This window comes from Dermochelys coriacea, chromosome 12 (assembly GCF_009764565.3).
Source record: "Dermochelys coriacea isolate rDerCor1 chromosome 12, rDerCor1.pri.v4, whole genome shotgun sequence".
NCBI classification, from domain to species: Eukaryota; Metazoa; Chordata; order Testudines; family Dermochelyidae; genus Dermochelys; species Dermochelys coriacea.
Window position 1 is genome coordinate 2026131 of NC_050079.1, and position 570744 is coordinate 2596874.

Genomic DNA, 570744 nt, shown 5'->3' on the forward strand with positions numbered 1-570744 from the left:
GGGGTGGGCAAACATTTTGGCTCCAGGGCTACATCTGGGTGGGGAAACTGCATGCAGGGCCATGAGCGTAACGCTGGGGCAAGGTGTGGCAGGGGGTTGGGGTGCAGGCTCCAGCCCGCCCTGGCCCCACACTCCTCCTGGAAGCAGCCAGCACCAAGCCCCTCGGGGGGAGAGCGCGTGTGTGGGCGGGCACAGGGCACCTCCCCCTGCAGCCCCTATGGGCTGGGAAGAGGGAACCATGGCTGAGGGGAGCTTCAGGGGAGGTACCCTCGGTGGAGGGCAGCACGCCGAGCTCTCTGCCCCTTGGGACCTGGTGCTGGCCGCTTCTGGGAGCGGCCTGGGGCCAGGGCAGGCAGGGAGCCTGCCTTAGCCCCACGCCGCCACAGGGCTGGCAATCAGCCCGCGGGCCGTAGTTTGCCCACCCTTGCCTTACACTGGCCCGTGCGAGGGTCGCTGAGGGAGCGGCACCAGTTGGGCCTTGTCCACACGGCCGCCTACGGTGCGGAACCGATCCTCGCTCGGGGGTGAACCCCCGGCCATGCGAGCTCGGCGCTGTATGTGGCAGCGGAGACAGCGCCGGGAGAGCCGCGACCCCGCAGCCCCCTTAAAGCGCCGCCGCCGCCGCCCGGACACACCGAGCCGCTGGCGGGGCTGCCGGCCGGCCGCGGGCGGCGCCGCGTCTCCTGCCCGCCGCGGGGCCTGAGGCGCCGCCGGTCGCGGCCGAGCCCGGGGAGCGCGCCCGGGTCTCCCGCCCACCGCGTGCGGCCGCTCAACGCTCTTCCCGGCCCGCCCAGCGAGCGCCACGAGCAAGCCCGGAAACGCCGCGCTGCCGGCCGGGCAGCCCCAGAGCCCGCGGGCGGGAAACGCGCCCGGCCCGGCCCGGCCCGGCCCGGGAGAGCGCCGGGAAAGCCGCGGCGCCGCCGGGCCCCCGCCCCACGCAGCAATGGCCGCCCCCCACAGGGCACGGCCGGCGCCGCCGGGCCCCAGCCCCACGCAGCAATGGCCGCCCCGCCCGCGCCGACATCTTTCTTTTGGGCCGTTTCCTTCCTGTGTCACCCCAGCTCCTCCCCTCCCCTGCCCCGGGGCGGCGGGCGCGTTTTTGCAGCTGTTGTAACCTGGGGGCTGTGCAGAGCCCCCCCGCCAACCTCTCTGGCCATGCGCAGCGCCGCGCACGCCCTGCCTGCTGCTCCCGGCCGCCGAGGGCACCCAGCCTCCCAGCCCCCGCGCCCCGCCGCGAAGCCCCACTGAGCGCCCCGGTCCCCCGCCGTCAGGATGCGAGAGGCCGAGGGCCAGGAAAAGCCGCAGAGGCCGCGCGATTCGGCACCCCCCGGCCTGTCTGGAAGGTGAAACGAGTGAATGAAACGGGGGCTGTGGGTGCAAATACAGCAGCGTCTGCAACGCACCCCGCCCAGAGCTGCTGGGGGGAGGTCCGGGGTCGGGGTCGGGGTCGGGGTCAGCCCAGGGCGACCCGTGTACCCAGCCTTTGGGGCCTGGCTTTTGGTGGGGGATCTTTGCAGTCAGTAAGCGATTTAAGCCGGGATATGGGCAAAGTGTCACCCCGATTTTACAGATGTCTTCTGGAGGCACAGGACTCTGTGACTGCGCTCGCGGGGCCCGGGCAGAACCCAGGAGTCCGGGCTCCTCGTCCACGCTGGAGTCTTTCCTTGGGTCCTGGGTCTTGTCCCCACGGTCTCCTTCCTTTACTCTGTTAGTGAGCCTACAGTTCACCAAACCCAGCAGCCAGCCAACGGGCGGCAACCCCAGCTGAAACCCTCTCACAGAAATGATAGAGGCAGTCCTAGCCAGGCTCGGAAGGGCTAGATTTTTACCAGTAGATGTCGATTTCGCCGTAGGCGCACAAACCAATGAAAAAATATTTCCATCGATAATCAAAGATATTTACAGATAGTCAACGTAAGAAAAATGCTTCTTGAGAACTAAGAGACCAAATCCAGTGATTTAGACTTGTCACAAATGGACAAGCAAATGAATTGTAAAAACAGGTAGGGTTTGTTGATTTAAGGATATTTACTTTGTGTATTCTCATGGGCGAAATTGACCGTTTGGGGTTTAACGGTTTATATAGCTTTAACTTTCTGAATCTCAACATCTGGTGTCATTAAGTAAGTGACACATACACCCTCAATAATTTCCCATAACCAGCACAATTTAAATAGATAAAAATCTAAAACAATGCTTAAAAATCAGCATCAATATTATCTGTTGAAATTATAAGAGGAAAAAAGTCAGATTCTGCCAGGTCTCTCTATAGCAAGCCAGGTTTGTTCTTCGACTGATTTAAGAACAGGAAAAATGGCTAAATGTGTTTAATTGTCACAGATATAAAAATATTTGTTATGATTAGTCTTGTCTTTTTCTCTTAACACAACAAAAATGAAGAAATTGGGAACAGCAAGCTCCCAAATAACTATGTTAATTACCTACAGACAAACACCCAAGACCTAGCTTAATGCTCTGGCTTAATGTTTGAGGTTTAACACTTAATGCTAAGCTCAAATCTAATGCAAAGAACACAGTTAGCGCCTCTAGAAGATTCACAAACTGCTGTAAAATATTCTACCTAATTTCTGTACACTGCAGTTAGATGAACCAGCTAGCACAGGGGTTCTCAAACTGGGGGTTGGGACTCCACAGGGGGTTGCGAGGTTATTACATGGGGGGGGTCACGAGCTGTCAGTCTCCACCCCAAACTCCTCTTTGCCTCCAGCATTTATAATGGTGTTAAATATATAAAAGTGTTTTGAATGTATAAGGGGAGGGGTGCACTCAGAGGCTTGCTGTGTGAAAGGGGTCACCAGTAGAAAAGTCTGAGAACCCCTGAGCTAGCAGCTTTAGAGTACGCTTTCCTTTTCAAGGCATTTGAAGAAATCTTCATCTGCGGCTGGAATATTTCTACGTCCTTTCCTTTTCTATCCTCCAAATGCCAGCCTTCAGGTGACCAAGTTTGTGGGAACGTATAAAATGGTTCCGAGTGTTGCATGTTATCCCAGCATCTTGGTATCTTTGCATTAACTAACTCATTTCTCCCCCACTCATGCTCCCTATGGTGTGCTAGAGCAGGCCTTCCCTCTTGTGGGCCTCCTAGGGCGGGTTACAGGAATCAGGCTGTTCTCCAACAGGGTGTGGGGAAATGAAGGAAATTCCCACACACAGCTAACGGGATGATATGGTTAATTGCAGGGTTGTTGTAGCCATGTTGGTCCCAGGATATTAAAGAGACAATGTGGGGGAGGTGATGCCTCTTATTGGGACAACTTCTGTTGGTGGAAGGGACAGTCTTTTGAGTCATCTTCATGTCTTGGGAAGATGACTTGGGAAGGAGTGTCCAAGTTAAATACATGGTGGGACAGATTGTTTAACGGAAGCGGTTCAGACATGCTATAGGAGACTGCTATCCCACCATGTATTTAGCTTGGACACTCTGGCTACCTTTCCCAGACCTGAAGGGGAGAGCTCCCTGAAGCTCAAAAGCTGTCCTTTCCTCCAACACAAGTTGATTCATAACCGACATTGCTTTACCCATTTTGTCTCTCTCGTTGTGGTTGCAGGCAGGTCTCTGGTTTGAGTGTGTGTTACCTTCAGAGATCTACGATCTTCCAAGCAAAGAACCCTGACCGAATTCCAGAGTGCGAAGGAATGCAGCGGTAAGATTGTACATCCCACGCCAGGCACCCAGCTACCTCACCCATGCCTTTGTAGAGAGGTCAGCTCCCACTTCCTGTCTTTGCATGCAGGACATGTGTGCTCTATGCCCATGTCTCTGCTACTGAGCTGCTTTATCGCCATGCTAGCCTTCCTTCACAAGGAGCTCTCCCCTCACAATCTCAGCCAGTGACGTTTACCTACAAAGACACGCTGGCTCTGTCTCTCCTGCGTGTGGAGAACTGGCTACTCTGTGGGATTGCGAGGCCTGATCCTAGGAGGTGTGGAATGCTTGTAGCGCCTGGTAGGCTCGGGCCCTGAATGGGGAGTAGGATAAATGGCTTTTTGCGTGCAGGACAAACACTGGGCCGACCTGAGCTACTTGCTCACCTGTTATCCAGGCGAACGCCAAGGTGACATTGGGATTTGGTCTCTTTCTGTCCCTCCTCGCACACCAGGCTCTCAAACCCAGCTCACTTTAGAGCCCAGGGAGCAAAGGGCTGAAAATCCTGCTTTTCTGCCCTCAGGGTGAGGCTGAGGGGCTTTGAATGGCACTTTGGGCTGAATAGCTCTGTAGGGACTCATGGGAGTCTCAGACTAGTGCTGTCCTGCAGAGTGGGGACCAGCAGGACAGGAATTCCTGTCAAAGGGGCAGTACTGAGGTACCTCCATCAGATAGGAGCACGGCACTTCTCCCTGAGCGAGGAACCTAGGGGAGGCACGTTGGTGTGTGGCGCTTGTCGTGGCTGAGTAAATGCCTTTCAGCAGAGACTGGAGGTGGGGAATGGGAGAGGGGTCACAAGCCCCTGTGGCACTGCTAGCAACCTTTTCCCTCCAGCTGTGCTGTGGAACAGCTGGGCTGTGATAACCCAGGTTATGGCTGCCACGTTCTGGGAAGGGGTGTCTGGGAGAAGGAGGGGAGGGATCTCAGTGTGGTACCGTCCCTTGAAGCCGCACAATGAAAGACCCACAGCACTGCCCGTTGCTGAGTGATGCAGTCCAGTCGCTGGGTGATGCAGCCGGTCTGGAGCTGCAAGCGGTGATTGCTGTAAAATGTGACAGGAAAGATGGCCTAGTAGGCTCTAGTCTGGGCCTTGGGAGACCTGGCTTGAGTTCTCTTCTCCTGCACTGACTTCCCATGGGCCAGCCTCTTGGTGCTCCAGTTTCTGTCCACTGTTGATAGTAGCTGCGCCCAGTCTCACAGGGGTATTGGGGGAAGAAATACATCAAAGCCTGGGAAGTACTCCAATACCATAGAATGGGGGCCATAGAAATACTTACCATAGAATAAAAAGGGGCTTAGACACAGGGAAGTCATCTATGCTTACCTGAAAATCCCCTTTCTTCTAGCAGGAAGCTCTGCAAATCCCCTCCAGTGGGTCTCCAGCCTGCCTGGAGCCCAGAACCGGGCCTGTTGGGCAAGGCGTGGGAAGTTGTGGATCAGTCCCTGAACGAGAGAATTGCCACAGCAGCTCTAGAAGAGTTACTTTATTTTTTAATGTTGAAACTGTAAGCTCATTTTGTTCTGTGTCTGCCCAATGCCTGGCACAGCGGGGTCTGGGGCCATGGCTGGGGCTCCCAGGTGCTGTGCCTATACCAATAATAAATTAATTCATCATAAACAATGAGGAATTAATACCCTCCCATTACAGTCAATTACTGCAGTGTACGTATTCTCAGTCAAAAAACACAGCTTTTGAGATACAGTCCCTAGGTCAGATGTTTTCTTCAGCTGGGCGAGATCTATGGCCTTCCCTACTAGAAGGATGGATACTTTGGGGTAAGCATGGGTAGCTGTTTCTGTTTGGCTATACTGCTAGGGGTCACCAGACCTTTACGGTGGGATTTAAATAGCAGCCATTAAAGATTAAAGATGCAACAGGGAAATGACTTGCCTGGACAGCCAGAGAAGGAATGCTGGTGAGATCCACGTGGAGAGTCCTGCCCAGTGAAGGGACCTGATCCATCCTTCCTAACGGGCGCTGAGCTGTTTGCCAGCGAGCACTGGAGGGAGCTGCTGGCCTTTCTGCTGCTTGGAACATGTCTCTGAACTCTGGGCTGAAGCTGCAGACTTCACACTTCCCTGTCTTCAGACCTGACCCCTGCCTCTTCTCTCTCAGGTTAGAGGACGAGAGGAGGTGGCTGTCTGTCCCTAAAGTCTATGTCCTCCAGCCTTGGATTTTGAACCTTTTGATGAAATACGAACAGTTGGAATCCAGAAATACTCAGGTGCCTGGGCATATCCTGAAAGTAAGTGACTGGAACTTGCTGTGCACCACTTGCCTCTTCCCAGCGTCCTGCTGGACGGGGCCATGCTGTGGGATGTCACCGTGGCGTGAGCATTTCTGCAGGGCTCCACTCATTCCGCTCCCCGAGGGCTAACTAGGAGGGCATGGTGCAGGCTCAGTGCCCCTCCCCTGGAAAGGGTTGGGAACTGAGACACATTAGAGGGCTGGTCTTTCCAGCTCCCTACACACCATCTCGCTCTAAAAGTGAACTCCCCTCCGGGGATGTTGTGCAGCTTTCTCCCCTAGAGCCCACATGCCTGCCAGTTCTTTGTCTGGTTCTCTCCCTGCCCCTGTGGTGTTTCTCCCTCGGCTTTGTTGGGTGGGGGTGGGCTGAGAACTCTCTCTTATCACGTGACCCTCCCCTATGTCTAAGCCCTGAAGCCCATGGTGCTGCTGCTCCTTCCATAAGCCTGTGGTGCTCGTTAGACAGCTGGGCAAGGCAGCCCTTTTCCACAGCACTCCCACACCTGCTGCAATGGGATGGCCTCTGAGGTGCTGCCCCTTTCCTTCCTGGACCTGGGTCTTGTCCCACTCTGTTGCTGTTTGAACACAGGATAAAGACAGGTCCCTGCCCTGAGGGGCTTGCAGGGTATGTCTATCTTGCAATCAGGAGTATGATTGCAACACATGTAGATGTACCCAGCTAGATCAAAGCTAGCTCTAGCAAGAATAGCAGTGAAGTCATGGTGGGGCCCTGAGTGGCTGCCTCCCAGGCTGCTGTGGCTTCATTGCTATTGTTACCCAAGTTAAGCTAGCTCCTCAGGTATGTCTACATATGGTGCAGTCACAGCGTAGACATCTCAAGATGTGGAGAATGGGGCAGGAAGGCAGTGCCTTGGCCTCAATAAGACCAGAGAGAGAGAGTGTGCGGTGAGCGTAGTTTGTGCCATTAATGTCATAAGGTAAGATGGAAGCTGTGATGTCTGAGGCTGGTTGAGAATTTTTCGATAAAACTTTTTTCCTTGGAAAACATCAATTCATGTAAACCAAAACTTGTTGCGGGAAAGATCTCATTTCAGAAAAAAGTTTCAGATTTGTCCACGTTTCGTTTTATGCAGGATTGTTGTAGCTGTGTTGGTCCCAGGGTATCAGAGACAAGGTGGGCAAGGGAATATCTTTCATTGGACCAACTTCTGTTGGTGAAAGAGACAAGCTTTCGAGCCCCACAGAGCTGAATATGGGCTCTGCGTAGGATCAAAAGCTTGTCTCTCACCAATAGACGTTGGTCCAATAAAACTTCACCCACCTTGTCTCGCATGTTTCATTTTGACATTTTCGAAACAAAAAGTTCAGTTTTTCAGTTAGAAGCCACAAAGCCCTGGCTGGGATGATTTAGTTGGGGTTGGTCCTGCTTTGAGCAGAGGGTTGGACTAGATGACCTCCTGAGGTCTCTTCCAATCCTAATCTTCTATGATTCTATGAATTGACCCAAACTGATTTATTATTTTTGGATGCTCAGTTAACAAATATTTTTGAGATTTTGTCTTTTTAAATCAACGTAGGAGTGGCCGAATTGGGTCAGACCAATGTCCTTATAGCCTAGTATTCTGTCTTCTGATAGCAGCCAATGCCAGGTGCTTCAGAGGGTGTTAGGGGCTTATTCCTTCACCCACTTACTTCCCTGGTCCTTCTCGCATGAATAGAGAGCAACAATACCCGAAGTCCAAAGGTGCAAACAATTCGATGTTTATTGGGGTGAACTTCCAGCAAGCATGATTCCAGTTTCCTTCCTTAGTGTCCCCCTTCCCAGCTCTGACACCACGGAGCCTTACTTGTGTCCCTGTTCCCATTCCCCCCCTTAGCAAAACATGATTCCAATTTCCCCAAACCCATCCCCTATTCCCATTCTCCCCGCCCTTACTTCCTGATTGACTGCAGACTATACAGTAAAACTTGAGTTCTGAGTTCTGCTTAGCTATACCTTAACTATCATTTTACTGAAATTTAACCAACCAATCCTAACATATTGTAACATGATTATTTAACCAGTTATATCCCACCACCTTAATTAGTTTACATCCAGCAAAATTAATTATACAGCAGACAGGAACAATCACAGAACCAGACAGAGATTATATGGGGACTACAGTGATAGAACAAACACAGAAATGAGGATTTCACATCCCAGCTATTGATAAGTGAGTTCTTGCCAGAGAGGATGCTGTCAAACTAAGTTTCCTTTTACATTTTCTAGGCACTTCCCTTTCTCTGGAGGCGATAGGCATTATCAGAACAGGATTGTATTCCTAACGGCCCAATAGCACCTTATTTGAAAGTGACCAGTTTGGAATGTGAGAAGGTGACCGGTCGCTTCCCAGCTTATGGCTGCCTCTGCTGCTTAGCCAGAGGCCTTAGCCTAATCACAGGGCCTCAGGTTTCAGAGTAGCAGCCGTGTTAGTCTGTATTCGCAAAAAGAAAAGGAGTACTTGTGGCACCTTAGAGACTAACAAATTTATTTGAGCATAAGCTTTCGTGAGCTACAGCTCACTTCATCGGATGCAGGGCCTCAGACTGTCACAGTGAGAGAAGGCCCTTACACTGGCAGACCGTGATTTTGATTCTTTCTTTTATAACTTTATAACTAGCTAAGTGATGATAATACATCTAAATTCTTAGAGTATAGGCCTTTACAGACAGGCCTGAATATCTATATCCTAACAGAGGGAATGAACAGAACAGAGCAATTATCAAATGATCCATCCTTTGTCACCCCTTCCCAGCTTCTGGCAGTCAGAGGCTTAGGGACACCCAGAGCATGGGGTTGCATCCCTGCCATCTTGCTAATAGCCATTGATGGACTTATCCACAATGAACTTACCTCATTATTTTTTGAAACCACTTATACTTTGGCCTTCACATCATCCTTTGGCAAAGTTCCATAGGTTGACTGTGAAGAAGTACTTATTTTGTTTGTTTTAAACCTGGTGCGTATTAATTTCATATGGTGACTGCTGGTTCTTGTGTTATGTGAAAAGGAAGCGTTATTTACCCTGTTTGCTTTCTCCACACCCGTCATGATATTTAGACCTCCGTTATATCCACCCTCAGTCGTCTCTTTTCTAAACTGAACAGTCCCCGTCTTTTTAACTCTCTAGTAATTTTTGTTGCCCTTCTCTGTATTTTTTCCAGTTCTAATTAGGGCTGTCAAGCAATTAAAAAGATTAATCGCATGATTAAACAATCATGGAATACCATTTATTTAAATATTTTTGAATGTTTCCTACATTTTCAAATATATTGATTACAATTATAACACAGAGTACAAAATGTATAGTGCTCACTTCATATTTATTTTTAATTACAATTATTTGCATTGTAAAAAACAAAATATTTTTCAATTCACCTCATACAAGTACTATAATACAATCTCTTTATCATGAAAGTTGAACTTAACAAATGTAGAATTATGTACAAAAATAACTGCATTGTTTTATTTTTCAATGTAAAACTTTAGAGCCTACAAGTCCACTTAGTCCTACTTCAGCCAATTGCTCAGACAACCAAATTTGGTTACAATTTACAGGAGATGTGCCCGCTTCTTGTTTACAAAGTCACCTGAAAGTGAGAACAGGTGTTCGCATGGCATATTTACATGCCAGATGCTCTAAAGATTCTCATGTCCCTTCATCTTCAACCACCATTCCATAGGACATGCAGCCATGCTGATAATGGGCGCTGCTTGATAACGATCCAAAGCAGTGCGGACTGACAGATGTTCATTTTCATCATCTGAGTCAAATGCCTCCAGCAGAAGGTTGATTTTTCTTTTTTGGTGGTTCGGGTTCTATAGTCTTAACATCGGTGTGTTGCTCTTTTAAGACTTCTGAAAGCATGCTCCACACCTCATCCCTCTGAGATTTTGGAGGGCACTTCAGATTTTTAAACCTTGGGTCGAGTGCTGTAGCTATTTTTAGAAATCTCACATTGGTACCTTCTTTGCGTTCTGTCAAATCTGCTGTGAAAGTGTTCTTAAAACGAACATGTGCTGGTTCATCATCCAAGACTGCTATAAGCTGAAATATGGCAGAATGTTGATAAAACAGAGCTGAAGACATAACAGTTCTCCCCCAAGGAGTTCAGTCACAAATTTAATTAATGCATTATTTTTTAGGGAGCATCATCAGCATCTCCTCTGGAATGGTGGCCAAAGCATGAAGGGGCATATGAATGTTTAATATATCTGGCATGTAAATACCTTGCAATGCCATGCAAACTCCTGTTCTCACTTTGAGGTGACATTGTAAATAAGGAGCAGGCAGCGGCATCTCCTGTAATGTAATCAAATGTTTTTGTCTTAGTGATTGGCTGAACAAGAAGTAGAACTGAGTGGACTTGTAGGCTCCAAAGTTTTACATTGTTTTGTTTTTGAGTACAGTTATGTAACAAAAAAAAAATCTGCATTTGTAAGTTACACTTTCAGAATAAAGAGATTGCACTACAGAACTTGTATGAGGTTAATTGAAAAATACTATTTATTTTGTTTTTAAAATGCAAATATTTGTAATAAATAATATAAAGTGAGCACTGTACACTCTGTATTTCTATATTGTAATAAGAAGAGAAGTACTTGTGGCACCTTAGAGACTAACAAATTTATTAGAGCATAAGCTTTTGTGAACTACAGCTCACTTCATCGGATGCATCCTTCTTTTCTTTTTGCGAATACAGACTAACACGGCTGCTACTCTGAAACCTATATTGTAATAGAAATCGATATATTTGAAAATATAGAAAAACATCCAAAAATACGTAATACATTTCAATTGGCATTCTGTTTAACAGTGCGATTAATCATGATTAATTTTTTTAATTGTGTTTCATTCTTTTGAATTAATCGTGAGTTAACTGCAATTAATTGACAACCGTAGTTCTAGTATCTTTTTTGAGATGGGGTGACCAGAAATGCACACAATATTCAATGTGTGGGCATACCATGGATTTATATAGTGGACTTATGATATTTACGGTCTTCTTATCTATGCCTTTCCTAATGGTTCCTAATATTGTTAGCTTTTTTGGCTGCTGCTACACATTGAGTAGATATTTTCAGAGAGCTATCCACAATGTCTTCAAGATCTATCTTCAGTGCTACAGCTAATTTAGACTTCATTGTTTTGTATGTACTGCTGGGATCATATTTTCCAATGTGCATTACTGTGCATTTTTCAATATTGAATTTCATTTGAAATGTGTTGCCCAGTCACCAAGTTTTGTGAGATCCCTTTGTAACTTTTCACTGTCTGCTTTGGACTTAATTATTTTGAGTAGTATTGCAAATTTTGCCACCTCATTGTTTACCCCTTTTTCCAGATCATTTTTGACTGTTATGACTATATATACTCCCACAGTATTCTTGCCAGCAAGTTAAAAAAAAAAAGTATGGATTGGATGAATGGACTATAAGGTGGCTAGAAAGCTGGCTAGATTGTCGGGCTCAATGGATAGTGATCAACAGCTCGATGTCTAGTTGGTAGCCGGTATCAGGCTGGTTTTGTTCAACATCTTTATTGATGATCTGGATGATGGATGGATTCCACCCTCAGCAAGTTCGCAGATGATACTACACTGGGGGGAGAGATAGATACACTGGAGGGTAGGGATAGGATACAGAGGGCACTAGACAAATTGGAGGATTGGGGCAAAAGAAATCTGATGAGGTTCAACAAGGACAAGTGGAGAGTCCGGCACTTAAGATGGAAGAATCCCATGCACCGCTACACGCTGGGGACTGACTGGCTAAGCAGCAGTTCTGCAGAAAAGGACCTGTGGATTATAGTGGACAAGAAGCTGGATATGAGTCATCAGTGTGCCCTTGTTGCCAGAAGGCTAACGGCATATTGGGCTGCATTAGTAGGAGCATTGCCAGCAGATCAAGGGAAGTGATTATTCCCCTCTATTCGGCACTGGTGAGCCCACATCTGGAGTATTGCGTCCAGTTTTGGGCCCCCCACTATAGAAGGGATGTGGACAAATTGGAAAGAGTCCAGTGGAAAGCAACAAAAATGATCAGGGGGCTGGAGCACATGATTTATGAGGAGAGGCTGAGGGAACTGGGATTATTTAGTCTGTAGAAGAGTGAGGGGGGATTTGATAGCAGCCTTCAACCACCTGGACAGGGTTCCAAAGAGAATGGATGTTCTCAGTGGTGGCAGGTGACTGAACAAGGAGCAATAGTCTCAACTTGCAGTGGGGGAGGTCTAGCTTGGGTATTAGGAAACACTGTTTCACTAGGAGGGTGGTGAAGCACTGGAATGGGTTACCTAGGGAGGTGGTGGAACCTCCATCCTTAGAGTTTTTTAAGGCAGGGCTTGACAAAGCCCTGGCTGGGATGATTTAGTTGGTGTTGGTCCTGCTTTGAGCAGGGGGTTGGACTAGATGACCTCCTGAGGTCTCTTCCAATCCTAATCTTCTATGATTCTATTTCGAACAGAGACCCAGCTATTTACCTCTCTCCATTGACCATTTATTCTTATCCTTTGTTTCCTATCTTTTAACCAATTACTGATCCATGAGAGGACCTTCCCTCTTATCCCATGACAGCTTACTTTGCTTACGAGCCTTTGGGAAGGGACCTTGTCAAAGGCTTTCTGAAAGTCCAAGTACACTATATCCACTAGATCAGTGCTACTCAAAGTGGAGCCATCGGCTGCCGGTCTGCACGCACATTGGGGGAAAAAAAAATGGCTGGTCCCCCACATCAGATAGCTTGAGAAGCACTGGTCTAGATCAGCCTTGTCCACCTGTGTGTTGATACCTCAAAGAATTCTAACAGATTTGCGAGACATAATTTCCCTTCACAAAAGCCATGTTGACTGTTCCCCAGCATATGCTGTTCATCTCTGTGTCTGATCATTCTGCTCTTTACTGTAACCAATTTGCCTGGTACTGAAGTTACACAAAGCAGCTTATAACTGCCAGGGTTGCCTCTGAAGACTTTTTAAGAAATCAGCATTACATTAGCTACCCTCCAGTCATCAGGTTCAGAGGCTTATTTAAGCAACAGATTACATACCATAGTTAGGAGTTCTGCAATTTTATATTTGAATTCCTTGGGAACTCTTGGGTGAATATCATCTGGTCATGGTCACTTACTACTGTTTGTTTAATGGTTTTGTTCCAAAATCTCCTCTACTGACACCTCATTCTGGACAGTTTCTTAGCCCTGGTCTACACTACGAGTTTAGGTCGAATTTAGCAGCGTTAGGTCAATTTAACCCTGCACCCGTCCACACGACCAAGCCTGTTTTGTCGAAACAAAGGGCTCTTAAAATTGATTTCTGTACTTCTCCCCGGTGAGGGGTTTAGCACTAAACTCGACTTCACTGGGTCGAATTTGGAGTAGTGTGGACACAATGCGATGGTATTGGCCTCCAGGAGCTATCCCAGAGTGCTCCATTGTGACCGCTCTGGACAGCACTCTCAACTCAGATGCACTTGCCAGGTAGACAGGAAAAGCCCCGGGAACTTTTGAATTTCATTTCCTGTTTGGCCAGCATGACAAGCTGATCAGCCCAGGTGACCATGCAGAGCTCATCAGCACAGATGACAATGGAGTCCAAGAATCGCAAAAGAGTTCCAGCATGGACCGAACGGGAGGTAGTGGATCTGATCGCTGTATGGGGAGGAGAATCCGTGCAGGCAGAACTCCATTCCAAAAGACAAAATGCCAATATATTTGCCAAAATTTCCAAGGGGATGATGGACAGAGGCTACAACAGGGACACACAGCAGTGCCGCATGAAAGTTAAGGAGATGAAGCATGCCTACCAAAAAACAAAGGATGCGAACGGTCACTCTGAGTCAGAGCCCCATACATGCCGCTTCTATGATGAGCTGCATACAATTCTGGGGGGGGCCCCTACCACTACCCAGTCACTGTCCGTGGGCACCTGCAAGGGGGGGAGTCTCACGCAACAGGGATGAGGACTGTGTGGATGAGGAAGATGAGGAGGAGGAGGCTGAGGATAGCACACAGCAGGCAAGCGGAGAATCCCTTTTCCCCAGCAGCCAAGAACTGTTCATCACTCTGGAGCCAATACCCTCCCAAGGCGGGCTCCCAGACCACGAAGCTGGAGAAGGCACCTCTGGTGAGTGTACCTTTTGTAAATATAATACAGGGTTTAAAAGCAAGCGTGTTTAATGATTCATTTGCCCTGAAGACTTGAGATGCATTTGCGGCCAGTATAGCTACTGGAAAAGTCTGTTAACGTGTCTGGGGATGGAGCGGAAATCCTATAGGGAAATTAGGGTGGGGAGGGATAGCTCAGTGGTTTGAGTATTGGCCTGCTAAACTCAGGGTTGTGAGTTCAATCCTTGAAGGGGCCATTTAGGGAATTGGAGATTGGTTCTGCTTTGATCAAGGGGTTGGACTAGATAACCTCCTGAGATCCCTTCCAACCCTGATATTCTATGGTTCTCTCCTGGAGGTACTCTAAAAGCCTTTGGCACGTGGTGGGGGGAGGCCCGTTTATGCTGAGCTGTTTGCATTTGGTTGAGAGGGATCTTCCCTGATACTAGCCGTGGGTGTGGGGCGGTGAAGCACATGTGCTATGTAATGTGAATCGCTTGATTCAGTGTGGAATAGTCTTCCCTTTGTTCTCTAAAATGTATCTTTTTAAATACTACTCTCCCTTTTTTTCCTCCCACAGCTGCAAATGTTTCTACGCTCCTCCTATCATCTCCATCCCAGAGACTAGTGCAGATTAGAAGGTGAAAAAAACACACTCGCATGACATGTTCTCGGAGCTCATGCAGTCCTCCTGCACTGAAAGAGCTCAGCAGAATGTGTGGAGGCAAATAATGGCAGAGTCCAGGAAAGTGTTAAATGAATGCGATGAGAGGAGCACTCTGAGAGGAGGCAGGGTGCAATGCTGAGCTTAATGGAGGAGCAAACTGACATGCTCAGGCATGGTGGAGCTGCAGGAAAGGCAGCAGGAGCACAGACCGCCGCTGCAGCCCCTGTGTAACCACCTGCCCTCCTCCCCAAGTTCCATATCCTCCTCACTCAGATGCCCAAGGACACAGGTGGGGAGACTACGGGCACCCAGCCACTCCACCCCAGAGAATTGCCCAAGCAACAGAAGGCTGGCATTCAATAAGTTTTGAACCGTAGTGTGTCCTTGTCCTTCCCTCATCCACCACCCCACCTGCTGCTTCCCTCCTCACCCACCCCTCCCGGGCTACCTTGCGAGTTTTCCCCCTATTTGTGTGATGAATTAATAAAGAATGCATGATTTTGAAACAATGATGACTTTATTGCCTCTGAAAGCAGTGATCGAAGCAGGGAGGTCGGTTGGCTTACAGGGAAGTAGAGTCAACCAAGGGGGCGGGTTTTCATCAAGGAGAAACAAACAGAACTATCACACCGTAGCCTGGCCAGTCATGAAACTAGTTTTCAAAGCTTCTCTGATGCGCAGGGCACCCAGCTGTGCTCTTCTAATCGCCCTGGTGTCTGGCTGTGCATAATCAGCCACCACGTGATCTCCCCCTTGCTCTCACAGAGATTGTGGAGCACACAGCAAGCAGCAATAACAATGGAAATATTGGTTTCGCTGAGGTCTAATCTAGTCAGTTAACTGAGCCAGTGAGCTTTTAAATGTCCAAATGCACATTCTACCACCATTCTGCACTTGCTCTGCCTATAGTTGAACTGCTCCTTGCTACTGTCCAGGGTGCCTGTGTATGGCTTCACGAGCCATGGCATTAAGGGGTAGGCTGGGTCCCCAAGGATAACTATAGGCATTTCAACATCCCCAACGGTAATTTTCTGGTCTGGAAAATAAGCTCCTTCCTATAGCTGTTCAAACGGACCAGAGTTCCTGAAGATGCGAGCGTCATACACCTTTCCCGGCTATCCCACACTGATTTCGGTGAAACGTCCCTTGTGATCCACCAGTGCTTGCAGCACCATTGAAAAGTACCCCTTGCGGTTTACGTACTGGCTTCCGAGGTGGTCCGGTCCCAAGATAGGGATATGCGTTCCGTCTATCGCCCCACCACAGTTAGGAACCCATTGCAGGAAAGCCATCCACTATGACCTGCACATTTCCCAGAGTCACTACCCTTGATAGCAGCAAGTCAGTGATCGCGTTGGCTACTTGGACCACAGCAGCCTCCACAGTAGATTTGCCCACTCCAAATTGATTCCTGACTGACCTATAGTTGTCTGGCGTTACGAGCTTCCAGAGGACTATCGCCACTCGCTTGTGAACTGTGAGGGCTGCTCTCTTGGTATTCTTGCGCTTCAGGGCAGGGGAAAGCAAGTCACAAAGTTCCATGAAAGTGCCCTTATGCATATGAAAGTTTCGCAGCCATTGGGAATCATCCCAGACCCGCAACACTATGTGGTCCCACCAGTCTGTGCTTGTTTCCCGGGACCAGAATCGGCGGTCCACGGCAGGAACCTGCCCCATGATGTCCAAATTGCCAGGGCCCTTACTTTGAGAGAAGTCTGTGTCCATGTCCTCATCACTCTCGTCACTGTGCTGCCGTCGCCTCCTTGCCTGCTTTTGCAGGTTCTGCACATACTGCAGGATAATGCACGAGGTGTTTACAATGCTCACAACAGCAGCAGTGAGCTGAGTGGGCTCCATGCTTGCCGTGGTATGGCGTCTGCAGGAGAGCAGAGTTGCAGCGGAAGCAGTGGGTGACAATGATGGTTAACAGTCCTACTGCCCTGTCTGCTGACAGCAGTATGGCATCTGCACGGAAAAAAGGCGCGAAACGATTGTCTACCGTTGCTTTCACGGAGGGAGGGGCAACTGATGACACATACCCAAAACCACCCATGACAATGTTTTTGCTCCAGTAGGCATTGGGAGCTCAACCCAGAATTCCAGTGGGCAGTGGAGACTGTGGGAACTGTGGGATAGCTACCCACAGTGCAACGCTCCGAAAGTCGATGCTAGCCACAGTACTGTGGACGCACACCGCCAACTGAATGCACTTAGTGGGGACACACACAACCGACTGTATAAAATCGCTTCCTAAAAATCGACTTAATTTCGTAGTGTAGACATACCCTTATATTTGTCACCACAAAAGAATGGCTCAGGTGTGGGAATCTCCCTCCCATCCTCTTCAGATGAAAATAATTCATTTAATTTCTCCACAATGGCCTTGTTTTCCCTGAGTGCTCCTTTAGCATCTCGATCGTCCAGTGGCCCCACTGACTGTTTGGCAAGCTTTCTGCTTCTGATGTACTTAAATATTTTTTCCTGTTTTTGTGTGTGTGTGTCTTTTGCTAGTTGCTCTTAATTCTTTTTTTGGCCTGCCTAGTTATACTTTTAAACTTGACTTGCCAGATTTTATGCTCCTTTCTATTTTCCTCAGTAGGATTTAACTTCCAATTTTTAAGCAATGTCTTTTTGTCTCTAACTGCCTCTTTTATTCTGTTGTTTAGCCATGGTAGCATTTCTTTTGATGGTCTTGCTGTTTTTGTTTTCTTTATTTGTGATATTCATTTAGTTTGAGCCTCAATTATGTTGCCTCCATGTGGCTTGCAGGCATTTCACTCCTGTGACTGTACCTTTTAATTTCCATTTAATTAGCTTCCTCATTTGTGTGTAGTTCCCCTTTTTGAAGTTAAATGCTACTGTAGTGGGTTTCTTTGGTATTTTCCCCTCGACCGGGATGTTAAATTTAATTCCACTATGGTCATTATTACTGAGCGGTGGTAATCTCAAAATTGTTTGTCAGATGAAAAACTGTTTCCTTCCCAGCTCGAGTGACCCCCCCCTTCCCCTGCCTATGTACAACCCTGAGCTGCTCTCATGCAAACTGATTGCAGGGGAGTTTGCCGCCTGCCTTAGAAATTCCAAACATCTTTTTCTTCACTTGCACCAGTCAGCTGCTCCCTCTTGCCATCTGTCCTGAATTAGCCCCCTTTCCTCTCGTGAATGGGAGCCCCATTCCCCTGCCTCTCTTCTGCATTCCCTCTTTTCCTCTACGACCAGTCTTCCTTCTGCTGTGTTAATTTCGATGTAATAAATGAACCCAGCAAGTCAAAGGCATTAACATGACTGTGACTGTCCGACACTAAATGTTAAGAATGGCTTGGGGTTTTAAGCACAGACACCTGCTTAATCCCAGGGCAACAACAACCAGTAAATTGCTTTAAACCTTTTATTAAAGATACAGAAAAAGAAGGAAAAACAACGAGAGCATTTAGAAAGGAGAGTATGAAGTAAGGCTTTCATTTTAACAGTATCTCTTACTCCCTTTCCCTTTAGCTATAGAAAGTTTCTTATAGGGAAGATGACCTGACAGTTTTTAAATCTTGTTAAAGATGATAGGTGTCCTTTTGGGGAAATATTAAAAAGATGAGTTGAGATGAGCTGCAGCTGTTTTGGTGGAAGTCCAGTCTTGCTTCCTTAAGATAAAACAAGACAAAAGATGGTGAAGAGAACAGCAAAGATAGAAGATGCAGCTCTGTCTTTGGTGCTGACTTTCACTTGCAACCTTATTGCTGGAGAAACATGGACCCGGCACGTGGTCTGATCAGCCACACTGAGACCTGGCAAACTCGTACCAATGTCGGGCTGTTTAGGACATTGCTTTCAGCTGCCTTTCTGGTCGCAGTCTCAGAGCAGTGTTGCAAAAAATGGTATTTAAGCCTGACTCTAGACAGAAGATAGAAAAAGTAAGAGATGGGAAGGAAAAAGACACTTAAGGGTGGGGGTGAGAACAGGAACCTAAGTCTCCCATTCCAGGTGCTGGTCAGGGTTTAGCTGAAGCTTGACTTTGCCAGTTCCCTCTCTCTGGCTGGGGCTGGTCAGAATGCCTTTCAGGACCAGGATGATGAAGGCCCATTGGTGTCATAGCAGATCCCAAGGTTCCAGCCAGGAGGGTAAAGCATGCTCCTTCCAGTCTAGCCATCTCTGGTGCTCTGATCCCCTCCAAAGCCTATTGTTAGGGACCCCAAAAGGAAGTGGTGCACAATAGCCTATCCCCTCATTACTTTGACTACTGGTGAGGCTTATTTTCCAACATACCAATTTTGGTCTGCTAATTTCAGATTCTATTCTTCTTGTGTTTACCAGATATTACCGTAACACAGTCCCTGGGCGGTATCAGACCTCTGTGTCTATGCTAACCTAGTCTGGCAGTCTTTAACGTTTGCTGACTTTTATAAACAATTTCATGTATCAGGCCTTGCTGGATTCTTATAACCCTGGACAGCTTAGAGTACGGGCCTCCGTGCAATACTTCCCAGCTCTGGCTGCTTCCTCTCAAGAGGCCTTTCTGACCCAACCTGGGACTTGCAGGGGCTAGGGTTTGTGTCATGTGACAATGGCAAAGCATCGCTAAGCAAGGAACTTCCTTAGAGCCAGGGCAACAGTCCTGCTCTAATGCTGCCATGTGTCTCACTCTGCTTTCCTGCAGGGCTCCTGCCCACAACCTTCCCTGGCCCCCTTCTGCCTGGCTTCCTGCTGCCAGCGTTCTCCAAGTCTCTGGGTGGTGGGACCATCCCTCCTTTGTCCCTCGCCTGGTTCTCTCTCTTCCCTGCTGGAAGCTCCTGCTGTTACCCAGCCTGTGGAGTAGCACTCACATGACCCCCGCTGTTTCCACCTGCTGCTCCTCCTAAGTATGATTCCCTGATGGGAAGGCATGGGCAGATGCAGAGCTCCTGTGACTTCAGGGATGAATTTAATTCACTGACTTCATGGTGAGTGATCATAAAGGGGGCCCGAGTGTCTGCAGCATCCCCTGCCATGGCTGTCTTGCTGGGAGGGGTGTTGAACGCTAGCTCTGTTCCTCAGGGATGATGGAAAACTCAAGCCCATGTTTGTTTTCTCCCCAATCTCTCGATAGGTTGTGAGTGACTTGAAGGCTGCAGACCAAGGCAGTGCCGCCGTCCTGCACATCTCAGATGGGTCCTACTACATCCGGGTGGTCGTTTCCCCAGAAGCCGTGCAGATGGCGGAATGGTGGGTTTCACCTCGTCTGTCGACCCCTGCTGGGGTAACTGTGCATTGCAGCTGCTGGCCTGGCTCTCAGCAGATTTCATTGAAAGTTGGGTTGGACTAAATCAGTAGCTGGGTGGGAGGCCTATGTGGAAAGCCCAGGTGCTGCTGGAAGTAACTTATCTACTGTCCCAGCACGATGCCTGGAGGTGCTGTGGTGCAAACTGTGCTGCCTTTGAGTCGAGATTTCGACTGAGGTCCTGCTTATTTGGAATCGTTAAAGGTCCAGTGGCGCTTTACACAGGAGTCACAGAGTTTGACTAGGACACCAAGGCTAATGGTAACTTCGGGGGGTTCCATTCTGCCTCTCTAACTTCCATCTGCGGTTTCAGTTGGATCTGGTGTCCTTCACTTCCTGTCCTAAACAGTCTGTGTAGGGCTGCTGTATGTGCTACCCCCAACATGGGTAAAGGGATATTGGTCTATAACCCTCCTTGGGACTCTGCTGGCTACAAGCTGGTATGAGGTCTAAAGAGCTGGGTTCATTTTGCTCAGCAGAAGGTTTGAAAGTCGCCCCATTCTTCAATTTCATTTTCAAAGGCGGAATTAAAATTTTTGTGTGTGAAAAATTTGGGAATTGGACCGTTAGGAAAAACAATGGAAGGAAAACACTTCTGTCATTTCTGCAATGTTTCCTTTCTACGTATCCACTAGCTCTAAGCTAAATGTCTGTCTGCTGGTGGAAGAGAAGACATGGCAGCAAACGTCCTGCTGATGTTCTTAGTGTCTTGCTTCCAGAGACAGACATTGCCCCTGATCATTTTCCAAGCCGGGGGTTCCTCCTCGCTTAGAGAACTGGGTGTCCGTGCCAGAAATACTCGCATCCCCAGACAGCAGAAGATCTCTGTGAGCGTAGGTGGAATTAAGTGAACATTTATAAGCCTCCTGTTAGAAGCCTTAGTCCGATATACACTCATCAGAGCTAGTGGTGCTTCTGAGGCTCCGCTGGAGAGTCCCTTGCTGTCTCACAACAGGGTTTCCCCTGTAGTTCCCATTCTCACAGTTGAGGGAGTCTCCCACTGGCATCTCTGTCTCCCAGTCCCTCCTTCCCTGCAGTCTCCTTTTGGGGAGGCAGCAGCAGCCAGTCGCTAGGCATTGGAGTCGCAAGATTTGAGTTCTGGTTCCAATTCTGTCAGTGTCTCTCTGTGTCCTGGGGCAGGTTACTTCCCCTCTGAGCCTTCATCTCCTCATCTGTAAAATGGGGATAATACCAGCCTTGGTAAAGGGGTTTGCGAGCAAGGCAGGAAAAGCTTTATGTAAGCGCGAAGGATGATTGCTCCTGTGGCACTGGGTGTTGCCTGGCTATATAAGTGCATCTGTGCGCTGGACATTAGCTAACAGCACTGGGGCAAACCACAGGTTTGTGTTAGGGTCAGACTTGAGGCTGCCACTGTGGCTTAGCCTGAATTTCTCAGTCATGCAGGCAGCAATTCATCCCTTGCTGATGTAAAGCAGCTCATCTACTGCAGGATTCTGCCTCTTGCATCATCAGCCAGTGCTTGCCAGTTCTGTATCCCGACTCTGTTGCTGCAGCTGAATCACTGCTCAGCCTCACTCTTTTCAGGCATGCACCAGGCTAAGCTCTGCAGCAGTGACTATTGGAAAACTCTTGGGAGAAAGCCTCATGTTCTGAACATGGGACTGGAACATGTACATTTTAATCCTGGCTCCACCACTGAGTCGTGCCATGGCATTGAGCCAAATTACTTAACCTGTCTGCCTCAGCTTCCCCATCAAAGGTGAGTATGTATTATAATGCCACATTTTACAGATGGGAAAAATGCCATGCCCGTTGTCAGTAGCAGAGTCACGAATAGCATGCAGGCCATACAGCTCTAAGCACTGTGGTGCTGCACTTGGGATCGCTTTGTTTGATGGTTGCCCAACAGGCTGATTTCTAACAGCGCCACTGAGTTGGAGCAGCGGTTCGAGTCCTCTTGCAGACCGTCACCTGACTGCTCATGCACGTTTGAGACCATTTGTCACTCACAAACTTGTTTTGCTGCTCTCTGTTTCCTAGTGTTCAACTGCAGTCCGGGTTCTCCAACATCATTGGCAGGATTATCATCTTGCAGAAGTACATGGTGTGCTTCCAGGAGGAGACCAAAGCGGTAAGGCTCTGTCTATCTCAATGGCCATGGGATCCACCAGCTGAGCAAAGTGATGGGGGTCATACTCTAGGGCTGACCCTGTGCCCTGCTGTCTGGATATTCTAATGCTCTTGGATCCCGCTGAGATGCCTTGTGTTGAACAGGCAGCTGCCCTCACCAAGGGTCTAGAATCAAACGTAAGCTGGGCGTAGCTCCCCTTGTGCAGCAGGAAACCGTTTGACTCGCTTTGTTGTGTGGCTGAGGTGTTCAGCAAATATTACAACATTGTGATGGGTTCCCTCCGTGGTGCCACCTGGAATGGGGTACCATTGAGCCTGCCTGACCCACCAGCCTGGGCTCACTTTACATTGTACTGCTGTGACAAGCTCTCAAGCCCCCTCCAGCATGCATGCAAGTAGGGATACACTCAACTGCAGCACTACACACACAGATTCTTTAACCAGCCCCTGCATGGGAAGGCAAAGCTAAGGCACCTCCCAGTTCCTAAGGAACGCACTGGGGTGCCAGGGTGTCATAGACCTGATAGCAAAATAGTGAGGAGGAGAATGTTTGAGGGAAGAAGGGGATTTTGAGGAGGGGAATTGCGCTATCTGGGAAAGGAATGGAATCTGGACCCTCAAGGGAAGGAACATGAGCCTCTCCACACATCCACACACAGCCTCTGGTTCACCCCATGTTCACAACAGAGACGGATGGTGCACATGTAAACTCATTCTGCTCAAGCAACACGTTGAGTGACCCCCAGTAGCTGCTGCCTGCCAGGGTCTCCAGCCATGTTTACAAGGCTTAACCCTTGCTTTGAGCTAGAGCAGGAGTGGCCTACCTGTGGCTCCAGAGCTACATGCGGCTCTTCAAAAGTTAATATGTGGCTCCTTGTATAGGCACCGATTCCGGGGCTGGAGCTACAGATGCCAACTTTCCAATTTGCCTGTTCAACTCCTGGCTGTGCCACAGGCCCTACCACCATTCCACCCCTTCCTGCCCCCTTCCCTGAGCCTGCCATGCCCTCACTTCTTCCCCCTCTTCCACAGAGCCTCCTGCACACCATAAAACAGCTGATTGGGAGGTGCTGGGAGGGAGGGAGGGAGAGGTGTTGATTGGCGGGGCTGCCAGTGGGTGGGAGGCACTGGGAGTGGATGGGGGGCTGCTGACAATGGCTCTTTGGCAATGTACATTGGTAAATCCTGGCTCCTTTTCAGGCTCAGGTTGGCCACTCTGGGCTAGAGAGTGGAGCTGGTGCCTTAAGCCCTGACTCTTTTTGCCTCGGAGCACTAGGTGGAGCTCCAGAACTAGTGCCTCCAGTGCAGCCCCTGCGCGGGCAGGTGGATGGTGTGGGCCTTCCCAGTATGACCTCTCCTGAAGGGCTGGTGCTCCTTCGCTAGGGGACCAGCTCCTAGCTGTGTAGTCAACAACGGCCTCTGCTCTCTGGGCACACAGGCAGGCAGCCTCCTGATATTTCATCGCCTTGTGAGGCTCACTGAGCTGATGGCTGAGGTACTGCAGAGAACTCCTCTTCACCACTCCCCCTCCCCCCTCCCCCACCCCCTGAGTGTCTTCCTCCTGAAGGGTCCCCCACCTTCCCAAGGGAATACAACCCTCCCCAGCTCCCTGTCCTTCAGCAGCAGGCCCTTTCTTGGGCCTGGCTTGGCAGCACACTGCTGTCACTCTGGCTCTGCCTTTCAGCCGGGACTCGCCTCTCATGGTGCCTCCAGTCCTACACCCCACCCCTCTACCTTATATGTGGTCGGCGCCTGGCACTGCAGCCCTGCGTTGCCTCTCCCCAGGCTGCCTCCGGATCTTCAGATCCATGCCTGCTGCTGGTCTGGTTCTTTGCTGCCCAGATGTCTTCTTTGCAGCGCAGTGGGCCACGCCTGCTATGAGTCCCTGGGACCTGACAAACATCTCTTATGCAAAACAGCCTCTTCTGACATGCTGGGATGCAAATGAGGCCATCCTATGCCCCGGGGGCAGACATGGGGACTGTTTGTTGTGGATGCACCACCTGGGTATGGAATATTCTGGAGGGCATGGGATGGAGATGGGAGTACAGCCTCCAGTTGCTGACCGTTCTGGATGGGAGTAGGGGTTTCTTCACGTAGAATGTTCTGGGGTGTCACCTGGGCACAGAAAGTCGTGGAAAGGGTGAGGGGGGTGGAGGGCATGGCAATGCAGCATGTCTGATATGGAACGGGCCTTGATGGGATGTGGAGAGACAGTGACGGCCTGTCAGTGTGTTACATTATGGATGGATGTGGCAAAGAACCGGTGAGTATCAGAGAACATTTGGAATGAGGAGACAGCATAGATCATTATGGATGCGGTGGGATGAGGCATGGAACGTGGGGGATGGGGCACGGAATGTGGGATGGGAGGGCGGGGGCTTGGGTGTTGGGATGGGGCAGGTCACATGGGGGATGGGCGGGTGGGGCATGGCACGTGGGGGATTGAGGGGGGCCCTTCGTCTGTTTTACAGAAATTTTTTGTGCATTCCAGACCTGAGGGACGGGGTACCTGGGAGGGTGGAGATCTCTGGAGAGGTCTGTGTCCTGGTGTCGCGGGAGCCTGACTCCAAGCTCCCTATGCACACCCATGCCTTGCTTGTGGGGATGAAAGGCAAGGGTCAGGTGACTTAGGGTATCATAGAATCTCAGGGTTGGAAGGGACCTCAGGAGGTCATCTAGTCCAACCCCCTGCTCAAAGCAGGACCAATCTCCAATTTTTGCCCCAAATTCCTAAATGGCTCCCTCAAGGATTGAACTCGCAACCCTGGGTTTAGCAGGCCAGTGCTCAAACCACTGAGCTATCCTTCTCTCCAATAGGTAGGGGCAGTGCCAGGCTCTGGAGAACTGCCCCTCAGAAAATGGGGTTTGTGAGGGGAGGGAGGATGTGGTGGCCGGAGGAAGCAGGCACTCCCAATCCCATTATACCCTCAGTTCCTTGGTGCCTGTGACACAATGCCCGTCCCATGGTGAGGTGACTGCTTGTCCCCTGCTCCACATGCAGCCCAGGAGCTTTCCCAGAATCCTTTGCAGCAGTTGGCCAAGAGCTTTCTAGGCACTCCTTGGCCTGTCTCCGCCGTGGGGTCCATCCCTCGGTGAGGGGCTGGCCAGGGAGTGCATCGCCTTGCTCCAGCCTGGCTTGCCAAACTGGCCTGAGGCTTAAGGTGACCAGACAGCAAGTGTGAAAAATTGGGACGGGGGTAATAGGCACCTGTATAAGAGAGAGCCCCAAATATTGGGACTGTTCCTATAAAATCGGGACATCTGGCCTCCTTACTGAGGCTGGAGCAGGTGTGGGCCCTACCCTGGAGAGGGAGTCGGTCTGCAGGTGACTAGGCTGTATGTGGAGGCAGCAGACGGGGACAGGCAGTGCTCAGAGGTTTGTGACTTGAGCCTGAGCAGCCCAATCCTTTCACGCTCCAAAAACCACAGCGGGAATGTTTGTGGATGCCCCAGCTAGAGCCGAGGGGAGGGAAGGGGTGCGTGGATGTGTTTGCTTGCGGTATATTATTCAGCCACTGGTGTCGGGTGTGTGGTTGGTCGTGGTACATGTATTCAGACACTAGCTGGGTGCGTGTGGTGCGTATGTTGTTTGGACACTGGTGTGTGTTAGCTTGCAGTAGGTTATGTGGTACGCTGTTCGGATACGGGGGGGGGGGTGAGCTTTCGGTTTGTTGTTCAGCCACTAGAGGGCTCTGTGCCCTCAGGCGCTGCAGCCAGGCCCTGCTCCCTGGCCACCAGGCCGGAGGTGGCTGGGCCCGGGCTGAGGGGCGCCCATGCACCTGGAGCGCTTTCCTTTAATGCCCACTGGGGGCAGGCTGTCATCCCACATAGCTGGGGGAGCCCCAGAGAGGACTGAGGCGAGAGGGCCCCCTCTCCTGCTCCCTCCAGCCTGTGACCGGCCATGGCCCCCCACCCTTCGTATACCCCTCATTTGCTGAGGGGCCTGGTGGAGACACTCCCATTGCTCCCTGGGCTCTTACCCCCAGTGCCCTGGGGGGGCTGAGGAGGAGCCCAGAGCCGGTGCCATGGGGAGCAGGTGGCTTTGCTGTGCACCCCACGCCTGACACTGCCTGTCCGTCCCTTCCAGGAGGAGTGCGAGTTCTACCTGTCCGTCCATCAGTTCATCGTGTTGCCCTTGCAGAGGCAGAGGATGGAGGCGCTGAACTGGTAAGGCCCTCTGCTTGTGCGGCAGCTGCCAGCGCACACTTCCCCCCTCGCTGAGTTTGCAGCTGAGGATGTGGGCCCCATGGGGATCCCACATCCTCAAGGCAAAGCCAAGAGATTGCAAACGGTGCATCAGCTGGCCTGTGTGTTGCATGGCTGTGCACAGGGATGATGCCAGAAAGACCCTAGTATCGCACCCTCCAACTTTTAATTTTATCACCCCTCACCCCTACCTCTAGGAGCTTGTGGGGTTAGCAGCTGCCAGCTTCTCTTTCCTCTGCCCCCCTCCCCCCCGCCACCTGGGAAAAGGAAGCCAGAGGGGTTGTGCAGCTCTCGGTTCACTGGGGTGAGTGCTGCAGGGGTGCACCAGCCCTCTGCTTACAGGGGAAGAGGTTAGGCCTCTTGCTTGTGCTGAGGGATCAGGTTGTTCGCAGCATATCCAGCAGCTCTGATTGACTCTCTTCTTCCCCTGCCTGCAGGAGACAGGGAATGGGGAAGGGCAGCCGTTAGCTGGGAATTTCCCTGGAGAGCAGAGTTTTTCCCTGCAGGCCTGTCACAGAGGCAGAAAACCATCCTCTGTGTGGGAACTGCATAGAGTTGGTGGGTCTGGGATCCCATCTGCCTCTTTACCCCTCAGAGGCCCTGTGGCAGCGCCCCTCACTCAGTCTGCATGCAGCTCACGGCATGTCCATTTCTTGCAAATTTATGGTGGGTCATGGAATTGAGGCCCTGGCTGCGGATGCTGTGAGAAGCTTCACCCATCATATGCTTTTTGGAAAGCAAAATATATATATATGAGAAACTCTTCCCAGACAAGGCTCTGGCCGGATGGCAAGTTTGCTAAACTGCATGCTCAGACTCCTAGCTCTTCCAGGGATGATATTTTTGTGCCTTTGCTATGGTCTTGGAAGGAGTAACTATCATTAACCATTTTCACAGATAAACTATGTGCTTGCACAAGATCACTTTAGGCAGAGCGGGGCATAAAGCCAAGGTCTCTAACAGAGCAGAGTTAAGTTTCAACCACTTTGCCACACAACCTTCCATAAGGAACTTCTCCAGTGAGATGCCTTTGTGACCCACACTAACACAGTACAGGGCTGGATCACCCTTTAGCAAGTAGACCATGTACAGAGGTCTGAGTCTACTACTACTTCCGTGCTAAGAGATGTGGTCCTTCAGGTCAAGTGGGCGAGCCTCTTATTTTTACATCCAGCAATCCCAGGTCCAGTCCTCACAGAGCACCTGAGCAGTGGCACTGGGCTGGGCTCTCTCACCACAATCTTCTCTGAGGCTGGGAACAGAAACTTAGAACCCTAGGCCAGGTTCTCAAAGTGTTTTTAGGCACCGAACATCCATTTATTTCAATGGGAGTTAGGCACTTAAATACCTTTTGGGGATCTCAGCCCAAATGCCTAGTGTCCCCTTGCAGTCCCTCAAATACTTGGAGTCAGACTTGGGTTACGGTTTTTTTAACTTCCTCTGCAGCATGAGAAGTGGAGATCATCTGGTCATATCTCACTTAATCTCCTGCCACTGCCGGGGCCTCAGATATTGATTCTCCTGGGTCCATCCTGTTCTCTGCCTGTGGCCCCAGTAGTTTAGTCTCCTGATGACTGTAATACTTTGATGTAATTATGGTTGTTGGATTTACTGTGCAAGTGGCTTGGTGTGTTGGTGGCCTATGATAGAGAGGAGATGGGACTAGATGATGGTCCCCTCTGGCTTTGAACTCCAGAACACTACGATTTGTGTACGCTGCTAGCAATATGTGATTGGCCGGTCCATAGCTTGTTAGCTCTTCAGGGCAGCCACTGTGTCTTCCTCTGTGGCTGTACAGTGCCTAGCCCAATGGGGCTCTGATCTCAGTTGGGTTCTCTATTGCGAGCTCCTGCCCAAGAGGCTAAAACCGCCTCGTTCACTTTTTGAGAGAGTTGGCCGTAGGGTGGCACGCTCACACGCAGTGAGGTGCGCACGGAGGGCAGAATTCAGAAGACAGACTAAAAATCACAATTGAATCTTAAAACTCATGATTTTGGGGCTAATTTTATAGAATCATAGAAACGGGCTGGAAGGGACTTCAAGGGGATCATCTAGGCCAGCCCCCTGCCCTGAGGCAGGCCCAAGCAAACCTAGTCCAACCTGTTCTTAAACCTCCAGCAACACGGATTGCACAACCTCCCTTGGGCATATTGCAGAACTTAACTACCCTGAGAGTTAGAAAGTTTTTCTTATATCTAACCTACATTTCCCTGGCTGCAGATTAAGACCATCACTTCACTGGGCATGGAGAGCAATTGATCACCATCCTCTTTATGAAAAAAGAAAAGAAGTACTTGTGGCACCTTAGAGACTAACAAATTTATTAGAGCATAAGCTTTCGTGAGCTACAGCTCACTTCATCGGATGCATCCGATGAAGTGAGCTGTAGCTCACGAAAGCTTATGCTCTAATAAATTTGTTAGTCTCTAAGGTGCCACAAGTACTCCTTTTCTTTTTGCGAATACAGACTAACACGGCTGCTACTCTGAAACCGGTCATCCTCTTTATAACACTCCTTAACATTGTGAAGACTGTAATGAGGGTCTCATTCAGTCTTTTCTCCAGGCTAAAGATGCCCAGTTGTTTTAACCTTTCCTCACAGGCCAGGTGTTCTAACCCTTTTTGGGGTGTCTGACTCATGGGTTTTGAACCTGCAGGGCTGGCCATTCTGCGCTCCCTGCAGAACCCCTTAGTACTTCTCTGGTCCAGCTACTTGGGCACTGCAGAGGTTGAAGGCATGTAGTCAGTCATTGAGGCTTTCACTAGCCCCCTGTGTGATGGTTCTCTAAACCCCTTATATGCCCCGTGTCCCTGTTTTTCGCTGGGGGTTCTCTGTAGCTCTAAACTGCTATTCTCCCCCGGCTTTAATCACATCACTCTTGGAGGAACTGCGCTGATATTGGCCAGTTTGCCAGAGGGAGATTCTGTGCAAGTTAGTTGTGGCTATCTTTATGACCATCCCACGTGTTCTAGCTCATCTACTCTTTTGGGGAGAGGATGAGGAAAGAGGAAGATGAAGCCTTCAAGGAAATAGCGCTGCTTACTACAGCAAGGGCAATGCCTTGTGTGAGCGTGTGGGGTAGGCTGCGGCACCAGTAATCAAGATTCTTTATTGTTCCAGTAATCAGGAGCCCTCGATCCTCCAGAAGATAAAGGAACTGTGGCAGTGAGTACATGGCCCAGTTATGGTGCCATTTTCCCGACTTGCCAAGATCTGTGCTAGATCAGGGCATGGGTAGTGCGACTAGTGAAAGGAGGTACATGTTTACACAGCTCCCAGTGTGTGGGACTCCTGTGTCACAGGCTGAGATTGAGCTTGGCAGGAATCACCAAAAAAAGCTGGTTTTCATGGCTGAGCGTGTTCATAGTTGGGATGAAATGTTAAGGTGTGAGCCCTCATGCTTCAGGGCATGAGGAAACTTCCCCTACTGGCCACGTATTCCTCCTGAGCGAGCAGTGGCTTGGAGGGGTAGAGGGACCATTGCCTTGCTTGTGAATGGCTCCCTTAGGATGCAGGAAGGCAGCTCCTGCTCCGCTGAGACCATGCCTTACAACTTCCACTGCTCACCTCCTATTTGGGGTTTGTTGCTGAAGAGCAGCACGCTCCCCACTTCATATCCCCTGAGGAGGGAGTTGGGCTGAAACAATAGGGTTAGCTCCCCTGTGTCTCAGTGCAAGCATTGCACCTGGAAGTGTAGGGCTAGCACGTTCCCGGAAAGGCCCATCTCCTCAAAGAAGTGCAGTGCTTTGCTTGTAGCAAATTGGTATGGTGAGCCTGCCAGAGTGAAATTGCTCAGAGAGAGAGAGGCCAGGGGCTGGCTCTGATTCCCACAGGGGCTCAGTCTTGGGGCACTCCCCCTGGCTCTGGTTTCCCTGTTGGGCCGGGGGGCACTGCATGAGCTTTGTAAGGTTTTCTGTCATGTGCTGGCCAGGGAAGACATCTGGAGCCTGACCCTGGGATCTGTGTTGTTTGACTGTTGCAGGAGAGGCCTCACCCTGAAGACCGTTTCCTCCTCAGGTACGGTGGGCATAGTGATCGGAGAGGGTGGGAGGGGGAGGCGTGGTGTTGCTGACCTGTGCGAAATTAGTTGGTGAATCTCAGTTCTCAGTCCACCTTACGCAGACCTCTGCCACAATGGCACTAACTGCCCTCCTCATCGGCTGTTCCAGCAAGGAATTGGATATGGTTTGAAGACTGACCTGTGCTCCAGAGCTGTCTACTCTGAGCAGGGCTGAGGTGTGCTGGCGGAATGGCTTGGGCAGTGCGCCCTGATGCTGCCAGGGCTCTCTGTGGATAAACAGGACTGAGGGCTTTGGGGCTGTCAGTGCAGCTACTAAACCCACTGAAAACACGGAGCCCGGGATCCTTGCCCTGATCTGTGCTGCAGTCAGAGAACCACTCTGAAGCAAAGGGCTGTAAACCCAGGCAGGCCAGTGGGAGGCCCTTAGTCTTCACTAAGTGCAGGGAGTTCGGCCTGAGGATTTGCTTGCCGCATTTGGCCACACTGCACTGGTATCCAAAGGAGGTGTGTTTTCCCTGAGGTCAGCCTGCTCTGCCCAGCCTTCCCTCTGGCCCTGGGTGGCTGCCTGTGGAACTCTCAGCAGCACAAAATGGTCTTAAGAGTTTAGTTAATAAAGAGCCCAGGTTCATGTTAACTCCCCCGGCCCAGAAGTGATGTCCTTGCTGGTGAAAGGGGCCTGATCAACAGCCCTGTGTGCCTTCACAGAGCATGGACAGTGCCCCCTTCTACCTCGCTCCTACACAGGAGTGTCATGTCACTGCCCTGGTTATAACTCTGCTCCCACTGGGCAGCCTCTGACTCGTCTGCATTCTAATGAATCAGCCCCTTGCCTCTCTGTGACAGGCAGCAAAGCAGCTGGCAGGAGGCCGTGGTGTGCTGTGGGTGCCTGTCCGTCAGGAACTGCACTGAGACACCCCCATCATGGCTCTTAGCAACCCCTGCTGTTCCAGTCCTGGGTCTTCCTGGAGCCAAAACTAACACACAGCTGAGGGCTCGGAGCAGACCCCATCCAAACTCTTTTTGCCTTCTCCAGTGGCTGTGGGTTGCCCCCTTCTGCCTCAGAGGTGGCGGCATTTTGTGCTAAGCAATTCCTGAGCGGTACATCCTTTACAAAGTGCTTTGGTGATCATGTGTGATGGAAGGTGCTGTGGGAACGTAAGACAAGTTTGTTGCTAGGAGCAGAAAGAAAGTATTGAGAGCTGTTGGTACAAAATAGCTTCTCCAGGCTCTCTGTGTGTGTCACAGCTAGGCTCTGGGCTCACGGCCTCAGGGGCCTGTTGACGTGGGCGCATCTGTCTCCCTCTAGGGACCTCGGTGTCTCAGTTAATGATCGACATAGGGCAGAGACGGCTCAAGGTTTTGAAGCAGAATGTCGAGGATTGCCTGGATTTACTGGACCCAAGTGAGGTGCCAGCCACAGGGGAGAGGCTCCCTGTCACCAACTGGGAGGTAGAGCGCAAGAGAGAGGAGGTCAGTCCTGGCTGACAGCCTGTCCTAGCTGTGCGTGTGTCCAGTGATCTGGTATGGGGCCAGGCGGGGTTGAGGGGCGATGGTGGGGCTCTTCTCGCAGAAGAAAGAGGTAAATCCTTCGACCTTGGGAGGGAAGGACCCAGTGCAGGAGAGGTTTTGAGTTGGAGGGAGCGAGGGTGGCTCTTGCTGTGGCATACAGGCTTTTGGCATTTCTTGGGATAGTGCTGCAATGCGTCGGGTTCCCAGAGCTCACGCGGGATGCTCAGACCTAAGAGCTAAAATCAGCTCTTCCGGGCTCACTCTCCTGGTCTGGGGAAGAGCTGCTGGTTTTCCCAGTGATGCTCGGAGCCCCAGGGATGGATCAGTGTGCCAGGCTGCCTGGACTCCCTGTCCCTCTGTCTGTGGAGTAGAAGCTGGCTAACAATTCTCTTTTCAGCTGAGTAAGGACGTCTTTACAGTGCCAGCCAACTTCCTGGTGATTAGCCCAGAGGAGAAGGAGGCGATTCGTGATGCCTGCCTGGCAGGTCAGTGCCACAGCCATACCTACAGGACACAGACTGTGTGCAACAGTCAGCTGTGTCTGGGCTTGGGCTCTGCCTGAGCGCCTTGCAGACCTGATTTTGAGAGCTGCAGGCTCTCAGTCAGAGCTCCCTGCGGGTTAGCAGGCTCCCCGCTGGCTGGGGCTCTCCAGGAGCGTGCCCAGGTCTCAGTGAGGCACCCTCTGCCTCCATCCCTCACGAGCTTTCTGCACCCAGGGCTTTCTGCACCAACCGGGTCTGCCTCTCAGGGGTGGCTTTGGAATGGGGGCAGGGCTCCTGAGCCGCATGGTTCAGTCAGGCCCTGCCTGCAGGGTTGTGCTCTCTGGGGATGTTGATCCACGTGGCGTGGGATGGCAACTGGCATTCCAGTCCCTGGCCTGGCCCTTCACAGATGCAGCTAGAATGAGATGCTGCCTCTAGCCAGGGGATTTGCGAACCCTGTAATCATCCCCAGTGGAGACTGGGGGGCTGCAGTGGAGCTCTGCCCTGACGGGTCCCTGTGGTTCTGAGGGTGGGGCTTTAGAGTGCTTTTAGGGAATGAGCTGAGTCAGCGAGAGGCACCCAGAGTGTGACGGCAACCCCCCTTTTCCTGCAGGAGCTCCTCACACCGTTCCTGGGAGTAGCTGCCTTGACAGGGACCTGAATGACGGTAGTGTAGTGTCATGCCCCAGTGGTGAGTAGAGGAGCCTGAGCCAGTGGCCACTGTTCCTTGCTGAGGCCTTTTGCCTGGCCTGCAGTTCTCCAATCTGTAGGGCTGCAGTCTAATTTCATTCTCGCTTTTGGCAGACCCTGGTGCAATGTCCCGAAGTTTGGACGTTTCCCTGGATAATCCCTGGGACAAGCTTCAGTCAGTGTCCGTGACTCTGTCATCCTCCTTGGAAGGTGAGTGCACACATTTCCCTACAGCATCTCCTTTTGCAAGTGGAGAACGTCTTTCCTTCTCTCTCTGTGTCTGTACACCCGGTATCTTACACCTTCTGGAGATACAGGGTCAGACAGGAAGAATTGTGTGCTCGTGCACATGCATGCAATTTATAAGCCTTGTTACCACCATCACACTTGAAATTGCACACTCACTTTTGCACATGCAGTTCTTAAAACGTGGCCCATGATGTGTGCGCATGCAGGGGTTGAGGATGGTTTTCAGGAAGGTGCAGCCTGGATCTCTTTGATATATTTAGGTGCCCGTTTGTGTGTGTGATAGCGTTTGCCAGTCCACCCATCTGCATGCACCAAGTGTGATAGACTTTATTCCCCCCATAAATGGCTGATGCCCTTGCACAATATTGGTGGTACCTCTATCATGGTAGTGCCTAGAGGCCACCGGAGATCAACACCCCATTGTGCTAGGTGCTGTACAGACACAGAGTAATAGACAGCCCCTGTCTTGAAGAACTAACTCAACAAGACAGACAAAGGCCGGGGGATGGAGAATAACGGGCAGAGTGAACAACGGGATCAGTGACAGAAGTAGTAGTGCCATCACGTGGGTTTGTTTTTAATGTTCTGGGCGGGGTTGTGTTGGGACAGGATCAGTTAAACAGAAAAACACCAGAAGGGAGAGGGGATGTGGAATGAGTCAGGGCAGGGCAGCCTGTACAGCAGGGAGAGACTCTGTGAGGGAGGGTGTTGGTGCAAACAGCCAGTCAGCACAGAGGAGAGAATGCCCAATAGAACCTGGATAAGACACTTGAAGGACACCTCCGGTAGCCAAGAGTTGCTGTAGCAGAACCAATGAGGAGTCCTTGTGGCACCTTAGAGACTAACACATTTATTTGGGCATAAGCTTTCATGGGTTAGAACCCACTTCATCAGATGCATGGAGTGGAAAAGACTGTAGCCGGTATATATACATACTACATGAAAAGATGGGAGTTGCCTTACCAAGTCGGGTGTCAGTCTAACGAGACAATTCAATTACCAAGGGAGGAAAAATCACTTTTGTAGTGACCCATTTCAAACAGCTGAAAAGAAGGTGTGAGTAACAGTAGGGGGAAATTTAGTTTTTGTAATAACCCATCCACTCCCAGTCTTTATTCAGGCCTAACCATCTCCTGCCAACTTTGCCATCATTGGCCCCTGTGGATAGTTCCCCTTTGAAATTGTCCTTCCCCAGCTGCCTTCCCAGCCCCAGAGAGGTGGGACAGACTCTGCCCATGCTGCTGTCTCCTGCCATCTTCCACAGAGAAAGCTGTGTTTTGTTCTGTTTTGTCAGAGAAGTCCATTATCCAGCTCAGCCTGCCAAGCACACAAGAGGCCCAACTGGCCAGCTCAGCAGAGGAGGTGGCCGTCATGCAGCCTGACAGCAACACCCCAGATTTCTTGGAGCCTTCCAGCCAGAAGTCCCCTTGTACCTTATCCCAGGATGAACCAGTGAAGACTGTATCACCATCACTGCTGTCCTACAGCAGTACATGTGCCCCAGAAGTTGCCAGTCAAGGAACAGCTGCTGCCACATTCCAGAGGGCAACACATGTGGACAAAAACCGTGATGCCAGCCATGACATCCCCTGTGGCCAGCCATCTGGGGCTTTCCAAGCCAATCTGTGCCCTTTCTCTCCTGCTCTTCCTATTTTGGGCAGCATCAACAGCAGAGCAGCACCCCCTGCAAATGGAGGGCAGGCTGATCGTGGTGGCACGGCTTCCCTCCCCAATGTGGGGAACAGTGGTCTGACAAGCTCTGAATGGGACACTGAGCTAGGGAGTGGAGCTGGGGGAAAAGATCTGTGCAGGAGCAGGCAGCACAGGGTGACTAAGAGAAAGCTGCTAGTGGATAACAATAAGGTCCATGGCCAGGTTTTGCCCAACCCAGGCAAAACCCATCAGAGAGCACAGAGGAAACCTCCCCATGTGGATGTGCCCATGGGGGACACGCACTGCATGGACATGAACATAGTGGGCCAGAACCCTAGTATGGAGTCAGTGAGTGCTCAGAGAGCCAAGAAGAGCAGGCAGGAGCAAGCTGGGCCAGCTCAGGAGCCTGCACTGCCTGGGAACCCGGAGGGGCTGCCAGGAAGGGGGAATGAGACAGCCTCAGTCGGGAGCATGGCTGCATCCGGGCCAGGCCAGCACAGAGCCCAGCAACAGGTAAAGATTCGGAGGCTCATTATCACTTCTTAGTTTTGTCTTAGTGTCCCACAGTCTCCTGTCTCCCAGCCCCAAGGCCCTGCCTTGCAGCCACCAGCCTTCCAGCTGAGAAGAAAAGGGAAGGGCTCCCTCTGAGGCCGTCTGCCTCTCCTTGCTGGGCCTGAGCTTTCTTCCCCTGCAACAGTCCTGCTCCAGGAGCAAGGGGTCTATGTCAGCGCACATCTGCCAGGAAACTGCCCTCTGCCAGGCATTCCCAATAGCAGCTGTTGCTCCTGTGCCAGACAGTAGACAGCCATGTCCATGGTGGGAAGGTGGGAAGAGCCTGTTGTGACCATGTGGCTGGGGAAGGGGGAGGCAGAAGCCACATGCAGCAGGATTTGGAGGAGCTAGTCAGAGCGCAGGGGTGAGAGTACAGAGAACACACTCCAGCACTTGCTACAAGCCATCTCCTGGGCTCCCAGATGGAGATGGGGTCCTAAACAACCAAGGAAATCCTCCAGCTCTCTATGTAACTAACCCAGTAACGTGAAAGAGGCCCTGCCATGCTGCACATGCTGAAGTAGGCTCAATCTTACAGCACAAGGCCCCCTCCTTGGAGGGGATCAGTCATTGTTTCAGGGGACCTCTCCTTAAGGTTGGTGTCTGTTTTGGGAGGCTTTCACTCCAGGGCTGCGCCAAGCAACTCAGATTTCCAAGAGAATCCCCTGCTCCTGCCTGCTGGCTTGCCCAGAGCTCTTGTCTTTCCCTGGGGACGTCTAGTGTCGTGGTTCCACCGGGTAAATGTGCATGAAACCAGCTTCTCTGAGCCAGGAGAGCTGGTGGGGGAGAAACCTACGCCCGGAGCTCTGCATGGGCTGGGGATATTTTTCAGCTGTGATGTTTAATATAGATTGAACCGAATTGTCTTCCTTCCCTCCAGAAGTATGTGAAAACAACCCCGTTTCAATACACCTACAAGGCACCAACGCCAGATCTCTGTGCCCGAGTGAACTCCACCAGGTCAGTGTGGTGCATGGGTCTCCCAGACGGGGCACACCCCAGCTAAGTGGGCTTCTCAGATTCCCTTTGCACCTCATTTAAAACGAGAGCGAAAATAAACTCACCCCATAAGCTGCTCTGCGTCCTGTCCAAAGCAGCTGGCACGGCTCCAGAGACCCTATTGCCGGTACAGCTGGAGGAGAGACCTGCGCCAGTCCCCCTTAGAGTTCACTCCCATCCGCCAGCTCCCTCTGACAACAGCTTGGGCCGCAATGCCATGCTGCTGTCAGGGAGCTGCACTTGCACAGCCCCTACAAACCCAGCTGACACTGACTGACTGACACTGCTGTGAGCTGGGTCCCCATTGCTTCACTAGGCGGTGGGCTCTCAAACCAAGTCAGTGTGGTTCACACTGTAATACAGGGATTGACTCATGGCCCTCTCCCTTCTCAGTTGCGGTTATCAAACATGTGGGTGGTAAGTATGGTAGTTCTTGCCTGTGGGGCGTAGAACTGGAGCGCCAACCCATGTTCCCTCTCTGAGAACACTAATCACACTTGATTTGTCTCTTCATTACACAGCTTAATTCCTCCCACCTGCAGTGTTCCCTTGCCCACTGATTCCCTTCCACCCTGGACATACTGTCAGTACCTTGTTCCTTTCTCCCCTCATTGGCAGCTGGCAGTCCCAGCTCTTGGCCAGCTCTAGTAAAGGCAGCCAGGCTGACTCCTGGTTTGAGCTGCACTTACAGTCCTTGGCAATGAGTGCTTGGACTCTTGTCAAAGCAGCTGAAGAGAAGCAGCGGCACCATGTGACCAGCCTCTTTGGGGATCACCAGTCACTGCTGTGTGGAGCACAGCTGCTCGGGGGTCTCACTCAGAGGCTCCCTTGGCAGAGTACAGCATTGTTCTGGATGGCAGCCGAGCCCTGCGGTAGGTAAGCACTGCAGTTGCAGAGCAGCCGTCCCGTTCTCACTCGCGCTCATGTTTTGGTTGACAGGATCTCGAAGGCGATGCTGCGGTGGGCCTGCTGGGTCATCACCAAAGCTGAGCAGCCCTGAGCAAAGGCTCTGGTGGAGTTCCAACGTGCTATTCAGAGGTTCTCCTGTTCTTGTTCATGGCTTACCCGAAGGGAAGAGCATGGAAGGGTGTGACTTGATATCCCTACAGAGTAGGCTTTCTGGGGCCAAAAGGAAGGTCTGTTGGCACAACTCTGGCCCAGACTCTTGGAATAGCTACTGTGCTGTATGCTGGGAGTCCCTTGCCACAGTGGGGGCAGCCGAAGGGCTGTGGCTGCTGCAGGGAAGCAGCATGCATGACCCTTCGCTGGCATGGTGTGACACTACTGAATCTCCTGCTTAGCTATGGCTGGGAGGGGCAATTGGGTTTTTTCCTGTGCTCCACAGAGAAGGGCTGGTGTAGGGAACGTCAGGTAGACACAAGTCATCCTCGTGGCTGGATACCTTGCTGTGGGATATTCTGCTCTCCCTTCTCCCTCCAATCACCTCTTCAGCATGTTAAACCCCAGCTGGAAAGCAATGCCCCTCAGCACTCTGCCTGTCCTGCACACCTGCCCAGTCTGTTATTTGTCAAGGAATGAAATGAGCAGGGATAGGAGCAGGCATCTCAAAAGCACAGCAGAGCACCTATGAGCAAGGGGCTTGCTACATCTCCTTAGAACCTGCAGCATCCCTTAACTGGGCTAATGCCCCAGCCCTAGGCTCCAGCCAGAGGAGTTCCCATGTTGTAGCAGAGGTTAGGAAAGCACTGAGGTAGCATTCCTTATCTGCAGCAGCGCACCCCTCTACCAATTGCAACTCTGGAGTCAATGCAGTAGTTTGGTCTTTTAATGCTTTGTTTGATTAGGTTCCTGCTCCGTTTGTTACAAAATATTTCACATGGTTTATGCTTTGGAAATGAAAAATAAAAAGTTGTCTATTTTTAAATACATGGCTCTGATAGAATATCTTCATACCCCCCACCCCCCCCCCCCAAACATCAGGTGCAACAAGGGGCATGCTGCGGAGCTGGAGGGGGAAGCAAAGGGACCTCTAGTCACAATACAAATACAGTGTCCTTTGCTCTGCTTTGTGCTGGTGGAGGCTGTGGGCCTAGTTGAGTTACAAGCAGGTATTGTCTGTCAGAGGAGTGGGAACAGTTGTGTATGTGAAATAGCAGGGCTAAGGGAAGTTTTGTTACCTTAGGATAGTGGTTCCCAAACAGGGAAGGGGGTGGGGGGAGAGGTGTGGAGGAACGTGGGCAGGGGGGGGATGCAGAGAGGGAGTGCCCCACCCCCAGCTGCAGCTCTGGTCTCAGCCCCTGGCAGCAGCCCTGATTGCCAGCCCCACCCCCAGCTCTGACCATGGCTCCTGACTGTGGCTCTGGGGACAACATAGATGGGGGGTGGGGGGAAGGGGCTGATGTAAAAAGTTTGGGGACCCCTGCCTTAGGCTGTGAGCCTGGGGACAGAATTACTTGTATTTTTGGCTGCAGAATTTTGATCCAGACACTAAATTAAATAAATTCTAGCCCTTGTGCTGCTGACAAAAACCTTAGCCAAGACCCAAATGTGACTGACATGTAAAGCCCGCAGCCAGCCGGAACCAAGAGTGGGACAGGTCTGAAGAGCTCCATTCCTTGCAGCAGGTTGATGACATCAAAGCCTCCCACCAGCTTCAATTTAATTATTTCCTAGCAGCTCATCTTTGCAGACCCCGAGTTCCTGTGCTTATCAACTCCCACCCCCACACCTTGTCCAGCTGCCTAAACCTGCTGCTGCTTCAGAGCAGTTGCTCAGTGTCCGTGCCCAGTTCTGCAGTAGGCTGAAATGATGGGGCACCTGAAATAAATGCACCGGCAGGAGAAACACACAGTTAGCTACACATCTGGGATTAGTCATGTTCACATTTTAATCAAACCCTCCAGGTTTATTTTTTCAACTGACTAAGCAGTGCCACAGAATTTCCAGCCTGCTATGGTGGAGCGGTGTAGAACGCAGAGCCAGCGTGTACAGAGCACATGGGGCTGTGCCTTCAGCCCAAACCCCTGTTGCTGGAAGTGGAGGATCTGCTTGAGTAAGAATGGCAGGATCATGCAGACAGGTTAAATCAAACTGATGGCATGCACCCAGACTAATGGTTGGAGGGGAACGATCTGTTCTGGGCCCCAGAAGAGGCAGATTGCTCTGTCTTGAGTAGATTTGGATGTGAGTATTACACCCTACCTGAAAATCACCTAATGCAGCATTGCACAACCCTGTTGTTATGGGGCTGTATAATACAAGGCAAATTCCGACGTATGGCAAACACACAAGCCCCTGGCCATGCCTGCTATTGCTGCATACTTAATAGCTGTGCATGCATCCACAGAGCCAGATGCTCCAGGAGAAGCTTCTGGTGGCAAACTCAGCTACTGGCTTTTGGCATCTCTGTTTTAGTCAGCTGGAGTTTGTGTAAAGCCAGCTGTGCGCACTATGAGACTAGCAGAGGGTAATAGGAGCTGGAAAGGGGGTCCTCTTGTAGATCGTTCAGGAATTGTTAGCAGCCCCCCCAGCAGAGCCAGGCTCTGGTCTGTCCCCGTTTCCATAGGAAGCACTGATGTTCTACACCTGGGAGCACGAAGGGATGGGGAGCAGGCTAGGGGCCTCCTCCCCCATCTCTCCGCTGCCTGCGCCATGGTGCCCTACACTGCACAGGTGCTTGAGCTGCTATTGCAAATTATAAGCCTTCAGCGTGCACTCGGTCGCAGTGTTTTATTGGAAATGACAGCAGGCGGCAGCCCCCACTAACTCATTGTCCCTGGGGGGCTGCTGGCAGATCTGGAGCCGCTCTTTGGTGTATGGCTGTTCTGTGCATTTTCAACCGGTTGTTCCACAGCTTGCGGCCGCTCCCCCTGCAGTTCGGCTGTGGCCCTGTGCTCGTCTTGTGGCAGAGTGTCTGGGGAAGGGGCCACAAAACACAGCATTAGTGAGGGTCACAACAGCGTTACTGAAGGTGGCTCCGTACAGCAACAAAGGGAGCCGGGAACTGCAGCTCAGTAGGAGGGGAGGGGCCTGACTGGCTGCTTTAGCCTCTGTGCACCTGTCCCCACAGGGCCAGATTCTCCCCGTTAAACCAGTGTAACTGCACTGGTCTCAGGGTGGCCACTCCCACCTTACATTAGTAGGGGTGAGAGCAGGATCGGGGGGGGGCAGCATGCAGGTGTAGGGAAGAGGAGTGGACCGGGTCTAGGGGGAAGGCCAGGCAAGCACCAGCAGGAGGTGCCGGGGCAATGCCGAAGGAGAAAGGGCTCTGAGTTGGTGTGGATGCCATGCCCTGTGCCCATGCTGTAGGGCTAGCCCATCCTTACCCTTCAGTGCTGCCGGGGGGCTGGGTGTGCTGCTCCCTGCCACATCCACCGTGGAGTTGGGGTTAGGCTTCCGTTTCAGGACTGGCGAGCGCTTCAGGCGCAGGGGGATTTTTACACCTGAAGGAAATGCAAGCAGTGTAATGCTACCAGCTGGGGGGCACTGGCGGGGAACGGGGCCTGTGCAAGAGCCTAGAGCCATCGCTATTCCTGACGTTGCAGAACCAATGTCAACAGCGCTAAAGCAGATTTGAAGTTGGCTCTGGCCCTTTCTTCTTGGAGCTCACAGGTGGGGTCTGGCAGGCTTGAAGGGGTGCACGGGGTATGTGTGTATGCACGTACCCACCCAGGGCACGTGGCCTTCTGCAAAGCCGCTGTCCTGATTGCTCGCCTGCAGGGAGTCTGACCCCACAAGCGGGACTCTATTGGAGCAGACCCAAAACTACCACCCCTAATTCCAGAAGCTTCCGGATGTGGCGAGCTTAATCTGCCTAGCAACAATATCCCAGACACAGCTCACTCCTACCTCCCCCAATGGGTCTCTTAAAGAGATATCTCCCTATTAGGCACATGGGTTACACACTCAAGGTTTCAGAGCGCAGTTACAAACCAACAAAGAGTCCTGGGGCACCTTATAGACTTCATTCCATTAAGTGGGTATTCACCCACAAAAGCTTATGCTCCAGTACATCTGTTAGTCTATAAGGTGCCACAGAACTTGTTGCTGCTTTTACAGATCCAGACTAACACAGCTACCCCTCTGATACTAGTTACAAACCAAGTGAGTGTCGCTGCTGGGTGCGAGTAAAACGTCCCCTAGGCTGGGCACCTTATCTGGTGCGTTTCTTAGCTCAGCTGAGTGACTTGCCTTTTAAAACAAAAAACAAAAAAAACTGCTCAGATTTCAGAGTTGTTTGCGCAGACGGATACTGGTTCAGGGCACAAAGGCACACAGGCTTGGGTAGCAGCTCTGCTGCCATAATGACTGTCACTATACCTGGGGGGAGCGGGGTAAATGCGTGCTCTGCTGGATCATGGGGCACACAGCTTACTCCAGTTTGCATTTGCACAGCTAGGTACCCATGGGCACTGCTACCCTGTGGGAAAATCAGCCCCTTTTGTTTCCGGCCCAGCATGCCTCTGCCAGTTCAGGAGCGTTCATTTAGGTGCACAGGAATTACACCAGGTCAGAATCATAGACTCATAGGACTGGAAGGAACCTCGAGAGGTCTCTAGTCCAGTCCCCTGCACTCATTGCAGGACTAAGTATTATCTAGACCATCCCCCCCACAGTGGTTTGTCCATACTGCTCTTAAAAATCTCCAATGAAGGAGATTCCACAACCTCCCTAGGCAATTTGTTCCAGTGCTTAACCACCCTGACAGAATGTCCAACCTAAATGGCCCTTGGTGCAATTTAACCCCACTGCTTCTTGTCTTGTCCTGTCCTCAAGGAGGGAGCCAGCTGAGCAGCAGCTCACAGGTGGTGCTTGCATGCCCTGGACACACCCACACCGGGAGGAGCTCAGGCCCCAGGGCGCTCCTCACACTTACTCTCCAGAGTAGCCATGCAGCCCTGCTCCCTGAGCTGTTCTTCGTGAACGGAAACAGCGCGCCTGGTGGCCACATTTTTCAGCCGAGGCTTGGGTTTCAGGTGATTGTCTGAAAAGAAGAGGAGACACTGTCCTCGAGTGGAGTCTGCTCAGTCACTCTGCTGCTGCCAGTCCACCCTCTGGATCACGGTAACCTGGCATCCTGGCTTTCCTTTTGCTGTGCCACAAACATGAACCCCTTCTGAGCCCACTCCGGCTGCATGAACAAGCTGCCCCTGCACAGGGGTGGGAGCAACTAGGGAACCCGCCCACTCCAATGCCTGCAAAGCCGAACTGAAGCCAGCTGGCAGGGCTGCTGCTGAGGCCTTTCTGGGACCGACGCAAAGGGAGAAACAGCCAGGACACGGCCTGAGCCACCCTGCCACCGGCCAGTCCCCAGGCACCCACTGCGAAATGGTTTGGAATATGTCCCTGCTGGCAACACGTGGCTCTAGGCTACTCTGCATACAGCCAGGGACGGAGCCCAGCCCTGCTGCCTGCAGGGCCCAGAAGCTGCTCTACACACATGACTGGCACCTGGTAAATCAGGTTTCAGGTTAATTTACCTAACTTCACTTAATAGGAGTAGAAGTGGCCACACAGGAGCTTGCCCTATATCAGAGGTGGGCAAACTACGGCCCGCGGCACTAACCTGCCCAGCCCCTGAGCTCCTGGCTGGGAAGGCTCACTCCCGGCCCCTCGCCCGCTGTCCCTCCTTCTCTGCAGCTTGCACCTGCCCACCTCCCAGGCTTTCCAATAAGCCTGTCCTGCCGCTCGGGGGGGGGGGCAGTCAGATGGGGCAGAGGTTCAAGGGGGGCGGTCAGGAGACAAGGGGGTTGGATAGGGGGTGGGGTCCTGGGGGGCAGTTTGGGAGGGGGTGGTCAGGGGACAAGGAGTGGGGCAGGGGGGGTTGGATCGGGGGGGCCTGTCAGGGGGCGGGGGTGTGGATAGGTGGCGGGGTAGTCAGGGGACAGGGAGCAGGGGGGGGTTGGATAGGGGGGTGGGATCCCAGGGGAGCGGATAGAGGCGGGGGGGTCCCGGGAGAAGGCAGTCAGGGGACAGGGAGCAGGGGGGTTGGATAGGTCGGGGGTTTTGAGGGATGCAGTAAGTGGGAGAAGGTGGTAAGGGGACAGGTGCCAGGCTGTTTGGGGAGGCACAGCCTTTCCTACCTGGCCCTTCATACCGTTTCACAACCCCAATGTGGCCCTCGGGCCATAAAGTTTGCCCATCCCTGCCATATATCCAACTTACTGCAACCAGTGCCAGCGCTATGCATGGACAGGGCCTACAAGAAGGGGTTGCTGCTTTTCACGTCCACGGTCTCTGCAGGGCCCAGCCGAGGGAGCTAGAGTCTATAGCGTCACTGACGGTCAATGGGACTTGCTGGGGTATCACTGAGAGGGAACTGGACTCTATGCTCCCATGCTGCAGCTGATGGGCCAGCAGTCACCAAACCCATCGTTCTCCTTATTAACTGAGCACCCGGGCCCTGGAGCCAATGCCACACCAAACCCAGCAGCCCAGAGCAGCACTGAACTCCCCTGTTTCTATGCCAAGGCTGAGGCAAGATGCATTGGCTGGTTAAGCGTTTCTGGCTCAAGAGGCCAGAGTAGCACACTTTGGGGCCTGGTCTGTGCTTAAAATGTAGGTCACCCTCACCAGAACTACCTGGCTCAGGGGTGAGAACACTCTGCATGCGAGGTTGATGGGCAACTGCTTCTCTCAACCTCACTACCATTGCTCGAGGAGGTGGCTCTCCAGAGCCATAAGCTGTCTCTGCATTAGGGGGGTTATTGCTACAGGTCCCAGAGCATAGCCAGGGAGGGGAATAAGCAGCCTGTAGGCACTGCATTGCACTGTTCGAATGGCAGGTAGGGTGGGGGGGAGCAGGAGCTGGGCGAAACCTTGTCCCCTTTTAGTCACGGGGCCCTGTCTTTGGCCAACCCGAGGCTTGGCACAAGCGAGAGATCCAGACACAGTCCAGGGAAGGGGGGTACAGGGAAAGAGGAGTACTCAATCCCATGTCCTAGCCCCAGGCTATCCTGCCTCTTGGCATGTCGATGGGAGAAGAAAACTGTGACCAGGAGGAACCTGGATCCAATTTGGTGGTGCAACTTCCACAGACACGCCAAGGGAAGAATTTACAGAGGCCGTTATTGCTGGAAAGTCATTTGCTTGCCCAGCTGGAACAAAAGCAGCAATGGTTACCTGCCTGCTGGAAGCACTGGCTGAAAGCAGAGCAGGACGGGCCACAGTCCCACCGTGGGGCCCAGTCACACGTCAGCCAGGGAGCGTCTGGAATGCCGGGCTGAGACAGGAACTCTCCCCACTCCCAGCCCAGGCACCGCCCTCCTCACCAAACGCACCCAGCACTCACGCTCCTTCCCCTCTGTCAGTCACACGGCGCACCCCAGCCCTGTGTCAGCCTCTCCCCGATGGCTGCTGGACACAACTGGGTGTCCGTGCGCCAACATCGCAGTGTGTGTGTTTACTGAGCGAGCGGAAGCAAAGCCAGAGGTAGTGGGGCTATCCTGAACCTGAATCCTGAACAGGCCCCTGAACCGGGCCTGCGAGATGGCCCCCCAGGGGCAGCCCTCAGCTCTGTGCTGCTCAGGGGCAGGAACTCTGGAAAACCCTTTTCCAGGGTCTAGAACCCCAAGAGCGAGATCTCAGACATTAGAACCAGGTACTTTTTGATTCACCCCCACAGCTGTCCAAGGGCTTGCTCAGCCTCGGGCTCTGCTTTAGTGCAGGCCTTGACCTGCAGCATAGGCAGGGCACAGGAAAATCCCAAGATGCTGCTACCTGCTCTGGCACCCCAGCCAGCTCCTACTCCCTGAACTTCTTAACTCAGGCCCTCAACAGATGCAAGATTACATTCTTCACTGAGCCCCCCAGACGCCTCCACTTCACCATCCCCACATCCCATACCTGCAGCGATTGCATCTACGCTGTCCCTGCTAGCGCCTGCGTTGCTAATTCTCCTTGGTGCAGGGGCAGGCGTGCTCCTCCCAGTCCTGGGCAAGCTGCTGCTCCAGCTCTCTCGGACCTGCTGCTCCGTGGGGCTGCTCTGCTCTTGAACGACAAAGGAGCGCCTGGGGGAAGAATGGAGTTCAGAACACTTGCCCTTGAGCTCGGCATTCAGCTGCTTCCCCAGGGCCTTCCAGGAGAGCCGCACATCGCTGGGCCCGCGGCTGGACTCAACCGCCGCTCGGCCCGCTGCGTCAGCAGGGCCACTTCGCGCAGACGGGTCTGAATGGGAAAGCAAGGGAGAGATGTAAGTTGGCCCCACTCCTGGCTCAGTGGATCAGCAGAGAGAGGCAGGCCCCGCTTTTGATGCCCTGGCCCAGTTCCAGCCCTGGCTGTAGTACAGGCTGTCATCCCAGTAATACCAGCCTCACATCTTCAAAGCACTACCCCTCATAACCCATCGGGAGGAATACACTCCTCCAGGAAAAGCCTTGGAGCATGTCAGCTCCAACCAGCCTGTAGGAACTAGTGTATGATTCTTCCTGAGAGGCTGGAGGGAGACCCAGGTGTCTCGAGCCATTGGAAAGCACAGCCCCCTTTCTAGCACCCAGGACCCACTGAAAGTCATTACCCTGCCCTGCTGAAATAGACCCTGCTCTGCCCAGTGTGACGGCAGCACATGCTCCACCCACAGGGCCCAGCCCAGGCTGTGCTGCCGAGAGAAGGGACACGCGCCAAGGGGCATCGCCTGGGCCAAGTCCTGCCCACACACCCTCACTGACATCTCACAAGCCTATTCTACACAGGACCTGTTCTTTAGTGAAATCTCTCTTCCCAGTAAAGAGACGTTATTGTGGGCTCTAGTGCTAGTGACAAGTGAAATGGCCTTCCTGGGTTTCATGCACCATCAACACAGCCAAGCTGGTTTGGGAGACGGAGAAGGCATCCCCACGGGACAGACACCAACCCCAGTGCCACAAGCTAAGTACTCTGGCCTCGGGACAATCAGCCGAGTGCCCCCAACAAATGTAGCTGGGCATGTCCTGTAGGGCTGGGCTGCAGTCCACGCATAGCCCCACGGTGCGTGGCTAAGGAGGGGCAATGGGAGGGCCCTATTTTCCAAAGGGTGGCTTTAGCCTCTCATGCCCCAGCCCGTGGGAGCTGTGGGTACAGTCCCAGGTAGCTGTGCATGACAGGAGCAAGGCTGGGCTTCCAGCCTGTCCCGGCAGAACCGGTCATGTTGTGCCCAAGGACCTGTCTGCACCTGGCAGGGCAGGGCAGGGCAGGCTCCCCCGCATCCCCTCATCTGGTGCTCCCACTGGGATGGCTGGCACTGAGCATGCTGCCCCTGCTTGGCCCACACAGCTCTTCCCTTGAGGTCCCCATGCCTGTGCCCATGGCCACCCCTATCCAGCTCCGGAAGGTGCCCGCGAGGAGACACCTACCTGTGGACATGGAGTGTGCGCGAGATTTCAAGGCAAGGGGAGGGGAGTCTGCCGAGCTGTCCATGATGTCTCCTGGAAACACAAACATCTGCATTCAGGGAGCAGCACTGAACACTCAGGGGACCTTCCCCCCACCCCCTAACCACACACTTGTAGGGTTGAGCCCAAGGAAAGAACTGTGAAGCCGCTGGGCTGAAAGCAACTGACTGCCCTGCTCTGACAGGGCCTCCAGAAATGGGCTCTGTGCTTAATGGCCACCAGGAGCCCCGCAGCCTGTTTATAGGCAAGATGTGAGGGACCCTTTGCTGCCAGCCCTGCAGGCTCCCCTGGGGTGTGAGCAGGGTTTGGCCTGGAGTCTCCTGGAATCGGCATCAATCTCCCAATGACTACTGAAAGCAATCTGAGAGATTTTAATAGGATATTTTAAGAAAATGATATTCTGTTATGTTGGGGGGAAAAAAAAATCTGGACTAGCTTGTCAGAGTTGGCAACCCTAGATATGAGCCAAGCCAGGCTCTTGCCTCTCACCCATTGTTCCCAGTAACAAAGATCCTGTAGTCTCTCTCTCTCACACACCCCCCCTTGGTCTTCAGTGGATTTGCAAAGAGGTAACTGCAGAGTAACAAACAATTCTGTTCTTGCTGCATGAAAGGAAATTGCTTCCCTTGGCTGGGCTGACACATGTAATCTTAGCACTTGAGAAGTTGGGACAGCAAGCTCTGATGCCACTAGCTACTCCCCACTAGAGTGAGCTGACCCCCCCCCCCCATCTCCCGCGGACGCACCCTCGCTTGCTGCTCATGAACTTCCCATGCAGACAAGCCCTTAGACACAGCAGCTGGGACTGGGACCTGGTGGAGAAGATCTGGGCTGTAAGGAAAGGCTTTGGAGGTTTTCAAACACAGGCATTGCTGAAAGCAGAACTGCATTTTAAACCCTCTATGGGAGTGGTACTCAAACTTTTTTACTGGCAACCCCTTTCACATAGCAAGCCTCTGAGTACGACCCCTCAAATTAAAAACACGTTTTACTATATTTAACACCATTATAAATGCTGGAGGCAAAGCATGGTTTGGGGTGGAGGCTATCAGCTTGTGATACCCTCCCCCCATAATAGCCTTGTGACCCCCTGAGGAGTCTTGACCCTCAGTTTGAGAACCCCCGCTCCACGGATTGCAAACCCCCTCCCTTCCAACCTTACCCTGCTCCTTAGCAAGGGCCAGGGGGCTGGCCCCCAATAACGCGGCAGCACAGCCATGCTGCCTATAGGAGCGCTCAGGTGCGGGACCCCCTGGAAAATCAGCCCAGGAGGCAATGCCCCTGCTGAGCCCGGGAGCCTGAGCACAGGGGGATAACTGAGAAACGGTTTTACCTAGCTGCAGGGAAACATTGACCTTAAATTCTGGGGTGGGGGGGGAACTCGGGGCCTGGTTTTCAGAAGCCCTGAGCAGCCCAGTGCTCACTGGCTTTGGTTGGAGCTGTGTGTGCTCAGGGGTCTGATGTGATCAGGCACCGGAGCCGCCACGGGCAGCGTGGAACTGGCCCCCTGCAAGCGCCTCATGTTCAGCTGAGGCCTGCACTGGGCCCTTACATGGACACATGCTACACAGCGACTTGAAATCACTTCAGTTACACAGTATAACCACCCCCCCACCCCCGCGGGGGGACAGTCTGGTGTAAGGGGCCTTTTTGTTGGTTTAGTTTATGGCACTTGGAAAAGCCACACCAAACCCAAGCCTTACGCTGGTGTAAGTTTCAGAGCAGCAGCCGTGTTAGTCTGTATTGGCAAAAAGAAAAGGAGTACTTGTGGCACCTTAGAGACTAACAAATGTATTAGAGCATAAGCTTTCGTGAGCTACCTGAGCTCACGAAAGCTTATGCTCTAATAAATTTGTTAGTCTCTAAGATGCCACAAGTACTCCTTTTCTTTTTGCTGGTGTAATGTGTCCACATGGACCATTCAACTGGTGCAACGACAGCACTTGAGCTAGTCCCATGTGACACTACTGGTCGCACCTGGCTGCACGCTCTCCCAGCAGGTAGTTCAGACTCATGACACCAGACCTTGGTGCAGAGCCAGGGATTTCCCCCCGCCGGGCTGGCACTGCTGGAGCGCAGCATATGAACCCTCCCGCCTCTGGCAGACGGGCTACTTTTTAAATTCGCCTCCATATTCTTATGTACACTCTTGCCTCCTCCTGCACCAGGGGAGTTACCAACTGCTCAGTTTGGGAATGTTGAGATAGCAGGTGTGCGCTTCTTCCCATGGGAATGCCATAGGGACCAGCACATTGGATTGTCCCCCACTGGCCCCTAGGGCTTACCCTGGCTGGGCACAAAGTTACGGGCATGGGCTCGTCTCTGGCACTTTTAAGCTAGGGTGACCAGACATCAAATGTGAAAAATCAGGACAGGGGGTGGGGGGGTAATAAGAGCCCATATAAGAAAAACACCCATAAATTGGGACTGTCCCTATAAAATCAGGACAGCTGGTCATTCTACTCTAGGCACTTCTCAGCATTTGCTCTCAAAGCACGTTTACACAGGAGCTCAGTATCATTAGCTCCATTTTGAAGTTGGTGAACTGAGGCTCGGGGGGGGCATGAAATGACAGCTCAGGGCCTGCTCCTGTTGCTGGGCAGGTTAAGAGGAATTCTGCCCCGGGCTTTGGGGGGAGCAGGCTCTGGCCCTTTGCTGGCAGTGGCCCTTCAGGATCTCACATCCTTTCTGGCTGTTTGTAAATTCTGAGCCCCAGGACGCAATTCGCCAGAGAGCTGGTCATTTTTCCAGCCCTGGTTCGAAGTGGAAAATGCATTTTTGACCAACACAAAAGCATTTGGAATCATTTCCAAAAAATTGTCAAAAAAGAAAAAAAAAAAAGTTTTGAACCCAAATTCGTGTTGCCCTGGGACCAGAGTCTGCCACGCTGGCTCTGACCAGTACTGGAGACAGGAAGTGGAAGCCACCTCCCCAGGAATGCCCCAGGCCTATTGCAGAGAAGGGGGAATTCCAGCCTGTCTCCCGCTGGAGATCTGATCTGCCCAGCACTACGCAGGCGGACTCCAGCGAGGCTGATGGTAGCGGGACAGGGAGAGTGAGCCTGAGCCTAGACCTCTACAGGAATCGCCTCCAGAGCTAGACCCCCACAGGATTGGGAAAGGACTCACCTATGGACCTAGCTTGCTTCTGTGCTGGGATTGGAGAGCACAGCATAGCTGGTGGGAGTAGCACTTAGAGAAAGGATCTCCCCCATTTCATCTCTGCTACTCCGCTGTGCAGCTCCCCAGAGCGCTAGCACGGGCAGTCACTGCTGTTTGAAGCAGCATGTTGTCTTAGAGGAGGGCTACCCAATGCAGGGGTTACCACACCAGTGCCCACTGGGCACCATAACCTATCCTAGCACCACCACCACTGCCCCCTCCAGCGTAGCAGTGACTGGAGCAAAGGAGGGCAACTTTAGGGATGAAATCCCACTGCAGACCAGGTCAGTGAGACGTTCAGGAATGAATGGTGGGGCTTGTCCTAGGACAGAGACAGGCAAACTTTTTGGTCTGAGTCCCACATCGGGTTTCCAAAATTGTATGGAGAGCCAGTTAGGAGAAGCTGTGTCTCCCCAAACAGCCAGGCATGGCCTGGCCCAGCCTCCTATCCAAACCCCCCACTTCTCACCTCCTGATGGTTCCCCAGGACTCCTGCCCCATCCAAACCCCACCCTGCTCCCTGTCCACCCCTGGACTCCCCACCGCCCCATCCAACCCCCCTTCTCCTTCCTGACTGCCCTCCCCAGAACCCCTGCCCCATCCAACCCCCCGTTCCCCGCCCTCTGACTGCCCCGACCACCACCCCAACTCCCCTGCCCTCTATCCAAGCCCCCCTGCTCCCTGCCTGGAGGCGCTACAGCCGCACCACCCAGAGCACCGAGTCAGGCCACAGCTCTGCAACTGCGCTGCCCGGCTGCCCACAGCATTGCGCCGGCGGTGTGGCACCCTGAGGCTGTAGGGGAGGGGGAACAGCAGGGGAAGGGTCGGGGGCTAGCCTCCTGGGCCAGGAGCTCAGGGCTGGGCAGGAGGGTCCCATGGGGTGGATGTGGCCCTCAGGCTGTAGTTTGCCCACCTCTGCCTTAGGATATTCAACTGGCCACGACCTTGTAGGAAAAAGGGCTTGCAATGCCAGGCAAGGCAAATAATGGCAGCTCTTCCCCAGTGAGAGAAATGCTGCTTGCATATGTTTTAATATCTTTGCGAAGTGCTTAGCATTTCTCTGCACCAATCCCTGCCAGAGACCGTCCAGGCCCTGACATCTTCTCTGGGCTCCTATAGCCTTGGCCTGAGACCCAGCGGCCCTGATGAACACTAGCAAGAGGTAGGATGCATCTGATGTCACTTACCATCTGAACCAGCTTTTTTGATCTCTCCTTCTTTACTCTGCAAAACAAATGGAAAGAAAACCCCATCACAGGCAGAACCTCCTGCTAAAACACACATGGGACTGCTGATACTGCTAACCTGGGTCTGAACTACAGGGAGGAAACGAAGAAAGGGACAGCTGAGGCTGAACGGGATGGAAATCCCCCACGGCTGTAGCAGAGATTTCCTGGACATCACACTGGCTGGGACATTTCCAACTGAACCAGCCAAAGCATCAGCAAACCCACCCTAGGAAACCACCCTGCCTGAGCCTGCGGATGCAGGCCGGATGGGACCAGGGAAACTTTCCCCAGCAGCTCATTTCCATGATCTTCACCTGAAATGTTGTTGGGACGGAAGAAGCCAAACCATCCGTCCAGCCACGGCCTCCCCTGACTCTGCTCAGTCTAGGTATAAGCATCTGGCCCAGCAGCCGAGCATGCAGGAGGCGGCGACTTTCCAGGGAGCCCTGCTGGGGAACTAGTTACTGTTGTGACCACTGGCTGTCTCCTGCTTGCCCAGCAGGCTTCCCAGGATTCCCTGCTAGGAAGGGCCAGGCTCGTCACCAGGACTAGGGAAGTCAGGAACACCGCCACCGCCATTGACGGCAGCAGGCCTGGCTAGCAGTGCCAGGAGAGCTCACCCGCTCTCCAGCAGAGAGTTCTGGGCACTGGTCATGTAGCGGGAACTTGCCATTGATTAAGGCTGGTGACAATCATCTCTCCTGCCACCCAGATTCCGCTTTTCTTGAATACCCGTGTATCTAGTGTCCTTCACAGAGTCACAGCGACCCTCAGGAAACCTGGTTGCCCTGGGACAGAGGCTTGGGAACTAGAACAAATGGAAGGCCAGGCCATTTCAGTAGTGTGGGGTGGAATCTGACCTTCAACCAACCCCACTGCCCTCAGGTGCTAAGGGCAATGGGATTCCGTAACTTCCTCTCAGCACTGGCATCTATGGACTAGAGCTCTAGGGCCACTAGGAGAGAGACAAATCAGCTGGACTGCCCACTATGCACACCCTGGAATTACAGCAGCTCCAAGGAGGCCTCCAGGAGAGCCCAGAGATGATGCTGCCTCCATGGGCCCAGACTGCACCCACACTCTGCCCCACTGCAGCATGGACAGGTCAGCGGCTCCCACTGGACACGCAGCAGGCTTGGAAAACGTAACTGACCATTACAAAGCTAGCCCCTTCCAGCCAGGGACCAGGGCTGCTGGGTGAGCAGCACAGGTCTCAGCACTGCCTGGGGGACAGGAGGAGATGGGGTCTGAAGGTACAGACCTCCTGGCTCAGAGTTAGCAGGGTGGGTTATGGCCTGGACCCAGAGTACGAATGTGTGAGCACCGAGAGGGTAAATGAGCCATGAGAGAGGCCACTGTCTGGAACAGCAGCTCCCTGTCCTAGAGGCTGACAACTGTAAATGAAATAAAGCAACTGAGGGGAGCAAGCTGCCTGGGAAGCTCTCACAGTAAGGGTGCTTCAGGGAAGAGAGACAGTTACCCTTTCCGTAACTGGTGCTCTTCAGGATGCGTTGCTCATGTCTATTCCACAGTAGGTGTGCGTGCTCGCCACATGCACCAGTGCTGGAAGTTTTTCCCCTAGCAGTACCCGTAAGGGGAGCACCCCAGTGACTCCTGGAGTGGTGCCTCCATGGTGCAGTATAAGGGGTGCAGTGTGCCCCCCCCGCTCAGTTCCTTCTTGCCAGACAACTCCCACAGAGGGGAAGGAGGGTGGGAAGTGGAATGGACATGAGCAACACATCCCAAAGCGCACCAGTTACGGAAAAGGTAACCGTCTCTTCTTCTTCAAGTGGTTGCTCATGTGGATGCCATAGTAGGGGATTCCAAGCTACGTCTGTTGGAGGTGGGAGGAGTTCACAGATCCCCGGGATGGAGCACGGCCCTGCCGAAACAGGCGTCATCCCTGGTTTGGGAGACAATCGCATAGTGCGAGGTGAATGTGTGAACCAAAGACCACGTGGTGGCTCTACAAATATCCTGGATGAGGACGTGGGCCAAAAAGGCAGCCGACGAGGCCTGGGCCCGAGTCGAGTGTGCCCTCACAATGGGTGGCGGGGGGACACCCGCCGGATCATAACAGGTTCGAATGCACGAGGTGACCCAGTGGGAGAGGCGGTGGGTGGAAATTGACTGACCCCGCATGTGTTCAGCTGAGGCAACAAACAGTTGAGAGGACTTCCTGAATGGCTTAGTCCATTTCAGGTAGAAGGCCAGCGCCCTACACATGTTGAGCGTGTGGAGGCGGCATTCCTCACTGGATGCATGCCGCTTGGGGCAGAGGACAGGCAGAAAAATGTCCTGGCCCAAGTGATAGGCGGGGACCACCTTAGGGAGGAACGTGTGGTGTGGGCGGAGCTGAACCTTATGCTTACAAACAAACATGTACGGGGGTTCGGAGGTCAGGGCTGAGCTCTGAGACCTGCCTGGCCAACATGATAGCAACCGGGAAGGCCACCTTCCACAAGAGGTGAGACCAGGAGCATGTGGCCAGAGGTTCGAATGGGGGCCCCCGTGAGACAAGATAACACCAAATTCAGGTCCCACGGCAGGACAGGGGGCCTCACATACAGAAAAAGACGGTCCAATCCCTTAAGGAATTGTCCAGTCATAGCATGGGAGAACACTGTGTGTCCCTGCACCGGCGGATGGAAGGCCGATATGGGCGCCAGGCCCTGGGCCCTAAGGTGAAGGAGCTAATCCAGGATAAGCTGGATCAGAGCAGCCACCGGGGAAATACCCTGCTCGGTGGTCCATCCGGAGAACCGGGACCATTTTGCCAAGTAGGCATGGCGTGTGGAGGGCCGCCTACTTTCTAGGAGGATGCGCTGGACCCCCTCTGAACACATCTGCTCCTCTCAGTCTAGCCATTGAGCAGCCACACTGTGAGTTGGAGAGCCTCTAGGTTGGGTTGGAGGAGGCAGAACCCGGTCCTGGGAGAGCAGGTCCGGGTGGAGCGGCAACGGCCACAGCGGAGCCACTGCCAGGCCCATGAGGGTCCCATACCAATGCTGCTGGGGCCATGCCAGGGCAATCAGGAGGACCTGTGCCTTGTCCATTTTTACTTTCTCCAAGACCCTGCTGATGAGAGGAAACGGGCGGAAGGCATAGAGAAACTGGTCGGACCAGGACAGGAGGAAGGCATCAGAGATAGTGCCCCTTCCCAGACGCCTCCCAGAGCAGAACTGAGGGCAGCCCGGGTTCTGTCTCATCGCAAACAGGTCATCCTGGGGAGTTCCCCACACTCGGAAGAGCTGGTGAGCCACTTCCGGCTGGAGAGACCACTCGCGCTAGGAGGAGAAGTCCCTGCTCAAGCGATCTGCCCACCGAAGCAGGTGGAAGGCCCTCAGGGAGATGTCGTGGGCTATGCAGAAGTCCCACAGTCCGAGGGCTTCATGGCAGAGGGCGGAGGATCGGGTCCCGCCTTGCCTGTTAATATAGAACATCGAGGCCATATTGTACATGAGGACCCTGACCACCTTGCCCTGTAAGTGCAAGCAGAAGGCCAGGCACAGCAGACTCACCGCCCTGAGTTCCTTGACATTTATGTGTAGGGATAGCTTCAGGGCCAACCACAGCCCTTGGGTCTGAATGGTCCCCACAGGGGCCCCCCAACCCAGGTCCGACACATCGGACACTAGCTCCAACGGTGGACCACCACCAAAGGGAGGCGATCACTGGGTCGGGCACGGTGAGGACCTTGTCCATCCTGTTCTGGGCCTGGGAGAACTCCAAGGCCAGCCAAAGCTGAAGGGGCCTCATTTGGAACCTGGCATAGCGGACCACATACGTGAATGCTGACATGTGACCCAGGAGCTGGAGGCATGCTCGGGCCAATGTCACAGGGAACTTTGTGACCGTGTCGATGAGCCCCTTTAGGGTCTCGAATCTGTCTGGTGGGAGGGAGGCCTCCCTCCTTCCAGGAGGTCACCCGTGTCCAGGAGAGCCCCGATAAACTCTATGTACCAGACTGGGACTAACGTGGACTTGGTGTCGTTTACTAACAGGCCCAAGGCAGCACACATGGACAGCAGAAGCATCAGATGATCCCACACCTGCGACCGGGAGCTGCCCTTGACCAGTCAATCGTCCAGGTAGTGAAAGATCTGGAACCCCCGGTGCCTGAGGTAGGCTGCTACCACTGACATACATTTTGTGAACACCCTTGGGGCAGTGGATAAGCCAAACAGGAGGACAGTAAATTGGTAGTGATTCTGTCCCCCAGGAAACAGAGGAAGTGTCTGTGCCCCTTGAATATGTGGACGTGGAAATACGCGTCCTGCAGATCCAGGACAGCGTTCCAATCCCCTGGATCCAGGGAGGGAATGATGGAGGCCAGGGAGACCATGTGACACTTGAGTTTGACCATAAACTAGTTTAGATCCCGCATGTCCAGGTTGGGCCCGAGTCCCCCTTTGTCCTTCAGGATAAGGAAATAGCGGGAGTAGAACCCCTTGCCTCTGAACTCCCCAGGCACCATTTCCACCGCTCCCAGGTCTAGGAGCTAACTCACCTCCTGCTCTAGCAGGACTTCGTGCGAAGGATCCCCCAGAAGGAATGGGGTGGGGGATGGTTGGGCGGAGGCAAAACAAATTGCAGCATGTAGCCCCAGGAGATTTTGTTGAGGACCAGCGGTCCAAGGTTAGTCGCAACACTCCGGGAGGAAAGCACACAACCGACTGCAGAAGGGAAGCTTTATTGAGGGGGGATCCCCTTTGGGAACTGTCAGGGTGCCCCCCGGCGTCCCATCAAAATTGCCTTTTTCCCCGCCTGCTTGTCCTTGGAGGACCCAGGTTGCAGGGCAGGCCATGACTGCCACTGAGGGCGCCTCTTATAGTGTCTTGACTTTTTATAGGGAGCCTCATACTTAGGCTGCGCAGCCGGAGCAGGGGCCTGCTGCGGCTTAAACTTAGTTTTGGCCGGAACCAAAACATAAAGACCCAGGGTCTGCAGGGTCGTGTGGGAGTCCTTCATGCCATGCAGCTGTGTATCTATTTGTTCCACAAACAGAGCCTTGCCATCAAACGGGAGATCCTGCATGGCTGACTGCGCCGTGCTGGACAGCCCAGACAGCAGGAGCCACGACGCCCTTCTCATGGACACCGCCGAGGCCATGGATCGAGCTGCCATGTCCGCCACATCTGACGCCGCCTACAGGGATGCCCTGGCAGCAGCTGCACCCTCCTCCACCAGCGCCTTGAACTCTTTCTTATCGTGCTCCTGGAGGGAGTCCTCGAATTTGGGCAGCGAAACCCACAAGTTGAATTCATATCTGCCCAGGAGAGCCTGGTGGTTTGGCACCCGCAACTGGAAACTCGAGGATGAATAAATCTTTCTGCCAAAAGAGTCCAGCCTCCTTGAATCTTTATTTTTCGGAGTGGGGGGTAGTTGGCCCTGCTGCTCCTTGTGGTTGACTGACTCGACCACCAGGGAGTTGGGCACCGCATGGGTGTAGAGGTACTCGTGCCCCTTGGTGGGTACAAAGTACTTGCACATTCTGCCTTCTTCAAGATGGGGGCCAGGGAAGCTGGCATTTGCCACAGGACATTTGAAATCCTTGCCACCCCCACATGGAGGGGCAAAGCCACCCTGCCCGGTGCCGAAGATGACAGTACATTGAACAGGGAGGCCGAGGGTTCCTCCAACTCCTCTGCCTGGAGGTGAAGGCTTGATACCACCCATTTTAAAAGTTCTTGATGGGCCCTAAAGTCCTCCTGCGGGACAGAAGGGGCGGGACCACTATCACCTCATCCAGGGAGGGTGAGGAAGCCAGTATGGTGCTCTGGGTATCGGCCGGCACTGGAGGGTCCACCACTTGGTTGGTCTCCGGGCACGGAGCCGAGGACGTACTGTCCCATCGACCCTCTCCTCGAGGGCCTGGAGAGAGAGGCCGATGGCGCCTCTGAGGCTCCGGCTACCGAGCAGGCCCCTGCCGGGGACTGCGTCTGAGGCCACGGGGCCCACTGATGCCTGCTGTGGCACAGACTGCCTCGGCTGTTCGGCCTGGCCCATGGAAGGGCGACTGAGTGGAGACTGGGCTGACAAATGACTCTGCTGCTGTCGTGGGACCGGGAGGAACGGTGGTGCCGGGAGTAACGTTACCCATGGCACTGTGATTTCAATACGGAGGATCGATACTGCCTGTAGCTGCTGCTCCACAATCTGCTCTGACGGGCGGACCTGCGACGGCACGGTGCCGGCAATCTACACCCCGGGCTGCGAAGATGGTGCCTTGACAGAGACTTGGAGCGGGATTCCGAGTGGGAATGGCAACGACGTCCATGCCGCAACCAGCTGCAGTAATCCCTGCGAGACGAAGACCTCTGGCGATGTCTGCCTCGGTTCCGTCAGTAATCACTCTGTTGCGTGGAGTGATGCCAGGAGTCCCGGTTATGGTTATGATGGTTATGATGTCTCTAGCGTGGAAGGCATCCGGACATCCGGGGAGGCCCAGTCTGAGGCAGGCGGGCTACTCTGCTCAACGTGAATCAGAGGCCTACAGGCCGGAGGGGATCGAGGACTGACATGGGTCTAGTCTCTGCCCCTGGTTTACCTCGGTGCTGCTGCGAAGAAGGCACTTTCTTAACCTTCTTATGCCCCGTAGATGAGGAGTGGTGCCAACTAGTCGAAGGCACTGGAAGGTCGCCGCACACCGATGCCGCAGTGCCTGGTGCCGACTCAGAGTGGCGTGCCGGAGCCGGGGTCAGCACCAACTCCATGAGAATGGCCTTGAGCCCAATGTCTCTTTCTCTCTTAGTCCGAGGTTTAAACAACTTGCAAATATTGCAACGATCACTAATATGGGTCTCACCCAAACAACATAAACAGTCTGCGTGTGAATCACTCCTTGGCATAGGTCGCCTTCAAGTGTCGCCCGCCTTAAAAACCAGGGTATGGGGCATGCCCCAGCCCGGGTACTCTAACTAAATGAACTAACTGTAACAGCGACCTAATGACAGGTACTATCACTGAACGAACAAAAAGTCCTGGGGACGAGCTAAGCAAAACTGGAGCAGAGTAGTTCCGACGCACCTTCACTGGTGGCAAGAAGGAACCGAGGGTGGGGGGAGCGCGCAGCTCCCCTCATACAGCACCATGGAGGCGCCACTCCATGCACCATGGTGGCGCTGGGGCGCTCCCCCTACCAATACTGCTAGGGGAAAAACTTCCGGCATCAGTGCACGTGGCAAGCACGCACACCTACTGTGGAATACACATGAGCAATCATTCGAAGAAGAATGTGCATTTGTTACAGGGCAACATACCCTGAGCACCTGCCAGAGGGCTGGCTCGCGAGAGATGTTGAGCACCCCCAATGGGTCAGGCCCTCAGTGGTTGAACGGAGTGCGGTGGAGCTAGTACAACTGGGCTATACAGGAGCATTTGCTGCTTCGCCTGGCGAGTGCTTACTAGAATGTGACATCAGAGAGGGGTGGAGACTGGGCCCACGGTCTGGGAACCAGAGGAGGATGGTGTTCTGCGCAAGGCACTGAGACAGGGGAAGTGCTACCATCAGAGTGACCTGACAGCCCATCAATGACACCTGCGGACAGTACTACTTGACTGAGGGTAGGGCCGAAATAGGGCCGAAACACAAGTAGGAAATAAAAGAGGCCAGTCTGGGCCAGTGCAGTCCAACCCACAGTGAGGGGACAGGCTGATGCACAGAGCGGGGCAGCAGTCACAGCCCATGAGACCTGGCAGTGACTATGGGCAGAGGCAGGTTTGCAATGTGCTCAGGGTAACACCAAAACCCAGTGCAGGGGCATCCCCACCCAGAAGCAGTGAGGCGACAGTCTGTCAGCATGGGACACCAGTGAGGCTGCTCTGAGAATACTGGCCTTGGTCATGCCAGCAGGCAATCCCAAAGAGCTAAGCAGCCAGGAAAGGGGAGTGAGGGAGGAGGCAAGGTGAAGGATCAACCATCACTGTAAAGTCACTGACTATAGCTGTGAGTGGGAGGGCCTAAGAACTGCCCATGACAGGCAATTCTACACCGGGAACCTACTCATCTCAATGGGATTCTTCCCACCAACTTCCTCCAGCTCTGAATCAGGCCCCGCAACAGCAGAGGAGTTCATGGGCTCGACCGAGGAGGCACTGCAGAGAGTGAGGGCATGAGATGGAGCAAAGGAAAAACAAGCTGCAAAATGATCTCCTACGAGGAGAGGTGGAAACTCCATTGCTTGAGTCATCTAGAAATGGGCAGCGCAAAGCCCTGGAGAATGAACCACAGGGAACAATTCTACCCTGGCTGCTGGCATGGACTAGCCTTTCCCAGCATTCTGTGTGTTCTCATGGGACCATCCACTATATGGGCATTGTCCCTGCAGCAGCCCATGCTATATAACGAGGCCTTCAGACACAAGGGCAATACTAGTGCTCCCGAAGAGGGAATTCCATAGCAAAAACACAGGGGCAGCTCTCGGGGAGGTGCAGGTATCTCTACAGAAAGGCAGCTGATGCGCTTATGGGAATCAGGCATCCGGAAAAGTCAGTCTTGGGAATGTTCAAGCAGCCAGCGCCGGGGCCTGCCTCCCCCTGGGCACACAGGAAAGGAGGGAAGAGTAGCCCCTGCTGCTCCCTGCCCCTCCAGCTCTGCAGCCAATCATCAGCTCATGAGAAGTCAGGGTTGCCTAACCTCTCCCCCGCCACAGGCCATGCTGCCAATGTGCCAGGAGGCTGAGGGCTGAACCCATGGGCGCTGACTCCATGGGAGCTGCAGGGCTGCAGCATCCGTGGGGAAAAATTAGCAGGTGCGCCGCACCCACCAGCAGCCAAGCTCCCCCCGTCCCCATTCCTCCTCCTCCCCCGAGCGCACTGCGTCCCTGCTCCTCCCCCTCTCGGGGCTTCCCGCCCATCGCCTAACAGCTGTTTGGCAGCACTTAGGACTTTCTGGGAGGGAGCGGGAGGAGTGGGGATGCGGCACGCTCGCTCGGGAGAGGAGGCAGAAAAGAGGTGGGTCGGGGCAGGGGCAGAGACAGAGGGGAAGCTGGTGCCTATGGCTGAACCTGAATGTGATTGAGGCAGTCGGCATGGCATTGGTGGCATTCATGCATGATCTCAGCAGAACCATGGCTGTGCTGCCATATTAAAGAGGAAGCCAGCCAAGGGAGGCAGTTAGCTAGCAGGACGACCTACTGTTGCTCTAAAGACTTTCAGGAAAATCCTGGGCACATACAAGGGTTAGACAAAGACGTGACACCTCAGCAGATCGGGCTCCAGGACAGAGATCTGACTAGTCACTTCTATCTGCTGGTCCTAGTCCGATCAAACGTGTGTTTCCCAAGTATCATATGCAAAACAGCATTCACCATTCTACACAGGGGTACCTGAGCACCTTCCAGTAGTGCACTGAGCAACATGACTATGATCGGTCCCATGTTCATTCATTCAGCCTCGGCCTGTGGCAGGTGCACCGTGGAGGGCCTTGTTTCAGCAGGGCCATTTTGATGTTATATGTTGCTCTGAGTTTATGTTGGCAAAGGCAAGGTTCAAGAAACATGGCTGGCACTGGAGGAGAAGGTGGGAAGATTTGCGATGACCCTTAGCGCCTGGGGGAGTTCCAGGACCATGTCCAAGAAAGTTCTGCCTCCTGCACAGACAAGCTTCCCCCTTGTGGCAGAGAGTTCCACTGTGCCTGAGGAGCACGGCTGTTGACCATGACATCTTCATCCTACAACGTTAGCTGATATCCTGGGCACGGACCACTTGAAGATAAGGATTGAAACCTCGAATCGGATTCTTTTTCCTATGGGAAGCCAGTGCAGAGAGCAGGTCCGATGTGAAACTGCCTCATGGAACCTGCACAAGATGCATTCATTCTTCCTGCTTATGGGCAGTGTCAGGACATGCTGCTGACCTGCCATTTAACATGTATATTGGGGCAACACCCACAGGTCCCCATTGGGATCACCATGCTGGATGCTACACAAGCACGCAGGGAGACACCCTCTCTGCCCAAAGACCTCACATCAAAGAACACAGCTGTAATTTTGTGCACTTACGCCCTCATGACTCTGCAGCAAGCAGCTCCACTCCATCCCCTATAGGGTGTCCAACACATACATACTTGGTGTTAATGAGGACCAGCAATGCAGATGCTTAATGAAGGGCTTCTCTCAATTCCAGAGAGAGGAAGGGAGAACTGTTCCCACAATCCCCTGCCTTTCCCAGCAGAGTCTGAAATATTCATGGAAGAGCTGGGGAAAAACACATTAAGCATTCTGTGCATTTGAGTCAACGCAATGCCGAGTCCCCATAGCTCCCACAGCTTTTCTGCTCCTCCGCAGAGGATATTTCCTTTCTAAGGGGATGCCCACCGGCTCTGCTCACAGAAGGCTTCCATTCACCTTTTGCTCTTGGCCCCTGTGGCCTTTCAAGGCAAGCCTCTAGGCTGGCACCTTCCTTGTCAATATCGGCACATGGCGTTGCAGATTTTCATGGGACAAAGTTGAGATGCAGCCTCTTAATTTGTGCCCACAGATCATAGACTCATAGAATTATAGAAGATTAGGGCTGGAAGAGACCTCAGGAGGTCATCTAGTCCCACCCCCTGCTCAAAGCAGGACCAACCCCAGCTAAATGATCCCACATGTGTTTGTCAAGCTGGACCTTATAAACCTCTAATGATGGAGATTCCACCACCTCCCTAGGTAACCCATGCCCATAACAAACCGCACACATAAAAGGCAGCACTCAGCTATCCACCTGGACACCTGCCATTAGCAGCTGCAAAACACAGTTATGCTTATAAAATGAGAGGATATTGCTGAAAATCAGGGCAGCTGCATTACAACAAAGCAAGATTCTGGAGTCCTAGTAGATTCTCAAACTGCCCCTCGATTCTCTAAAAAAAAAAAAAAAAAAAAAAAAAAAAACAAACAAACAAAAAAAAAAAGAACCCACAGGAATTCTCCTCTAACAGGCCCTGCTTCAAGCTACATATCACCTTACTCACCTGGAGCCGCTAGCCATGCACGTGAAACACAAGCGTCACCCCCAGGCCCCTCAGTGCAAAGTGGCAAAGGGTACACTATCCCATGACACATCAGGCCTGACCCACTCATTGCCCTGCACACTGTCGTCATCATCTGTACTTAAAAGGTGTCGTGTAAAGTCTCATACACTGACTGGTGACATGCTGGTCCTGATGATCACTGTGCAACGTATGGACAGGCTGCGTACAAACAGCTAGAGATGCATGCTGGGAATACGTTCAGAAAGCCCAGCTTGCCCTAGACAAAAGGAAGGGGGATTTACTTGTCTGACCAGCTTGATCACATAGAACAATGAAAGGTACGTTTACATAGAAGGTAAACAAAGCGAGCAAGTGGGGGAGATGACTGCTTAATGATCATGACAGGGGCTGGAGTCTGCACCCCAAGAAGCCATCCTGGCTCTTGAAACAGAGACAATGGGGTAATAGGAGCAGGGGCAAAGGGACGTTCAAGTCATTCATCTCCTGGGGGAGCAAAGAAACCAGTACATTCTGTGAGGGCTGGGTCCTGGCTGGAAAATCCCGTCACACTGGAGACTGCTGACAACTTGGGGTAAGGAAGAAACAATGTTAGGCAAAGCTACATCTTACTGAATTCAATTTTAGACCCTAGAAAGTGTGTTGTTCTGTTTTGTTTACAACCCTTTCGAAGCCGGAAATCACTTCAATCTAGGGTCTCTGTTAAACACACATATTCGTTTGATTACAAGCCATCTCCAAGCTGAGCATGTAACTCCAGCTGAGCTACCAAGCTGGTCTGTGCTCTTTGGAGGCAGCGAGCTTGGGATCAGCTCTGAGAGTGTGTGACGAAGCAGGGAGTTTTCTTGTTATTTTCAATGGTTTGCATGCAGAGGGCGTGGGACTCCATTTCCCTGAGTGTTACTGGTTTAATGAGCTGGTGGGAGAGGGAATTTGTTGTTACAGAGGGCCAGCAAACGGGCCAGAGAATGGATACCCCAGCGACTGGTGACTGGGAGGCCCTGCTTGGGAATCACAGCTAGTGGGAGGACAATGGGCTGTGGAGAGAGGACCCGGGTGACCTGACCAGACAGTTTCAGCCAGAGGGGAAACGAAGGGAGAATGAGAGGAGAAGAGGCCCATGCAGCCTGTTTACCTGAGACAGAGGCGGGACTTGGGGGACGGTGATATCGGATGCCCAGCTGGAAGGAGGGGATCTCAGGGCTGGGAGGGGAGAGCAGCCAGAGCCCACTTGGAGGCTGGAGAGATGTACTGTCCTGAAGGAGGCTAGGCCTGAGAGTCTCCCATGCTGTGTTCAGACACTCAATAAACCCTCCTGTTTTACGCTGGCCGAGAGTCGCTCCGGTCTAGAGATCGGGTTCTAATTATTTCCTCTGGGTTTGGAGGCCCTGGAGTTCCAGAGTGAGAGGACTCCCTGAGGGGGCCCAGGGCAGAGACAGGCATGCTGAGGGCTCAGAGAGGTGCGGTTCCAGAAGGTGGAGGAGCCTACAGTTTAACTCTCTCTCGAGAGTGGACCCCCGAGAAGGGCTGTCGCACTGAAGGGGGTTTCTCCCAGGGACTGTACAGAGCCGAGAGAGAGCATGAGTCCTGTGAGTCCATGACAGTGTTCAGTCAGAGGGATGGGCCGCTGCAGGGGAGTCAGTTTTGGGGGCACTTGGGACCAGAGGGCTGTTGGGGTCACCCTGCAAGGAGCAACCAGGCTGGTGAAAGCCAAGGGGACCCCATGGTGCTGTGAGCATGCTGCTGGTGGTGGGGCTCTGAACCAAAGCTTCCCAGCACAGACAAACCCAGGGCTCCAGGACAGGTGGTGACACAACCCCTCACTGGGCTGGGTGAACCCCCAAAGCCTCACAACCAGCCACCAGGATTATTCATTCAGTGGCAAATGTTTTACCCACGCCAGCTCTCTGCATTAGATGAGGTCCCAAAGCTGTCGCTGTATCAGTCCTACAGACAGTTCTGCTGTATCAATATCCCCATCTGTTAACATGCCACAGGTTTGCCTTGGAGCAAATGCTCTGTCAAATAACCTACTATCTGAATCAGTGAGTTCATGCCTGCCTGGGACACACCACGCTCTGGGAGATTTACTGCTCATATAAAGGGCTCATCTCAGAAGGAGCAGAGACTGGGAGTGGCTGGGTCACTACAAAAAATAATTTTCCCTCTCTTGATACTCACATCTTCTTGTCAACTGTTGGGAATGGGCCACATCCACCCTAATTGAATTGGCCTCATTAGCACCGACTCCCCACTTGGTAAAGCAACTCCCATCTTTTCATGTGCTGTATATTTATACCAGCTTACTGTATTTTTCACTCCATGCATCTGATGAAGTGGGTTTAGCCCATGAAAGCTTATGCCCAAATAAATTTGTTAGTCTCTAAGGTGCCACAAGGACTCCTCATTGTTTTTGTTCAGAAAGGATCACTAGATTATTTTGCCAGCTGGAGCAGTTGTCACACTGCTGGCACATCCCTTTCTTAGTGTCCCCACATTTTTGTTTTCACAAATGGTGAATGGACAGGTTAAGCCTTTGCACTGAGAAGAGAGTATGCTGTAGCAAACAGCTACCCCTACACTGCATACAACCACATCACTGTGACAGAGGGCACAGAACTCACACCTTCCCGCTTGCCTGCCATCTCAGTTAATGGAGAATCAGCACTAGCTGTTGGCAGTGGAGGGCCTATGTCACACAGCTGTAGTTCCAATTACACCCAATAGAAGGCAGCAGTGTACACACACATGCTAGGCCATTGCAGTACTCTGAGCACTTGGCCAGTCATCCGTAGTTTAAATTCTAACCCTGGGATGTGAAGGGTTCAGCATACTGGTGATATTTGCCTATTGAGGGCCCATTCCCCTCATGTAAATGGGGGGGGGGCAGCAATAATGCTGAGGGGATGGGGACTGGGTTCCGAGCAGCACCTTCCTGATGGATATTCCATGCAATGCTGACTCTCACCTGTAGGCGAGGAACACAAACCTCAAGAGCCATCCTCCATGGAGCAGGACAAGGAGCAGGGGAAGGTGACTAAGCAAAACCAGGGTGGGTGGGTAGGTATGTGTGTGTGTCCTCTCACCTGCTTCTTCTTCCCCTCGGAGGACAGGACTTTGGTGACCCCGATCCGGTGCAGCATAACATGGACGCGCTGCTCAAAGGAGTTGGGGATCTCTCCGTCACTCTTCTCAAAGGGTTGCCTCTGAAGGGCAAACAGGACAAAGCTGGGGGCATGCCCAGGGGGCTGCATTACAGTCACCAGGGCCCCCCACACCCGTTGTGCTGGGCAGCCAGAGACTATGCTGCCTGAGGTAGCACCATGACTTTCAACCCCCTTTGAGCCCTCCCAGGTATGAGCTGCTTCCCGGCCCGCAGCAGCCCTGTAGAGCCGTGGGGAGCCGGGCTATGCCATGGCACCTTGGCAGGCTGTCCTGCGAGAGTTCCCCATGGTGCTGCATGCTGCAGCTCTGCCCCATATGCCATGCCTGCCCTGACCACTGCATGGCCTTGTGCCTTGCCCCCAACCCCACTGCAGCCTTCTGCAAGGCCTGCTTTAGGGATCCTCCCCCAGCCAGAACCAGGCTCCTTTATGGCACTCAGCCCCTTCCACCTGGGTACAAGGGCCAGCGGGAGGGGGAAAGCGTACCCCAGGGGGTGAAGCAAGATCCATCCCTCCCCTCCCGTTGCCCAGGCTGAGGGCAGGTTTGCCAAGAGACACGTCTGCCCCCGGCAGTAACTGATGGCACCAGGCGAGTCTGGCTCGGGACACAATGTTTCTACATCACTGCTGGGCTGCAGCCACAGTCCCCTTCCAGATCTCCTGCCCCAGAACTGCGGCAGGTGCTACAGCCCCCCCTGGATAGGGTGACCAGACAGAAAGTGTGAAAAATCAGGACAGGGTGTGGGGGGTAATAGGCGTCTATAAGACAAAGTCCCAAACATCGAGACTGTCCCTATAAAATCGGGACATCTGGTTACCCTACCCTTGGAGCTCCCTCTGGCGCATGTTTGCGTAAGATCAGTTCCCCCACCCAGCTGTATCACAGCAGCTAGTCCCAGTCCTTGGGTGCTCCGGGCTCTTTCGGATCCTCTGTTACTGGGGCAGCCCTCAAATTCCCCCAATCATCCCCCAGGGACGTGGGCAGGAGCAGGGAGGGGCCCAACCACAATAGACCCCACAGTGCTAGATTGGTTGGGGCCATCCGTGCCCCCAAAGTCCCCTGCCACTTCTCAGGCATGGAGCAGGGAAACAGCCCCACGCCCAAGCCCATCTGTAGTGCAGCCAACAGCCAAGACTGGTTAGGTCAGGCCAGGACTTGGGGCCTGATCCAAACCCGCCTGAGGTCAATGGGAGTCATCCCACAGATCCCTGCGAACCCTGGATCACTCTTAGGGTGCCTCTGGCTGGAGACACCAGGCCACCCAGGCTGGGCCAGGCAGTCTGAGAGCTGGAGAACCAGCCTCCATGAACAGTCCCCTTTACATTGGCTGCAGCTCAGGCCAGTCAGGGGGGATACAAACCTCACACAACACAGAGCCTCCGGGCTCCTGCTCTCTGCCGTGCAGCTACTTAGCAAAGCACCTGCTACACCCGAGGGCCAAGTTCCCCTGTGCTGACTCCAGGGATGAACTGGGCCCCTACACTCAGGACACCCCTAAACTGGGGCAAATGCCATGAGCACAGGCTCCTGGGAGCTAGGATTGGGGCGGTGGGGAAAGGGGGCTGTTACCTTTTCGTGTTTCGCTGATAGGACCTCTTCATCCTCACCAGACAGGAGTATGAGGGACTGTGACTTGCCCTCTCGGGAGTACTTGGGCCTGATCCTGTGGCCGGCATCGGGGGTCTGGCTGGGCTCTGCATTGGCCCTGGGCTCCACGGTAAGCCCACCCTCTTCGGATTTGCTCAGTGCCTTCCCAGGCTCCCCTGCCTTACTGGGAGGCTTTGAAATGTCACTGCGAGTGGACTTCCTGCCCTTGGCTGCCAAGGGGCTGCCCTCCAGCTCCTTCTCGCACTTCCAGCCCCTGCTGGACTTCGGCTTCTTGAATGCAAAGAAGTTTCCTATTTTTTTTTTGAAGGTCTGGGTGCCAGACGGCACGAGGGGGGCTGAGCCAGGAGAGATCCCCCGGGGGGCTGGGCTGGAGCAAGAGGAGGAAGCCAGGAAAAGAGTTAGCACAGGTGCTGATCAGAAACATGAACTGAGAGCAGGTACCAGAATCACTGCCTCCAATGCCAAGAACTGTGTCAAGCATGTCTCTGCTGCCAGCCTGCAGCCTGGGGAGCCAGTCCACAGGGAAGGGGCAGGAAAGGAATGTCTCCACGGCAGAGGGGACTCACCACACCCTTGGAAAGGCAGCTGGCTCGGTGGCCTCGACTGTTTCCTTGTCTTTGAACTTCCCCCTGGCTACTGGGATTAGAAAAATCAGTGGGGGGAGGCATGGTAGAGTGCAGCCCAGCCCCGGTCCTAGCCCTTGGAGAGTGCCCAGCAGGCGGCAGGATGTGGGGCTCTGGGAAGGGGCTGGGAAATGGGGGTTGGCACGGCAGGATCCCCACCTGGGAGATTCATTGCAGACACACTTGGCTGCACATTTCATCGTCTCCCCTCCATGAGCTTCGGCCGCAGAGGTGCAGCCACCTCTCAGCTCTGGACTGTAGCTAACCAGGTCGGGGTCCCTGGCCCTGGATGCCTGGGCTATTAGCATTCTCCAGCGCAAAGGCTCCTGTGCCAACTCTGCCCCGGCCCGCACCGAGCAGCCGGCACTCCGCAAGGACGGGCCAAATTGCCCCCCAGCACTCAGCCCCTCCCCGGGGCCGCACCGCTCTGCAGTCTCACACTAATCGGCCAGGATTTCTGCCCAAACAAGTCAGTAATTGAGGTAAATTAAGATGTTTCATACACAGTAGGTCAGGCAGCTTTGAGAGGCATGGCTAGTCCCAGAACCACCCTGACTAGGCCCGGCTCCTGACACCACCATTCCTTCCCCCGGCTCCACCTGCACCACAGGGGCTGCCAGGTCCCAGGGACTGCGCGAGAGGGAGGTGGAGAACCAGGAGCCGTCACTGACCACAGCAGCCCTGGGTGGAGATCCAGGCTGCACCAGTGCCAGCCCTAGTGTCCTGTCTCAACCTGCACCAGGACGCAAGCTCAGTGGTACCCTCCTCCCCTGGCCGGGAACACGGAGGGGACTTCCCAAAGCCTCCCACTTGGGCAGGCGTGATGGCAATTTTCCTCCATGGCTGACATGGTCCCAGAGTGTAGAGTTGGCCACACTCCCTAGAGGCCAGCAGTAAATAGGGGTGTGTCTAGGCGGCCCGTGAAGGTAGCCTGGGGTGGCCGCCAGCTACTCCAGCTAGTAGCAGACACAAGCTGGCTCATCCTCGGCTTTACATAACCTCAGGTTGGAGGGCTGACAGCTGGTTCTGTAAGAACCCTGCCAGCTCCCCTCTGGGCACCGCCGCTTTCAGCACCACTGTTCATGATGAGTGCCAAGATCGCAGAAGATATCCTTCTCTCCTTCCCCAGCACAGGCTGCTAGATACAGCCCAGCCCTTTACAATTCCCTCTTCCCTGCAGGGCAGGTTCCACCGAGTAACACTGGTGCTCTCTTCCCCCAGGATGGGGACTTCAATGGGCCAGGACAACAGCTGGCTGGGTATGAAAACCTAACTACTGTACTGCATGAGGCTGTGCCTGGCTCTCGTTCTTACCATGAAGGGTCGTGCATTTCAGAGCTGGGCTTCTGCCAAGTTCAGGGGATGTCTCGATCAGAGAGCACCTCCGGCTCCCAGTGCAGCAGGATGCACGAGTAGAGTTTTACACAGAGACGCGGGCGGGGGGCAGATCTCAACACTAGTTTCATCAACAGGGATCACTACCGCTAGCTGGATGGAAAGCCCAAGTGACAAGTGGTAGGAAATACAGATCGATACAATGGCAGGGAAGAGAGTCCCGCTCAGCAGCAGGCTGCTTGTGGGAGGGGTGACAGAGCAAGGGCCAATGAGGAAAACAGAGACCAGAGAAGGATAAGAAAGGAGAGGGAGCAAAGGAGAGAAAAATCGAGCTCAATTTTGACTTCTCCTGTGCAGGGAGGGGCGGGGACAGAGTTTTGTTTGGGAACACACCTGAGCTAAGCCCTACACAGGTCATGCAGCCTGGTTTCTAAGGTCTGCCCCTAGCAATGCTCAGCCCACATTCAGGGCTTCCTGCCTTCCCAGCCCCAGTGAACGAGCCTTCCCAGAGCCTGTCAGCCCCATTGTGGAGGTGGAAACGGATGCCGGGAGTGAGCTGCCCGAGGACATGCAACGAGTCTGGAAGGACAACCCACATGTTTTTGGCTTCCAGGTCCTGACTGACTGCATTAGCTCCCTCTGCCTTTGTACACTGATTTGCTCCCAAAGGGCCATGGGCTTGGAAGAGCTAGTTTCAAATCCCAGCGCCCAGTCTGGTGCATCAGCCAACCTTGCCTCACTTTTCAAAGGCCACCTTCTGGCCGGGACCCCAAAAGAGAGATGCCCACTAGCTGCAGAGCCCACTACACTCATTGTTAAGTGTAATGGTGCGAATCCCAGTGTACTGGGATCATTCCAGTTCAGAGAATGGCAGTCTAACATCCTAAATGCCCCCTTGCACTTTCAGTTGAACTAGGTGGGCCAGGTCCTCAGCTGGCATCAGATGGTAGAGTGCCACTGAAGTCAGACCAGCTAAAGCTCTGAACCAGATTCTTACTCAGTCCCTGATCAAAACTGCGGTGTACCATTTCTGTGTGCTGTTAAACAGTTGCTGTGTCGCATCCCAGACATGAGTGCATTTCTGCAGTGGGTGAAATGATCCCTATAACATCCCACACCCAAACACACACATTGTATTGTGAGAATTTGCTAATATGTTCACAAGGCACTCAGAGTCCTAGATGAATGGTGTTTAAAAGCATTAATGACTATTAAATTAGTAGTGACCTGAATTTCAAACCATGCAAGGTAATTTTACCCCAAGGAATGACTGAGGGCGATTCCCCAGTTTATCACTAGCTTGTGACCCAGGCACCTCTTGATGCCAACTGGCACGTGGCCTAAAGGTTACAGGAATCCCCTGGGCTTAGTATACACATTCTAGTTCAAAGAATGCCATGTGAGGGCTCTGAAAGCATATGTCACAATGGTCATCGATACTGTTGTGAAATGCATGTACAGCTGTCATGTAAGGAGTTATGTATATACACTGATAATTACATTCTTACAGCCTGCATCAAATGTGAAAAGCAGGTTAGCTGTCAGACAAGAGCTGTTTGTCCATCTATCTGTTTACATGTAAATTGAGCATTGTCTGGTTCACAAGGAGCAGCCACTGGCATTCTAAGCTAATGAAGAGCAGAGGGGACTTTAGAAGGAAAGTAGCAGGAAGAGATAGATGTGGGGCAAGATGGGCGAGAGGAACCCTGTCTTGATGTAAATATCAAAGGCTTGTTTTTGTCTAGTTTGGGGGCGCAAAGAGGACTCCTTCAGCAAGGAAGTGAATGGGCAGGAAGTTTGCTTCATGAAAAGGGATTCCAGCCAGGCTTGGTTGAAAACACTGGAGAAATCTTTAGGTGAGACAAGCTTCTTTAGACAGGAGGAGAACTTGTGAGCTAAGTTTGGTCTCTAGAAAGTGTGTTATTGATTTTATTTGTAACCGTTTCCGATATTCTTATTCACACTCACTTGAATCTCTTTGATAATAAACTGATTCTTGTTTTCACTATAACTAGATCAAAGCGCTGTGTGTTTAAGTTAAGGGGGGCCCTCGTCCAGTTTTGGCCTGGACAGTCCTCTCTTGGGGTGGTTTGTCCCCCGTCTGGTACTGGGACAAACCAGATGTGGCTTTGTCTGGAAGCGGACGGAGGATGCCCTTTATGAAGAGCACGCCGCTTTGCCCCCTCCGACATGACCCCAATTCTCCAGTGTTCTGGGATCATGTGAGCGTGATGTTATGTTTAGCAGAGCTGTGTTCTAAGGTGTAACTCATGAGCTGCGGAGTCCCGTCTCTGTGGGAACAGCTGGTAATTCTGTGCATGGTCAGTGGATCAGGGACTGGACGCTCCAAGGACTTGTGAGTGTCACTGCCTGTACACAGACAGCTAGGCCCATGGAGGCCCAGAAGGCAGGGCTTGTGTTGCCAGAGAGCTGACACACAGCGGGCACAGCACAGTGGCAGCTACAGTACTGAATACACCTCGTTTACTTACAGTGGTTCCTCTTGGATCAGCTTCTTGGTAAAGAACTCCTCTAGCCCTTCATCCACACACGTAATACTTCTGTCCTCGTCATTCTCAGACGGGGCTGGCTGGACCTACGGGCAAGCCCCACAGTCAGAAGAGCTCAGTGCTGCAGAAGCAGGGAAGAGGGGAGGCGAGATGCCGGGGGAAAAGCTGAATTCAGGGGGAACGATCCCAGGAGAAAGTGAGAAATCACTCCCTGACGTTCCTACTGATGCAGCTGCTTTTTAATTGCACGCGCACATACACCTTTGTATAAATTTGCTGTTGAATAATAATAAAATAACAGTAACAGCAAAACCACGTAGCTTTTATCTAGCACTCGTCATCAGCAGATCTCAAAGCTCTTTATAAAGGAGGGCAACATTATCCCTGTTTCACAGAGGGGGAAACTGAGGCACAGAGACTTGCTCAAGGTCTCTCAGCTGGCCAGTGGCAGAGCCGAGAATATAACCCTGGTCTCCTGAATCCCAGGACAGCACTTTATCCACTAGCGCAGTGGTTCTCAGCCAGGGGTATGTGTACCCGGGGCTAGCAGAGCTCTTCCAGGGGGTACATCAACTCATCTAGATATTTGCCTAGTTTGCCAACAGGCGACATAAAAGCACTAACAGTCAGTTCAAACTAAAATGTCATACAAACAATGACTTGTTTATACTGCTCTCTATACTATACACTGAAATGTAAGTACAATATTTATATTCCAATGGATTTATTTTTTAATTATATGGTAATGAGAAAGTCAGTGATTTGTCAGTATTACTGTGCAGTGACATGTTGGTATTTTTATGTCTGATTATGGAATCAAGGAGTTAAGTGAAGTGAAACTTGGGGTACACAAGACAAATCAGCCTCCTGAAGGGACTACTGTGGTCTGGAAAGGTCAAGAGCCACTGCACTAGCTCACATGGCCTCCCTTCAATGCCACATGGCTGTGCATCAGAAGGGACATGAAGAAAAAACCACTCCAGAATAAGATCACAAGCCAAGCTGCTGCTTCCATCATCTAAACGGTTTCTTCCCTGTTACAGGGCGCGCAGCTGCAGGCCCGACAGTCAATTCAAACCCTCCACAGCCTTGGAGCACCTCCCGGCTGTCCCCAGACAACCCTGCCTGCAGGCTCAGACATACACCCAGCTCCAAGAAACAGGCTGGCTGGGCTGGGGCGATGTCTAGCTGCCCCAGTGTACTTTGCATCAGTGTGTTTTCTTCTGCACCTTCCCAAAAGCATATGCTTGAAGCCAAAGCCGGTGTGGTGGCTAAGCTCCCCCTGCCATTATTGTGCAGCATTTCCAGCTGCTTGGCACTAGGTCTGAAAATTGCCCATGTGGTGCTTTTAGAACTTGGCTGCCCGCTAGCTCATGCTTGGTGATGTTACCAAGTAAAGAGATTGCACCCGGTTCTAGGGAGATGGCCAAGAGCAGCCCAGTCTTCCTCTTCCCAGCAACATCCTTGGGGCACATGTCCCAAGTGACAGACTTAGGAGCTGCCTCGTAAACGCTTTCCCCTGGACAGCGGGAGACTGCGTGCGTTCCGTTTCACTTTCGACTTCCTGGAAAAGCTCCAGGACAAGGCGCCCAGTTTTTAACACCCTAAGAAAACACCCCCCGAATACAGATTGCAAATCTGGGGAAAATTCTAGGCCAAAATTGGGTGACATCAGAGCTGGGAGGAGTCAGATCATTCGTAGGCTGTATTGTCTCCAATTTCTGGTCAGCAAACCCATCCCTCACTCTGAATACTTGCCCTGGTGCCAGATTGCCAGTGTTTTGCCCCAATGGTTTCTAAATGTTCTATGCAGCCAGGGTTGGGGGAAAGAATTTCATCATTTCCCTTAGGAAACTATTCCACGTGCTATGGGTCTGATCCTGTCCCCCTGGAAACACCACCACTCCTGTGCATGGGAGCAGGCCCCTGCTGGCCAGCTGCTAGCCCAGATCTCCTGCCCAAGCTTCTTCATTTCATCCCACAAAAGGACTCCTCACCTCCTCAGCGTCTGGTCCTTTCACTGCTCTCCTCACTCGCTGCTCCAGTGGGCCTCTATCTTTACTTCATGGCAGAGCCCGGACCCAAGCATTGTGTCCCAAATGTGTCAGTCACTGAACAGCCTAGGCCACGATCTTGTAACAGGCCTGGGTCCACCCCCAAACCACATTCCCCTCACACGTGTGCATCCGACTGGCTGGCTGCTCCCCTTACTGTCCATCACCCCATGGCCATAAGAACCGGAGAGGTTCCCCCAGACAAACACCACTTGTTCTCCCAGGTCCAATTTGCTATTTTCTGCTCCTGTGTTGGATCCCAGTGGTCTCTCTAGGGTTTCTCTGCCCTTCTTGCTCATCACACTCCCACCTCCCCCCGTGCAGCGTCACCTGCAAAGGTGAGAACTGGGTTAAGTGTGGCGAATCAGCAGGGCCCTGCCCCCCGGGGGCTCCCCCAGCTAAACACATGGGGCATTGGCCTGGCCATCCAGCAGTTCCTTTTCAACCCTGGGGTCCCAACCATGTGTTTTGGAGAGGAAGCCTTTGATTGACAGGAGAGACACAAAAGACCGGCCCCCTGAGGAACTCCGGGGTGCTTGGGATATTGCCCTGGCGGGAAGCCTTGGACATTCACTCCCAACCCAGGCAGTGTTTGCGTCGTACCCAAGGAGGTGGCTATAGGCATGCGCCCATGCGCACAACAGTGCCTGCAGCACACACAGCTCTCGCTGAGTCGATTTCTATAGGCTGTTTTCCGAGTCTAGGGAGCATTTTGCATGGCAGGCAAAAGCCCTCAGCAGCTACAAGAGAGGAACCCAGCAGGATGTGTGCTCTCGGAGGATAATCACTTGCGGCTCTAAGAATGGGACCCCTCTGATTCCCCCACCCAACACAATCTCTGCTGTTGCAGAAGATTTCTATGGCTTAGCAGTTTGAGCAACAAGGCCGGGGCAAGTGTGCTCAAGGGCTCCAGCGGGGAGGGTGGGGGCTGGAAACCAGCCAGGTAACTGCCTCCCAGAGTGAGGGAGGAGAGCTCAGAGCATCCAACTGCCTCCGGGTAGCAACCAGCTCTAGCCACTCCTCGAGTGGCGGAGTGGAGACTGGCAAGCGGAATAGGTGACATCAACAAACGAGCGATGCTCTGTTATTGAGGGCTGCAGACCCCAGCCAGCTCCCGCCTCCAGACAGAGGGAGCGGACAGGAGCTTTGCAAGGAACTAAAAAGGCAGGGGGAGGCCAACGCTCAGACCAAGCCTGGCATACAGGAACCTGTACCCTCCTGCCCCTTCACAGTGCCGGCCGGGTAACTGCGTGCCAGCAGGGTGTCACACTAAGTGTTGCCCAGGCAGCAGGGGTACTAGCCAGACAGACAGCTAATCAGGGGGGTGTAACATAAAGCAGGACAGGAGAGCTATGCGATCTTAACCCCCGTGCAAGCCCTGTCTGCTGAGCTGGCACACCTCACACACATTTTGCACACACACTGAACGCCAACATGGTGCAACAACAGCACTGTCCAACCAAGGCTACGGCCAAAGCACTAGTACCACGAGCCCCATTTTCAGGGGCATGTATATGCAATGAGCAACTTACATCACCATTTACAGTCCCATCCACTTTGGCCCAGGAGAACTGCACCCTTTTCCCCTAGATCTGGGTGCAGCCTGCTGAGTGCCTCAGTTTCCCCAGCAGAAGATGGGTTTAGTCACACGGGGTTACCCAACTCCCAGGAAGGCTGCAGGGATGAACTAGTTACTGTGTGTAAGGCCCTTTGGAAAGAAAATGTAAAAGCACCAAGTGCAAAGTGTTATCATAATTCTATATGTTTAGTCCTATCAACAGGGCCGTGGAATGGAACACTGCCCACCTGAGCCCCCTTCCCGACTGCTAGGAGGGCCAGGGACTCCCTGGGGGTGCAGTCAGACACAGAGCAGCTGCTAGGTTGTAATAATCCCAGCTAAACACCTGGAAGGGCTCTCATCCTCCCATACTTCCTCCTCCCCACTCACCTGCAGCAGCCCACCCTGGCAGAATTTAAGCATGTTTATGGAGGGCTGGAGTTACTGAGCGCTAAAATGGGATCTGTTGCCTTGTGAACTGAATGCTCCCTTCTGGGGATTTTCCACGGCTCTGTCAAAAGCCGCAGGAGCCCCCCACCCAGTCTAAATACAATGCACAAAGGGAGGACTGGGCTACAAAGCCCCTTCTAATGGGGTTACTTACAGGAGGTGGCAAAAGCTTTAAGCACAGTCCTATCCTCTCAGAGCCATCTGCTCCTGTTCCCACCATGTAGACACACAGGCCTCTCATGAGGCAAAACTTTTGCAGAGCCCTTCACATGGGCCTGTGTGGAGTAGTCAGGATTCTTTCCCAGCATTGCCTGCAGAAGCAAACTGCCCCAGCATCTGGGGGTGTCTGGCTCTGGGGTTCTGGCTCAGGTTCTTCCCTAGTTCTAGGTCAGTTAACTCAGATGTTTTGTCCCATCAATGCCATGAATTAAAAAGTACTTTCAAATTACAGCAGCTCTGCAGCACTCCCAAGCCCTGCGAGCTCACAGGAGATCCGAGCGTTGGCAGGGATGGAGCCAACATTTTGATTTCTCTTCCTACTGGGCCAAACTGGTGCTTGCAGGAAATGCTAATGAGGTCTCAACCAGGGTCTCTACTTCTTCACTGCTAAGAGTTTGCCACAGAGTGTGTCTTTTGAAGAATGCCTGTACACCTGCTAGCCACCGCTCTGCATCCCAGAGGTAGCCACAGTTCAGTGGCTTAATTATCCTTGGGATGCTCATTCTCCGACTCAGCAAAGTACTTAAGCAGGTGTATAAACCTGAATACACACCTGTAAAAGCTAACCTTTGGGCCACAGCCAGTAAAGCGAACTGGGACTGGCTCCAGTCGCTACCTCAATGGCTACCTACAACCAGCCCGAGGCATTCGAGCAACGGCCGTGGGGAACAAAGGTGCCCTTAGCATGCTGGGGTTCTCTGCTAACCATTTCAGGCATTCTGAGCAGCCCCAGATGTCGAAGGAACCATGCAGAGAACCTGACTAATGATCATCAGCTGCAGAGCAAGGAGGGCACCTCTCAACAAAACCAGACGTTGCAAGGGGCAGACGCTGAAGCAACTCGTCCCGGAGCCAAGGCGAGGGTGGGCAGCCTGGGAAAGGATGAACAGTGTTTGCCCCAAAGTCAGGTCAAATCCCTGGCACACTCAGATGAGCTCCAGTGACTCCGTTAGAAGGCTGCCTACCACTCCAAGGGCAGACCTTGGCCCACCGTCTCCAAGGGACAGACAGAAACAAGCTACATCAGTGCTAGGTATTCTCCTCAAGAGTCCGACCCTGGTCCAGTCCCATGAGTTGCACAGGGTCGATAGCTTGCAATTGACAAGTGCAAGGCTATTTCTTCTTTGCTGGCATTTAAATCCATACCAGCTTTTCATTCCACCATTATTTATGTCTCTGGAGAGCAGTGCCAGTGTTAAGCATCCACTTGCACATCACATCCTTCAGATATGGCCCTAGCCAAACGCTCAGGCAATATTAACCCGTAAGGACTCTCTCCTGCCTGGATCAGTCCCTTGGGCCTGTCCCTGTCTGTAGGAGCAACTTGCTACTAGACTGGCCAGCAAGGGAGGGAACTCATCCTCTCTCGTGTAGAGGAGATGTGTCAAGACAATCACCCTCATACTCTCAGCAGCTGTGCAAACCTGGGGCCTGACTGTACTGCTAATATAGCTTGCTAGTTAGTGAGGCAGTGGAATCAGGCCGGCTGCCTCCCATGCACCCCCGTGGCCTGGGCTCACACTAGAAGCAGCCTGCCTCTGTTTCCCCTCTTGGACTTTTCAAATAAAACTTCCCTTCAAGTTTTTTCTTGGGTAAAAATACCCCTCCCTGGGGCCTGGCTTATTAATGTAAAATAAACCCTCAAAACCCTCCACTCCTCAAAACCAAGTCTAGTCCTAAGGCCACCCAACCCAAGCTTTCTCTTTCTCCTCCCAAGCCTTCCTGGCTGGGGCCTTTGCAGGCTCTCCCCTGGGTCAGGGTCTCTCCCAGGCCTCCCTGCCTAGGGCAACTCCCCTGGTCTCTGGTCTTCCCCGCAGGAGCCATTCCTCACTCTGCAGATTCAACCACAGCTTCTGGAGTGTTGCCCTTTTTGCAGCCCCCTGCTGCCCTTTCTAGGGAATTACCTGAGCCACCCCAAGGGTGCCTCACTCTATAATCAGGGTTGGCAAGCCCCAGTCCCCTGAGGGGTGAGCCCCGGTACAGGCAGCAGCTCTCTTACTGCAGGTCCTGGATGCCAGCACAGCAGCAGCAATGCTCTGCACATGCCAGGTCTGAGCTCAGTGAAATCTTGGGGGGATGCTCCAGGGGAGGTTCCTGGGTCTCGGTGGTGCAGGGAGAAAGGAGAGACCCTAGAGCGCCTTTCCTCTTTGGAGGTTGGAGGTTACCCTGTTCTCACCGACATGAGGAACTGTGTTTCTGGGAAGAGGCCGTTAAGACTATCTCAGGCTCAATAAGGAGCAGGAACTGTTTCTCTCCAATCAAAGCAATTCTCCCTTCCGGTTCACGGTGTTAGACCTTGGATGCCTGGCTGACCACCCCGCGCTGTGTGTAAACACAGCCCCTGCTTGATGCCAGAGTTACCTCCCTCTGGCTGTGTCTGCTGGGCCCCAATGGAAGAGAGGGAAGGTCAGAAGCGAGATCAGAGGGACACCCTGTCTGCCAGAACAGCTGCGGAGCAGGGACACAGCCGCTAACCCTGACATTGGAGAGATGCAAAATCAGCGGCAGCCTGCTGAACCCTCTGGTAAAATGCCATCAAACCCCTTTGGCCCACAGGAGATGCCTAAAGAAGGGGGTAGATGCAAGCGTGCTATGAGAGGCCAGCCCAGTGTGATTCCCAGTGCACAGTGTGGCCCTCAGCCAGGGACTCTCCCAATGCCAGTGCCAGGTGGCAGCTCCGCAGAGCTTGGAATGCAGGTGCCAGGTTTGATGCCATGTAGGTCCCGGGGTGGAATTCACCCATGGCAGAGGTAGGCTGCGCAAAGGGAGCCTCTGTGTCCCCTACATGCCAGGGAGGTGGCACTGGTGCCAAGCGGAGTGCAGAGAGTGGGCCGCACCTCCTCGGACATGAGCCTGGATTGGGCCAGACCTCTACCACTGGAACCCTGGGGGGCAACACCCCCATTACCCTTGCTCAGAAGAAAGCCCACGTATGGGAGTCTGATCTCTGCCACATCAGCGTAGGGGAGCTGCAGCCTGCCTGCACCGAGAGCTGATGCTTGCTCCCAGGAGGGGCTGGGGAGCACCATACTCTCCCTGTGTGCTGGGCAAACCCTGGGTTCATTCTGCATGGAGACAGAATCCCCTGCTTTGAATATGAAGCCAGCCAATGATCAATTAACAGAAACAGCTTGACAAGGGAACCAAACTCTGCTCCTCAGCTTTTTCATACCATCCCACCGTGAGATGGGCTAGTCTGGCCTAAATGACTACCCACCTCCCCCAGAAACGGTGATCTCTCACTTTATTTAGGCTCTAACTCCACAGCCCCCCCAGAGTTATGTTGCCTTCCCCTGAGGCCTAAGGCTGAGTTATAAATGAACTGATTGACAGAAAGGGGGCAGATCCTGTCACTTTTGAAACTAATCAAATGAGTCAGAAGTATCAGAGGGCCGTATACCAGTCTGAGCTTTTTTACTGTGGAAAAGATACACTGTTAATTCCAAATCTGTTCAAAAGGATAAGGGCCGTCTCATCAGGCCAGTGCATCCTTGGGGCAAACAAGCATCTAAGAGTTAAAGCAAATTTCCCAGTTTTGCTGAAGGCTCCGGTAGGTAGGAAATACACCCCACCAGAGACTTTCAAGCCAGCCAAAAAGGTTTCAAATCAATATACTCAGATAGAAAACGACACTGCAAATGGGCAAAGCCCCTGCATGCAAACTGCAGCTTCTCTGCTTGTGTCACAACTACAACATTGCTGCAGTATCTCAAGAAAGATTTTAGCAATCCACCGGCAATATAAAAACACCATAGACTCTCATCTAAAACCTCCTCCTTCAGGGTAAAAACCAGCAGCAGCCAAAGCCCAGCTGATGACTGCATAATAAAACAGCTGCTGCTCAGTATCTTTCAGGGATGGAATAACTGCTGATTAAAGATATTGCCCCATGATATAATTAAGCCCTGCCTGATTGAAAAATGAAAAGCAGGCTTACATTTGGCTTGCTTGGAGGCTGCTTGTTCCTGCGGTTGGGTCGGGGCCTAGCTCGGGTGTAGTGCTCCAGTTTCTCTCCCTCAGTTGGCAGGTCCATAAGGAATTGTGTGGGTGCAGGCTCTGGGAAAGGAAGCAAACTGCTTCCAGTCTCAGCATCCTTTGTGGAGGCAGGGCGTGACTTCAGAGAGGCACAGCTGACTGACAGCAGAGCCTGGTGAGTTCCAATCTTGTTATCTTCTGCCTCTGCCTGAAGATCGAGCTCCGACAGACCTTTGGGTGGGGGGGGAAGAAGGTGGAGAAAACCTTTGAAAATCTGGCACAGGCAGAATGCTGTCCCCACGCAGGGTTTCCTGCCACAGGGAGATTATTACCCAAGCAGCTCAGACAGCCTTGCAGATCACGGCTAGCATGTTCAGTGCTCCCAGCACCACAGGGGAAAAATAAACCTTGCCACAGTTTGCAAAAATGCCACAGACAGTGGGAGTAGCTTGTGCATCAACCTCTTGGCACCGACTTGCTATTAGTTGTGGGCCAGGCCTTCCATGCACAGAACTTCCCTGGGGATCAGTAGGAGCTCGTGCACAGAGGGCTGGCAGCATCTGGGCAGACTTTTGTGCATGTCAGTAGGGCACCAGCCAGGGCTTGCTCCCGCTCTGGGCACAGGCAGCTGAAGAGCTGCCAGGGGAGAAATTGCTGCTCTCCTTTTAACTTTTAAGTGGACAATAGCAAGAATCGATTCAAACAGAGCCCAGTTTAGCCAGGTGGCACTTGAACTGATAACAGATGTCATGCATTCAGGTCCAATAAGCTTGGTCTAACAGGCTAGTGTGTTAGACATAAGGTCTTGGGGCAGGGGCTGTTTCCTGGTTCTGTGGCTGTACAGTGCCTGGCAGGGTGGGGTCCTGGCTAGGGCTCCCAGGCACTCTGACAAACACAACCGATAATAGAATAATAATCAACAATAGTTTTATTTGTGATACCGTATTACCCTGAAATGGCACACACACCAATAGAGATTAATCACAACCCAGCAGAGTACCCAAGGGGGGAGCTACAATGGGTGGGGCAGATCGGCCACGTCCCACTTCCCTGCTCCCACTCACCTGCCTGTGCTCCAGGGGAATTCACCCCCAGAAGGGCTAGAGGGGATGCCCCTGCCTCCCTCCTCTAGGGGTTCTGTTGGGGAGACGCAATGTTACACTCCCACCAAGGACCCTCCATGGCGGAGGGCGGGTCAGGTCAGGTCAGCACTGCCCTTTGGCGGCCTGGTCCAGTACCTTCTCTCTGGAGCCTGTATGCCCCCTGGGTTCCCATCACCCTTGCAGCTGACAGTTTGCCCAGGTAGGATCTATACCACTCAAAAACGGCTGCTCCGGAACCAGCCATCGGAGCCACAAGGGCAAACCCTGTGCCCACACAGAGACCAATGACTCCGATCAGACCCCATGCAGTGCTGGGGCCCATCGCATTGATACAACTGTGGGATCAGGGCCTGCGTCTGTTCAGCAGCATAAGCAAGGTACCAGGGTGAGCGTCTCTCTGAGAGGCAACAGGCAAACAATCTGGAGTGCTGCACATTACACACCCCCATCACCTGCAGACTGACAGACAGACCTCAGGAAGGCAGCTGCACCACGGCTAGTATTTCTACTAACCTGACCACACGTGTTCCAGAAAGTCCACATTGCTCAGACTCTCCTGCTTGGCCCTCCTTGCTACATGCAGTTAAACACCAACATGTGGCTGTGCGTGATCAGCTCTGCGCTGATGCAGCGCTAAGTGGGAGATCAGGGGCCTAGTGCAGCCAGAAGGGGGTGCTGCTAGCAGGCAGGGCATTTCCTCGCTGGGCTCAACAGCCTTTGCTTTCTTAAGTCAGTCCTTTCCTCACCTGTAGCCTGCTGGTGGGGAAGGAGAGACAGACTGTTTCCAGGAGAGGAGCAGGAGTTGGGGTTGGACTCCCTCCAAATCCCACTGCTGGGGCCATCAGAACCATCCCCAAATGAGCCAGCAACTCTCATGAGCAGGGTAGAGAGGGGCTGTGCCCAACGAGGCTGCCATGCCAGTGCAAAGAGCTAGCACTGCTGGCCTCCTGGGGTATGAGACACATTTAATCCAGTGCCACCTGTGGGGGCTCCAGCAACACCAGGCAGACTGCGGAGAGCTACAAAAGGATCTCACAGAACTGGGTGACTGGGCAACAAAATGGCAGATGAAATTCAAATGTTGATAAACGCAAAGTGATGCACATTGGAAAACATCATCTCAACTATACATATAAAATGATGGGGTCTGAATTAGCTATTACCACTCAAAAGAGATCTTGGAGTCATTGTAGGGAGTTCTCTGAAAACATCCACTCAATGTGCAGCGGCAGCCAAAAAAGCGAACAGAATGTGAGGAACCATTAAGAAAGGGATAGACAACAAGACAGAAAATATCATAATGCTGATATATAAATCCGTGGTACACCCATATCTTGATACCGTGTGCATTTCTGGTCACTCCATCTCCAAAGAGCTATATTAGAATTGGAAAAGATACAGAGAAGGACAACAAAAATGATTCAGTATACAGAACAGCCTCCGTATGAGGAGAGATTAATAAGACTGGGAATGTTCATCTTGGAAACGAGACAACTGGGGGGGGGATGAGAGAGGTCTACAAAATCATGACAGGTGTGGAGAAAGTGGATCAGGAAGTGTTATTTACCCCTTCACACAACACAAGAACCCAGGGGTCACCCACTGAAATTAACAGGCAGCAGATTTAAAACAAACAAAAGGAAGTTCTTCTTCACACATCGCAGCGTCAACCTGTGGAACTTGTTGCCAGGGGATGTTGTAAAGGCCAAAAGTATAACTGGGTTCTAAAAAAAATTAGGTAAGTTTATGGAGGATCAGTGGCCATTAGCAAAGATGGTCAGGGATGCTACCCCATGCTCTGGATGTCCCTAGCCTGCAACTGCCAGAAGCTCGGAGCAGACAACAGGGGATGGATCACTCAATGTTGCCTGTTCTGTTCATGCCCCCTGAAGCTCCTGGCATCAGAAGACAGGACACTGGGCTAGACGGACCATTGATCTGATCCGTGCAGCTGTTCTAATGTTCCTTAGAACTGGCAGGTGCACGTTTAAGGGGCTCATGGAGCTCAGAGGCCCACGCAACCTCCTTTAACATCCCAGGTCCCACCCCCCAGTTAGCAGGTTGCATCTTCCCAAAAGGCAAGGGCCTCTGTTCACTCCCTCTCCTGCAGGCTGGGCACACTGCCTCCACGACTGCTCCCAACCTTTGCCAGCCCAAGCAGGGAGATGCAAAAAGAACCCCGTTCCCCACAAAGCAGGGACCAGCACCTCACCCAGCAGCCCTACTGAGATGAGTTTAACTCCTGCACCCTGTTGTGTCCCACTCACCGGCGAAAGGCAGCCTCTGCCCTTTGGGAGAGAACGAAAGGTGCAGTGAGCTTTGTCAGCTCCTTGTTTTCAGACGCAGGATTATACCCAGTACTTGTAGCTGTGACCACCAGACCCCGGTCTCCCAGGTAAGTGGGCAGTAAGAGAAGCAACTGGTGCTCCTCCATGACTGCTGTCCTCTAGCTGGTTGTGGCAACACCAAGACCCCATGAGTTAGAAATGGTACATGGCCTAGCTATGCTGCCCCATTGCAGCGCATACCCCAGGAGTCTACAAGCTGCTGGGGCAGCCAACCCCACTCCCCAAGCACAGCCCCCCCCACTCTGGAGCGGAAGGAGTTAGACCCACGTGTATTGCAAGTAAGCTTGTTAGCCAACTGGCCAGCCCTGGATATGGCCCGCAGCTGCCCGGGTGATGCTAACAGATATGGAATGATCTGGTCCTTTGCAGAGTTTTCCTCTCACACCCCGAAGTAACTCAAGTAACGAAAAGTTTGGGGAAAAAATGCGAGCAGAAACCTTGGAAATCTGACATGGAAATGCTCGAGCCAGAGTGGGAACAAACACCCTGCAGCATGACCACCTTGCCACAGAGACCCAAGCATAAAGCTGAGTGGAAATCCAGGGGAGCCCAGCCCAGTCCTTCCTCCCTCTAGCTCTAAGAGCCCTTGGGGGAGGTTCTGCTCCTGTTCCATTGTAGCAGACAGCGATTCCAGCACACAAAGCTGGGATATTCGTACAGGATGTTTTGCCTGTTGGAAAAATGGATTTGCTTAAAGGGAAGCTTTCAACTGGCCAGATTCTGTGACAAGAAGTGATTTTCAGATTCCACCAAGCCCTAAATCAATCTGGGGCTCCAGCAGGCAGCAATGGGGCTCAGTAGTAGGGCTGAGTGGCTCGGGAAGTCTCTCCTCACCCCAGAGCAGAGCCATGAGTCACAAACGCCTCACACAGGGTTATTACTCAGAGAGAGCTGAAAGCCAGACGTGTACCTTTCTAAACAGATATTCATGGGGCTGCCCCAGGGCATCTTGGGAAAGGAGGTGTTTCATTTCATTTCACAATTCCTTACAATGGCTCCAGTCACTGGCCCCAGACACTTTATGCTAAACAAGGCGCCGACACTTCCTCATGGACTCAGGGGAACTTAAAACTATGCCTCACAACATGAGACAAGTGAACCAACTGGGCCAGTGGGACCCCACATAGGTGGCAATACCAGCACTGTCCCAGGCTGACTGGCACCAAGCCTGCTGCTGATCCAGAGGCCTGGAAGCTAAACCATGCTAAAATATGGGGCTCTGGCCACGGGGTGCTAAAGCCACTAGAGAAGGAGAGAGACTTTGGGGACAATGCAGAAAAATATATCCAGGCAACAAGACATTTGTCTATCAGTCACAGAAGCACAGCTTTGATCTGCTGGGTTTGTTCTCATAAAAGAGAGAGATACCAGGTTCACTCTGTCCCACAGAAGCTCTGGAGTTTGGTTCTCCGGAACCAGGAGAGCCGTGCAAACTGGTGGAAAGGCAAATTTCAAGTGAGATCCCTTCCCAGATCTGCATCCACACGGTGCCAGCAGCCTTGTGGGTAATTCCGACATCACCTGGCTGATTTATAGCAACGTGACTCAAAAGCAACACCTGGCATGAGGCAATCAGTGAAACCGGTAATGCCAAAGCCCCAAGATGGCCAGGGCAGAGGGCTTAGTGCTGCTCCTATTGGAGTCAAAGGAGTTTTACAATTGACTTCTATTGGAGCAGGATTCGCTCCAGATGCAGCAAGTCACCATAAAGCTCTTCAATGGAGAGGCAGCCTGTGTCCAGTTCAGGGGCTGGGCAATGTCTGTGCCAACCAGACTACACTAGGCATCAAAAGTCAGGCCCACCCCATATCTATTTGGCTGCCCGCGGGAAACAAACCTGCAGTCTTAGGCCAGTCTCTAGAGTCCATAACTGAAACGCACCACCACGAACCCCACCGAGGAGACTGAGAGCTGAATACTAGCCACACTGGGTGGGAGGACTGTCACCACCATCTTAGGACTGTTCCGCAGCTGGTCAGGGGCTGGGACCTTGTCTCGTTCCCATGTGCATACCCTAGCAGAGTTTCGCTGGGCAATGTTCGCTGCCCCCAGGACTCCTACTTAGAGTAGCGGGCACTCTCCAGGCCTCTCTGCTCAGCGTCCCTGTATTTTGACCATCTGACCTGCACCCCCATCCCTCTTTGGAGAGAGTCTGTCTCCTGTCCTCATAGGTTCTGTGGCCCCTCCCTCCATCCCCATCCCAGAATTTAAGTCATCTGACACCTGCACTACCAGGGATTGATGATAGACACCTGGATATCATCTGTGATGCCACAATAGACTCCTACAAATGATCAACCCTGCAGATGTCAGAGTAGCCACTGACTCACAGCGAGACACAGTTGTAAGCAGAGAACATCTCTGCATCGGCCTTACTTCTCATGGCAGGCATGGGCCGGACGCTCCTGAAGTGCTTGTTCTTCCTCCTCAGAGCCATCTTATACTGCAGAGAGAGGGGGAGATGTTGCTTTTCAGTGTGCAGTGCTCTGCAAAACGTACACAGGGCTAATTGCAAGTGGAGAGCGATTCCATTCGCCATCCTTGAATAACCAGGCCTTGGGGGGCTGAGATGGCAAAAGCCAAGATTACAAAACAAAATCTGGCAGCTGCATTACAGGCTTTGGGCCTGATACATTTGCATTTTAAAATGGGCTCCAAATCATAGAATCTCAGGGTTGGAAGGGACCTCAGGAGGTCATCTAGTCCAACCCCCTGCTCAAAGCAGGACCAACCCCAACTAAATCAGGAAGGCTATAAAAATCCAGACACTCCCAGAGAACCACCCAAATCTATGAACAATTGTACTGGCAGTTATTTTAATTGTCTTTGTCTGGACAGATCAGCACCCCTTGAGCACAATAAATATTGCTCAGAGCTCAGGGAAAGGTTTAACATCTCCTTCTATTGGATCTTGATTTAATATCTTTAACCCACTGTGTCAGCCTGGACATTAGCATGAAGGGGAGAGAAGGAACCCAAGCCATACCTCCTCAGCTGCAAAGCTTTGCTCAGCAACATCCAGCAGATTCCTGCTCTTCTTTAGCAAAAAATCATCTTCCTCAATATTGTCTGTCTGTAGCACATGAAGATCTGGAGGTTGCTTGGGGAGTTCTGCTGCCTAAAACCATTAGGTAGCACTTAAATTATTTCCCCGATGAAGCACGGCAGGGCACAATCATGTATAATAATGCCCTGCTCCTTATGAGCTCCAGTAACGCGCTATCCAAGTTTCTATTGCTAGCAGGCTTCTGGCCTGCCAAAACTTCCCCCTCACAGCCCAGATGTGGTGCCAGCAGAGCCCACTTCAGACAAGGAGACCTGGCACAAAAATCCAGCTGGTGTTGGTTTTCCCCTGGCGATTCCTTACTGCTCTCAGCCACAGGGTGGCTCCTGGCCCTCGCACCGAAAGGAGCAGGAGACAAATAGCACCAAAGGGTCAATCCCGGGATGGTGCCATAGCAAGGGGAGGGCAAATACCTGGGGGAGAAGCCAGCCTAGGAGAAAAACAGCAAGTGGAAGTTCTGAACAGGGGCTGCACAACAGCTGCTCCCCATCACTAGACTAGGCAATGCCTGAGGCAATGGCCTTGGCACACCAGGGATTAATTGTGGTTTTTAGTCAGAGCCCTTGGTGAGAAGTGTGGTGGAGCAGTGACTCAGATCGGAGGCAGGCCTGGTGCCTTCGAGGCCCTCGGAAGGGCGCAGCTGCCTCACCCTGTGCAGACCACGGTGTGCCACTGCCCTGGAAAGGAGGCAAGAGCCAGAGCTCCAGTCTTGCCTTCTTTGAAGGCTGGCTTGGCTGTGGGTGCTAGCCCTGGCAGCTGTCTAGGACTGCAGCAGGGGAGAGTCTTTGCACTCAGCTGCCCCGTGCTGGGCAAAGCCCAGTCTAGCCCCACCAGTTCAGTGGGCACCCCGAAACCCCTGGGCCGTGCCAGGAAGTGGGCCATCCATGTGGCCGCCAGCACTAGGAGCAGAAGGGAGAGGCTGTGTGCTCATGCTGGCATCTCTCTGCCAGGCAGAGCCCCGGAGGAAGGAGAGAACAAACAAGGCTACTCGCCAGTCTGCACTGAGCACTTGTCAGGTCCTCCAGCACCTCATGGATCAGCCCGTCGGTCACAGCCGCAATAACAGACAGCCTGATTTCGCTGCAAGAGGAGAAAGGGTGGTTAGTGTGGGGGAGGGAGGGGAACCCACAGCATGAATGAGCATGGGAGCAGTGGAGGGGAGAGGGAAGGCCACAGAAGCCAGTTCCCATCCCAGCAAGCCAGTGCTGCAGCCAGGGGAGATGCAAGAGAACAGGCCGAGAAGCAGGGCTAACCAGGCTCCCACCTGCTCTCACACAGTCTCTGCATCGCACTCATGCTAAGGAGCCTGAATCGTGGGCTAGGCCCTGTGGTACCAGGCGCTGCACATACAGCCCCTACCCCGCAGAGCTCACATTGAAGTACAAGCCAAGCTAGCCTCTAGCCACTGCAGCCGGTGCTGGGAGAGAGCCTGCCAGGCAGTGTGGAGGGCAAGGCTGAAGCTGGGGTGAGGGCACGAGACAGGAAGCCAGGAAAGCGGAGAGGAAATGCCCTGACAGGCTGAACATGGCCCCTGGGATCCGTCCCCAGCCCTGCCGTAGACTCCCAGCACCTCTCAGCCTCCCCATCATGGGGATAGTGAGACCGGGCTCTTCTGCATGCACTAATTACTCCAAGGGGCTCAGAATCCCTTGCCTGGGCAGCCCCACAGGAGGGGTCAGAGCTCCCCAGCCATGCCGGGGGCAGTGCACCATCCTGAGGGAGCCCCTCGGGCACCAGAGGAGGAAGGTTTACAACCCCATCAAAAGGGGAGCCCTGCACTGTGGGCTAATCTGAGGGGGGAAGGACAAGGCCAGAGCCCCGCTGCATCCTGCCCTCACTTGGGTGGCCAGGGGACTGAGGGCACTAGATCTTGTACTGCCCCATATGCAAGCTCAGGCTGGGCTGCGGGGTGGGGGGGGGGGGACAGCTGCTCTCCAGACCCAAATACCTTTGCTAGTGAGCCAGGAGCCGCAGAGCTAACAGACCATTCCAGCAGCTTGCAGATTTGCCAGGCAGCTCAAGGGCATGTGGTCTGTACAACAGGCACCCACAAGACCAGGATACAGCCCGAGCACAGACCCCAGCTGGGCTCTCTGCCCCGCCAAAGGGAAAGTGGCACCAGGCACTGCCCGCCGAGCCGCAGGGAGTGGGCAGATCCACGTGGAGGCTGCCTGAACACAATCTGCTCGTGCCAAAGCTGCCGCCCTCACATCACCTGCACTTGGTTCCTAGGCAATGGGGCACAGGCAGAAAGGGGGGGAAATCAGAGTCACCCCCCACAGTCCGGACCCTGTGGCAGAGGAACAGCTTAGCCTTCTGTACGGCAGGAAAGCGAAGGGATGGGTTCCCAGGAAGCAGCTCCCACAAGACTCTCCATGCAATTAAACCATGGAGGGAACGTGAACTGCAGGCCCAGCGTCAATCTTGTCTCAATCCGACACCGTAACTGAGGCCTAGACACCTTGACCCTGGCCTGGTCTAGAGCAGGGGACTGGGACCTATGAGTCCCGGGTTCTAGGCCCAACTCTGCCACACAGTCACATGGTGAGCATATCTCCCTGCCTCTGTTTCCCCTTCTATAAAATGGGGACAATAATGCTGCACTCCTTTGTCAGGGGCTCAGCTCCAGCAGTTTTTGAAACACAGGTATGGATTGCCAAGGAGAGAGGATTGTGAGTGCCAATGATTACTTGATTGGTTAGCACTCACCTGGAAACTCCCACACATGCATCACAAGTGGCTGGGAATCCAGATCCAGAATCTGCACTAGAGGCCTGGCAGGAACCCTTGAGCCAGCAGGGAGGGATAAGGATTTGGGCAGGGCAGGGAAGTGCAAGCCAGGCTGTTCTGGTCCATCTGGCAGGGAGCTGTGGTGCAAGGGGAGGGACAGGGAGCCTGTGCCACCACCACTTGGGCAGGGATGCCCAGTCCACTTGCTTTGCCCACTCTGGGCTGCGAGCATAGAATATCAGGGTTGGAAGAAACCTCAGGAGGTCATCTAGTCCAATCCCCTGCTCAAAGCCGGATCAATCTCCAACTAAATCATTCCAGCCAGGGCAGTTTCCCCCTACAGACACTGGGGAGGGGGGAAGCAGGGCTAGATGTGGTATAATGCACCCCTTGAATTGGGAAGCTACATCTACCCCATGAGGGACACTGTTATTCTCAGTTTGGATCAGAGATGCGACCCTGCAGGGTGCTGAGGGGTAGATGCTTTGCTCCTTTCAGGAGCAAGCCCCTAGTTCCTTAAAGGAAGATCAAAGGCTGGCATGAGTGCGAAGCCCAGGCCTGGGCCTGGCCCAGCTATCCTGTAAGAGGGATGCTCGGGAACACCTGCTAGAGGGGAATGGGACTGCATTTTAATTTGCACAGGGGACATGAAATATATTTGCTCAGAGACAGCAAACTAGAGAGGGCAGCCCGGCCTCCCTGTAGGTGCTGGGGAGCCAATGACTGCAGCTGAGAACTGCTACCCAGCGATTTAGTCCTGCAAACAGACGACCCTCTCCACCACCCCCAAGGTTACTGTAGGAGTGAGTCATCAACCACACAGGGCCTGATGGAGTCCGACTCCCAGACAGAATTCATGCACCCCCAGTTTCCCTGCTACCTCATCAGTGAAGCAGCAGCCCTGGCCTGAGAACTCTGCTCTGATGGGTGCTGACCGGGCTAGTCCCAGGGCCAGGAGGCTGGGGTGGGGGGTGCGAAGAAGGGACTAGTCCTACTTCACAGACTGTCCCACATGCACGGTGCAGAGCCTCTGTGATGCCCACACCCTGACGTGCAGAGAGGGGAGAGACTGGTGCCAGGGAGCAGCCTGCCCAATACAACATGCTACCTCAGCAGTCAGCTGTGACTTCAGCTGCAAATCCCAGTGGAGGCCAACGAACGCTGGCCCAGGCAGGGAGCCGCATGGGGGTCCCTGCTACACTGGACTTGCTCACTACACCGCAGAGTGAGCCTGCGCTTCTGCCAGACGAATAAAACACCAGCTCCCCTCTCTTCCTGGGAGAGGGCGGGCAAGCAGATCTGAGGCATAGGCTACTACTGTTTGGCCAGGCTGATGTAAAACTGATGAAACGTTACCCACGTGAGTGCCAACTCACCCTGCCAGCCAGATCATTGCTCCCGGTGTCCCTGGTTTGCCCTGGAGAGGCGAGACAGGACAGCGCTGGGTGACACATGGTGCAGAGCCAAGTCAGAATGGGCAGGGCTCTGGACAGCCCAGGGCTGTAAGGGAATCCCTGCCTGACAGGAACCCCACGGACAATGACAGGCTGGAAGGTCCTAGAGCCACAGTGCTGCCAACTGCCAGGCTGGCCCTGGGGAACAGCCCTGGCTAGTTACAATTCAGCAGCAGCAGGAGCTGCCTCCCCCACTGCCTGACGACATTTCCCTGTGCTCAGGAGCGGTTGTCAGGCTGTAGGCAGCTGCAGGCAGCCGGAGAAAAGCGGAGGTGGCAGCACACCCAGGGAATCAATATTAAAATCCATGTCTTTCACACCGATCTCCTTGTCCTCACCTCATCACCTCCCCCGCTCTACAGATCCTTCTGGCCCCACGTGCTTTCCAGTCTTCTCACTTAATGACCCCTTTGGGGACAGATCCTGCTCCCAGTTAGGACAAGGGAGCTACTCTGGATTTACACATGCACTTGAGCATAGAGACTGGCCTTCTGCCTCCTTTTCCCTCCTCAGGGCATGCACCAACACCCTCCCTGATCTTCCCTGCCCTCTCCCTATGCCTCTTCGGCAGTCCCCACACCGTTGCTGCCCCAGGCCTTGGCTTGCCTTATTTAGGGCAGGTCTACACTACGAATTACTCTGGCATAACTATGTCACTCAGGGCTGTGAGAAATCTGCACCCTTGAGCCGGTCGGCATAGAGCGTCTTCATTAAAGCACTACAGCAGCACAGCTGTGCCAATGCAGCATTGTAAGTGTCGACCTGCCCCTACACTGCAAGGAACTCGCCAGATCTACGTTTGTAAAAAGTGCTGCATAAATTCACAGCATGACAGAAATGCTTCGTATCAGCTTGTTCCTCTGGTGCTGCTATCTAGGATAGAAGCGAAGCAAAGGCCAGGTGCCTGCTGAAATAATTTATCTCAGATACGTGCCGTAGCTGCTCCCCAGCAATAGTGGACCTGGCTGGTTTTTTGGGTTATATTTCAAATGCATGACAAAAGCTAGAGACTCTCTCACTCACGTTAGCTTGCTGAATACATCAGTGACCAGCTGGTCCAGGACACGGCTCAGGCTGAGTTGATCCTGAAGGGTGATTCGCTCATAGATCGTGTGGACCAGCCGGTCCCGAAGGCCACTCTTCTGCAGAATTGTAGGACACAGATTCTGGGTGGTATCCAGCACAGCCTGCATAATAGCCTGGGCCATAAATCAAAGCAGAGGAGCGGCACTGAAGGAAAGTCACTCTTGAACACAGCTTGGTCAATGGCCTATGCACCTGCTATGTGCTTAATGTTTGCGTGCGCTGGGTTACTTCACAAAGGAATAGTCCTTTACAGCAAACGTGTCAAGAGCAGCCGGAGCAGCCACTGAGTTCTGAATTGTGGGCTCTCCTCATTTTTAATATGGAGACCACATGTCCCATCATGCAATGCTCCATCTTGATTTGAATGGCATCCCAGCAAGTCCGAGACAGAACAATGCATGCTGGACCTGTACCCTCTACCCTCCACCCAGGTGACCTGCAAAGGAAACCAACAGAGCTTGTGCCTTCTTTCTGAGGGATGAGGACAGAACGGAAGGGTTTTGTTTGTTTGAAATTCAGGTCTTGTCCTCCTGTTATCCTGGAGGACTCTCTGGAGAACTAGGAGATTTATGACATCACAGCTGCCAAGAAAGTGAAACCTGATTGGCTGGGAAGAGAACAAATATCTGTTCCCTCTGTTTCAAATGCTTCGGGGTTTGTTGGAAAAATCTCTCTTAAAACAAACAAACAAAAACAAAAACACACCATCTAGCAGCCCCCATCCCTTCAGCGAAGGGTACAGAGATGTCCCAGCCCACAGCTCTGAATGCACTAAGGAACGGGAACAACAAAGGCCAGCTGTAAGGTTAAAAAACAGTGTCGGGGGGGGGGGAGGAGGAGGCTCAAAAAACCCTCCTTTAAAAGAGAAAGAAATCTGTCTTCCTATGCCATAAAGGAGCCAATCAAAAAGGGCCCACCACAATTCCCGTTCCTCTTTAGTGGTCAATCTCCATTCCAAGTTAACCAAAGGTGGCCCTTGGGCTAACAAGTTGCCACATGGCCCCAAGCTGACCAAAGCATGGGTGGATCCCCTGCCCACTGAAGAGGGGCAGGTTTTTTAAATAAAATACATCATGGTGCAGGAAGCAGAAAATGTATCTGTAGATCAGGCCTGTTCCCTTGCAACAGGCAACTTCCTACTGGCACCCCCACCCCCACCCAAGATATCAGAATTTAAAAGAATGAGTCATTTCATTCCTTTCCTGGGTGCTGGGGGAAAGCTAAGGGTGCCCTCAGATGGGTACTGCAGGCCTGACTTTAACCCCTGAACAACACATTTTTGCACACTTTCCACTTCTATTGCAGGAAGAAATCCCCCCCAGATGTGCCCTCTGTCAGCTCTTCCTCACCTACAGCTGCAAAGAGTGGATTTGATTGCACAGCAGCAGTTCCGCTTGGGCCAGAACTAACACTTCCCTCAATGCCAAGGGCTCTGTAAAATGTATAGGGTGTCACAACCCAGGCTGGAGATCAGCCTCACCTGTGCAAGCTGTAGCCCACTTCCCATATGCAGGGTGTGTGTCCAGGGGTCACGTGATGGGAGCATGTTACTCACAGCCAGGTCTGCTAGGGGACACACAGGCAGCCAGAGTTTGATCAGAGACTCTCTCTAGGCTCCCTGGCTGAGGGCCTGTGGAGAGCTGCAGCCAATGGGGGTGAGTTTGTGTGTTTCATTTTGAACTGTGTTAATACACCTGCCCCCAGGGGGATGTTATTGGACACATGAGCCTAGGTGAGGCTCTTGGGGATCTTAAGCAGGAGAAACAAAGGCAGCAACTGGCCTGATCCCCAGCTAGGTAAGCCCCTGCTACATAGCACCTCTCAGTGCTTTTAGCCAGAGCTGAGCCTTAGGGCAGGAGGGATAGACAGCAGACTCTACAGCAGGACAGCCTTACAGAAGGGAGCGCTGGCTGAGAGTCTGCCCTGTTCTGGCTAGCTCCAGAATTGCCCTTGCACGCCTCCTGGGCCAGGCTCTTCTCTCTGTTACGTCAGTGAAAAGCCCAGGTAAATCCGCAAGCCTCTGCAGAGGGCGGTGGGATTATTTCAGATTCACGCCCAGGAGTTCACGGCACCATAGACCCAGGGAGCTGGCGAAACGGAATCAATCGCACAGCAGGTGGGAGGCACAGAAAGAACAACAGATACAGCACAAAGTCTGGGGGGAGCTAGAAAAATAAAGGAAAAGCCTGGAGCTAAACCCCTTCATCCTGACGGTACGTGGGCGACGGCACCAAGTAAATGCATCATCACCACCAGCACCAGCAAGCGCTCCAGCCTTGCTCCCCTACGTGTTCACAGCTCTGCCTGCCGGCTGCAGCACGGAGCACCCAGTCAGGGGCAGACTGATGGACTCAGCTGCCCTCACACCTGGCCTCACCCCCTTCACTGCACGGCTAATTCAGGGCACCCCAGGGAAGGGAAGTGAGCAGTGACGTGGAGGTAAAAGACGAGTGCTCAGTACCCCTCTGCATGGCCAAAAGATGCAAGAAGGGGGTGAAGTGAGGGAGATTGTCCCTCCTGACAGGAGCTCCTCCAGCCTAGCAGAGGCACCAGCCGCCCTCCCGCTTTACAAGCGTTGCTCAGCCTGTTGCATCTGATCACGCCAAGGCAGGTGGCAACACCCAGTGCGCCACCTTGTGGCTGATCGCAAGAACCACGGCGCCCCCTGCAGTCCAGCCACCTACCTGGATCTCCCGGCCGCAGGCCTGCAAGGCTGCTTCAGTCAGACATTCCAGCTTGTGCTGCAGTTGGCAGTTCTGGTACGGGGTGTTCCCGGTCTCATACAGGAGTGGCAAAAGCTGCAGTGGGAGAGAAATCCCAGAGGTGAATGGACACAGACAGCCCCCACTCTCCCTGGGAAGCTTTCCCCATCAGGGATTTAGCAGAACCCTCTGAACCCTTAGCCCTTCACTGCAATAGTATTTGCCACTTCACATAAGCAAGCCTTAGCCAGGGTCTCTCCCTCCCCCACGGCTCTGAGTATGCCCTCAGTCCTGGGCTTCCCACAGCTCTGCCAACACCTGTCACTCCTGACCCCCAGCCTCCTGCTGTGGCAGCCCTGGGCTTCTCATGGCTCCGCTCGCGGCTACAGGTTGTGGGGCTCCCTGAAGCACGGAGCGCTACCCAAGGTCAAAGGGTGGGATGGCTTCCCGGTGTGCCCTGCAATCTCCACTTGTCACTCTGAGCTGGGAGCTGAACCTGCCGCTCCAGACGCTCCCAGCCTCTCTTGCATCTTGAGCTCTCTCTTTAATCCCTGACTCCCTCTTGGCTCTTTGCTGATCGCTCTTTATTTCCTGGCTGCTGCCTATTCCTCTTCCCCTAACAGATAGCCAAGGGCAGGCCACATTGCTCCCTGGATGCTGATCCCCTCCTTATTCCTTCTGGCCTCTTCACAGCGTTGACAGCATCATCTTGGATTAAGTCTCACTGAAGCCCTTCATCGTCGCCTGCCCCCGGAAGCCAACAAGAATCCTCTTGTGTTTATCCCACTGCAGAGACATCTAAGCACTGAGTACAGCCATTAATCCCTTGGGGTTTGAGAATCTGCCTGGGTACCAGCCCTCAGCAGAGGGGGCCTAGTGCCAGGAGAGGCAGAGAGAAAAACTATCACCACCACTGAAACAGGTGGGAACCAACACAGGGACCGTTCCCCGTGGGGCCCCCTTCCGGTGTCTGCTGTAGGCAATGGATGGTCTGACTCGCTGTGGGAACTGCAAGAGTTTTTTCTGCAGCTTCCAAGAGTTTGTTTCTCAGGCGGTACAAGGGGCTGACTGTAAAGCAGGCAGGAATTGGAGATGCTGCTGCATGGGCCTATCCAGGAGCGAGACTGGCTCCAAGGAACAAGGTCCCAATGACACCTCTGGGGCTCTTCCCCAGGAGTTGCACAGACCCCTGTGCTCACTCTGAGCCGGAGTGGAGAGTTTCTCTCTTAGGAACAATCCCGTCAGTTCCCCTCAGGTAGGAAGCCACAGACGGTGCCGTCTCAGCAAAGTTGACACACGCCAGCATGTCAGCTAGGATCCCTCTCGCCTTCATTAAGGTGTGCAGCTGAAGGAGAGCACTGACACTGCTCCAGCCCAGGAAACCAGGGTGGGTAGCTCCCCACTGCGGAGCCAGGGGCCCAGAGCAGCCACCCTGACAAACTCCTCTCACAGGGGGCAGAGGCAAGGCCCTGGCCATGGGAGTGTCCTGATTGATGTTTGTTACTCTGATGGTTTCCTGGCTGGGCAAGGGGGTTTGTTTTACTAGTGGCAAGATTCTTAGAAGGATTTTCGCCACCCATTGCTGAGATCAGCCTTCAAAGTTTGAGAATTTCCTTCGTTTTTTCAGTAGTTTCAAAATGGGGTGGGGGGTGGTTGTGGGGCACAGCTGCCTGCCCAAGGGGTGCAGGGGCAAAGCCTCCAGTGGTGTCACTCTCCTTAGGACTAGCCCAGGAGAGGAGGTCCCTCCCTAGGAATGTGACAAGGTCTGTAGGAAGGGAGGCAGGCGGATGGATGGTGACCATGGGGAGCAGCACATATCGGGCATCCCCTGGCCCTGTCTGTGGCTCTCCTGAGGTGCAGATGAGGAGATCCCCATCCCTGCAGATCCCTGCAGCGCACAGAAGCTGGCAGCCCCTGCATGCGAGGGGAGCCCCATCCTTGCAGATCCTAGGGACGCACAGAAGCAGGCACTCCCTGCATAGGGTACCCGGCGCCTGATGAGCTTTCAGAAGCTTGCTGGGGCCTCCAGTCTGTCCTTGACAATAAAGGGAGGCTAGTGGGACCCCTCGTGAGAGAGTCAGGAGACCAGTGCACCCCAGGACCACCCACAAGCCTCTCTCTGGCTGCCCCTCCCCCTGGACCACCAGCCACCCAGAGAGCCTGGGAAGAACGCCAACCTCCAAATGACCCCCTGTATAGGATCTGCCACTCCCCGTAAGCATGGGGCTACGCCAAAGAGATATGGAGGCTTGCCCCCCCGCCCTCCGTGTCACAGAGCCCCTAATGAGCAGTGCATGGATGGCAGAAGGGGTGCAATGCCAGGATTCTGCTGCCCCCCCATCCCCAAACTCTCCCCCGCTTCCAGCACACACAAAGCGGCCCCTTAGCAGACCCAGCAGAGTGGGTACTGAGATTGACAGGGGCCTTCAGGGGCTCAAGAGCCATGAAGCTCCTCTCCCCCATTAATACATAAATCCAATTAGCTTGATTTGCTCCCCACTCTCCATACCCAGGCTAAGATCTGGCAAAGAAAATTCTCCTCCTCCTGGTTACAGGTAGCAAGCACTTTCATCTCAGTGGGCTTATTTACCAGCAGCTTGCCTGATTGCCCCCAATCATCATTCATGCTCGATTTGTGCCGCCCCCCTCCCCAATCCAGTCACATTTCTAGCCCTGCACCCCCTGGCAAAAGCCCAATAAACCCTTCCCTTTAACCCTAACCATTCCCTTTAAAAGCAAAGGAAAGTTTTGCTCTCCAGCAGCCATCCTATTTGAACCTGCTGTGAGCCAGGCTCATGTTACTGGTCACAATCTTACTGGCTTTTTAAATCAGAGTTAATCTTTTGGCCCCCTGGGGAGAACTCTGCTAGGAGGATCACTTGCTGGTTCTGGGCTGCGGCCAAAGACTTGAGAAATTCTCCGTTTTGAGGGTGGTCATCATCCAAGTCATGGCATAGCTGGAAGAATGACTCAACCTCCACCCCAGAGCTAACTTGCCAACGGTCCTTTGTCTGTGGCTCCAGAGCCAAGGAGCCAGTCTGGCGTTTGTAGGGGAAGGATTTGACTGAGCTGACAATAGCATGGTTGGGCCTGGCTGCAGCCTGCAGCTAAAGAGCAGCTGAGCCAAGCCTGGGAAGCAGAAGGACAGAACACACAGAGCAGCAGGCACAGCTTGGAGACTCACACTGATGGACAGGTTTGCGTCCCGAATTGCTTCTTCTGCACAGAGGACACTGGCTTCCACCTCTCGGCCCAGATAGGCACTCAGGATGTCAACATGCTTCTGTAGGCTGGTGCACATCTCATTCACCATCTAGAGCACAGCACTCGCGTCAGTGTGTGGCTCACACACCCACGCAGGCCCTGAGGAAAGCCAGCCTTGGTGGCAGGGCACAGGGCTGGGCGGAAGCAGACCCAGACTGTCCCTAGCTATGTCACCTTGGCAAGGCCAGTTAACCCCTCCATGCCTCAGTTTCCCCCATCAGGAAACGGGGTTCATGGCACTCACCCCGTGCCTAGGAGTGGTCCTTTGTTAGTGTGCGATACATGCAGAGAGCCTGGATGGGACAGCCTATGGACCTTCCAACCAGGATCAGACAGGTCAGGGCCCCAGCATATGGGCACGAAGCAGGCTCAGAATCAGCAGCGGGGTTTGTCCGTGAGTTACCCCTGGGATTCCACAGTTCTCTCTTGGTCCTACCGGGATCTCTCACTCTTCCCCCATTCTCCCAGACCTTTCTGTCCCCCATGCTGTCCCTCCTTCAGCCTGGCTTCTCCAGGCTCTCCCCTGCTTCGTGCCTCACCCACCCTTGGCCTGACTACTCTCTTCCCTCCATCCCTCCCAATGGGCCACTCTTCTTTCCTGATCTTCTTTAGAGCCCAGTCTGCCTTCTTCCCCCACCCCTCCTTAGTGCCACCTCCCACGCCCGCTTTCCCCGCACTACCTTGCAGCGATCCTTCTCCTTCCACCCCAGTCTCTGACTCTCTCCTGGCCAGGCAAGTCCGCAGCAGGGAGTGTGCTCACTACCACTGCTAGGATGGCTGGCATGCAGGGACAGCACTCAGCCCCTACCACTGGAGGGACAGCAAGGAAATGCACACAGAGCATCTAAAGCATGCTGGAGCCCTGCATGTGCACAGATGTCCAGTGCGTAGGCAGGTACTGGACTGGATGGCTCATTGCCTTGGCTGGCAACGCCCACGCCCTCTGGCCGACCCCTTACAGCGAAGCAGGCAGGTGTGACTGGCCCGGAATCCTTCGGACCTGTTCCGAGGAGCTGGTGACAATTCCCTGCTGCAGCCGGAAGGTTTGCTTAGGCAGGGTCCGCCGCCTCTGATTCCTCGCCAGGAAAGACTGCATCTGCAGCAGGCAAGAGGCCCAGTTAGCGGGAAGGGTTGGTGGCTGGGCTGAAAGGACCAGTTTCCACCCCATACCAGCCCCAGAGATCTACCTTGTGGACCGCCTCCTCCGTCTTCTCCGGATTGCTCCGATAAGCCTGAGTCATGTCGCTCATTGGCAAAGGCATGGACCGCAGGGTGAAATTCCTGGAGGGTGACACAGCTGGAGTTAGTGTCACTGGAACAAACCTGGACTTGGCTGTGCTTCCCCTAGCTCCACAACGAGAACAGAGCTGGGATGGGTCCGATGGGCACCCTGCCCCCGACCATCCTGAGCCCACCACATCCCCACGACACCTTGTGCTGCCGTCCCACCCAAAGGGGACAGGGGTCATTGCTGCATTCATCCCCCAGCAGGCAGAGAGCCCTCAGCACCTCTGCAGACACCTACAGGCCACTTGGCAACCTTCAGCCTGAAGGGCCAGTACTAAGGGCAGAGAGATTTCCCCGCCAACCCAAAATGGCTCTGTCTGTGCCCCTTTCAGCTGCAGCCCCACGCAGGGTGAACTAGCCTCTGGAAAACAAACTGACTTGGTTCAAAAGTCTTGCAGAATTGCCTGGGTAAATAACAATGACACGCTGCACTCCTATGGCACCTGGCCACTGAGGAGCTCAGAGCCCTTCTCCCTCCTGGGGGCCTGCCCATTTTATTGGCCTCGGCACCCAAATTGCCACCATCCCCAGGGGGTCCAAGTGCCTCTCAACGAGGAGGTTAGCTCCTAGTCATCCCTGCAGGGAGAAAGTTATTGGCAGACTGGACTGTGAGGGGGACGGTTCAGTGATTTGCCAAAGGTCTCACAGGAAGCATGTGGGAGAGCATCTTCACCATGGAGTGTAATTCTTATCCCCATCTCGCAGGACCAGATCTGGGGGGCAGTGCCACACCTGAGTTCACACAGCATCTGTCATAACTATAAAGGGAAGGGTAACCACCTTTCTGTATGCAGTGCTAGAAAATCCCTCCTGGCCAGAGGCAATGTCCTTTTACCTGTAAAGGGTTAAGAAGCTCAGGTAGCCTGGCTGGCACCTGACCCAAAATGATCTATGAGGGGACAAGATACTTTCAAATCTGAGGCAGGGGCAAAGCTATCACACAGACAGACAAAAGCCTTTCCAGGAACCGATCAAGGATGCAAGCCCTCCAACTCCTGTAAAGTTAGTAAGTAACCTAGCTAGAAAATGCATTAGGTTTTCTTTGTTTTGGCTTGTGAAATTTGCTGTGCTGGAGGAAATGTGCATTCCTGGTTGTGTGTCTTTTTATAACTTAAGGTTTTGCCTAGAGGGATTCTCTGTTTTGAATCTGACTGCCTGTAAGATTATCTTCCATTCTGATCTTACAGAGTTGCTCTCTTATCTTTTTTTGTTCTTCTAATAAAGTTCTGTTTAAGAATCTGATTGGGTTTTTAGGGTCTTAAAAATCCAAGACTGGTTTGTGCTCATCTTGTTTATTCTCAAGCCTCCCCAGGAAAGGGGGTGTAAGGGCTTGGGGGATATTTTGGGGAAATAGGAACTCCAAGTGGTCCTTTCCCTGATTGTTTGTTAAATCACTTGGTGGTGGCAGCGTTTACCTTATCCAAGGGCAAAGACTTTGTGCCTTGGGGAATTTTTAACCTAAGTTGGTAGAAATAAGCTTAGGGGGGGTCTTTCATGTGGGTCCCCACATCTGTACTCTAGAGTTCAGAGTGGGAAAGGAACCCTGACAGCGTCAGAGCTGGGCAAACACCCCTGAATCTCCTCTGGCCGCAAGACTCACTCTCTCCTAAATCTCCACGATGCTGCCAGTTTTCTATTGCACGGACACAATGCTCAAAAATGGAAAGTGAAGCAAACCCAGACTACGTCTGTCTTTCCCCCATGTAAAAGACAGACAGACTGTGATTGGATGCACCAACTACATTATGCTGTGAAGCCATGAGATGGCATCACAACTGTGTGTGCATTTGGGTTATAGATGGTTTAAGGTCACAGATTTCTGATCCAAGCCTGGATCCAAAGTTCTGATCCAGCTTCCACCCCATCTCCAGTGTGTGCTATTCATTGTAATAGACCGGTGGTTTTCAACCTGGGGATCTGCAGATCCCCAGGGGTCTGCAGACTATGTCTAACATTTCCAGAGGGGTCTGGCACCTCCATTCCAAATTTTTTAGGGGGAAGTAAATGAAAGAGGTTGAAACCCACTGTAATAGGCAGAGAAATACAAAGGAAAAAGGTAGAGGACTTCAGATTCCCAGTGCCTGTATGATCTTGGTTCCTCCCCACTCTCCAATGTGTTATCACTTCCCAGCTCTGCACCGCAACCAAAGTGCTTGTGGGAGAAGTAATCATTTCACGGTCTAAGTGGGCATTTTTTCTGTAAAGCTTTGGAGGCGCCTCACTGTCATGCTGTATGTGGGCAGCAGTATTGTTTGCATGAAGGCTGGTCCAGTGGGTAACGCACTAGCCGAGACCCTGGGAGACGGAGGGTCCCTGCTCATCAGAGACTGCCAGGGTGACCCCAGCAAGTCGCTGAGCCCCGAGTTCCCCATCTGTGCAATGGGGATAATAGTGCCCTGCCCACAGGGCTGCTGGGAGAGCTACTGATAAAACACACCTTGTCAGAGCCACATGTTATCGACACCGTGAGCCATGGAGCACAAGACTGCAGGCCTCATCCAGTACAGCCCACATTCTCACAAGGGACTTGTGATGCTGGGTACCCAGCTTGTCACACTTTGAAGGGCCCCACTCTTTAGGGCTGCAAATTAGACCCTTTTAAGGTGTCTCATTTTGGGAAATCTAAAGATAGAGGCACTACACCGTCACTAGCATCTCGGGGTTTGTCCGCATGAACACTTAATTCACGGCAAGCTGGCAGGTAAATCCACCACGTGCTAACCTATAACACACTAGCTGTCAGTGTGGACCACGCTGCCTCGCACATGAACAATGTCCTAGTGTGCTTTAATCTACGCCCATTTCAAAGTGAGGCAGATCAAAGCGCACTGCAGAGCATCTAGCGCAAAGCAGCAGCAGGTCCACATGGACACATAGGGTATGTCTACACTACCAAAAACCCCACGGCTGCCAATCTCAGAGTACAGCCCTACAGATTCAGGCTTGCACTGTGGTGCTAAAAATAGCCATGAAGCAATTCCAGCTGGGGCTGGAGCTTGAGCTCAGATTCTCAGCCCTTCAGTTTAATCATCTGTAAAACAGGAGATCATCCTGTCTGCCAAACAGGGGGCAGGCTGAAGCTTAGCTCATTAATGGTGAAGCAGCACTCAGATCTGTGGCTGCAAGATGGTAGAGAAGGGTAGGGCATAGCACACTGTTACACGGGCTCTTCCCAGGCCTGCCTTCTAGCTACAGCACCTTGCACATCTCAATTTCCTCTCGCATCTGGCTCATGTCCTTCATCCAACCAGCTGCCTGCTCACCCTCTTCCCACAAGCAATTAATGAGGCTTCACTTCACCACAGCAAGCACCTTGCTCGCCAGAAGCAACACACTCAACACAGCCTGTCCCCACTGCCTTGATGGTAGAAAAGCCAACAGGCCGACCCTCATCCCAAGGGCGAACCCACCTGTGCTCTAGTCTCCTGGCATCTGACTTAGACCCTGCTGTGTTCTGTTAGTATCACAGGGTTAGGGGCTAGCGGGAATCCCTTCCGTGAATGATCCCAGGGTCCCAACATAGAACTCCCTACTAGGCAATGAAATCTGCAGGTCACTGAGGAGTTAAAGCACATGCTTTACACTGTCCCTACCTTTCCAAAGCACGGGCAACATCTAGGAATCCATGGGCCGTGGTGTTGTTTCTGTCCCAAATTACTGTCCTGGGAAGAGAAGAAAGAGGGTGAACCCCAATGAACAATTCCTCCTTGCAAGGCTCTTGCTTTCAGCATATTAGAAGTACAGATTTGTCTGAGGCAGGAGGCTGCACTCCAGATACAAAGTTCTCCAACATTCAGCAGGGGATTGGCTCAGCCCACTCCAGAGAGAGGGGCTCACTGCACAGATTGGGTCAGATCCTCTAGCCCAGTGGTTCTTAACCTTTCAAGACCATATACGCCTTTCAGCAGGCTGATTTGTCTTGTGTAGCCCCAAGTTTCACCTCACTTAAAAACTCCTTGCTTACACAATTAGACATAAAAATAAAAAAGGGTCACAGCACATTGTTACTGATAAATTGCCGAGTTTCTCATTGTTACCATATAATTATAAATCGATTGGAATACAAATACTGTACTTACATGTCAGCGTATAGTATATAGAGCAGTATAAACAAGCCATTGTATGAAATTTTAGTTTGTACTGATTTCACTAGTGCTTTTTATGTCGCCTGTTGTCAAACTAGGCAAATATCTAGTTTGACAAAGTTCCTGCTCTACTTTGGTGGGTCTTGCGCTTATTGGCGGATTTGCTCGCCTTAGAGCTTCACGGCAGCCCTCAGCTTGGCCTTTTTTCTGAACCCACAGTCCAGGTCGACTCCTCTTGTGTCTGACCAGGAATTGGGAGGATTTGGGGGGAACCCGGGCCCACCCTCTACTGCGGGTTCCAGCCCAGGGCCCTGTGGAATGCAGCTGTCTAGAGAGCCTCCTGGAACCGCTGTGCCACAGCTACAACTCCCTGGGCTACTTCCCCATGGCCTCCTCCCAACACCTTCTTTATCCTCACCACAGGACCTTCCTCCTGGTGTCTGACAATGCTTGTACACCTCAGTTCTCACTCTCAGCTTCTAGTGCCTCTTGCTCCCAGCTCCTCACACGCACGCCACAAACTGAAGTGAGCTCCTTTTTAAAACTCAGGTTCCTTGATTAGCCTGCCTTAATTGATTCTAGCAGCATCTTGATAGGCTGATTAGAACACCTGCAACCAGTCTTAATTGTCTCCAGAAGGTTCCCAATTGTTCTGGAACCTTCCCTGTTACCTTACCCAGGGAAAAGGGACCTACTTAGCCTGGGGCTAATATATCTGCCTTCTATTACTCTCCTATAGCCATCTGGCCCAACCCTGTCACACTAGATGAGTTGCTGTACTCTCTGGATGACCTCTGTGTACCCCAAAGGGTATGCGTACCCTTGGCTGAGAACCACTGCTCTAGTGTAATGAGCAGCTTCTTCCTGAGCTGCTAAATCCAGGCCAAGGTTTAAGGAGATCCTGTATGGCCCATAGGCTGTGTTAGTCTGGGAGCTAGAAAACTCCAGGGGCTGGCTGAGTCAATGAGGAATTCTTCTTATACAGAGCACAGGCCTGTCTCTTCTCCAGCATGAGGGACACTAAAGACCTGAACTGCCCCCAAGTTTTGGGGGAGCTGAGATCGGGTTTTGGCTGGGGTTTAGAATGGTGTTGTTATTTGACTGGCTGAACCCATCTCTTTGGCAAATCTCTCTGGGGACTTATCTGGCCCCTCCCTGCCGTATCCCAGTACCTCCAAAATGAAAAGTGGGAAATGGAGCAGCCCAACCCATTCAGGGACATTCCGGTGAACGAACATCCGTGCTGGCTGCAGGGTGCCGAGTGGGGTCTCAGTGAGATCTCTTTGCTCCACAGCGCGTGGCTGCTGTGTCCGTTTCCAGTGAGAACCCACCACCAGTCGCCTGCGGAGGCTGTAAAAGGACAATGCACACAGGGAGCAAGGGATGCTGCAGCAAAACCACCACCGCTGCCCTGCCAGGTGGGAAAGTGCAAAGTGAGGAGGGGCAACATGCATCTTCTCTGTCATGCCAGCAGCACAGCACGATCTCACCAAGGGCTTGGAGAGCCAGGCAGCTGCTGCAACTGCCCATAGAGCATGTCCCCAGGAGGCGACCCTGTTGGGCTCTGGTGTGATCACTCACAATGCTGGAGGGGCTAGGTCAGGGCAGCCTTCCCTGTAGCAGACTCTGTGGCGATTTCTGCTACTCAGCCACAAGCAGTAAGCAGGGGACTGTATCACAGACCGGATGAGCTGTGCTGCACAAGTGGTGAAGTCAAACTCAGGTTGCGGCTTTTTGAAAGCTCTGACCCTTCTGCTGGCGTGTGCAATGGGCTAAGCAGGTGTCCCTGGCCTGGGGTTGTTAGCTTCACCAATCGCCCACTGCAGAGAAGAGAGCCCAAATCGCACAAGAGCAGCGTCATCAATTCTTGGGATGCATCATGAGTCCTGTGAACTTTGGTGTCTTTCTTAAAGCCCCCAGCTCCTAGAGTCATAGGATTACATAGACAATCTTTTTTTTTTTTTAAGTCTCTAGTATTGGAGGTTGTGGAGAAAAGCATGGAAACGTGGCCTGCATGCCACCTACAGGCCTGGACACCAGGCGTCAAAGAAACCAAACCCACAAGTTCAAAATCTCATGATTTTAAAGCCAATCTTGTGATTCCGGGGGCCTGAACCCCAATTTTGACAGGTATTTGGCATTACTGCAGTGGGTAAGCTCCAGGCACCAGAGGGTTAAAGAACACGGCTGAGAGACTGGGATTTTTCACTGCCTTGAGCAAAATGGAAACAGAAAAACTACAATTGGAGCACGCCCACACAGAGCCTGAAGTGACAGGTGTGAATTAAACCCCACGGAGTTCTCTTGCTGTCAGTTTGCGACTGGACTAGCCCTAGCTGTGGGCTGGCTACAGGCTCCCAATGCAGATTTCAGAGCGGGAGGATGAACATCACGGATAAGAAGGATCTTTTCCCTGTAACCCCCAGGCACCCCACAGGAGTTTCCTTCTCAGGAAGGATCTGAGCAGAGGGAGCTGTGACTTTCCCTTCCCTCACTAGGGACTCAGGATTCAGCCAGGAGAGTTTTTGTCAGCTGTTCTGGGGTCCGGGCTAACCCCTGAGGCAGGCAGACATGGCCATGCCAGTCACAAGACAGTGACATACAACACAACACAACACATGAGCTCAGAGAGACCTGCCAGCCCCAGGTTTGCTTTGTTTTGATGTGCAAACTTCATCTTGCAACAGCAGTGAGAGGTGACCCCGCTCCCCAGGGGAGATCACTCTGCTGCTGAATGCCAGGTGGTTAATCCCAGAACCCTCTGGAGGGAAAATGGCTCTCCACTGGCCACCTAGCCCCTCCCACCACCTGCATGCAGGGCCTATGGTCTCCCAGCTCCACCCCTCCGAGGCTGGGCTATATAGGCTCAGGACACCGTTCCTATTGCTTCGGCAAAGGATGTCAGTCAGCCGGTGCTGGGCAAGGATCGAACGCTCAAGGGCCGGGGCCCAGGAGGCACAGCTAGCGAGCTGCATGCCAGAGAACTGGAGAGCCAGAAATGGGCACACAGAACTATTGGTGGCTAGATAGGGATCAGCAGTCCCAGCCTTGCGCTGTGGCTAGCCAAGATGGTTATTAAGCTGCCTCACTCTAATGAGGTATCTACGCATAAGGCTGAGCTCCTACGTTGCTCTGCCAGGCCTGGAGAACGTGACCAGCCACAGAGATTTGCGATTCTCTCCTCAGAGAAGAAATGAAGGAATGAATGCAATGAGATCACTAACGGGTCCTGCTCCAGATCAGAGAGGCTCCCCATCTCTGCCCCACTGTTGGGTAAAGGCACTTCTTCCACCTCCCAGCTCCACTGGACAGGAGATTTGGAGCCCTGTGGCCCTGCAGTGAGAGAGGCAGTAACCCATAGGCACCAAAGCAGCGGAGAGAAGGCAGCAAAGATGGCTGTCACCACCTGGCCAGCCCACTCCCCTCTGTCACGCAGCATAGAGGGGAGCCAAAATTGGTAGCCATCCTCCAGTGAGAGTAACACTGCACCTGCAGGACTGGCCCACAACATTTTGGCAACTGAGACGGAGAGCTCAAATGACACCCCCTTGCTTGGGCCAAAACTTTGAAAGGTCTCAAATCTGCCTTCTTCCTGTTCTACTCCTCTCATGGTACTGCTCTGCTACCTACCCCAATAAAGGAGAACTAACAACTTAAAATGCCTTGTTCAAAAATGTTAAGTAACACTCCACTTTCAAACGCCTGAACAGCAAATGTAACTTTTCTTGTCTGGCATTTTTATCTTTTGAATAATCAAAGTGGTGCTTTCCGTGCCTTCTTGGTTGCAAAGATTTGAACCGCTTCCTGAAGGTCCATAGTCTGGGCCAGCTCATGCTCTATTGAGATGGTTGCAAGGCCGACCAGCCTCTCCTGTGTCATTGTGGAGCGTAGATGTGTTTTTATTAACTTCAGCTTGGAGAAGCTGCGTTCTCCACTGGCAACTGCTTCAAGAAGTGTTAGAAGTATGCGCAGAGCAACAAAAGCATTTGGAAAGAGGGTGGTCATCTTATTTGTGCACATTATATTCCAGAACAGCCTTTGGAGTTGATCCTGCTGAAATGTATCTTGAAAGGACTTTCAGTTCATCACCTAAATCACTCGCATCAATATCACGCATGTCATCATGTGTCAACACTGTCTCTAGTGCCCTGCATCGCTGCTGTAGGTCTTCTTCAGGTATAGTGAGGCATTTTGGAATATCAGACAACATCCCAAATATACTGCTGTGTTCCTTGAGCTGCATGAAAGGTTCTTCAGCTGACTATTGCACAATCTAGCACCTGGTTAAAGAATTCAACTTTGAATTATTGTTTGGGGTCTCTTATGAGGCACGGGATAATCCCATAATCAAAATGTCTTCTTCGGTGACTCTTGTATTCTTGAATGGGTGGGAAAATAGCTTCAATGTGGCGTTCCTCTGCCAACTTCTGTGCACTCTTCAGAATGTTTTGAAATCCCCCATCTGACCAGTAAGACTGTAGGTATGACTTTGCTTTATCCAGTTGTTCCATTTCTCCAGATATATCAAGGTCAACACCTTGGAGTCTCTTGCTTACAACATTTATTTCAAACAGTATGTCATGCCACAACACTAAGCCACACACAAATTTGAAGTTATGTATGTTTCTGGTGATTCCGTTTCCCTCTGCCACTGTTCTCCCACGAACAGTGCCTGTCATAGCATTATCCTCCACAATGGCAACTATGGCATCATCTATCTTCCCAATTTGGTGTTTGATAGGCTTTATAGCCTCCACTCAACTTTCCCATTGTGTGGCACTCAGTGGTTTCAGTGTCAGGGAGGATGTTCCCAGATGTTCTCTAGAAGCTGATGCTGCATCACTGGCCACCAAGTTCAATGAATGAGAATTGCATGGGACAAAAAAAGCTCGAGGGTTTAACTCTTGGATCCGTGTCTGCACTCCTCTGTTCTTTCCTCTCATGTTGGCACATTATCGTAGCTCTGACTTCTCCTGTCAGCTATTGCAATTCCCGTATCTTCCAGCTTTTTAAGAAGCACATTTGTCATACCAGCTCCTGTAGTATCATCAATGCCAATAAATTCTAGAAAATGCTCTCTGACCGTCACCATTGCAGGGACATTTTCACTAGGTTCTGTTGTTATTACAAAATGCACCATTAAAGCCATTTGTTCCATATGGCTGATGTCAGGTGTGCAGTTCAGAATCACATCTTGCTGGCTTCAGATCTGCCACAATCTTCTGTTTGACTTTTGTTGCCAGTAACTGTGTGATCTCATTTTGAATTGTTTTTCCAAGGTAGTGGTGTATGTACGTTTCTTGGGTGGTAACTCTTCTTAGATGCTCCTGGAGTACACCATCAAACTCAGCCATCAGCTCCACAATTTTAAGGACGTTTCCATTGTTTGGCACATACAGCTGATCTGAAGTGCCATGCAGTGCTAGGTTTTGGGTAGCAAGCATTGTCACAATGGCAATGAGCCTTTTCAGAACATTTTGCCAGTAAAGAGACTCTGACGCAATCTTCTCTTGATGCTGATCATCCATGGTGGCCTTTAACCTTAGTCTCATCTCAAGCTCTTTCCACCTGTGGAATGCTCTCTGGTGATTTGCTGCTGTCTTATGGCATGCCAGATTTCTAGCCAGATTTTTCCAATCCTTTGTTCCTGTAGAACCCAGTGTGGCTGGAATATTAGGCTGGAAGACTTTGCAACAAAACCAGTATGCAGCATTCTGGGGTTTTGAGTACATAACCACGGCCTCTCCACTTTGTCACCACTGGGGATTTCACGCCGTAATGTGTTGGATGGAAACTTCTATTTTCATTGTCTTTGGGGAACATGAAGTTTCTCACTTGTTGTGGCCCATGCAGTACAAGGAAGTCCCTCAGGCTACTGCTCAAGTGGATCCACATTCCTGGATCATCTAGACTTAAGGAACTAAACTCAGCAGCAGCTGTTTCTTGTGTCTCCACCACACTCTTCTCTGATCTACACTTTTCTTCAGGAATGTGCATGGTTACATCCACTTGAGATGGAGATATGGATGCTGCAGCAGCTGCCAGGTCACCTGCACTCTGACTAACTGGAAGATCAGGCATCTCCTCACCACTCACATCCTCACTGGGGCTGGAAGGTTCACCGCGAACATTTGTGTTCAATGTATTTCGGGAGAGCTCCTTCCTGCTTAGATAGAAAAGCTTCCTTTGCTTTCTTTCTTTTTCTGAATGCTGCCCAGAGGGGTGTTTTCTTCTTTCACTCATGGCTGCTGTTCTGTGCCAGCTGTAGTGGCTCTCAACACTCAGTTGAAGGGGACAAATAAGCAGGCTGGTAGCAAGGCCTGAGTGAGGGAAGATATCAGCATCTTAGGGCCTAACTGGCTCCTACTACTTCAGTTGACTGCCTGTTCTCCTCAAGTGGGTTCAGGGAAGCAGCAGGAAACAGGAAGCTCCCTGAGAAGCTGGGGTTAATCAGTCCAGGGTCCTGGGGTGCTGGAGAGGTACACAAGAGGCTCCTCCTCCTCTCTCTCCCTGCAGCTCCTGCTGCTTTCTGTTATTCCCTCTCCCCTTTATCCTGCCTGCCTGCCTGTTCTGTCTCTTGTGCCCTCCTCCCTCCAGCACAGCACTCCCCCATCTCTGTGCATCTCGAGCAGAGAGAATCCAGATGCACCAGCAGCAGACGCCATTTTCTACACTCTAGGTCCTTGTGGCCCCCACCACAGTCTGGCGCCTGAGGGGCCGCCTTAGTTCACCTCATGGTAAGGCCAGCCCTTACCATTACCTGGCAGAGCTCTGCACCCTCAGCATCACAGTGCGGATGAGGCTCTTCGCTGCAAGCTTCAGCAACGTCTCCAAGAAGGGAAAACCAGGGCTGTGTATCCTTGTCTTGCAGGTGCAGGAAGGAAGCTGTGGTATTGCTGGGGCATGTCCTGCCTCCCCATTAGGCATTGGAGGTCACAGACTCCCCTGGTACAGGTGAGGAACAGTTGGGCACCTGGGAGAGCGATATAGTCAATGTGATGCCCCCTGAAGATGCAGAGAGGGACGTGGCCGGACTCTTCATGCAAGTCAAAGATCTATGGAAACGGCAGTGCCGAGCCATAGGCTCCCCATCAGGCAGGCACTGTCCTTGTCCCTCTCCAGCACTGGCAGTGCAGTGATCTACTGTGGATGGCCCCAAGCCTCCTCTGCAGTGAGGGAAGCCCTAAAGCAGGTATTACCACTACCCCAAGAAGGGAGAGCGAGTGCCCTTTTCCCCTCCCAGCCCAGCTGGCCATGCCCTCCCTACCAGCCATAGTAGCTCACTGCACTGCCAGTTCTGGAGAGGGACAAGGACAGTGCAGCTTCCTTCCTGCACCTGCAAGCCCAGGATACACAGCCCTGGTTTTTCCCTCTTGAATACGTTGCTGAAGCTTGCAGCGAAGAGCTTCATCCACACTGACGCTGAGGGTGCAGAGCGCTGCCAGGTAATGGAGTAATCAGCCCTGACAGACACTTGACTTGACATTGAATTGCAGAGTAACAGAAGGCTGATCTGCCATACACCTGGCATGGAGGCTTAGCCATTATATAATCCAGGTGTTTCCTTAACTCAGTCCTTCATTCCTATGGAGTACGTCGCCAATAATCAGCTTGTATTGCATAAGCATGTACAAACAGTCCATCTAAATGGACATAGACTAGGGGGCTCAGCACACCCTCTTAACACCAGCTGATGATTACAAACATGTAAACCTGCCCCCAGGGCAGCATTCACAGGTGCTTCCTGGGCAGCCAGATCAGACCCACACCCTACAGGATTGATGTCCATACAGCAGACATCATGCAGCTGTTCACAATAGGAGAGCGAGAATGCTTTGCAGGGCTGAGACTGAGAGGCACCCAATGGCTGAGAGGGAAAGAAAGGCCCAGGTGGTAAAGCAACTGTGAGCTATCCAGGTTCAATTCCTGGTCCACCTCAAACATCCCGAGTGACCCTGCGCATGTCACTTAACTTCTCTAGGCCTCGGTTCTCCATTATCTCTGAGGGTAAAAGCACCGGGGTGCAGGGGAATAAATTTGCTACAGGCTGCACAGATACTACAGTGGTGGGTACGAGGCAGGGTGTGGGTAGGGGAGGAGACAGGATCTGCCATGAAGGATCAGTCTCAGTATGTTTTCATTAAACAAAATGGTAGAAATTTCTCCAGCCACTTGCCCTATTCAGTGGAAGCCCTGTGCATTCCTAGAGCCTTTACACAGCACCTTCCTCCTGCTCAGCAAAACCCATGAGGCAGACGCCTCTCCTCTTCTCTGGAAACGCTGCCCGGCAGCGCCCCACAAGAGCTGGCATGCTGTGCTGAGTCTCAGCACTTACCAGCCTGCCTGCCTGCCTGCCTCTTTCTTGCACACGCACGCATTACCTGAGTTGTGTGTTGATCTGCAAGGCTTTGGCCAGCATCTTGGCTCCAGTGTCACCAATGGTGTTCCCACTGATGTCTAGCGTGCTGAGGCTGGTGTTACTGCCCAGCGCATTCAGCAGGACATTGGTTCCCAATTTCAGTCGCGATTCGGCCACGGACAGGGATTGAAGAGGCTGGAAGACAAATGCCAGAGGGAGAAATGATCAGGTGCTGGTGCTGCAGGGTCCCTAGAGCTCTACCAGGAAGCAGGTTTCAGAGTAGCAGCCGTGCTAGTCTGTATTCACAAAAAAGAAAAGGAGGACTTGTGGCACCTTAGAGACTAACAAATTTATTTGAGCATAAGCTTTCGTGAGCTACAGCTCACTTCAACCGATGAAGTGAGCTGTAGCTCATGAAAGCTTATGCTCAAATAAATTTCAGAGTAGCAGCCGTGTTAGTCTCTAAGGTGCCACAAGTCCTCCTTCTCTTTTTATCAGAAAGCAGGTCGCCCTCCCGCGCATCTAACTACACAAACTGCGCCACCAGCGTGATAGGACCAGCTGAAAAATCCCTGCCCCCCAGAGCGCCGTGCGGCTCACGAGCTCTTTGCCCTCTCTGGGCTGGGTCCGTGTGCTGTGCTCTAGCTCCGTTGGCCTGCAGTCCTTGGCTGCCAGTCAGTGCACGGGACAAGCTACTGAATACAAAGCAAGGGCCAGGCCAAGGCTCATAGATCACATGGGGTGGGACGTGGAGGGAGGCACGTGGAAGCGGTTTGCATGAGGCCAGGAGCCGGCGAGAGGCCTGCAGGTAGCCTTGCCCTGCCCAAGAGGCCTCTGCTCAGGAGCTCCAGCGTTCGCTATGCTTGGGGAATGGACAAAGCCAAAACATAGCTGCCCTCAGACAAAGGCACCGAGGGGCAGGGAGAGGGGAATTTGTGCGCCTGTTCCAGTGTGCGCCTGTTCCACTGTTCCAGTGTCCCTGTGCCAGGGGAAGGATGGTGAAGTAAGCCCTGCTCTGCCACTGACTCATGTTTGACCCTGGGTGAGTCACTTAGCCTCTCTGTGCCTCAGGTTCCCATCTGTATTGTGGGGCACTAGACCTGCCCTGCTTCCCCAGAGTACAGTGAGGGTGAACCCACTACTGATTGTGAGGCACTCAGATACTCCTGTGATGGGGGCCAGACAAGTAAAGACAGACAGACAGACAGACAGACATCATTTGGCCCCTACCACAGGCAGAAAAGCAGCAAGAGCCAGGGGGAGGAAAGCAGAGACAACACCACAGGGCAGGTCTGAGCCACGCCTGGCCTCTCGATCCCGCTGTACCTCAGCAGGAGGAGGGGGCAATCCTAGAGGAGAAAGCTGTCATTTACCTACTAACAGCTTGGTAATCACACGAACGGGAAAGGCCTGTTTAATGGGATTTGGGCTGCCTGTGGCAGCAATTCTGTAATGCACCAGTGGGTTTTCTCCTTCAAAGGAGACCTGCAAAGATTAAACAACATCAGTGCCCTTGCCCCTTGTGTCTCTTTAATGGGAGATAGGCCTGAAAGGGGTTTCTTCACATTAGAAATTCAGGTCTGGCCTAGCCTGTATTCCCTGGAAGACGCTATGGATGCCCAGAGGACTAGCAGGCTGACAAGGAGGAGTAACAAAAATGAAATGAAATCTAAGCAGCTGAGGCCGGGCTAACTACAGAATGAGGGTGTCACAGGGCAGGTTACGTCGGTCTCGCTATGCAAGTGTCTACACTAGCATTGCTACCTGTCCGGGTTATACCCGGACAGTCCGGGTTTTGGCTTCTGCATCCGGGTGCCATTTAGGATTGCCAGGTGCCCAGTTTTCCATGCTAAATTGCACCTGAACCAAAAATCCAGTTATGGCGGGGCTGGGGGAGGCACCAGGTCATTAACCCACACCAGCCCCTGCTCAGCTGGGGCTGCCTCCTACCTGCAGGAAGGCTCCTTGAGAGGATCCAGTGAGTGACGGGGGAGAGGAGCAAGTGATGGGGTGAGGCCTTGGGGGAAGAAGCGGAGCACAGGGAAGAGCTTTGGGAACTCAGTTCCCAGCCATTAGAAAGTGGCAACCCTAGTCTACGTTTAAATTTTGCTCCTGCAGACGTAACTGCTCTACTATGCGGAATTAATAACTCCACCTCCACAAGTGGCAGAGTCAAGGTTGCTGCAGTGTCAGTAACGCTGACACAAGGGTTTGGCCTCTGCCTGGCCTAGATGAATCTTCATTGCCTTTTCAATGCCCTGAGAAGAGGTCCTAAAAAGACTAGGCCCTTCCAAACAGGTGACATTTTCAGAAGCCCATCACCTTTGTTCTGGGCTGTTATCCATCCCCCCACGTACACCACACATCTCTCCTGCTCCCTCAGCTGTTTATTCCTTTCCTTTATTCTCCCAAACACAGAGAGAAAAGCATTTATTTCTTAGTCCAACCATTCCTTTCAGATTAACACCAACCACAGAGGGAGAGACTACATGGAAGAGAGAGACTGCGACTCCCCCACGTTCTGCATCTGAACTGAAACACAAAATGGCCAGTAGTCTCACAGCTGGCCTGGGGATTCTGAAATGAATAGTAATAATTCAGAGGAAACGGCGTGAATGATTTAATTATGGGGCTCCGTGCGAGCACCGCAGCAAGCACTTACACAGTCGTCTTCCTGTGTGAGCTGAACAATCCGGTGGAGAATGTCGGCCAGATTGTCCCTGCAGAGGAGATACAGAGGGGTTATCTGTGTTTCCCCATCGCACAGCAGAGCCTGACGTGGGCTCAAGTCAGCACCAAGCTGGGAAGTGTTCCATTGCGGCTGGACATTACTCTGACCGCATGGCTCACCTATGCGCCTCCCTCTCTCCTGCAAGCCACCAGCCTTTCCCTAGCTGCAGTCAGCCTGTGGCAATGAACACTTTCCCGAGAGCCACAACATCCTCAGAGACATTCAATTACACCTCCCTGTTGGCTGGCCTAAGAGGGGGTGACCACACTGCAGTGTCCCTGCCCTGAGACCGTAGCACCTCTGCATTATGTCAACTGGGCAGTAACCCAAGAACGTAGGACTGGCAGGGACGGCCATTGAGTCCAGTCCCTTGCTAATCACAGGCAACCCCGTCAGATCATCCCCTTCATAAATGTATCAAGGTCCCATCTTCAAACTAGTTGGGTCCTTTGCACCACTACTCCTGCTGGGTGAGGTGCTGGAACAGCTCTCCTCTGATGGTGAGAAACCTTCTTCTAATTTCCAGCCTAAATGTAAGCCTGGCCAGTTTATCCTGGTTCCAACATTGTCTTTTAGCTTAAACAGCTCTTCTCCCCTGCCCCACCCCTCCCAATATTTATAGAGAGCAATCAGCCATCTCTCATGGCTAAGCAAACCAAGCTCTCTTAGTTTCCTCTCACAACAGGCTCTCTCCAGTCCCCTGATCACCCCAGAAGCCTCTCTCTGCACCTGTTCCAGTCTGAATCCAGGCAGCAAGAGCTCATCCCTAAACCTGCATCGGGCTGAGTACTGAGGCAAACACCGCAGGCCTTTGGGGCTCATGATAGTCCATGGAAATTCAGTACCACTGTGACTGGACTGGAGGTGGCGGAATGCCTGTCACTGGAGGTGTTTAAGAACAGATTGGCCAAAGCCCTGTCAGGGCTGGTCTAGGTTTCCTTGGCCCTGCCTTAGCACAGGGGGCTGGCCTGGCTGACTTCCAGGTCTGTTCCAGCCCCACATTTCTAGGAGATGATTCCATGGCTTTGATGCCTCTGATTTACAAGAGCATTATAATTTAAAGGCCCAATACACACAAAGCTACAGTCTGAGCAGTCATTGCAATAAATAAATGTAATTTTACTACCCGCAACATACTTAGTGTGTATAAAAATCAGGGATTAGGCCCATGCCAGTTAAAGTTCATTTCATTACACGCATGAGTCACATGACACTTACTTGGATTTAATGTTAAAATTCTTTCCTAAGGAGACATGCCTAATGGATTTGCTTCGGCCAATCGCTAGCACCAATGTGACCATGTCAGCATCAAAGCCTAAAAAAAAAAAACAAAAAAAACAAAAAAAAAAACACAAAAGCAGCAACAACAATCTGCGACCAGTGTTTGACACTTAGTGACTGCCAATGCTCCAAGGACACTTGGCATGAACAGGGAGGAGAGAAGTTAGATGTGGCAACTGGCGGCCACACCTGCAGCAGGAGGGTTGTGAGAAAAGCCCAGATTTTGCTATCGTAGCACCAGATGCTGCTAAACCTTACGCTGAGGGGCGCATCCCCACCTGAACAGACCCACGGAGACGGACAAACTACTCAGTCTGTCCCTTGGCCACCTTCATGGCACCACAGCCTGGTGACTCGCTGGCCCGACGAGGCTAGTGCCCTTGCAGAGTGGATGGGTATGTGGGGGATCCTGGTGGGCTATTCCCCCAGACAGCTTGACCAATCCCAGGCTCTGCTTTCAGACGGCCGTGTTTCTCCAGGGCTGGTTGTTAAGCTCCTGTGTGGAGTGGAGAGTGCCAGCAGAACAATCCTGCCTCTGCTCCTCCCAGGGCACCTGGCTGAACAGACGGAATAAAGCCTGGGGGAGGGAGGGCATAATCATGCATGGGGGGGCTGCTCGGCAGCTGAGAGCATGCCTGGCTGCTGACGGGGGGGCCTACAGCGCCAGTTCTCTCCCAGTGCCTCCCCTCCTGGCTTGAAGTGAAATGAGACGATGCTTCTGACTGCAGGGAAGGGGCCTACAACCCAGGAGATCAGCCCCCCCGCCTTGGCGGCCAGACATGCACTTTTACTGAGCTCAGAGAAGGCTGTCTGCTCAACAAGGAGGGCTCTGACAACGGAAGCATGGCGGGGTGGCACAGGAGCCCTCACAGAACCAAGAAGCGGGTCTGCCTCCCCACCCAGAACAGAATCCCTTAAACACCAACAAATAGCAGCCAGCCAGAATTCAAATACAGAAAATACAGCCAAAGCATCTGCCTTCTGACAAGCCCAGCAGGGTTCTACGCATTCCCTCCAAGGCATGTAGAGTGGTAAAGCCAGTCAGCTCCAGTCACCACGCTATTCACCCAAGTCCCATTAGCAGCTCAAGAGATGCAGAGACTTTGGAAATCTTCCATCAGAAACAATAAAAAGGGAAGTGCAACAGGGAACTTCAAGAACGGAGTTCCCTCCTTCACAAGCCCTTTTTAAGTTGACTTGTCATTGCTAATTTCCAGTGAAGTCCTACCAGAGCAAAACACACACACAAAACCAAACCAGACCAGGAGAGGAGAGAACTGGAAACCCATTCCAAACCAGAATGGTGCTGGGGTGCACTAGAAACCAACCAGCGACTCTGGAGCAATGCCCTGTGAGAGCGCCAATATACTTGTTGAGGAGTCTGGTGTCTGGTCAGCAGGCAGCCAACTGGCCAGGTAACCAGGTTGGTCATTTGCACATAGCTGTCAATTTGCTCACTACTGACCAGACAGATGGAAAATTACTCCACACAACGGCCCCATTAGCACAGAATTGCTCTTCTCTAAGCTGCTCCTGTGTCCCCAAACTCAAAAGGAGACATGGGCACATGACACACTACCAGAGCAGTGCAGGAACCACAAGAAATTCTGCCATGTCAAAAATGATTTTTGTTCCTAATTGAAACAAAACCGAAGAATTAAGAAATCTGCCGAGAAATGAAATTTTCAAAAAAACAAACAACATGAACTTGGGGTCAATGGAAACATTTGCTTTTGATTTCATTAAAAAACCCAAAGCATTTGGGCAATGTCAAAAATTGCATTGAAATTGACATGTTCCCACAGAAAATTTCTATTTCAGCCAAATGGCATTTTCTGATGGAAAAACGCTCCACCCGAACAAAATGTAGCTGCGTTGTAGTTAGACCTGGTACAGCATGCCAGCCAGCCACTTGGTGCTCCTTGTACCCGTTACTGACAAGTGCTAATAGGGGCAGAAGATAAGCACCAAACAAAAGCAATGGAGTCTTGGAGTAACGGAAGAAGTATGCCATGGAAATGGGGAAGCATGCCTATGAATAGCTACACAAAGAAGCAAGGGCAGGGATGGCAGCAATACTGTATATAACAGGGGTGTGCAAACTGCAGCCCACTGGCCACATCCAGCCCGCGTGCCAATTTAATCTGGCCCTTGAGCTCCCACTGGGGAGCAGGGTCTGGGGTTTACCATACTCCCATCGGGGAGCGGGGTCCGCGGCTGCTCCGTGCGCACGTGCCGCAGCTCTGCGCAGCTTCCAGAAGCAGCGGCATGTCTCCCCGCTGGCACCTACATTTAGGCGCAGCCAGGGGGTTCCACGCGCTGCCCCCACCTCAAGCGCCATCCTCACATCTCCCATTGGCCAGGAACTGCGGCCAATGGGAGCTGCAAGCGCGGTGCCTGAGGAAGGGGCAATGCACAGCAGAGCCACCTGGCCATGCCTTGGGCTACGAGCCGGAGGGGGGACATGCCGCTGCTTCTGGGAGCTGCTTGAGGTAAGTGCTGCCCGCAGCCTGCACCCGAACCCTCCCGCACCTGAACCCCCTGTCCCAGCCCTGATCCTCCTCCCACCCTCCAAACCCCCCAGTCCCAGTCTGGAGCCCTCTCCTGCACCCCACAGCCTGCACCTCCAGCTGGAGCCCTCACCACCACCCCCCGCACCTCAACCCCCTGCCACAGCCCTGATCCCCCTCCAAACCCCCCAGTCCCAGTCTGGAGCCCCCTCCTGCACCCCAAGCTCCCCAGCCCCACCCCAAAGCCCACACCTCCAGCCAGAGCCCTCATCCAAACCCCCCAAGCCTCAGCCCCAGCCCGGAGCCCCCTCCTGTACCCTGAACTCCTCATTTCTAGCCCCACCCCAGAGCCCACACCCCCAGCCAGAGCCCTCCCCCCCTCCTGCACACAAACCCTAATTTCATGAGCATTCATGGCCCGCCATACAATTTCAATACCCAGATGTGGCCCTCAGGCCAAAAAGTTTGTCCACCCCTTGTATATAACCACACATGGCACCTCAGAGAGCCTCAGTTAGTCACTCCTCACCAAAACAAGTCTCATCTTTTAAATGGTTATTTCAACAACAGTTGATGGGATCTTGACCTCAGTCATTTTTCTGGCAGGGGATTTATCTGTAGAATGGCAGCACACAGCCTCGTGCCAAGATTAAGAGGAAAAGACACTTCCAGCCACGGTGACAAAGCTCACTGTAAGTCAAAAATGTACCTACCGTTGTCTGATAAATCCAAATTCCTAATTGAATTGGCATCAAAAATCAGATCTTGGATCACCTGGGCACCTGCTGATCTCAACTTTAAATGAAAGACAAAACAGAACAAGAGCAAAAGGGAACATTCGGATTTTCACAAGCAAGAACATGACAGTTGGGAAAGTCGAGTCAGCGCTTAGTGCCCCTGGGATCATCCTGTAATAAGAGCAAACATTCTAACCTGGAACCCCACCATGAACTGCCTGCAGATTGTTCGCTCAGCGTGCCCCAGGCTCAGGTTAGAACCAAAGCCACCGCTACCAGCGCAGGGCAGAGATACAACATGTGGAGGAAGGAATAAATAAAAATCTTTTGCGCTTTTCAGCCACGGGGCAGAAAGCTGTCCCCAAAGGTGGGTGGGCATTATTATAGATAGGGAAACTGAGGCCTAGAAGCCCAGGGGACTTAGGTGGCTAACTATCTTTGAAAAAAGAAAAGGAGTACTTGTGGCACCTTAGAGACGAACAAATTTATTTGAGTATAAGCTTTCGTGAGCTACAGCTCACTTCATCGGATGCATTCAGTGGAAAATACAGTGAGGAGATTTATATACATAGAGAACGTGAAACAATGGGTGTTACCATACACACTGTAACCAGAGTGATCACTTAAGGTGAGATATTACCAGCAGGAGAGCAGGGGGGGCAAAAAACTTTTTGTAGTGATAATCAAGGTGGGCCATTTCCAGCAGTTGACAAGAACGTCTGAGGAACAGTGGGGGGTGGGGGGGAGATAAACATGGGGAAATAGTTTTACTTTGTGTAATGACCCATCCACTTCCAGTCTCTATTCAAGCCTAAGTTAATTGTATCCAGTTTGCAAATTAATTCCAATTCAGCAGTCTCTCGTTGGAGTCTGTTTTTGAAGCTTTTTTGTTGAAGGATAGCCACTTTTAGGTCTATAATCGAGTGACCAGAGAGATTGAAGTGTTCTCCAACTGGTTTTTGGATGTTATAATTCTTGACGTCTGATTTGTGTCCATTTATTCTTTTATGTGGAGACTGTCCTGTCTGATCAATGTACATGGCAGAGGGGCACTGCTGGCACATGATAGCATATATCACATTGGTAGATGCGCAGGTGAACGAGCCTGATAGTGTGGCTGATGTGATTAGGTCCTACGATGGTGTCCCCTGAATAGATATGTGGGCACAGTTGGCAATGGGCTTTGTTGCAAGGATAGGTTCCTGGGTTGGTGGTTCTGTTGTGTGGTGTGTGGTTGCTGGTGAGTATTTGCTTCAGATTGGGGGGCTGTCTGTAAGCAAGGACTGGCTTTTCTCCCAAGATCTGTGAGAGTTATGGGTCATCCTTCAGGATAGGTTGTAGATCTTGATGATGCGTTGGAGAGGTTTTGTTCCAACCCCTCAGACAGAGACAAACACCTACAAGATCTCTATCATGCATTCTTACAACTACAATACCCACCTGCTGAAGTGAAGAAACAGATTGACAGAGCCAGAAGAGTACCCAGAAGTCACCTACTACAGGACAGGCCCAACAAAGAAAATAACAGAACGCCACTAGCCATCACCTTCAGCCCCCAACTAAAACCTCTCCAACGCATCATCAAGGATCTACAGCCTATCCTGAAGGACGACCCATCACACAAAGTAAAACTATTTCCCCATGTTCATCTTCCCCACCCCCCTCCACTGTTCCTCAGACGTTCTTGTCAACTGCTGGAAATGGCCCACCTTGATTATCACTACAAAAATTTTTTTGCCCCCCCCCCCCCCCGCTCTCCTGCTGGTAATAGCTCACCTTAAGTGATCACCCTGGTTACAGTATGTAAGGTAACACCCATTGGTTCATGTTCTCTATGTACATCTCCCCACTGTATTTTCCACTGAATGCATCTGATGAAGTGAGCTATAGCTCACGAAAGCTTATACTCAAATAAATGTGTTAGTCTCTAAGGTGCCACAAGTCCTCCTTTTCTTTCTGCGAATACAGACTAACACCTGCTCCTCTGATAACTATCTTTGAGGAGCTGTACCAGAGAGATTCAGGGTAACTTTTCCAAAAAGCAGAGCGACTGAGGAGCCATTTTCAAAAGTCCTTCAGGAGCCTAAATCCCAGTGACTTTCAATGGGAATTAGCGTGCCTAAACCACCTAGGTGTTTTTCAAGCTTTGACCCTGTGTGATGGGCCTACGGTGGCTGCAGCAGAGCTGAGACATTAACCTGATCTGACTCCCACTCCCGTTAGCACAGCCAGGATCCTCATTCCCATCAGCCTCCAAGGACGCTGGGGGGAAAATCGTGAACACTGCAGAAGTGCTATGAAATTCTCAGGAAGAGACCCACAGATGGGAGGGAAGATGGGAGAGATTCGGGATTGCAGGACCTGCCGTGGGGGTGCCCATTTGTAATCAGAATACGTAGCTGCAATGCTCCCCAGCCTGGTGCCAGCACCGGGCAGTGCTCGGAAGCAGCAGAAAGCCAGGGCTGAGCCACTTATCTCACAGGCACCGCAGGAGGGGCTCCTTTCAGACAGTTAACTCTGTCCATGTCGGTGGGCTTACACAGGATGATGCTCTCCCCCCCGGCTTGGCTTCTGCCCAGGCACTCCTTGTAAATGCCCAGATCATAACATCCGCGTAACAATTAAACTACTTGATAATGGGCCAAAAATTCCGCCTTGGTGGAAGGCTGCAACTCCATGAAGTCCTACCGCTCTGCCCAGCCTCTGTGCTCTGGTGGGTGAGCTACACTTACTGCCCAGCCCCGGGAGTTCTTCACCCGGGGCTGCAGGGCTCAGATGCAGTGTCATGGTTTAGCTGGAACTCAGCTGTCACTTCGCTTTAGTGGGTCACATGCCATGTCCTCACCTCGCAGCTACTGAGGTCCAGGTGCAGGTCACTGATCTGAGAGTTATACGCCAACCCCTGCAGCAAGGCCCTGCAATGAACCAGAAAGTAACCAGCATTTCGAGAGGCTGTGAACCCAGCACTCACATCAGCAGGCAGAGGGAGCTGGATACTCTGCCAGCCTCCCCATGGAAACACCCTCGGGAACAGTCAGTGACTCCCCTCTCACTCACCCTGCAGGGCAGGGTGCACCCTGGGGCTACAACATGGGGTCACTTGGGGCAGCTGGGGGTAGAAGCAGCCCTGCAGCCTCTCTGGAACACTGCAGGGTGCTAGGAGAGCCAAAGGTGCATCCCACCAGTCGCCCTAGCTATCCTAGTTTCTCCCCTGCCATCCACCAGCATGACAACTGAGCGCCTTCTGCAGCTAATCCACAGCACCTGCAATGGCCCTGCTGGACTCCAGGGAGTCTCTGTCCCACTCCCGTCTGGGGTCACACTACGGGCCCCCACTGCCACTTGACACAAGTACAGTTCTGTTCCTTTGTCTCATGCACACTCACTCGCCCTGTTGTCAGCGTGACTGAAGGGGCTGGGGAAAGGGCAGGCAGTGCTGAATGATGGGGGAGGGTGAATCAGACTGGAACCAGCGGGAGCCTGCACTTGGATGTCTGCGGAACTCCCTGCCCCAGAGGAGGCTGCTAGGTATATTAGCTGGGCTTAATAAATAGGGATTTACTAAATCAATAGCCTGTTATCGGCGAAGCCCCTCTGACTGTGGTTTCAGGCAGGTTATCTCCGGCCCAAGTAACTCAGATCCTACACCCGCCCCTGCCCCCCAGGACCAGCTCTAGGCACCAGCAAAGCAAGCACGTGCTTGGGGCTGCACGATTCCAGGGGTGGCGTTCCAGCCACCCTTGGGCAGTTGCGCTCTCAGAGCTTGGGGCGGCAAAAAACCTAGAGCCAGCCCTGGCACCTCCCAACTGCAAACCACAGCAATTTAATCCTCTAAGGCTTCCCCAGCCACGGCCACAGGGAAGACTCCCCAGGACACCCGCGGCTTTGGTTTTCCCACCCGCTGTGTACATACATGTGTGCAACCAGCAACCAGAAGGCACCCTCTAGAGGACCTTGCTATTCACACCTGTGTTCATTTGCAGAGTATGGGCTTAGCATCACTAGGGCTGAGATGTTGGAGGCTAGTCACCTCTGTAAATCTCTCCCCAGTTGTGGGTGCCGAGCCCTTGCAATTCTGCCCCTAAGCGCGTTGGAAAACAGGCCCCTTACCTTACGGCCTCTGGCGGCAGCTTGGTACTTGCCAGGCCGACGTATCGGAGGGCAGCCGCCTTGCTGAAGAACAGTTTGATGGCTGGAGGGACATCTCTCAGCCTTCTAAAACAAACAGAAGAGGCATTGGATCCCAGCATATCATCTCAGCCCACTTTCTGCCATTTCAATTAACCCCAACTCGGCCATGGCCTCTGTCGACAGTAACACAGCCTGGACACCAGCACCAAAGCACAGAGTCCATCGGTTTGGAGCTAGGGTTGCCAGGTGTCCAGTTTTGGACCGGAACACCCGGTCGAAAAGGGACCATAGCGGCTCTGGTCAGCACTGCTGCAAGCAGATCAAGGGAAGTGATTATTCCCCCCATTTGGCATTGGTGAGGCCACATCTGGAGTATTGCGTCCGGTTTTGGGGGCCCCCCTATAGAAGGGATGTGGACAAATTGGAGAGAGTCCAGCGGAGGGCAACAAAAATCATCAGGGGGCTGGGGCACATGACTTATGAGGAGAGGCTGAGGGAACTGGGGTTATTTAGTCTGAAGAAGAGAAGAGTGAGGGGGGATTTGATAGCAGCCTTCAACTACCTGAAGGGGGGTTCCAAAGACGATGGAGGTCAGATGTTCTCAATGGTAGCAGATGACAGAATAAGGAGCAATGGTCTCAAGTTGCATTGGGGAGGTCTAGGTTGGATATTAGGAAACACTATTTCACTAGGAGGGTGCTGAAGCACTGGAATGGGTCACCTAGGGAAATGATGGAATCTCCATCCTTAGAGGTTTTCAAGGCTCAGTTTGACAAAGGCTTGGCTGGGATGGTTTACTTGGTGTTGGTCCTGGTCCTGCTTTGAGCAGGGGGCTGGAATAGATTACTTCCTGAGGTCTCTTCCAACCCTAATTTTCCATAATTCTAAGTCCAGTTGGGAGTACAGCGGGGCTAAGGCAGGCTCCCTGCCTGCCATGGCTCCATGCTGCTCCCAGAAGCAGCGGCATGTCTCCTCTGCAGCTCTTTTGCATAGGGGCAGCCAGGGGGCTCTGCGCACTGTCCCCACCCCAAGCACCAGCTCCACAGCATCCATTGGCCATGAACCACAGCCAATGGGAGCTGCAGAGGTGGCGCCTGTGGACAGGCAGCACACAGTGGTGCCTGGCCGTGCCTCTGTGTAGAAGCCGGAGAGGGGACATGCAGCTACTTCCGGAAGCTGTCTGAGGTAAGAACTGCCTGAAGCCTGCCCCCCTCACTGCCTCCCATGTCCCAACCCCCTGTCCCAACCCCGATCCCCCTCCCACCCTCTGAACCCCTCAGTCCCACCCCAGCGCACCCTCCTGCACCCCAAATCCCTCATCCCCAGTCCCATCCCAGAGTCCACACCCCCAGCTGGAGCCCTCACCCCACCCCACCCCCAAGCCCCAACCCCCTGCCCCAATCCCCTCCCACACCCTGAACCCCTCATTTCTGGCCCCACCCCAGAACTCACACCCCCAGCTCAGAGCCTGTACCCCCTCCCATACCCCAACTCCCTGCCTCAGCCTGGAGACCCCTCCCATACTCTGAACCCCTCAGCTCCACCCCCAGCTGGAGCCCCCTCCTGCACCCCAAATCCCTCATCCTGGCTCCACCCCACAGCCCACAACCCCAGCTGGAGCCCTCACCCTCTACCACATCCCAACTCACTGCCTCAGCCTGGAGCCTCCTCCCACACCCTGAACTCCTCATTTCTGGCCTCAACCAAGAGCTTGCTCCCCAAGCCGGAGCCCTCACCCCCTCCCGCACCCAAACCCCCTACCCCAGATGTGACTAAGTTCCTCCTCTACCTTGGTGGGTCTTGCGCTTATTGATGGATTTGCTCGCCTTGGAGCTTCACAGCAGCCCTCAGTTTGGCCTTTTTCATGAACCCACAGTCCAGGTCAACTCCTTCTGTGTCCGACCAGGAGCTGGGAGGTTTGGGGGGAACCTGGGCCCACCCTCTACTGCGGGTTCCAGCCCAGAGCCCTTGGAATGCAGCTGTCTAGAGAGCCTTGTGGAACAGCTGTGCGACAGCTACAACTCCCTGGGCTGCTTCCCCATGGCCTCCTCCCAACACCTTCTTTATCCTCACCATAGGACCTTCCTCCTGGTGTCTGATAATGCTTGTACTCCTCAGTCCTCCAACACTCTGCGTTCTCACTCTCAGCTCCTAGCGCCTCTTGTGCCCAGCTCCTTACACACGCACCACAAACTGAAGTGAGCTCCTTTTTAAACCCAGGTGCCCTGATTAGCCTGCCTTAATTGATTCTAGCAGCTTCTTGATTGGCTGCAGGTGTTCTAATCAGCCTGTCATCTTAATGGTCTCCAGAAGGTTCCTGATTGTTCTGGAATCTTCCCTGTTATCTTACCCAGGAAAAAGGGACCTACTTAGCCTGGGGCTAATATATCTGCCTTCTATTACTCTCCTGTAACCATCTGGCCCGACCCTGTCACACAGCCCAGTGAAAATGAGCAAGTTAGTGAAGGTGGATGGAGTGAGCGGGGATGGGGCCTCAGAGAAGGGGCGGGGCCTTGGAGGAGGGATGGGGCAAGGGTGTTTGGTTTTGTGCGAGTAGAAAGTTGGCATCCCTATTTGGAGCATCTGCAAAATGGGGCTATATTGGCAGCATTCTGAGCTTCTAGGGCTTGAGAGAACCCTTGAGACCGGCCAATCTGCCCACCAGCATGGCCCAGCCCAGAGATCCTCAGCCAGTTACTCCTGCACCAAGCCCAGACCAGCTGGCTAAGCGAGAGCAGGTCTTAGAAAGACATCAATCTTCATTTTAAAATGGCAGTGACAGAGAATCTACCACACCCTTGAGAAGTTGTTCCAGGTGTTAATGACCTCCCTGTTAAGCAGGTGTACCTTATTTCTAGCCGAAATGGGTTTAGCTTCAGCTCCCCACCATTGGTCTTATGTGCCATGCAGGTACCTACAGACCATGATTGAGTCACATCAGACGGCGCATGGACAAACCAGAGTGCAGATGAAGAAAAACTAAAGAAGATCTAGGAGATGGGAATGGATTAGACACAGCCAACAGAACTAATGAGCTTGGTTACCCCACTCAGTCCATGCTGTGGAACCCTGTAGGTCTCTACCTGCTTTGAGTGACCCTGCTGCTCTGAACTCTCAGAGGCAGGGCCTGGCATTTACTGGTTTTGTACAGCACCTGCTGGCCAAAGCTGGAATGTAAATGTCTAATAATAGTAAGTGACCTGAACATTTCCAATGTTAAAGCCTTGTGGTTTCCTGGTGTTCCCCGCCTGTCGTCTCTGGTCTTATACTTAGGGCTTGCCTACACTACCAGCCAGATTGGCAAGTGGGGATCAATCCAGCAGGGGTCGATTTATCGCATCTAGACTAGACGTGATAAAATCAACCACTAAGCGCTCTCCCGTTGACTCCAGTACTTCACCAGAACAAGGAGCGCAAGCGGAGTTGATGGGGGAGCATCAGCTGTCGACTTACCACAGTGAAGTCACCGTGATAAGTAGATCTAAATATGTCGACTTCAGTTACACTATTCATGTAGCTGAAGTTGCATATCTTAGATCGACCCCGCGTGGTAGTGTAGACAAGCCCTTAGATTGTCGCTTTTTCAGGCAGGGACCAATCTTTTTGTTCTGTTTGTGCAGTGCCTAGCACAATGGGGTCCTGCTTGGTCCGTGACTAAGGCTCTTAGGGGCTACTGCAATACAAATAATCATAAGGTGGCCTCTTTTGCTTATTGATGGTGGCTGAAGAAAGATCCTAAAAGGTTTATTTCTAAATATATTTTCCTGCTTATTTTTTAAAATCAGTAATTCAGGCCTTGCCTGCCCTGCTTATTGTGGAGGCCTCTATGGAGAACTGGGAACTAGCAGGACTAGGATATCACAGAGCCCAAGGAAGTACAACAAGAACAAATGCAAAGCCCTGCACTTAGGACTGAAGAATCCCATGCACCACTACTGGCTGGTGACCGACTGGCTAAGTGGCAGTTCTGCAGAAAAGGATCTAGGGATTACAGTGGACGAGAAGCTCAATACATGGGCGGCAGGTTTGTATAATTTTTGGTGGTGCCCAAGTGGATCCGTCCCATCCATAGGATGGACTGGGGCAACCGCCCTGGGCCCCGCGCTTTGTGGGGCCCCGCACTTCAGGGGAATGCGGAATCCAGGGTTGCCTGGGGAGTTAGTGGGGTGCCTGGCGCCGACAGCAACAAGCAACCCTGCTCCGCCCCGCCTCTTCCCACCTTGCCCCCACTCCACCTCTTCCTCGAAGTCCTCGCCCCTGAGCAATGCCGGGAGCCGGTGAGGTGGAGTGGAGTGGGCTGGGGCCAGGTCACTCGCTGCTGCCAGCACCAGGCACCCCACTAACTCCCCAGGCCACTCTTGACCCCGTGACCCCCTGAAGCACAAGGCAGGGGTAGGCACCACCATGGTGTGCGATGAACACTTGACAAAATTACCGGACTTAGTGATGGGAAAAAAAAAAATGTGCCATTTTATGTCTTTCTTCTTCTTCTTCAGTGTGGCAAAGAGAAAAAACCAGTAACCTAGCTAATAAAATCATCATCAATTCAACTCATATAATTAACTAAAAATGTGTGTATTCTGTAGATGAGATTACATGAGAAATGAAAATGAGCTTGCTTTGGGATTTTACAAGGCACTTATATCATTTAAACACATTTGTTACCTTGAGTAATAACACTTCTTGCAAATCACATAAATAGGGAACCCATGGTCCCCTTCCCTCACCCCACTGCAAAGGCACAGGGGTTATTGCTGGCTGCCCTAGGGCTGCAGAAAACCCTATGTGCAAAACATATGGAAAGAAAAGGACCAATTTATAGAGAAGGCTGAAGGGGGCTCCCATAGTGCATTAATTAACACTTAATAAATACATCAAAATTAAATACATTACAGAGATAAGAACCTATAATGACAGACTTTACTTCATGAAAAAAGAACAAGGAGTACGTGTGACACTTTAGAGACTAACAAATATATTTGAGCATAAGCTTTCGTGGGCTAAAACCCACTTCATCGAATGCATGCAGTGGAAAATACAGTAGGATGATTATATATGCACACACACGCACACGCACACACACACAGAGAACATGAAAAAATGGGTGCTGCCATACCCCCTATAATGAGAGTGATCAGTTAAGGTGAGCTATTACCAGCAGGAGAGAAAAAACCTTTTGTAGCAATAATCAGGATGGCCCATTTCCAACAGTTGACAATAAGGTGTGAGTAACAGTAGGGGAAAAAAAATAATACCCACCTGCTGACGTGAAGAAACAGATTGACAGAGCCAGAAGAGTACTCAGAAGTCACCTGCTACAGGACAGGCCCAACAAAGAAAGTAACAGAACGCCACTAGCCATCACCTTCAGCCCCCAACTAAAACCTCTCCAATGCATCATCAAGGATCTACAACCTATCCTGTAGGATGATCCCTCACTCTCACAGATCTTGGGAGACAGGCCAGTCCTTGCTTACAGACAGCCCCCCAACCTGAAGCAAATACTCACCAGCAACCACACCACACAACAAAAACACTAACCCAGGAACCTATCCTTGCAACAAAGCACATTGCCAACTGTGTCCACATATCTATTCAGGGGACACCATCATAGGGCCTAATCACATCAGCCATACTATCAGAGGCTCGTTCACCTGTACATCTACCAATGTGAGACTGCTGAATTGGAATTAATTTTTGAACTGGACAACATTAACTTAGGCTTGAATAAAGACTGGGAGTGGATGGGTCATTACACAAAGTAAAACTATTTCCCCATGTTTATTTTTCCCCCCTACTGTTACTCTCATCTTCTTAGTCTCTAAGGTGCCACAAGTACTCCTCGTTCTTTTTGCTGATACAGACTAACACAGCTACCACTCTGAAACCTTTACTTCATGAGAAGTTCCAGAGAAAGACGACCCAGAGGGAGTAATGGTAGGGGCAATCCTAGGGAGACCAAAGGGGCTGGTAGAGGGAGCAGACAGAGAACAAAGAGAGAGGTAGTGTCACTTCATGGTTTGACCCAGTCTTCTGCCTCCCCCCTGTGAGTGGAAACACTGATCACTATAGGAGGGAACAATAGAATGGAATGCCCAGAAGAAGAATGACTTGAGGACATTTCCTGAAGGGACCCATACCCTTGCAGAGCTTTTCTAGCTCCAATTACATTTCTATATAGGGTGGTTTGGCCCACAGAAATAAAAATCTGCACATCTTCCATGTGGTTTTGGACCAATGGAAAAAAACAGGTACAATTCAAGTGACTTTTAAAATTGCCTAAGAAATCGAGTTAAAATAAATGAGCTTATGAACAACCAAAAAATATACTTCAAGTGAAAAAACAAACAAACTATAAATGGACTTCTTTGCAAAGAAATTGTAAGTTTTCTTACGGGAAAAGCCACAAACTGTCTGGAAAGGAAGAGTAGATTGAATTACTTGCCTCAGTGAAATTAAATACCCAGAGAATTGCTGGGCCTGTGGTGATGATGACCGGGGCTTGCTTTCCTGTGATTCCCCCTCCCAGTGCTGTGGAGGCACGGCCAGGCAGGTCTACATCTTTTAAAACTCACTTGAATTGTAACTGTTTTTTTTCCCCCCATTGGTCCAAAACCACATGGAAGATGTGCAGATTTTTATTTCTGTGGGCCAAACCATGTAGAAATGTAAATGTCAGAGCTAGAAAAGCTCTGCAAGGGTATGGGTCCCTCAGGAAATTGTCCTCAAGTCATTCATTCTTCTGGGCATTCCATTCTATTGTTCCCTCTTACAGCGATAGAGATCAGCATCTCCACCCACAGGTGAGATGCAGAAGACTGGGCCAACCCTGCAACCACTCTGCCTCCAGCCTTGGTTCTCCGTCTGCTCCCTCTACCAGCCCGTTTGGTTTCTCTTGGATTCCCCCTACCATTACTCCCTCTGGGTCTTCTTTCTCTGGAGCTTCTCATGAAGTAAAGTTGTCATTACAGGTTCTCATCTCTGTAATGTATTTAATTTTGATGAATTTATTAAGTGTTAATTAATGCACTATGGGAGCCCCCTTCAGCCCTCTGTATAAATTGATCCTCTTCTTTCCATGTGTTTTGCCCATAGGGTTTTCGGCAGCCCTAGGGCAGCCAGCAATAACACCTGCGCCTTTACAGGTGGGGTGAAGGAAGGGGACCATGAGATTCCTATTTATGTGATTTGCAATAAGTGTCATCATTACTCAGGGTACCAAAAATGTTTAAATGATACAAGTGCCTTGTAGAATCCCAAAGCAAGCTCATTTTCATTTCTCATATACAGTATACACATTTTTCATTAATTCTATGAGTTGATATAATTATTATTATTATAATTAATTATTATTAACTCGGTTACTGGTTTTTTTCAGTGTGGAAAATTGTGTGCTAAATGTTCGCCTTTAAAAATAAATAAATAAATAAAATTCCCTGGGTGCACACCCTAATGAAATGTGCTGTGCATGCCTACGAAGCAGGCCCCCTGCCTCAGGTGCAGCTCCCATTGGCCGCGCTGGCCAATAGACTGGGAGCCTCCTGGCCAGTGGGCTGGAGGTGGGGGGGAGGCAAAGGGGGAGATTGTAGGGAGCTCTGGAGCAGGGGAGGCCGTAGGGGAGGAGAGTTGTCTGGCACAAAGGGGGAGCTCTCTGGTGAGGGGGGACAGGGGCAGAGAGGCCATTGGGGCCCTCTCGGGGGGGGCAGAGGGTTGTGTGGGTCTCTGGATGGACCCAGCCACAGCCCGGGTCTGCTCTGTGGGAGGCGGGAGGGGAGTGTTGCTATAGCCCCCTAGGAAGCCCCCTCTGTACTGTGTATTTTATGCCAGCCCCGGGGTGCTCATCGAGGCTCCTTTCCCCCGCTGCCATCTGTCTGCCCCCACAACCCCCTGGCTGTGTCTGTCGGACAGTGACAGACTCCTGCTGCTCTCTCTGCCTGTGGCTCCCTTCCCCCCATGCTGTGGAGGCACAGCCAGGCAACTCCGGCATCGGCCTCTGCAGCTCCCATTGGCCAGGCTTCCTGGCCTAGGGGCTGGGAGCCGGGTCAGGACTGGGGCCTCTCCACAGCATGCAGCAACTCCGGGGAGAGGGGGAGCTGCTTGTGGGGCACCACGGGCCCATATAACTCCGCCTATGGCTGGATGAGTCAATATTGTGCCCTTGTTGCCAAGAAGGCTAACGGCATATTGGGCTGTATAAGTAGGGGCACTGCCAGCAGATCAAGGGACGTGATCGTTCCCCTCTATTCGGCATTGGTGAGGTCACATCTGGAGTATTGCATCCAGTTCCCTCCCCCCGTCTCCCTCTACAGAAGGGATGTGGACAAATATGAGAGCGTCTAGCGGAGGGCAACAAAAATCACCAGGGGGCCGGGGCACATGACTTATGAGGAGAGGCTGAGGGAACTGGGGTTATTTAGTCTGCAGAAGAGAAGACTGAGGGGGGATTTGGTAGCAGCCTTCAACTACCTGAAAGGGGGTTCCAAAGAGGATGGAGCTCGGCTGTTCTCAGTAGTATCGGATGACCGAACAAGGAGTAATGGTCTCAAGTTGCCGTGGGGGAGGTCTAGGTTGGATATCATGAAATACTATTTCACTAGGAGGGTGGTAAAGCACTGGAATGGGTTACATAGAGAGGTGGTGGAATCTCCATCCTCAGAGATTTTTACGGCCCTGTAGCGGGGTGGTCACCCGCTCCTGGCTTAAAAGAGCCCGGGGAGAGGGCTGTGGCAGCAAAGGAAAAGCAGGGCTGATTGGGAAAAGCAGCCTCTGCTGGGGGCCACACCGCAATCAGGCCTCAGCTGGCTTAATCAGGGCCCAGCTGGCCCTTATAAGAGGGCAGTGGGCCAGGAGCACACAGAGTCTCCTCTAGCTGTGGAGGGCGATGGGCTTGGCTTGGCTGCTGGGGAGCATACTAGGGTACCTGAGGTGAAGCAGGGCTGGGGAAGGCCATGGGAGCTGGGAGGCTCCAGACTGGAAAAGCCCCAGGCTGCAGGCCTGGCAGATGGCCTAAGACAGGGTACTGGGGTTGCAACACGGCAGCCCAAGGGTAGGTGGAGGCAGCCGGTCCAAACCCCTTTTGCCTATGATGACTGGCCTTATACAGACTGCAGTCGGCCCCAGTGAAAGGGGCTAGATGGTGACTGGCAGTAGCGCATAGGCTGAGGCAAGGTGGGGATAGAGCGTGGGGGGTTCCCTGGGGAGGGGAGACCCAGATCTGTGGGGTATTGTCTGGAAGGGCAGCACCCTGGGTAAAAGGGCACCAGGGTCTGTGAGGGACACGGGGGCCAGTGACAGTGAGACGCTGGCAGAGGGTGCTCCAGAGCTGGTAAAAAGAGCTAATTCCTGGATGACCAGCAGGAGGTGCCGCAGGAGCGAGTTGCACCCCGTTACAGGCCCAACTTGACAAAGCCTTGGCTGGGATGATTTAGTTGGGGTTGGTCCTGCTTTGAGCAGGGAGTTGGACTAGACCCTCCTGAAAAGAGAAAAGGAGTACTTGTGGCACCTTAGAGAGACTAACAAATTTATTAGAGCATAAGCTTTCGTGAGCTACAGCTCACTTCTGACCCTCCTGAGGTCTCTTGCAACTCTAATCTTCTATGATTCTAGGTAAAGGCAGAGCTATTGAGCAGGGCAGGGAAATTGAGTCATTAGAGCTTTTTGTTTTCTGCTCGTTTTTGCTAATATCTATTGAACTAAAATGCCCACAGAACTGTTAGGAGAAAAAAAATCTTTGTGAAAGACTCAAAACAGACCTGTCACTTCATTACTGGGCTGAGAGAGATCCCACGCCAGTTCTCTGGTCACCCAGGGAGCCCTCCAGCAAAGATACAGACAACAAGACTTAATACTCAAGATAGTTCTATTATTAAAAAACCCATGGGGTGAAGAAGCTGAAAAGGGCACAAACCTTTCGTGGGAGGGAAGTATTCATGTCTACAAACGGCAGCATATTCAGGGTGTGGGCGGCCCGGGTAGGAAATGAACCTACTTCTCCCACCGGCCAGCCCAAAACCACACCTGCTGCCACACTGAGACCGGCATGAAAACCTCCAACTCCTAAGGTCAATACTATAAGAGAAGCTGCCCTCTAATACGAACAGGTGCCAGCGGGGGGTGGGGGCGGGTGGGGAGGAGAATATATAAAAATGCAGAGGTAAGTTATTTTTGAAATTCCCTTCGATGGTCATCAAAATTAATGTTCACAATGATCCTTTGTGTTTCCATCCCGCACATTGCTCTTCCCACAGCACGTTCCCAGGGGTCTGTCCTCCAAAGGACTCGCAGCCTACAGGTTGCTCTTCAGAAGGAAGCATCATCGGTTTAATTTAAGGAGTGAGTCTAAACCCATTTAGTTATGCCGATGCAAAAAGGCCGTGTGGACACTTACTTGAGTTTAGCCAGGCTGATTTTGGCTTGGCTTTAATTGATCAGGAAGAGGTTCAAGTTAAACTGAAATCAGCCATTTTGCTGCCATTAGTATGTTATGTCGGCACCCAGGACCGCATGCATATCTTCATAAATGATCTGGAGGATGGTGTGGATTGCACTCTCAGCAAATTTGCGGATGATACTAAACTGGGAGGAGTGGTAGATACGCTGGAGGGGAGGGATAGGATACAGAAGGACCTAGACAAATTGGAAGATTGGGCCAAAAGAAATCTAATGAGGTTCAATAAGGATAAGTGCAGGGTCCTGCACTTAGGATGGAAGAATCCAATGCACCGCTACAGACTAGGGACCGAATGGCTCGGCAGCAGTTCTGCGGAAAAGGACCTAGGGGTGACAGTGGACGAGAAGCTGGATATGAGTCAGCAGTGTGCCCTTGTTGCCAAGAAGGCCAATGGCATTTTGGGATGTATAAGTAGGGGCATAGCGAGCAGATCGAGGGACGTGATCGTTCCCCTCTATTCGACACTGGTGAGGCCTCATCTGGAGTACTGTGTCCAGTTTTGGGCCCCACACTACAAGAAGGATGTGGATAAATTGGAAAGAGTACAGCGAAGGGCAACAAAAATGATTAGGGGTCTAGAGCACATGACTTATGAGGAGAGGCTGAGGGAGCTGGGATTGTTTAGTCTGCAGAAGAGAAGAATGAGGGGGGATTTGATAGCTGCTTTCAACTACCTGAAAGGGGGTTTCAAAGAGGATGGCTCTAGACTGTTCTCAATGGTAGCAGATGACAGAACGAGGAGTAATGGTCTCAAGTTGCAATGGGGGAGGTTTAGATTGGATATTAGGAAAAACTTTTTCACTAAGAGGGTGGTGAAACACTGGAATGCGTTACCTAGGGAGGTGGTAGAATCTCCTTCCTTAGAGGTTTTTAAGGTCAGGCTTGACAAAGCCCTGGCTAGGATGATTTAACTGGGACTTGGTCCTGCTTTGAGCAGGGGGTTGGACTAGATGACCTTCTGGGGTCCCTTCCAACCCTGATATTCTATGATTCTATGATTCTATGCTGCCGTGTACGCACAGAGGGAGGGATGGGATTTATTTTCCCCCTGCTATTTTCAAACAGGTTACTAAGCATGGCCACAGCAGCCTGGAAAGGGAGTTCCCCACCCATGGAGTGTTAACTGCTCCAAGAGGTCACGGTCACTGCACTGGGCAGCTACTGAGAACTGCATCCAGCCAGAGACACAATGGCTTACAGCAGACGCACACAAAATCTCTGAGACCAGACTTCACTAGACATGGACAACAGAGGGAGCGAATCTGAGGCTTACTTGTGTGAGTACACGTTTTTGGAGAGATCCAGGTGGGCGAGGTTGGCACAGCATCCGAGGGCCAATGCACCAAACAGCTTGAAATGGAAATTAGAAGTGTATGAGACCAACAGGCCAGGCCAGTGCCCAGGCTCTAAGCCAGGCAGTGTTCAGCATAGCTCCACGGGCCATGAACCCTCCTCCCCATATTTGACACAACCCCTGTCACGCAGCAGAGTGATGGAACACATTGGGAAAAACAGGTCTGGGGCATCCTGCCCCCCAAAGGATGTCCTGAGCTTTCCCCACCCTCATGTTTCTGGGACCATGCCCCCTACTGACAAGCATCATGCACAGCTCGGAGCTGTCCTCCCCACCCCTGACTATGCTACCCTGTTTAAGGGCTTCCTTTCCCCAGCTACTCCCCCTTCAGTGGGGACATCAGGAAGGGCCACCTGGCTCCCCCCTCCCACCTTCAGTCTTTCCCCCGTTGGCTGTCCCTGTCCCTCCTCAGTCATTTCTCCCACGCAAAGCAAGTCTCCCTCCCTCTCCACCCAGACCACTCCTCCCACAAAGGCCACCAGGGCTAACTCTCCAAAGGCAGAAATGCTGCATTAGCCCTGGCAGAACTGAGCTCCCCTCTCACCTGGCTCAGAGAGCTATTTGCTGCTCAGCCAGGCTGCTGGGCACAAGCCTTGCTGTCATGGCAAGGGGGTTGAGGCCGCCTCCGGGTACTGGACCGCACCAAGCACATAAGGACCCTGACCACTAGGCCTGGCCATGTGTGGTCTCTATCAATCCAGCTAAGCAATTTATACAGCCCCCCATCACCACAGTATCTGAGTACACCCTGTGAGGTAGGGCAGGGCTACTACCCCCACTGCACACAGGGGGAAATAGAGGCACAGAGCCTACGTGAAGGATAGGGTGCGGGAGGGAATTGAGACAGGTTGCCCAAGTCCCAGGCTAGCACTCTCATCACTAGGCCAGCCTTCCTCTGTCACTAACCCTCTGTAATCCACTGGTGGTGTTGTCTGACACAGACAAATCCCTACATGTTAGGACATGCGGCTCCGCTATACAAAGCGACAGCATCCAAAATGGCTCCCAGTGCGTCTCAGGGACAGAGCTGCCAGCTCGAGCGAGTTGGGTACACGTTTGCTGCTTTTTACTCCCGCAGGCCTTACAGGGGCGGCCCGGCCCAGGGAGAGGGAGCCAGAGTCTTTCTTAGCCAGCCATAGAATGGGTGATTAACAGTCTGATTTTCAGAGATATCGGCACCTGCAGCTCCCACTGAAAACCAGGCCCTACGCACCTAGAGGCTGCAATGTGCAATGCTGCTGGAGGCAGTGGGGCAGGGGTCCCACAAGGTGTGTTTTGGCCTGCAGAAGGCAGGCACATGAGACCATCTGACTGAGTCCCCAGCGGAGTCTGCAGGGCTGGCTGTTTAAATAAGCATACTGGCTGATCAGAGACCCACTTTCCAGAGCAGAACAGCATTTTACAATCCTGCCCCCTTTCCAGGGTAAATAACCGACCTACATGCAGCAGTGACAGCGAGGGAAATGCAAGGAGTTGGAAGGCTCATCTGGAAGCATGACTTTGGCAAAGGGAGTGATCCCAAAGCACCAATATCTGATGTAATTTAAGGTCCAGCCATAAATTACAGAGCCGAGGCTGTTCCAACCCTGGATTAGGAAAAACTTTTTCACTAAGAGGGTGGTGAAACACTGGAATGCGTTACCTAGGGAGGTGGTAGAATCTCCTTCCTTAGAGGTTTTTAAGGTCAGGCTTGACAAAGCCCTGGCTAGGATGATTTAACTGGGACTTGGTCCTGCTTTGAGCAGGGGGTTGGACTAGATGACCTTCTGGGGTCCCTTCCAACCCTGATATTCTATGATTCTATGATGCCAGAGCCAAAATTTACATCCAAAGCTGAAGTACCTGCTGCATTCATTCATTCCTGATCAATAACGCACAAGACTTCCAGTACACCACAGCAAGCTGTGATTTCATTCTGCCTCAGCTGGGGCTAGGGCCACGCCTGGGAGTTCTGCAGGCACCAGCAGCTCGATTGCCTCTGCCTAAGAAGGACAGAGACCCGGGGATGGGAAGGGCCAGCCCTGGGAGGCAGAAATATACTCGTCTGCCTCTTGGGCTGAACAACCTGCACAGCGACTCTGGTTTGCAGGGCCAGGCACACGGCAGGGGCTGCAGTGACGCAGATGGCAAAAAGGAAGGTCCCCTCAGCACAGATGAGTGGAGAACAGCCCCTTGCTACTTACTGCATCCAAAGCACAGTCTGTGCCGGCCAGGTTGAGGTAAGATACTGAGTTCGTGCGGCTGAGGAAGCTGTGTAAGCTCTGTGGGGAGAGAAGACGTGAATTAAAGGGTCTGCTGGAAGGGTTTTTTTAGAGGCAGCATCTCCTCGCACCTGGGGCCAACTGCAGGACATTCCTGCCCAGGGATCAGGAGCGAGCCTGGCTCACAGGCAGACAGCCTTTCTCCTGGGGTTTGGCAGGGTTAGCGTCAGCCCAAGAAAGCGAGAAGGAAACAAACCAGCCTAGGGGTGAGCCCAGACTCTCCTTCCCCCCCAAGCACCTCCTCCTCCCCACTCAGCCCCTTCCCCTGGGCAGCAGTGCCAGGCCAGGGGAAGCAGAAATGGAGCTGGCTGCGTGGTCAAAGTGACCTGCAATAGATTTGCCAAGAGTGGCCTCTGATTTGGGGGCTTTTGAAGACACTGAGCTCCCACAGGAGTCCACAGGAGCTGTGGGGGCTGGGCACAGGGTCTCAGCTGGGCACCCAAAAAGCAATAGCCCCTTCTGAACATTTTGGCATCAAATGGTAAAGGGGGCAGCCCAAAAATCTGATCAAACCCCAATGATAGACCCAGCTGATGGGCCAGACTCTTCTGACCTAAATAATTAAACCTCCAGAAAATGCAACACATGCTAGAGAGAGTCTTCACTCCCATCAGAGGTGTGACTGCAGCTTGGGCAGGCTTATCTGCACTAGCGTTAGCCTAGCTAGCTTGGGGACCAAGGGCAGCATGGACCCCGGAGCGGGCTAGCAACCTGAGTTCACAACCACATGCAGCAAGCCTACCCTGACCTGTGCTGTCATGTGGTCATTGCTACTTTCAGCCCCACCCCAGCAGGTAATTCTGAGCTGCAGCTCCCATTGCCTAGAGCGAGGGGGAGAGAGAAGACACACATCTCAGCTCACTGTACACGCTGCTCAGGTTTTAGTTGTGTTTCTCTGGCTTGGACCTTCCTACCTGCAGGGAGCTATTTATACGTACGCTGGCATCGTCCGTGGTAAGGATGCCAGGATTCCCCGAGAGATCCAGGTGCTGAAGTGAGGCGCTGAAGATTCCATTAGATGCAAGGGACTGGCATAAAGTGCTCGCTCCTGCCCCAGGGAAGGGAGGAGAAGCCGGTGAGTGTGGTGGGGACCCAAGAGTGGATGCAGAACAGAGAAGGACATTGCAGGGTTTCTAACATGACAATCCCAGAGCCCTGCTTGGTTCAGACTGCTGAGACACGGCAGGTGAAGAGGGACCATCCCACACTGGAATTCTCTCCTTAAACCCCCCTGAGAGCCGCTTGGACTCCGAGAGCCAGCCCTCCCACATCATGTCCAGAGCACCCACCAGAGCCCTTTGGCCACCTGACTTTGAAAAGGGGCCCCCTGCACATGCACTCCGGCAGCGCCCAAGCCAAGAAGGGGTAGAGCTGGCTCAGGACAGAGATCAGTCATTCCACAGTTAGGGCTAGACTGGGCTGTTGAGGCCTGGCCCCTTGGCAAGGGGAATGCAGAGGGACACTGCTCAAAGAGGCCTGGGGCCCAGCCTGGTGGCTCCAGGGGAAATGCAGGCCAGGGCAGCCCCGCCACCCTCTTTCACACTCTTGTGGGAATGTTTCCCATGCTAGCCTGGAGCCCTCTGGCTCCTGTAAAGGGTCCCAAAGGCAGCGAGGAGGTTTTGTGAGCTCTGCCTCCATCCCAGAAACTCAGGCAAACCCCGTGGAGACACATCCAAAGCACAGGACTTGGTGATGATGGGGGACTTCAACTACCCAAACATCTGTTGGGAAAACACCACAGCAGGGCACAGATTATCCAATGAGTTCTTGGAATGTATGGGAGACAAGTTTTTATTTCAGAAAGTGGAGAAAGCTACTACAGGGGAGACTGTTCTAGATTTGATTTTGACAAATAGGGAGGAACAGGTTGAGAATTTGAAAGTGGAAGGCAACTTGGGTGAAAGTGATCATGAAATGGTAGAGTTCATCATTCTAAGGAATGGTAGGAGGGATAACAGCACAATAAAGAGAATGGATTTCAAGAAGGCACACTTTAGCAAAGTCAGGGAATTGGTAGGTAAAATCCCATGGGAAGCAAGTCTAAGGGGAAAAACAACTGAAGACAGTTGGTGGTTTTTCAAAGAGAAATTATTTGGGCACAAGAGTAAACTATTCCACTGCGTAGGAAAGATAAGAAGTACGGCAACAGACCACCCTGGCTTAACCAAGAGATCTTCAATGATCTAAAACTCAAAAAAAGAGTCCTACAAAAAGTGGAAAGTCAGTCAAAATACAAAGGATGAATATAAATAAACACAAGTATGTAGGGACAAAATTAGAAAAGCCAAGGCACAAAATGAAATCAAACTAGCTAGGGACATAAAAGGAAACAAGAAAACATTCTACAAATACATTAGAAGCAAGAGAAAGACCAAGGTCAGAGTAGGCCCGTTACTCAATGGGGGGCGGGAGGGGGAGAGACAATAACAGAAAATGTGGAAATGGCAGAGGTGCTTAATAACTTCTTTGTTTCGGTTTTCACCAAGAAGGTTGTGGGTGATGGAAGGTCTAATATAGTGAATGCCAGTGAAAATGAGGTAGGATCATTTCCAAAATAGGGAAAGAACAAGTCAAAAATTACTTAGGCAAGTTAGATGTCTCCAAATCATCAGGGTCTGATGAAATGCATCCTAGAATACTCAAGGAGCTAACTGAGGAGATAACTGAGCCATTAGCTATTATTTTTAAAAAGTCATGGAAGACGGAAGATGTTCCAGAAGACTGGAAAAAGGACAAATATAGTGCTCATCTATAAAAAGGGAAATAAGGATAACCAGGGGAATTACAGACCAGCCAGCTTAACTTCTGTACCCGGAAAGATAATGGAGCAAATAATTAAGCAATCAATTTGCAAACACCTAGAAGATAATAAGGTGATAAATAATGGTCAGCATGGATTTGTCAAGAACAAATCGTGTCAAACCAACCTGATAGCTTTCTTTGACAAGATAACAAGCCTTGTGGATGGGGGGGGGGGAAGCGATAGATGTGGTATATTTTGACTTTAGAAATACAACCTAGATGGAACTACTATAAGGTGAGTGCATAACTGGTTGGAAAATCGTTCCCAGAGAGTAGTTATCAGCGGTTCAGAGTCATGCTGTAAGGGCATAACAAGTGGGGTCCTGCAGGGATCGGTTCTGGGTCTGGTTCTGTTCAATATCTTCATCAATGATTTAAGTAATGACGTAGAGAGTACACTTATAAAATTTGCAGACGATACCAAGCTGGGAGGAGTTGCAAATGCTTTGGAGGACAGGATTAAAATTCAAAATGATCTGGACAAACTGGAGAAATGGTCTGAAGTAAATAGGATGAAATTCAATAAGGACAAATGCAAAGTACTCCACTTCGGAAGTGTAAGCAGGTGGGAGCTGCGGCACCTCCTGCTGGCCAGTTAACTCCCGTTGGGAATTAGCTTACCAGCCTCTAGAGCGCCCTCTGCAGGTCAGTGTCCTGCCTGTCATTGGCCCCCTGTGTCCCTCCCGGACCCAGTGCCCTTTTGTCTGGGGTGCTGCCCCTCTGGCAGTAACCCCTCAGTCTCAGGATCTCCCCACCAAGGGGAACCCCCCATCCACTATCCCCACTTCACCTCAGTCTTGGCTACTGCCAGTCCTCACTTAGCCCTGCTCCCTGGGCAGACTGCAGTGTATCAGCCACTCATCACAGGGGAAGGGGTTTGGACCTGCTGCTTCTGCCTACCCATGGGCTGCCCCCTGCAAGCCCAGTACCTATTTGGCCTTACTCTTGGCCTGCTGCCGGGGGGAGGGGGGTTTCCAGGCTGGAGTTCCCCAGCCCTGCTCCACCTCAGGTACTCTCTCAAGCTCCCCAGCAGCCAGGCCCTTCTCCTGTTCAAGGCACAGAGAGAGAGAAAGACTCTACTCCTGGCTGCCCTGGCCTTCTTATACACGCCAGCTGTGACCTGATTGGGGCATGGCCCAGCTGTGGCCACTTCCCCAATCAGCCCAGCTTCTAGCCCACAGCCCCAGCCCTCTCCAGAGCTGTTGTAAGCCCCTCAGGGCAGGGGTGGGTGTCTACCCCGCTACAGGAAGGAACAATCAGTTGCACACATACAAAATGGGAAATGACTGCCTAGGAAGGAGTACTGCGGAAAGGGATCTGGGGATCATAGTGGACCACAAGCTCAAGATGAGTCAACAGTGTAACGCTGTTGCAAAACAAGTGAACATCATTCTGGGATGTATTTGCAGGAGTATTGTAAGCAAGACACAAGAAGTAATTAGGCCTTAGCTGGAATCTTATGTCCAATTCTGGGCACCACATTTTAGGAAAGATGTGGACAAATTGGAGAAAGTCCCGAGAAGAGCAACAAAAATGATTAAAGGTCTAGAAAACATGACCTACGAGGGAAGACTGAAAAAAACTGGGTTTGGTTAGTCTGGAGAAGGGAAGACTGAGAGGGGACATGATAACAGTTTACAAGTACCTAAAAGGTTGTTACAAGGAGGAGGGAGAAAAAAATTTCTTCTGAGGACAGGACAAAAAGCAATGGGCTTAAAATTGCAGCAAAGGCAGTTTAGGTTGGACTTAGGAAAAACTTCCTACCTGTCGGGGTGGTTACACACTGGAACAAATTTCCTAGGGAGGTTGTGGAATCTCTGTCATTGGGGATTTTTAAGAGCAGGTTGGACAAACACCTGTCAGGGATGGTCTAGATAATACTTAGTCGTGCCATGAGTGCAGGGGACTTGACTAGAGACTTCTCGAGGTCCCTTCCAGATCTATGATTCTATATATACCTTTGGCAGTCAGTGAAGTCCTAGAGAAGTTCAGGCTGCGCAGGCCCTTGGTGCGTTTCTCAATGTACTGGCTGAATGCAGTTATCCCTGAGGAGAAAGCAGAGGGGCCTGAGAACAGACAGGTGACAGGGGGCTCAGCCATTGCACCCACAGCCATAGAGCATCATCGCTTGTCAGCCACCAGCTGCATGCTTCTGGCTCTGATGCCACAAGTCCCCATCCGAAGGGGCCTGTAAGTTGAGACAACTGGTACATGCTGATGGGGGGGAGGGGGGCACAATTTAAAGCTTGAGTCACACTCCTCCCTAACCCTCAGCAGCCTCACCCTGCAGCTCCCAGCTGTTTGCTGCCACCTCTCCCAGCGGCCGCAGTTTGCAACTCACCAGCTCCAGGAGCTGCTGCACAGGGAGGGGGCCTGGCCTGCAAACGCTAGCAGAAATCTGGGGGCACACGTGACCCTGCATAGCCCCCCAAGCATTGCTTCTCTAAGAGAAGGATCAATCCTGCAAACACTTTGGCCTGGGTGTCGGGCGAGTGCCAGGTACTTCAGGCCCAGGAGTAAAGCCACTTCTCCACGGCAGAGCCCATGTCAGCATGGCTGCTTAGGGTCTGCTACACTGCAGCTGGAAGCGAGCCTCCAGCCTGGCTAGGCAGACCTGGGCTGACTTCGCCTGAGCTGGCATGCTACAAACAGCAGAACAGGTGCTGTGGCAGGCGGCAGTTCAGGCTAGCTAGCCCCCAAGCTCAGACCCAGGAGGGTCAGGTGGGCTTGGACTCGGGTGGCTAGCCCGAATCACCACTCACGTCACTACCACCACACTGCTATTGTTGGCACTTTAGCTTGCGCGAAGCTAGCACAAGTCTGTCTCCCAGCCCCACTAGACATGCTCCCAGCTGCCACATCCCTAGTCTAGACAGAGCATACGCTACCAGGAGGAGGAGCTCTGCCAGTGAAGGAACTGCCCCAAACGACGTTATCTTCACTGACAGACACATTCTGTCAGCAGAGCTGTGTCTGTACTGGGGGGTTTGCTGGGGGTGGGGGTCCTGCACCCCTGATCGACACAGCTATCCTGGTATAAGTTTTATGTGTAGAGCAAGCCCTATGTGTTTGCAGGATCCAGCCCTAAAATCAGACACAAAGCAGATCAGACAGCAGCCTAGAGCCCAAGGCACATGGCACGTGCTGCACCTGACTCCACATGCTGCAGGGAAACCAACACTTGCCTTCCATGGCATCTCTGGGTGACACACACACCAGGGCCAGGAGAGCTAGGGACTTGGGGCTGTCTCTCTCCTGCCCCACAGCAGGGCAAATGGTGCAAGGCCTCATCACCACATAGCAAGCCGCGGTCAGCTCAGACACATCGCATGGATCCGCACAGGCGGTCGTCTCACAGAGCCGCAGCGACTGCCGCAAGGGGCTCCCCCAGCATTGCCATGTAGGCCCTGCGGCCAGCACTGGGGACGCAGCCTCCAGTACACATCTCAGTACAGCTCACAGGGTTGCTCTCCCGAGCTGGTGTCTGACTGAGAGCCGAGCCCTCCTGACAGTAACACGCAGCACGACAAACACTAATCAACCAGCAAGGGGCTGATGGAGCCAGGGACAGGTGCTGTGCGCTGCGAGAAACGTACTGAAAGAGCTCAGGGGAGGCCAGAGCTGGGTCGTCTTCTGTCCCTAGGGTGGGGCAGGAGGACACTTGGACACATCAGGGGCATGCACAGCCCCGATGTACGCTACTTGCCAGACCTCTACCAGCTCCCATGCCCAATGCATGAGCATTCCCTGCAGGCAGCGCTTAGAAAAGTATCACATGCACCATTTATGTACATACTAAACAGATACTTGCCAGCCCCTTCTCTGCCACATATGGTGACCGCCCCATATACACAGCACCTGGGGGATTTGTTACATTGGCATGCTCATCAATTTGTTCCCACCTCCCCCTATTCACAGCACCCGCTTCTCTGAGAGAGAGAGAGAGAGAGAGAGAGATCTTCCCTAGGATACGGCAGAGCTAGTGTGGTGGGGCAGACTAGCCCTCACTAGGAGGCCAACGCTAAGGGCTCAACTACACAGGGAGGGATAAAGCTGGGGACAGTATGCCTTCAATTCCCACTAGCTTGCCTTGCATTCCCCATGCAGACAAGCCCTAAGAAAGCGATAAATAGGCAGCAAAATGTAACAAGCAAAGAACTGGTGTCAATTCATGCAAGTGCAGCAACATGAGCCAGAGGTCAAACAGGCCAAAGGATGTTACCCTTCGCGCTAGGGCCGGGAAGGAGGGGAAAAGCGTCTTCTCCCACCCACTGGTCAGTTCTGGCAGCTCGCCAGGAGGGTTTACCTGCCTAGGAAGCATCAGGTACAAGGCACTTGCCAAAAGCAAGGGTACCTAACCCAACGAAGCAATGCCCCTCTCTGGTCCAGCCAAACCCCTGCCTTGGTCCTGATGGAAGGGAGGGCATCTCACACATTGAAAAGGAACAGAGCAAGCAGCCAAAAGGCTGCAGTGGGGGAGGGCGAGGAGACGGTTCAGGCGGAGATGCACTAGTTGTGTTGTAAGGAACTTGTGAGTTCGTGCCTAGCCAGAAAGGAATCTCTTGGTTTCTAGCAAGTTGCTAGGATTTATATCTTTAAGTAGGGTTAGAATTTAGGTCCTCTCTCCTGCGGTGACACTAATTAAATACACAAAACTCACAATCTATCAATCCCACAGCTCCCCAGCAACCCTGCCTGCAGCACTTGCTCTCTCCCTCCTTGTGCTCCCACGGGAGGGTGGGCACCACAGCTGCTGGTTCAGGGATGCTCAGCTGAGGGCCTGCCAGAAGCAGAAAGAAGTCAAGAGCCCTGTGCAGGGCAGCATAGACTGAGCCTGCCCACTGTTCTCAAGATGCACTTCACGCATCTGCCCTCTCCAGGACGAGCGAAGAGGCTGCAGGCCAGGGAGCGAGACATTAGCAGGTGAGTGCGTCCCCCAGTGCTCCTCACTGTGCACCCCAAGCTATAGGCTTGCTGGCATAGCTGCTGTGCTTTACCCACACACCCAACCCTACTCTGGAAGCAGGGGCGGTAGGTTTGTAGAAATTTTGGTGGTGCCCAGAAACACACCCCCCCCAACTCCCCCCACACACCTGCCTAAGGCTCTGGGAGGGAGTTTGGAGGAGGGGGTCAGGGGTTCAGGCAATTGGGGTGCACGAGAGGGTGGGGATGCAGGCTCTGAGAGGGAGTTTGGGTGCAGAAGGGGTGAGAGGTCAGGCTCTGGGAGGGAGTTTGGTGGGGGACAGGGTCTGGGGTGCAGGCTCTGGGATGGAGTTTGGGTGCAGGCTCTGGGCTGGGGCAGGGGATTGGGATGCAGGAGGGGTGCGAGGTTGGGTTCTGGGAGGGAGTTTGAGTGGGAAAGGGGGTCTGGAATGCAGGTTCTGGGAATGAGTTTGAGTGCTGGGTGCAGGCTCTAGGCAGGGGTGCAGGAAGGGGTGGGTGTGCAGGCTCTGGGAGGGATTTTGGGGACAAAAGTAGGTGCAGGGAAGGGGTGGGCGTGCAAGAGGGAGTTGGGGGGACGGGGTGCAGGATAGGGGTCCAGGAGGGGGTGAGGGGTGCAGGCTCTGGGAGGGAGTTTGGGGGCAAGAGGAGGTGGGGGTGCAGGAGGAAATTTGGGGGCCAAAGGGTGTGTTTGCGGAGGGGGTGTAGGTGCCGGCTCTGGAAGTGGATGGGGAGGTTCGATGCTTACCTGGGGCATCCGCTCAGGCAGCAGCTCCTAGGCGGGGCAGGCCGGGGGGTCTCCTCACGCTGCTGTCTTCCCATTGGCCACAGGGGCGTTTGGGGCAGGGGCAGCGCACAGCGGCACAACCCCCTCACACGGGCTGCAAGGACCTGCCGGCAGCCACGTGGAGCGAGCGGGAAGCTGCTCAGCCCCGCTGCGCTGTGGGTGGCGGCGGGAACCCCCGGGCTGTTTTAAATCGCCCAGGGGCGGTAGGGGGGACCGGGGGAAGCATGGGGGGGTGGGAAACTTTGCTGGAGCCGGGCCCCTGGGACAGGAATATCCTGGTGCCCGGGCACCACGGGCCCATAGAACTCGCCGCCCATGGCTGGAACTGCTTCCACATGGGGACGAGATCAGGGATTCACAGGCCACATACGCTGCCTTGGGAAGTGCAGCCGCCACTTTCAAGGGGAGAGCGAAGGTGGGGTGAGGTGTGTCTCAAACCCAGGCAGCTCCAACTGGCCTCTGGGCAGAGACGGGACAGAAGCCAGAGGGGCTGAAAAGGCCAGGCCGTAAACCCTGCACACTGTCAGAAACAGCCGGGACACTCTGAAGGGGCCATGTCTGTTGGGATGGAGATGTAAGGTACCTCTGTCCTCCAGCTGGTTGCCAGCCAGGCTGATGGCGCTTAGAGCTGAGTCCGGGTTTCCTCTTAACGCCTGGGCCATCCTCTGGGCAAATTCACTGCAAGGGAATGGATCTCACTTTACAACACATCCAGCGTTAGTTTATTCCCAACACAGCCAGGCGCCAGGCACAGGAAAATAGTGCTGGGGTTTCATGGTGCCTCTGGGGCAGCGCCAGGCTGGGGGAGGGGGGAGAGGCACTAAGCAGATGCATTGCACCTATGAGTCCCAACGGTGCTGAGCGATCGCTCATGCTGCAGCAAAGGTGGCAGCCAGCTCTCTCAGCAGAGCCACTATCCCAGAGGTGGCATTTCTCTGCCATGCTGGCTGCAGTTCTTCTGTTACACAGCAGAAAGTCATCTCCAGCCAAGGAGTAGCAGAAGTGTGAAATTCCCCTGCTCTGGCCATTCCCTGGTCAGGTGAACTTCAGAGCCTGGCTGAGTCATGCAGAGGGGAACCCTGCAAGGAACGGGCAGTTTCTCTCCTCTCAAAATTATAGTTAAACAAATACATTACTGCAAAACCAGGGCTGCAAATTTAAACACTCAACAGCAGGAACACAATAAAGATGTTTGCCTTCATGGGCCATACCCTGGCACATCCATGAGCTCTTCCCAACGTGAAGCGGCCCTATGGATGAATCCAGACATACAACTGAGCTAACATTACCTAAAGCACATACATAGCTTTTGAAAATGCTCCTAAATCACTAATCCCATGGATTTTTGCTGGGAGTTGGGTAGCTCTGAAATTCCAAGCTATAATAATAATCTAGCCATCATCCATGCCTACAGTGCAAGTTACTGTTACTCTATTATGAGAATTTTTTTTCCCTTTCCCAGTTTTTGGATATTTAAATTCATCCCCTTAAAACTGGGGTGGGCAAACTTTTTGGCCCGAGGGCCACATCTGGGTAGAGAAATTGTATGCGGGGCCATGAATGTAGGGCTGTGGCAGGGGTTTGGTGTGCGGGAGGGGGAACGGGGTGCAGGAAAGGGCTCAGGGAAGGGGGTTGGGGTGCAGGAGGGGGCTCAAGGCAGGAGGTTAGGGGGCTCAGGGCAGGGCTAAGCAGGGCTAAGGCAGGATCCCTCTCTGCTCTGGGTTCGCCCTGCTCCTGGAAGTGGCCAGCATGTCTGGCAATGGCTCCTGGGGGTGGAGTGCAGAAGGCAACTCCGCTGCATGCTGCCCTTGCCTGCAGGTACCACCCCCGAAGCTCCCATTGGCCGCGATTCCCCATTCTCAGCCAATGGGAGCTGCGGGGTGCAATGCCTGCAGGCAAGGGCAGTGCACAGAGCTCTCTGGCCCCTAGGATATTGCCGGCTGCTTCTGGGAGTGGTGCGGGGCCAGGGCAGGCAGGGAGCCTGCCTTAGCCCCGCTGCACCACAGGACTGGCAATCCCGCGGGCCGAAGTGAAAGTCCTGATAGGCAGGATCCAGACCGCGGGCTGTAGTTTGCCCTCCCCTGCCTTAAAAAGTGACCAGAAGCCAAGTGCAGGTGATTTAGCATCAGCTGATAATTTAATATGCAGACAATAATTCAGTGTCAACCTTGCATTTCTGCTATTCTACCAGCCGACGACGGACAAGGCACAGAACAGCTGGTGAAAACATGCAGCAAGCTATTGCCTGTGCAGGCTTTTATAATGCTACCCAGAATCCTTTAAAAGAGGCAGGACTTGTACAAATGCCCCTTCCTTACAATTTTAACCCACTGTTTTCCAGCACCAGCTCCTCCAGTTTCACCGATTTGCTGATCATGTACAGAAGCTGTTCGGAAATCTCCAGATTCTAGGAGAGAGGAAAGACGCTTTGAAAGCTGTGTCATCGCTTAAGGGAAAGCATTTCATTAGCTTCCTGGCCACAGCTCTTCATACTCACCAGCCTGAAGTCCTTACAGTACAGCTTCGTGAACCACAGGTTAAACGACAGCGCTGTGATGCTAAGGGCTACGTCTCTGCAGTGGGACATAACAACAAAACAATTAGCAAGAGTTACGGCACAGACTGACTGTGATTGGAGACATGGTGAATAACCACTGTGTCAGGTTGCACATGTTATTTTAAAGCCACGACTTACCCTTAGAAGCTGGAGTATTCTGCACTCTGACCACTGCTTTAAAGCTGGACTAGACCTACTACATCCCTGGCTATGCCAGCTGAGAGGCAAGTGAAATCCTGCCACACATCACAACCGCTCTAGGTGCTTATCTATTTCATCAGTGCTTCTATCTTTGTTTGTTGAGCCCAGGCATGGCCCTAATGAACCAGCCATCCACAGTGGGACACATTCCCTGCATTGCTAAGCACAGAGGAGCTGTATGCAATTCAACGACCAGGACATCCAGCTATGCTTGTGCTCCCTGAGAGTGCACGCCCTGAAAGTGCCAGTCCAGGATGGCAAAGGGGGAAAGCTCTGCTTTGCCAAGTGGGTGAGGATCATGACTGGCCTTACCATGAGGCAAACTGAGGCGGCCGTCTCAGGTGCCAGACTGTAGAGGTCGGGGGGCAGAGTGTAGAAAATGGCGTCTGCTGCTGCTGCATCTGTATTCTCTCTGATCGAGATGCACAGAGATGGGGGAGTGCTGTGCTGGAGGGAGGAGGTCACAAGAGACAGAACAGGCAGGCAAGAGAAAAGGGGAGAGGGAATAACAGAAAGCAGCAGAAGCTGCAGAGAGAGAGCGGAGGAGGAGCCTCTTATGTACCTCTCCAGCACCCCCAGGACCCTGGATTGATTAACCCCAGCTTCTCAGGGAGCTTCCTGTTTCCTGCTGCTTCCCTGAACCCAATTGAGGAGAACAGGCAGTCAACTGAAGTAGTAGGTGCCAGTTAGGCCCTAAGACGCTGATATCTTCCCTCACTCAGGCCTTGCTACCAGCCTGCTTATTTGTCCCCTTCAACTGAGTGTTGAGAGCCACTACAGCTGGCACAGAACAGCAGCCATGAGTGAAAGAAGAAAACACCCCTCTGGGCAGCATTCAGAAAAAGAAAGAAAGCAAAGGAAGCTTTTCTATCTAAGCAGGAAGGAGCTCTCCCGAAATACATTGAACACAAATGTTCACGGTGAACCTTCCAGCCCCAGTGAGGATGTGAGTGGTGAGGAGATGCCTGATCTTCCAGTTAGTCAGAGTGCAGGTGACCTGGCAGCTGCTGCAGCATCCATATCTCCATCTCAAGTGGATGTAACCATGCACATTCCTGAAGAAAAGTGTAGATCAGAGAAGAGTGTGGTGGAGACACAAGAAACAGCTGCTGCTGAGTTTAGTTCCTTGAGTCTAGATGATCCAGGACTGTGGACCCACTTGAGCAGTAGCCTGAGGGACTTCCTTGTACTGCATGAGCCACAACAAGTGAGAAACTTCATGTTCCCCAAAGACAATGAAAATAGAAGTTTCCATCCAACACATTACGGCGTGAAATCCCCAGTGGTGACAAAGTGGAGAGGCCGTGGCTTATGTACTCAAAACCCCAGAATGCTGCATACTGGTTTTGTTGCAAAGTCTTCCAGCCTAATATTCCAGCCACACTGGGTTCTACAGGAACAAAGGATTGGAAAAATCTGGCTAGAAATCTGGCATGCCATAAGACAGCAGCAAATCACCAGAGAGCATTCCACAGGTGGAAAGAGCTTGAGATGAGACTAAGGTTAAAGGCCACCATGGATGATCAGCATCAAGAGAAGATTGCGTCAGAGTCTCTTTACTGACAAAATGTTCTGAAAAGGCTCATTGCCATTGTGACAATGCTTGCTACCCAAAACCTAGCACTGCATGGCACTGCAGATCAGCTGTATGTGCCAAACAATGGAAACGTCCTTAAAATTGTGGAGCTGATGGCTGAGTTTGATGGTGTACTCCAGGAGCATCTAAGAAGAGTTACCACCCAAGAAACGTACATACACCACTACCTTGGAAAAACAATTCAAAATGAGATCACACAGTTACTGGCAACAAAAGTCAAACAGAAGATTGTGGCAGATCTGAAGCCAGCAAGATGTGATTCTGAACTGCACATCTGACATCAGCCATATGGAACAAATGGCTTTAATGGTGCATTTTGTAATAACAACAGAACCTAGTGAAAATGTCCCTGCAATGGTGACGGTCAGAGAGCATTTTCTAGAATTTATTGGCATTGATGATACTACAGGAGCTGGTATGACAAATGTGCTTCTTAAAAAGCTGGAAGATAGGGGGGAATTGCAATAGCTGACAGGAGAAGTCAGAGCTACGATAATGTGCCAACATGAGAGGAAAGAACAGAGGAGTGCAGACATGGATCCAAGAGTTAAACCCTCGAGCTTTTTTTGTCCCATGCAATTCTCATTCATTGAACTTGGTGGCCAGTGATGCAGCATCAGCTTCTAGAGAACATCTGGGAACATCCTCCCTGACACTGAAACCACTGAGTGCCACACAATGGGAAAGTTGAGTGGAGGCTATAAAGCCTATCAAACACCAAATTGGGAAGATAGATGATGCCATAGTTGCCATTATGGAGGATAATGCTATGACAGGCACTGTTCGTGGGAGAACAGTGGCAGAGGGAAACGGAATCACCAGAAACATACATAACTTCAAATTTGTGTGTGGCTTAGTGTTGTGGCATGACATACTGTTTGAAATAAATGTTGTAAGCAAGAGACTCCAAGGTGTTGACCTTGATATATCTGGAGCAATGGAACAACTGGATAAAGCAAAGTCATACCTACAGTCTTACTGGTCAGATGGGGGATTTCAAAACATTCTGAAGAGTGCACAGAAGTTGGCAGAGGAACGCCACACTGAAGCTATTTTCCCACCCATTCAAGAATACAAGAGTCACCGAAGAAGACATTTTGATTATGGGATTATCCCGTGCCTCATAAGAGACCCCAAACAATAATTCAAAGTTGAATTCTTTAACCAGGTGCTAGATTGTGCAATAGTCAGCTGAAGAACCTTTCATGCAGCTCAAGGAACACAGCAGTATATTTGGGATGTTGTCTGATATTCCAAAATGCCTCACTATACCTGAAGAAGACCTACAGCAGCGATGCAGGGCACTAGAGACAGTGTTGACACATGATGACATGCGTGATATTGATGCGAGTGATTTAGGTGATGAACTGAAAGTCCTTTCAAGATACATTTCAGCAGGATCAACTCCAAAGGCTGTTCTGGAATATAATGTGCACAAATAAGATGACCACCCTCTTTCCAAATGCTTTTGTTGCTCTGCGCATACTTCTAACACTTCTTGAAGCAGTTGCCAGTGGAGAACGCAGCTTCTCCAAGCTGAAGTTAATAAAAACACATCTACGCTCCACAATGACACAGGAGAGGCTGGTCGGCCTTGCAACCATCTCAATAGAGCATGAGCTGGCCCAGACTATGGACCTTCAGGAAGCGGTTCAAATCTTTGCAACCAAGAAGGCACGGAAAGCACCACTTTGATTATTCAAACAGATAAAAATGCCAGACAAGAAAAGTTACATTTGCTGTTCAGGCGTTTGAAAGTGGAGTGTTACTTAACATTTTTGAACAAGGCATTTTAAGTTGTTAGTTCTCCTTTATTGGGGTAGGTAGCAGAGCAGTACCATGAGAGGAGTAGAACAGGAAGAAGGCAGATTTGAGACCTTTCAAAGTTTTGGCCCAACAGAGGGGGCATCATTTGATCTCCCTACCTCAGGTGCCAAAATGTTGTGGGCCGGCCCTGCTGAGGATCTACTGGGAAGTCAATTGACTCACAGGCAGAGGTGAAAGTAAGCCTGTTCGTCCCAATACGGCGTACCGGCAAGAGCTAGTGCACTGTACTGGGGCACCCCGGCTTCCCCAGGGGGCAATTTAAAGGGTCTGGGGCTCCCAGGAGTGGCTGGAACCCCAGGCCCTTTAAATTGCCTCCAGAGCCCTGCTGCTGGAGTCCTGGGGTAGTGGCTGTGGGGCTCTGGGGGCTATTTAAAGGGACCAGGGCTCCCCTGCTTCTACTGCCCCAGCCCTTCAAATAGCCACCGGAGCCCCGCCACTGCTAGTCCAGGGCTCCAGGGGCTATTTAACGGACCGGGACAGTAGAAGCAGGGGAGCCCCAGGCCCTTTAAATAGCCCCCCAGAGCCTTGGGCTAGCGGGTGCTCCAGGGGCTATTTAAAGGACCAGGGCTCCAGCTGCCTCTGCCGCCCTGTTCCTTTAAATAGCCGCTGGAGCTCCATCACTTCCCCAGGGGTCCGGGGGCTATTTAAAGGACCGGGGCAGTAGAAGCAGGGGAGCCCTGGGCCCTTTAAATAGCCGCCGGAGCCCAGGGCTGCTACTGCTACCCCAGTGGGAGGGGAGGGGGCACTTACCTTACAGGGTGGGCTGGGGCTGGCTCTGACCCCCCAGCCCTGCCCCTTCCACCCTAGGCTCCGCCCCTTCCAGGGGCCAGAGCTGGCCCCAGCGTACAGGTAAGTCACTTGACTTACTTTCACCCCTGCTCACAGGGCTCAGGCCGCAGGGCTAAAAATAGTAGTGTAAACGTTTGGGATCCAGGCTCTCAGACCCTGCGAAGGAGGTAGGTCACAGAGTCCAGGCTCCAGCTGGATCCCAAATCTCTACACTGCAATTTTATAGCCCCGCACAACATGTCAGCTGACCCAGGCCAGCTGGTCTTTTATTGCAGTGTAAACATACTCCATGTGGCCACATTCTCTTCAGTAGGTTTGCAAAGGAACTTAGTAAGCAGCTCTGTTGATGGTGTGTTGGCCAGAACAGACTCCAGCACCTGCTCTGAGGCAGGGCTGGCCCTGCAGGGCCCAAAGGAACAGAACCCAGTTCCCCCTTGCGAGAGGTAGAGATCTTAACTATGCCTTGACTAGATACTAGGGCTGTCGATGAATTGCAGTTAACTCATGCAATTAACTCAAAAAAAAATGAATCGCACTGTTAAACAACAGAATACCAATTGAAATTTATTAAATATTTTTGGATGTTTTTCTACATTTTCAAATATATTGATTTCTATTACAACATAGAATGCAAAGTGTACAGTGCTCACTTTATATTATTTTTATTACAAATATCTGCACTGTAAAAATGATAAACAAAATAGTATTTTTCAATTCACCTCATACAAGTTCTGTAGTGCAATCTCTTTATCATGACAGTGTAACTTGCAAATGTAGAATTTTTTTTGTTACATAACTGCACTCAAAAACAAAACAACGTAAAACTTTGGAGCCTACAAGTCCACTCAGTCCTACTTCTTGTTCAGCCAATCGCTAAGACAAATAAGTTTATTTACATATACGGGAGATACTACTGCCTGCTTCTTATTTACAGTGTGACCTGAAAGTGAGAACAGGCGTTTGCATGGCACTTTTGTAGCCAGCATTGCAAAGTATTTACATGCCAGATATGCTAAACATTCATATGCCCCTTCATGCTTCATCCACCATTCCAGAGGACATGCTTCCATGCTGATAATGATAATTAAAAAAAAAATGTGTTAATTAAATTTGTGACGAAACTCCTTAGGGGAGAATTGTGTGCCTCCTGCTCGGTTTTACCCGCATTCTGCCATATGTTTCATGTTATAGCCGTCCCGGATGATGACCCAGCACATATTCATTTTAAGAACTTTCACAGCAGATTGGATAAAACTCAAAGAAGGTACCAATGTGAGATTTCTAAAAATAGCAACAGCAGTCGACCCAAGGTTTAAAAATCTGAAGTCTTCTCCAAAATCTGAGAGGGACGAAGTGTGGAGCATGTTTTCAGAAGTCTTAAAAGAGCAACACTCAGATATGGAAATTACAGAACCCGAACCACCGAAAAAGAAAATCAACCTTCTACTGGTGGCATCTGACTCAGATGATGAAAATGAACATGTGTCAGTCTGCTCTGCTTTGGATCGTTATTGAGTAGAACCCGTCATCAGCATGGACACATATCCTCTGGAATGGTGGTTGAAGCCTGAAGGGACATATGAATGTTTAGCATATCTGGCACGTAAATACCTTGTAATGCCAGCTATAAAAGTGCTATGTGAATGCCTGTTCTCACTTTCAGGTGACTTTGTAAACAAGACGTAGGCAGCATTATCTCCTGCAAATTGTAACCAAACTTGTTTGTCTGAGTGATTGGCTGAAGTAGGACTGAATGACCGTGTAGGCACTAAAGTTTCACATTGTTTAATTGTTGAATGCAGTTATTTTTCATACATAATTCCACATTTGTAAATTCAACTTTCATGATAAAAGAGATTGTACCACAGTACTTGTATTAGCAAAATTGAAAAACACTATTTCTTTTGTTTCAGAGTAGCAGCCGTGTTAGTCTGTATTCGCAAAAAGAAAAGGAGTACTTGTGGCACCTTAGAGACTAACAAATTTATTTGAGCATAAGCTTTCGTGAGCTACAGAGCTCAACAAGAGACTGCTGAATTGGAATTAATTTGCAAACTGGATACAATTAACTTAGGCTTGAATAGAGACTGGAAGTGGATGGGTCATTACACAAACTAAAACTATTTCCCCATGTTTATCTTCCCCCCCACCCCGTTCCTCAGACGTTCTTATCAACTGCTGGAAATGGCCCACCTTGATTATCACTACAAAAAGTTTTTTGCCCCCCCTGCTTTCCTGCTGGTAATATATCACCTTAAGTGATCACTCTGTTTGCAGTGTGTATGGTAACACCCATTGTTTCACGTTCTCTATGTATATAAATCTCCGCACTGTATTTTCCACTGAATGCATCCAATGAAGTGAGCTGTAGCTCACAAAAGCTTATACTCAAATAAATTTGTTAGTCTCTAAGGTGCCACAAGTACTCCTTTTCTTTTTGTGAATACAGACTAAACACGGCTGCTACTCTGAAATGTGTCCTAAGAGACTGTGTACATGTTGTTTAATTAGCTGGTGGCAACAGCTGATTTCCTTTGTTTTCTTTCTCAGCTCTTCCCCGGAATGGGGGTGAAAGGACTTGAGGGTACCCCACAGAGAGGAATTCTCAAGTGCGCCCTTCCTGCATTTTCGCACCTGCGTGGTGGCAACATCTACCCATCCAAGGTCAGAGAGAAGCTGTAACCTTGGGAGTTTAATACACGCCTGGAGTGGCCAGTATTAATTTTTAGAATCCTTGAGGGCTCCCACCTTCTGCACTCGAAGTGCCAGAGTGGGGCATCAGCCTTTACAACAGCCCTAGTAGATACTATTAATAATGATAGTTCCATCTGGTCCTCTAAGCAGGAAAGCTCTCACTCTATTCCCCCCCCCCTCTGTTTGCTCAGAACAGATCAACAATCCACATTTTAAAGCCACGTTGTCTACAGAAAATCTCTTCCCCCAGGGGCAGGAAATGCAATGTTTAAATGAAATTTTCACACTGTCCATGACAGGGAACAGTCAGTGCTGGGAGCAGTCACAGAAGCAGCCCACAGAGCAGATGTGTGTTGGGAGCAGAGCTGCAGCAACCAGAGCCAGAGGGGCCAGAGAAGCAGCCCAGGGAGCTACAGGCAGAGCAGCAGCAGCAGCTGTGCTGAGGCAGGGTCAGGGTGGAGCTGAGGCAGAGTGGTGGAGCTGGAGCTGAGGCTGGGGCTGGAGCAGTCTGGAGCCAGGTGCGGTGAGCAGCTGGGGAGAGCGAGGGGGACTCTGGGCAGCGGGCTCAGTGCAGGGAGACACCCCAGCCAAGAGGCCTGGCAGGCCAGACTTGGAGGGGGATCGTAACCCCAACGGGGGGGCTGACACTGGGAAGAAAGGTCCTGCCACCTAAAGCCTGAGGGTGTGTGGCCACTGCAGCACAGCCAAGACCTGAGAAGAAGGCCTGGGACGTGTGAGGAACAGACTGAACTGCCCTGACATCCCAGAGACGCTGGTTGTGGTGTCCCCATGCCAAAGAGCAGGGTGACGGGTTTTCCTGTAACATTTCCCAGTTTTTCCTTATTTTTTGAATTGATTGCTGTTTAATAAATGGTGTTTGCTTTGAACTGTATGTAATGATCAGTGGGTCAGGGAAGTGTCCAGTGCAGAGAGAGCACCCTGGAGTGGGGACACCCTAGCCCTGCCCTAAGTGACCACGACAAGGTTGGGGATCGACCCCCCAGGAATCCTGGGCCCAGCTTTGTTGGGGTTACGAGAACTCTGCCACACAGGAGAGTGGAAGGGGAGCCCTTGAGGTCAGGCAGGCCTTTGGGTATAGGGAGTGGGAGCGAGGACTCAGATCCTTTCGCTAACCCACTTCTCCGGGGTAGTGGGAAAGACAGAAAAGTTCCCCGCAATAGCAGGACTATTCCCCCGCTTATATAATACAACCCTTGAGATGAATGAAACATAAAAAGCCTCCGATAACGAAAGGATCAAAGGAGTCTACTATACACCTGCGCCATCTACTGGATATCAACAGAAGTAGCAGAACAATTGAAAGACTAGTGATTTGTATTGTTCCTGTATATAGCTGCTGGCCCCTGGGCCTCGACACCGGTCTGTGTTAATTGCTCACTAGAGCGCATGTATATTTTGCACATGGTACAGGCTTCAAATATTTGATGTACATCAACTTGATCTATAAACGTACTAATTGCAGACTCAAGTGATTCTTGGTGAATTAAAAATCATATTGACTGGCTAAGAGCAACCAAGTGTCCTGATTTGAAAAGTACTATCAAAAGTAGCACAGAAAGGAACCTAATATTAGCAAACGAGTGCTCCCTGAACTCAGTAAAAGTACCTGCTAAGCAGTGTTGCCTAATGGGTAAAGCAACGGACGGTGACGTGGGAGACCTGGGTTTTATTCCTGGCTGGGCTGTTGGCTTGCTGGGTGACCTTGTGAGACTGTGACTTCCCCCATCACTAAAGTAAGTATGGTGGCCCTGAGTCCTCTGTAAAGCACTTTGAGACCTGCCAATGAAAGAGTTCCTCTAGTGTTTCTTATTATTATGAAAAGGGGTTATCCTTTTTCAATTCCATTCCAGTAGCGGCCACAGCATTTATCAAATTAGTAAACAGAGCTTATTAAATTGCCACTTGAAAATCTAACAGGCACCGTGGCAAATTAATGATGCTCATTCGCACTTCTACTCTCCCATGGCTGGACGGGCCCTGTAGAGATAACCAGAGTAAAAAGAACAACAAACACTTATCTTAGGGCTTGTTTACAATCAAACTGGCATCAGAATAACTCAAAGTAACTCACAGTTTTTGTTCTTTTGGGGCAATTTTGCATGTGGACATTCTTAGTTCAGCTGACTAGTGTCTTCCTTTTATTTAGTTTGTCAGTGGAAAAAAAACAAAAGATTTTAAATCTTATTTGCCCCCACTGACAAAACTAAATCCAAATAAGACACACACAGATTGAGCTAAGAGTGCGCACAGACAGAATCACACGAAAATACAAAAGGGGTGAATTACCCTATTTCATTATTTCCAGGCCAGTTTGCATGTAGACCAGCCCTCAGTCACTAAAGCCAGCGGACTGGACTCCAATACACATGAGGAGCCAGTCTGGGAGTACGAAGAGGCCAGTTTTATACAGAGTCACTTTTCAGAGTACTGTACAAATCCACTTGGAAATGCTGCTCAGCAGGCACATTTAGCTAAAAGGGCCGCCGGCCACTGTGTACAATGATATTCTCAGGGTAGCTACAAGTACAACGTATTTTGCTACTCGTCTTTGTCTTGCATGATCTTGATCACAGATTTCAGCAGCAACTCACCTGCTCTCTAGGTGAGCGAAGTCCAACAGGTTGAACTCTCGGCAGTCTTGGCTGTGGTAGATATTGTCCACATCCTAACAGACAGATAGGTTAGCATGTTAGCCCAGAGAAACGCTGCAAGGCCAAATTTCAGCACAGCATGGTGCTGGTCAGGACACATGCTGAGCGTCAGCTTCGAATGGTCTGCATTCACCAGACATCACGCCATGGGACATTCTTGACCTCGTCCTAGAAAACTGACCCAGCACCCCTCGCAAGAGGGGAGTCCTCACCCGAGCAGGCTCGGGGGCAGCAGCAGAGCTATCAACTGGGCTGCACAAGCTCTCCACAATCACATCATCCAGAGCTGAAATTAACACTCATGGGAACATAGGAGAGAGAACAAAAACCGGGGCTATTTCAGAGCAAGACAGCAGAGGTCCCAGAGTACGGCTGGATCACTGGCTGGGCTTTCTAGGAGAAGAGGAATTAGCAGAGAGAAGAGGTAGCTCTCTGCAGGGGACAAGACCATCCTCCTGAGTGGGGAAGCAGCCAGCAGTGAGAAGTTACAGCAAAGGAAGGGAAACCCATCCCTGATACACCCACTATCCCCGCCAACCCCCCTCCAACATAAAAAAGTCACAGATCAGCCACTTGGAGTCTGAAGGATGCGCCTGCCACAGACCAACCATGTCGAGCTGGCCAACATGAGGGCATCTGATCTCTGTGAGGCTGGGCCCCTTGCTTTGTGGGCACCTGAATCTCTAAGAGAAGATCTGGCTGCTGAGGGAGACCCAGGTCAGGCGCTGGTGTCAAGGCGTGAAGATGTTTGGCCTTGGCCACGAATAGGGCAGACCTCAGATACTGATCATCATAAAACTCTTCAAGGCCCACCTGAGGCCTAGCCTGTGCCATAAGCAGGGGTGCAAGGAAGCCGGTACGGGCCAGTATGGTGTACCAGTAAAAAGTGGCCACCGGTACCGGCCCGTACCCAGCTAACTTTAAAGCACTACCACAGAAGCGCTTTAACGTCATTGACACCCCCTTGCCACCACCCATTAAACCACCTGGGCCCTTTAAACTGCCACTGGAGCCCTGGGCAGTGCGGGCCAGGCAACGCAAATGGGCTGGGGGTTGCTGACCCCCCAGTCCTTGCCCCTTCCGCCAGAGGCACCGGACCCCAAACCAGTAAGTCCTGTGTTTTACTTTCACCCCTGGCCATAACCCTTCCGGGCTGGGGCAGGGGGACAGCAGGAGTATGCCCAGTGACTGGGGGGATTCATTTTAGGGACAGGGCCTTGCCAAGGACTGGGCCCAGCAATGTCCCCATGACACGCAGGGCATTGCTGCTCTGAAAGCTGCCTGGACTGGCTGGAAGGATAAGAAGGAGAAGGAGATGTCTCTGAAGACGTTCCCAAAAAAGAAAGGCTGAAGCCTGAGGACTCCTCGCTGCTGCCTGCTGGCCTCGGATGGCTCCTCCACACTTCAACCGATCTTACAGCACTAGGACACTTTCCCCTCATAGTCAGCCTCAGTTTCCCTTTGTTCAGTTTCACCCCAAAGGCTTTACCCTCCCCCCTTAATCAGCACGTTATGAAATACTATGATGGAGTTTATTTAATCTCTCATCAAATCAACCCCTTCATTTGTTCTCTCATTTCACTGAGCATCAGCTTGCTGCTAGCTGGATGGCCCAAAGTAGCCTGAAAACGGACACAGCAGCAAGGGGCAGGGCTGCCATCTCCCTCCTAGATGGAGGGCACACAACCCTAAATGCCATGCCACAGTTCTTTTAAACCCAACAGGTTGCCTTACAAAGCTGGGTCTAACCCGATTCTTCCTGATCACACCTAGCTCTCTTTCCATGGACCTCCCTGCACCACAAGGATCTGTTTCATATAATTCTTCCCCAGAACTATTATGATGCATACAGCCAGGAGAGACCATTAGATCATCTACTTGGACCCCCTGTGTAACACCCAGCTACCCCAGTATTGAGTCTTTGTGTTGGACTAAAGCACATCTTCCAGAGAGGCGGCCAGCCTGGAACTGAAGACATCAAGACATGGAGAGTTCACCGCATCCCTTGATAGTTTGGTCAACAGCTAAAAATCTCTCTTGGTTTCAATCTCACTTGCCTATTTTCTTCTGCCCTTTGAATTATTGCTCTTTCCACACTGCTGTTTGCAACGTCTTTAGTATCATCTCGAGTGGGGTGAAGGTTCCATGCTTCCAGACAGTTAACAAAGATGCTAAATAGACGACTTCCCATGGATCTTGGCACCATGTCATTAGGCATCTCCTCCCCGCTCCTTACAGGAAATTTACTGCTCTTCAGCCAGTTCCCAATCCCCTGGACAGAGCTCACATCACATCTAACATGAAGTTATTTTCAGGAAGTTTCATGAGATCCCCTCAAATGCTGTTATACAGCATTTTCATCTGCTTGGCTCCCTTTGTCCAGCTGTATCTCTCCAGTGCAAACGGTGCAATGTAATTTCCAATGCTGATTATTTAGTGACTGGTGTTGCTGCTGAGATTTCCTCGACAACCATGCAAACACACTCCACTACAAGCAAAGGGGGCAAAATTTGCCTAAATTAAACCAAAACGTAGCCCTCTCCCCCTTGTGCCCCCCAAAGGATGGCTTATAATCAACTGGAGAGACAACAGGTATTGTTTCAGATAGATACAAAACCCATCTGATAACTCCCCTAATGTTATGACATTAAAATGACCTGTTGAAATTGCTTCCATACAAGCTTACCCACTGGATCTCCTCTCTGAAGGTAAAGCCGTTGTAGTCACATAAAGCAGCATACGTCTCCGAAAACCCACCTACAAATGGAAGATTATATTGACAGAAACGTTAGCAGCAGCTCATGGAGGAAATGTAGAAAGAGAAAAAGGGACATTTGGGGAAGGATATAAACTAATACAGTTTGGGATCCAGAAAAGAGAGGGCTAGAATTAAAAATCCAATTAAACCCTCGCTTCTCCCAGCGCAATGCTGAATCATGGATTGGGTGCCTCTCTGTGTGGTGCCGACTGACTCATTAATTACTTATCTTGATTCTTTCTTTCATTGTTATCTAATCTCTTTTACTGAACCAAGACATTATTTGTAATACACAAACTTCTCAGGCTAAAAGATCCTTTGTTTAAATCAGAATGTTTTGATCACAGAATTCCATTTACAAAATTTTCTTATTTAAATTATAGAAAACATATTGCAATATATATAAAAAAAAGATAGCAAAGCTAAGCCTGGAAAAGTTAGGAAATACACAGGCAACATTAATGATGCCCCCTTGTGTGTAATCATGGTGTAACCTTTAATTACATGGCCGCATACAATTTTTTCCCCACAGAAACCTTGCCTCAAACATGCAACTGACTTCAATGGGGCTACTCGTGGGAAGTGGGAATACAATACATAGGGAAGCGTTTGCAGGACTGGTGCCAATGTCATGTAAATATTTTTCCCAGCTTATGACAATGGCCAGAGCTACTCCAAATGGTCAGATTCCTGCCAAGGGTATGCACCATGCCTAACGTGCAGCTAGATGCAGGCACCAGTGTTAGCTATCACTTATTTTCTTCCTGATGAAAGTTAATTGCTGAACAGCAAAGATGGGATTTTTCCAAAAGCACTTTGCACTGCCCTAGCTCTGCTTCCACTGAAGTCAACAGAGCTTTTGAAAACTCCACCCCAAGCCACTAAGTCTCCCAACCCTTGGTGTGTGAGGACTTTTCACAGTATTTCTCTTTTCTGTGATGTATGTGCACAAAGCACAGTCCGATTACCACACGGTCCTTGATTATTCTGCAGCATTTCCTCCAGGGAGTTTGTTATCCTTCGAATTCTCTCGAACAAACTGGAGGGATAGTTTTTGAGCAGTTTTCTATGAAAAATAATCCAGGGTAAGTAAAGAAATGGGGTGCTAGGTAGAAAACATTCTCAGTCCTACATATTGGCTATATTGACTGGAAACAGATGAGCTTACTCTATTAGGAACACTTCATATGAATTTACTTTGTAATCCTGCATACCCTTTATGTATTCTTTCTTATAATCCCTAGCTCTTATCTAGCACTTTTCCATTAGCAGATCTCAGAGCACTTTACAGAGTAGAGCTGTATCATTATCCCCATTTTATAGTTGGGGAAACCGAGGCACAGAGTGGTGAAGTGAGTTGCCTAAGATCACCCAACAGGCCAGTGGTGGAGCCAGGAACAGAACCCAGTCCAGAGCTCTATCCACTAGCCCAACTGCCTTTGTACTAGAGGGACATTGTAACACACATACATTTGGCCCCAAATTTAAATTCTATACAGTAACGCCTCACTTTATGTTGTCCCGGTTAATGTTGTTTCGTTGTTACCTCGCTGATTAATTCAGGAACATGCTTGTTTAAAGTTGTGCTATGTTCCCTTATAACATAGCTTGGCAGCCGCCTGCTTTGTCCACTGCTTGCAGGAAGAGCAGCCCGTTGGAGCTAGTGGTGGGGGCTTGGAACCAGGGTGGACCGGCAGCCCCCCATCAGCTCCCCTAAGTTCCCTGAGCAGCAGCCGCGCAGCAGGCTAACAATTGCTGGCAGTTCAGCTGTCACTCCCCCACTGCCATGTGCTGCTTCTGCCCTCTGCCTTGGAGCCGCTCCTGGGAGCCTCCTGCTAGCTGTGGAAGTTGGGAGGGGAAGGGTGCTAATGTCAGGGTATCCCGCTCCCCCCTGCTCCTGCCCTCCCCCCGCTCCTTAAGCCCATCTCCACAGAGCCGGGGTTGGTTGAGGACAGGGCTCAGGGCAGAGGGAGCTTGCTGGTAGCAGCTGCTATCTCAAGTGAGCTGTAGCTCACAAAAGCTTACGCTCAAATAAATTTGTTAGTCTCTAAGGTGCCACAAGTCCTCCTTTTCTTTTTATCTCAACTTGCTGATCTACCTAAAAGGGCAATGTACTTAGAGTGGGGTCAGCATACTTAAAGGGGCAAAGCACGTCTCTCTCACATACACAGTATATGTCTCTGTCTCCCTTCCCTCCATTCATGCTGCCTTGTAGAGTATGAGGCTACATTAACAACAATGCATTAACCCTTGAGGACTCAGCTGAATGCTAGTTTATCATTTGGCAGTAAGGCATTCCCTGGGAAATAGCCCACCCTCTTACTCCACCACTTCAACCAAGCTTCACAATCATCATTGCTGTGTACAAAAATTTCCCTGGAACCTAAACCCCGCCCCTCCATTTACATTAATTCTTATGAGGAAATTGGATTCACTTAACATTGTTTCGCTTAAAGTAACATTTTTCAGGAACATAACTACAACGTTAAGTGAGGAGTTACTGTACAAGCAAAATATAAGGTTGGGGAGCTCTAGCAGATCTCATCAGAGCTCCGCCAGTGACAAGGCAGGCTGGCCCATTATAACCATTAAGCAAATGTTTCAGGAACAGCCTTACCCAGGGGAAGAGTCTGGAAAGACCTTCTTAAGCGACATGGTGACATGGCTGACCACCTGCTCCAAATCGTCCAGCGACATGAGCCGGAAGGCATAAGAGGCTGTATCTGTATCTATGACAACCTGAGGGGATGAGATGAATGACATTTGAGGCAGCAAGCAGAAAATACATTTCATAAAACCCCTCAGATGCTACCACAAAGGGAGCAAACAAGCGAAGCCGTGAGATAAGATGGCGAACTCTTTCTGTGCTAAATATCCTGAGTGTTATTACTTATAATTCTCAGACAAAGACTAAGTTTCAATGGAGCTAAGCTTGAGAAAACTTATCAGCAATTTGGCATAGAATATGTTACAGGTACTGTACGTGATCCAAAACCAAAGTATTATAAACCCAGGAAATCCTAAGTTAAGGTTAAACTTAAAAGAAATGCAAACCAGTTAAGGAATAGAAATGTGCAGTTGTGGCACCCAAACAACCTTAACTCTGCCCTGCTGTGACACCTTGCAATAATCATTGGTTTGTGGTTCCGGATAAAATTGATTTTAAGACACATCTGACTTGATTTCCCCCCTCCTGGAATCACTACTTGCAGTCAGTGTTACCCGGTTACCAAAAGCATTAGGGTTAAATAAAAAGGTCAGGTACAGGGTGTCGCATTTATGAAAGGATCCATTTTTAGATTAAATGTTAACTCCTGACATAATTAATGGATTCACTAAATTCTGAGAAAATTCATTCCATATTCAACAAGCCAGGGCTGTAATTTAGACAAGGATTTTTCATACACAACAAACTGGCTGCATCCTGGCTTTCAGTGGAGAACTCAACACAGTCTTAATGGTGAGATTGCAAATGGGGCCTACATAACAAACTGTCAGAAATAAACTAGCAGCCGTATCATCAGGAAATAAACAACTAAATCATCCTTATGCTACAGCAGTTTGGCAAATTTCTCATGAAAACATACAAACCCAGGCATAAAAATCTTCTCACTCTGCCCCCATCCCTTGCCACGATAATAAAGACAACAATTAATCATGCTTCATTGGCCCATCAAAATAACTCACTGGCCCCGCAAGTCAGGAGGATTTCACAAGACTGCACTAAATCAAATAAATTCACCTCTTGCTGCTCTCTGCAGGCCTCCAGACTCAGCTCCAGCACCTCACCCACAGGAGCAAACCCCAAAGGCAGAGGAAGTGCCTGGAGAATCCCCTGGAAAATGTAACCCCTGGAAGCCAGGAGCAAATCGCCCAAGCCAGTCTTCCTGTAGCTAATCTGTTTCAGATGATTATTAGCTACACAAAAAACAAAGGAATACTTCACATTTAATCTGGAAAAGCACAATTCTCATAGGCCAGCCTTGCCAAAGTCTAGCTGCTCTGGAGACACACGTTTCTGACAGATGACTAAAATATTTGTTCTTCGCATGTCATCAAGGTAAGCATGATGAGTATTTTATGCCTGGCAAATTCTCACAATAGCTTTGTAAGACATGTCAATTGCTATTTTTCTGGGGGGTCACCAGGGGCAGTAGGCCAATAGCAAAGGGAGCAGAGCCTTTGAACTCTGAGATTGCATCTGAATTTTGTCCAGTAAATTCTTTGTGAAGCCAGACAAGACCATTAGATCAACTAGTTTGACTCCTTGTGTTACACAGGCCACAAAATGTCACCCATTTACTCCTGTACCAAGTCCAATAACTCGTGTTTGACTAACGTACTTCTTCTAGTTCTAATATACATTTCCAGTCCACCCAAGTCCTTCCTTCTTTTACTCCTGTGACCGTCCTTTGCAAATCTTCTCTAGCAATGTCTTCGTTAATGATACATGTGATTCTTGTAATAGACTTCCCATTTCCCACTCCACAAACAAGGTTCTAGTGAAACACATAACCGGATTGCTGAAGGGACGACTACGTAACTCCCAACAAACAGCAGCAACTTCTAGACTATGGTTATCCACAGCTGCAACAACATTTACATCAATTACACAAATAGCTAACTGTGCTGGCTAACAGCGGCTGCAGTCTGACTGGGGCTTCATTCAAAGCATTCAGAACGGTGTTTTCTTATGTTGCCTGTTTTACAGGTCAGGCAACATTCAGTTTGCCAGATACATAATCTCCTCTGCAAGAGGCTTTACCAGGTTTTAACACACTCGCCAGCTAAATTTGGATTGGCCTGGATAATCTAGAACCACATGACACACACCAAGACCCTGCAACACAGGAGAAGCTGTGGACGCAAGAAAAGATAATGACATGAACTCTCTTATTTTCCTGCCAAACATTTTACACTGCCATGACCTGCAACATGCACCAGCCCCTTTTGTTCTACTGAAGTTAGAGGTACAAATGGAGCTGCAGCTTTTCCAGTCCCACTGGAAAGTAGCGTCACTCAAACAAACAAAGCCAGCCCTCTCTTTGTGACTCAGACCTCGCAGCTCATGGCTCTTTTCAGACTGATTCTAGATTTATTTGGGCTGTAGCCTAGCTCCTAGAGGCAAGGGTACTGGGAAATATAAGGATAGCATTTCAGTAAGGGGCTTTGTTTGCCAGCCAATAAATAGGAATGAACATTTAGTATAGATCTTAGAGCTCAGTAAATGTCACCAAAACAGAGCCACGGAGAGGCAGGAAACTACCCACAGCATCACAGTTAGCAAAAGACCTCAAGCCTACCCCAGCACCACTGTCTCTGTTCTGTGTTTGTCCAGCACCTGGCACCATGGGGTCCTGCCTCCCCAGCACTGAAGGAAGGCTGCTCCTCACTGGTGCTGCCAAGGACTGCTCATAGGTAGGGACTGGCTCCTTTTGCAGCAGTGAGGAGAATGCTCTCTTGGGATGGATGTTTGCACCTTCCCATCCCTGGTTCGAGGGTGCTACTCAACTCACAGTGCTCTGGGATGCCAGGGGAGGGGCTGGCCGGGGCAGACTCAGCTCCCTCCCTTGGGGAAGGCACCTGGCCAGTGCCAGATCTCCCCCTCTGCAGCAGCGCCTTCCACCTGCCCGGACTCAGGGTTTCCCCAGGAGGTCCCTGCCAGGCCAGGGTCTCTGGGGATGTCCCCATAAGATTGGATGGGAGGGGGTTCCAACAGGATTGGGTGCAGGAGAGTATCCTGTGGCTGTCCTGTGGGGGTGGGTGTCCCAGTAAGGTGGATGGGGGAGAGCTGTCCTGACGGTGGGGGATGAGAGAGGGATGGGCTGTCTCTATGGGGTGGGGCTGTCACTGGGTCCAGAGGGGTGGCCCCTGGCTGCACTCACCAGGCTGGGCTCCTGGATCGCGATCTCTCTCACCTCCAGGAAGCTGAAGCTGCTCCACACCTGGGGAGAAAAGAGTCAGACCATGGCCAGGCCCCTGCCCAGCCCCCACACAGGCTATGACCCACACGGGATGCCAGGGGCCAAGTGTGGCACAGCGCCCCTGCTGCTCGACTTGCCCGAGTCCAGCCAAGTCCAGCCCCTGCCTGCAGCGAGACATGAGCTACCCCCCGCAGTCCTAAATCCATCCCAGCACAAGCCCACTCCCCCGTTGGACCCCCTGCACCCTGGCCCCCAACCCCAGCCTGACCCCCCTCCCAGTCACCTCAAACTGAACGCCTAATTCCCAGCCTGAGCTCCCTCCCTACCCACCCCAACAGCACAGAGCCAGTTTCCCATGCAGGGTGGTGTGTTGGAGCCCAGGGCCCGGCTCCCAGAGGTACCCACCAATCCAGCTGCAGCTGATGGGCATGGTGGGTGCACCACACCACTGGGTGTCAGTGTCCATGCCCCACCTTCCCTCTGGGACACCCCAAAAACCCCATCTCAGCAAGGGCAAGCAATGCTGAGCCCCTTCTGCTCCCTCAGCCAGCCAGCACCCCCTTCCCGGCCTTTGTGCCCCGTCCCAGAAAGAGGGCCAGAGACAATGCCAAGGAGCCATCAGAGCACACACCAGCCAGGAGCAGTTTCTCCCCCCTCACACACACTTTAATAGCGGAGACAGTGAACAGCATTGGCATAACTGGCGTTGCCCGTCACTGGCCAGTGAGGTGACCAGGGCGGTTCACATCACTCAGGCTGTAGCGATTTGCTTTCCATTATGCTTCCTGCTACACTTCCTCCACGGGGGAAAGGTGATGGAGATTTCAGTGGGCACATGGGAAACTTGGAAAGTTTAAAAAAGAAACTCAAGATCCTTCTTCAGCCCCTCTCTGCGCACAATGCTCTGCGTATGTTGTGCTCCAGGCACCTGGCCCCAGCTCCCCTCCCTTTGGACACAGGGGGTTGTGTTGGACGCCCCAGTCGCATACGAGTTTACCCCAAGTGCTCACAGATGCACCACCTAGCCAGGGCCCCCTTGTTTATACCCAGCTGCAGCTTCCGCAGGTACTTCCTCCTTTGTCTGTTTTGCTTGACAGACAGCTAACTTTGTGGAGTTGCTCACTGCCCCACTGTTAGCATTTGTCAGGCTGACAAGGAGAGCGACCATCTCCCGGAGCTCCCATCTTCACGTGAGGCCAGCTGTGTTAGTGCCGGCAGCAGCGCTAGCCTAGAGCGGCTTCCCCTGCTGCCCCACTCCTCCCTTTTAGCGGGAAGAATTCTGGGGGCTCAGTGGGGCTTTCACTGGGAAACCCTTATTGTGCTAGTGCAATTGAAAGGGCGAGGCCGGAGTCTAAATACTTGAACTTTCCTACTAGAACTTGCCCTTGGGACTCCCGCTCTTCCTGCTGATGCAGCAGAGATCAGGAATGTCATGCAAGTCCTGGAGCAGTCAGTTCTACACAAAGCACTGGGATCTGCAAGGGGCTGTAGTTTATGGGAGGGACAAGGCGGGAGCTGGGCATGGGGATGCTGGTTCTGGGAAGGGGCAAGGGATGAAGGGTGTTCACAGAGGGGCCAGGAGCAGGCTTAAGTGTGGGTTTGGCCCAGCTGAGCAATGAGGGTGAGATTTTTCCAGCCCATAATGCATTGCAAGACCAGCAATGTCACCCATGCTCCTGGGCAAGGTTCAGCCGTTGGGGGCCTTTATGAGAAGCCTGCCTGGCTACTCAGGTAATGGGCTTGTGCAAAGTTCCCAGTGACTTCAACAGGCCTAAGCCAAAGCCCTTTGACACAATAACGGTTGCTACCAGCTTCTCCTGACCACTCATAACATCTCTAGTGGGGTCCCACAGGACTCCGTCCTCGATCCGGTCTGAGTCGTTATTTTCATCAATGACTTGGATAGCGGAGTGGAGTATGCTTTTAACATGAGCAGATGACACCAAGCTGGGAGGGGTTCCAAACACTCTGGAGGACAGGATTCGAATTCAAAACGAGTTTGACAAGTTGGAGATTGTTCCCAATCATTCTAATATCCAGTGGACTGCCCCAGGAGTCGGTCCTGGGGCTGGTTTTGTTCAACATCTTTATTAATGATCTGGATGATGGATGAATTGCACCCTCAGCAAGTTTGCAGATGACACTAAGCTGGGGGGAGAGGTAGATATGCTGGAGGGTAGGGACAGGGTCCAGAGTGACCTAGACAAACTAGAGGATTGGGCCAAAAGAAATCTGATGAGGTTCAACAAGGACAAGTGCAGAGTCCTGCACTTAGGACGGAAGAATCCCATGCACCACTACAGGCTGGGGACCGACTAGTTAAGCAGCAGTTCTGCAGAAAAGGACCTAGGGGTTACAGTGGAGGAGAAGCTGGATATGAGTCAGCAGTGTGCCCTTGTTGCCAAGAAAGCTAATGGCATATTGGGCTGTATTAGTAGGAGCATTGCCAGCAGATCAAGAGACGTGATCATTCCCCTCTATTCAGCACTGGTGAGGCCACACCTCGAGTATTGCATCCAGCTTTGGTCCCCCTGCTACAAAAGGGATGTTGCCAAATTGGAGAAAGTCCAGCGGAGGACAGTGAAAATGATGAGGGGGCTGAAACACGACTTATGAGGAGAGGCTGAGGGAACTGGGATTGTTTAGTCTGTGGAAGAAAAGAGTGAGGGAGGATTTGATAGCAGCCTTCAACTACCTGAAGGGGGTTCGAAAGAGGATGGATCTAGACTGTTCTCAGTGGTGGCAGATGACAGAACAAGGAGTAATGGTCTCAATTTTCATTGGGGGAGGTTTAGGTTGGATATTAGGAAACACTATTTCACTAGAAGGGTGGTGAAGTACTGGAACGGGTTACCTAGGGAGGTGGTGGAATCTCCTTCCTTAGAAATTTTTAAGGTCAGGCTTGACAAAGCCTTGGCTGGATGATTTAGTTGGGGATTGGTCCTGCTTTGAGCAGGGGGTTGGACTAGATGACCTCTTGAGGTCCCTTCCAACCCTGATATTCTATGATTCTATGTCAGCCTCCAAAGCGTCGTACGCAGAGAAAGCACTTACCCTGACTGGGAGAATCACCTGCAGCACATATGCCCTCCAGGGGGTTAAAACCTGCACAGGAGGGAAATCAGAGTCACAGCTGTGATTACTGAGAGAGTAAGTGCTGTGCATTTATACACCCTACTAACCCAGGAGGAGGAGTTCAGGGCACATAACTGTTTCCATTCTAGCCCCCTGCTTGGACATTTTTACCTTAGAGGGTAAAATTACCGAGTGTTAGGTGACATCAGAACAAATCTGTGGGCACATAATTAACCTGCAGAGCTGCCACCCGTCTACGTGTCCAGCACATTTCAGAGAGTCAAACTTGGGAATTCTAGACTCAGACCCAGAACACTGGGATGAAATTCCTGAGTTACCAGAACGTACCAAGATGTCGTCTTCATACTTGGATTTGACCTGCAGCTGGACAGGCTTCACCAGGATTATTTCCTTCGGCCCAAGCAAGGCGGTGATGCTGTCTGAAAAGACAACACCCAATCAAACAAGCTGGCAGAGATAGGGAGGCTGATCAGCCTGTCAGTGGCCCATGTGAAAGAAATTGGGGTCTCCCCAAAGTGCCCAGTGAGATGCCATCTACATCACAGCCAGCACTAGCTAACCCCTGCTTTTCATTCTCAGCAAAGTCTGGCCAGCAACTGAATTTCCCATGCCCCTACAGGGGGCTCAGGGAGGGGGTAACAGGAGGATAACACCTGGGGTTGCAGGTAAGAGAGACTGGGGTGAGATTTTCAAAGCAGTCTAGGGGATTTAGACATGCTGATTTTAATGGATCTCAATCCCCTAAACCATTGTATCACTCTGAACCCTTTCTTCATGTCCTGCTGTCAGTCACATGGCATGGAAATGCATAATTCCCTTGTCACATGACAGCGGCTGGTATCCACTGATAGCAGTGACTATGTTACATCTCACCCTCCAAAGCCAATAGTAACCACCACAAGTGGCTGGCACACCTGAAGATGTCCAGGGTTGGGTCTGGGGAGATGGTCGGACTCAAGACACACAAGAGGATCATTCTGCCTCGGCTATTAATAGATGTCCAAGCATTCAAGCACTGAGCCTCAAGGGCTTGTTTAATGTCTACATGGGACATTAGCATACGAGAAGCCCTGGTGAAGCTCTACAGAGCAATAGCTTGTCATGAAGTAATGTCCCACATGGACATTGCTGTTTGTCCCAGTGCACTACAGAACTGTTAGTGCATTGTAGCAAGAAAAGGAAAGTAAAAGAAAAGGAGTAAAAGAAAAGGAGTACTTGTGGCACCTTACAGACTAAAATTTATTTGAGCATAAGTTTTCGTGAGCTACAGCTCACCACAAAAGCTTATGCTCTAATAAATTTGTTAGTCTCTAAGGTGCCACAAGTACTCCTTTTCTTATTGCTTAGATATGTTGCCTGAAGACCCCTGACTCTCCTGGGGTCTTTGAGGCCTCCTTGTCTGGGGGCTATTTGTGAAATTGCCTCCACCTTTCTTGCGTCCAGTTGACCTCCTTTATCCCTGTATGTCCTTTGTAAGGAATCTTGTTCAGACCAAGCAGGAGTTTGCTCCCATCCAGTTTAAAGCCCTTTTCTTTGTCACACTGCAGATCACTACTATTGTATCACTATACTATAGTATCACTATACTACACACTGCAGATCACACTCTCATTGTGATGCCTGATCATTTTTCCCCAATTGCTAAATCGTCAACAATTACGTCCATTCCATCCAGATCCATCAAAGGTCGGGGACAAGATGCTTTGGCAACTTCAGATGCTGAGGCAATCCCAGAGGGAGGTCACTACATCTACCCGAAGAGACATTGGCGGTGAAGAGTTTTGAGCTGTCCGTCTGGTCAGACCTTGGCTTACATCACAAAGAAAATGTTCTTGTGTAGACACATCTTCCTGTACCAACTGGCTGCACTCACATGAAACTCAATTGATCACCGTGACCCTGCTATTATCACAATGTCTGAATTAACTTCTTCCCAGACATGTGGAGGTCGGGGGAGAAGAGATCTCACCTCTCTGAGACCCTGGGCTTCTCTGGACCCTCCTTTCAGCCTTTCCCGCTCCCTCCCGGTCTCTCTGAACTGGCTGATTTCTCTTTGCCAGGAAAACTTGGAAGGGCTGAAGCTATGACAGCCGCCATCTTGGCCAACACCAGAGATTGAACCAGGGGCCTCCACCCACATCCACAGGCTGAACTAGAGAGCCAGGCTCCCCACCTGGGGGCTGGCACAGACACACGCCATCCGTGACCTGGTCCAGAGGAAGACCCATTGCACCCCTGCCTCGTGGATTACACAGCCAGCTCCTCCAGTGGTAGGAACGGACATCAGACCTGGCTCTGTTCACAAGTGTTTTGTTCTGATCTGGCTGGCTTGCTGTTAGACTCCTGGCTGCCGGTGCCCTGTTTTAGGTATGTGGCTTGGTGGCTGTAGAGTTTAAGCTTCTTGCTTCTGGGGGAGAACATGTCTCTATTGGTCTAAGCTATGGCTCCTCTGGCAACTGATTGTCTGCAACCACGGCCTTTGTCCGTGCAGCTCCAAAACCCCAGAATGGGGGATGCTTTTAGCTTCTGTTATCCAAGCACACTACACAGACCTCTCCTGCCAGGGGCTCTGTGTGTGCCCTCCATTCCCCCCCCACCCCATACCACGGTGCCCTATTCTCCCCTCCACCACATGCCCTCTATGTCCTCCCCCATGCCAGGGGCTGGGTGTGTCCCCATTCCACCTTTCCCCCATGCCAGGGGCTGTGTCCCCCATGGACTGTCCTCGTTCTCCCCCCTGCATACAAAGAACTCTGTGTGGCTCCCCAGTTCCTCTTTCCCCCAGCTCAGGGTTTTGTCACTCCCCCACCCCCACCCCCACCCCCACCCCTCCTCCTCACCATTCATAATTCTTTTCTGTCTGCTAGGGAGATTAGGGTGTCAGTAATTTGCAAAATGGATACCATCAGATTAGGCCTGGATAGAGACTGGGAGTGGTTGGGTCATTACAAAACCTAAACTTAATTTCCCCACTATTAAGTTCTCCCTACTGTTACTCACATCTTCTTGTCAACTGTCTGTAATGGGCCACTCTCCTACCACTTCAAAAGTTATTTTTCCTCCCTTGGTAACTTGCTGTTAATTGATTTAACTCATTAGACTGACCTCACGCTTGGTAAAGCAACCCCCATCCTTTCATGTATTTATACCTGCTCCTGTATTTTCACTCCATGCATCCGATGAAGTGGGTTCTAGCTCACGAAAGCTTATGCCCAAATAAATTTGATAGTCTCTAAGGTGCCACAAGGACTCCTCTCCTCGTAGTCTTTTTAAGATGAACAGGAACTAGGAGTCTGTAACTTACCAAGAAGGTCCTAATGGCTGCTATCAACTAGCCCTTTGATCTGCACCCAATTACCCAGAGGGCAGCAGCAGCTGGGTCTGCTACCTAGATGCCAGGGGCTCCATGCGCCCCGTTGTGAACAGTTCCCCATTCCCTCTCCTCCCCGGATGCCCTAATCCCAGGGTCTTGCCTTCATAACGCCCCTCCCTGGCAGAGGAGGATTATAGTTTATGGGGCTCTGTATCAGAGCAAGCCGGGGCTTCTCCCCACCCCTTTGGCCTGCAGTCTCCCTTCCTCCCTCCCTCTACCCGGCACTCCTGCCAGAGAGTGGGGTCAGAGCACAGGGGTTAGGGTTTATTACAGAAACGCAGTGCAAGTAATCCATGCCAACCCCAATCCAAGTCCACGTATCCCCAGCACATATAGCCTTTACCACCCCATGGCAACTACTTCGCAGATATAGCACATACCATACTCCAGCACCATCCACCTTCCCCCAGGACAGCTACCCCTGCCCTCCCAGCTGGAGTGCCATCCCACTCTTCCCAGGGGGAAGCCCCCAGCCTCTCACCAGGGGAGAGCCCCTCGCCTCTCAGTCCATTAGCCTTATCTCAGATAAGCCACAGGTGGCCCTGACACTGTTCCCCTGGCTCTCTGCCCTCTCCAGCCCTCACAGGCAGCTCCCTTTGCTGCTCCCTGGCCTTCAGCCCCGGCTCTCCAGCCTGGGGAGGTCAGCCGGCAAACTCCTCTTGCTGATCTTCTTCCTCTCTTCCCCCGAACCTCCTAAAGCTTCCGCAAGGGACCACCTCCCTCTGCAATCTTCCCTGATCCTTCACAGCCCCAGGTGCTGCCCTGTCCCCTCAGCCAGCCAAACTGCGAGCAGCTGCATGGCACAGGGGCACTGGGCCTGGCTCATTTAAAGGGGTCAGCCACCCTGTGATGTCTAATTTTCCCCTTCCATTCTTCTGATTTTGGTGAGGACCAGTCAGGGGCTGCCCACAGATGCCGAGAAGATTCCCTGAAACTTTGGCCAGGATCAGATGAGGTATTCAAAAGTTATCACGTTACAGACAGAGACCCTCACAAGTTCAACCAAATACTGGTAAGGCCAGGTTTTCGAAAGCGGCCACTTCAGGGGTGGATTGTGGGAACTCTGCTGGGACTCAGAGCCCAGTCTGCAGTGGGGCTATGCACCCGTAAATCACGTTAGCACCAATAGGATTGTCAGCTCCTCTGAAGAGCACCCTAAATGGAAGAAGCTGGGCACCCTAAATGAATGGAAATTTTTGGTCCTCGAGACTTTCCCAAGCTCATCAGTACATCAGCATCAGAGCCAGGAGAGAACCCAGGAGTCCTGAGTTCCAGCCCCTTGCTCTCCCCTCTACAACATCTAGAGAAATAAAGAAACAAAGACCCAGCTCCCATCCTGTGCAGTTGGCCCCAGTGACAAAGCAGGCACAGAGAGCGCAGGGAGCAAGCCAGGCCTCATCACCTTCCACATGGCCTCAGTGGCTCTGGGAAGCTCTGAAAAGAGTGCCACTTACCTTGCAGGTGGCATGGGATCCCTACTGGGGAGACAGCCATCTCTGGGGTTCCTGGGAGACTGGCCAAGGTAGCTGCATGGGCTACTAGAGCAGCATCTTTCAGCCCAGCCTGCAGTCAGAATGAAACTGGCCCTGCTCAGAGGAAATGATGAGGTTACTTACCAACCGGTAGTGCCGCCGCTTTGCACCTCTCCTCCCTCAAGCTGCCTCTTCCTGCCCTTCAGCCAAGATTCAGCCAGAGAGCAAGTGGAGCAATATGAAACCTACTAAGCTAGCAGCCCACGCAGGCCCAGAGATGGCGACAGCATTTGCCTGAAACAACAGTGCCCTGCCGAGGAGACAAACGCCAGGGGACAGCAGCCCACAAACTGCTCTGGCCTGGCAGGGAAGAGGAGCTCAACACAAGTGCGGAAACAGTTATTTCTCCTTTCCTCTTAATCCTAATCCACCATCTCCCCCCTTCACCCTGCTGTCTGAGCCCTGAGCTCCCCCACACCACAGCTCTGCCAGTGCTCCTCAATCCTGACCCACAGCCCCCCTACTATTCCACTTCAGGGCTCCCCACACACATAAACCTGTCACTGCCCTGAATCCCGGCTCTCCCAGCTCCCAGGCTCTGCTCACACACAGCTCTGTCAGTGACCCTCCAGCCCCACCCATAGCTCCCTGCTATTCCAGCCCTTGGGGCTTTTTGAGCAGAGTTTTTTCCAGATATCAAGCCCCTATTGATGGGCCCCCTCCCCACAGCCCAGGCTGAGATCTCCAGTGGGGTGGGGAGGGGGTTTCCTTAACTCCTGCTTTGCTGCTCACATCTCAGGACACAAAAAGCGGCTCACCCTTGGCTTGGCCTCAGCTCAGTCTGACAAGGGCACCTGCATCTCCCAGGGCAGCTGGGACAGTCTGCGCAGGGAGTACGTTTCCCAAGCCGGGGAGCAGCATCTGTTCATCACAGGCCCAGAATCAAGCCTCTTCCCCTGGGGTGCACCCTGATATCTGCTCCCCACTCCTCCACACGCCTCCCTCTCCAGCCCCTCAGCTGGTTATTGGTGGATTCCTGCCAGCCAGGAGTTGGACAGGACAAGAATGAGAGGGGGATGGTGGCTGATTTCCTTCGCCCGCCCTGCTGGAGTCCTAGGGAGCATGGGCAGGCTCAGTCCCTCACTCCCCTCAGCTTTGCACTAGGGGAAAGCCAAGGTTGGCTGTTTCAAAGAGAGACCCTGGGTTTTTGGGTAGCCAATGGGAGGGGCTTTGGGCCTGCCCCTCAGGCATGCTGAGCACCCACAGCTCCTATTGATTTCAACTGCTGCAGGTGCCATTAATGCACCGCTGACTATTGGGCCACATCACACGTGTGAACAAGACACCCAGAGTCACTCGCCAAGTTTTGCAAACCTCAGCCCAAGCGACGGGCTGCCAGCTCCGAGCCAGTGGAGCAGCAACCAGCTGGAAAGCGTGGGGGTGCTTGCGTTCAGGGTGCACGTCCATGTCACTAGCACACGGGAGGGAGCCTGTGGGAGGCAAAGAGAAGGGCAGATGAGGGCAGGGTCTGGAATTGTTCACTGCCCTCCATGGGTCACAGTCTCACCCAAGCAAGGGGCAGGAATCTTCCCAGCCTGAGCCATCTTGAAAGGAGAAGGGAAGGAGGATTCTGGCCACTCAGTGCCCTGAGCACAGGGCCGGCTGGAGAAGGGTTGCAGCGACGTCAGGGTCTTTCCCAGAGGGCTGGTGGGGCTGTGCAGGCGGTGGCCTTTTCTCACCCTTTTCACATGTGAAAGCAGCAGACACACCTTTACAGGAAGTCATCTCCCCACAGGGGCTGCTGCCTCCGGAGATCAAACCACAGCTCATGGTGCTATGGCGTAGACGATCAGCCAAGCATAACCCTCCCCAGCTGGGCTGGGGCCAGTGAAGGACACACTCTGTCTCACAAGTCCCTCCAGGGTGAGGCTCAGCTGCAGCAATGTGCAGGGTGTGCAGCGCCCTTTGCATGGGCAGGGGTTATCTCTGTTGCCCCTGCTTCCAAGAGCCTTGCAGCTCAGCTGCGTTTTCTGCACACCCGGGACGGCAAGTGGGGGCAGCAGCAGGGCTTCCTCAACAGCAGGTCCCAAGGCACAGAGCCCACTGCAGCAGGGGTCCGGCTGGGCACCATCCCCGGGCACGTTGTGAGACATCTCAGTGCAACGTCTTTAGTGATGCTGTGAAAATTGGGGCTAGGGCCAAGGCAGGGATGGCGAGCTGGCCTCTTCTTAGAAGGGATTTGAATGCGTTTCTGAAATTGGGTAATGCCATCAACCTAGCATGGGTCAGAATGGGGAGGCGCTCCACACAAACCCCACCCCCAACCACAAGCCATGCCCACAATCCCAGAATAGCTGGACATTGCTCCATGCCTGATCAGCAGTGAAGAGGGCATTGTTAGGTTTCAGAGTTAACGTCCCCATTGGGGCCGACTGGAGCAATTCTCCCTGTAAACGAGTTTACTTACTGCGAGGCACCTCCTTGTGGCCAGGTATGGCCTAGCAGCTCTCACTTCCCTAGTGCGCCCCCCTGCCTGAAGATCACTCTGGTACTGTGGTCATGGAGTTCAAAGCCAGAAGGGAGCACCAGAGCATCCTGCCTGACCCCCTGTATAGCAAAGGCCCCCAGCACCCACACAGTAACCCCAACACCCGGACTGAGACCAAGCGTTACAGCCCTCAGGAGAGGACTGCCCTGTGCCAGAGAGAGAATGGGGAGTGAGGGTCACCAGTGCCCGAGGCCCCACAATGGCCGGAAAACAACAAAGGGAGCTACACCCCGATAATCCTGCCAAGTGACCCCACACCCACTGCCAAGCCAGGCAACAAACCCCCACATCCCTGCCAACCTGACCTGGGGGAAATTCTGGCCAGCCCCCAAATGTGGCCAACAGTGAGCCCCGACCCTGTGAGCAGGAACCAGCCAGCCAAGCCCCCGAGGGAGAGAGCACCAGGTGCCACCACAGAGCCCTGCCCCGGCCCAGCTCTGGACAGATCTGCTGCTTCAGGAGGAGAAGACTGAAACCCCCCCTCAGAAGACACTAGGGGTGGGGGGTGGAAAACCCCTTCCTGACCCCGATGATGGCCAGCTGAAGCCCTGCAGCATGAGCTACAGGAACCTAGGACAAACCAGGATAGAGACCCAGGGCTGCTGAGCCCTGCCTCCAGCCATTACAAGCAACCCCCGTCCGGCCAAGTCGATCTCTTACGTCCACCCCTTCCAGGTCACCACTGTCCCAACTAAAAGTCCCCAACCGTCTCTCACACAAACCAAATCCTCCCACCCTTGTGGGGGCTATTCCTCAGCCTGCCGCCCCCCCTGCTGGGCTCTATAACCCTTGTGACAGGCTTGTGTATCCCCTTCCTTGGGGCCATGGGGAAACCTCCTCTCCCGCAATCTGATTCCAGCCCAGGGCCCTGTACTGAGTGGCCAGGCCCACCCCGCTGGGCGACAGTGCCCTGCCCACCCAGCCTCTCAGTTCCCCTCTGGTCTCCCATCAGAGGCTGGAGCTCTCCTCCCTGGCTCTCCGTCCAGCTTCCCCCGGCAGGCCTGTCACCACTCGCACCTGACTCATCCTCTGCACTGCAACCTCCTTCCCCTCTCAGGTGGCTCCTGAAGCCCCAGGCTTCCAGCCTGCAGGGCCAGTCTCCCCTGCCGGCCCCCATCTGCAGGCTCAGCCAGGCGGAGCGGGGGCTTCACGCCCACCAAGAGAGGAATTGTTCTTTCAAATGCAAGCTGAGATTTCACAGACGTACTGAGGCCTCAAACAGAGCCATGCCATATCCCCAAGGGCCAGCTCAGCCTAGCACCCAACCCCTACGGCCAGCAGTCCCCAGCAATCCCAATGGGCTGGGAGCAGGCTCTGAGCCCTCTGCCCCCACCCCCACCCCACAAGCATCTCTGCCCATGTCCCACTGCTGCAAAGGCCCTGCACAGCCCCTGGGAGAGGCCGCCTGGGCGTCTCCCCTCACAGCCTCTGGGGCACTGTTATTCCACAGGGGGTATCCCAGCCCCCGCCCAAGGAGCTGAGCATGCAGCTCTTCCTGCTTGGAGAGATGCACGTGGTCTCCTCCCACCTTGAGGGCCCCACAAACCAGCTCTGTAGCCCCCCGCCCTGTGTCCTCGTCCCTTGCTGCCCGAAGAGCTCCAAGCTGCCATAGACCTTGGGGCTGTGCAGTCACAGGGAGTCCCTGGAGCTGGCACCAAGCCTATGGCTGCAGCAGCTTATTGCAGGCTTTCCTGTCCCCTCTGCGGGCCAGAGGCCAGGCGATACCCTATGGGCTGGCAAATGCTCTCTGCTGCCCCTCATGGCAGGAAGGGGTGGGCACATCCTAACCCTGCAGCGCAGCCAGCCGCCTTCACCAAGCCCGAGGGAGTGTTGGTTACTCACAGTCCTTGGGCCACCTCCAGTGTGAGGCAACTGGGGCCTGCATGCTTGGCACCAAACCTTGCCCAAGGGAACCAGCCCTCCATGACTTCCAGACTGGGTCACTGCAGCAGGCTCCAGCCCTGGCACACTGCTGCAAAGCTGGTGCCCTGCCTGCTCGCTGGCAGCGGGTAGGTTATTATCACAGCAAACTCAGACATGTCCTAGCTGCTTCTGCAGGCCACTTCACGTGCCTTCAATGTGCAAAGCCCTGTGTGTTTTGGTTCCCAGCTACCTCTGCCCATGTTCCACCACGGCAGCTCTGCTCAGCTGGGCCCTCCAGCTGCCAGTCCTAAGAGGAACAGCCAGGCAGGCACTATCTTTGCCCTGGGGAACCCTTGGCTCTGGAATTTGGTTCCTTCACGGATCCCACTTCTACCCAAGACAGACCGTTGGAGCAAACCAAGCTTAGCAAACAGACCCCCAGATGCCAACCCAAGCAGAGTGTCTATCCCTGAAAGGGCACAATGCTGGAGACTCCAGCCAGGCTTTCCATGCCGCTGTTTATATGGTGCAAGGCACCCAGAGGCCCCAGTGCTCGGTGGCAGGACTGGACCCTCAGCAAGATCCAGTGATTTTACAGCCTGACAGAAGCATTCTGACCTTCTAGTCTGAGCTTCTGCCTCACACAAGCCAGAGACCCTGTCCCAGGGATGCTTGCCTCAAGCCCATTACTTCTAGCTGAGCTAGGACAGATCCTTTAGACAAGGGCACCTGTCTGGGTTTAGAGCTGCAAGCAACAGACAATCCACCACATCCTTGGGTGTTGTCCCAGTGGTTAATTACCTTAATTGTTATCAACAGGCTCCTTATTCTGAATCTGTCCAGCTGCCAACAAAAGCACAGAGCTGGTCAGGGATCTCTCGTAGAAATGATTTGCCAATGGAAAATGCAGTTTCTGCAAAATCAAACTTTTCTGTGCGAAAATTTAGATTTTGACAAAACAAATTCCATTTTCCATAAGGAAAAATCAATGTGAATATTTTATTTCAGGTCAGTTCAAATGTTAAACTGCATTTCCTTATTGTGGCACATTGCCTCATAGGAGTTGTAGTTCAGGCCCCCCAGTCTATCTTATGGGCTGAGCTACTGGAGGACTACATTTCCCATGAAGCAATGCGGCTGCTCCCTCACCAAGCTGAATGGTGCATCACCTCTGGGCACATCATGGGAGATGTAGTTTGGCTCCTTGGCCAGAGTATAACTCCCATAAGGCAAAGTGCCTTTTAGGGAAATACAGGTTACTATAAAAAGAAAAGGAGTACTTGTGGCACCTTAGAGACTAACAAATTTATTAGAGCATAAGCTTTCGTGAGCTACAGCTCACTTCATCGGATGCAAATGCATCAGATGAAGTGAGCTGTAGCTCACGAAAGCTTATGCTCTAATAAATTTGTTAGTCTCTAAGGTGCCACAAGTACTCCTTTTCTTTTTGCGAATACAGACTAACATGGCTGCTACTCTGAAACAGGTTACTATCACACTGATTGGAACAGCAGGTCAGTTCAGTGAAGTGAAACAGTTTGATCTTGGGAATGTTCAAATGAAACATTTCCAAACTAATTTTTTCCAGCCTATTTTGGGTTTTTTTGTTTGTTTTTTGGGGGAAAGAACACCTGATATTTCAACTTTTCCTCCTGATTTGGGACAAACAACTATTGGAAACTATTGGAATTTCCCACAAGGCAAAAATTCCAAATTTTGCTTAGCTCCACTTCCAGCCATTGGATCTCGATATGCCTCTTTCTGCTGGAGTAAAGAGCCCTCTGCTCTCAAAAGATCTTCCCCATGTAGGGCTTGTTGTGGCAACTGGGCTTGTAACATTTTTCCTGCTTGGGAATTAACCACCAAAAATAGGTCAAGTTGTTTTTAAATCAAAAATGTTATAAACAGGTGCAAGAAAACCAGACAGAAAAACTGATTTAGTCTATGCAAAAAGGCTACTAATTAGGGCCGTCAAGTGATTAAAAAAATTAATTGCGAGATTAATCATGCTGTTAAATAATAATAGAATACCATTTATTTAAATATTTTTGAACGTTGTCTACATTTTCAAATATATTGATTTTAATTACAACACAGAATACAAAGTGTACAGTGCTCACTTTATATCATTGTTTTTATTACAAATATTTCAATTGTAAGAAACAAAAGAAATAGTATTTTTCGATTCAACACATACAAGTACTGTAGTGCAATCTCTTTGTCATGAAAGTCGAACTTACAAATCTAGAATTATGTATGAAAAATAACTGCATTCAAAAATAAAACAATGTAAAACTTTAGAACCTACACAGCCACTCAGTCAATCATGTTTGATTACAATTCACAGGAGGTAATGCTGCCCGCGTCTAGTTTACAATGTCACCTGAAAGTGAGAACAGGTGTTTGCATGGCATTGTTGTAGCCAGCATCGCAAGATATTTATGTGCCAGATGCACTAAAGATTCATATGTCCCTTTATGCTTCAATCACCATTCCACAGGACATGCGTCCATGCTGATGACGGATTCTGATGGGTTCTGTTTGATAATGATCCAAAGCAGAGAGGACCAATACATGTTCATTTTCATCATATGAGTTAGATGCCACCAGCAGAAGGTTAATTTTCTTTTTTGGTGGTTCGGGTTCTGTAGTTTCCACATTGGAGTGTTACTCTTTAAGACTTCTGACAGCATGCTCCACACCTCGTCCCTCTCAGATTTAGGAAGGTACTTCAGATTCTTAAATCTTCGGTTGAGTGCTATAGCTATTTTTAGAAATCTCACATTGGTACCTTCTTTGCGTTTTGTCCAATGTGCTGTGAAGGTGTTCTTAAAACGAACATGTGGTGGGTCATCATCCGGGACTGCTATAACATGAAATATATGGCAGAATGAGGGTAAAACAGAACAGGAGACTCATAATTCTCCCCCAAGGAGTTCAGTCACAAATTTAATTAACACATTTTTCTTTTAACCAAGCATCATCAGCATGGAAGCATGTCCTCTGGAATGGTGGCTGAAGCATGAATGTGCACATGGACGTTTAGCATATCTGGCATGTAAATACTTTGCAATGCCAGCTATAAAAGTCCCATGTGAATCCGTGTTCTCATTTGCAGGTAACATTGTAAATAAGAAGAGGGCAGCAGTATCTCTCGTAAATGTAAACAAACTTGTTTGTCTGAGCGATTGGCTGAACAAGAAGTAGGACTGAGTGGACTTGTGGGCTCCAAAGTTTTACATTATTTTATTTTTGAGTGCAGTTATGTAACAAAAAAAGATCTACATTTGTAAGTTACACTGTCACGATAAAGAGATTGCACTACAGAACTTGTATGAGGTGAACTGAAAAATACTCTTTTGTTTATCATTTTTATAGTGCAGATATTTGTAATAAAAATAATATAAAGTGAACACTGTGCACTTTGTATTCTGTGTTGTAATAGAAATCAATATATTCAAAAATGTAGAAAAACATCCAAAATATTTAGTAAATTTCAATTGGTATTCTGTTGTTTAACAGTGTGATTAATCACAATAAATTTTTTTAATTGTGATGAATTTTTTTGAGTTAATCAAGTGAATTAACTGCTATTAATGGACAGCCCTACTACTACTATCCTTCACGACAGTGTTGAAATCATGCTTGGAACAAACAGAAGATGTGAAACCAGAACTTAAAGAATCAAAATTGGTGCATCAGAAACTAGGCGTAAGTAGTGGGGCCTGGGCTAGGCCACCCAGCATTCCCTCTCTGTCTGGGTCCTTAAAGAAAGAGACTCTGGAGAGAAAATAGTCGAAAAACAGACAGAGGCTACTGGAGCAAGCTTCACCACCATAGCTGACCCCACCCCATCATCTCCTAGGACCCTAGGCCTTTGTCAGCCTGATCCTGAGCAATGTCCTGCGCAGATGGGCCAGAGAGAGGGACCCAGACGACGTCGCCACCCTACTGGCTCCAGCTGAATCCCAACCACACCCGGGCTGACACAGGATTAGACTGTAACAACAACAGCTCCAGTCCATATCCGGTAACTGCTTCTCTTTTCCCCAGCAGGAGAGTTATTACCACCTTTGATACCTTCTAAGGGACTGGTTTCAGAGTAGCAGCCGTGTTAGTCTGTATTCGCAAAAAGAAAAGGAGTACTTGTGGCACCTTAGAGACTAACAAATTTATTAGGGCATAAGCTTTCGTGAGCTGTAGCTCACGAAAGCTTATGCCCTAATAAATTTGTTAGTCTCTAAGGTGCCACAAGTACTCCTTTTCTTTCTAAGGGACTGTCAGACACTGGGCTTTTCCTTCTCTCTCCAGCTAAAGAGAAAGGGAACAAGGGATGTTATTACAAGAGAACCCTTATTTAATGCTTTTCAAAGGCTTCAACTGTTTTTCCTTCTTTTCTGTATCATTAAGAAAAAGGTTCAAGGGATTTTTAATGGTATGTTTGCCATTGCATGAAGCAGGCTCAGGTCTCTGTATGCCAACCCCAAATCTTGTTTAACACAGTTTAATGTTGGACAGTGAAAGACTTTAACAGCTTTAACTCTTTTAATCTGAGATTAATTCACCAGTCCCTATAAAACATGATCACGTAACCCTTCATTGTCTTTTGCAGAACTAAATAGGTTGAGTTTCTCAAATCACTCACTATAAGGCAGATTCCCCAGACCTCAAATTGTTTGTGTAGCTCTTTTCTGAGTCCTTTCCAGTTTGTGAACAGCCTGAATTCTGCCACGCCTAAATCTAGCCCTGTATCTGCAGCTTCTGCAGCCTGCAAGGAAGCATGAGTGACACAGCTTAGCGGGCAAGTGCATGAATGACCTGCCAGACTAACTCTTGGGAGGAGTCACCTGATCTCCTATAGTTGAAACTGTGAACACTTCACATAAGCAGATCCGGGAGTGCACCCCACCCAGACCTGTATGGGCACCCCCCATTATTCCACTGCAGAGCTCCCCACACAGATAGACCAATGCACCCCTGCCCTGCCCCCTCCTGCTATTCCACTGTAGAGCTCCCCACTCACACAGGCCAGTGAATCCCCACCCTGACCTGCACCCCCTTCTATTCCACCCCAGAGTCCCCTTCACACCCCTCTGATCCCAGCCAGGCACTCCCCTGCTGCACCCAGGCAGCTCCTTTTATCTGGGCCAGCAGGGCCCTGACTGGCTGTTGCTAGCCCCTCTAGGCCTTGGAGGGCTAGCTCCTTGTGGACTCCAAAATGGCTGTTCCAGAGAATCCTCTCTAGCCAAGCTTGATAGCAAAGGCAGATTTTGATTTATTGGGGCCCTGGGCACAAAGAACATTTGGGCCCCCCACACCCAGGGGCACTGGAACCAGGGGCATGACCCCCTCCTTTTAACATGGGTGTAGGCTCAGACACGCATGGCATTGTCAGGGGCTGCGCTTCGCGATGGGGAAGCTGCAGTGCTCAAGGTGTGAATTTTTAACACCCCTGGGCATCATAGCTACGTTGATCTAAATTTTAGCGTGGCCCAGGCCTCAGGGTATATGTCCAATTGCAGCCAAAGGTGGGACTGCAGCATGTATCCAAGTACCTGAGCTAGCTCTGAACTATCTAGCACAAACAACAATAGCAACATGAGCTGTGCAAGCCCTCTTGGGACCCTGATATGAGCTTGAGCAACTAGCCTGTGCTGCCACAGCTTACTGCTAGTGTTATTCAAACTGGATAGATCAGAGCTAGCTTGGGTATGTCTACACAAGCTGCAGTCACACCTCTGACTGTAGTGTAGACACAACTTAAGATGGGGCAGGGGAGGCTTGGGGACATTTATCAGCAGCAGCTCTCACTAACCCAGCATGAACATTTCCAAACTCCCCTTCTCCCATCACCTGGCCACTATGGTCTGCACATGCATAGGTCTACCAACATAGCTTAATGCCCTCTTACCTTGCCTACTGTAAATACAGCCTCCCCAGTTCCCAGTTCAGGGCCTATACCAACTGGTGCTTCCCTTCTGATCACTGGGAAGAGAGAAGCCCATGAACATCAGTGCTCTCTTCTGGCCCCTACCCTAGCTCCTCATTCAGTTGAGAATCCAGTCTGGAATTATCCTCCATGATCTCACTGCAGCCAGACTTGCTGATATTCTCCATTTAGTCCCCAGTCCTGGTTCTTCTGGTCTCCATAGCCTTGTTCTCTGCTGCTCCTACCTGGTGGACCATGCCTCCCTGAAACTCTGGGCTTTATAAATTCCGTCTAATTTCTGCAAAGCTTTTCTCTGCCTGAGCACTTGGGGCCTTTTGAAAATTTCCATCTAAGGCCAGTTAGGCATCTAACTCCTACTGAAGATTCAGTGCGAGTTGCCACCTAACTGCCATTTGTGCCTTTGAAATTCTCCCCTTTAACAATAAAATTCCCTAACTACATTTGCAGCAACTCCACAGAGTTTTGAGAAGCCAGATGTTCTACAACCTTGTTTTATCATCCAGCATGCTCTTACCTACCAGCCTGCTGCAGGGCTATTCAGACCTCTTTAGCCCTCTTCTTGCTAGGATTCTCCAGGGTTAACAACATTTAGAACTAAGCAGATGGGAATGTAAGCAACAGGGGGCTTGGTGCATGCGCTATACACAAATGTACTTTCAAATTAATTTGGGGAATGGACTAGATTTCATATAAACATTGTCTTTAACCACCCACTAACAATCCCTAAATGCAATTCCTGGATGAGAACATGAGCCAAGCCCACCAGAGCCTGTGCTTGTGTGACCAGATGCAGTTGACTGTCAGCATTCCAAACAGCAGTGCTTTCTAGCACTGGTAGTGTTGAACATCCACTCCAAAAAATTTCATATGATTAGAAAGGTCTTCTTTCTTCTGCATAGTGCCCCAGACACAGAACTCCAGGCTGCTCAGTGTCCTTCTGGAGAGAGGAGAAATTTCTCCATAGGTAGTCACAGGACAGCTCAGAAACTTGTCTCCAGGACAAACGGTTAAATGGTACAAAGGAAACAGCCAGTGAGCACGCATGTTAATCCATTATTATTTATTAGCTGTACAGCAGTATATTCTCCTTCCCAGCTTTCAAACCCCATTACATATTTTAGAACAGTTTTTTTCCTCATGTTGGCTTTCTAAAATAATGAAAAATATCACACAGTACAGCTAAGTACAAAAATGCATCAACCTAGAGTCTGATAGCTAAACTGATAGCTCTCTTAAAAGCGATACATAGAAGAAAAATTTGTTTGAAATCAGCAAGACTGAGGCTCTATAAAAAGCTTACATATTTTAACGTGACAGTTCATATACAGGCATCATTTGTATTTCACATTATTCCTTTGTTGTCTTTTTATCAGAGATCCAAAATTTTATAATTACTGACCTAGTAAAATTTCCTGGCCCAGGTTTCCAGGGCTGCAGTGATCCACCTGTAAATCACCACTTCTGTCTTAACATAGGATTCATAAACACAAAATACAACTACAAAGTAGAGCAAAGAAAATGTAGTTGTGAAGTTATAACTGAAAAGGTTAATTATACATATTTTAAATGCCAGTTCCATGTGCTTTGAAACCAGATTTCATGGGTGGGCTTCCACTGTTTTGCAACAATAGTCTGGGTACCTCTCTCTTCTACGTGATTGGTTTATCAACAGCTTTTCCAACATTTACACTCTATCAATTCTCTTGTCATTTAATTTGCAAGTAATTAAAACACTGGTTTTTTTCTTAATCTGCATTTTTTCATCTCTCTTTATTAATGGAAAAAGATTAAAATGTAAAAAAAAAAAAAAAAAAAAAAAAAGTTATTTACAAGCTTGACCATTACAGAAATGCTTTGTCCAGAGCAAAGCATAATGAGGACAGAAACCAGTTGGATCATGCCAAAACTACCGTGTGTGGCTGATTCGGAGAACCGGAGCTAGTCAGTGGGGCAAAGCAAAACCAAAAGCATTTTAAAAGTTTAGAACACTCCCCAGTCTGCATTTACAGTTAAAAACACTACTGGGAGAAGAAGGCTGGAGGACTTTGGGAACTCGAAGGGCAAGTCCAGAGTGGTGTACCACATACTCTAGTCAGGGCTTCCATTTTTCCACTTTTGTGTATTAAAACTTGTTACATGTAAACACTGTCCTTGGACCATCATTACAACGCAGTTCAGAGCAAAATGAATCGAGCATCTCACGGGAAACCCTCAAGGACTCCAACATATATCCTAATGCTCCGTGATCCTGTAACGCTAACATAAAACAGCAAGTTCTAGTTAAATCACATTCTAACATCATTTTGAAGTTTTATTTCCCAGTATGTTTGGTAAAATGGTCTAAAATGATGCATTTCCCAAAGCCAAGAAAAAAGGTAAAAGGAAAAATAGATTTGAGCCGTTTAAACACAGCCCAGGCCAGTTCAGTCAGCAAGCTTGGCCTTTTCCTCCATCACCGGTCCATCATGCTCAGAATCATCTCAGGTGTGAGATCTCCATTGGGAGCTTCCACTATAGCAGGCTGAGCTTCCTCTTCTTCCCCTACTGTTTCTGCATCGGGTTCTTTCTTTACTTCAACTATAATGTTTTCAATTGCACCAGTGTTCTGATCTTCAACCTGAATGATTGCTGCAGCTAGCAAGGAAAAAAGAGAGAGATCAGAATACAGATTTCACAGGTGGGGGGGTATGTTAAAACGGATACTCTTCAAAGTGTTTTATATAGTTTCTTTCCATCCCAGACAGTTTATTACTGAAACTGAGTACACAGGAGGACAGTACGAGGCAGCTACTCCTTGAAGAGGGGAACAGACTCACCCTTCAAGTGTGATTTATATGAATATTTTTCTTGGATTCTGTACAACCCTCTACTGGTCTTTAGTCTTACAATAAAAAGAAAAGGAGTACTTGTGGCACCTTAGAGACTAACAAATTTATTAGAGCATAAGCTTTCGTGAGCTACAGCTCACTTCATCGGATGCATTTGGTGGAAAAAACAGAGGAGAGATTTACACACACACACACACACACACACACACACACACACACACACACACACAGAGAACATGAAACAATGAGTTTATCATACACACTGTAAGGAGAGTGATCACTTAAGATAAGCCATCACCAGCAGCGGGGGGGGGGGGGGGGGGGGGGGGGGGGAGGAAGGAGGAAAACCTTTCATGGTGACAAGCAAGGTAGGCTAATTCCAGCAGTTAACAAGAATATCAGAGGAACAGTGGGGGGTGGGGTGGGAGGGAGAAATACCATGGGGAAATAGTTTTACTTTGTGTAATGACTCATCCATTCCCAGTCTCTATTCAAGCCTAAGTTAATTGTATCCAGTTTGCAAATTAATTCCAATTCAGCAGTCTCTCCTTGGAGTCTGTTTTTGAAGTTTTTTTGTTGAAGGATAGCCACCTTCAGGTCTGTAATCGAGTGACCGGAGAGATTGAAGTGTTCTCCGACTGGTTTTTGAATGTTATAATTCTTGACGTCTGATTTGTGTCCATTTATTCTTTTACGTAGAGACTGTCCAGTTTGGCCAATGTACATGGCACAGGGACATTGCTGGCACATGATGGCATATATCACATTGGTAGATGCGCAGGTGAACGAGCCTCTGATCGTGTGGCTGATGTGATTAGGCCCTGTGATGGTGTCCCCTGAATAGATATGTGGACAGAGTTGGCAACGGGCTTTGTTGCAAGGATAGGTTCCTGGGTTAGTGGTTCTGTTGTGTGGTGTGTGGTTGCTGGTGAGTATTTGCTTCAGATTGGGGGGCTGTCTGTAAGCAAGGACTGGTCTGTCTCCCAAGATCTGTGAGAGTGATGGGTCGTCCTTCAGGATAGGTTGTAGATCCTTGATGATGCGTTGGAGAGGTTTTAGTTGGGGGCTGAAGGTGATGGCTAGTGGCGTTCTGTTGTTTTCTTTGTTGGGCCTGTCCTGTAGTAGGTGACTTCTGGGTACTCTTCTGGCTCTGTCAATCTGTTTCTTCACTTCAGCAGGTGGGTATTGTAGTTGTAGGAATGCATGATAGAGATCTTGTAGGTGTTTGTCTCTGTCTGAGGGGTTGGAGCAAATGCGGTTATATCGTAGCGCTTGGCTGTAGACAATGGATCGAGTGGTATGATCTGGATGAAAGCTAGGAGGCATGTAGGTAGGAATAGCGGTCAGTAGGTTTCCGATATAGGGTGGTGTTTATGTGACCATCGCTTATTAGCACTGTAGTGTCCAGGAAGTGGATCTCTTGTGTGGACTGGTCCAGGCTGAGGTTGATGGTGGGATGGAAATTGTTGAAATCATGGTGGAATTCCTCAAGAGCTTCTTTTCCATGGGTCCAGATGATGAAGATGTCATCAATGTAGCGCAAGTAGAGTAGGGGCATTAGGGGACGAGAGCTGAGGAAGCGTTGTTCTAAGTCAGCCATAAAAATGTTGGCATACTGTGGGGCCATGCGGGTACCCATCGCAGTGCCGCTGATTTGAAGGTATGCATTGTCACCAAATGTGAAATAGTTATGGGTGAGGACAAAGTCACAAAGTTCAGCCACCAGGTTAGCCGTGACATTATCGGGGATAGTGTTCCTGACGGCTTGTAGTCCATCTTTGTGTGGAATGTTGGTGTAGAGGGCTTCTACATCCATAGTGGCTAGGATGGTGTTTTTAGGAAGATCACCAATGGATTGTAGTTTCCTCAGGAAGTCAGTGGTGTCTCGAAGATAGCTGGGAGTGCTGGTAACGAAGGGTCTGAGGAGGGAGTCTACATAGCCAGACAATCCTGCTGTCAGGGTGCCAATGCCTGAGATGATGGGGCGTCCAGGATTTCCAGATTTATGGATCTTGGGTAGCAGATAGAATACCCCAGGTCGGGGCTCCAGGGGTGTGTCTGTGCGGATTTGTTCTTGTGCTTTTTCAGGGAGTTTCTTGAGCAAATGCTGTAGTTTCTTTTGGTAACTCTCAGTGGGATCAGAGGGTAATGGCTTGTAGAAAGTGGTGTTGGAGAGCTGCCTAGTAGCCTCTTGTTCATACTCTGACCTATTCATGATGATGACAGCACTTCCTTTGTCAGCCTTTTTGATTATGATGTCAGAGTTGTTTCTGAGGCTGTGGATGGCACTGTGTTCTGCATAGCTGAGGTTATGGGGTAAGCGATGCTGCTTTCCCACAATTTCAGCTCGTGCACGTCCTACACCTACTACAGGACAGGCCCAACAAAGAAAACAACAGAACGCCACTAGCCATCACCTTCAGCCCCCAACTAAAACCTCTCCAACGCATCATCAAGGATCTACAGCCTATCCTGAAGGACGACCCATCACTCTCACAGATCTTGGGAGACAGACCAGTCCTTGCTTACAGACAGCCCCCCAATCTGAAGCAAATACTCACCAGCAACCACACACCACACAACAGAACCACTAACCCAGGAACCTATCCTTGCAACAAAGCCCGTTGCCAACTCTGTCCACATATCTATTCAGGGGATACCATCATAGGGCCTAATCACATCAGCCACACTATTAGAGGCTCGTTCACCTGCGCATCTACCAATGTGATATATGCCATCATGTGCCAGCAATGCCCCTCTGCCATGTACATTGGCCAAACTGGACAGTCTCTACGTAAAAGAATGAATGGACACAAATCAGACGTCAAGAATTGTAACATTCAAAAACCAGTTGGAGAACACGTCAATCTCTCTGGTCACTCGATCACAGACCTAAGAGTGGCTATACTTCAACAAAAAAGCTTCAAAAACAGACTCCAATGAGAGACTGCTGAATTGGAATTAATTTGCAAACTGGATACAATTAACTTAGGCTTGACTAGAGACTGGGAATGGATGAGTCATTACACAAAGTAAAACTATTTCCCCATGGTATTTCTCTCTCCCACCCCACCCCCCACTGTTCCTCTGATATTCTTGTTAACTGCTGGAATTAGCCTACCTTGCTTGTTACCATGAAAGGTTTTCCTCCTCCTCCTCCTCCCCCCTGCTGGTGATGGCTTATCTTAAGTGATCACTCTCCTTACAGTGTGTATGATAAACCCATTGTTTCATGTTCTCTGTGTGTGTATATAAATCTCTCCTCTGTTTTTTCCACCAAATGCATCCGATGAAGTGAGCTGTACCTCACGAAAGCTTATGCTCTAATAAATTTGTTAGTCTCTAAGGTGCCACAAGTACTCCTTTTCTTTTTGCAAATACAGACTAACACGGCTGCTACTCTGAAACTAGTCTTACAATGTAACCCCTCTGGGCAAGGACCATGTCTACCTATGTTTATATAAAAAGAAAAGGCATCCGATGAAGTGAGCTGTAGCTCACGAAAGCTTATGCTCTAATAAATTTGTTAGTCTCTAAGGTGCCACAAGTACTCCTTTTCTTTTTGCGAATACAGACTAACACGGCTGCTACTCTGAAACCTATGTTTATATAGCACCTAATACTTAGAGATGCTCATTGTACTACCAGAATGAACAATGTTCTGAAAGCAAACACTAGTTTTTAACATCTGATCTGGGCTGCTTTAAAAACCTGATTATTATTGTTACAAATTTTTAGCGTGTCCTTCGCTAGAGCACCTGGAAGCAATTTACACAGATTGGAAGCATGTTGTTAATCCACAAAGAAAAGATAACTCTCCTCCCCTCCTTTCACAGAGCTGCCTCCATAACTCTGAACTGCATAACTCCATGAACTCCATAACTCTGTCAGGAAATGCCTGCACCAAAAGGAGTCTTGCATTGAGTCCTGCAGGCAGGATCTCAACCATGCTAAGGTACCTCAGTAAAATGATACAGAGACAGTGAGCATATTTTTAAAAGTACTGAGGTCCATGTTAAGGGCTTTCCCTTCACTGTCCCCTGGTTCTTGTCACACAGACAAAAAGCAGAAAACCAGAAGTCTAAAGTGCAGGCAATGCAATGTTTATTGGGGTTAATCAAGTAAGCATATCCATAGCTCTGTATGCCACAGAGCCTTCCCAGTATCCCTGTTCCCCCTCCTCTTTCTCAGCAGACATAATTATACCTGTAGTGTATATTCTTGGTCCCACCGCATATCAATTTATTCTCATGTTCCATTTTGGCGGTTCTTGGGTCAGGGGGCTTCAATTACAACTTCTTTTGTATCCCATGGATAGGGCCAAATTCGTGGCCATGAAAAATGCATCACGGACTGTGAAATCTGGTCTCCCCCCATGAAATCTAGTCTTTTGTGGGCTTTTACCCTACACTATACAGATTTCATGGGGGGGGAGACCAGCGTTTCTCAAATTGGGGGCCAAAAGGGAGTTGCAGTGGGGTCACTAGGTTATTTTAGGGGGTTATAGTATTGCCACCCTTACTTCTGCGCTGCCTTCAGAGCTTGGCAGCTGGAGAGTGGCGGCTGCTGACTGAGGGCCCAGATCAGGTCAGGCAGTAACTTACGCTGGGGTTGTTTTGGTTGGTTGGCTTTGCCTGGCGGCCTTCCTCTTCGTTTCTTAGCAGGAGGTGGTGTGGGAGCCACTGGCTCCACTTCTGGTTCAGCCTCAATTTCTACTGCTGTCTCATCCTCATCTTCATTGTCATCCAGATCTGGTTCAGCATTTTCCTCTTTAAAAAACAGAAAGCAAACAGGATAAATCATCGGTTTATACAGGGACAAAATATCAACCCTGGCTTCCTAAAAGTAGTAAGAACTAACCCTTCATCATCTGAGCTGTAATCAGCTTCCCACCTCTACTCAAGTGAAGGCAGCGAAGGCAAGTGAACCTGCGACAAGGAATTGATTAGAGGGATTTTCAATAATGGGTTATTCATCTTAGAAGACTGGAAATTGAATCTTCCAGAAGAGGAAAAAGAAAACACGGCCCCATATCCAGTACCAGTGATTACCAGTATCATTGTGAAACATTTTAAAACTTGAGGGGAAGAGCAGGACCTCTGGGAACAATTCAGTTGCCAAGAGATGGCACCAGAATCCTCACTACTGTTACCATGCTTCATTAGCATAGAGGGGGCTGGGAGAGACAGGAAGTCTCAGCTAGCCATCTCTGGCTGAGAAAGGATTATGCAACACAGTATATTCTCAGGGGTTTTGTCTGATTTTAAGTGACTCATGATGGAGACTCTACCTCTTCTCTTAGAGGAGACTACTCCAGCCTGACAAATCTCACTATTAGGAAATGATTTTCCACACTTTTCTTGGAATAATTAATCTAATGGCTCTGAGTTCTATCCCACTGAAGCATCCTAAACAATTCTACCTCCTCCTGAAGTTCCTCCCTTCAGATGCTTGCATTAGATAATATGGTCAATACCCTTTTAATCCCTGAAACTCCTATGTTCAGCCCATCCTGGTGTGCAAAGTTGAAGGGAACAAACTTCAGGAAAAGATGTCGTGAGAGCGAAGTTGTGTGGAGGGCAAAGTGGCTGTGACCAACCTCTGTATAAGTGCCTCCCCTCTACAGAGGAATATACAAAGCCCGTTGCATGTGTGGAAAAGGGGGTATGGCCCGAGGAGAAGCCACACTATGCAGTAAATGTCCATTAAATCAACTGTGGGAAAAACACATTAAGAGCTGGAGCAAGTTAATGCCTGTAGAAGCACCCCTCCCCCAATCAGAAGGGTCCACAAAACAGCCCCAAACCAGCATAAATACTAGCCTGGCTGTGCTACAATGGCTACTGTTGGTGAAGAATTTCTCCACAAGGCTGCCCAGGAGTCTTCTGGGCTCCACACTGCCACCGGTTCCACAGAGAGGGGGTGGTGGGACCACTGCACAGATACCATGATGATTTTGCTCCCTTCTGTGACGTTTTGAATGGGAAGGGAAAATATAAACCTCAATCCATTGTATCTGGCTTTGTCTGTACTTCCTCTGCGTTGGTGTGCTGCTAGTGCTCAAGGTATCCAGTGCCACATAACACCACAGAGCACACAAATGTTCTAAATACAATCCTATCAGAATTCTAATGAGAGGAGCTATCATTACCCTGGTTATGATATGGACGTCCGCAGTCCCAGGTGCACTGGCTTTATTGCCACCATATCACATTGCAAACTCATGTTTTGCTGGGCTGTTGATTCTCACCACATTCCCACTGTCCAAACATTTCCCTCCCATTGAGTATGTGTGTGCTGTGGTATTTTACCCCAGGGTTATTAGATCCCAAACTAATACCATCTGTAATCAGGGAGGGGAAGAGAGACACTAGAACAATTAAACACATTTGATATTTTCTCCCTTTATCCATCTGATTTCATCACAGCTTTCCTCGTGGTAATTACACGTTACCAGTGGCACAAACATGTATAGCACTTAAGATCATTTTTTCAGCTATAGGTTTAAGAAATATAGTCTTCATGCAGCATGAATTTAATTTTGGGTGACGTAACTTCTCTGTGCAGACTGGGCTAGGAACTCCTGCCCACGTGCTGTACATTTCACATTAGCGTATTATCTTTGTGCCTTCTGACTCCTTGGAAAGTCCACATAGACTTTGCATTCCATTTGTCAGGAAGTCTTTTCAGCCCCTTGTGAAGCCTCTAAAAGATATTCAGTACATAATAAGTCTTGGTTCAGCCATCACTCTTCTAGCAGAGATTTTTGGCCTGCCTACCCCACACAGCTCCTTCCAAACCTGGAGAGTGTGCACTACTGGACAAAATAAAATTCTTTATACAGCTGATAGTTTCTATCACAAGACTTCTCTTGCTGTAGTCTCTTCTCTTTGCCTCTAAGACATAGCTTATCTTTTAAGGACTTGTGTTATTATGAGATTTTGCAATTGAGGTTTGCACAGTAAGCACTATTTTGACCCCACTTTTCTAACTTACTGAAAAAGCCTTTTCCCTTGTTGTTTTTGCTAATACAGACTAACACTGCTACTACTCTAAAAACTTTTTTCACCAGACATTTCTCATGCATGTTCTCTTGTCAGGAAGATGACTTTTTCCCTTGGACATTAACTGCATAAACCATTTTAAAGGTTTGACAAGGAGCGTCTTTGCTTTGGCAAATCATCTTTCAAATGCTTGGTCTAGAAACACCAGCTGTGTTTTCTTCAGTTGAGGACCAGGACCTCAATATTTTTCCATTCAAAGTGGAAAAATTCAGAGTGCAGGCAAACAGTTTTTGAGTTATCTATTATAAAATATCCCATTAGGTCCTGGAAGTGTACATAAACTAATCGTTAACCTTTAGACATGATTGCTAATCTCCATTCTCAGCCAGTAGGTGCTGGCTGCCAGCAATCCTATCAAGTCCTTGCTCCTGGTTGTCAGTGTGCATGTGAACACACACTAATGCTTCCCACTAGGAGAGAATGAGTCAGCTGGTAGTGGACTGTACCATCAACCCCTTGCAGCTCTACTCTTCAGTTCACCTGAACAACTAGGAAAAATAGTCCTGGGCTGTAAGTAGTTCCCTCACCTCGCCCTGACTTGCAGCTGGGCTTCTGCTTCAGAAAATTTTCACCTTCCTCCACAGGAGTTCAATGAACTTCTGTGACTCCATGGCAAATTTGTCAATCAGTTGAGCAAAACCAGGATCATCTGGGACTTTGAATGAAGCGTGTGTGTGTGTGTGTATATATAACTGTATGATAGCAGTCCAACCCTGGAACCCAGCACAAACACAAAGGTGCCAATTTATTTAATAGGTGGAAGCTACAGGCCCTGGGTAGCTTAGGAAGCAGAAAGTAGGCAGGCAGGATGACTGGACACCTTGAGAGTAGGAGTGAAAGAGGTGAGCCTCTTTTCAATTTGTCATGACCTGGAAGAAGACAGGGATGACAACTCATGCCCTACTTCCCCAGCAGGTGCAATCTTCTCTGCACTAGTGTGCATGCCACCCCAGCTTAATTTGTTCACTTGCCAGCTAGCTCTCAACTTTCCAGGAGACAAAACAAGCTTGCAGAGTTTGTAGGCTCTCAACTGGTCAGAATCAAGGAATTTATGAATGCAAAAAATGCTCTCCTGGTAAAAAGATATAGCCACATTCTAAAAGAAACAAAGTAAATTAATTCCCAAGCAAGAAGTGAGTGGCTGGGGCATTGGTCTGGTATTCAGAAGACCTGCATTCTATTTCTGGCTCTGCCACTGATCTTCGGAGTGACCCTGGACAAGTTATTTACCCTCTCTTGGGCTGTTTTTCCTCATCTGTACTGTGCCTAGCATCATGAGGCCCTAATGCATCCAGCTGCAACAGCAATACACATAAATACAATAAAACTAAATAAAGTTAAGATATTTCAACTGCTTCAGAACACTGGAAGGTGCTACTTATTTTAAAACAACTACACTTAGAAAGCCAGAGAATTCTGAACTCGAGTTCTATGAAACCTCAACTCTGACTCAAATCCCATCCACTGTCCACAGGAAACCACCTTCCTTCCAGTCACTGTATGTCATCTCCAATAGCTACAAGTCCTCACCTCATCTACTGTAAAGAGAAATTAAGAGCCACTGTCTACTAGCACAGATCTCCTCCAGATCAGCTGCTCATTCACATGGTGCACAGCAACATCACTTTTTACCCTTATACAATACAGAACATCCACCCCAAAATTCCACCAGAAGCCAGAGAAGAAACCCACTTACTACATACTTTAGCTAGAAGCCTCCTTATCTACCTCATTCACTCCCATCCAGCAATAAAACTCTATCCTTCAAAAGCAAGCCTGAGCTGCATCTTTGCTCTATCCACTTCACAAACTGGCCCTAGATATCAGTCTTACAATAGCTGGAGTATACCGAGACATACGTAGAACACAGGCCATTTACAGTTGTAGTCAGTGATGGTAAAAGTTGTTATACTTGTGTGTATACACTCACACAATATAGCATTCCAAGGGGAATGAAATGCATGTGCAATAACTATGTTGTCGACTTCCAGTGAAGACAATCTTGATGAATAAGGTACCAATAGGAAAGAGATGGTTTACTGCAAGCTCATAAGAAAGGCTAGGTACATTTAACCAGTTCATTACACAGTGCTCTTACCACTATCAGAGGAATCTTCTTTTTTAGAACGCATCTTTCTCTTTCTCCCACGTTTTCCCTTCTTAGGCTCCCCTCCATTCTCTCCTTCTACACCATCTGGGCCAGAACAGTTATCTGCATGTCTAGCCATGGTGTTCTAATCAGGGAAAGGAAAACGAACATTGAAATCAAAACCAAGTGGCAGGCCTGTATTTACAAATCAAGTTGTACTTCGGATAGCTTATTCCTTACAAAAAATAAATAAAAAAAACTCCACTTATGTAGAATCCAGAGAAACCAGCGATTGTGTTAATGTATGTTTATTTTGAATGTTGTCATCAACTGTCTTTTCAGTTTCCTTAGGTGGTTACTGCTGCAAAGAATACACTAAAACTAAGTATGACCTGCGTCCAGCTCCCCTTCTCAAACACATGCTTACAGCTTATTGTTCTTTGGAACAGCCTCCCTCCCCTTACAGAGGTCAATTCAAATCGTGGTCTGCTCACTTACCCTGCGAGTGAATGTTTTCCCACACTTTGAACAGACAAAGGCAGCAGGGACAAAGTTGGGGTCATGGTAACGTTTGAAGTGCATATCGAGGAGCTGTTTCTGACGGAAGGTTTTATCACAATGGCTACAGGCATAAGGCTTTTCTCCAGTATGAGTACGTTTGTGCATGATCATGTGCCGCTCCTGTCATTGAGAGAAACACTTTCAGAAGAGTGAAGCAAAACACAGAGCAGAAATGAACATGAACTCAGACACATGAATGCAAAAGGTTAGCAGTTGTCATTACTGGGGGGAAGAGCTCCAATATTTCACTCTGAGACCAGCATCTAGGAGGGGAGGAAGATGCTCCTTCAGGTGAGTTGGGACATCTACATCCATGCTACATGCAGTTGCCAGGATCCTAACTGCAGTCTCTTTTCCCTATGCCAGCCAATACGCCAGTGCTGTGACAAACATATTCCATTCTTTGTCTTCTTTAGAAGATAACTTCTGTAAAGAGACCCTTAGCTGGAAGGCTAAGGCCAGTGTAAAAGGGCACTACACTTTCCTATATCAGTCCTTAACAAACTAAAAGAGAAGGCATTAAATTTGATCAGCTACAAAGATTAGTAGTTTTTTCTTTAATGTTTGATTTCTAGCCCACATTTGCTATGCCTGGATGACAATGCTGTTCTGGATATTCACAAGGGCTGTTTGAACAGCCAACCTCTCTGGAATCACCAGTAGGCTTACCTGTCTGCATGCATAATCACACTGGTCACACTTGAAGCGCTTCTCATTCTTGTGAGATTTCTGATGCTGGATGAGAGCGTATCGCTCGTGGAACACAGCATCACAGTAACGGCACTTCTTGCCCTGCTCAATGTAGGAATGCTGCTTTCGCAAATGAACACCTAATAGCACAAGAAAATGTCTTTAACCCTTTGTTCTCCTTTATTACAGATGGTAAAGATATTCTCTTAATACCTATCCTCTTGGGTGCTTTCATTATTTAATCTGGTTGGAAGCCAAAAGCCTGGGCCCTATTAATACTTTGAAATTATATTAACAGCACCATGTATGATTAGCAAGTTCTTCCTCAAATGTCTGTTTTCCTGTTCACCAAAAAGGTTTGTTTCCATTGCCAAACTAAATGCACGTATACTAATTTGCTGGGAAAGCCCCCGAGAACTAACATCTCATTAATAAGCTCATTAAAATTTCTGATTTATTAAACCACAAAACGATGTCCCATGAAGAGTAGGAGTTAAAATGCAAGGCAGGCAGATTCTTTTGGGTGTGGCAAAACGAGCAAGGTAAAACAGTGAGTATCAGACCAGAGCTTGGCATTAGTAGTTTCTTTGCTTTGTGGGTTTCAATTTACTTTGGAAGAGAGAGAAAGAGGTTAAAAAACCCCATACAATTGTGAAGAGTGAGAAGAATAGATCATTCAAGTCAAAGTGGGAGCGCCAGGAACCCAGCCATGTTGTGCCACACTTCACCACCGAACTTTTACCAAGTCCCTACCTTGTGACAATAGCAGTTTATAATACAAACCTTGAAAGACTTAATCATAGCAAAGGGAACTGCACTGCTACAATCCAGCAAGACTATTATCCCTGTCAGAACCCCGCACAGTGTACAATGACTATCTCAAGGGATTTAATGTGCCGGATTTCTTTTCTATGAACAGCAGCAGCAGAAGGACTGCTGCCCAGAAGATAGTCATTTTATTGCTCCAAGTTTATTTAGAATAGCCTATTTTTGCCTTGAGACTCACTGAGCCAGTCTGACACCCTTAGATGGGCAGTGACAGCAAATTCTGTAGAGCCAGCAATACAGCATTTTAATTTGGGCTCAGTAAGTGCATGTTGATGGGCACCACACTGGTGGCCTGCTTTGTGCTCTTGGTAAGCATGCTGCCACGCTGGAATAGTATTAGAAGCAGCCAATAGTTTTCACAGTAAGGGGTGGCTATTATAAAAAAAACCCAACAAATTACCGTCCAACACCACTCAGTCAGTAAGTGTCATATTTTGCACCACTCACAAGAATCTACAGCCTATGCAATTTAGTCTATATTAATCCCTGTGCCTTGTGAAAACTCCTCTGTCAACTCTGGTCTGATCAAAGACCTTTTTCACCACCAGGTTAAGCGATACTTACCCAAGTCACTCTTCCTTGCTATGACAGTGTCACAGTGGGGGCAGTGAAATTTGGCCACATTCTCTGTGTGCTTCTGTAAAATGTGCATTTTCATGGTGCCACTCTGGGTGAAGCGAGCATGACAGATGTAACATTCATAAGGCTTCTCTCCTTTGATAGGGGAAGAAAAAAGTATTTGGTGCATGAAGTTAGTTTCATTAACCAGTCTTGTCTAATTAAAAACATACCTGCATTGGAAAGAACAGTTAAAATGTGGATTTGGTGGCACAATAATTTAGTGCTCTGGTGATCTATCCCTTTCAGAGGCTAGAGGAGTTTAGGGAAGTCTCAGTCCCCCTACTACATGTCTGCCCACATCACAAAACCACTGTGCAACTCATCACCTTGGTTCCAAAACAGACCTGCCTTGCTGAGGAGTTAGGTACAGCAAGCATTTTGTGAAGAGCTCATGTGAAACATAGCATTGGCCTGCTAAACACACGGTTGTGAGTTCAATCCTTGATGGGGCCATTTAGGGATCTGGGGCAAAAATTGGGGGTTGGTCTTGCTTTGAGCAGGGGGTTGGATTAGATGACCTTCTGAGGTCTCTTCCAACCCTGATATTCTATGATTCTATGTAAGGATCTGGCATGCACTAACAGATTTTTGCTTTCACAAATGCCAATATCCCCCCCCCCCCCCCACTTACAAGACATTTTTCCTTCACACTTTAGCAGTAAGATTAGTATTGCACTAGTATTTGTTATCAATTATCCATGGGAATTCCACAAACTCACTTAGTGAAATGCTCCTGTACCAAACATTGAACAAGTGTGACTCTGAATGTCTGCGAGAAGACTGAAAATGGGGTAAATACTGATGTTCAGAGATTTATATTACCTTTCTATTTTATGGTATGCCTGTATTCTAGAGCTCTCATTCTGCTAAACAGATTTTTAGTTTTCTGTGACAAAATTGGAGACAGGCTTTCTCAAGCAAACTCCCATTTCTCAATTCAGTAACAACTTTCAACGTATGGATTTAGATGCTAAACCCGGGTGCATGCTCTCACAGACTTTACACCTTTTCTATGTAAACATGAAGCAATCTTTCATTTTGCCAGGTTCATGGTGACAGGTGTGTTGAGAGCTCTAGCATACATTAGCATTCCTGAGCCTCTATGCCCAATGCTGAAGCACCAATAGCACATTAACCAAGCATGGAATCAATACCAGAGTGGGTTCTCATGTGCCTCTTCAGTTTGTAAGTATCCCTGCTGGCATAACTGCACAGGCTGCACTGGAATGGGCGCTCTCCAGTATGAGAGCGAATGTGGCGTTTCAATTTGCTGACCTGAAATCCAAGAATGTGATTGGTGTTAGCACAGATGAATAAGACAGTCTTTCAAAATCCAAGCCAAGAAATTCAGTGATAAGTTTTGGTTTTTTTAAACTGAAGTATTCTGCTGGGTTTTTGACTTCTTGTATTACCCAAAAGGTTCAGCCCATGTCACGAATCAGTATAGATGTGAAATGGAATAGCCTCAGCCAACGTGTATGGGCATGTTGCATGGTTACTGACCCACAACAAATCCGGAACAAGCTAGCTCAGGGGAATGATGTGCATAGTGATTATCTGGTTATTTCTCAACAACTACAATATGTAAATCACTGTACTGCATTCATTGCAGCCCTCAGAACTTCATATCCATAAAGAGCTCAGATTAAAAGTTCACAGTAATTGCACAGCAAAAGAACCTAGACGGTGCTGTTGGTTGGGTTAAATCTTGCTGTTATGAATCAGGCATAACCACCATCTTTCATTCGGGATGAATGTAAAGAAGTGACTGAAATAATAGCAGTCTCCAAACCCAAACCAAAGACAAATGCAAGGCTGCCCAGAAATGTGTGAGAGAGTAAGAGAAGGATGACTTGGAGACAGCACAGAATAAAACAGGCACAGTCTGGAGAATCTGTGATCCTGACAGAAGCTTAAAGAGGAGGGCTTGTGAAGCTGGCTAAAGAGTCTTAGGGCTGTAAGAAAAGAATCTCTTTTGTTTGGTTCTTCATGAGTTCAAGGAAAAAGAACTTTGTACACTACTTGTCAACACGAAAATACATGCCCATCATAATTTTCTCCTCCTAACTGGAGCGCCCACAACACCCTGAACCTGCTAACCACTCAAATCAAAAAGGGGCAACTACAATGAGTCTGCAATGCACACTTCTATTTCTTCCTGTACCATCTCAACCTATTACTGCACGTCCCACTCCCGTCAACCATGCTGATCCTCAGCTTGCCTAAGCCTCTTCCCCCTACTACCCAGCATTAGTAATTTCTTTTTAAAGTTGCGTTTATTTTAAAAACACTCCTTCAGCTTCAGTGCTGATAAGGGAAGGAGAAGAACATTCCAGGAAGCTCTCGCCCAGTCAGCTTTTCAATAATTTTGAATGAGAAGACAGATTTTTGGAGAAGAGAGACGCAAGAAAAACAAAAAACACTCGACTCATTTTGACAGCAGATGCTCATTCTTCTTAACAAGCAAGTGCACGGTACAAGACTGAGCACATTTCTTACATCTGAGGGTGTTGCCAACCTTAAAGTATATTTATCTCAAAATATTGTTACCTCCTACATCCAGGAGTTAGCTAATTAACCCTGAATGTTGAATATTATTAAAAAGGATAGTGAAAAATCTTTAGACTTTCTGTGCGCATACCACCCACAAACCAATTTCTCTTTATTTTAATTTTTTTAAAAAATCCAACCATCTGCTTTCAAAGACAGCAAAATTTCTGCTCAAATACTTTTTATGGCCAAAGTGTAAACTCCTCTAAATAAAATGTTTTAATGCAAATTGTTGACACAGACCCTTGCGATGTATGGCATGAATGGTTGGTTCTGTGGTAATAATTAACCCAAACGTACCTCTACACTAGCATAGTCGCACATCGAACATTTGAATGGTTTCTCATGAGTATGTTTGTAACGGCGATGCCGAACCAACTCTCCACTGGTCACAAAGGCCATGTCGCAGTCTGGGCACTTGTGAGGGCGAGTACCTATATGTGTATAGCCAGAAAGGAGGGGGAAAATAATAAAGTTGAGTGATGAGCCAATGAAAACAAACGCATGCTAGCTTCGCTTTTATAAATTAGAAACTTTGGATTCATAATCTGAAAAACCTGAGACACTGTGGCACAAATATTGTGCGCTTGAACTGAAAAGTTGCCACTTTTGTGTAAAATAGCCATCATATTACTAAAGAGATTGACAATTTTTGAGGATGATCAAAAGGATGTATTTAGCTAAATAAAACACCACATATATAGGTAGACAATACAGTGTTTTGTTTTCTGATCCCATGGTTATTCTTAGAATCCAATCATTTAGCTAGGTGTTCTATGTGTAGAGTAAATTGGGAATATGGAAACATCTTTCCCATCCACTCACTTTGTTGAGAGTGGTGGCTTTATTTTTGTTCTCATTCCCACTCGCCATTAGGCAAGTACTTCAAGAAGCATCTATAACAAAACTAAGTAACTGATTTCTATTTTTCCCTCTCCCATATAAACTTTATAATAATTTTGTATCGGTCCCTGTAGCTCTTGCCCTGAAGAGCTGAAAGGCCAGCCCTCAGGGAGGACTCTGGGCTAGAAGCTGGGCTGATTGGGGAAGTTGCCACAGCTGGGCCACACCCCAATCAAGGCCCAACTGGCCCTGATAAAGGCTGGGAGTCAGAAACTTGGGCAGAGTCTTTCTGTGGCTAGAAAGAGAGACAGGCTGGCAGGGAGGGAAAGAGACCTCACATGAGGACCTAGAGTAAGGCAGGGCTGGGGAAAGGCCTCAGGAGCTGGGAAGCCCTAGGCCAGCAACTCCCCAGGCTGCAGGGCCTGGTCCCAGGCCCATATAGGTATTGGGGTTGCAGAGGGGCAACCTGAGGGTGGGTAAAGGCAGCCAGTCCAAACCCCTTGTTGCCTGTGATGACTGGCTTTTACACTGCAGTCTGCCCCACAGCGCAGGGGCTAGACAGTGAATGGCAGTAGCCATGACTGAGGTGATGTGGAGATAGTGGGTGAGGGTTCCCCAGGGTGGGAAGACCCAGGGAGTGGGGGTACTGCCAGGGGGGCAGCACCCAAGGCAAGGGCACTGGGTCCTGGGAGGGACTGGGGCCAGTGGTAAGATGGATCACCGGCCTGTGGAGGGTGCTCTGGGCTAGAAATCAAGCTAATTCCCAAGGATGACCAGCAGGAGGCGCCACCGGGTGAGTCCAAACCCATTCTTCTCTTGGGGGTTTCTGTCCCTTTTGTTCATCTTTGGCCCTGTCCTTGTCCTGCTTCCATACAAGAAGGAGCATCAGCATGGAACTGATGTAAGCTTAGGGCCTGAATCAACTTCCACTGAAGTCAAAGGTATTTTTCCAATAGCTTCAAAGGGAGCTGGATCAGGCCATTTGTCAAGTTATATCCATATGCACACTGAACTTCTCCACTGGCCCAGCAAGACAAAAAGCAAAGCTAATTGGGCTCATATCAGAAACACTGAGGTAACAGCACTGTGAAATCCTCTCCCTACAGGAATATCCTATAGGAGAAATTTTGAAGATACAAGGGAGAGAAGGACTAATATGAGAGTGAATCCTATAAAATTCCTACTTTACAGGAAGTATAACTATAACCTTGTCTTTATTGATTGTACAGCATTAGCTCTGCATACAATACCTGTGTGAGTATTGAGGTGGTTCCTCAGCAGCGTGACTGTCCGGAAAGCTCTACCACAGAGATGGCACTTGTGTGGTCTTTCATCAGTGTGGCTTTTCATGTGGCGGTCCAAGTTAGAACGACGTGGACAAGTATAACTGCACAGCTCGCACTGGAATGTCTTCTTTACACCTGGCCACAAAGCAAACTAGCTTTACTCTAATCAGCCATGTACTCCACTGCAGTATACTACGTTAGGTTCAAGATTCCAATAGTCTTTCCTTGTTCCATGAAGCTGTTACATGGAAAGTAATCTTGTGCAACTAAAAAGTGAACTCTATTTTCTATTAGAAATAGAAGGCAGTGATAAGCTATTGTTTTAGGATTTTAATTCGCATGTCAATCATTTTCTTTCCTGCACTGTTCTCACAAGACAAAAGGCTTTCGCATCATTAATAATCAAGATTTATAGTAAGAGAAAATCAAACACTGCATTCTTTTGCTGTCAATTCTAGCTGGTAATTGGTTAATAAAACAACAACATAGTTTCTGGGTTTATCATCATTTGGTATAAAACTGTTGATAAATACTAAAATCTCGGAAACAAACATCTACATTATCCAGCGAAATATAGTTTGTAGTCTAGGTGTATGGTAGCAACAAGGTCAAAGCATCATATTCAAAGCAAAGAAAACAGCTACGTAGCACAGGAACAGAAGATGAAGGTTCCTCTGAAAATGGAAGAACAGAGAGCTTCTATTTATGGCTTTAACAGAGGACATTTATCACTAACACAAGGGCTTTACTCCCAATACAGCCTAGCTGAGTTTGTCATTTTTTCCAGCCCTTTCGTAAGTTCCCATTGTGACAAATACATTTTAAACAGAGCTACTTAAGAATAGTTAATTTACCTTTCTTTTTGATTTTTGTTGGTTTAGGGGGCTTCATGTTGCCCACCACCTTTTCTGCATTAACCTCAGACAGCAAACCCTCCTGCTGCTCTTCTTCGAAGTCATACACAGACACATCCACATCTTTGCCTTCCTCAGTGTAGCGGAGCTTGCTCTTTTTGGTTTTCTTTGTTTTTTTGGCTGGTGGCTGATAGTCTGGATCTTTCTGCCAATTGGGATCTTCCTGTGGCTGAAGTTCACCTTGTTCTAGTGTCTCCACCTCACCATTTGCACCTACTTTCACTACCTGGAACCCTTCCGGTAAAGGGAGTGTGTGACAGATCATAGGCTCTCCCTCCTGCAGGCCTCCTTTGGAAACCTCATTTTCATAGGCTCCCTGAAGCTCTTCCACAGAAGTAGTGGCAACCGGTACAGTCACTGGAACAGGTACTTGGACAAGCTGAAGCTCACCAAGGTTTATAGGCTGTTCTTCCATATTAACAACCTGAAGTGTTATTATCTGTGTGTCATCTACTGTAGCCTCTGCTTCCTGAGCCACTGTGCCTTCCATTACTTCAGTCTTCATTTGAAGAAGTGTTGGATCCAGCTGTTCCATCATCACCATTTGCACGCCACTGTTGACATCCTGCACTACTTCGCTCCCATCTGCTTGGTTCGGTGGTATATGGCAAGCATCCTCCTCCTGCCCACCTTCACGACGTCTTTGATAGGTCTTTCTTTCTTTCCCCTTAATGAAAGTTTCGGACTCCTCCCCAATAGCTTCGATTGTCTCGCTTTCCATTTTGCCTTCCTGCTGAAGAAACAAGAAAAGTATTTTACGGGATCACTTAGATGACTGTTTTGATAACAAGCAGTACAAATTGATGGGACAGAAGTTCAGACTGAAGACAAATGGTCAGACAAAAGGGACCCATTACATTCACCATTATTCTAACATGGAAACAAAGCAGAACTTTGGATTCACATTCTATTGACATACTGTTGGTAACATAGCTTTAATACCAAAGTAGTAGAAGAACACAATCTGAAGTGAAACAACTACTGTGCCAGCTTCACAGAAGGAAGGGATGGGGGAGGAGAGTAAGTGATATCACGTTTCCTACTTCATACTTAAAAAAAAACACAATAAAAAAAAACCTACAAATCCCAAAGGCAGAATGTACACTGATATTATTCATTGCTCATGCATCTTATAGTCTCACTTTATACAATTGCCAGAAATATCACAAAGGCAATCCTGAACTACTGATTTTTAAAAAGCATGAAAATATAGTAATAACAATACGGTTGTAGCAAGCTTTTATTATGAAGCACAAGTATACACTGACTTGGAAATTTAATTTGGTCCTAAAACTGCAAGATTTATTCTTAAAACAGAAAGAAGATGTTTCTGAAAATCTGAAGAAAGTGCAACCTGTCTGAGAATTACAAGTCATTAAAAAAAACAAAACAAAATAAAATTCTGATTAATTCACATTTGTCTCCCTCTAGCTCAAAAAAAATTACTATTCCATTGTTCAATCTCTGTAAAAAATTCATATGCAACCATATTTAAAGAAAACAGATGATTTAGTCACATTTGCTGTGAATCATTTGGGGGCCCAATCCTGTTCCTGTTAACGTAAAGGGATGTTTTGGACACTGACTTCAGTGGAAACCGGATCAGACGCTACATGTATTTGTGCATATTGCCCTCTACTGGACGGCTGCAGCTCAGCAAGAACACAAGGATCTTCTACAGCTAACATCTTCCTTTGGCTCAAGTGGCCTGCATTTTTGGAGCTGCAGGATTGGAGTTCTAGGGGTTTATAATGGAGAGGTGCTCGCTTTTCTATGCTTAAGGCTGCCACCAGTCATAGCAGAAGGCTGATTTTGATTTCCCCTTGTAACTAAACATGCTTTCAAAATGTTTATAACTAGATCTTTTTGGCAACAAGAACATTTCAGAATTTTTTAAAATGTCAGTATGTAAACATAGCTCCTTTCTGAAATTTCTGTCCAATATTGCTCTGTTAAACTCACTAGAATATATAAAATTTCAAGCATTGGTAGATTTTGACAATGGCTTGTGCACAAGTTAGTTTTCAAGAGTAGAAATAGTAAGGTTTAAGAAATTGCCATTATTTGGAAACTAGACAAATCTCTGTCAAAGCCAATGGAGAAAAATAATGGTCACGGTGACTATATTCATCTACCAATGAACCAGCTAGGGCTCTCCTTCAGAAAAGAGAAAGTGACAATTCCTGTATTCCCCAGCAAAATGACCGCTCAGTCTTGAGAGAACATGCACGGGTCCATTTTACAGGTGGGATAACATAGGGTCAAAGTTTAAATTAGTTTCCATATGAAGCCACAAATCAGGATCAGAATTCTGATCTCTGAGATGAGACCCCAACACTAGACCAAAGCAGCTCTCAGAGTATTTTAAAAACTCTGCACTTAGTGAAGCCAGCTCATTTGGGACTTACAAAGGTGGCAAGATTTGTTAAGAGCTTTGGGACACTAAAGATGAAAGGCTGTAAAATAAATGCGAAGCATATTATTAGACACATTTTATATTGGGTAAAAGGCGCAAATTTGTTGGCCTGCTTGCCAGTGCTGCTGAGCACATTCAACTATTTGATTTCAATGGGAATCGTTCAGCACCTCTGAATATCAAACCACTTAAACAGTTGCCTAAGTATGATTTAGATTAACTTTCTATATCCATTTTGAAAAAATCTGTGTATACATGTCCATGCACGTGTGCAAGCGTGCACGCGCGCGCGCGCGCACACACACACACACACACACACACACTGCTATCTGCCTCTATTCACATCTATTTTATTGCATCTTCAGACGTCCCTCCCTTCTTGGGTCTATTGATTATTCTCTCTAAGCACTTGTTGCTTTGACAATGTATCAACATCATGGTCTGCTCAGACTATGGTTCACCTGCTGGTGTATAATCTATGGCTTTCAGAATGTTTCTTGCAAACAGAAGTTGCAGTCTCCAGGGGGCACTGAATACCAGAAGTACTGATATTTTGCTTCATATATACTTTCACCTCCCTCTTTCCTAACACCAATCAGCCGTTCACTGTACAGTAACCCACATGGATAAACATCTGAGAAAGAGTTGAGTGCCTGATACTGACTGGCAGTCTGCAGGGGATCAGAACAGAGCTTTGTCTTTATCCCACAGTGGAGGCATAAGAGCCTGGGCAAACTGTCTTCTAATCCAGGAGTTTTCAACCTTTTTCTTTCTGAGCCCCCCTCCCCCCCCCCCCACATGCAATAAAAATTCCACAGCCCACATCTGGCACAACAATGTTTTTTCTGCATATCTAGTAGATAAAAAGCCAGGGCCAGTGTTAGGGGGTAGAAAGCAATATTTCCTGGGGCCCCATGCCACAGGGGGCCCGGCAAAGCTAAATTACTCAGGATTTGGCTTAGCCCCAGGTGGCGGAGATTGAGTTTGGGCTTCAACCCTAGGCGGTAGGGCTCGGGCTTCGGCTTTCTATCCTGGGCTCCACAAGTCTAACGCCGGCCCTGATCTCTGGTTTATTTTGGTGGACCCCCTTAAACCTGCTTGCGACCCCGCCAGGAGGCCCCAGACCCCTGGCTGAGAACTGCTGTTCTAATCACAATTATCCCAGGTATCTGGATAGGGACATGGAAGGTTAAGAGATAAAAGGAGGCATCACTCTCTAAGTAAGAAAAAAGAAAAGGAGTATTTGTGGCACCTTAGAGATAGTGAGAAGAGATAATGGAACTGGGTAAGCAGAGCAGGGCAGAAAAGCATGATAGGAAGACAGAGAAATAGGAAAAAAAGAAGAAATAGAGTAAGTGCCTTAGGGTTAATTAAACTGTATGTATTCACAAGCTAAATTTATTCTAATGCATTAGGGCAGAATACAAGTTTGCACAAAAGTTCTGTAAATCTATGTGTAAATAAGGAACAGTCCAAAAGTTTACTAAGTGACCTCACTGCCTTCTGAGTAATATAATATTGCATCAACAGAAGCCTCTGTTCCATTTGTACTTACTATCCAAGAAGGAAACCAAGATGCATGTATTTCTTCAACTCCTCTTTCTTTACTACAAATATTACAGGTAAACATTATTATCCACCACCCCTTTCCAGGAGAGCAAAGGCTGAGAAACTGACTAAGGGAAAGTGGACACTACAAAATTAAGTCAATTTAAGTTACATCAATGTACAGCTGCTACAGTAATAAACCTGCTTTTGCATGCCCACACTACGCTCCTTGTGTCGGTGGTGCACATCCTCAATAGCAGCGCTTGCATTGATGCAGAGAGCAATGCACCGTGGGGTAGGTATGCCACTCAACTTGCCACCATCTAGCACAGGGTATTTTGGGAAGGGTTTGCAATACCTCAAGGGAGCAAACAAATCATGTAGGGATGACTGGGAACATGGTTTCAACATCTCAATGTTTTGAACTTCTTTTCAAAAGCCCCACAAAGTTGTGTGTCTGCCATCTCTGTGAGAAGCATGGATTCTGCACAGCTCTGTACTATTATGATGAGTATTGTGAGCACACCGTGCTTGATCCTGCAGTATTTGTAGAGCCGCCAGAGGAGTCGGGCAGAACAAGAAAATTCCTTGGAGGCTGCCTTGCTGTGGGACATAGAAAGAAACAATTCACGTTTGTTATTGGCATTCATGGAGCAGCTGCAGACAGTGGAGCCCTGGTTCTGGGCCCGAGAAACAAGCACTGACTGGTGGGATTGCATTGTTATGCAGGTATGGGATGACCAGCAGTGGCTGCAAAACTTTCAGATGTGCAAGACCATATTTCTGAAAGTGTGTGCAGAGCTCGACCCAGCCTTTTGGCATAGTGACACCAAAATGAGAGCTGCACTGACAGTAGAGAAGCAAGTGGAGATTGCTGTGTGGAAGCGTGCAACACCAGATTGCTTACGATCAGTCGGGAATCAATTTGGAGTTGGGAAATCTACCATGGGGGTTGCTGTGATGCAAGAGTCCGGGGCCATTAATCACATCCTGTTGCAAAGGACTATGACTCCAGGCAATGTGAAGGACACAGTGGATGGTTTTGCAGCAATGGGGTTCCTGAACTGTAGTGGGGTGATAGATGGCATGCATATCCCTATTTTGGCACCAAACAACCTTGCCACAGAGTACATCAACAGAAAGGAATACTTTTCTATGTTACTGCAAGCACTGGTGGATCACTGGGGATGTTTTACCATCATCCATGTGGGATGGTCAAGGAAAGGTGCATGATGTACGCATCTTTATGAATTATGAACAGACCTGTTCAGAAAGCTGCAAGCAGGACTTTCTTTCCAGACCAGAGGATCACCATTGTGGATGTTGAAATGCTAGTAGTGATCCTGGGAGACCCAGCCTATCCTTTACTCCCAAGGCTCATGGCCACCTTGACAGCAGCAAGGAGCGCTTCATCTACAGGCCTTGTCGGTTCAGAAGGACACTTGCATGTGCCTATGGCCATCTGAAAGGCTGCTGGTGCTGCCTAGAGATTAGAACTCAGTGGGGGGGAAAAATTCCAATGGCTATAGATGCCTGCTCTGTGCTTCATAGTATTTGTGAAGCAAAGAGGGAAAAGTAGCTGCTGGGGTGGAGGGTGGAAGTGAGCAGCCAGTTACCAGGGCTATAAGAAAAGCTCAACAGGGAGCTGTACAGCTCAGGGAGGCTTTGAAAGACTGTTTTAATAGTGAGCCACAGTAGTGTGTGTTGCTGTAGTGTGCTCTGCCTTTTTTTTTTTTTTTTTTTGCACCCCAGTATGAACCTTACGAATGCTGTGTGTGTAGTAATATAACATTGGAAAAGCACCTATTGCTATTTTCTCTGAATGACGACGTCAGACCCAGCCAGCCTATGTTGTGAACTAATAAAGATGAATATCTATGTTTCTACATCTGTATTGGAGCTGTGCCTGCACAGCCTCTTCTACCCATAGACCCAGGAGATCCACCACCTCCCGTGTACTCCAGGCAGGAGCGTGTCTGCAGTGTGTAGCCTGAATGGTCAGTTGGGCAGGCACTAGGTGAGCTCTCCAAGCCAAGCAAACGGGAAATGGAATTTCAAAAATTCACAGGGCTTTAAAAGGGTAGGGGCATGTATTTGTGTACCTGGTCGCAGGGTAGCAGAGTTCAAAATGGTGACCAGAGCGGTCACAATGGGATATTGTGGGACAACCTCCTGGAGGCCTCTAAAGCCAACGTAAGTAACAAGTGTCTACACATAAGTGGACTTAAGTCGGCGTAATGGGCGAGTTACATTGGTAGGAATGACATTAGTGTAGATACTTACAGAGTTAGGTCAACATAAGCTGCCTTGTGTTGACCTAACTCTGTAGCACAGACCAGGCGTAAAAGAAGAATGTGTCCAATACATATGTGTGTGTGGGAGAAAAGTGCCATGTCTTCCAGTACCAAGAAACATAATAAATTACAAAACTGTTCAGAGGGATACCCATTATGTCTAGGTCACATGGTACTTTCCCTTCTACCCCCACATTTAATTTAAAAGTTTCCTTGTTTTTACTAGTTTATTTTCCTGTAAATACTTAGAATTAGGGTAAAATGAGCACAAACCAATCTGTACCTTTAATTAGTACTTACGCATTTTAGGGTGAAAGTTTATTTAGTTTGTTTTTAAACTATGCTGTACTTATCACAAAGCATCTTACAGTATTATACAAGATTATGTAGAAAACCCTATGAACTAGTCCAGTTTAATGACCACTGTAATGTGAAATCTTACATGTACATGGAACTATTTGATTGGTATCTTTGCTGCTTCAAAATACTTGGCAAGGCCTTGTCTATACTACATTTTTGTTGACAAGTCAGCTTTCATCAGCAAAACAGTGGAGGTGTAAACACTGTAATGCTGAGAACTCTCCTGCTTTGCTGACAAAATAAAACCACCTCAAGAGAGGTGCAGAGCTTTTTACGGCAAAGTTATATGGACAAAGTATTGGTGTAGACACTGTGCTTGGTAATGCCTGTTCTGACAACTCTGCTAAGCAGTTTGAACTCCACTGCTCTGCACTCAGGTATACAGGCATCGGCCCCTTCCCCTTTAAAAGCTCAGGAATTTCTGAAATTCCACTTCCTGTTTGCTCAGCATGGAAGGCTCATATCGCATATTCCCAGCTGCCCATGATGGCTCCACGCAGCAAATGCTCTCCCATTTGGTGTGCACCCGACTTGGAGGATCTGCTGGCACTGTGGGGGAAGGCAGCTGTGCAGTCCCAGTTCCATCATAGGACCTTTGATACTTATGGGCAGATTTCTCATGTCTTGTTGGATAAGGGCTACAAACAGGACACACGTCAGTGCTGTGCAAAGATAAAGGAGCTGAGGCAAGTATACCAGAAGGCAAGGGAGGTAAACTGTGACTCTGGTGCTGCACTGAAGACCTGCTGCTTCTATAAGGAGCTGGACTCCATCCTTTGCAGTGACCCCACCTCCATCAGCTCCATGGATACTTCTGTGTGGCTGGAGGTGGCAGACAGCGTACAGGAGGTTGAGTTGGAGGATGATGTGGAGCACAAAGCAGGGTTGTCCGGTGGCACGGCGTCTCAGGACCTCTTTTCCATTCTGGAGGAGTATGGCTAGTCCCAGCAGTCCATCTCTGGCACACATAGATTCATAGATATTAAGGTCAGAAGGGACCATTATGATCATCTAGTCTGACCTCCTGCACAAGGCAGACCACAGAATTTCACTCACCCACTCCTGCGATAAACCTCTCACCTATGTCTGAGCTACTGAAGTCCTCAAATCATGGTTTAAAGACTTCAAGGAGCAGAGAATCCTCCAACAAGTGACCCATGCCCCATGCTACAGAGGAAGGCGAAAAACCTCCAGGGCCTCTTCCAATCTGCCCTGGAGGAAAAATTCCTTCCCGACCCCATATATGGCGATCAGTTAAACCCTGAGCATATGGGCAAGATTCACCAGCCAGATACCCAGGAAAGAATTCTCTATAGTAACTCAGATCCCACCCATCTAGCATCCCATTACAGGCCATTGGGCCTATTTACCATGAATAGTTAAAGATCAATTAATTGCCAAAATCATGTTATCCCATCATAACATCTCCTCCATAAACTTATCGAGTCTAATCTTAAAGCCAGATAGGTCTTTTGCCCCCACTGCTTCCCTTGGAAAGCTGTTCTAAAACTTCACTCCTCTGATGGTTAGAAATCTTTGTTTAATTTCAAGTCTAAAACTTCCCAATGACCAGTTTATATCCATTTGTTCTTGTGTCTACATTGGTACTGAGCTTAAATAATTCTTCTTGTATTTATCTCTGATATATTTATAGAGAGCAATCATATCTCCCCTCAACCTTCTTTTAGTTAGGCTAAACAAGCCAAGCTCCTTGAGTCTTCTTTCATAAGACAGGTTTTTCATTCCTCGGATCATCCTAGTAGCCCTTCTCTGTACCTGTTCCAGTTTAAATTCATCCTTCTTAAACATGGGAGACCAGAACTGCACACAGTATTCCAGATGAGGTCTCACCAGTGCAGGAGAGGAGAGCCCTGGTAAGTGATATTTTCGAGTTGATGCTGCTCAGTTATATGAGGTAGAGCTGTCATTTGCTCACTATATTCTAGAAGTGGGTGAAGGGATAGAAATGTACAAGACTAGCGGTGTTTGAGTGTACTCCACATTTCCTGTGCAGCTAAGCAGTGTGGCGGAACTGTATGTTAATGTACTTGTGCATGAACCAAAATGGGCGAGCAGCATCGGGACTGGGTTTGAAGCCACATGCGTGCAAAAGATGCACTCTTGCTACCCCTTAAAGTGAGATCGGCTTCAATGACCCCTGCCTGTGGAAAATGGCAACAGAATTTTCCCTAGTCACCTGCAATGATCCCCTTAAAAAAGCCACCTAGACCCTTTGCCCCATCTTGAATGCCCAACCTCCTCCTCCCTGGGGCCAAACTCACCATGTTTAGGGTATTCACCAAGATGCGTGCTTGCCAAGAGAGAGAAAGTGATCCGTATATTAAAATAGATGTATTTTACTTTAATGATTCAATGCTGTGTTCGAAATAACAATCATGCTTCTGTGTATTGTTTGCTGTGCTTCTCTAGATGTGGGCTTCAGGGGAACCCCCTGCACACCTGCAGAGAGCCTCTACCAGATAAGGTAGCGACCAAGGCAGAGCAAGGAGGGAGTTCTGAGAGGTGCTCCAATCCTCAGAGGCCAAAAAAAGAGAATGCAGGGAGCGGAGAGAGACCCTGAAGAAAAAATTTAAAATAGAAAGACGGGACAAAGGAGAGCGAGGAGCGCATTGTAAAGTGCCAGGAGCAGATGATAAAAGTGATGGAGGAGCAAACAGAGATGTGAAGTCCCTAATCACACTTCAAGCAGAACAACTGTGCTCGCCCCTCCCCTACAGTTAATATAGAATTGCTGTCCATGCCCTCCTTAAACTCCTCCAATACATTCCTTGTAACTTCCCGGAATATCTCAGTCCCCCATTCACTCCACCCCTTCGGAGAGTTTCCTAACATGACAGCTGGACTTACATATAACTAGGAGAGCCTACACTGCCCTGCACTCTTATCTCTCTTTCTACCAAGCATTTTGTGTGTGTTGTTAATTGGTATTTAATAAAAACAAACTCTCTGAAACATAAGCAATCTTTATTTATCTCCTACATGTGATGGTTGCTGCTGATAGTAATAATAGTGTCAGATTGATCATTTGCTGCCTACAAATCCCATTCAGGAATCATTACAGTTTTCATGCAAGGTGGCAACTTAAAGCATGGCAGAGTGTTGTATGGGGAAAAAAAAAAAAAAAAAAATTACTAGTGCTCATTGTCAAAACGTTGCCTCAAGGTCATCCTGATTTGAATTCCCCTGTAATGCCCCTAACAGCCCTGGTAGCTAGCTGCTCAAATTCAGTAGCCAGACAATCCACCTCCATGCTCCATCCTGGAGGAAACTTTGCACCCTTAGCCTCACAAATATTACAGTGTGCATAGCAGGCTGCTATGACCATGGTAACATTTTCCTCACTTAATTCTAATTGGTCATAAAGGCAGTGCCAGCACGCTTTTAATCTGCCAAAGGCACATTCCATGGTCATTCTGCACCTGCTCAGCCTACTGTTGAAGCACCCATTCCTGCTGTCCAGGTTTCCTGTGCAAGGGCTTCATGAGCCATGGGAGTAAGGGGTACCCTAGGTCTCCCAGAATCACTATGGGCATTTCAACATCTTCCATTGGAAACTTCTGGTTTGGAAAAAAAGAAGTCCCTGCTTGGAGCCTTCTGTACAGGCCAGTATTCCTGAAGATGTGCGCCTCATGCATCTTTCTGGACTATCCCACATAGATGTCAGTGAAACGCCCACGGTGATCCACAAGCGCCTGCAATACCACAGAGAAGTACCCCTTTCTATTGATGTGCTTGGTCTCAAGATGGTCTGGGGCCAAAATTGGAGTATACGTGCCATCTATCGCTCCACTGCAGTTAGGGAATCCCACTGCCACAGAGCCATCCAATATTTCACAGGCACTGCCAAGAGTCAGGTTTCAGAGTAGCAGCTGTGTTAGTCTGTATTTGCAAAAAGAAAAGGAGTACTTGTGGCACCTTAGAGACTAACAAATTTATTAGAGCATAAGCTTTCGTGAGCTACAGCTCACTTCATCGGATGCATCCGATGAAGTGAGCTGTAGCTCACGAAAGCTTATGCTCTAATAAATTTGTTAGTCTCTAAGGTGCCACAAGTACTCCTTTTCTTTTTTCCAAGAGTCACAGTCCTTTGTAGCAGGATGCGATTAATGGCCCTGCACACTTGTGTTACCGCAGCCCAAAGGTAAACTTCCCAACTCCAAACTGATAAGTGACTGACCAGTAGCAGTCTGGAGTTGCCAGCTTTCACACAGTGATCACCACATGCTTATCCAAAGAGAGGGCTGCTCTCATTCTGGTATCCTTGGGTCGCAGTGCTGGGGCAAATTCCACACCCAGTTCCTGGAAGGTGGCTTTCTGCATCTGAAAGTTCTGCAGCCACTGCTCATCATCCCAGACCCGCATAATGATGCAATCCCAGCTCTCAGTGCTTGTTTACAGAGCCCAAAAGCGACAGTCCACTGTGTACAGTTGCTCCGGGAATGCCAAAAATAATCTCGTGGTGTTTCTTTCCATGGCACATTGCAGGTCAGGCAACCCTGATTCCTGTTGAGAGTGGGCATACTAGATATACTGCATGACTATCCGCGATGTGTTCGTAACAGTGACCACAACAGTAGAAAGCAGCGTGGGATTCATCCTTTCAGACAAAGATGGTGGGTGCACAGTAATTGCGGGCCATTGAAAAATGCAGCGAAATGCAGCTGGAAGCCCATGGAATGCTGAGATGGGAAGAACTGCATCATGGGACACTGAACTTGTACCCATGAGGCAGACAGAGGGGGATTCATAGATGGGTGATAAAAATTATTAGACAGGAAAAGACTTCATGTGAAGAGAGATTTCACAGATTGAGACTGCTTAATTCAGATAAAAGAGATGAGAGGTACAGTCAAAGAGTGAGTGGTTTACAGAGAAGGTAAATCAGGTGGTGTTGGTCGCGTTGTAGCACATTGAAAATCTTAAGGTATGTCTACACTGCAATTAAAAACTCGTGGCCGGCCCATGCCAGCTGACTCAGGCTTGTGCAGCTTAGGCTATGAGGCTGTTTAATTGTGGGGTAGATGTTTGGGCTTGTGCTGGAGCTTGGGCTCTAGGATCCTGCAAAGTGGGACAGTCCCAGAGCTTGGGCTGCAGCCACAATAAAACAGACCCTTAGACAGCCGCGGCTGGCCCTCAGGCTAACTGCAATATAGACATACCTTCAGGCTGCAACATGGCAACCTAATACTGGAGGTTGCTTGCACTTCAGCTAATGTTAAGAAGGCTTTTCAACAGTGTTAAGCTAACATAATTGAGCAATCATGACTGAAACACACACCCTTTTTGCCCACCAAAACAGGGTCTCATAGGGGTCTAAAAATTCATGGCCATGAAATCTGGTCTCCCTGTGAAATCTGGTCTCTGGCCACAGCGTGGAGAGTGGCGGCTGCGAGCCAGGCATCTAGCTCTGAAGCCAGCACCACTGTCAGCAGCAGCGTAGAAGTAAGAGTGGCATGGTACTGTGAGGAGGTTTTGCCACCCTTACTCCTGTGCAACTGCTAGCAATGGCACTGATTTCAGAACTGGGCACTACTCCCCTGCTGCCCAGCTTCAGGCAGCACCACTGCCAGCAGAGGCACAGAAGTAAGAGTGGCAATACCACAACACCCTAAAAGGCTTGCATCCGCTTTTTGGGTCAGGGCTCCCCATTTGAGAAATGCAGCGGAGAAATCACATTTTTTGTGGATTGGTCACAGCATAAATAGCAAATTTTGCAGATGTGCAACACAAAATGTGTTATTTCTCTGTGATTTAAGTAGACCCCCTACTCATAACACAAGATCAAAGGGATGTTAAAAAGAAAAAAAAAAACTGAAAAGCAGCAAATTTAATACTAAAAGTGACTTAAAAAAAAAACAGGTTTCAGAGTAGCAGCTGCGTTAATCTACATTCACAAAAAGAAAAGGAGTACTTGTGGCACCTTAGAGACTAACAAATTTATTAGAGCATAAGCTTTCGTGAGCTACAGCTCACTTCATCGGATGTAGCTCACGAAAGCTTATGCTCTAATAAATTTGTTAGTCTCTAAGGTGCCACAAGTACTCCTTTTCTTTTTGCAAATACAGACTAACACGGCTGCTACTCTGAAACAAAAAGAACATATACCCTCACACTTCAAGGCACAAGACAGGATAGGAACAGCATTCCCCTGTTATTCCATAGCTTTCCTCTTGTCTAGAGCAGGAAAAAAGGATGTTTCTTCAAAACATGTTAGCACCTTCAAGTGTTGCTAGCTGGTCTTAGCACACGTAGGGCTGTCCCCTTGTTACTCACCTTTACAATAGGTACCATCATGCTTTTAAACAACAATACATACTATAGCCAACATTTTTAAAAAAACATCAGTTCCCCCTCAAATTTAGACAAGGTCTGTAGAGTTTCTTGCACCTTTCCCTGAAACATCTGGTACTAGTCATGGTCAAAAAGAAAAGGAGTACTTGTGGCACCTTAGAGACTAACAAATTTGTTAGTCTCTAAGGTGCCACAAGTACTCCTTTTCTTTTTGCGAATACAGACTAACATGGCTGCTACTCTGAAACTAGTCATGGTCAGAGGCAGTATGTTTTTTGAAAAGCAAGTTTGTAAGGCAAAAAATTCCAAGTTAACGTGAAATCAATGAAATAATCAAAAATGTATGGAAGTTAACCTAAACTTAACTCTGCCAACTTTTTATTCTTGTCCACATACCCATTATAGTTAATCTATGCTTCCGCAATGTACTTATCATTGTAATTTATGGACATACAACCAGACCCCTTAACAGCAACATGCATATCTTTGTTGACAATCTATGCATTAACACAGGGATCAGTGAAGTTTGGCCCCCTGGTGGGCCAGGACAGTTTGTTTACCTGCCATGTCCGCAGGTTCAGCCAATTGCACCTCCCACGGATGCGGTTTGCCGCGCCAGGCCAATTGGGGCTGTGGGAAGTGGCGGGGGCCAAAGGATGTGCTGGCTGCTACTTCCCGCAGCCCTCATTGGCCTGGAGCAGTGAACTGCGGCCTGTGGCAGCACGATCGGCCAAACCTGCAGATGCGGCAGGTAAACAAACTGGCCCGGCCTGGCAGGGGGCTTACCCTGGTGGGCTGCGGGCCAAATGTTGCCAATCCCTGCACTAACATATGCATACCCAGCCACCTCTTACTAGGGCCCTACCAAATTCCCGGCCATGAAAAAAGTGTCACGGACCATGAAATTTCGTCTTCCCATGAAATCAGTCTTTTGTGTGCTTTTACCCTATACTATACAGATTTCACAGGGGAGACCAGCATTTCTCAAATTGGGGGTCCTGCCCAAAAGGGAGTTGCGGGGTGGGGGGTGTCACAAGGTTATTTTAGGGAAGAGGGGGGAGTAGCAGTATTACCACTCTTACTTCTGCGCAACTGCCTTCAGAGCTGGGTGGCTGGAGAGTGGCAGCTGCTGACTGGGCCCAGTTCTGCAGGCAGCCATGCAGAAGTAAGGGTGACAATACCATACGATGCCATCCTTACTTCTGTGCTGCTGCTGGCTAGCTGCCCCCCTCTGAAGGCAGCAGTGCTGAAGTAAGGGTAGCAGCAATGCAACCCCCCCCCAACTCCTTTTTGGGTCAGAAACCCTACAATTACAACACTGTGAAATTTCAGATTGAAATAGCTGAAATCATGAAATTTACAATTTTTTAAATCCTGACTGAAATTGACCATGAATTTGGTAGGGCCCTACCTATTACACACAAACAACCTGTTCTCCAACTCACTGTCCTTTGATGAGCTAGACACATCACTCTGTACCCTCCATACTGACTCAAAGACCTTCCCTGCAAAAGCTCATTTATTTCCATTTAAGTCAACATGCCACTTTATATATACTTTATTATCTACAAGCAGTTCACAACCATCCTCTACACCTATCATTCCACTAGAAGTCTCAAGGCACAAATCAACCCCTCCTGGACTTTGTATTGTAAGACCAATATTCTTATTTACCTTCCTATGTAGGTCCTACACCCCTTCACCTAAATACACCGATATATTTGCCTTAACCTCTACCCACTCTATAAAGACTATATTTAAACTGGACCCAGAGTGTCAATCTCAGAGATTACAGATTTATCCATTCTACATAGAGAACAACTGAAATGTTTTACATTGCCCTGCTAGTAATTTAGAACATTGGACAAATTGCAACAATGCTTCTAGACAGATAGCTACATTACCAGGAGGGTTCACAGAATAACAGAGTATGACACAGTTAAAGTACTTCCACTCTATATTTGCAATCTTCACAATTTGTTAGGTCATTAGACACACATTTTAACTTTGAGGTTTCTTGGCTTTCACATATTTGTGAGGTATTTACAACCTTAATTCCATCTTAATGTTTCTATCTGGATATTAATAATACAAATGGAAATATGCCAGAGTTTCAAATCATGGGAATCCTACATTTCTCACACACAAATTAGAGAATCATCCTACAGCCATTCAAATCAATGGCAATATTCCTCCTGACTTCAATATTTCAGGATCAAGCCTTTGTATGAGCAGTACTTCAGAACAGCAGTTCTCAACCAGAAGTTCAGGGCCCCATGAGGGGGCTCGCAAGCAGGTTTCAGGGGGTCTGCCAAAATAAATCAGAGAGTAGGGCCAGCATTAGACTCACTGGGGCCCAGGGCAGAAAGCTGAATTCTGAGCCCCGCTGCCTGAGGCAGAAGATGAACCCTGAGCAACTAAGCGTCGTGGGGTTCCCTGTGGCATGGGGCCCCAGCCAATTCTCTGCTTGCTACCCCCTAACACTGGCTCTGGCTTTTAATCTACTGAAAAACAGTAGTGGTGGCATGAAATTTTTATAGCATGTTGGGGGAGCCTCAGAAAGAAAAATGTTGAGAACCCCTGCTTCAAAACACTAGCCAATTTTGAAGCACTCATGCAAAACCCTGGCTAGTTTCAAGACTCTTGCTCACTGTGGACAAGGGAAGCTCTGCTGTGACAGAATAAAGGTAGGATTCTATTATACTGAAATTTCTATTTCTTCTGCTAAGTAAGTCCAGAGAAGAGAAAGATGCAGGAGAAATAAATGCTAATAGCAAAAAAACAGTTGCTGAAATACACAATTAATAAATATGTCCTTAATATAAACGTAAAGAACTTTGTGCTGAATGTTTCAGCAACGAGGGGATAAAGAAGCTACAAAATATTTATTTTTCCATTGAGTTTTCCCATTCGACAGGACCTATCATATAAAATTAGGCAAGTGTGAAATATCCATTCTGTTTTGGTGAGCAACAACATTAAGAGATTTATTAGCAGCAACACAAGCTCAAACTAGAGAATTAAGCCTGTTTCCCCTAATTGCACCCAGACCTTTTTTCCTAGCTGAACTAGACAGAAGTTTCCTTCTGGAAGCAATGCAGGACATAGTCAATAAAACAAAACATTTCATGGAAAGCTTTCTTCCTCAGAAAACCTTGTCAGAGTTTAATACATACTGACTGTAGGCATTCGGATTACCCCAGACAGACAGTGGGGCAAATAGTGGTGAAACAGCAGGAACAACATTAATATCTGCACTAGTCTTTCCTGCACTAGACAAAAGAGGAAATTCCTGTTCAAAACCACTTTTTAATGGTAAAATAAAATGTGGCCTTGAGACAGAAACCTCCAAGGAACAACTTTAAAAACTTGTGTGCAGTAAGTCACCAAAACTAGACTGTTACTTGTACAAGGATTTTGAAGGAAAGAACTGTATAATACCAAAATAGTAGAATTTCCGTATCCTTGTCACTATTCTAGAAGTTAGAGATGGAAGAGACTCATTAAAGGTCCACCAATTTAACTCCTTAGCAATACAAGATATAAATAATTAAATCCCATACTTCAGGATATCAGCAGAATGTAGAATGAAGACAGCAAGGAATTTCACCTCTTCACAATTGGACAGATCAAAGTTGGGTTCTTTTCACAGTCATCTGATGTATGAGTTAGTGGCCAACACATCAGAGGATATTAGACTTGAAAGAATCCATGTGCTGTAAATCCTAGGACATATTCAAACTATACTGTGTAATGGGAACAAGCTCTCTCTGAGTTTGAGTCCTGACCTCTTCTAAATAATGTCTGAATGGCAGTTTTCTTAAAAAAACAAACAAAAAAAACCCAAAAAAACAAAAACAAAAACAAAAACCAGGAGTACTCCTGTTCTTTTTGCGGATACAGACTAACACAGCTGCTACTCTGAAACCTGTCAGTTTTCTTTTGCTATCTCTTCTCTTCACATTTGTGTTCCTGACTCTTTTGTACTTCTACCTTCTACTTTGTTCTTTTCACAGTCTGGCTGCTCTTCACTCAGCACTTGATGTCAAAACAAATATTCCAGAATGGAACTGATGAATAGTCCTGGTAAAACAATTTAAACAGGAAGGGGAGAAGTGTTCTCAGAATGTCTTATGTTTGCTTAATAAAAGAACTGTGTAGTTCCACATCTCTCATCATGATGAACAGAATGAGTATAACCCAAGGGCTTCTATGGTGCTCAAGCAACAAACCTTGAACACAACTGTAACCTTTTAGTGAGTACAATATTAATTATTCCTCATTCTTTTTGCTAGGCAGAAAACATGGTGACTACTGAAAAATACATAACTCATTGCTCCTTAGGACTTACCACAATATTAAATTAGCCATCAAATATGGAGTCTTTGCAGTCCAGCACCAGCAAATCCTGGAGAATTTTAACTATGCATCAGGTTTCACTCTATCTTGTGCCACGGAATCCCAAATCCACTTAACATGAGGGCACTTCCTTTCAGCATCAGATTAGTGCAAACTAGAAAATACTGCCTTGCCACATGCTGCAAAAGCAATATGTAGTAATATCAGGTCCACAACCTCAAACTTCTATTAATGGAATAACAAAAATCAGCTGTAACATAATTTATTACCTTTTTATTGTTGGGATAAAGTAGCCTCAAGTTTAGAGATGTAAGTCACAGAGACCAATTGTAAAGTTATCCCCACTTCAAGTGGGCTTCAATTACTCAGATTTACATAATTTTTCAATTGAAACATTTTTTCAATTTAAGAGTCTGGTCATAATTATGATTAAAAACAGGTGAATTAGTTCTCTTATTCTGTGCAAGCAAAATTACAGGTATGCATGTATGCAGAAAAAAACCTAATTTCTACAAACATACACATATACACAAAATGGAGGTACCCAATAGCAACTCCATATGATTCATTCTAAAATGGGCTTAAAACAGGCTTAAAATATAAATTCCTGTTTTCACGAAAAGTAGCTGGCCAATCAGTGTGAAGTTTCACAGTTTTTATGCCCTTTGAAATGTCTAACAGACTGTCTAGTTTCTGTTCTATTTAAAATGTACAAAGTATTTGAATCTGCACCCTGACTGAAAATTTTCTTCGACAGTCTCACTTTTCATTGTTGTTGGTATCTCTTCAAAAGCATCAACTATCCATATAAAACTTGGTAAGCAGATGAATCCTGAGTAGAAATAGTGCAATGTGTAGGGTTTTTTTTTTTTTTTTTTTTTTTTTATAAAGAAAGCTGGATTTAGGATCTTTTTTGCCCCATTCATATCATAAGGGAGTTTATGTGATGTACACTTAAGCCTGACTGGCAGGGATGGTGAGGTGTTCAGGTGCATGCAAGCCTGATGGCAGAGGCCAGGCACAAGATACATACTTTTGTGTCACAAGTCCTCCTACTTCTAAGCCGCTACCATTTCCTAACATTGGAAAAAAAACCCCTAGCAAATATTTTGCAAAAACAACCACCAACTTTCTTATGAAGCAGTCAGGGGTTTCTATACACGTTATATGAGGCAAAGCCACAAAAAAGAAGAAAATGAAAAGTTAGGGTCCTAATAGTACAAACCCTCTGCTCCTCCAACCACAAGTGCACACCTAACCATTACAACAACTACTGTGCATCACAAGCCATGCAACTTTAACTTTCGGTCCTTGACATCAAAAATCCAGTAATAAGGCGGTGGCGGCGGGGGGGGGGGGGAGTGAGGGGGGGAGAATTAATCTGGTAAAGGATAGCATCCAGAAGAGTGAAGGGGAGCAGATTAAAGTATGAATGATCTGTGAAGTACAACAGTTGTTATGGTGACATATGTACTTGTGGGTGGAGGTGGCTTAACTTTTCATTTCCTTGCTTTTCTGGGTTTATCAGGGCTGGTCTACACTAAAAATGTAGGCTGTCTTAACTATACTGCTCAGGGCTTTGAAATATGTCATGTCCTATGCGATGTAATTAAGCTGACCTAAGCCACGGTGTAGAAGCCACTAGGGTGGATGGAAGAATTTTTTCTATTGACCTAGCTACCCACTTCTCAGAGGTGAGTTTACTATAGCGCTGGAAGAACCTATTCCATCACTGTCATAAGCGTCTGGTGCTACAGCAGCATAGCTGCAGCTGTGCCACTGTAGTGCTTCTAGCACAGACATACATGCAGGTATTTTACAAGTGTAGCAATCATAACTGCATCAGAACCAAGTTGTATGTGAGCGTGTGTGTGATACACACACACACACACACACACACACACACACAAGAAATGTTCCTTCTAGAAAGGAGTAATGGTTTGTTTAGTACAAGGCTAAGTGAACAGATTTTACAGCATCTTATAAATCTCTAGCTAATTCCAGTTTGAGAGAGTTTCTCAATGGCCTTCTTTGTTTTGCCCAGTCCCTTTTTTTCCTTTTATTGTAGTGATCATTTTGCATCTGTTCACTATTACCACGCTTCCTGTATCTTTGGGTGATAGTTATGAGATTACGTGGCTATGGATTTCTGTTCAGAGGATCCACTGTGTCAGAAAAAGAAAAGGAGTACTTGTGGCACCTTAGAGACTAAAATTTATTAGAGCATAAGCTTTCGTGAGCTACAGCTCACTTCATCGGCATCCATTTGGCATCCGATGAAGTGAGCTGTAGCTCACGAAAGCTTATGCTCTAATAAATTTGTTAGTCTCTAAGGTGCCACAAGTACTCCTTTTCTTTTTGCGAATACAGACTAACACGGCTGCTACTCTGAAATGTGTCAGAAAAAATGGTCACAAAGCAGCGTTACTAGTCCAAATTAATGCCACTACCAGAACATGGTAACACAGAATTATCTAAAGACTTCATAATAAAAGCTCTGCCTAGATCACGTGTCAGTTGATTTAACCATTTTCCCACATCTACACAAAATTTTTTATATATATTTTATATTTATACGTTAGGGCTGTCAAGCAATTAAAAAAATTAATCGCAATTAATTGCACGCTTCAACAATAATAGAATACCATTTATTTAAATATTTTTGGATGTTTTCTACATTTGCAAATGTATTGATTTCAACTACAATACAGAATACGAAGTGTACAGTGCTTACTTTATATTTATTTTTGATGACAAATATTTGCACTGTAAAAAACAAAATGGTATTTTTCAATTCATCTAATACAAGTACTGTAGTGCAATCTCTTTATAATGAAAGTTGAACTTACAAATGTAGAATTATGTATAAAAAATAACTGCATTCAAAAATAAAAATGTAAAACCTACAAGCCCATTCAGTCCTACTTCAGCCAATCGCTCAGACAAACAAGTTTGGTTACAATTTGCAGGAGATAATGCTGACCGCTTCTTGTTTACAATGTCACCTAAAAGTGAGAACAGTTGTTTGCATGGCATTGTTGTAACTGGTGTTGCAAGATATTTATGTGCCAGATTGGCTAAAGATGTCCCTTCACGAAATATCAGGGTTGGAAGGGACCTCAGGAGGTCATCTAGTCCAACCCCCTGCTCAAAGCAGGGCCAATCCCCAATTTTTGCCCCAGATCCCTAAATGGCCCCCTCAAGGATTGAACTCACAACGCTGGGTTTAGCAGGCCAATGCTCAAACCACTGAGCTATGCCTCTCCCCCTTACAATACCAGCTATAAAAGTGCCATGCGAACGCCTGTTCTCACTTTCAGGTGACATCGTAAATAAGAAGCAGGCAGCAGTATCTTCCATCAATGTAAACAAACTTGTTTGCCTTAGCAACTGGCTGAACAAGAAGTAGGACTGAATGGATTTGTGGGCTCTAAAGTTTTACATTGTTTTGTTTTTGAGTGCAGTTATGTAACAAACAAAATCTGCATTTGTAAGTTACACTGTCACAATAAAGAGATTACACTACAGAACTTGTATGAGGTGAATTGAAATATACTATTTATTTTGTTAAGTATTTTTACAGTGCAAATATTTGTAATAAAAAATAATATCAAGTGAGCTCTGTACAATGTGTGTTCTGTGTTGCAATAGAAATCAATATATTTGAAAATGTAGAAAAACATCAAAAATATTTAATAAATTTCAATTGGTATTCCTTGTTTAACAGTATGATTAATTGGGATTAATTTTTTATCACGATTAATTTTTTTGACTTAATTGCACGAGTTAACTGCAATTAATCAACAGCCATCATATCTATCTATCTATCTATATCTTTGCCCTAGTGTATGGGATGAAAAGGTCTCTATGCATATACTTCTTTCCCCAAATTCATTCAGTAATCAACTGATTTAATAGCTTTAGAACCTGATCCTGCAAGATGTCCAATACCATCAACTCTCATTAACAAACAAAATTCAGTAAGACAACACCAACACCAAGATCTAAAACCTTAAAATTATTTCCAGATTTTTTAAATTGGACACACACTTCATTAGAAGCAAGTTCCCCTCAGTATCAATTAGTGTTTTTTGCTCCAGGCTTTAGGATTTTTTTCAAGATCTAAATTAAACCATCTGTTGCCACATTAAAAAAAAATGTAATAGCTTAGTCACACAAATTTGCTAAAAGTTTCTTCTTGACAAGTTATGTAATAGAAAAGGAATCTTCAGTTCTGATTATTATTTAAATCCTGTTGCCAATGCAACCTCTTGGAAGTATGAAAAGAATCAGTAACATACAATGGCAATTGTGGTTCTTTGCCTGTATGGCTCCACACTGTAGATACATGCAAGCTTAGAATTTCTAAACAGCATTGTGCAATAAGCATCCTACTGTCCTCGCATTGCATGTTCCAGCCAAGAATATGTATGGAAGTAGAGCCCCAACTACCACACAGTTGCTTCCACTAAATCAAGATTCTGCTGAATAATTCTAAGGGCCTGATCTGAATTAGGAATTTTTGCACCAGCAGAGCTACACCAGGTCTTGCTTCTACAGCAGAGGTGGGCAAACTAAGGCCCATGGGCCACATGCAGCCCGCGGGACTATCCTGCCCAGCCGGGAGCTCAAGGCCTTGAGCTCCCGGCCGGGGAGGCTAGTCCCCAACTTTCCCCTGCTATCCCCCCTCCCCTGCAGCCTCAGCGAGCCACCAGCGCAGGAGGGGGCTGCACTACGGGGGCAGGGGAGAGCAGGAAGGGAGGCTCACCTTCAGCCTCAGGGGAGCAGGCGGGTGGTACAGGTGGCAGGAGCACGGCTAATGCAGGTGGAGGACTCAGGAGGAGCACCAGGTGGCCGCGCAGTCGGCCGGAGAGAAGCGGTGCTTTAAAGGGAAAACCGCCGCTTCTCTCTGGCTGTAGAGCTGCCCCTGCTCCTCCTGAGTCTTCCACCCATATTCACAGGGCCGCATTCTGAAGGGGGCTTTAGAGGCGAGGTTGGATAGGGGGTGGGGTCCCAGGGGGCCTGTCAGGGGGCGGGGGTGTGGATAGTGGTTGGTGCAGTCAGGGAGCAGGGAGGGTGGATGGGGGTGGGGTCCTGGGGTGGCAGTCAGGGGACAAGGAGTAGGGGGGGTTGGATGGGTCGGGGGTTCTGAGGGGGGCAATCAGGAGGTGGGAAGTGGGAGGGGGCGGATAGGGTTAGGGTTTGGGGAGGCACAGCCTTCCCTACCCAACCCTCCATACAGTTTTGGAACCCCGATGTGGCCCTCAGGCCAAAAAGTTTGTCACCCCTGTTCAACAGCCTCAGCATGCTGAGCAACAATCCAAGGAATCAGATTTCAGAGTAGCAGCCGTGTTAGTCTGTATCCGCAAAAAGAAAAGGAGGACTTGTGGCACCTTAGAGACTAAAATTTATTTGAGCATAATCTTTCGTGAGCTACAGCTCACTTCATCGGATGCATGCAGTGGAAAATACAGTGGGGAGATTTATATACATAGAGAACATGAAACAATGGGTGTTATCATACACACTGTAACGAGAGCGATCAGGTAAGGTGAGCTATTACCAACAGGAGAGCGGCGAGGGGGGCCTTTTGTGGTGATAATCAAGGTAGGCCATTTCCAGCAGTTGACAAGAATGTCTGAGGAACGGGGGGAGGAGGGGAAGGGGGGATAAACATGGGGAAATAGTTTTACTTTGTGTAATGACCCATCTACTTCCAGTCTTTATTTAAGCCTAAGTTAATTGTATCTAGTTTGCAAATTAATTCCAATTCAGCAGTCTCTCCTTGGAGTCTGTTTTTGAAATTTTTTGTTGTTGAAGAATTGCCACTTTTAGGTCTGTAATCGAGTGACCAAAGAGATTGACGTGTTCTCCGACTGGTTTTTGAATGTTATAATTCTTGACGTCTGATTTGTGTTCATTTATTCTTTTGTGTAGAGACTGTCCAGTTTGACCAATGTACATGGCAGAGGGGAATTGCTGGCACATGATGGCATATATCACATTGGTAGATGTGCAGGTGAATGAGCCTCTGATACTGTAGTTGATGTGATTAGGTCCTTTGATGGTGTCCCCTGAATAGATATGTGGACACAGTTGGCAACAGGCTTTGTTGCAAGAATAGGTTTCTGGGTTAGTGGTTCTGTTGTGTGGTTGCTGGTGAGTATTTGCTTCAGATTGGGGGGTTGTCTGTAAGCAAGGACTGGTCTGTCTCCCAAGATCTGTGAGAGTGATGGGTCGTCCTTCAGGATAGGTTATAGATCCTTGATGATGCGTTGGAGAGGTTTTAGTTGGGGGCTGAAGGTGATGGCTAGTGGCGTTCTTTTATTTTCTTTGTTGGGCCTGTCCTGTAGTAGGTGACTTCTGGGTACTCTTCTGGCTCTGACAATCTGTTTCTTCACTTCAGCAGGTGGGTATTGTAGTTGTAAGAACGCTTGATAGAGATCTTGTAGGTGTTTGTCTCTGTCCGAGGGGTTGAAGCAAATGCGGTTGTATCGTAGAGCTTGGCTGTAGACAATGGATCGAGTGGTATGGTCTGGATGAAAGCTGGAGGCATATAGGTAGGCATAGCGGTCAGTAGGTTTCCGGTATAGGGTGGTGTTTATGTGACCATTGCTTATTAGCACCGTAGTGTCCAGGAAGTGGATCTCTTGTGTGGACTGGTCCAGGCTGAGGTTGATGGTGGGATGGAAATTGTTGAAATCATGGTAGAATTTCTCAAGGGCTTCTTTTCCATGGGTCCAGATGATGAAGATGTCATCAATGTAGTGCAAGTAGAGTAGGGGCATTAGGGGACGAGAGCCAAGGAAGCGTTGTTCTAAGTCGGCCATAAAAATGTTGGCATACTGTGGGGCCATGCGGGTACCCATTGCAGTGCCGCTGATTTGAAGGTATACATTGTCCCCAAATGTGAAATAGTTATGGGTGAGGACAAAGTCAAAGTTCAGCCACCAGGTTTGCCGTGACATTATCGGGGATACTGTTCCTGACGGCTTGTAGCCCATCTTTGTGTGGAATGTTGGTGTAGAGGCTTCTACATCCATAGTGGCTAGGATGGTGTTTTCAGGAAGATCACCGATGGACTGTAGTTTCCTCAGGAAGTCAGTGGTGTCTCAAAGATAGCTGGGAGTGCTGGTAGCGTAGGGCCTGAGGAGGGAGTCTACATAGCCAGACAATCCTGCTGTCAGGGTGCCAATGCCTGAGATGATGGGGTGTCCAGGATTTCCAGGTTTATGGATCTTGGGTAGCAGATAGAATACCCCAGGTCGGGGTTCCAGGGGTGTGTCTGTGCGGATTTGTTCTTGTGCTTTTTCAGGGAATTTCTTGAGCAAATGGTGTAGTTTCTTTGGGTAACCCTCAGTGGGATCAGAGGAATGAACTTCCCTCAAAGTACATCAGACAGAGGGGAAGTGTGCATTGAATTCCAGAAAAACTGGAAGCATTAAAATGTATTGCTTAAACTGAGTTTTCTTGAATCAGACAGGATGACCTGGAATGAAGCTGATGCTGGACTGGGAATTTAACTGCATCATGGCACTGAAACTACACTAAATTACCTAAATATAAGTACAAATACAAACAAGACATTTTTCCCATCTATTCATCATAGCACAGATATGATGCTATAAAAATAAATACAGTAATAAGATTTCCTGGGCTCAATTTATACATTTGCAAGGAAGTAATACAGGACCTGGCAATACTTTTGTAAATTTTCTCATAGCACTTGCTAGTGCTTTGGAGTGCACTGCAAATGAAAGTAACCACTGCCAGTTGGGGATTTAATTGAAGTGACCTCTGCTCTCACACAGAAGAGACTCACAGCCGTGTTAGTTTCCACCAAATGCATCCGATGAAGTGAGCTGTAGCTCACGAAAGCTTATGCTCTAATAAATTTGTTAGTCTCTAAGGGGCCACAAGTACTCCTTTTCTTTTTACAGAAGAGACTATAAGCCTCCTGCTGCTATAAGAGAAACCACTGAGTTCTGAGCCTTTCCTTTTACAACATCATTGTTTAACTGATACATCCAGTCAAAGGAGAGGTGCCCAGTGACTATTCAGTCAGAAAATGAACTCCTTACAAACCCAGAAATGAAGAAGCAGCAGCAATACAGATTTGCAACACTTAGAAGAGGGAGCGGCAGAGAGAGGGCAACAAAATACAACATGCATACTTAGTGCTTAGAACACTCTTCCATGTCTAGGGTTTACCTTTTCATGATTGAGACTTATTTAGGGTTTTACAGTATCCTAGACCCATACTTTATTTAAAAACATGGGAAAAACCTGAGATCAGTCAGTAGTTTTTTCATTATTAATTTAATTAACAAAAAAAATTGAGGTGGGAGAAGAGAACTGAAAGACACTTGGGTCGCCTCATGCCATAATAGGAATAAGCTTTGGTATGATGTCTGACAGGAAGGCCTTAGGGGCTCCCTGTGGCACCACCGGGAGGCAGCCTGTATTTGAAGAGATTAGCAATTCTGAGACAAGGGGTGAATGACAACAGAGGACTCTATATATAGACAGCACTGCTGGAAGCGGGGTTGGAGAGCAGGATCACCCCTCCATCTCTAAAGGGGTGCACTAACAGCAGGACTGACACCAGTGACTCTCTTCCCCTAAATAAATACTTAGCAGGGACAGTACAGGCACCCACATCTTCCTGCTTCACCAGCTGAAGATGGGCTGAGGGGAAGAAACATTCCCCCCACAATGATTTGCCCCTTCTGTGTGGGCCACTCAGAACAAATATCTCCCAAAAAGTTACAGATGGCAGAGGAAGGAGGGAGTTCTCACACAAGTCAGCCACATGAGCATTTGATAGCTGACTCTGTTGATGTGGGGTTCCTGATTTCTCTCTTCTCTGCTCTGGCAGCAGCACCTTGATCTATCATGGGAAAGGAAAACAACTGTGTGTCCAGTCGCCACACTGAACCAAGGATTACCCGATTTCCGAAAAGGTGAGGTAGCTAGACACTACTCTGGTTTTCTGTATCCTCTTGTTACAGATCAAAGAACTGACAGAAGGGAGAAGTCAATGCCTTAGCAGGAGGGAGTAGACATGGCTGAGTGTTGGATCCTGCCTCCTCACTGGCTATACAGGGCTCCCTTCCGCTCTACAGTTAAAAAGCATATACCAAGGATGTAAAATACAAAATTGGTGCTCATTTTCAATAGAATAGCCTTTCCTGTCTGTTTTTAAAATAAATAACGATAATACAGAACTCTTATATAACACTTTGTCCATCATTCTCCAAGTGCTTTACATGCGAGAAACACATTGTTACCCCCACTCTACAGATGGTCACTTGAGGGAGGATTCTCTGCTCCTTGAAGTCTTTAAACCACGATTTGAGGACTTCAATAGCTCAGACATAGGTGAGGTTTTTCGTAAGAGTGGGTGTGTGAGATTCTGTGGCCTGCGTTGTGCAGGGGGTCGGACTAGATGATCATAATGGTCCCTTCTGACCTTGGTATCTATGAATCTATGATGGGGATACTGGAGCACAAAGAGATGAAGTGACTTGTCCAAGGTCACCACAAGGGGAAGAGCAGAGCCAGGCTCTTCTGAGTCCCAGTCCAGTGCCCTATCCACTGAGCCATAATCCTGTGTAAATCATAATTTCACAGGTTTAACGGAAATTGAGAGATTAGCCCAATCCCATTATTTTTCCAACAGTAGGGAAAAACTGCAGCAGTTTGGGGTGGGGGAGAGAATTGGCAGCCATACATATCTCATGAAATTCAAACATACCCATGATGCTGCCATTAATTTAAAAACAAACAAAACCCCTGTGATTTATACAGGTCTTAACTATGTTTAGCAACTAGCAACTGTGCTTCTTTCAAGAACTTAAAGATGCTAAACTGAACAATGGGTGAATCTAATTGTTCTGTAGACACATTTTTTCAACAAATTTTCAAATATAGCAGTGGCAAGTGTCCTGATTAAACCAATAAAATCTTTATTTCAGACAGATTCAAATATTCTGACAGACTATTTCTTATCTTTTCAAGGGGAAGCCATCTTTCTCCAAAATGCTGTAGTTTTCACTGCTCAGAAAATTCAGAAAAAAGTTCCTTGCACCATAAGAACTGGGAGTTCATTTATGTTATCTCTTTGCTAGTGGAACGAAGAAAGAATTCCTAAGTGAAAGTTTTTTCAGGAACTGGTCTGTGTAACATATTTCTCCAGTTCTTCCCTAGAGGCTTTAACTCACTGCAGAGTTAATTCAACTTATCTACACTGGAGTTAGCCTAGCCTGAGTGAGGCTACGTCTACACTGTAAGTGCTATAGTGGCACAGCTGCAGCTACACTGCCATAGTATAGACGCACACTACAGCGACAGAAGAGGTTTTTCTGTTCCTGGAGTAAATCCACCTCTTGGAGAGGCAATAGCTAAGTAGGTGGAATGCTTCCATTGACCTAGCTGTATCTACCCTAGAGGTTAGGTTGACATAATTACATTGCACAAGGCATGACATTTTTCACAGCCCTGAGCAATGCAACTAGGTAGACCTAAATTTTAAGTATAGACCTGACCTGAGAGAGGCTACATGGTGAAACAATGTTTGAGCAGTACAGAGCGACTGGATTATTGCACTGAATGACAATTAGCAGCACAGAGCTGTAGCTCATTCCCTTGATGGGCCAGCCAACTTAAGTAAAATGCACCACCATAGTTGGGTTAAGGGTTTGTGTGTGAGGATGGGACTTGAGTTAGAAGCAACACCAAGTAACAACTCGAATAATTCTGCAGTGAAGATAAGACCTGCGTCTCAGTCTGATCCTTTCCCCTTTGAACACTGTATGTCTCTCTAATACCTTGGCTGTGCATCTTTCTGCTTTCCCTATGCAGCATTCCACAGAGAAGAATTCTTTCCAAGAGGCACTGTAGAATGGATTTACATTTTTCTTTTTTCTCTCTCCTTCCAATTTCTCTCTCCCAACTATGGTCTCCCTCCTTCTCCACAATAAAAACCTCTGGGTCATGGAAATAGTAAAGAATTACTGGTCCTCTTAGCCAACTCCCCATTCTGACTCCACTCCCAATATCACAATAAAATAATTTTTTAAAAAAGATATCTTGCCAAAGAAGCAAGGATTCAAACAGGCTGACAGCCAAGATGGATAAAAATCAATGATTTTTAAAAAATAGATATTTTAAAATTTAAATTAAACATGGGTTTGTTATTTTAAATAAAAATTTAAAATTAAATTTAAAATTATTGGAACCCATGTTAAGTCTTAAACCTATTTGAATTAAATAGAAAAAATAATATTAAAGCAGTACATGCTTGCTGCCAAGTTTTAAATATAGTTAAACTGCTGAACTGATGGAAAGCACTGACTAGGCACCTGGAACCAGTTTGCTGAAGTGCTAAAGCAGCTTTTGACAGCAGTAGCCTCTTCTGGAAGTGAAAAGAGAATATTTTCTTCATTTCAGATTGTTCAACACATTCAGTTCAACAACTAGTTAATTCAAAGTTAAAAAAACAATTGGGAGTTGAAAAAGAAGAAAAGCTTGTTTTCCTCTTCCAATCTATGAAAAAAGATGAGGTGTGAAAAGATGAGATCTACTAGTTCTAAAATCTTGAAGGACCTAGTGACCAGAAACAATCAGTTCAATTCTTTAAACTACTAAACTATGTTTAATAGATCAGTTCGGTCCAGATTTTAGGAAGTATTTAGGTGTTGCTTAACTGATTTAGGAGGCTAAATCATAGTGCCTTAATCCCTTTTAAAAGTAAGATGTAGGTTTCTAAATTGATTAGGAGTTGCAGTGCTGAGCACAGCAAAGCCTAAATACCTTTAAAAATCTGGGCCTTAGTTTTAAATACATAACATATTCTGAGAAACTTCCCTCTCCCCAATGTATCCAGCAAGGTAGTTTTATTTAATAAAAAATTAAAATGCTGTTTTTGTGTATTTTTAATTGAATTTGTCAACGTACAGCCACCACAATCATTACTGCGGTTTTTCAGGTCCACGCTAGCCCCTTCTGTCAGCGGTACACGTCCTCACCAGGAGCTCTTCCACCGAATGAAGTGGGGCATTGTGCGGCACTGACAGCTGGAGCCAAGAGTCTCACAGCCTGAGCTGACAGCCTCACATGGGGCACACAGCTGGAGCCCCCATCTCCCAACTCTGACAGCCCAGAGCACCGCTGTTACCTCCCTGTGAGGGATGGGGGGAGGGGGGGGGAAGAGGCAGCTTCCTGGTTAGGGATTGCTTGGGAAAAGGAGAGCCTGTGTTTGGCAGCCTCCAGGTGAGGGATTGGAGTGGAGAAGGCGAGTCTGAGTTTGGCAGCCTCCCAGTTAGGGATGGAGGGTGGGGGAGGAGAGACCGAGCTTGGCAGCTGCCAGTGAAGAATTTGGGGGGAGGGGGAGGAAGAGGGGAAAGGAGCCTGAGCCCAGCAGCCTTCTGGTGAGGGAATGAGGAGAGGAGAAGAGCCTGAGCCCTGTGATGGCAGATCTGTGGGCTGTCAGCCCTGCATGGCTGAACAACCAACAAGCAATGTTAGTAACACAGACACTGCATTGCCCTAATTACATCAACCTAATAACTCCTCCTCCACAAGAGACATAGCACTTAGGTCAATTTAGTACGCAATTTACATTGGCAGGAGCACCACTGTAGTGTAGACATTCACAGAGTTACCTTACATCAACCAAACTCTGTAGTGTAGACCAGTCATAAGTTTAAGCTATATAACTGCTTAAATAAATGTGTATAGATATAATGTACTCTCCTGGTAAGCAAAAGAAAGCACCACATGTAGTATAAAGGCTAGGTTCAGCTGCAAACAAGATGTTTTATTGGTTATCAACTAATGAAAATCAACCTTTAAGAAAACTGAATACAAATAAAAAAAGAAAATTAAAATCATTGATTTAAAACAAGATTTAAATAAGTGGTTTAAATTGCTTTGATTTAAATCAATCCATTCTGCTGGCAGCTCTTCTCATGAGAGTTCTTTCATAAAGACTAATCAGGGTTCATCTCTTACTCCCTACCCTTCTGTAATATGTACAGAATGGGAAAACAGGTGGTACTCCATGTCATACTTCAGAAAATGCTTAATTCCAGCTTATTATCCCACTGTACAAGGTACTGAACTGTTCTTTAGAGTCAAGAAAATTTTAAACTGCCCATCGTACATTATCACAGTCTGAAATGTATCCTTTTTACTATGTCTTCCACACATTTGGTATGTCTAGAATTGTTTTTCAATAATTCAGTGTCGTCTTGCACATATAACGTATTCAAGTACTTAAATACATGCAATGAGATTTCTAAAGTTCTAAGTTTTTTTTTTTGCGCAATAGTTACATATGTTTTAAAGAATATGTTGAAAAAATCATTACGCTTCATCCTCTGCCCATCCTTACCCTTGGCCTTTCCAGCAGTCTGCCAGTCACCCCCATTGTGGCAAACCATGTAGTTGTTTTAGAAAGTGGACCAATATTTATAAGGCTCTAGAGCAAACTAACTCTTAGTTTCATTCATTTACCCAAGTCAGGTCTCTAAGTGAAAAGCTGGTTATAAGCAGAAAAATTGCTAAGAGCTCTCCATTGATTATGAGTTTTGTGACAGATCATTTTTACAAACAGCAGTTTGGAGGTCCCAGAGCGCAACCGAGATCCTATTATGGTAGGATCCACGTAATCTTTGACAATTATGTAAAATATTGTTTGTGACACGAAGGTAAGACAAAAAGAAAAGGAGTACTTGTGGCACCTTAGAGACTAACAAATTTATTAGAGCATAAGCTTTCGTGAGCTACAGCTCAGATAGTCCAAAGACTAAGATCAGTCTACGTAGAAAGTAACCATTCTCCCCAACAAATAAACCTATTATTAGAATTTTAAAAATCACAATATTGCATCATAAAGAAGAATCTTTATATCTAGTACATATAACTTGTGTTCTCAAGTATAAAAGGGAATCTCTCCAGACACACCAACACCCATAGAACATTCCCAGTGCAAAAAGCCCAATCCTGTTTCTGGCCAGTTTCAAGGCGAAAGCTCCTATGGTTCTAACCTCAGAGGCCTTGCTTTCACTTAAGATTTTCCTCTATTACACTTCTAGCAATGGTAGCAAAAGTAAAAGGAGCAGAAATACAAATAGAGCCCTATCAAATTCATGGCCATGAAAGGTGTGTCATGGACCGTGAAATCTAATCTCCCCCTGTGAAATCTGGTCTTTTGTGTGCTTTTATCCTATACTATACAGGATTCATGGGGCAGATCAGCGTTTCTCAAACTGGAGGTCCTGACCCAAAAGGGATTTGCAGGATGGTTGCAAGGTCGTTTTAGGTATTGCCACCCTTACTTATATACTGCTTTCAGAGCTGGGCAGCCAGAGAGTGGTGGGCTGCTGACTGAGGGCCCAGCTCTGCAAGCAGCAGCTCTGCCTTCAGAGATGGGATCACGGCCAGCAGCCGCCGCTCTCCAGCTGCCCTGCTGTGAAGGTAGCACCATCACCAGCAACAGCACAAAAAATAGGGTAGCAGTACTGCAATCCCACGCTCTTCCCCCCCAACTCCTTTTTGGGTCAGGACCCTTACAATTACAATCTTGTGAAATTTTAGATTTAAATAGTTGAAATCATGAAATGTATTCATTTTAAAATCCCATGACTGTGAAACTGACCAAAATGGATCCTGAATTTGGCAGGGCCCTAAATATAAACAAGCTGCTGATGTTTTAACACCTGTAATAGACAGACCTGGTTGGGCAAGATTAAACAACACAGCATTTAATAGCCAGTCTATTCTTATACTCCTATCATCATTACCACCTGTGGTGCTGTACTGGTGGTAATATAACTTTGGGAAACTAATAAAAATGTTTCTAATGAGAAAATCCTTTCTAGAAGAGATCCTCTGCCAAGGATTTTTTTTTTTTTTTGGCCAGGGAGAGAGAGAGAGAGAAGGAAGGGAAACAAGAATCATGAATGGCTCAAACTGCCCACAGGTGGATTAAAATCTTTTACTACTCCACCTCATTTAGGGCCAACAAGATTGGTTATATAAGTGGACCAGCTGCTACTACTACTTCCTCCTCTAACTTCTGTCTGGCTATTTTACTACACTGAGGTTTGTCAGAAGCATGTCATGGTTAACAAGCGATGATTCAGAAGCCTACACAGTAAGACCAACTTATAGCAGGCAACAAACAAGGTAGGTTTTGGGTACAAGAACACCAGATTTGTTTGATCCTATGAACATCCTACAAAAATAGCTTTGCAACCTCGTATTAGACTTTAACTTAATGTAAAATTGAGTCAAGTTGATGAAGCTTTAAGCTCCTGTAAACAGAGATACAGATATTGCGTGGAAACATAACATGTAAAACACAGGAAGGACCCAGTTAGGCATAATTCTCTGATTGGCCTTTTCAGGGAACTAACAAGTTTGGAGAGCTTGACAATGAAAAATCACTTGTTTACTCAAAATGAAATGAGATGGCTTCATTTTAAAATGAAAGTATGAGTCAATGACTGCCAAATGCAGAATGACCTATTTAACGCTCTCCTTATCTGAGTTAAGACACTGTAGCCCTTATAGGAAAATGCCCTGCAATATAGTTTAGTACAGCCACTATTAACTAGTTCTGTAACTGCATTAAAATGAATAGCAGTCACAGTATACTGAAAAAATGGGTCATTATGCTGTCCAAACATGAACTAAACTCATGTCTTGTTAAACTAATACAGTGGTCTCCAACATGCAGCCCACAGAGTTATTTGCTGCGGCCCACCAAGCTCCCCGTGCCCCCGAGTTATTTCCTGTAGCCACCAAGCTCCCCTCACCCACCGTGTCCCTGCTCCTCTGCCTACCTCCAGGTGCTTAGCACTTTCTGGGGCGAGGAGTGGGGAGCCATGTGCTCAGGAGGAGGAGGAGTTGGGGGTGGGAACTTTGGGGAAGGGGTTGGAATGGGGGTGGGAAGAGGTGGGGAAGGGGCAGGGCCTCATGGAAGGGGTGGAGTGGGGGCAGGCCAGGGGCAGCGGGGGGGGGGGGGGGCGGTATCAGTAATGTGACCCTCAGGCCAATGTACTAGTCCCCATGTGGCCCTCGTTTTAATTTGAGTTTGAGATCCCTGAACTAGTAGCAGTAGGCAGAACAGTGCGATATCGTGAATGTTGGACAGTGACAGCAAAGACTAACTTTCATGGAAATTCAATATTACATAAGAGAAATGCAACCACATTTTTTACTCTAATATAACATGAACATGTGAACAGACAATACTCCATCTCCCACAAAACTAAAACAAAATCACAAGATGAGCATACTTATTGATTGTTGGGCTTCAGAACAGACATTGTACAACTTCTATATTCTTACCAATCGGCATCAGGTAACCACATTATAAAGAAATACTCAGACTTACTGGAGTATTATTATATATTATATTATAGGGTGAGTGAAGATTATAAGCTTAATTCTACATCTACATGATGATGTTCCATGTTCACTTACCTGCAGGGTAGAAGTAAACTGATTAAAAAATCCTAAACTGGGATAAAGACTCAGCAGTTGGCTTTTTTGGCCACTCATTCATAAGAGATTCTAAAGTGTCTGTCTAAACTAATTTGGGTCACTCATTGAAGGATAAATGCTCTATTTTTGTCTCAAATATCTGAATAGACTGGTGTAGCCATTCTGTAGGTTGAGTATAGGTTATGTGAAGAGTTTTTTTTTTTTTGGGGGGGGGGGGAAAGGGGAGGAGAGAATAGAGACAGAGTGAGCAAGTTGCATGAGGCTGTTTCTCCTGAACATAAAAGCTACACATTGAGTTACAGTAAAAGGTTAAGGATGAACATTATTGTTTTTTAGGGAACTATTGGAACATAGCTTTATATTTTTCAGTGAATTTACTCCTTGAGCCAAATTGTAGCACCATCTCATACAACTAGAATATTTTTTTTCTATAATGCCTATAGAAAAATTGGAATTGTGTGGGTCTCTGTGGGCTACAAGCTGAGAAACGAGAGTGAAAAGGAGCAAGCCTTACCGTTAAAAACTTATTCCAATAGTACTGACTGAACTATGTATATGAAGTGGAGTCAAGTGGATGAACAGAGGTTTAAACAAGTCAGTTCAGTAAGGTAACCACCAAATTAGAACTCAGGAGGAGTTAAAGGACAAGAGTGGGAGCCAAAGGCTAAGAGTTTAGTTTGAGTGCACATGGTAGTGGTGGCTTCTCCATTAACAATATGCATTTCTAAAGTGTGTGTGTAAGAAGGGAGGAGGCATGACCAGTGATTACTGCATTCCTTATTGAGCTTATGCTCAAATAAATTTGTTAGTCTCTAAGGTGCCACAAGTACTCCTTTTCTTTTTGCATTCCTAAAGCACACCTCACCACAAAATCTGGGCACTGTTTATTCTTCAAACACACAGACAGTCCTATTGGGAGATAGGTTGTAGTGGGAGCAAGAGTTGATATAATCAGGAGTATAGCTGTGCTCTCATGAGAGCGCTAAGCTGACATGGATGGAAAAAACTAATAATGGGAAGTCTTAGAGATTTAAGGAGAAGTCTGGCAGCAGTACATGTAAGGACCAATGAGCTATGAAATTACAGGAGATTCTAGATAGCTTATACAAAGCATTCTCTGCACTGGAGATTTTTTCCCAGTTCACCATTGTTGCCAACACCAGTTGCTATGTTAGGAGCCCTAATGAAAGTGGCCCATAAGCCATCACCACAACTCTTAGCCTCATGCTGATTAGACCTATTCATGCTGATTATTTACTCTGGAGCTTACAACACCAGTGGCAGCCAGCAGCTGGCATAGACTTGGGTTCTCAACACACATGAACTGGTGTTAGCAGTAGAATTTTTGGCCTAAGTTATCTTAGTGTGACATGCTTCCACTTCTACACACAGGATATGCATGGATGAGAAGATATTGCTGAGGAAGGGTTTAAGTTTGAAATATTGGGGAATTTTTTCAAGAAATGGATCTCTGCAACCAAGAGTGGGAAAATTCACTGAAATTGTAAGTGTAAAGGCAGCCTCAGAACTGCATCATATAAAGACAGGAACAGCAACACAAAAAGATAACCAAGCAAAAGAGGCAGGCTGAAACAAATGTTCATGCTTTATCCTCACTTGTATAAAGGCAAAAAGTACTAGAATTTGTGAATGGAGAGAAGTAGACCTAACCTGTGTGGAGTGAGCGTTAACAGAACAGCAATACTTGCATATAAAACTATAGGTGAAGGACATGAAGTCTTCAGATGGGTACTCTAAATAAGGGATTTCACAGAAACAATTTCTAGGCAGAGGATTATTATGGAGAATTTGTATGGATACCAAAAAAGTGGTGGTCTCCAAGGCATGACAGCAATGAGGAACAGTGAGATAGAGTGGTAGCCATATTAGTCTGTATCCACAAGAAAGAGGAGTCCAGTGGCAAAAGCTTATACCCAAATAAATCTGTTAGTCTTTAAGATGCCACCGGACTCCAGTGAGATATCAGAAACTGCAACTAGGACAGTAATAATTGGTAAGTACACAACCATAAATTAGTTGAGGATCACACCTGGAACATGGCCTGCTGATACCATAAACCAGTGGTTTTCAAACTTTTTTCTGGTGACCCAGTTGAAGAAAATTGTTGATGCCTGTGACCCAACGGAGCTGGCAATAAGGATTTTGGGGTGTGGAAGGGGCTCAGGGCTGGGGCACAGGGGTGAGGGCTGCAGGGTAGAGCTGGGAATGAGGGGTTCAGGGTGTGGGAGGGGGCTCTGGGCTGGGCAGGAGGGGGTCAGGGCTCTGGGGTGGGGGTGCAGGATGAGGGGTTTGGAGTGCAGGAAGGGGCTCTGGGTTTGGGGGGGCCTCAAGGCTGAGATAGGGTTTGGGGCATGGGCTAACCTCTGGCAGCTCCCAGTCAGCAGTGCAGTGGCATGTTAAGGCAGGCTTCCTGCCTGTCTTGGCACCACAGACTGCATGGCACCCTGGAAGCAGCGAGCAGCAGGTCCGGCTCCTAGGTAGAGGCACGTAAGCAGCTCTACGCAGCTCTCGCTCGCAGGCACCACCCTGGCCCCTAGCTCCCATTGGCCGGACTGCAGAGCCAGTCCTCGGGCAGCGGCACGTAAGCAGCTCCAGGCAGCTCTCGCCCATAGGCACCTCCCCTGCCCCTAGCTCCCACTGGCCAGAGCCGGTGCTTGGGCAGCGTGGGGAGCCCTATGGCCCCCCTGCCTAGGAGCCGGACCTGGCTGTTTCCAGGGTGCAGCACTGTGTCAGTACAGGTAGGGACTAGCCTGCCTTAGCCGGGCAGCACCGCCTATGGGACTTCTAACAGCCTGGTCGGCAGTGCTGACCAGAGCTGCCGCGACCCAGTGCCTTACATTCTGTAACCCACTACTGGGTCGTGACCTGAGTTTGAAAACCACTGCCACAAACCAGTTACTCCTGAGGGAATTCTGAGCCAAAAAATAAAAATTCTGCACCAAAAAAAAAATCAAAAGTTCTGCATACAATATTTTAAAATTCGACAAATTTTATTTGTCAAATAGATGTGGAGGCTCCAACATGGCATTGGGGAGCACAGGCCACTGGCTGCACCGAGGTGGGAGATCACTGTGCAGTTCCCCCGGGATACTGACTCAGCAGTGAGGCTGCATCCAACCCTGACACCACACAAGGATTGGGCCTGTCCCAGAAACACTCCAGGGCCTTGCCCCTCTGTGCCTTGTGCACCAGGTGTGGGCAGGCCAGATTCAAGTGTGGAGGGGCTTAGTGTGGGGGGATCCAGGTTTGGGTTGAGAGGGTTCTGAGTGGGGCAATCTGGGTGCAGGCAGCTCAGTAGGGGGATCTGTGTGTGTGTAGGAGAATCTGGATGCACAGGGGCTTGTTGGGGGCAGTTCTGGGTGCAATGGTAATGGGACTCTGCAGGGGGAGGGGTCCAGGTGAAGGTGGTTGAGGCACAGCAGGGAGGTCTGGGGGATAGAGCTCAGCAGGTGGGTCTGGGAGCTCAGTGGGGGTCCAGATGCTGGGGGAGTGGGACTCAGTGTGATAGGAATCCAGGTGTAGCTGGCTGGGACTTGGTGGGGTGGGGATCTGGGTGTGGGTGGCTTGTTGGAGTTGTGCAGGGGGAGTGGGGCTCAGGGGGAGGGTCTGAGGGGGTATGGATGCACAGGGGTTGGGCAGATGAGGGAGCAGCTCCCTGTACAGGGATCCCTCCCCCTGCAGCTGAGGAGTGATGGGGGGGGGGAGTAAGAGCAGTTTGCAGAGTTTCCTGCAGCTGGGGGAGAAATCTGGGGGTGGGTCTTACACAGCCCTGGATGCTGTGCAGGGGAAGAGGAAGTCCCATCCTCCCCCATCCCAGCTGGGAGCCCAGCACAGGGTAGGAGCCACCAGCCAGGTCTTCCCTAGTCCCACAGTGATTTACCTCTCTGCTGGCTGCCCATGGCACCCGATACACATGCTGGGGAGGGTTGCATGACTGCTCTTGTGGCTTCCCTCTCAGTCATTTTTCTGGGGGGGGGGGGGGAGTGGGGATATAAATTCTGCATATGCACAGTGGTGCAGAATTCCCCCAGGAGTAACCAGTGGCTCTCAAACTTTACTACTGGCGACCCCTTTTACATAGCAAGCCTCTGAGTGCACCCCCCCCTTAAATATATAAAACAGTTCTTAATTTATAACACCATTATAAATGCTGGATGCAAAGCATGGTTTGGGGTGCAGGCTGACAGCTCACAACCCCCCCATGTAATAACCTCATATCACCCAGTTTGAGAACCCACACCATAAACAATTTCTTCTTTGAACAGCTTGTTCTGGAGGAGACCCCTCACTTAGTCTTGAGCTACCCTCAAACAAAAGTTGCATGAGAACCTGTAGAACTACTTCAAAAATATTCATTTGAAGTCTGGTCATATGATTCTGCTGAAAGGTCTCAGCTGAGTTTGGGCCCTTTGATACTTGATTTTAAATTAATCTTTGACTTTTCTCAAACATTCATGTTAAATAAGCTTCAACAGAAATTCTGAACAATCTGGCTTAAAAGTAATTTTCCTTCCCTGTTCAATTTTTATTCTTGGAATATAATTTTGCTAGTTCTCTAGTCACCAAGACCTATAGTTCAATACAAAAAAAAATATCTGATTTTAAACATCAGAAAGCAACAGAAATGGACAAGGCCTATTGTTTTGTGTATTTCATCTTTAAAGATGCTTTGTTGCTTTCCCATTATTCTCCTCTAACTGCCATCTTTAATTTTCCCAACAATTTTTTCTTAAAGTACCCCATACCTTTTATTTCAGTACTAAGACTAGACCTTGACATGCCTGGGTGAACTCCTTTCACATTGTGCAACTGATTTCCAAGTGGCTTTGAATATACCTTTAACTGCAGGAGCAGAACCATAGAATTGTCTGAAGGAGTAAGCTGTGTATATAAGACAACTGGTAAGTACAAGTATTGGGGTTTTAAATAGTCTCTAATTAATAGAGCTAGGTAGCCATATGAGAGCTCAAGACCTGTCATGCATTAAACCAGCTAAAAAACACATGAATTCTCACTAGTGAATTATCGGTTGTGAAAGAGGTCAATAGCAGGATACCCAAGAATCACTATTAGACCTTCGATATGTCAAACTGACAAGGGGGAATGAATAACTATATGGCAAAATTGAAAACTAAAGTGACTAAGCCTAGTCAAAGTAATGACACACTAAACCTGCTCCAGAAGGACACAAGTAAGTAAGTAACCACCAACAGATTCAATTTAATGCAGACAACTGCAAGGAAAAACTTCCTTGACTGGTACACATTACGAAGTTCTAAACTGGCACTGTATAAACTGTTTCAGTTTCCTTGTGGACAGCTCACAGAAGCAGACAAAGCACAAAATTAAGTGGTACTAAAATTTTTGTAAATTTATTGAATTTACTGTTAATGTGAAATTGTCATGTGGTGTAAGTGTCAGCCTTAGTCTCCTTTGGAAAAGGGCCCCCCAGCACTAGGCTGCAAGGGGAGAATTAATCAGAGGCAGTTGTTGAGGGGCTTGCAGAAGAGGTCATGTTCAAGAAGTGGAGTGAAAAAGAGTAAAGCCCCCAGGTTCGTTAAGGGGAGAGCTCGTTGTATGACGGGAGGGTTTTGCCCTGTCCTAACCCTGCCTGCTCGGGGCGGGGTGAGGGCAATGTTGCGCTACAGCCATGGCAGAAGCGGGGGGCAATCATGCTCTTTATGTGAGCCCTGTAAAGCCCAGGCTGCTCCTGTCCACGCAGCCCCGACCCGCTACCGTAGCGCGCACCGCGTTCGGCAGGGGCCAGGGGCCGCCGAGGAAGGGCGTGCTATAAAGCCGAGGGAGAAAGGGGCGGCCGGCACCAACCCATGGAGGCAAGGCGGCTGCTCAAGGAGGCTGGCGGGGGCCGGGCCGGCGGGGGCGCTGGCCAGGCGCGATCGGGCGCCCCCAGCCGGGCCCGCGCCCAGTGCTGCATGGCGCTGCTCAGCCTGCCTTGCAGAGGGAGCTCGAGTCCCGCTCTGAGCCTCGCCTCGCCTCGCCTCGCCGCGCCGCGCCGCGCCTCTCACGCCGCGGCGCACACGGCGGCGGCCGGCAGGAGCGGGGCACGCAGCCGCCGCCGCGCCAAGCAGGACTCGGCCGGAGCCGGTTCGCGGGCCCGGAGGTGGGGAACGGCGAGCCCGCAGCAGGCCGAGCCCCGGGACAAGGCAGGTTCGGCGGGCAGGGCCCCGGGGAGGGGGCGAACCGGCCGCCCTGCGGCAGCGCTGGCCGGGGCAGGGAAGGGCTGGGGGGAGCGGGCCGCGGGCCCGGGGGTAATTCGCGCCGGCGGCTCCGCGGAGGAAACAAAGGAAGGAAAATGGAGCCCGGGCCAGGCGGGGACGGGGCGCTCGACGGGCCCGGCCGGCCCGGCCCAGCGCCGCGCTGTGGGGAATGGCGGCGGTAGCAGGCAGGCGCCGGCCGCGCTGGGGACGATAGAGGGAGACAAAGCCCCCTGCTTCCCCGGCGGCGGCCGCTGCGGGGCCCCAGCCAAACCGGAGCCCCATCGTGACACCTAGAGGCCGGAGAAAGCGACTGCAAACCCCCCGCCACCGCTTACCTGCGCCTGGCCCCGCCAGGCCCGCGCCCGCCGCCGGGCCCCGCCGCCGCCCCGCGCTGCCCCGGCCCCGCGGAGCCGCCGCGCCCCGCACGCCCCGCCGCGGCCGCCGCTCGCGCTCAGCCCCAGCTCGCGGTTTAATCGCTCCACAGTCGCTTCGGACACAAAATGGCGGCGGCCGAACGCGGTGCGCCTGCGCGGGCCCGGCTGCCGCGGCCGCCGGAGCTGAGCGAGAGGAGGGGAGGCAGTGAGTGGGCGCGCGGGGCACCATGGGAGGGGGCCCTGCGCGCCAACTTCAAACGGTGCCGTGAGCGGAACGTCACGGGCTGACTCGCACGCACGACGCAGGGGCGTCACGGGCTGCGTCCTGCGTCCTGCGTCCTGCGTGTGCCCTGGCGCCGCCGGGGGGCGGTTGAAGGGAAGGTCAGTCCGGCTGCCGGAGGGTGGGGCGCCGCGCCGCGCCGCGATCCGGGTGGGAGCTGGGGCGCCGGGGGTCCCCCGTTACCGGGCAGTAAAGCTCTGCCGGGCTCCCTGTGCCCTCCGAGAGCGAGCCCCGTGCTCAGCGGCTCTGGGCTGCCCAGCAGCAGGAGCCTGCGCTTGGCGGGATGCGCGGTTCGGGTTTGACGGGTGAGCTCCGGCGGAGCGGGCAGCACTGCGCAAAACCCAGTGCAGCGACGCCCCGAGCCTGCGGCCTAAGCCGGGCCCGGAACAGGGGAAAGGTAGGACTGCCCTGCCGCCTTCCTTCTGGGGGCCCGCTCTCGTGTAGCCTCTTGTGTGTGTGCTGGAGCCTTAAAACGCTCTGTCGAGTGAAGGGATCCAAGCCAGAAAGGGTGACGTTAGCTACCCGCAAGGAGGAGAGATGCAAGAAAGATTGATGTTTTGCTTCTTCGACTGACTTACCACTTTCCTCTACGTTGCATTTACAGAGTCCAGTGCCTGCCCCACAGTGGAACCTGGGAATGAGAATTCCCCACACCAATGAGTTCCCATGATTTCTGTCAAATGAATTTGGAACCCATCTCTGTTCCCCAATGGACGTGATTCCTACCTCAAACCACCCCAATTGGTGCCACCTAGTTAGCCATCGCCTTAGAGGTTCTGTGGTGTTTTAACATCCCTTCCCGCGAGGCAGGTTCCTGCAGATCAGTGATGAGGCATGCAAGCATGATGTGACGTCCTTGTTGTGTGTGCTTGATCTGCTCTGTTTTAGAGGTCTTAAATTTACAGCCAAGCTTGTTTCTAAGTTTTCAGACCTTGTGTGTGGTTTTGACATTCAGTAGTGAATGGGCTGCAACAGAACTAGCAAGATCTGAACAAAGTTTCAGGAGATAAATGTGGGTCACTTACCTTCCTGGGAATTTGTGAGGTTCTTAGTCTGTTTCTCTTCCCCCTCACTTCTGCTCTCACAACATTTTCTCTACCTTTCTCTGTCTCCAGTTGCTCCAGTCCCACCTCTTTGTTGTGTCTTTCCCAACTGCCACAGATCTTCCTGTTTCCAGCATTTCCTCTTTTCCAGGGGAATTGCCCCAAATCTCTTGCTAGCTGTCTAAACAAGCAGTTGAGAGAAGAGAACCTCCGTGAGCCCACATCACAATATCAGACACAATTGGCTTAAGATGGAGTTAAAGTCGAGAATAAAAATGTCAGTAATTTAAGGATAAACAATAAGGCTGTCAAGCGATTAAAAAAAATTAATCTAGATTAATTGCACAATTAAAATAATTAATCACACTGTTAGAATAATAGAATACCATTTATTTAAATATTTTTGGATGTTTTCTACGTTTTCAAATGTATTGATTTCAATTACAACACAAAATACGAAGTGTACAGTGCTCTCTTTATATTTATTTTTCATTACAAATACTTGCACTGTGAAAAACCAAAAAAAATAGTATATTTCAATTCACCTAATATAAGTACTGTAGTGCAATCTCTTTATAATGAAAGTTGAACTTACAAATGTAGAATTATGTACAAAAAATAACTGCATTCAAAAGTAAAACAATGTAAAGCTTTAGAACCTACAAGTCCACTCTGTCCTACTTCAGCCAAATGCTCAGCCAAACAAGTTTGGTTACAGTTTGCAGGAGATAATGCTGCCCACATCTTGTTTACAGTGTCACCTGAAAGTGACAGCAGGTGTTCGGGTGGCACTGTTGTAGCCAGCATTGCGAGATATGTATGTGCCAGTTGTGCTAAAGATTCATATGTCCCTTTATGCTTCAACCACCAAACCGGAAGACATGCGTCCATGCTGATGACGGATTCTGTTCGATAATGATCCAAAGCAGAGCGGACCAACCGTGTTCATTTTCATCATCTGAGTCAGATGCCGCCAGCAGAAGGTTGATTTTCTTTTTTGGTTGTTCAGGTTCTGTAGTTTTCACACTGGAGTGTTGCTCTTTTAAGACCTCTGAAAGCATGCTCCACACCTCGTCCTTCTCAGATTTTGGATGGCACTTCAGATTCTTAAACCGTGGGTCGAGTGATGTATCTATCCTTAGAAATCTCACATTGGTACCTTCTTTGCATTTTGGCGAATCTGCTGTGAAGGTGTTCTTAAAATGAACATGTGGTGGGTCATCATCCGATACTGCTATAACATGAAACATATGGCAGAATGCAGGTAAAACAGAACCGGAGACACACAATTCTCCCCCAAGGAGTTCAGTCACAAATTTAATTAACACATTATTTTTTTAATGAGCGTCATCAGCATGGAAGCATGTCCTCCGGAATGGTGGCCGAAGCATGAAGAGGCATATGAATGTTTAGCATATCTGGCACGTAAAATACCTTGCAATGCTGGCTATAAACGTGCCATGCGAATGCCTGTTCTCACTTTCAGGTCTTCTTGTAAATAAGAAGCAGGCGGCAGTATCTCCCGTCAATGTAAACAAATTTGTTTGTCTTAGCGATTGGCTAAACAAGTAGGACTGAGTGGACTTTAGGCACTAAAGTTTTACATTGTTTTGTTTTTGAGTGCAGTTATGTAACAAACAAACAAAAATCTACATTTGTAAGTTACATTTTCATGATAAAGAGATTGCATTACAGAACTTGTATGAGGTGAATTGAAAAATACTATTCCTTTTATCATTTTTACAGTGCAAATATTTGTAATAAAAATAATATAAAGTGAGCACTGTACACTTTGTTTCTGTGTTGTAATAGAAATCAAAGTATATTTGAAAATGTAGAAAAACATCCAAAATATTTAATAAATTTCAATTGGTATTCTATTTAACCGTGCAAATTAATCGTGATTAATTTTTTTAATCGCAGTTGACTCAAAAAAGTTAACTGCGATTAATTGACAGCCCTAATAAAAATGCTTCAATGATAGCATAATTATCCACCAAAGAAGTGTTACAAACCTAGAAAATTCGGCAGTTAAAGTTCATTGTTTCAAAAAATCAATCATACCCGCATGGTGTCATGTTTTAATGCTTTTTAGGGTTTGTGGCTACAAATTAAACTGATTTTTTTAAAGACAGTATTTTTTTCATTCTTCCCCTTATGGTGTCACTGCAGGGCAGAATTAAGGTTGTTGGGCATCATAGGCTTTAATTCAACCAGTTTAGCATTTGGTAAAAATATACATTGCCTGGTCAATGCTAGACTTCTTAGAATGGAGGTTCTCAAACTGGGGGTTGGGACCCCTCAGGGGGTCACAAGGCTATTATATGGGGGGTTGTGAGCTGTCAGCCTCCACCCCAAACCCTGCTTTGCCTCCAGCATTTACAATGGTATTAAATATGTAAAAAAGTGTGTTTAATTTATAAGGGGCGACTCGCACACGGAGGATTGCTTTGTGAAAGGGGTCACCAGTACAAGTGACTTAGAACATGTGTGAATGCTAACATCACTTATTTAAATCCCACTCTAGATAATGCTCATGGGTGAGGAGAGCATGGGATTGTCCAGAAATGTGTACACATGTAGGCAGATGGGGAGCAGATGTGTGTTTGCAGTATGGAGTACGTAGGGAGACTGGTATTACGTGAAGGGCGTACATAGTTCTTGAGTCCCAGTATCTCTGCTTTAAGGGTTTCTCAGGCCTAAACTCCCCCAGCAGTGCACTGCATAGTGGAACCAAAACACCAGTGCCAGGAGGAACCCTTCAGACACTGATGCTCTAGCTAGCATGTGACTATGGAATCTTTCATAAGCATTGACTGTTGAGGCCAAGTTGTCTACCAATGATTACTCTTGACACGTGAGACCAAGAGCCCACTGACTCATAACCAATACAATTGTAGCATGCAAAAATAGCTGTTGAAGGGCAACAACAATTGGATGAGTTACTCTGAAGTAGAGTGGGGGAGCCATCAGCTCCACCCAGAAAGGCTTCATGTCCTGTGAGGGCTGCTATGAACACAACTTTGTCCTCCAAACCACCATTGAAACGGCCAGAAGAGCATGGAGGCAGTGCACGGTAGCATGGCTCGACCTGGCTAATGCCTTTGGGTCCATGCCCCACCACCACATCTTTGCCACGCTCCAGGAGTTTGGGATGCCAGAGAACTTCCTCCCTGTGAGCCGAGAGGTGTATGAGGGATGCAGCACAACCATTTGCTCAGTTGAAGGGGAGACTGCTGAGATCCCGATCCGGAGCGGAGTTAAGCAGGGCTGTCCCCTCGGCCCCATCATCTTTAACCTCGCCATGGAGCCGTTGCTGCAAGCGATCTCCAATGACACAGATGGCTTCAACCTCCACGGCGAGAGGGTGAGCGTCCTGGCTTACATGGATGACCTGGTCCTGACTGCAGATAACCCAGAGAACCTCCAATATATGCTAGATGCCACCAGTCGAGCTGCCGATTGGATGGGGCTCGGCTTCAGTGCAAAGAAGTGCACATCTCTCCACGTCGACGGCAGTAAAAGAGACTCAGTGCAGGCGACAGGGTTCCAGATCCAGGGCGAGCCCATCATCCCCCTGGCAGAGGGGCAGGCGTACTGGCATCCAGGAGATCTTATAGGATGCCGCCAAGATAGACTCCTCCCTGCTAGCACCGTGGCAGAAGATAAACATCCTGAACACCTTCCTGATCCCCCGCATCTCTTTTGTCCTAAGGGGATCCGCCGTGGCAAAGGTACCCCTCAACAAGGCAGACAAGATCGTCTGGCAGCTGGTAAAGAAGTGCCTGTTCCTTCCCCAGAGAGCCAGCAACGAGCTGGTCTATATCGCCCACAGGCATGGCGGTGCCAATGTCCCCCGCATGGGTGGCCTGTGTGACATCGCGGTGATCATCCACGCCTTCTGCCTGCTGATGTGTCCCAACGCCATGGTAAGGAACATCGCAGCAAACGCCCTCCATGACACAGCAAAGAAGCGGATCGGCAGAGCCCCCTCCAACCAAGACACCACCAGATTCCTGAGCGGTTCTCTGGATGTCGAATTTGGACGGGACGGTGGCGACATCGCTTCACTGTGGTCCCACGCTCGCAATGTCACGCGTCGCCTGGGGAAGCACATCGGCTGCCTCTGGGAGTGGTGCGAGGAGCGCCAGCAGCTGGGAGTCCTGGTGCCACAGATCAGGTCTGACGACAGCACCATCTTCACCCCGAGCACCAGGGGCATGCTGGAGAGGACCCTGAAGGCGGCCATCCACTCACTGTACATTGAAACCCTGAAGTGTAAACCAGACCAGGGTAAAGTCTTCGAACTTACCAGCAAGTTGGACGCTAGCAACCACTTCCTTGCCGGGGGTAGCTTCACCCGTTTCACCGACCGGCGGTTCATCCACCGTGCCTGGCTCAACTGCATCCCGCTCAACGGAGCCATCCGCCACGGGAACCGAGACAAGCGTTGCAGGAAGTGCGGCTACTCCAATGAGACCCTGCCCCACGTCCTGTGCAGCTGCAAGCCCCACTCCAGAGCGTGGCAGCTGCGCCACAACGCCATCCAGAACCGCCTGGTGAAAGCCATCGCACCATGCCTGGGGGAGGTCGCCGTGAACTCCACCATCCCCGAGATGGACAGCCAGTTGCGACCTGACATGGTAGTCACCGATGAGGACCAGAAAAAGATCATCCTCATCGACATCACGGTCTCCTTCGAGAACAGGACCCCGGCCTTCCGCGAATCCTGAGCTCATAAGCTGGAAAACTGGCCGACACCCTAAGAGCAAAGGGCTACGAGGTGCAGATGGATGCCCTGATTGTCGGAGCCCTGGGCGCTTGGGACCCCTGCAACGAGTGTGTGCTGCGGACCTGCGAGATCGGTCGACAGTACGCATGGCCCATGCGGCGCCTCATGGTCTCAGACACAATCCGATGGTCCAGGGACATCTACATCGAACACATCACCGGCCACCGAGAGTACCAGGAGGTGTGAGCCGGTACAACATCGTGCATCAACTATGGGAAAGGGACTGAGAGACTTTTTTTTTTTTTTTTCATAAAAAACAACAACATATGAACTGGAACCATAAACTCGCTGAACATTAAATCCCACCAAATGCGGGTAGATCCATCCTCATCATCGTATCCGCTCATTATACTCCACACCTGAACATAGCCATTATATGGACAACATACCCCCATATCTCAATGTCTGTACTTTGACCTGTTAAACTTTTACTCCCAATAGGGAAGATTGCAGATTATGTATTCCTTACGCCACCCGCTCCTATTCTGAACTTCACACCCCTTGATAATCTGTACCTTATTCCTTGATAACCAGAAATTTCTATGCCTAAACTCTTTTTTTTTTTTTTTTTTTACTTCAACATTATCTTAATAAAATTATATTCTCCATCCTCTGCTGAAAGAGAAACTTTGTTATGGGGGATAATGGCAAAAAATGCTAAAAACAAAACAAACTTTCAAATATAGCCCAGGCATAAAATTTCTGTGAGTTTTAACTATATGAGAAGTTCGAAGAGTCTAATGTTGTTAAGATCAATTAGGAGAAAAGAAAGTTTTGGCACAGGGTTCTACCTTACTTAAAGGACCTATTATAAGTTACAGATGAAATTTTTTTAAACTAAAACTCATTCAGTACTTGTAAGTGCTTTAATTTTAGGAAGGACAGTGTCTCATATGTAGAGGGTGAATTTCTGCTTTAAGTTCAAAATTCAACTCAGTCATTAACTGAAGCTGTGACCAGTCCCATTTAATACATTAACCATTCAGCTGCCTTCCTAGCAATCCCATGACAATCAGTTGCCACCGCTTCTCTCAGGTCTTTTCATTTCATTTCAGGAATCTGATTGTTTGGGATTTAGAAGTTGTTTCAGTGTATGACATTTGAGCTCCTTAAACTCATCTCTTCCTGAATTTCTCCAGACATAAAATCAGTTCAGGATGGAAGTTTCTCAAGCCATATATGCATATGTTCCCTTCCTAGATCCTAACACTATTCCCATCATGAGTCACTGCACTTGCTGATGTACTTCAGTCATCACCTCAAGCATCCCCTGCTATTCCAGTCCTGTTCTTGTACCTCAGCAGCTCTGCCAGTGCACCCAAAGTCTTGCTACAGCCCACTTTCTATACCACTTCTGGTCTTCCCACACATGTGCCAGTGCCTCTCAGTCCTAACCTGCAACCCTTTGCTATTCCAGTCCTGGGTCTTCCCATGCCAATCATGTTGAAGCATGCAAGCACTCCCTAGGGATGATGAAAGGGCATCAGCTTTATTTCACCTACAATTTTAGTCCAGATTTGGGTCCATATCTCCAGGAAGTTAAAATCTAGTGCCTCAGCCCTTTACTAATAATCAAAAAGAAAAGGAGTACTTGTGGCCCCTTAGAGACTAACAAATTTATTAGAGCATAAGCTTTCGTGAGCTACAGCTCACTTCATCGGATGCATTTCAAATGCATGAAAGTTGAAGATGAAGTGAGCTGTAGCTCACGAAAGCTTATGCTCTAATAAATTTGTTAGTCTCTAAGGTGCCACAAGTACTCCTTTTCTTTTTGCGAATACAGACTAACACGGCTGCTACTCTGAAACCTGTAATTACTAATAATCGTGCTGCTTGGCATGCTTTGTTTAAAATGCTATATTGATATTAACTAATCTTCTTACCACTTCCTTCAGGGAGGTACGTGTCTGCATTTCACAAATGGAGAAGCAGAGATGGAAGGGTTATGACTAAAATTTTCAGGAGTGGCTGCTAATTTGGGGTGCCTAATTGAAGGATAGTTAGGTCTGCTTTTCAGAGTGGCTGAGCACTGGCAGCTGTTTTTGAAGTCAACTGTAACTGGGTACTTGCCACCTCAGGCATACAGTGTCATCGAGCTGCCCAAAAGCAGAGGTCGCTTTTTGAAAACTTAGCTGTGTAGGATTTGCCTAAAGACATTCTTCGAATTAGCAGTAGAGCGGGGAGTAGAACTCAGAATTCCTAAATCCCTTGATCAGTCCACCAGGTCATGTGTATACATAGTTAAGGCTGGGGTAGGATTTTGCCTTTGACAGCAACTTAAAACTTCTCTAGAGTTGAAATTATAACATGCTTTAGCAAACAAGTTAGCAATGGAAAGTACTCCAAGACACCGCTTCTCAAATGCGGCCATTAGGGAGTTTCCCTGCGGCCAAGGCAATTTCCTGCACAGTGGGGGGAGGAGGAACGGGAGCATCAGCCCCTTCCCTTCTTCCCTGTTGCTCCTGCATGCATTGCCTTTCTGGAAACACCTGTGCGGGACACAATGCTTAAGGAGCAAGGTGAGGAGGTGAGCAGCAGGTTTGGGAGTGGAGGGGTGAGGAGGCAAGGGGTGAGCAGTGGGTGGGGGTGCCTGGCGGGGGAGTAAAGAGGCGAGCGATGAGCCAGCAGCAGGGTGAGGAGGTGGGCGGGGGGGGCTGGCTGTGACTGGGGGAGTGAGGAGGCGAGCAGGGGTGTGATAAATTGTGGGGGGCAGGTGCACTCCGTTTTATGGACACCCAGACAGTTAGCTATAAAGTCCCTTTTGGTGGCTGTTTTCTGCTTGCTTTACCTGTAAAGGGTTAAAAAAGTCCCCCCAGGTAAAGGAAAGGGAATGGGCATCTGACCAAAAAAGCCAATAGGAAGGCTAGAATTTTAAAATGGGGGGGGGGACTTCCCCTTTGTGTCTGTTGTTGCTCTCCGGGGAAGAGGGGATCAGGGCAGGAGTAATGCTGTAAGCAGCTTTTAAACCAGGTAAAAAAAGCATCAATTCATACCTCAAAGCTACTTATCTGAAACCCCAGATATGTAAGTAAATCAGGGAATGTCTAGGAAGATGCGATTAGGGCTATTTCTTTTATTTCTTATTGGCTTGTGGACTCCTCTGTGCTAACCCCAGATCCTTTTATTTTGCTTGTAACCTTTAAGTTGAACCTCAAGAGAGCAATCTTGATGCTTACTTTTTGTAATTGTTTTTTTTTAAAGATCGAGCAAAAAGTCTAAGTTCCAGATATATTTTATTTCTTTTTGTTTTTAATAAAATTTACCTTTTTTTAAGAACAGGATTGGATCTTTGATGTCCTATGCGGTTTGTGCATATGTTGTTTAATTAACTGGGGGCAACAGCAAATTTCCTTTGTTTCTTTCTCAGTTCTTCCCTGGACGGGGGGAGGGGGGTGAAAGGGCTTGAGGGTTCCCCACAGGAAGGAATTCCCAAGTGTGCCTTCCTGGATCCAAGGGTTTTATTTTTGGTGGGTTTTTTTTTTTTTTTTTTTTTTTTTTTTTTTTTTTACACTTGGGCAGCGGCGTATTAACGCCTAGGCAGACAAATTTGCAGGGGCGGCAAATTTATAATAGCAGCCAGAGACTGCTTCCCCCGGTGCCAATTTGCGCCCTCCACCCACAGCCCCACCCCAACTCCACTCCTTCCCTGCCCCTATTAGTCCCCTTCCCCAAATCTCCGCCCTGGCCCCGCCTCCTCTCCTGAGCGTGCTTTGTTCCCCCCTTTCCACCTCCTTCGCAAAGCTGTTTTGTGCACAAGCCCTGGCAGGGAGCAGGGAGAAGCAGGACCCAGCGGCGCACTCGGGGAGGAGTCAGAGTTGGACCCGAGGTGAGCTGCGGCCAGGGGGCCTGGAGCTGCTGGGGAGAGGCAATTATTTCAGGGCCTAGGGGCGGCAAAATCATTAATCCGCCACTGCACTTGGGTGGTGGCAGCAGCTACCCATCCAAGGTCAGAGAGAAGCTGTAACCTTGGGAGTTTAATACACGCCTGGAGTGGCCAGTATTAATTTTTAGAATCCTTGTGGGCCCCCACCTTCTGCACTCGAAGTGTCAGAGTGGGGAATCAGCCTTGAGACGAGCAGCGGGTGGGGGGTGAGGAAGAAAATGGCAGGTGAAGAGGCGAGTGGTGGGGGGCCCTGGCGGTGGAGTAAGGAGGCGAGCATTGAACCAGCAGCAGGGTGGGGGGAGGGTCTGGCTGCGAGCAGGGGCGGTGAGGAGGTGAGCGGCGGGTGCACAGTGCAGGTGAGGAGGCGAGGAACGGGGGGGGCGGGGAGGAGTGGGCCCTGGTGGAGGAATAAGAAGGTGAGCAGCGAGCCAGCAGCAGGGTGATGAGGTGGGCAGGGGAGTTTGGCTGCGAGCAGGGGATTGAGTAGGTGGGCAGTGAGCCACCAGCCAGCAGGAGTTCTCGGACGGGCAGAGGGTTGTCTGGGGCAGGTGAGCGGTGGGTGGGGGAATGAGGAGGGACACAGGAGGTAGGCGGGGGGTGAAGAGGTGAGCGGCAAGCGCAGGGGAAGTGGGTGGAGCCCCCCTTTGGGGAGGCTAGCCCCTGACTCCACCCCTTCTGACCACGCTCGACCCTCTGCAGCTAGAGCCACAAGCCCTCTGCCTGGAGAAGCCCCAGGTGTGGCCCCCCCGTGGCTGGACTTTGACTCCCTCAGGGAACAGATGGCCAGGATCCCCTGGGGGACTAACATGAAAGGGAAGGGAGTCCAGGAGAGCTGGCTGTATTTCAAGGAATCCCTGTTGAGGTTACAGGGACAAACCATCCCGATGAGTCGAAAGAATAGTAAATATGGCAGGCGACCAGCTTGGCTTAATGGTGAAATCCTAGCGGATCTTAAACATAAAAAAGAAGCTTACAAGAAGTGGAAGCTTGGACATATGACCAGGGAAGAGTATAAAAATATTGCTCGGGCATGTAGGAAAGATATCAGGAGGGCCAAATCGCACCTGGAGCTGCAGCTAGCAAGAGATGTCAAGAGTAACAAGAAGGGTTTCTTCAGGTATGTTGGCAACAAGAAGAAAGCCAAGGAAAGTGTGGGCCCCTTACTGAATGAGGGAGGCAAGCTAGTGACAGAGGATGTGGAAAAAGCTAATGTACTCAATGCTTTTTTTGCCTCTGTTTTCACTAACAAGGTCAGCTCCCAGACTGCTGTGCTGGGCAACACAAAATGGGGAAGAGATGGCCAGCCCTCTGTAGAGATAGAGGTGGTTAGGGACTATTTAGAAAAGCTGGACGTGCACAAGTCCATGGGGCCGGACGAATTGCATCCGAGAGTGCTGAAGGAATTGGCGGCTGTGATTGCAGAGCCCTTAGCCATTATCTTTGAAAACTCGTGGCGAACGGGGGAAGTCCCGGATGACTGGAAAAAGGCTAATGTAGTGCCCATCTTTAAAAAAGGGAAGAAGGAGGATCCTGGGAACTACAGGCCGGTCAGCCTCACCTCAGTCCCTGGAAAAATCATGGAGCAGGTCCTCAAAGAATCAATCCTGAAGCACTTAGAGGAGAGGAAAGTGATCAGGAACAGTCAGCATGGATTCACCAAGGGAAGGTCATGCCTGACTAATCTAATCGCCTTTTATGATGAGATTACTGGTTCTGTGGATGAAGGGAAAGCAGTGGATGTATTGTTTCTTGACTTTAGCAAAGCTTTTGACACGGTCTCCCACAGCATTCTTGTCAGCAAGTTAAGGAAGTATGGGCTGGATGAATGCACTATAAGGTGGGTAGAAAGCTGGCTAGATTGTCGGGCTCAACGGGTAGTGATCAATGGCTCCATGTCTAGTTGGCAGCCGGTGTCAAGTGGAGTGCCCCAGGGGTCGGTCCTGGGGCCCGTTTTGTTCAATATCTTCATAAATGATCTGGAGGATGGTGTGGATTGCACTCTCAGCAAATTTGCGGATGATACTAAACTGGGAGGAGTGGTAGATACGCTGGAGGGGAGGGATAGGATACAGAAGGACCTAGACAAATTGGAGGATTGGGCCAAAAGAAATCTAATGAGGTTCAATAAGGATAAATGCAGGGTCCTGCACTTAGGATGGAAGAATCCAATGCACCGCTACAGACTAGGGACCGAATGGCTCGGCAGCAGTTCTGCGGAAAAGGACCTAGGGGTGACAGTGGACGAGAAGCTGGATATGAGTCAGCAGTGTGCCCTTGTTGCCAAGAAGGCCAATGGCATTTTGGGTTGTATAAGTAGGGGCATAGCGAGCAGATCGAGGGACGTGATCGTTCCCCTCTATTCGACACTGGTGAGGCCTCATCTGGAGTACTGTGTCCAGTTTTGGGCCCCACACTACAGGAAGGATGTGGATAAATTGGAAAGAGTACAACGAAGGGCAACGAAAATGATTAGGGGTCTAGAGCACATGACTTATGAGGAGAGGCTGAGGGAGCTGGGATTGTTTAGTCTGCAGAAGAGAAGAATGAGGGGGGATTTGATAGCTGCTTTCAACTACCTGAAAGGGGGTTTCAAAGAGGATGGCTCTAGACTGTTCTCAATGGTAGCAGATGACAGAACGAGGAGTAATGGTCTCAAGTTGCAATGGGGGAGGTTTAGATTGGATATTAGGAAAAACTTTTTCACTAAGAGGGTGGTGAAACACTGGAATGCGTTACCTAGGGAGGTGGTAGAATCTCCTTCCTTAGAGGTTTTTAAGGTCAGGCTTGACAAAGCCCTAGCTGGGATGATTTAACTGGGACTTGGTCCTGCTTTGAGCAGGGGTTGGACTAGATGACCTTCTGGGGTCCCTTCCAACCCTGATATTCTATGATTCTATGATTCTATGGAGGAGTCCCGGGCTGGCCGAAGCTCTGAGTCTTGCATGCCCCCTCCCTCCTGCCTGGAGGAGTCCTGGCCCAGCTGCAGTTGTGCCTCCCCTCCCCAGACCAAGCCACTCAGATATGTTTTTCATTATTATTTGGACTTTCTATTATGTCAAAGCATTTTTAAATTTACTTCAGAATTGTTATACAGACAACCACTTTTACCAAAAAAGCAAAAAATAAAATAATAAAAAAGACAAGAATGTGTGAAGCAGCTTTTGTGTTTCTGTTCTGTTAGGTCCAGTAAAGAATAGAGATAACTGTGCATGATTTTTATTACTGAGTCTGCAAAAAAAACCCCAAACCTTGCATAAATAAATTACAATGATTTAGATGTATATATGTGTAAGCAGAGTCTGAATGAGCTCTCCCTTGATATCTAGTGATGAGCTGTGGAAAAAGACTTCAGGAGCTGATCTTGTTTGCATGGACACACCCACCCTGCTGTTTGCTCAGCAGGATGGGATTGCTTGCCCAAATGATCACTTGTGGCTGGGGTTGGATCACCAGTCTCCTAGTCATAGGGGCAGGAGTAATAAAGGGTGGTTATCCTTGAGTGAACTGAGGGCAGCAGAACTGTACCTGGTATAACCTGATGAAGGACTCGCCCTCAGCTGAACAGTGCTCCTAGATGGGGACATGGGTTCCAAAGCCCAATAAGTTGAGAGTGGGGTGGGGATAGATACTTGTACCTGGTGGTGTGGACCCTGTTTAAGGGCCCTAGATGCTATTTGACTCTTTCTCTCTCTATGGTATAATAAAAGAGCTAATTTAGATTCAATTGAGAGTCTTGTTACATGCTGCAGAGCTAAAATCACTGGTACCTAGGTCTACTTTGGGATAGCACCTCTATTGCAATAGACTGCCCAGTGTGCAGCAGCAATGAGGTTCCCCCACTAACAGCTGAAATCACTGAGAGCTGTGTTAAGGGGGGGGCCCTGAAAACATCTTGGTGAGTGGCCAGCCGGGTGGCTGGTGGAGAGGCGCAGAAAGTGGCCAAGAGGGAGGCTGGTGGAGAGGGACCTATTAAATTACCTCTTGACTTAAAGGATGCCTTTAGCTCAAATCTTGCTTGTTCCACTCTAGTAGTAATTCTGTGTACTTCAGTCTTGTTTTTAAATTGAGCAAAGCCTCAGTTATCATTCGTTTCCTCCCCTCACGTCTGGTTTTACAGCTGGAAGTAACTGGGGAGCTGAAAGATTGCACAAAATCACTTTTGGCGGACAAAGCTTGGAAGAGCGTCTGCTGGAAGTCTCATCTGCTTCGCCGCACTGCCTCTTAAAGAATAGGCCAAACCAAATGGTGGGTTATGCTCGTTTTAACATGAGACTACTGCATGTCTCCCTATAGAAAGCACAATGAGAAACAAATGACTGATTATAAAGGGGTGGTAGCATCACTGTAGTTCAGAGTGAGACTAGTTTACTGCTTAACAGCCAATTTTAAATGCTGTAAAATTCACATGCACACTCATTGTCTTGAGAATTGCTGTGCCTCATACAGCTGCCTTCTCTCCCCCCCCCCCCGAAAAATCACTTGACATCTACATTTTACGGTTCTTTATAGCTTTTGGGGGGTTGGGGGCATTCACATCTGGGGCTCATCCTATGGCTCCGATTCTCCCCAAATTGCTATCACCAGCACTACTGCCCCTTTGGGGAAGCAATGTTTGAAAAGGGCTAAATTTGGATCTCCAGTATGGCTCAAGCCAAAAGGAAGATGCATGTGCGTCTGTAGCAGAACTGGACCCCTCTGTTGCAAGTCAAATTGCCTGCAGTTAGGCCTGGGCTACACGATGAGTTTGTCAAATTTAGCAGCATTAAATCGAATTAACCCTGCACCTGTCCACACAACGAAGCCATTTTTTCATCATAAAGGGCTCTTAAAATCGATTTCTGTAATCCTCCCCCATGAGGGGATTAGCGCTGAAATCGACATCGCCGTTTCGAATTAGGGTTAGTGTGGATGCAATTCGATGGTATTGGCTTCCGGGAGCTATTCCACCATGCGCCATTGTGACTGCTCTGGACAGCACTCTGAACTCGGATGCACTGGCCAGGTGTACAGGAAAAGCCCCGGGAACTTTTGAATCTCATTTCCTGTTTGGCCATGCAGAGCTCATCAGCACAGGTGGCCATGCAGTCCCAGAATTGACAAAGAGTTCCAGCAGGGACCGAACAGGAGGTACTGGATCTGATCGCTGTGTGGGGAGATGAATCCATACTATCAGAGCTATGTTCCAAAAGACAAAATGCCAAAACATTTAAAAAAAAATCTCTGAGGCCATGAGGGACAGAGGCTACAGCAGGGACACAACACAGTGCTTTTGAAACTTAAGGAGCTCAGACAAGCATACCAGAAAACCAAAGAATCAAACGGACGCTCCGGGACAGAGCCCCAGATATGCTGCTTCTATGCTGAGCTACATGCAATTCTAGGGGGGGGGCCGCCACCACTACCCCACCCCTGTCTGTGGACTCCAATGATGGGGTACTCTCCGCTATGCCTGAGGATTTTGCGGATGGGGAAGATGAAGAGGAGGAGGATGAGCTTGAGGACAGCACACTGTTTCTCCCCGACAGCCAGGATCTTTTTATCACCCTGACTGAATACCCTCCCAACCAAGCCGGAGAAGGGACCTCTGGTGAGTGTACCTTTTTAAATATAATACATGTTTTAAAACAAGCGTCTTCAATTATTAATTTGCCCTGAGGACTTGGGGTGCATTCGTGGCCAATACAGCTACTGGAAAAGTCTGTTAATGCGTCTGGGAATGGAAATCCTCCAGGGACATCTCCATGAAGCTGTCTTGGATATACTCTAAAAGCCTTTGCAGAAGGTTTCTGGGGAGAGCAGCCTTATTCTGTCCTCCATGGTAGGACACTTTACCACGCCATGCTAGTAGCAAGTAATCTGGTATCATTGCATGACAAAGCCTGGCAGCATATGGTCCTGGTGTTTGCTGGCATTCAAGCAACATCCGTTCTTTATCTCTCTGTGTTATCCTCGGGAGAGTGACATCGTTCATGGTAACCTGGTTGAAATAGGGAAATTTAATTAAGGGGACATTCAGAGGTGGCCGTTTCTACTGGGCTGTTTGCCTGTGGCTGAAAAGAAATCCTCCCCGCAGTTAGCCACGTGGTGGTGGGGGGGCATTGGTGCTGAGCTGTTCGCGTTTGGCTAGCAGGGATCTTCCCTGATACCAGCTACGCGGTGCGGGGAGGGGTAAAGTGATCATCCCAGAAAATTGGACTGGGGGGGGTTAGTTTGGTTTCTGTTGCTGCACGTTAACACGAAAACCGCAGCACTAAATGGCCAACTCAACGGCTTTGCTTGGTATGGGAAAGGAGGGCGCTGCTGTTACGAAGGTTGCAGAAGCCGAAAGACTGGCTTACCATGGCCGCCTGCAAGCTGAATTCTGTTGCCCGACACTGCGTGTGTGATCTCTAACACCAAAGCCGCAGGCAGTCAATATAAGATGCAAAATGTGACCTTGTACCAAAATCACATGTGCTATGTAATGTGAATAGTGTTGTTCACTGTGAAAGAGCATAGCCATTGTTCTGTAAAATGTATCTTCTAAAATACTTCACTCCCTTTTTTTTCCTCCCGCAGCTGCAAATGTTTCAAGCCTACCTCCTCTGTCCCAAAGGCTATCTCAGATAAGGTGACGAAAAAAATGCACACGCAATGAAATGTTCTCTGAGCTCATGCAGTCGTCCGGCACTGACAGAGCTCAGCAGAATGTGTGGAGGGACATAGTAGCACAGTACAGGAAAGCGGCCAATGAATGTGAGGACAGGAGGGATGATCGAGATGAGAGGTGGTGGCAGGAAGATCGGAGGAGGCAGGATGCAATGCTGGGGCTACTGTGGGATCAAACGGACACGCTCCGGCGTCTGGTGGAGGTTAATGAATGGCAGCAGGATCACAGACTGCTACTGCAGGCCCTGCTTAACTACCCTCCATCCTCCCCAAGTTCCATAGCCTCCTCACTCAGACGCCCAAGAACACGGGTGGGGAGGCTCCGGGCACCCAACCACTCCACCCCAGTGGACAGCCCAGGCAACAGAAGGCTGGCATTCAACAAGTTTTGAAGTGGCCTTTTCCTTCCCTCCTACCCTCCTCCCACACCCCACCCGGCTAACTTGTGAGTTATCTCCCTATTTTTATAATCAGTTAATAAAGAATACATGGTTTTTAAACGATAGTGACTTTATTTCCTTTGCAAGCAAGCTGTGATCGAAGCGGGGAGGGCGGGTGGCTTACAGAGAATTAGAGTCAACCAAGGGGGCAGGTTTTCCTCAAGGAGAAACAAATAGAAGTGTCACACAGTACCCTGGCCCATCATGAAACTGGTTTTCAAAGCTTCTCTGATGTGCAGCGCTTCCTGCTGTGCTCTTCTAATTGCCCTGGTGTCTGGCTGCGTGTATTCAGCGGCCAGGCGATTTACCTCAACCTCCCACCCCGCCATAAACATCTCCCCCTTACTCTCACAGAGATGGTGGAGCACACAGCAAGCAGCAATAACAATGGAAATATTGGTTTCGCTGAGGTCTGAGCAAGTCAGTAAACTGCACCAGCGACCCTTTTAAATGTCCAGATGCATACTCTACCACCATTCTGCACTTGCTCAGCCTATAGTTGAACAGCTCCTTACTACTGTCCAGGGTGCCTGTGTATGGCTTCATGAGCCATGGCATTAAGGGGTCGGCTGGGTCCCCAAGGATAATTTTAGGCATTTCAACATCCCCAATGGTAATTTTCTGGTCTGGGAAATAAATCCCTTCCTGCAGCCGTTTAAACAGACCAGAGTTCCTGAAGATGCGAGCGTCATGAAACTTTCCCGGCCATCCCACATCGATGTTGATGAAACGTCCCTTGTGATCCACCAGTGCTTACAGCACCATTGAAAAGTACCCCTTGCGGTTTATGTACTGGCTGCCCTGGTGGTCTGGTCCCAAGATAGGGATATGGGTTCCGTCTATCGCCCCACCACAGTTAGGGAATCCCACTGCAGCAAAACCATCTACTATGACCTGCACATTTCCCAGAGTCGTTACCTTTGATAGCAGCAGCTCAATGATTGTGTTGGCTACTTGCATCACAGCAACCCCCACAGTAGATTTGCCCACTCCAAATTGATTACCGACTGACCGGTAGCTGTCTGGCGTTGCAAGCTTCCACAGGGCTATTGCCACTTGCTTGTGAACTGTGAGGGCTGCTCTCATCTTGGTATTCTTGTGCTTCAGGGCAGGGGAAAGCAAGTCACAAAGTTCCATAAAAGTGCCCTTACGCATGCGAAAGTTTCAGAGTCAATGGGAATCATCCAAAATCTGCAACACTATGCGGTCCCACCAGTCTGTGCTTGTTTCCCGGGCCCAAAATCCGCGTTCCACCCCATGAGCCTGCCCTATTAACACTATGATCTGCAAATTGCCGGGGACCGCGGTTTTTGAGAAATCTGTGTCCATGTCCTTGTCACCGCGCTGCCGTCGCCTCCTCACCTGGTTTTTCTGGTTCTGCATAAACTGCACCATAATGTGCGAGGTGTTTACAATGGTCATAACTGCTGCGGTGAGCTGAGTGGGCTCCATGCTTGCTGTGCTATGACGTCTGCGCAGGCAATCCAGGGAAAAGGGCGCAAAATGATTGTCTGCCATTGCTTTTACGGAGGGAGGGTTGACTGATGACTTTTACCCATAACCACCCATGACAAATTTTTGGCCCCACCCGGCACTGGGAGCTGAGCCCAGAATTCCAATGGACAGCGGGAACTGTGGGATAGCTACCCACAGTGCACCACTCAGAATGTCGACCCTTGCCACAGTACAGTAGACGCACACCGCCGAATTAATGTGCTTAGTGTGGACGCATGCACTCGACTTTATACAATCTGTTCCCAAAAATCGACTTATGTAAAATTGGAGTAATTTCATAGTTTAGACATACCCTTATTCAGGTATGAGTAACTGGGTTGCTGAAGGTGACATGCTGTGGCCACTGAACCCATGTAAAAAGAAAAGGAGGACTTGTGGCACCTTAGAGACTAACACATTTATTTGAGTATAAGCTTTCGTGAGCTACAGCTCACTTCATCGGATGTAAAAAAGCTCACAAAAACTTATGCTCAAATAAATGTGTTAGTCTCTAAGGTGCCACAAGTACTCGTTTTCTTTTTGCGGATACAGACTAACACAGCTGCTACTCTGAACCCATGTAGTGTCATTTGGAGTCCTCTCCTGGGCAGGTTTCAGAGACTGTCTTGTGCACGTTAGTTGCACTCCATAGGGGCTCCTTCTGAAATTTTTGCTCTGAGAGCACTATTTAAGAGCCATCATTTCAAAGTGCTCTATAATACACATGCATACTCCAATTCTACTTGAAAGTATTGTTGAGGAAAATAATCTTAATTCAATAAAGGGAAAATGAAAGAGGCCTTGTCTACACTTAAAACACTACAGTGGAGATGTAATTTTCTAGTGCGGACCAGGCCAGACTCTAGTAAGCAGAGGCACTGCACTAATATAATCATGATGCATACTCCCCTTCCATTTTCTGAACAGTAGGATCATATGTGGTCAAAGAAAAGTAAGTAGCTGTGACTCTCATAAGTGTCAGTGTGATCAAAAGAGAGCATCAGGAAACTTCCTATTCTAAGGACTGGGGCAAGGCTGTCATTAACTAATGAGGTGCCAGGATACAGGTATCAGTCAAAACAATAATAATCTTGAAAAATAAACACTTTCTACAATCATTCATCCAAGCTAGACAAATGAAAGTGAGCACTATGATCCATTTCCTCTCAAAGTGCAGCAGTTTATCTGAGAAAGGGGTCCAAAGGAAGTACTAGACATTAGATAAGTTTGAGCCATGTAGCCCTTTTAAAACCAGTCTGCTAATCTCAAATTAAACTTCCCCTTCAACAAACTGTTACAGAAAAACCAAGCAGTGCAGAAAACAACAGAAAACATTTTATGGTGATACACTAACCTAAAATAGATTTTTTTGTAGACTCTTTTCACCTCTGTTGAACAGGAAATCCTGATATAATTTTAACGGTGGTTGCCAGAGGTAGAATTAGTGGTGTAATTTTGGGGGCATTCGGTCAAGGGTTTCCTGATAGACAGCCCCTCACCCCCACTGAGTTTTTTTAATTTTCAGAATGCTCTAAAATCCATTTAGATAGTGAGATTATCTTGAATATTCGAAGAGCCCAGTGAATTTTAAAACAATTTTTCATTTCATCTTTTTATTGTGGGAGGCCCTGGGTTGGATGTAGGGTCAGATCTTGCTCCCTGGGAGGTCGGGAGGTTGCAGAATGAGCCCACCCTACAGTGGCAGCTGCTGGGCTCTGTTCCCTGGTCTTGGCATTGCGACCTGGTGCACAGAATCTCTGCTGCTCTGGTTTGGCCCAGCTACCCCTCAGTCATGATGGGCAGTGGGTGGAGGAATGATGGCAGACAGGCCAAATTTCAGTGAGTGGCACTATGACCCCCTGTAACACCACTTCTGTCCCTCTTGGGTTGTTTTTGTAATTTGTGCCATCTTCAAATTAGAGTGTTGGATTTTGCTTCTAAAGCAAATCTTAAAACAAAATAAGGAATCAAATGAATTACAATATGCAATTATAGTATAATAGTTCATGATGACATGGGACATATGCTTTTTATTCCTGTGCTACGCATTCTGTTTTTCACAGGTTGACCTTTTTCACTACAAATGGGTTCACTTGTCAGAACATACTAAGTGTTCTCTTTAGTACAAAATAGAAACATTGGTTTTTTTTTGACCTTCTATAAGAGTTTTAAATTACTCTTTCATATGCAAATGTATATATTACTGAAGGATAAGCGGGTCTGTTTAATTATTCATATTATTATAGCACCTAGGCGCCCCAGTATAGTCCAGACCCTGCACAAACAGAAAAAAAAAAGAGTCCCTGCCCCCAAAGAGCTTTTGATGTGGTCTTAACCCCTACATACAGCTCTAAAATAACCCAGTGAAATTCTGCCACAGACCTTTGTTAAAGCAGTGAAGTTCCTCTAGCAATAAGTCCCAAACACTTCCAGAGTGTACAGTACCAGTACATGCATTGCATTCCTCCCTATCACACTACAATACAGAACTAACTCGGGCCTCTTGCTTCCCCCTAGGCAAATGTCTTCTGTGTGCTGCTGCACAGGCGGTTAAGACCTGAAGTTGATATTGCAGAGTGGAGTTATACAAGGCAAGTAACGAAGGAGACAGGCACAAAGTGCTTTTTCTTAGCTTTCTCCCAGTTTCAGCAATCTCAGGGGTCGCTGGGAGCAGGGGTGGGAATGCAGTATTCAGAGAGAAGTGACTTGGTTTAACAGAACATTTTCCAGGGGGTCCAAAGGAAGTTGCAGGAATTGGGGGGATCTGAATTCTTCCCTTTGTGCCACCCAAGGGAGACCAGGTGATGTGACAGAAATGTGAAATCTGAAGGGCAAAGGATGAATAGGGAGCAGCTTCACTGTGTACTGGTAATAGAACCTTTTCCATTCATGAATGAGGCTTGCTGCCCCAAATGCAAAACTGCTTTAGGGGATAGAGAAATCTTACACTGGAGGGAGTGCTGGCCTCCAGTTCCATCGCCTGTGATTAACCCAAGGGTACCACTGTACATGCCTATCACAGGGCATTGGAAAAGTAGAGCAATGGTGTTGCCCTATAGATTCAAGGGGGAACAAGTAAAAGGACCCCCCCCATTATTTATGGCTCTGGGGAAGTTAGAGAGGCTCAAAAAAGTTTCAGTAGTGACTCACATGGGGAGCTGCAGGAGCTTGAAAGGGGAAATCTCAGTCAGAGAATCCCATCTCTTCTCCATTTACATGTCTTCATTAGCTTGGTACTGAGCAGCAGGGCAAGGATACTTCACAAGTCCCTCTTGGGCAGTTGATAAGGTCTTGCTGCTCCTGGCAAGAGCGGTGAGTAATGGATGCCTCTGAGATGCCATATGTATCACCAGCTATGTTGGCGGCAAGATTGGCATGCTGCTGCCTGGCTCCCACTGAGCGAGCACTGATCCAGCAGCATCTGTCTGCTACTTACAGGCATAGGAGAGAGCAAAGGTTTTTGCATCCCATTACCAAAGGGCAGCTTCTTGTTTCCTGTGCATAAACCAGCGCCCTTTATCAATTCACCGTCAGTCTGGCATCAGCACTGCAGTAAAACTGTCCATCTGTTCAGCTTGCCCAGTCATCTTTTGGATGAAGATTTCTGTACCCAGTCTGCCAGCTAGTGACTTTTTCGGTTTTAAGCTTATGCAAATTTCCTTCAGTTTTTGTGGGGTTCATTGAAGGAGAAAATCTGTTTCCTGTTTAAAAAATAATCATCTGAGGCCTCTTTTTAAAGGCCTGGCATCAACTTAAGGCTAAATGGCCTAAAGCAAACCTTGCACTGCAAGAAAAAGCGGTTTCAAATTCCACTTGGCTCCTTGCTATTGATGCTCTGGGTCCTTGCTGCATTTCCCACAGCTCAGGCATGATGGTCGCTACAATCAGTTCCCCTTTCAGCTCTTTGCCCAGCCATGTCAGAGCAGCAAACACTTTGGGGGAACATCTGCTTCAGAATAACTGGTCATTGAAACTGAAAACAGTTATGGAAACAGGAGGTTTTATTAAAAGTCTGTTTATCTAGTCTAAATTTTGACCATCTCGCTAAAGTTGAGCTGTAGTACAAATGCCAGCAATCTGAAATAGGGGGGCTCAAGTCTCCCTCCCCCCACTCGGTGGATGTTACATGGCTCCTGCTGAATGTGGGGAAAGACTCTTGGGAGCTGTTGCCTCAACCCGTCTCCTCCTGACCAGCCTTCTCCTTGGGCCTGATCTCCCCGAAGATTTCACAAGCCCACTGAGCAGAGGGCTGAGCTCAGACAGGCAGCTTGTGCAGCTTCCAGCTCCCATCTGGCTGGTACACTGCAGAAGCTAATGGTGCATCTGGCCCCCTTTCTCAAGGGAGGCTTCTTTGGCTGGCTGCAGCAGCTGCCCCAGGAAAGCCCAGGATCGGTGCCCATCCACAAAAAGCCTGCTGTGCTGGTGTTTCTGCTTGATCACGGGGCTGCAGGGGAGGGAGGATATGACAGTCCCATGGTTTGCTTCTGCTCCCTGCCTCCCAACAGCACAGCACGGGCCACCCACCCCACGATGTTCACAGGCTCTTCACACACACTCCTCTGTGCAGAGTGGCACATATGGAACGGTCTGACAGCCATTAACAGGCAGAGAGTGGGATGCGGGCTCACGGGGGGTGTTTACATTCATAAAATGTCACTTTTTCATGCTGTGCCACCCAACACTACAGGTTAGGCATATCCCGCCCTCGCAGCCCATGTTTCCTTCTGGGCTTCACACAGGGCCTAGAAGCAGTGGTTTCCCCTCTGAGCAGGCTCTTCACACAAGGAGCTGGCTGCAAAAGGAAAACCAGCCAAAGCACTGCACAATCTTTGCAGCCAGCTCTGCTGGGCTGCTGCCTGCATTGTGTTGTAAGTAAATATGAGGTACATTGATCAGGCCCAGTATTAGCATCCTGCTGGCTGCCTGAAGGGAGAGGGGTACTTGTGCTGTGGTGTTCACTTGTTGGATCATTTCTACCATGCTGCATTGTGGAAAAAACGCACTTGCTATCTGCTCCCCTCCAAAGCATCTCTCCTTCAGTTGCCCCACAGCCAGCAGGGTGCTGAGGGGTATCTCCAAGCGGGGAGGGACCAACCACTTCACATTTCTAGGAATGAGGATCCTAAAGTGCTCTAACAAGCTAATCTCGAGGAAGACTGGCATCCCTATTTTAGAAGTGGGCAAGCAGAAGCATAGATCTTTCCCAGGTCACTAATCCCTGCTCTGCTCCCAAGACCATGCTGCTGAACTCCGAGCCCCTTGCTTTAACTACTAGCCTCTACTTCTGCCTGAGCAAAACTCTCACAAAGCGACATCTTTGCTCATTAAAGGTTTATTTTTATTTCTGGTTTAAAATCAAAATTAGCCATTCTCTGTAATTACATTATATATAGATTTATAGAGACTTTATAGAAAAGATTTTTTTGCTTTTGCTTTTCTGCAAAACTCGGTAAATACAAAATAAAATAAACCAAAAAGGTGGCAGCTTCTGTCCATCGGTCCCCTCTCTCCGTTGCTCCTGTCCCCCACCCTGCTTTAAAAATGACGACTAACACCAGGGGAAGGCTCAGCTTGGGGTCCCTGCGGCCAACGCAGGGGCAGGGGAGGCAGGAGACACTTGGAGCTGAAAAGAAGATAAGCCAGCAGAATATATTAATATCTATGTCTCGTTTTATTTGAGTCCCGGGGGCTCCAGGCGCTGAAGGAGGATGATGCCCACAGCAAAGGGAGCTCCCAGAAAGAAACAACATTGCCTCAAAGTGCATGTCCAGCTGGGGAAGTTTGAGCTGTCTGTGAGCTACTGGAAGGAGTCCCAGTGCAGACTTCATGTGCCAACCCAATCTTCAGCAGAGGCGCACAAGCTCTGGCCCCACCTAGCAAGTTGAAACAGAAAAGCAAGTTGGAGGGGAGGGGAGCGTCCAAAGCCCCAATTCTCCATGGTGGTGTGCTCAGCAGCCCCTCTGGCACAGCGCCGGGGGGAGGGAAAGCTGTGCTCTGTAAGGCAGTGAGTGGGGTGTGTCGGGCTGGCAGGGAAGTACTAATACTGCTGCATGTTCCCAAGGGATGGGAGCTGGGCCCAGGCTGTGTGAGCCTTCAGCAGCTCCCTGGTACCTTCACCCCAAAGGGATCACAAGTATGTTAGTGCCAGCGTGTCTCAGAAAGCTGTGCTGGCCATGCTGCCTGGTGCGAAGATCCTTGGTAAGCTGTTCAGAGTCTCCTCCAGCCGCCGGTGAGCCGATTTACCATCTTCCCCTGCAATCACACGCCGTGGTCAGTCACCCCAGCCCCTCAGCAGGCTCCCTTCCCAGGTCCCTCTAAACCTCCCAGTCTCCTCCACACACAGGCCTTGGCCCAGCCGAGCTGGAGCCCCAGTATAGCAGTCAGGAGAGCAGAGGGTTCTTGGCTCCCTCTGCTCAGCCTGCATCTTTCTGAGCGCTCTGGGCTGATGCACATGACTGGCTTCAGGCTTCTAAAGGGCTTTTCTATTCAGTGTAAAGTGTAATAATAAAAAATCCGGTTAGTTAGCTGCCAGCTGAACGATGCCCATGTGGGCGTGCAGATGGAACCCAGGGGCTCAGCTCCAGCCCCTCTCAGCTAAGGGGGAACTTCCCTGAGCTGGCAGAGCCTGTGCAGGCTGCAGCCATTAGGGGCAGCACACATGCACACACCAGCAGGGCTGAGGTTCTGTACACTGTGCCGACACATTCGGGGAGGGCCACAGAACTGGGGTTCCACACACAGCAAAGACACAGGTTAAAAGGGCGTGGCTGACAGGGTCCAAAACAAGAGAAACTCGTGAGCAAAGCAGCAGGAGTGGGGGAGTGGAAGCGAATCTGGCCTACACGTCCCGACCTGTGCAGCTGCTGGCATGACCCAGAAGCCTAGTTAGCCAATCAGATGGTTCTCTCAGTGCTATCTAATAAATGATCATAAATAACAATGACGCTTAGCATGTCACATATTCAGAGCACCTGCCGACATTAGCCAGGGGACCATGCTGTTGGGTTAGGGGCCTGCATCTGCTCTCACTCTGGCCAGGCCCACAGGTGGTGCCAGCAGCAGGTGAGGTGGGAAGCCCTGGCAGCATGGCAAGCCTCAGCACTTGGAGCTAGGTATGGACCCAAGGCCTATGACATGTCCAGCTGGTCCACTGTGCCCTCATCTGCAGCCAGGGTCTAGCATGGACAGGACCAGGGAGCCTAGCTCCAGAACCAGCTGTATGGCACTGGGAGGTCCTGTCTCTCACTGGGACGGTACCAATGGGAGCCATGTGCCAAGGGGGCGCGAGCAGAGTCTGGTTTTGGTGCCACCTAGAGGAGCCGCTCCATGCCCCGGGTGTGCAGCAGGGCACTCACCGCACAGCATCAGGCTCTGCTTGGCTGCCTCCCGCACGTCTTCCTTGTCCGTTTGGCAGAGATACACCAGCTGCTCAATGCTTTCTTTGGCCTGCCGGGAGAGGCCAACACAGCGCTGAGCATGTGCCCATCCTCCATGCCCTGGCTGCACTCCCAACCTCGGGGAGCACTGCGGGAGGGGCAGCACAGACAGGGCAGAGGCCAGGAAGATGGGTAGAGGGTGGGAACAAGATCTCTGTGGTCTTGTCTCAGTTCTGGCAGAGCAAGGGACACAGGGATCAGTCCCAGTACTCCACACTTGCCCCCTGCAGGCAGTCAGCCAGGACAGGGTCCCCCATGGGCTGCTCTAGGCCAGCTGTGCCCCCGCCTCCCACGCTCCCTGCTGCCCTTAGTGCTGCCGAGGCGACCAGCAGAGGTGGTGGGTGGAGCTGCCTCCTGGCTCCTCCCCTGTGCGGGCGCATCTCATGGCTTCTCCTCTGCTCCAGGCTGGGGATAGGCCACCTCCTTGCTGCTGCCTGTCCCCATCAGTTTCGCTGGGGCTCCACTGCCTCCCTCTCTGGTTCCCCTCACCTACACAGCCACCCACACAGGACGAACTCAGCCATTGCCCCGGCTCCCCAGACTCCAGCACAAGCAGGAGGCTGCTGCCATTGTGCCTAGGAGAGGAGGCCACTGAGGTCCTCCGGCAGCAGGGTACAGGGGGGATCTGGGCAATTTCCCCTCTGCTGCATTAGCCTGGGCCCCATGTCATTCCCCCATGGACACAGTGGCCCAGCGGCGAGAGGGGCATGGCCTTAGCAACTGCTCATTGCCATCAACCCCCATGCAGACAAGGTGCGAGGGGTGCACTTACCTTGAGACACCCCAGGGCTGCGCAGCTGGCAATTCGCATCTGCGCCTCTTCATCTTCCAGCTGCTCCAAGTACCACACCAGAGCCTGGGGGACACAGACATCAGCACCCCAGGGCTGGAAAGAGCCTCTGAGAGCAGCTGGTACCGCCCCCATTCTGCCTCCCTCCCCTTGAGCCCCATTCCCAGCCAGGGGTGCGAGGGCCCTGGGGCGCTCACCCGTTCCCGGAAGCGGGGGTTCTCGGCGAGGCTGCGCAGCTGGGCGGACACAGCGCTGATGACTTTGCTGTTGCCCTTGATGAGCAGCGAGCTCATGGCCTTCAGCCCGTCCTTCTTGAGCCGGCTCTCGGGCACTCGCTTCAGCGCCTTCAGCACTACATCCTGGTCGTCCGAGTTCAGGTTTTGGGTCAGCAGCACTGCAGGGGGGGGTGTGTGAGAACAGCCACAGTGCAGCTGGGGGAGCCCTGAGTTCTAGGCTGGGCTAGTCCCTCTGGGAAGGGACGAGCCCCACTTGTGCCCTGCGGGGCCGGGCTTTCACTCCCACCTGCCTGGCTCATACAAAGACCAGAGGGACAGGAAGGCAGGCGCCCTGCACCACTGGGAGAGCTGGGCTTGGCAGGGAAGAGCGCGCTTTTGGGGGCCATATCCCAGCCGCACTGCATGATCCACGGGCAGAGGGAGAACGAGCCAGGGAAGAGGCCTGAGCACACCGGCAGGGGCTGGCAGCCCACAGGAACAGCTCAGCCCAGCCCCACTGCACCTTGGGCAGGGATCACAAAGCCACCGCACACAGCCTGGCTCAGTCTTGCCCTGCTCCCTCGGCCTGCAGGTGAGCTGGAAGGGGCAGGCGCTAGAGACAATCTGGTGCTGTCTGCTGCACTGGCACAGTGGGTGCTGGGCCATCTAATGACTCAGAGCAGGGGAACCGCACCAGCGCCCCGCCTGAGCCAACGCCGGAGCTATGAGGGGACTGCTATGAGGCGCTTACCTTCCTCAGCCAGCTCCACGATGTAGGCATCCAGCGTAGACACAGGAAGTGACTCGAAGTAGCTCCAGTACTGGAAGATGGTGAGCTGCTCACCTTGGCTGCTCCCAGGCCGCTTGGGCAGCCGCCGGGCCAACACATCCTCCACGAGCTTCACGCACACTGCAGGGAGGGCACCGGGTCAGGGCCCCGGGGCAGGGTTTGTCAGCAGCCCGGGCACCTCGCTGGCACGAAGTCCCAAGGCCCTCTGGGGCACCCTCTGGCACCAAGACAGCCCCCTCCCGCAGGTTGGTGCTTTGCCACCACTGGTATTTCCTGGAGGGGAGGGATGGGCTAGCCAAAGCAGAGGACTGGGAGGCAGGACTCCGGAGTTCTTTTCTCGGCTCTCAGAGTCGCTCTGAGCCTGGGAGGGGGAGCCAATCGGAGCTGAGCTACTGCCCAGGGCTCACATCCCTCCCTCTCTGGAGGGGCCCCAAGTCTGCACTCACCCGAGTCTGCCAGGCCCAACTGCCGCTCAGCCATGGGCACTGCATACTGGGCACTGAGCATGTGCAGGAACCTCTCCACAGAGCAGGTGTAGACATCGGGCTGCTCCACGCAGCGGTCCCAGAAGGCCAGCACCCCGTCTTTCCGGGTGGAGAACTGCACCACTGTGGGCAGAGACACAGTCAGGGCCCTCTACGCTCAGCACGGCACACGCTGCTGGCACTGCCACCACTGGGGCAGGTTTCGCTCACCAGCACTGAGACCACGACTATTGGTGAGCCCCAGCCCTCTGATCCAGCACATGCCCTGCAGGCAGTGCCCCGTGGCGCCCGTCCGTGGGCCTGGGATGGGCACTGTGCCAGGGCCTTTACCTTCTGCTGCAGCGCTGGCCGCTCCCGATTTCTCCTCCGTCAGCTGGCAGACAATCTCCAGCACCTGCGCTTCCCTCATCAGCTTGTCCAGGGCGTACATCTCCCGGCACCGCAGCGGCCCATACGTGCCCAGTTTCTGCAAATTACAGACACGTCAGTGTTCTTGGCTGCTCTGCTTGCGGAGCAGGGTCAGTGACTGGGGGTGCCTGGGTTGTCCTGCGCAGCCACCAGCATGCCTGTTGGGGAGCTGTCACTGAGCGTTGCATGGCACACCGGGAGCTGGGGTCTTCCCAGGCTCTGCCTTCAGAGTCGGGGGCAGCAGCTGTCATGCCTCATGCCAGCCCGCAGCGTCCCTTGGTGTTGGCCAAGGGTGAGTCGGTACTTGGGCTGGCCAGGCTGGCTGAGCGCCAGTGCCACCCCTCCCAGGCACGTCAGAGGTGGCCAGCCTGGCGCCCCAGCACCCCCCCACTCTGCAGGAGCTCTCAGGGAGGCTGCAGCCCCGCGTGCCAGCAGATGCCCCCCGCCACACCACTTCCCATTCCACACACTCACCAGCAGCAAGTGGTTGCAGTTACTGAGGTGCAGGACCACGGCCCTGTCCAGGAACTCATTGCCAGTGCTCATGGGGTCAGAGCTGCCCTCAGAGCTGCTGCACATGCCAATGTCCTCGGCTGTGGCCTCACAGCCTCCCAAAGCCCCGACCACAGCACGGGTCCCGCCAGCCCTCCTGCAGCAATGGGGGGACAAGTAAACACATGCCCTCAAAGCAAGGGGACCCCCCCCGACCTCAGATACAGGCGCCAACTGCCCTGCTCCGAGGAACAGCCTCCAGCTCCCAGGGCTGGGGGTTAAATCCTTCCAGTTCTGCTGCAGGTAAACTTGCAACTAAGGAAGGGAAAAAAGAGCCATGGTTTACGTAGAACCTACCCTATTGAGCACCCTGCTGCTGCTGAACCCGCAGGCGACACACAAGCTCATCCCCACCCCCAACTGCACTGGGGATGGGACAGCGGGTGCTATGCAAACCCTGACACACAGGCCCAGCCGTGGGGCAGCAGGTCCCTCTGCACGGAGAGCCAGGTGGCAGGTGGGGCACTCCAGGGGCTGGGCGCTTGGGGTCACACCCGAGAAGTGATGATGGGAGCCCATGGAGACGGCCCCGGCCATGTGGGTGGAAAGTGCCCTGGGGAGCTCTCACCCTGCTAGAGTGGGTTCTGCCCCCAGGCTCCCAGGGCAGCTCCAATGGGGGCAGCTGAGGTCCCCCAGCGCACCTAGCACCTAGTGACTGAGCCCTTCAGGCCCCTTGGGCGGGCAATGCCAGCCCCATTAGAGAGAAGCCAGGAACAGACCCCAGGATCTGGGGCCTCTGCTCTCATCTCCGGTGCCAGCTGCCGCCCAGTGAGCACAGAACCCAGGATCCGGGGCCTCTGCTCTCATCTCGGGTACCAGGTGCCGCCCTGCGAGCACAGAACCCAGGATCCAGGGTCTCTGCTCTCATCTCCGGTACCAGCTGCTGCCCTGTGAGCACAGAACCCAGGATCCGGGGCCTCTGCTCTCATCTCGGGTACCAGGTGCCGCCCTGCGAGCACAGAACCCAGGATCCAGGGTCTCTGCTCTCATCTCCGGTACCAGCTGCTGCCCTGTGAGCACAGAACCCAGGATCCGGGGCCTCTGCTCTCATCTCGGGTACCAGGTGCCGCCCTGCGAGCACAGAACCCAGGATCCAGGGTCTCTGCTCTCACCTCCGCTACCAGCTGCTGCCCTGTGAGCACAGAACCCAGGATCCGGGGCCTCTGCTCTCATCTCGGGTACCAGCTGCTGCCCTGTGAGCACAGAACCCAGGATCCGGGGCCTCTGCTCTCATCTCGGGTACCAGCTGCTGCCCTGTGAGCACAGAACCCAGGATCCGGGGCCTCTGCTCTCATCTCGGGTACCAGCTGCTGCCCTGTGAGCAGGCGTCCTGGGCTTCACACTCTCTTCTAACAGTCCCCCAGGCCTTTGAGGAGCGTGTTATGCAGCAGCACCCAGAGTGGGAGAGAGCCTGGTTCCAGGTGCCATTGCAAGTCTGACCTGTAGATCCCTGTGGTTTAGAGCGGACAAGGAGCTGGATGGGTTTCAGACCCATTTCTCCTTCCCTCAAGGAGTCAGCCCCCTACATCTTGGAGTGTGGGGGAGCAGGGGACAGCAGCTGGGCCACAGGCTTCCCTCTCCACCCCAGCTCTGGAAAACCGGCGTGGGGGAAGGAGTGAATACGGATAGCAGTACAGGTCCCTGACCACTAGGTGGTGCTGCTGCAGCATATCCTGTCCAAAGTGTGGCTAGCTGAGGACTAGGGCCCCGCACGGGCTCTGCAGCGCCCCGGTGGCGAAGCCGAGGCGCCACCTCCACTCCCAGCCCCCCCTGCAGTACCCCTCTGGCCGGAGGAGGCAAGGGCCTTCCCAGGGCACGACATGCTCCACATGCCCCGGGAGCTGCTGCTGAGAACCAGGGTGCGATAGCCAGCAGGCTCTGGGCTTCCTGGGCACATCGAAGGGGATGGTAGCCACAGCAAAACTCTTGTGTACCAGGGTGTGGCGTGGGCAACGGGGATCGAACCTGGCGCCTCGCGGTCTCACTCCCTGAACTCAATGATCATTTCTGCATGTGGCCCAGCCCCTCTCGGGGGCCCTGGCTGACCCCCATGCAGGGAACTGGCCAGGCCAGGCGCTTGGGTCAGTGCCAGGGATCAGGACCCACACAGAGCCATGTTCTGCTGCCCTGCCCCAGGCCTCCTCGACAGAGGCAGTGGGTGCCAGTGCCCCAGGGAGAGACCCCCACCCGGCTCACCGCTCACTCCGGCTGCCCTCCTCCTCCGAGCCCTCCGAGTCGTCCATGTCCGAGGTGTTGAGGAAGCTGAAGCTCTCCAGGGCGTGCTCCACCGTCAGGCTGATGCTGGAGGCACGGCTCAGGAAGACGCCCTGCTTGTGCTGTGGGGAAGACACAGTACAGTGTGGAGGCTGGGCAGGCTGTGTCCCCGGGCCACTGGCCAGCTGCTGCTGCCTGGCATTTGTGCCAGCTAGGACCCGTGCCATGGCCCCCGGGCCTGGGCTGCTCCACCAGGGGCCTTGGGCATGGCAGGATGATGGGCTGTGGGCACACTGCGGCAGGTGCAGCTGGTTCTAAATGCCACACTCCCTGCCCATCCACATCTCCTGCCTGTCATCCCTGGGACCTGGCCACACTCCCCCAACCCCACTCTCCATGATGTAACCCATTCTGCCCCCCATCTGACCGGCACACAACGGGCATAGGACAGGGGAACCGTGACAACAGAGCCCATGAACCAGTGTCCCCATTCCAGGACATTCACTGCCCCATGTGGGAAGGGGAGGAGCTGGGCACCGACCTGCATGGTTGCTGTGGGGCTGGCACCATCCTTGGGACCCTGCCGCTGCCCCCTTACCATGAGGATCTCCTCCAGGCGTTTCAGCTCCCGCTCCAGCAGCTGTAGCTCGGGGAACTGTCCCCGATAGTCGTCCAGGGCCGAGCCCAGCGAGCCGATGGCCTCCTCCAGGCCGCAGTCCACAGGCTTGGGCCTTGGCACCTCTGCTGGGCTGGGGGGTGAGAGCCAGGCAGGGGCCAGCCTCCTCCTCTCCTCTGAGACCGGCTGCAGCACCACCGGCTGGCCCGGGGAGACCTCACGTCCCTGCGGCCCCAGAGCTTGGCACACAGCAGCCTCCGCCCGCCCCACCACAGGCTCACAGGCCTTGGCCTGAGAGACGGCCCCACAGGACTCAGCCTCCGGGCCCATGTCCAGCCCTGCCCAGGGCGCTGGTGGGTTTGACGCCTCGGGGAGGGCGTCCATTTCCAGGGGAGACAGCTCCCTGGTGCTGGGGTCCTGGGGGACTGGTGAAGGTTCCCTGCTGTGGGCGCTGGGGCCCTCCCTGCAATCCACTGCCACGTCCAGGCTGCTCTCGCTGATGTGGCTCAGAGTCCGGGAGTAGGGCACGTGCCCATTGGCCACCATCTCCTTCCTCTCACCCCCTGGCTCCTCCTGCCGGCCGGGCGGCTCGGCTGCAGCGCCCGCCTCCTCTTGCTGGGAGAAAGCGATCTCGATGGCGGGGGCGGAGGCCTGCACCTCAGGCTGTACAATGGGCTTCTGGGAGGCGTGGCGGGCGCAGCCTGACAGCTGGGGGCTGGAGGAATCGTCCGACGACTCCGAGGAGATAGACCAAGCCGTGCCGTTCTCCAGCTCCTCCTGCCGCCGCAGCATGTTCTAGAGAGACACGGCACATCAGCAGGCCCCTCGCCGCCGGCCCAGCCGTGCCCCACTGCCAGCGACCAGCCCCACAGCCGCCAGCCACGCCCACCCAACCCCTGGCCACGCCCACCCACACCACACCCACCCAGCCCCTGGCCACGCCCGCCCGCCCAGCCGCCAGCCACGCCCACCCAGCCCCTGGCCACGCCCGCCCACCCAGCCGCCAGCCACGCCCACCCAGCCCTTGCCCACGCCCTCCCCATGCAGCCGCCAGCCACACCCACCCAGCCCCTGGCCACGCCCGCCCGCCCAGCCGCCAGCCACGCCCACCCAGCCTCTGGCCACGCCCGCCCACCCAGCCGCCAGCCACGCCCACCCAGCCCTTGCCCACGCCCTCCCCATGCAGCCGCCAGCCACACCCACCCAGCCCCTGGCCACGCCCTCCTCATGCAGCCGCCAGCCACGCCCACCCAGCCCCTGGCCACGCCCACCCACACCACACCCAGCCCCTGGCCACGCCCTCCCCACGCAGCCGCCAGCCACACCTACCCAGCCCCTGGCCACGCCCTCCCCACGCAGCCGCCAGCCACACCTACCCAGCCCCTGGCCACGCCCGCCCACCCAGCCACACCCACCCAGACCCTGGCCACAGCCACCCACACAACCACACCCACCCAGCCCCTGGCCACGCCGTCCCCATGCAGCCGCCAGCCACACCCACCCAGCCCCTGGCCACACCCTCCTCATGCAGCCTCCAGCCACACCCACCCACCCCCTGGCCACGCCCGCCCACACAGCCACACCCACACAGCCCCTAGCCACACCCTCCCCAACGCAGCCGCCAGCCACACCCACCCAGCCCCTAGCCACGCCCACCCACGCAGCCGCCAGCCACACCCACCCAGCCCCTGGCTACGGCCTTTCCATGCAGCCGCCAGCCACACCCACCCAGCAACTGGCCACAGCCTCCCCACATAGCCTCCAGCCACGCCCACCCACCTTGCCAACTCCCCACCCAGCCCTGACCACAGCCACACCCACCCACCCCGGCCATGCCAACTCCATACCCAGCCTCCGACCCCCCCCCCACACTACTACCTGCCACGGCCACCCCCACCAATCACCTTCACAGCCACCAACATTCCCTCACCAGGGGTTCACGTCAGCCCCACTGCCACTGGCAACCAACAGCCCACATGGAGCTTTCTCCAGCCTCCTGCCCCCACCACTGCCAGGGTCTCACACTGGCTCACTGGGGTCCCAGCCACCTCCCACTTCCCCCTCAGCAGCTCCCCTATCCCACCGGTGCCCCAGGCCCCATCTGCCCCCACCCTGCTGAGTCCCAGGGTCTGCCAGCTGCCTGGGGGCAGGGCAGAGTCGCTGTGAGGACACCAGCCCAGCCCAACTCCATGTCACCCCCAGCGTCCCAGCCAGCTCCCCCCTGGGCAGGGCTGTGGGAGCCAAGAGCTCAGCCCCCTGCAGGCTTCAGACCAAACCAAACCCCCCTGGTGGTGAGGGGAGCATCCCACTGGCAGGGTCCCGTCCGCAGGTCATTGCTACAGGCTCCGGGCCAGGGTCCCTGTCACATCGCCTGGGCCCCGACAGGCTGCCTGGGAGGGAGAGGCTAGCCAGGCGCGTAGCTTCCGCCTGGCACTAACCAGCACAGCCCCGGGCACTTCAGCACCACACTGTGAGCTGGGCCGGCCAACGCAGTGTATACTCTGGTGCCCAGCCTGCACCAGACCCCCACGCCCCAGAGCTGCCCCACAGCCACGACGGGACACGAGAGCCTTGTGCAGACACCTCCCACCTCGGGTACTTCTCCATGCCATGCAAGTGCCCACGTTCCCCAGCACAGGGCCCAGCTTCAGCTCCCACGGAGGGTGAGGGGACATTCCATCAACGCAGGGCTGTGTCCTCCTCCAGGGTATTCCCTGCACCATCCCCTGCCCTTGGCCTCCCTCAGCCCTGCTCTGCCAGGCTCTCCACATGCCTTATGGAGCGGAGCGAACCAGTCCAAGGGCATGGGGAGTGTTAAGGGGGTAAGTGAGCACAGAGAGGGCAAGGGCCCAGGAGTACAAACCCTGCTGTAACTGCTCCACCCCACTCAGAGTCCTGGCTGCCAGCTCCTGCTCTGTGCCCTTCCTCCAGCCCCTAACCTCCCCAGCGGGCAGCCCCAGAGCCACCCCAGTGTGGGCAATGGGTCCCATTGGCAGGGCTGGCATGAGCAGTAGGAGATTGGGCAAGGAACGGTGAGGCCGGAGGCCCGTCTCACTCTGGGTACAGACTGGGCTGGAAAGGGCAAGGGGGCAGGGTCTATAACTATGGCAAGCAGCTACTGCACCATCTCTGGCCTGGGACATCCAGGGCAGACTCAGAGCGAAGGCTTGTCCATGCAGGGAGAGGCTGCAAGGACCTGAATGGGCCTCTGGGGAATGAGGCTTCCCCTCACACTCGGATCCCTGCTCAGCCTGGAGCCTACAGGCCATTGCCAGCCCCCTGGCTCAGAGACAGCAGACTCCCCAGCTGCTCCGGCCAGGGAGCAGTTTGGGGGCTGGGAATACCTGTCCGACAATTTCCCAAAGCCAGGACCTACGGATGGGCTAGTGCTATCTGGGGTAACTAGACCACCCAGGCTAAACTATGGGCTGGCCCCAGCCAGCGAACTTACACGGCCCCGCTGCGGGCATCTCCCGAGCTGGACCGAGGAGCCCTCACTGCAGGAGCAGCTCCGAGACAGCTTCTCAAGCAGCGTCTCATGGATGATGTCCAGCAAGGCCCCCACGGGTTTGTCGGAGGCTGCCTGCGCCGGGCTCTTGGGCAGAGAGAAGAGGGAGCCATCAGTGGGGGGAGGGGATCTCGGAGGGGCCATTCAGCCAGCTGCTGGGGCTGCCTGGCTACTCCATCTGCCAGCCTCAGGGCGCAGCAGCTCTGGCACTGGGGAGAGGGGGCCCTAACAGGATGTCTACAAATCAATGAAGCAGCAGCCCAGAGGGCCACGTCCCCTTGGGGCTGACCTGGGCATGGTCCACAGGCAACGCACGCAGAGCACAGGGGAGCCCTGCGCTCCCACATGGACACACCACGGCGCTGGGCACACACGGGCCAAGGGGGACCCTGCTGGCGGCTCAGAGAATGCAGGGGCCCCTCCTGGAGCGCTCTCCGGCCCCCAGCTCCTGCGCAGGGCACACCCCGTCCCGGGCCAGGCGCACTCACATAGAAGGCCTGCTCCCGGAGGGAGGGCGTGTCAGGTGGGCTCTGGTTGTAGGTGGAGAATCGCTTGTTGACAGTGGATGCTTTGTTGACCGTGCTGGCAGCTGAGGGCTGATCGTCCTTGTCGAAGGGGCTGGGGGTGAGAGCACAGAGGTGAGAGGAGTGGGGGCTCTGGCACTGCAGGCGGGAGGCCGCTGGGCTCAGGACTGGAGCTGGGCTCCCAATCCTCCTGCCACATGCAGCGCTGGTGCCCTGTGCCATGGGCAGCACGAGGGAGAAGCAGGGGCTGGTAGCAGCGCTGAGCTTTGACTCTGGCACGGGCACCGAGCTGCAGAAAGCGACAGCAAGCAGGGAAGAGGGAGGGGCGGGCAGGAAGCCCAGGAGAAGGCACGGGGGAGGGAAGCTGGGCAGGCTGCCCGAAGGCTGCGAAGGCTGCGGGGTTAGCTACAAATGCTGGAAAGCAAAGGAGGTGTGCAGCTGCCTTGAGTCCCCAGTGCTGCCGATGGAACCGTGCCCTGTCGGAGGGGCCATGGGCCAACTGCCCAGGTAGGGGCCTGCCTGCCCAATCTGGATCCCCTGGGCAGTGCCATTGGGACAGCGAGCACCCAGCAGGGCCGATGAGCCCCAGGGCAGACAGGCCACACTAGCCCAGCTAGCCCCCCTGGCCACACTCCCTTAGGCCACTCACTTCCAGTTCACCTCCAGGCTGAGCTTGATGGTGCCCAGATCATTGATGTCGACAGCCACCACTTGCGGCAGCGCCGCAAACAGGTCCTTGGTTTCACACGAGACGTTGCCCACCACCACGTGGTTGGCCAGGCTCTTGAGCTCTGTCACCTGGCAGGGGAGAAGGAGGGGCTAAGGCCAGTGCCTGGGAGAGGGGGCATGTCGGGCAGCCGCTGTGAGCTGGGGCTGCAGGGTTTTACCCGACGTTTACAGTCAGGTCACTGGAAGCTCTAGACTCTGCTCTTTGCCCCATCCCTGATCCCCGGGATCTAGGCCACCCATGCTGGCCTGGGGAGAGGCCACACCCACACTGGGTGCCCGGGGCAGCAGAGCAGCTGCAGCTCCCAAGGGCTGGGTCTCAGCATGAGCGGCCGCATCCATCCACACAGCAGAACGTGTTGGGGGACTCGAACCTGCCACCTCTGGCAGAGCCCCGTGTGTTGCCTGCCACGGGGCCAGTCTCATGAGCCAGCAGCCGCCAGCTCTGCCAACGGCCGGGCACTGCACAGCAGGAGTCAGCAGGTACTGGGAGCATTGGATGCCACTGGCAGCTGTTCTGCCCATGCCCACAGCATGGCCCGAGGGCCCCCGTGCAGGCAGCAGAGCCCAGGGCCTGGCCCAGCGACCACAGGGCGGGGTTGCTTGTTCTGGGGGATGGTACCCATGGCTGGCTCTCATAGCGCTCGGCTGCTCAGGCATCCCCCGAGGTTACTCCTTGCTGCCCGATGCGGGTGTAACCCTGGGAAAGGAAGGTGCCAAGGTGGCTGTGGCTGGAGAAAGCCATCAAGGGAGTGAGCGGTAGCTACCTTCCCCCACAGGCTGCGCCAGCCAGAGCCAACAGCACAGCAGCAGCTGGCTCGGAGCCTGGCGAGGGCTGGTCCCCCTGGCGCCGGGATGGAAAGAGCTGGAGCTGCAGTGGCAGCCCTACCGGCAGACGAACCCTGTGGCAGCAGCACGTGCCTGGGCGTGGGGTCAGCTACTCGAGTGCTTCCTGCCCATGAAGAAGATCAGGATGGGGCTGCTTCCCACCCAGCTCCTGACCCTGCTGTGCTCAGGCGGCCAGGATCCCCTGTACCTTGATAGAGAGGAACTCTGTGATGAGGGGCAGGAAGACCATCTCCTCGCTGTCCCACACCTGCTTCCCGTTCCCCTCAATGCGCCCCTTCAGCTTCCAGCGCTGGCGCCCGTACTTCATGAAGATCTGAGGGTGAGAGGAGCACGGGGTGGGTGCCAGATGGGGCTCAGCCGAGACACAACTGGCTCTCGGCCCACGCCAGCTGCTCCAAGCCAATCCCCCGGCAGGGTCCAACCCACGTGTCTCCCTGCAGCAGGGCTTGGAGCTGCAGGTCCCCAGGATGGGGCTCGGTGGCATGTTCGTTCTGTCCCCTAAGGAGGGGGAGCTGCCCAAGGGTCCCCTCTGCCTCCCGGGAGAATTTCACTGGCTGGTTCTGCCAGCGACACCATCCCATCCCCCGCTCGCTGACAGCTGCATTCCCCACGTACCTCATACTGGTCCCCAGCACAGAGCCTGGCAAACCCGGCCAGTCCTGCAAGAGAAGCAGGGAAGGGAAGCTTAGAACCAGCTGACACCCCTGGCCCCGGCCCCCATGGCTCGCACAGGAGTGAAGCCCCTCCCTGCCCCGGAAGCGAAGCCCCTCTTCTAAGCTGCGCAGCTAGAGGAGGATCAAGGGCCCGAGGTTCACCCCCTGCCCTGGGCTCGGGGCTGAGTCCCATGTGCCACGCCTGCCTGGGCAGGAGGCAAGTGGTGCAGCCAGCCACCTGTGCAGGACCAGCACCGTGCCCTGGGGAGGTGGCTGGAGGAGCAGGAAGTCCTGGGGGAGCAGGGGATGGGAGCAGGGGCGGAATGAGGGGGTGCGGGGTGGGGGAAGCAAGGTGTGGGAGGAGCAAAGGGGAGGGGAGTGTGGGAGGGCAGCAGGGTGTGGGAGAGGGAGCAGGGTGGGGGGAGCAGGGTGTGGGAGGGGGAGCGGGGTGAAGTGGAGCAGGGTGGGAGAGCAGGAAGGGAGAGCGGGGTGTGGGAGGGGGAGCAGGAAGGGGGGAGCAGGGTCTGGGGGGAGCAATGTTGGGGGGAGCAGGAAAGAGGGAGCAGGGTGTGGGAGAGGGAGCAGGGTGAGGAGCAGCAGGGTGAGGGAGAGGGAACATGGTTGGGTGAGCGGGAAGGGGGAGTGGGAGGGGGAGACCAGGGTGTGGGGGGGAGCAGGGTGGGGGAGCAGGGTGTGGGAGGGGGAGCGGGGTTGAGGGGAGTAGGGTCAGGGGAGTGGGGTTTGGGGGAGCAGGAAGGGGGAGGCAGGGTGTGGGGGGGAGCAAGATGGGGGGAGCAGTGGGGAGCAGGGTATGTGAGAGGGAGCGGGGTGGGGAGAGTGGGAAGGGGAGCAGGGTGTGGGAGGGGGAGCAGGGTGGGAGAGGGGGAGTGGCATGGACAGTGGTCTAACAGGCAGGGGAAAGCTTCAGGGCTTGCAGGGAGGGAGGCCATGTGCTGTCTGGTGCGCCAAAGCTGGGGGGAGGCGTGCCCGCCCTGTGCTCTGGGAGTTGGGGGGTGCATCCAGCACTCTGGGGGGGGAAGGGAGAAGGGGAGAGCCTCAGGCTGAAGGGGTTGGCTGGGGACTAGCCTCCCCAAGCTGGTGGTTTACTCACCGCCCATGGGAAGCAGGGTGTGGGGAGGACCGGGGGGGCAGTTACCTTTCATCTTGATGTGGAACTCCCCCAGCTGGCTCTCCAGCTCGCTCTCCAGCACACACATGTTCTGGGGACAAGAGGGATGAGGGCACCCGTTAGCCAAAGCCTCCAGCCCCCTCCCCGCCCAGCCCCCCCATACCGCACCCGGTCCCCGCTCACCTCAGTGTACTCTTTGTAGCCCTTGCTGGCCTCGGCCAAGCTGTCGCGTGCCTCGCGGCTGCCCGGGGAGGCCGCGGTGTAGGCCTTGACCATGTTGTGGGCCCCATCGCGAAGCCGCCGCTGGATGCAGTACGACTCGTAGAGCTCGTCAATCTGCAACGAGAGCCGCAGCGCCACTGTGAGGAGCTGGGCGCAGTGCTTGGGGGGGGCTCTTCCGCACTCCCCTCATTTCCATCTCAATGCCTCCAGGTGCCAGGGAAGCACTGGAGGGGAAGCCCAAGGCAGCAGTGGGGGGTTCAGGGGGAGCCCAGAACAGCACAGGGAGGGCTGCAGGAGCCCAGGGCAGCACTGAGGGGGGGCTGTGCCTCACTCAGGGTAATCCCAGTTTTGATAAGCACTGAAGTATGTCACCCCCCACGCCTATAAGAGCCACATGACGTGAGGGGCGCCCCCCACCCCACAGGCAGCTCACGCTTACCTTGCTGGCGTGGAACTCCAGCCTGCGCAGGAACCGCTCGATCGACTTGACTTGCTGGAACCGAGCAGGAGAGTGGGTCAGAGGCAGTCAGCAAGGGGCGGCCCCAGGCACACAGCACAGGCTTCCCCGCTGCTGCGTCCGGGGGCCCGGGGTAGGGCAGGACGGGGAAACTGAGCTGCCTCCCACTGGGGCTGGGGTCCCCATGGAGGCCCAGCGCTTAGCCCGAGGATGTAACCGAGAACACCTTTCTCCCACACGCAAGCCAGCCACTAGCTCCCTATAAAACCATCTGGCCTTCCCAGTGACGAGGGGCACTGGAGGGGCCATGACCCGGCTAGCTCTCCAGCCACTCTGGGAGATGTGGGACAGACAGGCCCTGAATGACCAGGGCACAAACCCAAGCAGAACCACACCTGTGCCGGCCCCCATTGGCCACCACACCAGCACAGAAGAGGGGCCGTTGCACTCGCCTGTCCAAGGCCCTTTAGCCCAGAGATTCTACCCAGGTGCTCCCCAAAGCCCCCACAGGGCAGAGCACAGTCAGTCGCATGTTAATCCTTGGATGCTGGCATCTGGATTTCCCTGAGGGCTCTGTGCAGGAGAGGCACCGACTGCAACAAGGACTCTGTGCAACGGAGCAGGATACAAGGGGGGAGGCATTAGCAGAGCCTGCCCCATGTTCCCCTACACCTCAGGCACCATCCTGCTGCCGATCGCCTCCAGCTAATCCCAGCTGCAGCTGGGAGGCCCGTGTGAGGAGGGGAGCTGACGAGGCCAGTGAGGAGGGTGAATGGGTGATGAGGCCCGGGGTTCTGGGAGTGCCCAGTTTGGAGGGGAGGTAGGGGGCCCAAGGAGCAGCATCAGGAGCTCAGCAAGGGGCCCACCTCACTATTCCCCCATTGGCTCTGGTCAGCACCAGCCCCTTACCTTGTCGAGATCGTAGAGAAAGCCCTAGAGAAAGAGGAAAGGAGAGGGGTGAGAGCTCAGAGATGGGCCCTGCACGCCCTGTACTAGGATCATGCATGGCACTGCCATAGGACATGCTAGCACCTGGTAGCATGTCAGTGCAAACAGCACACATGTAACATGCAGCACGGAAGGCCCCGGGGCGGGGAGCTCCATGCTAAGCAGCTCACTGCCTGTGCGCCAGAACCTCAGCGGAGAGGCACCGCAGCATGCAGACCACACGGAGGGACTGTCACGGGAGGACACGCTGGGCTGCCACAGGGCCACACCCTGCACATGCACGCTGGACTGCGGGGGAGGTACCAGGGTGCCAGCCAGCCAGCACTGTAATCCCACACAGACTCGCTACTCCTACCTCTCCTGGGGGAGCTGGTCCTAGTACAATCCCCTCTCCAGCTCCCTTGTGGGAGCAGGGCCTGCTGGGGAAACCCTGCCCAGGGAACCAGGAAGGGCTCTTTGGCAGGGCTGGCGGGCAGAGCGCAGGGGGAGGAGCCGGAGTAGCGCCTGGGCAGAGCGGTGCCACAGAACCGAGCACGACCCAGACTCACCAGGCGTGAATTCCTCTTGGACTCGCGGATCTGGGTGCTGAGCTTCTCCAGTTCCAGCTGGTGCACCTCCAGGTAGGCTCTGCGGGCAAGAGCACCCCCCGCATTGGCCCCCAGGCTTGGCGTAGAGACAGCCAGCAGAGCCCAGCTCCAATTGGTGCACAGATACCTCCTGGCTGTGCCACCCCCCCCAGCTCTCCTCCATACCTGCAGCCCATGCTGGCACCTGCCCAGCTCTCCCACACACCCGGCACCCACCCCCTGCCCCCCCAGCTCAACCCCACACCCGCAACCCACGCCCGGCCATGCCTGGCACCTGCCCAGCTCTCCCACACACCCAGCATCCGCCCCCTCTCCAGCTCAATCCCACACCTGCAACCCACGCCCGGCCACGTCTGGCACCCGCCCAGCTCTCCCACACACCCGGCACCCGCCCCCTGTCCCCCCAGCTCAATCCCACACCTGCAACCCATGCCAGGCCACGCCTGGCACCCGCCCAGCTCTCCCACACACCCGGCACCTGCCCCCTGCCCAGGTCAATCCCACACCCGCAACCCACGCCCGGCCACGCCTGGCACCCGCCCAGCTCTCCCACACACCCAGCACCCGCCCCCTGTCCCCTCAGCTCAACCCCACATCCGCAACCCATGCCCGGCCATGCCTGACACCCATCCAGCTCTCCCACACACCCGGCACACCCCCCACCCAGCTCAACCCCACACCCGCAACCCACGCCCGGCCACGCCTGGCACCCCCCCAGCTCTCCCACACACCCGGTACCCGCCCCCTGCCCAGCTCAACCCCACACCTGCAACCCACGCCCAGCCACGCCTGGCACCCGCCCAGCTCTCCCACACAACTGGCACCCGCCCCCTCCAGCTCTCCCCCATCCACCAGCCATGCCTGGCACCTAACCCCGGCCACACCTGGCACCTGCCTCCCCAGCTAAATCCCACGCCCAGCACCTGTCCCCCTACCCCCCTAGCTCAACCCCACGCCTGGCCATGCCTGGCACCTGCCTCCCAAGCTTGCCCCACCCACCAGCCATGCCCAGCACTCCCTCCCCCACACTGGCCATGCCCAGCACCAGCCCCCCCAGCTTGCCCCCACCCACAGGCCACACTTGGCTCCCCTTCCCCCAGCACTGTGGGGAGGCAGTGAGGCCCAGAGGTGATGGGATAGGGGTGGGACGTGATCGAGGGGTGCCTGCAGGGGCCAGGGGTGCCAAAATACAAGTTTACCCAGGGCACCAGATTATCTGCCCCCAACTCACATCCAATTACTGGCTATGCCCAGCCCCCGCTCCCCCAGCCTTCACCACACCCAGCCCCAGCCCCCACCAGCCATGCCCAGCACCCCCCCCAACTCACTCTCCCCCATCGGCCACACCCAGCTCTCACAGTCACTCAGCAGGGAGGAAACAGGCCTCCGAGCAAGCCAGTAACAGGAATCACAGGGCTGGTGACAAACCCCTGCTGTGTGCACCCCGCCTGGCCCGCAGACCCCGCCAAGCTCCTCACAGCCATCTGAGGGGGAGATTGACACAGGGCTGGGCTGGTGCCCTCCCTTCCCACTGGGGCTCGGACTGCCCTGGAGCACAGCTTCTCTGGAGCAGCCACTTGGGCCCAGCAGCCCGCCCTCGGCTCTCCCGTGGCCACTGCCTGGCATGGGGCAGGTAATGCCTAGCCACGAAGAATCAATCTTGTCCGCAGCCCCATGGCACAGCCGTCCAGTCCCCGGGCAGGGGAACTGGCTCGTCCGGGGCCCTCCCAGGGATCCCCGTGTCTCTGTGCAGAGCTGGGCGCCCCTTGTTCTGTTCCCACACGCCCCTGCTAGGGGCCATCCAGCTGCATGGCTGTCTGCTCCCCTTCCTGTGCAGCCAGGTTGGGCATCATGTGGCAGGTCACTTACGTCAGGCCCTTCTTGAGCGCTTCGTACACCTCGTCCAGCCGGTCAGGCTGCGGCACCTTGGGAGGGGGGGACTTGTGGGACATGGAGAACATCCTCCTGACACGGGAGCCAGTCTTCCTGGACACCGTGGGTGTGCTGAAGGGAGGCAGGTTCCTGAGGGGAGGAAGCACAAGAAGGCTGGGTAAGCTCCCTGCTGCCCCGTGCCAGGAGCTGAGCGCCAGGGGACAAGGCCACACTCTGCAGGAATCACTGAGGGGGGAAGCGCCAGGAGAAACAGCAGCCATCACCCTCTCCCACTTGCCATGGCTCGGTGTGAACCTGCCACTGCTGGGCTAGTGTCAGGGTGAGGAAAGCTGCTAGCAGCAAGCCCTGCTCACAGCCGGGTGGTAGCAATGCCAACAGTGGCAGGCATCCCGTCTCCTTTAACACTCCCCCACCGTAGCCAGCGCCAAGCGGGGCCGGGGCCATGCAGGGCTGGTGTAGGAAGGTCACCTGGGCTGGACCACGATTCTCTGTGCACCCAGGACAGGGTCAGAACTGCAGCTAAAGCCACTGTGCCCATGTCCAATCACCACCAGGTCTGCAGCGGTGAACCTGCTGGTAACCCTAGGTCGATCCGGCCTCGGACACAGGTCCCAGCCATGGAAACGCACCGCTCTAGGCATGTTAATAACCCACGAAGATACCCACCCCGCCACCAAATCAAACATCCCAGCGCTGGAGAGAGGAGCATTGCAGTGCGACCTGATGGGCAACACACCTGGGCTCAGTAACCAGGGTGGGGGAGTCCATGGCCCCAACACTCAACTGCCAAGGAAGAACCAGGTGAGGGGGCAGTTTCTGCAGCAACCAGTGCTCCAACCATCAAAGCCAACTCTGTGGCTGCACCTGGGGCTGAGGTGGGCGCCAGAACCATCTCCGGCTGCACTTCTGAACCCCCAGTTCTGGAAGCGGCACCCACGGTGGCTAGATAGAGCCTGTTCCGATTTCAGGTCTCCTCTACTGGCCATGGGAGTGTTGGGCATGAAGGAGACCTGGTGCTCTGCCCGTTTGCTTGGCACTAGCTGGGACAAGAAGCGGGGCTGGTCATGGCTCACGCGTTCCGAAGCCAGATTCCTCCCTGCAGACTCTGCCGTGGCCCCCTTCACGCAGTGAACTGAGAACTCAACCCCAGGCCACATGCCAGAAACGGGCAGGGAAGAGAACAATGGATGCAGGATTCTCACAATCACTCAGTGCCTCTCCTTAGACAGGAAACACGACCTCTGCACACCCGGCAAGCCATTAACCCAGCACCCAACAGCAAGAACCACAGTCCAGACTCCCTGCCCATGGAAAGCTTCCAACCTCCCATAACTCAGACACCAAGAGAGAGGATGAGGGGCCAGCACGGCACATTCTCCAGGCACTGGGGGTCCCAACATGGCCCTCGGAAAGCTCTCCCACAGCCAGATTGGCCCTTCCACTGGAAGCTTCGTCCCAGATTTCTACGCAAGACATGATGTCTGTGGATCTTTCCAGCTGTTCTCTTTCTCCCCCAGGATCCCCAAATACTCACATATTCATCTGCCCTCGGGTCAGCTCCTGAGCCTAGAGGCCCATCTTTAGGGCAGCAGAACCCCACCACCACCTAGGCCAGGCCATCACCTCCTGAAGGCATCGGCCACAGCTCGCCCAGCTACCCAGAGAGCCTCATGGCCTGATTTGAGCACTCCACCAGGGCTGGGCAGCAGCACTCTGCCCGCAGGACACAGAACACAGGGCCTGCTGAGTCATTACCATGGACGCTAGCCTCGACCCTCGACACGCTGGCCCCCAAATGGCCCCCTGCCCCGTTACCCACATGGATCTCTGGTCTAGGGGCCACCAAATGAAATTAATGGGCAGCAGGTTTAAAACAAATACAAGGAAGTTCTTCTTCACACAGTGCACAGTCAACCTGTGGAACTCCTTGCATGAGGAGGTTGTGAAGGCCAAGACTATAACAGGGTTCAAAAAAGAACGGGATAAGTTCATGCAGGTTTAAGTCCATTAATGGCTATTAGCCAGGATGGGCAAGGAATGATGTCACTAGCATCTGTTTGTGAGAGAGTGGAGATGGATGGCAGGAGAGAGATCACTTGATCATTACCTGTTAGGTTCACTCCCCCGGGGCACTTGGCATTGGCCATTGTCGGTAGACAGGATACTGGGCTGGATAGACCTTTGGTCTGACCCAGTATGGCCATTCTTATGTTCTTATGTCTTCCGACCTCCTGAGCCAGAGGTATTCGAGCACCAACAGCAGAAAACAAAGGCTGGGACGGCAGGACCAAAGAATCCCCCCAACCAGTGTTCCCTCTAATTTTTTACATCCATGTGCGGAATGAATTTTGTTATGTGCAACACTATGGAGGTGATGTGTGGTGGGGGTGTGGTCGAGGGGTTCAGAGTGTGTGAGAGGGCTCAGGGCTGGGGCAAAGGGTTGAGGTGTGGGAGGGGATGAAGGCTCCGGCTGCGAGCTCTGGGGTGGTTCCGGGGATCATAGAATCATAGAATATCAGGGTTGGAAGGGACCTCAGGAGGTCATCTAGTCCAACCCCCGGCTCAAAACAGGACCAATCCCCAACTAAATCATCCCAGCCAGGGCTTTGTCAAGCCTGATCTTAAAAACTTCTAAGGAAGGAGATTCCACCACCTCCCTAGGTAACCCATTCCAGTGTTTCACCACCCTCCTTGTGAAAAAGTTTTTCCTAATATCCAACTTAAACCTCCCCCACTGCAACTTGAGACCATGACTCTGTGTTCTGTTATCTGCTACCACTGAGAACAGTCTAGATCCATCCCCTTTGGAACCCCCTTTCAGGTAGTTGAAAGCAACTATCAAATCCCCCCTCATTCTTCTCTTCCGCAGACTAAACAATCCCAGTTCCCTCAGCCTCTCCTCATAAGTCATGTGTTCCAGTCCCCTAATCATTTTTGTTGCCCTCCGCTGGACGTTTTCCAATTTTTCCACATCCTTCTTGTAGTGTGGGGCCCAAAACTGGACACAGTACTCCAGATAAGGCCTCACCAATGTCGAATAGAGGGGAACGATCACGTCCCTCGATCTGCTGGCAATGCCCCTACTTATACAGCCCAAAATGCCATTGGCCTTCTTGGCAACAAGGGCACACTGTTGACTCATATCCAGCTTCTCGTCCCCTGTAACCCTTAAATCCTTTTCTGCAGAACTGCTGCCTAGCCATTCGGTCTCTAGCCTATAGCGGTGCATGGAATTCTTTCGTCCTAAGTGCAGGACTCTGCACTTGTCCTTGTTGAATCTCATCAAATTTCTTTTGGTCCAATTCTCTAATTTATCTAGGTCCCTCTGTATCCTATCCCTACCCTCCAGCGTATCTACCTCTCCTCCACTTTAGTGTCATCTGCAAACTTGCTGAGGGTGCAATCCACACCATCCTCCAGATCATTTATGAAGATATTGAACAAAACCGGCCCCAGGACCAACCCTTGGGGCATTCCTCTTGATACCGGCTGCCAACTAGACATGGAGCCATTGATCACTACCCTTTGAGCCCGACAATCTAGCCAACTTTCTATCCACTGTGACAAAGCTCTGTCCTTGCCTCTGTGGGTCCCGCGTTTCCTAGAGGATTTCACTAGCCTCAGAGGCTCACTGTGACCCTCCACATAACCCTTCTCTCTCTAGAGACAAGAGTCACAGTCTACTGAGCCATTTTCATCATAAGCCAGCGAGGGAGGTGAGGAGAAGTTACTCTTCCTTGCACAGTCTCTGTTGTCTCCCAGTCTCAGTGATTAATCAGGGGGCAAGAGGGGGGGAGCCCGGGCCCACCCTCTACTCCGGGCTCCAGCCCAGGGACCCTAATAGTAGCAGCTATGGTAGCTGACCTTTTAGAAACATGACATTTACAATTCCCTGGGCTACTTCCCCCACAGCAGCCCTCACTTCCTCAAGCTCCACTTCACCCTTCCCTCAGGGCCTCCTTCCTTGTGCCTGATATGGTGCGTACTGCTCAACCTCTCCAACCGCGCAACTTCCTCCCACAGCTCCTGACATGCCCACCCACCTGACTAACTGGGAGGCTTTTAACTAGTTTCAGCCAGTCCCTGATTGGCTTCAGGTGTCCCAATCAACCTAGCCTTCTCCCTGCCTTCTGGAAAGTTCTTAATTGGCCCCAGGTGTCTTAATTGACCCGGAGCAGCTGCCATTTCACTTATCCTGGTAGCAGGGATTTGTTTAGCCTGGAGCGACTCTCTCTCTCCCTCTCACGACTCTCCCACAGCCTTCTAGCTTGGAGGGAGGTGGGAAGCTGCTACTCCTGCTGCTGCTAGGCCCTAAGCTCTCCCTGCTACTCCAGCTGCTCCCCTGGCTGGGCCAGACACCCCCCATTCTCTGCTACTTGGCTGCTAGACCCCCCACTCTTGGGTGCTGCTACTGCTGCAACTGCAGCCCCGGGGGGGGGGGGGCTGCTAGCCCACTCCCCAGAAAGAAGGAGTGAGGGACCCCAGCCACTGCTGTTGTGGATACCACCAGCACCACCACCTCAGAGGGGTCCTTTCTGCCTGTCTGGATCACCACCTGGAGTTCCTGGAGCTGCTGCTGCTGCTGTGGAGTCTGCTACCTGGAGGTGCTGAAGCCCAAGGAGGAGAAGAAGAGGACCATCTACCAGTGGGGGAGCACCTAGAAACTTTGCAGACCACCATGGAGGGGGCCTAAGACTGAGTAATTTTCAAACTGTGCTCTTGTGGTGGGGGTTTTGACTGTGTTTGTAGGGACACGGGGGGTGTGGTGTGGAGCTGCCCCCCGATCCATCTGTGTGTCCCCCCCAACCCCCACCACTATTACCACCACCGCTGCCCCCTCCACCACCCCCACTGGCTGTATACCATCTGCCTCAGCTCCTGCCTCTGGACTCAGCTGCTTGCTTGGCTTGCCACGCCCTATTTCCACCCTTTGGGCCAGAAGCAGCAGCCAGCTAAAAAAGACTTGTGCAAGTGCACATGGGCACATGTGCCCCCCCGGACTGCCTAACCCCCAGCTTTGCCCTTTACTACCTGCCCCATTTGCCACTTGCTTTGCCTCCTCTTTTGCTCCAGCCCCCCTTACTAGCTTCAGTTTGTTTGCCTGCCCTGCCCATTTCCTTCTGCAGCCTTTGTTTGTTTGCCCCGCCCCAGCCTCTGAAGCTAGCCCCTTGGTTTCCCTGTTCTACCCCCAGACCGCTTAGCCCCTCGCTCCGTGTGTCCATGCCCCCTCCCATGCGCTTGTGCAACTCCCCATTTCAGTTGCAACCTTCTTCACTGCACCTTCAATGTTGTTGAATCCTGCCCCCCATAGTGCACCAAGAGGAGCCGGAATTTCCACCTTGTGTCGGTGACTGACCCCTAACCCCTGATTGCCCCCCGTCCAGCCCACCCCTTTTGGCGCCCTCCTCCCCTGCCTGCAGCCTAGCGGGGAGGAGTGGTCGACCTGCTTCCCCTCTCCCCTCCTCCTTTTGGTGTCCCCCTTTCCTCCTTGCTCATGATGGCAGGGGATGAGACGGGTGAGACCTCTCCAGTAGCACGAGCTCCCCCTCCCCCGCCTGCCCCTCTGTCACCCCCCCAAGCTTCTACCTCCGCTGCCAAACCATCTGCCATCGCCCCCGTTGGGGCACCAGCAGCGACGGGCACCGGGGTGACCTCCACTGCTGCCACGTCTCTCACCCCCTCAGATTTGGGGGGAGTCCTCCCAGCCGGCGGGAAGGGCCAGGAGAAGAAGAAGGGGAAGGGCCCCGCTAAAAAGACCAGGCCCTCCATGGCAGGGGCTGCCCCCGATGCCCCGGCCCCATCTCCAGCTGGGGCGCCCCTCCCCGCTGTTCCCTCCACCAGCTCTGCAGGTGTCCTTCCCCCGGCCCCCAGACCATACGCCCAGGTGGCGGCAGCCCCCCCGCCTGCCGCTACATCATTTCTCCAGCCCAACGCCTCCGCTACCATCTATAGCGGCCGGGGCCCCTTTCCCACCATGACCAGGAAGCACGGCGTCCGTTGCCTCCTGGTGCCCGCCTCACCCCACGTGGAAACCTATGTGCGGGCGTTGGCGAGGGTGGTGGGGCCACGGCCATTGTGGCGGCCTCCAAAATGTACGGGAAGGTCGTCTTCTTCCTAGCATCGGAGGCCGCCGCCCAGGAGGCGGTGGAGAAGGGCCTGGCGGTGGGGGGCGTGTTCGTCCCCTTAGAGCCGCTAGAGGACCTGGGCGTCCGCCTGGTCCTGACCTCCGTCCCTCCCTTTCTCCCCAATGCCGCCCAGTTACCCGCCCTTTCTACCTTGGGAAAGCCCATCTCTGTCATCAGCCCTCTCCCGTTGGGCTGCAAAGACCCCGCCCTCCGTCACGTCCTCTCGTTCCGCCGGCAAGTGCAGCTTCAACTGCCGCCGGCGGCGCGCGACGGAGAGGCACTGGAGGGGTCCTTCCTAGTCCCCTACCAGGGGACCCCTTACAGGGTGCATTATTCCACCGGGGAGGCCCGGTGCTACCTCTGCCGGGCGATGGGGCATGTCCGGAGGGACTGCCCCCTGGCCCGGGAAGAAGGGCCATCCAGGACCCCCGAGCCCCGGCAGGGCACCGGCCCCGTCATCGCCCACGCCCCTGGCTGCCCGGCACCTGAAACCGCCCCTCCTCCTTCACAATCCACCATTGCTCCCGCTCGGGCCCAAGGATCACCTCCCCCACTATGCCCAGACGAGCGGGAGAACCCCGCCACCGCTGCTTGCAATCTGGCGAGGCCTGTGGAGGACGGTGCGGCAGGGACACCGCCAAGCATGGGACAGGGCCTGCCCCAAGGGGAATCTTCTCTCCCTTGTGCTGCCCCACCGTTACCCCCTCGAGTCCCTAAGCCATCGCCTCTGCCCCCTGACACAACCCCTGCTAGCCAGCCCCTGGATGATGCCATGGAGGGCTGGGCCCTAGTCCAAGGGAAGCGGGGCAAGCGGAAGGCTCGAGCTCCGCTCCTCCCATCTGACGCGGAGGCCCCCCGGATGACCAGGAAGGGGGGCACTGATGCTGAGCCTTCCGCTCTACCCACGGGTGTGTTCCACCCACCAGAGCCGGCTGGGGAAGATGTGGCAGCACTGGAAGGCAGTATCTCCCCTCCACGGGAGTCCCTCCCCTCCAAGACCCCCGAGGCACCATCTGAAACCCCAGTGTGCCCCGAAGTAACCATCACGTCAGGTGCCGGCGGGGAGAATCCCGGGGTAGCGGAAAACAATTTCCCGTCTATATATGAGGAGATCGAGGCCCTGGGTCTGACCCCGGTCACCCAGGGGGAGGACGATCCTATGCCAGCGGGCCTCGATCTGGGCGACTTCACTCCAGCCCCCCTTTCCCCATGTTCCCTCCCCCTAACCGTTGCTTCTGCTCCCACCTCCGAGGAGCCCCTGGACTCCTCCATCAACCCGGCTGCAGAGGGCACCCCACTGAGAGCCGCCGAGCCAGTTGAGGCGACGGCCAGTGCCACGCGGCTGGAACCTGAGCCACCAGGGGCATCCCTCGCTGGTGAGGAGCATTCGACCTCCTTCCCGGGAGAGGGCCCTACAGAAGAGAGTCCACCTCCTGATGCCGTGGCTGCCAAATCCACCAGACAGCTTGCGCCCGGCATCGGTGAGAGCCCTCTCCCCGCCCAGACTCTCACCTCTACCCCTGCCCCTGCCCTTATCTCGCCCACCTCCCGAGATATTATTGCCACCCCTGGGACTGTCTCCTTCCCCTTTCCAACAGATGACTCCCAGGGAGCGGCCTTTGTGTTTCCCCGTCCCGACCTACCAGGGGCTGCTATCCTCCCTCCGCCGCCCCCTATCGCCCCAGCATTCAGGCCAACCCATCAGGAGCCCCGTTGGGGGTCCGCACCCTGTCTGCCCGTCTTGCTGGGCCACGGGGCTGTACCAAGGGCCCCGTCGGGGAGTAACCAGACCATAACCCAGCCCCCCATGCGCTGCGAGAGGAGTTGCGGGAGTTCCTAGAAGACGTCCGTGGCTCCCGCAACAAAGTCCAGCTTGCCCTCCAGCGATGGGGGGACTTTAATCAAATCCTCCGGGCCGCAAGGGCCCTCATGGGGGAGGGGAAAAGGACCGGGAGACAGGGCGCCGCGGCCTACCAGTGGGTCCGCCACTTCCGTGACTCCTTACTCACCTACGGGGTGGGTCACGGACTGCTGCGCGGCCTGCCGGGAGCCACGAGCATCCCTGCCGGCGAGGATCCCCCCCAGCCTTCCTCATGGCACCCTTTACCATTGCAACATTGAACACCCGTGGCTGTAGGATGGGTCTCCGCAGGTCCCAGGTGCTCTCCTTCCTTCGAGAGGGGAGGTACTCTGTGGTTTTCCTGCAGGAGACCCATACGGATCCGACCGCCGAAGACAGCTGGCGGCTGGATTGGGGGGACAGGGTCTACTTTAGCCATCTCACAGTTCGTACGGCTGGAGTGGTGACCCTGTTCTCCCCCGACCTACGGCCCGAGGTGCTGGGGGTCACCGAGGTTGTGCCGGGTCGCCTGCTGCACCTCCGGGTCCGCATGGAGGGGCTCGTAGTCAACCTCGTCAACATCTATGCCCCAGCAGCGAGCCCGGAGCGGCTACAATTCTATCAGCAGGCGTCCGCTTTCCTCGGCACCTTGGATCCTCAGGAGTGCCTGGTCCTAGGAGGGGACTTTAACATCACCCTTGAGGAGCGGGACTGCTCGGGGACCGAGCAGAGCCCGGCCGCCGTCGCCGTCCTCCAGGAGATAGTCAAACACCACTCCCTGGTGGACGTCTGGCGTGACCACCACCCGGATGACACTTCCACGTTCACCTTTGTCCGGGTGGAGGCCCATCGGTCGCGCCACTCCCGGTTGGACCGAATTTATTTATCATGCTTTCATCTTTCACGAGCCCACTCCTCCAGCATCCGGCCGGCCTCATTTTCTGACCATCACATAGCCACCGTGACAGCCTCCCTCTGCGCGGAGAGGCCGGGGCCGGCCTATTGGCATTTTAACAACAGCTTGCTGGAGGATGCGGGCTTCATGGCATCCTTCCGGGAGTTCTGGCTGGCCTGGCGAGGGCAGCAGCGTGCCTTTCCCTCGGCGCGGCGGTGGTGGGACTTAGGGAAGGTGCGCACCCGGCTCTTCTGCCGTGACTACACCCGGGGCGCCAGCCGACGGAGGGATGCGGCGATAGAGCAGTTGGAACGGGAGGTCTTAGAGCTGGAGAGGCGTCTGGCCGCCAGCCCCGAGGATCCACCCCTCTGCGGAGCGTACCGAGAGAAGCGGGAGGAGCTCCGGACCCTCGAGGACCATCGGGCCCGGCGTGCCTTTGTTCGATCCCGCATCCGTCTCCTTCGGGAGATGGATCGCGGCTCCCGCTTCTTCTACGCCCTGGAGAAAAAGAGGGGGGCTAAGAAACATATCATCTGCCTACTGGCAGAAGATGGCACCCCCCTCACGGATCCGGTGGAGATGTGCGGGAGGGCGAGAGCCTTCTACGCAAGCCTTTTCTCCCCGGATCTCACCGATCCTAACGCTTGCAGAGTGCTTTGGGAGGAGCTCCCGACGGTCAACATGGGTGACCGAGACCGGCTAGAGCTGCCTCTCACTCTGGCCGAGTTCTCGGAAGCCCTCCGTCGCATGCCCACCAATAAATCTCCGGGCATGGACGGGCTGACCGTGGAGTTCTACCGCGTGTTCTGGGACGTCCTGGGCCCAGATCTAGTCACCGTCTGGGCTGAGTCTTTGCAGAGCGGGATCCTCCCTCTTTCGTGCAGGCGAGCCGTGCTGGCCTTATTGCCGAAGAAGGGGGACCTCCGCGATTTACGAAATTGGCGTCCCGTCTCGCTTCTCAGCACGGACTACAAAGTCCTGGCAAAAGCCATCTCCCTGCGGCTAGGGTCTGTGCTGGCGGACGTGGTCCACCCAGACCAGACCTACACCATCCCGGGCCGCAGCATCTTCGACAACCTATATCTGGTCCGGGACCTATTGGAACTTGGGTGTAGGGATGGTCTGTCATTCGCCCTCCTGTCCTTAGATCAGGAGAAGGCGTTCGACAGGGTGGATCATGGGTATCTCCTGAGCACTCTACAGGCGTTTGGCTTCGGACCCAGATTTGTGAATTTTCTCCGGGTGATGTACACTTCCGCAGAGTGTCTGGTCAGGCTCAACTGGACCCTGACCAAACCGGTCAACTTCGGGCGAGGAGTACGGCAGGGGTGCCTCCTCTCAGGCCAGCTGTACGCTCTGGCGATCGAGCCCTTCCTCTGTCTCCTCCGAAGGAGGTTGACAGGGTTGGTGCTGCGGGAGCCGGAGCTGCAGCTGGTCCTGTCGACGTATGCTGATGACGTGCTCCTCGTAGTCCAGGACCCGAGCGACTTGGTGCGGGTGGAGGCTTGCCAGGCCATCTATTCAGCAGCCTCCTCCGCGCGGGTCAACTGGGTCAAGAGCTCTGGCTTGGTGGTAGGGGACTGGCGGCAGGTGAGCTCCCTCCCACCCGCACTTCAGGCCATCCGGTGGAGCATGGGTCCGCTGCTCTATCTGGGCGTTTACCTTTCTGCCACGCATCCCTCTCCACCGGAGAACTGGCAGAATTTAGAGGGCGGGGTGATAGAGCGGCTCCGGAAATGGACAGGACTACTCCGGTGCCTCTCCCTTCGAGGGAGAGCGCTAGTGCTTAATCAACTAGTCCTGTCCATGCTCTGGTACCGGCTCACCACCCTGGTCCCGGCCCCGGCTTTCCTGGCCAACCTCTGGACATCGATTCTGGAGTTCTTTTGGTCAGGACTGCACTGGGTCCCTGCAGGGGTTCTCCATCTACCTCTGGAGGAGGGAGGGCAGGGCCTAAAATGTCTGCTTACCCAGGTCCATGTCTTCCGCCTCCAGACCCTGCAGAGGCTCCTTTATGGTGCAGGTAGTCCGGCGTGGAGCATACTGGCGCACGCCTTCCTGTGCCGCTTCCGAGGGCTCCGATACGACCGGCAGCTCCTTTATCTCCATCCGAGAGGTCTTCCGCAAGACCTCTCTGGGCTGCCGGTCTTCTACCAGGACCTCCTCCGGACCTGGAAACTCTTTACAACGACCAGGTCCGTGGCGGCCACCGAGGGGGCAGATCTCCTCGTGGAGCCCCTGCTACACAACCCCCAGCTCCGTGTGCAGGTGGCGGAGTCCCACTCGGTGCGCCAGAGGTTGGTCCTGGCAGAGGTCACAAGAGTCGGAGACCTCCTGGACTATGACTGGGGAGACTGGCTGGATCCCCTAACCTTCGCTCAGCGCATGGGGCTTTCCAGACCTTGTACTCCCCGGCGCATACTTCAGGAGGTGAAGGCCGCTTTGCCGCCCGCTGCTCGACCAGATCCTGCACGAGGGCACGCCCCGCCCACCCACTACCCCAGGCCCGCCGGACCTTTTAATTGGACCCCTGCCCCGTGGACCCAACCGACCCCTTCACCCCTTCACTAGAAGCCGGCTGCACGAGATGCAGCCGGTCTGCTTTCAAACCGCGCCAAGAAAACATCTCTACACGCTCGTGCTCCACACCCTTCACGCCCGCACCCTCGTGTCCCGTCCCGATACAAAATGGCGGGACCTCCTGCCACCTTTGGAGGGTGAGGAGCCCCGGTGGACCAGCCTATATTCCACCTTAGTCCCAAAGCCCGCCGGGGATGTCAGTTGGCGGCTCCTTCACAGAGCCGTGAGCACGGGCATGTACTTGGTGCGGTTCACTTCAATCCCAGACACCTGCCCCTTTTGCGGCGTGAGGGATACCCTGGCACATGTCTACCTGGAGTGTGCCAGGCTGCAGCCCCTATTCCGGCTCCTCACCAATATTTTATTACGTTTTTGGCTGCACTTCTTCCCTCACCTTCTCATTTATGCACTCCCTATCCGTGGCCCCACAAAGTCACGGGATCTCCTGGTCAACCTCCTCTTGGCCCTAGCTAAAATGGCCATCTACAAAACCAGAGTGAGGAGGTTGGCCAATGGAGTCTCCTGTGACTGTTGGGCCTATTTCCGATCCTCGGTCCGTTCACGTATCCAGGCAGAGTTCCTCTGGGCAGCGTCCTCTGACTCCCTTGACGCCTTTGAGGAGCAGTGGGCGCTGTCCGGGGTTCTCTGCTCGGTGTCCCCGTCCGGTTCCCTTTGTTTGACCCTTTGACCGCACTCCTGTCCCTGTTATTTTATTAGTTGTCCCCCGGAATTTTTTGGGTATCTAGGTCTTGTGGATCCCCCTTTTAGGCTGGGGGGGATCCTTTAGCAGTGGACGGGCTTTGCCCGCCCACTTCCCGGATCCCAATAAGAGATTACTCTCCTGTAGCCCTCTGGCCTTGCCCCGTCACACCACCTTATAGTCCATTCATCCAGCCCATACTTCTTTAACTTGCTGGCAAGAATACTGTGGGAGACTGTGTCAAAAGCTTTGCTAAAGGAATAACATGTCCACTGCTTTCCCCTCATCCACAGAGCCAGTTATCTCATCATAGAAGGCAATTAGATTAGTCAGGCATGACTTGCTCTTGATGAATCCTTGCTGACTGTTCCTGATCACTTTCCTCTCCTCTAAGTGCTTCAGAATTGATTCCTTGAGGACCTGCTCCATGATTTTTCCAGGGACTGAGGTGAGGCTGACTGACCTGTAGTTCCCCAGATCCTCCTTCTTCCCATTTTTAAAGATGGGCACTACATTAGCCTTTTTCCAGTCGTCTGGGACCTCCCCCGATCGCTACTTGGGAAACTCTAGCTGGTGCAGAGTGCTCAGCACATTTCCTCAGCAACACGGACACTGTGAGCACGTCAAATCAGCTCCCTGCACCGGCCTCCCGTACAACCGTGGGTCCAGTCCAAGGCCTAAAGCTCTGGGCCAAGGACCATGAGCAAGGACTCCACTCTTCTGGCACAATCGAATGCTCCTGCTCCGGGTAATGCTCGCCAGTCCCAGACCTCCACCATCCACTGCCAGGGCCAGGCACACTGCTCCGACCCACCTTCTCTCACACACCTGAGCAGCAAGGATCCTATAAAAGCCAACCACTGCAAGGCATGCACAATGCTCCCCTGGCGAGGTGAGAGAGAACAAACCAGCCAGGACAGATGTGAGTCACGCTGCCTAATGCCCTGTTGGGAGGTGTGGGGAAAGAGCCTGTACAGAACAGGAAGAATTCTCCTCTGGCTGTGAAAAGGACACTCCTCCAACGCCTGTGCTCTCTTCTCCCGAGGCTGAGCAACACGGGTGGGCCCCGGACATGTGAGAGCTGTGCTGGAGCTGTTCCTGAACGTGGGCGAGACATGGGTCTTCTCTGCACCAGGGGCTTTTGCAAAACAGCTCCCGCCATCGCTGCCCCTGGTGCCACTCCATTGGCAGGGACGAGTGGGATTCAGCAGGTGAAATGCTGGTGGTCCCAGGAGCCCCGTCTCCAGGGGCTGCCAGGAAGGAAACATCTTATAAAAAACCCCACATAGACACAGCCAAATAGGATTCCCTATCAATGCCCAGGGCACAGCTTGCCATGTTATTCCTGAATGGCTGGGCCTAGCACAGGGCGCGGGCACAAGCCGCGCTTTCAAGTACCCCAGCCAGCAGGGCTGTAGTGGCAGCAGGGACAGTGCCAGCTTCTCTCCTGTGTGCCTTGGAGGCCATCGCTGCGGTGGGTCTGCCCGCCTCTGCCTGGTGCTATCTGAGGCTCCAGGGAATATGATGAGGAAGACCACGCTTTCTGACTCTCAGTTCTTCCCATCACCGCTTTCACTGAGACCAGGGCAGCGGCCCCACACTGCACGATCACAGCTACAGCACCCATGGACCGAGGTCCCCAGGCAAACCCACACCCCTCAGGCCAAACCCACACCCCTCAGGCCAAACCCACACCTTTCCCTTCAAGGAAGTGGCCCCTGCTGCAGTGTCTCCCCTCACCGTCCTGGCCACTGAAGCTCATAAGGCCTGTGTATCACGGCCTGACTTAGCCGAGCTTGATGTGGGATCGGCTAGTGTGATTCCCTGGGGCAACGGCAGCTCTCCACGGTCTGCTGGTGGCTCTCTGGGGTTTGCTGGTGCACAAGGCCAGGAAAGGCTGGCCACTGGCGGTGCAGGGAAGCCCATTTGGGATGAGAAGTGCTGGAGAAGAAAGGCAGAGTCCACCCCCCGGAGGGGCAGGAGAGGCCCAGGCCAGGGTTACAGAGCTCAGGCGTAGCTCAACGACCGGTCTCCAGCACCAGTGTCCATTTCCCCAGCCCTGTCTGCAGCACATGGGGTGCAGGCCTCGCTGGAATGCCGGAGGCTTTGGGATGAGCCACAGGAGCAGAGCAGGCTATGGTGAATAGAGATCCTGGTCCAGTGAAGTGTCCCTATGCAGCAGAGAACCGGGGTGAGGGAGAACAGGTTCCCAAACTGCTGCCTGGGGCCCTGCAACGCTGGCCCCTCCTCATCTCCACCGGCCCAAGGACACTGCAGCCAACCCCTCACTCCTGTGGCATCTCCACCGGCCAGGCAGGGGCTAGGACTGGCTGTCACACCCAGAGAGCACTGAGAGTCCCCAAATCAGACCTGGAGGGGGGGACAGGAACATTTCCCCAACCCTCTCTCTGAGGGGCTGCCCTGAGGGCAGCTTCCCACTGGCCCTAGCTGCAGGGGGAAGCCAGCCCCGACACTGGACACTTTCCCTGTCTGGAGCAGCCTGCGGTAGGCTCCGACCCCCAAACTCTTTTGGGTTTGCAGTGTCATCTCCACCTGGGGGGTCTTGACTGGGAGCATGTCGCACTCGCTGTGTCCAGGGGTGAGTGATGCCCGAGGAGCAGGAGGGAGCCATGGCCATGGCTCAGACCATGCTGCTGTGGGACCGTTCTGCCCTTCCACCTATAGGAAGTGGAGACACAGACCCCTGGGCTATCTGTCCTGCCGGGGAGCAGGAGCCATGCATACAAAAGCCACCATTTCCTAGAAACCTAGAGCATGAACCTGGGCATCCTCCCCTTGGGAAAGCCCCTCGCCACGCCCACAACCCCGCCAGAGCTGGACACCCCCATTTCTGAAACATTGCCCCACACTGGCTCCCCTACCCTGATGGTTTAGCCTGCTAGGGCTGGTGATCTCTGAATGCTGCCCCGGCTAATGAGGCATGGGAACCTCCCTACAGACCTGGAGAGTGGAGTGTGAGCACCAGGTCTCCAGGGATCCATGCCAAGCTCTGCGACACAGGGATGATTCCCTCCTCCCTACGAGGCTCAACCGTGGGCGTCTGGGGGCACTGGGAGACCGGTGAGTGCTCTGCACTGGGGTAGGTCAGGTGAGGGCATTCAGGCCCACAGCCTGCTCTACTCCCTGCCCTGCCCCCACAACAAGGGACTGACCCCAAAGTTACTGTGCAAGCGACAGGCCAGAATCCAGCCTCCTCCATGGTCACAAGGCCAAGCAATTCCTGGCACAAGCCTCCTGGACCCAGCCAGGCAGTGGGCAGGAGCACTCTGCCTGGGAGAGGATCCTCTGGCCCAGGCACACCAGGGCACCCCTGAGCTATGGCACAACAGCAGCTCCAGAGGGGTCATGCCCATGGGGCATGGCACATGCCTTAGCCATGCTGGGAGCTGCCGGAGCGCCACTGCATTGCCTGGAGCCAGTCCTGGAGCGGAGCCATTTCCAAGGCAACTAGTGGGCTCTCCTGGCATGGTGAGGCAGGAAGGGCTGCTATGTTGGGTTCCCACTGCCGCCGCCTGGGAGAGCCCTGTCTCCCCTCCCACTGGCTAGCACCCCCAGTGTGGTCACTGCCTCGGCCTCCATGGCCCAGAGCCACAGCCTCTTGCAGGACCTGTGCAGTGAGGACTTGCTGTCCTGTTATCCTCACTGCCTCCCTCTGCCCATCTCCCTGCCCTGCACACGCTGCCCCTGCCACCTAGTGTTGCCTTGGCCCTCCCATTTCCAATCCCACTGATAGGTGTTGGCCCCGAGGGCAACTCCTCTGGCAGCAGGGGTCCCAGGCTGGCTCCGGGTTCCAGCTGCTTTTACTGATGCCCAGGTGCTTCACTGCCAGGAAGAGCCACAGCCAGGGGGAGTAGCTGGAGCAACGCCAGAGCCAGCAGCAACCCGGGGCCCCAGCACTCTGGGCGGGAATGGCTGTCCCAGCCTGGGGAAGCTGCTGCCCATCAGCCCAGCCACGACATGACTACCCAGCAGGCTGCATCTCAGGGGAGCAGCAGGTGGATCCATGCCTCACCACACTGCACCGTGGCAAGGGCCCTGGGACAGCCAGCTCCAGGACCCTGAGCCCTGTGGCCCTCTGGATCCATGGACAACGCCCCAGGGCCACTTCCCATTCTCAGCAGCCGAATCCCATGGGGAGCGAAGCCAGCGTCCGAATCCCATGGGGAGCTCCCAAAGCTGGCGCCAGGCAGAACATCACACATCCTATGGGCCCCCCCTCGGGCTCAAGGACCCCACAGCACTGCCAAGCTAGGGACCCAGACCACCCTCCACTGCAACCACCTCTGGGGAGCAGCCGCATGACCCAAAGCAGCCTGCACAACAGGGACAGGGAGGATCTTTGTAGACAAGGGCTGGGGGCAGATGGGGACTCCTGTGGGAAGCACCTCGGAGCCGAACATCTGAGCTGGGGGAGCAGAGCTCGGTCTGAAAGGCTGCTGGACAACCCCATCACCCCCTGCCACACTGTAAGCCAGCCCCGCCCTCCGCCCCGGGCTGCAGGGACGCTGTGCCCATTTTGCACAGTGGCGGGGGGTGGATCAGGTCCTAAGCCAGTGCATCGCCCAGCTGCTCGGCAACCACCCGATTCTCCCAAAGGATGTGCCGGCCAGGCACTGTCCAGTGCGAGGCTCTGGGAACATCCCCTCCACAGACTGCCCCAGGCCAGCCGCCATGAAGGGAGCTGATGGAGGTGATGCTGATGGAGGTGGAGCAAGGGACTGGGAGTCTGGATTCTCTGCCCCTTTCTTGCATCTGTCTGATGCCGTGACCCCCCTGTGCGAGGTGCCGTGGAGGTCCCTGCTGAGCGGGTTAGTGCGAGTTGGGAGGGGCAACCCCTGGCACATGCTCATGCTATCCAATGCCCTGCCCCCACCAGCAGAAGCCAGCCTCCAGGTCCTACCTGAAGGCCTTGTCCTGGGTTGAATTCAGGCCGGCGAAGGACTGGCTCCTATTGATCCTGGAGGCAAGGGCACGCCGCTGGGGCCGCACGGAGAGTGACATGGTGGAGTGTGACCTGGAGGGCCTCCCTGCAGGGGAAGGAAACGACATGGTGAGGACAGGCAGGGACAGCTGGGTGTGCTGGGCTGGCACAGGAAGGGTCAGGCTCCCGGGGCGACGGCAGGGAGCGGCGCCACCTCAACTCAGGCTCCAGCACGGAGTCCCCCACTCTCCCAACGCCGCTGGCTGGTCCCCGCAGCTCTACACCTGGTCCTTCCCCGGCACCACTGCTAAGCCAGGCTGGGGTGTGAGCCAGGCCTTCCCAGAGCGGCTCCAGCGCCGTCACCCCAAGCAATGGGGCCAGGTGCCGGTCTGAGAACTGGACCCCGAGCTCTGGCAGGCTCCCAGGAGCAGAGTGTGTGCGCCACATGGCTCTGGGACCCAGCACAGCTCCTGGATGCCCCTGAAGACCAGTGCTCTGGTGCTGCCCCCTGCCCTGTCCGCTGAGCCGAGCTACTCCCCGCGTCCCGGCCACCCACACGCCCTCTAGGGCCAGTCAGGCACCAGCAGAACACTGCACGTGGCAGGGCAGGAGGCAGGATCCAAGGCGGGGAACCACTCCACTGTCAGTGCCGGGAAGGACAGACACCGGGGGTAGCTGAGCCAAAGGCCCGAGACAGCAGGAAACACTCCTTGTGCCGGGCGCGCCAAGCCTTCCCGGAGCCCAGCTTCCTGGCCAGAGGCCAGCCCAGCCCAGGAGCCCTGCCCGGTGTAGCCTGAAACCACACAGGCCTCAGCCGACCGGCAGGAGCTGCAAACAACCCCAATCATTCCCTGAGACACTGCCCCAGTGCCCCAAAGATCCCTCCCCGAGGGACTCGCAGCCTCGCCCCTTAGCAAAGCAGGCCACGCCCTGCAGGGGGTGCTGCGTGGCCTCTCGGCTCCCACACACCCTGCAGTTGGGGGCACATGGTGCTGTAACCCATGGAGAGCCCCATCCCCCCAAGCCTGGGGTGGAAGGTGGCTCCCCCCACATCAGCAAAGTGCTCCACTTGGGCGGGTGGGCCATCCTCTGTGCCTCTGCCTGGGGTGGGTGGATGCAGCACCCCATTGGCCTGTGCTCAGCCAAGTCTCTGGGGATGCAGCAGGCACCAGGGCAGCGCTGGGCAGACACAGAAGCATTTCGGGGCCGCTCTGCTGGGAGATTACAGAGCCCAGGCCATCTCGGCACCAGGACAGGGCAGCGTTGCCAGCTCCCAGCCCCCACAATCTTCTATGGCCCCCTCCTCCTGTGCCAGCCGCCACGAAGGAAGCCCCAGGACAGCAGAGCCTGCTGGAAAGTCCCTGACCCACCCTGCAGCCAGAGAGTCCCCAGGAGCCCCTCTGAGGAAGGAAAGGGAGTGAGGCAGCTGGCTCCCTGGCCCAGCCAGGCCTGCCGGGGGAACGCCACACAGGGAGGAGCCAGCGTTCTCTGCACAGCTGATCCACCAGGGCTGCCCCCCAAATCCCACTGGGGCGCTGTATGTTTCACAGATAGCCCTTTCCTGGGAAGAGGTATGTAGCAGTGGCTGGAGCCAGGACTCCTTGGGTTCTACTCCTGGCTCCTAGGCCTCAAGCCCATCCCTGTTCGCACCGTGCCTCAGTTTCCTCCTGGGTAAAGCAGGGGAGAGGATATTGACCCAACTTTCTCTGACAAAGGACACATGCTCTGCATTGCTACTGCCCCCTCCTTCTCCCCACACTGCTTAGAGCCCCCTCCTGCCCACTGCCTCCCACTCCATCTACCCCTCCCTGCAAACTTTCCCCAGCCACCCCACACTGGGGCAGCCCCCCAACTCACAAGAGCATGCACCCTCCTACAACAGCCTCCCCCACTGCTGCAAAGATGGAACCTCGAAGGCCCATGCCGCTGGTTTAGCCAAGCATGTCAATGGGGCTTGTCTGGCTCATAAGCCCCAGAGAACAACCCCAACCCCCGCGTAGCTCTGTGACGTGGCACCAGCCAGCAGCTCTCAGCCATCCCCTGACAGGGAAGGGAACATGTGCTCCCAACCCCTTTGGTGCCCCCCTGCTGGCCACGGAGCAAGATGTACTCCTAATGCGATGATCCATGCCCAGCATCTCACAAGGTGTGTATGGGAATGGTGCCATCTCCAGCCACAGCCTGGTAATCCCAGAGGGCCTGGAAGGCCCCCAAGTCTTTAGGGGGTCACACAGACATAAGAATGGCCATACTGGGTCAGACCAATGGTCCATCTAGCCTAGTATCCTGTCCTCCGACAGTGGCCAATGCCAGCTGTTTCACTGGGAATGAACAGAACAGGTAATCAAGTGATCCATCCCATCACCCATTCCCAGCCACTGTTAGTCAGAGGCTAGGGAACACCCAGAGCACGGGGTTGCGTCCCTGGCCATTTTGGCTAATAGCCATTGATGGAGCTCAGCATGGCCCAGGCCACCCACTAAGTGTCAGGACAAGCCAGATGCAGCCAGCATATGGCCGTATTTCGCAGCAGACACACCACCGCACTGAAGGAATGGGGAGCCACCTGCCTTCCCTGGGGTCTGCGGAGAGATGGGCTGGCCACTTAACTGGATTTCCAGGCGTACAAACCTCAGCCTGTGCCAGGAACGGATGCCAGAGGGAAGCTGAAAATACCAAGCCACAGCGGAAGACCTTGGCACAGCCTCCTCCTGCCCATCAGCATGGCTGCACAGGGGTAATGTGCAGAGGGAGCAGTCCGCATGCTGGAGAGCCGCTCGGGGCCTTGAGTAAGTTAGGCACAGCCCCTCCACCACACTGATGTGCCCGCACTGCCCAGGCCGTCACTGCACCCAGACCCTGCCATGGCACCAGGAGCTGCCGTTTGGTCCAAGGCACAGCGCAAAGACTCACACAAACATAGGCCTGGAACACAGGCCACCTAGGCCAGGCCCCTGCACTGAGGCAGGACCATGTGTTACCTAGACCAGCCCTGAGAGGGATTTGTCCAATCTGTCCTTAAAACCCTCCAAGGACTGGGATTCCACTGCCTCCCTCAGTAATTCCTCCCCGTGCTTAACCACCCTGACAGGTGGGACCTTCTTCCTGATGTCCAAGCTAAACCTATCACCCTGCTCTTTATAACAACCTTGTATGTATGTCCCCCCTCAGTCTTCTCTTCTCCAGGCTCAGCAAACCCAATTGCTTCAATCTCCCCTCACAGGTCATGTTCTCTAGACCTTTGATCGATTGTGTTGCTTTTCTCTGGACTTTCTCCAAGTTTGTCCACGTCCTTCCTGAGGTGCAATGCCCAGAACTGGACACAGGGCTCCAGCTGAGGCCTTCTCAATGCTGAGTGGAGTGGAAGAATTACTCCTTGTGCCTTGCGGTTCAGCACTCATAGGGCTAGTGCTGCTGTAGCTCTGCTAGTGCGGATGCTGTATGGCGACAGGAGAGCTCCACCTCCCGAGCAGCGGTAACTGTGTTTGTGGGAGAGCGTCTCATGCTGATATAGTGCTGTGCACACCGGGGCTTGGGTCGGTGTAACTTACATCGCTCGGGGGCTGGCTTTTTCACACCCTGAGTGGCTGACATTCTACCAAAGTAAGTGCTAGTGGGCACAAGCCCATTGACTCAGACAGGACCATCAAGATCATCCAGTCTGACCTACTCATCACAGGCCACAGAACCTTGCCCACCCACTTCTGTAATAGACTTCCTGAGTTACTGACGTTCTCAAGTCATGATTCAAAGACTTCAAGGTCCAGAGAATCCACCATTTACTCTAGGACAGTGGTTTTCAACCTGTGGTCCACAGACCCCCGGGGGTCTGCAGAGATATTTCCAAAGGGGTCTTCGCCTCCATTCAACGTTTTGTAGGGGGTTGCAAATGAAAAAAGGAAAAAAACTACTGCTCTAGTTCAACCCAGCAAGTGACCCTATGCTGCAGAAGAAGGCGAAAACCCTCCCAGGGACTGATCCAGGGAAAATTCCTTCCCTCCCCCAGATACGGCGATCAGTTAGACTCTGTGGGTGAGACCCATCAGGCAGACACCTGGGAAAGAATTCCCTGTAGTCACTCAGAGTCCTTCCCATCTAGTGTCCCATTACCGGCCATTGGAGATATTGGCTAACTGCACTCGTGGATGGGAATCTAACCCAGAATGACATGGGTTTTTTTCCCAATAGTACATTGCTGATTCAAATTCAGTTTGTGAACCACCATAACCCCAGATCCCTTTCTGCAGCACTTCTTCCTAGGCAGTAATTTCCCACTCTGTATGTGTGCAACTGATTGGTCCTTCCTCAGTGGAGCATTTTGCATTCGTCCTGAGTGAATTTTGTCCTGTTGATGTCAGACCATTTCTCCAGTTTGTCCAGCTCATTTTGAATTCTAATCCTGCCCTCCAAAGTGACTGCACCTCCTCCCAGCATGGTATGGCCCACAGGCGTCATGAATGTGTTTTCAATGCCCTTATCCAAATCATCTGTGAAGATACTGAATAGAACCGGAACCAGGACTCCCACTGACGGCTGCTGCCCTGCTGAGGGGTGATGTGAGAGTCTCCTGTCTTTGTTACAGCAGCTCAGAGCTGCCTTAACGAGTCCAAGCCCCCATCTCACAAGCCCCTCGAGCCCGCGTTCCAGGGGGCCGGATGCTGGTTTACCAGCCGCCCCCCAGCAGGGTCCCACACACAGCCGTGCTGCTTCCAGCAAGAGGCTCTGGTCTGCCCAGGGGTTTGGCGGCAGTGGAACGCTCTGGTCGCCATGTCAGTGCCCAGGGAGAGGGGAGGGGATTTCCTGCGACACTCACTCCTGCTAGAGAACAAGGCCCTGGGCACCGCTCACCCCATGGCATGACAGCGCCCAGGTTGCGATATCTGCTGGGGCAGCTCAGCTCCCGCAAGGCCGTGGGGGGAGGCGCAGGGGACCTCACCAGATGGCAAAGCAAGGAGCCCCAGAGAAGCCGCAAGGAGGAAGAGAAGTCCAGAAAGGCAGCGTGGCTGTGGCCAGAGCCTGGCAGAACTGGGTCCTGCCACGAGATTCGTTTGCTCTAGAAGCTGCTGGCACCAACGGCCCCTTTCATACACCAAACGGTTCCATGCAGGTGGGTGTCCAACCTGATCCTGAATGGCCACACAAAGGGCCGGAGGGGACACAAGGTGGAGGAAGAGCCCAAGCGGCTGCAGCCTGGAGGGGAAGGCTGCCAGATCTCCTCCAGAAGGGGGCACAGCTCCCTCTCCCGGGCACCCGCCTGCTCACACAGCAGCCACACAGGGAAGGCCAAGGCATTAGACGGGGCTGAACAGATGGGGCAGGGATAACACGCCAAGGGGGCGGCACTCAGGGCCCAGAACAGGACTCCTCAGCTCCCTAATCGGCTTATGCAGAGTTTCCTCCTCTCCTTAGTCCTCTTGCCCAGGGGGCAGCCAAGCAGCCGGGTGCGTGGGCACAGTGCCAGCAGGCAAGAAGGCACGGGGGGGTCAGCTACCCACGACACTGCCCTCCGCACGCAGCGGCAGGGGGAGGGGACCCAGACTGCGATATGGCAGTGCCAATCCTCCAGCCACGACAGGGCCAGACACTGGGGCTTGCATGGCATGGGGGCGGGTCCTTGGCACACCAGGCACACCGCTGCCAGTGGCGCACTCTCCCTGGGCTCAGCATCTTCAACGACGACACCTGAGCAACGACATCCCAACGGGGCTGCCTGACCAGGGAGCTCAGAGCGTCCCCAGCCAGCTGGATTCAGCCTCAGCCCTGCCCTGGGACCCAGCACCACTGTGCTGTGCTGGGCACCCCACCCCAGCAGGGCCCCAGTCCATCCTTCAGAGACCTCCAGCCGCAGAACCCTGTATCCCCAACAGCTCCTCACACAGAACCAGCCCCACCCTGGCACACACCTGCTCAGCTGCTGGCTTGGCCCAGGCAGGCTCTGGGCTAGCCAGGCCGACCCCAGGGCACGGTCGTTCCCCCAGACGGAAGGCCCTGGCCTGGTCCTTACTGACCCTGGCTGCCCTGCCATCGTGGGAGCATTGCCATGCAGCACTGAAGGGTTAACTGCCAGTACTCCCGCTGGAGAGAGCAAGGCCCAGTGAGCAGAGCCAGGCAGGACGGGTCCTCCACATCCAGCCCAGGCAGGCTGCTAACACAGCCGAGCTGCCTGGCCCATTCTCCAGCGCAGTGCCAGCCCCCTCCAGTCTCTAGGGCAACGCTGGCCCAATTAAGCTCCTTAAGGAGGAGCCATAATCCCAAGCAGTCCGGCTCACCTGCAGGGCCCCAGATTACCCTATGGGGGCCATTTAATCGGCTCACAGCAAAGCAAGCAAGGCTGCTGCCTCTGGGCCGCAGCCACGCACTGTTATTTACATCCCAAGCTGCAGGGACGGGGGTCTGGGCTTGGGGTGGGTCTGGCTCCAGACCCACCTCCTCCACCAGGGACCATGACAGCAGCATGGCTCCCACCAGCAAGGCACTGCCAACAGGGCTGCTGGGGGCCCATCACGCCCATGGCCCGAACCTGCCCACAGCACTGCCAGCTGCACAACTCGGGGCTGCGGTGGCATGGGCCCGCCATCTATTCCTGCAGAAGGGGCAAAGCCAGTCCCTCTCTTCTGCCTGCCCCTTCTCCACGTGCCCAGTGCAATGCCCCCTTGCAGCCATTCCTCTGTCTCAGGAGGCTCCATCTTGCACCTGGAGCCAGTGGACAGAGCCATTCCAGTTCTGCCTGCCCAGCGGGGCAGCCACATGCCAGCGTGGAGCAAGGTGCCCTGGGCTGCCCAGGGAGCCAGCAGCCCTTCCCACCGTCAGTTCCTTCACCAGGCCAGGGCCGGAGCGGGAAGGAAGGCAAAGCCCAAGGGTAGCTACTGGATGCTATGAACAGGGGTGTGAGGCCCAGCTGGATGCCCACTGCTGGCACGTGCCCAGGGCTCTGCTCTGCCATGCTGCTGCCCCCGCCCACCTCCCAGGCCCGCCCCTTCACATGGCAGTTCCTGCCACTCTCCTATCAGCCCAGCCCTCCAGCGCAAGGAGGGGGGGATCCCCTCCCCTTCTCTCTCCCACTCCCAGACTCTAGCATGCGCCCCCAGCTCAGCCAGGGCCCCCTCAGCTGGGGCCCCCTCCGCCAGCTGCCTCGGCAATGTTGCTAGGATGCCGACAAAAGCCATTCCAGATGGTGTCCTGGGACTGCTGCTTATCAGAGCGATCAGTGGGCTCCATTCCCCTCTGCCCCACAGCCACCTGCTGTGCCACTCACTGCCCCTTGCCCTTCACTGAAACTTTGGGGCAGTGGCTGCCTCTGCTCCAGATCTGACCAGTACCGACCGCAAGGGGGCTGGGGCAGCTAGGTGCTCACAGTGCAACCAAGAAATTCCCATCACGTAACCCCTGCTGGCCCTCTCCTCTCAGCTCTGCCTCACAGGCACTGCACCTCCACCCCTCCATCACCTGGTCCTGCCTAGGCCCTGCCAGCTGGGCCATGTGCTTTCACTCCAGCTTCCCAGACGTATGTCTTATGCCCAACTGTTATCCAACTGAGCTGGTGCCAGCTCAGTGGGGCTGGGAATCACCCCCAGGCTGAGCGATCTCACCTCCTCCCATCTTCCCCCAATCCCTCCATCTAGACCTAGGCCTGGCCTCCGACTTGCCAGAGCCGGGCTCCAGGTTTGGCAGCCCAAGTGACGTGCCATATGGATACCCTGGCTCCAGCAGGGTGCCGTGTGCACTGGGCCTATGTAAACGTGTCCAAGAATGGATCACTGGCAGCGCAATGTCTGGCTGGGGCTGGCACCACCCCTGGAGCACTTGGCACCGAGCAAAGTATGGGCCGGATGCGTTTCTGGAAGGTATTGAGGCCAAAGCTCAGATCAAAGCACCTCAATATCAACATTGCTCATCCACTCACCTGCCCGAACCAGCGCAGGAGGGACCCAGCACCAGCACGGCCACTGAGACAGAGCAGAGCCAGTCGGCTCCACCCTCCCCCGGCTGCCCTCTGCTACAGGGCGCAGCTCACAGCCAGCCAACACAGGGCTCTCACCCGGCTCTGCCAAGGAGGCAGTGATCCAAGCCATGAGCAGGTGCAGATTGCAGCCAAAGCCTGAGTCAAGAGAGGGCCCACACAGTGTGGGAGAACCCAGCGGCCAGCCAAGCCAGCAGGTCGTCCAGAGCCCGATGGGTGTCAGCCTGTCTCCATTTGCCACCAGTACAGCTCCAAGCACCTGAAACTCTGACCCTGCTTTCCAACCTCCTCCCCATGGCAGACACGCTCTGTCCCACTTGGTGCACGTGTGGGGCCAGGTCTCACAGGGAGGCTGCAGCCCAGACAGGATTCTTCTCCTACCCCCAACCTAGGGCCCCCCAGCCTCCCACTCCCACCATGCCATCTGGGGCTGGTGTGCCCCCAAGAATACCGGGCACTGAGTGCCCCACCACCCTCCCAGCTGAGAGCGTCCTCTGCTACCTGGCGGCTCAGTCTCCAGGACAGGCCCCATTCTCCTCCTGGGGAGAAGGGCTTAGAACCCCGAGAGGTGGGTATTCGCACCTCCCAGGCGGCCAAGGGGATACTGGGAGATACACGGACGCACGTAGGGCTGATGTGGGACTGCATGGACAGGGCCCTGGCATCACAGGCAATGCCCCAAAAGCAATGGGGGCAAGGAGGGGGCACATTCACAGGATCATCCAGGCCCCCAGCCCCATGTGCCTACCTTCCCATGCTGCACAGCACCCAGGCTGGTCAGCGCAGCAGATCGAAGAGACCCTTTGGTACCATGTAACACCTGCAGTCAGTGCACCCCGGGTGGGACTGCAGCCCGAGGTCAGGTGTTCCCCGTGAGGAGCCCCTCAGAGCGAGCCTTGCTGGGGCTGCAATACGGAGGGGAGGCAGGCCGTGAGCCCTGAGACATGCACACGCAGGTGTGCTCAGCGAGGGGATCTCCCTGGCCCTCAACTCCTTCAGGGCTGGTCTCCTCCAGTGGGTGGGACAGACCCAGTGCTCACACATTCCTGACATTGCAGAGAGAGTCAGTGACTGGTACTGTCGGGGGGGAGGGGCAGACTGATAGGGCAGATGCAGACAGCAGCACCCAAGGGTCTCACTCAGCTCTTCCTAGGGGCAGGAGGTAGCCGGTAGTCAGACACCCCTGTCCTGCCCCGGGCACAGACGCACATGCAGGAGAGAGGGCACCACTGGCACCCAGTCACCAGCTATCCCCCTAGCATTCAGAGAACAGACACCAGCACCTGTGGCTCAGGGGCACCAGCCCAGAGCTGTTCTCTGCCCTACATATGCCCAGCACAGAACTCTTCAGACACTACCTTCCCCAAACCCTAGCGCCCTGATCACACTCCCACCAGCAGCTGCCCTCCCTGTGCTCTGCTCTCGGTGTCCATCGCTGCCATGCCCAGGCACCATATCAGAGGTGATGGTGCCCAGCTGCAAGCTGTGTTCACACTGTTCCCCAAGCCCACTGACACCGAGGGAAGCAGAGAAGCCTGGGGGCCATGGGCAGGGAGGTGCCGACACTCTGGAGCACTTGAATTCTACGCCCAGATGTGGCAGTGACAGCTAAAACCTTATATTGCACCCAGGTCATGGGGTGGGCACTCGTGTCTCAGTCATAAGGGCCGTCTTGGGCAGAGACCAGGGCAGCAACAGGAAGGTGGTAACCAGGATGCACGGCACAGGCCAGCCTGGCCCCTTGCCCTGGGGTCTCAGGGCTTCAAAAAGCTTCACACCCTACAGAGGGTAAGTGTCCCTCCTGGAGGCTGCAGTCAGTTACTGAGGAGACAGGGGTGGCAGTGTGGCCTAGCAGCCACAGCACTGGACTGGACTTGCAAGACCTGGGCTCTAGCCCCTGTTTTGCAATGTACTGCTGGGCGAGTCACTTCCCTGCTCAGTGCCTCAGTTTCCCTATCTGTGAAATGGGGATAATGGTTCCGCCCTCCTCTGTTGAGTGCTTGGAGATCTACGGCTGGAATGTGCTGTGTCCCAGTGGGGGCTATTATTACTGAGCCTCAGGTTTCTAATGATCTGACACTCTGGTGTCCAAGCTGGACTCCTGGGTCTGCCCGACACCCTATGGCACCCTGCAGATACGCCGCAGTTTGATGGGCACACCCCATCTTAGGCCACACCCAGCATCGTCAGTGCTAACAGACCCTAGCCCTTTCTCTAACATCTGCCAAGCCCTGATTAGGCACATGCTGGTGGTGGGCCCATGATCCAGATAGGGAAACTGAGGCATAGTTTTTCTGGAGAGGCCACTGATTTGGGCACCCACCGCTAGACATCTTCAGCCTAATTATGGGTGCTGCGAGAGCTCAGCATGGCTTAGCAGCGGCTGCACTTAGCCAGGCACTCTCACGGGTCTCATGGGGGCACCAGAATCAGGGACCACTTCTGACAAAGTTGGGAGTCTCCCAAGGGCAGGGTGTGAGGAACAGAACCCAGGAGTCCTGCGTCAGTCCCTCCTCAACTCCAGACAATGCTCCCCAGATTGGTATCTAATAGGGCAGAGGTGGCAGATGTTACCAGCTGTTTGCACGGCACCAAGGGGAGGAACAATTCCCTGACCATTTCTTCCGCCTGGAGCAAATGCTCCCCGTTTACAAACTCCCAGAGGTCCAGGAGATTCCCCCAGCATGAAGGCATGGTTAAAAGCCAGTTTTCTCCCCCTACAATGTCAAGAGGAGACACCATTCTGATGCCTGGTGCGTCATGGAGATGACTGGGTCAGGAGGAATGCTGAATCCAATGTACTTTCCAGCTCTCAGGGCGGGTAGCAAAACCAGCTGGGTCAGTCTCCGCTGGTTTCTGTTTTGGATTCCCAGGCATTAACCCAGGGCTGCTGCAGTTGGATTTATCAACAGGGAAAGACTCAAAGGGCCTGAAGTTTGAAATCCCTTCTCGGCATGAAGGATTTTTCCGCTCCCATTAGGATGTTCTGACAGGTTGTGGGGGAGAAGGAACCTCAGATCAGTCCTCGCCCTCCCCCCAGCCTCCTCTCTCCCCCACAGCTTCCCCTCTGCACACAAGCCTCTTCGGTTTCTGCTTTGCTGCTGCTACCCACCCTCTGGCTGAGTGTGACGGGAGCTCCCCTGCATGGTGACGCACAAGCAAGATGGCACAGTGCTCCCATGGTGGAAGTGCAACTGCCCACTTGGCCTGGCTCCACACTGTCCACTGCAGAGTAAACACAAGGAGCTGGGAGGGGGGAAAGGGCGTCTCCTTGCTGATCTCACTAGTTTCAGCCGTTCTAGAGGGGCACAAGGCACTAGCAGATAAGGCACCTCAGGGTGCAGATGGTGTCCAGTGGGCGGTGCCCTCACAGCCCCCTGCTGGGAGCTCACTGCCCCATGCCCCCCTTGGCATGCTTAAAGAGACACTTCTTCTTTGCCATCTCTTGTGTGCATCACTCCTCTCAAGGGAAAGAGCTGGAGGAAGCATCTTTAAATCTGGGCCCTAAGACTCTCGGCGCTGTCCCTTTGCACAGCCTGTCTCAGCCTTTGCATCCTTGTTTGTGCAGCTGCCTGGAGGTCAGCACAGCCCAGGATCTAAGCAATATACACACCCCAAGCCCCCACGCCAGCCTCTGACGCAGCCCTGGGGACAGAGTATCAGCGAGGCAGTCTGCCAAGAGCACAAGACACGGTTTGCTGGAATCACTCAGGAAGCGGAGCTGCCCCGCTTCAGTCCTGATAACCAGGATCCAGGAACTACCATTTGGCTGGCTGGTCACAGAGGACAGGGGAGCGACAGATCCCAGCCTAGCTTCCTCAAGGGGAGCCACCCCTCCCCCTCCCATCCCCAACGCAGAAGATGGGGGAGGAGGAGAAAGTTCTGCTGAGTCAAAGAAGAGTCGTGACTGCCTAATAGAGTCCAGGCCTGCGGTGACGCTGTTCCTTGGTGATCAAGGATCTCAGTGACCCCAGACACCCCATCCCAGAGATGGGAGATACTGGGGCTGTGGACACTCAGCGGTGTCTGCAGCAAGGAGAGGGCCCCCAAAGAACCCAGGGCTTCCTTTGCCAGTGGCTCAGGTGTGTGCAGCTGTTCGAGGAGGCTGAGACACAGGACTGTCTGGCAGGAACCCTCTGCCTTCCCCACTACCAAGCTTCACCCTATGCCCACCTTCCCCACTGAAAGACCCCCTGGGTGAGAGGCATCTCTGCCATGACATGGGAAGACACTCGCAACCACTGGTGCCTGTGACCCCGGCTGGGCTCTGGGCGTGAAGTCACAAGCTCACAGCCATGGCATCAGCGGCCCACGCTCGTGAGCTCACAATTCACGGCCCTGGCAGCAATGAGGGCCCGGAAGGAACTGCACCCAAGCAGGAGGCTGCCTGGGAGACAACCACTGCCATGACCCGCTCGGACGGGGGGTTGACAGAAGCAGGCAGGGCGGGTGCAGCAGGCAGTGCCGGAAGTCCCCACCCTCCTGTCAGCGTGGGCTTGTGGCAGGTCACTCAGGGCACTGACAGGGAGGTGGCAGGAAAGGAAAGGAGCACCGAAGCTGAAGAATTGGTGGAAGTGCTTGTTTACCCCTCCAAGCAGCTGCGCAAAGGGGCACGCCAGGCCAAGAGCTGGGCCACACACTGCACCACACAGACAAGGGGGGCTCAGAGACCACGCCCAGAGCCGTGCACACAGGCTGGCAGCAGCCTCCTGCTCCTGGCACCCCTCTCTCCAAGCCCAGCAGCAGCTGGGCACTGGCACTTGAGTTAACCAACAGAGGCCGGGCCCCACTGGCTGGGCCCCCCACATCCCCTGAGCCTCCTCCCACTCCAATATCTGTGACTGTCCTACAGTCTGAGCCCCCAGCACCCACCCTGCTCTGAAACCAGCCTGGCTCCCCATGCTGTGACCCCTGACTGGGATCCTGACCCCCATGAGCAGCTCATGGGAAGAGCCAAGGCAGCAGCAGCCAGGGAGGAGGGCCTAGAGGCTGGCACACAGGGAGGGCTGGGGTGGCAGCTGTGGGGGAGGGGATCTAGAACACCACACAGCTGCACATGGGGGGAAGAACAAGGTGGCAGCCACGTGCGAGGGGTGGTTTCCAGACTGCCAAGGAAACCGTCTCTGTTGCTCAGCACTGGCCCATGCCCTCAGTTGTCACAGTGATGCCATCTGTGTTTGCATCCGCTCAGGGGTGGGTTTCTCCTGTGAAAGGCAGTGCCAGCTGCACACACACGCTGGGGACCACGCACCAGCCATTGGGTGGTTCTAGGCCCCGGCTATGCCGCCCTCTAACCTCCAACCCACCGCACCAACCTCTGCCCTGCAGCAGCCAGCCTGCCTTGGCCAACCCCGCTTGCCCATGGGGCACTGCCGAGAGCCAGGGATTCCCCTCTGCTGGGACATGCACAGCAACCCCCACACACATCCCGCCAATGGAGAGAGACACCCGCAACCCCCCACCCCACAATGGAGACAGACACCTGCGTGTGCCCCCCACCAATGGAGCTAGACACCCGCAGGCCCCACCCCGCCAATGGAGACAGACACCCTGTCATAAACATACAAGTAAGGGTAGCATAAAATCCCTCCTGGACAGCTGTACTGAATCTTTACCTGTAAGGGGTGAAGAAGCTCAAATAACCTGGTTGGCACCTGACCAGAAAGACCAATAAGGAAAGAAGTTACTTTCAAAGGGGGGTGGGGGAGGTATTTGTTTGTGCTGTCTTTGTTTGTTCCCTCTCTGGACGGAGAGAGAAGCCAAGCAGGGACAACATCTCCTGAAAACATACCTGGAATAATCCATCTAAGAATTACAGAAATTGTAAGTGAGGCAAGGAAATGCATTAGGTTATCTTTTGTTTTAGCTTGTGAATTTTTCCCTATGCTAAGAGGTAGTTTTATTCCTGTTTTGTAACTGTGAAGCTGAGTCCACAGGGGAATCCTCTGTTTTAAATCTTTTTATTACCCTGTAAAGTTACCTTCCATCCTGAGTTTGTAGGTGTGATTTGTTTACTTTTTTCTTTGTAATAAAGTTCTTCTTTTAAGAATCTGATTGATTTTAGTGTCCTAAAGATAAAAGGTTTGGTCTGTGCTCACTTTGTTACTCAATTGGTTGGTATATTATTCTCAAGCCTCCCCAGGAAAGGGGGTGAAGGGGCTTGGGAGGATATTTTGGGGGAATAGGGACTCCAAGTGATCCTTTCCTGAATTTTTGTGTAAATCACTTGGTGGCGGCAGCAATACCCTCCAAGGACAAGGAAAGGAATTTGTGCCTTGGGGAAGTTTTAACGTAAACTGGTAGAATATAAGCTTAGGGGGTCTTTCATGCAGGTCCCCACATCTGTACCCCAGAGTTAAGAGTGGGGAGGGAACCCAGACACACCCACATGTGCCCCCCCACTAATGGAGACAGACACCCACACATGCCCCTCACCCATCAATGGAGACAAACAGACACGTGTGCCCATCATTCCAGTGCAGATGGACATACGCATTCCCACGCCCGCAGCTGCCGGGAGAAGATGTTTTCTAAGAGGTAAATGCAAGGACCCCTGACCAGCTCCTCTGAGCCTGGCTACCCTGGCTAGCTGCAGCCCTGGGATCCGAGTCTGAGCCCTGCAGGCAGGCAGAGATGCCAGCTCCCTGGGTCACAGAGCTGCCATGGAGCTGGCGTGAACCCAGCTTGGCTCATCACCTCCCTGAGCATTGCTGGGACCACACCACCCATCCGGAAGAGCCTGCCACAGGAAAAGCTCCAGCTAAGTCTGCTCTTGGCGTGAGGGCAAGGCCCATGGAATGCTACCCCCACCCCACCCGGGGCACCAATCCCAAGCGCCATCACCACCATGGGGACAACCCAAGGAGTTGGCAGATGTGATTGCAGAGCCATTGGCCATTATCTTTGAAAACTCATGGCGATTGGGGGAGGTCCCGGATGACTGGAAAAAGGCTAATGTAGTGTCCCTCTTTAAAAAAGGGAAGGAGGAGGATCCTGGGAACTACAGACCAGTCAGCCTCACCTCAGTCCCTGGAAAAATCATGGAGCAGGTCCTCAAGAAATCAATTTTGAAGCACTTAGAGGAGAGGAAAGTGATCAGGAACAGTCAGCATGGATTCACCAAGGGCAAGTCATGCCTGACTAACCTAATTGCCTTCTGTGACGAGATAACTGGCTCTGTGAATGAGGGGAAAGCAGTGGACGTGTTGTTCCTTGACTTTAGCAAAGCTTTTGACACCGTCTGCCACAGTATTCTTGCCAGAAAGTTAAAGAAGTATGGGCTGGATGAATGGACTATAAGGTGGATAGAAAGCTGGTTAGATTGTTGGGCTCAACGGGTAGTGATCAATGGCTCCATGTCTAGTTGGCAGCCGGTATCAAGCGGAGTCCCCCAAGGGTCGGTCCTCGGGCTGGTTTTGTTCAATATCTTCATTAATGATCTGGAGGATGGTGTGGATTGCTCCCTCAGCAAGTTTGCAGATGACACTAAAGTGGGAGGAGAGGTGGATATGCTGGAGGGTAGGGATAGGATACAGAGGGCCCTAGACAAATTAGAGGATTGGGCCAAAAGAAATCTGATGAGGTTCAACAAGGACAAGAGCTCAGAGAACTTCTCTGTCCCCACAGCTTACCCTGGCAGGGTGTGGTGCGAGAGGGCATTGCCACCTCTTTGGGGGAGCCCTTAGCATTCTCCCACCCCTCGCCAGTCCCCCATCTCAGCCTGCCCTACCTGGCCAGTACCTGGCAGAAGGCTGCCACTTGCTGTCTATGCCATGAAACTGAGACTCAGCACAGCTTCTGCTCTCTATACTCCCAGCTAGGGGCCCTAATGCTCCTCAGCCCTGCTCACTGGACCCAAGCCCTCCACTGTAGCCTCTCCAGGCTGTCCCAGCATGGTGCCTTGTCCATGGGGCTGGGCTCAGCAGTCACACGAGCAAGGGGTCTCCTTGCTGAGATGCCCAGTGGAGGGACAGAGTACAAAGGGCTGTCAATGGGCAGTGGGAGAGACCTACCCACAGCCAGCAGCAGTGCCAGCCAACTTCATGGCACCACTGCAGCTCCCAGCCTGCCCCCCACTGTCTATTTTGGGGCTCTTGCTATCCGTAACAAGTGGTTTACATGGCAAAGTGATGGCAGGGGGAGGGGTGACTGCCACAGTATTGACTCACCAAGGTGAGAGACCACAAAACCACAGTTACCGAAACACGCTTCACCACAGAACCACCGGGAACCCATCTCACCGGGCACTATGCCCCACAGCTGGTGGGAGTGCAGCCTGCCAGGTGCTATGCCACGGAGTCGGCCATCTAGGTGCTACATCCCAGAGCCGCAGAGAGCCGGGCACTATGCCCCACAGCTGGCAGAAGCCCGGCCCCCTGGCAATAAGTTCGTGCATCTCCCAGGCCCAGTAACGGGGGGCCTGTCCAGATCCCTGCATCACAGCATCCCAGCTGCAGCAGGGACCATGCAGCATCACTCCAGCCTCACGCACAGCCCCCTTCTGCAACCAGCACCTGGCTGCCCAGCACACACTCAGCACCCCAGCCCAGCCATCCTTCCCCTGTCCCATGAGGCTCTAAGCACCTTGCAAACAATGAATGGGGCCTCCTTGCCCCCACAAAGTGAAGTATGATTATGCCTGGGTTACAGAGGGGAAACTGAGGCACAGAGCCAGGCAGCAACTCACCAAGGCCACAGGGGAGGAGCATACCCCAGCTCTCTTAATCTAGCCACAGGACCATCTTCCTTCTTGGGCCTGCCCATATCTCTAGGGAAACCTCAAGCCCCACACATACCCTCTGGACCTACAGCACAGGAGCAGGGGGGCAGGTCAGGCAGCAGGGGGCACGCTCTCCCCCCCGCCCCCCCTCCCCCCTGCCTTGCTCGCTCCTGTGTCTCGACTGGGTCACTATAAAAAGCGAGAGGAAGAAGCCACCCGGCCCGAGGTGGGCGTCCAGCTGCGGGAAAGCCAGACACAGCGGGTTCGCAGGGCGGAGGTGGCTCTAAGTGCGCCATGGTACCTTTGTATCTGCCGTTCATTCTGGGGCGGCGGTGCAAGGGAGCAGCAGCTGCTGGTCCCTCTCTCACAGGAGGTTAAGCCATCTAGGGCTGCCTGCAGCAGCCAGCTCTGCTCCCTGTGCTCCTCAGCCGGCAGCCGGGCCCAGTCTCCTCCCACGCTTCCCCTGCCCAAGGCCTGACATCACTCATGGTTCCTGCTGCTCCCAAAGCGGTGAGTCAAACCCACGCCTCCAAAGGGAAGGGAGCGCCCCGCCAGCGCCGACCACACTGCCACCACGGCCGGGGGGCTAAGACAGGCACTGACGGTGCCTCCCAGCTCTCCACTGCTTGCTCCAGCCTCCTCCAGAGTGTACCCTTCAACCTGTCCCCCCAATTCCCCGCAGGATGCTGGGGCTCCGGGGAGAGCGCACACATCTGGGCACGGGCTCCCTGAACTATGTGGTTTCCCTTCCCCTTGTGCACGGCGCCGCCGTTTGGCGCCAAGCACGAGTGGGAAACAAGAGTGAAAGCAGTCCAACTCGTAGTGCAGGGCTATCTCAGGAGAAGGCCACTTCCCCATTCTTTCCCCAGCACCCCCAAATTCCTGCCGCCAGGGCACCAGCCTTCTGCCGTGGCAGCCAGGGCTGGAGTCTCTGTGAAAGGTACCATAGTTCTGCCCATCTCTGTTGAATGCCTTCCCAAGGATCTCAAAGCACTGAGCCTCACACCGTGGCTGGGGAGGGAAGCCGTGAGCACGAGCCTGGTTATATTGGCCTGGAAAGCAAGGCACGGGCGCAAGGGACTTGCCCAAGATCAGATGGGGAGCCAGTGCCAGAGAGCTCAGGCCTGTGACTCCCAGGAACTGGCACTGACCAATGGACACAAACACCCCACCTGTGGCACGCGCTGTGTCAGCGGGGCTGGAACGTGCCATGGGGCCGTGTGCAATGGCAGCTGGGAAAGCCATGCTTTCGGGCCCCTGTGCCAGTACCGCCCTGCCTGGTTCCGACAGCCTCCTGGGGACCGTGCTCCATCCTATGGCATATGCAGCAGCTTGAGGCTAGATGCCTGGGTCCCCCACACAATGGGCTGCACAGTCTGGGTCACCTTAGAAACACTACCAACCCCAGCAGTGAGATACAGCTCCTCCATGGGGCAGAGCAAGACCCTCCTGCCAGGCCAGCCCTGTGTGGGGAGGTCCGGACCACAGCATGCAGCTGTGTCGACTCCAGCAGCACCCCTGGCAGGGCTCCATGGGCCAGCACCTGGCACCTTGGGGGATGAGGCCCACAGACACAGACTTTTCAGCCAGCATGATTACAGATGCCCCTGGGGCTGAGTGCGCACAGAGCAGGGGAGCAGGTCTCCTCAGCACAGTCTGTCCTGAAGCCAGCCAGGAGGGGCCGGACAGGCCTCCAGGACAAAGGAAAGGAGAGATCCTGGATGCTTCATCACTCCTGTGCCAAAAAGACAGAGCCCTTGTAAGCACTGAGTGGGTTTGACATGAGCAGCGCAGAGCTGGGGGGGGGAGGTATGCTTTCTTTGCCAGCCTTCCACAATCATGAGAAATAGCCTCCCTCTGTTCTGCAGCCAGAGGGGCTACAGGGATAGGGCAGGAAGGGGTTAATGGGTAATCCAGTCCTCAAAGAGTTAATGCACCTAGCATTGCAGGGCTAACCTGGAGAACCCTCCTCTGCAGGCACAGGGAAGATGCGGCGTGTGCAGAAGATAATTAACCCTAGCGGGGGGACACCCAGGTCAGAGCCTGCCTCCCCTCCCGTTTTGGTCCACGAAGCACCCAGAGACAGTAACCTGGGCCCCCCACCCAGGCCTGGGCTGCGGCCCTGCTCCTGCTCTTTACAGTGGAGTTTTCCATCCATCCCTGCTGGTTTTTCACTGTCTCCAGTCTGTGTCTTGCCTTTCTCTGGGCTCGTCACGATGGCACCGAGCACCTCACCCACTAAGGAAGCAGCCTGCATGACACCCCATGCAGTGCCCTGGTATCTAACCACACTGCCACCATACACATGGGAGAAAGGAGGTCTCGTTACAGATCCAGCGCCCCCGCCCCTTTAACCCAACATCCGTGCACAGCTCCCAAGACTGGATGAGCATCCCTGGTGTGGCTGCAGGATTTCTTAAGGCGGCCTGGCAGAGTGCAGCCTGGGAGCTCTCATGCACTGACCGAAAGGGGCAGGGGACTGGATCTTTATACAGGTTCCTTCTTCCACCTGCTCCTAAGGCCCGAGAGGTAGACAGGAGTTAACAGAAAAACTACAGTGTTAGCAATAGTTGGACTTAAATGCAGCCAAATGCTCACTCAACTTCCCATCTGATCTCTCAGGATCACTAACTCTCCAGTCAACGGACCATTTCCGGGGCAGTGCATGCAGAACACGCTTTCTTCTCACACAGGCCATCAAGCTCTGGACTGCCTAGAAACAAGGGAAGAGCACAGTCCAGCTCTCCCCTTTGCAGGTCACTTTAAATCCCAGGCTGGACACTGGCAAAAGGATGGCACTCCACATCTCCACGCCCCCAGCAAGTCTGCAAAGGGAGTCAGCAAGCTGCTTCCTTGTCTGCATTTCATGAACAGCCTCTCCAGTGCCAGGGAACATTCCTGGGCTACAACTGCTGGACTTTCTGCAACTTCAATGGGACCCTTTCCTCGAGGAGCTGAGCGGGGCGTGGAAGTGAACTGGGCTTTCGGGGTGCTCCTGATGGCAGGAGGGGAGGGAGGGGAGGGGAGTGGCAGTGACTGAGCCCATCACACATTATGTAGGGCTCAGGGAGAGTGGTTAGTGTCCTGGCCCTGCAGCGGGATGGAGGAGGGGGAGAGAGTGGCTCGACATAGGTGCCGGGAGGCTCACTGGAAGCTCCACTATACAGACAGCCTGACTCAAGCAATCCGTGGAGCAGGCTCTCAAGTAACACTGCACAGGGTCCCAAAGCCTCCAAGCCTGTCCACAGACCTCCTGGCTCTCCCTGGAGACAGGCAGGGGTTTTGATAGCCACATCCCAGAGAGGTAAACAGAGGCCACAGGCACCAACTTCTACTGGCGCTGGTGGGTGCTCGACCCCCTCTGCCCCCGGCCATGCCCTGCCCCGACTCCACCCCTGCCCCTGCCCCTGCCTCCATTCCAACCCCTTCCCCAAAGTCCCTGCCCCAACTCCGCACCCTCCCTGCCCCTATTCTGACTCCTTCCCCATATTACAGCCCCGGCCCTGCCTCCTCCCCTGAATATGCTACATTCCCGCTCCTCCCCGGTCCCTCCCGGAGCTTGCTACAGCTGTTTGGTGGCAGCAAGCGCTGGGAGGTTGGCGGAGGAGCAGGGACGCGGCGCGCTCAAGGGAGGAGGCGGAGGTGGAGGAGCAGGTGAGGTGGGGTGGGGCGGGGAGCTTGACTGCTGGTGGGTGCAGAGCACCCACTAATTTTTCCCTGTGGGTGCTCCAACCCCAGAGTACCCACAGAATTGGCGCCTATGACAGAGGCACAGACAGCGTGGGCTAGTGAGCAGGGCACTGATCTAGGACTCAGGAGTCCTGCATTGTATTCCCAGCTCTGCTGCTGACCGGCGGGGTGACCATGGGAGAGTGCCTGCCCCTCTCTGTGCTGGTTGCCCTCCACCGTGTGTCTGGCTTGTCCATTGAGATGGGCAGCCACTGTCAATGCATCCGGGAAATTCCTGGCTCAGTGCGGCGCTGCTCTCACGTGGGAAGTGTAGCCATCACCCCTAATACCAAGTAATGATGACAGGAGTTAAGTGACTTGCCCAAAGTGTCACAGGAAGTCAGTGGCAAAGGCAGGGACAAAATCCAGGCATCCTGACACTCATTCCCTATTGACTGAGGGCAATCCCTGGTCTATCTGCCAGTCAGAGAGCGCAGAGTTGTGCCCTGCAATGTAGCCAAGAGCTTTATCCATCAGCCTCAATGTCACAAGCAAGAGGGCTTGCACCCAGGGGGCTCCCCCACACTCTCCTAACTCTCCCTGCTAGGAAACATAGCTACTCAGCTTCCATTTCACCCCTGGCACTGCCTGACTCTGTTCCTCTCCCTCAGTGTTTCACACCCTTCAGAGCAGCACATGCCCATCCATCATTACACCAAGCCAGCAGGCTCTCTGCTCCCCAGATGGCCCTTCCCTCCCACCCCTTCGGTGCTGCTGCTGTTTTCCGAGTACTCCCATGGGCTGGTCTCTTGCAGATACCGACAGCCGAGGCCCTGGCCGGATCTCCCTGAAGGCCAGCCCTTCTGTGCCTGGCAAGGTGACTGAGGCTGCATGCCTGGGGATAGCCATCCTCTCACACTGGGTACTCACAGCTCAGCTGCTGCTCACTAGCACCCCAGGAACTTTCCAAATAGCCCTGGAACGTGGGGCTTCCTGGGGGCACGGAGAGGGGTGGGCAGGAGAACACTGAGCTTTCTGCCCTAGCCTGTGCAGCCCCTCCTGACTCACAGTGGGCAGGGGAGGACCAAAGGCCCGTTAGCCATTAGTGCGCATTGCTACACCACCCCCAGCCAGCGGCTAATGCCATCGCTGGGCAAGGCCCCTGTGACGCATGCCTAGAAAGGGTTAAACAGCCTGCAAAATGAATAACCCACAGAAGACATGTGCGGAGATGATGTTTTTGTTTTTGTGTATTTACATATGTATGAGTAGAGTGGACAATGTAATCAACAGTCCCTGTCTATGCTGTATTCTGATAATTCAGGTCAAAAGAACTCATGTAAAAGAATTGTAAACACGGGCCATCTAGTATTCATCTCTCTCTGAAATGTACTGTGAGTAGTGGAGGAACAAGCAAATGGCCTTATGGTAATTCCTATAGCTAAGTACCAATGATGGACCTCCTTCAAAGTCAGCCTAATTACCTTTTGTTCCCTGAGGAATTCCAACTTGTCAAAAGACATGAAATTGTATAAAAGATCCTTCTGTCCTGATTCTGTCATCTCAGATCTGCTTAGACTTCATCAGGGGTAGTTTGAATCGCAAGACTGAGGTCCCAGTTATGCTGGTATGCCTTGAATAGGAGATTTGGACATTGGACTATGATCTATGAACTGAATTCTAACGGAACTCTTTGCAACTACAAAGCTCACCATCTCTGCTGTGAATCTGAACCTCAATGAATTGAACTCATGTCTGTATGTATATTGGGCTTTTAACCATACTCTCTCTTGATTTTTAATAAATTTTCGTTTAGTTAAGAAGAATTGCTAGAATTGTATTTGGGTAAGATCTGAAATGTTTGTTAACTTGGGAGGCAATGTGTCCGATCCTTCGGGATTGGTAGTACCTGTTCTTTTATATGATGAAATAAGATTTACAAAAATTGTCATCATATTTGACGTGGGTACCTGGATGGAGGCCTGAGGCTGGATCAGTTTAAGGGAACTGTGTTGTTTGGATTTCTGAGTAACCAGAAAGGTAATAAAGAAGCTGTTTTATGCTCACCTGGTGAATCTAAGTACATCTCTACCCTGATGTAACACGAATTCGGCTAAAATGCGGTAAGCAGCGCTCTGTGGGGCGGGGCTGCGCACTCTGGCAGATCAGCGCATCAGCATGTCTGGCTCCGACACGCTGCTCTGAGCGGCGTGTTAGGGGTGCCGGGCCAGGGCCGAGGGTTTGGATAAGGGACAGAGGGTCTCGGGGGGGGGGGGTTGGATGCTTCGGAGGTTCTGGGGGCAGGGCGGTTAGGGGATGGGGAACGGGGGCATTGGATAGGGCGTGGCAGTCCTGGGGGGCCTGTCAGGGGGCAGGGGTGTGGATAGGGGTCGGGGCAGTCAGGGGACAGGGGGGTTGGGTAGGGGGTGGGGTCCTGGGGGTGATCTCTGGAGGGGGCAGTCAGGGGAGAAGGAGCAGGGGGGCTTAGATAGGGGTGGGTCTCTGGAGGGGGTAGTCAAGGGACAAGGAGTGGCGGGGTTGGAGGTTCTGAGGGGTCAGTCAGGGGGTGGGAAGTGACTGTTAATAACGGAATGCTTGAGGCCAAAGCAAGTTCGAGATAACGCGGTTTCACCTATAACGCGGTAAGATTTTTTGGCTCCCGAGGACCACATTATATCAGGGTAGAGGTGTATTGGAATATCCACCAGCTTTTGGGGTTTGGCTGCCCCATTCTTTGCAGTTCACCCTAATTGAGTGACCATAGCTGGCCCCACTAGGACCTTGGTAACAGTGGTATAGTCGTGCTTGGATACACATTACCACAGGTTAATTGGGTTTTTGGATCAGAACCAAACGCTTTTTAAAATTTAATTTTTATATTGGAGAGTTTAAGGTTTAAAAATCAGTTACAGTGAATGACCCTTGATCAAGATCCTGACAGAAAAAGCCTGGAAGAATTGTGCTCACAGGGGGGGTTGTCTTTTAAGAAAAAGGCCCCAGAGCAGGAACTGAAAAATCTGTTAATTGCCAGTGATAAGGAAGCAGACCCAGCGAAAATGCTTGCAGTGAGAAACCAGCAGCTAGAACTTGAACAAAAGCAAAAAATAGCTGATATGGAAGGAGAAGCTGCTGAAAGAGAACCCCTGTGTTTTGAACATGAACAAAAAATGGCATATATTCGATTGCAGGAACTAAAGCTAAGGCAAAAGTGGACAGACAAACTCCAACTCAAGAGAATAAAGGAACAACAGGAACTGTATCATACTGAAAAATCAGTTCTTCTCAACAACAAAGATGGGGATAGACTCTATCCAGTTTGTGACAATGTTGGTATGTTGTTTGACTCTTAGCAGTTGCCTGTGTGTAACCAAATTTACCCCAACACTGCCACCTTTTATATAAATGCTTTTACTGTGAGCTCAGGTGAAGGTAAGCCCATAATTTGTGCAGAGAATGTAAAAGTGAATGGTAAAAGCTGTTTAGGGCAAATTACAGCTTCTAATATCACTCTTGTTAAAACAGATTTTGTCAAAGAGGAAGATTATTTACTAAATCAGAGTGTGAATATTGTAATCCTCTATGAGTTTACTGTAAGTTTGCCTTTAGCCAGAATCCATCTTGAATGGAATGGTATTAAACATGAAGTTATAACTGGTGTGAGGAAGTTATTGCCTAAGGATCTTTTGATTGGGGATGATATTAAAACTTTGTTCAGTCAAGTCTGGTGACATAAACCAGTCACAGAAAAGAAATAATCCTGAACCTGTGTCTATTAGGGGCAAGGATTTGCCTATGGAGGGTTTCTGCAAATGTTTGTCTGAGGAAGACGGCTGTTCATCTGTACAAAGAAGCAGTGCATATGTGGAAAAAATTCTGATATCTCAGAAGTGAATCTGGCATTAGATAAGGCTCAGGGAAATGTTTCTCTAAAGCAGATTAAAGTTGGTGATCAGGTTAAAGCCTAACTGAGGAAGAAAAGGCTGCAGTCTTGGTAAATGATGGATTGTTTGCAAGATTAGTGGAACATGAGTATCCCTATACCTTACCTGTTACCAGTGTGGAGAATTGTGACAGTGAAGGAAATGTTCCTGTCTCTGTTATGGGTAATGACTTGTCTATGAAAGGAGCTACCCCAATCTCCAAGCAATTGTCCATGAACAACCATGTGTGCTGGGACAAAGGAAATTATATCCCAAGCTGTTTGTCTGTTAAAGGGAAATGTTTCTCCAGCTCTTTTCTGTCTGTAGAGCAGACCGAAGAAGCCTGTCACAGCCTATGACGGTTAAAAAAATGTCAGTTGACCCAAAGTTGGTTCTGGATACAACTAAAGCCCAGGAAGGAATTGTTCTTAAATTTGTGCCTGCTAGGGATGATAACATTGCAACTAGGTTGCATCCAGTTGATGTCATAAATAGCTCCCAGAGACCAAGCAATTCTGGTGCTTCTATTTTGCCTGTTGCTAGTGTGTTGCTGGGTAAAGATATGACAACCTTGTTCAGGGTGATATCATAGCATGGGCATAAGGAAAGCATGAAGGTAATTTGACTATATTACCTACTGATAGTGTGGAAACTTGTAACAAGAAAGAGAATGCTTCTAATCTTGTGACTATGAAGTCTTGCAGTTTCCATTAAAGGGGGTTTTGTGAAAATCCTCTTGATGGGCCAGAGGTGATTCTGAATATTTGTGAAACGCAGAAGGAGTTTGCAAAAAGAAAAAGGAGTACTTGTGGCACCTTAGAGACTAACAAATTTATTAGAGCATAAGCTTTCGTGAGCTGTCTGTTGTGCCAAAGTTGGCTCTGGACATAAATGAAGCTCAGAAAGAACCTGTTGCAGTGCAGGGTATTGCAGAAGGAAAGGCATTTCTGGGTGAAGTCTTTGATGTCTGTGAAAAGGAAATGTTCCCACTGACCCTTCATGGGCCATGGTTGATGGTAAACAGTCTCTCTTCTGAGGAAAGTGTGTTGGTGCCTAATGGCCAAAGTCTTTAAAATGTGTATAAATCCACTGACCTTGCTTCAGAAAGACGCAGTGTGGATAGCTTTGAAAAGATTTCAGATCGAATAAAAATTGTTAGGGAGTTTAAACAGCCCTATAAGCTTAACCAGCTTGCTGGGGAGACAATGGTGTTGGAACATGAATAGCTCCGTGTTGATTCTTTAAGTGAGCACTCTGTGACTCAGGTACTGAGGAAAGATCGGATTACTGGCTTTTCAGATTTCATAGTAGCAGCCGTGTTAGTCTGTATTCGCAAAAAGAAAAGGAGTACTTGTGGCACCTTAGAGACTAACAAATTTATTAGCTTATGCTCTAATAAATTTGTTAGTCTCTAAGGTGCCACAAGTACTCCTTTTCTTTTTGGTTTTTCGGAGTAGAACAGCCTTATAACTGAACCCACAAGGATGCAGGGGAGAGCAGGCAGACTCTCATCTCCATTTTGGATATGACTTGTTGTCTCTTAGTGGATTTGACATCAGATTCCATGTGGAAGCAGAGGTTGGCAATGGAAGGACAAAAGAACCTTGAGTCTAACATGCTAGTGAAAATGGATGGTATCTCTTTAAGACAGAGTCCAGCCTTGAAACTGGTAATGGTTGAGGATCTGAAAACTAGTAAACAGGCTAGTGTCTGTGTTGATGCAAATTACCTGACTGACTGGGGAGAGAAAGACTTGCCTGTAGCTGTTAGCAAAAAGGACACACCCAGCCAGCCAATGGATTCTGTTACACAAATGAGTTCAGATTTTGACCCTACTGGACAGGGAGGAAAGGAAGGATTAAACCTTGGAAATAAAAGCCAAGTTTAACCCCAAAATATGTGATACAGGAGGGCCATACAGCAATGGGAGAGTGCTAGAGGGGAACTATATAAGCTCAAGGCTAGTAAGGCGTGGTTCCCTGTAGACTAGGGAAGGTGGTTACAGGTTAATTGGAGCATCTGCAGTCAATTAAGGCCCTGTTAGGAACCTAATAAACCCCCCTGCTTCAGGCAGGCAGGTGGAGAAGAAGATGATGACGACGACTAGGACTGGAGCTTGGAGGTGTACTGTGAGACTTGGAAAAATCAGAGAACTGAAGTAAGGGGAACCCTGCCCAGTAGGGGAGGGAGACTCCCTTCCCCCCAGCATCTAAGGACTGCAGGTACCCCACCCAAGGGGGAGGAGGGTAAGAACTTGCAGGGGTTGAGAGGGGTAGGGGCTCAGAGTGAGGAGCAAACCCAGACCCCTCCCCTGCTTCCCTCCTTTGCCATCTTCCTGGGCCACTAGCATTGATGCCCCAAGAATAGGGGCAAAGGGTGGGTGGCATCTTAGCTCCCCACCAAGAAAAGCGCAGAACCTACCAGACTAACATCAGCCATCTTGTCACATATGGTGTCAGGAGTTGGGTTTCTGTGCTGTGAACATAGTCCAGGGGGGTCACAACCACCCTGCCTCAAAATGGAGGATGTGGTCAAAGCACTGGTACAAGATACTGCTGCCCAGAAGGAGGCTACCTGGGTCAGGCAACTGCCCAACAGGAGGTCATACGGCTGCAGCAAGAGACCAATGGCCTGCTAATGACCCAGGCCACCCAAGATCGGGCCAGTGCTGCAGGAACTAGTGAACCAGGTGAAGGCCCTTCTGGAGAGGAGCCGCGGGTATGACGGGACGCAGACCATAAGGGCCAGCGACTGTCTGCAGAAAATGACCCAGGAGGAGGATGCAGAGGCGAACCTCCTGGCCTTCGAGAGGACAGCCGTGCGGGAGGCCTGGCCCCAAGACCAGTGGTTGGGCATCCTTGCCCAATTTTTGTGCGGGGAGGCCCAGAAGGCAGACTATGATATGACCGCAGAGGAGGCAGCAGATTACCTCCGACTGAAGATGGAGATCCTGGCTAGGGAAGGGGTAACGACGGTCCTGCGCGCCCGGAAGTTCCATGAATGGCAGTACTGTGAAGACAAGACCGCGATCACAACTATTTGACCTAATTCACCTAGCCCAGAAATGGTTGCGCCCGGAGGCTCTCAGCTCAGAGAAAATGATGGCGCTCCTGGTGCTGGACCACTATATGAGGTGACTACCCTCAGGCCTCCGAGCCTGGGTAGGCTAGAATGACCCCTCCACCTACGATGAACTGGTCACCCTTGTCGAGAGACAACTAGCAGCCCGTGAACTGTTCAAAATCCCAGGAGGTGGAACACAGCGTTTCAGGAAACCAGTCCCAACCCTGAGGATTCAGATCACCGAGAACGCCAAGAAAGCCATAGCCGGAAGAACAGGCCCCAAGGAGCAGCCTGAGGCCCCAAGGAGCAGCCTGAGGCCCCAAGAGGACCTGAGGGTCCAGGGGGAGAGAGTTGGGGGAGCAAGTCAGAGGGTCTAAGACAGAGGGCAACCTCCAGGATGAGATATCGCTGTTATGAGTGTGGGGAGTTGGGGCATATAGCAGCCCAGTGCCCCAATAGGGAGGAGCCCATGCAATGGAATCTGGGGGAATCTGGTAGGGGTCGCAACAGCCCCACATGAGTACACCAGGCCAGTAAAGATGAACGGCATCCAGACCATAGCTTTGGTGGACTCTGGGAGTGCTGTCCCATTGGTCTCAGGGAAGTTAGTGGGGCAAGACCAGCTGAGCCGGGCCAAAATTACCGGGGTGACGTGTCCACATCACAGTAAATTTCTACCCCACAATTCCAATACAGATCGAGATACAGGGAAACACTACTGAGATGACTGCAGGGGTGGTCCCCAAGCTCCCCTATCCAGTCTTAATTGGCAGGGACTTTTCTGGGTTCAAGAGCTTTCTCCCCCCACCCCCATTGAGTTAGGGGAGGGAAGTAAACCCCGAGCAGAGTCTGAAGCACATGGATGACTCTACCACAATTTTTGCTGGGTTTTCCCCAGAGTTATTTTCATCCCCTGGAAATCCCAGAAATCTAGACTGGAAAGGAGGGCAGATAAACAATTGGTAACCAGGATTTTGGCGGCCAACCAGAGAGCTGCCCTGGTTGGGAGGAGGCCCCATCAGGTAATCCGCAAGGTAGTACGAACTAGTGGAGACCCAGAGATGGACCCCAGCACGAGCAGAAACACACCAAGAGAAGGAGGAGAGCCCAATCCAATAGAATCAGGCCAGATCGGTCCGGCACGCAAGTGTTTTGGGCAGGACCAAGAAGATGATGCACTGCACGCAAACGTGAGGGAGGAGGTAGAAGAAGTAAATGGTGTGCCAATAGAAGGGAAAACCAAAGGCCCAGGGCCATACTATATAATCAAACAGGATCTGTTGTACCGGATAGTGCCAATACGGGGGGAAGTAATAGAACAGCTCTTGGTGCCACGGAAGCACACAAGGGCCATATTAGAGTTTGTTCACAGTCATCTGTTTGGAGGACATTTAGGAGCAGACCAGATCCTGGATAGAGTCCTAAGGAGGTTCTACTGGCTGGGGGTACAGACAGAAGTCCAGTGCTATTGCACCTCTTGCCCAGAGTGCCAGCTGCATGGCCCGCGACCTCGGTTAAGGGCCCCGTTGATACCCTTGCCTATAACTGAAGTCCCTTTTGAAAGGATAGCAATGGATCTAGTGGGCCCCCTAGAAAGAATGGTCTGGGGCCACTGAAGCATACTTGTTATCCTGGACTATGCTACACAGTATCCCAAAGCCATTCCTTTAAGAATCCCAACATCCAAGGGGATCGCAAAAGAACTGGTGCAGGTTTCTGCTAAGGTAGGCATCCCTAAGGAGATCCTGACAGACCAAGGGACTCCCTTCATGTTGAGAGTAATGAAAGACTTATGTACCTTGCTCCACACCCAAGCCTTGCAGATCTCTGTCTATCATCCCCAAACAGATGGTCTGGTTGAGCGATTTAACTGCACTCTGAAGAGCATGATCCAAAAGGTGGTGGCCCAAGATGGAAAAGATGGGGATACCCTCCTTCCATACTTGATGTTTGCAGTGCTAGAAGTTCGCCAAGCATCTCCTGGATTCTCCCCCTTCGAGCTACTGTATGGACGCCACCCACATGGCATATTAGACATTGCGAAGGAAGAATGGGAGGAACAACCCAACTTGGGGAAGACCTTCATTGCACATGTAGCCCAGATGAGAGAACAAATAGCCCAAGTGACCCCCATAGTACAAGAGCATTTGGAGAAGGCACAAGAGGCCCAACGAATCTACTACAATTGTAGGGCAAAAATAAGGAAATTTCAACCAGGAGAACGGGTGCTGGTACCAACAAGAGAAAGTAAGCTCCTGGCCAGTTGGCGTGGACCCTATTAGATCGTGGAAGCCATTGGGGAGGTGAATTATAAGGTGAAGTAGCCAGACAGCCGAAGGCCAGAGCAGATATACCACGTCAACTTACTGAAACCCTGGCTCGAACGGGAGACGTGCCTGGCAGTCCTGCTGGCTCCATCCCAGGCAGATGGCCCACAAGGGCAGGTAAAGATATCCCCCGAATTAGCCCCAGAACAACGAACAGAGGTCGTCAAAATGATCCAGCAGAACCAAGATGTGTTCTCCACACAACCAGGCCATACGATGCATACACCACATCATCACCTGTCCTGGAACAAGGGTGAGGATAAAACCGTATCGCATACCAGAGGAAAAAAAGAGAAGAAATTAGGGCTGAAGTAAGGAAAATGCTGAAACTTGAGGTAATCGAGGAATCACACAGCCAGTGGTCCAGCCCTATTGTCTTGGTCCCCAAGCCTGATGGCAGCCTGAGGTTTTGTAATGACTTCTGGAAGTTAAACGACGTATTCTAATTCGATGCCTACCCAATACCACGTATTGATGAGCTGGTGGATGAGTTAGGCAAGGCCCAATATTTAAGCACCTTGGACTTGACAAAAGGCTACTGGCAGATCCCCCTGGCTGAGGATGCCAAGGAAAAAACAGCTTTCTCTACATCTGATGGCCTTTCCCAATATACCGTCCTCCCTTTTGGGCTCCATGGGGCCCCTGCAACTTTCCAATGATTGATGGACAGATTACTTCGACCCCATGACAAGTATGCTGCCGCCTATTTAGATGACGTGGTAATCCATAGCCCTGACTGGGAGACGCACCTGGGGAAAGTGGAAGCGGTACTGGATGCTCTTAGACCGGCTGGCCTCACCGCTAACCCATCTAAATGTGCAATAGGGTTAGCTTAGGCCAGATACCTCGGGTATGTAGACGGAAGGGGCCTGGTGAAGCCCAAATGGAACAAAGGGAAGGCAATACAGGAATAGCCTTGCCCAATCCGCAAGAAGCAAGTCAGAGTATTCTTAGGGATAGTAAGGTACTATCACCGGTTCATCCCTCACTTTGCCACAAGGGCAGTGCCTCTGAAAGACCTGATGAGCTCAGGGCCCGGAGATAGTTAAGTGGACCAAGGTGGCAGAGGAAGCTTTCACAGACCTAAGGACAGCCCTTTGCAGCCACCTGGTGCTCATGGCCCCAGATTTTAAAAAGGAAGTCATCCTACAAACAGATGCCTCATAGGTAGGTCTTGAGGCCATCCTTTCACAGATGGTGGGGGATGAGGAGCACCCAATCCTTTACCTTAGCCAAAAGCTCCTACCCAGGGAGCAATGGTATGCCATAGTAGAAAAGGAATGTCTAGCGGTTAAATGGGCTATGGAGATTCTACGGTACTACTTGCTTGGGTGGCGGTTCACCCTTGTGACAGACCATGCCCCACTCCAATGGATATGCACAAACAAGGAGAAGAATGCACAAGTGACTAGATGGCTTCTTTCCCTACAATCTTTCCACTTCCGGATACAGCATAGAGCCAGAAGCCAACAGGGCAACGCGGACAGGCTATCATGACAACACCGTCTCTCGTCCAGGTAACCCAATCCTGTGGTGTTGGGTGCGGGGGTGGATATGTGATATAGGAGGGCCAGGGAGCAGCGGGAGAGTGCTAGAGGGGAAATATACAAGCTCAAGGCTAATTAAGGCATGGTTCCCTGTAGACTAGGGAAGGTGGAAACAGGTTAATTGGAGCATCTGCAGTCAATTAAGGCCCTGTTAGGAACCTAATAAACCCCTCTGCTTCAGGCAGACAGAGAGAGAGAGGAGGAAGGAGAGAGGACTGGAGCTTGGAGGTATGCTATGAGACTTGAAAAAATCAGAGAACTGAAGTAAGGGGAACCCTGCCCAGTAGGGGAGGGAGACTCCCTTCCCCCCAGCATCTAAGGACTGCAGGTACCCCACCCAAGGGGGAAGAACCCGCAGGGTTTGAGAGGGGCAGGGGCTCAGAGTGAGGAGCAAACTCAGATCCCTCCTCTGCTTTCCTCCTTTACCATCTTCCTGGGCCACTAGCAGGGCCATCGACACCCCAAGAATAGGGGTAAGGGGTAGTATCTTAGCTCCCCGCCAAGAAAAGAGCAGGACCCACCAGACTAACATCAGCCATCTTGCCAAAAATACCAAAACCCCAAGGAAGTGGTTAAAACTGAAAGCCTATGTTAAGAAAGATCCTGAGGTAAAGAAAAAGCTACAAAGATTCAAAAGGGATATTGAACAAGCTGACCTAAAGAATGATTTGTCTAAACCAAAGGCTTGGCATGACAAAAAATAACTGTAAATGTACACTTGTGATAGAACTGATGATTGTAACGTTGTTGATATAAGTTGTAAAAATGATCAATGTTGGGAGTAATACATAAGAACTCGTATTTTAAAAGCCTTCATGGTTTTATTGTTTCATTACATAACACACACTATGTTAAAAGGCCTGTTGATACTGATATTTCACAGTTAGTGCCTGTATCTAATCTTGAAACTGTACACAGCAGAAAAACCACTACAAGCTTTAACTGCTGTGCACAGAGGGAAACTGAGGTACTACACCTCAGAGCCTTCATGGCTGAATGCCAGAGTAAGTGCTCTCTCCAAAGAACATTAATGGCTATGATAACACGTAAACCAAACCTAGGAATCACTAAAGGGTTTCACAAAGTATGGGACTAAATTTTTTGGTTGAGGCCAAAGTATGCATCAATAACTTGTCATTACAAAGAATTCAATGTAAACATAGCTCATATGTATCCAGGAGCTCCAATTTTGCCCTTCCACACCAGTCTCATGTTGGGGGTGTGACGCATGTCTAGAAAGGGTTAAACATCCTGCAAGACATGTGGGGAGATAATGTTTTTGTGTATTTATTTACATATTTATGAGTAGGGTAGACAATGTAATCAACACTCCCTGTCTATGCTATCTCGGTATTCATCTCTCTCTCTGAAATGTACTGTGAATAGTGGAGGAACAAGCAAATGGCCTTATGGTAATTCCTATAGCTAAGTACCAATGATGGACCTCCTTCAAAGTCAGCCTAATTACCTTTTGTTCCCTGAGGAATTCCAACTTGTCAAAAGACATGAAATTGTATAAAAGATCCTTCTGTCCTGATTCTGTCATCTCAGATCTGCTTAGACTTCATCAGGGGAAGTTTGAGTCACAAGACTGAGGTCCCAGTTATGCTGGTATGCCTTGAATAGGAGATTTGGACATTGGACTATGATCTATGAACTGAATTCTAACGGAACTCTTTGCAACTACAAAGCTCACCATCTCTGCTGTGAATCTGAACCTCAATGAATTGAACTCATGTCTGTATGTATATTGGGCTTTTAACCATACTCTCTTTTTTGTTAATAAATTTTAGTTTAGTTAGTAAGAATTGGCTGTAACCTGTATTTGGGTAAGATCTGAAACATTCGTTAACCTGGGAGGCAATGTATCTGATCCTTTGAGATTGGTAGAACCTTTTCTTTTATATGATGAAATAAGATTCACAAAAATTGTTGTCATATTTGACGTGGGTACCTGGATGGAGTCCTGAGGCTGGGATCACTTTAAGGGAACTCTGTTGTTGGGATTTCTGAGTAACCAGAAAGGTAATAAAGAAGCTGTTTTATGCTGGCCTGGTGAATCTAAGTATTGGAACATCCAGCAGCTTTTGGGGGTTTGGCTGTCCCATTCTTTGCAATTCACCCTAATTGAGTGACTATAGCTGGCCCCCACTAGGACCTCGGTAACAGCCCCACTCTAGGGTTGCTAACTTTCTACTTGCACAAAACTGAACAACTTTTCCCCGCCCCCTACTCCTCCTGAGTCCCCGCCCCTTCTCAGAGGCTCCACCCCCCACTCACTCCATCCCCCGTCCCTCTGTCACTCACCTACCCTCACTCGCTCATTTTCACCAGGCTGGGGCATGGGGTTGGGGTGAGTGTGAGGGCTCTGGCTGGGGGTGCAGGCTCTGGGGTGGGGCTGGGGATGAGGGGTTTGGGATACAGGAGGGGGCTCCAGGCTGGGATTGAGGGATTGAGAGGATGGGAGGGGAATCAGGGTTTGGGTACAGGAGGGGGATGAGGGGTGCAGGATCCGGGCAGCACTTACCTACAGCATCTCCCAGAAGCAGTGGCATGTCCCCCTCCCCCCCCGCCAGCTACTATGGGGAGGCGTGGCCAGGCAGCTCTACATGCTGCCCTGTCCGCAAGTGCCGCCCCTGCAGCTCCCATTGGTTGGGCTTCCAAACCAATAGGAGCTGCAGAGTTGGCACTTGGGGCAGCCAGGGGGCTCCATATGCTGCCCCCGCTCCTACACATAAGAGTTGGAGGGGGGACATGCCGCTGCTTCTGGGAGCTACACGGAGCCATGGCAGGCAGGCAGCCTTCCTTAGCCCAACTGTACCGCCAACCGGACTTTTAATGGTGCTGACTGGAGCTGCCAAGGTCTCTTTTCAACCGGGCATTCTGGTCAAAAACCAGGCACCTGACAACCCTACTTCACTCCCTGAATGGTGCTCCCAGAGAGGCCTCTGGCTGAGGGCAGGAAGTGTCTAAGCGGTGCAGGAGTTTCCATTTGAACAACGCCAAGATAAGGGAGGTGTCCCTAAGCAGTGGCACCCCAACAAGGGCCCATCAGCAGCCTACCAGGATCCTGAAAGCTGCACCACTGCAGCAGGGCACAGCCAACCTCCTGCTCCCATCTTTAACAGGGAGGTGAGGGCCATGGGGACTACAGATCCCAGCATGTACTGCAGCAAGGGCTCCAGCTCAAGGAGGACAACTGTACTGTGGGACTTGTAGTCCATGTCAACTGCACTACCCTAACAAAGGGTGGGGTTGAGCCAGCTGCCTCTGCTCCCCTACCCATGTAGGGAGCACGGTGATGGGGCACATCTTCCCCCTGTGTCTCAGCCTCCTACAGCTCCAGAGGGGAAAGGCCCAAGAGGAAGAGCCCGGACCCCAGCCAGGAAGAAAAGGAAAAGCCGCCTCCCTTCCGGCTCCTATCCTGTTTGCTGCTGTTTTTAGAGCAAGGGCAGGGAAACGTCCAAAAAAGCACAATGCATAAGGGGAACCTCTCCCGTGCGGCTGGGGAGAGCAGGCCCCCACCCCTCCTCAGCAGAGGCCCAAAGGCTAAGTGTTGTGGGCAGGAGTCCAGCAGCAGAGCCGTGCGGGAGGATCAGGCTGTCAGCACCGCATGCGCCATTCCCCAGGCAGCCCCCACCCCATTCCACAGCTGGGCACAGGCACGCACCAACGCCTTTCAAGCCAGATGAGGTCTCCCAGCCCTTCCCAGAAGATGAAGCTGGGGCTACGCCCCTCTGCTCTCCCCGAACAAGAAATCTGGCATCCCATGACAAGGCACAGTCATGCCTGTGACCTCGCAGGCTTCACTGCTAGCTCTGCTCAGGAGAGGGGCCACGCTGCCGACAAGCGCCTTAGCCCCGGCCTCCCATTGGCTGCACTATGGCTCTGCACACAGCCGGCAGCTCCTTAACCCAGCAGGACTCCGGACAGGCCCAGCTAGGCAGAGTCAGAGGAGACCCCCTCTTTTCCCCCACCTGGGCAGCAGCCCCACAATCAGCAAAGCCACTGACTCTGGGGAGTCAGCAATTAAACCAAATGGGCCAGCAGCACATGATGCAACCCAGTTAATTAGCCAGTGGGATGCCCAGCCTAGCAACGGCGCAAACAGTCTAATTAGCATCCTTGCGGAGTTAGACTGAGCCCAGAGACAGCTGGCCAATGGTGCCACCTTCAGGGAACAAGGAAGTTAGACATGGAAAAGGTCTAGTAGCTCCCCAACTTCCCCAGGGCAGGGCCAGCAGCATCACGGACCCACACCCCAACTCCCTGCCTGCAACGTCTCCAGGGCATCTACAGCAGCTGCTCCCATGGAAAAGTCCCATCAGCCTGTGTGAGCAGGAGCCTCTGACCTAATGCTTCCCGCCAACTGTTCCTTTCAGCCGGGCCCTCTCCAGCCTTCCAGCACCTCAGCCAGGCCCTCTCTACATGACAGGGCTTCCCCATTTCCCTGGGCCTGGGGAGAATGGTCCAGGCTGATCTCACTGTCAGGAGCTTTTCCAGTGAGTCAGCTGGATCCCACCCCGCTGCTCTGGCTATGCCAATCCCTCCTGGCTGTTCAGACTCTGCACATGCTTGACAGGCTGCTTCCATAGCCCCCTGCAGTATGCAATTAGCCACTCTCATTTAGCTCTTCTAATCACTGCTCCCCAGGCCTGTCACTCCCGCCAGCCCTCCCAAGAGATAGTTTCTGGTCTCTGAATTCACACCAGATTGCTGACGTCTTCCCAATCCAAGCTGAGCTTCCCCAGCGTGGTGTGGCGGGGAGAACACAGCTGCTCCCTGTACCAGCCCTTCAGCGCGCAGCACCAGTTACCATAGGCCTCGGAAGAACTCACCCTGCTGTAGCGCATCCCAGATTTCCTCTGGGCCTGGCAGGGACCTGCTCCCTTTTTTGGGGATCCCAATAGCAGATGGGAAGCCGTGCAAGAGCCTCTCGGGGAGAAAAGCAGCAGGGATGGCATGTAGCAAACTACACAGTGCGGCCGTGACCGCTGCAAACGTGAGGAATGGGGAGGTACCTAGGGAGTGAGGGGAGTTTCAACTTCTCCCCCGATTCCCCAGGACTCCCTGGAGCCACTGCTTCATACAGCCGTGCCAGGAACTGTGGGACAGGTACCAGAGGGCAATGGGTCTGCAACAGCGTCATAGAGACAGTACGGATGTGGGGTGGGACTACATGGACACGCAGCCCCAGTGTCACTTCCACCAGTGTGGCCCGGGTCTCTAGGGCCCGGGCAGCCGCTCAGCCAGGGCTTCTGCACTGCTACCACAGAAGCCCAGTCCCCTCCGGTGCCCCTGCAGGGATTAGTCACAACGCTGACAGGTTTCCCTGCACCTAAGCTGAGCCAGCACTGAGCAGGCGGGATCCCCACAATCTGGAGGCCATTGTTTTCATCCTGCCTCCCAAAACATTGTCCAGAGCAGGGGGAGGGGCTCTATGACAAAACTCCCAGGAATTCACCTCCACTTACATTGCATAATAACAAAGAAGGATAACAATCCCCAGCGCTGAGCTTAACCTTTCCACCATTTCACAGGGAGGGAAACTGAGGCACATAGCAGGGAAGTGACTTGCCCAAGGTCACCCAGCCAGCCACTGGACCTGGGTTTGCCACAGCTGACACTCTAGCCCTTCGTGACTACCTGCCCAATGCAAATGCTCGCCCCCAGTACCAGGCCTGCTCAGCCTGGACCTGCCAGAGCAGCGCCATTCGGGATCCTGCCTGAGGAGAGCCAGTGGAGAAATGAGGGATGCCACCCACCCAGCAGGGAGCGGGGGCAAATTGGAGGAAGAAGCATCTGAAGTTCTCAGCCCCTTTCTAACAGCAGCAGAGACGGGCCCTGGCTGAGTACCACTAAGGAAGTTTCCAGGGCACTCAGCCTCCGGAAGAGACGCCCATGTAAGGCAGAGGGCAGACGGAAGGGAGGCGTTTTTAAAGGACCGTTCTGCCAGTCCCTGCTTGTATTCACAGTGGCTCTGGCCCAGCTGGCAATCCATAGGTCCAGCCAGCCCAGGAGCCTGTCCCAACCACAGTCGGCACCAGCTGCTTCAAAAGGAAGGCGCAGACAGTCCCAGGGAAGCCTCCTGCTCAGCCATTGCAGTTAGAGGTGATCTGGGGCCTGGAGGTGGGAGAGGGCAGTGCCCTTCCCAAACTATTGGGGGTTCTAAATATTTACTGTAACGGGCTGTTCTTGTTCCCAGTCTCAACATCTAATCCCTCCTGACTCCTGCTAAGCTCTGGGCCTCAATATCAGGTGGCAGTGAGTTCCACAGGCCAATTTCACATTGCGTGAAACAGCATTTCCTCTCATCAGTTTTACAGCTGCTGCCTGTCAGGGTCACTGACTGGCCCCTGCTTAGCATCTACATTCCCAGGGGCCATGTCCCCTCTAAGGGAATCTTCACAGGAGCATGCCTCTGCAGGCTGGTGAGCAATGCCTCTCAGGAGAGCCCACGTGTACAGGCCGCACTCCAAGAGGCAGTACACATGGGAGTTTAATATCTAGCACAGAGGGAGCAGAGGTGCACAGAGCACCTTCCGTTTCCTCTGGTCTCTCCCCGTAGCCTCACTGGATAGCAAGAACCTCCATTAGCGTACAACTGTGGTAGCAAGTTTATTTATGGGTCTGGAAATATCTGGGTCATTTGGGCCATTTATGGGAAGACCAGCATGGCTGGGAGTTAAAGGTAACCTGAGGTGGGGGGAAATACTGGGCATCAGCCACTTTTATTTCTTTCCAACAGAGAATAGCTGGGAAAGGGCTGGGGGGGCAAAAACAACAGGGTTATTGCTTGTTTCCTGTTTACAATTGCCATACTTGGTCAGACCAAAGGTCCATCTAGCCCAGTATCCTGTCCTCTGACAATGGCCAATGCTGGGTGCCCCAGAGGGAATGAACAGAACAGGGAATCAAGTGGTCCATCCCGTCTCCCATTCCCAGCTTTTGGCAAACAGAGGCTAGGGACACCACCCCTGCCCATCCTGGCTATTAGCCATAGATGGACCTGTCCTCCATGAACTTATCTAGTTCTTTTTTGAACCCTGTTATAGTTTTGGCCTTCACAACATCCTCTGGCAAAGAGTTCCACAGGTTGACTGTGAAAAAATACTTTATTTTGTTTGTTTTAAATCCGCTGCCTGTTAATTTCATTGGGTGACCCCTAGTTCTTGTGTTATGAGACGGAGTAAATAACACTTCCTTAGTTACTTTCTCCACACCCGTCATTTCATGGACTTCTATCATATCCCCCTTTAGTTGTCTCTTTTCCAAGCTGAAAAGTCCCAGTCTGATTAATCTCTCCTCAGACGGAAGCTGTTCCCTACCCCCTCTGTACCTTTTCCAATTCCAATATACCTTTTTTGAGATGGGGTGATGAGGTCTGTACGCAGTATTCAAAATGTGAGCGTACCATGGATTTATATAGAGGCAACTGAGATGTTGTCTCCCTTGGAAGACTATGGGGTGACTGGAGACATGGGGACATGACATCACCCAGACACAGCCAAGCCACCACTGTTATACAACAGTCCTGCCCAGCGGAAATCTGCAGGCCAGGCAGGAACAGAACCCAGTTCTCCTGGGTTCCAGTCCAGTGGTCTAGCCCCGCGAGAACTCTGTGCTCTTCTTAATTCCCCCGCAAACACACACACGGCCCTCTCAGCATCCATCTGGTGACTGAGTGATGCAGGGGTACTACAGCATAAGCAGCACAGAACCATGGAGTTCATGACTGGATCACAATGCATGTGCACAAGGGCAGAGTTAAGGTTGCCCGGGCAGCCTTAATACTGGTATGTCCTAATTTCTGAGCACTCGGCTCTGCACACTAACCAGTCTGAGGATCAATGTGCAATGGGAAGCCTGCCCTAAAGGAGTGCAGGACTGTAGCACAGCAGACTCTTGCTTCCCAAGACCACAGCATTGGCTTGTCCCCTTGGGCACTGGCCCTGACAGGGAAGGTGCAGGACAGTGTGTTGCTGGACTGGCTGAGATGCATGCAGCCAGTGACCTTTACACAGGCCTGACGCACACAAACCCCTTCCCCGCTTCCACTTCCCCCCAGCACAGGATAGGCAGGGAAAGAAGTCAATTCTCCCCGCAGCCCAGCCATGCAGAGCCGGCACACAGCGCGTGCCCAGACAGGGGCAGCAGTTCTGTTTTGGGCCAGCTTGTGTGTTCTCCTTAAATCTTGACGAGAACACCAGGCTAAAGCAGATAGAGAGGGCACCAGGGGTGAGGGGGTGGATCCTCCCCACTCCCTGCTGCCCAGCTCCCAGAGGGCTGATGAAGAGGCCCCCGGCTATCAGGAGCCCTGACAAAGCCAGGGACCTGTGAGTTGAGGGTCCCCTTCCTGCCCTAGGCCAGGCACCCTGGGACCCATCCAGGGCCTCCGCCTTTCACTTCTCCCTTCCCCTGCAGGCTCCTGTTAACCCCTTGGTGACCGGCAGCCCACACCCAGTGCAGGCGGTTCTGATCTCTGCACCAAGCTAGTTGGTACGTTCCCAGCGGGAGTCTCCTTCGGTTGTATCTGTGCACGGGGCAGTCTCCCGGGAGGTGCAGGGTCCCAGAGCCCAGGCTCCAGCCTGAGCGGCTACACTGCAGTTCACAGCCCCGCAGCCCAAGCCCCATGTCATGGGAGTTCAAAGCCAGAAGGCAGCACCAGAGCACCCTGCCTGACCCTCTGTATAGCAAAGGCCCCCAGCACCCACACTGTAACCCCAACAACCGGACTGAGACCAAGCGTTACAGCCCTCAGGAGAGGACTGCCCTGTGCCAGAGAGAGAATGGGGAGCGAGGGTCACCAGTGCCCGAGGCCCCACAATGGCCAGAAAACAACAAAGGGAGCTACACCCCGATAATCCTGCCAAGTGACCCCATCCACTGCCAAGCCAGGACATACCAGGCCAGAGACCAGGGCTGATGAGCCTTGCTCCCACCCAATCTCCCAGCCCCAGCCTTGCTGCTGTAGAGGGAGATAAGCCAAAACAAAACAGAACACATGGGTGGGGCTGGTGCGGGAAGGGGGGCGGGGGCATGGGTCGGGCAGGTAGGAAGGATTGGAGCCACTGGCCAGGGCAGCAGCCAGGTGCGAGGCAAACAGCAGCTGGGGTTCCTACAGGGCTTTCCCCAGACTCTGCTAGAGGGATCCAGGCTTTATCCCCGCCTCGGGCTGGCAGGCCTGACCCTCCCTCAGTCAGAGGTGCCTGGGGGCCCCCCCAAAGATGGAGACCAAAGCCAGCAGCAGGAGGCTGGCTCAGGTGCCCCCCTGGGGAGTTGTTCAGATACAGAGTTCTCTGCCTGGAAGTGTCCCGTGCTGCTGGCAGCCCCCGTAGCTGCCAGAGCCACCCGCCAACAAAAGGCCCTGACTCAGAGGGCAGGTACCATGGGCTGGTGCAGGGAGCCACTGGCCACCCCACAGCAATGAAGGGGTTAAAGTAAGTGCAGCCCAGAAGATGGGGCTGGAGGGGGGGGCTCTCTGCCACCTCTCCTCTCACCTCAGGCCCAGCCTTTCAGGGACAGTTCCCAGAATTCCCCTCGCTCGTCTGGATCCATTCACCTGGCCCCCTGGACTATCCAAGCAGCCGAGGGGAGCCCATGCAGCCATGCTGGCAAGCCCCACACCAAGGGGGCCAGCCTGAGGTTCTGCCACCAGCACCCACCTGCCTTTGGCTGCACGTCTGGGCCTGCCTGCCACCCACTGCAGCACAGCCACCCAGGACGTCCCCCCTCCCACCTATTGAAAGGCCCCACTTCTGTGCCCTGCAGAGGCTCACCCTCCCCAGGGCCGGGGAGATCAGGCCTCCAGTAAGTGGAACGCTCCACTGCCATGGGGGAAATCAGCTGGCCCTTGGCCTGCTGCAAGGGGCACAGCACCTGTGCTCAGATTGGGGCCTGCCCACGCCCACCCCCTATGGGCAGGAGAGAGGCAGTACCTGCAGCTGGGCATCAGGGGTGCTGGCAGGGGAGTCACACCCATGTCCTCACCTCACCCCAGAGTGAGCCCAGCCGGCTGTGCCTTGCCAGAGAGATCTGCTGCAGAGAAACACAAGGGGGGGTGGGGAGCTGCCCTCCTGTCACCCAGGAAGCAGAGATCAGCCACTCAGGACGCTGACCCCAGATCGCAGGTGCCTCTGGAACAATCAACACAAGAGACCAGTCGACTCCAGAGACTGGGCTCAAGGACAAATAGCTCCCGTGAGAGCAGCAGCGCCACAAAATCCACCACAGTCGGGACAAGGCAGGACTGAGGGGCACCAGCAGAGCCCAGGGCTAGGAGAGGAGGGGGCTATGGATCGGAATCGAGGGGCACCTGCCGAGCTGGGGGTGTAGGGCTTGGATAACAAGGGGGGCTGAGGGTCAGGACTGAGGGGCTCAAGCAGAGTGCAGTGTGATCAGGGGGCAGGGAGGGAGGGAGCCAGCCTAGCACCTGCCTGGCCTCAGTTTTACTAACATGCACTGCTCCCCCCACTCCCCATCTCCTCCTGCCACACAAGGCCACTGAAGACTTCATTTTCAGCCCCCCTTTGCACCCCTCACTCTGAGGTCAGTGCCCACCCGCAGGAAAGCAGGATGCCAAGCTAAGCCACAGACCGGGCACTGTGCACCCACTGGGAGGGGCCAAGGCAGGGAGTGTGCAATACTGAATCTAGCACAGAGCTCGGGCGGGGAGGCAACCCCACAAAGCCACCACAAGACAGTCCAACCCCAGAGTTTCCCCGGCAGTGGGGGAGGGGGCTCACCGACCCAGAACAGAGGGGAAGGTCTGACTTTGAATGGACAGGTACAAGATGATGCACCCGTCACCAGCAGGCCACAGGGTGGCAGCTGCTTCCCCCAACCCCCATCCTGCCTGCCCGGGCCTGAGCAGGAGACTCCATCGGCCAGAGGGGACAGGAGCAGCCTAGCAAGGCCACTGCCTTCCCAAGAGCCATAGCGCAGAGCTAGAGGGGCCAAGGTGAGTCCTGCCCTGCCGAGTAAGGCGTGGCTGCTAGGCAGACAATTCGATCCCTTACTGCACACGCCTTGCCATGATCTCTACCCAGGTCAGCTCCCTGGGCATGCCACAGTCCTGCCGAGGGGGAGCGCTCCTCCGCACCCAGCCATAGGCTGCCTCTTCCCAGGCCTTGCCCAACACTGGGTGCTGTCACTACTGGAGCGAGCACTGCCCCCAGGGCCACCCTGGCACAAAGTCCACCAGCTCCCATGCCCCTCGGCCTGCCATTGCTAACACAGCATGGGTCCAGAGAGATTTAATGTGGCCTCATGCAGCCGGCCCCCGCCCGGGGAGAGACTCATGGGCACAAGGAGAGCCTGAGTGGGACAGAGACAGCAAGGCAGTTGCGTCCTCGCCCCAGAGATCCAGTCCCTGGGACCTCACCCCACATGGGCTACCTCTACAACGGTGATCTCGACCACACCCACCCACACTCAAAGGGGTCGATCACACAACCGCCCTACCAGACCCAGTCATCTGGGTCTGTACAGCAGCAGGCAGCCAGGCCCAGGGGGTTCTAGAGGGTAACCATGTCAGCCCTCGATGTTAATATGGGGTACAGCCCAGGGAGATTACAGATCCCAGCATGCACTACTCCACCTCAATGTGACCAGCCTCAACAGGAAGCATTGCATGCTGGGTTCTGTAGTCCCCACGTGTCTCATCCCCCAACCGTACTGAGCTAAAATGTGGCCAGCACCCCCAGAATCTGGTCTCAGAGTGTCATCGTCTGTGCTGAATTGCCAAGTCCAAGGAGAGGCCTGGGGAGGAAATCTGGGACTCTCAGAGCTCAGGGTGGGAGGGGTTTGTAGAGTCTTCTCCTTGCAGGAACCCAGGGAACAGCTACTTTATTTGCCTATGCCACTTAGGAGCTCCGTAGCCTAGATCCTCCCGGAGCTGGAACCGAGGAATCAAGCCAGCCATTAATCCAGCACTGCGATGCTGCTAGCTGGAAGGAGCCCAGCACTTTCACTCGCTGAGCAGTGTAAGGGATGAGAAAACCCCGGGATGCTGCCATTCTTCCCAAGCTCTGAAGCCATGTGGCCCACCCTCCACACACACAGCAATCCCCTCTGAAAGATCAGCAAGAAGTGTGCTTGTGCACGTGCACGAGTACAGACACACACAGGTCCTGGTGACACCTTAACTGGAAACAGATGATAGCAAAGTGGTGTCTGCAGCAGGAGCTCAGGTGGCCTGGCTAGCCGATTGAATCACTTTTGTCTCACAGCTATGCACAAGTACTCCAGACACGGCTGACAAGGTATGTGTGTACAGACCTGCGTGGCGTGCCCTGCGGCTGGCTGGAGCTGGTAACACCAGCGTGCAGAGTGTTGTGTACACTAGCCCTGAGGCATAATGCATTGTAAGGCTTTCTGAGGAGACGCAGCCCTGGCCTGTGCTGAGCTGTGTAGGTTTTATGCCAATCCCGTGCCACCACTTTCAAGGATTTGCTCTGACAAGTGAAACCAGCTGTGCCCAGAGGGTTCTCTCTGCCAGGCGTCCTCCCTACTCAGCACTGCCCATCCTTCCCGACCGCAAGGGGCACTGAAGTCAAGGAAGGGAGAGCAAAGGGAATTCGGCATGAACCTCAAGGTCTCCCTCCCTGCTTCCACTGACATCAATGGCAAGACTCCCGTTGAGGCAGCAGGATCTGATCACAGAGGGGTTTGGGACCTGGGGCCTTCCCACAGGGAGTGCTTGTCCAGCAGAGAGCTGAGTGCAGCAGGGATGCAGCATGCATCATGCAAGATCCACAACAAAGCCATGGCAAGTCTAGGCAGAGTCTGCAAAGCCACACACTTCTCACCCCTCACTCCGGTTCCCTGGAGCCCCGCGTGAGCAAAGGCTGCCAGCCCGGAACGAAGCTGGATTCACAGGCCTCTCATTCTGGATTCTGAAGGCTGCTGGCAGGCTCACAGACCTGAGATGTCCCCTTACGATCCCCAAAATGCTCCCACAAAAATGAACTAAATATCGCAGCCCTGCTCCATCCCAAGCAGCTGCAGATTGATAGACAACCTCCTGGGCGGGTCTCCCCACACTTCTTCCTCCCCCTTTCCTAGATTTCAGACAGTCTGAGCACCTGTGTCCTCCAGCCACTGAATCCCACCCAGACGCCCCGCATGGAGCTTAGTAACGTTTGACTGAAGCACTTCTGTCCTCGCGAGACTAAAGTATCGTGTGCCACAAGCAGAGAGCAGAAGGGACTGAAGGGCCCCGGAATGGCAGGGACTGATGAGGTGAGATGTGACAGGTGATTCCTGAAGAAAAACTGTGCCCCACGCTGCAGAGGAAGGTGAACCCCCACCCAGGGTCCCAGCCAATCTGACTTGTGGGAAAATTCCTTCCCAAACCTGGTGATCAATTAGATCCTGACCATGGGAGCAAGTCCCAGGCATCTAAACAGAGGAGTCTGGACCACCCGCAACACTGTCCTGTTTCCAGCTGTAGCCAATCTCTGATGCTTTAGAGGAAGGCAACCCCCCTCCCCCCAAAAAAACCAAAACAACATCTGACCAATTATGCATCTGGGAGGGTGATTCCTTCCTGACCCCTGCAGGCACCTGTCTGAAGCCTGAGAATTGACTACAGTTATTGTCTTAATGCAGAACTGCAAGCATCATGAGCATGCTGAGGACAACGCAGGTGCCTTGTTCTTCCCAGGGCTCATAATGGAAGGGGATTACACGACCAGCCGCCCAGCCCCCTGCACACCTAGATGACGGAATCCATCCCAGAAGCTGGATTACAGCATGTCTGACAGAAAGCTACCTATTCTCCAAGCTATGGCGAGACAACCAGCTCCCTGGTTAACTGTTCCAGTGTCTAATTCCCTTCACTGCTAGGCTCTCACCCCATTTCCACTCCGCACCTCCTGTCACTCTCACACAGCTCTGGCCTGTCATGTTCGGGGCTCCTCCAGGCACCGTGGACTTTCTACTCTGGCTCTTCCTCTCACCCGAGTCCCTGGTTTTCTTTTGGAAGGCTCCATTTCTAGTTCCCTCCTGATTCCATGCGGCTCTCACCCACGGGACGAAGATTCACCACTGCTCTCCAGCAGCCAGTCCCTGCAGATAGATTTTGCAGTCAAAGCATCAGGAATCTGCTAACCAGTATTTTCCAGGCAGCCCTGAGTCCTTCCTTTGAGAGTCCTAGAGATTTTTAAGTCACCCAGGAGACAAATTCTGCCACAGATTTCTCTATTAAATCCTTTCAGATGGTTTAAAAGCCGCAGCAGGATACCCTTCTCTGTTAGGCTCTCTACGTTTCTAGAACAATTCCCCTAAAAGCCCCGTTAAATGGAACGGAGCCAGATTGGTTTCACCCCCAATCAACAGGGTGGAACTATTCCATGAGGACTGCATTGCTTTGTCACTTTTGGCTCAGGCGCTTTGGCCACCACTTGCCCTCTGCCAATCCTGGTGCTAGGAGGCAGGGCTGATTTGACTGCCCATTGTGGACACGTGAACCCAGGGTGAAGGTGCACACACCAGTGCACTATTCCTGTAGGGCAGGGGGATAAGCTGTCTTGGCACAGGGCGCCTTTAGACCCCTGTTGCTGTGTCTACAATAGGGGCTGCACAATGTAGCTATTTCAGTGTTAAAAAAAATCACCCCCAAGAGAAGCAGTGGAGAGCAGCCATTAGAGCCAGGCCCCAGGAAGTCAATGGGGACACAGGGGTTCTCCCACCGGGTTTGCAAGGTCAGATCCCTGCCGAGCAGCGAGTCCCAGGAGCAGGGAGAAGGTGGGTGCATTGCAGGATCCAGCGCTGAGTCCTTGGGGGTAGACCAAGCCAGGAGAGGCTCTGAGGCACAAATGGGATCAGCCCTAGCAACCACCTCCCCACTTCACTTCCTTGCATCTCCCTCAGCAGGACAGAAAAAGAGTGGATGTCCCTATAAATAGCCCCGAGGGAGAGGCCAAGGAGGAAGGGGACAGTGAGAAGGCCTGGTCGGGCGCCATTATGGGTCCTGCGCCACCAAAGCTCCTCCCCATTCCCGGGCCAAGAGAGGACCATGGAGACCCAGGGACGCAGCCCCTGTGTCCTGGGATCTCTCATGGGCCAGCAGATTTGCCCCCCAGCACTAGCAGCCCCCTCTCCAGGGTGCTGGCGGGGAGAGGCCCCTAAGGCAGGAGTCAGCGCCCTGCTGGAGGAGCAGCGCTAGCTCAGACACTCCTGAGCCCCCTCAGCACTTCTCACCCTTCCTCAGCACTTGACGGGCATGTAAGCTGGCTCCTCTAGCCCTGAGAACATCACCCGCCAGCCCTGAGCGGGTGCTGGTGGATCCTCAGCACCAGGGGATTCCCGCAGGTCTGGAGGCTCACTGCTGGAGCAGCCTGCGCCAGGACAGTCACCCCAGGAGGCTCATCCGCACGGGATGTTTGTCAATTCCCCCCCACAGCCACCGTCATGCACGCTTGCCCCAGCAAGGGTAGCCAACTCCCCCACCCCCTGTGCTTGCCCCTGCGAGGGTGCTAGCCAGCACTAGGTAGTGGTAGAAGCACTAACCCAGGCGTGTGGAGCCTGGTATAACTATTTGCTCCCAGCTCTAGTGGTCAGCACGTATGCCACCTCAATCTGTGACAGCTCTGAGCACCTCATCAGTCACCTGCCACGGGGTGGGGGTCAGGGAGGTATGGTTAATTAGGTGTGAGCTCTGCAATTTGGTTGTCACAATGCCCCGCCTCCAAGGAACACTGGGGGTGGGTGGGAGGGGACGGATGTGGATGGCCTCTGTCAGACGCTAGCTAGGGGCCAGCACGACAGACTGAGCTTCCAAGCCAGGTCAGGGCAGAGCCCAGTGCCCCCTGTCCACCCCCCAACCCCTTTCCAGCTGGCCTCTGGCTAGTGGGTGGCTGGTAACATTTCCCAGGCCTGGCCCAGATGCCTGCCCATTCTCCAGGTACCATCCAGGTCACTGCAAGGTTCTGGGGTACATCCAGGTCTAGCATCCCAGCAGAACGGACTGGGAAGTGGGCCTTAACACCCCCACCCAGTTTTCTGGGCAGGCGGTGGCCAGGCAGGAATACATGGGAGTAGCCAAGGCAGCAACAAAGCAAGGTTTGTCCTTTCAATTCCTTTAAGCATTCCTCAGCCTGTCACAATAGCAGAGAAAGGAGAAAGTGCTAACCCAGGGAGGAGGCAGCCGCCAGCAGGACAAACAGCCATTGATAGACTGGCAGTGGGTGGCCTTCCCAAGTGCCCCCACAGCCTGCCTACGTCAAGGGCCCCAGCCTCCAGCCTCTGCGGATCCCAGCACTGAGGCACTGGGAACCGGATGCAGCCGCAGGGGTGGGGCATTGAGAATGACATCGCCCTCCAGCAATGCTGGAGCTAGCCGCTGGCCCTGGACTGAACCTCCTCCAGCAGCACCACACCTCTGGGAGCCACAAACCGAGGGGTGAACCCACCAAGCCCCAGGCAGGGGGTAGCTTGGGGAGATTCCTCTATGCAATGACTTGGCTTCCATTTAGTGCTTTCCAGTTCTCCCCGAGCCTCCCAGGAAACCAGACGTATCCTTCCCTGACAGGAACAAGCGGGGTTTTGTCTGCTATCAGCCTCAGTCCACGAGGCCAGTGGGCGCTTTGCCACCAACTCAGTGGGCACGTGGTCAGCCCCAGCCATCACTGGCTTGCAAAAATCCACGTGACCAAGCGCCCCGCAGATTAGTGTCTGCATGAAATGGGCCATGGGCAGCACCAGGGGATTAAACCCAGTCCCGAGAGGACACAGCAGCTGTCCGTTCAGCCCAGTGACACTCATGGACCCCTGCTCTGCAGAGACCAAGGCCTGAATATCTCGGAGTGGGTCCCTCCAGGGCCTATTGGCCTGGCAGCAGGGACAAGGGCTGCCTATCCTGTTCCCCAGGGACATAGGTCCAAACCCCTGGATTACAACTATTGTAAATACCCAAGCATGAGGCTGAACTTGAGAACAATAGGGCTCAGGAGCGAAGTCCTGGCCCAGAGAGCAGGCGCTGCCAGGTATGACTGCTGGCAAAGCCCGGCTGGTCCATGGCAAGCAGAGTGGCCAGCACTGACTGCAAGGAGCTATCCTGAGGCTCTGCGTGCCCTGCCTGTCAAAGGGCCATGAGCCAGCGCTCAAACCAATGTCACCGCACTAACCAGAGATCACCCTGCAGGCAGAACCCACCACCATAAGCACCACCCAGATCCCGCAGGGACAGCCAAGGTCTGCTGGCCCAGCTCTGGGCTGCATCCCCCTCTCTACAAGCACTCAGCCCAACATCTCCCCCACAGGGCTGCTCAGCAGGAAGCAAATACCAGGGCGGCGGGGGGGGGGGGGGGGAGCCCTAAACAAGCCAGCAGCCCCCCCCATCACCCCCACCCCTTTTCCGGCACTGCCCCTCCGCCCACTGGCACTCACATGTCCGGTGCCAAGGCAGAGAGAGCGCGCAGGGAGCGCGCAGCCGGCCACTCGCCTTCCCTTTGTTCCACTCCCATGGACAGAAGGAAAACACTGAAGTCTTAAAGGCACCCGGGAGCCCACCCCCTTCGCCTTCTCCATGGAAACTGGCTCCAGCCATGTGATTCAGACAGGAAACTACAGGGATATCAGCTGCAAAGAGCTGGGAACTCCTCCCCCAACCCCCGCACATAGGGAGAGAGCCCAGCGCTGCTAGGCTGGCACTGAGAGAAGAGGGCAAGCCAGGACCTGGCAATGAGTCTGGGCTTAGCCTGGCCAAGTGCCACTCAGAGCCTGCATTCGGTGGGCGACTGGTACCACGGTGCTCACTGGGCTCTGGGGAGACATGCCAGAATCACACCCGTGTCCTGCAAGGCTGGGGGGGAGCCCCCACCAGAGCGCACTACTGGAAAGAGCCAATTGCACAAGCCCCCACGGACCCACACAGAAGAGACTCCAGTCACACTGGGTCACAAGGAAAAGGTGTTTGGGGCCGGCAAGACTGACGAAGGCCCAGTTTGGACCACTGAGGGTTGCCGGTCAGGACTCAGCTTGGGTGGGTCCCCAGGACCGGAATAGCAGGGCCCAGTGGGATGCTTTCCTGAAGTTCCTGCTTGCTCAGTTCTGCCCCACTGAGCCCAGCTCTGCCCCTGTGGTCAGTGCAGGCAGCTACAGTTCCCTTCTGGCTGGGGGCGGCCTTCCCCAGAGCTCTCAGGAGCTTTCAGGCCTCACATGACAGAGGTGGCCTCTCTTGCACCAGTCGGCGTGAGTAGCCAACAGGAAAGGCAGACATGGGGTAATGGTGCCAGCCACTCCCCGTTCCCCCAAGCTCTGTACAACTCAGGCTTCACTGAGGACACAAGACTGGTGAAAGTAGCATGGACTAGTGCACAGGACCCCTGGGTCCCATTCCCAGCTCTGCCGTTGACTGGCTGGGATCTTGAGCGGTCCCTTGCCCTCTCTGTGGCCATCTGTAAAGCAGGGCTGATAACACTAGCCCCAAAACTGGACTATTCCACACACCCATCCAGGGGTTACCCAATGTAATTAAGAGGCAGCGGGTCTAGAACCAACAAATGGAAGTTCTTCACACAGCAAACAGTCAACCTGTGGAACTCAGTGCCAGGACATGTTGTGAAGGCCAAAAGCATAACTGCATTCAAAAAATAACTAGATACGTTCATGGAGGATAAGTACATCAATGGCTATTAGCCACAATGGCCAGGGGCACAACCCTTTGTTCTGGGTGTCCTAACCTATGACGACCAGAAGCTGGGAATGGGTGACAGGGGATGGATCACTTGATGATTCTCTGTTCTGCTCATTCCCTCTGGGGCACCTGGCATTGGCCACTGTTGGAAGACAGGACACTGGGCAAGATGGATCACTGGTCTGACCCAGTGTGGCTGTTCTTATCCACCCTATGAGATAGCGCCAACCCGTGGCTGACACCGGGTGGGGCAGCGCCATCAAAAGGCAGCCTTGGTCTGGATGGAGCTGGCAGCATTTTGATTGCATCTCACACCTCGGCAGATGGTCCCATGATCATGTGAGTCCCAGAAGCAGGGGATTACCACTGAATCCAGGCCCTACACCACCCACTCTCCCCAGGGCCAATGCCACTACACTCTGAGCTCAGAGGGAACGCGTCTCTCACATGCACGCCACAAACTGACAAACCCAGTGTGGAAATCGGAGCCTGGGTAGCGCCAGGCACAGCCCCTAGGGCATGAGTGCACAGATGGGCTGCACTGGCTGCCCCCCAGGAGCCCCAGGGCAGTACCTGCTGGCACGTGAGGGAGCAGATTGCAGCCATCCTTGTCTCTAACGTGGGTGTGTCGGCCATGAAATGACCCACCCCAGCCTGAGTTACCTCTCGCTGGGCCCTTACCCTGGGCAGCTACGTCCAACCCCCTGTGGGTAGTGAGCCCCCTTTGTGGACAGCAGTGAGAACACCTTGACACTAACACTCAGCTTGTCCAGGCAGGTTCCCATCCAAAGGTCTCAAAAGCACCTTGCTGCAGCAGGCGAGTGCAATTACCCACATTTCACTGATAAGGAAACTGAGGCCCAGGGAAGGGAAGTGACACACCCCCAGATCACCTTAGTGAGCCAGCGGCCGAGGCAGGAACAGAACCCAGAAGTCCAGACTCCCAGTCATGTGCTCTAACCACTAGACCTTGCTGCCTCCCCTGCTGATTTGAAGAGCTTCATTCTGGAGGGTGAGAGCCGGAGGCTTGAGCTCAAAGTTGCCTCCCCATAAAGACGGCGCCTCCTAGTGGGGAGTCAGCTCCAGACAATGCGACCAGAAGCAGCGAGGGCATGTGCAGGAGGGGCAGCCCTGCTCACTCAGGGCCCAAGCCAAGACACACTAGCTACAATTGTGTAACAGTTCCGGGGTCTCCCTGACTTCCAGGATGCAGCAGGCGAGTGCAATTAAACCTGCAGCCTGCAGGTACAATATGCTCCATACGGAGGGCATCTGCAGCCAGGCCTGGTCTCAGGGAGAGAATTCCCACATTCCAAGAGTCTGCCTTTCGGCCCCCACTGCACTCGAGGATGGAGATGCAACTGCATCACCGTGTACAAGCTCCGTGCGAGATGCTGCAAGGTCAGTTGCACCTCCCTCCAGCACAGAGCAGGCAGGTGGCCCCTTTCCAGCTAACCAAGGAAAACAATGAAGAGTTTAGTTCATTCTTGCCCCCAGCCACAAATCCTCTTGTACCAAGGCTGCAGAGCGGCCCCACACTAGCCACATTATGCCAGCCACCCCTTCCCACCCACCCTGGGAGAGAACTGGAGTCAGAAGAGCTCACAGGCAGGAGGCTCTGCATGCCGGGAGCACAGTCTGGGCCATTGCCCTCCAGTTTGCAGCTGTACGTAGTTTTCTTATCCAGGGGTGCTGTGCGCAGCTCTGCTCAGCGCTTGCGTCACGAGCCACAGGTCACCACCCAGCCGGCTTCAAAGAGCAAATGAATCTTGTGCTGTCAGACTAGCCCAAGGCACCCCAAGCTGGGGCAGTCATTCCACAGCTCCCGAGCAGCAGCCCGCTCTCTCAGCCTGACACAGCAGAGGCTGGTACCACCTCAGCCCCATCCCACCCTGCCATCAGGAACAATCCTGTGGTGACCTTGGGGGACAGGCTGGCTGATCTAACAAGGCTCTGTCAGCTCCAGCCCCAAGGACTCAACCACTCTAGAGTTCAGCAGGGAATTGCCACGGCCAGCTTTTGAACTGGCAAGAACTGGCTATGCTGGGTACTGACCCAAGCTCCTGCTCCATGCTCTGGGGAGACTTGTACTTGGTCCCCATTTCCCATGCCTGTCACAGGCTGGCAGAGCTGTGGATGTACCGGGGTGAGGGTAGCACACATCTCCAACCATCAATGAAGCAGAGCTCACTGGCATGGCTGCACTCATCCTTCCCAGCTCAGAGGTCTGCAAAGCTCCCCCACTCTCACGCCTGGCCTAGATTTTGCAGGATTGCCCTAGTTTGAAATGGGCCACACTTGTCCCAGGCCCCTGTGGACCATCCCATCGTTCGAAGGAGAGGCAGCAATGGTCTGATGTAAGAACACTAATCACACTTTATGTTCAGGGTTTGCAGAATTGTAATGAAGTAAGCAGGGCAATGAAGTGGAACAACAAACAATGCCGTGTGCTGAGGCACTGCTCCTGCAAGTCTCATAGGGCGTCCCACTCCTTACCGGAGCAGTATGCCCAAATACAAGCCACTGACGCACCCAGGTGAAGGAATTGCTCTAGGGTCACACAGGGAGTCTGTGACAAAGCCAGGAAGAGAACCCACAAGTCCCAGCTCTCAACCCCTCTATACACTGCATCATGCGACTTCTCAAATACATAGAATAAGCCATTCTGGCCTAGAAGACACAGTTGGATCACAAAAAACCTGAACAGCGTAGAGAAGGAAGAAAAGAACAGGCCCTCTTAGCATGATCACTTGGGAATTAAACTGAAAGACACCAAAGCAGAAGCACACAGAGATGCCATAAAACACACGCAAACAACTCCCATCCGGTCACTGTTCTCCCTAATATTTCTTCCAGCTTCCCCCAGTTACATCTGAGCACAAGGCTCGAACTGACAGTTCCATGTCTCTCTTTACTCTCCTGGTCTGGGAAGTTCTGGGCAGAAGAAGGGCAGGAAGGGCAGCAAGGGCGCAAGTCAGGCCATTACACCATCCAGTCTTCCCTAGCCTGGAGGTCTGCAAAGCACCTGGGGCAGTTAACCTGCCGCTCTTCCCACCAGCTGTATGCTCTGGGTGCTGTCACTGAACATACTGACGCGGGAGGCTCCAGTGGATGCGCCTTGTTCTGTCTGATGGCAGCTGGATCCTGTGGCAGCCATACATACTGCCGGACCCAGGGACTTGCATCATGCACCCTTCAGCACCGTACTAAGGCCTTACGAGTCAGCAGACTCCCGGACTGCAATCAGCTAGATGGCCAGACCTTGGATTTCCAGGGCAGAAAAACCCTCCGTCTGGCCCAAGCTAAACGTACTGACTTCAAGTGTCCTCTCTGGATGGTACACCCAGGCCGGGGGGGGAGGAGGACGAGGAGTGGAGTGGCACTCTGCCCACAAAGTGAACCCACTGACCAGTGACACTACCCTCAATAGGGAGCAGGTATTCACAATACAATCATATGCCCTCTCTGGCTATGCTGGGCTCCTTGGACCTGGCTCCCCTTTGGTGGGGCTCAAATACCCTGCTGCCTTCCCCTCAGTGCAGGGAGTATGTACCCTGCACTGCTTGCTACATGCCCAGGCTGCACCTCCCATGCCTACACTCTATACTTAGCGGCATCACATCCCGCTGCCAAAGCCTTTAGCTGCCATACGTAGCTACAAACTGCAGCAAGTGTGAACAAAGCCTGTGGCATGCAGCTACACATGGCCTACAGCCATCGCAAGCAAAGACAAGGTCTTTGGCAGCCTCCCCACCTCTAGCTTTGAGAGTCCCCAGGACAGCATTGTCAGTGCAGGCTCAGCAGCGTGTACCGCCATTGCACCGGGTAGGGCTGCTCTCTTGGGAGAACTCCCAGGTGGCAACTTCACAACGAATGGGCCACAGGTGAGAAACAAGGCCCTGCGGCCGAGGGGCTAGGTGGAGAGGAAATGGCTCCTCTGACAGTGGATCCATGGGAATCCCTCATCTCCCCCGCAGCAGTGGGGCCCACTGGAGCTAGCAATGGTGGCACATTACAAAAAGCCATATCAGACGAAATGGCTCGGGCTCCCAGGAGCAGAGCTCCTCCCTCTACAAGTCATTTCACCCCCAGCTCTGCTGTAACAGGCTCTATCAGCAGCATCAGAACTGGACAGGACTGTTCCAACACCAACAGTTCTCCACCAGAAAGTGCTACTTCGACAGACCAGAGCTGCTCCGCAGGAAGGCGTTTCCAGGGTTGATGTGCCAGTGGAAACCCACCTGGTTGTCCTCCCAACCTCCTGCTGTCTCCTTGCCAAGCTCCTGGTTCCCGAGCTCCCAGCTGGCCCTGCAGAGCTGGCCCTCTAGCCAGGACGAAATCGGCTCCTCATAGCTCAACGCTCCCACCAGGAGGAACATTTTGGTGCCTTGGAAACAGCCTCCCAGGTCTGGGAAACCTTCGGAAGTTTGTGATTTTCACCCTGAATCAAGACAACCCCCCTTCCCTGAAAAAAAACTTGACATCTTCTGCAGACCTGGGAACCCATCTGCCACCAGCACTAAGGATTGACAGTGTGGAGGCAGTTCCAGTGGCGTAGCTCCAGGTCTTCGACGTCAGGTCAGGTGATGAAGGAACACCCCCACGCCCCCAAAGACCGGAGCAAGTGAAGGACCCAGAGCACCACATTACCCACCACCCAAGACCCGGAGCACCGTTGGGTGAGTAAAAATTTAAAAGGCTCCAAAGAATTAAAAAGGCACCACTTCTGCTCAGTGGGGGAGCGGCCGCTGCCTTGTTCCCCCCAGCTACGCTACTGGGCAGTTCCCCACCCACCACTCCCCCGGGGAGGCAGCCCCACACTCTGGCCCCCCTCTCCGCACCCAGGGAGCCTCACCATGCACTTTTGCTAGTAAACATTAACTCCACAAAGGCCTTTGCTCAGCACTGTCTGGGCCAGGGGCACAGCCTGTTCCAAGCTCCCTGGAGCTCTCTCCACCCAAGCTCCACACATCAAATAGGGGAAATCCTTCCAAATGAAGGGAGGTTTGGGTTCGCCTGCCAGTATCTCTGCAGCAAATCCCCGGCATGCACACTTGAGGGGAGGGGAATAAATTCTCCATGCAACAGCATTTCCCATTTAGCTTGAGGGCTGACATCAGATGGCACTAAGGGGTTAACGCTGACAGGCCAGAATGCAACATGCTATGGGCATGTCAGGATCTAAGCCTTGAGTGGTACTGCCCAGCAGACCCCACTGTGGAGCAGGGAGAGTGAGAGCCCTGTTAGGAAGCTAACACAATGAAATACCATGCACTCCTCTTCCCCAGTGCAGATGCCCCTACTGGTGCAGTGACCAGCTCCCACAGAGACATGGCCCACACCTTTGTAACTGGACGTCTGGCTTCAGGAGGGTGCCTAGACGTGAGCAGAGGTGCACCTGCTCCACCAGCCCTGAATCTGGCCCCTAACGAGGCACTAGCCCAGGGGCTGCACCTGCAGGGTCTCTGCTGCCACTAAGAGCCAGGGCCGTCTGCAGCCCAACTTCGTGGGGTAAAGCAAGCACAGCAGAGGCACGGCCCACTGCGTCTTCCTGGAGAGGCTTAGTAATTGCCCGTCAGTCACAGGACATAGCCAGCCATCAGCTGTGTCTGCTCTGCCAGGAGAAAAAAAAGAAAAGGAGGACTTGTGGCACCTTAGAGACTAACACATTTATTTAAGCATAAGTTTTCGCATCCGATGAAGTGAGCTGTAGCTCATGAAAGCTTATGCTGAAATAAATGAGTTAGTCTCTAAGGTGCCACAAGTCCTCTTTTTCTTTTTGCAAATACAGATTAACGCGGCTGCTACTCTGAAACCTGCCAGGAGAGAAGACAAAGGCTGCTCATGGCCCCCAGGCCACCCCTCAGACAGCTGCTGATGGCTGCATGTGGCCACACCGAGCCCTGTCCCCGGGGACGCCTGAGGCAGCCCCCGGTCCCAGCAGGGTGGCAGAGGCTAGAACCATTTTGCTCGTTCCGTCTGCTCTCTTTGGCGAGAAGCACATGGCCCTGGCTCGGGGCCTTTCCTCTCCACGTCACCCCTTGGAACAGCCATGCTTGGAACGGCCAAGCAGAACAGCAAGTGCAGGCGGCCAGCAGAGCTCCTGGCCAGGGCCTCTGCCACACTGCCCACAGGCCAGCCTGGGTGAGGGGCCAGGCATGCTCCCGGCAAGTTCCACAAGCTGCCCTTCAGTGGGAGCTGGGAGGGCAGCGATAACATGGGGGGGCCTCAAGCTCTCAGAGCCCCTGGGAGTCCTGCACTAAGCCTCCCCCCCACCTGCAACACGACCTACCCCCAACAAGGAGCAAGCAGTGAATGAGTGTCCCCCCCCACCCCTGCTTCACCCCTCCCCTCCCCCTGCTCGTAGCTGCTTTTCATTTACTTGGCAACTCAGCAGGGCTGAGACTCATTCCCAGTCAGCCTGCCAAAGGCACTGCTGTCCTCACAAGGCCTGCTAGTGCCTCTCGAGCAGGGTCCGCCAGCCCCTCCCCAGCCCAGTGCAGCTCTGCCAGCTTCACAGCAGAGAGCGAATCCAGCTCGGCAGGTCCATGCTCAACCTGGCACTGCCGTCGTGCTTGGTTCAAACCCTCTGGTGCGGTTTCAATGCGGGTTGGCAGCTTAAGCCTGCAGCAGGAGCACAGAAAAGGGAAGGGAGAGCATTTTGCTGCTCCCGAGCAGCTTCTCCTGCCTGGGAACTCAGTCCTGAGGGGCCCAAGGTATAGCCCTACGTCAGAGGGACCCCACCCCCAGCTCAGTAGCAAAATGCACGGATGGGCCCTGTGCTCATCACCTGCAATGGGCACGCAGGGCTGCGAGCATGCACAGGGCCGTGCAGACAAAGCAACAGGCAGGACCCCGCCCTATGGAGCTGAACCTGGGCAGACAAAAGTGCAAACAATAGGAGACCTGGGTAGGTAAAGGAGCTGTAGGGCAGGACAGAGTCAGCAACTGCCAGTTCAATCCACATGGCCCAACAGCCACCGGGGAGCCTGGCCCTGATCACTATCCAAGGGGGTGAGATTCCAGGATGCAATCCTCAGATGTCCAGTCCCCCCTCCAGAACAACTCTGATCTCAGCTAAGCCCGGGCACAGAGCCCCAGCTCCACCAGCTACGCCCTCAGCCTGGGGACATGGGCAGCTGAGCTGTCCCCGCCGTTCAGCCCTGGTTTTTTGGTCCCTGTGCCACACTAGCTCCCCCCATGATGAGCCAGCCCTGCTCCATGCTCTGCGGGTCCATCAGGGATCAGGGCAGGCTACCCCATGAGTCAGGGCTAACTGCAGATGGCGCATCACTGGCAGAGGTTTCTAACCCATGCCGATCACCTCCACTTGCCAGTGCTTCCTGACGGTCCCAAGGAGAGACTCATATGCTGCCCCGCACGCTTGTCAGAAAGATAACATCCATGCGCTACTTAATTCACATTACCGGCCCGAGACCAGCCCAATGCAATGTAAACCCAGCCTTCCCTATTGGGCCCCACATGTGCCAGGCAGTGTACGCATCACTTGGGCTGCGACACCTAGGCCCTAGACAGGGAGAGCCGAGGATGGAGGTGGAGCCCTCGTTTTCATGGGCTAAATCCATTCATCAGTGTGAGTGATGGTGCAAGGGCTGGGCTAGCAGAACTCAAGTCAGCAGATCCTACGTTTGCTAACCTAGGGCTCCAGCATCCATACTGCATTGTGCGTCCAAGTCCAGCCCCTCAACTCCCAGAATTCCTAGCACTGCTCAGGCCCTGTGCTCATGGTGCAGCGTGGGGAAACTCGACTGTCGAGAGGTCACAGAGAGTTGGCCTGTGGGATTTTGGGATACTATTGGTGGATTCCCAGCGCATGAATCCAGCGGGGCTGCGCCCACACTGCAAAGCAACAGGGCTTGAACCCTGGGTCCCAGCTTGCCAGAGGCTCAGATCCTCCATCCCCAAGGGGTGCTAGGGCTCTGGGTCAGCACAACTTGTGCGTAGATGGAGGTTAGGCCTGAGCTGGAGTTTGAACCTGGCCTTACCCTTCAGCCCAGACACACCTGGGTCCCAGCTGCTAGGAAACTGGCCTGGAGCTGATAAGAATCATAGAATACCAGGGGTGGAAGGGACCTCAGGAGATCATCTAGTCCAACCCCCTGCTCAAAGCAGGACCAATCCCCAACTAAATCATCCCAGCCAGGGCTTTGTCAAGACTGACCTTAAAAACCTCTAAGGAAGGAGATTCCACCACCTCCCTAGTGAAAAAGTGAAAACTTTCCAGTATTTCACCACCCTCCTAGTGAAAAAGTTTTTCCTAATATCCAACCTAAACCTCCCCCACTGCAACTTGAGACCATTGCTCCTTGTTCCATCATCTGCTACCACTGAGAACAGTCTAGATCCATCCTCTTTGGAACCCCCTTTCAGGTAGTTGAAGGCAGCTATCAAATCCCCCCTCATTCTTCTCTTCCGCAGACTAAACAATCTCAGTTCCCTCAGCCTCTCCTCATAAGTCATGTGTTCCAGTCCCCTAATCATTTTTGTTGTCCTCCCCTGGACGTTTTCCAATTTTTTCACATCTTTCTTGTAGCGGTGGGGCCCAAAGCTGGACACAGTACTCCAGATGAGGCCTCACCAATGCTGAACAGAGGGGAATGATCACATCCCTCAATCTGCTGGCAATGCCCCTAGTTATATGGCCCAAAATGCCATTGGCCTTCTTGGCAACAATGGCACACTGTTGACTCGTATCCAGCTTCTCGTCCACTGTAACCCCTAGGTCCTTTGCTGCAGAACTGCTGCCTAGCCACTCGGTCCCTAGTCTGTAGCAGTGCATGGGATTCTTCCATCCTAAGTGCAGGACTCTGTACTTGTCCTTGTTGAACCTCATCAGATTTCTTTTGGCCCAATCCTCTAATTTCTCTAGGTCCCTCTGTATGCTATCCCTACCCTCCAGCGTATCTACCTCCTCCTCCTCGCTGAGGGAGCAATCCACGCCATCCTCTAGATCATTAATGAAGACATTGAACAAAACCGGCCCCAAGACCGACCCTTGGGGCACTCCGCTTGATACCGGCTGCCAACTAGACATGGAGCCATTGATCACTACCGGTTGAGCCCGACAATCTAGCCAACTTTCTATCCACCTTATCGTCCATTCATCCAGCCCATACTTCTTTAACTTGCTGGCAAGAATACTGTGGGAGACTGTGTCAAAAGCTTTGCTAAAGTCAAGGAAGAACATGTCCACTGCTTTCCCCTCATTCACAGAGCCAGTTATCTCGTCATAGAAGGCAATTAGATTAGTCAGGCATGACTTGCCCTTGGTGAATCCATGCTGACTGTTCCTAATCACTTTCCTCTCCTCTAAGTGCTTCAGAATTGATTCCTTGAGGACCTGATCCATGAGTTTTCCAGGGACTTAGGTGAGGCTGACTGGCCTGTAGTTCTCCAGATCTTCCTACTTCCCTTTTTTAAAGATGGGCACTACATTAGCCTTTTTCCAGTCATCCGTGACTTCCCCCGATCGCCATGAGTTTTCAAAGATAAATGGCCAATGGCTCTGCAATCACATCTGCCAACTCCTTTAACACTCTCGGATGCAGCGCATCCGGCCCCATGGACTTGTGCTCGTCCAGCTTTTCTAAATAGTCCCGAATCACTTCTTTCTCCGCAGAGGGCTGGTCACCTCCTCCCCATGCTGTGCTGCCCAGTGCAGTAGTCTGGGAACTGACCTTGTTCGTGAAGACAAAGGCAAAAAAAGCATTGAGTACATTAGCTTTTTCCACATCCTCTGTCACTAGGTTGCCTCCCTCATTCAGTAAGGGGCCCACACTTTCCTTGACTTTCTTCTTGTTGCTAACATACCTGAAGAAACCCTTCTTGTTACTCTTAACATCTCTTGATAGCTGCAACTCCAAGTGTGATTTGGCCTTCCTGACTTCACTCCTGCATGTCCAAGCAATATTTTTATACTCTTCCCTGGTCACTTGGTTGCCAACAGGCCCTTCTGAGCTGCTGTTGAAAACTATTCAACCACTTGGTGTGTACATGACAAACCCATGCTCAGCACTGATCCCAGAGCCGGGCCCATCTCAGCAAGTCCCCAGCCCATGTTCTGCCCCACCCCAGCCCTTTGCAAACACCACTTCAGGGGGCTGCTGCCGACAATCACTGACAGCAACACCAGGTTCTAGCGTCTGCAGGGCCTAGAAAAGAGGGTGAGACAAGTCCAGGAGACCAGGCTCCCAGCCGCCTCGCTTCATAAGCCAAGAGACATCTCCCAGGCTGAGCTCTGCTCCTCTGAGCCTCCAGGCCCTGGGGTAAATCCACAAGCAGCAGCTTCCAAGCCTGTACTGAAGGGGGCAGAAACACTGAAGCCAGAGCTCTGGCCTCAGTCACGCACTATGAGTCAGTCAGCCACTGGACTTCCACCCTTGCCTGGTAGGGATGAGCCCCAGGGCTGCCGAGTCAGGCAGCGCCATGCTTCTAGGCTCGGTCCAGCTGCCCTCCGCTCCCACTTCTCCTTTCTGCATTTACAACCCAACAGGGAAAGGGCCTGTCAGCATCCAAGGCAGCTTAGAGCAGCCACAGGCGCTCGGCACTAACCCCCCAGTGGACAGAACACGCCCAGGCGACTGCTCTGCAACGGGAATCCGGGGCAGGTAGGGGCTGAACTGGATGGAGCCAGAAAATTGAAAACACTGGAAAATTGGATTCAGGCTAGAGAGCAGGCTGTGTACTGCGGTAGCACCAATGAGCCCCAGTCCCAGACCCCTTTGTGCCAGGCCAGAGGTGGGCAAACTATGGCCTGTGTCCAGCCCATCAGACCTTTTAATCTGGCCCTTGAGCTTCCACCGGGGAGTTGGGTCGGGGGCTTGTCCCGCTCCGGTGCTCTAGCCAGGGAGCGGGAATGGGGACTTGCCCCACTCCGAGCATGCCGTGGCTCCATGTGGCTCCCGGAAGCAGTGTCATGTCCCTCCTCCAGCTCCTACACATAGGCGCAGCCAGGGGGCTCCTCACGCTGCCCCTGCCCCAAGTCCCGGCTCTGCAGCTCCCAGTGGCCAGGAACTGCAGCCAATGGGAGCAGCAGGGGCAGTGCCTGCAGACGGGGCAGCCCGCAGAGCTGCCTGGCCAGCGCCACACCTCCAAGTAGGAGCCAGAGGGGGAACATGCTGCTGCTTCCAGGAACTGCTTGAGGTAAGCACCTCTCTTCACCCTTCATCGCCTCCCGAGCCCCAAACCCTGCCCAAGCTCTGATCCCCCTCCCACCCTCTGAACCTCTCAGTCCCAGCCCGGAGCACCCTCCTGTACCCCAAACTCTTCATCCCTAGCCCCACCCTAGAGCCCACGCCCCAGCCAGAGCCCTCACCATCACCCCCTGCACCCCAACATCAGCCCGGAGTCCCCTCCTACACCCTGAAACCCTAATTTCTGGCCCCACCTTGGAACCCACACTCCCAGCACAGAGCCCCTTCCCATACTCCAAACTCCTCTATTCCACTACCAGCCCCCTCCTGAACCCCAAACCCCTCATCCCTGACCGCACCCCAGTGCCCACACTTCCAGCCGGAGTCCTCACCACCTCCCGTATCCCAACTCCCTACCCCAGCCCAGAGCCCCCTCCCATATGCATAACTCCTAATATCTGGCCCCACCCCAGAGCCCGCACCCCCAGCCAGAGCCCTCACCCCAACTCCCAATTTTGTGAACATTCATGGCCTGCCATACAATTTCCATACCCAGATGTGGCCCTCAGGCCAAAACATTTGCCCACCCCATGCTAGGCACTGTGTAGACACAGAACAAAGCTGTCCCTGCCACAGACGTGAGACATGGGCCATTGGGGCGGGGGGGAGGTTGGCAGAAGGAGTGCAGTGGTAACCTGTGGGTTATTTTATGAAGCCCATACTCTGCTCTTCCTCCAGCCTTCTTCCTCTTCTCCCATCACAGAAAGCGTGTCTCAGGCCGTGAGGGCCAGGAATTTGGGGCATTTTCCAGTCAGTGCTACATCTGTCCGCATGCAAGTCCCCAAGGGCAGTGTGAGCTCTCCATATCAGACCTGCTCTCCTCCCAGCACAGTAGGAAATGTCTCATGTGCAACCCGGAGCAATCACTCCAAAAGTATTCATGACTAACGGGATTCCTGCAGCCCTAAGACACTGTCAGACACGGTGCTGGGGAACAGAGTTCATCAGCAAGAGGGTGACCAGTGCACTGCGCAGCCCAGAGGGAATCAAAGCCTTTGAAGGCAAGGCCGTCTTCGGCTGCCTCTTGCTCCCCCATCCCCTAATCTATTTAATGCTGCAGCACTGGGGGTGCCGCTGCATGCCAGATGCTGGATAGCAGAGGGCCATGCTGTGGGGCATGCACAGCTTGCGGGCCCACACTTACATTCCCCCCACAAGACAGGTAAGCGGAGCCAGGAAGCTGGCATCAGGCTTGCTGCACTGGGTGGATTGAAAGCATCCATGCTTAACGCTGCGAGAACCCACTTGCCTTGTCCTCACTGCTCCCGGACGCTGGCTACATTCAGACAGCCCAGCCCACAATGGCTCCTGGAGACCATTGACAAGAGAGGGCTAACCGCGCCAAACCTGAGCAGCGCAGTGGTTCAGTAGTTCATACCATCCTCTGTGGGCTAAATCCTTATCCCAGCACCTGGACCCAAAAGCTAGACCAGCCCCCGAGCAGACGTAAGAATGCATAGTCCTGTGACCCCTTTATGAGAGGAGAGCAAGCACAGGATGATCTGAGTAGCCACAAACCCTCCACTCCACATCCACCATATGCATCCGATGAAGTGAGCTGTAGCTCACGAAAGCTTATGCTCTAATAAATTTGTTAGTCTCTAAGGTGCCACAAGTACTCCTTTTCTTTTTGCGAATACAGACTAACACGACTGCTACTCTGAAACATTTCTACCCCATGTGACCCATACTACTGTGCCATGGAGTAAGCACTGCTCAGCTTGCTGGGCACCTGAGTCTGTTTCCCCCAAGCCCAGGAGCGTGTGTAGTATTTGCAGCAGTATTTATAAATGAAGCAGCAAAAAATGCTCTTAAGTGGATTAGGAAAATGCAAAAGGACAAACACAAGCAAGCTGCAGAGCAACAGAAAGCGGCTCTAATCACCTCCTGTCCCTTCTGGATGGCAGAGGCCCAAAGTGGGATCATCCAGCAGCCAGAGAGACCCCAGAAGGAAGTCATGTGCCTGGGGACACGTCATGGAACGACAGAGTTTGTGAAAGTTCCCAACGAGGGCAGAGGGTGAACCCAGCTACCCCAGAGCATGCTGAAGCCCAGGGCTTGGCTGCTCGTTCCCACACTTGGGCGCGCTGGGCAGAGACACAGAACTGCAGAAGCTGGCTCCACTCCACAAGACAGCCTGCAGTGCCAGGTTTCCCCTTCCCAGAACCTGTAACTTGCTGAGAGCACCCAGTGCCGCGCAGGAGACTTTGTCCTCAGAGGTCCCCCGGAAGGGCTCTCTCCAGGAGCAGCAGCGACAGGCATCAAATCCAGGGAGACAGGCGTGCCAGCTGCTCCACTAGAAGCTGAGTATTCCATGGGCGAAGGGGAATTCGGGCACTCCCCGCCACCGGCTCTGGCATGCTGCAGTTGCCTGGATGGGTTAGGTTACACTCTGTCCCACACTCTCCTCTCTTCGGCTGAGAGAAACATGGATCAGGCTGAGTCAAGGTCTGACAATGGTCCCCCAGCCTGGAGCTGTGGAATCAGCCTCCCAGTCAGGGGGAGAGGGGAAGGGTTAGGAATAGAGACACGCGCCCTGCACTGGCCCAAGACAATATCCTGCAGGGACTGTTCTTGCCCTGCCTCCTGGGGAACAGCCAGCTAGACCCAACGGGCGTTTCCTGTCCCTGCCCTCTGAGGACGTGGCCAGCTAAGCCAGCTGTCGGAGGCAGCACTGGCTTTCTCCTGGAGGGCTTGGACAAGGGCAGCCAAAGCTGCCATCTGTGACGCTTCAAAGCAAACCAGCCCCAGCAGCCTGATACCCAGCACTTCAGCCCCTACAGAGGAGACAGGCAGCACTCAAAGGCGCCGATTCCTGCACCCATCAGCTCCCCACACCTGGGCCTGCCTTGGCGTGGGGCAAGGTGAGCTCTTGAGGTTCCTCCCAACCTGACCTTTCTCTGATTGCTGTGATTCTGTGACTGGTTACAGGGCCGGCTGCAGCACTGCAGCCTGGGGGCGGCTGCCCGGCCTTCCACCCAGAGCACGCAGCAACTTCCAACACAGGGTGGGGGGGAGAGTAGATGCGGCAGGCCCTAAATGGTAAATGGGTGAAAACTCTTTGGGCCTTCAAGCTTTAATAGCCAGAGCCCCGACATTGGATGCCCTCTGCAAGTGCCCTCCTGCGAGTCAATGAGAAGTAATGCCCGCCAAGGACATAGATGCCAGAAGACACAAAAGCAAAAGGCCTTCAAAGCGATCACTAATCGGTTCAGAGGCTGCCCAGAAACATGCAGCCTGCATCACCAAGTTCCCCTCATAACTTACAAAGCTTCTATTAATACAACCAAGGGGAAGGAAGGAAAAGAGAACCCAATGTGTTATCTTGTCTGGCCCGGGCAAGTGCCATCTAGTTTAAGGAAGACTCACCCATTGGCCTCCCAACCTAGCCCCAAATGGGAGGCAAAGGCCCAGATCCTGTGCCTACCTGCATCACAGTACAGCTGGAGCCCTTAACTTGGGGACACACTTAAAAGTGAGCTGCAAAGGTAAACCCCCATACATTTACACATACACACACAATTTGATTATTGTCAGGCAGGTTCTCGTGTCTTGATTTTTGTCCTTATAAATACCAGAGTGTCAAGCAAGGCCGGTCTTTCCTTTTTCACTGGAAAACTCAAATGTGGCCTGGGAGTTCAGGTAACCCTTTAACAAAGGGCTGGGATGCTGACTCCTTAGCAAGAAGAGCTTGGGTCACAGGTTTTCAAAGAGTCGGAATAAAAATCACTTTCCATCTCCCTTAATTGGATTCTGCTTCCATGGGAACCCTGATGTCCTAAACCTCCCAGCTCTCCAGTCAACCACAGAGTCATAGAATATCAGGGTTGGAAGGGACCTCTGGAGGTCATCTAGTCCAACCCCCTGCTCAAAGCAGGACCAATCCCCAACTAAATCATCCCAGCCAGGGCTTTGTCAAGACTGACCTTAAAAACCTCTAAGGAAGGAGATTCCACCACCTCCCTAGGTAACACATTCCAGTGCTTCACCACCCGCCTAGTGAAAAAGTTTTTCCTAATATCCAACCTAAATCTCCCCCACTGCAACTTGAGACCATTACTCCTTATTCTGTTATCTGCTACCACTGAGAACAGTCTAGATCCAGCCTCTTTGGAACCCCCTTTCACGTAGTTGAAAGCAGCTATCAAATCTCCCCATTCTTCTCTTCTGCAGACTAAACAATCCCAGTTCCCTCAGTCTCTCCTCATAAGTCATGTGTTCCAGTCCCCTAATCATTTTTGTTGCCCTCCGCTGGACACTTTCCAATTTTTTCACATCCTTCTTATAGCATGGGGCCCAAAACTGGACACAATACTCCAGCCTCACCAATGCCGAATAGAGGGGAACGATCACGTCCCTTGATCTGTTGGCAATGCCCCTACTTATACAGCCCAAAATGCCATTAGCCTTCTTGGCAACAATGGCACACTCTTGACTCATATACAGCTTCTCGTCCACTGTAACCCCTAGGTCCTTTGCTGCAGAACTGCTGCCTAGCCATTCGGTCCCTAGTCTGTAGCGGTGCATGGGATTCTTCCGTCCTAAGTGCAGGACTCTGCACTTGTCCTTGTTGAACCTCATCAGATTTCTTTTGGCCCAATCCTCTAATTTTTCTAGGTCCCTCTGTATCCTATTCCTACCCTCCAGCGTATCTTCCACTCCTCCCAGTTTAGTGTCATCTGCAAACTTGCTGACGGTGCAATCCACGCCGTCCTCTAGATCATTAATGAAGATATTGGACAAAACCGGTCCGAGGACCAACCCTTGGGGCACTCCGCTTGATACCAGCTGCCAACTAGACATGGAGCCATTGATCACTACCTGTTGAGCCTGACGATCTAGCCACCTTTCTATCCATCTTATAGTCCATTCATCCAGCCCATACTTCTTTAATTTGCTGGCAAGAATACCGTGGGAGACCGTATCAAAAGCTTTGCTAAAGTCAAGGAATAACACGTCCATTGCCTTCCCCTCATCCACAGAGCTAGTTATCTCGTCACAGAAGGCAATTAGATTAGTCAGGCATGACTTGGCCTTGGTGAATCCATCCGACTATTCCTGATCACTACCCTCTCCTCTAAATGCTTCAGAATTGATTTCTTGAGGACCTGCTCCATGATTTTTTCAGGGACTTAGGTGAGGCTGATTGGCCTGTAGTTCCCTGGATCGTCCTTCTTCCTTTTTTTTAAAAGATGGGCACTGCATTAGCTTTTTTCCAGTCATCTGGGACCTCCCCCGATCGCCATAAGTTTTCAAAGATAATGGCCAATGGCTCTGCAATCACATCCGCCAACTCCATTAGCACTCTCGGACACAACGCATCCAGCCCCATGGGCTTGTGCCCGTCCTGCTTTTCTAAATAGTCCTGAACCACTTTTTTCTCTGCAGAGGGCTGGTCACCTCCTCCCCATGCTGTGCTGCCCAGTGCAGTAGTCTGGGAACTGACCTTGTTCGTGAAGACAGAGGCAAAAAAAGCATTGAGTACGTTAGCTTTTTCCACATCCTCTGTCACTAGCTTGCCTCCCTCATTCAGTAAGGGGCCCACACTTTCCTTGACTTTCTTCTTGTTGCTAACATACCTGAAGAAACCCTTCTTGTTACTCTTAACATCTCTTGATAGCTGCAACTCCAAGTGTGATTTGGCCTTCCTGATTTCACTCCTGCATGTCTGAGCAATTTTTTTATACTCCTCCCTGGTCATTTGTCCAATATTCCAATTCTTGTAAGCTGCTTTTTTGTGTTTAAGATCAGCAAGGATTTCACTGTGAAGCCAAGCTGGTCGCCTGCCATATTTACTATTCTTTCTACACATCGGGATGGTTTGTCCCTGTAACCTCAATAAGGATTCTTTAAAATACAGCCAACTCTCCTGGACTCCTTTCCCCCCACGTTATTCTCCCAGGGGATCCTGCCCATCAGTTCCCTGAGGGAGTCAACGTCTGCTTTTCTGAAGTCCAGGGTCCGTATTCTGCTGCTCTCCTTTCTTCCCTGTGTCAGGATCCTGAGCTCGACCATCTCATGGCCACTGCCTCCCAGGTTCCCATCCACTTTTGCTTCCATGTCTCCAGCGATAACTCACTCACACTCTCTCTCTCAAGCCTTTAGTTTGGAAAACACCAAAAGCCCCTTTTGAGCTCTCTGTAGCCATCATAAAATGGGGGAAAGCAGCACAGGCCTAATTCCTTTCTCTGCGCAGGTCCCCTTTCAGGAGAGTTCTCACAGTAGCTGCTTTCAGCTTTCAAGGGGCCACGAAAACGCCTCTTGGTAATTTAAGAACGAGGAGCCCCTCAGCTGGTCTTGCTGGCACACACAAGCTCAGAGCACTCGAGGTCACAGCCCTGAATTACAAAGACATCCCATCGCTGCAACACCTTTCCTGTCAAAGCCGCCTCCTCTCTGGCTGGACTCTTCCGGCCATGCCTTAGCTACCAGCGAACCATTCAACGGGCCCAGCCTCAAAAGCAAGCTGGGGAGGGGGGCAAGCTGCAAGGAGCCGACACCTTTCGTCTGTAAGTTACACCCTACCACGCTGGGGACACTCGTCCAGCACCAGCCTCTGAAACCCGCCCTGGTTATTACCCGAATCATGCAGCGCGCTGGACTCCGAGCCCGGCAGGCAGCGAGGAAAGCGAAGCCCGCGGCCGCCCAGAGCGCTCCCCGGGAGCGGGAGCCTGATCACGCCTTTCCAAAGGGGGTCACAATTCTCGGCAAAGAGCCTGGAAAATCCAGCGTCCCCCTGGCCCGTGCGCCCCCCTCCATGCAGGGCAGCGGGGGCAGGTCCCCGTGCGCCCCCCCAGAAGGATGAGGGGGGCTGCGCAGCGGCCGCGGGAGCCCCGCCCGGCCCGGCCCGGCCCGGCCCGGCCCGGCACTTACATGGCTGCAGCTGCCGCTCGCTCCCCGCCGCGCCACCTGCCCCCAGCCGCCGCCGCCTCCTCCAGCCCCTGGGCGGGGCCCGCGGCGGCGACTCCCGCCCCCGGCCCGGCCCACGCGAGGCCCGGGCTGCAGCGGGCCGCGAACCGGAGCTGGGCTCGGCCCCACACGCAGCCCCTCAGCCTGTCCGGGGGATCTGCGCTTCCTGCCCCGCCCGCTGGGGCGCAGCGATCCTAGGCCAGGCTCCGTGGGGGCTGGGCCGCGGCGTGTCCGTGGGGCAGGGGCCAGGGCCGGGTCCTTCACAGGATCCGTGGGGCAGGGGCCAGGGCCCGGGTCCTCCACAGGATCCGTGGGGCCGCGGCGTGTCCGTGGGGCAGGGGCCAGGGCCGGGTCCTTCACAGGATCCGTGGGGCAGGGGCCAGGGCCCGGGTCCTCCACAGGATCCGTGGGGCCGCGGCGTGTCCGTGGGGCAGGGGCCAGGGCCGGGTCCTTCACAGGATCCGTGGGGCAGGGGCCAGGGCCCGGGTCCTCCACAGGATCCGTGGGGCCGCGGCGTGTCCGTGGGGCAGGGGCCAGGGCCGGGTCCTTCACAGGATCCGTGGGGCAGGGGCCAGGGCCCGGGTCCTCCACAGGATCCGTGGGGCCGCGGCGTGTCCGTGGGGCAGGGGCCAGGGCCCGGTTCCTTCACAGGATCCGTGGGGCCGCGGCGTGTCCGTGGGGCAGGGGCCAGGGCCCGGGTCCTCCACAGGATCCGTGGGGCCGCGGCGTGTCCGTGGGGCAAGGGGCCAGGGCCCGGGTCCTCCACAGGATCCGTGGGGCCGCGGCGTGTCCGTGGGGCAGGGGCCAGGGCCCGGGTCCTCCACAGGATCCGTGGGGCCGCGGCGTGTCCGTGGGGCAGGGGCCAGGGCCCAGTTCCTTCACAGGATCCGTGGGGCCGCCGCGTGTCCGTGGGGCAGGGGCCAGGGCCCGGGTCCTCCACAGGATCCGTGGGGCCGCGGCGTGTCCGTGGGGCAGGGGCCAGGGCCCGGGTCCTTCACAGGATCCGTGGGGCCGCTGCGTGTCCGTGGGGCAGGGGTCACTCAGACCCTGATGCCTGCACAGTGGGCAGAGGTCAGCTCATCACCGCCTGCACAAGACCTTTGATAACACGGCACCCAATGAGTTCAAGTTACCACTGTATCAAACCCAACTGCCCCATTACTGCAGTTAAACTGGTCTACGCCCAAGGGCCTGGTGGGTTGACTTGCCCTCCCTTATCACTGCATAACCTGGGAGCAGGCACACCGGTGCTAAAACCCCCCGCCCCCACCACAAAGGAAAGCAGCCATTCCAGTGCCAACATGGGCCTGGAGTCGGGGGGTGGGTAACGGAGTGAGTGGACGCCCTAGCTCTGTCTTTCCTGGCGTCTGAGTGGGATCTGGGATCTGATCTGAATATAGCTGGTGTATCTGAAACCCAAACTACCACATTGCAGCCAGTCCAACCCACTCCCACCCCAGCCAGGCCTGCAAACCTGTGACTGGCAAGGGCCAGAGCCAAGAGTGAGTTATGGAGGTTTTCCCTTATGAGGGATAAATATACCTCATCTCTGCTCTAGCCACTATTTATAGAACTGGCCTCTAACAGTTCAATTTGTTGTTATTACATCTACTGCTGTCTGATTTCCATGTTCCATCACCCTGCCGGCTCCCCGCCCCCCCACAGCCTGAAAGGCCAGCACCCATCAGCAGGAGGAATTGCAATATTTCATTTTGATTGACAGGAGAGGTCAAACTATAGTGAGGACGGACAGACGTGTGCGTGCCGCTCTACGGATCTGACCCATCGACTCAGGGCTCTGCGCTCTGGGTCAAGTACACGCACGCAGTGGGCAGCGCAGGCAAGAGAAGATGCCCCTGCCTTGCCAGGAAGACTGGTTGCATGGCAGAGCTAACGCAGCCCAGACTGAAGAGGTGGGCAGGGCCAGGGATGAGACCTTACGAAGCAGCTGGGCACACTGGAGAGAGAAATCATTCAGAGTGCATTGAAATCAGTGCTCCCATACCCCTTCCAGTGGAAGCCACACCTTCTATGAATGGCTCCCTGTGTCAGGCCCCGGGCTTAACTTCCCTGGACAGAACACCCAGCTCCCCCACCCTCTGTGGGTCTTCTCTCCTGGCCAGGCAGCCCTGGGTGAGTGGGTTCTAGCCCAAGGCCCGTCAGAAACTCGCCCCGGCTCAGGGACAGAGAGCGGTACGTTCCACAGCCAGAGAGGAGCAGTGGAGGAGGAGTGGTGATGGACGGGGCTGCTGGCTTGTAAAGCAGAATGGAAACTGGGAATCACTCGGGGCAAGTCTACACTACAAAATTAAATCAACCTAAGTTAAATCAACATACAGCAACCGGAGGCATTACTGCGGCGGTTCATGTCCACACGACACCCCATCTGTCGGTGGTGCACGTCCTCACCAGGAGTGCTTCCAACAATTTAACTGGGTAGGCATTGACAGCTGGAGCCCTCCGAGCTGTCACCCATGCATGGGACTCACAGCTCTGGCTGTCAGCCCTGGGAGCAGCCAACAGGCGCTGTAAGTAACGCAGTGTCTGCACAGACACTGCTGCCCTAACTACACCGACCTGAGCATTACGCCTCTCGCAAAGGAGGAGTTTTGACCTTGGTGTAGTGGGCGACTTACAGGGGCAGGAGCAAAAGTTACCTTACATCGACCTAACTCTGTAGTGTAGACCAGGTCTCAGTCTCCCCCGCCCAGAAATCCTATCCTTGAAATGCCATCAGGTGTAAGTGCAATGAGCCATGCCCTACCCCTTCCTTCATTGCTGCCTTACTGTCAGGAACTGAACAAACCCAAAGTACCTGCTCTCCCAGAACCCTGGGATTTGTACAATGTCCCTACAATGGAACTCATCAGGTCACTGTGTATGCTGCTTGTCTGCAGTGATTTTTGCTGATCAGAACAGGAGCTAGATACAGTAACAACAAAGTGCATATTCTCCGACCAACACGAGGGCTCCTGAGTGGGAAGGGACAAGTTCTACAAAGGAGGCTTCAGTGCAGCATTGCTTCCAATATGAACATAGAATCATAGAATATCAGGGCTGGCAGGGACCTCAGGAGGTCATCTAGTCCAACCCCCTGCTCAAAGCAGGACCAATCCCCAATTTTTGCCCCAGATCCCTAAATGGCCCCCTCAAGGATTAAGCTCATGATCCTGGGTTTAGCAGGTCAATGCTCAAACCACAGACAGCACCTTGCATCCCTATGCACTTTGCAAGCTGTCTGCATACATCAGCACTGAAATGCAGCCACCTCCAGGGCAGAAAGACACTGCACACAACACAGCAGAGGGAGAGGAAGAGGGACTCGCCCAGGGGCCCTGAGGCAAACCCTATTTGGGCAGAAAGTGCTGGGAGGTTTGCAATGGCTGTGCAAGCAGATCTTAATCTCGCTATTTTAAAGGGTCTTAAACTGCCTCAACTCAGTGTCCTCCCTTCAGCCTGGATGGTGCTGCCCCAGTGATCTCCCTCCCAGTCCTTCCTGCCTCAAGGGTTGCTGTGCTGGCTGCTGCCTCCTCTCTTGCATGCAGTGTAGCCACAGTGGATGAAAAGCTCTGTGGGGCTTGAAGCCTATCTCTCTCTCCAACAGAAGTTAGTCCAATAAACGACATTACCTCACCCACTGGATCTTCCTCTCTTGGTCACTATGCTACAGTGCAGCGCACCATACAGGGCCCTGGGTTAGACCATAGGGTTGCAGCTGGCTCCGTTGCATAAGGAGAGAGGCAGTGCATTGGGACCCTGGGCCTCACAGCAGAAGGGAGATGTTGGAAAATGAGCTGGGAAGGGTGATCAGCACCCTGGCCCATTCTCAGGAAACGGACAAAATTATTATTTCATTAGCCTGCCTGCTGAGAGACTGAGCCCCAGCCACCTTCTGCCCAGTCGCTGCCCCACCAGCTCCCAGACATGCCCACTACCGGGTTTAAGGATTGTCCCAAAGGTGGTAGGTGGCTGAGTAGGGACTAAGGCCCAGATCCACAAAAACATGTAGGCGCCTACCTCCCACTGACATCAGTAGAGCTGTGAGGATCTAGGACGAAGCTCAGCAGCTTCTGAGCAGAATGGGCATGATAGTCGGATTCACACTCACTCACCATCTGGGAAAGAACCACGCTGGCCCCACCAGGATCACAGAAGCAAACACTGTGCCACCATGATGCCTAGACAAATTCCTAGACAAATTGATGACATGATTCCTAGACAAATTGGAAGATTGGGCCAAAAGAAATCTAATGAGGTTCAATAAGGATAAGTGCAGGGTCCTGCACTTAGGATGGAAGAATCCAATGCACCGCTACAGAATAGGGACCGAATGGCTCGGCAGCAGTTCTGCGGAAAAGGACCTAGGGGTGACAGTGGACGAGAAGCTGGATATGAGTCAGCAGTGTGCCCTTGTTGCCAAGAAGGCCAATGGCATTTTGGGATGTATAAGTAGGGGCATAGCGAGCAGATCGAGGGACGTGATCGTTCCCCTCTATTCGACACTGGTGAGGCCTCATCTGGAGTACTGTGTCCAGTTTTGGGCCCCACACTACAAGAAGGATGTGGATAAATTGGAAAGAGTACAGCGAAGGGCAACAAAAATGATTAGGGGTCTAGAGCACATGACTTACGAGGAGAGGCTGAGGGAGCTGGGATTGTTTAGTCTGCAGAAGAGAAGAATGAGGGGGGATTTGATAGCTGCTTTCAACTACCTGAAAGGGGGTTTCAAAGAGGATGGCTCTAGACTGTTCTCAATGGTAGCAGATGACAGAACGAGGAGTAATGGTCTCAAGTTGCAATGGGGGAGGTTTAGATTGGATATTAGGAAAAACTTTTTCACTAAGAGGGTGGTGAAACACTGGAATGCGTTACCTAGGGAGGTGGTAGAATCTCCTTCCTTAGAGGTTTTTAAGGTCAGGCTTGACAAAGCCCTGGCTAGGATGATTTAACTGGGACTTGGTCCTGCTTTGAGCAGGGGGTTGGACTAGATGACCTTCTGGGGTCCCTTCCAACCCTGATATTCTATGATTCTATGATTCTATGCTCCAAGCAGGACCAAAAACCAGACAGCATCTGTGCCACTCGCAGTGCCAGCACACTGGCCAGTCTCTCTAATGTGCTGGATATGACTCCTTCAGAGCTAAGCGATGGGGCACAAATATTCACCTGGAGCACATTGCTGTGCCTCGTTTCCAGGGCTCCCACCGCCGAAGACTGGTCCTCAGTGTGCAGTGATCACCAATCTCTCTAGCTTCCCCTCCACCCCGCTCCAGACATAGCCCTCTCTCCCTGGCACAATGCCCTTGGCACCAATTCAGAGCTAGGGTGCAAACCCTGTTGGATTGTTTCCATGGGAACCCACAAGGGCCAGCAGGACCTGCAGGCCATGGGAAGGACAGTGCCTTTGCTTGCCCAGAGCCAGATCTTGTGTCCGAAGAAGCTCTGGGTAGCTATCAGCACCCTTCATACCTCTGTGTGCCGGGGGCAATTCTGCATGAAGAGCCCCTGTGAGTACTCAGGACCGAGCCATTGGGTGGCAAGCCCGTTACCCTCTGGCATAGCAGCATGGCAAAGGCCTCTCCTATGGATTTCTGGATAGCCCCTCATTAGGAGAATAGTTGAGCTACCAGATACTGAAGGGGTTAAACTTTGCCCCGGGAAGCAGGATTGGTTGATGCATCAGAGGCCAGGCAGGAGTCCCAGAGCCTCCCACTCCCAAGAGGGTTAACACCCACAGGGGAAAGGGCTAGTCCGGACCACAGGGGCGTAGCCATGGGTGGGCCCAAATTGGAGGCTCGGGCAAGAAGCCAATGTCTGAATGGCTGTGGATAAGGAAGAGCGGGTGGCTCTTGGCCGATGTGCGGAACACCATGGCCTCTGCCCAGCGCTACAAACTTCTCCTGGCTGACTGCCTGCCCCTGACTTGGCTCAAATCATGCCTGCCCATGGGGCTTCAGGGATCACCCCTCTCCCCGACCCCAGTTCCCTGCACACAGGTCCCTTCTCTGCACCCAGCTACCCCGTTACTCCTGACCCTGGCATTCAAATACATGATGCAATAATACATAACATGCAATATCAATTATTTGATGTCACATTAGACCTTTGGGCATTGCTTATCCATCATAAGTTGGAGCCCAGCCAACTTTCCACTCCTAGCTCTGCCACTGCCATGTAATGTTTCCACTCTGGCATCTGCCTACCCCACCCTGCCTGCTGGCCATGGTTGGCCGCTGCCCCCAGACAGCAGGCAGGGGAAGGGCGGGTGATAAAACAAAGAAAGGAGAACTCAAGGTGGAAAGAAACAGGGCTCCCTGCTAACTCACTGGGCCCAGGGCAGCTGGGGCCATGGCCTCATTTCCTCCACTCACCCTGCCAGGGTCCCGTTCTGACTCTGGTTCACAGACTGGGGTCCTTCCCTGATCACTCTTAAGACAGACTCTGTGCTGAACTCACTAGGGTCCATGGTCATGAGCCCCAGAGGGCCCCTAAACCCCCAGGAGCCCAGCTATGTGGCAGCCCTATTCCATGCAGTGTCCTCCTTGCAATTCATAGAATCATAGAATATCAGGGTTGGAAGGGACCTCAAGAGGTCATCCTCTGCTCAAAGCAGGACCAATCCCCAATTTTTGCCCCAGTTCCCTAAATGGCCCCCTCAAGGATTGAACTCACAACCCTGGGTTTAGCAGGCCAATGCTCAAACCACTGAGCTATCCCTGGAGAATGCGTGTTAATTCCACCCAACCAAGTCAGGCTACGCGCCTACAAGCAGAAACTGATTGAGCCTTGGCAGACCGGCCATTTGACAGCAAGGCCAATATGGGCAGGAAGTGAAGTGATGTGCCTGAGGCCACATGATCACAAGTCAGGAGCCCCACTGCACTGGTCCCGGTGTTAATTCCACAATGTGACTCTCCAGTGACTTTCAGGGAGGAGTGTGAGCAGCGCCAATTGCAGGCGTGCAGCAGCGCCAGACAAGGTGTGCACCCACTCGCACGCCTCCAGCACAAGCACGCAGTCTGTCGGCCTCCAGAGAAGGAGGGCTCCGCCCCATCCCCATCACGTGCTGCAGCTTTCAGGAGCCCACGCTGTGTGTGCAGGGATAATTATCATTCCCTCCTGCTGGGGCATGTGGCAGGATGAGTCACATGCTCCTCCTGTATCGCTGCCTTGAGATACAGCCAGCGTTTAGGGGGAAGGCACATACAGCCACACAAGCAAGGCAGCTTCTTCCTCCCAGAAGACTCTTCCTGCTGTGGGGCAATTATAATAGTTACAGATGCAAAGCGCCAACCCGATCTCGTTCCTTTTCCATCTTTCCCAGAGATGTTGGCAGAAGCACAAGGGGGTCAGAGCTGGAGCTGCCCTTTTTCTCAGTCAGGAAGCTTTCTCTACTTCCAATCCCTTTTAACAAGGCTCTAACCAAAGAGAAACAAGAATCCAGATTATCCAGCTCTGTAGGCAGGGCATCCGGGGCTCTTCCTGCCCTTGAAGAGCATATTCCTCTTTGATCAGAGGTAGCAGGCCCTGGCCTAGGAAGCTGTAGACCAGTTCATCTAAGGTTCTGAAGTCCCCAAGATTGCCGATGGCTGCAGGGCTCTCCAGCAGACTGTAAATTGAAGGCTAGCATGGAGATTCCCACTCAGATTAATGGAAGACACTCCAGCGACACCAAATGCATCAAATAGGTCTCCTGGATTTGATTGGCAGGGATGAAAGTCCAAGCCAGCAAAGAATATTCCTGCAAGCCACATGTTAAGAAGAAGTGGCTGAGATGCCAGCTGGCTCCCAGAATCCAGTCCTGCTGGCACAGAAATCTGGTGCCAGGCTTTCACAGCTGATGTATGAGCTAATGAAACCAGTGCTAGCAGTAAGTCAGACCCCATCAACAGAAACCCCATCTGCTTGTCAGGTCACCTGGATTCTTGTGCCCACCTAGAACAGCTTCCGAGGACAGTCTCTTGGAGTGCTTCTTTGCTATTGGTTCTCCATGGCTCCCAGTGCCTCCCCCAGCCATGCGGAGTGAGTGCAGCGCTCCCTCTCTGACAGCAGTTTGTTACCTTGAAACATTCCCCGGCTGGATTCTGAGGAGGTCAAAGTCCCTGGCCTGTTCTCCTGAGGGAATAAAGGAGACAGTGACCCGTACTGAGATCCAGAAGAAGCAGCCAGGTCACTCTGCCCACTCCTCTCCAACCCTATCTTTTAATTGTTTGTTTCTGCCCCTATCTGAGTCCAGGACTGAGGCCTGGAGAGACTCTGCTGATCCAGATCCTCTGCCAAGAAAGATGTTTGATTTAAGCCTTCTGATGGGGGAACAGAAAACAAAGAGAAACTGTTTGGCGCACCCCCAGGAGGACACAGGCCTGTCAGCTGGGAGCGCGTCTGCTGAGAGCCAGCACAATAGCTTGCTGGCATATTGCAGGCCCTGGGACCGATCAATGTTCCAGGATGCTATGCAGCGCCGACGGAGCTGGCTAAGCTTTAAAGGGTAACTTTATACTGCAATAATAAACAGGAGTGGTCACATTCCTCCCCAGTGTCACTCCGCTGACGCCCATGGAGTGACACCAGAGAGAAATTTGGCCCCAGGAGCTTGAGCTCGAGGGCCAGGCTCCGGTCTCTGAGCAGTGGGGTAAAATCGGGAGTGGCTACATTGCAGTCAGTGGTGTGGAATCTGGCTGATGGACCCACATCTTAGCACTCAGTCATTTCTGTGCATGTGCAAGGGACACAGTCTGCTCTGTTTGCTTGTGCTGCGGTGACCAGTGCAGTGCAGACAGGTCCCAACGTGCCTTTGGCCTGCAGAGTGCGTCTGCGCTAAGGCTCTTGCAATGGTGGAGTGCATTTGGTTTAGAAAGTAAAAATTGCTACCTAAAAATAAAAGTATCGGAGCCAGCCCTATTGCTGGGACACAGATAAATCTGGCTGCGCTGGGACTCAGAGCAGGGACGGCTGCCTACGGAATGGGATGTACACAGCCAATGGCTTCAAATAGCTGGACATGAGAAGCCAAGATCTTCATGGAGCCGAGCATCTACACTGGTAAGGGACAGTAGCTCAACTCAGCTGCACAGCTCTCCACACCGACTGGCCTGGACTGGCCTGTCGGGCAGATCCTTTAGCCTCCCCTCCCATGATGATATGAGATCCCAGTGGTGGAGCTGGGACTGAGCCTCAGACCCTTTCTCTTCAGTGAGTGGAGGCAGGCAGGGGACTCCCTCAAGAAACAGGGGTGAATGGAGCCTGGTCCAGCCCTTCCCAGATGGATGGACAGACCTTGAGCTGCAGGGCCTTGGAAAGTGAGGCAAGAAGGCTTTGGGTGCAGAGAAGTCCATCCATCAACAGCAAAGAGAGGCTTTCTGGGAACGCCAGAGCTCACGTCTCTTCCCCCCCGCCCCAGCCAAACTGTCCAGCTGCAGCTTGGCGGAGGCGTGAGCTCAGTGTGCAGCGGAGAGCTGACAGGAGCCGGGGCAGGAAGGAGTGGCTGGGGAGGACTTGCCAGGCAGACACCGCTAGGAAGGAACGGGAGAGCGACAGGTGAAGGCTGCCCCAGCCACAGCTTCTCTTAGCATCGCTGCCAATGCAGCTCCTACCGTGCCAGCTGGGCTAGGCTAATCACCCGACAACAGGGGAAACACATGGCTCAGAGAGCCCCTGACATTGGAAGGCGAATGGCTTTTGGCATCCTGGGCACTGCCCAGCAGGGCTCTCCAGCAGCGCTAGCGCAAACACTGCTTCTCCTCACCTGCCCTACCCCATGACATGTTCCTGCCCCTCTCCCTCCTGGGGGAACCCCCCCAGACGGTAGGTAATTTACCCTCCCACAAGAACAGGCTGGCTAGGACAGGGGCACACATTGGGTTGGGTCAGCAGGGGTTTCAGCATAAAGACCCCCCGAAAGGCCAGGCGCTGACGGCTGGAATCCAGAAGCAGTCCAGCCACAAAATAGCAGCTAGTGGCTTAGCCCCCCTCTCCCCCCGGCCTTTGGCTGCTCCGCCCCAAGTGGGGCCAGTGAAAGGGGCTTGGGTGGGTCATGGAGCTGATGACAAACCAGGGGCTTTGACACCAGGTGGCCAGTTCATCTCCAGCCCGGGGCAGCAGTGCCAGCGAATTAGCGACCGCTCTGTGCTCTGGCATCGCTTGGCAGCAACCGTCCCCAGCAATCAGCACCCACTGCTCCCACCCAGGCTTAGGCCAGTCCCAGCACAAGGCCAAGGAGCAAAACAGCCGGGGAGCCTGGCTCTCCACGCATGCCAGGGATGTCTCCCAGCTCAGAACGCTTGCACTGGTAGGGAAGCAATACTGCCCCTGACCACACGGTCTCAAGCAGGATGTCGACCTGCTAGGCTTTCCACCCAGGGCTGCTCCTGCAGCTTTGCATTGCTACTGAGGTCTGCACAAGCAGCATGGAAACACTTGGGCTGGGAAGAAGCTACGTGTAGAATGGATCATGCATGTCCAACTCCCCTCCTGGCCTTTGAGGTAAAGGTTCCCCCAGGGCAAGGCTGAGCCACATTGGCAGAAAAATGCAGATTTGTTCCCTGGCTCCTCTCAGCCTCCCTCCCTTCTGGTATATCTCAAGTGGGCCCTACCAGAAGGTGCTCCTACCCACATCCCCGGCCCTCCAGAAACCATCCCTGGGCTGCTGTCCTGTGAGGCCCCTGGCATTCCTGCCGAGTAGCCCACCCATTTCCAAGCTGTGCCTAGAGACCATCTCTCAGTGCTCTATACTGCGCATTGCCTCACCCTCACTTCCCTGACCACAAGCGGTGGAACGTTCTACCACTCCTGAAGAGTGAGGCACCTCATGGGACAGCCCTGATTCACCTCCGGTCCCACGGCGATATTAGTTGGTGGCTCCTGCACAGAGATGTGAGCATGGGCACGTGTCTGGGGCAGTTCACAGACACCTCTGATACGTGCCTCTTCTGTGGGGAGCAGCCCCTGGGGCATGGCTAGCTGGATGCAGCCCCATCTTCCAGCTCCTCCCACTGAGCTTCTGGCTGAACTTTCCCCCACACCTAGTCCTCTCCACAGTCCCTGTCCGTGCCCATACAAAGTCAGGGGAATGCCTTAATCTCCTCCTGGCACTGGCCAAGATGGCCACCCACCAGCCCCAGATGAGGAACTCGCTGGGGAGATGCTATGCAACTGGGAGGTCTACTTCCATGCCCAGGATATCTCATGCATCCAGGCAGAGTGCTCTGGGCAGCATCCACAGACCGCATGGCCTCTTTCACCAAGCAGCAGTGGCATCCAGGGTTCTCTGCCCAGTGAGCCCCTCTGGTTCCTTTGTTTTAAACCTTTGACACTCCTGCCACTCCTGTTCCCATCTGAGCCTTCCTTGTCCCACAGAATCAGCTGGTTTTCTAGGCTCTGTGGCCCTTCCTCGATGGAGGGCAGCCTTGTGTCCTCGGCCCATCCTTCCAGAAGTCACATGGGCAGACCGAATGACTGAACACTGCTACTAAAGGGACAGGTGAGGGGCATGCTCTGGCCAGCATCTCCCAACTGAGCAGGCCAGTAGCTGCCGGTGCCCAGCCGAAGAACCTCATTCTCCTCAGACAAGCTTCCCTAGCAGTTAGGCTGAGCTCTGCCCCTGCAGGGAAGATGGATAGAGATGTCCTTAGTACACGGCTCAAGCCATGCATTGGCACCTGGTATTCCACTTGCTGGAGCCAACAGTCCATGCTGAGGTTTCTCAAGAAAATAGTTCAGAAAACTTGTATTTTTGCACTCAATCAACTAGCAGAGCTTAGGGAAGATGCTTTCATCTCCCGCCTCCTTCCTGCTTCTGTTTGCTTTATCTACAAAGCGGCACTTAAACCTTCCAAGGGCTTTGGACCTGGGCTTGACCCATCTATTTAGAGATGCCGGGGCTCATCCCTGGCAAGCCCGAGCACAAATTAAGCACTGAGGGAGATCCCCGCATCCAGGCAGGCTAAGTACAGTTCTGCTGCCCTTTACTCATACAGTACGGAGAACATTTCATGACCCCCCACATTTAATACTTAAGTGATTTGTAACCCAACACCAGCCAGAATTGATCCCTTGGGCAGCATGGCTCTGTCTGCTGGATACCTAGGCAGAGTAGGTGAGTTTGTGTAAATACAGTCTGGTCCTGAAGCCTCTCCACTCACCCCTGGCTCATCACTAGCCCTCAGAAGAGAGCTCAGTCAGACCTTGCTTATAAATAATAATTTGAAATTATTACATAGGCCAATATAGCCGAAACAAATGTGCCACCATTGACATAAAGAACAGCTGTATGAGGAAGCTAGTCTTTGTTCAGACTTTTCATGCTTTCTCAGGTACAAGTATTTTCTCATACACTTTATATGCTTTTAAAGTGTGTATTAATGTTTCAATTTCAATTCAAATTTTCAACCAATGACTAAATTGGCAATACTGCAAGTAACTGGAGGGAGGGTGTTGGGAAAATTCAGGGGAGGTGTACACCCCCTCTGGGGGGGGCGTCTAGGGAAATCTCTGGAGCTGGCCAGAGAATTGGACTATGTTATAGTAACTGCACTCCAGAATGCTAGATTTGTGACTGGGAAACGTATATAAATATATATTTCCTAGTAGGCCAAGATTTTTAAAATGCATTATTTGCCAAGGTTATCTCACGTCATCACTGTCTCAAGAGGTCATTATATGGGGAGTTTCTGTACTAAACTTTTTTATTATTATACTTATTTTTTATGTAAGAACAGCCATATTGGGTCAGACCAATGGTCCAGCTAGCTCTGTCATAAATATAAAGGGAAGGGTAACCACCTTTCTGTATACAGTGCTAGAAAATCCCTCCTGGCCAGAGGCAACATCCTGTTACCTGTGAAGGGTTAAGAAGCTCAGCTAACCTGTCTGGCACCTGACCCAAAGGACCAATAAGGGGACAAGATACTTTCAAATCTTGTGGGGGGGGGAAGGCTTTCGTTTGTGCTCTTTGTTTACGTGGTTGTTCTCTCTTGGGACTGAGAGAAGCCAGACAGAAATCCATCTTCTCCAACCTATCCTAAGCCAAGTCTCCAATATTGCAACCAGTAGAGGTAAACCAGGCAAGGCAGATTAGTTTATCTTTTGGTTTATGTGAATTTTCCCTGTGTTAAGAGGGAGGTTTATTCCTGTTTTCTGTAACTTTAAGGTTTGCCCAGAGGGGGATCCTCTGTGTTTTGAATCTGAATACCCTGTAAAGTATTTTTCATCCTGATTTTACAGAGATGATTTTTACCTTTCTTTTTTTTAATAAAATCCTTCTTTTAAGAACCTGACTGATTTTTCCATTGTTCCAAGATCCAGGGGTTTGGGTCTTTGATCATTTTGTAACCAATTGCTTAGGATATTATTCTCAAGCCTCTGTAGGAAAGGGGGTGTGTAAGGCTTGGGGCGATATTTTGGGGGAAGACGTCTCCAAGTGGTCTCTTCCCTGATTCTTTGTTAAATCGCTTGGTGGTGGCAATGTACCAGGCTTTAACCTAAGCTGATATAAGCTCAGAGGGCTTTCATGCGGGTCCCCACATCTGCACCCTAGAGTTCAGAGTAGGGAAGGAACCCTGACAAGCTCAGTATTCTGTCTTCCGATAGTGACTATTCCAGGAGCTTCAGAGGGAATGAACAGAACAAGGAATCATCAAGTGATCCATCCCCTGTTGTCCACTCCCAGTTTCTGGCAAACAGAGGCTAGGGACACTCAGAGCATAGGGTTGCATCCCTGCCCATCCTGGCTAATAGCCATTGATGGACCTAACCTCCATGAACTTATCTAGTTCTTTTTTGAACCCTGGTATAATTTTGGCCTTCACAACATCCCTGGCAAAAAGTTCCATGGGTGACTGTGCGTTGTGTGAAGAAATACTTCCTTGTGTTTGTTTTAAACTTGCTGCCTATTAATTTCATTGGGTGACCCCTGAGTGAAGGGGTAAATGACACGTCCTTAGTCATTTTCTCCACGCCAGTCAAGATGTTATAAGCCTCTCTCATATCCCCCCTGAGTCATCTCTTTTCCAAGCTGAAAAGTCCCAGTCTTTTTAATCTCTCCTCATCATTTCGGTTGCCCTTCTCTGGACCTTTTCTGATTCCAATATATCTTTTTTGAGATGGGGTGACCAGAACTGCCTGCAGTATTCAAGGCGCATCATGGATTTATATAGTAAAAGTGGAGGAACTTGGTTTGCCAGACTGATCAGCTAAGCCAATACTGACAACCTATATGAAAAGGCTGCAAAATACCATGCCTCTGGACTGCAACAACGTGCAGAAAGCCCTATAAGCCAGTCACTGTCAAAGCCAATTTTAGAAGAACTTAATGAGGCTATTAAGAATGATGGAGAAGTTTATACAACGAGGAGTCCTTGTGGCACCTTAGAGACTAACAAATTTATTTGGGCATAAGCTTTCGTGGGCTAAAACCCACTACAGCAGATGCATGGAGTGGAAAATACAGTAGAGAGGTATAAATACACAGCATTTATTGAAAAGATAGGAGCTGCCTTACCAAGTGTGGGGGGTCAGTGCTAATGAGCCAATTCAATTAAGTTGGAAGTGGGCTATTCTCAACAGTTAACAAGAAGGGGTAGAAATCAATTTTGTAGTGCTAATGAGGCCAATGTAATCACACCCCTGATGGTGTGGCTGATGTGGTTAGGTCCTATGATGGTCCTATCTCGGGGCCTCTCCTTCTGCCGCACCACCCCCATGAACATGATACAGTTCTGCAGTGACATAAAATCCTACTTTCAACGTTTCCAACTCAAGGAATATTTCCAACACACCACTGAACAGCATACTAACCCACAGAGACCTTCCTACCAATGCTACAAAAAGAAGGATTCTGGGTGGACTCCTCCTGAAGGTTGAAACAACAGACTGGACTTCTACCTAGAGTGCTTCCGCCGACGTGCATGGGCTGAAATAGTGAAAAAGCAGCATCACTTGCCCCATAACCTCAGCCATGCAGAACAAAACACGAGCCACAACCTCAGAAACAACTCTGACATCATAATCAAAACGGCTGACAAAGGAGGTGCTGTGGTCATCATGAATAGGTCGGAATACGACTGAGAGGCTACTAGGCAATTCTCTGACACCACATTCTACAGGACATTACCCTCTGATCCCACTGAGGGTTTCCAAAAGAAACTACACCATCTGCTCAAGAAACTCCCTGAAGAAGCACAGGAACAAATCTACACAGACACACCCCTAAAACCCCGACCTGGGGTATTCTATCTGCTACCCAAGATCCATAAACCTGGAAATCCTGGACACCCCATCATCTCAGGCATTGGCACCCTGACAGCAAGATTGTCTGGCTATGTAGACTCTCTCCTCAGGCCCTACACTACCAGCACTCCTAGCTCTCTTCGAGACACCACTGACTTCCTGAGGAAACTACAGTCCATTGGTGATCTTCCTAAAAACACCATCCTAGCCACTATGGATGTAGAAGCCCTCTACACCAACACTCCACACACAGATGGGCTACAAGCCGTCAGGAACAGTATCCCTGATACTGTCACGGCTAACCTGGTGGCTGAACTTTGTGACTTTGTCCTCACCCATAACTATTTCACATTTGGGGACAATGTATACCTTCAAATCAGCGGCACTGCGATGGGTACCCGCATGGCCCCACAGTATGCCAACATTTTTATGGCTGACTTAGAACAACGCTTCCTCAGCTCTCGTCTCCTAATGCCCCTACTCTACTTGCGCTACATTGATGACATCTTCATCATCTGGACCCATGGAAAAGAAGCCCTTGAGGAATTCCACCATGATTTCAACAATTTCCATCCGACCATCAACTTCAGCCTGGACCAGTCCACATAAGAGATCCACTTTCTAGACACTACAGTGCAAATAAGCGATGGTCACATAAACACCGCCCTATACCGGAAACCTACTAACCACTATGCCTACCTACATGCCTCCAGCTTTCATCCACACCACATTACACGATCCATTGTCTACAACCAAGCTCTAAGATACAACGCATTTGCTCCAATTCCCCAGACAGAGACAAAACACCTACAGGATCTCTATCAAGTGTTCTTAAAACTACAATACCCACCTGGTGAAGTGAAGACACAGATTGACAGAGCTAGAACGGTACCCAGAAGTCACCTACTACAAGACAGGCCCAACAAAGAAAGTAACAGAACGCCACTAGCCATCACCTTCAGCCCCCAAATAAAACCTCTCCAGCTCATCATCAAGGATCTATAACCTATCCTAAAAGGACAATCCCTCACTCTCACAGACCTTGGGAGACAGGCCTGTCCTCACTTACAGACAGCCCCCCAACCTGAAGCAAATATGCACCAGCAACTACACACCACACAACAAAAACACTAATCCAGGAACCAAACCCTGCAACAAACCCCAATGCCAACTCTGTCCACATATCTATTCAAGGGACACCATCATTGGACCTAACCACATCAGCTACACCATCAGGGGCTCGTTCACCTGCACATCTACCAATGTGATATATGCCATCATGTGCCAGGAATGCCTCTCTGCCATGTACATTGGCCAAACCGGACAGTCTCTATGCAAAAGAATAAATGGACACAAATCTGAAATCAAAGAATTATAACATTCAAAAACCAGTAGGAGAACACTTCAATCTCCCTGGACACTCAATAACAGACTTAAAAGTGGCAATTCTTCAACAACAAAACTTCAAAAAGAGACTCCAACGAGAAACTGCAGAACTGGAATTAATTTGCGAACTGGACACTATCTAATTAGGCCTGAATAAAGACTGGGAGTGGATGGATTAGTACAAAAACTAATTTCTCCCTGCAGATATTCACACCTTCTTGTTAACTTTGTGTGTGTATAGGGGCTTTGTGCTGGGAGAGCAGCTGAGCCTTGATTAGGGAGGTGGGGCTTCTGACTAGAGGTCCTATAAAGGTAGCCAGCCAGTCAGGCAGTGGCACAGGAGCTAGCAAACAGAGCTCTAAACAGGGGAGTTTGAGTGGGAGTTTGTAAGGGGCGTTTGTATTGTGGTGCTTGTTTGGGGTTTGCTTTTGCTGGGGGGGGGTCTTTTGGTGTGACTTGTGTTTCCCAGATTAACAGGATTTAGGTGGGAAGGCGATGACAGATACAGAGGCAGCTGTGGGAGTGACTCCTGTAGTGGAAGACACATTGAGGATGACTGGATGTGGAAGCTGTGGTATGTACATGATCCTGGAGGGGGGAACCGGTAAGAGTTTTTTCTGCATGAAATGCCGTCTGATAGAGCTGATGGAGGAAAAGATCCGAGGTTTGGAGATGCAGGTGGAAAGTCTCGTTGAGTTTAGGAAGGGGTTTGAGCAGATTATGGAGCAAAGATAGGAGGTATCGAAGGGAAAAGCTCAGACTCACGGATGGAAGCAGGGCTGGGGAATTTTGAGGGGAGACTGGGTGAGGAAAGTGGTCAGTGGAAGCATGTGACTAAAAGAACCAGGCAGAGGAAAAGACGGGCTAGTGAAGGAGAAATAGAGCTTAGGAATAGGTTTGCAGAGTTGGAAAATGAAGAAGGGGCTCATCAGGTACTTGTTGAAGGTGGAAGGGTAAGGAAGAAGAGAAGAGAGGCTAGTCCTATAGGAAAAGCGGAAGAGTCAAGGGAGACTACACCAAATATGAGCCCCAGGAGGATACAGGATGGGTTGAAGAGGATTATAAGGGAAAATAGGAATGGAAAGAACTTGCAGCCAGAGGGAACAGGGGAGAGACTGGAGAATAGCATCATCACCAGGAAAAGGCAGGTCTATGTGATCGGGGACTCTTTATTGAAAAGAATAGACAGGCCTGTAACTAGAGCTGATCCAGAGAATGGAAGGGTGTGCTGTCTTCCGGGTGCTAAGATATGGGATGTAGGCCTGAGGTTGAAAAGGATCCTAAAGGGAGCAGGAAAGAATCCCCTAATTATCCTTCATGTGGGAACAAATGATACAGCTAGATTCTCGCTGGAAAGTATTAAGGGAGACTATGCTAGGCTGGGGAAGACGCTTAAGGAAATTGAGGCTCAGGTGATCTTTAGTGGGATCCTTCCTGTTCCTAGAGAAGGGCAACAAAGGTGTGACAAGATTATGACTGTCAACAGATGGCTTAGGCAGTGGTGCTATAAGGAGGGCTTTGGGATGTATGGCCACTGGGAGGCATTCACGGACAGAGGACAGTTCTCTCGGGATGGTCTTCATCTGAGTAGGGAAGCAAATAGACTTCTAGGATCAAGGCTGGCACAACTGATAAAGAGAGCTTTAAACTAGGAATTAGGGGGAGACGGTTGGGAGATGTCCAGGAAATCTCCACGCCAGATTTTAGCATTGAGAGGAAAGAAGACAAAGTAAGAAAGGATACAATCGTGGGTAGGAGAATGTATATAAGGAGCGAGGGCGGTGTGGATACTAGTCTAATAGGTTATACTGGCTGTAGAATGACTGTGCCTAATAGGGTACAAAATGTGAGTGAGGCCAAACAGCAAAAATTAAGATGTTTGTACACCAATGCGAGGAGCTTAGGTAACAAAATGGAGGAACTAGAGCTACTGGTGCAAGAAGTGAAACCAGATATTATAGGGATAACAGAAACATGGTGGAATAGTAGTCATGACTGGACTACAGGTATTGAAGGGTATGTGCTGTTTAGGAAAGACAGAAACAAAGGTAAAGGTGGTGGAGTAGCATTGTATATCAATGATGAGGTAGAATATAAAGAAATAAGAAGCGATGCAATGGATAAGACAGAGTCCGTCTGGGCAAAAATTACATTGGGGAAGAAAACTAGTAAAGCCTCTCCTACGAAAGTGTTTGGGGTGTGCTATAGACCTCCGGGATCTAATTTGTATATGAATAGAGCCCTTTTTAATGTCTTTAATAAAGTAAATACTAATGGAAACTGAGTGATCATGGGAGACTTTAACTTTCCAGATATAGACTGGAGGACCAGTGCTAGTAATAATAATAGGGCTCAGATTTTCCTAGATGCGATAGCTGATGGATTCCTTCATCAAGTAGTTGCTGAACCGACTAGAGGGGATGCCATTTTAGATTTAATTTTGGTGAGTAGCGAGGACCTCATAGAAGAAATGGTTGTAGGGGACAATCTTGGCTCAAGTGATCATGAGCTAATTCAGTTCAAACTAAATGGAAGGATTAACAAAAATAAATCTGCAACAAGGGTTTTTGATTTCAAAAGGGCTGACTTTCAAAAATTAAGGAAATTAGTTAGGGAAGTGGATTGGACTGAAGAACTTATGGATCTAAAGGTAGAGGAGGCCTGGGATTACTTTAAATCAAACCTGCAGAAGCTATCGGAAGCCTGTATCCCAAGAAAGAGGAAAAAATTCATGATGAGCAAGCATCTCAGAGAGGTGATTAAGAAGAAGCAGAAAGCATACAGGGAGTGGAAGATGGGAGGGATCAGCAAGGAAAGCTACCTAATTGAGGTCAGAACATGTAGGGATAAAGTGAGACAGGCTAAAAGTCGAGTCGAGTTGGACCTTGCAAAGGGAATTAAAACCAATAGTAAAAGGTTCTATAGCCATATAAATAAGAAGAAAACTAAGAAAGAAGAAGTGGGGCCGCTTAACACTGAGGATGGAGTGGAGGTTAAAGATAATCTAGGCATGGCCCAATATCTAAACAAATACTTTGCCTCAGTCTTTAATAAGGCTAAAGAGGATCTTAGGGATAATGGTAGCATAACAAATGGGAATGAGGATATGGAGGTAGATATTACCATATCTGAGGTAGAAGCGAAACTCAAACAGCTTAATGGGACTAAATCGGGGGGCCCAGATAATCTTCATCCAAGAATATTAAAGGAATTGGCACATGAAATTGCAAGCCCATTAGCAAGAATTTTTAATGAATCTGTAAACTCAGGAGTAGTACCGAATGATTGGAGAATTGCTAACATAGTTCCTATTTTTAAGAAAGGAAAAAAAAGTGATCCGGGTAACTACAGGCCAGTTAGTTTGACATCTGTAGTATGCAAGGTCCTGGAAAAAATTTTGAAGGAGAAATTAGTTAAGGACATTGAAGTCAATGGGACAAAATACAACATGGTTTTAAAAAAGGTAGATCGTGCCAAACCAACCTAATCTCCTTTTTTGAAAAAGTAACAGATTTTTTAGATAAAGGAAATGCAGTGGATCTAATTTACCTAGATTTCAGTAAGGCATTTGATACCGTGCCACATGGGGAATTATTAGTTAAATTGCAGAAGATGGGGATCAATATGAACATCAAAAGGTGGATAAGGAATTGGTTAAAGGGGAGACTGCAACGGTTCCTACTTAAAGGCGAACTGTCAGGCTGGAGGGAGGTTACCAGTGGAGTTCCTCAGGGATCGGTTTTGGGACCAATCTTATTTAATCTTTTTATTACTGACCTTGGCACAAAAAGTGGGAGTGTGCTAATAAAGTTTGCAGATGATACAAAGCTGGGAGGTACTGACAATTCAGAGAAGGATCGGGATATTATACAGGAGGATCTGGATGACCTTGTAAACTGGAGTAATAGTAATAGGATGAAATTTAGTAGTGAGAAGTGTAAGGTTATGCATTTAGGGATTAATAACAAGAATTTTAGTTACAAGTTGGGAACGCATCAATTAGAAGTAACGGAAGAGGAGAAGGACCTTGGAGTATTGGTTGATCATAGGATGACTATGAGCTGCCAATGTGATATGGCTGTGAAAAAAGCTAATGCGGTTTTGGGATGCATCAGGAGAGGCATTTCCAGTAGGGATAAGGAGGTTTTAGTACCGTTATACAAGGCACTGGTGAGACCTCACCTAGAATACTGTGTGCAGTTCTGTCTCCCATGTTTAAAAAGGATGAATTCAAACTGGAGCAGGTACAGAGAAGGGCTACTAGGATGATCTGAGGAATGGAAAACTTGTCTTATGAAAGGAGACTTAAGGAGCTTGGCTTGTTTAGCCTAACTAAAAGAAGGTTGAGGGGAGATATGATTGCTCTCTCTAAAGATATCAGAGGGATAAATACAGGAGAGGGAGAGGAATTATTTCAGCTCAGCACCAATGTGGACACAAGAACAAATGGGTATAAACTGGCCACCAGGAAGTTTAGACTTGAAATCAGACGAAGGTTTTTAACCATCAGAGGAGTGAAGCTTTGGAATAGCCTTCCAAGGGAAGCAGTGGGCGCAAAAGATCTATCTGGTTTTAAGATTCTACTCGATAAGTTTATGGAGGAGATGGTATGATGGGATAATGGGATTTTGGTAAGTAATTGATCTTTAAATATTCAGGGTAAATAGGCCAAATCCCCTGAGATGGGATATTAGATGGATGGGATCTGAGTTACCCAGGAAAGAATTTTCTGTAGTATGTGGCTGGTGAATCTTGCCCATATGCTCAGGGTTTAGCTGATTGCCATATTTGGGGTCAGGAAGGAATTTTCCTCCAGGGCAGATTGGAGAGGCCCTGGAGGTTTTTCGCCTTCTTCTGTAGCATGGGGCATGGTTGACTTGAGGGAGGCTTCTCTGCTCCTTGAATTCTTTGAACCACGATTTGAGGACTTCAATAGCTCAGACATGGGTGAGGTTTTTCATAGGAGTGGGTGGGTGAGATTCTGTGGCCTGCGCTGTGCAGGAGGTCAGACTAGATGATCAGAATGGTCCCTTCTGACCTTAGTATCTATGAATCTATAACTGTTTGAAATGGGCCACCTTGATTACGTTGGCCTCATTAGCACTACAAAAGTTATTTCCACCCCTTCTTGCCAACTGTTGAGAATAGCCCACTTCCAACTTCATTGAATTGGCTCGTTAGACTGACACCCCCCCACAGTAAGGCAGCTCCCATCTTTTCATATGCTGTGTATTTATACCTCTCTACTGTATTTTCCACTCCATGCATCTGATGAAGTGGGTTTTAGCCCACAAAAGCTTATGCCCAAATAAATTTGTTAGTCTCTAAGGTGCCACAAGGACTCCTCGTTGTTTTTGCTGATACAGACTAACACGGCTACCACTCTGAATTCAGTTTATGTGAACCAATATGGCTGTTGCATCATACTTTCTATTTTAGCAAGATACCACACAATAGGAGGCCAATATTAAGTGCATTGTCATTTGTTAATCTTGAAGTTGGACACTGGTTTCGAACAAGACTGGCAAATGCTCCCTATCTTTCTGAAAAAACTCAGCTGAATCTCTAGAAGCATGCAGTGCAACAGTGAAAGACTCAACAGTTGAAAAAGTGAAGAACTCTCTCACCATATTCAAAATATGTGCATACATGTCTGATGAATGCACCAATGCAAACAGGCATCAAATATTAAGTCATTGTGTATGTTATCTTGATATCCGTGGTAGGCTGGTAGATGTATTCTAGATGTTCAGGTTATAGAAGACACATCAGCTGCATCTGTGACATATTAGAAGAGTTAAATGCTTGTAAATTGAACCCCAAACAGATGGCTGCTTGTGCATTTGATGGAGCTGCAAACTTCTCTGGAAGACATGGTGGAGTACAAGCTTTGCTCAGAGAAAAGAGTAACTCTAATCTCTCCTACAAACACTGCAGAGGCCATCTACTCCAGCTAGAGCTAATACAAGATGCAGAATCTTCAAAAGATATTAAAAAGCCATAAATGTAATGACTTTTTATACTCTTTTCTTCCAGCAAGAGTCCAAAAGGACTGAACTTCTTGGAAACAAATAGAAGATACACTGGGATTGAAGTTCAAATTAGTCCAACTTGGGAAAACCTGTTGGCTTTCTCATGAGCGATTCTTGGCTGAAGACTATCACCATTCTCTCTCTTGTAAATCTACTGTTGAAACCACTTGGGTCATTAAACAATGTCATCCAGGCATTTGCTATAACAGTAGAAGATCTTTGCCTACCCTGGAGCAATCAGAGAGCTATCCACTGAAAAAGTACTGGAAGAAGCAAAGACTTCAGTCCAGAAGTTGACTAATGAAGGCATTTATATTGACTCCTTAAGTGAAGAGGACAAGAAGTGTTTGTTAAGCCAGCTGAAAAAGTACACAGACTTGATTCTTACAAATCTACAGTAGCAATTTCTGGATTCTACTCAACTTCTACGTAGCTTTTGCAGACGCCTGTTCTATAAAACACCGACAGTTGAGTGGAGTGAGGCACTACCAGCAATAGGGCTGCCATGTGCTCAGGACAGAATAGAAAATTTTGAACACAGAGTGGAATATCATAGGACAAACAAATGAAGAATTAACTTCAACTTTTTTTTTATCATCACTACTGGTTGACCTGATCTTTGTGCTGTTTCCTGAGATAAAAGAAGTAGGAATTCATCCCTTGCTGCTCCCAGTCACAACAGCTACAGCCAAGCGTTCTTTTTCCTCATTGAATAGAATTTTGTGTTCTGAAAAAAGTCGCCTTCTGCCTGATCATGAGCATTATCATGAAGGACTGGAAGTAATGCACACACAAGAAGACACCAAAATTACTGGAAGAAACCAAGAAGGTTGTAGCTGTTGTACTCCTGTTCTTTTTGTAGTACAGGAGTAGCCAACTTTAATTTTTGTGATGATTTTAAAACATGAGTTAAATCTAATAAAATAGTCATGAAACATTTTTCAGTTTTTAATATGGTGCCATACAGCCCACCTTTGCCCTCACAGTTTCAACCCTTGTCGGCTCCCACTTGCCCTGAATAGTCCACACACACACACACACAATTTTAATTCCTGGGGAAAACCCTGGCCAGCTCCAGGCAGCGAGCGATCAGACCATTTCTGTGCTGAGATGACAGGCAGAAGACCTGGGCCTTGAGCAGGGCCTTGAGCTGCAGCCCCCAGCCCCATATCTAGGGGGGAGGGATAGCTCAGTGGTTTGAGCATTGGCCTGCTAAACCCAGGGTTGTAAGTTCAATCCTTGAGAGGGCCATTTAGGAATCTGGGGGGAAAAAAATGGGGACTGAGCAGGGGGTTGGACTAGATCTCCTGAGGTCCCTTCCAACCCTGATATTCTATGAACCAGTCCCCTCTTTCCAAACCCAAACTCATTCTAATGCCTCAATATAAACCAGCAGGCAGCCACATCCAAACAGTTTGTGCAGTACTGGTCACCATGTCCCTGCAGGAGGTTCAGAGAATGATAACAAATGTGATCAAGAGCCCAGAAAAACTCTCCTATGAAGACAGGTTGAAGAGACTAGGATGGTTACCTAAGGCTTTGTCTACACTACCTCGCTTTTAGCGCCACAGCCATGCCGCTAAAAGGTGCGTAGTGTAGCTGCTGTTTGTTGGTGGGAGAGAGCTCTTCCGCCAACAAAAAACTTCCACTTCCCACGAGCAACAGAGCACTCCTGTCGACAAAGCGCTGTTCACACGGGTGTTTTCATCAGTAAAACTTTTGTCGTTCAGGGCAGGGGGAGATTTAACACCCCTGAATGACAAAAGTTTTGCCGATGAAGTTCCAGTATAGACAACGCCTTAGAAATGAGAAGAGGGGCCACAACAGAAGTCCGAAAAATGCTGACTGGAATAGAGGAAGTAGATGGGGAGCAGCTGTTCTCCCGGTCTCAGAACAAGGATGTATTCAATGAAATTGAAAGGTAGGAAATTCAAACATCAATAAAAGGAAATCTCCCTACCCTCAACACGTAATTAGCCGTTGGAACTCACTGCCACATGAAGTCATTGCAGCCAGGAACTTAACGAGAATCAAAATAGGACTGAGGCATTGATACAGCTAATACAACTAGCCAGGGTGATCATACATAACGATGACAGAGGATACTGACCCTCCTGCTTCATGGCTTGAGCCAATCTCTGTCCACTAGAGACCAGGAGGAGTCCATGTGCAATGTGGATTATTCAGCACCTCCTATTGTGGGGTTTTTACACCTTCCCGTGCAGCAGCTGGTGCCAGTCCCAGCTGGAGATAGGGTACTAGGCTGCACCCAGGGTCTGACCCAGTCTGGCAGCTCCTATGTGCCTCATGCTCAGTGTATTTGCCCTGCCTGTCCTCTTGGGAAGGCCTCCTGTGACAGACTCCACGGTCTGCTCCAGCTGGGCACTGTCTGTGCCCCCTGAGGGAGCTCTACTGCCATTCCTCTTGCCCCCTCTTAAGCCCCACAGGGGGGCACTCCTGGGCCCCTAGGAAAACCTGGCCCTCCTCTCAGTGTAGCTGGAGCCTGGACTGTGACCAGTCAGAGCCAGAAACTCAGCAGGCAGGGTGCCAGCAACAGCTGCCAAGTCTAGTGGTGCAGAGCAATGTGGCTCGGTGACATCACAAACCACAGCTGGGCCTGAGATGCCCGAGCACCCCCCGCAAGCCCAGAAAGTGGGGGGGGAAAGCTGACAGCTCCAGCCACCTCCAGCTCTGAGCCGAAGGCTCCACTCCCCCCTGGCTTTTGACACCACACCTGGGGTCTCGTGAGTGATGCCTCCCAGCTATGCAACTGCTACCTGGGCCTGAAAGACACCTGCCTATCCAGAGATGGCGGGGGAGCCAGAGAGACAGGTGGGTTCTGCCCTGGTGTGTGACGCGCCAGGCACGGTGCAAAGAGCAGGAGCTCTGTCGGCAAGGCCTGGGGCAGTCAGCCAGCAAGAGATCCCTGCCCAGAGATCCTGGCAGGCAGGATCCCCTTGGGCGCGGGATGCGGGAGACCAGCTGTGGCTGGCATGTCCCTGCACAGTCTGATCTTGAACCAGCAGCTGCACCCCTGCCATCTGGCTGGGGGAGGGGAGCGGGAGGGAGAAGAAACCGCAAAGGTTGGTGTATGTCTGCGAGGGGTCAGTGCGGGAGAAGATACGTGGTGGTGAAACCCAGCGTACCCAGCTGGACCCAGAGACAGGGCCTGGCCTGGAACGGAGCCAGGGTGAAGGGTTGGGCCTGAGAGAAGCGCCCAGACACGCTGGGAAAGGACAGTCCTTGCCCCTGCATTGCTCACGCTGCCGATTATCACACACATTGTGGGCGGTGGGGGGCAGGAGACAGTCTCACGATCCCCTTGCTCTGTTTGTAGTTCATGCGGGGTTAATAAATGACCAAACAGCTGCGATGAGCATGGTCCATGCAGCAGGGCAGGTTTTGAGATGGCCTGACGCCCATCAGGAGAAGGTGTCTAGACAGGGCTAAGCCAGGGCTAGGAGCAGCCTATGGGGTTCTGACAACTCGCTGAAACATCTCTCGGTCAGTTATTAGCCTGCTGCAGCCTATCAATGGGACTGCAACAGGCAATGCAGTCAGTGAGGCTAACGGGCAGGGAGGCGTTCACTATAAAGCGGGCACTACCGTACCATTCTCAGGCAATCTCTTCTCCTTGCCTGGTTGGCCCGAGGCAGAGCTCCCCCCGCCTGGCTGGTGGGTATCACACAGGCAGCATAGAGACCCAGGAGCAGCCGTCGGGGCGGGGGTCTGGCTCTAGGTCTGCAAGCATGTGGGCTGCACTCCCTTGGGCCGCCTCCCAGGTCAGCTCTGTTAGCTAGTGACTCCTGTGTCCCTACCTGTGTTTGCTGTCATGTCCTACTTTCGCCAGCACCATGCGAACGGAGAGCCTCCCTCTGCCACCCATCCACGGGCCAGGGACTTCTTCAAACAGCCACCTAGGGGAGAAGCCAGTGGGGAAAAGCCATACACAGCACCAGGAGTAAGGAGAGAGACAGCAGAGATGGGCATCATGCCACAGAGTGCCCCGCTGCCAAGTTAAGCTGAGACTCCAGGAAACATGATACCTTTTGTTTTGTATGTAACCACTCTGTGCCCACCATTATCCCTAGGCGCCATCTCTAAAGCCTTAGCACTGATTACTTTCACTCTAGCCCATCTCAGTGCTGGCATCCAGGGTAGGGTGACCAGATGTCCCGATTTTATACGGACAGTCCCGATATTTGGGGCTTTTTCTTATATAGGCTCCTATAACCCCCCACCCCCTACCCCGATTTTTCACACTTGCTGTCTGGTCACCCTAAGCCTGGGGCCGAGCTCAGCTGAGCCAAAGAAACTGGAACAGCACGCAGTGTGCTGGGAGACCATCACAGCTGGGAGTTTCTGTGAGCGGCCAGTGGGTCAGGGCTGGATACTGCAGAGGGCTCTGGGTGCATGGCAGAGCATGGGCTGGCATTGTCCAGAGGAGACTGTTGGGTGCAAACAGGCTGGTGGTGTCAGGAGCTGACACAGCAAGTCTTCCTCGCGCTGGAGATGGGGCAGGGAAGTAAACAAGGCGACTCTCCATCCTGGGCACCCCAAAAAAGCATCATAGATGGACACTGAGTCCCAGTCTCACCTGCAGTTGGAAGCCCCATCCTGGTCCAGTGTCTCTAACAGAGACTCAAAGGGACTTTGTTTATCTAGTGGGGCAAGCTATACATGGTCCTTCTCTGGCCCTCCGTCACTGTAGTATCTGAGCCCCTGGCAATCATAATAGGTTTATCCCCACAGCAGCCCGTGCGGGAGGGCAGAGCTACCACCCCAACTTGCCCAAGGGCAAAATGAAGTCTGGGATGGAGCAGTAACTTGAGGCCAGCCCTAAACACTGAGCCATCCTTCCTCTGCATTGCTAGTACCGCAGCCCCAACTGGAGACATACACACACATGGCAGTGCCCTCTAGCTCTGACTGCAGAGGGTTTCCACTGCCCCCTTCCCATCTACATCCGGAGATCCACGCAGATGGGGAAAGTCACACAGTGAGTCACGAGACTGTGGGACCTGACCCCAGCTCTCTGCAATGCCTTTTCTGGTAGCCCACACGGCCATCTGCTCTTCCAGCAGTAACAGATCTCCCTCTAAGGCGAGCTTCTTGCTTAGTCAAAGGGTGATGGGTGATGCCTGCAGATGGAGCAGGCTGCTAGGCACACTCTGATACCTGGCACTCTCAGCAGTCTCTAAAAACTGGCATCTCTGTGGCTGTCCCCTGGTGGGTTCTGCCATCTGCTGTTACCCAACAGTAACACTGGTATGAAGCAAAAAGAAAAGGAGTACTTGTGGCACCTTAGAGACTAACAAATTTATTAGAGCATAAGCTTTCGTGAGCTACAGCTGTAGCTCACGAAAGCTTATGCTCTAATAAATTTGTAGCTCACGAAAGCTTATGCTCTAATAAATGTGTTAGTCTCTAAGGTGCCACAAGTACTCCTTTTCTTTTTGCGAATACAGACTAACACGGCTGCTACTCTGAAAACTGGTATGAAGCTGGCTCTAAAGAATTACAAGGGCAAAACAGAGGGGCTGGAGGTGTCACAAGGGGTCAGGACACTAGGGATCAAAGTCCACAGCCTGCCTTTGGTGGCCGCAGTGGAGTCGCTGCAGGATCTCTGGCCACGTGGCCAAGGCAGCAACGCGGGGTGTTTGCAGACCCAGGGCGGGCCTGGCACAGGTCAGGTTTGAGATCTATTGGCAAAGATACTCAGGGAGCAGGAGGATTTGTGAGTCGAGACAGAGGCATCAGCACAGCTGTGCGTGTGTGGGCACATACACCCATGCAGGACTGAAAGAACAGGGGGGCTATGGAGCAGGATTGAGGCCACCAGCAGAGCTGAGTGGGGAACAAGGACTGAGATAGCAGGACACCATCAACAAAAATCATTTTTGGACGTGAATTTAAATAAACAACAACAAAAACTGACCATTGTTCCCCGAGAGCCCTGAGTTGTTAGAAATGAAGGGGGCTGGCATGGGAGGAAGCTCTTTACTCAGTTTGTTCACTTCGACATTTAGCAGCACTTTGCATGGTCATTTGCAGCCTTTCCCCCTTCACCACACCAGAAGGGCCAAGAAACATCTTGTTAAAAAAAAAGGGTGGTCTGGTAACACCCCTCCCACCCCCAAGCTTGGCAGGAGAATGAGGAATTGGTGTTGTCCCTGTTTTGTTATGTTCACAGCACACACAGTAACATTCATGCTCTTGCTATAAGGTTGCAACATAAACACAACTTCATTTCTTCAAATCCAGAGCCCCAGCACAAGAACCCCAAGACAGAGAGAGAAAACAGGCTGCTCTCCAAGGCACTGAAGCACACTCACCTCACTCGAGGCTGAAGAGTGCAGAGTGGCTGCTACTCCCAGATGCTCCCCACAGTGCCCCTGTTTGCAAGAAGAAGGAGTCAGAACACCCCACCACCACCCTTAGGCAGTGTCTACAATTGGAGGTTGGGGTATAATTCCCAGCTCACACAGACATACTTGTGCAAGCGTTCATCAATCTAGTGAGCTAAAATTAGTACCATGAGCAGTGGCATGGCTAGCCACCCGAGTACAAACTCACCTGGACCCAGTGTTTTCCCCAGGAATTGAAATTAGGGGAGGGTGTTCAAATTTACGGGGCGAGGGGTCAGGGCCAATGAGGGGCGAGACCGTGAGGGTGAAGGTGGGCTGTATGGCACCATAGCAAAACCTGAAAAATGTTTCATGACCATTTTATTAGATTTTAAAATCATCACACAAATTAAATTTGGCTACTCAAGCCTTCTATGAATCACTACATTGACGTCCTTCTTGGTTTCTTGTTATAATTTTGTACAACTCTGTTAATGAACTTCTTGAATGCAATGCGTTCATCTTTGATGGCTTCTCGTGTGTCCGGTACTTCCATTCCTTCAAATTGATATGCTCATTAGTTCATTCACATGATCAGGCAGAAGGCGACTTCTTTCAGAACACAAATTCTATTCAATGAGGCAAAAGAACGCTCAACTGTAGCTGTTGTGACTGGGAGCAGCAAGAGATGAATTCCTACTTCTTTCAGCCCAGGAAACATAGCATAAAGATCGGGTCAAGCTACTAGTGATGATAAAAAAGAAGTTGAAGTCAAATCTTCATTCATTCGTCGTATCATATTCCACTGTGTGTTTAAATTCTCTATTCTGTCCTGAGCACATGGCAGCCCCATTGCTGGTAGTGCCTCACTCCACTCAACTGTCGGTGTTTTATAGGACAGGCACCTGTAAAAGCTACGCAGAGGTTGAGTAGAATCTAGAAGTTGCTGTTGCAGATTTTTAAGAATCAAGTCTGTGTACTTTTTCAGTTGTCTTAACAAACACTTCTTGTCCTCTTCATTTAAGGATTCGATATAAATGCCTTTGTTAATCAACTTCTGGACTGAAGGCTTTGCTTCTTCCAATACTTTTTCAGTGGATAGCTCTCTGATCCAAATGTAGCTTCTATTGCTGGACAAAGATCTACTACTGTTGTAGCAGATGCCTGGATGGCATTGTTTAATGACCCAAGTGGTTTCAACAGTAGATTTACATGAGAGAGAATGGCAATAGTCTTCTCTGAACATAGTAGCAAAAGTAATCCACTAGCCTCACTACTTAGATCCATCCCATCTTGGTACATACTTTCCAAAGCCAGTAATAACAGCTGGAGTAATTTTAAGACAACAGCCAAGGATTGCTCATGAGAAAGCCAAAGGGTTTTCCCAGGTTGGACTAATTTGAACTTCAGTCCTAGTGTATTTTTTATATTTGCCAAGTAATTCAGTCTTTTTGGACTTTTGCTGAAAAAAGAATATAATGAAGACATTAAATTTATAGCTTTTTTAAATGTCTTTTGAGGAGTCTGCAGCTCGTACTAGCGCTAGTTGGAGTAGATGGCCTCTGCAGGGTGTACAGGAGAGACTAAGGTTACACTTTTCTCTGAGCAAACCTTGTGCTCCACCATGTCTTCCAGAGAAGTTTGCAGTTTCATCAAATGCACAAGCAGCCATCTATCTGGGGTCCCATTGACAAGCATTTAACTCTTCTAATATGTGGGTTGTCACACATACAGCCAATCTGTCTTCTATAACTTGAACATCTAGAAATGCATATACTGGCCTATCACTGACATCAAAATAACGTACATAATGACTTAATACTTGATTCCCATTTGCATGGGTGCATTCAACAGCCATGTATGCAAATTTTTTGAATGTGGTGAGAGAGTTTTTCACTTTTTCAACTGTTGAGTCTTTCACTGTTGCACCACATGTATCTAGCCAGTCAGTTGAGTTTCTTGCAGAAAGATAGTGAGCATTTGCTGGTCTTGTTCGGAACCAGCGTTCAACTTCAGGATGAACAAGTGACAATGCACTTAACATTGGCCTCCAGTTTGTAGTGTGTGGTATCTCTTGCTTAAATAGAAAGTATGATGCCACGGCCATGTTTGTTCGCATGAACTGTGTTGTGTAACGCTCACCGGTGTTGTCCTTGGTCTGTGGAGACTCAGAGTTCAGAGCTGCTTTCACAGGAGTTCACCTCCCAGGTGGGGGGCAAGAAGGCACTTTGCTCATTCCTCCAGCTGCTCACTGTTCATTCTGGCCACTGTTGATCGTTGTGCCGCCGTTCACTCCATTGCTCTGTTGCCAATGGCCCTGTGCTGTCACCTTCTGCTGCCACCTGCCACTGTGACCTCTGCAAGTTGGTCTCTTGAGGTTCCACCCAGCTCTCAGTGACTTCAGCTGAGCTTTCAGTGGGGAAACCTCGCTGCTAGTGCAGACTGGGCCGTCTCTTCCACAGAAACACTGTCCCACAGCAGGTCTAAGCACTTAGACCTGATTATCAGTGATTTCAGCTGTAGTGGTCACTTAACAGAACAAAAGACTATCTATGGAGCCTAATCAGCTCTGTCTTTAAACAGTGGAGAGGGGCAGGTCAAATGGTACTTGTGACTCAGGCAGACTATCAAGCAAAACACCTGTCCCCACCCTCTCTCTCTCTCTCTCTCTCTCTCTCTCTCTCTCTCTCTCTCTCGATGCCCTCAATCAGCAGAGTCCTCTTCTCTGTTTTTTCCACCAAATGCATCCGATGAAGTGAGCTGTAGCTCACGAAAGCTTATGCTCTAATAAATTTGTTAGTCTCTAAGGTGCCACAAGTACTGCTTTTCTTTTTGCGAATACAGACTAACACAGCTGCTACTCTGAAATCAGCAGAGGCTAAGTACAATTCTACTGCCCTTTACTCATACAATAAGAACAACAACATTTCATTACCCTCCCCCCATTCAAGTGATTTGTAACCCAACCCCAGCAAAAATTTATCACTTATCGTAGAATATCAGGGGTGGAAAGGACCTCAGGAGGTCATCTAGTCCAATCCCCTGTTCAAAGCAGGACCAATCCTCAATTTTTGCCTCAGATTCCTAAATGGCCCCCTCAAGGATTGAGATTACAACCCTGGGTTTAAGCAGTCCAATGCTCAAACCACTGAGCTATCTCCCCCACCCCTTGGGCTACACAGCTCTGTTTGTGGATACCTAGGTAGATTAGGTGTGAATGTAAATACAATTCGGTCCTGAAGCCTTTCCCCCAGCCCCCAGCTCATCACCTGCTGTCAGGGAGAGCTCATTTAGACTTTGCTTACAAATCATAATTTGAAATGATTAGGTTGGCCAACATCACCAAAATGAATGCACTGATATGGTCATAAAAACAACAGCTGTATAAGGAAGCTAGTCTATGTTCATACTTTTCAAATCTATTATACTTTTTCAGATACACATTTTATCATACACTGTATATGCTTTTAAAGTGTGTATTAATGTTTCAATTTCAATTCACATTTCCAAACAATCACTAAATTGGCAACACTGCATGTAACTAGTTCACAAAACTGGGGCTGGGGGGTGTTGGGGAAATCCTTGCCTGGACTCCATGGGTTCATGGTCGGGGTGCCCAGCGATGCCACTGCTCGCCACTGCCTGGGCTACCAGGGCTGCACTACTGATTTTAGCACACAAGCTCGATGAGGCTCCCACAAGTATGTCTATGCGAGCTAGGAATGGCCCAGCCTGAAAGCAATAGCTTTCAATTCTAGTACAGTCCTCAGCATAGCACCCTTCCACAGACTCATAGAATATCAGGGTTGGAAGGGACCTCAGGAGGTCATCTAGTCCAACCCCCTGCTCAAAGCAGGACCAATCCCCAACTAAATCATCCCAGCCAGGGCTTTGTCAAGCCTGACCTTAAAAACCTCTAAGGAAGGAGATTCCACCACTTTCCTAGGTAACTCATTCCAGCACTTCACCACCCTCTTAGTGAAAAAGTTTTTCCTAATATCCAACCTAAACCTCCCCCACTGCAACTTGAGATCATTACTCCTCATTCTGTCATCTGCTACCACTGAGAACAGTCTAGATCCATCCTCTTTGGACCCTCCCTTCAGGTAATTGAAGGCTGCTATCAAATCCCCCCCTCACTCTTCTCTTCTGCACACTAAATAACCCCAGTTCCCTCAGCCTCTCCTCATAAGTCATGTGCCCCAGCCCCCTGATCATCTTCCAGTTCTTTACAGAAAGGGCCATAGTTTCAATGCAGACAGGGTTTCTCTCATAAGGGCAGTGTAACAGCCATAGGTGGCACCTGCTGTGCAAAGGTTTCAGGACTGGGCAGAGCACTCAAGGCAATTTGGGTGGGAGTGTCCCAGTGCTGTGCTGGCACCAGGGGGTTTGCTTGTGCGGTTTCACATCACTGCAGCCATTTGAGATGAAATTTGCTGCCAAGTTTTTATGTGTAAGGCTATTAAAGCAGGAGGGCAAATTTTCAAGCACTGTTTTAATCTGGATCCCCTGTTACGAGCTCTGGTTTCCTCACTGGCTGAGCCAAAGCCACGTGGAGCAAGGTGCAAAGACTGAGGGGCCTGTGCCATCCCCTGCACACCGAGATGATTGCTTTGCTGCATCGCCTTCCCAGCTTGTCCAGTCTCTTTCCACGTGCCAGGGGGTGGAAGAAGAGGAAGCCCCTGCCCCCCCTGCCCCCCACTAGCACCCTGAGGCCTGAGCCTGCTTCGTGGGTGCTGTGATGTGAATAAGCAGTGTCTGGGAGTAGACAAGGGGCCAGCTCCCTGGCTGGCGCCGCTCGGCCAGACTCCATGGACGATGTTGCTGCTCCGATCGCAGCCAGAGCTGGCCCCAAATGCAGCAGCCTAATTCAAGGGCAGCAAGAGGGCTGCAAGACAGGATGGCTCTCGCCCCGTCTTCACCAGCCCACATCCCGGGGTTACCTGCGGCGGGGTAGCTGCAGCTCGGGGCAGGCTTGCAGGGCACTGCACTAGGGATGTGAGCTTTGCCCACACTACCAGCTTAGCCCTGATGCAGTTGCCAGAGTCGGTGCTGGTGCAAAACCTCCGGCTGGCACTGGTATTCCTCGCACCCTGGCTCTGCCCAGTACCAGCCTTATCAGCCCCTTCCCAACGCCATTCCCCATTGGCCTCGGCCTGGCTGGGCCATGCCTGGCCCCTGACAAGAACAGTCAGGACCAAGGGTCAGAGCAGACTCAATGCCTGTCAAACCTGCTTGAGGCAGGACTTCCTGTGGGCTGTGCCCTCAGCAGGTCATGGCTAGTGGAGTGTACACTGCTCATACCTGCTGTAGGGCAGCGGAATGGCACCGTTTGCTACTTGGTGACTCTCCAGGCCTGGGTGTGAGACGTGCTGGGCCCGGGCCATAGCACTAGCTCTCCTGCTACACAACTTAACAGTCACTTTCCAGCTGTGATGTTGGGTGACGTCTGCCTCGCTCTGCACATAGCCCTAGTCTACACTATGAGTTTAGGTGAATTTAGCAGCGTTAGATCGATTTAACTCTGCACCCGTCCACACGACAAAGCCATTTTTGTCGACTTAATGGGCTCTTAAAATTGATTTCTGTACTCCTCCCCGATGAGGGGATTAGCGCTGAAATCGACATCGCCAGGTCGAATTTGGGTTAGTGTGGATGCAATTCAACGGTATTGGCCTCTAGGAACTATCCCAGAGTGCTCCATTGTGACCGCTCTGGACAGCACTCTCAACTCAGATGCACTGGCCAGGTAGATAGGAAAAGCCCTGGGAACTTTTGAATCTCATTTCCTGTTTGGCCAGCGTGGCAAGCTGATCAGCACAGGTGACCGTGCAGATCTCATCAGCACAGGTGACCATGGAGTCCCAGAATCGCAAAAGAGCTCCAGCATGGACCGAACGGGAGGTACTGGATCTGATGGCTGTATGGGGAGACGAATCCGTGCTATCAGAACTCCGTTCCAAAAGACAAAATGCCAAAATATTTGAAAAAAATCTCCAAGGGCATGAAGGACAGAGGCTATCACAGGGACCCACAGCAGTGCCGCTTGAAATTTAAGGAGCTCAGACAAGCGTACCAAAAAAACTCAAGAGGCAAACGCCCGCTCGGGGTCAGAACCCCAGACATGCCGCTTCTATGATTAGCTGCATGCAATTCAAGGGGTGCCCCTACCACTGCCCCACCCCTGTACGTGGACTCCTGCAAGGGAGAAGTCTCATGCAACAGGGATGAGGATTTTGGGGCTGAGAAAGATGATAGCGCACACCAGGCAAGTGGAGAAACTGTTCTCCCCGACAGCCAGGAACTGTTGATCACCCTGGAGACAGCACCCTCCCAACCTGGGCTCCTGGACCTTGAAGGTAGAGAAGGCACCTCTGGTGAGTGTACCTTTGTAAATATAATACACAGTTTAAAAGCAAGTATGTTTAATGATCAATTTGCCCTGAAGACTTGGGATGCATTCGCAGCCAGTACAGTTACTGGAAAAGTTTGTTAACATGTCTGGGGATGGGGCAGAAATCCTCCAGGGACATCTCAATGAAGCTCTCCTGGAGGTACTCCCAAAGCCTTTGCAAAAGGTTTCTGGGGAGGGCAGCCTTATTGTGTACTCCATGGTAGGACACTTTACCATGGCAGGCCAGTAGCACGTAGTCTGGAATCATTGCATAAGAAAGCATGGCAACGTGTGGTCCCGGGGTTTGCTGGCATTCAAGCAACATCCCTTCTTTACTTCTCTGTATTATCCTCAGGAGAGTGATATTATTCATGGTCACCTGGTTGAAATAGGGGAATTTTATTCAGGGGACATTCAGAGGTGGCCGTTCCTGCTGGGCTGTTTGCCTGTGGCTGAAAAGAAATCATCCCTGCTGTTAGCCATGCGGTGGGGGGAGGGGTGAAGTGATCATCCCAGTTATTGCGGGGGGGGGAGCAGTTGGGTTTGTGTTGCACATTAACCCGAAAACATCAGCTCCTCCTTTTAAATGGAAAATGTGTCTTTTTCAATCTCCCTTTTTTTCCTCCAGCAGCTGCAAATGTTTCAACGCTGCGACTAGCATTGCCATCCCAGAGGCTAGTGCAGATAAGAAGGTGAAAAAAAAAAAAAACACACTCGCGATGACATGTTCTCAGAGCTCATGCTGTCCTCCTGCACTGAAAGAGCCCAGAAGAATGCATGGAGGCAGACAATGGCAAAGTCCAGGAAAGCACAAAATGAACGCAAGGACAGGAGGGATGCGCGAGAGGACAGGTGGCTGGAGTAACAGGAGAGGTGCCGGCAGTGTAATGAGAGGAGGCAGGATGCAATGCTGAGGCTACTGGAGGATCAAACTGATACACTCCAGCGTATGGTTAAGGTGCAGGAAAGGCAGCAGGAGCACAGATCGCCACTGCAGCCCCTGTGTAATCAACCGCCCTCCTCCCCAAGTTCCATAGCCTCCTCACCCAGATGCCCAAGAACATGGGGGGGGGAGGGGGCTCTGTTGCCCCAGAGGACTGCCCAAGCAACAGAAGGCTGGCATTCAATAAGTTTGAAGTGCAGTGTTCCCTCCTCCCCCACCCGGAGCTTCCCTCGTCTCCCACCCCTTCCGGGCTACCTTGGCAGTTATCCCCCTATCTGTGTGACGAATTAATAAAGAATGCATGAATTTGAAACAACAATGACTTTATTGCCCCTGCAAGTGGTGGTCGAAGAGGGGAGGGGAGGGTGGTTGACTTGCAGGGAAGTAGAGTGAACCAAGGGGGTGGGTTTTCATCAAGGAGAAAAACAGAATTGTCACACTGTAGCCTGGTCAGCCATGAAACTGGTTTTCAAAGCTTCTCTTATATGCAGTGGGCTCCGCTGTGCTCTTCTAACCGCCCTGGTGTCTGGTTGCGCTTAATCAGCGGCCAGGCGATTTGCCTCAACTTCCCACCCCGCCGTAAACATCTCCCCCTTACTCTCACAGATATTATGGAGCACACAGCAAGCAGTAATAACAAACAATGGGAATATTGGTTTCACTGAGGTCCAACCGAGTCAGTAAACTGCGCCAGTGGGCTTTTAAAAGTCCAAATGCACATTCTACCACCATTCTGCACTTGCTCAGCCTGTAGTTGAACAGCTCCTGACTACTGTCCAGGGTGCCTGTGTACAGATTCATGAGCCATGGCATTAAGGGGTAGGCTGGGTCCCCAAGGATAACTATAGGCATTTCAACAACCCCAACGGTTATTTTCTGGTCTGGGAAATAAATTCCTTCCTGCAGCTGTTCATACAGACCAGAGTTCCTGAAGACGCAAGCATCATGTACCTTTCCCAGCCATCCCACACTGATGTTGGTGAAACATCCCTTGTGATCCACCAGTGCTTGCAGCACCATTGAATTGTACCCCTTTTGGTTTATGTACTGGCTGCCTTGGTGCTCCGGTCCCAAGATAGGGATATGCGTTCAAATCTATCACCCCACCACAGTTCGGGAATCCCATTGCAGCAAAGCCATCCACTATGACCTGCACATTTCCCAGAGTCACTACCCTTGATAGCAGCAGCTCAGTGATTGCGTTGGCTACTTGGATCACAGCAGCCCCCATAGTAGATTTGCCCACTCCAAATTGATTCCTGAATGACCGATAGCTGTCTGGCGTTGCAAGCTTCCACAGGGCTATCGCCACTTGCTTGCGAACTGTGAGTGCTGCTCTCATCATGGTATTCTTACGCTTCAGGGCAGGGGAAAGCAAGTCACAAAAATCCCATGAAAGTGCCCTTACGCATGCAAAAGTTTCGCAGCCACTGGGAATCATCCCAGACCTGCAACACTATGCGGTCCCACCAGTCTATGCTTGTTTCACGGGCCCAGAATCGCCGTTCCATGGCATGAGCCTGACCCATTGCCACCAGGATGGCCAAATTGCCGGGGACCGTGCTTTGAGAGAAGTCTGTGTCCATGTCCTCATCACTCTCATCACCGTGCTGCCATCGCCTCCTTTTGCAGGTTCTGGTTCTGCATGTACTACATGATAATGCGCGAGGTGTTTACAATGCTCATAACTGCTGTGGTGATCTGAGCGGACTCCATGCTTGCTGTGGTATGGTGTCTGCAGGAGAGCAGAGTGCCAGTGGAATTGGTCATTCAATGACGATGATTTGCAGACCTACTGCACCGTCTGCTGCCAAGACACAACAGCTGAGCGGGCTGCACGCTTGCCGTGTTATGGCAAGACAAGAGCAACCAAGCAGAGTTGCAACGGAAGCGGCCCTGCAAGACCACCAGGAGAGCAGAGTGGCAGCAAAAGCGGTGGCTGACGACCTGCGAGGTGGATTCATGAGAGCAGGAGAGCAGAGTTGCAGCGGAAGCGGGAGCCCATGAGAGACAACATGGAGAAATTTGCTATCAAGACAAGAGCAGGAGCAGGAGAGCAGAGTGGCAGTGGAAGTGGATGTTTGATGATATAGTTAGCAGTCCTACTGCACTGTCTGCTGAAAGCAGTATGGCGCCCGCACGGAAAAAAGGCGCAAAATGATTGTCTGCCATTGCTTTCACGGAAGGAGGAGCAATTCACGACATGTACCCAAAACCACCCGCGACAATGTTTTTGCCCTATCAGGCATTGGGAGCTTAACCCAGAATTCCAATGGGCGGCAGAGAATGTGGGAACTGTGGGATAGCTACCCACAGTGCAATGCTCTGAAAGTCGACGCTAGCCTTGGTACTGTGGACGCACTCTGCTGACTTAATGCACTTAGTGGGGACGCACACAATCAACTGTATAAAATCGCTTTCTAAAAATCGACTTCTATAAATTCAACCTAATTTTGTAGTGTAGACATACCCTACAGAGGAGAGCTACAGCTCTGTGCACTGCAAACTGCCCGTGTTCATCTCAAAGGCATGTTCACTCTGGAGCCTAATGATACCCAACATTTAAGTTCACTGGTTATTGTTTTACAAAGAACAACCAGCTGCTCTAGGGCAGTGGGAGCCATCAGAATGGGGGACACATCAGATACCATGGAGAGGGGACACCCAAGTCACGGTCTCTTGGTTACCCAGGGAAGGCCATAAACACAGACCCTCTTCTTCTGCAGCCCTCCGAGACAGGTGTCGGCCACCATGGGGGAGAGACCAGGGAGCCCCGGAGGGCACAATGGGTATGGAGGAAGGTGTGGAGAGTTTGCAGAGAGAAACCCAGCGTGGTGGGTGGGGTGCCCATGGGGTGGCCACAAGCCCTTGAGTGACTCACTCAACTGTCCTTTGCTGAACGCTCACACAACATGCAGACGAAGCTTCTCAGGATGTGAACCGAAGCCACAGGCACCTTCCCGAGGAGTATTTCGAGTCTCAGTGAACACTAACATAGCCAAGGAAGCACCAGGCTAGAGGCTCTGGCAGTTGGAAGAAAACTGCCCTGACAAAGGGGAGGGGGTTCCTCATGGCTTGGCAAGCAGCAGCCCTGAGCCGGGTGGGTTTTCAGCCATTGGCTGGCCAAGCCTGGGCAGAGCCAGACTCATGTACCATTGGTGTCCCTCAGGTGACGAGGCAGCCAGCGTGAGTGGAAAAAATGGCCCTTAATCCTGGGAAGAGTCACGACCTCCCTGGCAGGTGGGGCAGCACATTTGTCTCGGTGTAAGTGCAGTCTCGGAGCTCCACACTGAGCCAGGCCACGGCTGCAGGGGGTCAGAGTGATTGTACACAGGACTTTGGGGAGCAGTGAATTGCGAGGGCAGGTCCAGCAGGGAGCTGGCATGGTAGATCCTGTTCAACCGCAAGCTGCCCTCCGGGTGATGGAAAGAAGCCTCCAGCCCAAGTGTCCTTGGCTTTGCTGTGCCAGGCTTCGCCCCAGCAGCAGGAAGTGGCAGGGAGCTGGCATTGGCAGGACAGCAGGGCTCAGGCTGGGGAAACAGCTCCCTACCCATTCCCTGACACCACAACTAGCTGGAAGATCCTGCAGCTGCTCCCCTGGCAGGACCCTCACAATGGAGGAGGGACGTTCCCTCACTCCCAAGCAGATGGGTGAAGGCACACGCCAGCCACACTCAGATACCAGGTACCGTGCCCGCAGATCAGCCCCGCAGCTGCCCCCCTCAGCCCTGCATTCCCAGCTGGATCTTCCCAGTCCCCACCTCTCTCCTTGTGCACTGGGTCCTTCATTGCTGCCTCTCCACCTTCCTTTGCCATCCACCCCATAGATCCTGCCACAGCCAGCTCTCCCCCTGCCAGCCCTTTATCCACCAAACTCTCCATACCTTCCCACCTCTCGAAAGGAGGGGCAGGAATGCATATGCTCCTCCTCGCCCCAAGATCCCACCCATGGGCACCTACCTGAGCCACTCTCTCCAGCGCCCATAGGAAAACCGAGGGCACCTCCAGCACCTGAGCAACTCCACTGAACCCTCTCTCCCCACCCCGGCTGCCCCTGAAAGCTCAACATACAAAGCTGTCCCACGTGGGCGTGAGCAGCTGGTGTTTGGCTTAGAGAGAGGATGGCCACAGTGCTGAGGGACCCTAAGACAACTGTTCCTCTAAAGTACCTGTTTATCCAGAAGCTGCGTCCCTGGCCTCAATTAAGCAGAATCTGATGCTGACGAAAGGCAGTTCAGAGGGGCCCGGCACAAGTTGCTTGCTCTTACAGCCCCAGCACGGACGAGAGGGTGTGTATACCAGCAGGGACAGGAAAGTTTGGAATTGTACAGGGGCTGCTAAGGGAAACCAGTCCAGCTTGTCACCATTTCGTTTTTCTCTGAAGGGCAAAGGCACCTGAAGGGACTCTTCCAAAATGCAATTTTTCTTGTTTGTGATTTATCCAAGAAGCATCAGGAAGGTGAAATCTGTCCTGGTGTTGCTGGAGGTTTCCCCTGATGGCCCAGGTATCTGAGAACTTTCTGAGCCCTGAACAGAAGGGGCCAGCGCTTTGCAATTCCCTTCCAAGGAGAGCTTTTCTCTCCGCTATTTATTAGGCATTTGAGTTAAATAGGTGTAAACAAAGCAATTCGGGTGTTTGAAATCGTCTGGCTAAGCAATGCTGCCCCACGCAGTTAGATGTCACCTCTGGGGGGCTGGGATGTCCTAATCCTCCCAGGGCTCCAGAGAGTCCTCCAGGGTCAGCAGGGGAGATGAGACTTGAATGTCTAATGCAACAAAGCAGGAAGAAAGCAGCATATAAAACCTTCCCAGCCGCCTGTCCCCACCCCTCTGGAAAAGGCAAGAGCCCCATTGTTTTCCTTTGCAGGATGCTTTCTGGGCTGAGGGCTGCAGGTTGCCTTTAAGAGGCTGGGCCTGCCCAACTGACAAGGCGCGCATTCCCCACATGGCCCTGACTTCTCCTTGCACCGCTCCAGACAGCTCCGCTAAGGGGAAACCCTGCAGCAGCTGGCAGGGGCAGGGGCAGGGTGCCCTGGGGAGATGATGCCCAGGTGGCCTCTGCTCAGGGAGTGGGCTCAGAGCCCTGCCACTTCGCTCACGTGCTGCCACCCCCTTCCCGGGGTCAGTGCACCCGCCAGCACCCCCAGGAGCCCCGCATGGGCAGCCAGGGAGAGGCCACCAGGCGGCCCCTGCAGCCCGGGCCGAGCGGGGAACCCTCGAGCTGCCGAGCGACTTCCTCGCACTAACAATAACCGCGCACACCCAGAGGGGATGCTCGTGGGCCCCATGGGGCCAGACAGTGACCGCAGGACCCTGGCCCGTCAAGCTGCCACAGAGGCAGGAGGAAGCCTCCGGCATCTTATCTACGGTCCCCACTCTGCCTCCTCGCAACCGGGGCAGCCGCCGGCATCAAGACGCGTTTCCCCCCGAGCGAGCGGCAGGGCGGCGACCCCCCGCCTGGGCCTGGCACTGCCATGGCAGCCGGAGCCCCGGGCAGTGCAGGGAGCCCCCGGGCAGTGCAGGGAGCCCCCGGGCAGTGCAGGGAGCCCCGGAGCCCCGGGCAGTGCAGGGAGCCCCCGGGCAGTGCAGGGAGCCCCGGAGCCCCGGGCAGCAGCAGGGAGCCCCCGGGCAGTGCAGGGAGCCCCCGGGCAGTGCAGGGAGCCCCGGAGCCCCGGGCAGTGCAGGGGCCAGCTGGCCCTGTCGTGCTCCTCCGCCTGCCCCAGCATCCGCGGCAGGCGAGCAGCCCTGCTGGGTGACAAGACGGTGCCTTCCCGGGGGAGCCCTGAGCGGGAGCCTGGGGAAACCCTTCTGCTGGAGGAGCCCCAGACCAGGGGAGATGGCGCAGCCAGAGGCTGCTGGGTGCTCACCGTGTCCTGGCTGTAAAGGGTCGCGCCCCAGGGGAAAGCTCGGCAGGTTTCCAAGTGACAGGGGGACTCCCAAATCAGAACTCGCAGCCACTTCGAATTGCACCAACCATGGCTTTGCCCTGGGGCGTGAGGGAGTCTCGGTGCTTTAAAGTCACTGGGACCACGGACAAGAAATCACGGACGGACTCACCAATCCCAGGGGCTCCAGGAGCTGGACATGCCACTTCTTCCAAAACTCAGGCAGCTGCGACCCCCTCAGATCAGCTGCCTTTGCTCCCTGCGGCTCCTTCCCTGGCCAGCCCTCAGCTTGCAGCCAGCAGCCTCCTGCTTTACCAGGAGCTGCCGGAGCCGCCCCCTCCCCGGCCAAGCTGGGCTGGTTTGAAGAGCTGCCTTAAGCAGGGGACACTTAGGTCCTGCCTCCCATTAAGTGCTCCACCTCCCACAGAGCAGCTTCAGCAGCCCCACGTTAAAGGGCCAGCACCTTCCTTTCTCTGTCCCCCCTCGCCTTCTTGCTCCCGGTCCTTTTGCTGGGTATGTCAGGGCCCCCGTGAACAGGAGCTGCTGGTCCCTGCAAGGCTCTGCAAACCCTCCACAGCTGCAGGGTCACCCCTCCAACCTGGAGAACATGAGCAAAGCAGGCTCACCCAGCCACCCCCAGGAAATACCCTTCCTGGCCTCCTGCTAAGAAGCTCACCTCCATGAGTTAACAAAGGGGCTTTAAATGGGGGCCAGGGCTCGCTCCCAGCTGCAGTAAAGTACAGTTCTACCTTGAGAAGTGACTCTGTAGAAATGGGTCCTGTCTCATCTCACCAGCTCCCTGCGTATCTCACAGTCAGAGCCACCAACCCAACTAAGAGACATGTCTGCTACTTGTTACTCCTGTGGGCCCTGCAAGGCCAGCCTGGCCCTGGCCACGGGGAAGGGAACCAGAGCCTGTCCCCATGGGCCCTGCCATGGGGGAGGGAGCTGGAGCCTGTCCCTGTGGGCCCTGCCATGGGGGAGGGAGCTGGAGCCTGTCCCTGTGGGCCCTGCCATGGGGGAGGGAGTCAGAGTCTGTTCCCATGTTCCCTGTGGTACCGGTCCAGCCACAGGGGAGGGAGCCAGAGTCTGTTCCTGCGGGGTCTGGGGGGCTGATCTGGTCAGGGGGGTGGTAGCATGCCGTATGAAGGGCCAATTGGAACAACTCTGGTTTTAGGGCATAAACGTTTGCCAGAGGAGACCAAGAGAGACTTGTGCCCAGCACTGCTCAGTTAGCCAGGGGCAGTATGGGTGCTTTGTTCTCTGCTCAGGCAGCCCCACTGGCTAACCTCAGCCTCCCAGGCTTGGCTTCCGCCCACAGGTTGGGGCATTGAGGGGAATGGATAGTTCAGTGGTTCAAGCATTGGCCTGCTAAACCCAGGGTTGTGAGTTCAAGGGGGCCATTTAGGGATCTGGGGCAAAAATTGGGGATTGGCCCTGCTTTGAGCAAGGGGTTGGACTAGATGACCTCCTGAGGTCCCTTCCAACCCTGATAATCTATGATTGTTTTATGCTTGGCCAAAGTCAGTTCAGTTGCTTGTGGACATGAAAAAAAACCTGAACCACTGAGTTAGCCTCCTGGCTAGAAGCAAATCCACCAACTTCCATGGCCCAGTGGTCTGATCGGAGATGACTGGTCCTGTGGATGATGACCCAATCCCGCATTGATTCAATATCACTGTTCCTGGAACTCCCCAAAGTGTCTGTATTTCACACAGTGCCTGTGTGACCTGTACATCACAACAGTATGTCAGTCTATGATTCCCTGTGCCCTGGCCACTCATAGTATCCAGCACGTCTGGGCTAGGATAAGGGGTCATGGTTAAACAGTGTTAGCTCACCCATTTTAACAAACATGGTTCATATTGGCCATGAGGACAGTCATAGCTGACCCTGAATCCACTCCAGCAGCACTGGCTTGGTGGGGGTGGCTGTCTGGGTATGGACATATGGCTAGGTTGGAAGAACAAATTGCAAAGTGCATTTCCCAACGACTAGGCGGCCAGTGATCACATGGACACCAAAGGTTTTGGTGGTGCAGTAAGACTGGCAATGGCAGACACAGACTGCTCATCCAGCTAGCCCATCTCGGGGACCCAGCTACAGATCAGTCCGGCGGTGGTCCATCAGGAAGGAGGCCCTGTCCCTTTGGGAGCTGCCATGATGAGCGTGAACGTAGACATAGTTTAATACCATTTACACCCTGTTCCTTGTCACTGCCCCCTTACATGCTTTACTGACAATAATGAATTGTAGAACCTCCCCAATGCATAGATGGGGAACCCGAGGCAACGACCAGGGAAAAGATCTGCCATGTTCTGACAGTGGATCCATGGCAGAGCCTGGAGTAGAATCTAGGTCTCCTGACTCCTAGTCTTCCCCCAACGACCAACCCTCTCCAACCATCTTCCTTGCTACGCTGGAGCTTTTCAGCCTTGACTCTCTCTTTCTCGGGACATGTCCCACGGTTCACTATTTTTACCCCCACCCATTGTGTATCCTCTGAGTGTTTAGCTAGGGCTGTGCATCAGGCAGACATCTTCAGCATGCCCTATTCACAATGACTCCCAGGCCTTCTTCTGAGCTCCCTGTCATTTCAGAGCCCAGCAGGTGTGGGAAAAGGTCAGAGTATTTCCATGTGTTTTCTCTTGTTATATTCCGAGCCTCTTCAAGATCTCAGCTAGAACAGCAGGACTTCCATAAACATACCTGCCTCTCTTTCATCTCTGCTCCACGGGTCATGGAATTGCCATCCATAACGGCAAACATTTTTATTTTCTGGGGAGTCGTCCTCAGTCCAGATGTGCACATTATGGGCTGGACAACCCCGATCTGAACCGCACCCACCTTTACACTTCAGATTAGAAATGCCCCAGGAAAGCCCTGCCTGTAGCTGATAAAGTTGGGACCAGCAGCTACTATGTTCCTAAGATTTCAAAGCACGTCTTCCGTGCACTGTGCTGGCTCCTGTCCTGTGTCTCAAGGAGCTGTTCGGGTGGGGAGCTCATGGGCGGGCATGGGGACAGAAAGGAAACCTTTCACATGTTTTGAGGCATTCTCAGAAGGAACTAAACTTCCCGGTGGCTTTCCAGGCTGACCTGATCCTGGGGGCTTTGCTCCTCTCTGGAGTACTTGCCCATCCTCCTCTCAGAACAAATCTGGGCCAGGCTGTTTTAACCCCAGAGGAGCAGGGATATCTCAAGTAGTCTGGCTACTGCCTATCCACAGTGAGCAAATCCCTCCCACACTGCTCTGGTGCAAATGCCTTCAACCAGGCAAAACTACCTGCTCTGAACCACCCTGGGGCTGCAGGTATGGCGCAGCAACCCATGGAGAGCTTTCCATTCACAGGACCCCATGTTACACAGCATGGGACGGGACATCACACACCATGGAGTGGCAGAGGCAGGACTAGAACATTGCTCTCCAAACCGCCTGCCCAGTGGCTCAGTCTGCGAGACCACAGCTTTGCCTGTGATGTGGGGAGAGCCAAGCAGGAAAAGGTCGCTGTAGGCTACTTCCTCTAGTAATCTATTCCCATTCATGACAGAGCATCCCATAGCAAACATCCTGCTTGCGCTTTCCATGGGCACTGAATGAATGGAGCCTGGTGCTGTGCCTTTAATCTTGCTCTCGCACAGGCTGCTGCTTTGAAACCAACATTTTCAAAGTGTCCATGATTCTGCGTGAAACATTCTGGGCCCGACTGCCAGAGGGGGCTGAGCACCCACAAGCCAACGAGCACGGCCAGGCACCCAGCTTCTCAGATAATCAGGAGGCCTCTTTAGATGCCTGAATGTAGGTGCACAGTTAGGCAGCCATTTCTGCAAATGTTAGAGTACAGACAGGAGAAAAGCCCAGCAGCTCATTGCTCTTTGGCAGGTGGAATGTGCCCACTGCTCTGCTCCTGCTCCTGCCCACACTGCCATCAGGCAAGACATCAGTCTATGTGCTGGTAACCAGAGCACAAGTGATCTGGAGTTCGTGGGAGACAGTTCCCATGGGAGCCACCGCCATCAGGCCATTGTGCAGAGGAGACAGAGAGTGCTATGCTGTGAACCAGCCCATATACCAGCCAGGGCGGAGGAGATAAGACAAACACACATATTGGAAGGATGCAAGTAAGTAACCAGCACAGGAAACAGCAGGCTGAGGAGGAAAGAAAGAGATAATCAGAGCAAACACCCGGAAGATGAGTAAGGGGAAAAGCAGATACCGTGGCCAAGTGCTAGCCTGTTGGAGGAAGCGCTCTTTTGGCTGGCCCCTGACTTTGGAAAGGGACAGTCTGGGGAATGCCTTGGAGAGCCAGGGACAGTCAGTCTCCCCTGCTGTGAAAGGCATGCCATCATCAGTACAGGGAGGCAGAACAAACCCTTTCAAAAGGCTCCCTCCACACAACAAAAGCTACAGCCCCATGTCTTGTTCCTACCAAAGCCCCCTCCCAAGCACAGGATGCCCTGTCTTTCCAGATCCCGCCAGTGATCACGCCCGGGCAGTTCACCCTATGCAGCTGGGCCTGGCTATGCAGTGGGGTTAATGGTGCGTCTGCAACGGGGTAGTGTACCATGCTCAGACCCCCGAGGGATACTCAGGAGTGGGGCCTAACCCTGGAGATGGCTGAGACGTCAGATCTTACACCGTTGGCATTTCTGTGCACTGAAAACCTCTAAGGGAATGTCTACACAGCCAACAAAGTCCTGTAGCAGCAAGTGTCAGAACCTGGGTCTATGGTGCTAAAAATACCCATGCAGCTGTTGCTGCTTGGGCTGGAGCTTGGGGTCTGAAACCATCCGCCTCCCTAGCTTCCAGTGCCCGACTGGGGATGGATACAAAGCAGAGCCATTTGTAGCATTGCACAAGCCCCAGGCTGTAGACTTGGGCTCTGTGACTCGCTCCCACCGGGTTTTGCAGTGTGGACTTACGTTTGCCTGGTTCCTTCTGAGCCTTGTGCAGTTGGACTCTTGGAAACTAAGGCCCTGGAATTTGTAGGCAGATATGTACAAGAACTACTCCCAAGAGACCCCAAAATATGCCTCAATGAATATGTCTCTAGCATGCAGGGAATCTCAGATATTAAGAGGATATTAAAGGAATTGGCACCTGAAATTGCAAGCCCATTAGCAAGAATTTTTTAATGAATCTGTAAACTCAGGAGTAGTACCGAATGATTGGAGAATTGCTAATATAGTTCCTATTTTTAAGAAAGGAAAAAAAAGTGATCCGGGTAACTACAGGCCAGTTAGTTTGACATCTGTAGTATGCAAGGTCCTGGAAAAAAATTTGAAGGAGAAATTAGTTAAGGACATTGAAGTCAATGGTAAAAGGGACAAAATACAACATGGTTTTAAAAAAGGTAGATCATGCCAAACCAACCTAATCTCCTTTTTTTGAAAAAGTAACAGATTTTTTAGATAAAGGAAATGCAGTGGATCTAATTTACCTAGATTTCAGTAAGGCATTTGATACCATGCCACATGGGGAATTATTAGTTAAATTGGAGAAGATGGGGATCAATATGAACATCAAAAGGTGGATAAGGAATTGGTTAAAGGGAAGACTGCAACGGGTCCTACTGAAAGGCGAACTGTCAGGTTGGAGGGAGGTTACCGGTGGAGTCCCCCAGGGATCGGTTTTGGGACCAATCTTATTTAATCTTTTTATTACTGACCTTGGCACAAAAAGTGAGAGTGTGCTAATAAAGTCTGCAGATGATACAAAGCTGGGAGGTATTGCCAATTCAGAGAAGGATCGGGATATTATACAGGAGGATCTGGATGACCTTGTAAACTGGAGTAATAGTAATAGGATGAAATTTAGTAGTGAGAAGTGTAAGGTTATGCATTTAGGGATTAATAACAAGAATTGTAGTTATAAGTTGGGAACGCATCAATTAGAAGTAACGAAAGAGGAGAAGGACCTTGGAGTATTGGTTGATCATAGGATGACTATGAGCTGCCAATGTGATATGGCTGTGAAAAAAGCTAATGTGGTTTTGGGATGCATCAGGAGAGGCATTTCCAGTAGGGATAAGGAGGTTTTAGTACCATTATACAAGGCACTGGTGAGACCTCACCTAGAATACTGTGTGCAGTTCTGGTCTCCCATGTTTAAAAAGGATGAATTCAAACTGGAGCAGGTACAGAGAAGGGCTACTAGGATGATCCGAGGAATGGAAAACTTGTCTTATGAAAGGAGACTTAAAGAGCTTGGCTTGTTTAGCCTAACTAAAAGAAGGTTGAGGGGAGATACGATTGCTCTCTCTAAATATATCAGAGGGATAAATACAGGAGAGGGAGAGGAATTATTTCAGCTCAGGACCAATGTGGACACAAGAACAAATGGGTATAAACTGGCCACCAGGAAGTTTAGACTTGAAATCAGACGAAGGTTTTTAACCATCAGAGGAGTGAAGTTTTGGAATAGCCTTCCAAGGGAAGCAGTGGGGGCAAAAGATCTATCTGGTTTTAAGATTCTACTCGCTAAGTTTATGGAGGAGATGGTATGATGGGATAATGGGATTTTGGTAAGTAATTGATCTTTAAATATTCAGAGTAAATAGCCAAATCCCCTGAGATGGGATATTAGATGGATGGGATCTGAGTTACCCAGGAAAGAATTTTCTGTAGTATCTGGTTGGTGAATCTTGCCCATATTCTCAGGGGTTAGCTGATTGCCATATTTGGGGTCGGGAAGGAATTTTCCTCCAGGGCAGATTGGAGAGGCCCTGGAGGTTTTTCGCCTTCCTCTGTAGCATGGGGCATGGGTGACTTGAAGGAGGCTTCTCTGCTCCTTGAAGTCTTTAAACCATGATTTGAGGACTTCAATAGCTCAGACATAGGTGAGATTTTTCGTAGGAGTGGGTGGGTTAGATTCTGTGGCCTGAGCTGTGCAGGAGGTCGGACTAGATGATCAGAATGGTCCTTTCTGACCTTAGTATCTATGAATCTATGAACATGTATACAGAGAGAGCTCTAGCGCCGCCCCATCACCATCTACCCGCTGTACAGAGAGGGTTCTAGCCCCGACTCACTCAGCATCTACCCACCGTACAGAGAGAGCTCTAGCCCCGACCCATCACCACCTACCTGCCCAACAGAGAGAGCTCTAGCTCCGACCCACTCAGCATCTATCCGCCCTACAGAGAGCACTCTAGCCCCACCCCATCACCATCTATCTGCCGTACAGAGAGCTCTAGCCCCGACCCACTCAGCATCTACTCACCGTACAGAGAGACCTCTAGCACCACCCCATCACCATCTATCTGCCGTACAGAGAGCGCTCTAGCCCCACCCCAACACCATCTACCCACCATACAGAGAGAGCTCTAGCCCTGCCCCAATCACCGGATATCCGCCATAGAGATAGCACTTGCTCCATCCCTAATTACCATGTATCCCTATAGACAGCTAGTCCTATCTCAGTGTATGCATGTAGGGGATACATAGTGTTTTGGGGTACAGCTAGTATTATCTATGGTAATTAGCTAGCCAAGGGGGTCCATCCGGCTTTGGGGACGCACATGTGAGCTGCACGATGCCATGTCCCTTGGGTCTACTGCAGCCAGCTCCCCGGCCTCGGGCAGAAAAACAGCCTCCAATAAAGAGAAAAAGCAAATGTGTGCAAAGGCCAAAGGGGCTGGGCTGGGAAGCTGGGAGGCTCACAGGTTTTGTGACCTTGGAATGGTGCTGAGGAAAAGAAACCTGCATGTCCCCGAGTCCCTGGCTCAGCTCCGTTTGTTTTGACAGATGCTAAGGGCAAGAGGAAAAAGCTGAGCTCTTTGTTGCACTGCCTGGATGCATCTGTGCAGCTGAGGGTCCCTCTCCGCCTTGTTTATCCTCCGCTTCCCAGTGACCTCTACTAGCAGCATTGCGTGCCTCATGAGCGGCTCCAAGAGCCTGGTCTAGCTGGGAATGAGGCACCTCTCACTGAGACAGGACTGAACCTCAGAGCAACCGCAGTGAATAAGAGAGAACCGTCGAGTCCCACTCAGCACAGTGCCAGGCCCATCTGTGGGGCTCATAGCATAGGGAAGTGTATCATCTCCAGGTCAAAAATGGGGAAACTGAGGCACATAATGGGGACATGATTTGTCAGTGAGAGAACTGGGGACAGAATCCAGGTGTCCTGGCTCCCAGCCCTGTGTTCTATCCACTAAACCATGCTGCTATGGACATCCTAGCACCGAACTGCCCCTTGTTACAGGTGCTGCCTGGCTCCGTGATGCAGCATCACAGGGTCAGGCCTGACTGTAGTCAGCCTTAGGAGCCAATGGGCAGAACTGCCCTCTGGGCTCTGGAGCGACGCTCTTATACAACCCAGGCCGGCTGGCACTAAATCCCTGAGACAGGGGGCATGACGGGAACACAACTGCCTAGGGTAACGCTGGGAGTCTGCAACTGGGACACCCGTCAACCGGTGACAGCTCACACACATGGGCAGTGTTGCTATGCTACACCTTGCCTTAGCCCCACCTGTGCCACCAACCGCACTTTTAACTGCCCGGTCAGTGATGCTGACCGGAGCCGCCAGGACTCCTTTCGACCTGGCATTCTGGTCCAAAACCAGACACCTGGCAACCTTAGTGTCCCTCCTCCCTTCTGCCTGGGTGGGAGTTGCCTGCAGAGCTGGGGCTGGAGCTCCAGTTGCCCAATGCAAGTAGGAGGCAGCCCTGGCTGAGTAGGGGCTGGCCTGGGCAATGACCCAGCACCTCCCCTCAACCCGCATTAGCGGACTTTGAAAAAAGTTCCCCTTTGCGAGCGGACTTGTAAACCGGGCACCTGGCCACCTCCCATTTTACAGAAGGGGAAACTGGGTACAGAGTGGGGAAAGCAACTTACCCAGGTCAGAGCCAAGCTCCCCTGAATCCCAGTGCAGCGCTCTGTCCACTGCGTCGCCCGACAGCATTGACTTTGCAGCACTCCCTTGTGGGCTATAAAGAAGACACGCAACCTTCTCTAATCCAGACACTAGCAACAGAGGAGCGAGCCAAGTGCTCGGGACTTGACCAAGGCCTGGCTGCTTAGTCTAACTGAGGAAAGTTATTCCTAGCGCCTTGTCCTTTTTAATTCAGCCATCGCAGGGTTAAATCCTCTCACAGTGGGGGGCAGGAAGCAAGCAGGGGAGCTCAGCTCCAGCCTCCCCAGCTGTGGAAACTCAGCATCAGTTCCCTGTGGCTAGCCAAAACCCGAAGAGGCGTTTCCTTTCCAGGGATGTTAGCAGGCAGCAAGGGGGCCATGCCATGTACTTCAGAGCCATGAAGGATGAACCCCGCCCCCTGTCAGCTCAGTCCTCAGGACATTGCTGCACGCAGGCCTCGCACTTCCCTGGCACAAGTTGTTCCCCACCCCCCCATTTCTTCAACGGCAGCTGTGCAGGGCCTGAAACAGGGATTTCCCTACAACCCTCCTGGGGGGTGTACACCCCCCCTGAATTTCCCCAACACCCCCCGACCTCCCAGTTTGGTAAACTAGTTACATGCAGTGTTGCCAATTTAGTGATTGTTTGGAAATTTGAATTGAAATTGAAACATAAATGCACATTTTAAAAGCATATAAAGTGTATGATAAAATATGTAGTTTTGAAAAGTATGAACATAGACTAGCTTCCTTATACAGCTGTTGTTTTTATGACCATGTCAGTGCATTCATTTTGGTGATGTTGGCCAACCTAATCATTTCAAATTATGATTTGTAAGCAAAGTCTAAATGAGCTCTCCCTGACAGCAGGTGATGAGCTGGGGGCTGGGGGGAAAGGCTTCAGGATCGGACTGTATTTACATTCACACGTAATCTACCTAGTATCCAGGAAACAGAGCTGTGTTGCCCAAGTGATAGATTTTGGCTGGGGTTGGGTTACAAATCACTTGAATGTGGAAGGTGTAATGAAATGTTGTTATTCTTATTGTATGACAAACTTAACTGACTGGCTAGAAGCATGCGGTGCAACAGTGAAAGACTCAGCAGTTGAAAAAGTGAAGAACTCTCTCACCACGTTCAAAAAATTTGCATACATGGCTGACGAATGCTCTGATGCAAATGGGCATCAAGTATTAAGTCATTGTGTACTTTATCTTGGTAGATACTTTACAAAGTCAGTAATAATGGAGGGTTGTAGGGAAATCCCTGTCCTGGCCCCTGCACATGGGGCAGGGGCAGGGCCAGCACAGCTGCTGTTGAAGAAGTATGGTGTGACGATTTTAAAACATGAGTTAAATCTAATAAAATGGTTATGAAACATTTTTCAATTTTTACTATGGTGCCAGACAGCCCACCTTCACCCTCATGGTCTCACCCATCATCGCCCAACCCCCCCCCCCACCAGTAAATTCGAACACCCCCCTAATTTCAATTCCTGGGGAAAACACTGGTCTGGGATGTGGCTGGGGCAGGATTCGGTCCCGCCCTCACCCCAGGCACCTCCTTCAGGAGAGCAGGGCTGGAGAAGAGGCCTTAGCTGGGGATTTTCAAAGGCGCTTTCTGGAATTGTGTGCACCACCCCCACTAGATTTCTGCAGGATTGGGGCCTGCTGGGGCAGCAAGTTTCCAGTCTGAGCTCCATCCCTGCCATAACCTGGCTCTCACTTGCCTCTGTAACAAAATCCCAGGCCAGCTGGGCCAGCAATTCAGGCCTGCCCATGTTCCCACTCATCCAGCATTTGTCATAACTCCAATGCACACAATCTGTGTACTGCAACAAATCCAAGCTTGAAAAACAATGTTGGGGCTTCAAATGCATTTTTCACACTTAGCGGCATGCTGCCCCTCTCGAAGCCAGCATGCGGGAGCCTGCCCCCTTCTCTGTCCCAGAGGGGTCATGGGCCCAAACTCTAGTCCCACATGGCAGCAGTTGACGGTGTGGAAAAAGCTACAGCTCTGGTTCGGATGGCAGGGGCGTGCTTATTTCGGGAGTCTCATATTAGCCTCTCTGAGGACCCTCTAGCCACAGCTCTTCCTCCATGGAATCCCTTGCAAAGAGGCCAGGCAGTAGGGAGGGCTGGCGGGGAGACGGGTGTGCCAGGGCGGGGATGCAGCAATGTAACCTATGGGGCAGCCCACAGAGGCTGCTGAAACTCAGCACCCAGAGGTTGTCTAACTCCCACCAGCGGCCTCTCCAGCCCCAGAACAGCCAGGATCAAGGGTCACATAGGCGGCTGACAGTCCCCTTAGCTCCCTCCCCCCACCGCTGCCATTGGACTGTGAGTTCTAGGCTGCCCCTTGGGCTCTGAGCCAGGCCAATCCTAGCTGTGTGTCGGCTCTAGCTTAGGGCAGCCCAGCCGCATCAGAGGACAGGCTCTCTGGGTCCACATCAGAGGGGGAGAGAAAAAGCAAGTTTTAACCCTAGATGGTTGTGGCAGAGAAATGTGCCACCTCTGCCAGACCCCAGCCAGCACTCTCCACCCACCAGGCTCCTAAGCAGCTGCATACCTGTCTAGTCATGCACGTGTACAGCTCCTCCGTTTGGCCATTTGGTAAGTGCACACACAGACAGGCACAGGTGATGTGAATCGGGCTCTGGAGTCCTGGGGAGAGCAGGCAGATAGGGGCCAGAGCACTGCGTGGTACCGGCAGGCCAGGGCAGACACCCCATCTGCAGGGGAGCCCTGGGGCTTGCTGGGAGAAGAGAGAGGACTGCCACTATCTGTGTCTCAGGGTATTTATTAGTGAGGCAGCTACAGAGAGCTCATGGCCCAGTCTGCGGATCACACTGACTATGTGGAACACACCAGTGTCTTTACAAACAAGGGATTGTACTCAGTGACCTCAGCTCTGCAAACACTTGAACAGATTCCATGGAGCATGTGAGCACCACCTGAGGTCATGGCCTCCCTTCTCAGGCCACAGGGTTTCTGGTACACAGCACCTCTGCTCTCAGCGCAGGTACGGTGCTGCTCTCTCACCAGGGAATCGTCTTCCCTGTCCAGCTCCAGAAGCTCCCGCTGTGCTTCTCGGAGAGGGTAGGAAGCACAGCGAGAATCCCCCGCATGCTTTCGTCCTCGGGCAGGTGGGCCTGCAACAGTCCAGGAAATTCAGAAGTCAACAAGCTGGCCTGGGGGCTGGAACAACGTGTATAGTGTTGTGGGGAGGGGGTGAGAACCATTGAACCAATCTGTAACCCCTGGATATGATGGAAACCAGTTCAAGCCAGGGGGTACAGCGGCCCCCCAGCCTCCCAAGTTCCCAGCACCTATGGAAGCTGGACTCAGTTCTCTGGGGCCAAGCCACCCCATACAGTCAGGCCTGGGCATGCTTCTTTCATATGTGTACGCCCAAACTTGCAGATGTGGGAGTTTATCTGTACATGCTCCTATGGCCCAGCTGCAGAGCCCTGCGCGTGTGCAGAGTTGGCAGGTGTGCACACAGCTGACTGGTCAGTTACATGTGTAGGTACCGCGCACAGAGCAGCTGTGCGGGCAGATCAGACACACCTGGTTCTGGCTTGCAGCTCTGGGCCATGGTGGGTAGCATGTACTGGATAAGCTGGAAGGCCGGTCACAAAGTTGGAGGTTGTGACCAGCACAGACTGACTTCAAAGGCTGAGGGGCACTGGAGGCAGAGATCAGTTCACGTACTGCTGCAGATGGCTGCTCTATGCTGGGAGGTTCCCAAACCCCAGCCCCTCTCCCGCGCCACAATCGCTGCTCCCAGGGACCAAGCACTCACCTCTTGGGTGCCCATATTGGTCTACACCCAACCGGGATGAACTGCAGTGCACAGAATGCCGTCCTCTGCGTAGCTCAGTGCCTGGAACCAGTCGGCATGTTGGGAGCGGCCTGCATGGGAAGGGTTCTGTGCGCTCGCGTTGGCTGTGTTGCTCCATACACAGGAGCAGCCGCACGGTCTCAGGAGAGAGCATAGTGTGCGCGGCTCCTCTGTGACAGGCAGTAGTGAGGCGGAGACCAAAATGCCTGCTTAGTGCTACGGTGAGGCCGTAAGCGGAGTTCTGAGCGTGTTAAAGGCACAGCACATAAAACCAAGAGCCCCACAGCTACATCCTGCAAGGTCCCACCCACTGGTACTGCCTTTGGACACTGCCCAGCTGGAATAGCAGGGCGCGTGAGCAGGGGATACCATTGCCCCTGGGATCCGGGCTCGGGGTAGGAGGGGGCCGTACCTTGCTGCAGCTCCAGGAGATGGCTGGCACGGAGAATGTCTCAGGGACTCTCTCAATGGATCCCATAAAAGAGGAAATGTTGACAATGGCAGCCTTGCTGCAGCTCAGCCCGTTCTGGCTACTTCCCTGGGCAGCCTTCTTCAGCAAGGGCAGGAACGCCTGGCGGGAAGAGGGTCCCACGGGCTCTGGGTGGAGCTAGTGCCCCTTCACTCCGGGAGCAAGCTCCATCCAACACTGTCCCAGGCAGCCCTGGGGGAAGCACAGACCAGAAAAGGAGGGCTTTCAATTAGCCCCAAATTTCTGGGCTCTTTCTCCCACCAGAGCAACTGTCCCTCGAGAGCGCTCCCAAGCCCTGTGCTAGGTGAACGCATGAAGCGGGAGCACAGGACGAAACACAGAGTTCTGGGCTCAATCCTTGGCTTTGTCACTGACTTACATGACCCTGGGCACATCCAATATGCCTTCCTGTGCCTCAGTTTCCCCTTGGGAACACAGGCACCTGCATAAAGTACTTTTGACAACCAGGGCTGCATTAACCTTTTGTGGGCCACCGCCAAACATATTTGTGGACCCCCATGTGGTTGTTATGGGCCCCTTCTGAGTGTGGGCCTGGTGCAATGACACCATAGTATACCCGGTACTGCTGGGATGGGGATGAAGACCTTTATTTAAACAAAATAAGATATTTAAAGCCACAGTTGATTGAGATGTGCACTCATCCCATAGAGAACAAACTGGGTTAACATGAATATACCCAGAATACTCTTGAATGTGATTTATTTGTGTGGGGGGCAGGGGTTGTGGTTTGTTAGTTTTGTCTTTTATGTTTAAACACTCAGGGCCTGCTTGGGGCCCTGAACACACGTGCTTAACTAGCACATTTATGAGCCATATTAAGCCCAGATGCAGCTGTCAGTGGAGTTGCACCTGCATCTCCCCACCACCACCACCACCACCACCTCCTCGTCCTCCTCCTCCTCCACCCAAAGTTATGTTTCATAAATACATTTTTTGAAAGCTGGATTTTCTACTTTGGTATAATAATGTTTACAAAACTTTTTAAAATGTTAGTTTTTAGCCTATATCTCCCTTTGTAGCCATGAGGGATGTAGTAAGATGAGGACCTGAAATATAAACCCTCTTGGTATCAGAGGCCTGAACCAAAGGAATGGTCAAGACTTTGCTAACATAAAGCAAAGTTAAACTGTGAGCCAGAGGCAGACTTGTTGCTTTGAACCAACATGTACCAAGAGAGAGGCAGCACCCGAACACACCCCCCTTCAACCCAGACTCTCCCCTCCCTCCCTCCCTCCGCCCCCTTCAGCCCAGACTCTCCCCTCCCTCCCTCCCTCCCTCTGCCCCCTTCAGCCCAGACCCTCCCCTCCCTCCCTCCCTCCCTCTGCCCCCTTCAGCCCAGACCCTCCCCTCCCTCCCTCCCTCCCTCTGCCCCCCTTCAGCCCAGACTCTCCCCTCCCTCCCTCCCTCTGCCCCCTTCAGCCCAGACTCTCCCCTCCCTCCCTCCCTCTGCCCCCTTCAGCCCAGACTCTCCCCTCCCTCCCTCCCTCTGCCCCCCTTCAGCCCAGACTCTCCCCTCCCTCCCTCCCTCCGCCCCCCTTCAGCCCAGACTCTCCCCTCCCTCCCTCCCTCTGCCCCCCTTCAGCCCAGACTCTCCCCTCCCTCCCTCCGCCCCCTTCAGCCCAGACTCTCCCCTCCCTCCCTCCCTCTGCCCCCCTTCAGCCCAGACTCTCCCCTCCCTCCCTCCCTCCCTCTGCCCCCCTTCAGCCCAGACCCTCCCCTCCCTCCCTCCGCCCCCTTCAGCCCAGACCCTCCCCTCCCTCCGCCCCCTTCAGCCCAGACCCTCCCCTCCCTCCCTCCCTCTGCCCCCCTTCAGCCCAGACTCTCCCCTCCCTGGGGCCCCCACCCTACTTCTCCTGCCCCCCCACCGAGTCACCGCCAGCTCCCCCGTCGCACCCTGACTCGCCCGCGGGGGGAGGGGTCCGCCCATTCCCACTGACCGGCCCCGCTGCCATCGGGCCCGGGGGCCACAGACCCCAGGCGGGTGCGCGGCCGCTCCCGCGCCACCCTCTTCGCCCCGGGGTCGCGGCGGACGCGGGGCATTCTGGGACTTGTAGTGCGGGTGGCCGAGCGGCCCCTGGGCCCCGGCGGAACGCCCTGGCCTGCGAACTACAACTCCCAGCCCGCTTCGATCCCGCTCCCCGGCTTCTCTTCCGGTCCCTGCCCGGGCGCCCCCGGCGGCGGTTCGAAGCTCTGCGCTGCCTGCGGGCGGGGAGCAAAGCGAGCTGTTCTCCTCGGCGCCAGCCAGGGGCGGCCGGGCTCGTCTCGCTGGCTGCGCGGGGGCCCGGCCGCCCCGAGCGGGGTCCGGGCGCGTGGAGCGCGCGAGGCCGCGAGCACGCGCGCGGCTCCGCCATGCCCAGCACCGCGGGCGGCGGACGCGAGGAGCGGCCGAGACACGCCGATCGCCGCGCGGCCGGCAGCCAGCGGCCGCTCCAGCGCGCTCCCTGGTGGCCAGATGGAGTGCTGCAGCCGCTTTGCCTCAGTTTCCCTCTCGCGTCCTTTGGCCTGTGCCAGCCAGATACGTGACCCGATCCTTCGGCTCAGCCACATTCAAGTGTCTGACTCCTTCTGGGGCCACCGAGTCTTTTATCAAGTGCCACAGAAATCCAGAGACCCCTGGCCCAGGAGGCTCGCCCCCGGCCCCTCCCCTGCTGTTCCCCCTCTCCTGCAGCCTCAGCGCGCCGCGCCACCGGCGCAAGGCTCTGGGCAGCCAGGCAGCGCGGTTGCAGAGCCGCGGCCTGACCCGGTGCTCTGGGCAGCACGGCTGCAGCGCCACCAGCCACCGGTGCTCCAGGCAGCGCAGTAAGGGGGCAGGGGAGTTGGGGGGTGGTGATCAGGGGGCGGGAGGGGTGGATGGGGGCGGGGCGGTCAGAGGGCTGGGAACAGGTGGGTTGGATGAGGCGGGGGTCCCAGGCTGCAAGTTAGGAATGAGAGGGAGGGTTGGATGGGGCGTCAGGGGGCAGTCAGGGGTGAGGGGTCCAGGGGTAGTCAGGGGACAGGGAGCAGGGGGTGGTGGATGGGGTAGGAGTCCCGGGGGGGGCCGTCAGGGAACGGGGGGGTTGGATGGGGCAGGAGTCCCTGGGGAGCTGTCAGGGGGTGAGAAGCAGGGGGGTTGGATAGGAGGCGTTTGGGGAGACACAGCCTTACTTAAAGCATTAGAGATGTAAAGCATGAACTGTTTTTTCTTCCTTTCTGTACCTTTAGTAAAACATTAAAACAATGCTTTAAGACGTGCCATGGTACTAAGGCGGCTGAGGTCTCTGTTTACCAAACCTGGTTTAATGTTGGACAGTGACTGGGTGATATTAACTGCTGTGGCCCATATATGCCACCTAAATTAGTACAACGGGGCCATTGTCATCCAAATGTGTAAGCCAACTAATTGCCTCTTGCTACCCAGGTTTATGACTCTCAGTAATGTGCAGGAACTAGTGGATGGCTTTGCAGCACTAGACTGCTGAATTGCAGTGGGACGATAGATAGCACAGCTCCTGACTACTGTCCAGGCTGCCTGTGTATGACTTCATGAGCCAGGGCATTAAGGGGTAGGCTGAGTCCCCAAGGATAACTATAGGCATTTCAACATCCCCAACGGTTATTTTCTGGTCTGGGAGGTTTTTCGTAGGAGTGGGTGGGTGAGATTGTGGCCTGCATTATGCAGGAGGTCGGACTAGATGATCAGAATGGTCCCTTCTGACCTTAGTATCTATGAACCTATGAATCTAAATCTTCTGTCCAAACAGAGCTCAGCTGGCCACCCCCTCCATTGCAGCTAAGCCTTAGCTAGAATGCAGCAACCTCCCCTCTTTCCTCAGGGGCCTGGCCTTCACTTGACCAGATAGTAAGTGTGAAAAATTGGGATGGGGTGGGAGGTAATTGGCACCAATATAAGAAAAAGCCCCAAATATCGGGTCACCCTAGCCTCACTCCCCACACAGTCTAGGGCCGACACCGTTCTCTGACTTCCCAGGGCTCAGGCAGGTGCCATCCCTCAGCAGCACCTGAGTCTCCCTCCAACTCCAGGCTCCCCTCAGGAGCCGCTTCCCTGCATCTCTGCCTTCATGGAGGCATGAGCACCCAGCTCTCCCCCCGTCCCAGAGGCCTGCCCTCTGCTCTGTTAATGCCCCCTGAGTCCCCTGCTCTGTTAATGCCCCCAGGTGCATTCGGGGAGGTGACCACCCGTCTCCAGATCCCATGGACACGGCTGATATCTCCAGCCAGAAGCTCAGCTCAGCCCTCCCCTTCTTCCAGACCCTCCTGTCCACCCCAGACGACTCCTGCCTTACACCTGCTCTCTGGAAGTACAGCAGCATCCTGGCCACTGCAGCCTTACCTGGCCCACCAACATTGGCCCAACCACATTGGTCTTGTAGGCACCCAGCATCTCTTCGGAATCCACTGTTGCCAGAGACACGTTGGAGAAAATGCCAGCGTTATTTATTACCAGGTTCAGGCCCAAGCCATCCAGCTGCTCCTCAACCCTTTAGGCTGCTTCCTTGATGCTTGCTGGATTCATGGCGTCTGTGAAGAGGGTGGAGGGGCTGTGAGGTTAGGGCTACAAACAGCCCCTTCCTTATGTTACAGACTATGAGATCTTCGGGGGTGAGGTCGCACTCCAGAGTGTTCGCCTCACTACCTCACTCGAGGCACTTCAGTCCCCAAGCAACGGCTGCTCAGACAAGCATCTCCAGAGAGACCCTGAGTGTCTGTCCACGCAGTCTGCAGCAGTGAGCCTGGATTGACAGACTGGGGCTAGCTGGTCTCGCGCCAGCATTCCCAAACCAGCTGTGCAGACAGTGCTCTGAATTCGTGGCTCAGATGGGAGCTGGGGCTCTGAACCTGAGGAGGGGGGCTGGGAGCTTATACACAGGCAGCAAAGATTCCACATCACTTTGGTGTGGGGGAGACCCTGTCCCTTCTTTGCAGTTACCCTCATGCGTCCCGTGCTGGAGAAATAGCCGGGGGCAGTTCCAATCTGTGCAGATCCCCAGAGGTGCCAGGATGGAGCGGGAGGGTTAGACAAACCCAGCTAGTAATGCACCAGAGCAGCACCGGCTCTTCGTTTCACCATTTCTGCACTTAGCCTTTCTGGAAGCAAGATCTCTCCCAGCCGTGAATGGGGCTGGGAAGGCTGGCAGGACACCAGAGAAGGAGAGCAGAAGGAGAAGATGAGGGGATGCCAAGAAACAAGTCTGGGTCCTAGATAAACCCAGCACCTGGCGGTGACCTTGGGCTCTACCTCACAGACACACTATCCTTGCCACCTCCTTGCAGGCACCAGATGGTGCTCTGCTGCCAGGAGAAATAAATGCAGCACATAGGCTGGCACACCACAGCCTGTCTGGTACCAATGAGCGCTCTGAGGGCCATAAAACCAGCACTGTGCAGGAGTCACTACACCCGGATCTGGGATCCCCTGGGTACCTCCTGGTGTAAATGCATGGTGCCTCAGGCCTGGTCTGCACTGTGACCTCACAATCGGGGTGACCACGCTGTTCAGCCACCGCATGCGCGACTCAGTTCTACCAGCCAAGCCTCTGGTGTGGACAGCGCTATGTGGGCAGGGTGCCTCCCACAGACACAGCACGGGCCGCTCGTGGAGGTGGAGTAACCATGCTGACGGGAGACGCTCTCCCGGTGGGGCAGCAACGTCCTCACTGAAGTTATACAGTGGCACAGCCATGGGCGGTGGGTGGAGCCCCCCTTTGGGAAGAGTAGGCCCCCTGGCCTCACTCCTTCTGTTCGCCCCATCCCGGAGAAGTCCTGAGCCCCCCTCCCTCTATGGATGGAGCCCCACCATTCCTGGAGAAACCCTGAGCCCCTCTGCTGCAGGCTGGAGCCCTGAGCCCCCCTCTGCCCTCCCATGGCCGGAAGTGGACCGTGCCGGCCAGAGCCCCCCCAGCTATACCATGCCTCCCCTCCTGAGACCCCAAGCCACCCCGCGGGAAAAGCTCGTGTCTCTTCCCAAAGAACCTGAGCTTTTTATATGACCCATGCAGATTCCAGGGTGGCTGATGAGATCCCGGACCTGAGTGGCAGATGGGTTTCAGGAAGCTGGGCAAAGCTGACTTTGCAGCAGTGCACAGAGAGCTGAGAAACACAGAAGTGGCTTTGGGGGTTGGCAGCTGAACATGGGCACTGCTTTCAGGGAGTCTAGTGCACAGGCCCAGAAGAGGGACAGAGAGAAGGGGAACAGCCAGTCCCATAGCTGGAGGGCCCTCTGGAGTGCTCTGCCTCCAGACTTGCAGGGAATCGTTCGTAGGCAGAGCACGTACCTAGCTTCACCATCACCAGGTTCGGATATTTGGAAACCAGATTCCGCAGCTCCTAAAAAAGAGAAACATGGAGAACAATGGAAAGCTGCTGCAGAAGGCAGAAGTAAGGACCGGGCTATGGCCCCAAAGCCACATACAAACTGAGGGCCAGAGTCTGTCTCCATAGAGTAGTGCAGTGCTGCCCAACTGCTCCAACTGATTTCAGGAAGAAGCGTATCATAGAAGATCAGGGTTGGAAGAGACCTCAGGTCATCTAGTCCAACCCCCTGCTCAAAGCAGGACCAACCCCCAACTAAATCATCCCAGCCAGGGCTTTGTCAAGCCAGGCCTTAAAAACCTCTAAGGAAGGAGATTCCATCACCTCCCTAGGTAACCCATTCCAGTGCTTCACCACCCTCCTAGTGAAACAGTGTTTCCTAATATCCAACCTAGACCCTCCCCCACTGCACTGTAGCATATCTGTGTCCATGAGGGACTGTACTCGCACATGTGCACGAACAAACACGCTTACTTTCCCTATTTGCTTCATTGTCACACCAGCTTGGACAAGCTTGGTGAGAAAGGCGGGGAGTCAGTCCCAGAGTTAGGGGTTGGGTCACAGGAGCAATATTTACAGTAACATGCAAAACTGAGCTTGAGCAGACTCCCGCTGAAGTCCATGGGAGTCTCTCCATTGACTTTAATGGGAGTTGGCTCAGGCTGCTAGACACTGGGACAAATCGGGAGAACAGGGAGATTCCCACAGTCACCCCATATTCAGTCACACACAAAAAGCTCTATGCTGAAAGAACATTATGGTTGCAAAGTCATGCACTCCACAGTTAGGCCATGCTGGCATGTTGAGGACTGTCCCAGTTAGAAAATGGTAAGTGATGCATTTCTTACTTACTAAATGGGCAAGTTTTTACTTGTGATTTGTGTCACGCTCTACTTGGATGGCAATTCAAGTGAACGTAAACTGTGCAAAACCAGCATTTTTTGGTATTCGTTAAAATAAAACCACTTTAAATGTGCTGGATACATAAGAAAAATCATTTATCAAAAATGTTTTACATTTAAAACTGATTTATTAAAACAAAGCAAGTATCAGTAGTTAGTGATCTGAACTGATGGTTTCTGGTACCATGTTCCACAAGATTTTAGGACTAGCAGATCTCATCCTCTCAAACCCAGAAGAGGAAAACAAGCTTTTTAGTTTTTCCAGCTCCCAAGTTGCTTCTTAACTTAGAAAGAACTTGTCATTGAACTTTAAGGAGTGTGGCAAGGCACCTTCTTGGTCTCACCAGCCTCAGCTCTTTTTAGCCTTTGTGAGATGGGCTTGGGTAAAATAAGCAAACAGTCCTGTGGCACCTTATAGACTAACAACGTTTTGGAGCATAAGCTTTCGTGGGTGAATACCCACTTCGTCGGATGCATGCAGTGGAAATTTCCAGAGGCAGGTATAAATGTGCAAGCAAGAATCAGGCTAGGGATAATGAGGTTAGGTCAATCAGGGAGGATGAGGCCCTCTTCTAGCAGTTGAGGTCTGAACACCAAGGGAGGAGAAACTGCTTTTGTAGTTGGCTAGCCAGTCACAGTCTTTGTTTAATCCCGAGCTGATGGTGTCAAATTTTCAAATGAACTGAAGCTCAGCAGTTTCTCTTTGAAGTCTGGTCCTGAAGGTTGTTTGCTGCGGAATGGCTACCTTTAAATCTGCTATTGTGTGTCCAGGGAGGTTGAAGTGTTCTCCTACAGGTTTTTGTATATTGCCATTCCTAATATCTGATTTGTGTCCATTTATCCTTTTACATAGGGACTGTCCAGTTTGGCCGATGTACATAGCAGAGGGGCATTGCTGGCACGATTGCATAGATTACATTGGTGGACGTGCAGGTGAATGAACCGGTGATGGTGTGGCTGATCTGGTTAGGTCCTGTGATGGTGTCTCTGGTGTAGATATGTGGGCAGAGTTGGCATCGAGGTTTGTTGCATGGATTGGTTCCTGAATTAGAGTTACTATGGTGCGGTGTGTCGTTGCTGGTGAGAATATGCTTCAGATTGGCGGGTTGTCTGTGGGCGAGGACTGGCCTGCCTCCCAAGGCCTGTGAAAGTGAATGATCGTTGTCCAGGATGGGTTGTAGATCACTGATGATGCATTGGAGAGGTTTTAGCTGAGGACTGTATGTGAAGGCCAGTGGAGTTCTTTTGGTTTCTTTCTTGGGCTTGTCTTGCAGCAGGAGGCTTCTGGGTACACGTCTGGCTCTGTTGATCTGTTTCCTTATTTCCTTGTGCGGGTATCATAGTTTTGAGAATGCTTGGTGAAGATCTTGTAGGTGTTGGTCTCTGTCTGAAGGATTGGAGCAAATGTCGTTGTACCTCAGTGCTTGGCTGTAGATAATGGATCGTGTGGTGTGTCTGGGATGAAAGCTGGAAACATAAAGGAAGGCATAGCGGTCGGTGGGTTTTTGGTATAGGGTGGTATTAACGTGACCGTCATATATTTGCACCGTGGTGTCTAGGAAGTGGACCTCCCATGTAGATTGGTGCAGGCTGAAGTTGATGGTGGGGTGGAAGCTATTGAAATCATGGTGGAATTCTTCCAGGGTTTCCTTCCCATGGGTCTAGATGATGAAGATGTCATCAGTGTAGCATAGGCAGAGAAGGGGCATGAGTGGACGAGAGCTGAGGAAGCATTGTTCCAGGTCAGCCATAAAAATGTTGGCATATTGTGGGGCCATAGCAGTGCCACTGATCTGGAGGTATATATTGTCACCAAATTTGAAATAATTGTGCGTGAGAATAAAGTCACAGAGCTCAGCAACCAGTTGTGCTGTGGCACCATCAGGGATACTGTTCCTGACAGCTTGTATTCCATCTGTGTGTGGGATGTTTGTGCAGAGAGCCTCTATATCCATGGTGGCTAGGATGGTGTTTTCTGGAAGATCACCAATCCATTGTAGTTTTCTCGAGAAATCAGTGGTGTCACAGAGATAGCTGGGAGTGCTGGTGGTGTAGGGTCTGAGTAGAGAGTCCACAAATCTGGACAGTCCTTCAGTGAGAGTGCCAATGCCCAAGATGATGGGGCATCCAGGATTTCTGGTTTTGTGGATCTTGGGTAGTAGATAGAATAACCCCGGTCAGGGCTCTAAGGGTATGTTGATTTGTTCCTGTGTTCGTGTAGGGAGTGTCCTGAGTAGATGGTGCAGTTTTTTGTGTATTCCTCAGTGGGATCTGAGGAAAGTGGCCTGTAGAATTTGGTATTGGAGAGTTGTGTGGCAGCCTCCTTTTGGTAGTCAGACCTGTTCATAATGACAACAGCACCTCCTTTATCAGCCTCTTTGATTATAATGTCAGGGATGTTTCTGAGGCTGTGGATGGCATTGCGTTCTGCATGACTTAGGTTATGAGGCAAGCGATGTTGTTTTTCCACAATTTCTGCCTGTGCCCGTCGGCGGAAGCATTGTATTTATAGGTCCAGACTGCCAATTCGACCCTCAGGAGGAGTCCATGTGGAGTTCTTCTTCTTGTGCTGTTGGTGGGAGGGTATCTGTGTATCAGTGCGCTGTTCAGTGTTATCTTGAAAGTATTCTTTGAGTCGGAGATGGCAAAAGTAGGCTTCCAGATCACCGCAGAACTGTATCATGTTTGTGGGGGTGGCGGGGCAGAAAGAGAGTCCTTGAGATAGGACAGACTCTTCTGCCGGGCTGAGTGTGTAGCTGGATAGATTGATGATATTGCTGGGTGAGTTAGGGGTACCACTGTTGAGGCCCCATGTGGCAGGAAGGATTTTAGACAGCTTACAGTCCTTTTTCCTTTGTAGAGAGGTGAAGTGTGTAACGTAGATCTCCTGTCTTATTTTAGTAAAGTCCGTTTGTTATGGAAGGTTGGTTATTTATGAGAGTCTCCAGGTGGGAGAGCTCTTTTTTGATGTTTTCCTGTTTGCTGTATAGGATGCTTATCAGGTGGTTCCTCAGTTTCTTTGATAGCGTGTGGCATAATCCCTCACTGTGGTCTGTGCAGTATGTACTATGGGTAAAACAGTTCCTCTTGGCTGCACAGGGGCAGTCCGTCCTTCTCTCAGCCAGTCTCTTGGGCTTGTTTTTCTCCCTTAAGGGAAGAAATGCAACTTCTGAGGCTTGCTGTCTTGCTGCTCCTCGCCTGCTGGCAGCTTGACTCCTTCTCTCTCTCTCTCCTTCTCCCAACAGGGGAGGGTTTAAAAAGGTCTCAGGCAGGCCTTAGTTGGCAACATCTGATCCTAATTGACCTCAGGTAACTCCCTCTCAGCTGATCCTAATCTCTTATAACCCTCTTCACAGCTGAACCTGATTGACCTGTAGTCACCCCTCAGCAGTGATAGGGAAGAGGGCCTTTTAACCTTCTGGGACTATTTTCTCTCCCTCCCCCCCCCCCCCCCCGCCACCTTGCAGCTGTCTGTCCTGAGTTTATCACATATCCCCCCCAACACTACGGGGTTGGGCTACTTGGGTCGGCAAACAGTGCACCCTTGACAGGCCATCAGTGTTGCCATGTTTGATTCCAGACCTATATTGTACTCTGAAGTGGAAGGGTTACAGCAACAGGAACCACTTTGTTAATCTTGTGTTTCTTTCGTTTTGGTGCATCCTCTTCAGAGGGGTATGGTCCGAGACGAGGGTAAATCTCCATCCGAGTAGGTAGTAGCATAGGCTTTCTACAGCCCACTTTACTGCCAGGCATTCCTTCTCTACTGCAGCATATTTACGTTCCCTGGGCAGGAGTTTCCTACTGAGGAACAGGACTGGGTGTTCTTCTTCTCCAACCATTTGTGAAAAAATTGCTCCCAACCCAACCTCAGAAACATTGGTTTGCAAGATAAACTCTTTCTCCCAGTCTGGAGCTACCAGCACTGGGTCGCTGCAGAGGGCAGTATGCAGATCTGAAAAAGCCTCCTCAGCTGTGCTGGTCCATCTTACTATGCCTGGGCCATGGGCTTTTGTTAGGTCTGTTAACGGGCATGCCCTGGTAGCAAAGTAGGGGATGAACCACCTATAGTATCCAACTAGTCCCAGGAATGCTCTGACCTGTTTCTTCTGGACTGGTTGGGGCCAATTCTGTATTGCTTCTAACTTGTTCAGTTGGGGCTTCACCATGCCCCTCCCCACTATATACCCGAGGTATTTGGCTTCTGCTAGCCCAATTGCGCATTTGGAGGGATTTGCAGTCAGCCCCGCCTTCCTCAGGGTCTCCAGGACTGCTTCCACCTTCTCCAAGTGCGTCTCCCAGTCTGGGCTCTGTATAATGATGTCATTGAGATAGGCAGCTGCATACTTGCCATGTGGACACAACAGCTCGTCCGTGAGTCGTTGGAAAGTTGTGGGAGCCCCATGTAAACCAAAAGTGAGGACAGTGTACTGATATAGTCCCTCTGGTGTTGAAAAGGCCGTCTTCTCTTTGTTGGCCTTGGCCAGGGGGATTTGCCAATAACCCTGGGTCAGGTCAAGGGTGGACAAAAATTGTGCTTTCCCCAATTGTTCAATTTGCGAATCTATCCGGGACATAGGGTACGCATCAAATTGGGACACTTCATTCAGTTTCTAGAAGTTGTTGCAGAACCTCATATTGCTATCAGGCTTAGTTACTAGGACAACTGGACTTTACCATTGGCTATGAGACTGTTCAATGACTCCTAACTTCAGCATTTTCCTGACTTCTGTCTTGATCTCGTCTCTTTTCGCCTCTGGGATCCAGTATGGCTTGACATTCACCTTCACTCCAGGCTCTGTGAGGATGTGATGGTGAACCTCAGAAGTCCTGTCTGGCTTTTCCAAGAATACGTCCTGGTTGCATTTGATCATGTTGATCACTTCAGTTCGTTGGTCGGGGTCAATTCTGGGGATATTCCCACTTGGCCGTGCCAGTTGCTTTTGGGGGGTGGCGACCCTAGAGTGACCACATGAGCTTCTCTGTCTTGCCAAGGTTTCAACAGATTTATATTATAGATCTGTTCCAGCTTCTGGTGACCAGACTGTCGGACCTTACAGTCGACCTCTCCAATGGCTTCTATTATCTCATGTGGCCCCTGCCACCTGGCCAGGAGCTTGCTCTCTGCTGTGGGTACCAGCACCATTACCTGATCTCCCACCTGGAATTTTCAGATCATCGCTCGGTGATTGTAGTATGTCTGTTGGGCCCCTTGTGCCCTCTCCATGTGTTCCCGCACTATGGGGGCGACTTGGGCTATCCTGTTTTTCTTCTGCAACACATGCTCGATGATGTTTCTCCCTGGGTTTGGCTGTTCTTCCCAACCCTCTTTGATAATGTCCAGTATGCCACGGGGGTGGCGACCATATAACAGCTCAAATGGGGAAAACCCAGTTGAAATCCGAGGAACCTCCCTTATAGCAAATATTAGGTATGGCAGCAGGGTGTCCCAGTTCTTCCCATCCCGACTCACCACCTTCCGTATCATGTTCTTTAATGTTCTATTAAAGCGTTCGACGAGGCCATTGGTCTGCGGATGATAGACTGATGTTCTTATGGTCCATATGTGGAACATTGCACACAGATCCTTCATTAATTTAGACACAAAGAGGGTTCCTTGATCCATCAGGATCTCTTTGGGTATCCCTACTCTAGAAAAAATTTGGATTAATTCCTTAGCTATGGTCTTGGACATGATGTTTCGGGGGGATGGCCTCGGGGTATCGGGTGGCATAATTTAACACAACCTATATGTGCTGATGACCCTGGGCTGACTTCTCCAGGGGGCCTACTAGGTCCATAGCTATTCGCTTGAATGAGACTTCAATAATTGACAAAGGTACCAAAAGGGCCCTCAAGTGTGATTGGGGGCCATGTAATTGGCATTCAGGACAGGACGCACAATATCGTTGGACTGCCGCATAAATTCCAGTCCAAAAGAACCTCTGCAGAATTCGATCGAGGATTTTATCTACCCCTAGATGCCCCCCAAACAAATGGCTGTGGGCTAGTTCCAGCACGCCCCTTTGATGCTTCTGCGGTACTAAGAGCTGTTCCATGACTTGCTCTTGGACCCAGACTACTCTGTATAGCAGATCCCCCTACATCATATATTACGGCCCTGGGCCCTTGACTCTCCCTTCCACAGGGACTCCATTCACCTCAATTACTTCTTTGCAAATATTGTTATATATCGGATCATTGGCCTGATCATGCCCAAAATTCTCCAGTGAAGGTCCAATTTGCCCAAACTCAGGGGGATCTATTTCCGTCTCCCTCTTGGGGGTCCCCCCGGGGAACTGGGTCCAGATGCTGGTTCGTTGACCCCCTGCATAGTCCCCTTGTCTGTTGGGCCAACTCTTTCCCCTACGAGCATAGGTTTCTGGTTCTGGGCCAAGATTCTCGTTCCCCTCTTCTTATCTGCCCTCCTTTCTCACCAAGTCTTCCTGGGCTTTCCAGGAGGAGAGAACAAATCCTGGGCAAATTCATGGAAGACCAGGGGGTTGCTAACTATTGTGGTCATCCCATTGCTTTCAGGGTTATTACCTTCTTCTGACTCCTCTCTGGGGAGTAGGCTGCCAAACCCCGGGAAGTCTAGTCCTATGAGGACTGGATAGGGGAATTTCGGGACTACCCCCACCGTCAGTTTAGTGGGGTTTCCCAGGATTTCTATTTTTACTGGGATGGTCAGGTAGTAATTGACATCCTGACGAACACAGGATATTCCTGTGCGCTTGGCCCAGGATAGTTGGTCTTGCCCAACCAGCTTTCCCGAGACTAGCGTGATTGCACTTTCCGAGTCCACTAATGCAGTTGTCTCTATGCTGTTCATTTTAACTGGTCTAGTATACCTGTGAGGAACCATCATAATCCCTACTATATTTATGAGCATGGTCCTCCTAGATTGCCCAGGTCACATCGCTCTTCTAGGTTCGGGCATTGGGCAGCTATATGCCCTATTTTCCCACATGCATAACATCTGTACCCTGGTCGGGGCAGCCCCATATTTTCTGGGCTGTTGGGCCTTACCCTCTGAGTCTTTCTCCCCCAGTCTCCAAGTCTCTCTGCAATCTCCGGCTGCTCTTCAGCCTCTTTCGCCCCTCCATAGTTCTGTTGGGGGCTACGGCAACTCAGGCCCTCGGTGCAGAGACTTGCCTCCTATTCTGGCATCTTCCTTTCCTGATGGTCCGCGAAAGTTCTTGGGCTGCTAGGTGTCTCTCTACGAAGGCGAGTAGCTCGTCATAGGAGGAGGGATCATTTTGACTGACCCACCCTCGTATGTCTGGTGGTAGCCCTCTCATGTACCTGTCCAAAACTAGGATTTGCATAATTTTCTCCAGACCATGGGTCTCAGGGTGCAGCCACTTCCGGGCTAGGTGGATCAGGTCAACCAGCTGGGACCTCGGTGCTTTGCTGTCCCAGTATTTCCACTTGTGGAACTGCTGGGCCCTTATAGCTGTCGTCACACCAGGACCTCGCCAAGATTTCCACCTTCAGCTGGGGTGGTAGCTGCTTCTGTTGTCATGTCAAAATATGCCTTCTGTGCCTCCCCACACAGAAAAGGAGCAAGGATACTGGCACACTGGTCTTGGAGCCAGGCCTCTTGTGGGGCCGTTCTCTCGAACGTGAGGAGATATGCCTCTACGTCGTTGTCCATCGTCATCTTCTGTAAGTAGCTGCTTGCCCGCAGGGGCCGGGTCCCATGGGGGCCGTGTGTCAGGATGGTCAGAGCCTTTAGCTGGTTCACAACCTCACGCAGGATGGCTCGATCCTGGGCCGCCTGGCTCATCAGTAATTGATTCGTCTCCTGCTGTATTCATACTGACTCCTGCTGGGTAGCCATCTGAACCCTGGTAGTCTCTTGTTGGGCCACGGTGGCCTTCACCAACGCCTTCACTACATCCTCTATTTCTTTTTTGTTGTTGTTGGGGGTGATTTACCCTGGCCTGAGATTGTTCGCCACAAAGTCTCGCTCACACATCCCACTCCTGACACCACGTTTGGCAAGACACCACCTCAATCTAACCAGCCTCAGCTGTTTTTACCCTTGGTGAGACGGGCTTGGGGAAAACAGTCCCTCTTAGCTGCACAGGGGAAGTCCGTCCTTCTCTCAGCCAGTCTCTTGGGCTTAAAAGAAAAGGAGTACTTGTGGCACCTTAGAGACTAACAAATTTATTTGAGCATAAGCTTTCGTGAGCTACAGCTCACTTCATCAGATGCATTCGGTACATTTGTTAGTCTCTAAGGTGCCACAAGTATCCTTTTCTTTTTTGCGAATACAGACTAACACGGCTACTACTCTGAAATCTCTTGGGCTTGTTTTCTCCCTTAATGGAGGGAATGCAGCCTCTGAGGCTCGCTGTCTTGCTGCTCCTTGCCTGCTGGCAGCTTGACTCCTTCTCTCTCTCTCCTTCTGCCAACAGGGGAGGGTTTAAAAATGTCTCAGGCAGGCCTTATTGGCATCATCTGATCCTAATTGACCTCAGGTAACTCCCTCTCAGCTGATCCTAATTGATCCCTGATAACCCTCTTCACAGCTGAACCTGATTGACTTGTAGTCACCCCTCCCCAGTTGGTTAGGAAGGAGGGCCTTTTAACCTTCTAGGACTGTTTTCTACCCACTCCCACTCCCTTGCAGCTGTCTGTCCTGAGTTTATCACAGGAATTAAATAACTGATATGAAGAAGATATTCTTTGCACCAGCTGAAGAGGCTACTGCTGTCAAAAGCTGGGTTACCATTTCATAAGAACATAAGAATGGTCTGACCCAGTATGGCCGAAAGTCCATCTAGCTCAGTATTCTGTCTTCTGACAGTGGCCAATGCCAGGTGCCCCAGAAGGAATGAACAGAACAGGGAATCATCAAGTGATCCACTTCAGCAAACTCTGGTTCCTGGTTCCTAGACAGTGACTTTCCCAATTCAGCAGTTTGACTTGCTTTAAATCTTGGAAGCAAAGCAGGGCTGGTGAATATTATTTTTTCTATTTAATTTAAATGATTTTAATAGATTATAATAAATTTAGGCCTTAAATTTACAACAGGTTTATTTTTAAAAATTGAACCTGTTTTTAATTTAAATTCGGGTTGTCAAGCGATTAAAAAAATTGATCGCAATTAATCATGTGATTAAAAAAATGAAACGCAAATATTTTTGCGATTAATCGCACTGTTAAACAATAATAGAATACCATTTATTTAAAAATCTTTGGATGTTTTCTACATTTTCAAATATATTGATTTCAATTACAACACAGAATACAAAGTGCACTTTATATTTATTTCTGATTACAAATATTTGCACTGTAAAAAACAAAAGAAATAGTATTTTTCAGTTCACCTAATACAAGTACTGTAGTGCAATCTCTTTACCATGAAAGTTGAACTTATAGATGTCGAATTATGTACAAAAATAACTCATTCAAAAATAAAACAATGTAAAACTTTAGAGTCTACAAGTCCTCTCAGTCCTACTTCTTCTTCAGTCAATCACTAAGGCAAACAAATTTGTTTACATTAATGGGAGATAATGCTGCCCATTTCTGGTTTACACCTGAAAGTGAGAACAGGTGTTCACATGGCACTGTTGTAGCTGGTGTCGCAAGATATTTAAGATTCATATGTCCCTTTAGGCTTCAACCACCGTTCCAGAGTACCTATGTCCATGCTGATGACGGGTTCTGCTCGATAACGATCTAAAGCAGAGCGGACCGATGCACATTCATTTTCATCCTCTTTTGAGTCGGATGCCACCAGCAGAAGGTTGATTTTCTTTTTTGGTGGTTTCGGTTCTGTAATTTCCACATTGGAGTATTGCTCTTTTAAGACTTCTGAAAGCATGCTCCAAATCTCGTCCCTTCCAGATTTTGAAGGCACTTCTGATTCTTAAACCTTGGGTCGAGTGCTGTAGCTATCTTTTAAAATATCACACTGGTACCTTCTTTACGTTTTGTCAACTATGCAGTGAACTTGTTCTTAAAACGAACAACATGCTGGGTCATCATCTGAGACTCCCATAACATGAAATAGATAGCAGAATGTGGGTAAAACAGAGAGGAAGACATATGATTCTCCCCAAGGAGTTCAGTCACAAATTTAATTAATGCATTATTTATTTTAATGAGCATCATCAGCATGAAAACATTTCCTCTGGGATGGTGGTTCAAGCATGAAGGGACATATGAATCTTTAGCTCATCTGGAACTTAAATGTCTTGTGATGCCAGCTACAACAGTGCCATAAATGCCTGTTCTCACTTTCAGGAGCCAGCCGCCTCCTCCCACTCCCCACAGACCTCTCCCTGCTGCATCCCTCCTTGCTTGCTTGCCCCCACAGGAGGCGGGGTGAGGCGGGACGCAGTGAGCACCTCTGGAGATGGGGGATGCAGTGGAGGAGAGGAGAAACTCTCCAGCCAATAGCAGCAGGCGTTGGTTGGGGTCCTTGGGGAAGAGGCGGAGTGGGGAGCGGAAGGGGCAGGGCCACCACAGCCCAGCTGTCCGGCGGCAGGTGCGCCAGGGAAGGCTCAGCCTTGCCTATTATACCCGCTGCCCATGCCCTGGTGCACATGTACGAAGGTGCGTCAGATTGCAGCCCCCTTCCGGCTCCTCCAGAGCCTCTCACTCAGGCTGTGGCTCCCCCCAGCTCCTGATCTATGCACCCCCCATTCGTGGCCCACGAAGTCTCAGGACTGCCTTGTCAGCTTCCTGAGGCACTGGGCAAGATGGCCATCCAGCGCTCCAGGGATGAAGCCGGATGGGGGGGGCTTTTTGACTGTGGGGACCATTTCTAGTCCCTTGCGCTCCTGTCTCCGGGCAGAGTTCCGCTGGGCCGTGTCCACTAACTCCTTGGACACCTTTGAGGAGCGGTGGGTGCCATCCAGCGTTCTAGGCTTAGTGTCCAACTCTCATCCCTGATGCTTTACCTCTGACCTCACCACGCTCCTCTTTTTTTCCTTTGTTGTCCCCAGAAATCAATTGTAGCCTGTGATGGGTGGTTCCTCCCCCTTACTCGAGGGGGAGGCCTAGCCTGCTACTTCACCCTGCTCCAACCCTAGAGCAGGTGCCTCCTGAACATGGAGGGGTCCTGTGCAAAGAGGGAGTCTGCACTAATGTAATTAAATACAGTACTGTAATGCCTGTGCAAGGGGGCCAAGTTAAGGCTGCACGGGGCACCCATCATTCCGGCACTTCCTAACTTGGGAGCACTTGATTTTCAACACAATTAGCCACAGCTGCTACCCAAAGCTCACTGGGCCAGCTTCTCTACGGCCTTGCACGGGTGGGTGTGCTCATTCACAGCTGTGCAAAGGCTCCCTAAGCAGACTGGTTGCCTTTGACCCTCACTTTGCACAGCTGCAAAGGCCAGACTGGCTCAGTGCCTTATGTAGCTAGAGGCCAATGGCAAATCTCTTGCCTGCGGGGTGAGTTTCCTGAGTGGTTAGATGCAGGATTTTTGCTCAGGCCCCTCTCAGTGACCCCAGCTGATCTGTAGTTCAGCACAGGCTGGCAGAGATTGGTGCATTGCTCTGTGCTGACCCAGACATGGCTGCAAGGACCTTTACTATCAGAAAGCAGCAGTTCATTCCAGGGATGCAGGCCAGCTAAGCAGCCTCTCCAGCTTTCCTTATGAACACAAATACAAGCCCAACAGCAGTGCTCCGATGAAACTGGCTCTGGTTATGTAGCAGCAAGCAGAGAGTGTTGGAGCAGTGCCAATAACAAAGCCAGATGTTATGGCAGGGGTAGGCAACCTATGGCACACATGCGGATTTTCAGTGGCATTCACACTGCCTGGGCCTGGCCACAGGACTGGGGGGCTCTGCATTTTAATTTAATTTTAAATGAAGCTTCTTAAACATTTTAAAAACCTTATTTACTTGACATACAACAATAGTTTGGTTATATATTATAGACTTATAGAAAGAGACCTTTGAAAAAACGTTAACATGCATCACTGGCGCGCGAAACCTTAAAGTAGAGTGAATAAATGAAGACTCGGCACCCCACTTCTGAAAGGTTGCCGACCCCTGTGTTATGATAATTCCTGACCTGTCCTCGTGTTCCCTCTGGGTCACGGCAGGTGGCAAAACCCACTGTGGTGGGTTTGATTTCCCCAGCAGCTGCTTCACCAGCTCCAGCCCAATTCCCCGATTGGAGCCAGTCAGCAGAATGCTGCAGAGGTTGAGCCCCGCCATGCTCCCCCAGCTGCCACAGGCCCTGCTCTGTCGGCGTGTGCTCAGGAATTAGGCCCCCGAGTTCCCTCCTACTCGCCCTTTGTGTATTTCCCCTTGTGGTTGCAGCTGCACTGTCCTTGGTGATTTCATCTGGACTTTCCGGTATCTTCCAGTCAGGCCAGAGCAGCACAGGAGTGAACACATTGTTAGAGGGAGGCACATTTTCTCTGACAGGCAAATCAACTCCTATTTATCCTAGAGTGAAGCAGTCCAAGTGTCTTGCTTTCTAAAAGGTAGGTAATGAGGGCTTGTTACATTTCTTCTGGCTGAAGAAATGAATTGCATTTGAGGTATCCAGATCCCTGGGCTCCCTGCTCCCTTCCCCCAAACTTTAGTGTCATTTCTACCCAGAGACACATGTATCTGCCAGTCACTGTTGACCAGAACAATACTGTACTAACAACCCTGTCATGTGTGTCTTTATCTGCTTCTCCTTCAGCCTCAACAATAAATAGCGAACTGCCATGCAAATTAAAGGATTAATTGGGGTTCTCTTTCCTAAATGGCTAAAGAACCAGTTAATCTGCTCTCCACACGGGTAGGAAGTAATTTAATAGCTGTAACTAGTGCAGACTCAGTATTACTATCAAGAATGAAAATACAAAAGCAGGTGGGATTTTCTGAACAGGGAAATTATATTTTCAGGCACAGTGAGTGAAAACACTCATGTCCCATTGGTGCAGACCTGGCTTCATTGACACATGTAATGGATACTGCATGGACTGATTACAAAACATAAACCTACAGTAGGAAGGGGGTTTCATTTGGGAAAACATTTTCCTGGGGGGGAAAAATCACTCTGTTGCCAGTTCTTGATTGATGGGTATAGAATTTTATCCCTATACTGAAAGCACAGGGAGTAGTGTTCATAGTTTGAAACAAGGGAAAGTTGATTAGCTTTACACATTTTGTAAAACCTAAATAAGGAATTAGACGTTCCTGGTTTTGGACAGAGAGAAAAGCAAACAATCAAATTTCTTCTCTATTTACTATGGCCCTGATCCTGCAAATATTTGTACACATGAGATATTTCATGTTAAGAGAAGATTTTTTAGCATGTAAGGGCCTGATCCTGGGACTATACCCATGAGGAGACCCACTGAGTCAAAGCATTTCTCCTAGATCTAAAGTTACCCCAGTGCATAAGTGTTTGCAGGATCAGTCCGTAACTGCCTTCATTTCTCTTAGGCCTTATATTATACTACGAGTAGATTAATATTAAAGAGAGCTCAGGTCTAAAAAATATGCCCCCAATTATGTTTTTCTCTTTATTAGAAGTGATTTTGAAGACAATGCGGTTTAAAGGTCACCATGGAGATTTTAAGTGCGTAAGCAGCGAGAGGAAGGAATCTTAAGACAGACACTATCCCCCTCAACTGAGCATGCTCCATCCCAACCCTACAGAACAATTGGGCAAGTCCAGCAATCATAATAAAGATGATATCATAATGATTAGTCACAAGGGGACCAAATTAAGGTTGCACAGATAACCTTAATTCTGGCATTTCCTTGCTTTTGAGTGCTTGAGTTTGCAACCTTAAAGTCTTTTAACCATTTTTTGTAGTGATTCCCCCTCTTGGTAAAGCACTTGGAGATCTAGGGAATGAAAATTCTATGTAAATGCAAAGTTTTGTTATGAGCTCTGCTGGCAGCTTTCTGCATGTGCTTTAGCACCGGGATGAAGGGGTAAACGTCACAAGGAAAGATGCTCCTGATGCAAGCTGAGCGGTAGGAAAGTCACCAGAAGCAGGAAATTTCCAGACGGTGCAGTTCTCGTGATGCATGTGGGTCAGCAATCATGCAAACGCTCCCCCACCTTGTCTCTCTAATATCCTGGGGCCTACATGGCTATACCAATGGTGCACCTTTAATAGGAGGCTGCAACTGGTGAGGCTGCCAACCTCTTGGGAAAGCTGAGCTGCCCTCACAGCCCATCTGAATGGAGGAATTCCATTGAGGAAAAATACAGGGAGGATTTCGAAAGCAGGTGATGTATGTAACTGGGGTTGCTGAAGACAATGCTTTAAAATAATGAAATATTTGCATATTGCCAAAAAAATAAAGTGTCTGTTGTACTTTGCTTTTGCAACAACCTAGGGAAATTCAGGGTCCTTTTTGCAACACTTTCTTCTCTTTAAATACAGACTAACACGGCTGCTACTCTGAAACTTCTCTTTATATCTTTTTTTGAAAAGTCAGAAACCAACTGTGCCACTTGTGCTTTGCTGGGAGGAAACTTTCAGGTGGTACTGGTTACTTAGCTGAAGGTCATTAGGCACAAGACCTTCAAACTGCTACTTCCTTTCAATTCTATGTGCCTTTCATGTGTTCGGTTTTCCCCAGGGACTACCCTACAGTAACGACGAAGTGGATGGTACCCAGAGGGGAAGCATCTTGGCTGGGGACTGAGCTTTGTGGCTGGACAGTGCTATGTAACTGAATGTGTTCTGATGTGTTCTGTTGCCAGGGGTGGTGAGTTGTATGGGCCCGTGGTGCCCAGGCTCCAGGAATGTTCAGGGGCCCGGCTCCACCAATGTTCAGAGTCGGGTCTCTCCCCTGGCCCTGCCTGCACCCCCATGCGCCTTCCCCTGGCCCTAGAGCATCCCTGCTTCAAGGCGGCTGCCCTGCCACTCCGTGCTGTGCTCCCTTACCGCGGCCAGCAGCCGCTGCTGCCTACAACACAAGAGCGGTGCCAGCAGCAGGCTGAGGTGGCTGCTGCATCTAAGGAGGGGAGGAAGAGCATACACGATTAGCAGCCGCCCCCTCCCCCAGCACCCACCAGGAGGCGACGCCGAGGGGCTTCTGGGAGACGGAGTCTGGACCTCACCTAAGCAGCTGCTGGGGCTTGGTGAGTGTCCGACCATGTTATCCGTGGCCCCCGCAGCCCCCACTCCTGCCCCATGCTGGACATGGGGCAGCCTCATCCCCCGTGAGGATACAGTGAGTGGCAGCAGGGGCAGAGGCCATGTGTGATGGCACCCCCAGGCACTCACCACAGGGGAGGCAAGGGGGCTTCCTGGACCTGAGAGGGGCCTGGCCCCGAGGAGCACGTGCAGTGAGGGTGCCAGGTGGGTGTGCTGCTGGGGGGAAGAGGAGACCCCCTCCCCTGCAGCTCACTGCTGCCGGCAGGGAGAGCCGCAGCCAGTCTCAATTTGGTCTGGTTTCTGTAACCACTCCATTTTCCGTTCAGAATGCTTTGGGTTGTGTTTAATTCTTTTTCTCGTGTGTACTCCAGTCAATCCATTTCCAGACTTTGGCACAAAGCTTCTAGCATGTTTGTCATAAAATTAAGCGGGCCAGGCTCTCTGTGTGCCTTGCCCCCGCCCTGAACTCGGCTTAGCAGTGCCATCCCTACCCATACGCAAAGTACTCAGCTGTGTAGGGCAACAGGAAATTTGGGACACCACATTTCCTGGTGCCCTGCACAGCTGCGTGCTGCTCCAGCCCCTGCTCCGGCTCTTACCCATGGCCCCCGCCCCTGCTCCTCCTCTTCCCGCCCCTGTTCCACCCCAGCCCTCCGCCCACTCCATCCAACGCCCCCGCCCCTGCTCTGCCTTAGCCCTGCCCACACTCCCCTGGGGACTGCAGCAGAGATAGGGCCTGCCCTGCACTCACCGGGAGCGGTAAGTGCCGCAACCCGGCCCCAGCCTGCTCCACTCAGCCAGCTCCCAGCCACGCCACAGGCGAGTGCTGGGGGGGCAGTTCACCCCTGCCCTCCAAGGCTGGGAGCCCGGGGAGCAGTGCAGAGCGGGCTGGGGTCAGGGGATGGTTTCCCCCCAGCCCGTCCCCCTGGAGACCTAGGGCCCCACACAGCCCCCCCACATGGGGGCTGCGTAGGGCACCAAAATGACTAGGGATGGCCCTGTGGTTTATGTTGGACAGTGGTAGGGTCGCATTCACACCTGTGACCCAATGGCACCCCAGGCGAGGAGCATCCTCTGCTCTCCTCCTCCCCCTATTTGTAAAACATTTGAATACCTAGTTTTGTATTGCATTGGGATCCCATTTCACGACTTTGATGCATGATTTGCAGGCATGAAGAAAAGGAGTACAGTCATGCATTATGCCAGTCAGATAAGACAATACATTTGCTAACAACAAAAGCAGCACCCTGAGCCTGGTGCCCCCCTCAAGCCCAGCACTCCAGGCAGTCGCCTGCATCGCCCTGCCCCTAAATCCGGCCCTGCCTCCAGGCGAGCCCCAGAATCTCGCCCCAGCCTTCATCCCACAGGCCATTCCAGGAGCACACGGGGCTCCCGCTCACATTTTCCCCCGGAGTTCTTGCCAGTGACAGGTCCTGCTCCCCGTACTCACAGGGCGCAGTGCTGTGCTCCGGGAGCTGCCCCAGTGAAATCCAGCGAGCTCCTACCCATGTGAACAGGGGGCAGCCTCTGGGCTCCAGAGACCATGATGGTTCGGCTCTGGAGTGTCGAATCAAACTCCTCCCTGGTGCCTCTCCACGTCCAGTGCCCTTACCCCAGACAAGAGTCCGGCCCTGTCTGTCTGACACGGTCCTGGGCCCAGCTGGGCCTAGGCCCTCCTGGCTCCTGGGCCTGCTCTAGAATGATGGGGCAGCACAGGGGTGTGGCAGCAACCTAAAAACCCTGTTGGGGAGGAGCAGCTGGAGCACCTGCAACTCTGGGTGGGGGTGGCAATGAAAGGGCAAGCTGAGATGCTGTTATGAAAGGGCAAGCTGAGATGCACGGCATGGGGCGTGCACAAGAGGGATACATGGGGCCAGATCCTCTCCTCTGATGGGGTGGCCGTGTGCCGATAACCCCAGCCCCAGGGCGGTCTCCTTGGGATAAAGCCACCATAGCTGCTCCTACCCCCTCCACCCTAGGCCCAGGACACATGGCTGAGGGAAGGGGAGTGTGGCTGTAACAGCCCCCGGTGCAGAGCAGCCCCAGGATGGGGGAAGCCCCCAGAGGTGCACTGCGGCTTGGGCCCCATGTGTCTCTCCAGGCCCCACCAACCTCATGTCTCAGGTATTGACCTTTGTCACCCACAGGCCCCTCTGACCGTGGAGTGCAGCTTGCAGGGCATCCTGAGCATGCTGGCCGGCCTTTCACAGGCAACCACTGCGGTGTTCCTGGACCTGGAAGGGAAGAGCCTGCCCTGGTGAGGGGGCTCCTGGCCAGCAAGCTCCAGCAGACCTGGTCCCCTGAATAGCATCCCTGTGCCACCTTCCGAGCTAATGGTCTGTCTTCCCTAGCCGTGGGTAACCCCCCCGCACCCCCTGCTCTGCTTTGGTCACGCTCAGCCTCTTGGCAATGCTCTCTGCTCCCGCCCCATGACGTGCTACGCGTCCTTATGACATTTCTCCTTCTTCCCTGCCCCCGCTGTAGCCACAATTCTCCCCACACCTGCTTGCTACCCATTTCCTCTTGGATTAATTACCCTCATGAACTGTTTGTATCCGTGTAGCGCCTCCGAGCCCCAGTCCTGGCCCAGGACCCAGCTCTGCTGGGTGCTGTACAGTCACCAAACAGAGAGACGCCCCAAAGAGCTTCCAGTCTCTCTGTGAGCGAAGAGACAGTGGGTGGAGGGCACAGACAGACCAATGGCGGGCGTACTAGAAACAATGACTCGCTACTGGCCAGCATGACAGGCCAGGCTCTCAGCTCACCAGCAGCCTGGCCCTTGTCCAGTGCCTGGCGGCATCGCAACACGGGAAAGTTTCAAGGGGGGATTGGAAGGAGGGACTGGTGCGGATGTTTTCAGGGAGCTCTTCCCAAGCACGAGGGACAGCATGAAGGTGAAAATTCATGAAGTGGCCGGGAGGCTGGCAGCACGGGCTGAGCAGAGGGGAGCGACGACTGCTCAATGGCAAAGGAGAGACGATACGGCGGGTGGGGACAGGCCATGACTGAGGGGGAGCCATGGAGGGATGAAAAGAGAGGGGTGATGGGCTCAGAGTGCCGGGATAGGAAAAGGATCTTTGCAGCAGATTCTTTCTGGATCTGAGCAGGGCGAGATTACACTTGTCCCATTTCCATCAGTTGAGCCAGGCCAAGGCAGAAACCCTTTCCTCCCCCACTTCTTCTCCTCACTTTCTGCTGCTTGTCAGTTAATGATGCTCCCATCGATTGCTGTGACCGCTAGGAGCAGGAAGTATCTTTGATCTGCAACTTTTTCTTTCCAGCCTGTGTCCCATGTGACTGGACCTTGCAGCTCCCCTAAATACCCGATGCAGCTGCAAGTCACCGGCCCAGGAGCTTGTCACCCTGCCCCTCAGGTTCAGCAGTGCTCTGGTCACATCTCCCAGCAGCCTTTTTCCAACCAGCCAGCCTGGGCCGAGCCCATGAGCTTTGCTGTCCCTGCCACGCCTCTCTTCACATCCCATCTCGCTCTGCATGGGCACTCTCCCCTGTGTAATCATCTCCCCACACCCACCATTTCCAGTGGCCCTGCTCACCTGCCTTCTCCGTTTTATTTCTGCTCGTTTGTACAGCTGGCCAATCACAGCCTCTAGACACAACTGTGCCCAGTGACTTGCTGAGGAAGGTGACCTGGTGCCAGCTAAAACAAAATCCCCTCCCAGCTCCCTCCTGCCTTCCCAGTCCCCCTCCCTCCCCCACTCTCTGGGCCTTAGCAGCTCCAAGTCACACCCTGGCCCTCTACGGTCCCACTCCCTGGCGCTCTCTTCTGCTCTTTCTGCAGCTCTATCAGCCTGGTACCCCACCGAGACTCTCTCTCCTTCCCTTTTCCCTTGGGGGGCTCATGGTTTTCTCAGGCCCTAGCACAGCTGCCATCCTCCCACCTGGCTCTCCATGTGCAGCAGGCTGGCTTCGGTGGGTGGTTATTGGTTTGTCCCTCTTCGGAGCCCAGAGCTGCCCCCAGTCAGTCGGATGTAACTGCTGAAGAGCACACTCGGTGCTCCTCCCCTTTCCCACCTGCCCCCTTGTTCAGCATCTCGGTCTTGTGCCTCGTGCTGTTTTCAGAGGGACGAAGCCCATACATTCTGCCCACAGCAGTGGCCTCTCTAGCCCATCTAGTCATGTCCCTGTGGTTGCCTCGGTGCCCCCATGGCTGCGTGGGGCGTTGCTATGTTACAGGTGGATGCGGCTCTTTACAGAGCTGGAGGTGGGGAGGAATCTTGGTTTGAGTGCCCCTCTACCAACAGGCCTTCCCGCTGCCTGGTGCTGCGTGGGGAGCCCCTGGCTGCGTCCCATGGGTTTGGTCCATGTGCTTAGTTCCACCTTCCTACCATTCCCCTGTACAGCCCCTCTGCTGCGGTGAGATAGTTACTGGGTGCCGGAGGTGTGGCGTCCCCGGGGGGCACTCTGCAGCTTTAGAAACACTTCCGCTGGTTTGGGATTTGGCCCCAGGCGTCTAAATGCCTGAAGAGCTGAGCACGAGGGAGCCTGAGCTCCCCAAGGCCAGATGTCTCTCAAGGGTTCAGAGAGCAACAGCGATGGGGCAGGGGGCAGCCAGGGGCTGGCAGTGGGGAGCACTGGAGCTGACATAACAGACAGCATTTCTACAGGGCACCAGGTCGGTCTGCCATGGGAAGAGAGTGTCCTGTCACTAAGTAAGTTGTCCCACAAGCCACCTGCAATAAATCGCTCTGGACAGACCATGGGGATGCCTATGGGGCAGGCTCAACATGCACCATGGTTTGAAAAGGCACCATGTTATCACAGTGCAGGGCACCTGTACTCCCCCAGAGGGGGCACCCACATTAGACTCCAGGCACCTCGCCGTCACCGCACTTGGGTGGGGACACATCTCTCTCCCCTCTGAGCGGGGTGTTTCCCAGCTGCACAGCTCCCTGCCTACACTCTGCTATCCCCCAGCTAGGTAAATGCCCCAGTTAAGCTACCCACAGCTCTTTCTAAGCGAGCACATTTATCCTTCAGGTGAAGCATTACAGAGAAAACAACACAAGAACCCACATGTGTGCTCACCAGAGATCATCCCAACTCCCACAAGGGCTGTGGTTGAAGATCTCTCTTCTCCCAACGTGTTCCCTAGGAACTCCCCCCAAAGTTCTGTCTGTCTGGCCCATTGTTTTAAAGGAGGCCTTGAAGTACAACCATTTCCCAGTGTTTGCATTCGTCCTGTCTCCTCAAAAGATACGTCCCAGCCCATGATAATACAGAAGCATTTGCATTTTTAGCACAACGGCCTCCTAAGATACTTGATCTTAATTCACTAAGGCTTGGCATATCTGTCACACCAACATGCATAACACCTGAGCAGAGAAGGGTGGGCTTCGCTCCCCATCTCCGGGACCCACCGGGGCACCACAAGGCTCTTTGTGTGGGAAGTGAACTGAGGTGTGGAGCTGAGAGCCCACGACATGCAGGCAGGACAGAAAGCGCCTGAGTTCACAAAGGGATGGAAGTTGTTTCCGCACTAGGCAGGGACATGTTCCTGGTCCCTCAAGTGGCCATGCCCTCAAGTTGGGGGAGGGGGAAGTGCTAAGGAGACCACAAGTGTAGGCAGAACCTAACCCCCCACCCCGAGACTAGGGGGTTGGACTAGATGACCTCCTGAGATCCCTTCCAACCCTGATATTCTATGATTCTATGAGACGTTATTTGTCTGGCTGGAGGGACTAAGAGGTATGGGCTGGTGCATCTCACACACACAGACTCTTCTGTGCAAGGAGAGCTGCAGATCTATAGGGAAGACACCCTCCAGGAGAGACCAGCAGCAGCAGCTCCTTCTTCTCACCCCACAAGAGAAAACTGATGGGCCTGAACACTGGGCCCTACCCATCCCAGTGCTTAGCCTGTGGCCCTCAGGAGCCCTTGCTGGGGCTGCAGAAAGCTGCCGGGACTCCTGCTGCTGGCTCCGGTCCAAGCTCTTGCCGGCTGTACACTTGGCCCACCAGCATTTCTCCGTCCTGCTGTCTGCCCGTCATGGGAGCACGTTTGAACGCCTGTATCGATCTGCTGCAAACATCAGGGAATGTTCTAGACATCCATGGGCAGAGCCTGTCATCCTGGGGCCAGATGGCACATCGAGTTGGGGACACAGGGAGCTGCTGGCCTCCCTTGATGGCACCATTATACCCTGCAGCATAAGGACAGCCCCTGCTCCCCTGCCCAGCGGACAGTAACCCTGGCACCCTGCATGAGGGAAGAGAAGTCAGTGCTCTTCCTGCTGGGAGAAAAGAGAGATGAAAGGTTCATTCATCCCTGCCTCCTGCCTCACATCCTGCACCTGCAAAGCCTGCTCCAGGTGGAGGATAGAGCCATCACCAGCCATCCATCCCATCCTTCAATGGGAGGAGGTACCTGGGGTGGGAAGAGACACACAGTCCTCCTAGGGTTGCCAGGTGTCTGGTTTTTGACTGGAACACCCAATTGAAAAGGGACCATGGTGGCTGCAGTCAGCCCATCGACCAGGCTGTTAAAAGTCCAGTCGACAGTGCTGCGGGGCTAAGGCAGGCTTGTCCCTACCTGTCCTGGCATTGTGCTGCACCCTGGAAGCGGCCAGCAGGTTTGGCTCCTAGGCAGGGGGTCCATGGGGCTCCGTGCGCTGCCCCTGCCCTGAGCACTGGCTCTGCACTACCATTGGCCGGTTCCTGACCAATGGGAGCTGGGGAGGGGGGGCGGCACCTGCAAGTGAGACCAGCTCGCAGAGTCTCCTGGCCCCCTCACCTAGGACCTGGACGTGCTGCTAGCCGCTTCCAGGGCGCAGCGCGGTGCCAGGACAGACAGACAGCCTGCCTTAGTCCTGCAGCACGGCCGACTGGGAGCCACCCAAGGTAAGCTTGCACCCCAACCCCAACCGTGAGCCCCAATCCCCTACTGCAGTCCCAAGCCCCCTCAAACCTAGAGCCCTCTCCTGTATCCCAAACCCCTCATCCCCAGCCTCATCCCAGAGCCCGCACCCCCCAGCACAGAGCCCTCACTCCCCCTGCACTCCAACCCCCTGAACCAACTCAGAGCCCCCTCTCACACCCTGAACCCCTCATCCCTGCCCCCCTGAGCCCTCACCCCTGCACCCCAACCCCTTTCCTCAACCTGCAGCCCCCACACACATACTCTGAATCTCTTGGCCCCACCCCCCAGCCTGAAGCCCCCTCCTGCATTCCAAACCCCTCATCCCAAGCCCCACCCCTGAGCCCACAACCCCAGCCAGAGCCCTCACTCCCTCATGTACCCCAACTCCCTGTCCCAGACCAGAGCCCCCTCCAGCACCCTGAACCCCTCATTTCTGGCCCCACCCCAAAGCCTGCACCCCCAGTTAGAGCCCTCACCTTCTCCTGCACCCCAACCCCTGCCCCAGCCCAGTGAAAGTGAGTGAGGGTGAGAGGAGAGTGAGCCACCAAGGGAGGGGGAATGTAGTGAGTGGGGGGCAGGGTCCGGGGATGGGGCAGGGCTAGAGTGTTTGGTTTTGTGGAATTAGGAAGTTGGCAACCCTAAGCCCTCCTGGCATGACTGGGGAGTCTTGGTGTATTGGCGGAATCGAGCCCCTGGCATGGTAGGGAGAATGGGGGCAGCAGAGACAGACGTACACAGAATCTGAGGTGGGGGGCGGAGACTGGAGGATCTTGGTATAGCGAAATGGAGGGTCATACAGAGGCTCTGCCAAGAGGGGGATGGAGGGCATGGGAGAGTGGATATAGGGGTGCATGCCTAGCCCTTGGCATGGGGGTGGGGGAGAACAGGGGTCTCTGGTATGGGGGAGAATAGGAGGAAGTACACAGAGCCCTTGGCAGGGGGGAGATTGGGGGAGTTGCAGGGAGTCCCTGAAATAGAGGGGATGGGAGGGGGCACCCGGAGAGCTTGTAGGTGGATTGGCGGGACACTAACTATTGTAACTTGGGCTTTCCTTGTTGGCCATATAAAGGTCCGCTCCCTCTTTGACTCCTGCTAACTCCCTGGCCCCGAGTCCTCATTCACAGCCGTGCAAAGCGTGTGTGTGTGTGTGTGTCAGACTGCTTTTCCACCTCCCAGAGGTGGGCGTGATGGACCCCAGCTCGGCCTGCTCTCTGCACAGGTGGCAGAGATGGCACCAAGTGCCTGGCTGCGGGGAAGCCCTGACCACAAGCAGTTTGGCTAACCATCCCTGGGGCTGAGGCTGGAGCTGTTCCCCTAAGAGGGGAGGGCAGCCGCACACGGCTGGGTTGTTCCTTGCAAACAGGAAGCAAAGGGGAGAGTCTACAAATCTACATTTTTATCCTTGGAAGAACACAACAAATGCAATTAAAAACCTGAAAGTCCCCAGTGTGTGCCAGGCCGCTAGTGATAAAGGTGCTGGAGGCCGATTAGAAAACTCAGTTCCTGGTGTGGGGTTCAGTAATCACTTGGCCCAAGGTGCTGGAGAGATCCTCTGTATTCAGCCAGGCAGCTCCAACTCCCTCTGCCTCAGAGGAGGGGGCTCCAGGCTCCTGGCCTGGGAAGCTAACCGAACCCACTGACAGGTACAGGTCCCCACCGCACCTGAGAGCTGAACTCAATTGCACGGGCAAAGTGGAGCCAACCCCCGCCCCGGCTGGAGACTCTGAGCCCCTTGTTCTGACACCACCTGCCAGAGCGCCCAGCAGGAGGGGAGAGTCCCAGCTTCCTACCAGCCCAAACTGAGCAGCAGAACATTGTCCCTCCCAATCAGCTGCTGGGAGCCAGGGACCCGTTCACTGACTTCCCCACTCCCTCAGCTGGCCCAGGAGTCAGGGTAAAAGAGGCCCCGCATAGCCGCTCCTTTGAACCTCCTGTGCAGATAGCCCAGCCTGCATGAGCCCTCTTGGCCGGCAGCTCTCTCCTGTCAGCCCTGGCATGGAGCTTCCTCCCGCGTGCATACATGGGGAAATGCATGGCTACATGCATGGCTCCAGTGTGGCTGCTGTCAAGGGCTGTGCCGTTCCCTGTGACCAAAGGCTGTGGCAGCTTTCGATTGTTCCAAGTCAGACCCCTGACACATGCCGCACCTTGTCTTTGGGAGATTGGCTAACGGCTATTGGCGCTTCACCCCCATCTCACTAATCATGGGGATGAAGCTGCATCTGGTGCAGGAAGCTGGCCTGGCCCAGCCCGGCCCTGTGTCCTTTGTATGTGTGGCTGAGAGAGGGCGGGGGAGAGTTTGACGTGTTCTTTGGAGAGCCAGTGCCAGTGTCTAGTTCCCAGCCCAGAAGCCAGAGGGGCTACACCCTGGTGGGGGGGGGGGTCGAGGAGCTCCCTGGCATGGACACTCTGCCTGGTGTCAGGGGTGAGGCGCTGGGCAGAGAAGTTACAGGACAGAGAATGGTTCTTCCCAGCATCGCCAACCCTCCTTTATGGGAAGGTCTTCAGAGAGCCAGAGCAGCCTTGCCCGTAGCTCCCGCACTCACTCCAGCCCCCTGGCTCTGCTGTAGTACTGAGCCTGGACTCTGGTCTCCATACGCTATGAGCTGCCCCGCTTCCCCTGCAGCAGCTGATATCTCAGCTTGCTCTCTAGAGCAGGAGCAGGCAAACTTTTTGGTCTGAGGGCCACATCGGGTTTCCAAAATTGTATGGAGGGCCGGTTAGGGGAGGCTGTGCCTCCCCAAACAGCCAGGCATGGCCTGGCCCCCTGCCTCCTATCTGACCCCCGCGCTTCTCGCCCCCGATAGCCCACCCAAGACTCCTATCCCATCCAATCCCCCCTGTTCCCTGACTGCCCCCGGAACCCCACCCTTGACTGCCCCCCATCCAGCCCCTCCTTTCATTCCTGACTACCCCCCACGATCCCTGCCCCATCCAATCACTCCTTTTCCCTGTCCCCTGACTGCCTCTGGAACTCCTGCCCCTGACTGCCCCCTGCCACCGCCCCATCCAACCCCCCCCTCCTTCCTGACTGCCCCCCCGGGACCCCTGCCCCCCATTCAAACCTCCTGTTCTCCGCCCTCTGACCGCCCCGCCCCCTATCCACACCTGGTCACAAATATAAAGGGAAGAGGTTAAGAAGCTCTGATACAGTACTATAAAATCCTCTTATCTGTAAAGGGTTAAGAAGCTCAAGTAACCTGGCTGGCACCTGACCAAAATGGGGACAAGATACTTTCAAATCTGGGGGGAAAGGTTTTGTCTGTCTGTGTGATACCTCTGCCCAGGGACAGATCAAGAAAGCAAGCAATCCAACTCCTATAGAGTTAGTAAGCAGAGCTAAAAAATGCATTAGATTTTCTTTTGTTTTTGGCTTGTGAAATTCGCTGTGCTGGAGGGAATGTGTATTCCTGTTTTTGTGTCTTTTTTTGTAATTTAAGGTTTTGCCTAAAGGGATTCTCTGTTTTGAATCTGACTGCCTGTGAGATTATCTTCCACTCTAATTTCACAGAGGTGCTTCTTTTACCTTTTTTCTTTCTAATAAAGTTCTGTTTCTTTTAAGAGCCTGACTGATTTCTCTATGATCCTAAGACCCAGGGGTTTGGGTCTGTGATCACTTTGTAAACAATTGGTTAGGATATTATTCTCAAGCCTCCCCAGGAAAGGGGGCGTAAGGCTTAGGGGAATATTTTGGGGGAATAGGAACTCCAAGTGGTCCTTTCCCTGATTCTTTGTTAAATCACTTGGTAGTGGCAGCGTACCCTCCAAGGGCAAATACATTGTGCCTTGGGGAATTTTTACCCTAAGCTGGTAGAAATAAACTTAGGGGGTCTTTCATGCGGGTCCCCACATCTGTACCCTAGAATTTAGTGTGGGGAAGGAACCCTGACAACACCCCTGTCCCCTGACCACCACCCTGAACTCCCCTGCCCTCTATCCAACCCCCCCTGCTCCCTGCCCCCTTACTGTGCTGCCTGGAGCACTGGTGGCTGGCGGCGCTACAGCCGTGCTGCCAAGAGCACCGGGTCAGGCTGCAGCTCTGCAGCTGTGCTGCCCGGCCGCCCAGAGCATTGCGCCAGCGGCGCAGTGAGCTGAGGCTGGGGGTAGGGGGAACAGCAGCGGAGGGGCCGGGGGCTAGCCTCCCGGACCAGGAGCTCAGGGGCCGGGCAAGAGGGTCGCATGGGCCCGGGCCGTAGTTTGCCCACCTCTGCTGTAGAGGCATCCCTGGCCCTCCCCCCGCCATTCGCAGGCTCCCTGCAGCCTGCTTTGTCTCTTGGACTCTTTCAGCAGGAAATTTGAAACCAGCCTCCTGACTACCTGGCTCCTGCTGCCCTCTGGGTGCTGAGCTGCCCTGATCTCACTCGCCATGGTCCTGGAACCGGCACAGCCCCAGCGTTGGGATTCCAGCTTTTCTGCTCTGCTGGGCATAGGTGGGTTAGCACTTGCCCAGCTTTCAGGCTGACTAATTGCTACAAAACCAGCCTCTGGCTGCCAGGCCAGGCCGGGCAGGGCCCAGCAGGGCTGTTGCATTAGAACAGTGGGTTTATTAAGGACACACACACGGCTGACGGTGCGGTCACTGGAATGACCTGGCCCAGGGCTCCTGTCGCTGGCTGGGGAGCGTCTCACCAGGGAAGAACTTTCCCTTCCCAGTCCACAAAGGCCCCGTTGTCCTTCTTGGAGAGCGTCGGGAGCACATTCAGGATTCCTCGGACACTCATATCCACCGTCAGTGGGACCTGCAGGGGGCAAAGAAGAGTGAGGGGGAGAAGCCTGCCCTGGGGCTGGCCCAGGACACCAGGGGCCCAGGGGCAGGGCCAGGATCTGGGACAGGATCTCAGTAATCCCATTCTGCCATCACTGGCAGTGAACGGGGAGCCAGGTCCCAGGCCAGGGTTTACAATAGAAAGTGGCTGAAAAGGGCTGCACCCCTGAGAGACAACCTAAGCCCCAGTGGAGACAGATGACCAGCTCCTGCCCCCTCCAGCTCCCCAAGGCAGCAGCTCTGCAGGGTTTGCTGTGCAATGCTGAGCGCTGAAGGAACCATGGCACCAGCACCCTGGGAAGCAACGCCCAGGACACAGCATCACAAGTGGCACCAGTGGGTGCTCGTGCCCCATCCTTGGCTCCGCCCCGAATCCGTCTCCTCCCTGCCCCTATTGGATCCCTCCCAAATCCCTGCTTTGGCCCCGCCTCTTCCCCAAGTGTGCCGTGTTCCTCTTCCTTCCCCTCCCTCCCAGGCTTGCTGTGCGAAACAGCTGTTTCATGGTGCATGTGCTGGGAGGGAGGGGGGAGAAGCCAGACACGGTGGTGCGCTCAGGGGAGGAGGTGGAGGCAGAGGTGAGCAGGAAGGGGGGGCGGGGGAGGGAGCTGCCGGTGGGTGCTCTGCACCCACCAATTTTTCCCCGTGGGTGCTCCAGCCCTGGAGCACCCACAGAGTCGACGCCTATGCACAGCACTGAAACTCCAGGGAGCTGGGTTGTCATAACTATAAAGGGAAGGATAACCACCTTTCTCTACACAGTGCTAGAAAATCCCGCCTGGCCAGAGGCAACCTCCTGTTACCTGTGAAGGGTTAAGAAGCTCAGCTAACCTGGCTGGCACCTGACCCAAAGGACCAATAAGGGGACAAGATACTTTCAAATCTTGGGGGGTGGGGGGGTAGGCTTTTGTTTGTACTCTTTGTTTATGTGGTTGTTCTCTCTTGGGACTGAAAGAGGCCAGACAGAAATCCATCTTCTCCACCCATCCTAATCCAAGTCTCCAATATTGTAACCAGAAAAGGAGGACTTGTGGCACCTTAGAGACTAACAAATTTATTAGAGCATAAGCTTTCGTGAGCTACAGCTCACTTCATCGGATGCATTTGGTGGAAAAAACAGAGGAGAGATTTATATACACACACAGAGAACATGAAACAATGGGTTTATCATACACACTGTAAGGAGAGTGATCACTTAAGACAAGCCATCACCAGCAGCGGGGGGGGGGGGAAAGGAGGAAAACCTTTCATGGTGACCCCCCCCCTGCTGCTGGTGATGGCTTATCTTAAGTGATCACTCTCCTTACAGTGTGTATGATAAACCCATTGTTTCATGTTCTCTGTGTGTGTGTATATAAATCTCTCCTCTGTTTTTTCCACCAAATGCATCCGATGAAGTGAGCTGTAGCTCACGAAAGCTTATGCTCTAATAAATTTGTTAGTCTCTAAGGTGCCACAAGTACTCCTTTTCTTTTTGCGAATACAGACTAACACGGCTGCTACTCTGAAACCTGTGAATATTGTAACCAGTAGAGGTGAGCCAGGCAAGGCGGATTAGTTTATCTTTTGTTTTATGTGAATTTTCCCTATGTTAAGAGGGAGGTTTATTTCTGTTTTCTGTAACTTTAAGGTTTGCCCAGAGGGGGATCCCCTGTGTTTTGAATCTGAATATCCTGTAAAGTATTTTCCATCCTGATTTTACAGAGATGATTTTTACCTTTCTTTTTTTTTTTATAAAATCCTTCTTTTAAGAACCTGATTTTTCCATTGTTCCAAGATCCAGGGGTTTGAGTCTTTGATGATTTTGAAACAAATTGGTTAGGATATTATTCTCAAGCCTCCCCAGGAAAGGGGATGTAGGGCTTGGGGGGATATTTTGTGGGAAGAGGTCTCCAAGTGGGCTCTTTCCCTGTTCTTTGTTTAAAACGCTTGGTGGTGGCAGCATACTGTTCAAGGACAAGGCAAAGTTTGTACCTTGGGGAAATTTTTAACCTAGCTGGTAAGAATAAGCTTAGGGGATCTTTCATGTGGGTCCCCATATCTATACCCTAGAGTTCAGAGTGTGGAAGGAACCCTGACATGGGTCGTGACAACCGCTTCGCTGGGATGGGAGCCCCTGAGAGGTGTCATCAATATGGGGGGAGTGATAAGGGAACAGCCTCCAGCGTAACCATTCCCCCTACGATGAACATCTGCCCATGACATGAGGCTACAACTGGCCTCTCCCAGAGAGGCACCTACCTGGTGGGAGGCTGAGCTCCCCATATCAGTCTGCACCCAGCCAGGATGGACAGCAATGCTCAGGATCCCGTCTCTGCCATACCCCAAGGACTGGCACTTGGTGAGCATGTTCAGAGCAGCCTGTGGGCGAGACACCATGAGCAGAGACAGCAGCGTGTGGGGAGATCAGGGATCCACCCCCAGGAAAAGGTGAGCAAGGGGGGCAGCTAATGCAAGCTGCAGTGTAAGAGTCTCTTCTTGGGGATGATCAGCATGTTACTGAGTCGCCACCTCTTACTGCACCGGGCCCACGTGCAGGACCCAGAGTCCTGTTCCAAGGTTTGTACTGTGGGATCAGGAGACCAAGCATCATGCGAGAGGGGGAGGGATAGCTCAGTGGTTTGAGCATTGGCCTGATAAACCCAGGGTTGTGAGTTCAATCCTTGAGGGGGCCATTTAGGGATCTGGGGCAAAAATTGGGGATTGGTCCTGCTTTGAGCAGGGGTTGGACTAGATGACCTCCTGAGGTCCCTTCCAACCCTGATAGTCTGCCCTGATAGACTCTGACCCGGAGGCCATGCTTCCCATAAGAGGGAGCGGAGTGAGACTGGCCTGACAGGTAAAATCTGGGGGTCAAATCAGGAGGGCAAGAAAGACTTTTCTTTCCCCTTTGCTGTAGCGGAACACAGGGAACCAGCGTGAATTCGTGCCCTGCTGAGTGTACCCCCTACCTTGCTGCACCGATAAGAGATAGCTTGCCCCAACTGCCAGGCAAAGGGATTCGTGATGGAGCCGCCCTCACTGGACATGTTGACAATGGCCGCCTTGCTACAGCTCAGCCCTGGCTGGGGGCTTGCCTGGGCAGCCTTCTTCAGCAAGGGCAGGAACGCCTGGCAGGAGGGGAGAAAAGAGCACCCACAGGGTCAGCTTAGGAGAAAGGACCCAAACTCCTCTCTTCACCAGCAGACTCGGACTTGAATTGAAGTGGGTCCAGCTGTTGCCCAGCTTCAGCGCAGCACCGCCTGTGACACTCTGGTGGGCTGTCCCCCTCAGCCTGCTGCTCCTGGGCCATGCTCTCTCCCTGCCCCTCCAACTTTTCATAGTCTCCTCAGCCCTGTTTTAAAGGCTGGTTTCTCTGAGTTGGGTAATCCCATTCTGCCCTTGCTGGCAGTGAACGGGGAGCCAGGTCCCAGGCCAGTGTTTACAATAGAAAGTGGGTGAAAAGGGCTGCACCCCTGAGAGACAACCTAAGCCCCAGTGGAGACAGCATGAGGTCAACAGAAGAATTCTTCCATTGCCCCAGTTACCGCCTGCGAAGCAATGGATTTATTACAGCGATGGAAGAACCCTTTCGGCACCACTGTTTTGTTTCTAGTGTAGACACAGCCGATCATACACTGTTTCCCTACCTTAGAGCCCTGCACAGAGTATCAACGGGTAGTGATCAATGGCTCCATGTCTAGTTGGCAGCCGGTGTCAAGTGGAGTGCCCCAGGGGTCGGTCCTGGGGCCCGTTTTGTTCAATATCTTCATAAATGATCTGGAGGATGGTGTGGATTGCACTCTCAGCAAATTTGCGGATGATACTAAACTGGGAGGAGTGGTAGATACGCTGGAGGGGAGGGATAGGATACAGAAGGACCTAGACAAATTGGAGGATTGGGCCAAAAGAAATCTAATGAGGTTCAATAAGGATAAATGCAGGGTCCTGCACTTAGGATGGAAGAATCCAATGCACCGCTACAGACTAGGGACCGAATGGCTCGGCAGCAGTTCTGCGGAAAAGGACCTAGGGGTGACAGTGGACGAGAAGCTGGATATGAGTCAGCAGTGTGCCCTTGTTGCCAAGAAGGCCAATGGCATTTTGGGTTGTATAAGTAGGGGCATAGCGAGCAGATCGAGGGACGTGATCGTTCCCCTCTATTCGACACTGGTGAGGCCTCATCTGGAGTACTGTGTCCAGTTTTGGGCCCCACACTACAGGAAGGATGTGGATAAATTGGAAAGAGTACAACGAAGGGCAACGAAAATGATTAGGGGTCTAGAGCACATGACTTATGAGGAGAGGCTGAGGGAGCTGGGATTGTTTAGTCTGCAGAAGAGAAGAATGAGGGGGGATTTGATAGCTGCTTTCAACTACCTGAAAGGGGGTTTCAAAGAGGATGGCTCTAGACTGTTCTCAATGGTAGCAGATGACAGAACGAGGAGTAATGGTCTCAAGTTGCAATGGGGGAGGTTTAGATTGGATATTAGGAAAAACTTTTTCACTAAGAGGGTGGTGAAACACTGGAATGCGTTACCTAGGGAGGTGGTAGAATCTCCTTCCTTAGAGGTTTTTAAGGTCAGGCTTGACAAAGCCCTAGCTGGGATGATTTAACTGGGACTTGGTCCTGCTTTGAGCAGGGGGTTGGACTAGATGACCTTCTGGGGTCCCTTCCAACCCTGATATTCTATGATTCTATGATTCTATGATCTTGCGGGATTGTACACACCCTCTAGACCTGGGGTTCTCAAACTGGGGGTCAGGACCCCTAAGGGGGTTACAAGGTTATTACATGGGGGGGTCGCGAGTTGTCAGCCTCCACCCCAAACCCTGCTTTGCTTCTAGCATTTATAATGGTGTTAAATATATTAAAAAGTGTTTTTAATTTATAAGGGGGCGTCGCACTCGAAGACTTGCTATGTGAAAGGGGTCACCAATACAAAAGTTTGAGAACCCCTGCTCTAGATGCTAGACAGAGGCCTCCACTCGCTGACATGGAAGTATTTCCCCCTATAATACACTGAGCTGTACTTACACATCATACTGCAGAAATCGGGTAGGATGGTCAAATACCAGCAGCTTTGGCCTAACTCTGCTTCCATCTGAGTCAATCGGAGTTTTAGCTCGGAGGTATTAAGAACCTAGTTAGGCCAATACAATTTGCTTCTTCAAATCCTACTTAGTATAAGAGTAATAGCGAAACTTGTGGGCATATCCAGTATAAAATAGACCACCTATGATCAGAGCTAAGACAGCCTCATCATTAGCTGCCTTGTCCAATACCTGTCCCTACAGAAGGCTGGACTGCTCATGGAAAAGAAAGTACCTCGTATCTAGATGTTAACAAAGAGATGCAAATACACACTTCAGGGACAACTTACCACAGTGTAAGGTTAGGATTTAGGTGCCCAATTCTCATTCATTGTCAATGGGATTTGTGTGCCCAACTCCCTTAACCACCTATGAAAAACCCAGACCTAGTGTATAGAGATAGAGCAGGCTAGTCCAACAATCGCATGAGGGTACAGATAAAAGACATGGGAACGATGCGATGGGGAACTAAGGGTGCAGGAAAAGTTGTAGTTATATTTATCTGCTGGAGCAACAATAAGTGACCATATCACTGAAGAGCATCCTGTAAGGCACGTGTTGAGCGGGGCACAGTTAAGGTTGTATGGGCAGCCTTAACCTCTGATGAATTGCTCTTGTTTGGAATGTCTTTCCTACTCTGGCTGGGAACGCTGATTGACCCATTCTGATGGGCTGGGTCACACCTATGCACTAACTCCAAAGGGTGACCACTTGTGACCTCCTTCCCAAAAATCGTTTACACCTATCACTGCTCACATGCTGTCCAGCGGGGTGTCCTGGGCTCAAATGGGAGGGTCAACAGCAGCTGCATGGTGAAGGCAGGTGACAAGAGGCTGCTGAGGCATGGGGGGAAGGAGGAGGTGGGACTGGGGGAGAAAGGGAAAGAGATTTGAAGTGCCCCCTTCCCCTGCCCTGAGAGCTGGTGCCTGGAGCCTTAAAGCCACTTTAGACTCAGTTTCTAAATGGTTCAATTTGCCACATCCAGTTCCTGACACAAAGTGCCTTGAAAAGGGCTGTGGGCCCTGTGGTGCAGCTGAAAGGGCAGCAGCTGGGGGATGAAGGTTCCAGAAAAGCTTAGACAGAAACTAACAAGCAAGAGCCACATGCAGCACTGGAAGGAACCCTGGTCTTACTATGCTTGCTAGCTATTCTATTGGGAGTATTTGTCATAGTGGAAGGATACAGTGGAGAAGCATCAGCATCTTTTTCTCTAGGGAGATGCAAAAAGAAAAGGAGTACTTGTGGCACCTTAGAGACTAACAAATTTATTTGAGCATAAGCTTTTGTGAGCTACAGCTCACTTCATCGGATGTCACTAGGGAGATGGCCTCTACTGCGGGGGCTGGACTCTTGGCTCAGACCCCACGGGAGCAGGGCTAGGGGCTCTAAGTCCATTTCTCGGATGGTTACAGTCCCATAATGCACCTGACATGTACACTGTGATGAACACCGTGTCCCAGCCCCCAAACACATACACGCCAGCTTGGCTCATTGATCCAGGAACCAGAGCCCTGGGAGGAAGGGAAGAGTTCTGGCCTAAGCAAAATCAAACCGCAGTGTAGCTGGCAACGTGCCCACTGTCGGGGCCCTTACCTGGCTCACCAGGAGAGGCCCTGTCACGTTGGTTGCATACACCAGGGACATGTCCTCCGGCGTCTCAGACTCTAGTGTGTTCAGCCTCATTATCCCAGCGTTGTTTATCAGCAGATTCAGCCCCGAGCCTTTCAGATGCTCCTCAACTCTGGCTGCTGCCGCCTTGATGCTGGCTGGGTCCGTAACTTCTATAGAGACAGCACAGGGGGTTCAGGGGCCTGGTTCCTCCGCCCTGTAGCTAACCCCTGTAGCTGGACACGAAGCCCAGGCTGCTCCACAGAGCCATGCTAACATCTCGGGAGATGGTAACCACAGCTAGCTAGAACTGGGTAGAGCCATGTCAAGGGCAGGGTGGATTGCATGGAAGCAGAGCTTGAAATTGGGGAGACCAGGGATCAGCTGGGCAAGTGTAAAGCAGTGTGGCAGTGTGAGTGTTAATGAGCCGGGGGGAACAACAGGATCATCCCACTGGTGAGCAGGATTTGAAATCTGCTGAGGGAGCTCTGGCAGGCTCGCCCTCGTCCAGCCTTCATCATCCCAGGAAAACAGCTTTGAGGGAGAATGCCCAGAGGGCATGGTTGTTTGGCAGTGTTTGAAACACGCGATTTTTCCTTTTAAAAAGTGATTGCAGCATATTTTTTTATCCGAACCATCAGCAGCATTTTTGGGTTACAGAAAATGCTGGTTCAACAAAAGAGCTCGATAGCCATTTCGATAGGTCACTGAAAACATCAGACAAGCCAATCGGAGTTCACCCCAAGTGCGGGTGTGACCCTATGTGCGAAGTCACTACGCCACTCACTCAGATTTGGCCCCGCTCCCCACATCCTCGGTCATGTGAGCAGCACTCCAAGCATCAGCAGAATGAGCAGCTGGTCCCAGCAGATCCAAGGCATGGCCATCCCCGCCATGGTGAGCGCACTGTATGGCTATTGACTGGGCCTGGGGTGCCCCCCATGAATTTGGGCCCTGGCCATTGGCCTAGTTTGTTAATCTGCCCCTGGCAGGATCCCTAGGCTGGGATTGGTTCCCACTATCCCATCCCGTGAGAGGCATCCCTGAGACTAGCAGAGCTGCCCAAAGGGCAGCTCCTGTTCATGAAATTGATTCCCTGACTCCAAAGCTTCAACTACCTAAAGATGGGTTCCAAAGAGGATGGCGCTTGGCTGGTCTCAGTGGGGGCAGATGACAGAACAAGGAGCAATGGTCTCAAGTTGCAGTGGGGGAAGTCTAGGTTGGATATTAGGAAAAACTGGAATGGGTTAGCTAGGGAGGTGGTGGACTCTCCATCCTGAGAGGTTTTTAAGGCCCGGCTTGACAAAGTCCTGGCTGGGATGATTTAGTTGGGGTTGGTCCTGCTTTGAGCAGGGGGTGCGACTAGATGACCTACTGAAGTTTTTTCCAACCCTGATCTTCTATGATTCTATGAGTCTATGAAAGCAAATCTGTCCCCAATAGAGAGAGGCCTGTTCAGACCCAAACTAGCCAGGCTCATACATGGCACAGGCAGCCCCTGACTCTGAATCAAAATCATCCCTTCCCTGCCGACCTGGCACGCAGGGCAATCTGCAGATACCAGGAACTTCCTGGGCCCCCTCCTGACCAAGCCCGCAGAGCCTGAGTGGGACATGGGAGACCTGGGAGTCGCTCTGCTGAGATGGGTGGGCACTAGGCACTCTCCCCTTCACTAACACCTAGGCAGGACTAACAGTGGCTCCCAACAAGGCACGGAACAGGAACACGGAGACAGGGAATGGGAAAGAATGGGACCCAGAGCAAGGGAACCTCATCTCTCTGGGACCAGGGCAGGGCACCCACCTAGTGCAACAATCATCAGGTTTGGATGCCTGGATGCCAAGGTCTTTAATTCCTGAAAAAGAATAAAATCAATGATTATTGACAGAGCCCCCAGCGACGGTCAAGCCGGGCACAGTCCAGCTCCCTGCTGCTACCCAGGACCAAGTAAATATCTCATTGCTTTGACTCTGCAAAGCTCCCATGCGCAGGATCCAGCTCTGGCTTTTGGGGTCTGCAACAGGGATCTGCATCCTGGGTCTTTAAAACGCCATCATCTAGCCCAGTGAAGTCAAGTCAGGGACACATTTCCCTGTCCCCTTTAGGACACAGGCACAAAGCAGTGCAGGTGTCACCCACCTGTGCTCCCTGCTCTCTCCCTCAATGCATTCTGCTAGCTTTGCATGTGTCCCATGCAGAGCTCATCCCCAGCCAGCGTAGCTGCCTTATGTGCCAGGGAGTGTCAGCCTGGAGCAGTGTCTGGAATTCCCTCCTGCTTGGGCCTGTTGCCTTTGGGTCCAAGCGCTGAGAGGCTAGAAGCCCTCACTTAGATTCCCCCACCCCAGGTACAGCTAATTCCATCTCGCCTCACCCCATTCTCACCTGTGCTTGTGCGCCCTCCGGATCCCGGCAGGTCGCAAAGACCCACTCGGGTGGGTTTGATTTCCCCAGAAACTGCTTGGCAAGCCCCAGGCCGATTCCCCGATTGGCCCCAGTCACCAGAACGCTGCGGACATTAAAGCCAGCCATGGTCCCTTGCCTGCCTCTGCCCCTGCCGGCACTGCCTCTGCTCAGTGAGAGCTGGGCTAGCTGCACCCACTTCCCCTGCATCTGGGGTTACCAACTCCTTGATTCTACACCAAGGACTCTTGGCTACAGTCCAGGCCTGGCCTGTGCAGAGTAAATCAATAGAAGCCGAGCAGAGGCTCCCTGCAGGGGTATGGGAGTCACCATGGATTGGAGTAGCTCCCCAGAAGGGAGGAGCTGTGAAGTGCAGAAAAGGAGATGACAAGGGGGGCAGGCTGATAGAAAGCTATGGGGATGGGATGGAGTCGTTCAATTTTGGAGGGTGACCTTTCAACTGGGCAGGGTTTGCAATCTCTCACTTAAGTGATAAGAATTTGAGCAAGTTAATATTCAACATGGTGAAACTCATTCTCCACCGCCCTGAAACTCATTCTCCACCCCCCTGACTTGGCTGAGCCGAGTGGCACCTAGAAATGGCTTTCAGGGGTTGTGGACTGTAGTTTGACACAGTAATGATCTGTTATAATGTACCTGCAGTGCAGGAACCCTACATTTGATTGCCCCATGAAGACTGTGGACAACACCCAGGCTGTTCAGCACACTCCACACATGTCTTTTGAGAGTTATTTATTTTGCAGGATGTTTAACCCTTTCTAGCCATGCGTCACGCCTATGAACTAAATTCTAAAGGAATTCTTTGCAACTACAAAGCTCACCATCTCTGCTATGAATCTGCGCCTAAATGAATTGAACTCATGTCTGTATATACATTGATCTTTTAACCATACTTTTCTCTTTTGTTTTTAAATACGTTTTTGTTTAGTTAATAAGAATTGGCCGTAGCATGTATTTGGGTAAGATCCGGAATATTCAATAACCCAGGAGGTAATGTGTCCGATCCCTTGGGATTGGTAGAACCTGTTCTTTTATATGATGAAATAAGATTTTCAGAAATCATAATATTTGACTTAGGTACCTGGATAGAGGCCTGAGGCTGGATCACTTTAAGGGAAATGTGTTTGTACTTCTGAGTAACCAGTAAGGTAATAAAGAAGCTGTTTTATGCTATCTTGATAAATCTAAATATTAGAATATCCACCAGCTTTTTGGGGATTGTCTGCCCCATTCTTTGCAGTTCACCCTAATTCATCCGATGAAGTGAGCTGTAGCTCACGAAAGCTTATGCTCTAATAAATTTGTTAGTCTCTAAGGTGCCACAAGTACTCCTTTTCTTTTTGCGAATACAGACTAACATGGCTGCTACTATGAAACCACCCTAATTGAGTGACCACAGCTGGCTCCCCACTAGGACCCCAGTCACAATAGGTTATAGTCCAATGTCCAATATCATATTCAGGGCGGACCATTAAGCACTGGGATCCCAATCTTGTTGCTTAAGCTTCCCCTGCACTGAAGCATCGAGCAGATCTGAGATGACAGAATCAGGACCCAACGGTCTTTTATACAGTTTTCTAGCATCCACTTGACCATACAGTTTTGGGTAAACAATAGGCTTTTGATGTAACCTTTTGCTTTCAAAACACCAGCAGTAATTAGTTACACAAATTAACATAGGGCAATTTATCCATTAGGCAGTCTATCACAAACTTCAAAGAGACATATAGACAATGACATTACTTCATCCAAGATTCATCTAAATGTTAATATTCCCTTTTGATTTCTGAATTAATAGTTATAGTGACAGACAGGAACCTGTCCATTTACACGGGTAGCATTTTAAGATACACATAATTAATATTACTTCTAACTTCTAAAAACATAGATTTGCATTTCAAAGTTCTAGCCTATTTAGCATGCAATGGCCCTAATTAACATTTCTAACATATCTTTAAAGGTCGGCTTTGGGTTAATTAGCTTGCAAGCTGTTTAACCCTTTCTGGCCATGAGTTATATTTTGTATAAGATTCGTTGCAATTATATAACAGTGGTAGCAATAATGATTTGCATGGTTATATTTTAATCAGACATCACAGGAGTCATCAAACAGAAAGGGGGAAGGGAGGAAACAAAAGGAAACCTGCATGTAATCATACACCAGTGAAAAAACCCAGAAGGGAACATCCTTCCACACAGGTAGGTACTTTGTCTCCTGATTCTCAGCTGGAAATGTCTTTCAAGAGGGGGACTGAAGCTATAAAAAGGATGGGCAAATACCCTGAGACACCCCCTTTTTCCCCCTGCCCTCCTCATTCTCTGAATCTGAGAAGACAAAGGAAACAGCTGTTGGACTCTGCGGGAGGGGTCCTGACCTGCTGTGTTGGGTCAGTAATGCTGCTGGAAGCGTGAGATAAGAAGCTCTGCTTTGAATCTAATATTCTTTGTTAAGATAAAAAGAAAAGCAGTACTTGTGGCACCTTAGAGACTAACAAATTTATTAGAGCATAAGCTTTCGTGAGCTACAGCTCACTTCATCGGATGCATTTGGTGCATCCGATGAAGTGAGCTGTAGCTCACGAAAGCTTATGCTCTAATAAATTTGTTAGTCTCTAAGGTGCCACAAGTACTGCTTTTCTTTTTGCGAATACAGACTAACATGGCTGCTACTCTGAAATTTGTTAAGATAGGCACTAGAAAGTGTTTTATCCTTATTTTTCTTGTAACCATTTCTGACTTATGCCTCATCGCTTGTACTCCCTTCAAATCTCTCTCTTTGTAGTTAATAAACTGGTTTTATTGTTTTATCTAATCCAGTGTGTGTAAACTGACATGTCTGGGTGACTCCATTTAAGGTGACACACTGTTTTATATTATTCCCTTAAAGCAGTGGTTTTCAAACTGGGATACATGTACCCCTAGGATATGTGAGCACTTGTCAGGGGCAACACAAGAAAAATCTTGTAATGCTGGAGAATGAATTTTATTTAGTAACACTTGGCAATCTTACCATAGGTATGTTATGACCCTAGCTCAGATGGGGGTAGGCAGTAGTCTACATTATTTGGAAATGGGTACAGAGCCTAAAAAGTTTGAAAGCCATTGCCTTAAAGGACTAATGCATTGGAACTGCCCATGAGAGGGCCAGGCAGTACAGGACATACATTTCTGAGGAGAGTTCAGGACTGGGGGTGTGTTGGGGTCACCCTGCAGGCAGACCTAGCGCTAGGCCAACTAAGCAATTGCTTAGGTCACCAAGCAGCTCAAGGGGCCCCCATTCACATTTTTAGTATATGTTTGGGGAGGGGGAATATTCCTGCTTAGGGCCCCCACTGGACTAGCACCACCTCTGCTGCAGACTAACTGTGGCTGATGAGAGCCAGGGTGTGACTGGCAGGCTGCAGTTACACGGATACATCTTGGAGTGACCTGTGTGCTGGTGACTGGCTGGCTGCGAGCAGCCCAGGTTGGAGGCTATCAAAGCAAAGCATTTGAGGCAATGAGGTTGCAGAGCAGGGGTGACACAGCCCCTTGATGGTCTGGATTTCACCCGGGTATGTCGAAGCCCAATCTGACCTCTTCCCCCAGCTCCCTGCCCTCCCCTGCCTCACGTGGGCAGCAGAATGCAGGGGCGGCACAAGGCCTTCGAGTGGGGTGTTGAAGGGAGCAAGGTGGAGGGGAGGACAGCCATGCAGTGCCCAGAGGAGGTGAGTGTAAGGTTCATGGAGGAGGCCAATGCGTCTGTGATTGGTTATCTGATCTCTTCCTCCCCACCCCCCATCTGGGCTCCAAAGAGAGCCAGGGGGCCCTGGAGGGAAGAGGTGGGCAGTTGAAACCTGCCTGAGAGCAGAAGAGGCAAGAGACAGCTGCAGAGACCTGCTTGGGAGGCTTGGTGGAGAGAGCTGGGTTTAGACGAGTTGACACAAACTGCTGAGGGAAACTGACCCAAGCTGGGACCCTGCTGAGTGGAGGTGCCAGGCAGTGGCCCCTGGGCAAAAGGGAGGATCCAGGTTGGTCAAGGAAAGCCAAGGCTGGGGGCAAGGAGACAGGTGTGTCCTCGGCAGGGCGGGGGAGTAAAATCGGGGGGAGCTCTCTTGTGGGAGACTTGCAGTGGGGGCCAGGGTGAAGTCAGGAGACTGGCCACTGTCCAGCAGGGAAGCTTAAAGAGGTGGACCTGGATGGGACCCAAGGAACTGAGAACGCAGCACAGCTGTGAACACTGCAGCGGGAGACTGGGAGGCACTGGCCTTGAAAAGGAGAATGGGAAAATTATTGTACCTTTATATGGTTACCATGGGTTTGTCGAGAATGGTTTTACTGCCAAGGTTTTGCTCCTAAGTGCCTAAATTGCTACTGACAATGAGATGTAGGCAGCCCCTGAATCAGTTGGGCATTGCAATGCTGAGCGGAGCCTACATTCCTGTCAGGAGTGAACAGAAAGGGAAACTGAGGCAGGTGGAGCTGTCCTGCTGTAGGAGGGTACCCCAGGCAGACAGGTTTTCCCTATGCCTTATCAGTCCTGGGGCTTTTCTATGCCTCTCCTCTGTTATTCTGCTCCTGAGGTGGCTGGGTGGCTCCCTGGCCCAGATGGCTACAAGCAGGACGAGCACAAATTCCCCTCCTCCAGCTGGTTTCTCACTCAAAAAGCCCTTTTCTGCAGAGTTGGGGAGTCTCCCTTTCCCTTCCCAGGTTTTCAGGAGGGACGCTGCTCTGTTAACTGCTGAATGTTCACAGATCACAGGAAAGGTCAGCATGCGATTGCCATCTCCCATGTACTGCTCCGTGGAAGAGCCGAGGCTGGCTGGAGGGGTCATGCCCACTGGGTTGTTCAGTTTGTATGGAGCCAGTGCCTGTGGCTTTCCTTCATGCCCAGGAGCTGCACCCCAGTCCCAGTGTGCCCAGCACAGGGGCCTTGCTCTGTGCCCACGTAGCCAATATATTGGGGGTGTTTCCAGCCAAGGGTTGGGTTCCAGAGCTGAAGTCCCGCATGCTGCCTGCCCTCAGCAGCAGCTCCCTCTCTTATGCCAAGAAGCTGCTAGCTCAAGTGCCATATGTCGCTGTTCCCCTCCTTCCCTCTGAGCCCAACTTCTAACTGCACCATTCCCAGGGATGGGGAAGGGTGTTAACGAGGGGGACAGAATTCAGGGACGCAGCAAACCCAGTCTCATTTGTCCCTGTCCTGTAGAGAGCTCCAGCCTCTTTCTGAGATTTGAGGCGGGCAACAAAACCAACACGAGGGACAAAACATAACAGGCTGGGGCCACTATGCTCTGGATTTTGGCCTTCTCTCACATTCGGGGCCACTAAAACCGAGGTTCAGCCCATTGTTCCAGCTCGCTGGAATATTCCCTGCTGGTCTCAACCCAAAGAGGAGCAAAATCAATTTGTCTTGGAAACTGGCCCAGAGTCCTCCCTTTGTGAGCTATGGGGGAAGGGGGGCAAGGGCTTCTTGAACTGAGCTGCTCCTGTTCGCTCATGCACACAAGTAGCTGAGTTTTGCACACACAGGTTCTTCAGGCAGCCAGCGCTCTGTGAGGACTTTGGGCCAGTTTGGCCAGAAAAAACAACTTCCCCCTCTCCAATATCAGCAGCTGAAGGCTACGTTTTGTTCACACCCAATGCAATATTTACACTGAGTGTAGAGTTCAGGCTGCTTGTAGGGTGACCAGATGTCCCAATCTTATAGGGACAGTCCCAATATTTGAGGTTTTTGTCTTCTATGGGTGCCTATTACCCCCCACCCCCGTCCTGATTTTTCACATTTGCTCTTTGTTTACCCTAGCTGCTTATGGGGCAGGGCCAGCTCTAGGTTTTTTGCTAGAAAAAAATTTGCCGCCCCAAGCTCCGAGAGCGCAACCGCCCAAGGGTGGCCAGAATGCTGCCCCTGGAATCGTGCTGCCCCAAGCACGTGCTTGCTATGCTGGTGCCTAGAGCCAGTCCTGGGGGGCGGGGGGGGGGGGTTGAGAAACGCACGTCTCTCTCTGTTAGCTGTGCAGAGCAGGCGTGGGTTTGCAGTAATCTTACTGAGGCCTTCTCAGGTTGTCTGAATTTTGCACCTGTGAAAGCAGTAATAAATGGGCTCATACTAGGCACCAAGGGCATCGGGAGCCGGCCCTTCTGTGGGCCTAGGCCTGCTGGACTGACCTTTTGTGGGCCCAGGCTGGGCTCTATGTGGGCCTGCGCCAGGCCCGTCCGGGTGGGCCAGCACTCTGGGGGCCTAGGCTGGGCAGGCGGTTTGTGGGCCTGGGCCTGGCCTAGCTGGTTGGGCCGGCCTGTCCCTTTGGGGGCCTGGGCCAGGCCTGTGACGAACCAGGCCTTTGGGCCTGAGATGGGCCAGACCGGCCCTTTGGCCATTTAAAGACATCTTGGCTACAGCCACTAGGGGAAATATTGAAAGGGTGAGCGGGAGGGATTTAGGGGAGGTTTCCTGAGCACCCGCCTCATTCAAGGGCATAGACTTGCTATGCCTCTACTCGCCCTAAGTCAGCGGGAGCAGTTGGGCAGTACGGCACTACCCTACGGAGAACGCCACCAGTTGCTCCCTAGCAGAGCCCACAGGCTAGTGTTCTGCGTGAGTCTATAACACAGAAGGGACCCCTCGAAGCGAGGTACGTCAAAGGCTGTCAAGGCTGATGCCCCACTCTGGCACTTCGAGTGCAGAAAGTGGGGGCCCGCAAGGATTCTAAAAATTAATACTGGCCACTCCAGGTGTGTATTAAACTCCCAAGGTTACAGCTTCTCTCTGACCTTGGCTTGGTAAACGCTGCCACCACCCAAATGCAAAAAATCCCCTTTGACCCAAGAAGGAGCACTTGGGAATTCCACACTGTGGGGGTACCCTCAAGCCCTTTCACTCCCCCCACCCACTCGGGGGAAGAGCTGAGAAGAAAACAAAGGAAATTAGCTGTTGTCACCAGCTAATCAAACAGCATAGGCACAAATCTCTTAGGACACAACAATCCAAATCCTGTTCTTAAAAAATGTAAATTTTATTAAAAACAAAAAGAAAGAAACTCCATCTGGAATTTAGGCTTTTGCTAGATTTTAAAAGAGCAATTCAAAAAATTAAGCACCCAAAATAACTTTCTTGGGGTTCAGCTTAAAGGTTACAAGCAAACAAAAGCATCTTGGGTTAGCACAGAGGAGTGTTACCAGATTTGTCCGTTACTTTGGGATACGCTCATTTATTAGGGTTACTCGGTGGGGTCTGTAATTCTATTAATGTACTGCTTGTATCACTTGTGTTTTCATATGGAGCTCTATTTCTCCCTTCTGCAAGTCCCTTCCCAATGGAACTATCCTGCAGGACCTAGGTTCCCCAGGGCTGGGTTCCTCCAGCCCCAGAACCAGATGAACACACACACACACACACACACATTAACAGAACAAGTCTGAGTGGACCTGGTCAATCAGCACTTTCAAACTGCCACCCTTATATGCCCCTAGACTCAGCAGACTGGGTCAAGGAGCACTTCCAAGCTGCCACCCTCATATGTCACAGGTTCAGCAAGACCCTATCCCCGCTTTCATGTTATAATTGTGCTGGTAGTAACCCATTTGATGAGCAAACCCCACAATATTTTTGGGTGCTACAGGGATCTTGAGCTTAGGTAAGAGAAGCATTGCTGCAGAGTAAATGGAGAAGCTAAAAACGCAAAAGAGTAAAGTTCTGAGAAAGAGAGAGGGAAGCAACCAGCTTAACCATAAAATTCATTCATTGAATAATAGTGATAACTACACAAGGAGAGCCTAAACAAACATAACAGTTACATTATTAAAGGTTACAAAAGTCATATATAGAAAACAATACCTGATCAGACAAGTTAGGGTTAGAAAGTTATACCTGAGGTAGAAAAGAAAACAGAGAGAGAGAGAGAGATCTCACCACTCCATGAAGCTTGAACTGGTTCCCAGATGATGGTGGTAGCTCAAGGTCCTGAGTGCTGGAGACAGGCAGAGCCCCCAGCATGGTCAGTCAGGAGAAGATGAAATCCCAGTGGAACTGAGGCAGAGTTTGGATCCATGCATCAGAACACATACTGGAGTATGAGTAGGGTTTTTTTTGTAGGGAAACAACAATGGTTCAAGGGAGAACATGAGATTTGTTTATGGGTAAACTGATGACTCAAGGGTTTTCTTTAGGCTAGACAATAGGAGCTGATCACTCTTGGCTATGGGTGGTGTTCCTTCCAGGGAGCTCACATTGCAATTAGGCAGCTTTAGTATTTTGGATATCAATCAAGGATTCATTACTAGAATTGGTCTGATAACTGCTGAGTTGGGTGTGTGCTGGTGTAGGTTCATTAACATATGGAGCAGAGATCCCCCAGGATGCAGTGCTTCCCTGCTTTTCTGGTCCCAGAGATCAGTGCGGTTCTTGCCTTGGAATCTCTGTTCTCCATTCTGTATGCTAATGGAGATGTCACCCTGTCCCATCTTTGATGCAGATGAAACATGGGGAGTTGCCTTAATCCTATCACCCTTGTCAGGAGGGGTCTAGGTGTCTCCCACCGCCCTTCACTGTTCTCTGCAAGTGTTTTCTCTGATCGGTTTTGGTTCAAGCAGAGGCTGGGGTGGGCGTGTCCTTCATGAGTCAGACAGGCTGAATAGTGTGCCCTGGTTTCCCAAGAACACAGAGCGACTGGTATCAGGATATCCATGAGCCGAAATAAACCTGATCGCATTTATCTAAACATTCCCTATCCAAATGATTCCTTCTAGGTATGTGTCGAGGACTCGAACCCCAGCCAGCACGGTTCGTTGTCTGACCGGAGAGAGACAGGCAACACCAGCAAGGTCCGAACACAAAGCTCTTTATTGAAGAGTGCACACAACAATAGAGAGCAGCCCGTCTCCAAAGAGAACCAGCAGCCTCTAAGTAAAACTAATAGGTTTTTATAGACAGTCCCGTCACGTCACAGATTTATTCATAAAGCAGCCCACCCCCCCCATGTTAGTTAAAAATCCTCTTTCTCTATTATGCATGCACTTCTACCCCCTTATTATAGATAACTTTTAGCAAATCGTAATGCTTCACTAACTTTCTTATCGGTATGGGTGTCAACCAGGAGACAAGGAGTTAAGAACAGACAGAACACAAAAACAGGGAGTGGAAAACAGTGCCCCCATATCTCAACAAACCGTTCCCAAAACATCTGGTAGAAAAATGCAGAAATGCAGGCCTCCCCTTTTTTTCTCACTCCCTGCAACTTAAACAAGTATTCCTTCATTCTACTTTCAGAGACTTTCCCAGCAGCCTTTCTTGGCCTGACTTTGGTTCGGTTGGCATAACTGCTTCATGTTTAACTTTTCTCACCTAACAGTAGTCCATTTGTCCTCGACAATTTGGCGACCACGAAGGGACCCATCTGACTCTCCGGCACGGGATCAGACTCTAAAGCAATGCAGCATGCATCCTCCGGTTTCGAGGAGCCTTGCTAGTGATCTGATCCCTGCATCGGCAATAAGGCATGTTCTGTGAACCAGCAGGAGCCCATAGAAATCCAGCAATGTCCACCTACCCTTTGAGTAGGATCCAGATCCAGGTCTTCGGGGTTTGAGTCCCTGGAGAGGTAAGCAATCACTTGATAATAAGAGTTGGGGATTGTGGGTTTGAGTCCCCTTTCCACCTAGGATTGGACAATTTGGCAGTAATGTCTGGGGGACGCCCCATTGTCTCTGATTCTCAGAGATTGGAAGGGAATCTCTGGAACTATTGGGTTAACTAAATCAAAAATGAAAAACTTATGTCAGGTTCAATGGCCAGCTTTCTCCACTCATTTGTCCCCGACTAAAGAATGGCTAGCCTGTGGAACTTTTTCCACAGACAGGATGGATTCCTTAAAAGATATTTTGGTCGATCTTAGACCGGGACAAATGGATTATTTGTTTGTGTGGTATAACTATAAGCCTTAAGACAGGACTTCCAGGCAGAAAAGGAAGCACTGGCTAAGCAAGTACCGGTCCTTCAGAGACTTGTCAAAATTTAATCATTTGTGCTCAGCATATGCCGTAACAACAGTGTGTCTGCCATAAGAGGAAATTAAATAGTTAAATTGCCAATTGGCCATGCATTCTGTCCAGATGACAAGCCTCACAGGGGAGGACTCGAGTAGACCTTGTGAGTGAGAATATTTAAGAGAAGAGACCAGGAGGGTTGGGGGCTAGTTAAGAAGCCCACCCTCCTTGTTAAATTGGTAGTGGGACAAAGCTGGTGCTCATGGAAGGGACAGTTCAGAGAGAAAAACAGGATCGGGCCGAAGCGGGCAGGCAACAGATAGAGAGATTGGAAAACAGGTTGGAAATTTGGAGGGCATAGTGAAAAAAGAGGAGTAAATAATTACAGGAATGGGAAACGTAAATCCCAGAATAATACTTGGAATGGTAAAATCTGAGTTGATTGGGTGTCGTTTTGGGAGATAAGCAAGTGATTTAAGAAAGGAAAGTGAGAAGTTAACTCTGTAGTTGCTGGAGGGAATTAAGCAGTTGAACTTTGTGAAATACTAGAAAGAAAAATGGCAGGTTTCAGAGTAGCAGCCGTGTTAGTCTGTATTCGCAAAAAGAAAAGCAGTACTTGTGGCACCTTAGAGACTAACAAATTTATTAGAGCATAAGCTTTCGTGAGCTACAGCTCACTTCATCGGATGCATTCGATGAAGTGAGCTGTAGCTCACGAAAGCTTATGCTCTAATAAATTTGTTAGTCTCTTAGGTGCCACAAGTACTGCTTTTCTTTTTTTAGAAAGAAAAAGAATTCTTGGTTTCTTTGCAGCCGTTTTGAGAAAAATGGGCCCTTTTCCAAAGGAATGCAATTATACCGTGCTACTTAATTAATATCTTATTAGGCTCCAAGGGGCTACAATAGGTGGTGTCTTCCTTTTCAGGTCGCTGTGTGTTTGATAGCAGGAGTTAAAAGTGAAAGGCAATCAAAAGTCTGGTAAAGTTTATTGTGCCCTTTTTAAAGTAAAAATCTTTAAGCTGTGGACCCAAAAGCAAGCCGGAAAGCATTTATTTTAATGTAAATTACCTAACTGATAAGGTAGAAGTCACTGAAACCTGGGCTGCCTATGAAACAAATACAAGGTAATTCCTCTGTTTGCCTGCAATTAACAAGGGTATTTGTATAAAAAGGAAATATTTTAAGCAATGACTGACTGCCCAGAAGGTGTAGATCTATGTTCTTTTTGTCTTTCAGAAAATCAGAGAAAACTGATGCCAGCTGAAAAGCAATTCAACATATCATGAATTTACTGGCACAATAGGAATTATGTTCTGTGTTCTATGTTCTGTCTTGTGGCCAGAATTGCTGTATTTAATTTTTCATAGGACAGTTTAGTTTAAAACTAAATAGAAGGGTTAAATCAAAATGCAGATACTTCTTTTATTCAACTTGGAATACAAAGTATTTGGATAATATCAGGAAAATGTGATATACTAAAGTTTAATACATTTGCTTAAGTAAGAAAAATAAATTCCATTGGCCAGATCTTTTAATTGAAAAAAATTGTTGTTAAAATTCGCACACCAATAGTCTTTGGAAGCAAGGACATGAAAGGTTAACCCACTCCCCATATTATACATGGGATCCTTCTGGCTACCTCAAATTTCTAGCCAGAGGGCTGGGGAGGGAGGAGAGCTATTGGACACCAGAGGTTGTACCAAGTGGACTCCTCAAAAGTGGGTGTGCTTGTCCTGGCTTGTTGCTCCAAAGCTCCGTAATAAAGTCATTTTACTAGAAGGGTGTATGTGGCATACATTGAATACAACAAAAGTGCTGTATAATGGGCAATGTACACATGTTCATTTTTGAACAAAGGTGTGTGAGTGGAGAGTGAAAATTTCCTTTGCAGGTTAATAGAAGCCAAGAAGGGGGAGAAGAAAAAAAACGGAGGACGAGCTAATTCAGCGCTGTAGCTGGCAGGCTCGGTCCAAAGATAAGACGCTGGCCTGCCCAAGGACACTGCTCACAGCTAGGATTTGGCTGACAGCCAAGAAAGAGGGGGGCTTGAATGTGCCCAAGCAGCTGTGAGATCTGCAAAACACTGCCAGACATTAATGAAATGTGTTAGGTCTCTGTATATACAGGTGAAAGAAGTCCTGCTCCAAGGATCCTGAGCAAACCTGCCATTTGTTAAAACCAGGTGACTGGGTCTACATAAAGGTCCATCAACTAAAGACTACTCTGGCCCCACGCTGGAAAGGCCCTTATTAAGTCCTGCTAATTACCAACACCACTGTGAAGTGCTAAGGACTGACTGCCTGGACCCATGCTTCTTACTGAAAAAAGACCCCTCCACCTTGAGATGACTTCACTTCAACTACTGATCAGCCTGTCCCTCCTTCTGGGTTTTTTTCTTTCCTCCTTTTGGACAGCAGGGGAAAGGACAAGGTGAAGAGCTAGTAACCTCTCCCTTGTCTACTGAGAGAGCTAACCTGCATTGAACCGCTAGGGAACCTGACATGGAAAAAGATTCCCCAGAAGCAGACGGCATCGAACTTCAAGGGAGCTACGCATGTTCACCCCACCGTGAACCGGTGAATCAGAAGCAGACGACATCGGTGCTCAAGACAAATGGACTGCCACCCCTTTGGGCGGCCTGAAGCTCCGACTGCAGCTAAAAAAACCTTGAGTTGGTGGTGTCCAGTCACAGAGAGATGGCCCTGTTCTTTAGGCTGGGTTTTTGTGTTTTTAATCTGTTTGTTATTTGTTATCTTCCTTTTTTGGTGGTACGGGGAGTTGAGACTATAGAATCACACAGTTCTAACACATTTATACATCTTGCCCATGAAATGAAAGCTCGTATGCCAGCCCACTTCTTGCTGGGTGTGCTCATTAATACCAGCAGATAGCCAAAAAGGTCTTTCCATGGTTCTTATTCCCCTTAGTGCAATGAATATGACCTGGACCCCGTCCTGGAAGGATTCTTCAGGTAATTTAAATATTACCTGGGCTGATACCGGCATCTCTGAAAGCGGGTATCTAATAGTTTGGAAACGAGTTTGTCAATGGTGCCTCTTAAAAGAAGGGAAAATAGCTATAGGTAATAGTGAGTGCAAATCCTATTTTAATGGCACTCATTTTGGGAGTAAGAGAGGTCCCAATATCTCTCTCTTGTATGGGGCAACCTCTTGCACCTCCGCATGGTATAGATTTGCGGGTAACAAGTGCAGTCTGCATGGGGAAGAACATTTTCTGTATAAAGATCGCAAATTGATTGAGCATTACGTTATAAATTGCACGTTTGAGTATAACCTGCCAACTCATACTATGTGTTTATGTTCTGCTAACGCCTCCACGGCTAAATTCTCCCTTCTCCTATCTTGGACCAGATGGTACAAAATTATTAATAATACCTGGTCCAAAGTCACTCCTATCCTTTTTGGAGTATACTGGGAGTGTGGTAACAAGGCATACCTAGCCCTCCCTCCTTCATGGAGTGGATCCTGCTACTTGGCTTGGTTAGAACCAAGGTATATCGTGCACGTCTTCCTAAAGGGAAAATCAGAAATGTAAGAGGGGCTGAGGAAGATGTTAAGGACTCCCGCCCCCTTACTTGGTGTGCCTTAAATGATTGGACGGGTGCTTGTGCGGGAGTTGTCTTCGCCTGTGGAGGTGCCACCTGGTGCATTGGGGAAGGAGTCATGAGACTTCAGGGAGTGTTGGAGATAATGGCAAATACCACTGCCGATGCCTTGGTAGATTTGGCAACTGGAAAAAAAAACCCAAAACCTAAGGCAGACCTAAGATGTGGATGGTGTCTGACATCATGAGGCACCGCATGAGCCGTGTGTAGTGTCGACCGATCCTGCAGGTCCACAGCACACACGCCAATGATCAGGGCGTCCATTTGCACCTCGTATCCCTTTGCTCTCACGGTGTCGGCCAGGAGAACGTACTTTTCCAGATTACAAGCTCAGGCTTTGTGAAAGGCCAGGTTCCTGTTCTGAAAGGAGACTGTGATATTTACGTGCCAGATGCACTAAGGATTCATATGTCCCTTCATGCTCGAACCACCATTCCAGAGGACATGTTTCCATGCTGATGACACTTGTTAAAATAAATAATGCATCAATTAAATTTGTGACTGAACTCCTTGGGGAAAATCATATGTCTCCTGCTCTGTTTTACCCACATTCTGCTATATATTTCATGTTATGGGAGTCTCGGATGATGACCCAGCATGTTGTTTATTTTAAGAACAAGTTCACTACATATTTGACAAAACGCAAAGAAGGTACCAATGTGAGATTTTAAAATATAGTTACCGCTCTCAACCCAAGGTTTAAGAATCAGAAGTGCCTTCAAAATCTGGAAGGGACGAGATTTGGAGCATGCTTTCAGAAGTCTTAAAAGAGCAATACTCCAATGTGGGAACTACAGAACCGAAACCACCAAAAAAGAAAATCAACCTTCTGCTGGTGGCATCCGACTCAGAGGATGAAAATGAATGTGCGTCGGTCCGCTCTGCTTTAGATCGTTATCGAGCAGAACCCATCATCAGCATGGACATAGGTACTCTGGAACGGTGGTTGAAGAATGAAGGGACATTTGAATCTTAAATATCTTGTGACACCAGCTACAACAGTGCCATGTGAATGCCTGGTCTCACTTTCAGGTGACATTGTAAACAAGAAGCGGGCAGTGTTATCGCCTGCAAAAGTAAAGAAACTTGTTTGTCTGAGCAATTGGCTGAACAAGAAGTAGGACTGAGAGCACTTGTGGGCTCTAAAATTTTACATTATTTTATTTTTGAATGCAGTTATTTTTGTACATAATTCTACATTTGTAAGTTCAACTTTCATGATAAAGAGATTGCACTACGGTACTTGTATTAGGTGAATTGAAAAATACTATTTCTTTTGTTTTTTAGACTGCAAATATTTGTAATCATAAATATAAAGTGAGCACTGTGCACTTTGTATTCTGTGTTGTAATTGAAATCAATATATTTGAAAATGTAGAAAACATCCAAAAATATTTTAATAAATGGTATTCTATTATTGTTTAACACTGCAATTAATCGCACAATTATTTGCGATTAATTTTTGTAATCACATGATTCATTGTGATAAATTTTTTTAATAGCTTGACAGCCCGAATTTAAATTAAATACAGGTTCAATTTTTAAAAATAAACCTATTGTAAATTAAAATTGAAATTGAAGGCCTAAATTTATTAGAATCTATTAAAATCATTTAAATTAAATAGAAAAAGTAATATTCACCAGTCCTGCTTTCCTTCCAAGATTTAAAGCAAGTCAAACTGCTGAACTGGGGAAGTCTCTGTCTAGGCACCTGGAACCAGAGTTTGCTGAAGTGGATCGCTTGATGGTTACTTGTTCTGTTCTGGCATTGGCCACCCAGAATGGCCGTTCTTATGTTCTTATGAAATGGTAACCCAGCTTTTGACAGCAGTAGCCTCTTCAGCTGGTGCAAAGAATATCTACTTCATATCAGTTTATTTAACTCCTTAAAGTTCAATGACAATTTCTTTCTAACTGAAGAAGCAACTTGGGAGCTGGAAAAACAGAAAAGCTTGTTTTCCTTTTCCAGGTTTGAGAGGATGAGATCTGCTTATCCTATAATCTTGTGGAACATGGTACCAGAAACCATCAGTTCAGATCACTAACTACAGATACTTCCTTTGTTTTAATAAATCAGTTTTAAATGTAAAACATTTTGATAAATGATTTTTCTTATGTATGCAGCACATTTAAAATAGTTTTATTTTAGCGAATACCAAAAAATACTGGTTTTGCACATTTTACATTCATCTGAATTGCCATCCAAGTAGAGCATGACACAAATCACATGTAAAAACTTACCCATCTAGTAAGTAAGGAACACATCACTCACCATTTTCTAACTGGGACGGTCCTCAACATGCCAACATGGCCTAAGTTTGGAGTGCATGACTTTGCAACCATAATGTTCTTTCAGCGTAGGGGTTTTTGTGTGTGACTGAATATGGGGTGGCTGTGGGAATCTCTCTGTTCTCCGGATCTGTCCCGGTGTCTAGGGGACTGAGCCAACTCCCATTAAAGTCAACAGAGAGACTCCCATGGACTTCAGTGGGAGTTTGTTCAGGCTCAGTTTTGCACGTGATTGTAAATATTGCTCCTGTGACCCAACCCCTAACTCCAGGACTGACTCCCCGCCTTTCTCACCCAGCCTGTCCAAGCTGGTCTGACAATGAAGCAAATAGGGAAAGTAAGTGTGTTTGTGTGTTCGTGCATGTCAAGGTTCCTTCCCCACTCTGAACTCTAGGGTACAGATGTGGGGACCTGCATGAAAGATCCCCTAAGCTTATTTTTACCAGCTTAGGTTAAAAATTTCCCCAAGGTACAAACTTTGCCTTGTCCTTGAACCCTATACTGCCACCACCAAGCGTGTTAAACAAAGAACAGGGAAAGAGCCCACTTGGAGACGTCTTCCCCCAAAATATCCCCCCAAACCCTACACCTCCTTTCCTGGGGAAGGCTTGATAAAAATCCTCACCAATTTGTACAGGTGAACACAGACCCAAACCCTTGGATCTTAACAACAATGAAAAATTAATCAGGTTCTTATAAAAAGAATTTTAATTAAAGAAAAGGTAAAAGAATCACCTATGTAAAATCAGGATGGTAAATATCTTACAGGGTAATCAGATTCAAAACATAGAGAATCCCTTTAGGCAAAATCTAAAGTTACAAAAAAAATACAAAAATAGGAATATACCTTCCATTCAGCACAGAGGAAGCCATGACAGACCTGAGACATCCCTGCTCAGAGCACTTCCACCCCAGAGCTGCATCCGCCCGGCAGCACAGTTCACATGCAGCCTGGGGCGGAGGGCTCCAGGCTGCATGAGAGTGTTGTGAGAGTGCATGTACCAGCGTATATATGGGGTTGCTGCCACGCCACCTGTGCACATATTCTGGGGACCCAGGTGTGGGTCCCGATGCACAGGCTGAGAAGCCTGGATTAGACATCCTGTCCTCGCACCTTAGGACTGAACCCAGAGTTTGCAGACTTGAGGACAGGCCCTGAGACATCATCAGTTGAGGCCCCTGCCACAGAAGGGCTGAAAGCCCAACGGGTGCTGCTGCTTCTCAGCACTTCTGCAGTCGGAGCTCTTCATCTCAGCCCCCCTGGGGATTTTGGGGCCAGAATTAGAACACTCAAGTCCGTCAGTTTTGGCTCCAATTTGTTACTTCCTGCTGTAGAAGAGTAATCCCAGCCCCTGCCCCACTCAGCTCCCGGATCCAGGTGTGACAGAGCACAGGGGGCAAGAGCCCCCACAACACGATATCCAGTTTTCAGTTACCAGCTCCTTTTTACATTCCTTCCCATCAACCCACTGGATCCTTCATCCTTTTCCCTCCTTCCCCCGGCCCTTGCACTTGGCTCAGGAGGCTTTTCAGGAGCATTTTCCCATTTCCTGTTTGGTTCTTCTCAGTCCGAGGGTGAGATCCTCCTTTCTCTTCTCCAAACCAGAATGGGCTGGAGGAAAAGGGCCTGCCTCCTTCATTCCCTCCATTGCCTCCTCTTCCCCTGCTGCCCCCACCCCACAGCCACATTTCCCCTGGAGCAGGGGAACCCTCTGCAGCCCCCATCCCCACATTCTCCTCCCCCCGCAGGACCACTGCCCCCCTCCAGTCACAGCCATGCCTGCCACACCAGCAGGCAAGGCCCTTCTTGTCCAGCCCTCTGGGGCTTCTGCCTGCTCTGTCTCTCCAGCACCCTCTCCTGTGAGCTTGGGGAGCATCTCGCTGCTACCATGGAGACAGCAAACCCATGTCCAACAGCCACCCACCCCCATTGCAATGCTGAGAACAGCACCCAGCAGCAGCCCAAATACAAACCCCAGCAGCTCCCAAAAGCTGCCACAAACATGCAGGCTCCTTAGGCATAGAATGAGCATGTGTCTCCATGGCTCTCCCCTGTTCGGCAGGCAATGATCTGAGGCAGTTTCCCCTGGCTCATATTGGGATGGTGAACTCAGGCGAAGGTTCACTGTCCCAGTTGGGATGTTCATTTTAGAAAGAAGTGCACAATTACTACACAAGAGGCATTGCATTTAGTCCCAGCCAGACATGCAGGCAAACAGCCACCTAGACACACAGATGAGACAGAGCTCAGAAGAGAGTCAAAACTCCTCAGAGCCTGAGACCTTTTCCTCTGCAACTCTGGTTGCCTGGTGTAAGAATAAGGCCTTTGTCTGTAGCCATATTGCTCCCTGTTTACATGAATGCAGATGCTTTACTTGATCTCCTTTCAGAGTGGGAGGATGGGATCTTGATCCTGTTCTAGCTCATTTAAAAACAGTAACTGAACTATGTTATGAAGCCTTCTCCCCTCCCAAGTAAGGGATGGGCACAGAGATGCCACTCGGCGCCCAGTGCTCTTGGTCCAAGTTCCATCATTCTACATGCAGTAGTTCTGCCAAGACGTTTAAAGCCTAAAGGGTGCCTGTGTAGGGGAGGGAAGATACTTCTGAAGAGAGGAGCAGGAACTAGTGACATACCTGTTGGAGAGGGCAGGTGGCTTTAGCTATGATGTGTTTGATGCTGCTAACTGCAGCCTTGTACACGAGATACATTAAATGACAGAGTCAAGTGCTGTGGTTGAAAGTAAATATTCCACTTGCCCCAAGCACCCAAATGCACTTCCCCTTCCTCTTGCATCAGAAAGTCCAAAGACCATTGAAGGGAAGGCCATCTGCCCCATCCCCTCCCACACCCTGCACTCCGCCCCCACACCTCAACCCTCTGCCCTGGCCCTGCAAGCAATTTCCCCACCCAGATGTGGCCCTCAGGTCAAAAAGTTTGCCCACCCCTGCTTTAACCAATTCTTTTACTAAAATTTTACTAATCAATCCTATCAAAATTCTCTAACCAATCATACCCCATCACCTTAATTAATTTACAGCTAGCAAAATTAATTATGTAACAGACAGAAACAATCAAAGAACCAGACAGAGATAATACAACTCCAGGACAGCCCCAAGAACAGAGCTGCCAGACCTCAACACTCTGCCAATGACACTATGCGGAAAGTGGAGTCCCCCAGGTGGACCTGATCCTGACTGGACATCAAGAAAAGTTCATCTGTCTTATTGGGAGTGATGAGCATTGTATGTATAGCGTGTGCAGTCTGGTTTTGGTGATGGTTAATAAATAGAGGTTATGTAGGATATTACTGTGTAACGCTCTTTCACTGGTAAAAGACCCCGTAAACCCACAAGAGTTTAAGCCCTGAGTCCACAGGGAAAGGGTGTTTTCCCACAGACCACAGAGGTGTAGAGCCTGGAGTCCACAGAGGGGTAAAGTTAGGTGCCTTTTGCCTGGAACCCTATGAACTGGAAAAGGGTGGGGGTACCTAGGTAACCCATGTGCCTAATAGGGAGATATCTCTTTAAGAGACCCACTGGGGGGAGGTAGGATTGAGCTGTGTCTGGGACATTGTTGCTAGGCAGATTAAGCTCGCCACATCCAGAAGCTTCTGGAATTAGGGGTGGTAGTTTTGGGTCTGCTCCCATAGAGTCCTGCTTGTGGGGTCAGACTCTCTGCAGGCGAGCAATCAGGACAGTGGCTTTGCAGAAGGCCACATGCCCTCGGTGAGTTGGGAGAAGCTGAGCAGGAAGCAGGCTGGTGCAGCAGGTTAGTGGTGTTGTGAACCCTCTAACAGCGAAGCCTGGGCAAGGCTAATTATAGCCAGGGAAATTGGGAGGGAAAAATCACTTCTATTTTAATTGTCCACGTGGAATGTTTTGATTTTAGTCAAACTATTCCAGTTAACTTGTCTCAACTAGTCCGAGTCACCAACTTTTCTTTAAATGTGATAGTGGGGAAAGTCATTTCTATTTTGTTATTCTCAGCTTTGTATTTCTTGTAACAGGGTTTTCCTTAACCAACCACTCAGTTACGTGTCTAGATTTAATCAGTCAGCTGACTAGCTAGCAGTGATTTCTGCAGGGGACGAGTCTGCCTGGATTCCAACTGAAGATTCCTACAAGCAAGTGGAGGGAAGATGTTGTTTTAGACTCAACAAACTGTCTAGATTTGGTAATCAAAGACTCTGAGACTTAGGTGAACAAAATCTAAGCTTTTGGGAATTTTCAGGCTCTTCTCACTGTATTTCTGTGGGGACTAAACTGTTCAGATTTTAATTTTTCTTTATTTATTTTTATGAATAACTGTGAAGGTAATGTCTTTGAGTTATAACATAGCCATGTCATGTTGTAAAAATGAGATTATTATTTCTTTATTTTAAGATTTTATGATGCTAAGAAGATTCCCAAACCTGAGCCATCTTTTGTAGGTGACAAATCTGAGGAATTGCCACAGATTGGTGTCACTCACTAGAGGAGGTTTTGGAATTAATTGAGAAACTTAACTGGAACAAGGAACAGATGGCATTCACCCAAGAGTTGTGAAATTGCGGAATTCTTAACTATGGTCCTTTAAATCAGCTTCTGTACCCAATGACTCGAAGATACCTAATATAACGCCAATATTTAAGAAGGGCTCTAGAGGTGATCCTGGTAATTGCAGTACCGGGCAAATTAGTTGAAACAATAGTAAAGAATAAAATTGTCAGACACATTGAAGAACATAAATTGTTGCGCAAAAGTCAACATGGTTTCTGTAAAGGGAGATCATGTCTTACTAATCTATTCAAGTTCTTTGAAGGGGTCAACAAACATGTGGACAAGGGGGATCCAGTGGACATAGTGTACTTAAATTTCCAGAAAGCCTTTGACAAGGTCCCTCACCAAAGGCTCTTAAGTAAATTAAGTTGTCATCGGATAAGAGGGAAGATCCTTTCACGGATTGAGAACTGGTTAAAAGACAGGGAACAAAGGGTAGGAATAAATGGTAAATTTTCAGACTGGAGTGGGGTAACTAGTGGTGTTCCCCAAGGGTCAGTCCTAGGACCAATCCTATTCAACTTATTCCTAAATGACCTGGAGAAAGGGGTAAACAGTTAGGTGGCAAAGTTTGCTCAAGATAGTTAAGACCAAAGCAGACTGTGAAGAACTTCAAAAAGATCTTACCAAACTAAGTGATTGGGCAACAAAATGGCAAATGAAATTTAATGTGGATAAATGTAAAGTAATGCACATTTGGAAAAAATAACCCCAACTACACATACAATATCATGGGGGCTAATTTAGCTACAACAAATCAGGAGAAAGATCTTGGAGTCATTGTGGATAGTTTTCTGAAGACATCCATGCAGTTTGCATCAGCAGTCAAAAAAGCAAATGGATGTTAGGAATCATTAAAAAAGGGATAGAGAATAAGACAGAGAATATCTTATTGCCCTAATATAAATCCATGGTACGCCCACATCTTGAATATTGCGTACAGATGTGGTCCCCTCATCTCAAAAAAGATATACTGGCATTAGAAAAGGTTCCGAAAAGGGCAACTAAAATGATTAGGGGGTTGGAACGGGTCCCATATGAGGAGAGATTAAAGAGGCTATAGGACTTTTCAACTTGGAAAAGAGGAGCCTAAAGGGGGTGTGATGGGGCAAGGCCAGATGGCTATAGAAAAGTAGTCTTATTGGGATCTGGGAAGTGGGCGGGCGAAGCCCATCCACCGCTAAAGGATCCCCCCCAGCCTAAAAGGGGGATCCACAGGACCTAGATACCCAAAACATTCCGGGGGACAACTAATAAAATAACAGAGACAGGGACAGACCCCGCTCTGCAAAGACTCGGCCCAGACGGTGACTAGGTCTGGGCCCAGGACGTCCCAGAACACGCGGTAGAACTCCACAGTCAGCCCGTCTATGCCCGGAGATTTATTGGTGGGCATGCGATGGAGGGCTTCCGAGAACTTGGCCAGAGTGAGAGGCAGCTCTAGCCGGTCTCGGTCGCCCACGCTGACCGTCGGGAGCTCCTCCCACAGCACTCTGCAAGCGTTAGGATCGGTCGGATCCGGGGAGAAAAGGCTTGCGTAGAAGGCTCTTGCTCTCCCGCACATCTCCACCGAATCCGTGAGGGGGGTGCCATCTTCTGCCAGTAGGCAGATGATATGTTTCTTAGCCCCCCTCTTTTTCTCCAGGGCGTAGAAGAAGCGGGAGCCGCAATCCATCTCCCGAAGGAGACGGATGCGGGATCGAACAAAGGCACCCCGGGCCCGATGGTCCTCAAGGGTCCGGAGCTCCTCCCGCTTCTCTCGGTACGCTCCGCAGAGGGGTGGATCCTCGGGGCTGGCGGCCAGACGCCTCTCCAGCTCTAAGACCTCCCTTTCCAACTGCTCTATCGCTGCATCCCTCCGTTGGCTGGTGCCCCGGGTGTAGTCACGGCAGAAGAGCCGGGCGCGCACCTTCCCTACGTCCCACCACCGCCGTGCCGAGGGAAAGGCACGCTGCTGCCCTCGCCAGGCCAGCCAGAACTCCCAGAAGGACGCCACGAAGCCCGCATCCTCCAGCAAGCTGTTGTTAAAATGCCAATAGGCCGGCCCCGGCCTCTCCGCGCAGAGGGAGGCTGTCACGGTGGCTATATGATGGTCAGAAATTGGGGCCGGCCAGATGCTGGAGGAGTGGGCTCGTGAAAGATGAAAGCGTGATAAATAAATGCGGTCCAACCGGGAGTGGCGCGACCGATGGGCCTCCACCCGGACAAAGGTGAACGTGGAAGTGTCATCCGGGTGGTGGTCACGCCAGACGTCCACCAGGGATTGGTGTTCGACTATCTCCTGGAGGACGGCGACGGCGACCGGGCTCTGCTCGGTCCCCGAGCAGTCCCGCTCCTCAAGGGTGATGTTAAAGTCCCCTCCCAGGACCAGGCACTCCTGAGGATCCAAGGTGCCGAGGAAGGCGGACGCCTGCTGATAGAATTGCAGCCGCTCCGGGCTCGCTGCTGGGGCATAGATGTTGACGAGGTTGACTACCAGCCCCTCCATGCGGACCCGGAGGTGCAGCAGGCGACCCAGCACAGCCTCGGCGACCCCCAGCACCTCGGGCCGTAGGTCGGGGGAGAACAGGGTTGCCACTCCAGCCGTACGAACTGTGAGGTGGCTAAAGTAGACCCTGTCCCCCCAGTCCAGCCGCCAGCTGTCTTCGGCGGTCGGATCCGTATGGGTCTCCTGCAGGAATACCACAGAGTACCTCCCCTCTCGAAGGAAGGAGAGCACCTGGGACCTGCGGAGACCCATCCTACAGCCGCGGGTGTTCAATGTTGCGATGGTAAAGGGTGCCATGAGGAGGGCTGGGGGGGATCCTCGCCAGCAGGGAATCTCGTGGCTCCCGGCGGGCCGCGCAGCAGTCCATAACCTACCCCGTAGGTGAGTAAGGAGTCACGGAAGAGGCGGACCCGCTGGTAGGCCGCAGCGCCCTGCCTCCCGGTCCTTTTCCCCTCCCCCATGAGGGCCCTTGCGGCCCGGAGGATTTGATTAAAGTCCCCCCATCACTGGAGGGCAAGCTGGATTTTGTTGCGGGAGCCACGGACGTCTTCTAGGAACTCCCGCAACTCCTCTCGCAGCGCATGGGGGGCTGGGGTTATGGTCTGGTTGCTCCCCGACGGGACTCTTGGTACAGCCCCGTGGCCCAGCGAGACGGGCAGACAGGGTGCGGACCCCCAACGGGGCTCTTGATGGGTTGACCTGAATGCTGGGGCGATAGGGGGCGGCGGAGGGAGGATAGCAGCCCCTGGTGGGTCGGGACGGGCAAACACAAAGGCCGCTCCCTGGGAGTCATCTGTTGGAAAGGGGAAGGAGACAGTCCCAGGGGTGGCAATAATATCTCGGGAGGTGGGCGGGAGAAGGGCAGGGGCAAGGTTAGAGGTGAGATTTTGGGTGGGGAGAGGGCTCTCAGTGATGCCGGGCACAAGCTCTCTGGTGGATTTGGCAGCCACGGCATCAGGAGGTGGACTCTCTTCTGTAGGGCCCTCTCCCGGGAAGGAGGTCGAATGCTCCTCACCAGCGAGGGATGCCCCTGGTGGCTCAGGTTCCAGCCGCGTGGCACTGGCCGTCGCCTCAACTGGCTCGGCGGCTCTCAGCGGGGTGCCCTCTGCAGCCGGGTTGATGGAGGAGTCCAGGGGCTCCTCGGAGGTGGGAGCAGAAGCAACGGTTAGGGGGAGGGAACATGGGGAAAGGGGGGCTGGAGTGAAGTTGCCCAGATCGAGGCCCACTGGCATAGGATCGTCCTCCCCCTGGGTGACCGGGGTCAGACCCAGGGCCTCGATCTCCTCATATATAGACGGGAAATTGTTTTCCGCTACCCCGGGATTCTCCCCGCCGGCACCAGACGCGACGATTGCTTCGGGGCACACTGGGGTTTCAGATGGTGCCTCCGGAGTCTTGGAGGGGAAGGACTCCCGTGGAGGGGAGATACCGCCTTCCAGTGCTGCCACGTCTTCCCCAGCCGGCTCTGGTGGATGGAGCACACCCGTGGGTAGAGCGGAAGGCTCGGCATCGGTGCCCCCCTTCCTGGTCTTCCGGGGGCCTCCGCGTCAGATGGGAGGAGCGGAGCTCGAGCCTTCCGCTTGCCCCGCTTCCCCTGGACTAGGGCCCAGCCCTCCATGGCATCATCCAGGGGCTGGCTAGTACGGGTTGTGTCAGGGGGCAGAAGCGATGGCTCAGGGACTCGAGGGGGTAACGGTGGGGCAGCACAAGGGAGGGAAGATTCCCCTTGGGGCGGGCCCTCTCCCATGCTTGGCGGTGTCCTTGCCGCACCCTCCTCCACAGGCCCCGCCAGATTGCGAACAGCGGGGGCGGGGCTCTCCCGGGCAGAGTTGGGGAGGTGCCCCTTGGGCCCGAGCGGGAGCAATGGTGGACTGGGAAGGAGGAGGGGTGGTTTCGGGCGCCGGGCAGCCAGGGGTGCCGGCGATGATGGGGCCGGTGCCCTGCCGGGGCTCGGGGATCCCGGATGCCCCTCCTTGCTGGGCCAAGGGGCAGTCCCTCCGGGCGTGCCCCATCGCCCGGCAGAGGTAGCACCGGGCCTCCCCCGTGGAATAATGCACCCTGTAATGGGTCCCCTGGTAGGGGACTAGGAAGAACCCCTCCAGCGCCTCTCCGTCACGTGCCGCTGGCGGCAGTTGAAGCTGCACTTGCCGGCGGAACGAGAGGACGTGACGGAGGGCGGGGTCTTTGCAGCCCAACGGGAGAGGGCTGATGACAGAGATGGGCTTCCCCAAGGTAGAAAGGGCGGGTAACAGGGCGGCATTGGGGAGAAAGGGAGGGACGGAGGTCAGGACCAGGCGGATGCCCAGGTCCTCTAGCGGCTCTAAAGGGACGAACATGCCCCCAACTGCCAGGCCCTTCTCCAACGCCTCCTGGGCAGTAGCCTCCGATGTTAAGAAGAAGACGACCTTGCCATACATTTTGGAGGCCACCACAATGGCTGTGGGCCCCACCACCCTCGCCAATGCCCGCACATAGGTCTCCACATGGGGTGAGGCGGGCACCAGGAGGCAACGGACGCCGTGCTTCCTGGTCACGGTGGGAAAGGGGCCCCGGCCGCTATCAATGGTAGTGGAGGCGGTGGGCAGGAGAAATGACGTAGCGGCAGGCGGGGGGGCTGCCGCCACCTGGGCATATGCTCTGGGGGCCGGGGGAGGGACACCCGCAGAGCTGGTGGAGGGAACAGCGGGGAGGGGCACCCCAGCTGGAGATGGGGCCGGGGCATTGGGGGCAGCCCCTGCCATGGAGGGCCTGGTCTTTTTAGTGGGGCCCTTCCCCTTCTTCTTCCCCTGGCCCTTCCCGCCGGCTGCGGGGACTCCCCCCGAATCTGAGGGGGTGAGAGACGTGGCAGCAGTGGAGGTCACCCCAGTGCCCGTCGCTGCTGGTGCCCCAGCGGGGGCGATGGCAGATGGTTCGGCATCAGAGCTAGAAGCTTGGGGGGGGTGACGGAGGGGTAGGCGGGGGAGGGGGAGCTCGGGCTGCTGGAGGGGTCCCACCCGTCTCATTCCCCGCCATCATGAGCAAGGAGGAAAGGGGGGACACCAGAAGGAGGGGAGAGGGGAAGCAGGTTGACCACTCCTCCCCGCTAGGCTGCAGGCAGGGGAGGAGGGCACCAAAAGGGGTGGGCTGGACGGGGGGCAATCAGGGGTTAGGGTTCAGTCGCCGACACAAGGTGGAATTCCGGCTCCTCTTGGTGCACTCCACCGCCTCCTGGGCGGCGGCCTCCGATGTTAAGAAGAAGACGACCTTGCCATACATTTTGGAGGCCGCCACAATGGCCGTGGGCCCCACCACCCTCGCCAACGCCCGCACATAGATCTCCACGTGGGGCGAGGTGGGCACCAGAAGGCAACGGATGCTGTGCTTCCTAGTCATGGTGGGAAAGGGGCCCCGGCCGCTATAGATGGTAGTGGAGGCGGTGGGCAGGAGAGATGACGTAGCGGCAGGCGGGGGGGTGGAATTCGACACAAGGTGGAATTCCGGCTCCTCTTAGTGTACTAGGGGAGGGGGGGATACAAAAACATTGGGGGTGCAGTGAAGAGGGTTGCAACTAAAATGGGGAATTGCACAAGCGCCTGGGAGGGGGCATGGGCACACGGAGCGAGGGGCTAAGTGGTCTGGAGGTAGAACAAGGAAACCAAGGGGCTAGCTTCAGAGGCTGGGGCGGGGCAAACAAACAAAGGCTGCAGAAGGAAATGGGCAGGGCAGGCAAACAAACTGAAGCTAGTAAGGGGGGCTGGGGCAAAAGGGAGGGCAAAGCTACAAGTGGCAAATGGGGCAGGTAATAAAGGGCAAAGCTGGGGTGTAGGCAGTCCGGGGGGGGGCACATGTGCCCATGTGCACATAGCTAGAAGGCTATGGAAGAGCAGTCCTATTAGGATCCGGGAAGTGGGCGGGCGAAGCCCGTCCACCGCTAAAGGATCCCCCCCCAGCCTAAAAGGGGGATCCACAGGACCTAGATGCCCAAAAAATTCCGGTACCAGAGCATGGACAGGACTAGTTGATTAAACACTAGCGCTCTCCCTCGAAGGGAGAGGCACTGGAGTAGTCCTGTCCATTTCCGGAGCCGCTCTATCACCCCGCCCTCTAAATTCTGCCAGTTCTCCGGCGGAGAGGGATGCATGACAGAAAGGTAAACGCCCAGCAGACCCGTGCTCCATCGGATGGCCTGAAGCACGGGTGGGAGGGAGCTCGCCTGCCGCCAGTCCCCTACCACCAAGCCAGAGCTCTTGACCCAGTTGACCCGCGCAGAGGAGGCTGCCGAATAGATGGCCTGGCAAGCCTCCACCCGCGCCAAGTCGCCCGGGTCTTGGACCACGAGGAGCACGTCATCGGCGTACGCTGACAGGACCAGCTGCAGCTCCGGCTCCCGCAGCACCAAACCTGTCAACCTCCTTCGGAGGAGACAGAGGAAGGGCTCGATTGCCAGAGCGTACAGCTGGCCTGAGAGGGGGCACCCCTGCCGTACTCCTTGCCCGAAGCTGACCGGTTCGGTCAGGGTCCAGTTGAGCCTGACCAGACACTCTGCGGAAGTGTACAGCACCCGGAGAAAATTCACAAACCTGGGTCCAAAGCCAATGCCTGCAGAGTGCTCAGGAGATACCCATGATCCACCCTGTCGAACGCCTTCTCCTGATCTAAGGACAGGAGGGCAAATGACAGACCATCCCTACACCCAGGTTCTAATAGGTCCCGGACCAGATATAGGTTGTCGAAGATGCTGCGGCCCGGGACGGCGTTGGTCTGGTCTGGGTGGACCACGTCCGCCAGCACGGACCCTAGCCACAGGGAGATGGCTTTTGCCATGACTTTGTAGTCCGTGCTGAGGAGCGAGACGGGACGCCAATTTCGTAAATCGCGGAGGTCCCCCTTCTTCGGCAATAAGGCCAGCATGGCTCGCCTGCACGAAAGAGAGAGGACCCCGCTGCCCACGTGCACTTGCACAAGTTTTTTTTTTAAGCTGGCTGCTGCTTCTGGCCCAAAGGGTGGAAATAGGGCGTGGCAAGCCAAGCAAGCAGCTGAGTCCAGAGGCAGGAGCTGAGGCAGATGGTATACCACCAGTGGGGGTGGTGGAGGGGGTAGCGGTGGTGGTAGTAGTGGTGGGGGTTGGGGGGACACATAGATGGATTGGGGGGCAGCTCCACGCCACACCCCCTGTGTCCCTGGAAACACAGTCAAGACCCCCACCACAAGAGCACAGTTTGAAAATTACTCAGTCTTAAGCCCCCTCCACGGTGGTCTGCAAAGTCTCTAAGTGCTCCCCCACTGGTAGATGGTCCTCTTCTTCTCCTCCTCGGGCTCCAGCAGCTCCAGGCAGCGGCCTCTGCAGCAGCAGCAGCTCCAGGAACTCCAGGTGGTAGTCCAGGCAGGCAGAAAGGACCCCTCTCAGGTGGTGGTGGTGGTGGTGGTGTCCACAACAGCAGTGGCTGGGGTCCCTCACTCCTCCTCTCTGGGGAGTGGGCTAACAGCCCCTCCCCCCCGGGGCTGCAGTTGCAGCAGTAGAAGCACCCGAGAGTGGGGGGTCCAGCAACCAGGTAGCAGAGAATGGGGGGGTGGTGTCTGGCCCAGCCAGGGGAGCAGCTGGAGCAACAGGGAGAGCTTAGGGCCCAGCAGCAGGAGTAGCAGCTTCCCACCTCCCTCCAAGCTAGAAGGCTATGGAAGAGCATTGGGAGGGAGAGAGAGAGATTCGCTCCAGGCTACACCAATCCCTGGTACCAGGATAAGTGAAATGGCAGCTGCTCCGGGTCAATTAAGACACCTGGGGCCAATTAAGAACTTTCCAGAAGGCAAGGAGAAGGCTAGGTTGATTGGGACACCTGAAGTCAATCAGGGGTTGGCTGAAACTAGTTAAAAGCCTCCCAGTTAATCAGGTGGGTGTGCATGTCAGGAGCTGTGGGAGGAAGTTGCGCTGTTGGAGAGGCTGAGTAGTACACACCATATCAGGCACAAGGAAGGAGTCCCTGAGGTAAGGGTGAAGTGGAGCTTGAGAAAGTGAGGGCTGCTGTGGGGGAAGTAGCCCAGGGAATTGTACATGTCATGTTTTTAAAAAGTCAGCTACCATAGCTGATACTATTAGGGTCCCTGGGCTGGAGCCCGGAGTAGAGGGTGGGCCTGGGCTCCCCCCCCCCACCTTTGCCCCCTGAGTAATCACTGAGACTGGGAGACAACAGAGACTATGCAAGGAAAGATAACTTCTCCTCACCTCCCTCGCTGGCTTATGATGAAAATGGCTCAGTAGACTGTGACCCTTGTCTCTAGAGAGAGAAGGGTTATGTGCAGGGTCACAGTGAGCCTCTGAGGCTAGCGAAATCTGCCAGGAAATGCGGGACCCACAGAGGCAAGGACAGAGCTTTGTCTCAGGGGATATGATAGAGGTGTATAAAATCATAAGTGCTGTGGAAAAAGTGAATAAGGAAAAGTTATTTACTTGTTCCCATAATATAAGAACTAGAGGCCACCAAATGAAATTAATGGTCAGCATGTTTAAAACAAATAAAAGGAAGTTCTTCTTCACACAGTGCACCTGTGGAACTCCTTGCCTGAGCAGGTTGTGAAGGCTAGGACTATAACAGGGTTTAAAAGAGAACTGGATAAATTCATAGAGGCTAAGTCTGTTAATGGCTATTAGCTAGGATGGGTAAGGAATGGTGTCCCCAGCCTCTGTTTGTCAGAGGGTGGAGATGGATGGCAGGAGAGAGATCACTGATCATTACCTGTTAGGTTCATTCCCTCTGGGGCACCTGGCATTGGCACTGTCGGCAGACAGGATACTGGGCTGGATGGACCTTTGGTTTGACCCAGTATGGCCATTCTTAGGTTCTTATGACGTTAATTAATTAAATTAATTTCTTTAGTTCCTTTTGGGAGTTGAATCTGGGGAAGTTGACCCTGTGCAAGTTTTTTTTTAAGGCATTGGAGATGGGAAATGAAGTGAACTCTAGCCCACCAAAAGGTTACACCTAAATTAAGAGGGTTATGCCTTGAACCTTAGGAACTGGGTAAAGGTGGGTGTCCTAGAGTGCATCAGCAACCGAGAATGTTGTGCACACTGGAACAGCCTTCCTACAGCTCTGCCCATCAACTCTTTGCTCATTACCAGCCGCAGCTGAGACATCTTCTCCCACACCATCACCTCCTCATTTCTCTCCCTCTGCCACTTTCCTGGTCCCTTCAAAGGGATACCATCAACTTGAAATCTAGTCCGAGAGTTAGAGTAACTGCAGGGCACACACCAGTCCCAAGGGCCAGTTTGTTTTCTGCTCATTTACATATTGATTTTGTAAGTCTTTTTCCTCTCTCCAACACTGTTAGCCCTGGTCTACACTAGGCGTTGAGGTCGAATTTAGCAGTGTTAAATCGATGTAACCCTGCACCCATCTACATGATGAAGCCCTTTTTTTCAACTTAAAGGGCTCTTAAAATCGATTTCCTTATTCCACCCCCGACAAGGGGATTAGCGCTGACATCGGTTTTGCTGGGTCAAATTTGGGGTACTGTGGATGCAATTAGATGGTATTGGCCTCCGGGAGCTATCCCAGAGTGCTCCATTGTGAACACTCTGGACAGTACTCTCAACTCAGATGCAGGTACCCTCTACTCAGGTAGACAGGAAAAGGCCCGCGAACTTTTGAATTTCAATTTCCTGTTTGGCTAGTGTAGCAAGCTGCAGGTGACCATGCAGAGCTCATCAGCAGAGGTGACCATGCAGAGCTCATCAGCAGAGGTGACCATGATGGAGTCCCAGAATTGCAAAAGAGCTCCAGCATGGACTGAACGGGAGGTACGGAATCTGATCACTGTATGGGGAGAGGAATCCGTGCTATCAGAACTACGTTCCAGTTTTCGAAATGCCAAAACATTTGTGAAAATCTCCCAGGGCATGAAGGACAGAGGTCATAACAGAGACCTGAAGCAGTGCCGCGTGAAACTTAAGGAGCTGAGGCAAGCCTACCAGAAAACCAGAGAGGCGAACGGCCGCTCCGGGTCAGAGCCCCAAACATGCCGCTTCTATGATGAGCTGCATGCCATTTTAGGGGGTTCAGCCACCACTACGATAGCCGTGTTGTTTGACTCCTTCAATGGAGATTGAGGCAACACGGAAGCAGGTTTTGGGGACGAGGAAGACGATGATGAGGAGGTTGTAGATAGCTCATAGCAAACAAGTGGAGAAACTGGTTTTCCTGACAACCAAGAACTGTTTCTCACCCTGGACCTGGAGCCAGTACCCCCCGAACCCACCCAAGGCTGCCTCCCGGACCAACCAGGCGGAGAAGGGATCTCTGGTGAGTGTACCTTTTAAAATACTATACAAGGTTTAAAAGCCAGCATGTTTAATGATTAATTTGCCCTGGCATTCGTGGCTCTCCTGGATATACTCCCAAAGCCTTTGCAAAAGGTTTCTGGGGAGGGCAGCCTTATTCCATCCACCATGGTAGGACACTTTACCATTCCAGGCCAGTAGCACGTACTCGGGAATCATTGTAGAAGAAAGCATTGCAGTGTATGTTTGCTGGCATTCAAACAACATCTGTTCTTTATCTCTCTGTATTATCCTCGGGAAAGTGATATCATTCATGGTCACCTGGTTGAAATAGGGTGCTTTTCTTAAGGGGACATTCAGAGGTGCCCGTTCCTGCTGGGCTGTTTGCCTATGGTTGAACAGAAATGTTCCCCGCTGTTAGCCACGTGATGGGGGAGGCAAAATGCCTCCCCCTTACTCTCACAGATATTGTGTAGTGCACAGCAAGCAGTAATAACAGTGGGAATATTGGTTTTGCTGAGGTCTAACCGAGTCAATAAACTGCGCCAGCGTGCTTTTAAACGTCCAAATGCACATTCTACCACCATTCTGCACTTGCTCAGCCTATAGTTGAACAGCTCCTGACTACTCTCCAGGCTGCCTATGTATGACTTCACGAGCCATGGCATTAAGGGGTAGGCTGGGTCCCCAAGGATAACTATAGGCATTTCAACATCCCCAAAGGTTATTTTCTGGTCTGGGAAATAAATCCCTTCCTGCAGCTTTTGAAACAGACCAGAGTTCCTGAAGATGCCGAGCGTTATGTACCTTTCCTGGCCATCCCATGTTGATGTTGGTGAAACGTCCCTTGTGATCCACCAGTGCTTGCAGCACTATTGAAAAGAACCCCTTGCGGTTTATGTACTCGCTGGCTTGGTGCTCCGGTGCCAAGATAGGGATATGGGTTCCGTCTATGGCCCCACCACAGTTAGGGAATCCCATTGCAGCAAAGCCATCCACTATGACCAGAACATTTCCCAGGGTCACTACCCTTGATGTCAGCAGATCTTTGATTGCGTTGGCTACTTGCATCACAGCAGCCCCCACAGTAGATTTGCCCACTCCAAATTGATTCCCAACTGACCGGTAGCTGTCTGGTGTTGCAAGCTTCCACAGGGCTATTGCCACTCGCTTCTCAACTGTGAGGGCTGCTCTCATCTTGGTATTCTTGCGCCTCAGGGCAGGGGAAAGCAAGTCACAAAGTTCCATGAAAGTGCCCTTAAGCATGCGAAAGTTTCGCAGCCATTGGGAATCGACGCAGACCTGCAATACTATACAGTCCCACCAGTCTGTGCTTGTTTCCCGAGCCCAGAATCGACGTTCCACCGCAAGAACCTGCCCCATTAGCACCATGATGCCCACATTGGCAGGGCCCGTGCTTTGAAAGAAGTCTCTGTCCATGTCCTTATCACTCTTGTCACCGCGCTGACGTCACCTACTTGCCCAGTTTCGCTTTGCCAGGTTCTGGTGCTGCATATACTGCTGGATAATGCGTGTGATGTTTAATGTGCTCCTAATTGCCAAAGTGATCTGAGCGGGCTCCATGCTTGCCGTGGTATGGCGTCTGCACAGAAAAAAGGCGCGGAACGATTGTCTACTGTTGCCCTGACGGAGGGAGGGGCGACTGACGACATGGCTTACAGAGTTGGCTTACAGGGAATTAAAATCAACAAAGGGGGTGGCTTTGCGAGAAACTGAATGGCCGCCTCAAGGATAGAACTCAAAACCTCAAGGATAGAACTCAAAACTGGGTTTAGCAGGCCATTGATTTCACAGAGGGAGGGAGGAGAAAATGAATAGAAAACAAATCTGATCTATTTCTTGTTTTAAGCCACTTCATCTATCTTTATACATCATGCTGGCAGCAACCTGTGCAGTATGATCGCTAACTATCATCACCTCCTGGGTGCTCGGCAGAAGACAGTGCAGTATGACTACTGGCCATCATCTTCTGTTAGCTGCAGATTAAAAGACAGTGCACTGCCGGTAGGACTCAATCGCCATGAGACGAAACAAGGAAAATGACCTGGCTGAGTCACTCCCATGTTTGCCCAGGCGCCCGGTTAAAAGAGCACCCAGGACTATGTTAATGATGGCTATCAGTCATACTGCACTGTCTGCTGCTAAAAGGCAATAAACTGCTGCTATGTAGCAATGCAGTACCATGTCCGTCAGCACCCAGGAGACATACGGTGACAGTTAGCTGAGCAGGCTCCATGCTTGCCGTGGTATGGCGTCTGCACAGGTAACTAAAGAAAAAAGGCGCAAAACGATTGTCTGCCCTTGCTTTTACGGAGGGAGGGAAGGAGAGAAGGGGGGCCTGACGATATGTTCCCAGAACCACCCGCAACAATGTTTTAGCCTCATCAGACATTGGGATTTCTACTCAGAATTCAAATGGGTGGTGGAGACTGCGGGAACTGTGGGATAGCTACCCACAGTGCAAAGCTCCGGAAGTCAACTGTTGCCTCGGTACTGTGGACACAGTCCGCCGACTACATGCACTTAGAGCATTTGTGTGGGGACACACACACTCGACTGTATAAAAACGCTTTCTACAAAACCGACTTCTAAAAATTTGACCTAATTTCATAGTGTAGACATACCCTTAGAGACCAACCCAAGCCGCAGGGGCAGATCACTGATGGAGAGGAAAACAGTGAAACTGACTATGCACAGCCTGCTATGAAATGCACAAAATACACTGCCAACAATTCTTCCCTCCCTCATCTTCCCATTCTCAGAGTCATATGTGGTACCTGCTACAAATAGATAATCCTTTTCAGACACAAGTGTGATTTACACCATGGTCCATTGAATTGAATAACTTAATCCTGTGAAATCTTTTGGGTCACAGTTTGTATTAAAGACATTACAACCTACTTGATTCAACTCTGGCTTTCCCTTAAAAATAAACTCAGACTGTGCAGGGAGATGAGTATTTGAGGCTTGTTTGGCTAATGGAAATATTTGTTTCTGTCCCTGAAAATTAAAGTGGCAGAGAATTGTGAAAGCAAAAGATGGAACAGACTTATCAGCTCCTTTTCCCTGGCCCTGTGCACAAGGCAGGGGGGTGCCTACTGTGTATTCCAGTGGTCCCCAAACTTTTCACACTGTGCCCCCCCATACCACTGTCCACACCGCCCCCCATGGTTGGGAAGAGGGGCCCGGAGTAGGGCCATGGCTCCTGGGGTTGGGGCACGGACAGAGTAAGGGGTCCGAGGCTGGGGCCAGAGCCGTGACTGGGCTGGAGCAAAGGGCCAAGTCCGGGGCTGTGGCTGGAGGTGGGGCTTGAGCAGTGCTGGGGGCAGAGTGGGGTTGGGTGGTGCTCTCTGCCCATCCCCCATAGGGGCTGGCCTAGGCCCTGCCATGCCCCTCTGAATGTTACTCCGCACCCCCCTAGGGGACGCATGACACAGTTTGGGGACCACTGGTGTAGTCTTAGATGCTATGTCTGGTCAGTTCTAACTGATGCTTTCAGCCCTTCCCCTGGCAAGGGTTCAACTGTAGGAAGGACATCACCACCCATTTTTGCCATTCAGCCCAAGGTGCTTCCGCTTCGTTTGATCCCATTACTACAGTTGCATCGGGGCTTTTGCACTCATGGTGAGGGGGAAGAACATCCACTTTTCTCCAGCTGAAGCTACCCACTTCCAAAGGAGACATAACTCTGCCACACCGATGTGGTGCAGGGGATTATTGCTGGATTAGTCTTTGCCCTCTTGAAAGCGAGATTTCAACACTGGGCTTCAGTTCCAAAGGATTTTATATTAGTCCCTCTCTAGCCACAGCTCAAGATCCAAGGCAAGCAAGTGCATATTTGGAGGGTTGGGAGGGGGGAAGAGGTGTTACAGATGCTGCAGGGGAACTTTTACATCCAAAGTAATCTGTTGTCATGGGACTGGGTTCTCCTTGCACCCAAATAATGTTCATGAAACCAGATTAGGATTAGTAAATTGAATTAATTTCCATTCATACAAAACCAAAGGTTTAGACCTAATCTACCTTGAGTTAAGTTAACAATTCTTAATTGCTCAGATCAGGGTGGACTGATTTAAATTAAATAATGACTGCGCAGAAAACCTTGCTTTGGATCCTCTATTTGAATTGTGTTTGGCATTTGTACTTTAGTCATTTTCCTAAACAAAGGTTAACTTTCCTTGATTGGGAACCGTCACAATCAGGGGTGGCGTGTGAACTGCCAGCTGTGGGAGGCTAGCCCCCAGCCTGGCCCCTTCCACACACCCCCAGAACCACAGCCACTGGCCCAGTCCCACCCCCGGCTAGCTCCGCAGCCACAGAGCGCCGGGAGGGTGGGCGGCATGTGGTCCCAGCGTCCCCAGCTCCGGAGCGCTGGGAAGGGAAGGCAGACAGTGAGCAAACCCAGCCTCCCCATCCCCATCCAGAGCAGTAGGGGCTGGAGCTGCAGGAAGCAGTGGTAAGCAGGGGGTTGGGCCACTCCTGACTTTTTGGGGAGACACAGCCTCCCCCAGCCTATGCGACCCACTGCACATGATCACAATGTTGATTTATGACTAAATATAATCTGGACACAAAATGTGGTGCTTTCTTTGTTTGCTAACCAGGAGGATACATCCTTCCTCAAATACTAAATCCTTTTAGCTGGCACAGCCAGATAACAAGTAGCCAAACATTTAACATCTAACAGAGAAACCTCAATGACAGACACCCACATGGATGCTGTCTACATACATGTGTAAACCAGCAGGGAGACCTTACTGAAAAGTTCCCCCATTAGCTGGTCATTTTAGGGGAATGGTGACCATTTTCTGCTTCTGCTACAAGATTAGATTCATAAATAGGCTGACCAGATGTCCTGTTTTTAAAGGGACAGTCCTGTATTTAAGCCCTCCTGCAGGTGTCCTGACTTTTTCTTTAAAAAGGGGCAAATTGTCCCATATTTTCTGTCTCCCCCTCATCAGTACTGGTGGGTTCTGCTTCTGGCCAGGTCCCTGCTCGCCAGCCGCCCACCCACCAATAGTGAGTGGGGGGGGGTCCAGTGTCCGATGAGGGGGATGGATGTGCAAGGCTGGTGGCGGGGCGAGATGCAGAGTGCAGGGCTGGCCACTCCCGCCGCTGGTTCATCAGTGCAGCTCCCGCTTCATGCCACCTCTCGGCCAGCTCTGCCCCCGTCCCCCCTGGCTGCGCACTGAGTGTGGACAGGTGGCAGTCGATTACGTGTCACCTCTGCTGCCCACCCATCAGCCTTTTACATGCTCCCCTCTCGCTGTCCTCTCCCTGCTTTGCCCCTTCAGCCCCCCCAGCCCGTTGCTCCTCCATAAGCCCCCCCCATGGGGCAAGTCCCAGTCCCAGCGCTGTGGGGAGAACCAGCCCCTGGGCGGAGTGCTCAGCTCACCAGCAGCCTGGCCGGCAGGCTCCTTCCCTCCTCCTGCCTCTGGCTGGGCCTGCGTGCTGGGAAAGCCCAAGTCCCTCCGGCACAGGGTGCTGGCCAGGAGGAGCCGAAAGCCCCACACAGCGCTGACACGGGGAAGCCTCTCCGCCCCTCAGCTAAGCTCTGGAGTGGTGGTTGAGTGAAGCAATTTCCAGCCTGTTGAGGCCCCGAACCTGGAGGCTCCACAGCAACCCTCCGGGCAGGGGCTTAGCACCCTCTTCACCCGCCTCCTGTCCCCCCCACCCTAGGTCCTGCCCCCCCAACCCTCTGCTGCTGAGCCACCTCTCTGGCTGGGTTCACTGAAGCCCCTGCAGTCAGGTTCCCTGGGCCCTGGTGCACAATGCTCCTTAGGGCTTAATCCCTTCCTGGCCATGCCGTAGCCAGAAGCGGCTGGTTTATGTCTGTGGCCAGCAGCAGCCTAGAGGCGTTAGCTGCCTTTCGACACTGTGCAGGAAGGAAAGGACAAGCTGCTTCCAGAGACGAGCTCTGTAAAGTCAGAGGCCAGGTCATCCCTATCCCTTGCCCCCACTCCTATGGCTGGAGCTCCTGTCCCTTCCCTCCTGCACAGTGCTGAAAGGTTGCTGCTGGTCACATTCTGGGGTGAACCCTGGCAGAAATCTGGGGTGGGGGAGCATGTGACCCTGCGTGACCCCCCATGTGTTGCCTTGGGAAGACACAGCACAAGGTACCAGGAGAGGTGGGTCTGTCCCAGGGGCCCAGCCAGGAATGGAGGGCGGAGAGCTCCAGGCAGGGAGGGTCAGATAAGTTGGTCACCTCCTCTTTGTGAGAGAGGTGTACAGGAGTGTGTGTCACCTCTCCCCGTGTGTGTGTGGGGGGTAGAGGTGTGTGTGTGTCCCTGTGTGAACCCTAAAGCCTTAAAGATAAGAAAGTAAATAAAAATAATCCAATTGCACAGTATTTCTTTTTAACAGGGGCTCAGTCATTTTGATGTTAATTTGAAAGTGTGTACTGCATAGTTCTGACTGATTGCCGTTGAACTCGCTTGAATATGAGTAATTTTACCAGGTGTCCCGTATTCACTATAGGGAAATATGGACACCCTAACTTGGTACTCAGTTTAATAGCGGCTGCCTGGTCCAGAAGTTAAGGTAATTGGGTACTTGCTCTCCTAGTGTCTGTCCGAGAACAGTGCCCGGAAGGTAAATCACCCCAATGAGGAGCTCTAATAGTAATAGTGTCTGACCAGGAATGGTGACCGGAAGTTTAATAGTATCCAGCAACTGTGACTGGAAGTTACATTGTCCCTGTACACACTCTAATAGTGTCCATCGGGGAACACTGGCTGGAAAATTCCCATGGGGCTCTTCCTAAAACTGGCCTGGCAGGAACACTGACTGGAAGTTGCCCAGTTCTACAACGGAAAGGATATGGGGGAGCTGGTGGAGACTGGGGGAGGATGGCAGGGATGTGGGCATTGAGAATGGGGGTGCCTGGCAGGGATTTGGGGTGGGGATCTGGACATGGTGTTCCCTGCTCTGGCATGGCAAGCTGGAGCCTGTGACAGGAGATAGAGGCAGCATTGTGCTACATCTCCCACAATGCACTTCTCTCCCCATTCCCTCAATTTTCATTTCCCAGGCGGCGGTTACTGAACTTGTGGCCCGGCTGGGGATTCCCCCTGCCCCACCACAGGCTCTGTGGTGCTTGTAGTGGGGCGTTGGGATGGATGGGAAGATGGGGTAGGAGACTCGGGGAACCGCCTGGAGACAGGAGTGAGATGGGAGACAAAGATGCCACCCCTGTGTTCCCAGAATCCTGGATTTCCTGTTACTTCTAGGAACAGCGTGGGCCCGACCCCATCAGCATATAAAAAGCCCCCATGCTAGGCTTACCAACTTTCTAATCACACAAAACTGAACCCTCGTGCCTGTTCCCTCCCCTAGACTCCACCCCTGCCCCTTGTCCAAGGCCCTGCCCTCTCCACCCCCTCCTCCCTCTGTTACTCACTCTCCCCCACCCTCACTCCCTTGCTCATTTTCACTGGGCTGGGGCAGGAGGTTAGGGTGCAGGAGGGGGATGAGGGCTCTGGCTGGAGGTGCAGGCTCTGGGGTGGCACCAGAACTAAGGGATTCAGGGTGCAGGACAGGGCTCCAGGCTGAGGCAGGGGGTTAGGGTGTGGGGGTGTATGGGATCTGGGAGAAAATCTGGATGCAGGAGGGGACTCAGGGATGAGATAGGGAGTTGAAGTGCGAGAGGAGGTGTGGGCTCTGGGAAGGAGTTTGCATGTGGGAGGGGGTTCAGGGCTGGGGCAAGGGGTTGGGGTGCGGGAGGGGGTGAAGGGTGCAGACTCTAGGCAGTGCTTACCTCGGAGGGCTCCCTAGAAGCTGCAACATGTCCCTCGGCTCCTAGGCAGAGGCATGGCCAGGCGGTTCTGTGCGCTGCCTCCGCCTGCAGGCATTGCCCCCACAGCTCCCATTGGGAGCACCTCTGCCTAGCAGTCAAAGAACATGTCGCAGCTTGGGAGCCATGCAGAGTCAGATATGGAGCCTACCAGCTCTGCCAACTGGACTTTTAATGGCCCGGTCAGCATGCTGACTCGAGCTGCCAGGGTTCCTTTTCGAGCAGGCGTTCTGGTTGAAAACTGGACACCTGGCAACCCTACCCCATGCTCCAACCTAGAGCTGGCTGCATCTCTTTGCCAATCATGGCATCTATAAACAGCCCCCACTATCTCACCTCAGAAGCAGCCGGATCTCAGCATTGGGTGAGAGATGCCTGTATAAATACACCGGGGACAGCTGCATCTCAATGCTGGGAGAGGGATAAACAGCACCGTGCCTCACCCCAGAGGCAGCTACATCGTTGGGGGGGGGGGGGGGGGAAAGAGAGCCAGGAGTAAGCCCTGAACCAGAAGTTGTGAATAAAGTTAAGCCATGTATTAAAATAGATGTTTACAAATTCACTATCCAATAGATCAGAAGTTCTCAAACTTATTTAATTGTGCTCCCTTCTTTGTGGCTGTAGTCCTTTAAAACCCCTCACCCAGCTCCTGCCACACAAGTACCTATACTGCCTCCCAGCTCTGTAGGAAGAGCAGCTTCTCACACCCCCCAATTTTGAGAACCTCTGCAATATATGACCATGGCAAAAGTATTGCTCATGTTTCTAAAAAGCACTCCTAAAAGCAACAGAAACTGGGTACATGTGAGAACACACTCCAAAAGATTAGCCCAGGGCCATTCTTACCTAACACCAGGTAAGAGGGTGTTTTGCCTGAGAAACCTGGAGCATGATACCAGGGGACATAACAAGCTGATGTCACGAAACATGTAAGGTGGAACGCAAGTCGTTTGTCTCAGTCTATAAATGTTGGTGTACCTTGCCTTAGCCCTTTGTGCGGCCAAAGGGACAGCAGAAATTCCTGCTGACGACTGGCACTCGTATTAGTGTGCCTGTAACCACAGAACCAAGGCGCTAGTACTGTGCCTTGAGGGCAACAAACCTGGCCGAGTGTCTTTGTCACCAAACCAAGTCCATGGTCTTTCTGAGTAGTGCTATTGAGGTTGGCTGAATCAACTACCCGCACAGGGCTGGAACAGCATATAGAGAGAACACACACCTGACAACACTCAGAATCCCACACGGTGTCAACGTAGCGAGCGGAGCATTATGGTGAGAACTTGGCTGGTGGTGTTGCTGAATCAGACTAACTGAAGCTTTCACCATTATAAGATCCATTGTTACTCCTCTATTTGGCCATTGTTTCAGGATATTTGGGTTTCTGGTTAATTGGCTCTTGCCTGGTCTGGAGGCAATCTCCCCTGAAAACAGGGCTCATTCATGGCTTTGCCACAAGGCCCGAGTCCAGGGCAGTGTATTATGCTGCTCCTAGAGAAGCCTTGAAAGCCATTTGTCATGAATTCCCTCCAAGGCACAGTGGACTTCCCGTACCGTGCTGGTGCAGCAGTTATGGTAGCCCGCTCCCACAACCAATCGCACCCACAGGTATGGGGTGGGGCACAGGAACCCCACCCTGCAACTTTGAAGAGTCAGGCCGAAGGTAGTACAAGGTGGAGACACACCAACTGGAGGCTTTCAAAAGCTCAGCCATGCTAGTGCTGAACAATTTTTTTTTAAAATCCAAAATATCTGGTTTAATATTTGGATAAAGCGCTGTAGGAAGTTTTGTTTATGTTAACTTTAGAACAATCTTCCTAAGAACAGATTGACTTGTGAGCCTAGATGGACCGTTTGTAATTTGCCAACAGAAAAAAAAAGTCAATGAAGGTGTTACAGACTTATTCAGAGAAACATGGATATACTCCAGCTGTAGTTTTATTGTAACACAGAGAACAGGCTGCATAAAGGCCTAAATGACTAGCCAATGGCAGACGGCTTGCCTAGAAAGGTGAAGATCAGAGCTGGATGCACACACAAGCTTAGAACCACAGCACAAAAAAAGTAATTCCCTAACCCGATGCACACTGAGAATCAGAGAGAAGCGAAGGCTTTGGCAGGTGGCTTCAGTAACTCCCACGCAGGAGGACATCTATATCACTACTGCCATTGAAGTGCAATTGACTTCTCTTTACTTGAGACTGGCTAGAATCCTCCTTTACTTCTAGGTACACAGGTTGCAGCTTAGGGTAGACCAGGGTATTCTCAGTTGTTCCGGATGGAACAGTGGTAGGAAGGAACTACAGAAGTGACAGCTGCCTATCCATCAGCAAGAAGCCCTCTAGGGACTAAAACAGGAAAGATCCCCATGGACAGTTATAAGAGATAGAACCACTTAATCTAGGAGTAGGAAAAAAAGAACACATATGGGGATCAGAGGTGGCAGCAGTACCTTGCAGGTGTCCTCATGTATGCTCACGTTCAGGCCTCTACCTTGAGCAATGGAGAATGTCATGCAGCCAGACACGATGGAAACGCTTCATTGTTGTGTTTGCTTTAAGGCCTGCTGAACTCTTAAAACCAAATTTCCATTCAAACTGTTCCAATTACTTTTTAAATAAGTGAACTGGAGTTTTAGCCATGTAACTCTTTCTCTAATCAATGGGAAGCCATGGGCTTTAAACAAAGCCCAAGAGATATGAATGCAAGGCTGAAAATACAGTCTCAACCTCTAAAACTGGGGTGTGTGGGGGGAGAACTATGGAAACCCAGCTCATTGGTTATAAGATGACATACACTGTGGAAGAAGAGACAAAATGGGGAGGGGCTCAGCCTTAAGAGTTGGCTTCAGCTGACAAACACTGGAAAGCCAGAATTGATCAATATGGGTTCAGTGGTGTGCAGGAGAGTCTATTCCAGATTAAATATCAAAGTCCACTTCCACTTTGAAGAGTGACTGTGAAAGAAGAGACATCATGGGGTTCCATGTTTATTGATCATTGCTAAGAGACAACTCTTAGTTTACAAGGAGAGAGGTTTTCTTTTTTTTTTTTTTTTAAATGAGCAGTCCTTCAGAATGGGATCTTTCCTTCCTGCATACGACCATGAGTGCTGACAGTTCTGTTTAAGTATACCCTCCTGACATCTGGGCACAACCCCTGTGCCTTCAGGAGGTTACACAGATATAACTAAGTCTCAAATCCAGGCCACTTAGGTCTGTTGATGCACAAGGAATTGAAGCCAGCCCCCTGTGGAGGAACAGCTAAGACTGGTTGTCACTCTAGTAGCTGGAATAGGAGAGTATACACCACTATCAGGTCAGGCAAAAGAAAGGGCCAGTTTTCAGAGTAGAATCTTAGCGTGGGAAGAATCACTGTACTTCTGTGTGAATGGCATTGGGGAGGCATGCGAGGGAGAGAATGAAGCAAGCCATGTTTCCAAACAAGATTAAAGTGAGAAACGACAACCCCAAAGAGGCACTGATCTATCTTACATGCCCTAACAGCACCACTACTTTTTCTGAACAGAGATGAGATTCCTGATTAGAAAGAAAGGCCAGGAATTATTCAGGCTTTGATATCAGGAGTTCCCTAAAGCTTTTCAGTTTTACTCGTTCAGAAGCAAATTCAGACCCTTTGTGTTCTTTCTGCAATTGTTAGAGACAAAATCAACCCCAGAAGTGGCATTCAGATTGTGACTGTGTAGTAAGTATCCCTCATGCACGCACTCTCTGAAAAGCGCTCTCTCCTTTCATGCTTCTATTGCTGTAAAGGTGGTACAGGCAGTCATCTGTAGCACTCTGACAGGTAAGGAGGAAGCAATTTTAAAAATTGATGCTGATGCAAGTCCACCCAGGCTGAGGGTTAATTATTTGGGATCTCAAGCTGTTTTCTAGGACACTTGATCAAAAGCTGTTTTTCCAAGCAAGACTTGTATACCATATTCACTCCCCCTACACCTACCAATCTGGAGGAGCAGCATGGGTGATGGGTATAATAAGCAAGGGGAGGCTTAACCTCCCGTAGTGCAGCTGCTGCTGGCGGACGCCGCCGGTTGTGGGTTTCATGGTGGAAATTTGTGCTTATTATGCAGAAACTGCACTATACACACTAACCTGGGGCTCCTCCAAGCAGGCTGGGTGTGGGGGCTCAGGGCTCCAGCCATTGGGGGAGAAGGGGGTGGCGGCAGAAGTGGCAGAGCTAGGGACTAGGCTCCCTGAATAGGGGCTCCACCCGCTGCCCATGAGGAGCAGACTCTAAAAACCTTCAATTACGTACAGAGTTTGCAGCTTCAGTGACCTTCCTTGAATGACGGGAGCAAAACAAGCAGACATGCTGTACAAAGGGACACTTGGGCTGCACTGGCTCACACAGCTCAAGCTTTTGCTCTATCCCCACCACAATGTATAAGGACAGGTTTCCCCTGATTACATGAATGCAGTGATGCTTTACTTGATCTCCTTTGAGAGTGGGAGGACGGGATCTTGATCCTGTTCTAGCTCATTTAAAAACAGTAACTGAACTATGTTATGAAGCCTTCTCCCCTCCCAAGTAATGGATGGGCACAGAGACGCCACTCGGCGCCCAGTGCTCTTGGTCCAAGTTCCATCATTCTACATGCAGTAGTTCTGCCAAGACATTTAAAGCCTGAAGGGTGCCTGTGTAGGGGAGAGGGTGCATAACACGAGAAGATACTGCTTAAGAGAGGAGCAGGAACCAGTGACATCCCCATCAGAAAGGTCAGGTGGCTTTGGCTACGAAGCGTTGATGCTGCTAGCTGCGGCCTTGTACACGAGATACATTAAATGACAAAGTGCTGTGGTTGAAAGTAAATATTCCGCTTGCCCCAAGGACCCAAATGCATTTCTCCTTCTTCTTGCATTAGAAAGTCCAAAGACCGTTGAAGGGAAGGCCGTCTGCTCCACCATATTTACTTGCTGACCTGGTGTACTGCACGAGCTAGGTAACCCACGTTGCCAGATGTGACCCCTGCCATGGAGATCCGGCCATCTTTTGTCATGTATATGGAGAACTCCTTGGTTAGTCGCTCCACCTGAGGGGGGGGAAAAAAAACAAAAAAACAAAAAAGTTCTTAGTTCTGGGGTGTCCAAACTTCACCTGACTGAAGGGCTGCTTTGGCAGCTTGCCAGGGCCTCAAGTCACAACCAGTTTGCCAAAAATGAAGGTGTAGCCCATGGAGACTGAATCCCAGCATACCATGCTCCATCCTGATTCTAGCAGTAGATAGGTAGAGACTCAGCAATGTATGCTGGAAATTGTAATTTATATGAGAGAAGCTATCTTCCCCAGGTCACATCACAGATCTCTGAGCTGCACTCGGCCTGCTCTTTGGCCAGCCCTGAAACCCACTCACTAGCACTGTGGCACATAAGAATGACCGTACTGGGTCAGACCAAAGGTCCATCCAGCCCAGTATCCTGTCTACTGACAGTAGCCAATGCCAGGTGCCCCAGAGGGAGTGAACCTAACAGATAATGATCAGTGATCTCTCTCCTGCCATCCATCTCCAGCCTCCGACAAACAGAGGCTAGGGACACCATTCCTTACCCATCCTGGCTAATAGCCATTAATGGACTTAGCCTCCATGAATTTATCCAGTTCTCTTTTAAACCCTGTTATAATCCTGGCCTTCACAACCTCCTCAGGCAAGGAGTTCCACAGGTTGACTGTGCGCTATGTAAAGACGACCTTCCTTTTATTTGTTTTAAACGTGCCACCCATTAATTTCATTTGGCGGCTTCTAGTTCTTATATTATGGGAACAAGTAAATAACTTTTCCTTATTCACTTTCTCCACAGCACTCATGATTTTATAGACCTCTATCATATCCCCCCTTAGTTTCCTCTTTTCCAAGCTGAAAAGTCCTAGCCTCTTATCTCTCCTCATTGGGGACCCGTTCCAACCCCCTAATCATTTTAGTTTCCCTTTTCTAATGCCAGTATATCTTTTTTGAGATGAGGGGACCACATCTTTACGCAGTATTCAAGATGTGGGCATACCATGGATTTATATAAGGGCAATAAGATATTCTCCATCTTATTCTCTATCCCTTTTTTAAATGATTCCTAACATCCTGTTTGCTTTTTTGTGACGCTGCACACTGCGTGAAGATCTTCAGAAAACCATCCATGATGACTCCAAGTTCTTTCTCCTGATTAGTTATTGCTAATTAGTCCCCATCATATTTTATGTGTAGTTGGGGTTATTTTTTCCAAATGTGCATTACTTTACATTTATCTACATTAAATTTCGTTTGCCATTTTGTTGCCCAATCACTTAGTCTGATGAGATCTTTTTGAAGTTCTTCACAGTCTGCTTTGGTCTTGACTATCTTGAGCAGTTTAGTATCATCTGCAAATTTTGCCACCTCGCTGTTTACCCCTTTCTCCAGGTCATTTAGGAATAAGTTGAATAGGATTGGTCTTAGGACTGTCCTTTGGGGAACACCACTCGTTACCCCTCTCCATTCTGAAAATTTACCATTTATTCCTACCCTTTGTTCCCTGTCTTTTAACCAGTTCTCAATCCATGAAAGGATCTTCCCTCTTATCCCATGACACCTTAATTTACGTAAGAGCCTTTGGTGAGGGACCTTGTCAAAGGCTTTCTGGAAATCTAAGTACACTTTGTCCACATGTTTGCTGACCCCCTCAGAGAACTCGAATAGATTAGTAAGACATGATCTTCCTTTACAGAAACCATGAAGACTTTTGTGCAACAATTTATGTTCTTCCACATGTCTGACAATTTTGTTCTTTACTATTGTTTCAGCTAATTTGCCCGGTATGGACGTTAGACTTACTGCTCTGTAACTGCCAGGATCTCCTCTAGAGCCCTTCTTAAATATTGGCGTTACATTAGCTATCTTCCAGTCATTGGATACAGAAGCTGATTTAAAGGACAGGTTACAAACCATAGTTAATAGTTCCCAATTCCATATTTGAGTTCTTTCAGAACTCTTGGGTGAATGCCATCTGGCCCCGCTGACTTGTTCCTGTTAAGTTTCTCAATTAATTCCAAAACCTCCTCTAGTGACACTTCTATCTGTGACAATTCCTCAGATTTGTCACCTACAAAAGACAGCTCAGGTTTGGGAATCTCCCTAACATCCTCAGCCGTGAAGACTGAAGCAAAGAATTCATTTAGTTTTTCTGCAATGACTTTATCGTCTTCAAGTGCTCCTTTTGTATCTCGATCGTCCAGGGGCCCCACTGGTTGTTTAGCAGGCTTCCTGCTTCTGATGTACTTAAAAAACATTTTGTTATTACCTTTTGAGTTTTTGGCTAGCTGGTCTTCAAACTCCTTTTTGGCTTTTCTGATTACGTTTAAATTGGCAGTGTTTATGCTCCTTTCTATTTACTTCACTAGGATTTGACTTCCACTTTTTAAAAGATGCCTTTTTCTCTCTCATTGCTTCTTTTACATGATTGTTAAGCGATAGTGGCTCTTTTACTATGTTTTTTAATTTGGGATATACATTTAAGTTGAGCCTCTATTATAGTGTCTTTGAAAAGTGTCTATGCAGCTTGCAGGGATTTCACTCTAGTCACTGTACCTTTTAATTTCTGTTTAACTAACCACCTCATTTTTGCATAGTTCCCCTTTCTGAAATTAAATGCTACAGTGTTGAGCTGTTCTTCCCACCACAGGAAGGTTAAATGTTATTATATTATAGTCACTATTTCCAAGCAGTCCTGTTATAGTTACCTCTTGAAACAGATCCTGCGCTCCACTCAGGACTAGATAGAGAGTTGCCTCTCCCCTTGTGGGTTCCTGTACCAGCTGCTCCAAGAATCAGTCATTTAAAGTATCGAGAAATAGCGTGTCTACATTTTGTCCTGAGGTGATATGTACACAGTTACTACAGGGATAATTGAAATCCCCCACTATTATTAGAGTTCTTTATTTTGATAGCCTCTCTAATCTCCCTTAGCATTTCATCGTCACTATCACTGTCCGGTCAGATGGTCGATAATAGATCCCTACTGTTATATTCTTATTAGAGCATGGAATTACTATCCATAGAGATTCTGTGGAGCATGTGGATTTATTTAAGATTTTCATTTCATTTGATTCTACATTTTCTTTCACATCTAGTGCCACTCCCACCCCCGCATGACCTGCTCCGTCCTTCAGATATATTTTGTATCCCGGAATGATTGTGTCCCATTGATTGTCCTCATTCCACCAGGTTTCTGTGATGCCTATTATATCAATATCCTCCTTTAACACGAGGCACTCTAGTTCACCCATCTTATTATTTAGACTCCTAGCATTTGTGTACAAGCACTTTAAAAACTCGTCACTGTTTATTTGTCTGCCCTTTTCTGATGTGTCAGATTCTTTATGTGAATGTTCTTGTCTGATCTGGCCCATACTTTATCCTCTTCCATCCTCTCCTCCTGACTAAAACCTAGAGAATCTCTATCACTAGACTCTCCTCTAAGAGAAGTCTCTGCCCGATCCATGTGCGCCTCTGCAGCAATCGGCTCCCCACCCCCATCTCTTAGTTTAAAAACTGTTTTGCAACCTTTTTAATGTGAAGTGCCAGCAGGCTGGCTCCACTCTGGTCTAGGTGGAGCCCATCCTTCCTGTATTGGGATTGGGGGAGCCTAAAGTTTCCCCAGTTCTTAATAAATCTAAACACCTCCTCTCTACACCATCATTTCATCCATGCATTGAGACTTTGAAGCTCTGACTGCTCACCTGGCCCTGTGTGTGGAATTGGAAGCATTTCCGAGAATGCCATCATAGCGGTCCTGGATTTCGGCTGAGCATTTGGCTGAGGCTAAGGCAGTCACATGATTTCAGCAGCACTTTAATGCCATATTTTAAAGAGCAACACGATTGTTCCATTTTTACAGCTGAGAGAGCTAGTTTAGCTTTTAATCACTACCACTGAAGGGTGTTGTCATAATCATACAGCTGAGGGTAGCCTAGAATTCCTCCTTACCTGTAAGGGGTTAAGAAGCTCAGATAACCTAGTTGGCACCTGACCAAAAGGACCAGTGGGGAAAGAAGATACTTTCAAATCTTGGGGGGGTGGGGAGGGGAGCGGTGCAGAAGGCTTTGTTGGTGTGTTCTCTGGGGAAAGCAGAGAAGCATCAGGTCAAAATTCTCCTATAAACTATCTTGTACAAGTCTCTGATATTAGAAAAAAGAGTAAGTAAATAAGGCAAGGCATGTTAGATTACCTTTTATTTTCAACTTGTGAATTTTCCCTTTGCTAGAGAGAGGTTTATCCTGGTTTTTTGTAACTTTAAAGTTTTGCCTAGAGGGGAATCCTCTGTGTTTTGAATCTGATTACCCTGAAAAGTATTTACCATCCTGATTTTACAAATGTGATTCTTTTACCTTTTCTTTAAATAAAATTCTTCTTTTAAGAACCTGATTGATTTTTCATTGTTCTTAAGATCCAAGGATTTGGGTCTGTGTTCACCTGTACCAATTGGTGAGGATATTATTCTCAGGCCTTCCCCAGGAAAGGGGGTGTAGGGCTTGGGGGAATATTTTGGGGAAATAGGACTCTAAGTGGTCCTTTCCCTGGTTCTTTGTCTAAATCACTTGGTGGTGGCAGCATACTGTAAAAGGACAAGGCGGAATTTGTGCCTTGGAAAGTTTTTAACCTAAGCTGGTAAAAATAAGCTTAGGGGGTCTTTCATGAGGGTCCCCACATCTGTACCCCAGAGTTCAGAGTGGGGGAAGGAACCCTGACAGGTGTCATGCAAGCACTAAAACATTTTGACTGGTGAATAGAGACTTTGGGGAAAAACAGGAAGGAAGGATAGTCCCCTTTTCATGAGGGCCTCTCATGTCAGTAGGCTATGTTTTAGCCCACCCAAGGATTCCGTATGCCAAAGAAAATGGCAAAGATTCTTAAAAATGAAGATTGAAGACCAAGGGACAGCAAGGAATTTGAGAGATATTAATAGGTTAACAGTGCCTGAAAAGTTAGTGTCTCCTGACTGATCTGCCAGTTTCTAAGGGCAGGTTTACACTTAAAATCCTGCAATGGTGCAGCTGTGCTGCTGTAGTGCTTTAAAGATGACACACTATGCTGATGGGAGAGAGCTCTCCCATCAGAGTAGTTAATCCACCTCCTTGAGAGGCAGTAGCTAGGTCAGAGGGAGAAGCTCTCCCACTGACAAAGTGCTGTCTGCACAAGAGGTTAGGCTAGTATAACTAGAGCCTGGAGCAGATACAAAATTTGTACCTGCATCTGATCTGCAAACATGGCCTGCAGATATCCAGAGTGCAGGGCTCTAGGTGTAACTATGGCACTCAGCAGCGTGAATTTTTCACACACCCTGAGTGATGTAGTTATACCAACATAGGTCTGGTCTGCACTATAGACCTAAGTCCAAGATACTCTCTCTCTCTCTCTCTCTCACCCCTTTGCCCCATATCACTGGGATTGAGAGCATTTTCCAAATTTCTAACAGGAAGCTGAACCCTGAATTCAGGATCTGGCAGGCAGCTCAATTGAAAACCATGTTTGTAAACTATTTAAGTTATTAATAATCTAACATTCTGGACCATGGGCATGCACAAACAGATGTGCTCACCTACTCTGTGGGCACCTTTACATCCACATGTTTGTATTCCAGCAGTGATTTGGTTTCTCTTTCATTTTTAATCACTGTAGTTCAGTGGTTCTCAAACTTTTGTACTGATGACCCCTTTCACATAGCAAGCCTCTGAGTGCAAACCCACCCCCTTAAAAAAACAAAAAAAAAACAAAAAACACTTTAATATATTTCATACCATTATAAATGCTGGATACAAAGTGGGGTTTGGGGTGGAGGCTGACAGCTTGCAATCTCCCATGCAATAACCTTGTGACCCCCTGCTGTAGTTGGTTTTTAGATAGTCACAATAGACAACACAGCCCTGCTCTGAACATGGCAAGAGGGAGCTTACTGAGCTTAGGGATGGCCTAGGTTTCCTAGGCCCTGCCACAGCACAGGGGGTTGGACTTGATGACTTCGAGGTCCCTTCCAGCCAGACATTTCTAGGATTCTATGATTTTGCCTCAGACCTCTGCATCTCATGTGAAATCTCGTGTTACTGGAACAGGTGGCTCATCATGGTACCTTTATGACAGTAGGCTAGTCTGAAGGGATAGACGATAGTTGCCGAAGGGGGTATCCTAGATAGCAAGGAGGCTAAGACTGATGTTGACTGCACACAAGATTCTCTATAAAAAGAAAAGGAGTACTTGTGGCACCTTAGAGACTAACAAATTTATTTGAGCATAAGCTTTCGTGAGCTACAGCTCACTTCATTGGATGCATTTGGTGGAAAAAAAAAAAAGATTCTCTATGTCTGCTTTTTTGTAAGGAATTAAGTTCCTCAGCTCCATCAGAGTCTTAACTGGCTTTACATTTGTGACTTCCCATTTGGAAATACAGCCATGAGTGACATGGGCTAGAACTGAATCAAGGGTGATTTATGTTGGACATGAGGAAAAACTTCCTGTCAGGGTGGTTAAGCACTGGAATAAATTGCGTAGGGAGGTTGTGGAATCTCCATCATTGGAGATTTTTAAGAACAGGTTAGACGAATGCCTAGATAAAATTCAGTCCTTCCTTGAGTGCAATGGACTAGATGACCCCTCAAGGTCACTTTCAATTCTACCATTCAGAAAAGCAGACTGACAACCTCAGAGAACTGATGGGCAGGATCCCCTGGGAGAATAACATGAGGGGGAAAGGAGTCCAGGAGAGTTGGCTGTATTTTAAAGAATCCTTATTGAGGTTACAGGGACAAACCATCCCGATGTGTAGAAAGAATAGTAAATATGGCAGGCGACCAGCTTGGCTTCACAGTGAAATCCTTGCTAATCTTAAAACACAAAAAAGAAGCTTACAGGAAGTGGAAGTTTGGACAAATGACCAGGGAGGAGTATAAAAACATTGCTCGGGCATGCAGGAGTGAAGTCAGGAAGGCCAAATCACAGTTGGAGTTGCAGCTAGCAGGAGATGTTAAGAGCAACAAGAAGGGTTTCTTCAGGTATGTTAGCAACAAGAAGAAAGTCAAGGGAAGTGTGGGCCCCTTACTGAATGAGGGAGGCAACCTAGTGACAGAGGACGTGGAAAAAAGCTAACCTACTCAATGCTTTTTTTGCCTCTGTCTTCACGAACAAGGTCAGCTCCCAGACTACTGCACTGGGCAGCACAGCATGGGGAGGAGGTGACCAGCCCTCTGTGAAGAAAAGTGGTTCAGGACTATTTAGAAAAACTGGATGAGCACAAGTCCATGGGGCTGGATGCACTGCATCTGAGAGTGCTAAAGGAGTTGGCGGATGTGATTACAGAGCCATTGGCCTTTATCTTTGAAAACTCATGGCGATCGGGGGCGGTCCCGGATGACTGGAAAAAGGCTAATGTAGTGCCCATCTTTAAAAAAGGGAAGGAGGAGGATCTGGGGAACTACAGGCCAGTCAGCCTCACCTCAGTCCCTGGAAAAATCATGGAGCAGTTCCTCAAGGAATCAATTCTGAAGCACTTCGAGGAGGGGAAGTGATCAGGAACAGTCAGCATGGATTCACCAAGGGCAAGTCATGCCTGAATAATCTAATTGCCATCTATGACTAGATAACTGGCTCTGTGGACGAGGGGAAAGCAGTGGATGTGTTGTTCCATGTCAAAAGCTTTGCTAAAGTCAAGTTCTCCCACAGTATTCTTGTCAGCAAGTTGAAGTATGGGCTGGATGAATGGACTATAAGGTGGATAGAAAGCTGGCTAGATTGTCGGGCTCAACGCGTAGTGATCAATGGCTCCATGTCTAGCTGGCAGCCGGTATCGAGTACCCCAAGGGTCGGTCCTCGGGCTGGTTTTGTTCAATATCTTCATTAATGATCTGGAGGATGGTGTAGATTGCACCCTCAGCAAGTTTGCAGATGACACTGAAGCGGGAGGAGAGGTAGGTACGTTGAAGGGTAGGGATAGGACACAGAGGGCCCTAGACAAATTAGAGGATTGGGCCAAAAGAAATCTGATGAGGTTCAACAAGGCTAAGTGCAGAGTCCTGCACTTAGGATGGAAGAATCCCATGCATTGCTACAGACTAGGGACCGAATGGCTAGGCTGCAGTTCTGCAGCAAAGGACCTAGGGGTTACAGTGGACGAGAAGCTGGTTAGGAGTCAACAGTGTGCCCTTGTTGCCAAGAAGGCCAATGGCAATTTGGGATGTATAAGTAGGGGCACTGCCAGCAGATCAAGGGACGTGATCGTTCCCCTCTAACCGACATTGGTGAGGCCTCATCTGGAGTACTGTGTCCAGTTTTGGGCCCCACACTACAAGAAGGATGTGGAAAAATTGGAAAATGTCCAGCGGAGGGCAACAAAAATGATTAGGGGACTGGAACACATGACTTATGAGGAGAGGCTGAGGGAACTGAGATTGTTTAGTCTGCAGAAGAGAAGAATGAGGGGGGATTTGATAGCTGCTTTCAACTACCTGAAAGGGGGTTCCAAAGAGGATGGATCTAGACTGTTCTCAGTGGTAGCAGATGACAGAACAGAGTATTGGTCTCAAGTTGCAGTGGGGGAGGTTTAGGTTGGATATTAGGAAAAACTTTTTCACTAGGTGGGTGATGAAACACTGGAATGGGTTACCTAGGGAGATGGTGGAATTGCCTTCCTTAGAAGTCTTTAAGGTCAGGCTTGACAAAGTCCTGGCTGGGATGACTTAGTTGGGGATTGGTTCTGCTTTGAACAGTGGGTTGGACTAGATGACCTCCTGAGGTCCCTTCCAACCCTGATATTCTATGATCCTATGATAATTCTATGGTTTTCCCTAGTGCAGCCACTAGCAACCCAAAAGGGACCAACTTCTTTTTCAATGAAAGGACAAGCTGCTCATTCAAGGCAATGCACTGAGCAGACCAGCATGGAGCCAGCAGGAGTCTCTCTCACACACACACACAGAGCAATCCAACAGGACTGGAATTTCTCCTGCAAACTGCCTTAGGGCAACCTGCTTAGGTCCCACCGGAATGCCCCCAAGGAGGCTACATGGAAGTCAGGTACATCTTATCAGTTAAATTTAACACTAACCAGAGACATATTTAGAAAGAAAAAGCCAATGCTAAAGTGGGAAATTATTTTGTCATCAGCTCCCCCCACCTTTCCATGAACAGCATGTGTTCCATAAGCCCAGCCTGCCGTGGATATCCTGTTCCCTCAAGTCCAGGGGAATTGTTTTTCAAGCAGATTCTTGAGAATCGCACTTACCTGTTCAGGTTTCAGCCCTGTGTAACAGAACATGCCGATCTGGTCAGTGATGTGTTGCCAGTTGTGGGAGGAGCCTTCTTTCTTGAGGTTGGCCACCAGTTGGTTGCGCATGTCAATGATTCGGTCAGCCATCCCCTTCACCTCTTCCAGCCTGCAGGAGGAGCAACAGGAAGGAGATGCCTGGACATCAGATTCAGACAAAGGTGAGGCAGGACAACAACAGAGACTAGCATGCAGTTGACTACCCAAGGAAACACCTCTAAAGCTTCCCTATTCATAATTCACACTGGGCACCAACCTGAGATGCTGAAGTGAAGTTATGCACTGCTGCTTTAAACTGGTCACGCACACATTCAACTGAGTGCTACAGGCAAAAGATCACTTGGGTGGCTTCAGTTAAAGAGGCAGAGCAAGCCTAGTGTTTTAGTTCAGCGTGTGAAGTTGAATCCACACTGCTTTAGGAGCTGCCTCTCTCTCCTGTGATCAGAAGAGGGGGGCTCTTTATTAACCCAGATTATGCACAGTGGGTGTGATATGGACTCCAGTTCAGAGGGGACCAGGGTGAGATCACCATACTCACAGGGTTTCCCATTGCAGAAGGCTGATTGTTAAGCACACTTGAGCCATGGACTTTAAATATCAAGGGGCTCATCATGAACAGAAATATTTCTGATACCACCCAGGACAAAGTCCAGTTCTACAGACCTTACTGATCAGTCCACCTGTTCAAACAGCGCGGCTAGGTTCTATGTTTGGAGCAGCAGGAAGTCAGCATAGTCAGAGGAAGGAGAGTATGCTGTATTTAAAAGAACTCCCCTCCTGGAAGAGCTGGACTATACACTGGCATCTTCCCTGCAGCTCTAGGTAAAGAGGTGTAAGTGGTTTTTCTGTCTCTTTGCTCACTAGCAGCTTGGTGCCAGAGCTCCCTGGCATTGTTACTGCAACAGAGGAGACCCAAGCAGGGAAGCACCTTGACCAGCATATTTGACTAGGAGTTCTGAGGGGCAGTGTTCAGTCGGAGCTACATTTCATTTTGACGACAGTCACTGAGCAGGCATGGTGGGAGACTGTGCCTTGTTTAGAAGCTTCCCTCAAGGGTAAGCCTCTTGAATTTCCCCCTTCTTTGGCTGATGATGCCCCATTGTGGCTGACGGGATGGGTCACCCTAAAGTACTCTCCACTGAGGTTTCATTCCTTTGTGCTCCCTATCTACAATGGAGAAGGTTGTTTAGTCTGACTTGTTCAGTACTTTGTCCTGAATAATTCCTATGCAGCACCTTTCCCATCATGAGCAGACTAGAAGCAAACAGGCTTCTGAAGGAGAGTTGCCTTACCATTCCTTCCGCAGGTCGGGACTCGTCAGGATGGTGGAGGCAATACGAGCTCCATTGATGGGTGGGTTTGAATACATGGGGCGGATCAGGATCTTTAGCTGGGATTCCACCCTCTTGGCCTCATCCACATCCTTGCAGATCACTGAGAAGGCACCCACGCGCTCCCCTGAAACATAGTCCAAGTCAGATCATACCCATGCAACCACAACAAACAATATTGTAGGCCTCCAGCATTTGGATTAGACTTGCCCTGGGTAGAGTAGCATGAGCTTCCCCAGTACCCCAGCTCTGACCAGATCTCCCCTCTGTGCCAAAGGGGAGTGCCTCTAGTAGGCAAAAGGTCATGGATCTGGTGGGCATCCACCAGAAGGTAGGGATTTGTGGTCACTCATGGTGCAGGTGGCTTTCACATCTGCAATCTGGAAGTGAAAGGCTCCATATCTCATCATTAACCTCTGAGCCATCTTCCTTTCCCACTGCTTACCATAAAGGCCCATGTTCTTGGCGTAGGACTGAGATAGAACAACATTAATGCCTTGCTCAATAAAATGACGCACAGCCCAAGAGTCCCGGTTTATATCCCCGCTGGCAAAGCCCTGGTACGCCATGTCAAAGAATGCAAAGAGATTTTTTTCCTGCAAGGGAAAACAAAGATTCAATCACTCACCCTTCTAATGGCTGAATGTCCAGGGTCACCTATGAGCTATAGGAATTAAGTCAGCAGCATTACTAGATATTTATGCAGGGCCTCCCCCATGTGTTACTGCACAACCACCAGGGCTCCTGGCTACTAATAGGCAGCACAAAGTGGCACGCATAGTCACAGATTATGGAGCACATACCAGTGCATTTCATTTGCATTCCAGGTGTGTATACACTAATCTTTGAGCTAAATACTTTGAGAACTGTGTGTCTGAAGAGAAGATTCATCATGTTAACCCCAGAGCATGTGACAGCTAGTCAGGTTAGTTGGCATCCTCCTGTCCCCCAACACTTTCTCTGTCCAATGGCCAAGATGGCACTAACATTTAGCTGGGTTCAGTTTTTCAGTCTTCTGACCCCTTCCTGGCAGGGGTGGCCAACCTGTGGCTCCAGAGCCACATGCGGTTCTTCAGAAGTTAATCTACGGCTCCTTGTATAGGCACTGACTCCGGGGCTGGAGCCACAGGTGCCAACTTTCCAATGTGCCAGGGGGTGCTCACTGCTCAACCCCTGGGTTGGCCACAGGTCCACTCCACCCCACTCCTTCCTGCCCCCTCCCCTGAGCCTGCTATGCCCTTGCTCCTCCCTGCCATGAAACAGCTGATTGGGAGGTGTGAGGAGAGAGGGGGAGGCGCTGGGAGCAGGGGTGGGGGAGGTGATGGGGGGCTGCTGACATATTACTGTGGCTCTTTGGCAATGTACATTGGTAAATACTGGCTCCTTCTCAGGCTCAGGCTGGCCACCCCTGCCATAGGCCTTAATATAAAAGGTATTTTTGGGGAGGGGGCAGAGAGGTCTCTGAAGTCTCAGATCTACAGATCTCCTGTTGTCGGCCAGAAAAGTTTAGCCTCCCAATTTGAATCCCAAGGCAAGACTTAAGTTTCAGCCTTCGTTCTATTAGCCAATGTGTTGGATAAGATTCCTTTCAGGAATAGGAAAGCCTACTTCAACAGCTAAAGAGATTGCCCTTTAAGTTGCTCAATAAAGAAGGACTGTTCAAAGTGACACACTATTCATCAACTCTGCTGTGTGTATTCAAACTCCTCTCTCCTTGGTTTAGTGAAGTCTGTTCCTGGACATTCTATTACAGATTTAAAAGTAGCTATACTTGAACAAAAAAACTTCAGACTTCAGAAACAGACTTCAAAGAGAAACTGCAGAACTAAAATTCATTTGCAAATTTAACACCATTCCATTAATTTGGGCTTGAATAGGGACTGGGAGTGGCTGGCTCATTACAAAAGCAGTTTTGCCCCTCTTGGAATTAACACCCCCTCATCAATTATTGGGAGTGGACTACATCCACCCTGATCAAGTTGGCCCTATCAACACTGGTTCTCCACTTGTGAGGTAACTCCCTTCTCTTCATGTGTCAGTATATAATGCCTGCATCTGTAATTTTCACTCCATGCATCTGAAGAAGTGGTTTTTTACCCACAAAAACTTATGCCCAAATAAATCTGTTAGTCTTTAAGATGCCACCGGACTCCTTTTTGTTTCTAAGGATGGAGATTCCACCACCTCCCTAGGTAACCCATTCCAGTGCTTCACTATCCTCCTAGTGTAACGGTGTTTCCCAATATAAAACTAGACCTCCCACACTGCAATTTGAGACCCTTGCTCCTTGTTCTGTCATCTGCCACCACTGAGAACAGCTGTGCTCCATCCTCTTTGGAACCGCTCCCTTCAGGTAGTTGAAGGCTGCTATCAAATCCTCCCTCACTCTTCTCTTCTGCAGACTAAATAAGCCCAGTTCCCTCAGCCTCTCCTCGTAAGTCATGCGCCCCAGCTCCCTAATCATTTTCATTGCCCTCCGCTAGAGCCCGTCTGTAGTGGGGCGAACAAAACTGGACAATACTCCATGTGTGGCCTCACCAGTGCTAAATAGAGGAGAATAATCACTTCCCTAGATCTGCTGGCAATGCTCCTACTAATACAGTCCAATGTGCTGTTGACCTTCTTGGCAATGAGGGCACACTGCTGACTCATATCCAGCTTCTTGTCCACTGTAATCCGCAGTCCTTTTCCGCGGAACTGCTGCTTAACCAATTGGTCCCCAGTCTGTAGCACTGCATGAGATTCTTTGTTCCCAAGTGCAGGACTCTGCACTTGTCCCTGTTGAACCTCATCAGATTTCTTTTGGCCCAGTCCTTCAATTTGTCTAGGTCACTCTGGACCCTATCCCTACCCTCCAGTGTATTTCCATAGAATGCTGAGTGTTTGACCTGTGAGTATGTGATGTGAATTCTGCTTCTGCACCGTCCAATACACTTGGGCTCCCCTCTACCTTAGACAGGTAAGGTTGCCATACAAGTTGACAAGGGACAAATGGGCCATTGCTCAATAGAGACCAAAGACTACACAGCAAGACTTTGGTCTAAGAAAGTCTAGGAACATAGCAAATTTCAAAAGTAGTATCAACACAGATATGACATACACACCAGGCCACCCCATAACTCACCTTCACCACAGCAGCTAGCTCCTTCCATTGCTCTGGTCGGGGGTCCACACCAGTGGGGTTGTGAGCGCACGCGTGGAAGAGAATGACACTCTGCTCAGGAATTTTCTAAAGAAGATGTTACAGAGAGTGACATGAGACAAGAGATGTTTAACTAAGATAACTAAGCCACAGGCAAGCAATGAGTTAGAAGTCACAGCAATATCAGAAACAGAGTAAAAGGCGAGCAGTAGTAAATCAGCTTGTGCTCAAGAGTGTGATGAGTTTTGTAGAGTCTTTAGAGAAATGGTTCTCAATCGGGGGTACATCAACTCATCTAGATATTTATCTGGTGTTACAGCAGGCTACAGAAAAAGCACTAATTAAGTCAGTACAAACTAAAATTTCATACAGACATTTCTGCTCTGTATACAATACACTGAAATGTAAGCACAGTATTTATATTCCAATTGATTTATTTTATATTTATATGGCAAAAATGAAAGTCAGCAATTTTGCACAGCAACAGTGTACTGTGACACTTTTGTATTTTTATGTCTGATTGTGTAAGCAAGAAGTTTTTAACTGAAGTGAAACTTGGGGTACACAAGACAAATCAGACTCTTGAAAGGGGTACAGCAGTCTGGAAAGGTTGAGAACTGTTGCTTTAGAGGTTCAAATGACTACTAGAAATTGCAACTACAGGATGAGGGAGCTGCTCAGTGGCCTGAGATTCAGGCTCAACCTAGAAGCTAAGTAAGTTGGGTCATGAAACTGCCAACCCTACCTTCCCCCTTTGCTCCCATCTCAACAGCCAACTCACAGAAATGTCATCCAAGGCTCCAGCGAAGTCAAAGCCGCAGGTCTTGGGATCATAGTAGCGATAGGCATGCAGCTGCATGCCAGCATCCCTAAAAATGGGGGTGTGATTGCCCCAGGATGGTTTGGGCAGATACACGTCACGGCTGTACTTGAAGAATCGTTGCTAGAGCAGACAGAGAGAGCAAGTTTAACTGGTGTATTCCATTGCTGTACATAGGAAAGTCAGTCTCACAGAAGTAAGGGGTTTAAATCAATGCATGAGCTTCAGCCACAGATGTCCCCTCTCCTCCCATCACCATTTCTCAGGGACTCACCAAGAAACTGGCTCCAACTCTTAGAGACCCAGTCCCAGAAATCGTCTGTACGGTGACATACTATAAGGGAAAGGGATGCAAATGCGTAAGATGCCAAACTACCACACAAAATATATCTATTCTAAACTCATCAATACCTAAATCCCGTACAAGACAGCAAGTTAATTCTGCAGGCCTGAGAAGTTAAAAACAATGTCTCATGGATCTTTTACTCAATTTCAAATGGTAACTTACAATACAACCTTAGATTAAAAGGTAGATAAACAGCAAGACATGGCTCTACATTAGTTGAAATACTGTCTCATCACAGGACTGGAAGCCAGGAATTGCTGAGCTCCACCTCCAGTTCTAACACTGGTTTCTTTGTGCCCTTGGACAAGGACACTTCCCCTCTTAAATGAGTTTTTCAGAAGTGCTCAGAGTTGCCTTCAATGGCAGCAGAGTTAGGCCAATGCCACGGCTAGACCAGAACACATGGTTCTATTCCCGGCTGGATGACCATAGGCAAGTCATGTAGGCTTTGTTGTCTCAGTTCCCTCCTCTAATATTGACCTCTGTTGTAAAGCACTCTGAGATGTGCTGAGGCAATGCACTGCAAGAGCTAGAAGTATTATCCGTTGCTCTTTAAACACTCTGCAAGAGAAATGTCGGTTCGTGGTTATGGAATTCTTTGTTGACAAGTACAAAGCTTACAGGGTGGCCTGTTAGAACAGCCCTACTTGTACAGTATTTTAGTCCAGTCTTCCACTTAGCTCTTTACCCGGCCATTCTTGATAACCTCATTGGTGTCACCCAGTGCCAGCTCAGCTGATGCCTTATTGAACTCCGCCAGCCCTGCAATGGGTAAGTACTCCTTGTCCATCTTCTTAGCAGCTATCTGGGCCTCTGCCTAAGAAAGGAACATACATGTTCAGTTTCTGCGAACGTGCTACAGGCTCCCCAAGGCTCTGCCAGAGGTAGTATATATTAATAAGTTTCCTTCGCTTAGCACTCATTACAATGGTAAGGTACCATCCAAGAATATAAACTGGCCATCAAGTTTAGGCTGAAAATAGGTCAAGGTTTCTAACCATCAGAGGAATGAAGTTCTGGAACAGCCTTCTAAGAGGAGCAGTGGGGCCAAAAACCTAACTGTCTTCAAGACTGAGCTTCATAAGTTTATGGAGGGGATGGCACGATGAGACTGCCTACAATGGCATGTAGCCAGTCTGTGACTGCTTGCAGTCAGTATCTCCAATGGCCAGTGACGGGAAACTAGATGGGGAGAGCTCTGAGTTACTACAGAGAATTCTTTCCCAGGTGTCTGCCTAATGGTCTGATGGCCATATTTGGGGTCAGGAAGGAATTTTCCCTCAGGGAGGACTGGCAGAGACCCTGGGGGTTTTCACCTTCCTCTGCAATGTGGCACGAGTCACTTGCAGGTTTAAACTAGTGTAAATGGTGGACTCTCTGTAACTTGAAGCCTTTAATCCATGATTTGAGGACTTCAGTAACTCAGCCAGAGATTAGGAGCCTATTACAGGAGTGGGTGGGTGAGATTTTGTGGCCTGAAATGTGCAGGAGGTCAGACAAGATGATCAGGGTTGGAAGGGACCTCAGGAGGTCATCTAGTCCAACCCCCCTGCTCAAAGCAGGACCAATCTCCAATTTTTGCCCCAGATCTCTAAATGGCCCCCTCAAGGATTGAACTCATAACCAAGGGTTTAGCAAGCCAATGCTCAAACCACTGAGCTATCTCTCCCCCTGTTCACATGCTACATAGGTCAGATAGTTGCAGCAACAATGGATTTCAACCACATTCTCCTTAGCACATTCATCCCACCTACTGCAGCCAACAAAGACACCTGTATTGTGTCCAGAGTCAATTAAAACAGTAGGAATGGAGAGGAGCATTTGGGAGGGGAACATACCAGTAGACCCAGAACAGGGGGACAGTCATTGCCAAGGCTCAGATGCCTGGAGAAAGTTTCCCTCAGAGAGGCTGATTTCAAGGAGTTTGACAATACAGATCTGTGTCCAATTTCCCTGTCCAGAATTTCAGACTGGATTAGAGAGAAGCCAGTAAGACTCAGTGGAATTTCTGAGACTGCCCCTTAGATTAGCATCAGCTCTCTCTCACTGACACAGCATGGTTTAGGGAAGGGCTCTTTGCATCAGTCTTTTTTTTTTTTTTTTTTTAAGAAAACAACACAACCAAAAACCAAAAAACCCCCAAAACACCATCTTAAAAGTTTAAGAGATCCAGGCAGCATGATCCCCAAGGGCGAGCACAGAGCCCAGTCTGACATCATGGAAGTCATAGGCAAAATTTGTTATTTACTTCAACGGGAGCAGGATTTGGTCCTAGAGAAGTATTTTAGTTCTTCCTTCAGATGTCCGTCAACTTGATCCAAAAGAGTCATTTTCTAGACCACCCTAGTGCTGACAACAGGAACTCACACTAACCCCATCTGCCAAATGTTTGTTTAGAAGCAAAGTCTTTCCTATGGATCAATCTCTGAGACCTTCTTCACCCCATAGACTCCTGGCTACAGTACTTCATATCACGCGATGCTTGGATTTTACCCCCTATAGCAGCTGGTGCTAGGCTTACTTTGCGAACACTGTTCAGGACATATGGCTTCCCGTTATCATCCCGGTATGCCCCAACACCCAGGTTCATCTTCTTAGCATTGGCGTCTCGTTTAAAGGCTTCAGTCACCCCCAAAATAGGATCAGGGGGTCCCATCTCCACATGAGACCACCAGGAGCTGCAACAAGGAATAGAAGTGGGAGGATTAGGGTTATGAACAGAAGGAAATGGTCCGTGGACTATTGCTGTTTGTTATATCCTGGCCTATGAGCTCAACTGTAACAGGATCTCTTTGGCACTGGTATCATTGTACTTATACCCTCACTCCATTCATTTTTTGCCATTGTCTTTTGAACCTTATGGTTTTTTAAAATAAAATTAATGAGTCTCCCTCCTGTTGTGGGCATCATTGATGTTCCCTGGGGCGAGTCAATGAGTCTCCCTCCCATAGACGGTATTGTTGATGCATTCAGGGGCAACTCATACGACATTCGCAAAAAGAAAAGGAGTACTTGTGGCACCTTAGAGACTAACATTTATTAGAGCATAAGCTTTCGTGAGCTACAGCTCACTTCATCGGATGCATGATGAAGTGAGCTGTAGCTCACGAAAGCTTATGCTCTAATAAATTTGTTAGTCTCTAAGGTGCCACAAGTACTCCTTTTCTTTTTGTGAATACAGACTAACACGGCTGCTACTCTGAAACCTGTCATACGACATCGTATTCCAGCTTCCTGAAACCCACTTAAGCAGCACTTCAGGGGAGACCGACTGAACACCCTTGTGCTCAGCCTATTGCAGCACATGCCCTGGTGCTCAGTACCTGGCGATGCAGCCTTCACCTCCAACGATCCCTGCACCCCAAAAACCTTGGCCACAAACACAGTCCCGTTCAGTCCTTGTCTGTGCATCCTATATTTGGTTCATATTAAGAAGGGGTGCAAAGGGGTGTCTCCGGGAGTCCCAAACCAAGGTGCATGCTAGAGGTGGTAAGTAAAAGGGTCCTCACCTCTATCTCTGGTTGTGAGAAACTCTCCGAGGATTCCTGATCAGACCCTGCTCGCTGTGCCCATATGTTAAGCAAGAAGATTTTTCCCCCCCCCAAGAATCAGACTGCATAGGCAAATACTGAAGGAGGATTTATTTGTGGCACCGGGAAGACTGGTAAACAGCTTCGAAAGTATGGTGTTACAGTGACCAATTGTATATATTTTCTTATTAATTTGCACTTATTTGTACTTAGAGACATTGTTACAAAGAAAGAGAGAACTCTTAACAAAAATAATAATAGGAACAGTACATACATATAGAAACCATCCTGATTACATCAATTATCTATGACTATCTTGAGCTGGGAGAGGCGGGCTGGGGTGGGGTAGGGATGAGTACTTACAGATATCCAGGGGCCCTGGGGGTGGTCAGCATTGTCCTTTCTTACCCATAAGCTGAGTTACTGGGTGGACATTTGAATATCCAAATTTTTACATATTGACAGAAACCACTGTCCTTGGGCCTCTAAAGCATTCCTGCTTGATCTGAGATTTTTGTCTTAGTTGTTAGCTAAATTTTACCTCTTGCCTGACAGATATGGCATAAGCGCTGCTGCACTGATGTCAAGCGTCATCTGTGGGAAAAGCCAGCCTCTCTGTTGTAACTGAAATGGTTCTGTATGAATGCAGCATTGCACTTCACAAGTGCATTTCCAAGCCAGCTAGCTGGTGCAGGATTATTGTGTGACCTGGATACCTCAAGAAGTGACAATTTCAGTCTGGACTCTAATTTCAAGAAGCTGTGTCTCTCCATTAAGCTACATGCACAACTAAAGACTGTACTCATCCCCCCTCCAGACTAAGAACTTTTCTGGTGGCAGAGGCAGTTAAGAGCACTGTTAACTAGAGTAATCCTGGAAACAAAATTTATGCTCCATTACATGCTCAAATCACTAGATAACTGGAAAAACATTCAGACTTGCTTCAGCTAAGCAAACAGCTCCAGCTCAATCCAGGCTCTCTGTAAATCATTAATGGGTAGCAGCTAAGGGGGTGTGATGATTTTCAGATGTGCTGGGCAGCCGGAACTCCACCGGGGTCAACGGAAGCTGAGGGTTTTCAGCACTAAAATTAATATAAGGCACTAAAAAAGCTGTAAAAGGACAAAAACCACAGTTGCATTTTTACGCTGTCCTAGATGCATCTTTAGTACTGTTCTATGATGGTAGGCTCTTCAGGCCAGGGACCACTCCTACTTCTAACAAACTGGGAAAATCCCCAGTATGTTTTATGACTATTGTGTAAAGTAAGACAATGACAGAGAAGTCACAGCTTCACCTACACAGCTTCAAAGGAGTTAAGATAGCCCTCAGCTGGTGAGAGAATTCACCTAGCTGGCTCTATCCCCTGGAAGCCTGGGATCAAGAGGAGACTTAATCCCTAAAAGAACCCTAGAATTAATGGGGGAGAATTTGGGGGGGGGGGAGGGGAGGAGTTGAGATAGGCTGGCGAGGATGTGTCACTGAAAAGGTTGAAAGAAAAAAGAAAAGGAGTACTTGTGGCACCTTAGAGACTAACAAATTTATTAGAGCATAAGCTTTCATGAGCTACAGCTCACTTCATCGGATGCATTTGCACGAAAGCTTATACTCTAATAAATTTGTTAGTCTCTAAGGTGCCACAAGTACTCCTTTTCTTTTTGCGAATACAGACTAACACGGCTGCTACTCTGAAACCTGAAAAGGTTGACAGTGTCAAAGACAGAGGGACCAGGCTATAAGCAGCATAGGCTGTGTCCCCCAACTCAGAGATGGGGACTAAGCCTAACCCGCCTGAGCTATCAATAAAAACATTAAGATTAGGTAAGGGAGTATGTGTGCAGGCCTGTTATTTTAAATGAATCTCTCTAAGCACTGTGTACCTTTCGAGAAAGTGTCATGCTTTATTTTACAAAATTTATTTTGCATCTGAAGAAGTGGCGTTTTACCCATGAAAGCTTATGCCCAAATAAATCTGTTAGTCTTTAAAGGTGCCACCAGACTCCTTGTTGTTTTTGTGGATATAGACCAACATGGCTACCCCCGACATGCTTTATTTTGAAGACACTGTTCCTGTATCACTGCAAACATGTCACAGGCTCCCAAAGGGAAACCCTAGCACGGTCCAACCACCCAAATTAGACCCGCTGAATTAGTCACGTTTCTAGGTCCTGGTCTGAGAGGGGGCAAACTGGAGAAGGCCTGATCCTTGTGCGGGTACACTCAGACCCCGAGAAGGGACAGGGATGCAACTAGCCCTGTAACCGCCACACCTAGCACAACAGAGTCAAAATCCTGATCACAGCTGCTGGACATTACTGTAATGCAAGTGTTTGAATAAAAAGAGTGCAGACCCTCATAATAAGCACAGACCATGTGAATTTAGAAAGACCTCTCAACTCAGTACCATTACATTTAGCCCACAGAACTGCTCTGACTGGGCGTGGTGTGCAAAAATTCACATTCCATTGTGGAGAATTGCAGCTTTCTACAGCACTTGAATTCAAATGTGTTATACCACCCTTCATGGTCCTGAATGACAAAAAAGGCACTGACAGGTACTCACTTATCTTGCACCTGATCAGGGAGAATAAGTCAGTTTGCTGGCACAATCCCTTTTCTCCAGTGAATTATGATTTCAGGGTTTGGTGGTCCAACTCTGCCCTCTACACCAAAGCTGTTTTCTTTCAGTGGGAGCTTTGCTCCCCAAAGAGTGCAGAACTAGTGCCTCAGAGAGCCCCCAGGATTATTTTTTCTAACAACCTGCTTTTATCTGCCCTACTAGAAGAAGAGATAGAGCACTCTTAATGTCAAGGACACACCAGACAGACTGTAAAAAAACAAAAAACAAAAACCCTTGTTATTTCTGTTGGGCCACAGCTAACACACAGCTGCACTCAATGTCTGCTGGCAGTAGAGGTGACACAGAGAATGAGGCCTTGAAATTTTAACCTGCACCCTCAATTTAATGAGCATGTACAGTTTTAATGAGATCCCCATCATGAACAGCATGACTATTAAGGAGAGTACCTCATGCAGCTCTGAGCCAGAGAACAATAGACCGACAATCTTTATACTGAGGGCTTATCATAAATATGTATCTTCACCCCCTAACCTAGGATCAGGTGGTTTGGGACGTTTCTCACAGAATGTGAGAAGTGATAGGAGATTACCACTGAGAGGCAGTGAGGTCATGGATAGGGTGCTGCACGGGGACTCAGGAAGTCTGGGTTCTTTTCTTGCTCTGCCACTGACCTATGATACACCAGGCCAGTCACTTCTCCTCTGTGCCTCCATTTCCTATCCCACCATTTGTCTTGGCTATTTAGATTGTAAGGTCTTCGAGACAGGGACTGTTACTGTGCGTGTATAACACAATGGAACCCAATCTCAGTTGGGCCCTCTGGCCACTACTAGAATATAAATAGTGGTCTAGACAGTCTATTTTTATGTTGCCCTCATCTCCATAGCAATCCTCTAATAAAGTCCACTTCTCTATTGCTACTGGGAGGAGTATCTTGAAAGGATGTAAGGATGCATGTCAGCACAAGCCTTAGGGTCCTTAATAGGTTTTAAAATTGACAATATTTGTTTTGGAATTTATGGACAGTTGATTATAGAAGCCGTTTATATTTTAAGTGCAGTGTCAGCTGAGGGAGGAGGAAGAATCAGTCATGTGTTTTGGATATTCATCCTCAGTTCATCTGCTTTAAAGGTGCGTTTGAGCAGCCAGAGCTTTTAAAGCTACTTTATGTTATGCAGAATATTGTTTTGTGTTCCTTCATAGAATATCAGGGTTGGAAGGGACCCCAGAAGGTCATCTAGTCCAACCCCCTGCTCAAAGCAGGACCAAGTCCCAGTTAAATCATCCTAGCCAGGGCTTTGTCAAGCCTGTCCTTAAAAACCTCTAAGGAAGGAGATTCTACCACCTCCCTAGGTAACGCATTCCAGTGTTTCACCACCCTCTTAGTGAAAAAGTTTTTCCTAATATCCAATCTAAACCTCCCCCATTGCAACTTGAGACCATTACTCCTCGTTCTGTCATCTGCTACCATTGAGAACAGTCTAGAGCCATCCTCTTTGAAACCCCCTTTCAGGTAGTTGAAAGCAGCTATCAAATCCCCCCTCATTCTTCTCTTCTGCAGACTAAACAATCCCAGCTCCCTCAGCCTCTCCTCATAAGTCATGTGCTCTAGACCCCTAATCATTTTTGTTGCCCTTCGCTGTACTCTTTCCAATTTATCCACATCCTTCTTGTAGTGTGGGGCCCAAAACTGGACACAGTACTCCAGATGAGGCCTCACCAGTGTCGAATAGAGGGGAACGATCACGTCCCTCGATCTGCTCGCTATGCCCCTACTTATACATCCCAAAATGCCATTGGCCTTCTTGGCAACAAGGGCACACTGCTGACTCATATCCAGCTTCAGAAGTGACTGTCTCTGTAAATAACTGGTAACTGCCCTGAACATGGTTTGTGGTGTTTCCACTTTACAAGAGCCATAAAAATTATCTGTACACTAGTGAACCTCCAGCAACACACACACCCCCCTGCCAATTTTTTAGGTACTTAGATTGAGCTGAAAAAGCATAGGCTACTTTTGCAGGACCCTTGAAATTACATTTGAGATGGTGAAAGTCCTTTGTATTTTTACAGTGTCTTTTATTCAAGCAGCTTAAAGTGCTTTACATATTAAGGTCCCAAACTTGGAAACACTTAAGCAGATCAGTGAACTAAATGGGACTTCTTATGTAGCTAAGAGTCTGCAGGATCAGGCACTAAGTACCTAACCCTCAACACTCCTGTGATTTAAATACTTTCATGCCAAGACGGTTTTCACTGGCTCCAGATTACCTTTAGGGCTGATGATTTTCATGTTCATTCTCAGCCAAGGCTGAAGAAAGTTTCTTCTACTGTTTATTGAATTTGGAAGGAAGGATATGATTCAGCTATTTAAAAGATAAATGGGTTATTTAAATGCAAAAAAAAGAAAAGAATCCCCAAAAACAAAACAGAACAAAAAACCCAACTAACTGCGTTTCCTTTCAGAGTTCAAAGAAAAGGAGTACTTGTGGCACCTTAGAGACTAACAAATTCATTTGAGCATAAGCTTTTGTGAGCTACAGCTCACTTCATCGGATGAAGGTGCCACAAGTACTCCTTTTCTTTTTGCAAATACAGACTAACACGGCTGATACTCTGAAACCTTTCAGAGTTCAGATTTTGCTTTTATCAAGGAGAAATGTCCTCTTTGCTTTCTAGGAGTGGCTGAAAACAGAAGTGAAATATGTAATTTTCCTTGTCAGTTTCCGTGCACATCATGTGCTCTTATCTAACCAACTCTGGATAGCCACACATTTACAAACAAACCCACCTACAGAGAGTTTTTGAACTCATGATCCTCAAGAGGGGTCCAAGACTCAAGATATCAGCAAGCTCCTATACGTTTGTATACATCTAATATTTTAATATGTCATCTATGCACTGCACCATACCAAGTTTCAGAAAATTAAGACAAGACAACATTAGTCATGCATTAAGGTAGAAATTTTAAATGGCTCAACACCTCAACCTCCATTCCAGCACTGGCTGCATTTCTATTAATCCTTAAGTGCCTTGGGATCCTTTAAGATGAAAGCAGATGTCAGATGTTACAAGTTCTTAAGAAATTGTGAATACCACCAGGGATACAAACTGTAAAGTGAAAAAAAGAGTTGTCTTCAGTTACCAGACTGTCTCTAACATAAGAATCTTTTCTGAGCCACAGCAGCCTCAGGAGTGGAGTTTGCTGACAGAGTCAGCAAAGCCTGGGTTCAGAAAGTACATTTATATTTGTGTAATTAAATATTCAGAAACTCACAGAAGTCTCTCTTTAAGGGGGCCATTCCTCCTCTATGAAGAGAGTCCTGTAAATATACAGCTACATCAAGCAACACAAATATCTAGACTACACTCAATTGCATAATCCCTGTCAATAAGAACCCCAAACAGGGTAGGAGGAACAAAGGTCACCCTACTTCAGCAACCAACTGCGATTAGAACGTACACTCGTTCAGCTGCCAATGGCCCACAGTGGCTAGAACAAGCCTTTCAGCCACTGAACCTGAAGAATTCATTCCTTCAATCAGCTGCAGCAAGCACTTCCCCAGTCAGGGATATTTTAATAACTAGCTAAAGTCCAGTCATATGACAAGATGTAATAAATAAATTAAAATGTCTGATGCAGTTATTCTGCATGTTAAGCCAATTTTATACTTCAGGGCCATTTGTTTTGTACCTCTCAATCCATATGCCAGTTTTAGAGATGCTATTCTTCGCTAATAGCAACTGTAACACAATCAAATGCCATTTTAAAGTAATGGAAGGAGGAAAACCAAATACTGCTAATCCCTACCTGACATAACTAATAGCTTTGATAAGGAGAGGTACATAAAATAAACAACGTTTGCAGTACAAAACCTTGATAGCCTTCTGGTCATGGCAGCTTGTAACTAGTTAACAGGGAGAAAGGGACATATCTGATATCTGCGGATCTTAATTTTTCAAATGGCATCTGGCATATCCAGCTCATTCCAACAGAAAAGACTTTTTAATCGCTAGCTACATAGATTAAAAAAAAAAAAAAAGAGAACATTAAAAAGCAGAGCTCAGTATAATAACCCTCAGTATAATAACCCTCCCCATGTCCCTTCAGCTTAGTTTAGTCTAGTTAATTAGAGGCCTGCTCCACTGCATGCAATACCTGCACACAAGAGCAGCATAAAAGGCCAATTTCTCTCTTCGGGGTACCAGAAAATGTTGTTTTTGACACTCTTCCTGAAGCCCCATCATGGTGTGGTATATAGATGACACTATACAAAAATTAGTATGCAGTACAACACTAATATTTCTTTTGTGTCCCCTAAGAGCCCAGTGCGGAAGCCTTGCTTTGCCACACTGACAAGAGCCACAGAACACCAAGCAGTGACCAAAAAATGAAGATTCCTTGAGAGCAGTCATTCCCCTCCCAAGGTCTGAGTGTGCTGCCTCTTAACTGCTTTGAGTCCAAGCTTCTGGTGCTCCAGGATGATCACATGCACAGTTCAGTGACCTCCAGTTGGCAGCACAAAATGCCATTAGATCAGCTTACACTTTTAAGTGACAATCTGAAGAATTTCAGACTCTTGAAAGAGTTCTGGTTACACCTCATATCCTTACCACCTGTCCATTTCCTAAGAGGAGGAGGTGTGTAGTGAAATCACAGACCAGGGACCTCCCAATTTTTAGCCTGATTCACTGTCTTTTGAGTGATTCATTTACCCTGTCTGCCTCAGTTTCCTTACCATTTACATGTATACTTAATGCGATTCAACTTTTTTTAAAATCACTTCTGTCTAGGGTGATGAGACATCTCATTTTTAAAGGGACAGTCCTGTATTTAAGCCTTCCTGAAGGTGTCTCGACTTTTTTCTTAAAAAGGGTAAAATTTTGTTTCCCCCACAATCAGTACTGGTGATGAGCTCTGTAAAGACACAGACCAGGTTTCCCTCTTTCCGTCACCCATGGCTGGAAGCAGCTCCCACCCTTTCCCACCTGCACAGTGATGAAAGGCTGCTGCTGACCACATTCTGGTGTGAATCTTGGCAGAAATCTGGGGAGGGGGGCATGTGACACTATGTGACCCCCCCCACATACACACATTGCCTCGGGAAGACCAGGTACCAGGAGAGGCGGGTCTGTCCCCAGGACCCAGGCATGGTGCACAGAGAGAGGTCACCCCCTCTATGTGAGAGAGGTGTACGGGAGTGTGTGTTTCACTTCTCCCGATGTGTGTGAGAGGGTAGGGGTGTCTCCCCCCGGTGAACCCTAAAGCCTTAAAAGAGGGTAAATAAAAAGAATCCAATTACACAGTATTTCTTTTTAACGGGCTCAGTCAACTTCATGTTAATTTGAATGTGCGTACTGCCTAGTTCTGATTGATTACCACTGAACTTGCTTGAATACGAGTAATTTTACTAGGTATCCTGTATTCAGCACAGGGAAATATGGTTACCCTACTTCTGTCTGAACTTCTCTCTATTCTTGTTACAGGTAACACCTAAGCGTCACTGTAACTGAGATGAGACACAAAAATAATCCCTTTTACCCAGTACATGTACTCTGTACAGCTGACAACACTTATTGCACGATAGGTTTCATGATCTCCCCTCCCATTTGAGTGGCTATTTTAATATTTATCAGGCAGATGCGACTGCAACACCAGGCAGGGCCAGGTTACAACACGCTTTAAGAACCGCCCAGTTATGAGCGCTGGTGACCACACGAAAGGGGACTGCAGGCCAGAGAGGAGACTATCAAAGCCCTGAACTCAGTGGCAGGGCCAGGAGCACAACAACAAGAGGCAGAGGCTGCAGCACTGGGAGCCAGCACCCAGGGCCCCCATCCTGCCGGCGGTAGCACCCACCCTACGGGGGCCGGGGGGGGGGGGGGGGACACAGGTCGAGCCACGTGCCGGGCTCCCAGCCCTGCACTCACTGCACACGGGGATGGTGCACCTGGGGCCGTGCCGGGGCCGCTGGGCCAGGGTCCCCCGCCCCCAGGAGCGCGGGGTGGCGGGGCCGCCCGGGCCCTGAGCCCGGAAGTGGGGGGACGGGGCTCCTCCGCCCTCTAAACCTGGCCCCCAAGGGCACAGGCGCGAGCACCGGCAGCCGGCGGGAGCCAATCACTGCGGTGGACTAGCACCACGCCCTCGCCACCTCGGCCAATCCGAGGTGCCTTTCCCGACTCCGCGGTCGCCTGCATGGCCAGCTCGGACCGATACGGGCACCGCCGAGGGACACGCTCCCTCGTAACGCGAAGAAATCATGGGGGAGGGGAACACCTCACTGTGACCCGCCGGGCTGCACCCCCCCCCGCGCGCCTCGATCGCGCTCCCAGACCAGGCGCGCGGCCCTGCCCGCGTCGGGGGTGTCACAGGCACGAGCTGCAAGTGACGGGGCGCGTGGCCGTCGGCCGCTCCCGAGGGCGAGTCCCCGGCAGGGCCCCCCCGTTACCTGGCTCTGGCCGCGCCGGGGGCCAGGCAGAGGTGGCGCTGGGCCGCGGCAGCGAGCAGGAGCCGGGCTGGCTGCAGCAGGGCCATGGCTGCGGCGGGAGCTGACGCTGGCTGCCCGCGCCTGCCCGGCGACCCCACTCCACGCCGCGCCGAGGAGAGGCCTCGCTCGGCCCGCGAAGAGGCGCCCGGCGAGCCCCCGCGCACTTGAGCGCCCCCGCGGGCCAGGCGGACGGTGCGCAGGCTGGGGCCCGGCCGCTGCGGGCAGTCGGGGGGGGGGGCGCCCCCGCTGCAGCCGGTGTACCGCTCTCCAGGGCCGCCGCCCCCCCGGGGTAAAAGAATCCCGCGTGTGTTGGCAGCACTGCGCAGACACCCGCGGGTTATAACCCAGCTAGACAATTTCCCCTAGAAGGTACCTGCAATCAAGATAAAATCAGAGACCCCAAAGGACCCCTTAAATCCCCCCACTTCCCCGACACACAGTGGGAACAAGTTGTTTATTGGTGGAAGGAAGCTACAAAGAGACTCCGGGAGTCTCGAGTGCGGTGCCTGAGGGACCCCCAGGAAAAATTAAAAACTCAAGTACAGGATCTGCAAACTAAATGCAAAGCAGCGGATGCCTCCTCCCCGAGCAAGTCCCTCAGCTCCTTTAGCTCCCCAATGAGTCAAGATTAAAAGTGAGAGGAAGCCGCAGAGGACATTGTGGATTTTTCCGCGGTGCTCCACGGCAGCAGCCTGCTCCCTCCCCTCCGCACCTTGCGCCCTGCGATGGTCTCCACGCGGCGGCCCAAAGCTCAGCGCCGCGCGCAGCGACTCCGCCAGCTGTTCTCGCTGCGTGTCTTCCTCTTTGCCGCCCTAGCAGCCGCCAGGGATCAATTCCAACCCCTCGAGCAGCTCGCCCAACCCTGATTTGTCTAGCCCAGTTTCCTACCACACTAGAAGCCAGACATTAGTGTTTCAGGCTCCTTTAAAACAATTGCCTTGTGATGAAAATAATCTGGTTACAGTTCATGCCCCTTGAACACCAGGGGACCTTAAAAATGTAGTGAAGGAATTTCCTAGTGTTAGAGAGGAGCAAGAAAAGTTTAGAAGGGAGCTCTGGACAGTCATTCAGTGTTACAGTCTACCATGGGCAGATGTTAAGCAACTCTTGCGAGTAGTTCTGCCAGCCAGGGTTCAACAATGACTAATTGCTCGGGCCCAGTGGCCCGGTGCTGACCCCAGATTTGGAGATGCCCTAACTGAGGCTAAAAATTGCCTCTTGAACGCCATTCCGGAGGAAAATGGATTGGAGAAAGATCAATAACTGTAAACAGAACAAAGGCAAATCCCCCACCGATTATCTAAATAGACTAACTAAGGTATTTGAACAACATTTGGGAATTGCCCAGCCTGACACCAAGCCAGAGAGGCAGTGGGGGCTGCCTTTGTTCAAGAACTCTTACCAAAGGCTCAGCAGCAGTTAAGGGTTATCTGCATTGGCTGACAAACTAAACCTCTTTCTGAATTGGTGACAGTTGCCAACCATTGTACAGCTTGCATAGAGCAGAAAAAAGAAAGTTCTGAAACAAAACTCTTGGCCTTGCAGTTGCAAACTTATCAATATAGAGGCTGTGGGGTAATAAGGGGCAAACGAGGACAAGGTCAGGGGAGAGGGAGAGGTCCGTCATATCCTGCCCCAACAGGGAACACTGCAGGCCACTTTTGTGGCCAGGAGAGACACTGGAGAAATGAATATCCAATCCAACCACCTCAAAATTCCCAAACACTGAAGCGCCTCCTTTTTCCCCACAGAACAACTCTTATTAGAATAGCCTAAGGGAACGTAACTGCATCATGAATCCTTTCATTCCTATTAATCAAAAAGGCCCATATGTAAATTGTGAAATTGCAGGACAATCTGTTACTTGTCTTGTGGACACTGAAGCTAGCAAGTCGGCCTTAAGATCTTTAGAATTTCCCTCTGTTCCCTTGTCATATTAATGCCATTGGTATTTCAAACCAACCTGTTCCACATCCTGACGCAAAACCCCGTTCTGTTTCCCTGGGACCCCTTTCTGATCAACATGCCTTTTTACTCAGCCCATTCTCTCCTTTTAATTTGTTGGAACGGGATCTGTTGTGTAAATTAGGCTGTACTATCTATTGCACACCAGATGGCATATTCCTACAAGGTCCTAATGAGAATACCAATCTGGTACTAGCTACACTGCACACAACAGGTTTCAGAGTAGCAGCTGTGTTAGTCTGTATCCGCAAAAAGAAAAGGAGGACTTGTGGCACCTTAGAGACTAATAACTTTACTTGAGCATAAGCTTTCGTGAGCTACAGCTCACTTCATCGGATGCATTCAGCGGAAAATACAGTGGGGAGATTTATATATACAGAGAACATGAAACAATGGGTGTTACCATACATACTGTAACGAGATTTCAGAGTAGCAGCTGTGTTAGTCTGTATTCGCAAAAAAGAAAAGGAGTACTTGTGGCACCTTTCAGAGTAGTAGCCATGTTAGTCTGTATTCGCAAAAAGAAAAGGAGTACTTGTGGCACCTTAGAGACTAACAAATTTATTAGAGCATAAGCTTTCGTGAGCTACAGCTCACTTCATCGGATGCATTTGGTGGAAAAAACAGAGGGGAGATTGATATAGACACACAGAGAACATGAAACAATGGGTTTATCATACACACTGTAAGGAGAGTGATCACTTAAGATAAGCCATCACCAGCAGCAGGGGGGGAAAGGAGGAAAACCTTTCATGGTGACAAGCAAGGTAGGCTATTTCCAGCAGTTAACAAGAATATCTGAGGAACAGTGGGGGGAGCGGGGGGGGGGAGAAATAACATGGGGAAATGGTTTTACTTTGTGTAATGACTCATCCATTCCCAGTCTCTATTCAAGCCTAAATTAATTGTATCCAGTTTGCAAATTAATTCCAATTCAGCAGTCTCTCCTTGGAGTCTGTTTTTGAAGCTTTTTTGTTGAAGGATAGCCACTCTTAGGTCTGTAATCAAGTGACCAGAGAGATTGAAGTGTTCTCCAACTGGTTTTTGAATGTTATAATTCTTGACGTCTGATTTGCATCCATTCATTCTTTCACGTAGAGACTGTCCAGTTTGGCCAATGTACATGGCAGAGGGGCATTGCTGGCACATGATGGCATATATCACATTGGTAGATGCGCAGGTGAACGAGCCTTTGATAGTGTGGCTGATGTGATTAGGCCCTATGATGGTGTCCCCTGAATAGATATGTGGACACAGTTGGCAACGGGCTTTGTTGCAAGGATAGGTTCCTGGGTTAGTGGTTCTGGTGTGTGGTTGCTGGTGAGTATTTGCTTCAGATTGGGGGGCTGTCTGTAAGCAAGGACTGGCCTGTCTCCCAAGATCTGTGAGAGTGATGGGTCGTCCTTCAGGATAGGTTGTAGATCCTTGATGATGCGCTGGAAAGGTTTTAGTTGGGGGCTGAAGGTGATGGCTAGTGGCGTGCTGTTATTTTCTTTGTTGGGCCTGTCCTGTAGTAGGTGACTTCTGGGTACTCTTCTGGCTCTGTCAATCTGTTTCTTCACTTCAGCAGGTGGGTATTGTAGTTGTAGGAATGCATGATAGAGATCTTGTAGGTGTTTGTCTCTGTCTGAGGGGTTGGAGCAAATGCGGTTGTATCGTAGAGCTTGGCTGTAGACAATGGATCGTGTGGTATGATCTGGATGAAAGCTAGAGTCATGTAGGTAGGAATAGCGGTCAGTAGGTTTCCGATATAGGGTGGTGTTTATGTGACCATCGCTTATTAGCACCGTAGTGTCCAGGAAGTGGATCTCTTGTGTGGTCTGGTCCAGGCTGAGGTTGATGGTGGGATGGAAATTGTTGAAATCCTGGTGGAATTCCTCAAGGGCTTCTTTTCCATGGGTCCAGATGATGAAGATGTCATCAATGTAGCGCAAGTAGAGTAGGGGCATTAGGAGACGAGAGCTGAGGAAGCGTTGTTCTAAGTCAGCCATAAAAATGTTGGCATACTGTGGGGCCATGCGGGTACCCATCGCAGTGCCGCTGATTTGAAGGTATACATTGTCCCCAAATGTGAAATAGTTATGGGTGAGGACAAAGTCACAAAGTTCAGCCACCAGGTTAGCCGTGACAGTATCAGGGATACTGTTCCTGACGGCTTGTAGCCCATCTGTGTGTGGAGTGTTGGTGTAGAGGGCTTCTACATCCATAGTGGCTAGGATGGTGTTTTTAGGAAGATCACCAATGGACTGTAGTTTCCTCAGGAAGTCAGTGGTGTCTCAAAGATAGCTGGGAGTGCTGGTAACGTAGGGCCTGAGGAGGGAGTCTACATAGCCAGACAATCCTGCTGTCAGGGTGCCAATGCCTGAGATGATGGGGCGTCCAGGATTTCCAGGTTTATGGATCTTGGGTAGCAGATAGAATACCCCAGGCCGGGGTTCTAGGGGTGTGTCTGTGCGGATTTGTTCTTGTGCTTTTTCAGGGAGTTTCTTGAGCAAATGCTGTAGTTTCTTTTGGTAATTCTCAGTGGGATCAGAGGGTAATGGCTTGTAGAAAATGGTGTTGGAGAGCTGCCTAGTAGCCTCTTGTTCATACTCCGACCTATTCATGATGACGACAGTACCTCCTTTGTCAGCCTTTTTGATTATGGAGAGTTGTTTCTGAGGCTGTGGATGGCATTGTGTTCTGCATGGCTGAGGTTATGGGGCAAGCGATGCTGCTTTTCCACAATTACAGCTCGTGCACTTCGGCGGAAGCACTCTATGTAGAAGTCCAGGCTGCTGTTTCAACCTTCAGGAGGAGTCCACCCAGAATCCTTCTTTTTGTAGTGTTGGTAGGAAGGTCTCTGTTGGTTAATATGTTGGTCAGAGGTGTGTTGGAAATATTCCTTGAGTCGGAGACGTCGAAAATAGGATTCTAGGTCACCACAGATCTGTATCATGTTCGTGGGGGTGGAGGGGCAAAAGGAGAGGCCCCGAGATAGGACAGATTCTTCTGCTGGGCTAAGAGTATAGTTGGATAGATTAACAATATTGCTGGGTGGGTTACGGGAACCACTGTTGTGGCCCCTTGTGGCATGTAGTAGTTTAGATAGCATAGTGTCCTTTTTCCAACGCATCATCAAGGATCTACAACCTATCCTGAAGGATGACCCATCACTCTCACAGATCTTGGGAGACAGGCCAGTCCTTGCTTACAGACAGCCCCCCAACCTGAAGCAAATACTCACCAGCAACCACACACCACACACCAGAACCACTAACCCAGGAACCTATCCTTGCAACAAAGCCCCTTGCCAACTCTGTCCACATATCTATTCAGGGGACACCATCATAGGGCCTAATCACATCAGCCACACTATCAGAGGCTCGTTCACCTGCGCATCTACCAACGTGATATATGCCATCATGTGCCAGCAATGCCCCTCTGCCATGAGAGTGGCTATCCTTCAACGAAAAAGCTTCAAAAACAGACTCCAAGGAGAGACTGCTGAATTGGAATTAATTTGCAAACTGGATACAATTAACTTAGGCTTGAATAGAGACTGGGAATGGATGAGTCATTACACAAAGTAAAACTATTTCCCCATGTTATTTCTCCCCCCCACCCCACCCCCCACTGTTCCTCAGATATTCTTGTTAACTGCTGGAAATAGCCTACCTTGCTTGTCACCATGAAAGGTTTTCCTCCTTTCCCCCCCTGCTGCTGCTGATGTCTTATCTTAAGTGATCACTCTCCTTACAGTGTGTATGATAAACCCATTGTTTCATGTTCTCTGTGTGTGTATATCAATCTCCCCTCTGTATTTTCCACAAAATGCATCCGATGAAGTGGGCTGTAGCTCACGAAAGCTTATGCTCTAATAAATTTGTTAGTCTCTAAGGTGCCAAAAGTACTCCTTTTCTTTTTGTGGCACCTTGTTAGTCTCCAAGGTGCCACAAGTACTCCTTTTCTTTTTTACTGTAACGAGAGTGATCAGGTAAGGTGAGCTATTACCAGCAGGAGAGCCAGGGGAGGGGGGGAACATTTTGTAGTGATAATCAAGGTGGGCCATTTCCAGCAGTTGACAATGTCTGAGGAACAGCGGGGGTGGGAGGGAGGGAGGGAAAGAATAAACATGGGGAAATAGTTTTACTTTGTGTAATGACCCATCCACTCCCAGTCTTTATTCCAGCCTAAGTTAATTGTATCCAGTTTGCAAATTAATTCCAATTCAGCAGTCTCTCCTTGGAGTCTGTTTCTGAAGTTTTTTTGTTGAAGAATTGCCACTTTTAGGTCTGTAATCGAGTGACCAAAGAGATTGCAGTGTTCTCCAACTGGTTTTTGAATGTTATAATTTTTGATGTCTGATTTGTGTCCATTTATTCTTTTACGTAGAGACTGTCCAGTTTGGCCAGTGTACATGGCAGAGGGGCATTGCTGGCACATGATGGCATATATCACATTGGTAGATGCGCAGGTGAACGAGCCTTTGATAGTGTGGCTGATGTGATTAGGCCCTATGATGGTGTCCCCTGAATAGATATGTGGACACAGTTGGCAACGGGCTTTGTTGCAAGGTTAGGTTCCTGGGTTAGTGTCTCTGTTGTGTGGTGTGTGGTTGCTGGTGAGTATTTGCTTCAGGTTGAGGGGCTGTCTGTATGCAAGGACTGGCCTGTCTCCCAAGATCTGTGAGAGTGATGGGTCGTCCTTCAGGATAGGTTGTAGATCCTTGATGATGGGTTGGAGAGGTTTTAGTTGGGGGCTGAAGGTGATGGCTAGTGGCATGCTGTTATTTTCTTTGTTGGGCCTGTCCTGTAGTAGGTGACTTCTGGGTACTCTTCTGGCTCTGTCAATCTGTTTCTTCACTTCAGCAGGTGGGTGTTGTAGTTGTAAAAATGAATGATAGAGATCTTGTAGGTGTTTGTCTCTCTCTGAGGGGTTGGAGTAAATGCGGTTGTATCATAGAGCTTGGCTGTAGACAATGGATTGTGGTATGATCTGGATGAAAGCTGGAGGCATATAGGTAGGCATAGCGGTCAGTAGGTTTCCGGTATAGGGTGGTGTTTATGTGACCATCGCTTATTAGCACCGTAGTGTCCAGGAAGTGGATCTCTTGTGTGGACTGGTCCAGGCTGAGGTTGATGGTGGGATGGGAATTGTTGAAATCATTGTGGAATTCCTCAAGGGCTTCTTTTCCATGGGTCCAGATGATGAAGATGTCATCAGTGTAGCGCAAGTAGAGTAGGGGCATCCGATGAAGTGAGCTGTAGCTCATGAAAGCTTATGCTCAAATAAATTTGTTAGTCTCTAAGGTGTCACAAGTCCTCCTTTTCTTTTCACACAACAGAGTCAGCCTGACCATGTGCAGCTCTCAGGCCTGATCTTGTTCACTTGTTGTCACAAGTGCCCTCTTGTCTTTGGTCTCGGCAAGCAAGTGGGGCAGATCCAAACAGCCTAACCAGTTAAGATTTTTGTTCAACCTTCTAAATCACTTCCAAGGGTATCACAATACCCACTGCGCCCTGAAACAGAGGAGGGAATAGCTCCAGTAATGGATTCCTTGTTACAGCAGGGTATTATTGTTCCTACTACTAGTTCTTGTAATACACCTATGTCCCCCGTAAAGAAACCAGGGAAAAACACCCATCGGTTTGTTCAAGATCTACGCACGGTTAATGCTGTTGTCTTGCCATCTTTTCCAGTGATTCCTAATTCAGCTACTATTCTTTCTTGTATTCCCCCCCACAGCCACTCACTTTACTGTTGTGGACCTTTGCTCAGCTTTCTTTTCCATTTCCATTCATCCTGATAGCCAATATTTGTTTGCTTTACCTATAAAGGACGCCAATACACCTGGACTCGCTTACCTCAAGGGTATACCGAATCTCCGTCCCTGTTTTCCCACACCTTAAAGAAGGATTTGGACGATGTGGTCTTTCCAGGAAAATCTGTACTCATACAATATGTAAATAATCTTTTGTTGGCCTCCCCTTCCTTTGAATCTTGTAAAACTGATACTTTAGTTCTTCTGACAGCTCTTGCTGCCAGGGGTCATAAGGAATCTCAGAAAAAACTCCAGTTGTGCCAACCCAAAGTTCATTACCTTGGTCATGATATTTCACCTGCCACTCGCCACTTAGCAGATGATCACATTACAGCTATTTTAAACATGCCTAGGCCTATTACTATTTCTCTGATGCGAACCTTCCTTGGTAGTACTGGGTACTACAGACAGTGGATTTTGGGTTATGTGACAGTAATTAAGCCATTGCAGGAACTGATTAAGTCAGGCACCCCCAAGCCACGTCCATGGTCCCCAGAGGCTGAACAAGCCTTTGTGGCCATTAAACAAGCCCTTTCCAGTGCCTTGGCCCTTGGGCTTCCTGATTATGCTAACCATTCATTCTTTTCTGTCACAAGCGTAATTGGTTTGCCTTGGCTGTACTAATGCAAAAACACAGAAATAAACGCCATCCTCTTGCTTATTATAGTACTACCCTAGATGCTGTGGCAGCTGGATTTTCTCTCTGTCTCCGAGTTGTAGCTGCAGCTGCCCTTTCTGTGCAATTATTTAAATCCATAGTCTTAGGATCGCCATTAACTGTCTCTGTACCTCATGCTGTGGCAGTTCTTCTGTTGAAATCTAAGACACAACATCTGTCTACTTCCCGCCTCACTATATATGAACTTGTGTTGCTGACTTCATCTCATATTACCTTAGGTCACTGCCCCATTCTAAATCCTGCCTCTCTATTTGTGACGCCTATCCTTACCAGTCCAAAAAAAAAAAAAAATCTTCTGGATATGCCTTTGCAGAATCCTGATCTCATTTATTTTGTAGATGGCTTGTGCTTGCAAGATTCTAAGGTAAATTTGTAGCTGGTTATGCTGTATGTTCCTTATATTCTGTTATTGAAAGTGCCTTCCTTCCTTCTGTGTTTTCAGCCCAGGTTGCTACGCTTATTGCCTTGACCCGAGCCTGTATTTTAGCTCAGGATCAAACAGTTACTATTTATACAAATTCTTGCTATGCCTTTGAAGTGGTATATAATTATGGTTTACTTTGAAAGTACAGGGGTTTTCTTGCATCCACTGGTTCTCCTAAGAATAGTCTATATGTATCTGCTCTTTTGGATGTCCTTTTATTGCCCAAAGTTGTTGCTATTGTTAAATGTACAGCTCACCAGACCCCTCATGATAAAGTTACACGTGAAAATGCATTGGCTGAGTCTACAGCCAAAACTGCGGCCCTTTCTACCCCTCAGGCTGCGTACCTTGTACCTTGATTGAGCAGCCTCCGCTAGCTTCCTTTGAAGATCTTGCCAAGATCCAGGAGGCGGCGTCAGAGGCTGAAAAATGTTCCTGAATGCTGCTGGGTGCATTTTACACCCTTATCACCTTTGGCACTCCCCGAATGGCCGCCTGGTTGCGCCTCAGGTGCTCTTGCCCTATTTTGCTCCCGTGTACCACGGAGCAGCGCAAGTAAGCAAATGAGGGATGGTTGCTGCAGTTAAAAGGGACTGGCGTACATCGGATTTTTCTTCTATAGCACACCACTACTGTCAACAATGTATGATTTGCCAGCAGCACAATGTTGGTAAAGCTATTGTTGGTAAAGCTGGTCCCCTCCCTGGAGACCTTTTGTAAATATTCAAATTGATTTTATTCAAATGCCTAAATGTTGTAATTATAAATATGTGTTAGTTTTAGTTTGATGTTTTTTCAAGCTGGGTTAAGGCCTTCCCTTGCAAAAGAGCAGATGCCAAAACTGTTGTGAAACTTTTGCTTAAGGATTTTGTACCATGATTTGGCATACCTGTGCATATCAATAGTAATCGTAGAACTCATTTTACTGGACAAATTGTAAAAGAGTTATGTATAGCTTTTCAGATCCAACACAGCCTCCACTACCCCCACCACCCGCAGTCTGCCAGGACAGTAAAACTTCAGAATGGGATTTTGAAAAAGAAACTGCCCAAGATCTGTGCTGAAACAAACTTAAAGTGGCCAGATGCCCTCCCATTAGCATTAATAAATATAAGAGAGACTCCCAATCGAAAGACTGCACTCAGTCCTCATGCCTAATGCGGCTTTCAGCAGCACCTCCACTAACTCTCGCCCAGATGGACATTCATTTAATGGATAACACAATGCTTAATTGTTGTCAAGCACTAATAAAATGTGTTAGGTCTCTTTAGACACAGGTAAAAAAAGCACTACCAAGGATCCTAAGTAACTCTGCCACTCACTGAAACCAGAAGACTGGGTCTACATAAAGGTCCATCAGCAAAAGACCGCCCTGACCCCGCACTGGAAAGGCCCTTACCAAATTCTGTTAACTACTAATACCACTGTGAAGTGCCAAGGACTGACTCCCTAGACCCATGCTTCTCACTGCAAAAAGGCCCCTCCAACTCGAGATAACTCTCCGACTGATGATCGGTCTCTCTCTCCTTCTGGTGCTGCTGTTCCTTCTGGACAGCAGAAAAAAGGACAAGGTAAAGTGCTAGTAACTTCTCCTTTGTCCACTGACAGAACTACCAGGCATTTGGATTTTGCTAAAAAAACCGGAATCATTACAGGGTGATGTGCTAGTAACCTCTCCCCTGCATAATGCTAAACCACGACTATTCCAAGAGAGAAGAAGGAACACTTGCTCTGCTGAAACCACCAAGGTCCGGGAATTCCTGATGACAAAGGACATTAAAAATTGGCCCTGGTGAAGAAAAAAAGAGTATTGTATATTAGCAGGGAGGGAACTGCGGGGACCGTTCTTGGAAATGTGAAGTTAAGTGGTGGTTTAAATTTCTTCCAGGGTCTGGGCTTCGTGCTTACGGACAAGTACCATCAAAATGTACTGCCCTCCCTAGCTGGCTTCCTGATGAAAAATATGCCTTACTGCCATGAACATTACCCCCACCATCCCCTCCACCTTTGCCACCACCCCTGTAACTTACCCAAATACAGACAACACTGTATATTCTAATAAAACCCAATGGCCAAGGCCTTCACATCTTAGTAATTTGCTCACATTTTGTTCAAAAAATTTATTTTTTAAGGTTCCGAATAGTTCATACAAGCAAACAATTAAGTAAAAAACAAAAGGGTCAGTGAAAATAGAAATATATGATATCACTACAAATAAGCCCCCAAAATCAAAAATTAAAGATTCATGGGTTCTATAGCAAGGTAAATATAATGGCCGTTCCTGGAGTCTGCAGTATGTTAGATAAAAAAAAGTCCTTATTGTTATTTGGTCTCCCAAGTAGTGAATAATCAAACGTATACCCAAAGAGTCTGTTCTGCCACTGGAAATTTTACCTGCATTAAAATAATCCCAGTAACTAATAATTTAACCTGCACCATATTGCAATATACCTTTTTCTATGCTATTAATGCTAATGCCTCTCAGAAATATATAAAAGTGTTTAGCCAACAAATGTGGTATGGTACTTCACCAAAGAGAGGTGTGTTAGAATATCGATGGACTGTGATTAATACTACACTAGAGACTATAAACTGCATGCTGCCGTTATTCAGTTTTCAGGTCATCTCTACATATCCTAATTGCTCAAAAGGGGCTGCCATTAGGTTAGCCCAGCAAAGGGCCTGGGTTTCCTCTAGAAAGAAGAGGGACTTGTCTGGACACCTATGGAATGGTGCCAATAGCATAGCTGCAATTTAAAATATTTATAAAGGCCAACAACATGAAGAGAAATTAGGACAGTTGTAAAAAGCCACAGGTCTTATTATTGGAGCACAGTTAACCCAGGTACAGGCTGAAATTGGTAAATTACATGTTATCTCCACTCTTAGTTCAATAACCCAGAGACTTCTGATGACGATGGTACTAAATATTACTAATGCCGGGAAGGCATTGCAGTGGGATCTGGCATGTTCAGAAATTCAGGATTTCCTGAATAACCAGCTTATGGCCATTCAGAGTGATCTTGAGCATCGGGCTCGGCCCACTGCCCTTACAAATACCTCAGAAGTATCATCTGATTTGTGGCCAGGGAAACGTACTTGGAAATTTTCTGGGTGGACGTTCACAGTGCTCCTTCCAAGCATACAGACTGATTAAAGTGATGTGGGTTCTCACATACTGAATCCTTCTGGGTCTGTGGGGAGGATGCATGTGGGATTGAATAATTCACCAAAACATTTAGAAAATTTAACTACTGGGTATGCCTAACCAATTTATAGTCAGTGCTTCTGAAATAACACCCAATATTTGAATAGAAATAGGAAGTCAATGAACACTCTGGCCTTTAAAACCCCCCACAGCTTTAGTGTGTACAAAAAATAAAGCCAGGGGAAGTTGTCACTGTTCATAACAATGTTTGTTGGAAGGGTATGGAACTAGGAACTACCCTGATAAAACACCTGCTCTTCCAAGCTAATAACAGTTATGTGTATGTTAAGGACACCACTTTGCAAGACATACATTTTAATCTCACCACTGTGGCAGGCAATCATATTATTTATTGGCCTGTGGATAGAATCCTACAATTAGCCCTTAGATTTCAGATAACCTTTAATTAAACTGCCTTAGTACCTAACCGGTTCCAAAATTTGCTTTCACTCCTACCAGTCGTCCGGAAAATCTCTGAATTACAAGGTCAAATTCATATATTTCAAAATATATATCAAATTAAAAAATATGCCTTTTATACAGCCTATAAAGTGTCTACGTTATGTACTAATGATAATGCATTGTGTTATATAACTAAGGCTATAAAAAGAAAAGGAGTACTTGTGCCACCTTAGAGACTAACAAATTTATTAGAGCATAAGCTTTCGTGAGCTACAGCTCACTTCATCAGATGCATAAAACAACCCATAATATTATTACATTGGGAACGTCAATGCTTTTATTGTTGTTGTGTAGTTTAGGATTATGTTATTGCTGTTGTAAAGAACGTAATAATAATAACACCTTCCATGTTCATACTAACCATGCATTGTCATTGCATCAAACCAAAGTCCATAAGACTAAACCATTTGATCTAAAATCAGAAATACAAGGTTTAATAAAACTGGAGGTTTAAGACTTATAGTTGTGCTAGAAGCACAAAACCCTAGCCTGGCCGGAGGTGGGTCGGTATCACATGATCTAGCCATAGTGCACTGGACTGAGACCCACCCAGCTCTGCCACTGGCTTCAGCCCACAGAAAGGTTTCAGTGGAAATGGGGTCTGAATACTGTCAAGGATCTGAGCTCTCACTGTGTGTATCCCCATGTATAAAAAGAGAATAATAATGTTTACCTCCCTTTGTAAAGCACTTTGATGTCTACTGATGAAAAGTGCTACACAAGACTAGATATTATTACAACAGGTGAGTAACGTGAAAACAAGCAAATGAGTGATGTTTCCAAGGCCAGGCTGCCTAAGCATTCAGTAGCAACACATAATTTCCTAACAAAACCACTATAGATTATTAAAACCAATAGCATTTGCACTGATCCACTTTACTGTCCACTATTTGTGCAAACTGTTCACTTTTTGCACTTCATTGGCCTTGAACAACAAAAGAGACTAGCCAGTTTCATTTTGTGTACAGCGAGCTTCTAATGACCTCACTGCCTGCTTCTCCCATGCTCGCAAAATGCATGCCTGGGTTGTAAAACTCAGCAGGGTGATGTTTGGATCCACATACCTTCTCTCCTGGATTGTTGTTCCTTTGTGCATTGAAATCTGATGTCTGTTTTCTGCAGTGCATGAAGCTTTACTCTGTATCATCTCTTGTGTATTTGTCTTGTTTAATTTAGGTTGTAATCATTTAGGCAGAGTAATATGACTTGTCTTTGGGCCTAGTCCTGTAAGTCTTTACTTGTGAGAAATCTTTACTCATGCAAGTAATTCATGTAAATTATGGAACTACATTTATGCACAAGACCTTTCATATAAACATGAACCTTTGCTGTAGATTGCAGTGGCTCAAGTGGCCTTTATGTAGCGGGGAATAAGAGGATCAATGGAGCAGCAATATCTCAGACTGCACTCAGTCCCACTCACATTCCATCTCCCTACATCTCCTGCATGCTTTTGCACAGACAGCTCACTGGAACAGATACACAGTCACTGTGTGTCACCCCAGCAGCTAGCCTCCATTGCTTGTACAGCAGATCTTCATCCGTTCCACTGCCTGGGAGCCACCACACACACAGAGGAGGGTGTGGATTTGGTCCTTGGTGCATGCAGCTGTTGTTAGTGTGACAGTCGTGGAATATATCTGTGTCTCCTGATGAATTTCATTTTGTTTTGTATCATTAATGGACATTTTTCACTTCAGTTGCTTTGAACAGGGTGACTATATTTCCCTGTGCTAAATACAGGATACCTAGAAAAATATTCAAGCGAGTTCAATGGCAATCAATCAGAACTATGCAGTACACACATTCAAATTAACATCAAGTTGACTGAGCCGCTGTTAAAAAGAAATACTGCATAGTTGGATTATTTTTATTTACGGTCTTATCTTTAAAGTTTATGGTTCACACTGGAAAACACACATACCCCTACCTCCACCCCCATACACCTCTCACACAGGGAGGTGACTGTCCTACCCAATGCTCCTTGTCCAGTGTTCTTTGCCCTCCATGCCTGGCTGGGCCCCCAGGATGGACCCGCCTGTCCTGGTACCTGGCGACACGTCTTCCTGAAACAATGCATGGGGGGGGGGGCGGTGTCATGTAGGGTCACATGCCCCCATGCCCCAGATTTCTGCCAGGGTTCACAGCAGAATGTGGCCAGCAGCATCCTTTCACATTGTGCAGGAGGAAAGGGAAGGGAGCTGCTTCCAGCCGCGGGGGGAGAAAGGGAGAGGGAAGGATGAGCTGTCCCATATCTTTGCAGAGCTCATCTCTTACCTTCACCACTACTCCAGGTACCCACCTCAGGTGCCAGAGTATGTGTGTGTGTGTGGGGGGGCACCACTAAGACCCGGAGTGTAGAAAATGGCATCTGCTGCTGGTGCATCTATATTCTCTCTGCGCTAGATGCACAGAGATGGGGGAGTGCTGTGCTGGAGGGAGGAGGTCACAAGAGACAGAACAGGCAGGCAGGAGAAAAGGGGAGAGGGAATAACAGAAAGCAGCAGAAGCTGCAGGGAGAGAGAGGAGGAGGAGCCTCTTATGTACCTCTCTAGCACCCCAGGACCCTGGACTGATTAACCCCAGCTTCTCAGGGAGCTTCCTGTTTCCTGATGCTTCCCTGAACCCACTTGAGGAGAACAGGCAGTCAACTGAAGTAGTAGGAGCCAGTTAGACCCTAAGACACTGATATCTTCCCTCACTCAGGCCTTGCTACCAGCCTGCTTATTTGTCCCCTTCAACTGAGTGTTGAGAGCCACTACAGCTGGCACAGAACAGCAGCCATGAGTGAAAGAAGAAAACACCCCTCTGGGGCAGTATTCAGAAAAAGAAAGAAAGCAAAGGAAGCTTTTCTATCTAAGCAGGAAGGAGCTCTCCCGAAATACATTGAACACAAATGTTCACGGTGAACCTTCCAAGCCCAGTGAGGATGTGAGTGGTGAGGAGATGCCTGATCTTCCAGTTAGTCAGAGTGCAGGTGACCTGGCAGCTGCTGCAGCATCCATATCTCCATCTCAAGTGGATGTAACCATGCACATTCCTGAAGAAAAGTGTAGATCAGAGAAGAGTGTGGTGGAGGCACAAGAAACAGCTGCTGCTGAGTTTAGTTCCTTGAGTCTAGATGATCCAGGACTGTGGACCCACTTGAGCAGTAGCCTGAGGGACTTCCTTGTACTGCATGGGCCACAGCAAGTGAAAAACTTCATGTTCCCTAAAGACAATGAAAATAGAAGTTTCCATCCAAAACATTACTGATGTGAAATCCCCAATGGTGACAAAGTGGAGAGGCCATGGCTTATGTACTCAAAAACCCAGAATGCTGCATACTGGTTTTGTTGCAAACTCTTCCAGTCTAATGTTCCAGCCACACTGGGTTCTACAGGAACAAAGGATTGGAAAAATCTGGCTAGAAATCTGGCATGCCATAAGAAGACAGCAAATCACCAGAGAGCATTCCACAGGTGGAAAGAGCTTGAGATGAGACTAAGGTTAAAGGCCACCATGGATGATCAGCATCAAGAGAAGATTGCGTCAGAGTCTCTTTACTGGCAAAATGTTCTGAAAAGACTCGTTGCCATTGTGACAATGCTTGCAACCCAAAACCTAGCACTGCATGGCACTTCAGATCAGCTGTATGTGCCAAACAATGGAAACGTCCTTAAAATTGTGGAGCTGATGGCTGAGTTTGATGCTGTATTCCAGGAGCATCTAAGAAGAGTTACCACCCAAGAAATGTAGACACACCACTACCTTGGAAAAACAATTCAAAATGAGATCACACAGTTACTCGCAACAAAAGTCAAACAGAAGATTGTGGCAGATCTGAAGTCAGCACAATATTACTCTGTTATTCTGGACTGCACACCTGACATCAGCCATATGGAACAAATGACTTTAATGGTGCGTTTTGTAACAACAAAAGAACCTAGTGAAAATGTCCCTGCAATGGTGCCTGTCAGAGAGCATTTTCTAGAATTTATTGACATTGATGATACTACACAAGCTGATATGACAAATGTGCTTCTTAAAAAGCTGGAAGATACGGGAATTGCGATAGCTGACATGAGAGGTCAGGGCTACGATAATGGTGCCAACATGAGAGGAAAGAACAGCGGAGTGCAGACACGGATCCGAGAGTTAAACCCTCAAGCTTTTTTTGTCCCATGCAGTTCTCATTCACTGAACTTGGTGGTCAGCGATGCAGCATCAGCTTCTAGTGAGGCTGCTGAATTGTTTAATGTAATTCAAAGCATCTATGTATTTTTCTCTGCATCAACTTATCAATGGCAAATTTTGAAGCAACATCTGGGAACATCCTCTCTGACACTGAAATCACTGAGTGCCATACAATGGGAAAGTCGAGTGGCGGTGATAAAGCCTATCAAACACCAAATTGGGAAGCTAGATGATGCCATAGTTGCTGTGCAAGTAAAAAAAAGGAATAAAGGGGATTTGGACGCAGACATCTAAGTGTTCTTAGGAATAGAGCAAGAGTCAGGCTAACTCTAACTCTAATAACGCGAGACTTTAAGGCAGGGCCTGGGCAAGTGGGAAGCAAGTGGAAAAGCTGTAAGAGATGCTGTTTTGACCTTGTGTTAAATAAAAATGGAACGTAAACTGTAGCAGAAGCTGCTGAGAAAAGTAAGATATCAGAAAGGAATACATATAAACAAGATGCGGCTGTTAATCTTTATTATATGCAACAAAAGTAAAGACTGCATTTTTCTTCCACAATTTGGTGCCGTGACTCGTATGGCAATGCATAGCTGAGACAGCGACAACTACTGCGGACCGTTCCCCTTCGAACCCCATGGGGCCACAACAGAGGTAAGAGATATTTGAAATCTCTATTGGGGTATCAGAGGAGGCCTGCCCGTGGGGCCGCCTGCCACTTTGGGGCTTACGCCATGCGAACTTACTGATTAAGCAACGAGATCAGATGCAAAGCGGTACTGAGGAACTGTTGCCGCCCTCAATAAGGTTAGTTTGAAGTGGTACTAAGGATTTAGTTTTGCCACCCTCAATAAGGTTAGTTATATGCGGTATTGAGAAGTAGTCTTGCCGCACTCAATAAGGTTAATGCATCGGTGCTGAGTGGTTTTGGCTACCTCAAATAAGGGAAATGTTGTATTAAGTCTGGACATAAAGAATTAAGGTTATTTTTAAATAAAATGTATCAGGATATGGGGAATGAATGTGTGTGTGTCTATAAATGAATGAAAGGCAGTATAAACCGCTGACCAGGCCTAAGACTTAAGCTGACTCCAGCCACCCGAAGGCTACCCCATATGGACGTTCTAAAAGGAAGTGGGAGTCAGCCGAACCTTGTGACCCAGCGGAGAATTTTTCCGTACTTATGAGCTGCTGACCAGGTCCAGACTTAAGCTGCTAGTCGGTGAAACCTGTAACCCAGTAGACCCTTTCCTGGGATGTGAGTGAGTGAATATCTTCTCTAATTTATGAGCTGCCAAAGGGACAGGGATCCCATATGAGGCGCTGAGTGAACAGGATACTCCCATGTGTGATTGCAAAAACAGTCTAAGAATTCCCCTGCACCACCAAAGGATACCTGCGTTTTACATGTACTTGCATTATGGTCCTAGGACATGAAGGTATTTAGAAAATTGGAGTTTTTACATGCATGATAATCAGTGTTTTCCCCAGGAATTGAAATGGGGGGGTCAGAACCGATGAGGGGGGTGAGACCGTGAGGGTGAAGATGAGCTGTATGGCACCATAATAAAAGCTGAAAAATGTTTCATGAACACTTTATTAGATTTTAAAATCATCACACAAATTAAAGTTGGCTACTCAAGCCTTCTATGAAGCACTACATCTACATCCTTCTTGGTTTCTTGTTATAATTTTGCACAACTCTGTTAATGAACTTCTTGAATGCAATGCGTTCATCTTTGGTCTCTTCTCGTGTGCCTGGTACTTCCATTCCTTCAATTGATATGCTCATTAGATCAGTCAGATGATCAGGCAGAAGGCGACTTCTTTCAGAACACAAAATTCTATTCAATGAGGCAAAAGAACGCTCAACTGTAGCTGTTGTGACTGGGAGTAGCAAGAGATGAATTCCTACTTCTTTCATCCCAGGAAACATAACACAAAAACTGGGTCGAGCCACCAGTGATGATAAAAAAGAAGTTGAAGTCAAATCTTCATTCATTCGTCGTATCATATTCCACTGTGTGTTCAAATTCTCTATTCTGTCCTGAACACGTGGCAGCCCCATTGCTGGCAGTGCCTCACTCCACTCAACTGTCTGTGTTTTATAAGACAGGGATCTGTAAAAGCTACATAGAGGTTGAGTAGAATCTAGAAGTCGCTGTTGTAGATTTTTAAGAATCAAGTCTGTGTTCTTTTTCAGTTGTCTTAACAAATACTTCTTGTCCTCTTCACTTAAGGATTCAATATAAATGCCTTCATTAGTCAAAAAAGAATATAATGAAGACATTATAATTTATAGGTTTTTAATGTCTTTTGAAGAGTCTGCAGCTCGTACTAGCGCTAGTTGGAGTAGATGGCCTCTGCAGTGTGTATAGGAGAGAGTAGGGTTACACTTTTCTCTTTGTAAAGCTTGTACTCCACCATGTCTTCCAGAGCAGTGCTTCTCAAGCTATCTGACGTGGGGGACCGGTAATTTTTTTTCCCCAATGTGTGCGCAGACCGGCAGCCAATTGCTCGCGGACGGGCACCGGTCCGCGGACCACCACTTTGAGTAGCACTGTTCTAGAGAAGTTTGCAGCTCCATCAAATGCACAAGCAGCCATCTGTTTGGGGTCCAACTGACAAGCATTTAACTCTTCCAAGATGTGGGTTTTTCCACCAAATGCATCCGATGAAGTGAGCTGTAGCTCACGAAAGCTTATGCTCTAATAAATTTGTTAGTCTCTAAGGTGCCACAAGTACTCCTTTTCTTTTTGCGAATACAGACTAACACGGCTGCTACTCTGAAAGATGTGGGTTGTCACAGATGCAGCCGATGTGTCTTCTATAACTTGAACATCTAGAAATGTATCTACTGGCCTACCACTGACATCAAGATAACGTACAAAATGACTTAATACTTGATTCCCATTTGCATCGGTGCATTCATCAGCCATGTATGCAAATTTTTTTTGTGGTGAGAGAGTTCTTCACTTTTTCAACTGTTGAGTCTTTCACTGTTGCACCACATGTGTCTAGCCAGTCAGTTGAATTTCTTGCAGAAAGATAGTGAGCATTTGCTGGTCTTGTTCGGAACCAGCGTTCAACTTCAGGATGAACAAGTGATAATGCACTTAACATTGGCCTCCAGTTTGTAGTGTGTGGTTTCTCTTGCTTAAATAGAAAGTATTATGCCACAGCCATGTGTGTTTGCATGTACTGTGTTGTGTCTCCAGCATTCTTAACAGCCTCATTAACACTCACCCGTGTTGTCCTTGGTCAGAGGAGACTCAGAGTTCAGAGCTGCTTTCACATGAGTTCACCTTCCAGGTGGAGGGGCAAGAAGGCACCTTGCTCGTTCCTCCAGGGGTTCACTGTTCGCTCTGGCCACTGTTGTTCATTGTGCCACCGTTCACTCCATCGCTCTGTTGCCAATGGCCCTGTGCTGTCACCTTCTGCTGCCACCCACCACTGTGACCTCTGCAAGTTGGTCTCTTGAGGTTCCACCCAGCTCTCAGTGACTTCAGCTGAGCTTTCAATGGGGAAACCTTGCTGCTAGTGCAGACTGGGCCGTCTCTTCCACAGAAACACTGTCCCACAGCAGGTCTAAGTGCTTAGATTATCAGTGATTTCAGCTGTAGTGGTCACTTAACAGAACAAAAGACTATCTATGGAGCCTAATCAGCTCTGTCTTTAAACAGTGGAGAGGGGTAGGTCAAATGGTACTTGTGACTCAGACCATCAAGCAAAACACCTGTCCCCACCCTCTCTCCTGGTGCCCTCAATCAGCAGAGGCTAAGTACAATTCTACTGCCCTTTACTCATACAATAAGAACAACATTTCATTACCCTCACCTTCCACTGCATTCAAGTGATTTGTAATCCAACCCCAGCCGAAATCTATCACTTGGGCAACGCAGCTCTATTTGCTGGATACCTAGGTAGATTAGGTGTGAATGTAAATACAACCTGGTCCTGAAGCCTTTTCCCCCAGTCCCTAGCTCATCACCTGCTGTCATGGAGAGCTCATTTAGACTTTGCTGACAAATCATAATTTGAAATTATTAGGTTGGCCAACATCACTGAAATTAATGCACTGACATGGTCATAAAAAACAACAGCTGTATAAGCCAGTCAGTTGAATTTCTTGCAGATAAGAAAGCTATAAGGAAGCTAGTCTATGGGGCTACACTTGAAGATATAGAGCGGTTTGCGTTAAACCAGCCTTCGCAGAGCACAGTAGGAAAAGTGCTGCAGTCTGTCCACACTGACAGCTTCAAGTGCACTGGCGTGACCACATTTGTGGCACTTGCAGCGGTATTGGGAGTGGTGCATTATGGACAGCTATCCCAGCATGTAAGTTACTGCAACGTGCTCTTCAAATGGGGAAGGGAGTGTGACAGGGAGTGTGTTGTGTGTTTGTGGGGGGGAGAGAGAGAGTGGGCTTTTGGGGGGGCTGAGAGCATGTCAGCATGCTGTCTTGTAATTTCAGACAGCAGCAGACCCCTCTCCCCACGGCCTCCCTCTCTCACACACACTAATGGTTGCTTTCTCTTGGAGCAGATAAGCAGCCGGCTGTCAGAAATGGAGCTTTCAAAGAGCATATCCGCATTCCTGCAGCGATTCAAAAACAATGACAAGAGAGACTTAAAGAGATTATGGGACGTTTCCAGAGGCTGATCAGAGCGCAGTAATACAACACCTCGTTCACACTGACGCCTGGGCGTTTCAGCCAAGACGCAGCAAGCATTAATCTTCTTGCCAAGGTGGAGCACCAGTAGTGCTCTAGCCGTGGAGTCAGAGCGCTCTACGTGCCTTGCCAGTGTGGACGGGGAGTGAGCTAGGGTGCCCGGGGTTGCTTTAATGCGCTCTAACTCGCAAGTGTAGCCAAGCCCTATGTTCATACTTTTAAAATCTATTATACGTTTTCAGATACACGTATTTTATCATACACTGTATATGCTTTTAAAGTGTGTATTAATGTTTCAATTTCAATTCAAATTTCCAAACAATCACTAAATTGGCAACACTGCAGGTAACTACTTCACAAAACGGGGTTGGGGAAATTGGGGGGGGTTAACACCCCCATAGTGGAGGTGTAGGGAAATCCCTGCCTAGACCATATGGGTTCGCGGTCAGGGTGCCCAGCCATGACAAAGCATGCAGACATCTTAGTGTTTTTAAGAATAGAGTAAGAGTCAAGCTAATTCTAACTCTAATATCACGAGACTTTAAGGCAGGGCCGAGGCGAGTGAAAAAAACTGTAAGAGATGCTGTTTTGACCTTGTGTTAAATAAAAATGAAATGTAAACTGTAGCAGAAGCTGCTATGAAAAGTAAGATACCAGAAAGGAATACGTAAAAACAAGATGCAGCTGTTAATCATTATTGTATGCAGCAAAAGGTATAAATGCTTTCCCTAATTGTTTATCTTGCGGAGACCTGCCTAAAAAAAGGGAATCCCTGTCCGTGCAAAATCTCCCCCTTGCAATTGCTTGAAAATAAAATTGTCTCTGATCTGTTGCAAACAACCTAAAAGTAAAGACTGCTTTTTTCTTCCACATTGCCATGATGGAGGATAATGCTATGACAGGAACTGTTCATGGGAAAACAGTGGCAGAGAGAAATGGAATCATCAGAAACATACATAACTTCAAATTTGTGTGTGGCTTAGTGTTGTGGCATGACATACTGTTTGAAATAAATGTTGTAAGCAAGAGACTCCAAGGTGTTGACCTTGATATATCTGGAGCAATGGAACAACTGGATAAAGCAAAGTCATACCTACAGTCTTACTGGTCAGATGAGGAATTTCAAAACGTTCTGAAGAGTGCACAGAAGTTGGCAGAGGAACGCCACACTGAAGCTATTTTCCCACCCATTCAAGAATACAAGAGTCACCGAAGAAGACATTTTGATTATGGGATTATCCCGTGCCTCATAAGAGACCCCAAACAATAATTCAAAGTTGAATTCTTTAACCAGGTGCTAGATTGTGCAATACAGTCAGCTGAAGAACATTTCATGCAGCTCAAGGAACACAGCAGTATATTTGGGATGTTGTATGATATTCCAAAATTCCTCACTATATCTGAAGAAGACCTACAGCAGCAATGCAGGGCACTAGAGACAGTGTTGACACATGATGACAAGCACGATGTTGATGTGAGTGATTTAGGTGATGAACTGAAAGCCCTTTCAGGATACTTTTAAAGGTTGTTCTAGAAGATATGTGCACAAATAAGATGACCACCCTCTTTTCAAATGCTTTTGTTGCTCTGTGCATACTTCTAACACTTCCTGTAACAGTTGCCAGTGGAGAATGCAGCTTCTCCAAGATGAAGTTAATAAAAACACATCTATGCTCCACAATGACACAGGAGAGGCTGGTTGGCCTTGCAACCATCTCAACAGAGCATGAGCTGGCCCAGACTGTGGACCTTCAGGAAGCAGTTCAAATCTTTGCAACCAAGAAGGCATAGAAAGCCCCACTTTGATTATTCAAACAGATAAACATGCCAGTATTTATTATGCAGACAAGAAAAGTTACATTCGCTGTTCAGGTGTTTGAAAGTGGAGTGTTACTTAAAATTACTGAGCAAGGCATTTTAAGTTGTTAGTTCTCCTTTATTGGGGTAGATAGCAGAGCAGTACCATGAGAGGAGTAGAACAGGAAGAAGGCAGAATTGAGACCTTTCAAAGTTTTGGCCTGAGCGAGGAGGCATGGGGGCATCATTTGAGCTCCCTGCCTCAGATGCCAAAATGTTGTGGGCCGGCCTTGAGTGTGGCCGGAAGCAGCTTGTCCCTTTCTGCCTGCACAGTGTCAAAAGGCAGCTAACACCTCCAGGCTGCTGCTGGCCACGGACATAAACCAGCCTCATCTGGCTACAGCGCAGGCAGGAAAGGGTTAAGCCCTAAAGAGCATTGTGCACCAGGGCCCAGGGAACCTGACTGCAGGGGCTTCAGCGAACCTGGCCAGAGAGGTATCTCAGCAGGGGAGGATACCTAGGGGACAGAGCAGCCCCGTGCTCCTTGTGGGGGCAGGACCCAGGGCAGGAGTGGAAGGGTAGGTGAAGAGGGTGCTAAACTGCTACCTGGAGGGCTGCCTTGGAGCCTGCAGGTTCAGGGCATGAACAGGCCAGAAATTGCTCCCCCCACTCACAACTCCAGAGCTTAGCTGAGGGGCAGAGAGGCTTCCCCATGCCAGCGCTGTGCGGGGCTTTGGCACATGCAGGGCTTGGCTTCTCCTGGCCAGCACCCTGCGCTGGAGGGACTTGGGATTTCCCAGGGCGGGGGCCCAGCCAGAGGCAGTGGGGGAGGGAAGGAGCCTGCCAGCCAGGCTGCTGTTGAGCTGAGCGCTCTGCCCAGGAGCTAGTTCTCCCCACAGCGCTGGGACCGGGACTTGCCCCACGGGGGGGCATATGGAGGAGCAGCGGGCTGGGGGGAGGGGGCAAAAGGGTAGAGCAGGGAGGGGACAGCAAGAGGGAGAGAACACAAAGGGCCAATGAGTGGGCAGCAGAGACGCCATGTGCCCAGCCGCTGCTTGGCGTCTGCCTGCACTCCCCAGCCACCACAGCTCACCGTGTGCAGCCAGCGCTGGCTGGAAACGGGATGGGGGAGGGACTCTGCTGACCAAGAGCAGGTATGCACATGGGGTTGCGCAGACGGACCAGCACAGGGAGTGGCCAGCCCCATGTGCTTCATTTTTGCCCTGCCACCAGGCTTGCACACCCACTCCAATTGTCAGCCACTGGACCCCCCACCCGCCAGTGGTTGGCGGGCAGCTGGTGAGCAGGAATCCAGCCAGCAGTAGAACCCGCCAGTACTGGGGAGGGGAAACAAAACATATGGAACAATTTTCCTGTTAAGAAAAAATTGGGACACCCACAGGAGGGATTAAATACAGGACTGTCCCTTTAAAAACTGGATGTCTGGTCACCCTAGCTTTGAACAACAAAATGAGACTAGCCAGTCTGGTTTTGTTTACAGTGAGCTTCTCATTACTTTCATTGCCTGCTTCTCCTGTGCTAGCAAAACGCACATGTGGGTTGTAAAACTCTGCAGGGTGATGTTTAAATCCAAACATGCTTCTTCTCTTGGAGTGTTGTCCTGTTATGTCCTGGAATGTGACGTCTGTTGTCTGCAGGGGAATTAGAGACCAATCAGTTTAATTTCAATACCAGGAAAGATCAATTTGAAAGCACCTAAAGGATAATAGAACTATAAGGAATAGCCAGCATGGATTAATCAAGAACAAATTATGCCAAACCAACCTAATTTCTTTCATTGACAGGAACTAGTGGATAGGGAAGAAGCAGTAGATGTAATATATCTTGATTTTAATAAGGTTTTGACACAGTCCCAGATGACATTCTGAATGTGGTCTAAATTAAATTACTATAAGGTGGGTGCACAACTGATTGAAAGACCATACTCAAACAGCAGTTATCAATTGTTGGCTGTGAAACTGGAGCGTATATCTAGGGGGCTCCTGCAGGGGTCAGTCCTGGGTCCGCTACCAATCATTTTTTTCATAAATGACATGGCTATTGGAGTGGAGAGTGTACTTACAAAATTTGTGAATGACGACAAGATGGGAGGGGTTGCAAGCACTTTGGAATAAAGGATTAGAATTCAAAATGACCTTGACAAATTAGAGAATTGGTCTGCAATCAACAAGATGAAATTTACTAAAGACAAGTGAAAAGTACTACATTAAGGATGGAAAGTCAAATGCACAACTAAAAAATGGGGAATAACTAGCCAGGTAGTACTACTGCTGAAAAAGATGTGGGGGTTATAGTGGAATACAAATTGAGTATGACAACAATGTACTGCAGTTGCAAAAAAGGCTAATATCATTCTGGGGTGTATAAATGGGACTCTTGTACATAAGACATGGGAAGTAATTGTCCCAGTCTTCTCAGCATTGATGTGGCCATAGGTGGAGTACTGTGTCCAGCTGTAGCGGGGTGGACACCTGCTCAGGCCCAGAGAGGTTTAAGATAGCCCTGGGAGAGGGCTGGGGCAGGGGAAGAGCTGGGCTGATTAGCAGAGCAGCTGCAACTGGGGGCCACTCCCCAAACAGACCCAGCAGGCCTTATAAAAGCCAGGAGCAGAAGAGCACTTTCTTTCTAGCTCTGAGAGGGAGGGACCTGGCTGCAGAGACCTGAATAGAGGCCCTAGTTTGGAGCAGGGCTGGGGAAAGGCCAAGGGAGCTTGGGAGCTCTGGCCTAGGAAAGCTCCAGGCTGCAGGCCTGGGAAGGCCTATTAGGTAAAGGGGTTGCAGGGGCAGCCTTGGGTAGGCAGAGGCAGCAGGTCCAAACCCCCTCGCCTGTGATGAGTGGCTCATATTGCAGTCTGCCCTAGGGTTTGGGAGCTAGCTGGTGACTGGCAGGAGCCTATGACTGAGGTGAGGTAGGGATAGTGGGTGGGAGGGTTCCCCTGGAAGGAGGAGACCCAGAACTGCAGGGTACTGCCAGGGGGCAGCACCCAGTGAAAGGGGCACCAGGGTCCTGGGAGGGACATGGGAGCCAGCAGCAAGGTGAGACACTGGCCTGAAGAGGGTGCTCCAGAGGCTGGAACGCTAATTCCCCAAGACGACCAGCAGGAGGTGCCGCCTGTGAGCCTGCGCATGGTTACACCAGTTCTGGGTACCACACTTTAGGAAAGATGTGGACAAATCAGATGAAGTCCAGAGGAGAGCAACAAAAATGATTAAAAGTTTGGAAAACCTGACCTATGTGGAAGGGTTAAAAAAACTGGAGTGTTTAGTCTTGAGAAAAGAAAACAGGGAGGGGCGGGGACCTGATAAAAGCCTTCAAATATGGTAAGGCTTGTTATGAAGAGGCTGCTGATCAATGGTTCTCCATGTCAAAAGGTAGGAAAAGAAGTGATTGACTTAACCTACAGCAAGGGAGATTTAGGTTAGATATTAGGAAAAAATTTCTAACTCTAAGGGTAAAGTTCTTCAATAGGCTTCCAAAGGAGGTTATGGAACCCCATCATTAGAGGTTTTTAAGAACAGGTTGGACAAATATCTTCTCAGGGAGGGTCTAGGTTTACTTAGTCCTGCCTCAGTTCAGAAGGCTAGACTGGTTGACATCTTGAGGTCTCTTCCAGCCCTACATTTCTAGGAAACTGATTGTAACCTGCATTGTGGAGTAGAACACCTGGTTCTAAGGTGGTCATAGTTTGTGTCCTATGTTGGGAGCCTGTTTGACCAGGTCTGCACCAAGGCAGGTTGTGATACATTTCAAGATCAGAAAAGGAGGGGCTTCACCTTATGGAGAACTAACACAGGAAGAGTGACCCAGGTGTCAGTCAAGGACTACTGGCTCACTAATGACAGGTTTCAGAGTAGCAGCCGTATTAGTCTGTATTCGCAAAAAGTAAAGGAGGACTTGTGGC

The 570744-nt window shown here is 51.2% G+C and overlaps 8 protein-coding genes, 1 long non-coding RNA gene and 1 pseudogene across 44 annotated transcripts; 4 read left to right on the forward strand and 6 right to left on the reverse strand.

Moving 5' to 3' along the window:
* Positions 1–238: 238 nt before the first annotated feature.
* Positions 239–1248, forward strand: LOC119841308 (translation initiation factor IF-2-like). The gene is made up of 2 exons (XM_038368645.1): positions 239–263; positions 566–1248. The coding sequence occupies exons 1-2, from the start codon at positions 239–241 to the stop codon at positions 1246–1248; spliced, it is 708 nt and encodes a 235-aa protein (XP_038224573.1).
* LOC119841033 lies at positions 1034–38275 on the forward strand. 8 transcript variants are annotated; one of them, XM_038367949.2, is made up of 15 exons: positions 1034–1343; positions 3570–3665; positions 5784–5913; positions 19764–19879; positions 21936–22026; positions 26116–26195; positions 29356–29400; positions 30218–30252; positions 31563–31726; positions 32163–32250; positions 32861–32938; positions 33052–33147; positions 34481–35352; positions 36272–36351; positions 37330–38275. In XM_038367949.2, the coding sequence occupies exons 1-15, from the start codon at positions 1273–1275 to the stop codon at positions 37388–37390; spliced, it is 2103 nt and encodes a 700-aa protein (XP_038223877.1). In that variant the 5' UTR covers positions 1034–1272; the 3' UTR covers positions 37391–38275. The 8 variants fall into 8 exon arrangements, with proteins under 8 accessions (XP_038223877.1, XP_043351326.1, XP_038223881.1 ...); XM_043495391.1 differs by lacking the exon at positions 37330–38275 and adding an exon at positions 36458–37323 and having other exon boundaries at positions 1066–1343; positions 36272–36425; XM_038367950.2 differs by having other exon boundaries at positions 1067–1343; positions 36275–36351.
* Positions 38276–40061: 1786 nt separating this feature from the next.
* Positions 40062–174129, reverse strand: CARMIL2 (capping protein regulator and myosin 1 linker 2). Of its 6 annotated transcripts, none has more exons than XR_006275273.1 (40): positions 173990–174129; positions 169490–169581; positions 169121–169171; positions 166028–166087; positions 162760–162881; positions 161111–161208; positions 160071–160141; positions 157325–157398; positions 147545–147620; positions 147366–147454; positions 145631–145725; positions 141278–141364; positions 137456–137565; positions 136440–136517; positions 134176–134252; positions 122432–122536; positions 121167–121236; positions 118298–118379; positions 115012–115108; positions 113725–113782; positions 111085–111257; positions 102212–102280; positions 98519–98612; positions 98332–98427; positions 97252–97380; positions 94050–94163; positions 91303–91478; positions 87088–87175; positions 86018–86149; positions 85408–85474; positions 79543–79811; positions 71307–71410; positions 66818–67223; positions 65170–65289; positions 51067–51103; positions 46680–46751; positions 45196–45516; positions 42227–42353; positions 40677–40793; positions 40062–40264 (listed from the first exon to the last, which is right to left on the reverse strand). XR_006275273.1 is itself a non-coding variant. In XM_043495387.1 (40 exons), exons 1-40 carry the CDS (start codon positions 174027–174029, stop codon positions 40113–40115), a joined length of 4419 nt encoding a protein of 1472 aa, XP_043351322.1. In that variant the 5' UTR covers positions 174030–174129; the 3' UTR covers positions 40062–40112. The 6 variants fall into 6 exon arrangements, 4 of the variants coding, with proteins under 4 accessions (XP_043351322.1, XP_043351323.1, XP_038223874.1 ...); XM_043495387.1 differs by having other exon boundaries at positions 42227–42334; positions 91303–91421; XM_043495388.1 differs by having other exon boundaries at positions 42227–42334; positions 45391–45516.
* An 11284-nt stretch (positions 174130–185413) lies between these two features.
* Positions 185414–245060, reverse strand: CTCF (CCCTC-binding factor). 4 transcript variants are annotated; one of them, XM_038368626.2, is made up of 11 exons: positions 245021–245060; positions 204583–205375; positions 203693–203863; positions 201900–202033; positions 200204–200324; positions 198993–199142; positions 197580–197740; positions 196848–197030; positions 196359–196494; positions 191801–191965; positions 185414–187002 (listed from the first exon to the last, which is right to left on the reverse strand). In XM_038368626.2, exons 2-11 carry the CDS (start codon positions 205361–205363, stop codon positions 186821–186823), a joined length of 2184 nt encoding a protein of 727 aa, XP_038224554.1. In that variant the 5' UTR covers positions 205364–205375; positions 245021–245060; the 3' UTR covers positions 185414–186820. The 4 variants fall into 4 exon arrangements, with proteins under 4 accessions (XP_038224554.1, XP_038224555.1, XP_043351226.1 ...); XM_038368627.2 differs by having other exon boundaries at positions 204583–205372; positions 245021–245055; XM_043495291.1 differs by lacking the exon at positions 245021–245060 and adding an exon at positions 243213–243234.
* Positions 244151–246810, forward strand: LOC122456353 (translation initiation factor IF-2-like). Its single transcript, XM_043495292.1, has 2 exons — positions 244151–245440; positions 245944–246810. The coding sequence occupies exon 1, from the start codon at positions 244296–244298 to the stop codon at positions 244977–244979; it is 684 nt and encodes a 227-aa protein (XP_043351227.1). The 5' UTR covers positions 244151–244295; the 3' UTR covers positions 244980–245440; positions 245944–246810.
* A 22145-nt stretch (positions 246811–268955) lies between these two features.
* RIPOR1 (RHO family interacting cell polarization regulator 1) lies at positions 268956–429152 on the reverse strand. 20 transcript variants are annotated; one of them, XM_043495275.1, is made up of 23 exons: positions 428562–428754; positions 305703–305829; positions 288618–288770; positions 286710–286788; positions 286123–286146; positions 285196–285249; positions 284718–284870; positions 284562–284625; positions 283368–283411; positions 282940–283065; positions 281827–281975; positions 281142–281271; positions 277128–277940; positions 276512–276651; positions 274238–274412; positions 273686–273821; positions 273317–273478; positions 272832–272990; positions 272063–272259; positions 271848–271931; positions 270995–271085; positions 270492–270555; positions 268956–269891 (listed from the first exon to the last, which is right to left on the reverse strand). In XM_043495275.1, the coding sequence occupies exons 1-22, from the start codon at positions 428752–428754 to the stop codon at positions 270533–270535; spliced, it is 3276 nt and encodes a 1091-aa protein (XP_043351210.1). In that variant the 3' UTR covers positions 268956–269891; positions 270492–270532. The 20 variants fall into 20 exon arrangements, 19 of the variants coding, with proteins under 19 accessions (XP_043351210.1, XP_043351218.1, XP_043351208.1 ...); XM_043495283.1 differs by lacking the exon at positions 270492–270555 and adding an exon at positions 429013–429152 and having other exon boundaries at positions 271848–272259; positions 428562–428671; XM_043495273.1 differs by lacking the exon at positions 270492–270555.
* On the reverse strand, positions 428887–448492 carry LOC119841295 (annotated as a pseudogene).
* A 14322-nt stretch (positions 448493–462814) lies between these two features.
* LOC119841228 (C-factor-like) lies at positions 462815–472371 on the reverse strand. 2 transcript variants are annotated; one of them, XM_038368469.2, is made up of 6 exons: positions 472097–472371; positions 471518–471569; positions 469700–469887; positions 465985–466143; positions 465275–465394; positions 462815–463010 (listed from the first exon to the last, which is right to left on the reverse strand). In XM_038368469.2, the coding sequence occupies exons 1-6, from the start codon at positions 472322–472324 to the stop codon at positions 462897–462899; spliced, it is 861 nt and encodes a 286-aa protein (XP_038224397.1). In that variant the 5' UTR covers positions 472325–472371; the 3' UTR covers positions 462815–462896. The 2 variants fall into 2 exon arrangements, with proteins under 2 accessions (XP_038224397.1, XP_043350916.1); XM_043494981.1 differs by lacking the exon at positions 462815–463010 and having other exon boundaries at positions 465054–465394.
* Positions 472372–481504: 9133 nt separating this feature from the next.
* On the forward strand, positions 481505–484304 carry LOC122456289. The gene is made up of 2 exons (XR_006275111.1): positions 481505–481707; positions 484219–484304. It is a non-coding gene; the product is annotated as an uncharacterized LOC122456289 (long non-coding RNA).
* Positions 484305–513025: 28721 nt separating this feature from the next.
* Positions 513026–543808, reverse strand: GOT2 (glutamic-oxaloacetic transaminase 2). The gene is made up of 10 exons (XM_038368463.2): positions 543601–543808; positions 533562–533718; positions 531729–531857; positions 530969–531028; positions 530656–530817; positions 529857–529961; positions 527178–527328; positions 526694–526859; positions 525360–525510; positions 513026–516154 (listed from the first exon to the last, which is right to left on the reverse strand). Exons 1-10 carry the CDS (start codon positions 543684–543686, stop codon positions 516032–516034), a joined length of 1290 nt encoding a protein of 429 aa, XP_038224391.1. The 5' UTR covers positions 543687–543808; the 3' UTR covers positions 513026–516031.
* Between the last annotated feature and the right edge of the window lie 26936 nt (positions 543809–570744).

What these genes read in the sequence shown, in the direction of transcription:
- LOC119841308 (XM_038368645.1), top strand. Translation starts at nt 239, where the DNA reads ATGGCTGAGGGGAGCTTCAGGGGAG. An exon ending in TGAGGGGAGCTTCAGGGGAG is followed by an intron (nt 264 to 565) that starts GTACCCTCGGTG and finishes TGTATGTGGCAG; the next exon opens with CGGAGACAGCGCCGGGAGAG.
- LOC119841033 (XM_038367949.2), top strand. Translation starts at nt 1,273, where the DNA reads ATGCGAGAGGCCGAGGGCCAGGAAAAGCCGCAGAGGCCGCGCGATTCG. An exon ending in AAGATAAAGGAACTGTGGCA is followed by an intron (nt 29,401 to 30,217) that starts GTGAGTACATGG and finishes TGACTGTTGCAG; the next exon opens with GAGAGGCCTCACCCTGAAGA. An exon ending in TGTAGTGTCATGCCCCAGTG is followed by an intron (nt 32,939 to 33,051) that starts GTGAGTAGAGGA and finishes CGCTTTTGGCAG; the next exon opens with ACCCTGGTGCAATGTCCCGA.
- CARMIL2 (XM_038367946.2), bottom strand. Translation starts at nt 174,029, where the DNA reads ATGGCTGTCTCCCCAGTAGGGATCCCATGCCACCTGCAAG. An exon ending in TCACACAGGAAGACGACTGT is followed by an intron (nt 111,258 to 113,724) that starts GTAAGTGCTTGC and finishes TTTGTCTTCCAG; the next exon opens with CCTCTTCAATCCCTGTCCGT. An exon ending in CTGCATGGCTACTCTGGAGA is followed by an intron (nt 40,794 to 42,226) that starts GTAAGTGTGAGG and finishes CATTTCCTTCAG; the next exon opens with GTGTAAAAATCCCCCTGCGC.
- CTCF (XM_038368626.2), bottom strand. Translation starts at nt 205,363, where the DNA reads ATGGAAAGCGAGACAATCGAAGCTATTGGGGAGGAGTCCGAAACTTTC. An exon ending in AACAAAAATCAAAAAGAAAG is followed by an intron (nt 203,864 to 204,582) that starts GTAAATTAACTA and finishes CTTTGTGGCCAG; the next exon opens with GTGTAAAGAAGACATTCCAG. An exon ending in GCACATGAGAACCCACTCTG is followed by an intron (nt 199,143 to 200,203) that starts GTATTGATTCCA and finishes CCCCTATCAAAG; the next exon opens with GAGAGAAGCCTTATGAATGT.
- LOC122456353 (XM_043495292.1), top strand. Translation starts at nt 244,296, where the DNA reads ATGGAGGCAAGGCGGCTGCTCAAGGAGGCTGGCGGGGGCCGGGCCGGC.
- RIPOR1 (XM_043495272.1), bottom strand. Translation starts at nt 428,754, where the DNA reads ATGCTCTCTCCTGAGACCGTGCGGCTGCTCCTGTGTATGGAGCAACAC. An exon ending in GCTACAAAGAGTACACTGAG is followed by an intron (nt 284,626 to 284,717) that starts GTGAGCGGGGAC and finishes TCTTGTCCCCAG; the next exon opens with AACATGTGTGTGCTGGAGAG. An exon ending in GTTCCACATCAAGATGAAAG is followed by an intron (nt 283,412 to 284,561) that starts GTAACTGCCCCC and finishes CTTCTCTTGCAG; the next exon opens with GACTGGCCGGGTTTGCCAGG.
- LOC119841228 (XM_043494981.1), bottom strand. Translation starts at nt 472,324, where the DNA reads ATGCAGGGGAAGTGGGTGCAGCTAGCCCAGCTCTCACTGAGCAGAGGC. An exon ending in CCTGATGATTGTTGCACTAG is followed by an intron (nt 469,888 to 471,517) that starts GTGGGTGCCCTG and finishes CTGTCTCTATAG; the next exon opens with AAGTTACGGACCCAGCCAGC. An exon ending in TCTCTTATCGGTGCAGCAAG is followed by an intron (nt 465,395 to 465,984) that starts GTAGGGGGTACA and finishes TCTCGCCCACAG; the next exon opens with GCTGCTCTGAACATGCTCAC.
- GOT2 (XM_038368463.2), bottom strand. Translation starts at nt 543,686, where the DNA reads ATGGCCCTGCTGCAGCCAGCCCGGCTCCTGCTCGCTGCCGCGGCCCAG. An exon ending in TCCTGAACAGTGTTCGCAAA is followed by an intron (nt 531,858 to 533,561) that starts GTAAGCCTAGCA and finishes TTCCTTTCTTAG; the next exon opens with GCAGAGGCCCAGATAGCTGC. An exon ending in CAGGGCTGAAACCTGAACAG is followed by an intron (nt 516,155 to 525,359) that starts GTAAGTGCGATT and finishes CCCCCCCCTCAG; the next exon opens with GTGGAGCGACTAACCAAGGA.